At 41.7% G+C, this 576,716-nt stretch overlaps 5 protein-coding genes and 1 long non-coding RNA gene across 11 annotated transcripts; 3 read left to right on the top strand and 3 right to left on the bottom strand.

Moving 5' to 3' along the window:
* Positions 1-4,206: 4,206 nt before the first annotated feature.
* Positions 4,207-107,609, bottom strand: OSBPL6 (oxysterol binding protein like 6). 4 transcript variants are annotated; one of them, XM_077829863.1, is made up of 24 exons: positions 107,508-107,609; positions 86,335-86,430; positions 81,653-81,775; positions 76,975-77,028; positions 75,298-75,411; positions 74,997-75,167; positions 74,291-74,423; positions 72,927-73,030; positions 71,760-71,852; positions 65,864-65,938; positions 61,858-62,023; positions 47,206-47,336; positions 32,576-32,683; positions 28,210-28,347; positions 19,583-19,670; positions 19,103-19,356; positions 13,614-13,751; positions 13,185-13,248; positions 12,616-12,694; positions 11,164-11,308; positions 8,385-8,529; positions 6,107-6,233; positions 5,245-5,367; positions 4,207-4,315 (listed from the first exon to the last, which is right to left on the bottom strand). In XM_077829863.1, the coding sequence occupies exons 1-24, from the start codon at positions 107,607-107,609 to the stop codon at positions 4,207-4,209; spliced, it is 2,880 nt and encodes a 959-aa protein (XP_077685989.1). The 4 variants fall into 4 exon arrangements, with proteins under 4 accessions (XP_077685989.1, XP_077685990.1, XP_077685992.1 ...); XM_077829864.1 differs by lacking the exon at positions 65,864-65,938; XM_077829866.1 differs by lacking the exons at positions 32,576-32,683; positions 65,864-65,938.
* Positions 107,610-232,226: 124,617 nt separating this feature from the next.
* RBM45 (RNA binding motif protein 45) lies at positions 232,227-254,543 on the bottom strand. Of its 3 annotated transcripts, none has more exons than XM_077829449.1 (10): positions 254,192-254,543; positions 248,319-248,441; positions 248,054-248,180; positions 246,288-246,425; positions 245,746-245,925; positions 244,557-244,686; positions 241,327-241,420; positions 240,760-240,926; positions 237,447-237,647; positions 232,227-232,535 (listed from the first exon to the last, which is right to left on the bottom strand). In XM_077829449.1, exons 1-9 carry the CDS (start codon positions 254,474-254,476, stop codon positions 237,455-237,457), a joined length of 1,437 nt encoding a protein of 478 aa, XP_077685575.1. In that variant the 5' UTR covers positions 254,477-254,543; the 3' UTR covers positions 232,227-232,535; positions 237,447-237,454. The 3 variants fall into 3 exon arrangements, with proteins under 3 accessions (XP_077685575.1, XP_077685577.1, XP_077685576.1); XM_077829451.1 differs by having other exon boundaries at positions 240,760-240,923; XM_077829450.1 differs by having other exon boundaries at positions 245,746-245,922.
* Positions 254,544-258,715: 4,172 nt separating this feature from the next.
* On the top strand, positions 258,716-269,345 carry LOC144272296 (cytochrome c iso-1/iso-2). The gene is made up of 4 exons (XM_077830270.1): positions 258,716-258,730; positions 259,934-259,993; positions 266,617-266,791; positions 269,102-269,345. The coding sequence occupies exons 3-4, from the start codon at positions 266,623-266,625 to the stop codon at positions 269,248-269,250; spliced, it is 318 nt and encodes a 105-aa protein (XP_077686396.1). The 5' UTR covers positions 258,716-258,730; positions 259,934-259,993; positions 266,617-266,622; the 3' UTR covers positions 269,251-269,345.
* Positions 269,346-289,145: 19,800 nt separating this feature from the next.
* On the top strand, positions 289,146-502,797 carry PDE11A (phosphodiesterase 11A). Its single transcript, XM_077830269.1, has 20 exons — positions 289,146-289,952; positions 319,870-320,028; positions 394,540-394,629; positions 396,276-396,416; positions 398,707-398,771; positions 411,073-411,208; positions 415,162-415,237; positions 416,733-416,800; positions 418,059-418,151; positions 424,728-424,778; positions 447,786-447,932; positions 448,037-448,144; positions 461,288-461,397; positions 464,588-464,678; positions 468,098-468,198; positions 477,977-478,054; positions 479,542-479,609; positions 482,935-483,005; positions 486,770-486,853; positions 502,639-502,797. The coding sequence occupies exons 1-20, from the start codon at positions 289,146-289,148 to the stop codon at positions 502,795-502,797; spliced, it is 2,703 nt and encodes a 900-aa protein (XP_077686395.1).
* LOC144272297 (uncharacterized) lies at positions 497,179-517,320 on the bottom strand. Its single transcript, XR_013347534.1, has 3 exons — positions 517,169-517,320; positions 510,410-510,565; positions 497,179-498,567 (listed from the first exon to the last, which is right to left on the bottom strand). It is a non-coding gene; the product is annotated as an uncharacterized LOC144272297 (long non-coding RNA).
* A 240-nt stretch (positions 517,321-517,560) lies between these two features.
* LOC144272384 (intraflagellar transport protein 70B-like) lies at positions 517,561-520,185 on the top strand. The gene has a single exon (XM_077830388.1). It carries the CDS (start codon positions 517,609-517,611, stop codon positions 519,610-519,612), a length of 2,004 nt encoding a protein of 667 aa, XP_077686514.1. The 5' UTR covers positions 517,561-517,608; the 3' UTR covers positions 519,613-520,185.
* The last annotated feature ends 56,531 nt before the right edge of the window (positions 520,186-576,716 follow it).

Below are 576,716 nucleotides of genomic sequence, written 5' to 3'. Positions count from 1 at the left end.
TCGCTGTTGTAGCAACACAGATGTGCAGTCTCAGCTACTCTGGTTTCCCTTACCTGGAAGAATGGCTCCTTGTTGCACTTTCCCACCCCCGCCTACTCTCCGCCATCCTCTACCCTCCATGCATCTCTCAGGGTCTGCTTCAACAAGGAGAAGTCAGTCCTCATCCCTACCTAGACGATAGACTTTACTGGGGCTTGGCTTGACTTCATCGCAGCATGGGCCTTCCTTCTGGCTGACTACTTCGCCACCATCATGAATCAAATTGCAGGACTGCGCTGCAACCCCCGCATCACTATCTGCTGCTGCTTCCCCCTTCTTGGACATCTGACAGTGTGCACCTCAGTTATGCCACATGCCCGTCTTCACATGCGTTGCCTGCAGCTTGGCTCCTCTCTGTCAACAGACCACAATGTGACCACCTGGACAGCAAGATCCTGATTCCCCAGCTGGCACTGCTGTCCTTCATCTGGTGGACCAACTCCACTCACGTGCTGGTCAGTACTCCCTTCAAGCCACCCACACACAAACCAGGCTCACAACAGATACCTCCCTCACGGGTGGGGGTGCTTTCTAGGCAGCCACACCACGCACAGCATCTGGATGCCTTGAGAAGCCAGGATGCACTTAAACCTCATAGAGCTGCGTTCAGTCTATCTCACCTGCCAGACATTTCTTCCCCACATACAGGCCAAACACATCCAATTGCTCTCTGACAACACTGCAGTGGTGGTCTACATCAACAAACAGGGCGGGGCAAGAACTCCCTCCCTCTGTCCATCCATCTCTTGAACTAGAGCATCAAACATCAGGTCACAGTCCAGGCTATGTATCTCCCTGGCACCCACCAATGTGCTCAGTAGGATGCTCTACCTGAATCACGAGTGGGAACTGCACGACAACACCCTCTGGTACCTTTTCCACAAGTGGGGCACACTGTGATGGGATTTCTACGCCACTCGTGAGAACCACAAACTTCCACTTTACTGTTCCAGGGGAGCTGTGCAGGAGGACTCGCAGGGCGATGCCCTTTTCCTCCCTGGATGGACTCTCTCCACTCCGCCTTTCCCATATCCCCCTCCCGCAAATCCTACGCAAGATTCGCCGGGATCGAGCCATGTTTTGGCCCCGCCAGTTTTGGTTCATGGACCTCCTGAACCTCTCCACCCGAATGTCACCTCACCTCCACACACTACCTGATCTCCTCACACAGGACTGGGGCCAACTCTGACATCCCAAACCTGGCCATCTTCACCCCACAGCTTGGTTTTTGGACGGAGCTTGGAGATAGACAGAGCATGCTCCACCCCTGTGTGACATATCCTCACCCAGAGAAAGCGGTTATCCACCATAACCTGCTTGTGATGTTATTGACATGAACTGTGACCGTATAGATCATTGTTGCAACCATTGTTGGTCCCCTATAGATGCACCAAACCTTGTACAAAGGAGGTAAAGTAAGGTGTCTATGGAAAGGTTGTAATTTGCTGGTTATGCTTATGCTGATACTACCTCTTACACCTCTTCCAGCTGCTTCCCAAGCTCCATCACCTCTTTCTTCTCTGGGTTTGACCCTCATCCATACCCCAAAGTCATCTGAGGTGAGCTGAACAGGCTGGATTTGAATCTTGTTACATATAGCTTGACATTTCTCAAGCGAAAAAACTGTTGCCCATACTGTTTGGGAAGGGGCGAGGGAACAGAAGAGGAGTCAAAGGACTCATATCGACTGGTTTTTTGTCCTTTCTCTTTCCCTTTTTTTGCCTTTTTAACATTTTTAGAGTGCTGTGGGAGTGCTGAAGCTCTGCTTCAGCTTTGGTGTGGCCTTTTGTGGCTTACCTTCCTCAGGGTCTGGAGCCCTCTGAAGAGGTCTTCCTCATAATCCTCCCTCACTGGGTCCCATTTCCCAGGGGAAGGCGGGAATTCTTGTCCAACCCTTCCTGGTTAGCTTGGGAGGAAAGGCCCTGCTTCTTTCCCCAGGGTGCTCAGGATCCACTTTAAGATTTGGATGGAGGGACTGGTGGCCCCGCAAGCCTCTCCTCTTTGTTCTGCAAGGGTCTTCTGTTACTTATCCCTGACTCAAGTGATCAGGGTCCTCCTTGCTTTTAGAGCTTCTCCCTGCTCTGCACTGGGAGTTCTGGTACATTTTTCCCCAGTTGAAGCCACAGTTGCCTTGGTGGGAAGAATACCCCACCTACCTTTTCGATTAGCAGCCCTCGGCCCTAATGGAATTAGGGTTGGTTGGCTGGGTGCAGGCTGAACACAACTCACTGTCTGCCGAGCCTGGGAAGGCTGCCTCACAAACAGAGCACTGCTTGGCTTTACCCCTGTGTTTTCTTGGCTGCTCTGCCATGCTTACATAGCGGCAGAAGAGCCAACAGGGAAACACTGCAGTGGATGCTCAGCGAGGGTTAAACTACTGAAGGTGTAACTGACCCAGGAAGGAGGAGGAAAGGGGAAGAGGAGAACACTGCTCCCCACTGCCCCAAAACTGGGCAGAAACAACTCAAATTGAAAGGTAAGGGTGAGCGCAAGAGAAACCAACACCATCTGCTGCCATGGAGGCAGAGAACCCGGTGGTAAGAAGGAGCAGAGGGATCCTGTCCAGAGCATGAGGCACCAAAACACTGATCTGCCTCCACGAAGCTGCAGAGAGAGAAGAGAAGCCCAGATGTGCAGCATTGTGGGAAATGCTGAGCTGCAGAAAAAGTAAATATACCATGTATATGCGAAAAGATGTGAGACATGTGTACACATAGAAGTGTCATCAGGACATTCAGAAGATGTCTACAGGTAAATGTAATTTACTTAAACACCAGATGCATTAATAGAAGACTAGATCCCATAGTATGGAATAAAATTTTTTATCTAATAAAACTTTCTTTAATAATATTTGCCCTCTGTGGTTATGCATTTCAGTCATTTTTTCAGATAGGAAGTGCCCAGCCTCCTTTCCATAGACATTGAACTGTGGCATGAAAACATTTAAGAGTCCTGTTTCTCAATCAAAAACTATAGAATCACCTTATGAAAAACTGTAAAAATTAATTTTGCATAAAAGCTATTTTGACAACACAAAAAGCCATTAACCCAGCATGCATGAGTGCCTCTACCCATCCCCCAAACAAATTCAGCTAAGAAATTCAAGTTGGGAGCGGACACAGACAAACGGACCAGTAAAGTATAGTGTGCATGATAGAAAGTGCCCATTATGTTTATAGTGCTATCCAGCGCCTGGAGAGAAACCAGAAAACCTCCTATTAAATCCTTCTGTGTTTCTAACACTGTTGCAAAGCTACAGTGAATTCTAATTGTATAAACAGTTATGGGGAAATGTGAGAAAGTGTGAGGCCATGTCAAATCAGTGGCACATATGATAAATATATCACAGCATTACGCATGTTGGATATGAATTTTCTGACTAGCAACCCAGATGCATTTACCAAAACTGTCACAAAGTTAGCTAGTTTTCCTGTTTCAGTCTGATTACATAACCAGCTTCGCAAAGCTAAAGCATGTACAGCAGGTCACTTTCTCTTCTCATCAGTTTAGGTGGATTTTATTTTTAATAATACATGATCGCCAATATTTAGAATATGAATAAAATCTGCTGCTCACACAAGCCTAAGAATACATATTTTAAAATGACTTATTGGATATCTTCATGTTTTGTTTAAGGCATGAACAATGGCATATGAATGGGAACAGCTTCCAGAAAAGCATTATGTCTTTTTGACAAGGCCAGTCCAAGCACATCCCACTAAAGGACTAGCCTCAAGCTGGAAATGATAGACTGTTGTAACACAAGAGTTTTTAACAAAATAAGTTAAAACAAAATTTTTTTTTCTTGCATTTTGTTTGTTTGTTGTTACTCTCAATGTCTGTTTTAAGCACCAGTTGCAATTTTGTGTATTACAACCTCTTCTGAACAACTTTGGATAATGTATCTGCTTCCTTTGTTTTGCATTTTAAATACATGAAACTTTAAAGGTTATTTTTAAATGGCTGCTGCAAAATAAAAAGGATCCAAAAGTGGTCAGGGACCTGGTCTAATGCACTTTCGAAAGTCCATTATAAAGATGAATATAAAAGCAAATGGTAGGTTTTCTGTAGACCCACAAACCACATTTAGCTATAAGAAACATATTGTGCATAGTTATTAATTTTTTCTTCAGAGAGTGATATGTTTACTAGATCTACATTCTCAGTTTACCAGAGTATGGGGGTTTCTACTTTACTAAAGCCAGGATCCTTTCGCAGTTCCCAATAGGTGTCATTAGAAACCCAGCTCTCTCTTTGATTAGCATCGATAACTTTTCTGCAAAAGCAAAAAAAGACAAAACAAACCCAGATGAAAATTGTCTTAATAAAGGTTTGATTTAATATTTTAAAAGGATAAAGCATAAACATCAGAGATTTAAAAATAAACAATTTCATAACCTGTGTTAAAGGTGAAGGCATTTTAGAATATCTAAGGATCCAATTCTACCATCTGATTCATAGAACCCTGCACCCATGTGAAGCCCTATTGACTTCAATGGACTCTGTGTGTCTGTATGTGTCCAACCATGTAGATGAAATTGCAAGTTGGGAGCCTGATTTACTTCCACCATTTGTGCTGTTTGTTTCCTTTCTGCATTTCACTCATTTTCTACAATAAAATTATGCCAATCATTTTCACCAGTTAAGGGAATGTTTTAATTAAAACAAACAAACAAAAAAAAACCACACTACCTCTCCCCGCAAAAACAAAACAAAAACCAGAGTAATTACAATTTGAAAAACGACCTTAAAAATTCTGTTCAAGTTGTTTTAAACCTTCTTTCCACCACCACTTTCTTTTTTGAAATTACACAGCTAAATTTAGGACAAAAATGAGTTGATACATTTCCTTTGGTATTTCCTTCTCCACTATTAAGTTTGAGGCACATTGGCAGGGTGATCTGAAGAAATTTTTAAGGCTATTGCCCACGTCTTACTTCTCTTGTGGACTAACTGGGAACGTCAGCTTCCTAGTTTGGTTAACCAGTATTAAATTAATTTAAAAATATGTTAAAATTGCTTCAGATACGGGTCAGAGATCCGAAAATATTTCTTGGAATTGGATTGTTTCCATCTTTTCACTTCTTTATTACACTACCCTGGGCCTGCCTATTTAAGAGGCAGATGCCCTCTGCATTGACCTCTTATGTTGGTGGCTGCACAGAAAACAAATTATAGACTTATTACTGAAATCACTTTACTCACTTAAAAAATTTTGGTTTGTATTCAATGTTGTTCTCCTCCATGTTCCGCCTTCGACTTCTCTGGAGTTCCTCTATTCTTTGCTTTTCTGTGGCTGCTGCTTCTACATTTCCTTCTTCCAAAAGTCTATACAGATAACAATGGATCTTTTAGTAAATATACAATCTCATCTTCTGTAAAAGCACATTGTGTAACAACATTGCCAGAAAAACATTCATCCCAGAAAACAAGGCCAGAAGCCTAGAAAAGCTATTTGTCCTTGAAAAGAGCTAATGAGTTCTATGCACCAGCTTTAAGGCCATTCAAAAAGTAAAATTATTTAATTTATACTTCGGAATCTGAAATATAATTTCTTAGTCTTGTTTACATTTTCAGCTCCTCAGAGCAAGCCTCCTACTCTCTGCACAAACAACAGGATAGGATCCTTCCCTAGCATGCAAGAGAATAATAAGAAACAAGAATCGCTGATATGCTGGCTCACCAGCTACACATGCATGACCTATAGTGAGGCATGTGCATCTCTCCAGCTATCATATGATACTGCCAACAGCAAGTACTACCAATGGGCAAACATTGCTTCTATTCATGGGAGTAGGAAAGGACACGCCAGAGCATGTATTTGCTGGAACTTTCTGGAATTCTTCCTCTGCCAGAAGAATCCCCATAGCACCAGGATCTCTGTATGCTTCCCTTTCCTGAGCTGGATAAGCCAAGACTTTTACTGTAACATTTAACATTTTCTTTTCTAGCAAAATCAAAGGCATAGCACATATTATAGTGCAGATCTGGGAAAAATTCAATGCTGGGGTTCAAACTCTGCCATAAAACAATCATAAATATTAAACATATAAATGAGCTTTCTTGCCTCTGATCTGGCCTGAATCGTGCATCTGTTGTTGGAAGAATATCTTTCAATACAGGATCTAACTCATTGAGTTCAATAGCGAACCTTGTAAAGCCATAATAACGTTCATAGTGGGTTGGCATGGAGCCTGTATAAACATATTTAAGAAAGAAAAATGCTTATTTTACTATTTTTATAAACACATACACAGAGCCCAATGAATTTATGAAGCTATAATAGACAATAAAATATTTATACATTCTAATTCCTTTATTTGATATAATTTTAAAATGTATCAAATATTATTTTCTAGGTAGAACGTCTTTCATTTAATATGAATGGTAACTTATTACACAGTAGAGTTATTTACATAACAGATCAAGACTTTTAAAATCTTTCTTTGCTTTTGGGAAATATCTGAAATATTTCTTCTTTCAAGTTAAAAAATAAATCAGTCTCCACAAAAGCAAATTTACTGGGTCTCCCTCCAAATGTTGGTACCTAAACAGGTTCATAGTGTGTGATTCACCATTGCCCTACGGCTCCTCTCCACCAGTGCAAAATGGGTGTAAAATGCCATCAAATTAGAATAGGGACTATTTACACTCTGTGATGTTATCTGATAAAATATGACCATGTAGATCATTGCTGCCATCACTGTTATATAATTACTACAAATCTTGTACAAAATGTGGCATGTAAGATGTCTATGGAAAGGATATGATTCACTGAATATGATTATGCTATCTTTATTCATGTATCATTTTTGTATTTCAAGTTATGAGTATTGGCTCTATAACTGGATTTCAAATGTTTGCTCCTGGGATAACTGCCACAAGGTATTTAGCCTGCACATCTTGAAGGGACTATTCAAATTAAGTGGCTCATCAAGGAACACTTAACTCACAATGGACCATGGGAGACACCTATCTGCACTTAATGGACTTTCCTGCTATGACTAAGCGAAATTATGCAGGGACATGTGACTTGCCCAGGTGACTCCAAACTCCATCTTTTACCTGTAATTTTCCACTAGGTGTGCTAAGAGCTTTGTTTGAAACAATGGATTTCCCTCCACATGTCAGAAGCTATAAAAGGCCCTGGAAACATCTCCATTTGGCCTCTTTCCTGCTCCAGCCACTTTCCTGCTCAAATCTCTGGACTTATATTAACGGGAGCATTCTAAACAAGGATTTGGAAGCAACCAGAGACTTGACTTAAGCCAGCAGTTTATTTCATCACTGCGACAAGCCCAAACCAAGAACTTTGCAATTATTGTATAGCATTTGATTCCTTTAACCAATTTTAACTCTCACCTTTCTTTTTTTTTTATAAACAAACCTTTAGATTTTAGATATTAAAGGATAGGCAATAGCATGATTATTGGGTAGGATATGAGTTATATATTGACCAGGGTGTGTGGCTGGTCCTTCGGGATCAGAAGAACCTTTCATTTGATGAAACTGGTTGTAAGGAACCACTCATCATTAAGTCTAGTGTTTTTGGTGATGATACAAGGGCTGGAATGCCTAAGGAAACAGCTGTAATCTGATTTCTTGTTAGCCAGTGTGGTGAAACAAAAGTTTACTTTTGTTGCTGGTCTGGTATATCTTAAGGGAAAATAACCACCAGTTTTGGGGTGTATCTGCCCTATTTCTCAGCAGTTTGTCCTGAATTTGCTATTCTCAGTTGTGACCCACAAAGGCACAGCTACACACCCACTTTGCTCTAGAGTAAGGGGGTGCATGGTAATGGTGGTTTGAACCCTCATTGTCTCTTTAAGCAAGTAAGCAATTTTTAAGAAACTTAAGTCAATGGGAACCGCAAGTGCGCACTATCTTTGAAAACCAGACCATTAGGGCAATAAGGGATTGACATGAACCTGTTTCTCCTTTCACTTATACTGGTTTTACACCAATGTAATTTCGTTTAATCCAATGAAGATATCCTCCTCTCACAGCTGTGCAGATCAGGGTAAGGCTAACATTTACATTTTCCTTTCTCCAAAATCAAATTATTTCCTCAGATTATGTTTCCAACATGATAAATACCCGTGACCAAATTTTAGCCTCAGATTTGGAGTAAAATCTAAAAAATGACTCATGAGATGGAGCACACAAACTTTTTAGATACTTTTACATTTATAATAAAAGATACCGATAGCTGCTCTGCCAATTCCTCATTATTTATCTAGCTGTATATTCTGTTTCTCCGTTTGTATTTAAAAAGGGAGGCTAAAAGCAGCTTTTCACGAGACTAAAGCCACCTGAAGGATTTCAGTTGACCAGAATTTTCTTACCTGGTCTCCATATACATTTTGCTGAAGGTGCAACCCCACAGTACAGCCCTTCATGCCACTTTCCAAAGAGGCGATGCACCACCTTTCCTTCTTGGTCCATGACAATCCCTTGGACTTCATTTACATTTGAATTCCAATAATTCACCTGAAAATGTACCAAAGTGAAAAAAGTGAACAAAGTTGATTTCCTTGTCACACTGTATATCACACTATCCCACTGCATACTTCTTCTAAAAATTGTGACACGTAAAAGTCAACTGCGGCCAGATCCTCAACAGAGGAAAATTAGAGGCTATTAATTTCTTGAAATTGAAGACATGCATAAGGATATGACATCTTTGCAATTCTGCTACAAAAATTATCTCAGCAAATCTATACAGAATTAGCTTGCCTAGCAGACGTCTACCCTGTTTAGATTATAAAGTCTTAATGGGCTGTGACTCCATCATTAGGTATCTTTTTTCCAGTACCCGGCACATTGTTGGCACGTCAGGAATTAGAATTTAGTCCAATTAAATATCATTTACATTAAAACACAAAACAGAAAATGGCAGCCTGGAACATTCTGGAACAACATAATATGCTGAGCTTTTGTGTTGATCTCTAAAACTAACTAGGGAAAAGTTTCCTTGTATATCTCAACATACTTTTAAACAAGTGGATTACAATGAAAAATGTTTGGTTCACAATATTTTATAGATAGTGTGACAGGGTAAGGCCAGAAGGCTATAGGAATCTGTGAGAAACAGGTGTGTAGTGAGAAACAGGTGTGTTAGCCCCAGGCTAAACAAATCCCTGTTACCATGGTAACCAAATGGCAGTTGCTCCAGGTTAATCAAGACACCTGGGGCCAATTAAGATCCTTCCAGAAAGCAGTGGAGACAGCTTAGTTGATTAGGACACCTGGCTGAAACTAGCTAAAAGCCTCCCAGTTAGTCAGGTGTGTGTGTGTGGTGGGGGTGGGGGTGGTCAGGAGCTGTAGCAGGAAGTCACGCTGCTGGAGAAACGGAGCAGTACAAACCCTATCAGGCACAAGAAAGGAGGCTGTGAGTTAAGGGTGATGTAGATATTGAGGAAGTGGGGGCTGCTGTGGGGAAATGGCCCAGGGAATTGTACTCGTCCTGTTTCCAAAATCTCAGCTACCAAGTGATGCTACTATCAGGGTCCCTGTGCTGGAGCCCAGAGTAGAGGGTGGGCCTGGGCTCTCCCCCGCAACTAATCACTGAGAATGGGAGACAACAGAGACTATGTGAGGGAAGATAGCTTCTCCTCACCTCCCTTGCTGGCTTATGATGAAAATGGCTCAGTAGGCTGTGACCCTTGCCTCTAGACAGAGAAGGGCTACGTGGAGGGCCACAGTGAGCCTCTGAGGCTAGCATAATCTGTCAGGAAGCACGGGACCCACTGAGACAAGGTCAGAGCTTTGTCACAATAGGAAAACAACATAATCATAGAAGTGTAGAACTAGAAGGGACCTCAATAGGTCATCTAGTCCAGTTCCTGGCACTCAAGGCAGGACTAACTAATAACATAACAGAATGTTTCTGCATAAGAATCTATATATATTACAAATGCTTCTTATCTGCCACTGATGGGTGGTTCCAGATTCTGCATCAAAGTTATCTTTTGTCCCACCTCAATCTACTGCCAATCCCCATAATGATTGCAATTTAAAACAAAGAAAATCGGAATACTAGATGCATCAACATATATATGTTTACTGAACATAGCAGTATTTTCTGATGAAAATAGCAGTCTGGTTGTTTGTAACAGGGTTCTAGCTCATTTAATTATCTGTGCACACTGCTAATATATAGTCTTTTCACCAGTCAGATTCCTACACCATTCTGTAGTAGGAACAGACCCGCTCCTTAAAGTTAAAAAATCAGATGTATATTTTTTCTCTTCCCAGATGCCTAAGCTGCTGTCACTGCCACTCTAAAGACTGGCAAATTCTTTACCCAGATCCTGTTACCTAAATGTGGGGGGGACTACTTTCAGCCCACAGCACCCTGTATTTGCTTTCTCTCATTCTCTCCTATGTCCTCCTTTTCTCAGGCATTTCTATTCCCTTCCCTTTTACCTTTAAACAGTCCGGTTCCGAAGCACTGACCAAGTCCTGACCTGAGACAAGCTACAATGCATCACTGCAGCAACTGAGGTGGACCTTTTGACATTGAAGTGTATGTAGCAACACCAGTGATAATAAACTCATTATTTTAATTATTTTTACAAAAAAATTAAGCTCTAGCAGATCCATCTTACTGTTTTTATACAGAACTATCACCAGGATATATAAATACAATGAAGCAGAACACCATTATTCTAAATAGATACGAAACTTAGGATCAAATTCAAATTAGAACAGTCTAAATCCAGAGTAACTGCTCTGAAGGACAGAGTTCCTCCTGGTTTTTACTGGCCTAATAGAACAGAATTTGGCCATTTGCATTTTAAAATTAAAAAAATAGTAATGTATTGTCAATGATGCTGACATCAAATGGCCACATACACACACTGACATCAAATGGGCTGGTCCAGCAACAACAGAGACATGTTAATACTGGCAGACATCTCAGATCACAATTTAGGTGAAGTTTTGTTATTGGGCTTCTTACCCGATAAGATAGCAGTGACGATACAGAACAGGGAAGAAGGAATTTAGGGGAACAGCAGACGACTGAGAAGACAGAGGAAACTGTAGCCAGGTCTCGGCTAAGAAAATAGTTCTGTTTACTTTTTGTCATATATTACCGTTGCATGACAAATCATAAATTACCTTGACAAATGTGAGTTTACAAATACAAACACTGCTTTTTGTGTTTCTGATAGTTATTTCTCCATAATGCTCTATCCATCTCCTTCCACTAAGGATGTTGTGTATGCAGGTGGTGACTTTGTTCCACACGTAGTAATCTCCATACCTGGGAATAATGTTAGTATATAATTGGTAATGTAAATTACATTTCAATATTACTGACAAAAAGTGAAATCCAGCCAGATAATCACATACACAAAATAAGATATCCCTCAAAAACATTTGAATCAGTAGTCTGGCTCATTAAAAGTGTGGCTTCCATACTTTTATTCCCCATTATTAACCCTAAATTATTCTATATGGGTGAAATTCACGAGAGGCTCTGTGGACCACTAAAGTCCTGCATTAAAGGCTCAATCCCTGTAGTACTGAACACTTTGGTCCTGATCAGCGACTTCATTAGCATTAGATTTAAAGTTCAGCATGATCTACAATGCTGTGGTGGACTAGAGTCCTGGTTACCATGTATTTCTCTCAGATGCAATGGGAACTAATAAAAGTAAAATAGGTCTGAAATAGAAAGAATAGAGAGGAAGTGGGGAGCAGTAACTCAATGGCATATTGTCCCCTTTCCTGAGAATTCCTCTGGCAACTCCACGCAGTCAGAGCTTCCCCAGTCCTGGGGGTTGGGAGGATGGAGCCAGAGAGCAGATGCTATACATGGCATGCTCCCTCTGAACCTGTCAGATAGCCAGGCCAATAGATATATGCAGAAGGCGACGTTGATCTTTTGGTATTAGCTTCCACTTTGTGACAAGATGGAGGAAAATGTAAGAAAGATTCCCTACAGAAGCTGTGCTGCCAAAGGGCGGAGTGCACCCAAGATCTAAGATCTGCAGATTCCCAGGCTTTGGGGGTTTGGGAGGCCACACACTGCTTGACCTCTGTGACCAAATCCCCTCTCCCCTCCCTGAGGGCTACATTTGAAAGAAGCCATTTGGCCCTGTCTACACTACAGAAGATTTTGAAACATTTCCCTGTTGTGTTAATCCTGGTTCAGATGAGCCCAGCATTAGCACCCTTGAGAGCCCTACTGCAGACATAGCGCCAGCTGCCGACAGAGTTGAACGGATTTGCTCCGGGCAGCTCAGCACTCCAACGACTGGGTATGGAGTTATGCCTCCTCACATGCACCTATTTTCCTCTACCAGTGAGATGCTTTTAGAGAGTTCCCTGGTTTTCCCTCCAAATGCCTGACTGACTAAGCCTTCAGCCTCCAACAATGCTTCATCACCTCATCCTGCAATGGGAGATCTGAGCAGGGAGCTCACATCCTGCCAGCTGCTAATCATGTGGGATCTCTACTCCCCCCATCACAATCCATCCAGCCCTCAGAAGGAAGAGTAACTGCCTAGATTTAAAACAAAACAACAACAACAAAAAACAGCCGAAGGAAACAAGACAGTAACTTACTTTGGAAAAGTCACATTCAGTGTTCCAATTGGCAGGATTTCCATTGATTTCCCCCAGAACTTATTTTTCCATCTGATATCTAAATAATAGTGAAATATTAGAAAATTACAAAAGACCAAAATATTATACTTTCAGAGATCTATGCCACTAAATGGCATACCAGATGATCTATGCCAGACTGCCTGTTTTGAACAGAACATTAACCTGCTTTGAAGACAGAAAAAGGGTTATTCCGGAGGGACCACCTTATGTCAGAGAGGCTAATGTACCCCTTGTCTTTTAACAGATAACAGTGTGTTCTGTATAAAGCTTTAAATAAAGACAGCCGAACAAATAAACATAATTCAAGTCACTCTGGCAGTGATGATAAAATACTGCATCAGCTCGTTCCTTACAGTTTAAAATTGAAACACTTTAAAGCAACAGCCAGCATAACTTAATATAATAACTATACTAATCTCTTAAATAAATTCAAGAGAACTACATCCCTAATTATAATAATTTTGAGATCATAACATTTTTATATGATTAAAAACTTGATCTTTAGGCTTTTGAATTAAAATATATACCTTGCCAAAACACAAAATTCTTTGATTCACAGTGACAGGCAGAAATGGGTGGATGATGGCTAACCTGGAAAAAGAAATTACAGTGAGGACTTGTTTAACACAAAAGAAGTCTTTCATTTTTAAAAATCAGTGCACCCGACAGTTACCTCAAGTTAAAAACTGTACAGTCATGTATATTACAAGAAAACAAACACACAAAAAGCCTCAGCATGTCTAATGTGAAGTAGACTTTATTTTTACAGCCTCCTACATTAAAGAATATATTCTACATAAATCATTTTAGTTTCTTTTACATTTTTTTCTGGATTTAATAACTTTCACGTCAAACTCTATTTACTCTAGTGGGAATACAAGCTCTTAACTATAAAGAGAAATTAAAGTCACTCCGCTGTCCAAAGAAATGAAGATTTACATAGAAACGAGTTTTACCTGCTCTGAGAAAAATCGGAATCCTTTGTCTTCCCTAATACATTCATAAGTCTCACCGAGCACTGGATTGAATGGCTTGCTTCCTGCTCTGTAGTAAGTGGAGGCATACCCTGAAGCTGCAAAGGCAGCTATAAGAACCTGTTAAAACACAGAAAAACAGCTAAAGATTCCTCGGTATGCTCTCTCATCATTTCAGGTTTCAGAGTAACAGCCGTGTTAGTCTGTATTCGCAAAAAGAAAAGGAGTACTTGTGGCACCTTAGAGACTAACCAATTTATTTGAGCATGAGCTTTCGTGAGCTACAGCTCACTTCATCGGATGCGTACCGTGGAAACTGCAGCAGACTTTATATACACACAGAGAATATGAAACAATACCTCCTCCCACCCCACTGTCCTGCTGGGAATAGCTTATCTAAAGTGATCATCAAGTTGGGCCATTTCCAGCACAAATCCAGGTTTTCTCACCCTCCACCCCCACACACAAATTCACTCTCCTGCTGGTGATAGCCCATCCATCATTATGCAAGGTAGCCTATTTCCCCTTGTTTTTTCCTACCCCCCCCCCCAGATGTTCTGGTTTAACTTGGATTTAAACTTGGAGAGTGGTCAGTTTGGATGAGCTATTACCAGCAGGAGAGTGAGTTTGTGTGTGTATGGGGGTGGGGGGGTGAGAAAACCTGGATTTGTGCTGGAAATGGCCCACCTTGATTATCATGCACATTGTAGGGAGAGTGGTCACTTTGGATGAGCTATTACCAGCAGGATAGTGAGTTTGTGTGTGTGGTTTTTGGGAGGGGGGGGAGGGGGTGAGAGAACCTGGATTTGTGCAGGAAATGGCCCAACTTGATTATCATGCACATTGTGTAGAGAGTTGTCACTTTGGATGGGCTATCACCAGCAGGAGAGTGAATTTGTGTGGGAGGGTGGAGGGTGAGAAAACCTGGATTTGAGCTGGAAATGGCCCAACTTGATGATCACTTTAGATAAGCTATTACCAGCAGGACAGTGGGATGGGAGGAGGTATTGTTTCATATTCTCTGTGTGTATATAAAGTCTGCTGCAGTTTCCACGGTATGCATCCGATGAAGTGAGCTGTAGCTCACGAAAGCTCATGCTCAAATAAATTGGTTAGTCTCTAAGGTGCCACAAGTACTCCTTTTCTTCTCTCAACATTGTCAATTGTGTGGGCAGCAATGTGAATAAATGTATCATTTAAAAACACTTAATTGCCCCTTTATTCGTTCACTATTTGAAGGGCTACATAGTAACAGAAAACTATCTATGTCCTGCAAAGTAATGAATGGAAAGGAAAGCCTGCAGCATCTGGTTATTTATGTGTCTGAATACACAAACCTTTGGGCTGCACATCACCATAGCCTCTGGGCACACAGAAAACATAAAACAATACAATAGGATCTTGCTAATCTACACAGCCCATAATTCACAAACAAAAACTGATGATCTCTCACCATTCCTCAGCAGAGGTTTAATGGCAGAGTTTGTATTAGCTGAAGTCTCACAATATTAAGAATTTATTACGTTTACGAAATATACTACAGAACATTCACTATTTGCTTTGAAGTGCCATTATAGAGGCATTGGAAATGATGACTTCACAGTTGAAGTTGTACTGATATTTTCATTTACAGAAGGATTAAGATCCCTTTGTTTCTTCCTTTAAATTCAGATTAAATTTTGTCTCCAAATTTGGCACAATAATTCTTCAGAGGACAACTGAATTTTCTATGTAATATTTTTGATAAAATATTTAATAACGTTACAGTTGTGGCCAGATTTTCAAAATTTTGAAATTTTGTTCTGTTCTTCCTCACATTTGTTTGGGCTCTTCTAGCTAAACAACCAAAGTTCCCACAAACTTCAGAATTCTCACTCTCTCTCTCACACACACACACAGACCCAACTGTCACATTGCACATAGGCCACTTTTGAACTTTACACTTATGGCATGTCTACACTGCCCTATAGATTGGACTACAGGGCTGCGAACAGCAGTGCGCACAAAAGTGCCGTGCAGTAACTCCCTTGTGTGGACACTGCAGACATGAACTAAAAGGTTCCCGGTTCACATTAAGGTGTATGTTAATACAAAGTAGGAACGTTTTAGTTCGCACCTGCAGCATCCATGTGAGGGAGATACAGGGCAGCACTCTGGGGTGCACTGCTATTCACACATCCACAATCTGAATTGTGGGACAATGTAGACATGTCTGCTGTTTTGGGCCACCCAGGCAGTACAAAATGGCTGTATTTTAGCCATAACTGACTAGAAGATAATTCCTCTCACTCTCCGCTGGCATAAAGCTGGCAGAGGTGGGGAGCTGCCTCCTTCACCAGATGTCCCCCCACCCCAGTGCAGGGAGAGGAGGAGGGGGCATCTCAGGGATGCAGCAAAGTATACCTAGTTCTCTACTGGCGTGAAGTCTCTTAGGGTATGTCTACACTGCAATAAAACACCTGCCGTTGGCCTGGGTCAACTGACTTGGGTTCACAGGGCTCAGGCTGCAAGGCTATAAAACTGCAGTGTAGACGTTAGGGCTCGGGTTGGAGCCTGGGCTCTGGGACACCACGGTGCAGGAGAGTCCCTCAGTCTGAACATGTACACTGCAATTTTATAGCCCCGCAGCCCGAGCCCTGTGAGCCAGAGTCAGCTGACGTGGGCCAGCTGTGAGTGTTTTATTGCAAGTATAGACATACCCTGAGGGACCTTAGCAGTAACTTAGGCCAGGGCCAGATGGTGCAGGATTGGGGAGTTGCAATTGGTCCAGGACTGCCCTTCCCTTTTGTGCCTGAGCTCTGCTCAGGGTCTGTGGACAATCTGGCCCATAAAAAGATATTCTCCTCATTCAGGATAAACTAACTGAGTTTTCAATCTTAATGTTCTTTCATCATAGGTTTTTTGGTATAATTTCCTAGGTTTTTAAAAAAGCAAACTGCAAAAACAGAAATTCCATCATGCAGCATCGTAGTGACACCCACATGATTCATCAGCAGGATTGGAACCTTTAGATCCATTGTAGAACACTCTGTTACTTGAGCTAATTGAGTAAATGATAGCAGCAGCTGGTTGTCATCCTCTGAATGGACTAGCACTAGAGGGCGATGAGACACTTTCCCAGTTGGTTTCATGGATATTTGCTGACAACAGAGGACTCAGGAATCTTGGGTTCCATTCTAGGCTAAGGAGGGGAATGTGCTCTAATCTGCTCATTCCCCCCAAGCATGATCCTTTCTGGCCCTATCCCTCCAGCCTATCCCTGCCCTATTCGTGTCTCTTCCCCCCGCCCCATGGCTCACTGTCCCAGTCCCATTCTCTTCTCCTAACCAATCCCACCCTCCATTCTTCAGGCTTCTCATTCCAGTCTCAGTCTCCCGCATCTGTACTCCCTATCCTAACCTCTTCCAGTCTCATCCTGCCCCACCAGGCTGCTTGCCCAGCCAATCCCACTCAGCTCCTCATCCAATCTGACTCTTCCCTTCCCCGGCCTCCCACCACTCCCACACCTATGTTACCCCTGCCTACTGGCTCCCAGTCGGAGTCTCTTTTCCTCCAGTTCTGCCACCAAGCTCCAAGCAGGATGCAGCACTCACTGGCACAGATCCATCGTCTTTAGCGCCTTGAGGAAAGAGAGGTTGCTGAGGGCAAGAATGCGAACCGATGAAGGAAGTGTGGATGGGGTATTGAATGATATCACTGCTTATTTCCTTGCTTTTTACAGTTTGCCTTGGTGGCCTATGCAGTCTAACAACCTTCACTCACAGTTAACATTTGTGTGTGGGTATCCTTAATAAGAAACTACACTAACTAAATAAATGTACAAGTATGCAGATATAATATCCCCAAGCTTTTTATTGTGTTCGGGTGTTTACTCACTAATCTGCAAAATTCACAACGTGCTTCCCAGTCATTAGTGAGATTTAGTGAGGTATAAACTCAATAATACTTATAGACACTCTCTATAGAATATAAATGTAAGCGATGTCCACAATGGGCAAGCAAACCAAGACAAAGATATAATCACCATTGCCTATTGTACCAACAGCAAACTACTTAGTTGTTACTCTCAAACTCAGGAAAATATCTTATACAAATGGTGTACACACTGGACACTGATAAACCAAGGAAGAAAACTGTATAGCCAAGGACTTTTAAATGAAATCCTATGGCCACCAATCCCCATTTATTCAATCCTAGGAACCAATCCCCATATGGACTGTAATTATAGGAAATGGGGTTGGAATAGGGAGAAATGCCTAATCCAGCCAGGTACTAGATCATTCAGGGTTATCAGATCATAACTAATAGCTGGAATTGCATCCTGAAATGATGTGGAACTTTGAGCGGAGCACAGAGCCCTGCGATAGAGCACCCATGGAAAAAAATTAGTGTGTACTTAGCACCCACCGACAGCCAGCTCCCCCGCTTCCTCCCAGCACCTCCCATCCGCAGCGATGAGCTGTTCTGCAGCATGCAGGAGGCGCAGGGGAAGAGGGGGTAGGAGCGGGGACGGGGCGCACTCAGGGGTGGAACTGGGCGGGAAGAGGCGGGCAGTGGTGGAGCAGGGGGAAGAAGAGGTGGGGTGCGGGCTTGGGAGAAGTGGGGGTGGGGGCTGGGCCAGAGCAGGGGTGGAGGCTTGGGGGAAGAGAGTCGGTGGGGGTGACGCCTGGGGCGGAGTGGCGGCGGGGGGTGGAGCATCCCTGGGGCCCGGAGGAAGACATCACCTGTGCAGACATATGCTTTCAAACAGAGGAAGCAGGCAATCCCCATCAACTAGTTCAGGTGTTTTCTCTCACTACCTCATTGGACTGAGCCTCAACTAGTGCATTGTCATTTCAACTTCTTTTAATCCAGAAATTAGAAAGCCATGAGACTGTAGACGAATAGGCACCGCCCCTATGGGTGTTCCAGGGCTGGAGCACCCACAGAAAAAAATAGTGAGCGCTCAGCACCCACCAGCAGCCCCCCCCAAGTCAGCTCTGCCCTTTCCCCCCAGTGCCTCCTGCTCGCCGGTGGGCCCCGTCGATCAGCTCCTTCCCCTCCCGCCTACTGCCAACCAGCTGTTCAGCAGCGTGCAGGAGGTACTGTGGTGTGAGGGTAGTGATGGTGGGCTGTGCTCGGAGGAAGGGGGCGGAACAGGGTGGGGCGGGGTCACAGCTGAGAAGAGGCGGGAGTGGGGTGGGGGCTTGGGGAAGGGGCGGGGTGGGGGCAAGGCCTGGGGTGGAATGGGGATCGAGCACCCTATGGCAACTCAGAAAGACGGCGCCTCTGATGAGATCAGCATCATCTGGATGCTGATGGAATTACGGTTCCAAAAGTCTCGCAATTTCTCTGGGCAATCTCACATATACAATGAACCAGGGGAATGACAAAATGGAACCCTGTGCAGGATACACACAAGAGCCCCTGGGGAAGATGAGAAAAATCTAAGCTTTTGCATATACAAAGTTGTGCTGTACTAAATTTATTACCATGCGTTCATACGGATCATCAGTTTCAGCAGCTTTGTCCAGGAGTTCACTGTATTCCAGTTCTTCACAAAGGTGTTGTAAAGTATTAAGAGGTTCATTTAGTTCAACTGGCATGGAGACTTTGGAGAGATCTTTGCCAATATTATTTCTCAAAATATTCCACAGATTGATATTACTGGTATCAGGACAGGGAGCTGGGAGACAAGTCCGACGTCCATTCCTGAATGCACCTCCTGCTAGCTCACCATTAAGAACTGCATGGGGGGGAAGAAGAGGAAGAAAATATAATTGTATTGAAATCTCCCCTTTAAAAACATAACAAAATTCATTCATGGGACCAAATTCACCACTGGAATTGCACTACAGGTGCAATTCCATTGATTTCAGCTGAATTGTGCCTGATTATACCAGCAGTAAATTTGGCTCATGATCTGAAAACAAATGTAATTTTCTGAAGTTTTTTAAAAATATGGTGTATACTTTGTCGGAAAACGTTGTCTGCAACACTGGTGTTGTCCTCAGATATGTTATCACTCACATCACTGATATAGGATTCATCATCAGAAGCCTACAGAAGAAAAAATTTAAAAATTAGTGAATGAAATCCAGGACATCACTTATACAGTAAAAACACAAATAAATTAAGCAAAACAAACATTCAAAGGAACCACGTTTAGCCTGGCAGAGCTAAAATTAGGTCTACCAGGTTTAATTCAGTTTGCATGTGCAAAGAACAAATCCCCTAATAGCACCAAGAGAAATTTTATGCTCACTGAATTTTACTGAATTAAGTGTTATGGAGCCAAACAAAGACCTTCAAATTTATTTCACTTATGACTCTATCTTAGACTTTGTTCACCCGTAGGCCTGGTCTACACTGGGGGGGAGGTCAATCTAAGATACGCAACTTCAGCTACGAGAATAGCGTAGCGGAAGTCGACGTATCTTAGATCAACTTAGAATCACTTACTTTGCATCCTCGCAGCGTGGGATCGACGGCCGCTGCTCCCCTGTCGACTCCACTTCTGCCTCTCGCCCTGGTGGAGTTCCGGAGTCGACGGCAGAGCAATCGGGGATAGATTTATCGTGTCTACGCTAGATGCGATAAATCAATCCCGAATAGATCGATCACTACCCGCCGATCCGGCGGGTAGTGAAGACGTGGCCTTAGTGTGTCCACGCCCACTCCTGTTGAAGTCTCCCCCTAGGGCAGAGGTGGGCAAACTATGGCCTGCGGGACTGTCCTGCCCAGCCCTTGAGCTCCCGACCAGGGAGGCTAGCCCCCGGCCCCTCCCTTGCTGTCCTCCCTCCTCCGCAGCCACACCACCACGTGGGCAGCATGGCTGGTTCTCGCCAGGCTGTGTGGCTGCGAGCTCCTGCTGCTCTAAGCAGCATGGTAAAGGGGCGGGGAGGTTGGATAAGGGGTAGGAGGTTCCAGGAGACAGTCAGGGGACAGGGAGCAGGGGCGGTTGGATGGGTCAGGGGTTCTTTGGGGGGCAGTCAGGGGGCGGGAAGTGGGAGGGGGTGGATGGGGGCAGGGGCCAGGCTGTTTGGGGAGGCACAGCCTTCCCTACCCGGCCCTCCATACAGTTTCGCAACCCTGATGTGGCCTGCAGGCCACAAAGTTTGCCCACCCCTGCCCTAGGGAGAGGATAAGAGAACAAACAACACTTAATTAGATGTTAGTCACATTGCTTAATGCAGTAGTGTAAGGAGCTCAGATACTGCAGTGATGAGTGTGGTATAAGCACCTACATAGAAGAGGAGTTGGATCAGGCCCTAAAAGAGCGAAAATGCTAATACAGTCCATCTTCATCTACTTACGTGTCTTTCTCCCCATGTTCTACCACAATACCTGAGGTCAGCTGGGACTCTTTTGCTAACAGGCCCTTATTTTTAAATATCAGGTTTGGAGACATGGCTTTCACAATACACAGCCCTCGAGCTCTGGAATTTGCTTTCCCTGTGCATCCATCAGAGTACAAATCTGTTGACTTTCAGGTTATGGAGCAACCAGTTCACTTAGGTTTTTGCGCGTGTGTGTGTGTGTATATATGAATAAATGTAATACATTTGCTGAGTTTTTTTGCACAGGTAGGTATCATACAATGAAAAATAAAAATGAACCCAAGTATTACTTCTCTCATTTTAAACTGACTTATTGCTAACATCACTCCAACAGATGAAGGAATTTCAAATCAGGAGTTCAAGCCAGTTTTTACAGTAATTTGACCTATTTTATTTCCTTCCATTTTAAGTCACCAAAGTTGCTGCTGTGAGACTGTTGTATTGCCTGCTCACACTTAAATGTCATAGCACAACCAAAAAAACTGTTTTACTACCACTGTACTGAAGCAGGAAGTCTGCCTATGGTAGTGACAAAGGGAGGTTGCCAGGTTAATATATTCTAAATGCTTTTCTTCTGTTATAAGTAGAGCTATGTGAATGACTGATTTTTTTGGTTTCCTGGCAGTTCCAAAAAACAAAAACAAAAAAACCCACCCAAAATTACTTCTGGGTAGACTCAAAACAAATTTTTTTGAAGCTTTTGGTGAATTGAAAAGTCCAAACAATGTGTTCTGGTTGAACTAAATGTTTTGTTTGGCTTGAAACATAACATTTCATTTAGATTTTGAGCATTTTTTAAAAATAAAATTGAAGAATTTTTTTCTGCTGTGCAGTGCAGTACACAGTACAATACATAACTGTACATGGCAACAGAGCACAGTGTAGTCTGACACGTTCAAATGTATGGCTATTCAGTCATACAGGGCAAGACGGTGCACAAGTGTGGTAACTGCATATGCAAATAGCTAATTAGATCTCTGTGCATACATACAAGGCACACACATATATATATATATGAATGCATGGAACAGACATATGACCTGGAGTTTGCAATCACAGTAATTGGGCATGCAAAAAAACCTGCATAGTAATTTTATACATGCAATTCTAAAAAACGTGTCTCACAATTTCATTAGTTTATCATACAGGCATCACAAAATGCTCTCTGGTCCTTAAAGATTACAATCAATCTTCCTAACTTATATTGCAAGCAGGTATTTCAGAGCACATCATAACAATAATCAAAGTATGGCTCAGGGTAGAAATATGTCTGTGCCCTGCATGCACTTGTAAATATGAGGCTAGTGCCTCTTCCTAAACTTTTCTTTCCACTTGCTTCCTCATGAAATGCCGTCCTGGCTTGGCAGGAAAGTGTTTGTTATCGGCAGATAATGGAATTGCATGATGGATCACTTAGCCGTGATGCAGCACAACTTTTCCCATACTGCTTCAGAATGGCTGAGTTTCCACTTTATATGTAACCAAGCTCCAGGGTTAATTTCCTGCTTTCAGTTTTCCTGTCTAGTACACTGTCCTGTAGAAGCCAGTGCCATTGTAATCTGGGGACTGAAACATTTAGCTGAACAATGGGGAGCTCAGGACATGTGCCATTAGGGAGACATTAGAAAGCCAGTCAGCTTTCAAAGGTGAAGTGGAAAAGGAGCATCGAGGTTTGCTCCCTGGACCAGGCCACTTGAGATGTATCATATTGTGTGCAACAGACTGATCCAGTGTCACAGCAAGTAGAATTACATTCCATCCACATACCACATAATGTATAGTTCCACACATACGCTCTGAAGAAGAGCTCTGTGTGGCTCAAAAGCTTGTCTCTCTCACAAACAGAAGTTGGTCCAATAAAAGATCCATCCATCTTGTCTCACACAAATTCGCACTCATTCTTTATTAATGATGTTAGGTTTTTTTAAGAAGAGTTATTTTTACTTTTTTTAGGCTTAACCTGCCTGATAAGCTCTCTTTAATTAGCATATTTTTATCCTGGAGAACAAAAAATAAATCACAGCTCAAGGGACAGCAAAGTTATATAAACAGAAATTACTGATTTTGAAGCTGCTTTTGCCATTCAGCTGATATCAGTGTTAGGTTATTTTGCAAATTATTATTTTTAAAAAACATCTGTGTTGGTCTTTCCAAACAAAATTTTCTTTTCCTAAAAAGTTGAAAATTCCAAAATACTACACAATGCATGAAAACTGCAAAGTAATGATTGGTTTCAGAGTAACAGCCGTGTTAGTCTGTATTCGCAAAAAGAAAAGGAGTACTTGTGGCACCTTAGAGACTAACCAATTTATTTGAGCATGAGCTTTCGTGAGCTACAGCTCACTTCATCAGATGCATACCGTGGAAACTGCAGCAGACTTTATATATACACAGAGAATATGAAACAATACCTCCTCCTACCCCATTGTCCTGCTGGTAATAGCTTATCTAAAGTAATCTTCAGGTTAGGCCATTTCCAGCACAAATCCAGGTTTTCTTGTCAGACATATATTATTAGTGTGACTTAAGATAATCAAAGCTTAAATGTTATAAAATATGCTGAAATTTGTTCATGTCTATGTAGCTGATCCAGAGGGAGATGGTAACAATACACTGTACACCTGGTAGATCTACAAATTGAATTAAGAAATTCTATTCTCCAGATGGAGAACCCTGGCCACACTGTTCTTGTAGCATCCTGTGCCAGAGAATTGAGAGTTTTCCTGGTCAAAGGTACAGTACATTGGCACACTCTACCACGAGTAAGCTAATAATGCCGAAAAGATGGAGGGAAAACATGGCAATTGTACAACATCATTTCATTACTGTGTTTTAAATAGACTAAAAAAATGTAAAGAATTAGTCAAGGTATTTTTAATACTGCCCCCGTGGCCCTCCAAATGTCAGATAAGGGAGAAATGTTTCAAAAAATCCTACCAAACTGAACAAGCAATATTTTTAAAGCTTTAATACACACAGAGAAAAAGTAATTACTTTCTTCTGTGGCATACAGCAAGCTAACCAAAACAAAATTATGCTCTTGGATATGAAGCATTCTTTTTGGACCCATATTTGTTAAGGGTCATTTAAGAAGACATTCATTTTTCATCACCCAAATTATTTTATGATGCTTCACTTAACTTTTTAATATCGTCAAAAATCTTAACAGTAATTCAGATTTGTTAAGAATAAAACAGGAGAACTAACTCAGCATCTGTTCGGTGTTCCTTTGTAATCCCCCACATTACAAGCTCCACAGAGAAAGTGGGAAGGAAGGAAGGAATTAGCTTCTCAAATTTAACTGAGCACATATGGCACACTGTACCTTACTCACCAAGCTCCGCATGAAGACTAAAATTTTACCTCCTCTGTTTTAAAAGACTGTTGTGCTAGAGAGAAACTGACACTAGATAATTATGAAATCCTGCCTCATTGACTCATGGGCTGGGGGAACAGAAAGTGCCAGCATGTCGCTGATAAAAGAGCCATCCTGCCAGTGCAAGGCACAGCATATGTGCTATTCAGCAGGCGGCCTAACCATGCTAGATATCCTAGATAGCAGCCCGTATACTCTGGGGTGCTAAACATGCTAGTCAGCAGAACATATCCCCATGGGTGCACGGCCAGGACAGAGGCCAGGTCCTACCCGTGATGTGCTCCTGAGGGCACGGCTACACTGGAAACGTCAAAGCGCTGTCGCGGGAACGCTCCCACAGCAGCGCTTTGAAGTGCGAGTGTGGTCACGCGCAAGCGCGGGGAGAGAGCTCTCCCAGCGCTCCTGGTCATCCACCTCCATGAGGGGATTAGCTCAGAGCTGGTCTACACTAGCACTTTAAAGTGCTCAGACTTACTGCGCTCAGAGGGGTGATTTTTCATACCCCTGAGTCAGCAAGTTAGAGCGCTATAAAATGTAAGTGTAGACAAGCCCTCAGTGGCTGTAATAGAGATTCTGTCCACTTGCTTCAGGGGGAAATTGGAAGTAATAGGCTCCATAACCCCTCTTCCCAATAAACACACATGGCTCAGCCCAGGGCAGAACTTGACTTTTGTAAGTAATAGCAGCATCCCCCACCTGCCTTTTGGGCAGATAGCAGCAGAGCACTATAGTGGTGGCAGCTGCAGAATGCCACATCACAAGAGAGGAGTTTAACCCTTAACATGAATGTCATGTTCTAAGACAAAAGATGGGAATGTACGAAACTCATCTTCTTTCTTTCTCCCACGCCCTGTCCCCAGTCACCTTCCTAAGGCCTCCCTGGTTACCTGCTAGCAAAGGCCATTCCCCTCTTAGCACAGGTGCTGGAAGTGCCGACTGCACAGGCTCCATTCTACACAGAACTGACCTTTCCCACCAGCCTGATCATTGGGATGGAGCTGCTATGGGCTCTGTGCCAGGAACTCCCCCACTCTACATCTGCTCAAACTACTCAGAGCTATCCACCCCCTGCTTCTTACATCCAGGAGTTAGGGGATAGGGCTTGCCACCAGGAAAGAGAGAGGTCAGGCAGAAGAACTGAGGGGAAAAGGTTCTTTGCAAGGGAGGTAGGGGGATGGTTTGGGACTGGCTCTTCCCACCATTCCTGGGTAAGTCTCACTTCCAATTAGCCACTGATCCAACGTCTTCCCTGGCATGATGCCCCTTATTGGGTGCTGCCAAACCCAAATAAACTGGCCAGTCCTGAACTTGTAAAATACCTCACACTGCCCTATGACAAGAGCATATGCAGAATGGTATTTATTGTAGAACAGGAGCAAAAACTTTTTAAGTATCCTCCCAGTCACTTTCTGTTCCTCAAAATTAATTAATGTGCACACACATGAATGAGAGAAGGGAAAAAATTGGTTATTTTGTTATTTCATTAATATTTTCCCCTTGAATAAACGAATTGATTTTGTCAGGTATTCCCTGGTTTCTCTCCTCTCTCTGTATCGATTGGTCAGCAGATAGTAACTAAAAGAGCTGCTCACTGGGGTGAACGACGTAAGAAGCGGTTTTCCTGCTGACCATCACAATGGATGCAGTGCAACAACAAGCTGGTTCAGTATTAGGTGACACCAGCACAGGCTAGGTGCTCAGTGAAGCAGGAAGCTGAATTCCCAAGCCTTGCACAGTCATTTGTACTCCCTGGAGAGGTTTATTCCAATTATAAAATTAAAAGATTTTCAGTTTAAAACAGTAACCGTAATAATAATAAAACCTAGCTCTTTTGTAGCGCTCTTCATCCATAGATCTCAAAGTGCTGAAAACAATTACATTAGTTGGGGGATGGTTCCTGGAGGAACCCTCCTGTGAGCAGCTCAGGTTATAGATTCCAGCCCTTAGGGACTGAAAATACCGCAATCCGGGGCCTTGAGATTAGGGGGAATAAGGAAGAAAATTATAGTTTTTCCTATCTCCAAAAGGGGCTAAAATAAACTATTTATTTTGATGGCAAGTCGAATAATACAGTTAAAGAAAAGAGTCTGTTTTTTAAACTAAAGGCGGATTTTCCAAAGAGCTAAGCATCCAGCAGCTCTCTTGAGATAAATAACAAAAACACTGGAGGCGTTTGCATGCTTTCACTCCTTGAAGATTTGTTCCCTTTGCTAAATTTGATAGTAGCCTAGACCAGTGCTACTCAAAGTGGTGGTCCGCGGACCGGCTGCCGGTCCCCGAGCCATCAGCTGCCGGTCTGCACGCACATTGGAAAAAAAAATGCCGGTCCTCCACATCAGATAGCTTGAGAAGCACTGGCCTAGACTGTGTTTCACCTGGTGGAGCTGTGGGATCTCCACTGTGAAGCCTATGAAGTTATTTTCGCTGGCTCTCAAGTTGCCTTAAATAGAGAAACTAGCTATTTTCTTCTTTTATTAAAAGATGCTTTTACTCTCAGCTACTTCCAAGCCTTACATGTGGCAGTGGGTAGTAGAATACAAAAGAGTTTTAAGTGTCCTGTGTCTCTCTTCAGGGGTGCTTTAGTCTGCGTCATGTTAACATTAAAGGCTCCTCACAGCAGATGCTCTGACTGAGGTTGAAGTAGAACCTGGAGCTGCTGGTTTCAGTAAACAATTTGAAGGTCTTATTTGTCTATGCATCCTAAAGAGCAACATTGTTCTTATATGTTTTAAATGGATTAAAATTATTTTTTATTTATTTTAATTTCAAGGTACCAGCTATGGAAACATCCAGTTGGGGAATTCACTCTCTGAGCTAGTCTGTAGTCTTGAGAAATCTGCTGAATCAGCACCCTGCAAAGACGCTACTGCTCTCCTAAGGAGGTTGGGTGTTCAGGGCAAGAAATCTGCCACTTGCTCCCAATCCTTTCACATCAGGCAGTCGCTATGTAACAACAGGATGTTGCTCCCTCCCCCTGAAGTGTGAAATCACTTTTCTTTGTGTGGTATAGTGTAGGGTTAGGAAAATGAAGCCTGAAAAGGTGTACAAGTGCAATGTAATTTAACAGCAGGCAAGGTAACAACAAGGGGCTAGACAGAAGAGGATTATTGCAGCTCTTAAAGAATGTGCGTGCAAACTTTATCACTAAGGGCTCAGGATTCAACAGTGATGCTATTTGGAAAGATGAAGTGATTCCATTTAGAAATTCTACAATAGCACTTTTAAAAAGTCGTAGTTAAAAGCACATGATTATCCACAAAAACCACAGTAGGGGATTTAGAGACACTGTCTAGCACAAACAGAAGAAAAAATTAAGGGAAGTTCCACATGCCACTCATCCAAGCATGGGAGAATTCTGCAGTGTAAATCCTCAGCACACCATTCCAAACGCTACGTAAACATCTGGAACAACCCAGGAGAGTTAGGGATCGCAGCATTATTCTGTGGCCTGAACTATTCCTGACTGCTGTAGTTTGCACAACAGTTGAACAATCCCCTTGCCCAGTTTTCCAGATACTACCTATACTTTCAGTCACAGACAGTGACTTTGTGTAATTTTTTTTTTTAATTCAGATGGTTTCATCCAGATTAGTGGCCACCCACAGACACACATTATGGATCCCTTCCATCTTACCCTTATGTGGAGATTTGCATTGTCTAGCAAGGATAGATACCAAATACACTGCATTTCTACACAATAATTCTAATTGCTGTGACTCTCCATGGAACACTTAAGAGTCTCAGGATTACTTGTCAATGCTACTTACAGAACATTTCCAAATTAGGGTCAAAGGTTCATTTGGTAATTGTTGTCTTATGCTATCTGATCCCATTGTTATTAAGATTATTGACAAACAGCACATGACACAGTGCTATGGCCTACCTCATTTTCTGATGAGCTTGCCGACAAAAGCACTTCCTGTGCATCAAAGAATTCGGAGACAGATTCAGACATAGAGAGCCTGCTCTCATGAGAAACTTGCTGAGACAAGGGGAGATTGACATGGATTTGTTCACCAGTCTGTAAACAAAACAAACATAAGGACTTAAAATACTTTTCTAATAGACAAAACTAGTGCATACGGGGTAAGAGATGGAGCGTAGGAAAAATTATCCATGTGAAACACTTATTTGAAGTACATATTTGGGCCAACATTTCCATACAATTAACAAACGAGATCTGAAATATTACCAAAAAAAAATCTAGTCCTCTGAATAATTACACATCCATCAAAATGAGATACAGTCCTACTCAGAAGCAGAAGTAAGTAAGCTTCAGTATTCAGAGTAGCAGCTGTATTAGTCTGTATCTGCAAAAAGAAAAGGAGGACTTGTGGCACTTGTTGCATCCAATGAAGTGAGCTGTAGCTCACAAAAGCTTATGCTCAAATAAATTTGTTAGTCTCTAAGGTGCCACAAGTCCTCTTGTTCTTTAAGCTTCAGTAGTGTGTATAATCACGGATCTGGATTCTGTACCCAGAGGAACAGCTTTGTGGTCTTTTGTTGTATAGTGCTAAAGCATTTCAATTATGAGCTCCAAAGACGTTTGGGATTGAGACATCTTTCATAATATTTTTCATTAACCACATGGGAACTATCCTTCATCAAAACAAAAGAATGGCTTAAAAGGCTGAGGGGTTATTTTTAATTATTATTTTCAAATGAATGCCCCTCTTAATTTCAGTAATGACAAAATAATCTCTTGAAACATGGTGATGTTCAGAAAAGTGATTACTGCAACTTCTTACTCCATACAGCAGTTCCCTGTGTGTACTCTGAGTCATATTCGGATTACTTTGGATAACAATAAATGGTTATTGATATTAGCACCAAAGAGCCAATACAGCTAAGGAGAATGAGCTGGTATGGCTTGAATCAATATAATTGTACACTATGGGATACATTACTCTTTCCATGGGACAACCCGGAGAGAGGGAGAAAAAAATTCAGAGAGGTTTTCCCTATATCATTCCATTGGGGTGGAGAGAGAAGTCAGGATTGCTCCACTGTGGAATGAACAAGAGGGTTCTCTCCCACACGCCCCAGATACTTGCTGAGACACATGAGGACAGTGAAGATTCTGCAGAAGACCATAGCCGGCATACAGAGGCCCTGTGACTCCACACAAGCCCTTCCCGCTCCTCCTGTCACTTGCCCAACTCTCTAGCATTGTGGCTCCACTGATGCCATCTAGCCCAGGCTTCCTCCACAACAAGCTGCCCCCAAAATACTCCCTTAAAGGAGGTTTCCACGGTGTGGAGAGACTGCACAAAATTATCATCTTGTCCTCGTGTGATGGTTCTCAGACCTACAGAGCAGCCTCTATGGCATCTGGGAAAAGGAGGAACATGAACAGATCTGGGGCCCACAATTTGGCTCCAAGTTATAATTAATGATGATGATACTTGAACAAGAAAAGGGCCAACTTGACACTCAACTCCCAGGGGGAGCTTACAGGGCTGGCAGTTAGAAAAATATATCTTTACTTCTGAATTGTGTACATTTGATGCAGTACAAAAGTTGCTGAGATACAATACACCTGGGACCCAATGAAACAATTCCTGTTCAGAGTACAAGTGCACTCCTTACTAACCTCAGCACAGAAACCCTGAAAACTTTTTTGTTGACATGTTAGTCTACACAAGCTACTAATACTGTAACACTATTTTACAAAGTTGTCTCAATTTGTACAATAGTTAATTATAAATACAAAAAATATAAGTTAAACACCATTTTTTCACCACTGATGTTTGGGAAAATGAGTGTTTAAGTGATGGGGCTTTTGTGAGCTTGTTGATGCTTTATGGTGTTTGACTGATCATAATCATCAGAGGGGTCTAGTTTATTGTTGTTATTTATATAAGAAGGCCATTAAAGTTTTAAAATTTTGCACGGACTGTACTTTTTTTTTTTGCTAATTAGTGTAATGCACCAGAGCCAAGTATAAGTGCTGAAGAAATCAAATTAAACAAAGTATTAAATGTTTGTAAATATGCCAAAATGTGAATACTTTTTTCTAAACTTGATTTAAAAAAATACTGTGGAGTGCATTTTCAGAAACACAGCCTGCCTTCAGCAGGAACAAATGTCACTTGCGCAATGAATTGCTGCAATAATTTGAATAGCTTGGAGGGGCAGCTGCTCAAATTTTTGCATATAATTCATTTTGGGGTACAAAAATGCAGGTGCAAACAGGGAGGCCACATATTAGCCTGATTGAAAAATATACCCACACTGTGCATATGACTACATTGCAGAGAGATGAAGAGAAGGAGTCAAATTCAGACCTGATGAAACAGGTCCAACTCTATGAGCTCCAACAGTCAATACACATTTATGCCAAAATATATGTGTATATATTGAAAAGTAATAACTAGGTAACATTAATGTTAACCACCAAAAACAAAATAAAAAGAATTAAAAAAAAGTCTGTGTTAAAGCTTTAACTCCAGACCGTTGTGCCTTTCCTTTGTTGGACATGTTATCCTCCATCTACAGATTCCACAATGCTGGGTTCCAATCAAATTGTATTTTGGACTTTCCAAAATCAAACACACAAATATCTTAACATAGATTTAGACTATTCTTTCTCGTTGGGAAAATAATTAGGAGACAAATGGTACCTCAACAGAAACGGCTTGACACATCTGAAAAACACACTTCTGAATGGAAATGCCGGATGGAAAACATATTGGTGAAATACCAACACAGACAACAGTGATAGACACACAACATTAATTTGTAATTTCTGATATATACCCAAATTCAGATCTATTCTTCTTGTGAAGTAAACTGAACTGCCATTCACACAAATACTCAATAGAGGGTATTTTTTGTTGACTGAGGATAGAGAGGCGTTAAGGACCAGATCTGGCAAACACTTACTGCCAGCATAGTGCTTACTTTGTTCAGTGATCCCCTTGACTTCACTGTGATAAATGCAAAGTAATGCACATTGGAAAACACAATCCCAGCTATACATACAAAATGATGGGGGTCTAAATTAGCTGTTGCCACTCAAGAAAGAGATCTTGGAGTCGTGGATAGTTCTCTGCAAATAACCGCTCAACATGCAGCAGCAGTCAAAAAAGCTAATAATGTTAGGAACCACTAGAAAAGGGATGGATGATAAGCCTGAAAATATCATAATACCACCATATGAATCCATGATATACCCACACATTGAATACTGTGTGCAGTTCTGGTCATCACACCTCAAAAAAGATATATTAGAATTGGAAAAGGTACAAAGAAGGGCAACAAAAATGACTGAGGATATGGAACAGCTTCTGTATGAGGAGAGATTAAAAAGAATGGAACTTTTCAGTTTGGAAAAGAGATGACTAAGACGGAATAAAATAGAGATCTATAAAATCATGAATGGTGTGGAGAAAGTAAATAAGGAAGTGTTGTTTACTCCGTCACATAATACAAGAACTAGGGGTAACCCAATGAAATTAATAGGCAGCAGGTTTAACACAAACAAAAGGAAGTACTACTTCACACAGTCAACCTGTGGAATTCAGTGCCTGAGGAGGTTGTGAAGGCCGTAACTATACGGGGGTTCAAAAAAGAACTAGTAAGTTCATGGAGGATGGGTCCATCAACAGCTATTAGCCAAGATGGTCAGGAATGCAACCTCATACTCTGAGTATCAGTAGCTTGTGATTTCCAGAAGCTGGGAGTGGATGACAGGGAGTGGATCGCCCAATGATTGCCCTGTTCTGTTCATTCCCTCTGAAGCACTTGACATTGGCCACGGCTGGAAGACAGGATACTGGGCTAGATGGACCACTGGTCTGACCCAGTATGGCCGTTCTTATGACCATCTACAGTAATAAGCACCAGGCCCCATAAGCATTTGCAGGACTGGGCCCTGATACACTGCAAGCAACCAAGATACAGTCATTCTCAGGTACTCATCTGATTACATAAAAATACAACAGAATCTCACTAATTCCCACTTCACCAATCCATATGCAATAATTTATACTCAAAATCAGTGAGGTCTCTCCCTTTCTCAGCAGAGGTTTAATAGCAGAGTTCTCCAGTGAGATCTCACATGGCTAAAACTTCACTGTTTTCATGAAAGATACTCCAGAATATATCCTCCTTGCTTTTAATACATAAATGTGCTTGTACAACTTACAATTTGCAAAATTCAATAATTTGCACAAGGTCTCTCAGTTATTAGTGAGAATTAGCTAGGTTCGATTGTACACTAATTCCATTAAAGGCCAAAGTCTTACCTCATCGGGACTAGGGATAATATTTACACTGACAACCTGATCACAAATAACAGACTCAGAATGTATTCTGTTCAAGCGACTCCTTAGTTCAGCATTCTGGTTGAGAGCCTTAAAATAAAAATTGCACATTTAATTTCAAATGAAAAAGCAAGCATAAAACAGAGCCAAAAAAACCAGCAGCTGAACTACGTACTTCCCAGAAGTGTCCTAATAAATTACAGAATCTCCTTAGCTGCATTTTTATACCCTTTCTGGCCATCAGGTATGTGATTCATATCGGGGGTTTTTTTTTCCTTTGATTTCAGCAATTTTCACATGTTAAGGAGAGTGATGTTTTTCCATTACACAGCAATGATATTCTGCCCGTCTTCGTTCTTTGTGTAGCTCAAAGTGTTTGGGAGATATACCACTGGGTTATGCACATTCTGAAAATGGGGTGTGAAAAGAGCAAGGACGAATGAAGCTGCATCAGATTACTAAGGAGATGCCCCCCCCACCCACTGCCAAAAGAGGCACCACTTGTGTTACAGCTGTGAGGCAGGTACTGAGCTTGGGCTGCCAGCATGAAGAGCAAATCAAAGGAAACAGCTAACCCCAATGCAAAAACAGAACAGTTGGCTCATGACGTGATTTTCAAAATACTCACATTAAGGGAAACATACAATGCATACACAGAAACATTAGTGTCAACTTATTCACAGCCCAAGGTGAACAAGACCTTTACAGATAAATACACAGACAAGATTCTTGCTCCAAATGGTTCACACTCTATATACACATAGGATGGGGGGATGGGATGCAACAGGAAGTAGCAATAAAGTTAGTTCATATATTGTAATTACACAATTTTTTATTTCAAGTTTTCTTTCTACTTTCATTTCCTATTGTCTGTTTTATTAACACATTCTGAGGTGAGGATTAGGTTGTACAGGTCTTTTGGTAGCTGTGTGCTCTAAGGAGGGACTGGGGGCGGGAGGTCAGGAAAATGTTCCAGGAGAAGACAATGACACAGAAAAGGCATGGAGACAAGATCAAGAAATCACAAAGAGTATGTCTACACTGCAATTAAACACCTGTTGCTGGCCCAAGCCAGCTGACAGGGCTCCAGGTAAGGGGCTATTTAGTTGCTATCAAGCTCTGGGACCCTCCCACCTCACAGTCCTGGAGCCTGGACACCAGCCCAAGCCTGAATGTCTACACCACAGTTAAACAGCCCCTTAGGTTTAAAGTGCAGTTAGATACCCACAGCGGGCCCATGCCAGCTGACTCGGGCTCAGGGGGCTGTTTGATTTCAGTGTAGACATCTGGGCTCGGGGAACCTCCCACCTCACAGTGACCTATAGTCTGGGCTTCAACCTGAGCCCAAGCTCAAATGTCTAGCAATTCTCAATCTGTGGTCTGCGGACCCCCACTATGCCTAAGGGGTCCACAAAAACTTAGACTGAAAACTAATTCAACTGTATATACACAGGCAATAGATTTCCAAAGAGGTCCAGCACTTCCATTCAAAATTTTTTAGGGGTCTGCAAATGAAAAGTGGTTGAAAATCACTGGTCTACACCGCTATTAAAGGTTTCAGAGTAACAGCCGTGTTAGTTTATATTCGCAAAAAGAAAAGGAGTACTTGTGGCACCTTAGAGACTAACCAATTTATTTGAGCATGAGCTTTCGTGAGCTACAGCTCACTTCATCGGATTAAACATCCCCTTCCTTAGCCTAAGCCTGAGTCAGCTGCAGCAGGTTTTTAACTGCAGCATAGATGTACCCGTACCCTTACCCTGAGCCCTGCAAGCCCAAGTCAGCTGGCAAGGGCCAGCCATGAGTATTTAATTGCCGTGTAAACATACCCAAAGCGGGCGATTAGTTGTGACACTTTAGTGGAGCAAAAGGGGCAATATTATTATTTTTGTTGTCTGATCTCAGCTCATCTGATGTAGGAATCTGCTCTGCTCTCTAGTGTCCAAATCCTTCTCCTATAGAAGTCAACGGAGTTTTGCAATAATAAGCACAGTGACAGATGGGTCAATAGAATTTCGGTAATGCAGTAATAGAATTCTTTTATTCCTGATTTTTAAAGTAATTAATTGTATCTGATGTGTGGCTGTTCTTGTTTCGTTTTCTGTTTGAGGCATTCTGTTAAGCCGCTACTACTCAAGACAAAGGAAAATATTACAAATATGCATAGGTGGATTAGGTGTTTGTGGGGCCCTAGGCCAAAGCGAGTGGGGCCCCTCCCCACCCCTTCCACCTGCAGTCTCCCCCGCTCGCCTGGCACTCCTGCCGGAAAGTGCAGTTGGGGCATAGGGGCTTCCCCCGCCCACCCGGCGCTCCTGCCCGGGAAGTGGGGTTGGGGAGCGGGGGCTTCCCCCGCCTGCTCACAGCTCCTGCCAGGGAGCAGGGTCGGGGCACTGGGGCTTCCCCTGCCCCGGCAGGAGTGCCGGGTGGGCGGGGGGAGGGGGAAGTGGGGCAATCCCCTGCACCCTGACCCCTCTCCTCAGCAGAAGCACTGGGCGGGTGGAGCGGGTCGGGACACAGAGGCACCCATTTTTCTGGGAGGCCTACAATTAGCCAGGGCCCCTGGGCACAGACCCCATTGGCCCAGTGGCTAATCAGTCACTGCAAATATGTATATTTAAAAGGAGGAAATGAACGGGAGACCAAAAAGTTTCTACAAATTCCTGTAACTATACTTTTCACTGACTGTGAGAACTCCTGGTATGAAGTGCTAATGGACCGTTAACTCCTGATGATAAATGCATGTCACCACTCTATGTGATATACACAACTATCTTTAACAAACTGTTCCATTAAACCAGCGGTTCTTAAACTTCATTGTACTGCAGCCTCCTTCTGATGACAAAAATTACTACATGAGCCCAGGAGGGAGGACCGAAGCCTGAGCCCATGCTTCGGCCCCAGGCACTGGGGCTCAGACTTCGGCCCCTGGAGCTGGGCTCAGGCTTTGGCCTAGTGATCCCATTAAAATGGCGTTGCAACCCACTTTGGGGTCCCAACCCAGTTTGAGAACCGCAGCATCATGGGAGGTGTGTGCACCCCAGTTTGGGGAGGCTAGCCCCCTACCCCGCCCCGTCTATCCGAGGCTCCCCCTGCTCCCCCGCTCTCGGAGGCCAGCCCACCAGAGCAGCCCAAGCCCAGGCCAGCCTGCCGGTGCCAAGAGCAGCCCCGAGTCCTGGCCAGCCCTCTGGCATCCAGAGCAGCCTCAAGCCTGGGCTGGCCTGCTGGTGCCCAGAGAGCCCCGAACCCTGGCCAGCCTGCTGGCACCTGGAGCAATCTGGAGGAGCCCGAAGCCACAGCCAGCCAGGGCAGAGTCCTGAGCCCGGGCTTCCCAGAGGAGCACTGAGGCCCGACATGGCCTGGTCCCAGGGCTGCAGTGGGGAGCATTAGTGGAGGTTTTGGGGAGGCTTAGCCTCCCCCAGCCTCCATTACTCGCCACCCATGCACTCCATTAAACAACACTTTAGAAAAAAAAGATCTCCATGTTCAAATCACAACGTTTTACAGTGAGAGCTGAGTGAAATTTTTCAGGCAGATATTTTATTCACCAAAATATACAGTTAGGGGGCAACCAAAACTTTTTGTGTCAAACTGAGCAAACAGTTTCAGTCAAGAGAAAAAGTAAAAAAAACTGCATTTCTATAATTTCAAAATGAAAATTTTGAAACAACAAATCAAAACGTTGCCTAAATTTAATTTTTGTAAATTGTTTAAAAACCAAAAATGAAATTAAACATTTTGTGTCAAACTAAACATTTCAGTTGACCCAAACTGAGGTTTTTTGATTTGTTTTATTCAGTTTTTCTTTTCATCAAGAAAATCAAAAATTTGTTGTTTTGGGTCTACCTGAAACTATTCTATTTTTTGAGCTTTTGGTTTGGCCAGAAAACTGAAAAAATCAATTATTTGTATAGTTCTATTTATAATATATGCTGGATGGCCAAAATACAGCCCTTGCACTGAATAAAGTGTCCACATGCATTTCCCCCTTCATACGGTAGCAGTTGTTCCACAGTATCACAGTGACAGTAGATTCATTTACTCCTGGCTGTTCCCTCTGCCTGCCTTTATCTCCTCTCACCTTTACTCTAAACTCCCTTGTCCATGGCCTTCCCAACCCCCAGCTCCCTACACAGCAGTGTGTGCAGATTGCTACCACTCATCTTCTGTCATACACCAAAAGTACAACCATGCCCCTGAATATCTCCACTGGCTACTCATTTATTTCAGGATCCAGTTCAAAACTGCACATTCCAAGCGTCCTCAAATTCCTCGACTCTCACTGCTCTTCTCCCACTTCCCTCCCTTCTCTAGTTCTAACCTCATCATCTTTAACCCTTTTGACATACTCCAGTGTTGTTGCACAAGCCTCATCCTCCTCAGCTCCTGCATGTCTAATCTCAGATGAAAAATCATGGTGTATCTTTTCTCTACTGCCAGCACTGCTTACTTTCTCTCTCCCCGGGCCATAACGTTTATTTAAAAGAAAACTCCAGTTCTTTCTCTGTCCCTTCCCCTGCCCAAACTGAACACTACTCAGATCTGCAGCAAAGTCAAATAAAATTCATTATTTTGAACTAGCATTATCGTTTACAAAAGAGATAACATTTTCAACCTCTGCTATGGCTGTGGCTCTCACTGATCTTGTTCCAGGATGGCTGCAATTTTCTTACTAACAGTCAAGGAGCGAGAGAAATTAGGACAGGATGGAATTCATTCTGCATTGCAGTCAATGGGACAAGCTCGGGACTGAGCACCATTTTTAAGTACATGTCACTTTATTAAAAGAAATGCCATGTATTTTAACTTAACTTGTTTGTTTATTCCAATGCTAGCTAGCTTTCAGGAATTTCAGGTGTCTACACCACTGTCCCAGAGAAATGGTGCATCTCTCTCCTCTGTCCCTTTTCCCTAATTCTTTTGGTTCATATGGTTCTCAAATCTTTCCTGGAACACCCCCTCACCCATAACCCTCTCTCATCTAGCAGGATCTAGCCAAGACCCCCATTCTCATTTAGCAATATGGGAAAAGTAGGGTAGACATGATCCCCATGTTGAGAACCCATGTTTATTCCACCACTCCATCAGACCTCATCTCTAGATGCCAACTACCCTCTGAGAAGTCATCTGATGAGTGTCCTGGCAATTCTCAGTTTGGGAGGTGCCAGTTATTTACCTATAACTAACTCCTGCACAAAACTGACAAAACTATACTGACCTGCATTACTAGGTTATTATTCTATCAAAATGTACCCAGAAAACAGCATTCAAGGTTCAATACTTTCCCCATTAATTTCAAAGCAGTCCAAGCGCCTTCCTATCTTTCCTCTTAAGTCTTGCTTTCTACTAAACAATTGGAAGCCTTCAGGCAAAAATAATTCAGAGCCATTCACAGCCATAGGAAAGTTGAAACTTCAATGTTTACTTCTTATATAATATTTGCCATTTTTACTTTTACCACAGTATTTAAAACTGCCCATACAATTTTTGAAAAAGGAAAACCCTTGGTTTTCTCTAACTCTTCAACTGTATTATTTAATCTGTTTCAAACGATAATTCTTGCAGTTTTGGAAATGTGATCAGTGGGCTGCATGACAATTTGAGTTAACAGTAGCTCACAACACTGTTGCAATCAATACTAGGGAATATATGTGCATTGTTTGGAGCTGAGAGGACAATGCATACTGAAATTAACACTGAGGGGGATACTCTCGAATTTTTAACTGCTGATTTTGATTATTTCTAGTGACAATTTCGGATCATGAGAAACTATCTACAGATACAGTTATCTGGAAAATGACTCTTTTAGAAATCTATATAAATTTCCTCCATGTTGAAATATGGCACATAAACATGCACTGAAGAAACGTGCATTATCCAAGCTCCACAGCAGTGAAGAACAGTTATCTAGGCTGGGCTGCTTCTGTCTATCTTAGTTTTGTACAGCTGCTCATCACCATAGTATCTGAGCACATTAAATAAATCCACAACAGTGAAGTCACTAGTGGACTTCACGGAGTCTCTGACTTCTTCTGTCTTTTCAGGTTATAGAACTCTCAGTTTGAGTTTGTGAATTTGTGTATGGGGTTTTTTTGGAGCAGGCAGATGGGGCCATAAAAAGACAGGGAACAGGGGTAGTTGTTGTGAATGTCATTCTGGTTATGGTGGAGGAGCTTTCCTATGTAGGGAAGGAAGTGACTGAAGAAATAGACCAAAAAGAGTTTCTCTGAGTATTTTATTTACAATATGTACATTACAGTAATATATTACTATCTTAAACAAAAATGAAATAAAAAACAAAAACAGCAACAAAGTTTTCAAATATATAGTCTCATGTAGGGTTTCATACAAAGCCCAGCTCTGCATTCAAAACCTCCTGCCACACTGCTTCTGAAACACTGCTCTCAAACAAAGAAACTGCCATGTTTGTCTCAGAGTTAATCCTTTACTCACACACAATGAAGTCCTATTTTAAAAACTCGAGTGATGGGTCATTTAAAGTCAGTCCTCTTGGCAAACTGTCTAAAGAGAACCCTGGAGTGAATTTATCATCTAGGATTCTTTGGCTGAATAATATTCTAGGATCCTCCCACTATATATGAAAAAAGAACAGGAGTATTTGTGGCATCTTAGAGACTAACAAATTTATTAGAGCATAAGCTTTTCTGAGCTACAGCCCACTTCATTGGATGCATAGAATGGAACGTATAGTAAGAAGATATATATATACATATATATATATAAACTTAGGGAAATAGATTCAATTTGTGTAATGGGTATACATGAAAAGTATATATGAAAAGAATCTCTGCCCTCATGACAATAGTTTTGCCAATGTGGCAATGAATCTGTAAATAAGTATCACAATCAAGTACCTGTTAATGATATGATAGAGTGTTCTGACAGTAGCTATTTGCATCTTCTGACCCAGTGTCAGAACTGTTGATTTAAACAACAAGTATTTTATAGCTTCACATCTTTCACCATTTTTATCCCTAAACAGTCTCACATAAAATAAATCAAATGTATCCTTGTCCTTAAATTATGTAAACTAGGTCTTTTGGCATTTTTCTGAAAAATTTTAAAAGAATTAATATCTGAAAATTAGACATTCTAGATTTACAGTGTCTACTTTTCAGACTGTCATTTGTTTACACTGAGATAGCCCAAGCTAGAGTCTACATATGAGTATATGCTGAATGCAGATTGATAAAACTGATCCATCTGGAACAATTAATCTGCATCACAGAATCATAGGATGGGAAGGGACCTCAAGAGGTCTTCTAGACAGTCCTGCCTCGAGTGCAGGGGATGGAAGTATTATCTAGACCATCCCTCACAGGTATTAGCCTAACCTGCTCTTTAAAATCTCCAATTACAAAGATTCCACAACTTCTCTAGGCAATTTATTCCAGTGCTTGGCCACCCTGACAGTTAGAAAGTTTTTCCTAATGTCCAACCTAAACCGCCCTTGCTGCAATTTAAGCCCATTGTTTCTTGTCCTATGCTCAGAGGTTATAGAGAACAATTTTTCTCCTTCCTCCTTGTAACAATCTTTCATGTACTTGAAAACCGTTATCATATCCTCCCTCAGTCTTCTCTTCTCCAGACTAAAAAACAAGGCCAATTTTTTCAATCTTCCCTCACAGATCATGCTTTCTAAACCTTTACTCATTTTTGTTGCTCTTCTCTAGACTTTCTCCAATTTGTCCACATCTTTCCTGAAATGTGATGCCCAGAACTTGACACAATACTCCAGTTGAGACCTAATCAGCATGGAAGAGAGTGGAAGAATTACTTCTTATGTCTTGCTTACAACACTCCTGCAAATACATCCCAGAAGGATGTTTGCTTTTTTTGCAACAGTGTTACACTGTTGACTCCTATTTAGCTGCTGATCCACTATGACCCCCATATCCTTTTCCACAGTACTACTTCCTTGGCAGTCATCTCCCATTTTGTATATATGCAACTGATTGTTCCTTCCTAAGTGGAGTAATTTGCATAGGGCTGTCCCTAGCTATTCTGGGGCCCTACGCAGCGCCCCGCCCCGGAGGGGGGCAGGCCTCTGTGTGGGTGAGTGCAGGCCCGGCCCGGCCCTGCTGCAGAGCTCAGGAGAGTGGGGGCAGGGAAGAGGTGGGGCAGGGAAGAGGTGGGGCAGAGGCAGAGCCGGGGTGGGGGCCATGGGGAAGTGGCGGAGCAGGGGCTGGAGCAGCACGCAGCTGCACAGGGCACCAGGAAATGTGGTGCCCCACATTTTCTGGTGCCCTATGCAGCTGCGTACTTTGCGTATGGGAAAGGACGGCCCTGACTTTGCATTTGTCCTTATTGAATTTCATCCTATTTACTTCAGACCATTCCTCCAGTGTGTCCAGATCATTTTGAATTTTAATCCTATCCTCCAAAGCACTTGCAGCTCCTCCCAACTTGGGATCGTTCGCAAACTTTATAAGTGTACTCTCTATGTCATTATTTATTTCATCGATGAAGACATTGAACAGAACTGGACCCAGAACTGACCCCTGCAGGACCCCATTTGATATGCCCTTTCCATGTGAACCACCACTACTCTCTGGGAATGGTTTTCCAACCAGTTATTCACCCACCTTATAGTAGTTCCATTTAAGTTGCATTTCCCTAGTTTGTTTATGAGAAGGGTCATGCGAGACAGTATCAAAAACCTTAGGCTTTGTCTACACTAGCACGTTTGTTGGCAAAACACACCCTGACCAACATAAGTTACACTAACAAAAGCACTGGTGTGGACAGCACTATGTCAGCGGGAGACGCTCTCCTGCCAACATTGCTACCGTCACTCATTTGAGGTGGTTAAATTATGCCAATGGGAAAGCTCTCTCCTGCCGGCATAGAGCGTCTACATAGGAGACCTTACAGTGGCACAGCTGTGCCGCTGCAAGGTTGGTAGTGTAGACATAACTTTACTAAAGTCAAGATATACCACATCTACCGCTTCCCTGCTATCCACAAGGCTTGTTACCCTCTCAAAGAAAGTACTAGGATGTTTTGACATGATTTGTTCTTGACAAATCCATGCCATTACTTATCACCTTATTATCTTCTAGGTGTTTGCAAATTGATTGCTTAATTATTTGTTCCATTATCTTGCCAGGTACTGCAGTTAAGCTGACTGGTCTGTAATTCCCCAGGTTGTCCTTTTTCCCCTTTTTATAGATTGGCACTATATTTGCCCTTTTCCAGTCCTCTGGACTCTCATCTGTCTTCCATTACTTTTCAAAGATACCACCTCAGTCAGCTCCTTGAGTATTCTAGGAAGTATTTCATCAGGCCTTGGTGACTTTAAGACAGCTAACTTGTCTAACTAATGTTTAACTTGTTCTTTCCCTATTTTAACCTCTGATCCTACCTCATTTTCCCTGCATTTTCGTTAGATGCCTAATTGCTACTAACCTTTTTAGTGAAAACTGAAATAAAAAGTCATTTAGCACTTCTGCCGTTTCCACATTTTCTGTTATTGTTTTGCCCTCTTCATTAAGTAACAGGTCTACCCTGTCCTTGGTCTTCTTCTTGCTTCTAATGTATTTGTAGAATGTTTTCTTCTTACCCTTCATATCTCTAGCTAGTTTAATCTCATTTTGTGCCTCGGCCTTTCTAATTTTGTCCTTACATACTTGTGTTATTTGTTTATATTCATCTATTGTAATTTGAACTAGTTTCCACCTTTTGTAGGACTAATTTTTGAGTTTCGGATCATTGAAGATCTCCTGATTAAGTCAGGGTGGTTTCTTGCCATACTTCCTATCTTTCCTACGCAGTGGGATAGTTTGCTCTTGTGCCCTTAATAATTTCTCTTTGAAAGACTGCCAACTCTCTTGACCTGTTTTTCCCCGTAGACTAGCTTCCCAAGGGATCTTACCTACCAACTCATTCAGTTTGCTTAAGACTGCCTTCTTGAAATCCATTATCTTTATTGTGCTGTTTTCCCTCCTACCATTCCTTAAAATCATGAACACTACCATTTCATGATCACTTTCACCCAAACTGCCTTCAACTTTCAAAATCTCAACCAGTTCCTCCCTATTTGTAAAAATCAAATCTAGAACAGCCTCTCCTCTAGTAGCTTTCCTCACCTTCTGAAAAAAAAAAAAAGGTCTCCAATACACTCCAATAACTTGTTGGATAATCTGCGCCCTGCTGTGTTATTTTCCCAACAAATGTCTAGGTAGCTGAAGTCCCCCATCACCATCAAGTCCTGTTGATTTTGTTAGTTGTTTATAAAAAGCCTCATCCACCTCCTCTTCCTGGTTAGGTAATCCATAGTAGACCCTGACCATGGCATCACCCTTGTATTTTATCCCTTTTATCCTTACCCAAAGACTTTCAACAAGTCTGTCTCCTATTTCCATCTCAACCTCAGTCCACACATACAGATTTTTGATATACTGGGCAACACCTCCTCCCTTTTTTCCCTGCCTGTCCTTCCTGAGCAAGCTGTACCCTTCTATACCAATATTCCAATCAAGTCAGTAATATAGGGGGTTATAATTTATTTGGAAAATGTGCATTTAACTGCATAAAGATAGTACAGTTCCTCTTTGGAGCCATTCAATTCTATTGGGTCTAGCAGAATATGAATTTTAATACTTTCTTTAAAAAACTCTTTCTTTTTCTGCATACTGTATCTGATGGAAGGTTGGAGACTTCAGTAGGGGAAGGCTAAATTTGATTTCAGCTGCATAAACATACAGCTAGACAAATCAAGAAGGCTCGTTGTAAATCGTATATATGTGGGAAGGGTTTTTTGTTTTTTTAAGCTAGACACATCAGTAGCCATCCCCACCCAGATAGATGAAGTCTCTCAGAAAATTCAAACAGTGGGATCCCTGAGTGAGGGGGATAGCTCTTTCTGCTCACTTCCTGGCAGTATTATACCTCCTTCCCTATACCACCTCTCCCCATGCCGTCCTCCATAGGATAGGATCCCTGGGCAGGGGTATCTTGCTCACCCACTCCCTACCCATAGATATTGGGATGCTCTTTAGTGGTCACTTCAAGAGTCTGTGTGAAGAATAGTCACAGGAATCTGCAGGGGGCTAGGTGCCTCAGTAAGAAGGCTGTAGAGCAGGGGTAGGCATGTGTGCCAAAGGCAGCATACGAGCTGATTTTCAGTGGCACTCACACTGCCCGGGTCTTGGCCACCTCTCCGGGGGGCTCTGCATTTTAATTTAATTTTAAATTAAGCTTCTTAAACATTTCAAAAACCTTATTTACTTTACATACAACAATAGTTTAGTTACATATTATAGACTTATAGAAAGAGACCTTCTAAAAACGTTAAAATGTATTACTGGCATGCGAAACCTTAAATTAGAGTGAATAAATGAAGACTCGGCACACCACTTCTGAAAGGTTGCCAACCCCTGCTCTAGAGAATAACAGTAATTTGTGTTATCGGTATCTTTACAATCTTAACTGTTTCCTGACCATAGGATACACATAGGGAGTTCTTCACCCCTTTTCCCTATAACTATGCCTCCTTTTTCTTTCTCACCCTGGTATCTGCACAGCATATGCCCAAACTCCACCATACAGTCTACACCCCCCTCCTTTTCATCCTCTCACGCTGAAGGGAAAGACAGGAAAAACATAAGCAGTCGCAGAATGTGAGAGGCTATGCCTCCAAGTCAGCAGTACTGAAATGAACATGTGCATTAAAACACATCTATTCAGATCAAACTGATATACTTGAATGCATGTGTTCATTTCAAGACACTGCGTGCATTCAAAGCCTCATGAATAAACTAATAACAAAGGAATTCAATTGACTCAAACCCATGGTATTCATTAACTTTTCTTTTTTGGGTTTGTTTGTAAGATTCAACCAACTATAGGTTAGCCAAAGTGCATACTGTATATAACTATAGAAATATACATGCACAACAGTGGTGAACTCAAGAAGTTTAAAGCACATTCTGTACTGCTTCCTCTCATCTTCCCCCACCCCCACCCCAACATGAATCACCAGTTGCCTCAGAGCTGATCTGTACATATCCAGGGACTCATTACTAAGACTAGAACTGGGCATGGAAAAAATCTGCTCTCTTGAGCTTTATTTATAAATATACATGGGATGTGGATAATAAAAAAGTGTAAGTGTGGGAGAGAAACTATGAGCGTCAAATTCTTTTTCTTCTGCTTCTTTTAAAAATGTATCTGGATTTAGTGCAGTGGTTCTCAAACTTTTGTACGGGTGACCCCTTTCACAAAGCAAGCCTCTGTGTGTGACCACATTTAACACCATTATAAATGCTGGAGACAAAGTGGGGTTTGGGGTGGAGGTTGACAGCTCACAACCTGCCATGTAATAACCTCGTGACTCCCTGAGGGGTCCTGGCCCCCAGTTTGAGAACCCCTGATTTAGTGTTTGAGACAGCTGCTAGAGTGAGAGCTCTAAAGACTGAAGTCCTTCGTTTATCAGTAAAACAGACATTACACAGTTTGAGTTTCCCCCTCACATAAACCTGAACTGGAAATATCACCAATAGGAAAGGGAAATTAGTTCGATTTCCATTTCCTCTCCACTGAGACCATCCATCAGAATTTCCCATTGTCACAATGACTTTTGTTAAGAGGAACTAGAATGAGAGGCCATCAACCCATTTCACAACATACAGCTATAAGTCACTAATGATCTGGGTTGGATTTGTATCAGAGACCCAGAAGAGAAACATTCCTTATTAGAGCTGAGTAAATAATTGATTTTTTAGGTCAAAGGCCAAACCAAAAAAAAAATTCTGAAAAAAAAATTTGGTTCTTTTAGAACTGAAGCTGAACTTTTTCCCCCTCACTGAAACAAAAATAGATAAAATTTCAAAACAATATGTTGAGTCAAAACAACATTTTGAAACAAAATGGTTCATTTAGAAAATGTCAGCACGAACCATTTTCACTTTAAAAAAAATTCCCCTCATTTCTTTATTTGGCGAAAATTGTTCACCAAATTCTACCTGAAATTACAAATAGTTTTGATAACCCTGAAATGGCTTTTTTTGGCAAATTTACTATGTGGCCAAAAAATTGTACCCTTCTCCTGTCCCATTATCTTTATATCTACGGAACACTACAAATCTTACAGTAGAAAGATAACAGTTTAGGAAACTACATGTAAACCTGGGTAAATTACAGTTTGCATTTAAACTTGCATGTTCTTTTCTATTTCTTACATGCTTAGTGTTCCCTGCTAGTCCATGTTTCTTCAGAGTGAAGGCAACAGAATAATACCATAGGCCCTGATTACCCTTGAAAAACTAGGTACCTCTTCTTGACCCATGAATTCCAGAAGTGGGATTATTTTGCAAGCTGAGGAAGTAAGTCAGACTGAATTGATTTAATGTATACTTTCTTATTCCTGTATTACATAAACTGAACCTGGTTTTCAGATTATATTTTTAGAATTAAGATACTTAGTAAAGAGCCTATTAACCTGATTGGTTTTTAGTGAAAGATTTTCAAAAGCACTCAGCAATGGCCAAACTCTGCTCCCACTGAAGTCACTGGTAAAACTCCCTTTGACATCAGTGGGAGCACAGCTTGGCCAACACCAAGTGCTTTTGGAAATCCCACCTTAAAGTTGCACAATCAATATACTGCAATTAAACTTCATTAACATTGGTTTGCGGGAGGCTAGGAATAGCAAGAAATCTAATCCCTGGATGCTCATACATGTAAAATGCTCACTTTGTTGCCTATGATCATTTTTGCAATTGGAGTAATGGATTTATGGAATGTATCTGTGAATGTTCATTCATCATTTTTAAATTAATGAAGGAAAACTGAATAAAAATACCCTTGAATGTGCTGTCAGTGGTTTTAAGAAATATATCTAAGATTTTCATATAAAATATTTCATACCTCAGATCTAGCTCAGACACTAAACACAATGAACACACACAAGGAAATAAGAGACACTTAATCTTTCACATCTACATTTCTTAGTTTTCTTGGGACTCATTCATATTGCTCCTGCTCTCTAACATATTTGCAACAAAAAGCCAAGGGTAGAGAAGCAGGTTTGAATTTACCACTAACACATTTTGTTATTTAATTTTTAATGAGGAAATATTTGGCTGCAAGATTTGACATTTTCCATGCCATCTCTGGAAGTGTATACAACTACAGAGGGGTAGCTGTGTTAGTCTGGATCTGTAAAAGCAGCAAAGGGTCCTGTGGCACCTTATGGACTAACAGACAAACTGGAGCATAAGCTTTCATGGGTAAATACCCACTTCGTCAGATGCATGTAGTGGAAATTTCCAGAGGCAGGTATAAATATACAAGCAAAAATCAGGCTAGGGATAACAAAGTTAGTTCAATCAGGGAGGATGAGGCCCTCTTCTAGCAGTTGAGGTGTGAACACCATAGGAGGAGAAACTGCTTTTGTAGTTGACTAGCCATACACAGTCTTTGTTTAATCCTGAGCTGATGGGATCATCTCATGCACACCAGTTTGGAGACCACTGTGTTAGTCTATAAGGTGCCACAGGACTCTTTGCCGCTTATACAAATACAGTATAGAAAACAGGCATTTGGCAAGTCATAGAATTCCACATGTGCTTGAAATCAAAGCAAGGGCATACCTGAGAAAGTGATTGTCTGAGACGTGTTATTTGTGAATTGTGGCCTGCAACGTCCTGTTCTGAAACCATCTGCTTAAGCTTCTCCTTCTCAATAGCTATGCTGTTAAAGGCAGACTTCAAAAGAGAATGAACTGGGGGAAAGAAAAAACAAATATTTCCTGAGACAAAGTACTACACCTTGCTTGTAATCAATAATAAAGGTCGTGACCCCCCCCCAAATTTACAGAAATAAGAAACTAAGGCCCAAATTTTCAAGAGTTCGTGCCCAAGTAGATTGCATGCATGCATCAGTTGAGTTTGGCACGCACACACAATGTGAACGTGTACATACACTTGTCTTTCGTGCACATATTGGTGGTTGTGCACATGCAAGTTGGGTATGTGTAAAAGTGTGCGTGTTCTTTTGAATATTTGGGCCTAAAGCTATTTTTCCCCCCTCTCTGTAAAGCAAATTAGTCTGTTCCTTAATTTTTCTCTGCAAATAGTGTAGTATGTATGTCATTTCTGCATTTATGGTCTGCAGTGATTTAATACTGCATTAATAAAGAGGATTACTTTGATCTTGAAACTTTGATGATCTAACACTGTGGAGGGAAGCAGTGGGTAGTATGTTTTTCCCATTTTATGTATTAGCCAACATTACAGTACACAGAGCCCATACAACGCAAGTTGTGTAAGACTGTTTGCAGCTCATGGTCACTGCTGCATAAACATCACTGCATGGTGTTACAGTGTGATTATTTCAAATCCAATTATCTAAAGCCTTTGTTCAAAACAAACAAGCAAACAAACATATAAAAGGAAATCCATCAATAGGAAAAATAACACTTCTGGTCATTGCTAAATGTGGTTTGGCCATGCATTCCTTGCTATTAGAAACGCCCTTGTGTTTTTCAAAAAACCCTTTAAAATAAAACAATTTCTTTTTCATTAAGTATATTCAACACTTGAAATAATCAGCCCATGTGCTCAGAAATGGAACATTAAAATATGAGAAACATTTCTGAATGACAGTTTTGACAATTTCAACAAAGAAACACAAAGGATGAAGGAAAATAAACTTTGACCTTTCCCATACATAGTATGCCACTATGTTTTTCTTTAAAATGCTGTTCCTTTTTTGGAATTACGAAACATTAAGGAATAAAAACCTTTTTTCAAGCAAATTCTGCCTCTCATCCCTTACTTCTCCCCAATTTTTATAGGGTTTTTAATGTTAGCCCTCTAGATTTGAAGTATAGAATCAAGAAATACAAAGTGACTACTGAAACCTTACTAATTAGACAAGAATCACTGAAATGTTCACTGCTTCCTCATTCAAATTCTTGAAGACGGAATAAAATGCAATGCTAACTGCTCCTGTGTGAGCTTAAAAAGCTCCCTTTCCTTCTCTTCATGGAAGTGTTTTCCTTCGTTAAACACTTGTACTTCTCCATATTTCTGTAAATATTGACATTATTATCTCTCTTGAAAATAAATCTTACAGATTTCTAAATGTTTATTCCCATTCAGATAGAAAGCTCGTGATCTTAAATCTTAGCTTTATTCATCCCAAATTTTTATGACCGTTCTGAAAAATGTGACCCAAAATGTGGGTGTTACATATGGAAGGCCAAATTCTCCACCTAATAAATGGAGACAATTCCATTGAATTCATTATTCTCACTTACGTCAGCAATAAATTTAATCTGGTATTTGTAAATACATTTATCATTTCATGATCAAATTAAACACAAATCATTGCATATTAAAACAGAATTGCCTAAAAATGCATGTAATCTCAGTTCAAAATGTACATGTTATATCAGGTGCATCAAGTTCATTTTGTGGACCTGGCTACAGACACCATCAATTATGGTCCCTGCAAGTACAAAGTTCAGTACTTGGGACATATTTTTTGTGTGAAATGAGTTCAACATATTTCAAGTCTCCCTCCCTTTCCCCGCCCTCCCCCACGAGTTTCAAACATACTCTTCTTTTAGGGGAATAATTCACACACCCCTTTGCTTATTGCAGGTCCCATGAGCTTGCTAACACGATAAACCAGCCAGCCCCAGACTTACTGATTTATCTAGTAAAATGTTTTCAGTTATGTTGGGGCCCAATCCAGTGCCTACTGAAGTCAATGTGAGTCTTTGCATTGATTTCAATGGATACTGGATCAGGCCTTTAATTTAATTGCTTGTGTGACCCTAAGAACTCCCCCAATGCCAACTGGCAAGGGGGTTATAAGAATATCCTGATCCTGGTAGGTACATTCTGGTTCCCCAAAGACTATCATAGAATCATAGAAATTTAGGACTGGAAGGGACCTTGACAGGCCACCTGGTCCAGTCCCCGGCACTGAGGCAGGACTAGGTATTATATAAATCATTCCTGACAGGTGTTCCTCATTGGAGATTTCTAAGAACAGGTTAGATGGCGATTCCACAACCTCCCTATGTAATTTGTTCTAGTGCTTAGCAACCCTTACAATTAGGAAGTTTTTCCTAACATCTAACATAAATCTTCCTTGCTGCAATTTAAGCCCATTACTTCTTTTCCTGCCCTCAGTAGTTAAGGAGAAAAATTTATTACTGTGGCAAGGTGGACTAGGGCCAGAGGCCCCCTGCTGGAGGCCTTGCTGCACTGCATCATCCTGTCCCAGAATAGAGCAGCGAGAAGTCCTCCAAGCAGTCTACAGTAGCTGCAGAAGCCAATCAGAGGGGCTGCTGCAGCGACCAATAAGGATTCAAAAGACCCAGATAAAAGGCAAGCAGCAGAACAGAGCCTTCAGTTGCTGTGCAGAGCTTGAAGAGAGAAGACTGGGTGACTGACTGGCTGGCTGGAAAAGCGGCAGGACCAGCAGGTCACTGTGTGCAGGGTGAAGCCCAGTGGGACTAAGCACAGAAGCTGTGCAGGCCAGCGAGGGTACCAAGATGGGCCCTGCTGGACTGGTTGAAGACTAAGCCCAGGGAAGCCTGCTGAAACACCACCGGCTGTGGGTACTGAGATGGGCCCTGGCTTGGTGGTTGAAGAAGGCAGTGCCTTTGGGAGAAGCCTTAGCACTACGGCCCCACACCAGCGCCAAGATAAGAACTTGGACTGTATACCCCAGAAGGGGGGACAGTATATGTGGCTCAGCTGCAGGGCTGAGTCACTGAAGACCTGCCAAGAGAACCATCAGCTGGAGGAAGGAGGTGCTCACGAAAGGCAAGTGCCACCCCGATGTAAGAACTAAAACCAAAAACAGGCTCACACCCCACCAACGGGGGGGCTGCCTGCGAGAGGTGGGTGCCACCCCATGAAAAAGACTGTGATTGCAGGCATATCGGCCAAAGAAAGGAGGTGCTCACAAGGGACAGGTGCCAACCTGGTTACAATTACCCTCCTCTTTATAACAACCTTTTACATACTTGATGACTGCTATCATGTCCCCCGTCAGTCTTCTCTTCTCCAGACAAAACAAACCCAATTTTTTCAGTCTTCCCTCATAAGTCATGTTTTCTAAACCGTTAATATTTTTTTTGTTCTCCTCTGGACTTTTGCCAATTTGTCCACATCTTTCCCAAAGTGTAGTGCCCAGAACTAGCCACAGAACTCCAGCTGAGGCCTGATCAATGATGAAGAATTACTTCTCATGTCTTGCTTACAACACTCCTGCTAATACATCCCAGAATGATATTTGCTTTACCGGTATTACATTGTTGACTTATATTTAGTTTGTGATCCTCTATAACCCCCAGTACTCCTTCCTCAGCAGTCATTTCCCATTTTGTATTTGTGCAATTGATTATTCCTTCTTAAGTGTAGTACTTTGCATTTGTCCGTATTGAATTTTATCCTCTTTATTTCAGACCATTTCTCCAGTTTGCCAAGGCCATTTTGAAATCATGTGAGATCTCAAGTGAAAACCAGGGTCATGCTGGTCATTAATATCATTGTATGTACTCATACTATGTAAGGAGTTATGTACGTTTACCAGAAACATGCTCCTAAGGTCTCTATCAAGGCAAGTTTTCTGTCAGACAAAAGATGGTTATTCACCTGTCTCTCTGGCATGTAAATTAAGCATTGTAAGTTAACACAATGGAGAGTCATTTACAAAGGAAATCAATGGGTGAGGGGAGGGTGAGTGTGAAATTAACTGGGAGGCAGCATACATGAGAATAAGCTACTGGGGTCATCCTGACTCTGAGGTACAGACAATGAACTTCTGGAGATATAAGGAGAAGGCAAGGATAACATCCCTTGAGCCTGCACCAAGGAAATAATCAGGCAATGTGATTACATTCATAAAAATGGGATCACAACATACCCTGGTTGGAAACACTGCAAAGGATATTTGGGTGAGATAAACTTCTATAGACAGCAGGTTAGCCTGTTAAGTTTAGTGTCTAGAAATTGTTATGATTTTGATTTATATGTAATTTTTTTTCCATAATCCTTACTCATTATGTCTTGAATCTCAAATCTTTGATAATAATCTTATCTTCACTATAAATATCTGAGTTCTTCTGCATTACACAAGGAGCTGATCCTGAGTTTAATCATACAAGCTGGTGTGTGCACTGTTCCTTTGTGGACAGCAGATCTGATATTACTGTGAGTGTACAGTAGATGAGGGGCTGGCCACTACAGAGGGATGCTCCCAGGGGACTGAGGGACCAAGGTATACCTATTGTTAACCTGAAAATCAAACACAGGAGTGGCAGAGTCCAGAGGAGATTGTTTGGGTGGCTAACAGGCTGGTGATGTCAGGGAGCTGACACCAAATTAAGCTCAAGCAAGTCTTCCTCTTGCTGGAGGCAGTGGGTAACAAGGTGATTCTCAATTCTCGGTACCTTGAAAACCACCACAGAAAAGAGTCCAGGAGAGCTGGCTGTATTTTAAAGAAGCCTTATTGAGGGCGGAGGAACAAACCATCCTGATGTGCAGAAAGAATAGCAAATATGGCAGGCAACCAGCTTGGCTTAACAGAGAAATCTTCAGTGAGCTTAAACACAAAAAGGAAGCTTACAAGAAGTGGAAACTTTGACAGATGACTAGGGAGGAGTATTAAAAAAAAAAGTGCTTGAGCATGCAAGGGTGTAATCAGGAAGGCCAAAGCACAATTGGAGTTGCAGCTAGCAAGGGATATGAAGGGTAACAGGAAGGGCTTCTACAGATATGTTAGCAACAAGAAGGCGGCCAGGGAAAGTGTGGGCCCCTTACTGAATGGGGGAGGCAACCTAGTGACAGATGTGGGAAATGCTGAAGAACTCAATGTTTCTTTGCCTCAGTCTTCACAGACAAGGTCAACTCCCAGACGGCTGCACTGGGCAGAACAGTATGGGGAGGAGGTGAGCAGCCCTCAGTGGTGAAAGAACAGGTTAAGGACTATTTAGAAAAGCTGGATATGCACAAGTCCATGGGTCCGGATCTAATGCATCTGAGGGTGCTGAGGGAGTTGGTTGAATGTGATTGCAGAACCATTGGACGTTATCTTTGAAAACTCAGGGTGATTAGGGGAGCCCCGGACGACTGGAAAAAGGCTAATGTAGTGCCCATCTTTTAAAAAAGGAAGAAGGAGAATCCGGGGAACTACAGACCAGTCAGCCTCACCTCAGTCCCTGGAAAAATCATGGAGCAGGTCCTCAAGGAATCAATTCTGAAGCACTTAGAGGAGAGGAAAGTGATCAGGAACAGTCAGCATGGATTCACCAAGGGCTAGTCATGCCTAACTAATCTAATTGCCTTCTATGATGAGATAACTGGCTCTGTGGATGAGAGGAAAGCAGTGGATGTGTTGTTCCTTGACTTTAGCAAAGCTTTTGACACGGTCTCTCACAGGATTCTTGCCAGCAAGTTAAAGAAGTATGGGCTGGATGAATGGACTATAAAGTGGATAGACAGCTGGCTAGCTTGTCGGGCTCAATGGGTAGTGATCAATGGCTCCATGTCTAGTTGGCAGCCGATATCAAGCAGAGTACCCCAGGGGTCGGTTCTGGGGCCAGTTTTGTTCAACATCTTCATTAATGATTTGGATGATGGGATGGATTGCACCCTCAGCAAGTTTGTGGACGACACTAAGCTGGGTGGAGAGGTAGATACGCTAGAGGGTAGGGATAGGGTTCAGAGCGACCTGGACTAATTGGAGGATTGGGCCAAAAGAAATCTGAGGTTCAACAAAGACAAGTGCAGAGTCCTGTACTTAGGATGGAAGAATCCCATACACTGCTACAGGCTGGGGACCAACTGGCTAAGCGACAGTTCTGCAGAAATGGACCTGGGGATTACAGTGGACAAGAAGCTGGATATGAGTCAACAGTGTGTCCTTGTTGCCAAGAAGGCTAACTGCATATTTGGCTGCATTAGTAGGAGCATTGCCAGAAGATCGAGGGATGTGATTATTCCCCTGTATTCGGCACTGGTGAGGCCACATCTGGAGTACTGCGTCCAGTTTTGGGGCCCTCATTACAGAAAGCATGTGAATAAATTGGAGAGAGTCTAGTGGAGGGCAATGAAAATGATTAGGGGGCTGGGGCACATGACTTGTGAGGAGATCCTGGCTGAGGGAACTGGGCTTATTTAGTCTGCAGAAGAGAAGAGTGAGGGGGGATTTGATAGCAGCCTTCAACTAGCTGAAGGGGGGTTCTCAGGAGGATGGAGCTAGGCTGTTCTCAGTGGTGGCAGATGACAGAACAAAGAGCAATGGTCTCAAGTTGCACTGGGGGAGATCTAGGCTGGATATTAGAAAACACTATTTCACTAGGAGGGTAGTGAAGCCCTGGAATGGGTTACCTAGGGAGGTGGTGGAATCTCCATCTTTAGAGGTTTTTAAGGTGTGAAAGTAGAATGAATTATATTGAAATTATAATTCATTAAAGAAATGCTACTTGAAGGGTTTGTTGAAATATAGTTGTCAGGAAGAGAAACATTAAGGAGTGTGAGACAATGGGTCCTCAAACTAATTAACTTAGAGCTCCTTCTGAGCTAGGAGATTGGTTAGTATGCAAATAAGATATATATGTATATTTGTCAGTTTCTGCTTTCTTTTGTCTCTTATGTTAAATTGGCTTTGGCTTAGCTGTAAAAATAAGTTATCTTGAGCCTCAGAGAGGGGCTCACATCTGGGTGCATTGGCAAAGCACTTTGGTAATAGAGTGGTCTGACAAATTATATGAGTCCTGAATCTGACTTTGACAATTTGGAGGTTCCACCGAGATGGCAACCGTCTTCACTGGGGCCGTGTGACTCCTGACTGTTCTTAGGACGGCCGTGGCAAGCTGGCACCTGGGCATTTGGCCCGAGCGGTCCTCCGCTAGAACGGAAGGGTACATGACCACAGTGACATCTACGCTATCGAACCTGTTGGTTCCCACTCTGTTCTGGTAGGGATCCCGGGATCTGACATCAGGAATCTGGTCAGGTAATTATTTCTGTGTTTTGTCCGGACTGAGGACTGTCTTGTCTCTGTGTCTATCCGTCCCCCCTGTGGTGTGTTTGAGTCTGGGCGCCATCTCCGTCCGGGGATTGGCTGACCAAAAGGTTCCTCTCCCCACGGTCTGAGTGAGTGAAATCTGCACAATCGCAGCCGCACCGCGCCTTGGGTAAAACCCTTAGTGTGAAAGCAAGGGTGATTGAGGCAGTAGCCTGTGGGCTCCTTTTGTGTGTTGCACCGGGCATCGCCCTGACGAACCCGACTTTCCTTCTTGTGTGATTGGTGTATAAAGTCGTCCTGTATGGGTAACCAGATGTCTAAGTTGGGACAGTTCCCTAAAGGAACGCCGGCTCAGTTTATGTATTTTAGGAAGAGTCCGGACTCCTGTAAATTTCTGAAAAAATGGTCTAGGCTAAGGGGGTCAGGTAGAGTGGCTACTACCACCACTACGCTTCTGTCCCCAGAAGCCTTTACAGCTATTCTGAGGGAAAATGGGCCCTTTTCCCACAGAAATGGTCTATAAGGGACTGCTGCAGGCAGAGAGAGAATCTGATCAAAATTATTTGACTATTGGGTAATATAATCAAAATCACTAAAGGATGTAAGGGGTTTCTATTGGAACTTAACTTGACTGCTCCTGGTTGTGTCTAGTTGTACAAGATGGAAGTGTAATAGGGGTACAGTTGTGTAAAAGAGTAATCACAGCGCAAGGGATGTTAGACAAAAGAGAATTTTGTGTGTGTGTATAGCACTAAAATCTGAAGCTGTGTCTCTGCTATTATCTGAGAATAAATTTATAGCTTGGTACAGCAGAGAAACTATTGCAAACATGGTCTGTTGCACAAGAGCGGAAACTGAGGTACACCACCTCATGAATTTCATAAATGACCAGTGAGTGGGGTAATTCACTAGCCTGACTATAGAACAGCCTGACTATAGAACAAAATAAGGAGAGCCTGGAGGTAATTCTTCTGTTTTTCCTGCAATTAGCAAGGAAATTTGTAAAAGAAAGTGGTATTATTATTAAGCAATAATCTGTCCCCACCAGGGGGTGGGGGTGGGGGTGGAAATTGTTTCTTTTGTTTTTAGAGTCTACAAGCAAGCTGGCGCCAGCGGAAGAATAACTCAGAATACCATGGATCTATGTTTTGTGTTTGTTTGTGGTGTTTGTCTTGTTGCTATCATTGCTGTGTTTTAATGAACAGAAAACCTCATGACATGGGTGGGAGATGTGTATGGGAATGCAAAAGGCTAACTCAGGAGAATCCTAAAATTCAGTGGCCACTGTTAGGATCTTGGGACAAAGACCAAGTAGACGTCTTAAAAGACAAACTCGACCAACCTACAACTAAATTGGCAAAAGGAGAGGTTGATTGTTTCATGCAGTGGTGGGAAGAGGCAAATCATAAGTGGACAGAATCAAAACTTGCCTCTCAAAGATTCTGGCTTCTATCCCACCAGATGCAACTCATTTTACTGTTGTTGATTTGTGCTCTGCTTTCTTTTCTCTCCCGGTTCACCCTGACTCCCAGTTCCTGTTTGCCTTTTCCTACAAGGGGCAACAGTACACAGGGACCACACTGCCCCAGAGGTATACTGAAAGTCAGTCATATTTTTCCCAAACATTAGCGCGAGACCTTGTTTTTCTGTCCAGGTCCACACTAGTCCAATATGTAGATGATCTACTCCTCTGTTCCCCTTCATTGTCTGTCTCTGAAACTGACTCTTTAGTGCTCCTTACTGCCCTAGCAAATAAGGCTCACAAAGCTTCTCGCTCTAAACTACAACTCTGTCAAGCTTCTGTCACATACCTTGGTTTTCTCCTCTCCCAGGGTTCCTGTGCACTTTCTCCCACCCACGTCCAAGCTATCCTTAGCTTTCCCTGACCCCGCTCCCCACGCCAGGTCCGGAAGTTTTTAGGCATGGCTGGATTTTGCAGACAATGGATTCCCCAATATGCCTCCCTTGTAAAACCTCTCCAGGAACTCACTTGATTCTCTGTGCCTGACCCCATGCAGTGGCCCCCTGAGGCCAATTCTGCCTTTGTTTCCCTCAAACAGGGTTTGGCTTCTGCCCCTGCCATAGGGCTGCCTGACTATTCTAAGCCTTTTACCCTTTTCTGCCACGAACACTCTGGGTGTGTGCTTGGAGTTCTCACTCCGATGCATGGAGAAAAGAACTGCCCAGTGGCTAATTTCTCTGCCACTTTAGACCCTGTTGCCCAAGGCTTACACCCCTGCCTGCATGCTTTGGCTGCTGCAGCGCGCCTAGTCGAAATGTCTGATTCCCTTGTTCTCCACTCTCCTCTTACCCTCCTGGTCCCTCACTGACCTCACCCTGCTTCAAGACTCTGCCCCAGAAACCGAGAAAGAATCCTGGGTTGCCCAAGGTTGCTCTCTACATCCCGATTCCTTTTGGCGCTCGCCTACTGGCGCCTTTGTAGCCCCCTTTTCACTTTACCCATCTCTGGCCGCCTTGCTACACGGTGTTTTGCATGTCGGAAAGGAGGGGATGGTCTCTGCTGTAACTAAGACAGGATGGTGGACCCCCCATTTTAGCTCTTTTGCAGCCCGCCACTGTGCAGCCTGTACCACAAAGCCATAATATTGGTTTTGTAAAAGTGGCCCAGGGGTTCCAGGGCCTGCCTCAAGCACCGTTCTTGCACAAATGCCTAAGTGTCGACAATATGAATTTATATTGGCTATCGTATGTTTATTCTCTGGTTGGATTGAAGCCTTTCCTTGTCGCAAGGCTGACTCACTGTCTGTTGCCAAATGTTTGTTTAAATCATATTATGCCTGCCAAGGGAATTCCTGCTACTCTGTCCAGTGATCAGGGTACACATTTTACTGGACAACTTGTTCAACACCTGGACCGTATGTTGCATATCAAACACCTGTTGCACTGTTCCTACCACCCACAGAGTGCAGGTGCAGTTGAAAGACGAAATAGTGTACTTAAGCCTATGCGAGCTATGACTCCCGTTCCAGATTTGAACTTGACTCACAGTGTGCTCCTTCAGTATTGCAAGGGACTAATGCAAGCTGTAAGTCACTTCCATTCACAGGTTCGAGTCGCCTGGCCCACGGAACCCACCTCCGACGCTTGCCACAACCTCGAGCCAGGTGATTGGGTCTATGTATGGTGCCATCATCGAAAGCACACCTTGGAGCCCCAGCGGAAGGGTCCTCATCAGGTCCTGCTCACTACACAGATGGCTGTTAGACTATCTGGCATCGCAGCGTGGATACATGCTTCAGTGTAAAAAGGCACCATCCCCAGAGAACCAATCATCACATCAGGACAACGCAGAGTCAATTTTGACTCCAGAAGAAGATGTAGAGGAACAGTCTGCAATACGTTACAATCTATGCTCTCGTAAGGGTTGCCAGAAGCAGACTCTGTTCCTCGGCTGCTGGTATCTTATGGTCTGGGGAGACCACAATGACAATTCTTTTATCCAGCAGCAGGTGTGGATAGCTCAGACCCTTAATATTTCTAATTGCTGGGTCTGCAGCCACATCCCAGCCCACTCTCAAACTGGCATTCCTGTCTGGCTATCCCACTCAAGTCCCCAGACCTCACTGGAGGGCCTTGTCCATTTAACAAAATATGGATCAGCAATGATACTTGGGAAGCAGTGGGAATAAATGCAACTAAATGGATAAGTGTGGTGGAGGGAAAAGGTCATTGGTGTTGGGTGTGTAATGGGACAGGGCTGGATCTGGGGAAAAGCCGTTGCCTTCAGCATGTTGTGGCCAATGGTGTATGGGATTATTCAAACAAAACTAAAAAGTGGCGGGCCGGGTATAGAGATATGAATTTTTTCTCAACCCGGGATCAAACAGAGAAATCAATCTCATGTTCCCCCTACAGTAACCTACAGAAAACAATACAATCTTTCAATGTTATGCAAATAACACCACTCCTCATAAGGAGAATTACCCTGTACGCTTTGGGGGATACTACTCCTCCTTTGCAAACACCTATATGACAAATGGGTGCAACCGACCCTTCCTGGCCTTAATAGGCCATCACTGGGTGTGTGGGACCAGAGCTTAAACCGAACTAACAGCTAATTGGTCAGGAATCTGTTATCCCCCCGACTCTTCCCACAATTCTGAGTGCTAGGAACCTTCCCTCAAGAATGCCTCCGCAATTTCAGGCGAAAAAGAAGGGACTTAACAGATGCCCAACGGCACGTAAATAACATAAGCCCCTTAACCTGGGAAGAGGCCATTGGCAGTTCCTTAATACCATTAGGGGGAGTAATACACCATACAAAAAGGCTCCTAAGGTTACAAGCAGTAGTTGAAATAATGGCAAATGAAACCGGACAAAGTTTAAGAGCCCTGGCCAAAGAAACAGGGGCAATCCGACAGATGGCCCTCCAAAACCGTCAGACATTGGACATAGTGCTGGCAGCAAAAGGATTTGTTCTAAGTGGCTAGCACGATCTATTACCTCATTGGTGTTGTCTGGTATATACACACACAGCAGTCTTTTCCAATGAGAGCACAAGTCCCTCCTTTTGTGATTATGACACTTGTTGCCAAGAGTACAGCTGTTAACCCATGTATTCTGATCAAATTTCAAACTAGGTAATTACATTTTGTTTACCTAAATCCCTGCTCTAGTTTCAACTGGGCACAGTATTTTTTCATTTTGTGTCCTAACCTGTTGTTTAAGATAACTGTAGTCCATCTCATAGACAAATACATTTCAAAAGGTACTAAATTTAGTTTCCTACTGGTGTTACTTTGTGTCACAGATCAGGAAAATCAATACAGAGACTGTTGGTTTCACAATGTTGTGTGAGAAATACTTTAAAGCATTAATATTTCAAGTTTGACGTGACTTAAAATGATAAAGTAATCAGGAATATAAGAACAATTTATACTTGAATATTAATATGCATTTAGTTAAAGTCATATAGTTGTTAATATTTTGTATGTATTCATGTGAGCCCTTACTTTTTAAGGGGAAATGCTTGTTCAAAGACATTAAATTGTAAGCAACAGGACTGTAACATTTTATTCTTTACTCCTAGTTAATTCTAGCATAAATATGATTTCTTATTTAACTATTACCTAAGAGGAAACTCGAGGAACCAAAGACAATAACCTCATAATGAGCCCACTGAAGAAGCATTAGTTTGGAGTATTTATGGAAGCCATTTTCACTCTTTCAGGCTAAAAAACTAATGAAAAATGATGATGCATGACTGTTTAAAGTTAATCTTAAAATACAATACATTAAATCTTGGAACCAGCAGGGAGGCTAGTCAAATGGAAATAACTAATATTGGAAAAAAGATTATTCAAACCTACTTGTGTTCTTATATTACACACACACACACACACACACACACACACATATGATTACAGACATTTTTATGACTGCACTAATGGAAAAAAATATAATTTCAATAGATACAGAAAGTCAACCAAGACACAAGGTGATTGAGATCTTTAGTCATGTTACAAATTACATTAAGCTTTTAAAGAAAGATTATTATTTAGCTAATTCCCCACTGAATCTATTGTTTATGGAACATCAGCAAAGTGATATGTCTAGAAGATATACTACAGAGTGTGTACCACTAGAATGATGCAACCCTGAGGGTACAGAGGTCAATGAATACTTGCAAAGTAATCTTTAGTGTGTAGACAACGGAAAAAGAACATTTCAAAACAAAAATATAAAATGTACTTATAATCAGAAAAGTGTGTATAAAGCAGACTTTAGGCAGTTCAGTATTTCTTCCTTCTCAATGGCCTCCAGTTGTTTTCTCTGCTTATAACTAAAGAGAGATTATTTTTTCCTAACTCTAGCTCTGCAAATTCTATGTGGGAAATTTTCAAACAAGCACCTTTGTGCTTTTCTCCCACACTGCCCCTCGAGCTTGGGAGAAGCTCCTTGTAAACATCCACAAAACTAACTCCTTATCCTCCTCTGCCAGGAAGCCTACAAAACTTGACCAATCAATAGACTGCTAACGTGCTGAAACCACAGTCTAACATGCTAACCGATATTGTCTCATTATTTCCCCCCAATCTGGGTGTATCCATCTTTTGTCTTATACTTAGATTGTAAGCTGTTTGGGGCAGGGACTTTTTTGTTCTATGTTGGTTCAGCACATAGCACAATAGGGTCCTGGTCCATGACTGGGGCTCCTAAGTGCTACAATAATATAAATAATAAAATCAGATTATTCTTTCTACCTTTTACCTTATCACCGGTAATAAAGATTCTACAATGAGAACTAAGCAGAGACATTGGAAAAGGTGAGCAAGGCACAATGCAATCCAGCTCATTTTTCCATAGAGATAAATAGATCTGGTTTTCAAACAAGCTTAATTCATCCCATTCCTGATTTTCATTAAATGTCTCCAAAAGTGGAATGCTCCAAAACAGTGATATTTGTTGCTGTCTGAATCTCTAACAAACTGTTCTTTGATGCACTTTGAACATCATTCAATCTTAACCCATTCAGCATTGCATGTGAATTCTGTAGACAGAGGTAAAAAATAAATAACACTAAAAGATATTGTAAAGTATATAGTATTACACACAAGACAGAGAAATGGCCACAGTGCGTGTATGACAATAGCCACAACAGCATGTGCATTAATAAGCTATTAGTAAATGGCTTAGGTGTGAAATATGAGGCAAGATCTTTCAACCACCGGAGAAGGGCATCAATTCCTGCACATGCTGGTGTGGCTTATGTATGACTCCTTCATTTTATATTTCACTATTTTAAAAGCCTTTTTAAAAACTTAAATTTTCAGCCTACAAGCCAGTCATTCATTGGTGATACAATGTAACATTTCTGAAATCCATTCTTGTACGAGCAGGACCTTTTATAACTTCCATTGGTGTGTCATTCATAAAGTTGTACAAGATCATTAGAGACAGTGGAATTTCATTTATCTTAGGGGAAAGAACACAGGTTTCTATAAAAAGGAAAAAATGTGTGCAAATTCAGCCAAGTTTTGCAAGCCCCTGTAATGGTTCAGGAGGTTCACAAAATCTCCAATGACATAGGATTCACCCATCCCTATATATGCACCTGATGCATAGAAAATATTTTAAAAATTAAACCTATATGATCTTCATCTGAACCAGATTTGGATAAAAGATTTTGATATAATTTATATTTGATCCAGACAAAAGTTCTGACCATGAATAGTGTAAATGTAAATATAGCAGTTTTTGTAAGATGCAGATTCTACATTTTTAGTTACCTTTCTGGGCCATGAGGCAAAACTCTTCTTGAAGTTTGATGTACTCCATGGAGCATTCCAAGGGGTCAGCTACCTGGCTTGGGGGAGTCTGAAATTCGATGTCTGCACAAAGATTGGGGTTGGATGAGTGCAGGCGAACCGGTGACATTGTAGCACTGAAAGGGACCTATGGGGAGATTCAACAACAAAAATAGCTACTGTATAGGACTGTATCCACCTTCCACAGAATACACTGAATAAAAACATTACACACTTTATTCACAGAACAAAACACAATAGTTTCACTGTGAGAGATTTAAAAAATTATGAGAATATAAATCTTTTAGTGTCTCAAGTTTCAGTAGTTGTACAAAATTCACCAGGTCTCTTAAAATCCTTCATTGAAACATAGACAAGTGATAGAGAGAGGGAGGGGTGATAGCTAACGTGAGAGACAAAGATGCACTTTAGCTCTAACTATAGCATTTACACTAACATAGCATTTCATAAGATTTGCAGAGCGCTGGAAAATTAAACCACTAATGTTGCTTTACATTCTGACCTTTGGTATCCTATAAAGAATGATTTGGTGGTCATAATGCCAACATTTTAAATGTATTAGTTTCTCGATCAACCTGGAAATGTGGCTAAATATTCCCACAGAGAATATTATTTGCAGACTTTGAAGAGTGTTGGTAAACCCTGAGATTATTATTCAGTTCACTGAAATTCACTGTATAAATCATCTGCAGATCACACAATATAGAAAATCATGTAGGTTCTTTTTGTGTATGAATACTCTTTTTAACGAACAAAAAACCCCTCATTTTCATTTGAAGCACATCTACTATAAAATTCAGTAAAAGAGATATTTTACCAAGTCATATTAAGTCTCTTGTATCAAACAGAACAAATATGCTTCTTTTAATTTATTATATATTTCCACTTTTCTTTCTCCCTCTGTATTTTTGCATATATAGTAAATGCGTGCATATATAATATGTTTGTGTATTTTATCTACAATGTAGAGATATGTAACATTTGTATATTATATAGTTGCATATATAATGCATGTGAAAAATCTCTATATACATATAGAGAGAGAATATTTATGTTGTATTACATTATATACACACATTTTTATATATACATATATATAAACATCTGATTCCTGGAGCCCAATTTTCAAACTTGAGTGTCAAAGTTAAGGCATTTAGAATCACATTTTGGCACTCAGATAAGAGTTAAACACTTAAATATCTATTTTAGGTGTTCATGCACTGATTAGATTCCTCAAATGCAGAAGATGAAAACCCACATTCCAGAGTGTAATTTATGTATCCAAATATGAAAAATGGGCCCAAAATATAGGTTGTTTTCTGAAACTTCCTACAGAGGAGCAGGCAATATAAAAAGTCATATTACTATAGACTTTATCAACAGATTAGTTAAACTACCATAACACTAGCAATGGATCCTTAGTTTGTTAACTTGATTAGCTGACTGGGTTGGACAACAGCTTTTTTGATCTTTTCAGGGAACTGTGCCCAATCACTATACATTATATGTTTCTCACTCCCTGGTGGAATCCTTAAATAACTTTATCACATTTCATTCCACCCCTTGGTACACTATATCAGCGTATCTTCCTTCATTCACTCTTCCCAGATTTCCAAGTATCTACTGTGTGCAAAATAATGGTCTTGTAACACCTGTCTACTGCAAATTTAATTTCTCCTCTAAGCTCCTTTCACGTGTTCTTATTTTTAACTACGCAAGCAAAGACAATTTTTCATCTGATTTTATTTTTAGGCTCACATAATGAACGATTTCTTTATTAACAGGGAACACAAAACAATCCCCTTTCTCCAGCAAACTGCAGCACTATCACAATCCATTCAGCAACCTTCCATTTTGTACTATGCTAACACCATTTCTCTCAACAGTTAACCAGAACTTCCCTATTTTACAAATAGAGTCGGACAGTCGCGCTTCTTTTACAAAGCCTTTCATTTCTTAGGTCAGAGAACATAGTTGCAGAATCTCCTTGCTAAGAATTCTGTCAACCTATAATCACTCAAGCCCACCAGATGCTAGTATCCTCACAACAGAGAAAATAATGTAAATTAATCTCAAAGGCTTTACCACCTAGAGCTTAGAAAAATGTACAAGGCACACATTGGCTATTAAGTTCCATCATAGACTGAGCAATTACACCCTAGAACAGGTGTAATTTTTTCTCAATTTTTTCCATTCTGTGGCCCCGTTACAGGAGATAAAAGGTTCAGGGCACCCATCCCATCTACTAGAAAGAAAGGAAAAGTAGCAATCTCACTGGATCTCTTCATGACCCCAAGTTCAGAACCCCAACTCTAGAGCCTTGTACTTCAACTGGTCAGGCTGAAAAACTAGATATAAAAACAGGACCCTGTTGAAAACCAGATAATACATCTGAAATGAGGCTTCCTGGGTAAATAACATTTTAAAATGTCTCCTAGAATCAGCATTTGCATTTTTACAAGCATTTATAATCACACACTTTGCAGGAAATACCCATTTACATGAAAAAAATAAGTAGACACTTTGCTGACTGCTTGAGAGAACACTATACAGCAGTCAGAAATAAGGAAATAGCTGATTGACATGAACTCTGTTTCCTTCAGCAGAATTTCCAAGTTACTCTAAACAACAGATGAAAAAAAACACATTAAACCACATCTTTCATCCACCTTGGCTCCCAACAGACGAAGAAATACTGATTAAACTTTTCCTTATGTTTCTCATCACTAGCATCCTACACCTTACTCTCCAATTCCCCTCATAACTGGGCACATATTTGTTCATGGTCATTTCTGTTGTTATTTATCATGTATTCTACTTTTTCTCTTTGCCTTCTCCCACCTATCCCTCTACAGTTTTCCTCACTCTGCTAAACATAACTTCAAATCTATCCACATTTCCTTTAGTTACTTTAACCCAAGGCTTGAAATAACCACTCAGCCACCATGAACAGTCATCCTTCCTGGGTAAGTACTGTCAGCTTTCGCAGAATCTAAGCTTTTATTGTCAAAGGTAAGATGTTCCTAGCCCATAGGGTTGGGAAGAGAACCCTCCACATGTGACCTGAATGTAACTGACACAGTGCTGTATTCCTCAGTCTGCACAAACAGCAGCTTCGGTGTCATGACTACTGTTGGGGTGAGCAGCTGCCACACTTAAGGTATGTCTGCTCGGCAATTAAAAACCCATGGCTTTCCCGTGCCTGCTGACTTTGACTCTTGGCGCTTGGGCTACAGGGTTGTTTAATTGCAGCGTAAGTGTCTGGGCTCAGGCTGGAGCCCGAGCTCTAGGATCCTGCGGGGTGGGAGGGTCCCAGAACTTTGTCCAGTTAGCAGCTCTCATTTCCATTTCCCAAACCCATATTTTGTGTGAAGCAGTCATATGACTAACAAAATGGAACAGAGATACTAGTGGTAGTAATATGACTTTTTGGGATTATGGAATGTAAACAAAAAGTGTTTCAAATGAAAAAAGTTTGCCTTATATTATTAAAATATGCAATGGCATAACACAAGGAAATTTCATGCTGAGCTTAATAACAAGCCACCTCACTTCTGCTTTCTTGGTGTGTGCTGTTTTCAGAATTCTTTGATGGGATTACATCCTAGAAATTTATGGTTGCTTTTTTATTATTTATATTGTATATGTATACAGAATATGCCATAAATACTGAGGGAACAGGGCCCGATTCTAATATCACTTACACTGGTATAAAGAAGAAGTAATTCCTTCCAAGACAATGGGGTTACACTGATATACACTTGATGTAAGTGATATGAGACCCAAGCTCATGAAATTTATTTTCACGCATCAGGGTTGACTTCATCTTTCACAAATGGCCTACCCAAAAGTGGGTAATGAGGACACCTGTAGAAAGTGCAGGTTATGTTCTCAGTATTGTTATTACATATTCAAGTTGTACAGCTTCCCATCTTTAAAACTATCCCTTGATTTTAAATCCACTCACTGTTGTAGCCACAGCTGCTGCTAGTCTCTGCCGGCGTCGTGTTGTGCTGAACTGGCCCTTCAGCGCTGGCCCTTCCTGACAGTGAAGGGGAGAAGAGATGGGAATAGAAAAAGAGAGGGGTAGGAAAGATGGGACATAGGAAGATGAAAAATGATCAGAGAAGGGAGAGGGGAAGTCTTTAACTGGATTTTAATTTCACTAACTTCACATGTTCTCATGCATGTATGCCTGGGGCTTAAATAGCTAGTTATTTTGCTAAAATTATCTCCAGAGTAGTTAGACTAATACGTACTCACTAATGCTGAAAAATAAATTCCATTAACATTTTTTCATCGTCATAATGCAGTTATGGGATAGCAAAACAAAATGATACTATGGAATGGCAGAAAACACAAAATAAGAACTTAATATTTTGGGTCATCTGACCATCTATTATATGAATTTTATAGAGAGCATTTAATTCTGTTTGTGTACGTGCACTATGGTTTGTAAACTAGAAGCTTATGCAGCAGAATCATGGAATGTACAAGTGTATACTTGAGAGGTTGTTTGTCAGTCTAAACATTTCTCTGTGGACAGTTCTAGCTCTCTTTGATTTCTTTCTCCACGTTTATTTGTTCAGTTTCCCTCTATCCAGCCACTAAGCTCCTCAACCTCTAATTCCTCCTTCTTCATGTTAATGAATGATGCAGTACAAAATTTCCGTTCATTTCAGTTCTATTGTGGCTCTTCAGAACAAATTAAATTACCTCAGGGTGAAGCAAGAGCAATGAAAATGATTTTTTTGACTAACAAATACACTGTTACAGGTTCATTTGAGCCACTGGGGCATCTCACAAGGCAAGCTCCCTGAAGTCAACTGATGTCAAATTCAAGATGGCCACCTAGGCTTTAAATTACTCAAAAGTAAAACACCACAGTCTTCCGCTGAGTCAACCATAAGAGGATTGGTCATAGGTAGGCTTCTGACTAGACTAAGCTTTTTTCAGTTAAGGGAGGGGAGACTCTTTCTCCCCTGTCCCAGCCTACCCAAACTGCTTCCCAGAGGAGGATGCAGTCAGCCCTTTTATCTTGCCTGCTGGGCCCTGATTGGCTTCCACACCGTTCCAGCCTTTTTAGCTCCTGGAGGACCAATTCTCAGTGGTTCCACAAGCAGCTGATCCTGGGTGGTGTCTCTCAACAGCTCCTGGAGGTCTAAATGTGCTTCTCTTTTTCCCCCAAAAGGACACCAGCTTTGGGCAGGCAAGGCAAGGGACATCAAATGCCTGGTATATACCCTGTCACATATTTTTATTTGCACTTCTGAATCCCTGATACTGAAAAGATTTATGCCCAGGTTCACCTTTTAACTGACTCTAAATGACTTTTTAAAATTCATACTGTTGACATAAAGTCAAGGAAGTAATTTTTCAATGCAGTATAGCTGCATACCTGTCACAAAAAATTCTCCTTTCATATTTACCTGCAAGTAATGCCATTTTGAGAAATCTCAACATTTTATAAGACTAGAAAATCTGATTTCTTGCCTAAAGATGTATTTTCTCCTCATGCACAATTCCCATTGTACATGTGAAAGAAAAGAATACATACACATACGTTCCTCCATACATCTCCTCCCATTTCAGGCATTGGGATATTTTTAGAACTATACACTTTTATGTATTCAAAATATAGCCTGGGCACCAAATAATTGTTTGAAATAATAAAACAAAAAGAACAACAACAGTCCAGATTGGTGGCCTGTGGACACTGCTATACATATGTATAGGACAACCTGTTCGAGAATTCATTCAAATCTTCCACTCCTTGAGCTCAGTAAAGTTCAGCTGGTATGTTATAAAGTGATGTGCATGGGAAGACAGCTGCTTCTTATACAGACTGGTTGATTCTAGTTGCAGCATTGATGGCACTGGGAAGGGGAAAAACCCTATTAATCAAATTTTTACTCCTACAGAGTAGTAATTGCCACAGCCACCATTTTATATAACACCAGCACTAGGGAAAAAATCTCCTTCAGTGTAAGAAAGATTGTACTGATTGTAACACAGACTTTGTTCTATAGCAGAACCCCATCCTGTAAAAAAGAACCTCTGTTCTAAGTCCCACCAGAAATAGCCTCTTATAATTTAGCTACGTGAGATACACGTACTGTGGTTCATAAAGAAAATGTGCTGTTTTTTGCACGCAGGCTAAAATGTGAATGACGGACTTCATATGGCCTCAAGAATACATTACAAAGTGAGATAACACATGAAATCCCAGTAGCGAACCAGAACATGTAATATTAATCAGAAGGGGAGTCAAAGTAGTCTTTGGGGATGGAAGGGTCACTTTGCTTTGGTTCTACTGTTATGCTAAGAGCTTCATAACAGCAAGCTAACTCTCCAAGATGAGAATGTACAGAGAATGTAGATAAATATTTTTGACTACCTTTAAAACAATTTTTATTAGTAAAACAAGCCTGCAATTTTATTATTTTGAGCTAAAAAAAAAAAGTCAACTTAAGAACACTAAAAATGGAACTCCAGTTACAAAACACAATCTTTTTTTCTTCTGAAAACCCTTAGCCTATCATGAGAATTACAAATTTACATTTTACTCATAACACAGAAAAAAGAATACAAAAACCAACCTTCCCTTTACAAAAGTTCCATTAACAGAACGGCAAAAGGTAGATCAACCAGACTTTTGTGTTACATAATTTCATTTAGACAAATCTTGGAACATTTTGTACTTTATGGCCTGTTTCTGAACATCATTTCTCAGGCATGTAGCCCTTTATCCAAGAAGCATACCCACTGATTAAGTGCTAATCTCTGAAGTAAATGTATGCAGGTTTGGGCTGTTAATTTAACAAAAAAGGTCTTCAATCCTGCAAACATGCATATACATAACTTTACTCATAAGATTAGGCTCATTGTAGTCAGTGGGACTACTTGCGTGAGTGAAGTTAAGCATGTGTAGAAGTCTTTGAGAGACTGGGACATAAATTGATGAAAATGTATTAGCAGAAACAAAAGCAAGCAGCAAGACTTGCGTCCCAGGAAAAAAAACATGTGTTTTAATGTATACCTAGAGTGAATATTCCAGAAATATATGTTAGTAGGGAATACAACAAAAGCAATGTTATTTACAAAAACAGATGTAGAACACAGTACATAGAAATCTAGAAGAGATTTTGATAGTGTCCATATTGTCTATAGGGATGAGCACAGGAATAGAAATCTGGGACCCCAATTCTAATTCCAGCTCTGCCACTGACACTATATAGAAGCAGTATCAATTTAAATGCAGATACCCTAGATCCACATTTTCAAGCAACTATTATAAGACACAAAGCCAAAGGTACGAAGCCACTCAAATTCATGGATCTGGTATATGACTACTTTGAAAAGCATTACTGTTTCTTTAAAAAAAAAAAGTTGTTTGATTTTTACAACAAAGAAAATAAGACCTTTTCTATTGTTAGGCAATAGAAACAAGCTGACAAAGGAGACTGTGGAATTCCACTTAATGGAAATATTCAAGGCTAGATCAAACACCCATCTATTAGGGAAGGCTTATGAATAATAAAGTCTATCCTGTATACAGCAGTGGGATAGACCCAATGTCCCATTAGCAGACCCACACAAGTGTTCTATTCCCCTCCCTAAGGCAAAACATAACAGGGACAAACTATCCTAAAAACCCTGGGTTTCTGAGGCAATCACCTCTTAAGATGAAGAGCCTGTCGATACTTATAGTGTTGCACCGATGTAGCTGCGCCACTGTAACGCTCAGTGAAGACGCTATCCATCTGACGAAAGAGCTTCTCCCATCGGTGTAGGTACTCTCTCTCTCTGAGATGCAGTAGCTATGTCGACAGGAGAAGCCCACCCATTGACATAGTACTGTCTACACAGGGGGGTTAGATCGGTAGAATTACGTCGCTCACCCCTGAGCCATGTAGTTATACTGACATAAGTTTGTAGTGTAGACCAGGGTGAAACAATGTGGCTATGCTAAGAACAAAGAGTGTGGCCTTCAGGACAGGATGGGTCAGATTCTGAGCTGTGCTGCCAAGAGATGCAGCACAGAAAGCACATCTCAGGGAGACAGAGGCAACAGTGCTTTAAATCACTTGTGTGCCCTCTTGATTCTGGGATGGAAACAGCCCTCAGCATAACTAAAGCAAACTGGGAGGCGGCTGCAAGTTATGACAGCCTCTCTGGTACTGCAACACAAGCCAGAATGACCACAGCGTTGTGCACTATGGACCCTTCCAACCATGGCTGTTCCCCCAGCATGCCCCTGTGCTTGTGAGGGGGCCAGCGCAGGGTGGACTATGGTAGCCTGCACTGGGGGAATTCTCCCCTGCCCTCTTGTGGGCTTCTTTATCCAGTGATGCCAGACCGGGGGACAAAATCCCTCACAGCATCTTATATTTGATCTGTTTTAAGTGTGGATCTATACCTACAGGTCTCAGGCCTTCCATACAGAAGGACATCCATCTACACTGCTCCCTCATGTCCCACTCGCTGGAAGCATGGCCCACTGAAATGTCTTGCTGATGGCTATATGTTACCCCCTCTGAAAAACGAGTTAGCTAGCTTTGGAAGAGAAAATGCCACATTCAGTAGCTGCTTTATAGCTCCTCTACATGCTCCAGAACTCACAGAGCCCATGTGATTTTTGTGCACAGAGGCTTCTCCAAGAGTGAGGTAATGAATGAGAAGTTGGCTCCACTTCCACCTTTAGGGACCTTTAAGTCCTTTCTCCTGCACTTTTGCTGCCTCTGTGCTGTGCAGCAGCAGGGGAACATACGGCCTCAAATGACAATTATCTTCTGAGAACAAGGCAATTAGAAATGTAAATCAACCAGAATCCTACTTTCATGCAGACTTTTAATACTAATATAATTAGCTCTGTCACCCATTTTGAAAATGTAGTGTAGTGAAGACCTGGTGAACAGACATCACTAACGCCGGGAAACAGTAACCGTTTACACTTTATTATTTAACTTTATGCTTCAGGCTGTCCATTTCAAATGAATCACAGTGAGCTCCTTAACTGACTCTAGGGGACACAGCAAAGATTTGCAAAGCTCTTACTACTTTCAGGGTATTTAAATGGAGCAAAAGCTGTTATAAGGAATTAATATCTAACAGTCATTTACGTAGCCACACACAAGAAGTTACTTTGATGGATATATAATGCTGAACACAGTGTTTGTTACCTGTTGCTGGAGAATTACAACAAATAGGCTTTGGATCAGGCCCCAAAATTCACAGTTGTTTCACACAAAACATAGGAAGGCATAGTGGAGCTGACTAAAACACCAGTGTAAAGTGTTTATTTCAGTACACAATCCATCTCTTATAAGTGCCTTATGCTTCAACTACAAGAAAAGGGACACTGCTCTCCCCTCATATAATGAATTCTTTGTAAATTTGTGTCATGGAAACTAAGAATTCACAAAATGGCCTTTTCTACAACCAGGGAACTTTCGGGGTGGAAGTCCCACTGGTAAAGCTCCCTGCAGACATGGCCTAAGAGGGCTACATTTGTTGTGTATTCCATTCTTGTTTTCTATTTTTATCTCAGTGCCTCCAGTCCAATTGCCCTCCACAGCAGCTACCTACTTAATATGCTGAGCATTATACACAAATTGCCTTCTTTGTATCCTAATTGACACTGGCACTCAGTCCCTCCACCTTTCTGTAGCTGGCAATGTCTTCATACCAATGAGAGTAAAATCAATATATTTCTCACTATCTTATTTTGGGTTTAAATAACCAACTCAGGCTTGAAATCAAACCGTCAGGTATAAAACAATCAGCACATTGAATTAATTGCTTTCATATACATAAATTAATCTGAAAGTACAATGGAAAGGCAAACAATACGAATTCAGTACCTGAAGTTGTATTTTTGCATCTTTGCTGACACTTTTTGTTCTCCATCGTCTTGTGACCCGCTTGTCTTTCTTTGCAATATCTACACAGTTAGCCTACATTACACAAATAGTTAAAAGCAACAAAGCACTATAAGTTGACACAGATAGGACAGCAGTTAGTATAGAATCATAATGTTAGACATCAATATATAGGAGAGTAAGGACAGAATAGAAACTCTGGTGGTCACTCTGTTGATCTACCTACAAAGTTAGCCACAGGATATTTAAAACAAGACCACTAAGCACTAGAGACAAACATTATACCATAACTAACTGTATATTTAACAAAATTACCAAGTATATTTTATTTGTCAGAACAAATTATTTAGGGCAAAATCCTGCGTTCTTATTGATTTTTACTGTCATTACTCAGAGAAAACTCCCAGGGTGAAATCCAGGCCCCAGAAAATTCAGTGGCAAAACACCTTTAGGAAACACCCACACTGAGTTTAGATGGGCCTGGATTTCACCCCCACTGAAGTCAACAGGAGTTTTACATGAGCAAGGACTGAATAAAAAAATTAATGAAATCTTCATGATTTAGGGCCTGCTGCTGCTCCGACTGAAATCAGTGGCAGACTCACTCTGATTGGTGGGAACAGAATCAGTCCTCTCAGCTCTCTGTGACTGTCCACATTACTGAGTCAATCATGTAATGTGCTGAGCACCCTGAACTCCCACTTGCCTGGAGTGCTCAGGCACTGATAACGTTCAACATTACTCGGGAGGTGCTTGATACCTTCCAGTTTTGGGTCTCCCATCCCCTTAAATTTCACTGCTACTTAAACATACTGTATACAGCAGTATAACAGCACTCCGCATATTTTTTATTAAGTTATATTTTTGGCAAAGGACATAGGAGTAATCCCATCTACCTCAAATTAGTAAAAGACCTTATATCAATAAGATGTTTTTCGTGGCGGGTTGGGGGGAGGGAGGAAGAGGGGTTGACATATGTGGTGCAATCATTATTAAATTATCCTGTTAACCAGAGGAGTACTAAAATTCCAGAACATAAAGTAGTCTGATTTAAAATGCAACATCCTTTGCCATACGTAGGAAATGTTTCAAACCCAGAGGCATTTAATGACTAGAGCATCTACAAACCAGTTTGCAAATACATTTTACCTGCATATCTGTGAAGCTCGGTGCCGATTGAGTCCTCTGTAGTATTTCTAAATTTTGAAGAAGCTTACTAAGTTCCACAAGGTTTGATTGGCAATGTGCAAGATCTAATACATATAAAAAGGAAAATACATTAAGTACTTTGACTGACAGACAGTTTTTACTCTGGTATCATAAACCAGCAGAGAGCACACTTGTCTACACTATAACACTACAAAGAAATCAAAGACTGGAATTTGCTCCTTCATGCAGTCCAGACTCTATAATAAGGATTATGTACCAATTGGTAACTTCATCTTTCTGCAAAAGGGAGGGGGACAGGCACCAGAGGAGGCAATTAGCCCTCAGACCCACTTGCTGGATCTCTACCCTCTTCTTCTGCCATCAGCATAAAGCCACCATCTTCTATGCCCCAGCAGTTAATAGGATCACTAGGCATTTCTGCAGCTATTACCGCAACCCTGCAAACACTAGTGCATGTGCATAAAAGGAAGTATATGTGTAAGCGTTTGCAGGGTTTGAGGCTTATGTTTTCTCACAACGCTCCAAATTCTGCTTTCTTCCAGTATCTTCATTTGGTATCTGACATACATTACTCAAAGTCTAATAACCTGTTTCACCATTTGGAAAATAGACCCTAGTGGCTATTATTTTGCCAATCAACTTTATTTGCCACTGAGTTCACTCACTGCATACTTAACTCTGCCAGCCATTTGATTTTCCACTCAGCTAACTTTGCTAGCCATTTGATTCTGTTTAAATAAATAATTTTGGTGGCAAAAAAATAAGACATAGAATAAAACATAATAAAACAAGAGGAATTCCTGTCTTCTTACCAAATTTTATTATATTTCATATTTTTGGAGATGGAGGTGAATGAAACAAGTAAAAAGTGGCAGTATGCCGTGTACATGTATTTAAAGATGAAGAATCTTAATAGATTTACTCCAGTAGTTATGATCATTGTAATTTTCAGACAAACAATGAGACCAGATTTCCAAGCCTGAGTACCTATGTTAGGTACCTAAATTCCCATTTAGGCACCTAAATAAGTGGCCCAATTTTGAGTAGTACTGAGCACCTGCTGCTCCAACTGAGGACAATGGAAGCAGGACTGGGCCCTAAAAGGGGAATGGCATTATTTTTTTTAACAATCAAAAATAAAATTTAAAATGTGACATCCAGAAATGTGAAAACAAAGAATATACTCCACCACAATGAACAGTTTTAAATGTTACCAGCTTATTATTTTAATTGCGCCATTTTATATTAACATACAGAAGTATCTTAGCCTTTTTTGTTTACTATTTTTCATAATATATCAATAGTCTCACTTATAAAGAAAGACATGAAAGAGAATGACTGACCTTCTGCACATCTGTCCATCTCCTCAGAATCCTGCAACCAAGCTACTACTTTACTTTGGCCAGTAGTATATGTTGCAGGAAGGCTATTACTACATGGTATGGGGGGTTGCCATGGAAAGCTATTTTGTGTAACCTAAAACAACACAAGAAAATTTAAAATATGTTGGTACGATCCATACTTTGCTGACAGGTCTAATCTTCACACTAACTTTTAAATCAGAAATTAAATTCTATATCTGAATTTAAATGATATATTTGAAACAAACTTTTCAGTCCTTGAGAAGTATCTTTTCAGAACAGCACACTAGAATACCAAACAGGTCCCCTGGAAAAAACAAAACTTCCTGAGCATCAGCTTGAAAAACTGTTTGCTAAGAAGAACATTATCAAACAATAAGGAGCTAAATTAACCCCTGCTGGCTCAGGGTAGTGTAAATTGTTTTAGGGAAGCTTAGCGCTCTAATGGGGTCTCTATAGGAAACCCACTGATGAAAGCTGCAGTAGGGATGTGCTGAATCAATGAACCTTTCAGCTACATACCCACAGATGCTTGCTGGCCAGTGTTACCTAATTTGGTGATTTTTCCATGGCTGATTACACCAGCTTTATAACCAGAATCCACCACCTCTGTCCACTAGGGAACCCAGTCCGCTGTAAGTATTACACTAACTTCAAGATGAGTTTCCATATAAGAGATGCTGTATACCTTTCCATCTAACACAGCAACATTAGCAGCTGGTGAAGACTCTGTAGTAGAGGCTGAAGGGAATATGTGAAAGCTGGCATCCCTTGGTGATCTTACAATCTCATTCTGACGGTACAATCTGTGGTGGCGCAGTTTTGATACCCATGCATCAAATGAATCCTGGGACTTCACCTAAAAGAAGGGCCATGGTCAATTATCTGTTCATAAAGATATCCTGTTTCCCTCATCCTTTATAGCTACTATTGAAAGCATTTCCCTTGTGAATGAAAAGAGAAGAAAAACTTGTTGCAACACTACTCACTTTCAGGTGGTAGATATGCTCTTCTGTATCAAGGTCTATTCTACGAGCTTTCTTTTTAATTGACATAACTGATAAGCCAACATCAATGCTTCCATGTACCTTGCCCTTCTGAATCTGAAATCAGAAGACATGTTAAGAGACTGGTAACATCAAATGCTTTATTGTCTCTCACTGAAATAATACTGATGTAGTTGTTTCCTGTTTTAGGGAAGATTTTAATGTAAAACAAGAGAAAACAGTACCCATCAGATGGCACACTAGGTTTGTTTTGAGAAAAAGAGTACCCTACTCCCCAAGAAGAGTTCACTCCAGAATCAGTTCCATTAAACAGCCTTGATGACTCACCACAGTGTAACTAAGTTTAAATGATCCATTTTGATTCTGTACAGAATAGACACCAAATTAAAAAGTTAAAAATTACATCCAGCTGATCAGTCAAGGCCCTTCATTAAATACATAACTCTTTAATTAATCTATTCTGTACTTTCATAAAAGTCAGGACAGGCAGAGTTCTGCTCTGGGATAGAACTCGACTAATAACCTATTCTCTGTCCATGTGTGCATTTCCCAATGGGAAAACCAACAGTCAGTCAAAAATGCACAGTGAATCTGAGGGCAGAATTTTGTCTGAAAAATTTGGTTAAATTACAAGAAATGGGAGTCCACAGTGTATTACATTTAAAAAAAGCTATAGAACACAGTCTTGACTAAATGCAGAAAGATTATCAATACAATAAACTTGCATAATCTTAATAAAACATGGCTACAAGAGTAAGGGGATAGTTTCATTATAATGGTCACAGATGTAGTCCTAATTTTTTCACCCATCATACTGTAACTGTACATCAGCTACAACAGTAAACCCAAAAATATGGTAAACATATTAGATACCTCTGCTATGGCAAATATCTGATAGAGGGCCAAATCCTGATAGCCTTAATTACACATTTTTTTCATGCCCATGACTGATTTAAATGGGGACACTTGTATGAATTAGGCGAGCTGGATTTGATCATTAGTAGCTTAATAAATCCAGAGGTACCCGATACCATAGATATAAATGAGCAATACAGATAACTACGGAAAACATCTTCCTTTCCCATGTAGGGTACTGGAAACTTCTAGTTTGCACTTGCAGAGTTTCCCTGCCACTCTCCCTTTGGGAGAGAGGTTTTAGGCCTGGAAACTCATATATCGTGATGAATTCATTGGAGGTTAGGTTCATCTGAGCAAAAGCCTCTGCAGTGCCTCCTACAGTCACCACCCTCGCTCCTCCATGAGCCATTCTTCAAAGGTGTTCCTGGCCACCAGCTCAACCTGCTCTTTTGGGGTAGGTCACTGAGCAAAGTGGAAAGCTATGCAAATTAATGCTGACCCAGTCAACATCAGTTCACCAGGATAGCCCCAGTGAGTTAGTGAAGAGACTATGTTGTGGAACAGCAGTGGTCCCCAGCATTACCCACTCCCACCCTCGGCCCTGCATCTTCTCCATCCATCCTAAATCCATGCAGAGCACACACAGAAGTCTGCCATGGAAGCAGCACTACCCATTTTGAGCCCATCAGCCATGATCTGCTAGTTTGTGCTCCTTTAAGAATCCATAGTGCAATGAGGTTTAATCACATAGCAGGCGAAGCTTTCAATCAAAATTTAAGAATGGCCTTCAGTTTTACTTACATCAATTGGTGACTTTGAATACTTCAACATTCCATTATCCAGGACAAAAAAGCGCTGCAGGAAAAAAATACAGTTCCTTCTTAGTGATCAAATACAATTTTAACTATGTAAAATCGCATCTATTGAAAGCAAGTTTGTTATCCCATTGCACCTTGCAGTCAAGAGTCTGGAGCCAGAAAAAAGCCTGTAAATGCAGTACTGAACTATTTGCTTTCATTTGTTCTGGCAGCAATTATATTCTAGGCATAACAAAGAGGTCTCTCAGGAATTGCCCTGGGAATGGTTGGTAGCCCAAGATAGCTCCCTGCTCTCTGACTAGTCCAGACAGTCTATAGGGCTGACGCTCCGGCTTACCATTTTAAAAAGAAAAGGAGTACTTGTGGCACCTTAGAGACTAACAAATTTATCTGAGCATAAGCTTTCATGAGCTACAGCTCACTTCATCAGATGCATCCGATGAAGTGAGCTGTAGCTCACGAAAGCTTATGCTCAGATAAATTTGTTAGTCTCTAAGGTGCCACAAGTACTCCTTTTCTTTTTGTGGATACAGACTAACACGGCTGCTACTCTGAAACCTGTCATTTTTAAAAAGAAGGTCATTGATTTCTTCAAGCTCTCCATCGCTTTCTTCCCACCCACATTAGTCACATTCCACATTAATGGATTTTCTAGCTTCCTCATCCAGGAAAAAGGAAACCCAAAGCTATTCCGAGACCAAAAGGTAGAACCACCTAACTCTGTGGTCCTTTGATCTCCAGCTGGGAAGGGATCCATGCTGAGACTCACTACTCCACCACCACATGTCTCTCCCGCATGACAGAGGATGGGCAGAGAACAATATTCTCTACTCTGAGGGTTTGTCTTTACTAGGATAAAAGATGTGTTGTTAGAATGGATTAGCTAACACATTCTGAAACTGTAGCATTGACGAGGCAGTGGGCTTTATTTTAACCATCTTAGCATGTGTTGAAGGCAGTGTGCTTTCTATTCACTAGACTTTTAAAAGATGTTAACTAACGTGTGCTAACATCACCCCTTTAGATCATAATCTAGAGAAGCCCTAACACATTTTTAAAAACCCTAGTGTAGAGAGGGCAAGTTCTACTTTTAACATGTTAAAACAAATTTTAAAAATACACCTTTTACCTTAGTCTAGACAAGCCCTCTGAGGACACTGAGTAGAGAGGAATGACAAACTTCTTGTGTTGTGATCCTGTTAAATCTAACAACCTGGGCAGGGCCAGTACTTGAACCAGAGACCTCTGTAAGTACCTCATAACAGTGCTGCATGAAGTGATGCTAGTGACTCAGGAGGTGACACCAATGCCTCAACCTGGTATGTGGGGAACTGTGTTGCTGGAGACATTAATTGGAGGAGATGTACAACCAAATTATGGCCGATAAAGACTGCTTGGAATTTTTTGTAAGGATAGAGATGTTAGTAGCAGGTAATTCTGCCTTTCTACATTTCTCCCACACTTTCCACTGGATAAGTGTCTTTTCCCCCCATTTCCTATTCTAAACTGTAGTGCAGTTTTGAATATTGTAGGGAAAAAGCCACATCATTTCACTCCAAAGCATGCTGCATTTGGATACTGGATAAACTAATATACAAATTATACAAAGGAATCTCTTATGTTACCAAAGCATTTTGAGACCCTTCAGGATGAAGTATGCTGCACACAGCAAATGTAAACTGTTAGTGTATTATTCGTGCTGTACCCTGTGCTGCAATTACTGTCCTTAGTGAATTGTTCACTGTCTCCCAGCACACTGTATTTTTTTAGAGACTACACATCACATAGACACTCTGAAAAACAGTTTAATGAAACCAGTCCTTGAATGCAAGTTGAGAATATCATATTTGGATATGATTTGTAAAAATGGGATAAAGATCCAGGGCCAGACTGTGACCCATTTATTCACATTCATAAACAGATATTCACATGAGTAGACCCACTTAAGTCAATATAACTGTTCACCAATATGCGCAAGGGGCTGATAATTTGGCCATTGGAAGTGATACAAGGTTAGACTCCCTTAGATTCACTCTCTTGGAGTCCCAGTGAGAAGGCTGCCCCATCAGGGATGTCCTCCAGCGGCAGGCCGCAGCACGACTGGTGTTTCTACCTCAGTTTCCCCTTTCTTCTGGAGTCCCCAGTAACTCTATGCAAGCTTTCCAAGTATAAATAGCCCTTTGTAAGGTTAATTGATTATAGGAGTACCACAGTCATAATCCAGAATTCCCCAGCACAGCCCAAGCAGTACATTCAAATTTGTAGGTCTCTCTGTCTCTCTCTCACTCATACACACACACACACACACACACACACCCCTGCTCTCCCACCCCCGGCTACCTTTCCACCTTCTGCTTTCACCAGCTTGATGTGGCTCCACAGCTCAACTAGGCACTCTGACCTTTTCACCTTCCTTCAGGGGTACCTGCCCTGAAGCTCTCAACCCAGTTCTGCTCTTCGTCTGAGCTCCCTCTCTGGGTTCCAAACTCCCAACGCTCCCTCTCTGAATTCTGGGATCTGGACTTTCTCACCTTTGTGCTATCTCCCATTTATAACACCAAGGGGCAGCCTGGCCTGCCTCATTACATCAAACTAGGTCACAACTAGATTGGAACAGGAGAGCTGAGCCTGATTCCATTTAAGGAGCCAGTTATCCAGTTACAATCCCTTACTAATATATAACGTGGTGCGAAGGAGCCTAAGTTAGTGCATACTGAAGTAGGAGATGCCTTGCTTTATGCTATACATTCTTACATGTTATTTTTCTTGATAAACTCTTCTCTTCTGGTCCTTTAGCGTCTGAGTTACACCAACATAAACTCCCTTACTTTCAGGTGGTCAAATTCAGGATGATGCGTCAGCACTTAAATATTATGTTTATAGGCACTATTGGGGGGGAACCTAAAGAGAACAGGTGTTCAGGATTCAAAGGGACAAATGTGTGGAAGTTACATTTTGGTAACCACAAATGAGACTAAGTCAGTGTAATATATAGTGTGTGGGGAGGAGGAGAAAAATATTACTTACACCCACTATTTTAGACTCACCTATGAATACAGCCCACACTGCTTAGCAAAACCATGGTTAATGCTCTTCCAGAAAAAACTGCGCATAAAAGCAGGTCTTTCTGTTTCTTTCAGCAACATGTATTTTGTACTGGAAAATTACTCTGAGTCAAAGAGAGGCGGGTCAGTCCTTGCAGCACACAGCTTGTTGCTCAACAAAAAGATGATAATTGTTTTGACATAAATATAGTGACCCAAATCCAATAACAGCAATTTTGGAGCTAATAAAATTAAATACGGGCAGCAATATCTCCAAACTAATTGAAGGAAAGTATGGATTTTGGGCAGGTGGCCTTGCTTTTGTGCATTCATAGTTCCATCTCATAGCTGAACCCAGTCACCAGCCCAGCAAGCAAAAACACCAGAGGGTAGAGTGGGCAGGCAATCAGTGCAACAAAATGAAGGAGCAAGCAGGAGAGGTTTTTTATTTGTTTTTTACATCTCAGTAATAAGAGAACAGCCAAATGAAGCAGTGCAAACAGTGTGAAGTTACAGTGCAAACAAACTATTCATGGTGAACTCAGAGTAAAAATTCATCTTAAGTGAAGTAGGATGAAAAACTCGAATTGTTACAATGCACGGTAATGTGCCAACTGCAATGTTAGCAATAGTGAGCCCTCTGCTCAAACCCTATCCCCTGTGTTTCAACTGAGTAATTAGTCTGGCTCCTGTGGTGGGAGGCCATGGAGTGGAAGCAGCCATGCCTCAGAGCTACTTATTCCAGCCTAACGGCTTGTCTTCACTACAGAGGCAAGTCGACCTAAGTTACGCTACTCCAGCTACTTCACTGCGCTGCATCGATGTGAGACGCTCTCCTGTCGACTTCCCTTATTCTTCTTGGAGAGCTGGAGTACCGGGGTCGACCGGAGAGCACTCTGCTGTCAATTTAGTGGGTCGTCACTAGACCCGCTAAATCGATCCCTGCTGAGTCAATTGCAACAGCGTCAATCTCCCTGTAGAGAAGACTAGCCCTAAGAGACAGAGTCGGCTCCACAGTCCTAGCACTCCTATGCCCCTTTGCGTCTTAGTTCCTCCCTGCCTAGCGTGTGCACACTCCTCGTGTAGCCTCCCCAAACCGTACCCCACCTGGACAGCAATTCTGTTTCATGTGGGGCCAACTACATCCACAGAGGAGGGAGTAGAATTTGCCTCATAATAAAGTTCAATGAAAAGTGAGTTCACCGCTATTAAAAGATTTCACTGCAATACAGAAATGCAGATGTCCTTACTCTGACTGTAAAGGTCAGACTAGTCATACCAGGCAGACATCTATATCAAACTAGTGCCCAAATGCTGCATGGTCTGTGGAATAAGTCTGTCTCTCTTTCCCAAGATTGTGCTGCAAATTCAGGGTTAACCTGTGTTACGCCTTCTTTGGTGCAGGTCAGACGTTCGCATGATCCTTTCTCAGCCAAGAGGTACCCCTGCAAAAGTGTTTTTTATCATCAAAGTCTCGTGATTTGTAACTGAACGGTGGAGTGTCACATGCCCTGTCTCCACCAATGCAATTATTTAACAATGCATGGGCTTAACAACCAAAGATTAAAACACACACAATTAATTGATATTAACTAGCTCTTCCCAACAGACATTTACCTTGTGCCAGCCTTTTAAAGGCCATTTTCTTTTCTTCAGCATGAAACCTTCGTGTTTGTCTGGTTTCTGGACATTAGTCTGGCCTATTTTCAGCCCCTCTATGATTTCCCAGCTGTCAGGTTCCTGGTGGAAAAGTATAAAAATAGTATTTTAAATTTATAATATATATATGATGTAAAACTGTTCATATTATGTGGCCCAGATTTTCAAGTGCTCAGAACACACCATCGGGGACAGACTTTCAAAACTGCTCAGCACCCATTTAGACACCAAAATAAATGGGCAGATTTTCAGAAGTAGGAACTACTGAGTTTTGAGCACTTTTGGAAACCTGGACCTTATTTAGCGAACTACACTGAAGCTGCACTCTTTTAAAAATCTGGCACTATAAGCAGCCAAGAACTTTGTGTTGCAGATTCATACCTGTGTATGGCAGGACTGTGTGTTAAGAGAAGAAATGGCATTTCATACTTATTAATTGTATATTAGTCAGGTAAATTCTGGAAGGGGTAAGCGTACAGTGGGCACACACCAACCAATTTGCAAGCAGAAGGGGAAATGCAAGATGACAGCTGGCTGTCCTAACTCTGACCATCTATTAAAACTGTAGACATTGTTCAACACGCCCTCCCCAATAGGAAATGTAGAAAGGCTTAGCAGATATGGTGGAGTCGTCAGGGGCACAGTCTTCCTGTTAGAATGTTTATACTTCCTGACTCACCAGTGGTCTCTACTTACAACCTGGTATTATTCCTTCTCTTAGAAACAATGGATTGTGTGAAGAACCGTACAAGGCACTCTCGTAGCCAAGTTATGTGTACATATTAACACTATGTTTGCATAGAATAGATCAAACCAGTGGTCCATCCAGTCCAATATCCTCCCTCTGACAATGGCCAAGGCCAAAAGTCTCCAGAAAAAGGTACAAGAAACTCCAAAAGTGGGCAAATTATAGAATAACTTGATCATAGAAGACATTCTTCCTAACCTCTGTCAGTTAGTGCCCTGAAGCATGAGAGTTTACATCCCTTCTAAATTTTAAGGTTTTTTAAAATCCTCTCTGCTGTAACTGTGGATGGTCTCTGTTTTTTATAGAAATGTTTAATCATTTTTTGAATCATGCTAAGAGCTTGACCTCAGTGGTATCTTGTGGTCCAGAGTTCCGCAGGCTCATTGTCCTTTAGGAAAATGTATTTCCTTTTACAGCGTCTCCCATTCAGCTTCATTGCATTATAAGACATTTAAATAGTAGTGTCCAATTTACTTTCTCTATATGATTGACTATTCTATATAACTCCATTATGTCCCCTATAATTTGTATGCCCATGTGAGGGCTCTTTAGTCCACTTTCTCCACACTTAGCAGCCATCAGGAATTACGACTTATATGACTCAAGCCAAAATTATGGCTTAATATGTTGAAGGGGAAGAGAGCAACGAAAGTATAAGGTGCCTATGCAAAACAGTTTTGCCCTTATTTATACCCCTTTGCTGCCACTCGGGTCCACAAAAGTCTGCTCTAGTTTAAAATGCTACTTGTGCCTGCATAATAATGTGCTCACTAATACTATTTCTCATGGCTTCACATCAGCGTTTCTCAACTGGTATGTCGCAACCTCTGGGGGAGACACAAAAGGCAACTGGGGGGTTGTGAGGCACTGAAAAATGTATTACAACTTAAAGCAAAGAAAACCCCACTCTCATCCTCCCCCTCCCACGCCACCCTTGCATACCCTCAACCTTCAAGATCAAGTATTCGGTCTACCTCTTGAAACACACAAAAAAAATTATATTAGATAAGCTTATTTTTACCACAGATGCTTACTTTCATAGTAACCATAAGGGGATCACAAAATTTTTTTATTTGGGAAAGGGGTTGCTAGAAACACCTGTCTAAACAATAAAGTAATAACTATATCAAATGCCCATGCAAATGCATAGACAATTTAGTGTTGTCTCCAGAAGCCCTAACTCACACTTTCTCTCTTCTTGCATGTATGTATCATGGTTTTGAAGACCACCAGGTTTATTTTGACTTCACCTTATTTTAAGATGATTATTTCTTTCTCCCTGGTGTAGAAGAGCTTATTACATGTGTAAAAAGTCTTCCCTAATAAAAAATACTAACACCTGAGGGGGGGAAATTTAAACTAATTAGCCCCATGAGGTAAGTACAGAATCTCTCTCTATAGCTTTATGTCTACTGATCCCCACCTCATTGATTTCTCCTTCACAAGCTTAGCTGCAGGGAAAGGTCTTTGATCTGCAAGGTAGCACTGGCATTAAATACTTTTCAACAAGAACTCATACATATATTAATTTAAACAAATGGTCAGAGACTGGCAAATAAAAAGGGCCAGATTATCCAGTGCAATGCTCTGCTTTGTGCTTCACCAATGCCATAATCTGATCCTAAAGCCATCTTGACTCACTGAGAGTCACGCCAGTGTACGTGTGATTCTCCAATGATATATACGCAACACAGGGATTCTTCCATCACTCCCCCTTTCTGCTGCTAGAAGAGCAAGACAAAGGGGCATGGGCTGATTGAAAGGCGATATGGGGAAAATGGGAAATGATTGCCTAGGAAGGAGTACTGTGGAAAGGGATCTGGAGGTCATATTGGACCACACACTAAATATGAGTCAACAGTGTAACACTGTGGCAAAGAAAAGAAAAAAAAGCAAACATCATTCTAGGATGTATTATTAGGAGGAGTGTTGTAAGCAAGACACAAGAAGTAATTCTTTCTCTCTACTCTGTGCTGATTAGGACTCAACTGGAGTATTGTGTCCAGTTCTGGGTACCACATTTCAGGAAAGATGTGGACAAATTGGAGAAAGTCCAGAGAAGAGTACAACAAAAATGATTAAAGGTCCAGAAAACATGACCTATGAAGGAAGATTGAAAAAATTGGGTTTGTTTAGTCTGGAAAAGAGAAGACTGCGAGGGGACAGGATAAGTTTTCAAGTACATAAAAGGTGGTTACAAGGAGGAGGGAGAAAAATTGTTCTTGTTAACCTCTGAGGATAGGACAAGAAGGAATGGGCTTAAATTGCAGCAAGGGCGAGTTAGGTTGGACATCAGGAAAAACTTCCTCACTCTCAGGGTGGTTAAGCACTGAAATAAATTGCCTAGGGAGGTTGTGGAATCTCCATTATCAGAGACTTTTAAGAGCAGGTGAGACAAACACCTGTCAGGGATGGTCTAGGTAATACCTTGTCCTGCCATGAGTGCAGGGGGCTGGACAAGCTGACCTCTCGAGGTGCCTTCCAGTCCCATGGTTCTATGATATGGCTGGGACACCTTCATCTAACATTGATTCCCAGCTGCATTTTTCGTCCTCTGAGAGTGTCACCATAAGTTACATAATGGACCGGCCCTGCACAGAGCAGCAGCAGGATCTAGGGAATGCACAGGTGAGTGTTATGTAAACAGTTGCATATGATAAAAATTTATTTTTAAAAAACCTAGGAAATTTCATTTTAAAATTAAAAGAACATTTAAGATTGGAAAGTGAAACATTCCAAAGTCAGCAAATGGCAAAGACAAGATTGCCTGTGCAACCTTCACTCTTTTCCTGTGTGTGCGCATATGATCTTTAAGAACATGGTCATATCACTACTCTCCACTGCACCCTGCCTTTACGATACACTTCAAAAAAAATACCAGAGGGGTAGCCATGTTAGTCTGTATCCACAAAGACAACAAGGAGTCTGGGGGGCACCTTAAGGACTAACAGATTTATTTGGGCATAAGCATAAGCTTTCGTGGGTAAAAACCCCACTTCTTCAAATAGCAGTTTTTTATGGAATTAATATGTATTGTTTGTTAAGAGGAGAATTTCTGCCAGATACTTTACATAATAACATAACAGAAGATATGGTCCCAGCCATAAGGATCTTATAATCACTGAACTTTGTGCAGGCAGAGCTCTGCATCTGCATCGACCCTGTTGACTTCCAGGGAGCTCAAGATTCAGACCTAAATGGATGAAACACAAGATGCACTGAGACACCCCACCTCTCAGTTTTTCCCTTTTATCCGTATACACACTCTTAGTACCCCTGTGCTTTGCCAACTACCCATCCAGAAAAGGAGTTCTGGATATGACTCTTTCCAGAACCCAGCAATGCTGCTCCAAAGTCAACCAGAGAGGTCTGCGGCAAATCAACCCAAACAAGGTTCTCCCTTCCCTGGGACTGTGTGCTGTTTCCACAGCTATCTTAGTCCCCACTGCCCAGGAAAACGTGAATTCATAGTGAGTCTCTTATCCCCTGCATGTTATGGCATTAATCTACAGCCAGATTACAAGCTTCCTTATACTTAAAGCAACTCTTCCCCAAATTGCCCATGTCTCTCTCTTTCACCCCATTGAAAAAGAGAGCTAGGCATCCTGCATTTTCATTAACAACACATGCTTGTTTCTAGGTGCTTCAGGACATTATACTAATTCAAATCTTTCATTTTGTTAGTGTGAACCCTATTAGAAATTTTCTTCTCTGACAGCTAAGGGTATGCTTTACCCTAGTCTCATTTGGGGAACCAGAAGCTGTAGGACTGGAACTGCATCATACTCGACAGCCCACCCACAAAAGCTGCCACAACAAAGTTACTAGTTAAAGCATTTCTTTAAAAAACATGCAAAGTAGGCACACAGAGATCCTCCCTTCCCATACTGACCTTAGACAGAGAGACGGACTCAGTTTCGAGCAATTGCTTGCTTACAGATGAGTCTGCACTTCCAAAAGAAATATTTCGCTCTAATACATGAGCACTCTAAAATAAGAATAAAGAAAACTCAGTGCTCGGTCACAGAACATGTCTGCTGAAAAAACACATTAAATTATGAGCAATGGAGGGTTACACAGTTTACAGGAAACAAATATGTGGCACAGTGCCCTGACTGGCTAAAATGAGTACCAAACGCTTGCATGCATAACAGCACAACATGATCTTTTTGAGTGATCCATTGCTGTATTACAATTCCTGGGCACGCTTTTTTCTTTCAGTGTAACCATGCAGGTTTCTCTGAAATCCTCTCAAGAAGGAATTAAATCTTACTGATTTCTAAACAAGATGCACTTTTACCCAGCAATGCCTAGAAAATGGTTAAGTGCCAGGAAAGGACAGATGCTGCCTCAGCTGGCTCTCATTTAGAGAGACTTCAAAGTGGAATACATGTTCTTGACTACATGTATTGCATTTTCCGACCAATGCATGAGAAAATTGAGCTGGAAACTTTAACTAATATATTTAGCACTTCAGTAACACTCCACACCTCTAAGGCTCTGTATACATGTGAACTATCTGGTCCTCACAACAACCTTGTGGGGTAGGTATTATCATCCCCTACAAAACAAAACAAATGTCACCAATATCACATTTTGCCCAAAGTTTTTGAAAAGCAAAACATTTAGAAATTCTGTCAAACTTTTTTCTATTTTCCAGCAAAGATTAAAGCCCATATTTGCAGGTAAAAAGCATTTTTTAACTTGGAGGCTGGAGGGGGAGGGGAATAGCCAATTTTTGCCTGTATCAAATGTGTTTAGATGTGTGATTTGTTCCAGGGTGGGATTTTACTGTTTCTGTCAATATAAATTGGTAGGAGTAATACCAGAACATGACAGTACTGGCTTTTTTGCACAAAATGTTCTATTCTTGTTTCTACCATGTATAAGTAGTCACCTCTGATTTATACATGAAAAAACTACTACAACAAGAGAATCCTGCAAGAGGGGAAAGTATCCAGGAAAGATATGCTCCAAACTCAAACAAGAGTTACATTTTGTTCTGTTAAATTTGTTTACATGCATTGAAGGTTCAGATTCCACGGACATAAATGAGGGCAGAAGCTGTTAGGGAATAGAAAAATACATACAACAAGATCAAACCTAAACATAACTAGAAGCTTTAGTACAATGAAATTTTTATTCGCATAACCTTGTGTTCACAATGATCACAACCAAAAAAAAGTACACACAGATGTTCATAGAAACCCACCCAAAACCCTTCCTCCAAAACATATATGAATATGTAAAGTATTAAATAAATGACTTTTTAAAAATATAATATCCAAAAATAGGAGAAAGAGTATGTATTGAGGTAGGACCATCTTTGGGCATAAGAGTACAGCAAGGGGGTAGGAGTCTCTGTAGTTTCTTTGGAAGCCTCAAAGAAAAGAGATCATATTGAGGTATATCCTTTTTATCTTAGTCTTCAGTCCTATTGTGAACACCATAAGAAAAGTCTCCCAGTTCCTCTTCCAGCTGAACAATACCAGTACCTTTAGCGATTCCATTTGCACTCACATTTATTGCCATATTTTTATTGACAGGCTGGCCTGACATCTTTTAGATCCCTGGCCCTCTTCCCTCACCAACAGATGTGGGAGCAGCCCACATATCAAATTCTTGCATACTGTGTTACTAGAAGCGCAACACTGTTCTTTATTTATAATTTAAAAATGTTTCTTGCATGCCAAATTCCTATCTAGAAATTTATCCATCCCCCATCATCACAGTGTCCCTGCGCCTAACAAAAATTACTGAATGTCTTCTTCTAATACCCCTTTGACATTAAGGACTACCCTTCCCAATTTCCAAATTGGAAACTGAGTCCCCAAAATATTAAATGACTTTCCCATGGTCACACAGGGAGTCTGTGGCAGTTAAACAGAAGTCAGATTTCCTAAGTCCCAGTCTAAGCCTTAAGCACAAGATCACCTTTCCCCCTCTTTACTACCTGGGTTCTCAAATTTTTTCACAGTGTGGGTCACATCTTGATAGAAAGATTGTCTCATGGGCCTCCACTCTTGTCTTTTACAATTGTATAGACCATCCTCCCATCCACTCAGAATAGCACAGACTACCTCCATTCCCACTTGCAATCACAAAACATCCCCAAGGCAATTAATCACATGAAAAAAAATAATAGTTAATGTATTTTCATCTGCTCTTAATGTCATTTAGCAGCTAGAAATGAGAAAGAGATGCAGCATCATGTGACCAGCCACCTCTCCAGGGACCACCAGCAAAAGCTCTGCAGACTGCAAGTGGGAAACTTCTGCTTTACAACATATAGTCCAATGCCAGTGCTCAAACTGAGCTACCAATCTGGGACAAACATTTGTGCATTGTACTTGTAATGCTGGTTCAATGAAAAATCCCACATCACATGTTGAGTAATCTCATGTGCTCACAGGAGTTTAGCACCTTCAAGTTACAAACTCCAGTAAAGAACCTAATGAAAAATCTGAGATTGTTGAGATTCCGTACACTTTTACATGACATCAGATTTAAAACAATAAACCATAAAACATGGGTCCAGTCATTTAAGGAGGTAGCAACTGTCTTTCTTGACTATAATAATCAAGATGATTTTCCTACTTTCTTAACCACCAGTTTTGTTTGGCAGGCAAGAATCCTTCCGTTTTGAGATGGAACTTTGCCCACCACAGATGTTCAGAAGGGCTCATTTGGAACAGCCAATGTAGTAGGATGTTGCATAACTGCAATTTCATTTTTGTACAATATTTAGAATGGAGAAACCCAGCAGAACTTTGGCTGCCAGATTTCCAGCAACCCTTTCCATGATCTGTTTTTAACTCAAATGACTCTTTTGCAGCCCTCATCTTTCTAGATCCACTTGGGTTGAGTGGCACATGTATCAGCCAGTAGCACTCTAATGAAGACTAATTTACTCGATTATTTGTTTGGAAACAAGAAAATTAACTCTTTTCAAACAAAATTACCTTCTTTAAATTATTTCAGAAACTGTCCTCTACTTTTCTGTACAGCTCTTCTTTACAGTTATTTTCTGTCATGACTATTATACCTTGACACAAAACAACTACCTCTACTTTGCAATGTGTTGCTGGGATAAAGTCCATGGGGCCATTATTTAGTATGGAATGCTTTTCATTAAGGGAAAACGTTTGTGTGTTATGCTTCCTCAAATTTACAGCTAGAAATTATGCAGATTGTCTGACGTCCTGAAAGATAGAAATATTTGACAAGGGAACACCTTTATTTATTTATTTGCTATCACTCTGGCCCTAAATGTTGTTACTGAATTTTGGTTTAAAATATTAAAAATACAGACAGTTAGAGGAATAGACAGCAACAGTAAACTAAAAAGTAAGGTGAAGAATGAGGAAGGAAGAGGCCAAACAAGACAAGGAAACAACCAAGTTATCGGAATTGGAACCAACAGCATTCATACAACCAAAAAAAAAAATGTAATCTGTGTTTCTAAGAGCACCAGTTTGCTTGGGACTCTCATCCCCACCTTATCTTGCGGGTGTGAGGAGAATTAATCTCGCCATCATTTAGTCTTGGGCTTCCTCTCACACCACAAAACTTCTCTCAGTTAACTTGAAGTCCTGGGGTGACATCCTGGCCCTGTAGAAGTCAGTGGCAAGATGGGGGCCAGGATTTTACCTCTGGAGTTTAATTGAGCTCTTTCTGCAATGCCCATTCCAAACCCTTCACCCTAACTGCAATCCCTCCCTCTACTTTATCCCAGGAATAATTTTCTAATGAAGCTGGGAAAGAGTGAGACTATCACAACTCACCTCATCTGTGATCACAAAGGGGGCTTAAAATACTCCATTCCATTGCACACAGAACCTCTAGCTGAATGAGACCCAACCTACGCCTTCCCCATCACTGCACCTCCCCTCCCTCAAAATTCCAAAGTGCAGCAACAGGAAGGTGAGCTTGTGACAAGCACAGTCTCTAAGGAGGATGAGGGCTAGTGAAGAGTTGATCCTTATGTTTAGGGCCCTATCAAATTCACGGCCATGAAAAACGCATCACCGACCAGGAAATCTGCTCTCCCCCCATGAAATCTGGTCTTTTGTGTGCTTTTACGCTATACTATACAGATTTCATGGGAGAGAGCAGCATTTCTCAACTTGGGGGTCCTGACCCAAAAGGGTGTTGCAGGGGAGGTCACAAGGTTGTTGTAGGCAGGGTCGCAGTATTATCACCCTTACTTCTGCGCTGACTTCAGAGCTGGGCAGCTGGAGAGCGGCAGGTGTTGGCCAGACACCCAGCTCTCAAGGCAGTGCCACCACCAGCAGCCGTGCAGAAGTAAGGGTGGCAATACCACACCATGTCAACCTTACTTCTGAGCTCCTCCTTCAGACCTGGGCGGCCGGAGAGGGGCAGCTGCTGATTGGGGGCTCAGCTCTGCAGGCGTCAGAACTCCTACAATTACACCACCATGAAATTTCAGATTTAAATGGCTGAAATTATGAAATTTGCTATTTTTAAAATCCTATGACCGTGAAATTGACCAAAATGGACCGTGAATTTGGTAGGGCCCTACTTATGTTGCGTCTTCACTACCTTTATACAGCGAAAAGCTGCTTATCTGCTCTGGAGAATAAGGCTGGAAAAACGTATTTTATATGGTCCCTTTAATCTTATAAAACTTTGTTTCTGTGTTGGTGTTCAATGATCTGAGAATATCCTCACCATCAAAGTGAATGCCTGCATGTTCCTATGCTAACCTGCCTCAAATCAGAGGGATGAGGGAAATCTCCTAGATAATGAAAGTAACTGTAGATGACTTAATGAATCTTATTCACAGAAGGCACAGATTTGATTTTCAAAGTAATGTTTCATGGGCAGGGAGGCAGGAAATGCAAAGTAGAATAAATCTGGCATTGTGTTTTCTTCCCAGTTTTGCTGCTTAATTATTTTACACAATTAATTATTTTAATTAAATTTACGTAATTGGGGGTGGGGGAGGGAGAAAGAGCTCTGCAAAGCAACTACCACTCACACTGCCCTACAGGCTCAGGAATTCTCCACTTAGCACAGAAACATACATAAGAATCAGCTGCTGGCTAATTAATGGAGCAGAGGCAATAGTCACTTTCTGTCTCTTCACAGCACTGCCATCTTCAGTGGCAATGGTCTGAATAAAAGAGAACCTGTAATCCTTGGGAGCGGCACACACAGGAAGTGGGAAAGATATTGTCTGAATCGAGAGGTATGAAATAGGAAGGTATTTACTCCCTTATCTCCAGAAGACTAATTTGTGTCTGTTTTACTAGCTTTGATGCATTGTCCGGCTATGTTGAAAGACGGTCAGGAGACCTGGATGTGGTTTAATTAGGTTGCAAACTTTCTTCTTAATTGTCTGGGAGAACCCGGCCATTAAAGGTGTACAGTGCAGGTACTTCCCATAATCATTTCAATAATATCCAGGGGATTCTGTCAGCCCTCCCCCTTATCCATTCTAGTCTCCAGCCAACCCACTGCTGGGACCTCACCCCCCCTTTAATGAGGGTTGAGAGGAAGCTGGAGTGGGGGGGGCACACTGGCTCCCTGCCATACCAGTCAAAGGAGTCCTGAAATCCCTGTTTCCGCTCCTTTTAAATAATATCTCCTTTAAATCCTTTACCAATCCACTTTATCTGACCACTGTATCCCTTCCTTATGGAGTACCTGCACTGGACATCCTCTCCACATTTACATTAATAAGTTGTGACACCATTGCGCTAACTCCCATTTCATGTTCATCCCAACTAAGCCCTCCCCCACAAATCCATTGTGGGGAAGGTGGAAAAAAACCCACTTCACCTTGGCCAATCTGGCGGTGAGGGGAAAATTCCTTCCCAGGTTCCTCTGCCCCCACGCAACACCCACAGCATATCTTGACAAAACCTGTATTTCACCACTTCCATGGGTGGGAGAGTGGATGCTGCTCCACCTGGTCCAGGTAAAAGAGTGCTTTTCCTCCACTGCCATGGACCTATATAGTCCCCCCTCTCTTCTGGTTACCTGGAAGGGATGGCTCAGCATCCCTACATTGACCTGGTCTGCAGCTGCAGCAGAAAATCACTCTGAAGCTCTCTGGCCCCTAAAGGGGCACACAACTTTTCCAACAAGCCAGAAAACAGCTCACACGGCTTCATGTGTGGTGAGATCATTGGTACTGTTGGTGTAATCCAGTGACCCATGGATGTTATCCATGGAGATTTTTCCTAGCACCAGGGGTTTCATCCTCTGAGAGAGTTTAAACAGTTTCAAGATATCTAAAAAAACACATATTATTGCAGTCATATGAGGGACAGCAGTAAGAATATGAGAAGAAATAAATACAATTGCAGGTATAGTGACTCTAACCTTTCTTTTAATTAGAGATATTATATAAACTGAGTTTATCTGCATTGTTTCATCTGCAATAATAATATCTGTAAACAGAACAACCTTGAGATATGCTTCCCAGTTCTTATGCTGATTCCCATTTTCCTCTGCTTTCTTTTTGCTGATGTTGGAATAGAGAGAGAGAGAATCTGAAAGTTATTTCAGGGGAAGGTTGAGTAGGAAGAAATGTAAGTGCATCTCCATCAATTTATTCCTCCTCCTACTCCTTTGTATTCTCTGGCAATCTCCCTTTTTTGCTATGATTAAATTACTGTCCCATTCATATCGCCATTCACCTCTACTGACCCTGTATTCTCTGTCTCCATACCCACTGCGTACAGTCTGGGTCATCAACCACCACACAAAGGAATAACAATCCCAAATATCTTTATGGCTAACATATGCAAAGTTCTTTAGACCTTTTCTTCTTCTGTTAGCACATGCTGGTCTTGTAAAGTAACGTGCTGAGCAGCAAAACTGCCACCCGTAAACATTTTCTCCTTGTCACCTTTTCACTACAAGATAAATCTGTCTCCAGCCACATTTCTGTAGCACAACAGTAATATCCAGGTATGTGTTTCTATGTCTGTTCCTCAGGAGATGTTCTATAATACTACTTGTATTCCAGAAATGTCAAGCATGTGTTCGTTCAAGTATCAACTATCTGCCCTTTATGGAAGTCTGGTTCTGTATTATATGTGCCACTTTACTAGTGATGCGACTGCGTGCAAGGGAGAAAGAGTACTTGGCTTTAAAAGTACTTTTCTCAGATGAACTTTTAATAGGAGTAAGAGCTTTCACCTCTGGATAAAGGTTTAGAGAGAAATATCAGCAGAACTAGATAAAGCAAAAGCTACAACAAAGAACTAGCCTCAGCAAAAGGAACATTCCCTTATTAGTGTTAATAGTTTGTTTGGGATGATTTCCAGGTAAGAGAGAGTCTGATCCTCTGATGACAATTTTCTTTTTCTGTGGTCCAGATGTGATATGTTTAACTCAAAACAAAGCAAACAAATAAGCTGGCAAACGCTGAATGAGAATTCAAATGATGGTATATGACAGGAAGTTTGATGATGATTACAGGCTCATTACAATAAAAGGATGGATAGTGCTTTTCTTAATAGTCTTGAGCTGGAAATTCACTCCATTAATGTTGATGAATTGAAGGGGGTAGGGGAAGAGAAATAAAATCCCATACATGAAAGAAAAATATTGCTTGATGTGCTAATTCAGTCGTTAATGAATGAATTTTAAAAATGTGGGAGGGCCAAAATCTCATATTTTGTTTTGAGATTCAGTTTTGCTAGCAGTTCAGCCACTCCATTCTTTGGTTCCCTCAAAATCCCTGAATGAATACACTATTTTTTCAGTGACATATTGCTATTTAAGTTATTTGTTTTAAGACCCGAGTCTCTGACAGTGCTTCAGCTTTATCATCAGTATAGAGAAGACAAAATGGAAGAGAACTATATGTCACAGTAATAATAATACGTAGCACTTAGAAGCACTGTCCATCTGAGACTCTCAAAGCTATCAGCAATTAGTGAACATGCTTGTTTCTTCTCATCTTTTTTAAAAAGGAAGGGATACATTTTATTAAAGGATGTCAGTCAATAATAACCTTAGACCGCCTCTTCATGTAGAAAATATTACTTTGTACTGCTTTATAATCTCCTGTGATAAACACTGCTCTTAAGGCACACTTTATAAATACGTAAATAGCATGTAGACCAAACAGTTTATATTGCCACTGCTTATGAGGCAGAAATCTATAATGAATTCACAAAAAATGTCTTCTGTACCTGCATCTCTTTTTATGACTGAATAGTAAGTTAAGAATTTTTGCAAATCCCAATATAATACAAAATATCACACTGTACTGTGTATATGTCAAAACTTTTATTCCAAGTCTCCTGGAAGGGAACTAAAATGCAGTACATTTTAAATGTTTTAAAAACAAAACAAGGAACATACTATTTCAAATTAGAAGCCAAAGACTCACTTAACAGGTAGCAGAAATCACAAAAGAAACTCAACCATCAAATCAATGGGAAAGATGATCTGTGGTAGTGTTCCCTAAGAAAATGTGGAAAGTAGAGAGAGTGAATCCAATAACTATATCTTAGAATAGCCACACAGAAAAAGTTTATTGAACATCAAGGCAACTAGAAAAATCAGTAACAAATAAGCTAACATTCCGCACCTGTTATACATCTATCAACTCTCCTGCCCACTCCAATGGTCACAAATGCCAACTCCTCTTTCCTTCTCCCTCACTGCCAGCAGCAATCACTCTCTTAGCAGTTTTTACTTTTTTCTCTGCAAGCCATCCCCCACTTATTTCCTTGTTGTACTATCATCCCACAAAACGTTTGGGCCACTCAGTTCTCTCTTATCTAATCACCTCTAATCTAATCTAATCTAACATTCATTTGTTGCCCTATGTCCCCAACCCATATGTCAATACCTACCACTTTCTACCTAGCTCTACCAGTTTGCTCCACTTCTAATCGCATTGTTTCTCCTTCTGCACCTCCCATCACCCTGGTACATGGATAAGCCATGTAAACTCATTTATACAGTATTTGGTGGCACCTCGCCAAGACATCTGTGAAAAACTGGAGCATATTATCCACTGGGACATATGGAAAGCACAGTTTACTATACGACCCTCTGGATGGCTTGTGAAAAAACACTTTCACATGTTGATCCACATTTGCAGGGTACTGATGACTCACAAGGTCTATTCTGAATGTGTAATTTCTTATTCCAGCCCCAGCCCAAGTGCTATGGGGAGTGTGACAAATTAAAACAACAGGTGAATCCAGTCCTGCCTTCAGAGCTGACACCTCATTCTCCACTAATCCTCCTATAATTGGGCACTCTCTCCTCTCCCACTCATGCCTCTATGAGCTCTCTCATCTTCACTACGCAGAGATGTGCTGCCCTGTTCTAACATCAATTGCAATCTGCTTTCCTATTCTTCCCCCATGTGAGCAAAGCACTTAAGCATGTGCTTAAAGTAAAGCATGTCAGTAATCCTTTTGATGTTCAGTGGGATTACTCACATGCTTAAGGTTAAGCATATGTTTAAGTCCTTTGCTGGATCGAGGACTAAATCATCACTCTCTGAGTCAGTCGCATCTGCAATACACCTCTCCCTATCACACAAACTAGATATTACTCTCTTCTGGAAAAAAAAGAACTTCACTTGGTCCTTCCTCACTTGCTAAATGACCATCCTGTCTCCAACCTCTTTATTCAACAAGATTCCAGAGAAATTTGTTTCCTTTCACTTCAAAACCAACTCTCCCAGTAAAATCTTCTTGAAAGTTTTCTGTCTGCCTGTGCTCCTTCAAGAGTAATAAGATTGTCTTTCTACAGGTAGTTAGTAACTACTGTAATTCCTTACCAACCACAGATCTTCTCTCATCTCAGTATGGCTTTCAATTATACCAGTCATTATATCATTCTCCACCAGGAAGCCACTGTCCTTGTGACTCTTCTATTGGTCTGAATACTCTAATCATCACTTTCATTTCTGGTGAAGACTTGTATACTTCCCCCCTCATCCGTTCCACTATGACGTGTCTTCTCTTTCCATGTTCTCACTCCAGGACATTTGATTGCTAACGTCAAATCTGAACAACACTTCTGCTTGGACAATATCCAGTTTGTCTTCCTCATCTCACTTACTGACCCTCTATTGCTCATCTCTCAGCTTTAGGCTACACTGTAATACCCTACTACAGAATACATCAGGGAGTTATAGATAAGTCAACTTAACTTCAATACCCAGAAAGATAATGGAGCAAATAATTAAGCAATCAATTTGCAAACACCTAGACAATAATAAGGTGATAAGTAGCAGTCAGCATGGTTCTGTCAAGAACAAATCAGGTCAAATCAACCTAATAGCTTTCTTTGGCAGGGTAACAAGCCTTATGGGTGGGAGGAAGCAGTAAATGTGGTATATCTGGATTTTAGTAAGACTTTTGATATTGTCTTGCATGACCATCTCATAAACAAACTAGGGAAATACAACCTAGATGGAACTACTATAAGGTGGGTGCATAACTGGTTGGAAATCCAGTGGTTCACAGTCAAGCAGGAAGGGCATATCGAGTGGGGTCCTGGAGCGTTTAGTTCTGGGTCTGGTTCTGTTCAATATCTTCATCAATGATTTCAATAACGGCATACAGAGTACACTTATAAAGTTTGTGGATGACAACAAGCTCGGAGAGGTTGCAAGTGCTTTGGAGGATAGAATTAAAATTCAAAATGATCTGGACACACTAGAGGAATGGTCTGAAGTAAAAAGGATTAAATTAATTAAGGACAAATGCAAAGTACTCCACACAGGAAGGAAAATCAGTTGCACACATACAAAATGGGAAGGAGCATTGTGGAAAGGGATCTGGGGGTCATAGTGGATCACTAGCTAAACATGCATCAACAGTGTAACACTATTGCAAAAAAACAAAAATCATTCTGGGATGTATTAGCAGGAGTGTTGTAAGTGTAAGCAGGGTCTCCCGTGAAAGCTAGCTGTCAGGGGGAGAGACTTCAGGAGCAAACTATATTTACATGAACACACCTACTCTGCCAAGATATCCAGCAGATTGAGCTGTGTTGCTCAAAGTGATCAACTTTGGCTGGTGTTGGGTTACAAATCACTTCAGTACTGAACGCAGGGGTAGTGAAATGTTGTTATCAATGTTGTTGTCTTTATTGTATGAACTGTGCTTAACCTGTCCCAAATGAGGGGGTCACTCTCAGCAGATTTCAGAATAATAGCCGTGTTAGTCTGTATTCGCAAAAAGAAAAGGAGTACTAGTGACACCTTAGAGACTAACCAATTTATTTGAGCATAAACTTTCATGAGCTACAGCTCACTTCACTGCATGCATACTGTGGAAAATACAGAAGATGTTTTTATACACACAGACCATGAAAAAATGGGTGTTTATCACTACAAAAGGTTTTCTCTCCTCTCACCCCACTCTCCCGCTGGTAATAGCTTATCTAAAGTGATCACTCTCCTTACAACGTGTATGATAATCAAGGTGGGCCATTTCCAGCACGAATTCAGGTTTTCCTCAGCAGAGAGGACCTTGTTAAGCCAGGGGCTCGAATGCCAGACCCCTGTGAAAGTAAGAAGGCTGGGGACAGGTGTCCCAGCCAGGAGGTGTGGACTCTCCCTAAGTGTTCCCGGCCTGGTTTAATCTGTTCCTCCCCACAGTTCAAAGATAGAGAAAATAGGCTCCATTAGGAGCCTTTGTTCTTTTAAGTGCTTAAATGAGAGCTGAAATCACTTGTGGTGGGACAGCGTTTCTGCCCAGCCTGCTAAAAGCTGAAAATAAGACAGTTACCTTTTTTGTAACTGATAGTCTTCAAGATGTGCTTCTCATGTCCATTCCATATTAGTTGTGTGTGCTCGCCACATGCACAAGTGCCAGAAGTTTTTCCCTCAGCAGGACTGGCTCTGGCGCCCTGTGGAGGGGTGCCTGCATGGCACGGTATAAGGGGTGCCACCAGCTCCCCCCCACCCTTAGTTCCTTCTTGCTGGAAACTCCAACAGTGGGGAAGGAGGGCGGGTTGTGGAATGGACATGAGCAACACATTTCGAAAAACACCAGCTGTGGATAAGATAACTCTCTTTTCTTCTTCAAGTGCTTGCTCATGTCCTTTCCATATTAGGTGACTCCAAAGCAGTATCCCTGGAGGTGGGTAGGCACCGACATGTAGATTGCAATACAGCTCTGCCGAACACAGCGTCGTCTCTGGCCTGCTGAGTGATGGCATAATGAGCAGTAAATGTGTGAACAGAGGACCACATTGCAGCTCTACAGATGTCCTGGATAGGAATGTGCGCCAGGAAGGCTGCCGAAGATGCCTGCGCTCTCATTGAGTGGGCTCTGACAATCAGCAGCGGCGGAACCCCAGCCAGGTCATAACAGGTCCTTATGCATGAGGTAATCCTATTGAAAATCCTCTGCGAGGACACTGGGTGACCCTTCATCCTATCTGCTGTAGCGACGAAAAATTGAGTCAATTTTTGGAAAGGCTTGGTACATTCTAAGTAGAAAGCCAAGTCCCTCCGGATGTCCAGGGCGTGAAGACGCCTCTCCTCACCAGTCTTGTGCGGTTTGGGACAGAACACCATGAGGAAGATGTCCTGGTTCATATGGAAGTTGGAGACCACCTTTGGCAGGAAGGCTGGGAGTGGTGGGGGAGCCTGCAACTGAACCTTATCTTTGTAAAAGGCCGTGTACAGAGGTTCTGAGATCAAGGCTTTAATTTTAGAGACCCATCTTGCTAACGTCACCGCCACCAGAAACATGACCTTTCATGACAGATGGGAAAGGGAACACCTCAAAGGGCAGGCCGGCGAGCCTAGAGAGGACCAAGTTAAGATCCCACTGCGGGACAGGAGTCCGTACCTGCAGGAAGAGTCTATCGGGCGCTCTCAAGAAACTGACCATCATGTCATGGGAAACACAATCTGTTCTTGGATCGGGGGTGAAAAGCAGAGATGGCCACTAGATGCACTCTAATGGAAGAGTGTGCCAAGCCCTGGTTCCTCAAATGGAGCAGGTAGTCCAGGACAGCCTATATGGAAGAATACAAGGGAGAGATGCCACGCTCAGACACTCAGCAGGAAAACCTCGTCCACTTGGCCAGTAAGTAAGCCTGATTGAGGGCTTCCTACTCCCCAGGGGGTCCTGTTGGACTCCTTCCGAAGAGGTCCATTCCTCCAGGTTCAGCCACACAGCATCCACGCCAGGAGGTGGAGAGACTCGAGGTTGGGGTGTAGGAGCTGGCAGTGGTCCTGTGACAGCAGGTCTGGGCGGTTGGGTAGGAGCAGGGGGGAGGGCCGCTGAAAAGCTCATGAGCGTGCCGAACCAATGTTGGTGAGGCCACGCCGGGGTGATCACGACAACCTGTGCCTTGTCTATCTTGACCTTTGCCAGGAGCCTGCCAATGAGTGGAATCGGAGGCAACGCATACATCAGGCTCCCTGACCACTACAGGAGAAAGCATTGGAGAGGGAGCCCTTGCTCAGACCTTGCCGAGAGCAAAACCGGTGGCATTTGCTGTTCTGTCTGGTAGCGAACGGGTCCACTTGGGAGAGTTCCCCACCTTTGGAAGATCATGCAGGTGATCACTCGTGGTGAGAGAAGAAGCCGCTACTGAGCTGGTCTACCAGCATATTCTTGACACCAGGAAGGTAACAAGCTTCCAGATAGATTTCGTGGCTGATGCAGAAGTCCCACAGATGGAATGCCTCTTGACAGACAGCCGACAAGCCCACTCCCCCTTGCCTGTTGATGTAGAACATCGAGGTTGTGTTGTCCGTGAGGACTCGTACCACCTTGCCCGACAGGTGAGGCAGGAAGACTCCGCATGCCAGCCAGACTGCTCGGAGTTCTTTTGACATTTATGTGCAACTTCACCTCCTCCGGGGATCACATCCCCTGTGTCTGGAGGTTGCCGAGATACGCACCCCAGCCAAGGCGTCCAACACTACCTCGATGGAGTGAGGGGGGGTTTCGAACCGAACTCCCTCCAGGACTGTCCTGTAGTTGGTCCACCATCGCAGCAAGGTAAATATCGCCTGGGGAATGGGAATGATCTTTTCCAGGGGGGTCTCTGAGACTGGGAATAGACCATTCCCAGCCATTGTTGCAGACTCCTGCATGGTGGACTGTGTAAGTGCACGCTGCCATGTGACCCAGCAGACGCAGACAGATGTAGTTGGAGGAACACAGAGACTTCCGCGATGAGGTTCGTCAATGTGTGGAACCTTTCCAGCGGCAGGAACGCTCTGGCACAGGTCAAGTTGAGGACCACTCTGATGAACTTTATCCTCTGCACCAGCACTAACGTTGACTTTTTGTCATTTATCAGTAGGCCCAGAGAGTGGCACGTGGCCTGAAGCACCGCAACATCCCTTTGGACTTGAGACCTAGAGCTGCCCTTGACGAGCCAGCCATTGAGGTACAGGTAGATCTGAATACCCCAGCGCCTGAACTAAGCCGCTACCACCAACGTGCACTTGGTAAACACCCTTGGTGTTGTCGCCTTCGGTGCTGACCACAAACTGGTAGTGGTGGGGCCCCACTGTAAACCAGAGCAAGCGTCTGTGCCCTTGAAAGATCGCTATGTGGAAGTATACGTCCTTCAAGTCGAGGGCGGCATACCAGTCTCCCAGATCCAGGGAGGGGATAATAGAAGCCAGGGAAACCATGCGGAACTTTAAATTCTTTAGATACTTGCTGAGGTCTCGCAGGTCCAGGATGCACCATAGACCGCCCTTGGCCCTTGGGATTAAAAAGTACTGGGAACAGACCCCAGCACCCAGCTGTAGTAAACCCTTTACCTTCTGCATGAGGAGACTCTCATGAGAGGAGTCCCTGAAGAGGAACGGGGAAGGCAGGTGGGGATTAGGGGTAGAAGGAACTGGAGTATTGTGTCCAGTTCTGGGTGCCACATTTCAGGAAAGATGTGGAGAAACTGGAGAAAGTCCAGAGAAGAACAACAAAAATGATTAAAGGTCTAGAAAACACGACCTATGATGGAAGATCGAAAAAAATGGATTTGTTCAGTCTGGAGAAGAGAAGACTGAGGGATGACATGATAACAGTTTTCAGGTATGGGGGAATCAGCCTCAAAAAGAGAAATGGAGAAATTAAAATAGAAAAGCTACTCATTTGAAAAACAGGTACTCCTCCACCCATTCTTTAGGAGCTGGTCAATACAGCTACACTCAAACCATCATCACAATATCCATCCTCCAACACCTCCTATGATAGCAGATCTTCACAGTTGGGGTCATACCTCAACTAGTACCACCCCATTTGTCAGATATACCTGTCCTCCCTCCAGGTCACTGAGTTACTTCTTCTGTAGATCTCACCTTAAAACCTCCATTTCTCTTTATTTTTCAAACATTCTTTGTTTTGTAGATGTTTATTAACTAGATCAGTGGTTCCCAAACTTGTTCCGCCGTTTGTGCAAGGAAAGCCCCTGGCGGGCCAGGCCGGTTTGTTTACCTGCCGCGTCCGCAGGTTTGGCCGATCGCGGCTCCTACTGGCCGCGGTTCGCTGCTCCAGACCAATGAGAGCTGCTGGAAGCGGCGCAGGCCAAGGGACATACTGGCCGCCGCTTCCAGCGGCTCCCAATGGCCTGGAGCAGCGAACCATGGTCAGTGGTAGCCGTGATCGGCCAAACCTGCGGACGCAGCAGGTAAACAAACTGGCCCGGCCCGCCAGGGACTTTCCCTGCACAAGTGGCGGAACAGGTTCGGGAATCACTGAACTAGATAAAGTATTAGTTTTCTGGAAGCACAGGGAAAAGGGGAAAGAAAAACTCAAGAAAAGCAAAGAAAAACATACAGAATACAATCAAAGACTCACTCGTGAGAATCAATAAACAAGAGCCAGCACGTGGACAGTCGGGGCTCATTCAGAGCACATCCCAAACCTACACTTCTTCCACCACCAAAACCTAAGCCTGAACACATTGGACACTGAATTCTGTATTGCTGGCCTGTGGTGGATAAGCATTGACACCACAAATTCAGCATTTCAATTACCATGCCCAGTGGCATTTCCAGCCACATAATCACATTCCAGACAGTTTCAGCAGCGCCTTCAGCAGTTACACAGCCTGGAATACCCTTTGACACCTAGAACAGGGTTGAGGCACATAAGCAGGACAGTGTGGAGAAGCCTGCCAGTGCTTGTGCTGTACTTGCTCTGTGGGCAGAAGTCACCTATCTTAGCCATGAGACCATCTGTAGTAAAGTGGTCCTCAAAGGGTTAACTGAGTTACTCAGCATAATATGGGTTGGAGTCATGCTCCACCCCACCTTACTTCCTCTTTAATTAGTGTCTGTTTTCCATCTCTGTTATGGAGTTGAACAAAGCAGACTGTTCCCAGTCTGCAATACTAGAGGTGAAATGTGTTTCTTGTGCACTAAGTCATCTTTTCTCTTAGATTCATAGATACTAAGGTCAGAAGGGACCATTATGATCATCTAGTCTAACCTCCTCCTGCAATCCCCTGCTTCATTCACTAGTCTCTTTTACTACACAACCTTTATTCCTCCCCAGAACAGGTGCACCTGTGCACTGAATGAAGCAGAGGTCCGTGGGGGGGAAAATAGTATGGATTCATGTAATTAAAGACTACCATAATTAGAGCAAGTCAAAACTGAATTTCTGCTTTCAAAAAATGAAAATTTCCTGAAAATTTGTTTTCATTTCTAAATCAGAATATGAACAAACATTTTCAAAATTTCCTGTGAAATGAAAGTTTCAAAAAAATAAATCATTTTGGAAATTTTTGGTTTGGAATCATTTTAACTTTTTGTTTCAAAACAAAATATTATTTCAAAATGTGTTTATATTAATATTTTCATGTTAGCTTGGACTACTTTTTCTAAGGTATTAAAACTGCTGCTCATTTATTACAACAGTGAGTGCTTATTTTCTGTTCTTGTTCAAAGTGTCAAAATATTAAATTATAATATAAATAGGAGACACTCATCTAGATAATAAGATGTTTCAATCAGTACTAAATAGCAGCTGCCCTTAATGACTGTAAAAATAAAATATAAAAATAAAACAAATTAATAGAATATTTTGACTACTATGTAAAAGAAAAGTATGATGAATAAAAGTAATATATAAATAAAACATTTTGAAACAATATTTCTGCAGTGAAAAATCTTTTGTTTCCAAAATAATTTTCTTGGGAAATTTCAATTAAATCTGTATGATTACATGAAAAAACGGCATATTCTGATGGAAAACTGTTTCAATATACATTGTCTGACCAGTTCTATTCATAAGGCATACGCAGGAGAGGGACAAACTAAGGATGCATAGGAAACCTTAATTCTGTCATCTCCTAACTTTTCAGTGCTTGACTTTGCAACATTAGTAATGTTCTTTCAACATAGTTTTTGTGTATGTGATGTAATATATATAATATATATATACGCCATGATTCTCAAAAAGTGATCAGTGATTTTTCATGCCTTAGTTTTTGGATACCCACCTGAGATACTTCAAGGGGGCCTGTTTATCAAAAAATGTTGAGACCCACCTTCTGAAAACAGGTCCTTCAAGGTATCTCAAGTTAGGCACCCAAAATCACAAGTTACTTCTGAAAATCTTGGCTTATATTATCTCTAAATAATACAATAGATCCCTGTGAACATCCATATATCTGGCTTGATCATGCAAACTATTACATAGAAGACTAACTTTATTCATGTGAGTAGTCTTATTGACTTAAATGGAACTACTCACATGTGAAAGGTTATTTGCATATGTAAGTGTTTGCAAGATCAGATCCTTTATAACTTGTTAAAAAAAAAAATCTAACCTCTTCCTGCCTTCTCAGCCAGGATTTAATACCGATGTGTTAGAGTGAGAGCATATAATACAAAGACATCTTTATTTCTGAAGCATGTGATCGTACATTTAACACCACATTATGATTACCATACATTTAAAACTAACCCAAAACTGTTACAAATGGACAGCACATGCTTCGTGATATTTGCTCTTAACTCTGATTTCTTACTTGCTGAGCATTAGATTATGACTAGCCTTTTCGGAGTTAATTGTGGGGTGGTGACAAGAGTCTCTCCCTACTTGTGGGGCCCACAGAAGGGCCTGTCACAATTGCAGTCCTTATGTTCAATACACTGCAGAGACTGCTCTCCTGGTGCACGCTGGGAAGCCCTGGTGCCTCAAAGGAAGCAGAGTTGACAAGGGCTCATGGCTCTGGCCCACCCACAGCCCAGCACTAGCTCTCAGAATAGAGAGCTGCACCAAGGGAAGCACACTGAACCATCCTGAAGAGCTCCCCACAGGCTGCTAGGTAGGACTTCACAACAACCCTACCCTGGTGAGTGGCTAAATGTTACATTTTGACCCTAATTTGTAATGGGTTCCCTGGTCATCACTGTGAATTAGCGATGTTCAGCTACAACTGAACGATGGTAAGTCTCCATGTTGATTAAAATTTGAACCCAGCTTCTCTTTTACTGCTGGCTGCAGTAGACTCTGTTTATCAATTATTTAGTTCTGGAGTCTGCGAAGTGGCGATGTCAGAGCTTTTTTCTGATGACTACTTCACTGAGATGATGTATGTTGCACAAATAAACCACCTACATTAAAATGCCAGCATACTTACACAGCAGGAAATTTTCCAGCTCTCTGCAATGATTTGTCATAGCTGTCTTCACACTCATTCAGTTTCCTGCACCATAATTTACTGGAAAACTGTTCCATAATTGCTAGTTTGACTTTGATAGGGATTGTATGACAAGAGGATTTCAATCATTCACAGACCAGAAATATCAAATGTTATCCTCACAGTGACAATGAAATCCATACTGACACTGCATCCAGTCCTGTCGCACTGCATTTCCACACAGATTACCCCATTGAGGAAACCGCTATTTACCCAACTGCCACCTCCCAAAATGACTTATGAAAAGTCTAAGAATGCAGCAGCACAACATTTTCAAGGCCTCTCATGGCAAGCGTAGCGGTGCGACGACTCACCGGCGCAGCGCCTCCTGCTGGTCGTCTCGGGAATTAGCTCTTCCAGCCTGGAGCGACCTCTGCAGGCCGGTGTCTCGCCTGCCACTGGCCCCCGTGTCCCTCCCGGACCCGGGTGCTCCTTTACCATGGGGTGCTGCCCCCTGGCAGTACACCCACCCTCTGGGTCTCCCTACCCAGGGGAACCCCAACCCTCTATCCCCACCTTGCCTCAGCTGCTACTGCCAGTCTTCATCTAACCCCCACTCACTGGGGCAGACTGCAGTCTGTAAACCACTCATCATCGGCAAGGGCAGTTTGGACCTGCTGCCTTTGCCTAACCCTGGGCTGCACCTCTGCAACCCCAGTACCTTTCCTGGCCTTTAGCAAGGCCTGCAGCCTGGGGGTTCTCCAGGCTGGAGCTCTCCAGCTCCTCTAACCTTTCCCCAGCCCTGCTCCACTCAGGCACCCTCCTCAGCTCTCAGACAGCCACGTCCTTCTCTCTCTACCACTAGAGAAAGACTTTCTGAGCTCCTGGCTCACAGCCCTTTTATAGGGCCAGCTGTGGCCTGACTGGGGCGTGGCCCCAGCTACGGCTGCTTCCCCAGTCAGCCTAGCCTATTGGCTCCCTGGGATAGCCCTTTCCCAGGGCTGTTTTAACCCCTTCCAGGCCGGAGCGGGTGACCACCCCGCTAAACAAGAAATACACTTTTTCTAGTTTTTTTCTTTATTAATTCTCAAGAAAGATAATAAAAACACAAGCAATGCAATAAGCAGGAAATATAAATTAAAACTGCAATCGTAACGGGGACAGTAGGACAAAAATATGGTGATTTATTCTCTCTTCTATATTTTTGTATAATAAGAACAACATTCATGGTGTTTATTGTCTTGTGTACACTAACACCTTCAGTGGCTATCATATGGTCTAGCTCAACATCACTTCAAAATTAATCACTCACAAGCCATTCATGCTCCTATGGATTCCTCTCCTATAACATTATAATGTGTTTGAAATATTATGGCCAATATTTTCAAAAATGAGTGTTTAAAATCAGGATGCTAAGTCCATATTCAGGCACCTAAATATGTGACCTGCTTTTGAAGTGTTCAGTACAGTGAAGCCTCTGCGTGCTCAGCATTTTTAAACTTCATGCTATATATTTATGTGCTGAAATCTGGAATTCGCAACCTAGCCTTAAGCACCCACTTAAAAAAATGTTGGCTTATGTACTTTACCAGTTACCATGATGAAAACAGCACCACCACCAGCAGTACTGCCGAAGTAAGGGCAGCAGTACCGCAACTCGCCCTACAATAATCTTGCAACTCCCTTCAACTCCTTTTTGGGTCACGACCCCTGCAATTACAATTAAATAGATGAAATCATGAAATTTATTATTTTTTAAATCCTATGACCGTGAAATTGACCAAAAGAGACCATGAATTTGGTAGAGCCCTAAAGATGTATGGAGTTGACCCAGGGTGAGGCTTTCCAACTGCACAGATCCTGGGGAGCATATTAGCAATGGAAGCCCAGCATAACTGGGATTGTACAATATAATGTGGAGCGTTCTACCTGAATCCCTACTAAATCAGATCAATTTCAGAAATTTTGTGGTTTCTACAAAATGTTTATGATACAATGCACCTTTTCAAAGAGAAGCTGGCAAGTCAAGCCATACGGAACAGATGACACATGTCTGTAGTTAGATCTGAAGTTAAATATTCACACACAGTAAGCAAAACATTTAAGCATTCATAAGTTAACACCTCTAAGGAAAATGCCTCCCAGAACCAAAGGAGAAAGACTTATGAAGAATTCTTCCTTACCCATGCCCACATAATTCTATCCCTCTTACCTAACACCCTGCATCTATGTCATAGGTCTGGAATTTATTTCCCCCAAATAGCTTCCACATCCATGTCTTTTCCAAGACACAGCAGAAAAGGAATAAGGAACTTACTGAAACATTGACATATCTTACCTGCATTGGAAATGCACAATTCTATTATCAAAAGACTTTAACTGCTGAGCATCAGGCTTTGTTACCATGAGGAAGAATGAATTAATAAAACCACCAAACGTTACAAGTTAGAGAGTTACAGTTGTCTAGGATCTTTTCCTTACCTGCTTACTGTCCCTCTGAGATGACAATGAAGAGGAGGCACTTTTATGTGATGGAGTGGATGTTTTGTGAGCAGGAGATACACCTTTCTCCTCTGAACTCATAGTTGCAGCTAATTTCTAGAGATGATCTTGTGCTCTTAAGACCATACCAATCTTGTCTCAAACTCACATACAAAAAGAGAGGGGAAGGATTTTCCACATTATTTAGTTTCACAGTTTATCTTCTGGAAAGGAGGAGATGAACTCAAAAGGCATCCAAACTTCACCTTAATTAAAACAAAAATGGGAGAGAAAAAGAGAGAGAATGAATCACTTTCACTCTGAAAAAAAGTTTCATTACATATCTGTAAGCAAACAAAAAGATTCACTCGTAGTCATTGTTCTATAATATGGTTTCATCAATACATTTAATGGATTTCACAAATATTTACCTATGGTTGCTTGACATTACCCAATATCTGTACAAATGTTGCTTTTCACTCTGACAAGAAGATTTTAAATATTCCTTTCTTCCAGAAGGAAAGCCCACAGATGCATTACAATGCATTTTACCATGGCTTGAAGCACCTTGGATGCAGAACTAGATCTGTCAATCTCGACCTGTGAAGACCCAGCCAGTTCAAAGTATTTCCAAAGTTGCTTCACAGAACTAATTGCTTCAAACTTTATTTCATAGGTTATTAGCAAGAACAGGATAGTCACACAAACACTCCCTACTGAAGAACAACTTCAAATTTAACTCCAACTACAAGCAAACATATATACATTGTGCCCATAAAGAAAATTGAGGAGAAACCAACAATTTAAGCCTCATTCAGAACTATAAGCCTTGTGCCAGGTGGGTTGAATCTGCAGACTTTCCTACTAGAAGAAAGGAAATGTTCAGGGACAATCAGATAAATGTTCTTATTCTTCTTCGCCAGGAAAGTCAGCAGATCCATTACAATGGGATATATAATGTGTGTCACCCCGGGGGAAAAGAAAAGATGAATGAGGAAACAGATGCATCCTCTCCCCCTACCCCAATATAATTTATTGGGGGAGCATTGTACAGATCCCTCTTTCCAATGGCAGGGACTGATGAGACCTGCACATCTCATTTGTCAAACTTAGAGGAGGTACAGAAACATGACCAGGAGACCATTCCCACATGTCTCTTTATATGTTTCAAATAATCCTTCAAGCCAGGAAGCTGCCATGACTCTGAAAAAATGACCATAAACGTTTGAGGGGGAAAGGTGGTGTCTATTTTTCAAAGCTTCTGAAAAGCACCAATTTAGCCATCTAATAACTGAAGCCTTGGCAGCTTTTTTGTTTGTTTGTTTTATTTTTTATGATAAGTGTTAGATCAGCAAAGCTAGAGTTTTTTTGAATTGTGTGCCACATTCAGTGTTGATTATTAGAGCCCTGCTGACATCAAGAGTATGGCAGAGGTGTGTGTGTTCAGGGGGTTGGTAGGTTGCTTGATTGGCTTTGTTTTGTTTTTTAAAATTATTTATTTATTTAAAGGATGTTTTGCATGTGGGCAAAAAAAGGATAGAAGAAAAACAGAACACATTTCTTGTAACTGGGTTTATTTTCGAAATAAAGCCTGTGTTAACTCTTAACATAACTTTGCCCTCATCAGAGATACAGTTCTGCTGTTTTCCAATAAGACCTCAACTCAAAAAGATTCCTTTGCCAAAGAGATTGCAACCAGAATGACCACCTGTAAAAGACAGAAAATCCAAGGGTGTTTCTCACCACAGCATCAAAAAGGATGCTTAGTAAGGGAGATTAGTACAAGATTTAGATCCTAATATGGAGGAATAGTGCAGAAAAGTTGAGGCATCTTCTAGAAATCTTACGTCTAGACGAGAGTAAAATCCTGCGCCTGCTCTCTCTCCAGTGAGCTGGAAACATCTACCACTTGGATTTTAGAGTCTGAGGTTTTAGCCCCATGTTATTAAGACATTACTGTATGAACTCAATTACAAATGCTTTGCCCTTGCCTCAACAAGCTCTTTCCATGCTAGTGATTTCACACTATAGAGCAGGGCCCTTCAAGGTACCCTGTTTGTGAAATACTTTCTCAAGCTGATATAATTCTAACCCATGGCTTGCCACTAAAAGTCCTATTCATGTTTGTTTAAAGCTAAAGCACACATATGGTGGGTGCCATTAAAAACAGTATTTAATGCTCCAGATACCTGTAGTGACCATAGTACCTTCTTATTTTAAGTATATTGGTAACATAAATACTTGGGAGAGGTAAATACTGAGTTTTAAAACATGAAATATAAGGCCAAATTCACATTGGCCTAAGTAGACACAATTCTTCAGAACGCAACAGATATGCACTTGTCCCTCTTACAATACAGATGAACAGGGGAAAGTAGATACTCTGTACTGACAAACAAATGGAATACCTCTTTTATTAAAAAAAACAAACATATACTGCGTTTGTGTATCAGCCTGTAATACGGTTTCTACAAGAAACAAATAGATCTCTATGATAGTCCTAGGCTTCTTCAGCCCAGACGCTGAAAAACTAACAAACTTGTGCAACGAAAGGGTTCTCCCCCCTTTCACATTAGTGTGGCAAGGACTGCTGGTCCATTTTTACAATGTTTTCATACTGTATAAATATGATATATAAGTATGTGCTGCAGAGATTTATATCACTATTGGTATTTCAAGATCTATACAATTTAATACAAATCAAAAATCAATGTTAATGTTTAAAACTGCTGCACTTTAGAAAGATCTAACATAGCAGAAAGCAAAGATGATAATCCCAGTTCACAGAACTGTACAATCAGTTCAGTCATGTAATAGCTAAAAACAAGTTTTTAGCCATTTATGCTGAACGATAAAGGTCTTTTAAATATATTTTTTAGCATTGTAGCTTTTGGGTAAATGAAAATCAAATGGGTTTTAACATGTCTGATTTCCACTGAGTTCACTTATGCAGAAAAAATTATATTTAGCATTGGCAGAGGAAGACAGTAATCTGACACTTAAGAGTGTCAATCCTTTTTAAAGGTGTTCAGGAAGAGTATGCACTGTTGTTAGAGCCAACGGTGCTAGTAAGTAGCATGCAAGAACAACAGCTTTACCAATGGTCTCTTGTCCTGAGCTATTGTGAAGTGCCTTCTAGTCAAGTCTAAAGCTTTACATAAATAAATAAATCTTGACACTTGAGCTAGACTCAGTGGTGCTTTTTTGATGTGCACAAATTCCCTCAAGAGACAGAGCTGAGACAACCAAACTCAAACTTGTTAAATAACTGACTGCAAACTCAATCCAGGCAGTTTTATTGCTTACATATTGCTTACCTAGTTGTATATATTTTCACAAAATTGCACCCCTGAATATGAATGTAAAGATTGGTTCACACACAATATAGCTTATAAACAGACCTTTACAATATAACAACGTTTATAACATACATGCGCATCAGCATCTGTTCAATGGTGACACTTCAGTAAATATTACAAGTGTTAACAAAATTAAATATTTCTAGCACCAATATTACTAACATTTTAACAAAGAATTAATGAATCAATTAGAGAAACATGACTGAAAAATAGGCAGATATAAGCACAATAGGAGAAATTACGAACACAAGCTATGATCCATAGGCGCTGACTTTTATTTTTCCCCGGGGTACTCCACTCCCACTCTTCCCGAGGCCCCGCCCCCAATCTACCCCTTCCCCAAGGCCCTGCCCTCACTCCACCTCTTTTCGCCCCCACGCTGCCCCCCAAAGACCCTGCCTGTCCACCACTCGCTGCATTCCATCCTCTCCTAAGCACCTTCCCCAGCCGCCAAACAAACAGCACCACTGAATAGCTGATCAGCGGTGCCACTGAACACCTGTGGCTGGTGGGTGCTAAACACCCACTAATTTTTTCCTTAGGTGCTTGAGCCCTGAGTACCCCCGGAGTCAGTGCCTACACTGTGATCAACAGCTGTATTTTAGAAAGTAATGAAAAATCTCAGAAATGGTATACCAGCTTTGATCTTTCCTGTGTTGCAATAAATTCAGATCCATTCCTCTTCAATAATTAGGGCTTATTTCCCAAATTCTGCCTGATCATTTAAGCGTCGTCGTATCCCCCTTAGAGCACATTAGAAGAGTTAAAATAAAAAACAATTCTCCAAATGTAATGAGATCTTAGTCTCTCCAGAGCTAAAATTGAAGCTGGAGTTCTATTAATAAATTAACCTAATTTTTGATCTTCCCATTAAATTCACCAAAATTAAACCAATCCTCTTGCAATGTCACAGATGGGCCTGCTCCCTTTCCATCAGTCACTCTGCGTTTTGCCATTGACTTTGGTGGGAGCAGAATCAAGCCATATGCCTGGGTAGAATATTTTTAGCCAACACGAGGCAAAAGAAAAATCAGACAACACATTCAGGAAACATGAAAGTTCAAAAAGTGAAGTTCACTTTATGAACATTTTTCCCAGCTTTATTTGACTAGTAATAACTGCAAGATGGTTTTAATCTTTTTTCTTGGCAACAACTAGCGTGCATGACTAGCTATGGGGAGGCTTCTTGGCAGAATTATTTAGGTCCAATTCTGCCCTATACATAGGACTAGCAATCAGCTCCTCTGATTCCTAGTCCTGTGCCTAATCCAAAAAACCATACAGCCCTCAACCCAAGCACATCACTTAAGTCAAATTTTTCAAATGTGGGTACATAAACTTAGACATCCAAGTCCATACAAAGACACCTTAATAAATGGTCTGGTTGTTGGTTGCCAGGGATACTCAGCACCAACAGCTCCTTTTGGTGCATATAAATTTCCTCTTCTGTTGTATGTAAATATATTGTAGTGTACTACACATTTTTCAGTGGAGAGAAGCATTTCCTCATATACCCTCTCCTTATTTTGTTTTATTGTTTAATCTTGCCCATTGAGTTCACGCAAGTAAATTTTACTTATAGGTACAGACATGCAAATACAATACTTACTGTATACACATTATAATGGGAAGTAAGTTATAATTTTTTTTATGGATTGGGCTAGTGTCCATTCTTAAATATTTATTGAGGACTTCCTAATCTCTTCTGCAGATATAAACAAAAAAATATTTCATGATCAAGACAAGACCATTAGACCTTAAAGTTCATTCTTCTTCCATTCACTTTCCTTATAGCTGTCATCTACATTTTAACTGTGCCCAATTTGCCTGTCTCACTGATTTTATGCAGTAAATCTCACCCATTTACAATTCTTTCTGGGGTAAAAACCTCTTCATGTTTAGTTTCAATTTGGTATTCCTTGCCATTGCTATTTAATTTAAATTATATTTTATATAAAGAGATACGCTATGAGATACGCTATGTTCAACTGAATTCAGTAACTTCAAGTTGGCCTTCTTCTCTAATATTTGGAATTTTCCCATGTGTATTTACATCCCCTTCCTAATTTAGCTTTAATATTGAGAATATATCAGATTTAGCCACTAGTTACAGCAGAGGGAGAAACTCCCAGTCCAGGCGAGTGGGAGCTGTGTGGAAGTGCTGTTTACCCTAGATTTAGCTACAATCTGCTCACTCAGCTATAGTTTTCCACTTTTTAGTGTATACTTTTCTCGGTGCTTAAGATCAAATATTAACTGGGATTTAGACACTGATGAAAACTAAATCACTTTCTACTTCCATCATTCCATTTCTCAAAGGATTTCAGTTGTGTTTTGGGAAATGAAGGAAATATAATCACAAACACTCCTTCCTCGATTTCTCATGTGAGAATTCTAAAGTCTCTGCCCTATGGTTCTGCAGTACCAATTCCTCTTTGTTAACCTATTAGTCCTCCCTTCTGCTGTCTACTAACTGAAAGAACATGAATTAAAGCAGATGAGTCATAGTGACTGGTCAATCTCAGGCTGAGCTATGAGGCAGTTGGCTTATCTTCTGTGTCAATATTGCATTAAACAGTCTGAAAGATCTGTAAGCACTCAGAGCTACTTACTGATTTATCTCCAACTGTGATCTGGATTGGAAGAATGCACACAAATCAACATTCTTGAAATAATTTCTTAGGAAACTTGTACACAGAACAATTATGAAGAAGTATAAAAAAAAGATATTGATTTGCCATAAATAAATTCTCTATCCCTTGAACTGACCGGCCAGGGATTATTTCAATTTATTTTGATCAATTTTTATTTTAAAAAATACATGAAATTCATATGCAACTATAGATACACTCTAAAACTTGATGTGAGGTATTTGTATGTTAAAAGCTACAAGGTTCAAGGAAACAAGTGAAAGGAAACAAACGATTGCTCTGAAGAGATTTAACAAAACAGAGATTCAGGAGAGGTCAACTATTTTTATAGGAAAAAAAGGGCTTGAAGGGTGTATTGGGATAATGTTTAGATTAACAGGAGGATGTTTATACTAATGGCAGCAGATAAATGAGGGAGCCAATATTAGACAATACACAAAGGAGCACAATTTGGAAAAGGTTGGACATATAAACTGGAAAAAACAAATGAAGGACAAGATAGATATGAGGGACAAGAGGAGGAGCAGTGTGGGGAAGCAAGGAAAGATTTTAGGAAGAGGCCACATGCTCATCCCAGATAGAAATGAAAGAAAGGAGAAGCCTGTATCACCTCAAGGGAAAGTAGAGAACCCCTATGCTGACTTTCCCACTGATTAGAAAGAGGGAAAGATGCCACCTGAAGATACCTCCAGGGCAGGGGAACAGACCAGCTCTCCTCTCTCTCAGCCTACTGGACGGGTCTCCCACCTTAAAGCTACCATCGTAAGTAGAAACAGCCATGGGAAATGAGGATTCCAAGAGAAGAATCTAATGATCAAACACCTCAAGAGATGGGATGGACTCCACAGAGTCAGAGAAACAGTCAAAATGCAACCATTTGATGCTCTGAACTAGGATATTCTTTTAAAAGAACGTGTTATTCTCTAGGATCCAAACAAGAACATTTGGCAGTCCCCAGGCCTCTGCTTATTTGGCACATTGCCCCTGAATTAATTTTTGTTAACTATTGGAAGCTATGCACCTCTCAGCAATTTCTCTGCTATAAATAGAAATGGGGTGGGGGGTCCTGAAGACAGAGTCTCACACTCTAGACTGGGCAGCTATGAGCAACCTCACTGACATTGCTAAGGAAAAGCCATCTCCACCCTCAGAAATGGAGAGTATTCCAAGGGCATGGAGCCTGGCCATGCTGCTGAAGCCCTGGCTAACATGTGCTCCCCCAGAAGCAGCAGAAATCAAGATTTCTCATGTGCCAAAACAATTATTAGTAATAGTGATGAGAAGGTACCAATACATGTCTGACCTGCCCAGAGCCCAGTGTTATACGAGGTACAGGGTTACCATCTGCAACAGAAAAAGGGCTGGGTTTGAAAGTTCTATTTGGATAGCTCCAAATAAAATCCAATCTCAAATGATATGTTCCTCTGATAAAATTTGTGCTCCTCCGCACTGGCTATTTATGCAGAGGAGCACAAAGAATCTATATGCAGTTCAGGAATAATTTGGGTATACAATTTACAGTGTGGGATTAGGTCTCTAGACAAAAATGAACTAAAAAAATGGGGGGTCTGTCTCTAAAACTGGAATTATTTCAACCTCAGCATTTCTACAGATTGGTCTACCAATAGGGGCAGTTTTGTGTTTGGAGAGGGACAATGGATAGGAACGTTTGTATGTTTTGTGGATGTACAAAACAAAAGCCAAATCTGTACACCACAATTCAGGGGGGCCAATCCTTTTTCTGTAAACCATACTGCATATTTTATTGAAAGTTTCTCCCCACACTGGTGATCTTTTTCAATGCAGTAAAATCATAATCCTGCTTTTGTTGCAGCTCATAACAATGGATTATAGATGTTTCAAATACAAAAATAAAATAAGAAACATCTTTATAATGTGGCAAAATACCAGTGATTTAATAACCTGCTTACAGGAAATGAGCAGTTTGTCTTTGTTATAAAACAGGGAATCAATCACTTCATACCCACTAACTCAGGATCAGCATCATCAGCATTTAAGGTTCACCTCTGGATAATGATCTCTGGAATATACCCTGTTTCTACAACAACATCAGAACCCAAGGTGTTGCCTTAGCTGTCTAAGGCCTAGTCTACACTGGGAGGGTGGGGGGATCAATCTAAGATACGCAACTTCAGCTACGAGAATAGCGTAGCTGAAGTCGATGTATCTTAGATCGACTTAGAATCATTTACTTCGCGTCCTCACGGCACGGGATCGATGGCCGCTGCTCCCCCGTGACTCCGCTTCTGCCTGTCACCCTGGTGGAGTTCCAGAGTCGACAGCAGAGTGATCGGGGATCGATTTATCGTGTCTACACTAGAGGTGATAAATCTATCCCCGATCCGGCGGGTAGTGTAGACGTGGCCTACGAACCCCTACAGAACTTAAAGAAGCTTTTAAATTATGCAAACCAGAAAAGAAGAAAAAGCAATATGTTAACATATTTTAAAGATGTAAATTAACACTGGTATTGGTCATTCATCTGAATCTGAAAGAAGAAACAGGTAGAATAACAACTATTGATGGAGTTCTGCATTACTATTGATCTTTTGATTGTAAATGTTTTTTTTAAAAGATCTCTGAAGTGCAAATGAGTTCCTCCTAAAATAACAGAGGTCAATACTGGCTGATCTCTGAAGAAGAGAAGCCCGTGGATTAGCTTTCAGCACTAATGGACAAATAGGTGATCAGTGTGCAACATAACAACAAATCCCATATCCTGACCCCATTCTTGTTTGAATTTAAAATTAGATAAATTTCTTCTCCAGCTTTCATTAAACACTAAACATGGGATACATATTGCTAGTAGTACTTACTTTACAGAACTATTTGAAAAGAAATAAAGGGTATGCTCTCCCTTAAGTACATTCTATGCTTTCTTGCTCAATATGTATTTAAGGGGCCCATGTTTTTACATTCAGAAACTGCATTTAATTATTTTCATAAATAACAGAAACGGAGAAAACAACTCCTCTGTTTTTTTTTTCAGGTCTAGCTACCGAGTATCTTGTACCTGAAACAAACACAACGTATACTTTAAATAAGTGAGCAGAGATATACTCAGGTGGTCTGACATTCCCATGCACCTAATTAAAATAGCTGAAATCTGCAACTAGCAGTTTCATTTTATATTTGAGGACACTGGAACATATTAAATGGACACTCCTATTAGCTTAATTGTCTCTCAGTCATTGCACTGTCTTTATTGGTTTGTTTAAAGTACTAGAAGCTGATTTTTTTCTCTGGATGGATTTCCTTAATATATCATTGTCCAATTTTGGACTATTTAACCTCATACCCCTGAGGCTAGATGCTAAAGCACAGCCACTCCTCCTCACCTACCCTTTTTTGAGCCATTCTGAACCCAGCATCTGCTTGATCCTGCAGCCCCATCCAGACAGGTCTTAGTTATACATGCAAAGTCATGGCTCTGACACCTATTCAAATTATGGGCCATGGTACCCTTATTAATGACTGGTCTTTCATTAACTTGCAGAAAGTGAAGATCTGAGTCACCAAATAGTTGGTATACCCAAGAGTATTTGCTTGCCAAAGCCAACAAAACAGAGTACTTGGCTTACACCTCTGACTGATCTTTCATCCTTCTACCATCTCCTTCCTTGTTTCATCATCACATTGATTGAAGATGTGGTCAAAGAAGGCCAATGCGGGGGACTAAATACCTTGATACTCTTCTTTTAGGAATTTGGTTTACTCTAAAATGTACTATTTAAATTCTGTGGAGCAAATCATGCAGTCCTTATTCAGGTGAAATGCACAGGGAACTAAGTCATGTGTAAGGAATATGGGATTTGGCTTTGTAGGGCTTAAAAGTTCCACTCATCTGCCCACCACAGCAAATTGTATACTTCCCATTGTGTGTGTGTGTATGGATGGAGAGGGAGGGAGGGATGCAAAGGGGACAATTACCATTAACTTCCGATGATTCTAAGTCTTCATTTGAAAAAAAAAAGTCTCACATATGGTTGCAAAAAAGTCAAATGTTGAACTAAATGTAAACCAGTGCAGTACTGTCTTCCTGAGTCTGCAGATAGACAACTCCAGAGTCTCTGCTATTCACAATTTAGCAAAGCTGCAGTACAGTGAAAACAAACAAAACTCAGTTTTCACTACTTTTATTTTATTCAGAATCTTTTGAGCTAAGAGAACAAGAATTACACGATTTCCACTCTACAGTTGCTCTTTGAGAAAGCTATGACTATTAACAGAGGCAGACACCTCAGCTAAACATACTTCACGGTATGCAGAACCCAACCCCAAACATACAAAGCTGCCCACAACAGAGCGTTTTTCCCTAGAATGGGCCAACCCCCAATGCCAGGAGATTATTGTTACCGAAGTGTCACATCTAGAAGAGTTCCTGCCTCTGATGAAATGAGAAGTAGACATCCCACATTACCTATACATCCACTGAGCCGTATATTTAATGTACTCTTACATCTTGTTACAAGCAATGCATTAACATTATAAAACTACAGTTGGAACTGTGAAAAAAAAACCCCAGGACCTTCCACATAACTTTTATTACTACAGGAGATAGCCAACATTTTTACTCAAGGTTTAAATGATACAGTCCTTCCATTACAAAAATGTAATTTAATAGCAGGCTCTGTATCATCAACAATGAAGGTCCTGGAGAAGTACTAATTATTTGTAGCATATTTACAATATGGAAGAACCTCAATTATCCTCTCTTTAATAATCCATAAATTCAATAATTTGCATCAAAAAACCCTCATTTTCCCATACCACATAGTAAAGATTTTACAGTACAGTGCTATTATATTGTTATATATGCTGTATTATATGGCAAAGATTTATTGTAGGGATCAAAATTTACCCTGGTCTGAGGTCCAGGTCTTGCTATTTTAAGTCCTGGACTGGTGACAAAATGGTTCAAGGGACCAGCAACCCATTTAACATCATATCCCTTATGAACTCTGCAGACAAGAAATGATTGGTCATTGGAAAGCTTGGAAATCATTTTTAGCACTGAGGGCTTGTGAGATGCAAGATATTAACAATCTCATCTGATTACCATCATCTCTTTCTCTACTTTAAAAACTGGATTTCCAAGATTTGAACAGTATAAAACATTCATCTCTAACTACAGGTGTTTATAATTATGCTGGAATTGAGGAGTTTATGCTGTGGGGAAGGAAGAGAATAGCTGTAATACACTGACTTTTAAGTGAGCGAACACACTTTCACAAGACTTAATTTTAAGTTACTGTGTGCACTACGTAGCTATTTTCATAAAACATTGCCAATCCCACATTCAGGAAGTGCTACAACCATCCAGTCAGGTGGAGAAAAATTGGTCATAGAGAAAAATGGATGAAATTGCTTATTTTGTCCACTTACTTGGGCCACTGTAGTTCTTGTTGAACATGGAAAAAGGAACTGCTTATAATGTCAGCAATAGATGAGAGGTCACTTAAACAGCCTCTCAGTTTTTGCTGGGAAAGGGAACTTTCAGCAAAGTTACAAATATTAACATTAGGTTTTGTGAAACTACTGAAGTTTTGCATGGTTGATATTTAATAACACAGCAAAATAACTTTAAAAACTGCTAAATTAGGTAGCAGTCATGCTTTCAGGTCCTGTATTTCACAATCTGACAGAGCTAGGAAATGCTTTCAGAATCAGCAAACTTGTCTTATTATTGGTCTTAAATCAGTAAGAAAAATATTTTTGATCCTTGCCTGATGTACCAAGTACATTTTCTGGTAATTCTATTAAAGATTATCAAAATAATTACAGTTAGTTTATGTTTCTCTAAATAAATTGACAAAGTATTGTTTGTTAATGCAGTTGATTTTTTTAAGTATGCTTGTTTCCTCACTCTCGAACACACAAAATTCAATTCTCCTCAAAGGATATCAGTGGGAAGTAATGAGACGTACTCTGCTTAGACTATCAGCTTCAACCAGGTTTCATTAAGTTGGTACTCACTCACAGTTCCTATATACTCCCAAAACACTTTACACTCAGTATGATTTCTATAACAGTGAGTACCACTCCGTTTTTCAGTCCTGGTTCAGATGTATTCCAAAACTGTATAAAGGAAATTAATTCTGCTTTAAAATACATAGCTAAGACTGACGTCATCAATCATGATCTCAAATGGATGGAGCAGGTCAAACAACAGACAATCAGATTCTGACGAGAGGTCAGTACAACAACATCTGTCTTTCCTATTTTCTGCTTGCCTACATGATTAAGGATAATTTTCTCCCCTTCCAGAATCCCTGAAGCATATATGGTAATTAGTGGAGTTCCAGTGTATTCAAACCTCCAGCTTAACTGATCATTTGGAAATGAGCCTTCAGCTCATTTTCATTCTCTGAGGATGGACTCGATAGCTGAAGGGACCCTAGGATTTATTTGTTGTTTCTCCTCGCTCAGGCTGCTGCAATTACAAGATATTACTGAGTCACAGGTTTCAGCTGTGTGGATATATGTGCCATATTGTAGAAGCATCTCACGTACATACTCTGAATAGAGGTAGCGTAGCATGCGATGAGCACAGAGAGGTAACCACACGGTGAGAGCATGTTTTTAAAGCTTTTAACTACAGCCCATCAGTTCTCCATTAAATTATAATAGGAAAAATTTCCACTGCTTCCAGTTAAGTGTACGATCTAGACATGGTTGAAAAATGTATTGACATTTTTTGTGACAAAAACCGGCTTTTTGACAAAATGGAAATTTTCTCATTAAAATGTCTGGTTCCATTATAATTTCTCAAGTTTTAATCAAAAAATGAAGTGTTTTGGTTTACAATAACCAAAAACAAACAAACCAGTATCAGTCACACAAGCTAACAGGTTGCACAGCGTCACTTCCAGCAGAGGTGGGAACAGAACACATATCTCTAACATGAGAAACTTCAGTCTTATTGTCAAGGTTCCTTCCCCACTCTGAACTCTAGGGTACAGATGTGGGGACCTGCATGAAAGACCCCCTAAGCTTATTCTTACCAGATTAGGTTAAAAACTTCCCAAGGTACAAACTTTGCCTTGTCCTTGAACCGTATGCTGCCACCACCAAGCGTTCTAAACAAAGAACAGGGAAAGAGCCCACTTGGAGACGTCTTCCCCCAAAATATCCCCCCAAGCCCTACACCCCCTTTCCTGGGGAAGGCTTGATAAGAATCCTCACCAATTTGTACAGGTGAACACAGACGCAAATCCTTGGATCTTAAGAACAATGAAATATCAATCAGGTTCTTAAAAGAAGAATTTTAATTAAAGAAAAGGTAAAAGAATCACCTCTGTAAAATCAGGATGGTAAATACCTTACAGGATAATCAGATTCAAAACATAGAGAATCCCTCTAGGCAAAACCTTAAGTTACAAAAAGACACACAAACAGGAATATACATTCCATCCAGCACAACTTATTTTACCAGCCATTAAACAAAAGGAAATCTAACGTATGTTCTAGCTAGATTACTTACTAACTTAACAGGAGTTGTAAGGCTGCATTCCTGATCTGTTCCCAGGAAAAACATCACACAGACAGACGAACCCTTTGTTCCCCCACTCCAGATTTGAAAGTATCTTGTCCCCTCATTGGTCATTTTGGGTCAGGTGCCAGAGAGGTTATCCTAGCTTCTTAACCCTTTACAGGTGAAAGGGTTTTGCCTCTGGCCAGGAGGGATTTTATAGCACTGTACACAGAAAGGTGGTTACCCTTCCCTTTATTTTTATGACACTTATCCACTCAGGCTCCTAGCAAGAATCTGCCACAGTTATGCTCTTCCCTATACTGGCTCTAAGCAATGCTCTAGCCACTAGGACACACTTCCCTTTCCAATGCCAAGGATAGAGCCCAGGAGTCCCATTTTCCATATTTCTACTCCTGCCTAGCAAATATTTCTGTAACTCACTGGAAAAGTTATGTTACATTCCCTGCCGGTGGCTGGCCCACATGAATGATAATGTTATAGTGTTAGAGTTCTAAGTTAAGAATACGAAGGTCCAGGATTTTAAATCCTGCTGCCAAACCCTATTGGGGAAGTGTGGGGGTTCCTTATTGTGGTATACCATAACTCTGCATTTTCCAGGGTTATTTTTAATAGTTTAATTCACAGTTATTGTCAACCACAAAATATCATGAGATTGGCTTAAACTAATGAGATTTTTAAAATAATAATACATTTTGGGTTCTTCTTTTCATGTGTCTTCTGGTTACTTAAGCCTCTAGGGTGAACTCCAGTCACATGTCCCATCTTTTCTCTGCCGTCAAAATGGCTCTTTTAAAAACAGATTCTCACATAATCGCATTATTTCAGGAGCTGAAGCTTTAATAAACGCCACAAATATGAGAACTGGCAAGAGTGAATTCAAAGTGAGAAAACATCCTTTAAAACAGGTTTTATAGTAATTATGACATAATATGTAACAAAACAAAGGAGTACCAAGCTCTGGTCATGTGTTATACATTTTGATTGCAACAAATTACTAATATTTTGCCTTCTAATAGTATTTGCCCAGCTATAGGCACAACTTAATAATTTAAAATTGGTGTAGTTGGTTACAAGAGCACAAAGGACTTAACTTAATCATTAGGGGTTATATCTTAAATTTGTACCTTTCAGGGACAGTAATGGAGACCAGATATCTCAATAACAGCTGAAAATTACTGCTTATGGAAAGAAAGCATTCAAAACATGCTATGCACTTTACCAAAGCATTAGAACACACAGCACTGCCCCAAATAGTTTACAATATGAAATAAAATCAAAATGATTTCTAAAGGATTCTCAAATATGTCTATTAGGAATTAAGACGGATACAGAACTGGGTAAATTCCTTAAATTAAGAATGGTTTCCTGATGGAACAAATCAAGAACAAAAACTGGACTTGTTTTCTGGACAAATGGCTACCTCTACTGACATTCTTCAAAAAGGAAAATGTGAACTATTTCTTACCACGTTGTTTGTCAGAGTACATAACACTAAATCTATCATAAATTGTGAAATTGGCATTGGTTTTCCCTGTATCTTCATATATTATGAATGTTTATTTGCATAGACAATAGAACAACGTAAAAAAATAAAACCCAAAACCAAATTTCCCATTGGACCCAGCTGGTTATCTACTAGACCTATTCATAAATTCAGCAGAAGTTACACTACATTAGGAGCTGTGTTCCCATTTGCTAATGAGTGCTAATCATGTTATTATACTAAAATGAAAATGCCCGCAGGTACCCTCGCTATGGGAATGGTCTTATCGTCTCTAGGATATTCTTGTTGTGAAAAACTTACATTATTCAAAGGACTATTTCACAGATTATTATGCTATGTGGCATCTCTTCTCTGAGTGTACAAAGGAGAGAAACACACTTAAATATGTTTTAAGTATAGTCTAATGTCCAGTATCCATTATATACATAGAAAGTTATTTCATAAAAATGTATTTACACTGTTGTAGTTGTTTATTTTATATGTTCATATATAGTCAAACAGGCTGTGGAACAAGGGACTATAATGGGGTCGGCTCCCGCCTTTCTCTAGAGCCCCCTTTCTCTGGTTGGGTGCAAACACAGTTCTTTTTCATGGGGTGGCATCCACCTCTCATGGGTGCCCCCCATTTCTCGGTTGGGTGTGAGCCTGTTTTTGTTTTTTGGTCTTATAACGGGTGACACACACCTTTCGGGAGCACCTGCCAGCTGATGGTTTTCTCAGCAGATCTTCAGCAATAGCCCTCTGGCTGAGCCGCATACACTGTCCTCCCCTTCCAAGGTATACAGTCCCAAGTTCTTTTTCGGCCCTGGTATGGAGCCATAGCTCCTAGGCTTCTTCCCAGAGGCACTGCCTTCTTCAACACCCAGCCAGGGCCCATCTCGGTACCCTCTGCTAGTGTCCTTTCAGCAGCTCTGCATGGGCTGTCTGCAACAAGACCAGCAAGGCACAGCTCAGTACCCTTGTCTGGTATGGCCAGGTTCTGTGCTCAGTCCCCCGGTTTCAGCCTGCTCACGCTGATCTTTTCATGGTCCTACTGCTATTCTATCCAGCCAGCCAGGCACCTGGCCTTTGGCAGCCTTCCCTGGGCTTGGTTCTGTCTGGTGAGCTCTCTGCAGTGAGCTGTCCGTGGTGCTGCTGTTCACCTAGCCAGCCAGGCACCTGGCCCTCCCTGGTCGGGCTCCACACAGCAACTGAAGGCTCTGCTGCTTGGCTTATATAGAGCCCTTCTGGCCCCGGACTGGCTGCTCCATCAGCCCCTCTGATTGATTGTTCCTCTGCAGCCACTCTAGGCTGCCTGGAGGACTACTCTCTGCTTTATTCTGGGGCAGAGTGACGCAGGACTGCAAGGCCTCCAGCACGGGGCCTCCAGACTTAATCCATCCTGCCACAGGGCCCTATATACAGTCCTGACTCTGAAAACAACTCGTATGGCTTAGATTTGGAGGAGAAAGAAGCTAGAGAGGTCTAGGCTTCAATCAACCTACAGTCAGCATACAAGTCCTATTGAGCTTCTTCCAGCTCCAGAGCGAATCCATAGAGAGTGTTCTAAAGACCAGAGCTGTATTATAGTACACTAGGCTCCACCACCAGTATTTCTTACCATCTCAACCCCACCAAGAGAGGGTCTCATTTTATAAATGCCTGCTCCTACACTTTGAATTCTGCCTGCAAATGGAAGCAGAGAGAAGTATGGTTGCATGGAAAGAAGGGAGTGGTGGGAAGACAAGGAAGGCAAGAACAAATTTGAAGAGAAAAATCACAAACATTAGAAAAGGTGTGTGTGCCTTCTGTTTAGCCTTTCCTACCTCAAATTAAAAAGGAACAAAATGAGAAACAAAGCTTTTACTTTGAGTTCTCTAGGACAGTTGGCATTTCAGGCTTCCCCATCACACTAGTCTGTCAAAAGTTTGAGTAGAATAGCAGAAAAATTCACAGCTCCTTTACACCACCTAGGTGTTACTGACTTCACTTTCTCTTTACCACTGAGTATTAATCATCTACAGTTCTATTCAAAGGCTATTAAGTTTTCACAGGTGCTAGGCAAAATGAGTTTCCATTGTTCCTACACCCACATGCACCTAATCCTAGCTCAAGGCGAGGGGAGGAACTTGTTTCTCCACTCACATGACTATGTCAAGATTTTCATTCTGTTCTCCATTAGGTGAAGTCTTTTTACCCACCTTTTCCAATGGCCACATATGGAAATTTTCCCCCTGTTATACAGTCTTATATAATATGCTATCTTTGAGAGCATGCCCATGTTCACCCTGTGAGCTGAGTCCCAGAGGCTAAGTAGCAGTAGAGATTTCCAAAGCAGTAAAGAATGAATGACCGATGACCACATAAAGAGGCATTTTAAAAACTTCTTATAATTTTTGCCAACTTGGAATAGGCTCCAGAGTTGTGTTGGGAAAGTTCAAAGCTAAACTTCTTTGTTAAATCAAAAATCTTTCTATGGCTCAATGAGCCAATTTTTGGCATTGATTAATCAATATGAGAGTCTGCAGCAGTTTGAGAGAATAGTTTAAATGGTCTCCACTCTCAATCGGCTATTTACAAGAAACCCTCACAAAATGGTTTGGTTTCCTGCAGAATAGTTCATACTGGAATGCTCAAGTTGTGACCTCTGTGGTACAATTTCTGCTGAACAGAGTCCTATAGAACAACTAGTCATTTTGCAGCATGATTTGCTTTAATGGTGCCATAGATAGGTACATAGATGAGCTATTATTCTGATGATAGCTGCATCTCACACAGTAGTCACACACTATAGAAACAGAAAGGTAAAAAAAAAAAAAAATCAAATTTACGCAAAATTGTTATTCTACTACATAGATTATTAGGAGCAAATAGAGATGGTCTCCCAGAATGCAGTGCAAGGATTTTGTAAATCTTTTAAAAAGTGACAAATCTAAGTATAGGAAGAGGAGGACCTATAGTGAGTGATCAAGCTGCATGAATTTGCAGAATAATTTAAAAAATGTCTGTCAAAATTAAAGGTTGCATTGCTGTAACTTAGCGCTGCAGTAACCTTGTCATCTTTGTGGGATGAATCACTCAAATATTTCCTAGTGTGTTAGGAAACATGCTCCTCCCAGACCCCCTCAGACAGCACTTTTTACCTTTGTAGTTAATACAAAGAAAGTCCCATCCCTGATCCTTCATACCTAGAGCCAGGGCATTTATGTTTAGTTGCCCTTTGATGTTTCATAGAAAGCCCCAGGGCAGTAATGCACAGCTGAGAATCCTGCTTAAAACCCATCTCTGTTTAGGAAGATTTGCCTTTAAACACTCCAGTACCTTAGAGTAATGATCATTATTGAAAGATCTTCTGCATTAGTACAACTTGTGGACATTAAATTAGTTTTCCTCCTTTAGGCATGTGACAGCCCAGAGCGTGCTCCTTGTCCCATTGCCAGAGTGTGGACAATGTCACTAGCAATGGAAGATATAAGGATATGAAAGCAAGATGACATTGGGGTTTCAAAGATGGCAACTTCAGCACAAACACATTGTGTTCAATCAAACCAAGCACACACTGAGAAATTACTGCTGTGTCAGTGAATGGAGGGTACTTTATTCAGTTTGTCAGTTGAAAAACTTGTTTATTTTATATGGTTAAAGAGGAGGGTAATTCTGTGGCCCTATTTGACATTCAGATTTAGGATCTGCCAAAAAAACCTATATGCCAGTGCAGGGTCTGACACTCTCTGTAATGTCCCTATCCCCAAATACCACAAACAACCCATGGATTCCCCAGCAGAGAAGAGCCATAGGCCTAACAGATAAGCATGGAGAACAGGCCCAGAGAAGTCAGAACACAGCCCTAACATCTTGCCCCAAGGTTTCTATTTATAACCCCGTTCCCTGCACTGCATTCCAAGCCTCATGGTCCCATCCCCTTCAATGCCCCTTCTCTATGTCCCTTATTCGGTGCATTCCATCCTGCCTCTCCCCTGAGACCAGGGAGTACAGCTCCATGCCATCTCTCCATATGCTCCCAGGCCCTTAATGCCCACTACACATTCCTCCCAGTCCCCTCTCCTCCTCTGCATGCCTGCTCCTTTCATGTCTCCTCATGGACTCTTGCCCCCTGAATTTCCCCCCAGTCTCTTACCCCTCACTCCATTCATGCCCTGCAACTCTTGCTCAGCCCAGCCACGACAGCAGTACAGTCTGGAGTCAGCAGCAGCTGCACTTACATCAGTAAACATTTTAAAGCAATTTAAAATGTTATTTTCTGTACCCATGAAAACAGCTCTGTATGAGTGTGGCCTTGATCACAGGTTAGAGAAGAAAGGGAAAAAGCGAGACAAAGAAACATACTACTGAGCCCTGCCACTTTAAAGCACATGCACCTCTCCACACAGGGTTTCTCTGCCTTGGCCCAAGGTCTGGGGAGTCAGGAGTAGGGCTTTCTTCAGGTTGGTCCAACAAAACATGGCTTCCTTCAGTTGGAGAAAAATAAAAAATACTTAACTTGCAATCTATTGTTTCCAGTGTAGTCCTGTGTCAGCAAGACGCTCAGTTTCCCAGTTCTTCCTTGTTTCCTTGTCTGGCTCTGACAATTTACTGACCCTGTTTACTTACTCATCACAAACTATTTTGTGAATCTTTGAAATATAATTTTAATGAGGGACTTAAAATAATAATGAATGTCAACAGCAGCATTAGCACTTACATTACATTTTTCATCTATACATCACAAAGCACTTCAGAAAAAGAGAGGAAGTTTTATGATAGCACAGGCTCAAATCAGTTACAGCACATACAGACAATCTGCAAGTTCCTATCACTATTGCCAAAACAGCTCCATCTTTCCATCTTAACTTGAAGCAAATGTTCCATTCAAGTACTGGTCTTTTCCCAGAGAGAAGCTACCAACTCTATGAAATTGTGTTCAGCTTTGTAGTTTTGGAGAAAACGTATTGAGAACTCAGGCAAAACTAAACTCATTTTTACATGTGCCCAAATGCAAGATTCACAGATCGATCTCCAGAAGTGAAATGAAAATGTCACCAAATTCCAAATTGACTATCTTAAACAGAATGTTTTAAATAGCCCTCAATATCTCTCTAACCTCGCCAGCCAGAAACAAACCCCTTTCTTTATCTTCATGATCTAAGTCAAGGTTTAGAGCTTCTTTTGAATAAGGCATCTTATTGGGTTAGGAAGGTATCATCAAATATTAAAAACTTGGTATAGGTTGTTAGAAATTCAGTACTTGTTATTCATTAAAAAGGTTATCGGATAAATACAGCACCTCATATCATGTTCTGGATTTTTGAAAGCTTGATTCACCAGCTGAACTGCATACATGAAATTCAATCTTTTTTTGAAAAGAAAATTGATTTCATGAATACATTAGACACTAACCTACCCTCAAACATTACTCTAATTTAATTTTGTGAGCCTTCCAAGTCAGATTTACATAGTGCCTTTATTTTGTATTCTGTGTATTTGAAAAATAGGAGTATAAATTGTTAAGAGAACAACTTGAAAGTAATCTGTCTGAATAATTAGGGTGAACTTAAGTCTTACTCTCAACTTGATAGGATTCCAAACAGCAAATCATGCACTGCTCTTTGCAGATTTTATTAAAAAGATATTCAGTAGAAAATTGCCCAAAATAATAATAAGGCATGTTGACCATGTAGGACCACCTGTGACAAGATGTGTGTACCTCATCCCAGCAAAGTGAGGAAAGGATACAAACTTCCTTGCAGGGGTGGAAAAATACCTGTTCTGCCCAAAGAGAGCATAAGAGCTGCCTGTCCTGAAGAGAGGGCCTGAAAGATAGGCTTCATTAGAGAAGCCGGACTTTAAAAGTAAGTGCTTAGACTACAGACTGGGATCTACAGGGATGAACCCAATGCCTGGACTCCAGTCTGATGGGACTCTGTGTACAGAACCACGGTTTAAATGGCACTGAAGGCAAGAGACACTGTCCTTAGTTTTCAGTTATTGAGTCTGTTCGTGTAATGTCTCCCAGAGAACCAGGGGCATTTGTTGTGAGCTGTTCCAGGCTCACTATAAGGCCTTGTTTGATACCCACAGCTGAGCTGCACTTTGCTGTTAGAACCCCAAACTCATCTGGGCTCTAGCCATACACCACTCTAAACAAAACGTTAAGATGTTTGACCTATTGTTCCCTAAATCTGGCAGTGGCTGTGTGCTCTGTTCCTGGAGAAGAAGATTAATCACTAATCAGAGTGTTTAATCTACCAATTCCCAATTGGTGAAAACAAGCCTTTAAAATAAAAAATGAAAAAAGAGGGATCACAGAAATAGCATAAGAATCAGTCTGAAATGATATGAGGCTTCTTTAATGTAACGTCCATATGGTCCACACCTTGAGAGGCCCCATCCAATCTTTATCCAGGACTCGGTAGCTTTGATACAAGGCCTACTGGCAGGACATGGTAAAAGGAGGAGAGAAAGAAAGAATCTGAAGACCTGCATCTGGACATAGGAGAAAAAAGGATTACAGACTGTATCACAATGCATACACACAAAGGGGCCAAACTGAAGTCACCTAGACGACCTTAATTCTGGCATTTTCTTCCATCTGAGTGCTTTACTTTACAACCTTGATGTTCTTTTAATTCAGTTTTTGTGTGTGGGTGTAATATAGATAAAACACATTTATATATGGCTATATAGATATGTAGAAGAGTACACATGTAAGGGAATGAACTATTCTCCAAGTACAGTGAATTCCCCAAATTCACTGCAGAAAATACATGGCATGCACACTAGAACCACAACAGACTAAATATAATCAAAGCTAAATGCATGTTAAAGCAAGTATTTTATCTTACTAACCATAGAATGTTAGAAAAAATAAGTAGGCTTATACTTTCTCAATATATTTTTATCATAACTGGCTCAAAATTACATCTGAGGCAAGTGAAGAGATTTGCATAGATAGCAGCTGTTCTACAACTTACATTTAATTACAATCTGGAAGTAAAAATTACTATGTATTATTTATTCTCTTCCTAGGAACTCAGGTGAGAGAACTCACTTGTGAACTAGATTGCCGCATGTTGAATAAGTTTGGTACTAGTGGGAGCGATCATACTAAGGGCACACTAAAACTATGTTAAACAGAATGTCTGGGCCTGGGCCTGAGTTTCCAGGTTATGTGCTGTCTATTTTGCATATATCAATTGACTTTTTTTGCATCTGATTTTTAGATGAAATCCTATCTCCACTGAAGACAACAGCAAAAAACTCTCTTGATTTCACCCTTTGTCTGTAAATCGTCTTTGGGCTAGATTCTGTCAACATAACTTATCTGAAGATTCATCTTAATCCACAAGTAGCTGTACTAATTTCAATATGATTAGTCATGGAGAAAGCTACTATTCAGCATGCATACATGGTTGAAACTACCCCTTTATTTGGAAAGAGAATTTTGTGGTATTGATAACTTTCCAAGTCTCCTGTCACTGAAGATAGTTCAGTAGCAATTGTTTACATTTTAAACAGATTTTATGAGCTAGCACCACTGCCTAAAGGTAGCACATACACTGCCATACAGAAAATCTAAATTTGAACCTAGTTTCTAGATGTCTTTCCCCTTGGGTCAGCAGAAGGTCAGATTGGAGTGTAGTGTTCATCACTGCCATGATGGCCCCTATTGGCCCTCTGAGGTGGGGAAGCAGTACTCCAAGAGTATGCATATTTTATGAAAACATTAAATTATATTAATCTTTTTAAGGGATATAAATTGGCTTCAGCAATTAAAAAAAAATCACTGGTGCTGTTTTGCTAGCCATCCCCCTATACAGAACTCCAGATTGACTCAGCTGATGTGAATGAGCAGAGATACATTTGAATATAAAGACTTTTTAATGTAGTGTTTAATAAGACTGATTAAAAATAATAAATCCTTGAGATTACTTCTAGCTTTGATTTTCATGTGATGACATATCAAATTTAAAACATCCATTGCATGTGGATTAAAATAATTAGTATTATTCAGTGCTGGATTAAAATTCCACAATATTTTTTAACCTAACATAGCAAAAAAAATCTCTTACACACACACACACACACACACACACACAAGAATTGGAATGACAAAAGATGAGAACAGTGAAACAAATCACCACCCCCAATAGATTATTTTTTGGGGTATTAGGAATGATAGATAAAAGACTTTTTAGATATGCAGATCTGAACTTGATTTTGTTCACAGTTTTTATTTTAAAGCTGACACTTTGCAAACAGGGGGGTTTGCACTGATTTTGATAACTAGCTTCTGAAACTAGCAAGTTTACAAAGCCCTTCCAAAGATTGGAAGGATTCAAGGAGATGACAGAAGGAGAAATTGCTGGTTAGGAGAAAAGGGGGAAAGTGTGCACTATAGTCACACAAAAGAAACCAAGAGTCTTCCTTCCGAGACTCACCACACAATATTATAGGTAAGCACCAAGCTAATGAACAAAAAAGGAAAAAAGGAGTCAACCAGGAAGGCTTTTCTGTGCCAAAACCACCTTAACAACCAAAGTCCACAGGACATAGCAACAAAACCTAATGGCTACCCACAATAATATTGCTCAAGTAAGAGCCTCCAAGAGAAACCACCCTGGAGAGAGGAGGAGATGATGTTCTCACCTCCCATCCCTTGCAGCTTCTCTCTTGGGCTGGAATTATTCACACAAAATCAGTACTAAGTATAGGTTCTGAAAAACACCTTCAGAACTGGACTGCCTCTGTGATGGAGCTGCTAAGCAGGGAACTAAAACTCCCATCAGTCCCAGCCCCACTGAACATCCTTTTCATCCTGGCTAGGTAAGGGGAAAGATCCTGAACCAGGGAGTGGCCAGGCATGGCAAGGTGGCCACCTAAGCTGCAGAGAAGCTGGAAGCAGGAAAAAATCCCCAGAAATGGTATACAGAATCACATGAGGAACTGACTGTGACTACCTGATATTACAGCTGGGTGCAAGTCTGAGTGGGACTTAACAGGGAGCAGCAGTGGCTGGGCAGGGAGCCAGTGCAGAGGGGCCCCAATGAGAGACACAGAACCTGGACTGGAAGCCTGCAGGTATCTATTTGCTTGAACAGCGACTGGAATGGAGCAAGCATGCCGGGAACTACGTCTGAAGAGCCCTGACTCTCGACTGGACCGCCCTCAGGGGTCCAAATACTTACTGCTATTGGTCACTTTGAACTGTAACTGTGTAAGCCTCTGTATTGAAGGTAGCTGCATGCTTTCTCTGTCCTGCCAGCCCTAGTAAAATACCCTTTCATTTAGTTACATGTCTGAATGGTTACTGAGACCCACCATGGTTAATGCCGACCCAGCCTAGCTGTTGAAGCACCTACAGTGCTTGCCTCTAAGTAGAGAGGCACCTGGCACACTGAGGGTTTGGTGTACTCTAGCACTGAGCAGTCCCAATACTTACACCTCCATCACCCAGTGATCACCACTTAATTTTTCAAATATAAAATCGTAATTCACAAGTCAGTAACGTGCAGCCTTTTTGTTATCTACACGGATTGCTAAAAGGTGGCTTTTCATACTTACAGTTAACACATTGAAAGAGAAATATCGGCTCTGTCCATCAGTGCTGTAGATCCTAAGTGCTCAGCTCACTTAACTATCACTCACACTTTATAATCTTATAGTAGCTGTATGCAGTAGGTATCCCACAAAAAAAATGCTGCCTTGGATTCAGTTCAAACAGTGCTCTTACTCTTGTGCACACTGTTACACCTGTGTGACTCCATTGACTTCACTGTAGTTATTCATGAGGTGTGAGAACAGAATCAGATCCTGAAAGAGTACACAGTCCAGCAACCACGTTAGAGGTTGGTGGTCTGAGCAGAGGAGTGGAAACCTCATAGGCTCTGATGCCAGCTCTAACAGAGACTCCTTCAATCCTTCACTTACCCTCTCTGCCTTATTTTCCCCATCGGTAAAGAAGGGTTGATAACAAATTAATCCTCACAAACATCTGAGTGAAGTGGGTAATTTTAACTATTATTTGTGAAGCTCTTTGAAGGTTAAAAGCATTCCTAAGTATTTTCAATATCTGATTGCTGAAACTTGTAGAGAACTTAAATTCATGTATAAATCCAAATAAATCCAAAAATAAAACAAATGAAGTTAAATAACAGAATATTCAGTTACTGAATAGAAAGTAATATAGTTGCCAGTGTTATCTCACTAAGAATTATAAGTACGCCAGCAAAACAGGTCTCTCTTTGTACTTTAGAATTGTTAATACAGAATAAAGTCAACAAAAGAATGGTGCCATTCAGCTATCATGACTGTATCATACAGTGTTTCTTAGACTGATTTACATTTAATTCTCTTCATTTTTAATAACTTTTGAGAAAACCAGGATTAGTGGATAAAGGAAATACAGTGTATGTTTACATTTAGCTAAACAAAATCTAGAGAATAGTTACTGTACATAGACAATTTTGACCACATTAAGAAAAAACAAAAAATTATTATTGCATGTAGACATACATACTGAATATGTCTAAGGACAACAAAAACATCCCTCAGCCCATGCCGCTTCCCGCACCCCCCTTGGCCTGCAGTGGCGAACCGAAGCCAGTGGGAGCCGCGATTGGCCGAACCTACGGATGCGGCAGGTAAACAAACTGACCTGGCCCGCCAGGGGCTTTCCCTGAACAAGCGGCGTCCCAAGTTTGGGAAACACTGGTTTACATAATCTAAGGGCACTGAATGTACAAAGGTATCAGGTGCAGGATAGATCACAGGCTTGGGGTCTGTAATCCTTTTTGCCACCCCCAGCCTATAAACAGTTGAAAATGAGACATCTGCCCTTCAGTATCTTTATCTGGGCTGTTCAATTACCTAAGTCCTCCTCCAGTCACATATATTTGAATCAACTACTCAGGACACATGAAGCAAGGGTGATTTGTTCTTAGGAGTTCTTATTTCAGTTCACTCCCATGAAAATATGGCATGGCGATGACAAATCTTTCAGTGCAAGATTCTTTCTGAATGGCACTCTGTCCTGTGTGGAATGAAAGACTCTCATACTGCCACTCACAGCTTTAATTATAAGTCTTTTTTTTCCTCATATCTTACTGTGTAAACTCCTACGCACCTCTTCACTACATACAAGTAGGTTAAGGCACATTTGCTACTAATCTCTTCACTGCTTGTTCCTTTCATAAAACTTAAAATAGAATAACATTTATGAACATAACCTTCTCTAACAGGAAAAAAAATTGCACCACACAACAGAGAAATTCTCCTTTTTATGTTTAATTAAATGCCATCTTTTTGCCAAATATAGAGTACTTCTTATACTTATATGTAAGTGGGAAGAGACATAACTAAACAGAATGCCTCTGTTGCTCCCTGCTATGGGGTTCCCCTACCCGCACAGAATTCACACACCACAAGTCCTCCCCTACCACAGCCATAGAGAAATGGTCTGTGGTAGGGCCTGGAGTTAGGAAGCATGGTCATCAAATTTTAGCACAGCCACTCCCTGACCTAGTCACTTCATATTTTGCACCGATTTACTCCAGCCTCTGACAGGATTACCTCACATGGTGTTCTGTGCAAGGCTGCAGACAAGTTAGAACAAGCGGTTACATCAACCATACACCTGTCTGACAAGAGTCTGGATTTGGCCCTTCAACTACAATACTTCTAAAGGGTTCTTCATCATTTCCATCCTGGTTAAGTAATTACATTGAATCATCCAACAAATCTTCTGTAAGACAGCTAGACAAATAAGTGACTTTCCTGGTACTTATTATCTGTTCTTGACCTTAAAATGTAAATGATAAGGCAGCTCTATTTTTAAAATGCAATTTGGAAAATGTGATTTTAAAAAATAACATAACCCAACAATCAATTTACAAAAATGTGTTATTAATACTCCGTTGATTGCAACATACCTTCTCATCTTGATTTCTCTGTTGAAAAAGTACACAAGCAAAACTCTCAGATTGAGCAAGCAACAAATATCATAAAATTACCCCTCTGCATTAAACATGGTGAGCAAATACAAGCTAAGCTGGTTGCAGATACAATGAAGTCAGTATGACTTTGCAGTATTTTAACTTTCCTCACTAATCCCCTGGATTCAGGGTAGTCTACCAGAGAGGAAAATGCCTGTTTCTGCTTAAGGGAGGGGGGGCTATTGCAAAGAAATGTTTAGACACGTTTCACAAATGTGCAATTTTAAACTACTAGAAAAACCAAAGTCATCTCATTGCTAAATACATGGCATCCTAAAAATATGTCAACAGAATGTTTGCAGCAGATATATACACACCCTATGCAGTTTATATTCCATGAACACTTAGGGTATGTCTACACAGCAGCTAGACACTCAAGGCTGGCCTGTGCTAGCCAACTTGGGCTCTCAGGGCTTGGGCTGCAGGGCTGTTTCACTGCTGTGTAGACTTCTGGGCTCAGGATGGAGCCCAGCCTCTGGGACCTTCTCATCCCACAGGGTCCTAGAGTCCAGGCTCCAGCCCGAGACCAGAAGTCTACACAGCAATGAAACAGCCCAAGCCCCAGTCGGCTGCTTCTGATCAGCAGTGTTTTTTTCTTTGCTGTGTAGACATTCCCTCCGGGCCTGATTGCACAAGTTCAGAGTTCCCTCAACGCCCAACACGAATTGAGGATGCTGAACAGCTACCAGGTTGGAGACTAAACAATTAAGCTTTTTACAATAAATGTAATAGAATGTAACAAAAATAATTGGTTTCTAATTTGCAAAAACCCTATTCTGGGATTTTTAAATCTGACTATATTAGAATCATAGAATATCAGGGTAGGAAGGGACCTCAGGAGGTCATCTAGTCCAACCCCCTGCTCAAAGCGGGACCAATCCCCAACTAAATCATCCCAGACAGTGGATATTAAATGGATACAACAAATCAGTTTTACCTTAAAGTGCAAAACCATCCATATGAAGCATTTGCAATCTGGGTTAGCTAGGAAAAGAACTATGACCCTCCCCATACTTCTGAAATGTTGAGATCAAAAAATCTGTCCATGCCTTTATCCAGGGCTAATAAATGTAGGATTTCAAAATCAAAGACCAAGTCCTGTACCAATGAAGTCAATATCAGTTGTGCCGTTCTAGTGGCACAACTATTTGTGTTCTCAAGTGTAAAATGAAGTATCATATCACACCCTTCCATATGCAGGCTCCCTAATCATTTCAAATTTCCTCTAGTTGTTTCCATAAAATCCAAGATATCTCTCCAATCTACTTTACCTCAAAGACTGTCTCAATTCCCCTTCCCCGTCCCTCTGCTCATCTAGCGCGGTCTTTGTTTTGGTCCTGCCACAAAACTGTAACAACTGTTAGTGTAGGAGCCTTCCTTGCACTCTGCATCGCCTGTGTTCCGGAGCAGTGTCCCTGTAACTAGTTGCTTCATATACTCTCCATCTCATACTCAATCTCAACTGAAAATACATATTATGATGATTTTTTTATTGTATCACAGCAGTGCCTACAGGCCTGAACCAGTATCAGTTTCCCCTTTTTTGCTAGAGTTGGTATAAGGATAACTGTCCCTTTACACCATCCTCCTTACTGCAGGATAGTACTCTGTATCCTCCCACTGCTGCTACCAGTGGCCCTTTGCACTGTGTCTGCCCATCTCTCAGCATTCCACGCTCCCCCTACTCAAGCTGCCCACTGTCCAGATTTCCCTTCACACCTAGCCCCCAGGCTGCAACCGCCAGACTGCTGCACCTGCTCTCCTGCAACCTCCAACTCCCTCATGATCCTGGTCCCATCTACATCTTTGTCCTGAACTCTGGTGACAATGGAGCCCTCTACTGGCTGTATTTTGAACTGCATAACACAAGGGCCTTGAGAGCTGGCTAGGTTCTTTCCCTGCAGCTCAGCAGGGGTAGAGGGAAGGTGCCCAGTACAAGCCATCAGGTTTATTACAGTGTGAAGGAGAGCAGTAAACTGAAGCTGTACTGAAACAAGGGCTATTGAAGCCTGGTTGATTTGTTATTAAAAATTCTTATATCAGACAGGTTCCAAAAAATAAGGTTGCATGACTACTCTAGACATTTCAGAGATATTTCTTTATGAATGGCAAAATCATCTGTGATGGAGTGTACAAAGGCAACAACGGGTTAAGGGATTATTTGGGTCTTGGCCAGCAAATGCTCCGTCTGCTGGAGGAATTAAAAAACAGGGAATTAGCTCATTTGGGTGGCAGAGCTGGAGGTGAGCAGACCTGCAGCCCACAGCTCCAGCACCACAGAACAGAAGGAAGCCTAAAGGCTCATATACAGCGGCCCAAAGGGGCCCTCCCTAAAGAAAGGGAGGACCCACCACAGAGACACCAGAGAGGGGAGTATACTGTGGACCTTGGACACTGGTAACCTCCCCTTACTTATTCCTACCAGAGGAAAGCCTTGGACTAAGCTGACACCGGGGGAAGATGAGGTGAGAGGAAGGGGCCGAGGGATGACAGCCTTAAGCAGCCTTGGTTGCCAGACCACTGTTAGCCCAAAGGGCCCTGGCTGGAGCCCAGTGGAGTGGGAGAGCCTGGGCTCCCCTCCCCACAACCCCCTTGGCAGTCAGGGGTTGTGACCGTGACCACTAGGCCATGCTCCCCAACCAGACCCCAAGTGAGGACCATTACATCATCCTAGGATCCTTCCCCTACCACACTGTTTTTCATAGCTCCAGTTACAGTTTTTTGAGGGGGGCTTTATTTTATTGCGTTTTTTAATCGTGAAACTTCCTACACACTTCTCATCTAAGTGACTGTATCATATGTAAATGACTAAAAAACTTTTTCAATTTATTATCTGTCATCATAACTTAAGATACAGATGATGGTTCATAGACTAATTCAACTTGCATCTGCCCGCAACAGCTCTCCACTGCCGCCACCCAGGACTATCAGAGCACACTGGATACCAGCCATGCCCTCTCCTCATCACTGTCCGAGTCTGCCCCGTCTGCCCGGGATGGGTATGGGGCAGAGCTCCAGACTGCCAAGAGAATCCCAGATGGCCATTTAGCCTTATCACTGGCGAAGAATGTGGCCCTATAACTATTTCTGATTGACCTTAAGGTGCTGTATCTTACATCACTAGTCCACTAAAAGCAATTAAACAAAAAGGTTAAAAACAAAGTGTCATGGTTTCAGCCCAGGAATTTAATGGATGCTGTCAACGTAATCTGTATAAAATGCATTTCCTCACATTATACCACTAACAGAATACTAGAAGAATGCTGCACTGTATGAAGTGCTGTTAACCCAAGGTCCCTTGCAGTTAGATCCCATGACACTTTTTGAAAAAGAGGACATCCTGGTATCTTAGCCAATATTTTGTCTCACACATTAAAAAAATAGATTGTAATGTTGCAAGCAGACCATAAAATGGATGCTGCATTTGCCTGCCTTACTGCTGCTCTGCCAGTTCCTAACTCATTGCTCAAGTCTAAGAAGGAAGCTATAGAAAAGCAAATATATTTTATCTATAAAATTAAAGTTACCATATATGTTTGTGGTATCCTTTGCTTAAACAGCATTTTCCAATTGATAGTGGTCATCACTGGCAACTTGATCTTTACTATGCTATTTGTGGTGCCACTACTAAAATATTTACAGCAATCTATTATTCCACAGTCTAAATTCATTCAAAACACAGGAATGCCAGAGATACCACAATAATTATCTGCAAATGGTAATTTTCACATTTTCAGTAGTGTCAGCTGCACTTGGAGATGAGCATCATCATAAAGAAACCTGCACAGTAAAAATTCAATAAGTTTGACAGCTCTTAAAGTGAGTGGGCTGGGGGAAGGGCCTGTCTGTTACTTTATGCACAGTACAAGGTCTCAAGGAAACCTCCAGTGGTTTTCAACATCTGGGTCAGTGTATATAAGAGACCCTTCTACTGCACAGACAGGAATTTGAATCCAGCACTGTCCTGGGTTTTCACTGCTTCAAGCAAAGCAGTCTGTGATTAGAAACAGCCTTCAGATCCAAAATGGGTTTAAGGCCTTTACAGAATCCATGTAATTTTATTGGAAGATGGATTAAATTGCCACCATGACAGATTATGGTTACTGAGATGCTGTTACTGACACAGCTGGCTTCTTTTTCAGTAATACAGTATGAAGACAAAAGCACTGGAAAAAAATGGATATGGCACACACAAGCAGTGAGCAACGTTTTGCTCCAGAGAAAGTAAACATGTATTTCTTGAAAAAGAACAGGAGTACTTGTGGCACCTTAGAGACTAACAAATGTATTAGAGCATAAGCTTTCGTGGGCTACAGCCCACTTCATCGAATGCATAGGATGGAACATATAGTAAGAAGTTATATATACACATACAGAGAAGGTGGAAGTTACCATACAAACTGTAAGAGGCTAATTAATTAAGATGAGCTATTATCAGAAGGAGGAAAAAAAAACTTTTATGGTGATAATCAAGATGGCCCATTTAGTCAATTGACAAGAAGATGTGAGGATACTTACACCAGCTAAGAAGCATGAAGCAAAATGTTATTATTTAATATTTACTCTATTCAAAATTAGCAGAAAAATATTTGCTTTTTTCAGCTTTAAAATGTGAAACCAAGGCTACTGACCAGCAAAGGCTACAAGAGAGGACTAAAATTATTAAATAGGTGGAGTTTATTGAAAATGTTTGCCTATCTCCTGTGAACTACATGGGACTATGCATAATGTTTGTTTGTTCTCGCTCTCTCTCTGGAATGTTTTGTCCAATTACAATTGTTTGGAATATCACCCAAAATCAAAAAGCAAGGATACTTTCATGGATGTGAAACTGTGTTTGTGATGGCTAAAAGTACCAAACATACTACATGTATAGTATGTATATACATATATATGACCACACTAATCACATAATGAGGTTCCAAGGATCTAGAGAACTAAAACATGGCTCAGCAGAGCTCCGGGCAACCATTGCTTCCACACCACTGCCTGGCAGTGCTGCCATCAATGACTGTAAACCATGGGAGATTAAGTACCACAGGAAGCACCGCTGACAGAAGACCCAATTGGCAGCACTCCCCACGACCTCTGATTGGTCCAGGCATATTACTTAAGCATGGACGAAGTTCAAGGAACCTGTTTGTGCGATCCAGCAATACCCAACCTGCTGCTACAACAGACCCTGCTCTCATTCCCTGCATCAGACCACAACACCGTTCTTTGGCTCTGACCATTGGCTTGACTGCTAGTCCCTCAGTCCAGCTATGATCTCCAACTAGACTCCTCATTCCTGACTCTGGTTCCAACCTTCAGCTTGTTTCTTGGTTTCTGACTTTGGCTCTGACCCCTTTCCGCCAACACCCACTTCAATCAGTAGGCACTACTCCTGCTGCAGTCAGTTGGCCTGATTCCTGGTCCTACCCACTAGCCAGACCACTCACATCTCGGTCATGACAGAGCGCAACAGTAGCACTTATGCAGTATGCAATGCTGGGGCTTGTGTAAAGGCCTGTTGTCCCAGGGTGGCATGAATGGGATTGTACAGCTTGTTCCTTCTCTGGCACATACACAATTCCTTGTGGTGACTTCTGCCCCAGGGCTCTCCGAGATGGAACATTCCTTGCACAAAGGACACATTTACCCAGCAAATAAAGATGTGATTGTACAGCAGGTTGACATCCCCATGCTAACTTTAATCTAGCTACTGCAGTTAAGAATAGAAGCGAAGATGTAGCAGCATGGTCTTCAGGGCAGGCTAGCAACCTGCGTATGTACTCTGGGTCCCCGTCAGGCTTCTACTTGGGCAGCTAGCCTGCACTGATGCCCATGTCACCACATCTTCATTGCTGTTATCCATGCTACTAGATTAAAGCTAGATGTATGCCTACCCGCGCTACCTTGCGGTGCACACACACCCTCAGAGGAGCGCAAGGCCTGAGTTTGTGCTTGGCTGCAGATAAAGGAGGGGGTGCTTGTTACATCTCCACTGCCTTTGTGTGCCTACACAGTAGCCAAGAACCATCAGGGACTACTAATGTGCAAAATATATAGAATATGTTAATTGTTCAACATGAAATCATAGGGAGGGAGAAAGATATCTACAGTACACTACATTTCATCAAGCCAAGTACAATTTGGCTTGTAATATAACAAGAATTCTTTCAAAACCATTTAACTAAATGGTGTCTGTTACCATATATTTTTCACTATCTAGATTTAGGGTTTTTAGCTGCTATAAGTGCCATTAGTTGAAGTTGGGGGGTAAGGGGAGGAGGTTGTTGGTGATTTTTTTTTTTTTTGGAAGGACTTTATCCAAACAAACCAAAAAACCCACAGTCTTTGAAAGATGGTCAGAGCCAAAAAGCCAAGTTGATATCTTTCTTCTAGGCCCTGGTTATCTTTATCATTTTCATAGCTGAACTTGTTTTGCAGATTGATTTCATTTTATATTTTTTGCCAGAGACAGAAGTGTCTTGTCACCTCAATTTGGATGAAATGTTCAGAAGACTAAGGCTTTAACCGTCAATGAAATGGAATAAAGCAAAAAATCCTTGTGCGCCTTATTTAAGGCCATCTTCCAGCTACAAACCTTATGTCTGTTCAAAATGGGTATAAATTGTAAGTTTCTTTAGGAATTTTTATTCCTTGGTTTGCAATTTCTGGTCCTGGCATGGTTAGTTTAAAAAAAAAAAAAAAATCAGAGAAACACAACTTCTTCTATTTTATAAAAGGTACATTAAGCAAGCCAGCATCTACACATTCTGCTCCTTTCGCCACTGCGCTTCCCGGGAGAGCCCTGCAGTTCCGCGGATACCGATTTATATCCACGGATATCCGCATCCACAGCTATAAATTTGTATCTATTCAGGGCTCTAGGGATTTGAAGGAATATAATAAGGTAGCTTTGAGGAGCTTTAGGGGAGCTTCTCCCAAGCATGAGCAACAATATGGAGAAAACACGAAACTGCTTGTTTGAAAATTTAACAAATGGGTGACGGAGGCTGGCATCATGGGCTGATGAGAGGCAGGGGCTGACCTCTTGACAGTGACTGAGATGGTCGGTGAGAAGGATAGGTCACAAAGGATCTTGAAAATGAAGACAAGTAGCTTATGTTTGATGCAATAGAGAAAGGGGAGAAAATGGAGGCATGCAGAGAGAGGGGTAATATGGTGACACAGATGGGTTAAGAAAACGAACTTTGCAGCAGTATTCTGAAAGGATACAAGTGGGGCAAGACTGCTTTTTTCAAGGCCAAACAAAAAGAATGTTGTAGTAATTGAGCTTGGCCTGGATGAGAACATCCAACCCCTTCCTAGCATCAGACCTCTTCCCACCTGATTCGACATAGCTGAATTATTCATTCAGTAGTTCTCTTAAAATTCACCTCAGGAGTGTTAACTATTACTCCATACAAAACAATAACATGAAATTAAATTTATCTCTATTGCAGTAATAGCGAACATATGAGAGATTATTAAAATTTAAACCCACTAAATTCACAACAAGATTTTCAAAGCAGAAAAGGTGCAGCTGAAAACAAAAGTGTTACTTAAGTGGTACAGCATTTTCCCTACAAAACTGTATTTATTTTATTACATTTTAATGACAGGAGAATATTGAACCATTAAACCCTCTTCCAACTGTGTTTTGGCCACAACAAAGGCAGCTGTTTGTATATCTATAAACAATGTAAATATCCAAAATATGTTTAACTGTCAACCACTTGGAGAAAATGGAGGAACTTAAAAGGAAGAAGAGACTGCATCTCTCTCTACCAACAGCAGCACTTTTCAACCTACGGATTTTGTCTAAAAGAATACAGTAAAAAGTTTAGGTTTCATATATTTGGACAGGAAAGGGGGGACAGGATGACAGAAATTATCAGAAGGGTTCTTAAATTTAAAGCTTTTTTTCATGCACTCCCATATAAAAAAATCCCCACTACTACCATGTTATTTATTAAATTAGTTTTAATAATTTTCTACTACAATTGAGTTGGCACATCTCTTACTATTTCAGCTTTGGTTCAGAGGACTGATATTGATAACTCCAGGGGAATCAGAGACATTCACCTCTAGGTTGCAGGTTCAAACACACCAGGTCATTACTGACCAAAAGCTATTAATATCAGACATTACTTGGTGCTCTGCAATATGCAAAATGAGTTTGGAGGTCTCAGTGCAGTTCCCAGTACACAAGCATGCATACCACAAAAGCCACCACAACAGTCTGTAATCTGCCTTGGACGACAGTCCCAGCAGAGAAGGCAAGGCTGGAGCATGCATGGAGCTTAGGTTATCCTCACTCCCAACATTAGGACAAAAGCATGTTTATAGGACACATTACACTGATGCTGCCCATGCTCTACAGCACTTGTTCTGTACCTACACAGAGTTTAGTCTCCAGTGCTATTAATTGGCACCCGCCTAAGCCCTAAATTCACACACAAATTTGAGAATACTTTAACTGTAGTAAGAGACATTGAATATCTCATTTTGAAATGTATCATCTTTGTCCTGGAACTTCCAACCATTACCAGTTTTCCCAGATAACACCACATGGAGTGGGGAGAAAAAGAATTAGTTTTTACCCATAGCAATACTATGGAAATATTTTTGCTCAATTTACTATGGAAAGCAGCTAAGCTCTGTAACTTTAAAATATTTAAGGCTTCAATCCTTAGTTGGGAGACATGACTCAATAAATGAGGGCTATGGCTTTCTCAACCATGGGATGCTGTTCCAGGAAGGTGACCTGCTGGGAAAAGATGAGGTCCATCTGACCAAAAAGGGAAAGAGCAACCTTGCACACCAACTCACCAGCCTAGTGAGGAGGGCACTAAACTAGGTTCAAAGGGAAAGGTGACAAAAGCCCACAGGTAATTATAAAAAGGCAACCTTAACCAAGAACTAGGTTTTGTGGGGGATATGGAAAATTACAGTAGGGTCATAGGAGCAACAAGAGGGAACTCAATAGGGGAATCTGCTCAACATCTTCGATGTCTATACACAAACGCAAGGAATTTGGGAACAAATAGTTTAGGTGTCTTTCTAATGTCCTTCGTTCTTTGTAGGTAAAAGGCCAAACCCTTCAGACATCCAGAGAATGCACCCTTCTCTCTTCATCTGAGGTATGAGGTTTAGGAAAAACAGATGGGCCACAGAACATGTGGCTAGAGGCTCTCAGGATCACTCCTATCTTAGAGTATCTACTTACTGCAAGTGCGTTTAGCGGCGATCAGCACTTTCCATCCTCTAGTGGATAATTGAACGATATTCACTCATCCTGTCACAACTAGATTTCTGAAGAGGATTAAATTCTCAGATCCTTTCCACCAGTGTTGAATGTGCACCTCAGTGGGACCACAGTTTCATTCTATCATCTCTCACTAAACCACCCTGTGAGCCTCTAGCCACATGTTCTGTGGCCCATCTATCTATCTATAAAGGTGGCCTTTCTAATAGCTGTAACATCAGCCGGAAGAGTCAGGGAGTTAGGGTCACTCATCATAGACCCGCCATGTACTACCTTCTGTAAAGAATAGATCTTATTATGCCCCTATCCCAGATTCATCCCTAAAGTAGTTTTCGAGTTTCATGAGAGTCAGGTCATCCACTTATCAGTACTTTTTCCCAAACCTCATGTCTCAAAGGGTCAAGCTATTTTGGTGCCAAGACTTGTTCTGAGGTCCACAAGGAGGTAAGAAGCCAAGCAGTTTAAACTCTCTGGATAAAGAAAAAAAACGGGGGAAAGTAGGGATCATATCACAGTAAAGATCTACTACAAAGCACCAATTCAGGAAGAAGAGATGGATTAGGCATTTCTAGAATGAACAACAAAAATATCTAAAAAAACAAGACCTAGTAGCAATAGCAGACTTCAACTACCCAGACATCTGTTGGAAAAGTAATGCAGCAAAACTCAAAATTTCCAATAAGTTCTTGGAATATTTCGGGGACAGCTTTTTGTTTCAGAAAGTGGAGAAAGTAATCAGGGGAACAGCCATTTTAGATTTGATTCTGACCAAACGAGAGGAATTAGTAGCCAATCTGAAGGAGGAAGGCAATTTGGGTGAAAGTGATCATGAAATGATAGGTGTTATGATTTGAAGGAAACGAAGGAGTGAGAGCAGCAGAATAAGGACAATGAACCTCAAAAAAGCAGACTTTAACAAACTCACAGAACGGATAGATAAGGTCCCATGGGAAGAAAATCTAAGGGATAAAGGAGTTCAGCAGAGCGGGCGGCTTCTCAAGGAAACAATATTAAAAGCACAACTGCAAAGTATCCCAACATGAAGGAAAGACAGGAAGAATAGTAAAAGGCCAATATGGCTCCTTCAGGAGCTCTTTAATGACCTGAAAATCAAAAAGAAAACCCACAGAAAGTTACAACATAGATGAATTGATAAGGAGGAGTACAAAAGAATAGCAACAAGCATGTAGGAACAAAATCAGAAAGGCTAAGGCACAAAATGAGATACACCTAGCAAGGGACATAAAAGAGAAAAATAAGAGGTTCTTTAAATACATTAGGAGTGAGAAAAAGACAAACGAAAGTCTAGGTTCTCTACTTAGTGGGGAACGAGAAACTAATAACTTCAAGATGGTGAAGGTATTTAATACCTACTTTGGATAAGTCTTCACTAAAAAGGGTAACAGCAACCAGATACTCAACAGAATTAATATTAACAATAAAGAGGAAGCAACACAAGCCAAAATAGGGAAAGAACAGGTTAAAGAATATTTAGCGAAGTTAGATGTACTCAAGTCGGGAGGGCCTCATGAAATTCGTCCTAGGGTACTTAAGAAACTAGCTGAAGCAATCTCAGAACCATTAGCAATTATCTTCAAGAACTGATGGAGGATGAGTGAGGACCCAGAGCAATGGAGAAGGGCAAACCTAGTACTATCTTTAAAAAGAAACTACAGACCACTCAGTGTAACTTCAATACATGGAAAGATACTGGAACAAATTATTAAACAATTAAATTGTAAGCAGCTAGAGGATAATAGTATGGAACAAATCATCCCATATGAAACTACATTTCCTACATTCTTATAACCAACTACAGATATGTGGTCTAGATTAATTTCCTATAAGGTAGGTCCATAACTGGTTGAACAACTGTACTCAAAGAGTAGTTATCAATGGTTTGTTGTCAGATTGGGAGGTCAGATTTAATGGGGTCCTGGGTCCAGGTACTATTCGATATTTTCATTAATGACTTGATGCATGTAAGCTTTGCAGGTGACACAAAGCTCGGAGGGGTTTGGAGGACAGGATTAGAATTCAAAAGAACCCAGACAAATTGGAGAATTGGTCTCAATTCAACAAAATGAAATTCAATAAAGATAAGTACAAAGTACTTAACTTTGGAAGGAAAATCAAATGCACAACTACAAAATGGGGACTAGCTGGATAGGTGGTAATACTGCTGAAAATGATGTAGGGGTTATACTGGATCACAATCCTGGGTGCCATACTTTAGGAAAGATGTGGACCAATTGGAAAGAATCCAGAGGAGAGCAACAAAAATGATAAAACCTGACCTACGAGGAAAAGTTTAAAAACTGGGCACGTTTAATCTTGAGAAAAGAGGACTGAGGTGGGACTTGATAACAACCCTGAACATATTTGAAGACTGTTATAAAAATGAGGGTGATCAATTGTTCCCACGTCTACTGAAGGTAGGACAAGAAGTAATAGGCTAAATCTGTAGCAAAGGAGATTCGGCTTAGATACTAGAAAAATCTTTCTAACTATACAGGTAATTAAGCTATGGAATAGGCTTCCTAAGGGAGGTTGTGGAATCATCATCATTGGTGGTTTTTAAGAACAGGCTGGACACCACTTGTCAGGGATGGTCCAGGTTTATTTGGTCCTGCTTCAGCACAGAAGACTAGACTTGATGAATTCTTGACGTAACTTCCAGCCCCACATTTCCATGATTCTATGATAAAGTCTCAAGGGGACACAGGAAATCATCATTACATGGCCGCTGCTACAGACAATGCAATTGTTCAGTATGACAATTGTAAAAATACTGGTTTAATCACAACTAATCATGTATGATAGCTCAAATTCACATATAAAAAGAAAAAAGGCAAGAGAACCACAAGTCTGCAAACACCTAACATTCTTCACAGAAGTCTACAAAAACAATAATCCATTTAGAAAATCTTTTGGGAAATAAGGTCTTCTTGCAATACTGCAAAACTGTTATAAACAATAAACTAAGCTGTCCATGACTTTGTATAATTGGCCTAATGATGTTATTTGCATAAATATTTGTACTTTATCAAAATATGAGACTGTGTGGATTTCAGTATGTATTATAATGAGACTACTTCACTTCCCATTCTAAAAGATAAATGAAAGACACACAAATTCTTTTCTCAGAGCACTAATATTAATACACTGTGAAAGGAGAAAACTGATTCATTCCTAAAAGTATTACCATACATTAAAGAAGAAAACCATTCCCCAAAAAAATCAAATTTAATGGTTCCTCGTTGGAAGAAGCTTTGACTATACATTATATACAGGGATACTGAGACACTTGAGAAGTTTTGTGGTTGTACAAAGCTCATGCCAATGGCATACATGACCAGTGCTGCATACAGAGGTCTCCCATGAGGCAGTTTAGATTAATAGGACAATAGGCCTGAATATGGTGCAAAGTGGCAACTACATCAGCTTAAAGACACTGGACAACCACTAAGCACCAGAAGGAAGCGTCAGTGCTTTAAGAACCTGCATAGTAGCTTCTATGTCACTACCCCCATTGCTGGCATAGGTAGAGTGGCCAGGCTAAAAAGAACTAGCCAGCAGTTCTTTACACACTGGCAGAAGTCACCAGCTGCCACACTGACCCCTTGAGGACACTGGCATAGCTTAAAATAGCCTTCAGTGTTCAGTTTGCTTTATGTTATACCAAGGAACAGACCAACACACACCAGCCCAGGCTCATGGGAGCACAAAGGCCACCTTTACATGCCTCCTCCCAAGCTGCATTATGCACTGCTCAGCTGTAGATGACAGTCTGGCCATAGTGTCTTATGATTTGTGAATGAAAGCATATGTGCTACTTTTCTGTGATAAACACAAACATTCTGGCACTAATGTCCATTTGCACACAAGGGAGATACCTTTATATGCACAAAACTCAACACCTGCACTTGCCGAAATGTAAATCTACCAACAGGGTCCTCAAGGTTGGTATTCAAAAAGTATGTGCAAAACGGTACAGCCCCAAACAGAGGCCAGACTGAGGGGGGCATTTTTTGAAATGTTGCTGTTTCCTGGAAAAGTGAAAGGATTTCCTTATCATCCAACTGCTGAGTATGAAAATAGAAGTTGCCTATTAGGTTTATTTCTCCTTCCCCCCACCCCCATCACAGTTAGGGCTTGTCTACACAGGCAAGTTATACCAATATAAACTAAGCTTGAATTTAAACTGCTGTAGTTACACTGGTATAATTCTGATGTGGACACTGTATTCTGGTAGAAGACAGCCTTTTTTTGGTTTAGTTTATGTTATGTGGGAACAGATTTAAGTAAAACTGAAAAAGCACCACTCTTATAATTGGAATAAGAGTGTCCCAATGGAGGTTAATACTGGTATAACCATATCTATTTAAATATGCTGGTAAAACTTTCCTGCCTAGACAACCCCTTAACAATACAATTTTCCTGGTTTGGGGGTTAGCTGCACCACTGTCCCAGTTTCATCTTTCTCAGTGCACCCTCCTCAAGTCTTGGGTCTCTAGCCCTTACCTGATCTGGGGGGAATTCCGCAATTCTATCACTCTTAGGACAGGCCCAGTGTACACTCCCCTGCGTGTACCAATCACTCTTCAGCATGCAGGCCCATCTCAGTTTGGGTAGTTACTTGATCCTCCCTTTGGGAACCTGTGGCCAGTAAGAAGAACCAACAACCAGTGAGAAGAACCAACGTTAAAAGAATCCTTTTATTTAGCAGTTGCAGCAAAACAGAGAGAAATTATTTCAAAACAACCACCGATATGTACATGGCTCTTTTATCTAAGGTACGTCCATCTCATAATAGCAATCCATAGGCAATTGGCTATAGCAATGTATTTGAACAATCATTAAGTGAAAGCTGGTACTTGACTGTTAGAAAGGGCCTCCTTGTTCTTGCCCTAGGTTCTACCACCCAGATAGATCCCTACATCATCCCAGTACATAACTCAGAAGTCCTATGCTAGTGATAGATCCAGATGCAGTCTCAATGAAGAGCACCCCTATATTTGTCAAATATGTTGATGCTTCATATCAGCTGCAAAGATGCAATTAGAAATTTAGGGACTGTTCTATATGGTTATTTCTGCAGGGTTACATTTCACTTCTAAGGAGACAAAGTCCCTACTGTATGCATCAGCTGGAACATTACCTAAAATATAAATCAGAATATTTTCTGACTCACCATCCAAGTATGATTTTACTTTTGAATCAAAATGTATTATATTCACTGTCATAATCTTTAAAAGTATGATCATATTTTGTGATATATTTTGCCAATCAAACATTCTCATCTGGAGTTTACAAAGAAATTAAGAATCTGAAAATCTCCTGTCAACAATCATATAATCTAATCTTTCAACAGAAAAATTAGGGTGCATACACATAGATTTAAATTGAAAGGTCCTAATATTGCGTAAACATTTAGAGAATTTTAAAATCACATTAAGAGCACTAATATCCCTCCCTCCCCCCCAAAAAACCCCCTCAGAACAAAACAACAGATTACAGCAGGTTGCATCATTGCAAGATTAAATTAAATTGACTACATTTTGCAATGCATATGATTGCACATGCTGCCCTTGCTTCTCCTTCTATTAAAATTAAACCTAATTTTTGTTATTAATTAATTACTATCAGCCTTGAAGATAATAATTAGAGGAGATTATGACAATACTACTGGCAAACCAGACAGATCATAGGCAAGTGGTGCATTTGGAAAAACATTTGCAGACTAAGCAAAAATATTTTACAAATTTAAGAGATTTCCCATAGGATATACACCCGATCTGGCTTCAGTTTCAGCACTCTCGCTACCATAGCTTAATAATCACATCCATACAAATTCTACAGGTATCCCAGCTACCCTGAGATCCGTCTCCCACACTCTCCACATGAATTTCACAAAATCGATCATCTTAATATGTTTTGCAACCCTGCTTTTCCCTCGGTTCTAACAACGTTTTTCTGCACATTAGCGTATGCTTATCAGATGCTGGAAAAGATCCTAACCAAAATGTAATCAAGGAAGGACACTATTTGCTGCATTTGATAACAGCATCAACATACTGTAAAATATTTAAGACCTTTTATAGCTTTGGAATTAAAATAGTTAGTATCTTACAATTATTGTGGCAGTGCCATTATAGACAAAGGTATCTAATCATTTCCTTATCAATGAGTAACAATACACATGAAGCTAAAGTTTAACACGCAGCACAGGTCCCCAGTAGCCAATATGATTAGTCACTTTCATTTACATAGATTTGGATTTGACTTTGTTCTAAATTTAGAAGGGGGGGATGATAAACTCCTGATATTTTAACACATTTTTCAGGTCTAGAGTGAAAGGAGGGAAGCTGTTAATTGATTTAATCATTCTGATTTGTAGGATTATTGACATCTAGTGAGTCCTCTACTCTGACCACCGAGTCTCCCCGTTGGGTCAGATTCACCAAGAGTCAAATTTAGGTAAGAAATTAACCATTTTGAGCCTACTATGCACCAAAACAAAACAATGGACTCCAAATATTATCCTTGAACTGTACTATGAACAGTCCACAAATAAGCCTCAATCTCTATCAGCCCTATACCTTGCAAGGGGCTTTGTCCAGGAATATCTTTTGCAGCCATGTGAGAAATCAGAGACTGATATCCAGCCAACAGGGTTAAGAATGCTAAAGAATCCTTGTCTTCACTACAGAAAAGGCAATTTTTCAAAAGCAAACATCTTCTTTAATTTTTACGGAATGTAGATACAAATTATTTACAACTCCAAGAATTTAAAAAATCACGTGTCATGCACCAAAAAATTCTGATACGACAGATTTCAATGATGATTTTCATTCTGACAAATTTACTTTTTTGCCTGCCAAAATCAATATTTTTTCACATAAAATATTTTGTTATTTCTTTCACTTGGTCTCAAAAACCCATTTCTATTGATGTATGACAGTATTTGAGTTTAACCATGAGGTAAACTCATCAGGGTCAGCCCTATACTTCTGCCTGGGGTTGACCTCACCCAGTTTACCTGGCAGCAAAACTAAAGCACCTTATCTTTACTGTGTTTTTACCTCAGGATAGCTCATATACATCATGACAGGTTTCAGAGTAACAGCCGCGTTAGTCTGTATTCGCAAAAAGAAAAGGAGTACTTGTGGCACCTTAGAGACTGACCAATTTATTTGAGCATAAGCTTTCGTGAGCTACAGTGGCTCACAAAAGCTTATGCTCAAATAAATTGGTCAGTCTCTAAGGTGCCACAAGTACTCCTTTTCTTTTTTCATATACATCAGTTACCCTGAGGTGAAAAATGTTTTTTTTTTTTTTAATTTATTTTATAGCAGTGAAGGCACATTCACCCTTTGGGAGGAAATACCCATGGCTAATGCTCAGCACCATGTTTATTGCCAGGCTCTAGATGAAACCATAACCTACCATCTCCAGAGAGTAACATGGTCATTGTGACTCAGAACTACTGAATTTGGGTCAAGAATTAAATAAGGATTCCAGAGACCCTTACCTCCCCAAAAATAAAAACTGTCTGCTAACTGCTGAGCACAGGCCTCAACAAACTGGTTTAATAAAACAAACACAAACAATTGGAAGGAATAGGGGATAATAAATAAGGGAAGTAAAAATAAGAACATGTGTTTATATAGGCCTAATAAGGTAAACATCAGAAGTCCCTTGTGGACATCTACTGGCAGTTTCCTGCAGGTATCATGGTAGAAGCAGATCTTGAGGAAGGATTTGAAGCACAGGGTAGTGATTTTACACTGCCACTGTGGAAAGGCATTCCAGGTGAAATTTTCAAAAGCATTAAAGGGAGCTTGGCACCCAGCTCCTAATGACTTTCAATGGGAGCTGAGTGCCTAACTCCCTAGGTACATTTCAAAATCTCACCCTCCAAACATAAAGGTCAGCATGCAAGAAAGCGCAGAGATCTGGGTGGAAGAAACTGATAAACAGGTGATGGCAGCTGGCATAGCTGCGGGAACAGAAGGGACAGGGAACAATATGATATGACAAAGAGTGGATAAGTAGGGAGGGACTAAAATGTGAAGGGCCTTATAGATAAGTAAGAAAGTAAGGACCAGGAGCTTGTATATGAGGAGGTGGACAAGGAGGAGCCAGCAGAGAAAATGTGCTGATAATAAAAGTCTATGGAACCTTTCTATTGTTTGAGTAATTATGGTGCTGCCTGGAGTTCCTCCCATTGTGCTCCACTATTCAAGAACGGACTAGCAGCGATCAATAATTAATTTATTCAGGAAGACAAGAGCCCCTCTAGCATACACCCTGTTAGGATATAGATATTCAGGCCTGTCTGTAAAGGCCTATGCTCTAAGAATTTAGGTGTATTCTTATCACTTGGCTAGTTATAGAGGTATAAAAGAAAGAATCAAAATCACTGTCTGCCGGTGTAAGGTCTTTCTCTTACTGTGACAGTCTGAGACCCTGTGCTTAGGCTAAGATCTTTGGCTAAGCAGCAGAGGCAGCCATAAGCTGGTAAGCGAATGGTCACATCCTCACATTCCAAACTAGTCACACTGAAATAAGGTGCTATTGGGCTGTTAGGAATACAATCCTGTCCTGATAATGCCTATCGCCTCCAGAGAAAGGGAAGTGCCTAGAAAATGTAAAAGAAAACTTAGTTTTATAGCATCCTGTCTGGCAAGAACTCACTTATCAATAGCTGGGATGTGAAATCCTCACTTCTGTGTTGTCTTGTCATTATAGTTCCCACTTTTCTATTGTTTATTTGCATGGTCTCTGTTTGGTTCTGTGATTGTTTCTGTCTGCTGTATAATTAAGTTTGCTGGATGTAAGCTAATTAAGGTGGTGGGATATAACTGGTTACATAATCATGTTACAATATGTTAGGATTGGTTAGTTAAATTTCAGGAAAATGATTGGTTAAGGTATAGCTAAGCAGAACTCAAGTTTTACTATATAATCTGCAGTCAATCAGGAAGTGTGTGGGTGGGGGAAATGGGAACAGGGAATGGGGGTGGGGAAACTGGAATCATGTTTTGCTAAGGGCAGAAATGGGAACAGGGACACAGGTAAGGCTCTGTGGTGTCAGAGCTGGGAAAGGGGACACTAAGGAAGGAAACTGGAATCATGCTTGCTGGAAGTTCACCCCAATAAACATTGAATTGTTTGCACCTTTGGACTTCGGGTATTGTTGCTCTCTGTTCATGTGAGAAGGACCAGGGAAGTAAGTGGGGAAGGAATAAGCCCCCTAACACACCCTGTCTGAAGTCAGGGGAACTTCATACTAAATTCCTGGGGCCCCTTCTTGCGACAACAACATTTTTTTAATTCTCAAGTTAAATATGATCACATTTGCCACAGCTCCTAAATTCAATATATTTGACTGTCACTTGCAACTAACTCACCTTTAATCCTGACATATGCCTGAATGACATGTACCTGTACATTCTTATAATAATCATCAAGAAGGATGTTGAAAAATTGGAAGAGATTCAGATTCAGAGCTGGTCTGGAAAACATACCTTATAGACTTATGAAACTAAGTCTATTTAGTTCATCCAAGAGAAGGTTAAAAGGTGACTTGTTCAGTCTATACGTAGCTACATGGGGAAGAGATTTCTGATAATAGACAGCTCTTTAATCCAGCAGAAACAAGCTAGCAAGATCCAGTGGCTGGAAGCTGAAGCTAGACAAATTCAAACTAGAAATAAAGCATAAATTACATGAGGGTAACTATCTATTGGAACAACTCACCTACACATGTGGTGGATACTCCATCTCTTGTCTTCAAAGTCAAGACTGGATTTATTTCTAAAAGATACGGTTAAGCTAAACGATGAATTATAGGATTAATGCAGGAATTACTCAGTGAGGTTCCATAGCCTGTATTATGCAGTAGATCAGTCCAGATAATCAAAATGTCCCTTGGTCTTAAATACTCTGAATTCCTTACTGTATCTCAAAGCAGAGTCCTATTTTGAAGAATGTCTGTAAAAATGGCATTGTGGGTCCCATGTTAATTTTCCTCTTACTAGTTTTCCATATTAAATTTACTCCATTTGCAAGTAAAAGATGTGTCTTTTGAAAGTACCGGTGCTGCAAACATGCCCAGATTGTACCACGCATCATCCACAACCACAATAAAGATTCTACAGCTGGAATTTAATTAGCACTTTTTTTGTTGATGTGCATGCCCAAAAACAATCCAGCTCACCCTCCCCCTGCAGGGCTAACATGCAGTAAAATTTATTTTGGTCAGTAAAGTAAGCACAGATGACTCAATATATACAAAAAAACAGTTGAGTAAGACACTCTATTTTACACAGTCACTTTTCTGAATAGAACAGCATTTTAGGTAACAGACTGATTCAACCACCCACTTGGCTTGCATAATTACTCATGACCACACACTGCAACATATGGGTACAGATCAAAAAACAATGGCTCACAGAGCCCTGCTCCCATTACATTAATAGAGGATGTGTGGAAAGTATGCTTCAGGAATTCTACTGTAGCCTGATATTAATAATATCATACATAACAATCTCTTAGGAAACAATAGATCTGATAAGGGATCGGAAAAATGGAACTAAGAAGATTAAATAGGTTGGAACTAGATGGGATGAGTGGAAGAGGGAAGGGGAAAAATATCTTCCATTAGAGAATGGTCATTTTCTCTTTTTAAACAAATATTATGATGATTGTAACTCCTTCAGTACTATCATACAAAGACTGGCTAAAATACAAGTCTTTCAAAGTACTAGGCAGAATTCATTACGCCATTGGTAAAACACAAATCATTGTAAAATAAAAAAATCACCCAGACACTGTTTGAAAATGAAGAACTGGGGAGAGAACATATAAATTGATAAACAAACTATGAATCCTCTTAAGTATCATCACGGGAAGCTTTAATGATAAAATGGACAGAAACAAGTTGAATAAAAAGGCTAGAATTAGAGTTAAAAAAAGAGTGGCTGGTAGAATTTGACCATAAATCAGAGCAAGGTGTAGTTTAGTGCCTAATCCACCCTCAGCAAACTCCCCATCATCCCTTTAAATTTTGCAATAAAGTAAATAAAATATGAAGAAATGGAACTATAAGATGTGCACCATGTTCCCCTGTCCTTCCCACCACTTCCAAAACACCAAGCAATAAGCTCTGTACTCGAGTTTTAACTCAAGTTCTGATGCCCACTCTCCTATGGTCTTGGGCAAGTCTCTACATCTCTCTGTTTGCTACCCCTCCTGTAAAGTAGGGAGAACATTTTCTTCCTACCTCCCTCACTAGGGTCTTGTAAACATTAAAGGAAAGATTTTCAGAAATGGGTGCCTAAAGTTATCGTCCTGAATCCATGTTCAGGCATGTATATTAGTGGCTTGATTGACAAGAGTCCTGGGCACCCAGCAGTTCACATTGAGGTCAATGTCTGCAGTACTTCTGGGGCACTCACTATACTGCTCCTGATTTCCTATGAAATGAACATAGTGAGTAAAAAAAATTGTAAAAGCAGAAAGCCTGCCTGGTGAGATGGCCCTTCAAAGATCTAAGAGTGGAACCTACTCAAATTTAAATGTTGAGAAGATGTTTTACTGATTAAATACCAACTTCAGGGGCTCGGTTTAAACTTTACTGAGTTCTGTCCAGTGAAGATATGTGTGGCATAGGAAGGGCATACTTGTAACTTTCAGAGAGTCTTTCAGAGGATCCTTGATCCTCTTATACCAGGTTTACTTCTTTAAATAAATGGAGAAACTCTGAATTTATAACCACGTTAGTGAGGGGAAAATCAAGTCCAGAATCTCCTAAAGAAATAGACAGATAATCTGAGTAGGGGAGGAGGGGAGAAAGTCTGCATAACTGTAGATCAACTCTTAAAGACGAAGAAGGAGAAGTCTTGGTGTACATCCTTTAAATATATTTAGGCAATAGTCTCATGATACTCAGATACCATGGTAATGAATGCCAACATAAGAACCTGGATAGATAAACAGAACTTCTTGACATCACACCACCATGTGACAACACAAGCTTGGGATCCTCCAAAGCCTAATGTAAATTAAAGCATGTATGAATGGTAAGAGGTGGACCGCACTCAGCTCTCAACCATACGTATAAGTGATACTGCCATCTAGTGAATGATCCATAGAGAATAACAGATTACTATTGCCAATGGCAGAAGAGATAGAAGCCTGTGATTTTTCAAGACAAAGGACGAGGGTTCTAGAACCAATTGTATGTGTGTGTGATTTCTCTTATAATAGTGACTACAGCAGATAGATACATTATAAGCAGCTGACAGATCACTGTTCTTTGTCTGGCACACTGGGGATCAATAATTTTAGATTTTAATGGATTAGGAGAGGAGATGTCAATGTAACAGATTTTTCTGATGATGCTGAACTACAGTAAAACCACGCAGTTACAAACATCTCGGGAATGGCGGTTGTTCGTAACTCTGAACGAAACGTTATGGTGGTTCTCTCAAAAGTTTACAACTGAACATAGACTTAATACTACTTTGAAACTTTACTATGCAGAAGAAAAATGCAACTTTTAATCATCTTAATTTAAATGAAACAAGCACTCAAACAGTTTCCTTACCATGTCAAATCTTTTTTTTAAAACCTTATTTTTTTAGTAGTTTACATTTAACACAGTACTGTACTGTATTTGTGCTTTTTTTTTTTTTTTGGTCTCTGCTGCTGCCTGATTACATACGCCCAATTCCAAATGAGGTGTGTGGTTGACCAGTCAGTTCATAACTCTGATATTTGTAACTCTGAGGTTCTATTGTATCTGACTGGAGGAAACAGCCTTACAGAAGATATCAGAAATGACACAAATGTGACTGAATGTACTCTAGAGGGACAAGCAGACAAGGAAAACTAGAAAGAGCTGTGGGTAACAACAGATGTTCTCTGTCAAGAATTTACATGAAGAGACTGAGACAGCAACATGTAAGTGCAGGAATAAACAGACTGCTCAACAAGTACATAGCTAGACACACAAAAACACATTCTCTATCAAAAAGACAATTGCAAGAGTTCTTTTATTTCCCACTCATTCTCTTCTTGTTGTTGCTTTGCTTTCTTTTTTAAAACCACAAACATGCCCTCCTTTCTTAAGGTCCTTTAACATCAAGGCTTAAAGGCCTGAAACTTAACCTCCTTTTAAAAATAACCTATTTGTTTGAATCCAGATAATTATGTTTTTACTTTAATTCATAAAAAAAAAAACTTAACTAATCTTAAAAATTAAAAACAATTTAACTCAGCCCAGGACCTATGCCTGTGAGCAATCTTGCAGTTAGAAGGCACTGTGTACGTGCAACAAATAAAAAACCCCTCATAACAAGGACACAAAATGTCAAGTGTCAGGGCTCCAAGAGGTTTATTTATTTTTAACCTTAAAAAGTAATGGGGAAAATATTTAGTCCTGAAGCATGCTGACAGTCTAACAAAATCCAAAGTAAACAAAGATCAAGATTGCGCTGAGTGTAGCACTGCACATAGTTACAGCGTAGCCGGTAAATACTTCTGCCTTCAGACACATATGTTAAAATGAATTTTATGACACAAAGCAATGCATGCTTTTATTCCAAGAACTAAATTTTCCACAGCTGGTTAAACTAGGATGACAAAGAAGAAACAAGTGCTCACTTTCTTTAAAACTCTTCTTCCATTTTTTTCCCACTCTTTTTCCTCTTTTGGTTTCTTCTCTTGCCTTCCTTTGCCGTCCTTTGCCTTATTAAATTGTGTTCTCATTTGTTTTCCATGCTTCCTAAACTACTTCCCTCTGTTCTTGGTTTCTTTTAATGTTTGCGTTCTCCTATGTTTATTCCCATCTCCATATTGCTTAGTCTTTCTCTAATGCTTTTATTTCCCACTCTGTTCTTTTCTTGTTATTTTGATTTCCCTTTTTACATTCCCTTCCTTATCTATTTTTCTGCATCTTTTTCCCCTTGCTTATTCTCATTTTCTTGCCAGTTCTATAGCTCTTCATCAGATTCCAGCAGACAACAGAGCTCCAGCACGGTGAAAATGGATTGCAAATGACAAAATATTTGAATCCTCTGCTGCTTTGAGCATGGAGCTTGTCATTTCAGAAGTAATGCTCCAATTGGTTTCCTGGTCGTCCCTCAGGTATTTGATAGGGATGTTATGTTGCTAGGGCAACACTCTAATTGTCCTGGGATGCTGGGCAAACAAGATATTTTCCTGGTCTGTCTGAAGGTCACCCTGACACTCTGACAATTAAGTACGGGTGAACAAAGCAGCAAGCAAGGTGATCAAAAAAGCATCAGGCAGACCAAAGCTCAATAACATTTCCATCACCATTAAGAACCCATCTGCACTACAAATACAACAAAGACAAGGGATCTGGTTACAGCACTCTGAGCGGATAACTCTGAGGAGGGAACCATAACACTGCTTCCAAAACCGGCTGAATCCACTCCCAAAGCTTTAGAATGATCTGGGAACTCAGTTAACATCCTGTTTACATTGCCATGAACCAGGGAAAGAAACCACAAGGAGTGCAGGGAAGCATCCGAAAAGAAAGATGTGACCTAGGCCACTGGAGTCTCTCCCCAGCCCAAGGCGGATTAATGCCACAACCAGACACTTTTCAGGCCTTTCCTTCATGGCAGTTTTATTCTTTAAATGTAAACCTTAGGCAAAATATCAGATCAAAGCAGCTCCTCCATCCACCATGGGCTACAGCTCCCAAAGGCTTTTCCTCTTGCCTTTCTCAGTGCTTAAAGGAAGACACATCCTTCTCTTCAATCTCCCTCTTCCAGGGCCTACTGCACGAGCCCCATCTTCCTCCCGCAGACCTTTATAGGGATTACCTGACCCCTTCCCAGGTGTATCTGATAAGCAAACAGGGCTAGCTTGTATCAACCAGACAAACCTCCCTTAGATTTCAAAACCGGAAGTATGGAGAGTCTTTTAAACTCATTAGGTTGCTCCCACCCGTTTTATAATTTTCACTTAAAAAAAGCAAACTTCTTGTGTGTGCACTGCATGTCCCCTTCCAGGCCTGATCCACACAGGATGTGGATGTGCCCCAGCTCTCACTTCAAGAGTCTGGCTCTTTAGTTCAAGCTATACAGCCTCATGAGTTTAGTTCTGGAGTTCCTTGATTCAGACCCAAGATGTCAGGCATCACACACAAAACTTAGAGGTTCAACCCACCGCTCTGACTGTAGTTCTATTTTTACTCTGAAAGACACAAGTAACAAGCATGTGCACATCTATGCAAAAACTGGGTGTACATTCATGAGCATGTATTTTCTGTTCATTGACCAGGACCACTGCACGCAGAGTTCCCTAATCATGAATGGCCACCGGATCCATGTACCCACAGATCCACCAGCCCTACCAAAAAAAAAAAAAAAAAAAAGCTCAAAAGCACACCTTCATATGACAGTTTCATTATTCTTATCTCAAAGCATTTAAAGACACTGGGTGGGTGGGTGCTTCTAGAGAATTAGTAAACACGTAGCTCTAACTGTGATCTGTGGTTTCAATACTTTGAAGCGATTAACATCCCATCATCCTGTCACGTGGCAACTACTAGAAAAGGAGGAAAGGTCTTTTCCTCTCCTCACACGCTTCACAGTTTTGAAGAGTGTAGACTCTTCCTTTTATTTTTCCTTTATTGATATTAACATGTAAGGACAGAAAGAAAATTGTCATATTATCTGTGCACTCTATTACAAATCTTATAAGCAATTTTTTCTTTAAAATTAATAAATGTGTGGGGGCGCGTGTCACTGTACACATTTTAAGTCATAAGAAAACCATCAACCTGATAAATAAAGCAACACTCACTCACATAAAAAAGCCCACAATATTGTGTATTACTTCTTTATCTTAGCTTCTCCCAAAACTTACACATGCCATAGCAGCCTTCTGTACAGCACTCTCTATTTGCTAATATTATTTTACTGGGAGAGGGAAGAGAGGGACTTATTTTACCTCTCTAGATCTTAAGAATAACCAAAATACTTTTTCAAAGCCATCCAACCTGTCCCAATGTGATTCTCTCATATGATGCTTTCTTTACTAGGTTTTAAATTCCTTCACAGAGGGATTGTTCTTGTTTTACCAAAATCTGAGAACAATTCTTACAAACGGTAGTGATTTTAAAGAGATCTAGGTCAGTGGTTCCCTGGGGATTCAGTTTAATTTAGACACATGCCATGAGGTCCAGTTTAAGTTTTTGTTTGAGTAGATTTTCAAGCAGACCAAAATAACCTCTAGTACTTCCAGAACAAGTGATTCCTTTCTAGTTTTCAGAGTAACAACCGTGTTAGTCTGTATTCGCAAAAAGAAAAGGAGTACTTGTGGCACCTTAGAGACTAACCAATTTATTTGAGCATAAGCTTTTGTGAGCTACAGCTCACTTCATCGGATGCATACTGTGGAAAATACATAAGATGTTTTTATACACACAGACCATGAAAAAATGGGTGTTTATCACTACAAAAGGTTTTCTCTCCCCCCACCCCACTCTCCTGCTGGTAATAGCTTAACTAAAGTGATCACTCTCCTTACAATGTGTATGATAATCAAGGTGGGCCATTTCCAGCACAAATCCAGGGTTTAACAAGAACGTCTGAGGAACGGGTGTGGGGGGGGAATAAACAAGGGGAAATAGGTTACTTTTTATAATGAATCAACCATTCCCAGCCTCTATTCAAGCCTAAGTTAATTGTATCCAATTTGCAAATTAATTCCAATTCAGCAGTCTCTTGTTGGAGTCTGTTTTCAAAGTTTTTTTGTTGAAGGATAGTCACTTTGAGATCAGAAATCGAGTGACCAGAGAGATTGAAGTGTTCTCCGACTGGTTTATGAATGTTATAATTCTTGACATTTGATTTGTGTCCATTTATTCCTTTACGTAGAGACTGTCCAGTTTGCCCAATGTACATGGCTGTTTTTCTTGTGCTCTAATTTTGGGTCTTCGCCATCAATCTGGATTTTGCAGTTTGAGTGTATCAAGACATTCAGAGATTATGGGCTGGTCTCTACACTAACGCTATAAATTGATCTAAATTACACTAGTTCAGTTATGTAAGTTATGTAACTGAAGTCGATGTAACTTAGGTTGGCTTACAGCAGTGTCTACACCGCACTATGTCAACGGGAGGTGCTCCCCATCGACCTAGCATGTCTTCACCAGACCCAATAAATCAACACTGCTGCATCAATCGCAGCAGTGCCGATTTAGCTGTTATTATAGACATGGCCTAGGTATTTGACACCCAAGCTGAGCTTCTGCAACAAAGTGAAGATTTTTCAGCCCAAGTAGAATTGTACTGGCTATGTAAATATGGATCAGATATAATCAGTGCAACATATCCCCACTGAGAGGTACAGTTAGTGGTCTAAGTATAGAGTTGGAAGCCACTAGAATCTATAAATCCCTGAATGCCTGAAGTCTAACCTTAATTTCACCAACACCCTCAGTTGCCATGGACACAATATTTAACACATCTCAGTTTCCCTATCTGTAAAATGAAAAAAAAATTATCTTTACTTTGCAGGAGTATTGTAATGATTAATGAATGTTCATAAGACATTTTGAAGATGGAAATGCTACATTAAAGTGCCAGGTAGCATTAATGAGAAGGTATCTGATCAGGTAAAAGCTTAGTTTCCAAAGGTATTTGGGAAATAATGTTTTCAAGCCTTCTGCACCTTTATTTAAAAAGAGTTTCTTGTTACTAAAGGCCAAGACCAAAAATGCTCAAACATGGCTACCTAAGGTTAGGCACCTAAATCACAGTGGCCTGATTTTCTGCTCTGAGCACCCAAAACTTATACGGACTGTAGGCATTCAGCATTTTTGAAAAATCAGGTCACGTTGATTTAGGGCCCTAACTTTAGATAGCTATGTCTGCAAACAGTGAACCACTCAGTGGTTCTGAGAAATTTATTACATCCAAAAGAATACTAAAATGTACATAATAAAATGCCATCACATTAAAAACAACAATAAATGGGTAAAAAATGAAAACATGGCTACAATTCATTTCTCTCTTCTCTTTGCTACCCATTCACAGGTTATGAGCTCAACTTATGCAGAGTGCAGTTTGACATCAGCAACTTCCCTCGAGTAAACTACAAGGCTGTATTCACTTTGAGCCATGTATTGTCTAATCTGTGAATCTATAATATGCTGTATAGGTTATCCTCAAACAGTGACCAGAGTGACGCTGGCAGATCAGATGCCATCTCATGCCAAGGCCACTGGGCCTCACTGAACACTGACAAATGCAGAACTGGAAACCAGTCTGGCTCACCTGTGTGTTAGCATTGTTAACATAGATATTAGAGTTATACAAATGTGTTGAGTGTTTAGACTTTATAGAATGCTTGTAGAATGCTGCATGTATTGCTTTTACTTATAGTATGTATCGCATATTATAAGTTAATGTTTAAGTGTTTGCTCTGTAACTATAAAAATGTTTGCTAAGACTGTCAAACCCCCGCAGACAGGGGAGAAGCATTACACAGGGCTGGTCTGCCCTACCATCTTAAGTCAATTTAACTTACAGCACTCAGGGTGTGAAAAAGACACACCCTCCCCCCGAGTAATGCAGCTTACATCGACTTAAGCACTGTCCGCACCAGCGCTATGTTGGCAGGAAATGCTCTCTCACCGACACAGCTTCCACCTTTCACAGAGGTGGAGTAATTATGCTGACGGGAGAGTGCTCTCCTGTCGGCACAGTGCATCTTCACCAGACGAACTACAGAGGTGCAGCTGTGCCAGTGTAGTGCCGTAGTGTAGACTTGCCCTAATGTTAAATACTAGTTTACCACAAGAGGCATTATCTCTTTCCCAACAAAAGAAGGCCCATGGACACCAGACAAGCCACTGTAGAACATCAATGGACAAAACACTTTATCGATTTCAGGGGTTGGGGGGAAGCAGAGGGCATGTGCACAAGCACTCATCCCATACCAGCTTGAATGCTGGGGAAGGGAATAAAAATCCCTGATAAGGTGCAATTGTTATCCCTGTGCTGCTGGAACTCTGCTTGAGGGACTAAGATTTCAAGGGTCCCCAACTGTTTAGCTTCGGTTAGTTCTACACAACATATAAAGCTTGCATATTATAGCAGCTACTATTACCTTTGGAACCTAAAACTGTATCTCATTCTCCACCTGAGGCACGTTGCGCATACACTAGGAAGAGTTAGTTTATTATAGAATTGGCTACAAGCATTGTCTTTGGAGAGAGATCTAAGGTGCTCTTGACCTGGGGTAAGTGAGTGGGAGTTACCCGAGTACTGATGTGATTCTTGGTGTAAGGGACCATCTACCACAAAGGTCAAGCTTACCTGGTTGGCAAGATAGACTAGAGTGCCCAAAGGGGCTGTCTGTAACTCCATGTTAAGGCTGTTATAGTGCTTCAGAAGTTGACACTTGATACTTGGTTGGTGAAATCTAAGTACAGAATACACAACCAGTTTGGGGTTCATGCACTGTTTCTTGACAGTCTGCCCTGGGGTTTGCACTAACCATCATGAGTCACTCCAGACAGCTTGACAGCAAGCATTTAGACTTTGACATAAAATCAGCATATTGTACCATGTATGCCCATTCATAACAGTGTCACTTTTATATTAGGATTACGTAAAGTTACAAATGTGTATTCTTAAAAATAAAGAATTGCAGAACACTATACTTTGAAATCCCTTCATAAGAAGATATGCACTAATCAGTAGCTTTCTATTTACATTTTCCATCACATATTCTTTTATTGAACAAACATTTAAAGTATTATATTTACCCACCATTTCTGAAGACACACTTCATGGACTTGCCAATCTCCCCTCTTGGAGAAACCAATATCCCCCTGACATCAAATACTTTGTTAGTACTGTCACCACTCTGCCATGTAGTGGCAGATTTCCCACTAGGGGAGAAATCAGTAATGCTAGTCTGCATATTTTCCTGGTGTCTTTTGATTTATTTACTCTATATACAAGAGTCTTTGGACAGAGGTGGTCAAACAACATTCAAGCAAACTCCTCTTTCAGAAATCTCAGCCAAAAGACCAATAACCAGTTTCAAGGCAGCAGCTCTGCCCCAAGAACTGACTCTACTTAGAGATATCAAGACTGAGAGGAAACTCTCTTGCTATTTGTAACACCTTCCCCAAAAGTATCATAAAACAACAATACATCATTTCTTCAAAGCCTGTACACTGCTTACACGATAAGAATTTGTACAACCTTGTAATAGCACCATCTGGTGACTCCTGGCATAACTATATTTTTAAACTGCTTCCCAAATAATAGCTATTTAGAAGAAAAAATAAAGGAATAGCATGATCTCACTTGTCAGAACACCAGTTCTACAACATATGGTTTGTGTGTACTGGTTCCCAAAAAATGTGTAACACTCCACATTTTATATATTCAATACAAGTCTGAAGGATTTTGTGGAAGGAAACATCTGACAAGTCCCTAGTATAACAACAGTCTGAGAAAGAGGAAACCTGCAACTGCTTTACCAGTACACAAATTCACACACATCCACTAAGATGGGAGTCTCAAACTGGGGATCGTGACCCCTCAGGTCGCAAGGTTATGATGTGGGGGATGGTGAGCCATCAGCCTCCACCCCAAGCATCGCTTCGCCTCCAACAGTTTTAATAGTGTTAAATATTTTTAAAGTGTTTTTAATGTATGGGCGGGTCACACTCAGAGGTTTGCTGTGTGAAAGGGGTCATCTATGCAAAAGTTTGAGAACCACTGCATCTTCATCAAGAAAAAAGATGATTCAGAGACCGATAGATAAGGCTGCGAGTCTGTCATGGAGGTCATGGAAGTCATGGATTCCGTGACTTTCCGGGACCTCCATGACTTCTGCAGCAGACAGTGTGGCTGGCCCAGGGGCCACCTGAGCAGCTCGGGTGGCCCCCGGGCCAGACACACTGACCGCTGCTGGGGCAGTCTCAGGCCACTGTGGCCTTGTCCCCTAGCAGCAGCAGGAGTTTGGGTGTGGGAGGGGGCTCAGGGCTGCGGCAGGGGGTTAGGGAGCGGTAAGGGTTCTGGGCAGCGCTGACCTCGGGGGGATTCCCTGGAAGAAGCAGCAACATGTCCCTCCCTCAGCTCCTAGGTGGAGGTGCGGCCAGGTGGCTCTGCGCGCTGCTTCCGCCCACAAGCGCCGCCCCCGCAGCTCCCATTGGCCCTGGTTCCTGGCCAATGGGAGCTGCTGAGTGGGTGCTTGGGGCGGGGGCAGCGTGCGGACCCCGCCCCTGGCCTTACCTCCGACTCCACCTAGGTAGGGGCCGCAGGAATATGCTGGCCACTTTCTGGAGCCGCATGGAACTGGATAGGGAGCCTGCGAGCCCCCCCCACCCCCCGCCCAGCCCTCTTCTGCCCCCCAGCAGTAGTGGGAGTCCTCGGCCATGCACCACCACCTGCCGCACCGCACCCCCAGCACCCCTGGGCTGCCCCCTGACCCACAGCACCCAAGTTTTAGTCAGGGGTATATAGTACAAGTCATGGACAGGTCACAGGCCATAAATTTTTGTTTATTGCCCATGACTTTTACTAAAAATACCCATGACTAAAATGTAGCTTTACTGATAGATACTAAGGCCAGAAGGGAGCATTATGATCATCTATTCTGCTTTCCTGTATAATACGGGCTATATAACTTCCCCAAAATCATTCCTATAGCAGATCTTTTAGAAAAACATCCAATCTTGATTTTAAAATTATCAGTGATGGAGACTCCACCACAACCCCTTGGTAAATTGTTCCAGTGGTTAATTACTCTCACTATTAAAAATGTGTGCCTTACTTCCAGTCTGACTTTGTCTAGCTTAATTTCCAGCCATTGGATTGTGTTATACCTTTCTCTACTAGATTAAGGAACCCGTTATTAAATGTTTGTTTCCCATGTAGATATTTATAGACTGTAATCAAGTCACCTCTTAATCTTCTCTCTGTTATGCTGAGCAGATTGAGCTCCTTACGTTTATCAATATTAGGTATGTTTTCTAGTGATGTAATCATTCTCATGGCTCTTTGAACTCTCTCCAATTTATCATCATCCTTCTTGAATTGTGGACACCACAACTAGACACACATACTTCTGCAGCAGTCACACACCAGTGCCAAAGACAAAGGTAACACAACCTCTCTACTCCAGTCAAGATTCCCCTGTTTATGCATCTTTTTAAAAATCATTGCTTCCCAGAATAGTCTCTCCTATCCTGGAAGTACGGCCTACATTTTTGTTCCTACATGTATATATTTACATTTAGCTGTATTAAAACATATATTGTGAGCCCAGTTTACCAAGCAATCCAGATCGCTCTGAATCAGTGACCTGTCCTCTTCATTATTAATCACTCCCCTAATTTTTGTGTCATCTGCAAACTTTATCAGTGATGATTTTATGTTTCCTTCCTGGTTATTGATAAAAACAATTAAATAATGTTAAGAGTAGGGCCAAGAATCAATCCTCATGATAATTTGCCATTTACAGTTACATTGAGACCTATCAGCTAACCAGTTTTTAAAATATGTAATGTGTGCCATGATAATTTTATATCATTCTAGTTTTTTAAATCAAAATGTCATGCAATACAAGTCAAATGCTTTACAGAAGTTTAAGTATATTATATCAACACTATTATCTTTATCAACTAAGCTTGTAATCTCATCAAAAAAGATATCAAGTTAGTTTGACAAGATTTATTTTCCATAAACCTATGTTGATTTGCATTAATTACATTACCCTTCTTTAATTCTTTATTAATCAAGTTCCATATCAGCCACTCCATTATTTTGCCCAGGATCAACGTCAGGCTGATAAGCCAATGATTCTTCAGGTTATCCTGTTCTCCCATTTTATAAACTGGCATAACATTAGCTCCCTTCCAGTCTTCTGGAACTTCCCCAGTACTGCAAGCCTTGTGAAAATCAACATTAATGGTCTAGCACATTCTTCAGCCAGCTCTTTTAAAACTCTTGGATGCAAGTTATCTGGACCTGCTGATTTTAAAATGTCTAACTTTAGCCTCTGTTTAACATTGTCCAGAGATACTAGTGGAACAAAAGAGTGCTATCGTTACCATGTGATGAGACCATATCTGTTTTTTCCCTAAATACAGAACAGAAATATTTATTGAACACTTCTGCCTTTTTTCTATTATTGATAATTCTACCATTTCCATCTAGTAATGGACGAATACCACTGTCAGGATTCTTTTTGTTCCTGTGTAGACTGTCGGTCCTTCATCAGTTGAGACTGAGCTGATCACAACACGTCTTCCAATCTTCTCTCGCTCTGGCCATCCTTCGTCATACTTGTCCATACCTCCTTGTCAGGAAGTCATCCCACCTCTTTGGAGGCCGACCACGTGGCCGTTTCTGTTCTCGCAGATACTACTCGGATATAGCTGCGGTCCATCTGTTGTCGCTGAGTCGGGCCACATGTCCCGCCCACCGCATTTTGCTGAGCCTGCTTTCAACAACAACATCTCGCACTCCAGACTGCTGCCTAATTATTTCACTGGGGATGTGATCACAGAGCGAAATGCCCAAAAATGTCCGTTCCATCGCCCTCTGTGTGACAGACAGTTGATGTTCTTCAATCTTTGTCAGTGACCATGTTTCACTGCCATATAACATCACTGGAAGCACGGTCAAGTTAAAAAGATTGGCACGAGTTATTTTGCTGATCTTTCCTTGGACTTTTGTTCCTAATATATTTTAAAACCGCCTTCTCTGTTTTACATAACTCTGCTAGCCATATATTTCTCCTTGTATCCTTTTGCTTCCCTTATTTTTTTTTACTATTCCTAACTTCTGATTTATATTCATTAATATCATTACAATCAACTTCAACTTTCTTCCATTTGTTATGTATTTTTATTTTCATTTTTTACAGCTGCCTTCAATTCCCCTCTAAACCAGGTCTTTTTATATTATTATTTTTTATTTTAAACAGACCAGCACACTTTTCTTCTTTGATTGTGGCTTTCTGGGCATCTTGTAAGGTGTTCTTAAATGAATCCCAATTATCATTCATATTTTTCTGATTAAGGTCTTCCTCCTAGTTCATTTGGCTCATAATTGTTTTCAGCTTTATGAAATTGTGCAAATTAAAGTGTATATATACACATGACTGGTCTGGACTTTATTCTCCTTGCATATGATCAATATGATCAACTCATGATCACTTGTACCTAAGCTACCATTAATTTTTAGTTCTGTAATCAGTTCCTCTTTATCTGCAAGGACACAGTCTAATACAGAAATTCCTCGTGTTGTCTGAAACACTTTTTGAGTTAGGAAATTGTCACCTATTATGTTTAGAAATGCCAATTCCAATATGAATGTTACTTTGCTTTTTTATTATGAAGAAGTTTTTTTGGTTATACACAGAACTGGTGTTTAAATTCTATGTGACTCCAATCAGAGCCTGAAAGCTTAGCAAGACAATGGGGTGTAACACTAATTTTGACAAATGACTATTGCCAGAGCTTGAAGTCTGTGGTTCATTCCTTTTTGTTCTTGTATAAGAAGCTTTCAGATATCTATGCTTCATCTTTTAGAATTGTTTATTTACCTTTGTAAACAGTCTTATTTTATTCTTTTATCTACTACCACTAGAAAAGGGTCCCCTGCATTCTAGCTTTCTTTCAGCCTCTTCCTCTCCATCGAAAGTTGTGTGTTTTTCTTTAACATCTTCTTAGCTCTTTTACTTTTATGCCCATTTTAATTAGCTGCTTAACAATAAAAAGGTAATAAGATTTGTTTTGTGGATGGTACTGCAACATGAGGCTAAACATGCTGAAATGGGTGAAAAGGAAATAATTACTATGAAAAATACTATAATAACTTGCACACCTCAAGTCCCCAGTCAAACCATTTTGTAAGATATTACAATGGCAATAGCTATCAAATCCCATTCTGTTTCAGACGCTGCACAGCTCTGTGCTCTAGCATGTATGTATGCTGCAGCTTAAGATACTAAGAGTGTGCAATGTACCTGTCAAACTACTCCAAGCCCCTTGCAATCTGCAATCTAGCAAACACAAGAGCTGAAGATGTACACTGTGTGGTGTAAGTTGCTGGCCCTTTATTCTGAACTCTAGAGGTGCAGAGACTGCTCAATGCACATCTATTGTAATTCAATTTTCTCCTGGCTCTTCCCATCTTCCAAGTGCCACATTCCCCGTTCTTCTTTATGCAGACTTTTTGCAGTGTGTGTGCATGGCATTATTTAGAGTTTACCATCTTTCACAGAATTTAAGGCCAGAATAGATCATCTAGTCTGACTGGGTGTATATCACAGGCCATAGTATTTCACCTAGGTACCCCTATATTAAGCCCAAAGACTTTATTGACACTAAAAGATTCTAGTCCTCAGGAAACTCAACTGTCTGCCACAGGCAGAGAACAGGAGACACTAAGGTGCTTTCAATGCCTTGGACCCCTGCAATGGTAAGGAACTGATTAGAGGAGACATCCACAAATGATCCCAATAAGCAAACCACACTCTGTGCTACAGAGAGAGGTGAAAAAACTGCCATGGTTCCTTACAATCTGACCTGGGGGGAAATTCCTTCCTGACCCCAAATCTGGCAATGGGCAAGGCACATGAGCCAAGCATCCAGAAAGGATTCTCTGTAACACCACAGAGCACTGGTCCACCCTGTCTGGTGTCCCATCTTCAGTTAGGGTTGCCAACTTTCTAGTTGCACAAAACCGAACACCCTAGCACTGTCCCCTCCCCAAGGCCCCGCCCCCCGCTCACTACATTCTCCCTCCCACGGTGGTTCACTCTCCCCCACCCTCACTCACTTTCACTGGGCTGGGGCAGGGGGTTGGGGTGCAGGAGGGGGCTCCAGGCTGGGGGGTTGAGGCCGAGGGATTTAGAGTGTGGGAGGGGGCTGCGGTTTAAGGCAATGGGTTGGGGTGCAGAAGGGGCTGAGGGCTCTGGGCTGGGGGTGCTGGCTCTCAGATGGGGCCAGGGATGAGGGGTTTGAGGTGTAGGGGCTCCAGGCTCGGGGGTGGGGCTGAGGGATTCGGAGTGCAGGAGGGGGCTGCAAGCTGAGGCAGGGGCTTTGGGAGGGGGTGAAGGCTCTGGGCTGGGGCCAGGGATGAGGGTTTGGGGTACAGGAGGGGGTTACAAGCTGGGGGGTGGGGCCGAGGGATTCAGAGGGTGGGATGGGGCTGTGGGTCGAGGGAGGGGGTTGGTGTGCAGGAGGGGGTGAGGGCTCTGGGGTCAGGCCAGGGCCGAGGGGTTCAGGGTGTGGGAGTGGGCTCTGGGCTGGGGCAGGGGCTGGGTGCAGGGGGGTGAGGGCTCTGGGCTGGAGGTGCAGGCTCTGCCGTGGGGCCAGGGATGAGGGGTTTGGGGTGCAGCAGGGTGTTCCTGGTTTAGGGTGGCTCACGGCTGGGACGGGGGTTGGGGCTCACGGTTGAGGCATGGGCTTACCTTGGGCAGATCCTGGTCAGTGGCGCAGCAGGGAGGCCAAGGTACGCTACCGGCCTGTCCAGGCACTGTGCTGCGCATGCCCCAGAAACAGCCAGAGGTCCGGGTCCTAGGCAGGGGTGGGGCCAGGAGGCTCCATGCGCCATTCTCGCCCGCAGGCACTGCCCCCCCAGCTCTCATTGGCCAGTTTCCAGCCAATGGGAGTGTGAAGCTGGCGCTTGGGTTGAAGGCAGCATGCGGAGCCCCGTGGCCCTCCTGCCTAGGAGCTGACCTGCTGGCCACTTCCACTGCACAGCATGCTGCCAGCCACGGCAAGTAGGGACTAGCCTGCCTTAGCGCCGCCCACTGGACTTTTAACAGCCTGGTTGGCAGTGCTGACCGGAACCCATGGGGTCCCTTTTCGACCGGGCGATCTGGTCAAAAACTGGACACCTGGTCACCCTATCTTCAGCTGAGGTTAATCTCGGATGCTTCAAAGAAAGGAAGAAGGAAAAAAATACAAATTATATTGCACTAGAAAAAAAATATACCTCTAGCCAATAAACTGTGCCTCGGGGGAAAATCCCTTCCTGACCCCTGCAGGCAACCAGCTGAAGCTCCGAAGCATGAGATTTTATAATAGTCATTATCTTAATGCACAAAAGTGTGATGCAGCCACATACCATAGGCCCTTTCCCCTCCAGCATTTAGGCTCTTCAGGTACTTTTTGCAATAATGTGCAAATATGAACATCCTGTGGTGTCTGCTAAAGCTTATCCCAATTTGAATGCCACTGTTTGCAAGATTTACCTCTTCATAGGATAGAATACCTTCGCCCTAAGATGCTTTACCTCTTTAATTTTTATCTGGTGAAGCAAATCCTATTGCCTTCTGCATCCTGCTCAGATGCCTGCAATCCCCTACCTAGCACAAACAAAATTAATAAGAGAGAAAAGCCACTTGACTTTTGCTGTATGTCTGACATTTGAATCTGCATTTTACCAACTGATTATCTGGTCCTCTATCACTCCTGTTAAGTATGTGAAATGGGAATCTAAGGTGTACAATGCTTGAGAGACTACGGAAAAATTAAAAGCCACTCCTAATATAGAACTAACTCAGAGGATATTTCAGAAGGAAGTGTGGGGGAAATTTGGGAAATGATTTAAACAGCACTGAACAAAATGAAAATACATTTGGTTTGCTGTCTATGTATTAAGAAGAGAACCTCCTTGTTAGTGATAAATAAATAGTAATATTTTAATCTGGAAAAAATAAACTGAAGAACTATGCCACAGTAGAACTGGTATTTATTGAGAGCACACACAGACTATACTACGAAGACTATAAACATAGCATCAGACACTGCATTAGAAAAGCTAGCATGTGATAAGACATTCATTTTCAGGTGTCATATTTTCCCCAAATAAAATACTGTCCCCCCTCCAAACATAACATGCAAGATAAGGTTTGCAAGATCCATCTCAATTCTATCATCCTTTTAGCGTTCATCTTTTAAATCCAAAAAAAATTTGAAAACAAAAAAAGTTGATAAATATCTAAGCACAGAGTTTGCAAAACGCAAAGACAAAATGCAGACTGGCTGCACTGAGAATGGTTATTTCTAGCTGGTAAATATAGGGACCACTCACACCGCCATGTTCTTTTTTTTTTTTTTTTTTTAAATGAAAATATACAATGGCATCAACTGATCAAGAACTGATTTCCTACATTGCAATTTGTGGGAACGTGACAAAGCATGTAATTTTTTGCGGCTTTTTTAAAAAAATAGAAATACATCATAGCTGTTAGTCTGAACACTTTTCAGAACTCACAATATGATCATATTTTTAGGTGATAGTGAAATGTGCTTAAAATTTCAAATACTTCTAACAGGCTGTACTGACCCTTTAAAGCTAGCACAGAAAGCCACTGGGGCCAGCACTATCCTGTTCAAGGATTTTTTGTAAGGAACATACCTGTGGGACAGTGAATATGGCTCAGTGTGAGGAAGTGGCCTCAGAAAGGCAGTTGGGAGTTGAGGAAGAAACCCTGTCACTGTTTTGGGCTCAAGGACACAATCCCAAAGTGCAGGGAGGGCTAGAACACCTCTCAGCCTGAGCAAGCGTCAGGTGCTGAGCAACAGTTCCCAGACAAGGCACCCCAAAAGGGGGAGGAGTATTTAAGGATTTTCCATTACTCAGAGTCATGTGACTAAAAAAATGAAAGCTGAGATTCTCACTTAAAGAGTTCTAGTCTTCATGGGTTGCAGAGAAAGGCCTGGAAATATGGCCCGAGTATATTTCAAAGGTTTAAAATCAAGAAGGCAAATAAAAAGAACCCCAATTTTATTGTTTTTATAAAATTCCATTATTTTTAAGCCAATCTCATAATTTACTGAGGACTGAGTCATGGTTTTTGAACACTTTGGGATTGGCAATATCGAGCAGGCCCTTCTGGGCTGTCAGCTGAAGAACTGGAACAGAGAAGAGCCCAGATAGGTCAGTTTTGCTTTCTTGTTTTGAAGAGATTTCCCCATTGTATATTTGGCCTGCCAACCTGACCACAACAAGAAGAACTATCTGTTGGTTTCAAACAGACTCTAAAGTCATGGCTATTTTTATTCTTTTGCCTGTCACATCATCCATCTCAGATTGTATACTGTGCCCAATTTGTATCTGAGGCCCAGATCCACAAAGACACTTAGGTGCCTAAATCCCAGTCGTAGGTTCCACTGCGACCCACAAAACTTCCACTTGGCTGCTGCCTAACCCTGTAGCCACCTAATCTCACTTGGTGCCCACATTTTTTCAATAAAGGTTTCTAGCTGACTGTGTGTCTACCTCCAAGCATACGCACTGCTGCCCCACTCTAGGTACTCAGGTACCTAAGTCCCAGAGCAATCCCAGAAGTGCGGGACGATACGTGTTTGTCTGCCTATCTTGCCCACTGGGCCCAATCCCGTAGGTGTGCTCAAGGGGCCACCTACCAGATCAGGTCCCATTCAAAATCTAGCCAAAAGGAGGAGATGGTGCTGGTGCCCACCTTCTAACTTTTGTCCCAGTCGAGCACTCACCTTGTGATGTGGGAGACCAGTGTTCAATTCCCACCTCCACCTCAGGAGGAAAAATGATTTGAACAGGGCTCTCTCACCTCTCAAAAGAGTGCACTAACCACTGAGCTATAGATACTCTGATGTGAGGCTCGTTTGGTCTCTCCTGTTGAAGCCATTCCACTGTGTATAACTACTGAAAGAGTCATTGGGTCAGAGGGAGACTAAGCGTGACAGTGACTCCGTAGTCTGGTGGGTAGGGCACTCACCTGGGAGGTAGAAGACATGGGCTCCATTCCACCTGTTCTAATGACTATTTCATTATTTAGCCAAAGTGGAACAGCTTCAACAGGAGAAACTGAAGGAGACGCACACCAGAATATTCCATAACTTAGTAGTCAGTGCACTCTCCTGAGAAATATGGGAAACCCCCATTCAAATCCTTTCTCCCCATTAGGCAGTGGGGGGAATTTAACCTGGGTCTCCCACATTGCAGGTGAATGCTCTAACCACTGAGCTACAAATTATGAAGTGGGCACCACCTTGTCCTCCAGCCATTTTGTGTGGATTGAAGCAGACTCCTCACAAGACACTTTTCAGGCACCTACGCCACCTGACTCCAGGGGATTGGTCACTGACCAATGCAGAGGCAGTATACCTAAAATCCCTTTTTGGCTTTGGTTATACAACCTCCAAGTGTTACCAAACGCTGTAGTGTCATCCATAGGTGCTTCAGCAAAATTCTTGGTTTCTGTTCCCAGGTTACCTGAAAACATTTTGGTGTGTAGCACTGTGAACATAATGCAGATATCAATATATTTTAAAGTGTATGTGTCTTGGCATTTAGCCAACAATGCCATGAGGCAGCGTGCCTCAGTTTCCCCTTCCACATAGCAGTCTAGATTGGTTATGCTTTCTCTGCTGTGCCAAGCTCTAAGCTTCTTTTCAGGTACTAGCTGAGAAGCAATATTCTTACAAGTCTTTCTTGTTGCCACTCAGTCTTGTACCAAAGATTTTTCCAAAAATCATGCATGTCACGTATCTTTGAAGTATTTACCACCAGTATCAAATTCTTTGTCTTAACCCACAGAGAGTGTAGTAAGAGACATAAAATTATCAGCAAATTCATGACAGAGAGGCACTTCCAAGTATTATTACCATACCATGCCCTCTGTCTACACAGATCAGTTTGTTCAGCATTTATTATATTTCTCATCCCTTCAGTAAAGGTTCTTAGTTTAGGTATGTCTTTGGGGTTTGGCAAGGAAAGCAGGGTGGATAAAAATCAATGATTTAAAAAGAAATCAGATTTTTTTTAATTTAAATCGGATTTTGTTGATAAAATGCTTTTTGAGCAAAAAACCTACCTAAAGATAGTTTTAATTCAGATACATTATAGCTCAAAGATATCTCATCATGGAATAGGGATTATAAATTCTAATTCTAGAGTATAAGACAATATATTTATGTAATGTTTAAGCAAAGCTTTGTAAATGAGTTCCAGTAGTTCATGGATTAGGGACCAAATCTTATAGGGTTCCAGGGGCTTCTGTATAGATTATTTCAGTTAATCATTCTATCTACTATCTAATCATTCTAATCATCTGTCAGCAAGTCAAAGAAGTATGGGCTGGATAAATGCACTGTAAGGTGGGTAGAAAGTTGGCTAGATTGTCGGGCTCAACAGGTAGTGATCCATATCTAGTTGGCAGCCGGTGTCAAGTGGAGTGCCCCAGGGGTCGGTCCTGGGACCGGTTTTGTTCAATATCTTCATAAATGATCTGGAGGATGGTGTGAATTGCACTCTCAGCAAATTTGCGGATGATACTAAACTGGGAGGAGTGGTAGATACGCTGGAGGGCAGGGATAGGATACAGAGGGACCTAGACAAATTGGAGGATTGGGCCAAAAGAAATCTGATGAGGTTCAATAAGGATAAGTGCAGGGTCCTGCACTTAGGACGGAAGAACCCAATGCACAGCTACAGACTAGGGACCGAATGGCTAGGCAGCAGTTCTGCGGAAAAGGACCTAGGGGTGACAGTGGATGAGAAGCTGGATATGAGTCAGCAGTGTGCCCTTGTTGCCAAGAAGGCCAATGGCATTTTGGGATGTATAAGTAGGGGCATAGCGAGCAGATCGAGGGACGTGATCGTCCCCCTCTATTCGACATTGGTGAGGCCTCATCTGGAGTACTGTGTCCAGTTTTGGGCCCCACACTACAAGAAGGATGTGGATAAATTGGAGAGAGTCCAGCGAAGGGCAACAAAAATTATTAGGGGTCTGGAACACATGACTTATGAGGAGAGGCTGAGGGAACTGGGATTGTTTAGTCTGCGGAAGAGAAGAATGAGGGGGGATTTGATAGCTGCTTTCAACTACCTGAGAGGTGGTTCCAGAGAGGATGGTTCTAGACTATTCTCAGTGGTAGAAGAGGACAGGACAAGGAGTAATGGTCTCAAGTTGCAGTGGGGGAGGTTTAGGTTGGATATTAGGAAAAACTTTTTCACTAGGAGGGTGGTGAAACACTGGAATGCGTTACCTAGGGAGGTGGTAGAATCTCCTTCCTTAGAAGTTTTTAAAGGTCAGGCTTCACAAAGCCCTGGCTGAGATGATTTAATTGGGGATTGGTCCTGCTTTGAGCAGGGGGTTGGACTAGATGACCTCCTGAGGTCCCTTCCAACCCTGATATTCTATGATTCTATGATACCCAATGGGAGTCAGTGCTCAAATCTAGAAGATACCACCAGAGATGATTAGTTTTGCAGTTCTCAAACTGTGGATTTGTGTCTCCAGAGATAACATGCTTCTTAGCAAAAATGTTTTTAAATAAATAAATATATAGAGGTGAGAAACAACAGCCCTCAACCCTATTGTCCCTCTGAAAATTTGTGTACACAGAGTCAATCCCTTACCTCTCTCTAAAAGTGCAAAGTTTCAAAAAGTTCAATGAACAGAAGATTGTTGGGGGCAGAATAGATCTGGACAAGGAGAAGAAGTCTGGAAATAAATGTGAGAAGGGAGGGACAGGCAGTAGAAACAAAAGTGAAACTTTGATCAGCATATTCCAGAAGTCTTGAGGTCTTTCTGAGTGCAGAATTCATTGATTTGAGATCTACTATACCATTCTCTCACTAGACGGGAAAACCTATAATGACAGCAGGCCATAAAAGAGACCCGGTTAGGGAATATTTTAAGGAAGTTTCTCTACCTGTGGGTAAGACAGGCATGCGTGCACAATGCAAACAGTGCAACAAAGAAATGCAAGGCCTGGTTTCCAAAATGAAACAACATCATGAGAAGCATTCCTTCTCAGGAGGAAGCTGCACTGAAGATGATGAAAGAAACATGTCTGAACATGCAGGATCTTCAGGTTGGTAAACTTTTTTGTTTCATACTTCTTTCTTAAGGACTGCCTGTCTTCCTTCTGGACTATTCTTGAATTCTCATGTTTGAGCAAAAAATATAGTTGTTACTCTATGGTACTATCATTTTAGATGCAGTTGTGATAAAAAATAAATAGCTGAAATAGGCAGATCTTCCATTTACAATTTCACCTTTAAAGTAGTACTGAGTATCAGTGAATGCAATGAGCAGGGCCATCTTTACCCATACACAAAGTACTCAGCTGCATATGGCACCAGGAAATTTGGCACCAAATTTCCTGGTGCCCTGTGCAGCTGCATGCTGCTCCAGCCCCTGCTCCGCCTCTTCCCCATGGTCCCTGCCCCAACCCCACTTCTTCCTGACCCTACCCCAACCCCAGCCCCACCTCTTCCCCCCCCCAGCCCTGCCCCCACTCCTCTCAGCAGTGCAGGCAGGACTGGACCTGCACTCACCCGTGGCGGGAAGTGCAGCAACCCAGCCCCAGTCATGCTGCCGGTGAGTGCTGGAGGGTGGTTCCCCCCCCCTTCCCCCAAGCCAGCCCTGCTCCCTCAGCAGAGGCCTGGGGCTCCAAACACACTCCCCACAGGGGGTCTGCATAGGGCCCCAGAATAGCTAGGGACAGCCCTGGCAATGAGTAATACTAAATGAGCAATATGGTAACAATAATTAAATAACTGTATTGACTTATTTTGTTTAGGAGAATCCATCCTCAACATACAGGATTCTGAAGACAATCCACCTTCAAGGTCACCATCATTTTCTATAGTTTCAGTTATCTGCCAATGATAGTGTTTCAGTCACATCATGTATGTCACATAGCCACAGCATATCACCTGTAGCAAAAAGAAAAAAAAAATCTGCATCATTGAGAAAAAAACATAGATAAATTTGTGATAAGAACCAGCAGATTACAAAAAGAGGTAATTGATGAAAAAATTGCCTGGTTTGTTTATGTAACAAACTCTCCTTTCCAGATGTTTGAGAACCCACACTTCATTAACATGGTTCAGTCATTAAGACCAGGATACAGTCCACCCAACAGAGCAGATGTTGCAGGAAAATTGCTGGATCAAGTGTATGAAAGAGAAATTGAGCAGTGTGCAAAAGGTCTAGAGGGTGAAATTGTTAACCTGAGTCTTGATGGGTGGAGCAATGTCCACAATGATCCTGTTGTATGTGCTTGTGTGACAACAGAAGAAGGGAATGTCTTCTTTACAGAAACAACTGATACATCAGGAAATGCACACATAGAGGAATACTAACAAGAAGTAACAGTAAAAGCTATAACATACTGTGGGGAAAAAAATCCAAATGTCTAGTACGCAGCTTGGTCACAGACAATGCTGCAAACGTGTCCAAGATGAGAAGAAATTATTTAGAAGAGAGTGAAAAGAGTCCCAAGCTAATAACATACGGTTGCAGTGCTCATTTGTGTTCCAGAAATAAAGGCAAATGTTGTTGAAATTGCAAAATGCTTCCATAACAATCACTTTGCAGCAGCCGCTCTGAAAAAAGTGGGAGGAACCAAGCGAACTCTCCCACAAGACGTGCAATGGAACTCAGTAGTGGACTGTTTAGAACACGATATCAAGAACTGGCCTAATCTGATGACAGTTTGTGAACAAAATCGTGAAAAAATAGATGGCACTGTCACAGCCAATGTTCTCACCATTGGGCTGAAGACAAATGTTGAACACATGCTGAGAACCCTGAAGTTTCTGTAGCCTTGAACAAAATGCAGGGAAATAGCAGTTTTGTTGCTGACGCTGTTGAAATTTGGAAGGAACTGAGATAGATGTTGAAAAGAGAAATATTCAATGACAGAGTTAAATTACAAGCATTAAAAAAACAAATGGGACAAGCACTATCTCCAGCTCATTTTCTTGCAAAAATTCTCAATACTCAGTACCAGGGTCAAACCTTAACTGCTGAAGAAGAGGAGTTGGCTATGACATGGACATCCAGCAATCATCCCTCCATAATGCCAGCTATAATAAACTTCAGAGCTAAGGGTGAACCATTCAAGAAATATATGTTTGCTGATAATGTTTTAAAGAATGTCACACCAGTGAATTGGTGGAAGTCACTTAAGCACTTGGATTCAGAGACAGTTGAAGTGATAATCTCACTTTTAACAGCAGTAGCTTCTTCTGCCAGTGTAGAAAGAATACTTTCTTCTTTTGGACTAATTCATCCCAAATTAAGAAATCGTTTGGGACCTGAAAAAGCAGGAAAGCTTATTTTTCTTTTCCAGATTATGAACAAACAGGAAAATGAAGGTGAAGACGATCGAGTTAGCTGCAGAAGCCAATATTTTAAGTTTCTCATGTTGACCTCGCTGACACAGGCTATTTAATTTTGGGGTTTTTTAAAATAGATTTCATTTAACTATTTTAGTTAAAAACAATTTTAACAAAAACAAACCTGATTTTAAAAAACTTGGATGTTTAACTAAATTAAAAAATTCATATGCTTGTTTTGTTAAAATATTATGTGTTTTCTGTTGAAGAAAAAAACCAGAATACATAATATTGTTGTTTTAGTTAAATAAAACAATTTAAATGTCTGTCAGGTAATGTTCTCCTCCTAATACAGGATAGCAAGAAAATCCCCCAAATATTAACGATTAATCTGTTGAATTGGAGATAGTTCACCTCCCAACGATTTCATAAATATCTGCTTCAATTACCTTTACGAAATGAAATAACCAAACAATCATTCATTTTCTGATATAGATGTAAAACTAATCTGAACAGTTTTCAAAATAAATAACTTTAAAAATGTATAGTGTGTACCTTCTAAAAATGAAACCTACATCTATCTCTGAGTTGTGAAGAATACCGGTGTGTATTAAGGTTATAACAGCCACAAAAATGCACTTTTATGTAGAAATCCATGATTAAATCGAGTCTTCCTGACTAGTGATTTTAATCAATTTGATTTAAATCAAATCCACCCTGAAGGAAAGGGTGTATGGGGACCTTGTACGTTACTGGCCTACACCCTGTGGATTTGCATTTCTTCTCCAGGGTTAAGCCCATGCAAAGAATCCACCCTCCAGCCCCCACCTTAAAAGGACAAAGTCGGTTTTCTCAAGTACAAACATTTTTCAATAGTGGAACCTGGACTAGGGTGCCCTTGGTCACCCCTCTCTCTGTTCCCCAGAGGTCAGCTGTATGGCTGCTCCCCTCAGGGAGGTCAGTTACACAGTTCTCTGTTAAAACCTGAGCCACCAGTGAGGCACCTAGGAGTGCAGATGCAGATCCAGCAAATTTCTCCTGGGTAAACCCTCTCCTGTAATAAGTGGGGAGACACTCCTATACTCCCCCACATTCCTTCTTACATCTTTCTCGGGGCCACCCTCTAAGGCACACACTTGTGTTCTCTAGAGCGGAATCTGCCCCCTGTTCAGCCGTGGGCTCACAGCTAACAGCAGAAACAGACCCTTCACTGGTAAGCTTTGTACCCTCTTCCCTCTTCGAATTGGGTTTGCCTCCAGTCACAGAGTCCACGGAATCCTTAACCACCGCAGCGGTCCCCAGGATTCCACCCCCTTTCTCTGGGCTTTCTGCTATGACACATTTTCCCATGCATTATAGAGTGAGTTCTGTTCCTTGCTTAACTGCCACTTCCTGGCAGCCAGCAACCTGGACAGACTCCCTGCTAAAAGAAAAGGAGTATTTGTGGCACCTTAGAGACTAACAAATTTATTTGAGCATAAGCTTTTGTGAGCTACAGCTCACTTCACTGTATGCATCCGATGAAGTGAGCTGTAACTCACGAAAGCTTATGCTCAAATAAATTTGTTAGTCTCTAAGGTGCCACAAATACTCCTTTTCTTTTTGCAGATACAGACTAACACGGCTGCTACTCTGAGACTCCCTACTGTCAGGCAAAACACTCCCATCCCCTGAGGGGAAAGCCGCCTGACGGGAGCTAGTTTTACAGAACTCCACCTTTGGTAGCAAATTGCTTTGCAGAGCTGTAGAGGAATTAAAGAGACACTCTCCCTTTTCCTCAGCAGTTTCTGTAGCTTTGCTCCTTCACACTGGGATTCAGCACAAGATTCCTCCTGGCTTCTGATAGACCCCTGGACAGCCCTAGCCACTTTAAAAAAGTCATTCCCCAAAAGATTTTGTGTAGGATTCTGAGGGACTGCAGCAATAGTTAATTCAGCTTGCAAATCCCCAGTTTCCACGTGCACTTTAGCCAAAGGCACAAGGATTTTGTGATCTCCTACTAACAAAAGCTCTGCCATCTGGTCTTGGCAGTATGTCCTTCTCCTGAACCAGGTCTATCCTGACCACAGAGATTTCTGCGCCAGTGTCTTTCCATGCAGGGAGTTCCTTGCCCTTTATTCTGACAGCCTTCATGTGCTTACTGCCTGGCTGTGCAGTGGCAACTTTTACAAATTCTATGTGGTAAGCGGCAACTGCCTGAGGTGCCTCTGTACTCTGGGTAACAGCATTTCCATGAGTTGGCTGCTGCCTGTTCCCACTCAGCACAAGGCATTTATTCCTCAGGTGCTCAGTGGAATTGCGATAGCAGCTTCTAGGCTCTTCCGCTTTTACAGGAGATTTGGGACAAGGACTGGAGGAATGAACTTGGGGAAGGTGAGTGTCCAGCCTCCCATCCACCTTCCTTCATCCCAGGTGTAAAATGGGGACCTTTAACCCCTCTGCCTGTGATTTATTCCTACTAGGTACTTGGGATTGCTCAAATTTATCAGCATAAGCTGCAAGTTCATTGGTTGTTTCCACCTTTTTATCCGATAAACACTGCTTTACATCATCATCATTAGACATATTCAGGAACTGTTCCTGGGCAACCAAATCACACATTCCTTCAAAGTTTATAATACCTTTTCCCCTCACCCACTTATCCAGTAGATCTCTCATTTGCTTCACATAAGCCACATTATTTAATCCAGCCCCTCTCTTAAGGCTTCTAAATTTTACTCTAAAAGTGTCAGGTGTAATCTGAAACTATTTCAAAACCAATTCCTTAAATTTACCATAATTGGAAGCATCACCCTTTGGCATCTTATTGAATATGTCCAAAGCTCTCCCAGTCAATTTTGCACCCAAAGTGGTCATCTTTTGATCATCAGGAATTGCATGGAGCAGGCACAGCCTCTCAAAGGTGATGAAGTATTTAGCAATATCACCAGATTCACTATATGGTGGATGTAACCGCTCCCACTAGTGGACTTTTATTTCTAAAGGGTCAGGGAGTATATTTATAACCGCTGTGCCAAGCCTCCACAAGACAAGGACCATGCTATACTTTAACACCAACACTCGGCCACAAGTTATGGCAAACATCCAACAGGACCATTCTTTGTTGCTGGATCTACCAGAAAGCTTGTAGTTGTTTAAAATTAGTTAACTATATAAAAAAAAATTATTTTCTAAGTGCATCTTCCCAACACTCTAACACGTCTTATAGGAGATCAGAAATAAGGTGCCTCGCTTCCTGGTTTGCCAGTGGCTAGAAAAGCTACACCACCTTTTCACTACCCTTTCACCATTGAAAAAAGAACAGGAGTACTTGTGGCACCTTGGAGACTAACAAATGTATTCGAGCATAAGCTTTCGTGGGCTACAGCCCACTTCATTGGATGCATGCAGTGGAAAATACAGTAGAACGATTTTATATACACAGAGAACATGAAACAATAGGTGTTACCATACACACTATAACGAGAGTGATCAATTAAGGTGAGCTATTACCAGCAGGAGAGGAAAAAAAATTTTGTAGTGATAATCAAGACGGGCCATTTCCAGCAGTTGACAAGAACATGTGAGGAACGGGGGGTAAGGGGGAATAAACGTGGGGAAATAGTTTTACTTTGTATAATGACACATCCACTCCCAGTCTTTATTCAAGCCTAACTTAATGGTGTCCAGTTTGGAAATTAATTCCAATTCAGCAGTCTCTCACTGGAGTCTGTTTTTGAAGTTTTTTTTATTGCAACATTGCAAGTTTTAGGTCTGTAATCGAGTGATCAAAGAGATTGAAGTGTTCTCCAACTGGTTTTTGAATGTTATAATTCTTGACGTCTGATTGTGTCCATTTATTCTTTTACGTAGAGACTGTCCAGTTTGGCCAATGTACATGGCAGAGGGGCATTGCCGGCACACGATGGCATACATCACATTGGTAGATGTGCAGGTGAACAAGCCTCTGACAGTGTGGTTGATCAGGCCCTATGATGGTGTCCCCTGAATAGATGTGTGCACAACTGTGTTCTGCCATAGTTTATCAAAGAATTACCTGTGTAATTCCCATTACTATTAATAAAAATTACATGTAAAAATCCCAATACAATTACTGCATAAAGCAATTATTTTGGAATACAATACTGGAAATATTCTCTCCAAATTTTATAAAAGACTAAAAAATGTCCAGAGTCATTATTAAAAATGCATTCCATACCATGCCACCCAGCGTTGCTGTATGAATAAGTAGTAACTGGTTTTCAAATTTTAGTAAAAATATTTTAATGAAATTTTTCACCGTTATGCTACCCGCTCCAATTTTATGCTACTTGTTCAGTTTTATGCTACTTGTGAGCTGAAGACTTTTCTCTCCCCATCTTTTAGCATTACATATGTAGAGCCCTGCAAATCCCGGATATCCGCTTCACATCCACAGATGCGGATATCCGCGAACCATTTTTGCAGTTAGTGGATCAGATACAGATACAACCTCGCAGGGCTCTACTCACTGGAGGCGCCTGGCCCGCAGCGTCCAGCTCAGGCAGTCCGGGGGGCTCAGCGCGCTCGGAGCTGGCAGCCAGTGGCTGGGCGGCAGGCCAGAGTCGGGACTGTCCAGCACCCACTCACCGCACCACTTCCTGTCCAACAGCTCGGCCCCTTGGGCAGCGACAGCATCCCTACCACGGCCTGGCCAGGCAGCACTGGCCGTGCTCCCAGTCCTGGGCTTTCCAGTTCCTGGGCAGCAGGGCCCGCCCGCCGCCACAGGTATTGGAGTAGGCGGGGCCCTGGCGCCCCCACTCCTTCACTTCATTGTGATGCAAAACGCACTGCTGCTGCCGTGTGACATCGCTCGCGAGCCCTCAGGAGCAGCACGCAATGTGACGCCCCTTCCCCCCAGCCTTCCCCAGTGCTGTCCCTTCTCCTCAAGACCCCATCCTCACGCTGCCTCTTCTCTGCGAGACCCCACCTCCCCACTCACTCCCTTCCCCCACGCCCCCTGCTAGCCCTTGTGAGATGACTTGCTGCTGCGGGTGCAGATGCGGATACAGGTAAAACACAGCTAGGCGATCGCAGGTTGATCCTGGTGGATGTTCATCGGATGTAGATCCACATTTTTGTATCTGCGCAGGGCTCTATACATATGGGACTCACCAGTGTTCTTTTGAGAGCTGTAAGTCCTGCCCGAGAGGAGGAGCATAAGATGAGTTCAGCACATTACACTGGTGTTGAAGATGGTCAGAGAGAGAACCTGAGAAACACACAACTCTTGTGTGTGTAATCATGCTTTATTGTACAGAATTCAGTAATAAACAGGATCTGAAAGCCAAGACTGTAACTATGTGTGTGTGGAAGAACTGCTACTCCAGTATGTGAAAAACAAAATTATGCAAAAACAAAAAGACATTGAGACCTCTCTCCTCTGTAGAACTGACACATTTATTGACTCTAGATGATTAGGTCACCTAAAGACCTGTACGTGACACTAATGATAAACCCTCCTGAGGGTTTTCACAACAATTTTTGAAGACGGGTGTCTCCTCAGCATGTACACAAGAGAAAGAGAGGGAGGTGCAATGTACTTTTACAGCCCAAACACAAAGGCTCCTTAAGTAGTAAATGATCACTTTAATCTAAACTGATCAAATACTTAACTCTGCTGTTTGGTAAGGCGATATACTTATGAGGATTAAGTGAATAATTTTGGAAACATACAATTTAACCTTGTTTGCTAATGAACTTTTGATATTCCGGGATGCAACTTTTGAATGTTTCAGTGATCCAATAAATTACCATATGGAGTTTCTAATTTATACAAATAATTGATTCATTAATCAATCACCTCATAATCTATAAAATGTAAAGAAATTCTTTATACTACAATCTAAACAATCCCACTCAGTGGGAAAGTGCATACAAAAGTACCTCTGAAGTATTATTATATAGCTTAGTCGGCTCTAGTACTGAATTTGTGGTTGCTTGGAGAGGGTTGTTTTAATCATTCTCCCTTCAGTCAGTTTACAAAAACATAAGGAATGTGTGACCAACTCTTCAAAACTGCCATTAAAATCAAAGGATGTTTTGCTTAAGCAAGGATTGCAGAATTGACCCCTAACACTTCATCCAGTTTGTGATTATTTTTGTACACAACTCCCAAAAGCTTACTACCCAACAAATAAAAGACCATGATATGAGGATTTCAATAGCTCAGACATAGGTGAGAGGTTTATTGCAGGAGTGGGTGGGTGAGATTTGGTGGCCTACATTGTGCAGGAGGTCAGATTAGATGATCATAATGGTCCCTTCTGACCTTAATATCCTTGAATCTATTAAAAAGACTTGCCCTTGCCCCAATGATTTCATAATCTCAGGCACCAGTCCTGCAAACATTTACATATTTGCTTAACTTTACTCACATGAGTAGTTCAACTGAAGTGTCTGCGGGATCAGATCCTAAGGTCCCTCCTACCATGTATGTAATCCATCAGTGTACTGCAAGATCTGGGCCTAAATTTAAAGAAGACAGTAGGAATGAGCATAATAATAGGAGAAGGGTGGAGAGGACAAGGAAAACTATAACAAAGATAAACACAGTTACTCATATTGGTTATGTGTACACCTCAGTGATTCCATTAAAGTTTTGTTTATAATGGATTTCTATATAATAAAATATCTTTCAGAGACTGCATATATTTCAAGCTGAATTTTATCAATTGTTTTGAATACTAGCCATTATTTCTTATCTAATTTGTCAACAAGTGCAGATATTTGGAAATTTCTTAAGCAAATGAGAAATAAGATTATCTGAATGACTTTAAGTACAAACAGCTAAAAGATCTTTTTTGCAGACAGCAAGTAACCCCAGTCCATAAACAGATTCATTTAAGGTTTTGTTTTTGAAATACCTCATCACACCCTTTTGACACATTTTTAGATTCTAATTAACCAAGATCATTTTTAGAAGTACACAATAAGAGGTGCAAATTCAAGATACCTGCAGCATACATGGCAATTTGTTTCAGCCAACTTTTCAACGTGGTAAAGCTGCCAGAAACATTGGAATATATGAAATGGAATAAAACTGTCATACCACCCACAAACACATTATCACTTCCCAGCATAAAACTCACATCTCTTACAACTTATAAAAAGTCCACAACTCAAATGAAATGAGAGGAGAACAAATAAAAGAAAGAAAAAACTGTACAGCAACCACTGAAAACATGTTCTGATGCCAAGAAACAGCACTTGCTTTACTGTGAGATACTATGGACTTTTACAATACTGTTAAGAGTCTGAGTTACACCAACTAATGCTAAAAAATCCAAAGTTAAAATAGACACTCCGAGCCAGCTCCAAAGCGGCTGTAAAAAAAGCATAATTCTATTAGCCTTTCTGGAGCTACACACCAATTTAGGACAACTGAAGATTTGGCCTACCATCTTTAATTCACCTCACTATATATTAATCCTGGGGGCATTTTGTGCCAAAAAATAAAAATTCTGTGCCAAAAAAATAAAAATTATCCACACTATTTTAAAATTCTGCCAGTTTTATTCATCAATAAATAAATGCAGAGGCTCCAGCATCGCAGTGGGGAGCACAGGCCACTGGCTGCACAAAGGTGGGAGATCACCCTGCAGCCTCCCCACCCCAGGAACACGGACTCAGTGGTGAAGCTGTATCCAACCCTGACACAGCACAAGGCCTGGGCTTGCCCCAGAAACACCCTGGGTGCAGGCAGCTCAGTGTGGGGTCTAGGTGTGGGTGGATCTGGATGCACAGAGGCTTATTGGGTGGGGTCCAGGTGCAAGGGCAATGAGACTCTGCCAGGGCTTCCAGGTGAAAGTGATTGGGGATCAGCAGAGGAATCTGAGTGCTGGGGGAGTGGGGCTTGGTGGGGTGGGGTTCTGGGTGCAGCTAACTGGGGGTCAGTGGTGTGGCGGTCCGGATTTGGGGGCTCAGGGTGGTGCAGCGGGTTGGGGCGGGGCTTGTTGGGGGGCAGGGGTTGAGTGCAGGGTATTCAGTGGGAGGTGGTCTGGGTACAGGGGTGGGGGCCTGGAGTGCAGGCTGCTCCAGAGGAGGTGTTAAGGTTCAATGGGGTGGGGTTCGGGTATGGAGGTTCCGGATGTACCAGGTGAGTCTTGGGGGGCAGTGTCTGGGTATGGGAGGTCCAGATGCATGCGGGTTGGGTGGATAGGGGAGCAGCTCCCCATACCATGACCCCTCACCCCGCAGCTGAGGAGCGATGGGGGCAGGAAGCAGCTGCAGCTGGTGGAGGTTTCTGGGGGTGGGTCTGACACAGCCCCAGCCACTCCTTGCAGGGAAAGAGGAAGTCCCACCCTCCTGCCTCCAGCCCAGCTGGGACTCGCAGCTAATCCTGGCTCAGGGTAGGAGGCACTGGCTGGGTATCCCCAGCCCAGCAGTGATTTACCTCTCAGTGGCTGCTCCAGGTGCCTGAAAAAATGTACCTGTGCAGCTAGGGAGTGGTGCGTGACTCTGCTCTTGCAGCTTCCCTTTGCTTCCCTGTCAGAAAGTCATTTCTCTGCAGGGAAGCAAAGAAATCTGTGGGGGGACATGAATTCTGTGCATGCAGTGGCGTAGAATTCCACCAGGAGTAATATATTATATAAAAGGCATATAAGTTGAGAAGTGTTTTTATTTTATTTTTCTGAGTTTGGGTACATTATGACCTATATCAGATCCTTATTATTATTTGCAAACAGTTTTTATATCCTATTTCCTTATTATTTCTGCCATGTAATTATGCACCCAGGATGTGTGGTATCAGTACGTATAGTAAATAAATAATGCTTATTAAACCAGGTCCTAATTGATTGCCAAAAATATTTATTTTTAGTAGATGCTGTTTATACAAAGACCTTTTCTTATATTTAGTGTCTTAAAATGACTAAATCTGTTTTTAATTAGGTGAAATTCAGTGAAGTCAACGGCAAAGCTCCCATTCACATCAATGGTCCCAGGATTTCACCACTTATATCCAAAGTGGATCTTAGAATAAGTTTTTACAACCATGCTTATAAAAGGCTTAAAACATTGACCAATTCTTCATGCTACCACATAAATAAGTTAGCCTGCACATTCTCATCGGGAATTTTATTCACAAATAGAAAAAAATAAATCCAACATTGAGAAGATAATGGACCGTGTACTAAAAAGTAGTATGGTTTATAGAGAACGGATCGTGCTAGACAACTTGATTTCTTTTTTGACGTAACTACACAATTAGAGCCACTCTCTTATTCAAATCCCTCCTTAAAGGGTCTCTGTAAACTTAATTTTTCCACAAATTGACCCATTTCAATTATTTTAGTTTCTAATAAAGTACCTTTAAACAGGATGTCATTATATTTTTAGTAATTCCTTATAAATCCTGTTCAGAGTTTTTCTGCTCCCCTGTTGATGTTTATAAGGATCTTTTTAGCAAATGAGAAAATGATTATACAGAGTAACAGTGAAACTGAATTATAAACAAAATGCTACCAAATGTACAAAGTAAATAAACTAAAGAGTGGAAAAATATTATTTCCCCACTAACATTTTTCATAATCTTAAGTATTACATGTAAATGCAGTAGGTACAAAATAAATTATAATAATGCTAGTGGATTATTAGAATGCAATAGTTAATATATTTAAGTAAAGAATAGTATACCTCAGCGGTTCTCAAACTTTTGTACTGGTGACCCCTTTCACACAGCAAGCCTCTGAGTGCAACCCCCCCACTTATAAATTAAAAAAAAGTTTTTTTATATTTAAACACTATTATAAATTCTGGAGGCAAAGTGGGGTGGAGGCTAACAACCCGTGACCCCCCATGTAATAACCTCACGACCTCCTGAGGGGTCCAGTTTGAGAACCCCTGGTATATCTTATCCATTTTTTTTAAATTAATGCAAGCTGGTTGTAGTAGGAACATTGGCTGAAGGCCAATAAAGAGTAATGTAAAGTGGTAATATATCTAACTGGGGGAAGTGCAGTAGAGATTGGTATTTGATCTTATTTAGCATCTCTATTTATGATGATCTGAAGGAAGGAGTTAACAACTTCAGAGGATATTAAATTAAGAAGAGTGGCAAACCCCAAACCACACCTCCCAAAGGAAGACAAAACAGTTTTAAATAAGGGGGAGAAACCTGGAAAACAATTATGCCAGAAGAGATGTGCAGTGACAGCAGACAGCAAATTATAAGTGAATATGCAATATGAGATGGCAGCTATAAAGGCCAGGACAATTTTGAACTGCACAGTCACAGGCATTACATCACATAGCAGGAATATAACAGTCCCTCTGTAAACTGAATTCATACACTGTATAACACTCTTGAAGAATGTAAACAACAAGTAGGGAGAGTAATTATTTAGAATCGTAAAGGAAGCTCCAACTAGGAACAACAAGAGGAAATCAGAAAGGGTTGAATATCAGGAAGGTTCCTTGCAGTGAGTTCTCTTACAAGCCGTGGAAAAGCCTTGAGAGAAGCAAGAGGTGGCATTCATATTTTGGTCTTTTAAAACTGGAGTGAACAAAATTAGAAAAGGTACTGTAGGCTTTTGAAAAGGATCAAGCAATTAACAAAATCCCATCCACCACCTCCTTCACCTAAATGACATCTATATTACTGTTCCATGAATCTGATAAACTCAGGAAAATAGTCCAAAATAAATAAAATCATGACGTGGAATTTGTGAACTTGAAACCCATAGATTCTGCCTCCTCCTATTGCAAGTACACTATTAGTAATAGAAATAAACATTTAAAACTGGTAGTGCATATTTTTTCTTTCCACAGGTGGATGGACAGCAGCCATTATGCATATACAAGTTGTCTCCTTTGCATTCATTCTGGCAACTGATAAGAGCGAACAACCATTTTACAAATTTCAAAAGCAGGTTTTGAATCACTGGAGGGAGGAAATAGGAATCAGTTGGTAATAACTAACTTTGTATCATAGCTGCAGCTTAAAATTATTTCTATATCCCTAAACTCAATTATAATACATACGTAGGCAGATTTATCAAAGTCTTGTGAATGTCTCAGGGTTAGCCAGTTCGACTGATTCTAACCCTAATCTTTTGATTACATTTCAGTCTATCCTAGTAGTCCTGAAGTTACATTTAATGAGAAAATGTAACAAGACCAGTATTAATTAGAGGAATACAACAGAAGTCCCTCAGTCTCTTTTTTCTTTAGAAGAATCTTACACAACTGTTTGTGGTGGTCACGAGTTTGGGCTTCAACCCCACTGTATAATGTGCAATTGCTACTGAATTATGTCTCCAAAAACTCATGGTAAAAAAAAGATACATTTTTTGCATTATGTACCACTTGTGCAAATGACATGCTGTATATAGTCAATGTGGTAACAGAGCAGTGATTTTACATGCGGATTACATCAGCAACAGTAGCAGAGACAGAGAGAAGCCGGCTACATTAAACTGTCATTTGTGTCTGTACATACAGGGTAAGTGTCTGTGCGATTTGCATAGTCAGATAGATGCAGTGTAGAGCCTTAGACTGTTACAGAAATGCTACAATTTTCAATCAGAGAACAGTCTGGTTTTGATCATGTCCTTCGCACCAAAGAAAACTAAAAGAGGTTGGCGGCTAATACCAAGCTACAATCAGCAGGAGTTATGTCTGAAAGAAGCAGAGGTCTCAGATATAAATGAATTTGGAAAGTTAGACTTCATTTAGCTGAAAGGAACAGAGAAATGAAAAGAAGTGGGATCTCAAGCTGGAAAAACCATTACATTAAGCATATGGAATTTCTGAAAGTATGGAACCAGTCTTCCAACAGTGATGGTATTGTGGATCAGAATCATTGTGTGATTTCACCTGTTTCTGTATTTCATATTGAGCCCTTATTTCTGTTTTTATTGACTGTGATATTTTAATTTCTTTTGGAATATTTGTAAAAAAGCAAAAACAAGGACGTAGGCATCTTTTGAAAAAAATGTTTATATAATAAAACATAGATTAACAAACAAAAAACACAGACCCGATGTAAGCAAAACACAGTTACTCTCCTTGAGGATAGATATGTGATGCTAGTATATCACACCTTGACCCTAACTATTGGGTCCTCACCAATGTCAGCTAGAGTTGTGTTCTCAATGACAGTCAGATTCCAACTAACTGCTTTACATCTAAACTCCCACCTTTTATCTATTGCCTTTACCACACCACTGGTCACCTTCTCTGGCAGCTGGCCCATCAGCTGCTATTGTATGGAGACCATTTTGGATCTGCAGGTTGTACCTGCTTTTCTTGTATCTAGTACATTTTTGTTAATTTCTATACCCCCTATCTCCATGGTTTTAGCTTTCTTGTTTCCCGTGCTGCTAGCCACCCTAACTGGCAGTAATCTGATAGCTAGTACTCATGGAAAAGCAGCTTCCACCTGCCATTTTGCTAGGGTTCCCCTCCTCAGGGCTCAAAACTGGAGAAGCTTTTATTGTGCAGGTGAAAACCCAGACCTCAGAACAGCCAGATTAGTGCCATTCTCCTGAGAAAGAAGAGCAAGCCATTCTCTATCTGAATCCTTTTCTCTCACACCTGAGGCAGTACATCATCCTCAAAGTAGCACCATTACCTTCATGTGAGATGGAATTTTACTCACTACAGTATTTTGGGGAAGGAGCAGGAGGGGAAGCAGGGACTGTGAATTGTTTGTGTGAATGAGATCATAGGGATTCATAAACTAGCTATTCAGTAATCCCTAAATAACTCAGGGAAAAGAGTTCTCATGCACCTGCTAGGTCATCTTTTCCTCCTCACATTCCCCATGCCCCACTCTCTAAAGGCCAAATTCATCAGACACCAACTACCAGAGGCTATGAGAGATGGAGTCCCTAAGCAGTGCCCAGGGACAGCACTCTGGTAGGAATACCAACACTCTCCAGCTGAGGATGACAAGAGGGCTGAGTTTCTCACCAAGGCAATATCTACCTCTGGTTATTTAATTTATTCCTCTAGCTAGCAGGGCCTAATTCAAGCCCCAATAATAATATTCTGTATAACCTCAGTTACTTTAAGAAGGCTTAAGTCTTCCAGCTCCGGCTAGAGGTCTTACTTAATTCACATTTTATTTTTAATCTTACTATAAGTTAAAATATATATTATTTCTTCAGGAAACAAAATTAATTTTGTGTTGAAAAAATAGTAATTTCTTAAGATGTAAAATAAACCTAGCTCTAGAGAATTCAAAACAAGAGGCAAATAATTGAATTTGGTTTCTAAAACTACAGCTATTCTATTTGCTACATTGGGGCACTTCTAAAAGGTTGTTATACAAATCCTCCTGATCTTTAATAAAATATAATTGTAATTTCCTCACAGGACTTGAGCTTCACGTTAAAGATAAGAGGTTAACTTTCTGGTGGTTTTTAAAGCTGAAACTTCCAATTCCCTCCCTGCTCTGATTTTCTCTGTTAGTAGCAGTAAGGCTTTAAACATCAAATCTCAAGCAAGAAAGTTTTCAGAAACTGAAAGAGGGCCCTGAAAACTCACCAGCTACATCTGGACAACCACTTTGCCCAAGCTTTCCTCCAAAGCCCTGTCCTTAACAGTATTTGACCTGTTGCAGTCTTTTTCCTGAAAGCTTCCTCTGCCTTTAATTTTATCTAATAGTGCACAAAAAAAGTAAGGTATATGGGACTTGTTTTTAATTGGCTATTGGGGAACTCACATTGAGATCATCTGATAACCTTCCCTTAATCCTTCCCTCAAAGAGAAACTTCAAAACCCATTCCCTTCAGACCCTTGCTGCTGCCATCACTGTAACAAACCTCCCTAGTGGAGGAACATAACAGAATTTCCATTAACCAGAATTGATGAACTAGCATATAGTAATGAGTCACAACTGCCTCAAAGTCTATATGGAAGGTAGCTGGACATTGCAAGTTCATATTTACAAACTGGAAAATTATCCCAATCTGAAGATAGTACAATTAAATGCAAATCTTAAGGAAACTGTTAATAAAAAATCAGATTTCTGTAACTTCTAATAGTGTTTTTCATTTTTGTCTAACCATAGTCACCATCAAACCCACATTCTGAATTGTCAATAATTCAACACCATTACAGCCCCTGTGCACATGTATTTAGGTTTGCACACTGATGTAGGACCTTTGCTACGAGCTTAGTGGACTAGAACCTTGCTGTAGCAAAATATGCTCAACCAAAGAAAGAGGTTGAGTACACTCATTCTATTATTGCAGAGGATAGGAATCTTTTTAAGTAAGCAAGGCAAATCAAATTCAGATAAAGAACCACAACCCCTTAGGAACTTTAGGGGAAAATACCCAAGAGGTGAATCCCCCATATCAGAATATCATCCCCCTCAACTTCATCTCTCCCCGCTCCAGTAGGGCAGCAGACTTCAAATTTAGCAGATAACAAGTACACAGGACATGTTTGAAAAATGGGCTCTGCAGGAATTCCAGGATACCACACCATATCTTTCATAATGATCTTTTGGAAAAAGGTGTCTAGAAAACATTAAAATTCAGGAGAGATAGGAATGCTAAAACAATTTATCCACTTCTCCGTATATAAGGCAAGTCCCCTGATCAGGGCAGGCTTAGTCCACACAACAGTAGAAACATTTTAACAAGTTGAGCTGCATCCAGTTTCCCTACCCATGTCCCACTGCAAATCTGATACAGATGGTAGAAGAGCACAGGAATATTGAACCAAACAGCTAGCCTTCCACAGAGAAACAATCCGTAGTGAGATAAAGATGTTCCGTGGAGCTAAAAGCACAGACACGTGGAAACCTTAAGCCATATATAACAGAATTATTTGAGAAAACCTTCTACACACCCAAGAATTGAAGCTGAAGGCACCCTGAGAAACCAAAGATGAAGCCTCCCCCAAACCTAGAAACCAATCTGAAGTGAATCAGAAGCCCTCACTCCCCAAGAAATCTGAAGGTACTGAAGCAAATCACCAGTCTCCCAAGAGTGGTTATAGAACTTTCTCTATACAAATACACCAAGATTAAGAAACTAAAGGAAAGTGAATTAGGTACAATTAGCATTATGAATATATTCTCCCTTCACCTGACATCAAGCACTGGCACTGGAGTAAGGAAGTGGCCATGGAGATTAGCAATGCTGTCTTTAGGGGAAAACTCATGAAAAGAAGGGGCAAGGCTTCCTATGTTGCCAGACTATAACATTAGAATGCTCTTCCCTTTAATAAATACCACAGTTCAGTGTGGCATCCTATCAGGGAGAAACTAAAGAATTGTATTTCCTTTTTAGTTGAGGTTAGTTGGTGGGGAATATTCATTATAATTAGGTGTGACGGGTTATTAAGTTTACTTTTACATAAGTTCTAGTATTTGTCTGTGGACAAAGTTGTATTTTTAAAAGATTCTGAAATGTTTTATTATATACTCTGTTAAGCAGAGCCCTTCAGGTATCAGCATCTAAAATTAAAATGTATTTCTACAGGAACAGATGACCAATGGTCTGCCATGGTACAACCATTCCTAAGCTTAAAGAAGATAAAAGGAATGGAGCCAAGATAAAAATCAGAAGTCTAGAAAAGTTGTATCAGAACCTTTGAGCATCAGAGGACTGAGGAAAAAAGTCAGTTCCATGAGGCAAATGAGCACAAAAGGCCAAATGGTAAATGAGGCAGCCAACACCATAAAGAGCCAGGAGTGTACTAAGGAAACTGGTGAAAGCTTGGAGAGATATTGAGAGGAGAGAAAGAGTTTTTCCGACTACAGTAGAATCTTCAGAGTTACGAATACCAGTGTTAACCAGTCAACCACACAGCTCATCTGGAACTGGAGCTATGAAATCAGGCAGCAGCAGAGACTAAAAATATATATAGAGAGAGAGTACAGTACTGTGTTAAATGTAAACTATTAAAAAAAGGGTAATTTTAAAAAAGATTTGACAAGGTAGGAAACTGTATCTGCTTGTTTCATTTAAATTAAGATGGTTAAAAGTAGCATTTTCCTTCTGCATAGTAAAGTTTCAAAACTGTATTAAATCAACATTCAGTTGTAAACTTTTGAAAGAACTACCATAACGTTTTGCTCAGAGTTACAAAACACCTTCATTCCTGAGGTGTTCGTAACTGAGGTTCTACTGTACAGTACTTTTCAATCACAAGTACTATATTATGTCCCAATTATGTATTCACCTGGGGAAAACTCTTTTTTCAGATATATCTTTACCATTTATCTATATTGGAAAGATGTTGATTAAAAATATATTCTAAAGAAATATGCAAATACTAAACCTCATACTTGACACTTAAATCAATACAAATGTATGTAATTTATTTAAAATGGATATGAGAGAAGTAGTAAGTCTTCTGCCTCTGTCAACTTTAATAAATGAAAAGAAAAAACTCTGGTCATTAATTCTTCAAGTAACACTAAATTGAACTTCACCATTTCATCTTATTGAATTTCTGAAATATTACAGTTGTTTCAGATTATATTAGCCACCTTTGGGTAACCTCTAAAAGTCAAGGTCATGTTATTTACATAAAGATTAAAAGTTTAATTGTGGTAGGTATGGATATAAGAACAAAGGCTAGTTATTATATACGATAAATATTACAATCCAACCAGGACTACATTATAAAGAAAATACAATATATTTGATGAGACTTTAATCTTTGAGCCAGTGTCATCTTGCAAGTTACTCATCTAGTGAATAGAAAATCTGTTAGTCATGCAGTGAAATAAACTAGTTCCATTAAAACTCAGCTATGGATATTTGGGGAATAAATTTAATCAGTTTCTTGCACTTTAACTAAGTAATAAATAATTTAGAGTATACACTAGTAGCAGAAGAAGAATATTCTCTATTTTTTTAAAAGCCTACCTAAGCAGGACTTTTCTCTTTAGTCCTCCAGTGAGGTTCATGAATATTTCTGAACCAATATGTTAACATACACAAGTTACACTGCAGTTTGTTGTTCGACCTTGGAAACCTAGTTCACTTTGAGAAGCACAGCAAGGTCTTCTATTTCACTGGTTATTAGTCCATAATATCTGCATTGCTGCTTTATTTGATAGGAATATCAACAGTGCAGACTTCCAGAATGCTGAAGTGGTTATAAAATATAACTGAAGGGGGGACAGTGACAAAACCCAGGTCAGATGATCATGTTAAGCATTAGAACTTTGGGGGTTGGGGGAATGATTTCCAAAACACAGTTTTAAATAATCTGCACAAACTCAAGAAGCTTGTTATGCTCTTGTAGCACTCCTCACAAATTAAAAATACAGGGCATTCTTTTACTTTTGGGAACCAGTTGGGAAAAAATGAAAAGCTACTGTCTGTAATAGTGTAGCAACTTCCTGAGTAAAATTTCATTTACAATTCACGTTAACAAAAGCCACACACAATTTATGAAGAAACATTTTAAATGGCTCTGCCCCATTTCCACTGAGTCAGTTATATAATACCATGCCCTACTGCCAGTTCCAGATGTTTAAGCTTCATCTAGAGGTTTATCCCAGCCATTGTTACAGTACCATATCACAACTTTTAAAGCATCCATATGCAGCTTCTTTTATTAGATACAAGCATAGCATCTTTCTTCATTCCTAGCTTTGCTGGTGGTATAGTGCATGCAGTGAGAAAACTTGCTCTATGCAGGAAACATATCTTGACTGCAATGCAAACACTATTCCTATCATCATCATCATCATCCTCTCCAGCATCAGCTGGGAAATGAAGACATATCATCCTGCGTGAGTGTGTGTAGGCACCCCACCAACACAAACTGGGAAAGTCAGGCGTTAGCCATTGTAATGTATCTATCTCCCACCAGTTTGAAACAGACTTGTCCCTATGTACATGAGTGATTGTGTGTTTGCCCCCACCAATGCCTGATGGAAAACACAGACATGCCCTTGGATGTGTGTGTGGCATTCTCAGTCTTCAGTGTGAGCTGAGAAATTCAACCATTTGTGTGTGTGCGAGCGTACACACACATCCCAGCCTGTACATGCAGCCATGGCCTGTATGTGTGCACGCGCATGTCTGCCCGTCTGTCCCAGTCTGAGCCGGCAAATGCAGCCTGGGCCCCATCTCTGTGTCTCTCTGTCCCAGTATGTGCTGATAAAAAAAAAAAAGCATCCATGGCCCCCTCTGTTGTGCGCATCATGCCAGAAGGCGACAATGCAGAACTTCAGAGGCTCGGTCACCTGGATCCCGAGTAGATTTTTTGTTGAAGTCCAGGCAATGAAGCGCACCGGCTCCTTTCCGCTTTTCCGGTAACATGCATCAGTTATTCTCCATCCAGCTGCAATTCCCGGCCAGTCTGACATCGACTGGGGTGGGGGAGGAGGACTGCTGCTGCAGCATCCCCTTACCTCAGGCGCACCCTCCTGCTCCCCCTAGGCTATGCAGTCACCTGAAATGTGCGCCCGCCCGCCATGCCCCCCGGCGCGCACACACCCAGCCCCTGGCCGAGGAGCCCCAGCCGGCGCCCTGTGCAGGCTGCAGCCCCCGCTGCCCATTGCAGGCACCCACCTGGTAGCGCGGCGCGCTGGAGTCGCTGCAGCCGGGGGATGCCGGCGGCGGGCTGGCTGAGGATGGGTCCCCTCACGCACGGAGAGGCTGGGGTCGGGGGGGTCCCCGCCCTTGAGCTGTGTGCAGGGCGGGTGCTGCTGCAGCGGGCTCCTCCGCCGGGCCGTGCTCGCCGACTGCCGGGCGTCTCTGCCTCGTTGCACAGGGCAGCGGAGAGGCGGGCTGGGCTCTGCCAAGACGCGGACGCCTGGAGTGCGGCGGCCACGGAGCGGGATTCAGAGCCAAGCCCTTCTCCCTGCCCAGCGGGCGGGAGGCGCGGCCAATTTGCTGACCCTGCCCCCCGCCAGCCTGCAGCCCAGCCGCGGGGGAGGCACAGGACGCGCATGGAGGAGGCAGCAGCGCCCTGCCCCGGCCGGCAGACAGGCCTGGGTGCGTGCAAGCGGGGTGGCAGGCTGAGACAGGGCAAGGCTCGACTCCTGCCCTGGCAGCTGTTCCTGCCGGGGTGCGGGGTAATGGCTGGTAACCACAATAGTCAGAGCGCTTCACTCCCCTGTGGGCGCACTTACAGCCCTGCCGAGGTGTTTTACAGCCCTGCAGCATATTCCCCCTTCAGCCACAGCTAGACCAGTCCAAAGTGCCTTTACACTTCACTGCCTCCACACTAGGGGCGGTTGTGCCCCTTCAACGGCACCGGCCTAGTGATAGCGGTACAGTGCAGACTAGGCCTGATCCTAGTTAGCTCCAGCACAGACCAGACCACTGCAGCCACAAATGTCCTTCAAATGAATGATGCTCAACACAGATACTGGGATTAATCACAGGGATTCATAGAATATCAGGGTTGGAAGGGACCTCAGGAGCTCATCTAGTCCAACCCCCTACTCAAGCAGGACCAACCCCAACTAAATCATCCCAGCCAGGGTTTTGTCAAGCCTGACCTTAAAAACCTCTAAGGAAGGAGATTCCACCACTTCCCTAGGGGACCCATTCCACCCTCCTAGTGAAAAAGTTTTTTCCTAATATCCAGCCTTAACCCCCCCCCCAGCTGCAACTTGAGACCATTGCTCCTTGTTCTGTCACCTGCTACCATTGAGAACAGCCTAGATCCATCCTCTTTGGAACCCCCTTTCAGGTAGTTGAAAGCAGCTTTCAAATCCCCCCTCATTCTTCTCTTCTGCACATGAAATAATCCCAGTTCCTTCAGCCTCTCCTCATAAATCATGTGCTCCATCCCCCAATCATGTTTGTTGCCCTCCGCTGGATGTCTTCCAATTTTTCCACATCCTTCTTGTAGTGTGGGGCCCAAAACTGGACATAGTACTCCAGATGAGGCCTCACCAATGCCAAATAGAGGGGAATGATCACATCCCTCAGTCTGCTGGCAATGTTCCTACTTATACAGCCCAAAATGCTGTTAGCCTTCTTGGCAACAAGGGCATACTGTTGACTCATATCCAGCTTCTCATCCACTGTAACCCCTAGGTCCTTTTCTACAGAACTACTGCCTAGCCACTCGGTCTCTAGTCTGTAGCAGTGCATGGGGTTCTTCCATCCTAAGTGCAGGACTCTACACTTGAACCTCATCAGACTTCTTTTGGCCCAATGCTCTAATTTATCTAGGTCCCTCTGTATCCTATCCCTACCCTCCCACATATCTACTACTCCTCCCACTTTAGTGTCATCTGCAAACTTGCTGAGGGTGCAATCCACACCATCCTCCGGATCATTAATGAAGATATTGAACAAAACCGGCCCAAGGACCGACCCTTGGGGCACTCTGCTTGATACTGGCTGCCAACTAGACATGGAGCCATTGATCACTACACGTTGAGCCCGATGATCTAGCCAGCTTTCTATCCACCTTATAGTCCATTCATCCAGCCCATACTTCTTTAACTTGCTGGCAAGGATACTGTGGGAGACCATATCAAAAGCTTTGCTAAAGTCAAGGAATAACACATCCACTGCTTTCCCCTCATCCACAGAGCCATTTACTTCATCAAAGAAGGCAATTAGGTTAGTCAGGCATAACTTGCCCTTGATGAATCCATGCTGACTGTTCCTGATCACTTTCCTCTCCTCTAAGTGTTTCAAAATTGATTCCTTGAGGACCTGCTCCATGATTTTTCCAGGGACTGAGGTGAGGCTGACTGGCCTGTAGTTTCCAGGATCCTCCTCCTTCTCTTTTTAAAAGTTGATCACTACATTAGCCTTTTTCCAGTCATCCGGGACTGTCATAAACATACAGCTAAGGGTAGCATAAAATCCCTCCTTTACCTGTAAAGGGTTAAGAAGCTCCGATAACCTGGTTGGCACCTGACCAAAAGGACCAATAATGGGAGAAAATACTTTCAAATCTGTGGGGGGAGATTTTTGTTTTGTGTTTCTTTGTGTTCTCTCCGGGTCAGCAAGGAACCAGGGCAGGGAAAATATGTCTCTTAAAGCCATACCTGAACTAAGCATCTAAGATTACAAACTGTAAGTAATAGGAAGGAAATACATTATATTAATCTTTTGTTTTAGCTTGTGAATTTTCCCTGTTCCAAGAGGGAGGTTTATCCTTGTTTTTTGTAACTTTGAAGTTTTGCCTAGAGGGGAATCCTCTATGTTTTAAATCTTATTACCCTGTAAAATTACCTTCCATCCTGATTTTACAGAGGTGTTTCTTTTACTTTTTTTTCCCTTTATAAAAAAGTTCTGTTTTTTAATAATCTGATTAGTTTTTAGTGTCCTAAAAACCCAAGGGTCTGGTCTGTGCTCACCTTGTTTATCTATCTGGTTGGTAGATTATTCTCAAGCCTCCCCAGGAAAGGGGGTGAAGGGGCTTGGGGGAATATTCTGGGGAAACAGGAACTCCAAGTGGTCCTCTTCCTGAATCTTTGTCTAACTCACTTGGTGGTGGCAACAGTACTCATCCAAGGACAGAGAAGGATTTTTGCCTTGGGGAAGTTTTTAACCTAAGCTGGTAGAAATAAGCTTAGGGGGTCTTCCATGCAGGTCCCCACATCTGTACCCCAGAGTTCAGAGTGCGGAGGGAACCCTGACAGGGACCTCCCTTGATAGCCATGAGTTTTCAAAAATAATGGCCAATGGCTCTGCAATCACATCCCCCGTCAACTCCTTTAGCACCCTCCGATGCAGTGCATCCGGCCCCATGGACTTGTGCTCGTCCAGCTTTTCTAAATAGTCCTGAACTACTTCTTTCTCACAGAGGGCTGGTCACCTCCTCCCCATACTGTGCTGCCCACTGCAGTTGTCTGGGAGCTGACCTTGTTCTTGAAGACAGAGGCAAAAAAACGCATTGAGTACATTAGCTTTTTCCACATCCTCTGTCACTAGGTTGCCTCCCACATTCAGTAAGGGGCCCACACTTTCCTTGACTTTCTTCTTGTTGCTAACATACCTGTAGAAACCCTTCTTGTTACTCTTAACATCCCTTGCTAGTTGCAACTCCAATTGTGGTTTGGCCTTCCTGATTTCACTCCTGCATGTCAGAGCAATATCTTTATACTCCTCCCTGGTCATTTGTCTAAGCCTCCACTTCTTGTAAGCTTCCTTTTTGTGTTTAAGATCATCAAGGATTTCACTGTTAAGCCAAGCTGGTCGCCTGACATATTTACTATTCTTTCTATACATCAGGATGGTTTGTCCCTGTAACCTCAATAAGGATTCTTTAAAATACAGCCAGCTCTCCTGGACTCCTTTCCCCCTCATGTTATTCTCCCAGGGGATCCTGCCCATCAGTTCCCTGAGGGAGTCAAAGTTTGGTTTTCTGAAGTCCAGGGTCCATATTCTGCTGCTCTCCTTTCTTCCTTTTGTCAGGATCCTGAACTCGACCATCTCATGGTCACTGCCTCCCAGGTTCCCATCCACTTTTGCTTCCCCTACAAATTCTTCCCCGTTTGTGAGAGGCAGGTCAAAAAGAGCTCTGCCCCTAGTTGGTTCCTCCAACACTTGCACCAGGAAATTGTCCCCTACACTTTCCAAAAACTTCCTGGATTGTCTGTGCACCGCTGTATTGCTCTCCCAGCAGAAATCACAGTGAGTTAAGTCCCCCATGAGAACCAGGGCCTGTGATCTAGTAACTTCTGTTAGTTGCCTGAAGAAAGTTGCCCACCTCATCCTCCTGGTCTGGTGGTCTATAGCTGACTCCCACCATGACATCACTTTGTTGCTCACACTTCTAAACTTAATCCAGAGAGACTCAGGTTTTTCTGCAGTTTCATACTGGAGCTCTGAGCAATCATACTGCTCTCTTATATACAATCTAACTCCCCCACCTTTTCTGCCCTGCCTGAACAGTTTATATCCATCCATGACAGTACTCCAGTCATGTGAGTTTCTCCACAAAGTCTCTGTTATTCCAATCACATCATAATTCCTTGACTGTGCCAGGACTTCCAGTTCTCCCTGCTTGTTTCTCAGGCTTCTTGCATTTGTGTATAGGCACTTAAGATAACTCTCTGATTGTCCTGCTTTCTCAGTATGAGGCAAGAGTCCTCCCCTCTTGCGCTCTCCTGCTTGTGCTTCCTTCTGGTATCCCACTTCCCCACTTACTTCAGGGCTTTGGTCTCCTTCCCCTGGTGAACCTAGTTTAAAGCCCTCCTCACTAGGTTAGCCAGCCTGCTTGTGAAGATGTTCTTCCCTCTCTTTGTTGGGTGGAGCCAGTCTCTGCCTAGCTATCTTTCTTCTTGGAACACCATCGCATGGTCAAAGACATCAGGAATGGTAACATACAAAAGCCAGTAGGAGAACATTTCAGTCTCCCTGGACGTTCTATAACAGATTTAAAAGTAGCCATACTTCAACAAAAAAACTTCAAAAACAGACTTCAAAGAGAAACTGTAGAGCTACAAGTCATTTGCAAATTTAACACCATTAATTTGGGCTTGAATGGGAACTGAAGTGGCTGGCTCACTGTAAAAAGCAATTTTCCCTCTCTTGGTATTGACACCTCCTCCTCAATTATTGGGAGTGACACCCACCCTTACTGAACTGGCCCTGTCAACAATGGTTTTCCACTTGTAAGGTAACTCCCTCCTCTTCATGTACCAGTATATCTATGCCTGTATCTGTAATTTTCACTCCATGCATCTGAAGAAGTGGTTTTTTTACCCATGAAACTTATGCCCAAATAGTTCTGTTAGGCTTTAAAGTGCCACCAGACTCCTCATTGTTTCAGCTGGGAAAGACACCTACTAGACTCAGAAGTAACCCTAACACTCTTAGCCCCCACTGCGGTCCTTATGGTGATTTGTGTTGTCATGTGGAGGATAATGGATTGTAACCTCAAATACTTGATAGTTTACTTACCTCAGGTTCCCCAACCCTTCTCTTGTAGCCTGCTTCAGTGGATCATCATGCTAACTCCCTGGCTACTGTGCTGGTCTCCAAGTAGCTCAAGGTCAACAACCTACACATCTGGGTTTGCCCACTCCTTATCCATAAACTAGATTCTGGGTGTCCCATGCCCTGCTGTCTAGCTCAATGGAACAGTGCAGGCAGTAGGTACTTTAACTTGACTACCCCTGTGAGGAAACCTTGAGGGCAAGATGCAGCTATAGACAAGTTCCAGCAGGGCAGGGAGCCAGAAAACAAAATGCTAGGCTATAGTAAAATGGCAAATTCTTTGTCAAAAATGTTGAATTATCCATCTTAGAAAATTGCCACATTCCATAACTGTGAACCGTGGAGGCCACAGAGCTCTGTTTGAGATGAATGGGGAAATTCACACATCTTAAGACTGTTGTTTCAGGCTGTCTGCAGACTCAGGTGGGCTGTACTGCATTGATTTATAGTCTGTTCACATTTGTTGTTATCTCCACAACCATAAGAGCCAGATAAATATTTTTTTGTTTTGTTTTTTAATTAAAACTCATATTCTGGAGCATAATGGTGCTGCCAGGAGTGAATTTCACTGCAAAATTCCATGGCTGTGAATGCACAGGGCCTTACCTATTTTCCTATTTCAGCAGGCCCTAGAGCAGCCCCCTTCACCCAGTCCCTCCCGTGCTCCTTCTGGAATCGGCATCTCTGAACCCATTCTTTAGTCCCTCAGCTGAACCTGCAAGTCTTATTGTGAATTCAAGTGAAGAAAGTCAGTGAAATTAACACAAATATTTTTGTTCTATTTTCTCCTTTCAGCATTTGAGGTTGGAAGAATGTTAAGCAGGATTGTTGCGGGGGGAGGTTGTGGGAGGAGAAGTTAATAAAAGAAAGAAGATAGAAGAATACTCAGCACTTGTGATTAGTCATAATTAGGAAAGTAACTTTGTCATGTAAAATCTAAGAAAAACCACAGATAGGCCAAGGGAAAGTAATGGAATTATTCATAGCTTTTTTCCCCCCAGCAGGAATGAGTGTGGAGGCAGGGAGATATGGAACCAGCAGCACCATTTCTAACTCTCAACCGCCTCCCCACTACCATTTCTAGTCCCAACAAGGGAACTAGTGGTACAAAGAAACTAAAGCAAACTATATTGTAAATTGGCTGAATTTACAACCTTCCCTCTGAATGCTGACTTCTCTAATGATCTTGAAATCAGTCTCATGGGAGCTGCTCTGCACACAGTTTTTGTACTGATTTAACAATGCCAAAAAACAAACAACTCATTTTTATAAAAATGATAGTTATAAACATCTTGTGATTCAGCAAGTATATAAAATAAGGCATGCACACACACACCCTTCTCAGACTTAGGGTACATCTACACTGCAATGTAAGCCCAAGATTCAAACTCAGGTTCAAGCGTAACCCCCTTTCCATCTACACACAAGTCGCACTAACCCAGGGCTCAGATCCAGGGTCCCAAAACTCCAAGGGATGAAGGGTCAGAGCCTGAGTCAAGCCAGGACCCAGGGTTCAGGCCCTAATTGTTTTGCAATGTAGATGTAGCCCAACCGGACTCATGCTCTGGAAGTCCATTACAATTATCCCACCATCCCATAGGCTGACTTTCTTTGTCCTCTGGACAATCAATTTTGGTGGACAGTCGAGTTTTCATGCATTGCATCACAAAGGACTAGAGTGGCCACGTTTTAGAAGGGTGCTAGGGATATGGGTGTTTGGACTTGGACACACATAATGCAGAGTAGACGCTGGAGCCCCATATTGGGACCCAGGGTTCAACAATTCCTAACCTCAGGTTACAAACAAGTGCAGACACTCAAGCTGTACGTTAATAAACACAGGGTCTTTAACTCAAGTTCTACTAAACCTGGGCTTACATTGCAGTGTAGACATACTCTTAGACGACTTGTCTACACAGAATTTTTGTTCTGATGCAACCATTAGTGTGGATGCAGTTATACAAACATTATCAGTTTATATATAGCTTATTTCAGAGAGTGATATAAATATCTATCAGTATAACTGCATCCTCAGTAGAAGATTACACCAATTTAACTGTGTTGGTTTAGAAATCAAAGTAGTTTAGAAACTAATGTAATTAAATCAGCACAAAAACTAGGTATAACCAGCCTTAAACAACCCTATAAACTACTTGAAAATCTGGCCGGTGGTTACCTGATGTCATAAGGATGTATTTTTAATGAGGTTTTCTGCTTACAATTCAAAACACCAACTGCAAAGGTTTAAATAAATTATCTGTATTCTTATCTCAAGATTCTAACATCTGAAACAAGGAAAACTATACTCTATGTATTGTCCATACAGGAATATGACTTGAGACTCTAAACATCCTGAAAAAACAGTTACCTACCTTTTGAAACTGTTGTTCTTCGAGATTTGTTGCTCATGTCCATTCCATTGTAGGTGTGCGAACGCCCACATGCGCAGTTGTCAGAGACTTTTGCCTTAGTGGTATCCATAGGGACAGGCATGGCGCCCCCTGGAGTGCTGCGCTCATGGCACAGCATATCAGGCGCCGCCTTCCCTGGGCCCTCTCGGAGTTGTCAGCAAGAGGGACCTGAGAGGGTGCAGGGATGGTGGCACCTGATATGCTGCACCATGAGCGTGCGCACACCTACAATGGAATGGACATGAGCAACAAATCTCGAAGAACAACAGTTACAAAAGGTAGGTAACCGTTTTTTCTTCTCCGAGTGCTTGCTCATGTCAATTCCATTATAGGTGACTCACAAGCAGAATCCTTGGTGTCGGGCTTGGAGTTCACAGATTTGCAGTTTGGAGCACTGCTCTGCTGAAGCCAGCGTCATCTCGAGCTTCACATAATATGAAGCAAACGTATGGACAGACGACCAGGTTGCAGCCCAACAAATTTCCTGAATTGTCACCTGCACAAGAGAAGCTGCAGAGGAAGCTTGCACCCTAGTTGAGTGAGCCATCATGACTGCTGGTAGGGGCATCTTCGCCAGCTCATAGCAGTAGCAGATGCAGGCTGTGATCCAGGACAAGAGTCTCTGGGCTGACACTGCGCAACCTTTCATCCTGTCAGCTACAGCCACGAACAACTGTACTGACTTAAGGAACAACTTTGTTCTATTAATGTAGAAGGCCAGCACCCGCCTGACGTCCAGGGTATTCATCCTGTGCCCCTCATCCGTCTCATGAGGTTTCAGATATAGGACCGGTAAGTAGATATCTTGGCTCGTGTGGAACTGGGAAATAACCTTGTGTAGAAAGGCCATGTGCGGACGCAGTTGGACCTTATCCATATAGAGGACCATGTAAGGGGGCTCAGACATGAGCGCCCTGATCTCCGACACCCGACAGGCCGAAGTTATAGCAACCAAGGAGGAGACCTTCCAGGAGAGAAGCAAAAGGGAACAGGATGCCAAGGGCTCGAAGGGGGAGCCCCATTAGCTTTGAGGTCCCAAAGGGAGACCGGGTCCCTGATATGTGGGTAAAGGCACTCCAGCCCCTTCAGGAACCATGCCATCATGGGATGAGCAAAGACCGACCTGCCCTGAAATAGAGGGTGGAACATAGAAATGGCTGCCAGGTGAACCTTGACCAAAGACAATAACAAGCCCTGGACCGAGGCCTCTTCTGCACGAATGAGCAGATCTGAGGCCCAGCGTGTGAAGCGTTTTCACTTCGCCACGTAGGTAGCCCTGGTGGAGGGTTTCCTGCTTCCCAACAGAACCCACTGGAAAGCGGAGCACTGCTGTTCCTCCCCGCTCAGCCACGCAGCAGCCAGGCTGTCAAGTGCAGCGCTGTGAGGTTAGGGGGCAGTAGGCTGCTGTGGTTCTGGGACAGCAGATCCAGTCGAAGAGGCAGCTGCAGCGGGGTGGCTGCTGACAGGCTCAGCAGCATGCCAAACCAGTGTTGCTGAGGCCACATTGGGGCAATGAGGATGATCATCGCGCTGTCTTGCTTCACCTTGAGCAGGACCCTATGGATCAACAGCTCCGGCTGAAAGGCATACATCAACGCTCCCGACCACGGAATCAGGAAGGCATCTGACAAGGAGCCCTTGTCCCTGCCCTGTAGAGAGCAGAACACATGGCACTTCCTGTTCTGCCAAGACGCGAACAGGTCTACCTGGGGAGCCCCCACCTGTGGAAGATTAGGTTAGCCACTTCCAGATGGAGCGACCACTTGCAGTGAGATCAGAAGCACCTGCTGAGGCGATCTGCCAGGATGTTCCTGGTTCTGGGCAGATGGGCCACTACAAGGAAGATGTTGTGCTATACACAGAAGTCCCAGAGGCGCAGAGCTTCCCGACAAAGGCTTGAGAACCTAGCACTACCCTGCCTGTTGATGTAATATATCGTGGCCGTATTGTCCATCAGGACCTGTACCACCTTCTCCTTCAGATGGGGTAAGAAAGCCTGGCAAGCCAGGTGAACCACTCTGAGTTCCGACGTTGATATTCAGGGCTAGGTTGTGTTGCAGCCAACTCCCCTTAAACCAGGGTGACCGAAGGAGATGGGGCCACGAAGGGAACCCCTCGCAGCATCAACTCGGGGTTCCGCCACCAGTCCAAAGACTGTAGGACATGGCTCGGCACCGTGACCACTCGGTCCAGGGGGTGCCTGCTGGGAATGTAAACTGAGGTCAGCCATGTTTGCAGGGGCCTCATGGAGCCAGGCATGACTGACCACATATGTACACACAGCCACGTGGCCCAATAGTTGCAGGTATGTACGGGCCGTGGTGAGCGTGGGAGATTAAGTCCATCATGGCCTGAAACCATGCCTCTGGAAGGAAGGCCTTGGCTCACGTGGAGTTGAGAACTGCCCCTATAAACTCTATGTGTTGCACTGGTGTTAACATGGACTTCTCCACATTTATCAACAGGCCCAGGCTGAGACAGGTGGAGAAAACCAGATGGAGGCTTCTTTTCACCCACTCCAGAGATCTGTCCTTGATGAGCCAGTAGTCGAGATATGGGAACACGTGGACCCCACGCCACCTGAGGTAAGCCACAACTGGCGTCATGCACTTGGTGAACACCCTTGGATCCGACGATAGGCCAAAAGGGAGCACTGAGAACTGCAAATGGCATCCTCCCACTATAAAACAGAGGAAATGCCTGTGTCCTGGGAATATGGAAACATGGAAATAAGTGTCCTTCAAGTTGAGAGTGGCATACCAGTCTCCTGGATCCAGGAAGGAATGATGGAGGCCAGGGAAACCATATGGAATCTCAACTTTTAGACTTATTGAGGCGATGCAGGTCCAGAATGGGTCCGAGGCAACCCTTTGGCCTTCTGGGTTAGGAAATAACAGGAATAGAAACTTCTTCTGTGCATGTCCCGAGGAACCTCCTCCACTGCCACCAGGCACAGGAGCTTTTCGACCTTCTGAACAAGGAGTTACAAATACAGCACTTCTCCTTGACGTGCGATTCACCCAAGCACTTGAGACAGCTGCCGTGGGGATCACTAACAGGCATAGTCCTGCTACAGTCCATGCAAGGTTTGAACCTGGAGGACCAGGGCATGCCTTGTCTGGGGCAAAGTCCCCTACGGACTCTGTCAACTAACTACAACTATCTAACTACAAAGAAACAAATAAAACTATTTACAAAGCCCTAAGGCTGAAGAGCTCTTAACAAGGCAAGAACAACCACTAACCACTTGCGAAGAGAGGTGCTCTGACCAACCACCACAGGTGGTAAGAAGGAACTGAGAGGGTGCAGGGATGGTGGCACCTGACATACTATGCACCATGAGCGCGGCACTCCAGGGGGCACCATGGCTATCCCTATGGATACCACTAAGGCAAAAGTCTGACGACTACACACATGGGCATGTGCACACCTACAATGGAATCAACATGCGCAAGCACTCGGAGAAGAACAACGGTTCTAAGGGAAATGTCAATTTCTCCCATTCCTCTCAAGCTTATAATTAAAAAAAACCTTAAAATTTAACATTATTAACTCTTCACTTGCTGATCACTTTAGTAAAAATGTTGAGTTACGCTGGGATTGTGGGCATGTTTTCCAAAGCATAGCTGTAAAATATAATGTAATTGTCCATGCAAAGACAATACCTGCATGGGTAGACCATAGGATGTTAACTGTTTCCATCAACAGATGTCTGCAGACCAAAATTAAAAGTGAGCCCTGTCTCTATCAGGCCTGGGATGCCTCCTGTTGCCCATCCTTTGTCTCCCCTCATGGCAGCCACCCTGTCTTAGCTGCAGCTCCTTTAAAGCACATCAGCACCACTCCACACTTCAGCGAGAAGGAAAGTTTGTGTCATTCTTGAGTAAAGTGCTTGCTTCCCATTCACATGCTAGGGACCTGTAATAGTCTTCATTCAGGGTCTGGTTGGGAAGTGTGGCCTAGTGGTCACGGCCACAACCCCAGACTGCCAAGGGGGTTGTGGAAAGGGGAGCCCAGGTCCTCCCACTCCACCAGGCTCTGACCCCAGGGCCCTTTGGGCTATCAGTAGCCTGGCAACCAAGATTACTTAAGGCTATCCTCCCTGGGCCTTTTTCTCTCGTCTCCCCTCTTGGGGTCACCTCAGTCCCAGACCTTTGCCTGGTGGGAAAATCCAAATCACAAGGAAGCAAAAGGGAGTGGCCACTGTCCAGGGCCACAGGATACTTTCCTCTCTGCGTGCCTCTGCAGAGGGTCCTCCCTTTCCTCATGGAGTGCCCCTTTGGGCAGCTGTGTCAGAGCCTTTAGGTTTCCCCTCTGCTCTGCTGGAGCTGTGGTTTGCAGGTCTGCTCACCTTCAGCACTGCTCCCCAATTGAGCTACTTCGCTGCCTTTTAATTCCTCCAGCAGATGGAGCATGCAAGTGTGGTGGGGCAGAACTGACTGAGCACAAAATGTACTCTTAAGCCCTTGTTGCTCAGTGTGGGGTTTGTACACCCCATCACAGGACCAAACATATATAGGGATGTTAGAAAGTACTACAGAGTAAAATACTTCAGATATGCTACAAAAAATATATATCCTAAAACTGAGATTCTGTGCTGTTTGCCTCTGGTATTATCCATTGTATTTTCTTTTGGTTTATATCTTTGTTTGGCACCCATTGTCCCTTATGTGAAACAGAGTCAAGTCCCAGGTTCTTAGAGACAAGGTTTTACTGGAGGTTTTGCAGAGTACTCCTTTTCAAGGTATGCAACACTGTGAGGTCACAGCAGCAGTAACAACTCTGAGATGTTGAAAGGATGAAAAAAAAAAAAAAAAAGGCAGAAAACAGAGCATAAAGTGGCAATGATTTCAGCAGAGTGAGAATTCAGCAGCCTGAGTCACAGGAAACTAACTGGTAGAACCTGATCACCCAGATTCTCTGCTTTACCCTGTATCTGCTGGATACAAGATGCGGAAGGAGGGCCACAAAAGAATCTGTTGTAGTTCAATGAAGTGAGCTGTAGCTCACAAAAGCTCATGCTCAAATAAATTGGTTAGTCTCTAAGGTGCCACAAGTACTCCTTTTCTTTTTGCAAATGCAGACTAAACACGGCTGCTACTCTGAAACCTGTTGTAGTTCTGTGTCAGCCTCTTGTTGTTTCAGGGAGCCTGGCATCCGCTCAAAGTACATATGCTGGCTCCAGCCCCAAAGAGGCCATCTGCCATCAGACTCCCCCATTCTAGCTGGGGAGAGCCAACCAACTGGTTTCCAGTCCCTTTGGGCCAGATCTCAATAGACAGAAGATGGTATTTCTGAAATTCTAGAATCAACTTCATTCTGCACTGCACTATAGGTGGAAATCCATTGTCTTTCTGTCAATGACATCTTACCATAAGCATGATCTGAAAACACTGGAGATCTTCACATTCTCTATAAATTCATTGCTTTGATGTACAACACTGAATTTCCCCAAATTCTTCTTGATAAATTAAAGGGGATCTATCCCCTGAGCCATTTCCTTAGGTGGTCTAAAGCTCTTCTTGGGCCCCCAAAAAGGGCTTAATGGGCCTTAATATTAGATCTTTGAAACTAGTGCTGAGACTCACCTTGTCCCTTCTGATACCTGTACCCTCTAGATCTCAGGTTATAGAAGGTTTGAATCTGTGCCTGTCCCCTTGTAAGATGACTGTCATCACTAAGGCTTTCTCTGTTTGGCAGAAGATAAATAGGATTTTTTTGAAGATCTAAAATCTTTAGGGATAGTTTTAATGACTTAAAAAGAACTTGCTTCAAGAGAAGGGAAGGGCAATGAGACAACTTGACTGGAAAGATGCTTAATCTCAACCTGAGCCAGTGGTCTCTTCTAGGAAGCACATTACTTGCAATAGTTAGCAGCCTCACACACAGAGTTGCTAACTACCCAAGATCCATAAACCTGGAACTCCTGGGCGCCCCATCATTTCAGGCATTGGCACCCTGACAGCAGGATTGTCTGGCTATGTAGACTCCCTCCTCAGGCCCTACGCTACCAGCACTCCCAGCTACCTTCGAGACACCACTGACTTCCTGAGGAAACTTCAATCCATCGGTGATCTTCCTGATAACACCATCCTGGCCACTATGGATGTAGAAGCCCTCTACACCAACATTCCACACAAAGATGGACTACAAGCCGTCAGGAACACTATCCCCGATAATGTCACGGCTAACCTGGTGGCTGAACTTTGTGACTTTGTCCTTACCCATAACTATTTCACATTTGGGGACAATGTATACCTTCAGATCAGCGGCACTGCTATGGGTACCCGCATGGCCCCACAGTATGCCAACATTTTTATGGCTGATTTAGAACAACGCTTCCTCAGCTCTCGTCCCCTAAAGCCCCTACTCTACTTGTGCTACATTGATGACATCTTCATCATCTGGACCCATGGAAAAGAAGCCCTTGAGGAATTCCACCATGATTTCAACAATTTCCATCCCACCATCAACCTCAGCCTGGTCCAGTCCACACAAGAGATCCACTTCCTGGACACTACAGTGCTAATAAACAATGGTCACATAAACACCACCCTATACCGGAAACCTACTGACCGCTATTCCTACCTGCATGCCTCCAGCTTTCACCCTGACCACACCACACGATCCATCGTCTACAGCCAAGCTCTGCGATACAACCGCATTTGCTCCAACCCCTCAGACAGAGACAAACACCTACAAGATCTCTGTCAAGCTTTCTTACAACTACAATACCCACCTGCGGAAGTAAAGAAACAGATTGATAGAGCCAGAAGAGTTCCCAGAAGTTACCTACTACAGGACAGGCCTAACAAAGAAAATAACAGAACGCCACTAGCCGTCACCTTCAGCCCCCAACTAAAACCCCTCCAACGCATTATTAAGGATCTACAACCTATCCTAAAGGATGACCCAACACTCTCACAAATCTTGGGAGACAGGCCAGTCCTTGCCTACAGACAGCCCCGCAACCTGAAGCAAATACTCACCAACAACCACATACCATACAACAGAACCACTAACCCAGGAACTTATCCTTGCAACAAAGCCCGTTGCCAATTGTGCCCACATATCTATTCAGGGGACACCATCACAGGGCCTAATAACATCAGCCACACTATCAGAGGCTCGTTCACCTGCACATCCACCAATGTGATTTATGCCATCATGTGCCAGCAATGCCCCTCTGCCATGTACATTGGTCAAACTGGACAGTCTCTACGTAAAAGAATAAATGGACACAAATCAGATGTCAAGAATTATAACATTCATAAACCAGTCGGAGAACACTTCAATCTCTCTGGTCACGCAATCACAGACATGAAGGTCGCTATCTTAAAACAAAAAAACTTCAAATCCAGACTCCAGCGAGAAACTGCTGAATTGGAATTCATTTGCAAATTGGATACTATTAATTTAGGCTTAAATAGAGACTGGGAGTGGCTAAGTCATTATGCAAGGTAGCCTATTTCCTCTTGTTTTTTCCTCCCCCCCCCCCCCAGATGTTCTGGTTTAACTTGGATTTAAACTTGGAGAGTGGTCAGTTTGGACGAGCTATTACCAGCAGGAGAGTGAGTCTGTGTGTGTATGGGGGTGGGTTTTTGGAGGGGGGTGAGGGAGTGAGAGAACCTGGATTTGTGCAGGAAATGGCCTAACTTCATTATCATGCACATTGTGTAAAGAGTTGTCACTTTGGATGGGCTATCACCAGCAGGAGAATGAATTTGTGTGGGGGGGTGGAGGGTGAGAAAACCTGGATTTGTGCTGGAAATGGCCTAACCTGACGATTACTTTAGATAAGCTATTACCAGCAGGACAGTGGGGTGGGAGGAGGTATTGTTTCATATTCTCTGTGTATATATAAAGTCTGCTGCAGTTTCCACGGTATGTATCTGATGAAGTGAGCTGTAGCTCACGAAAGCTCATGCTCAAATAAACTGGTTAGTCTCTAAGGTGCCACAAGGACTCCTTTTCTTTTTAAATGAAGTAATCTTCCCACTTGTTTACCTTTCTAGAGAAATATTCACAGGTTCCTAGATCATCTAGGAGTGCTTTGAACCTCAAACGAGCTCAAAGGATGAGACCCTTAGAAGCTGCTCCAAATTGCTTGTGTAAGGCAGGATCAATGTTCCTTAATGCTAGGGTCTGACAAGGAGGCATTACTCTCCCAGAGAGCAGCAGATTTCCTGAAGCGGAAAGGGACCAGAGAGTCAAATAAGAAGCATGAACTTCATGATTCTGCTCTATCTTTGGGGAGCTTGTAAGAGCTTCAAGAAGGATCTGGAGTAGAAGAATTTACATTTAAGAGAAACCAAATACATCTTGCCCTAACAATAGTTGATGAAAAAGTCTTAACATTAACATTTAATTATCTTATCCCAGAGCTGATTTACCTGAAAAGTCCAAGCAAAACATCTGTAAAAAATTACCATTAGATCATTCACAGTTCCAAAAATACCTTCCTTTTAATCTGTCTTTTTTTCATTCTTAACTGTGTCCAGTAAGTGCCAATCAGAATTTTTTGCTGGTTAAGTTTGACTCTGAGATCATATATGTGTAAATTTATTCATGTTTTCACATATCTGTTTCCACCCACTGCCATGTCTGTGCTCCAAGCATTTCTTATATCCTCTGTTGAGCATTTCAGTGGCATTAAAAGGAAGCTGTATGGATACTGTTTCAGATATTAGCAAGAATGAACAAACAAGGGTTCCTAAATTCTCTCATAGACTGGTCAACATCTTCGTAGAACAATTCCTTCATGGATCATTTCATTTCTCATTCACTATCACACGGATCACCTTCCAATCCAAATACAATTGGATAACATCCCTGTAGCAATTATGGCAATTGATTCTGCATAAAATTAAGTATTTATTGTATTTTTTTTCCTGAATTTTAATGTAATTTAGTAGTGGAAACTAAGTGGAAAGGTAGCATCATGTGACCAGCCAACTCTTTATAGTTCATGGATCAAAGCTTGAGAAATTCTGGTGTAGGTGGTCTCAGAAAGGTGATAGTGTATTCCTAAATCAATGCCCAATATCTAATAACTAATTATTCACCCATCTCAGCTGCAAATATTGAGTTATAAAGTATTATTTAACTTTTTTCTCCCTAGGCTAACAGATTCTTTGAGCTGTGAGAATGACGCACATACCAGTCTTAAAAGACTAGATAAACATATGACTCTTGCAGATCCATTGTGACCAGATATTATTTTTGAGATTCTATTTTTGAAAGGTAAGCTCAGATCACCACAGTTTCAAGGAACAATGAACCAATATTTAGTTTTTCTTGTATTCTGGCAAGATTTATAGTCACAAAAAGCAGATTTTCTTACACACTACCCTCATTTTATTACATTTATTCCATTAATCTTCCATTTTGTTTAATTTAATAGGTTCCAAATTATCTATGATTTTGTTATTTAGAGCTATGATTTAATATTCAGATTTATCATTTTTTTCAGAATCCAGTTTAATTTCCATAGAAAAAAAGAGCATATTTATACTTGTAACCAACTTTACTAGTTACCTGAAATGTTTCCAAACTCTTCCTTTTTGTTGAATGTTGACAGTATTGTTTTGTTTATTTCTCAGCAATGCTATTTACATTCATATTTTAGGCATCTTCTCACTGACTTGTATGTTTGTTTCTATTGTTTATGGCAATCACCAAAGGTTTCATTAGTAGATCCAACCAATATTGGGACACTGGTAACCCTATTGAGATGAAAACATGCATGGTATATTTAAAATGATCTTCTGTATATTTAATTGGTTTCACATCTTCCACTCTTTTGGATAAACGTACTACTACAACTTCTGCATTTGTTGAGACATGAGTATGCAAAAGTTATCTGGTTCATTCATACCATAGTTTATAAATTGGAAAACTGTTTTCCAGTTTAGCTGTTTTAATATAAAATCCATGTTTTAATACAATATATACTTCAAGTCAGCAGTTTCACCACCTACAAAATAAATGATTTATACATATTGAAATGTAATTGTCCAGCTCTTAATGACATTTATAATACACCAAGGCCAGAATGGCTGTCTCACCTCCACACGCAACTGCTTTGCAGCTTCCCTTTAAAGCATTTGTAACTGGAGTGTATGAAAGAGCAGTTAAAAACTAGGCTTGGCTAACTTTTATGTACATATAATTCTCTACAATTAAGTCAGTTGATCCCTGATTTCCTTTTATTTTGTCTTCCACTATACTAGTGATCAGAATTCAGACATTTGGAATTTTTTTTTAATTTATTTTTTCGGTATTTGGATATCAAGCTGATTTCCACAATACTTGATTCTAGTTTGTAACTTGAGCTACTGCTGCTGCATTTGTCCCTGCCAGAATTTGAGGTTGTAGGCATGACATCTAATCCACCTGTAATGTATGTTGTGCCAATGTACTAAATACAACCCAGGCTGGGGGATGGGACTAGTGTTCACTGTGGAAGGAACAAAATCTTCACAAAGTAAGGACCGAGGAACGAGATTTTACTATGTCTAACAAACAGCTCCCTACTTCGGATATATTAAAGCATCCACAAAAGGTGATGCTGCCATAATTTTTAATTATGCACATATGAAAAGCACACTCTACAAGATTTCATGATTTGTAAGACAGCTCCTCTTATAGTTGCAGACTCAAAAATGGAAAGGGAAAAGAGAATGGAAAAGATGTCAAAGAATAGAGCTTGGATTTACTGAAGGCTCTGAGTCATAAACCTGGGTCGTTTGCCAATGGCAGGATCCACCCCAAATGCTTTTTCAATAAATAAATACAGCCCAGCAGAATTTGATTCCAAAAAAAACCACAACACCTTCTCTGTCATTTCCTTTAAGTTTTGTTCCTTCCCTACCACCCCTGCATTTCCCAATATCTGAACTGACTCTTTTTGAGGAAGCAGCTCATGTCTCTGACTGTTAAAAGGCACTGATTAGATTGCCCCAGACAAGCAGGCAAATGACTGACAGACACATGGCATGGGTTTAAATGAAAGGCCACAACTTTATTAATTATACGTCGGGGAGGGGCAGTACATCGCCTGTCCCAGCTCTCACAAAGCAGGCAGGGCCTTTACCATGAACCACACAGTAACTTGGAGTAGACCCACCCCTTACCCCACATAAGGGAGGTGGACAGACAGAGGTCACAAGGCTGGGGGTGAGGTGGGAAATCTCAGTCCATGACGACTTCAAGCTCCTCCCCCCTCTCCCCCTGCTCCCCAAGAGCACAAGGTCCAACTGCACAATCCCAGTCTCATTTACCTCTGGGAGCTGACCATTTTAGCCTTTCCCCCCCTCTGGATAACAGCTGCAAATAGTAAGTTAGCTATCATACCAGCATTATATGAACTTCAATTTCTATTGCTTCCAACCCACCTGTGCTACCAGGAAGCTGACTCTGGATCATGGGGCTAAAAATCAGGGCTGGCTCTAGGTTTTTTGCTGCCCCAAGCAAAAAATTTGCTGCTCCAAGAGCGCAACTGCCCCAAGAGCAACTGCCACCCAAGCAAAAAAAAAAAAAAGGGTGGCCGGAAAGCCGCCACCCCTGGAAATGTGCTGCCCCAAGCACGTGCTTGCTTTGCTGGTGCCTGGAGTTGGTCCTGCTAAAAATAGCAATGTAGACATTCAGACTTGGGCTGGAGCCTTGGCTCTGAAATCCTCCCCCTCACAGGGTCATAGAGCTTGGGCCTGAATGTCTACATCCCCCATTTTTAACCCCACAGTCTGCATCCCTTAAGTTCAAGTCAGCTGATCTGGGCTCTGAGACTTGGTGCTGCGGACATCCTTAGGATACATCTACATTGCAATTAAAAAAAAAACAACCCAGGCCATGGCTGCAGTTGGTCTGGGTCAGCTGACTCAAGCTTCCTGTGCTATAAAATTGCAGTGTAGATGATCGGGCTAGGAGTGGAGCCCAGACTCTGAGACCCCATGAGTGGTGGTTTCAAAGCCAGGGCTCCGGCACAAGCCCGCACCTTTACACCACAATTTTGTAGCCCAGCAGCCCAAACCCAAGTCAGCCGAGCCAGGCTCTGAGACTTGGTGCTGTGGGTTTTTATTGCAGTGTACACATACCCAAAAAAGGCTTATGCAAAGCCCTGCCTTAGCTCAACTAGGCATTGGGGATGGTGAGTGAGGGGATGCCCACAGCAGCCAATCAGATAACCCCATCTTCCTTTACCCAGCCAATGCCAAAGCAGAGAACCATGGGCGCGCGGGGGATGGGGGGGAGGGAGACACAGGGTGGTGGCTACCTTTCCCCCTGCACATGCATTTCGACATCTCTCATTTCCTGCTGTCCAGTCAAAGGTCTTCCCCACTAACGGCAGTGAGAGAGCATTGTCTCAAAAAATTTTTCTACCTCTTCTGTACCTCTCTTTACTTTCCACTTTTCCTTCCCTCTCCCTCTAGTTTCTCTCCCTCTCTTGCTCACTCTGGTCCTCTTCTATCTTATTTAAACTTTTGTCCCCATCATCCCTTTCCTGCTCATTCTCATTCTAGTCCCTTTACATTGCTATTTAGTCTTTTGAGATTGCTGTCATGAAACATAATAGCATGCTTTTTTTATTCATGTGTCACCTAACAAGATCTCATTCCAGGTGGGAGTAGAATTATTTTCTAAAAGTAATTTACTCAAATTATTCTTTTATGAGAGTTATGAGAAGCCATCCCAGAACTTCAAAGAAGTTCAGAAACTGAAGAAACCCCACTTAATTGTTACTATTTGTGGATATTTTTGCAAATCAAGCAGCTAATTTGCTACCAGTGTACCAGAGATATTCCCCAGAAATGAGTCAACTAAGTTAATTCATTTATATAATTGACCTTAACTTTTGTAAACAAAGATAGATGAACTCATATTTCAAGTGAAATAAAAGAAGCTACTAGGAAATGAACTGCAATGGAGTTAAAAAATAAATGTATATGGAATAGCTACAAGTAAATCACTGTGGATTTAAAATAATGAAGCAACATTTGTTTTTCAAAAACCACATAAGTTATTGTTAAAACAATAGTGGAATTTATGAGTCTGCCAAGAGTCTCTTGGTATAAAGAGACTAAATGATTTTATGTAGTCAGTTGCCTGTAGAAACTGTTCTAGATTTTCAAATGCAATGTCCCTTGTGAAGTGACTAGTACTGTGCACAGCCTGGGTATCAAGTGACCTCTGCTGGAGTTACAAGGGAGCGCCTTACAGTAATATAGCCACACTCTAGTAAAAATTGAAGTGAACATTCCACTATAAAACCCTCTTTTCAACCTTCTTAACTTTCCAAAAAAGTTCACCTTTCAAATGAACATGTCTCATACTAAATTATGAACATTTCTGGAAAGTTTGAACAGAATCTTTGATAAGATTTTTTAAAGGTTTACATATGAGGTTAGCAAGTTTAGAAAATACAGAAAATAATATACAGGATATTTTCAGTTAACAACTTAAATGCATTTAATTGTGAGCTGGTCAAATATGCACCACATAATGCATATTCACAGCTATCCACCTCAGGACCTTCCATGAACATTTATCTAAAACATTTCTTATTTGAGAATTTATTTAATAAAGGCTCAATTCTACACCACTGACATCAAGGGAGGTATTGCAATTTACATCAATGGGAGCAGAAACAGGCCTCATATGTTATTTCAACAGAACTCCACTTTTCTCGAAAAGCGTGTTTCTGGTGTATATTAAAGGGCACAACTGCCATTTAGCACTCTCTGCTAGCCAGAGGTTGCCCTGCAGCATCCTGCCTCACTTTCCCCTTCTGTTTGGGAAGCTCTTAGAAAGTCCAGATATTCAAAACATTCCCCTTTTGGGGTCCAATTTATTAAGCTTAGCATAGTGTCTTTCAAAACAGAAATCAAACCTGTAGTCTTCACCCAGTCTCAAGCTGGGCACAGCCCCTCCTCCCTCAATGTCTTCCTATTCACCCAGCACTTCTTACCTGGGATTTGGTCTTCATTACAGGTCTCCTACCCCACTGAGGTGTTCCCTTCTCTCCCCTCAATTCAGTACTCCACAGGAGCCTTCTTACTCTCTGCAATGTCTACAGGTGCTCACCAACACTCAGCTGCTGCTGCCTCCCCCTTTATAAGGCTCAAGTGCCTTCCCTTAATCAGTCACAGGTGTACTGAACCCTGCTCCCTCTTAAAGGGGCCAGTCACCCTGTGACAGTGTGTAGTTGTAGCTTTGTCTCTTTTTAAAATGTTATCTACTTTTGAAATGCTGGGGTTTCTTCCCCCCACATTCCTCATTTCCCCCCATCTTTCTTCAGCTGGAAGAGAATTAATACAATCCATACACACTGCAATGAACTGTTGACCTTATTAAATTTCCCCTGTGTGCATGTAGACTATTCTATAATGCTTTATGACAACAAACAAAGTACTGTTTTGATTAATGACCTCTCCTGAGAGCGGAGCCATGTAAGAGTCCAGGATATAAGATCACTTTGCACCTGCTGGATAGAAGTATGAATAGTTTATGCCTACCATGGAAAATCGTCCAGTACAATTTTTTTTAAACAAAACCTATGTAAATATTTTAGTAATCATCCATATGAAAAGTGCACAGTTTCGTGGAAGAAGTGAGCAAATGAAACATTAAAATAGATTATAATCTTATTACTTCATAAAATTACTTTTCAAAGTGTATTGGACAGATTTGACTTTTAAGACCTTTTTAATATGCCCTGTTCGTTGTTTTCTGACAATACTAATAAAAAAATAAACAGGTTTTCCCATAAATCCCTAATGAAAGATATAAACCCAGTAAGAGCAATTTTACAAGCAAACACATTCCTTGGGGTGAGATCACTGTGATTGCTAAAAGGACCAGCTATTAGCTGGTGCTTAAAAATGTATCCAAGACATCCATCTCCTATGTAACTTACAAATGCCTTTGTTCCTCATATGCATAATTGCATTTTAATGCATGCACTGTATTAAGGCAGAAACTCTGTTGTGACATTACTGTACATCTTTTTATGGGATTTAAGTAAACAATATTGCATGAGTGAACTTAATGAAAGGAAAAGTTTATTTCTCAGATATGAAAATGAATTTGTTGGGTGTCAAGGTTCCTTCCCCACTCTGAACTCTACTGTACAGATGTGGGGACCTGCATGAAAAACCCCTTAAGCTTATTTCTACCAGCTTAGGTTAAAACTTCCCCAAGGCACAAACTACTTTACCTTTTGTCCCTGGACCTTATTGCTGCCACCACCAAGTGTCTAACAAAAATAACAGGGAAAGAGCCCACTTGGAAACGTCTTTCCTCCCAAAATCCCCCCAAGCCCTACACCCCCTTTCCTGGGGAAAGCTTGATAAAAATCCTCACCAATTTGCATAGGTGAACACAGACCCAAACCCTTGGATCTTACGAACAATGAAAGAGGAATCAGGTTCTTAAAAGAAGAATTTTAATTGAAGAAAAAGTAAAAGAATCACCTCTGTAAAATCAGGATGGTAAATACCTTACAGGGTAATCAGATTCAAAACATAGAGAATCCCTCTAGGCAAAACCTTAAGTTACAAAAAGACACAAAAACAGGAATATACATTCCATTCAGCACAACTTATTTTATCAGCCATTTAAACAAAACAGAATCTAACGCATATCTAACTAGATTGCTTATTAACTCTTTACAGGAGTTCTGACCTGCATTCCTGCTCTGGTCCCGGCAAAAGCAACACACAGACAGAAGGAACCCTTTGTTTCCCATCCCCCCACCCCCCAGCTTTGAAAGTATCTTGTCTCCTCATTGGTCATTTTGGTCAGGTGCCAGCGAGGTTATCTTAGCTTCTTAACCCTTTACAGGAGAAAGGGTTTTTCCTCTGGCCAGGAGCAATTTAAAGGTGTTTACCCTTCCCTTTATGTTTATGACACGCCCCCCAAATCACAGATAGGGTGAAATGCTGGCTGTGATTTCTTCCTGGAGCTCTAGGAGAAAACAGAGTTAATAAGACACATGCACCTCCAAATATACTACTAAGTATATAAAGACTAACAATATTTTTCACATCTGAAGGACGATTTTAACCAGTTGATTCTGGGAAACCTTCACGGGAGAGTGCATCAGCCACTTTGTTAGAAGCTCCTGAGATGTGTTGTATGTCGAAATCAAAATCTTGGAGAGCTAAACTCCACCGAATAAGTTTTTTGTTATTTCCCGTGGCTGTATGAAGCCACTGTAGCGCAGCATGGTCAGTTTGCAAGTGGAAACGCCGTCCCCAAACGTATGGGCGTAGCTTTTCCAGAGCGCAGACAATGGCGTAACATTCTTTTTCACTGACTGACCAGTTGCTTTCCCTCTCAGACAGCTTCTTGCTGAGAAACACTACAGGGTGGAATTCTTGATCAGGTCCTTCCTGCATTAAAACTCGGAATCACGCTCGGACACATCTGTGGTTACTAGGAATAGTTTATCAAAGTCTGGGGCCCTTAGCACAGGGTCAGACATGAATGTCGCTTTCAGCTGGTTAAAGGCCTTCTGACACTCTTCGGTCCACTGAACGGCATTTGGCTGTTTCTTTTTGGTTAGGTCTGTCAGTGGGGCGGCGATTTGGCTGTATTGCGGGACAAATCACCTGTAAGATCCGGCCAAGCCTAAGAAGGATTAGACCTGTTTCTTTGACTTTGGGACAGGCCACTTTTGGATAGCATCCACTTTGGCCTGTAGGGGGTTGATAGTTCCTTGACCCACCTGGTGTCCAAGGTCAGTCACTCTGTTTAGGCCTATTTGACACTTCTTAGCCTTAACAGTTAGTCCTGCTTCCCTTATGAGCTCGAAGACTTTTTGTAGATGTTCCAGGTGTTCTGCCCAGGAATCTGAAAATATGGCCACGTCATCAAGGTAGGCAACTGAATATTCTCCAAATCCTGCTCGGAGACCATCTACAAGGCTTTGGAAGGTGGCGGGTTCATTCTGCAGCCCGAAAGGGAGTACATTAAATTCATACAGCCAGACATGGGTGGTGAAGGCTGACCTTTCCTTGGCGGATTCATCTAGCGGTACCTGCCAGTAACCCTTGGTTAAGTCCAAGGTAGAGATGAACTGGGCCCATCCCAGTTTCTCTAATAGTTCATCTGTGCCTGGTATTGGATAGTTGTCTGGGCGAGATACAGCATTTAGCTTACGGCAGTCCACGCAAAAACGTATCTCCCCATCTGGTTTGGGAACTAGAGCCACTGGAGATGCCCATGCACTGCCAGAGGGGCGGATTACCCCCATCTGAAGCATATCCTGGATCTCCGGTTCTATAGCAGTTTTAGCTTGAGGAGACACCCGATAAGGTTGGACTTTAATTGGGTGAGCATTACCTGTGTCAATGGAGTGGTATGCCCGTTCAGTCAGTCCTGGGGTGGCTGAGAACGTCGGCGCGTAGCTAGTGCACAGCTCCTTGATCCTCTGTTGCTGCATACGCCCAAGGGTCATGGAGAGGTTCACCTCTTCCACGCCACCAGCACGTTTCCCTTTGTAGTAGACACCTTCAAGCCACTCAGCGTCATCTCCTCCCTGGGCTGTAAACTGACAAACCTTTAATTCTCTGGAATAAAAGGGCTTTAGAGAATTAATATGGTACACCTTAGGCTTTCAGTTGGAGGTGGGGAATGCTATGAGATAATTAACAGCTCCTGGACCGTGACTGACCCTTCCCACGATGCTTCCATTTTATGGGCCTGGAGCGCCTTTAAGACCATGACCTGGTCCCCTACTTTGAAGGAATGCTCTCTGGCATGTTTATTGTATCACGCTTTTTGCTCTTTTTGAGCATCCTTTAGGTTTTCTTTAGCAAGGGCTAAAGAGGTTCAGAGGGTGTTCTGTAGGTTGGTTACAAAGTCCAGAATGTTAGTTCCTGGAGAAGGTGTAAACCCCTCCCATTGCTGCTTCACCAATTGTAATGGCCCCTTAACCTCGCAGCCATATACAAGTTCAAATGGTGAAAACCCTAAACTGGGATGTGGTACAGCTCTGTAGGCAAAGAGCAACTGCTGCAACACTAGGTCCCAATCACTGGAGTGCTCATTTACAAATTTACGTATCATGGTCCCCAAAGTCCCATTAAATTTCTCCCCCAAGCCATTTGTTTGATGATGGTAAGGGGTGGCAGCCAAGTGATTCACCCCATGAGCTTCCCAAAGGCTTTCCATAGTTCCTGCCAGGAAATTAGTTCCTGCATCTGTGAGAATGTCGGAGGGCCAACCTACCCTGGCAAAAATGTCTGCTAGTGCCTGGAACACACTTTTAGCCCTGGTGTTGCTTAGAGCTACTGCTTCCGGCCATCGGGTGGCAAAATACATGAAAGTCAGTATGTACTGCTTTCCTCTGGGTGTCTTTTTCGGAAAAGGACCCAGAATATCCACAGCTACTCGCTGAAATGGAACCTCAATGATGGGGAGTGGCTGGAGAGGGGCTTTGACCTGGTCTTGGGGTTTTCCCCCTCTTTGGCATACCTCACAAGACCGGACATAGGTAGAAACATCCTTGCCCATTCCCTCCCATGGAATGACCTCCCCAAACGGTCTTTGGTCCTGTTCACCCCAGCATGGCCAGTAGGATGATCGTGGGCTAAGCTCAAGAGCTTTACCTGGTACTTAGTTGGAACTACTAACTGTCTCTGAGGATGCCAGTCTTCCTGGTGTCCACCAGAAAGAGTTTCCTTGTATAAAAGTCCTCTTTCTACAACAAACCTGGATCGATTAGAAGAGCTGAAAGGCAGTGGGTTGCTCCGTGCTGCCGTCTAAGCTCTCTGGATGCTTTAATCTGCTTCCTGTTTGGTCTGGAACTGTTCCCTTGATGCTGGAGACATCAGTTCCTCATTGGATTGTGGACCTAGGCTTGATCCCTCTGGAAGCGATGTAGGGGATGGGGCTGTTTCTGTTGACTGTGAACCGCTCTCCGCCGGTGCACTGTTGGGTTTCAGGCTCCGGCTGAGCCTCTTGTGTAGGGTTATCGGCTGCTGCTGGTTTAGGTTCGGTGGGGCCCTCTGGTGTTGGGGTTGCAAGTACGGGATTCGGTGCTGGCAATGGGTCTGGTGCTGGTTGTTCTGTCGGTTCTGGTTCTGGCTCTGTCTGGGTCTCTGGGACTGGATCCACTACTGCTGTTGCAGACGTTGGCATGGGGTCCGGGTCCATCACCTCTGACCGGGTCCTGGTAGAAGTTTCCAGAACAGAGCTAGGCGGGACGGCTTGCTTAGCCTGGCTGCGGGTGACCATTCCCACCCTCTTGGCTAGCTTCACATGATTGGCCAAGTCTTCCCCCAACAGCATGGGGATGGTATAATCATCATATACTGCAAAAGTCCACGTTCCTGACCAGCCCTTGCACTGGACAGGCAACTTGGCTGTTTGGCAAATTGAAAGAGTTGGACTTGAAGGGTTGAACTGTCACTTGCATTTCTGGGTCGATTAAACTGGGGTCCACTAAGGAAGCATGGATAGCCGACACTTGTGCTCCAGTGTCCCTCCACGTGGTGACCTTCTTCCTGCCCACATTTACAGTTTCCCTCCGCTCTGAGGGTATCTGGGCCTGAGGACCTCTGGTGTGATTCCAGTGCAATGAACTGTAATCTGTTGGGGGTTCTTGGGGCAGCTGACATTCACATGCCCTGGCTCGTTACATTTAAAACATCGTCCAGCTGACAGGTCACTGAGGCAAGGTGGGTTGCTGGAGAACAGTGTGGCAGGACAATAAGGTGTCTGGAGTATTTCTTGGTGCGTATTTGGGGCCTTGGGCTGCCCCCGGTAGTAGGGGGTGGTCTGAGGGTGTCCTTCTTGTATCCGCTCCAACTGTGACCAGGGTTGTTCCTCTCTCCTCCCTCCACTCGTTTTGTTCCAGCTTGCCCCGCCTCTCTGGCTGTCTGGGACTGCTCGTATCGATCAGCATAAGAAGCAAGACTTTCTGCTGAGTCCATTTCCTTCTCCCATAAACACTGTTTTATTTCCTCCTTGGACATATTCAGGAATTGCTCCTGAGCTATCAAATCACACATTCCGTCAAAGCTAGTGACACCCCTTCCTTGGACCCATTTATCTAAAAGATCCTTCATCTGGTTTAGATAAGCCACATTACTTAGTCCAGGGCCTCTCTTAAGGGTTTGAAATTTTACTCTGTACGTTTCAGATGTAATTTGAAATTGCTTTAAAACCAAATCCTTGAACTGATTATAGTCAGAAGCCTCATCAATAGGCATCTTATTGAATATGTCCAGAGCTCTTCCAGTCAATTTTGTGACCAATGTGGTCATCTTGTGAGCTTCAGGAATTTTATGGAGAGTGCACAGACTCTCAAAGGTGAGAAAATATTCAGCAATATCACTGGATTTATCATACTGTGGACATAGTTGCTCCCATTTGTGGACTGTTGGGGAAGGATGGCTAGGGTTATCCAGTAGATTCCACTCAGCCCTTACCTTCTCCAACTCCAGTTCATGTTTCCTCTCTTTTTCCTTCTTCTCCATTTCTTTTTCCCTTGCCTCCATAGCTCTCCTGTGGGCAGCCTCTTGGTTTTTTTCTGCGTCTATAGCTCTCTTGTAGGCAGCCTCTTGGTTTTTTTCTGCCTCTTTCGCTGCCTCCAGTTCTCTCCTGTGGGTAGCCTCTTTGACTGTTTCTGCCTTGGGCTCTGTCATGTTTGCCTCTCTGTTTTTAACTAACTTTACACCCAAGAGTTAGAAATAAAACAAACAAAAAAGTGGCTTGTCAAAAAAAAAAATAGGTTGTGCTGTAACCGGATACCTATGTTCTCTAATAGAGATTGTCAGCCTACAGAAAAATCCTTTAAAAAAAAACAACTAAAACCTTTGTCTTCAGGCAAATAGACAGAAAAACCCTCTAGTTGCTCTTAGGTAAAAAAAAAACAATCACCTCTTCAGGTCAGTGAAGACTTGTGAATTTCCCTGCAGGAGGTTAACTACCCTGCCTTTAAGTAGAGAAAACTCCAGCTCACAAAAGACAATTCCCTTTTGTCTCTGCTCTGGCCCTCAAGCAGACACAAAAAAACCTCTAACTGCTTTCAGCTTAAAGCCTGCTTTCCAGCAGACCAAAGGAAAAATTTTTTTCCTTTTTTAAAATCTGTACTTCTGGTTCAAAAAATCTCAAATTGATCTCAAAATGATTTCAAGTTAATCCCACCACTCTGCCACCATGTCAAGGTTCCTTCCCCACTCTGAACTCTAGGGTACAGACGTGGGGACCTGCATGAAAAATCCCCTAAGCTTACTTTTACCAGCTTAGGTTAAAACTTCCCCAAGGTACAAACTACTTTACCTTTTGTCCCTGGACCTTATTGCTGCCACTACCAAGCGTCTAACAAAAATAACAGGGAAAGAGCCCACTTGGAAACGTCTTTCCCTCCAAAATCCCCCCAAGCCCTTACACCCCCCCCCCCCGTCCTGGGGAAGGCTTGATAAAAATCCTCACCAATTTGCATAGATGAACACAGACCCAAACCCTTGGATCTTACGAACAATGAAAGAGGAATCAGGTTCTTAAAAGAAGAATTTTAATTGAAGAAAAAGTAAAAGAATCACCTCTGTAAAATCAGGATGGTAAATACCTTACAGGGTAATCAGTTTCAAAACATAGAGAATCCCTCTAGGCAAAACCTTAAGTTACAAAAAGACACAAAAACAGGAATATACATTCCATTCAGCACAACTTATTTTATCAGCCATTTAAACAAAACAGAATCTAACGCATATCTAACTAGATTGCTTATTAACTCTTTACAGGAGTTCTGACCTGCATTCCTGCTCTGGTCCCGGCAAAAGCAACACACAGACAGAGGGAACCCGTTGTTTCCACCCCTCCAGCTTTGAAAGTATCTTGTCTCCTCATTGGTCATTTTGGTCAGGTGCCAGCGAGGTTATCTTAGCTTCTTAACCCTTTACAGGAGAAAGGGTTTTTCCTCTGGCCAGGAGGGATTTAAAGGTGTTTACCCTTCCCTTTATATTTATGACAGTTGGTAACCTTCCAAACATGCTTATTTAAGACACCTTGTAGAATTAGGCCTAAAAGCATTCCTTGTACAGTGTAGTAGATTTCTCTTTAATCAGAGTTAGAGTTGTGAAGTTCCATATTAACATCTATCCCCAAGGTACAAAATATTATTCAGTCCTTTGTGTATGGGGAGAAATTTTCCTTTCAATTTATATTTTAAATTATACATTTTGCAAAAATACTTCACAACATTTGAACAAGAGTAAACTGTTAATTGTTCTTTTATTTCTGGGGCTATTAAAAAGCAATACTATCAATTACATATTCAGCATTCATCAGAATTCACTGCTTTTCTAAGTGAAAAACATTCTGTAAAAAAATGTTAACTTCTTCAGCCTCCCCAGAGAGGCCAATCTCAATATTAGAGAACCGTTCACCTAGCGTTTTAATATTTAGAAAGGTCTCTTTTCTCATATAATAGGTTCCCATCCCCTAGCCTGCCCTCAGGATTTTGTTTGCCTAAGACTAAGATATGGAAACAGTGAAATGTACATCAGATTCAGCCAGTGACACTATATGAAGAATTCTCTGCATTCCAAATAGGATGTAGCAGAAAGGAGAATTGTGGAATATGAGGTTTCCATCAGGTTAAATCCTTCCTGTTTGATAAACAGAAGACTGTTCTGCCTGTCAAGCAAATATGGCTCAATAAATTTATAACATTTTGCTTTCTATTTAACATTTTAATTTATAGTATCAGTATTGCCTGTATTTCAAAAGAAGGTGAACACCCACTACCCCACTTAGTCAAAGGGAGTTGTGGCTGCTCCGCACCTCTGAAAATCAGGTCCCTTACATACAAATATAGTAAATTTAGTAGCTAGCATTAATGCAATGTTATGGTTGAGAACTACAACATGCAAAATATAGGAAATTCAAGAAATGTAAACTGTCTCTCAACATTAACTCCACCTCATTGCATGTCCTATCTATTTTTATGATGTACATCAACAAACTTCCTGTATTAAATTTTTGTTTTGATATAATAGAAAGGTAAAAAGGGAAAAAAATCTAAAGTTATTTGACCTGAAGAATCTGCCAACTTTGATAATTAAAAGTGGACAATGCAATATCAAATCACATAGCAACTTTCGATCCAGGATCCCAACATTCTTACATTCTCTCTGGGGACCCACCTGCATGTGGACACATACAGACTTGAACCACCAGTGAAGACAAACCACATATGGAGAGGAATATGACAGTAATGCTAAACAACAGTTCAGAGGGCTAAGTGAAGAGCATTTGACTTTAGGCAGAATGTAGTTACCCAAATGAGGGATCTGGAAGGAGAAGATGACTTTTACCCATTAATATTGCAATAGGTGCCAGGGGAATCTTAATGAGTTCATCATTTAGTTGGTTTTATTTCTCATCTGAAGGACAGTATGTTACGCTATTCAATATCTGCCAGAGGTGTTTGAGATATTGATTCAATGCTGACTGAAAGAAGAATGCCACCTACTTAAACATCATCATTTCCTGCAACACAAGGCTGAAGACAAGGAGTTAATGTTTCTTGCTTAACTTTTTCCTGGATATTTGCTGGGTTGGTGGGAGAATATGCCAGTGCTGTTGCTCTTTCTCTACCCTCTAAGATCTGATACTCCTTATGTACCCTCACAAAAAAGACCATCATTCTAGCAGGGAGGGGCTCTTGCTGGAGGGAGGGCTGCATATCATGGTACTGCTCCTCCCCTCTCTGGAAATCAGGCCTGCTTTCTAACTTGATTCCTGTTCTTTAGCTCCTCTGTATTACACACAGTTGAAGGGAAGGGCTTCAATACTTTAGGGTACCATAGCTCAGTTAATGCTACTGGACTATTTTCTTCAAGTAGTACTGCTCACCTGTGATTCTGACAGTCCGTCTGATCTCTGAAGCTTGTGTGCTTTGTGAACTACTGAATAGCATTTGAAGCAGACCAGGCAGTGGCCTGTGCTCCCGCTGAGACACTCCTCATTAAAGTTAACATTAATCACAATCTTCATTTTGCTTAGTCTTATTTTACCCAAATGTAATGTCACTTCAGCACAAGTTGATGCTCTGATTTGTGCTGTTCAGGTAATAGAATATGGGTTTGTAGCATCAGACTAACACAAGTAGTCTGACCAGCATAAACGGGCAAAGGATTTAGGGATTGCAGGATTGGCCCATAGTTTGTGCACTAACCTTATCAACATCAAAAAACCCGACAGCAACTGATGGGTTTTTCTCTCTCACATCTTTCACTGCTGCAATGTTAATATTTAGACAAAAATATCGAGAAGATATCCATTCCCAATTCCTTACAATAAATAATTGTGTCTCTATACTATATAATAGGCAGGTCTATTCAAATTGTCCAACACACTTCCCGTTATAAGATCCTGTTTTCAGCTGTCTATAACTCTGCAAAGCTTTGACCATTTGGGTTGAAACTGCGCGTGTCAGGTAATCTGCAGTAGACGGATCAACTTCCCCCCTGGGAAAACTTTAGCTAAAATGGTTCAGCTGTTTTTGAGAAAAAGGCTTGGGAAAAATACATTGTTTTGCCCATTTAAAAAAATTCTGGTGACTGTTTCTTTGAAATGCTCTAGACTAGAGCCACTATGCTTTGGAACAGGGACTTGAAATTTAGCCAAAGCCTTTTATCCTCCCCATGAAAATTCACCCAAATTTGACCAGGTTATAAACCTTTGAAAAATCAGTTTGTACATGCTTAGTAGACTTTTGATTTTAGCAGTTAAAATCAAGCAGCATGCTCCATCCCCTCTCAGCTCCTATCTGTGACCAGACTGCACATACGCCATCCCTGAAACCATTCCCACAGAGTGACTGAGCATGCTCCAGCCCTAGGCTATAGGATTTCCCTAGAAAAGCTGCTCCAGGACAGGAACTGGAACAGAGCAGGAAGCATCTTTGTGCTATCAATTCCCCCCCCCCCTCCCCTCTGGCACCCAACCTGTGTGAAGGAAGCTGTCTGATTTGAATGCAGAGGGAGACAAAAACTGGAGTGGGGAGGAGGGGAAGAGTAGATTGGGACAAGAAGTTGGGTGAGACTGGGACTGAATGTTGCAGGGAGAACTTCTTTGGGACTAGAAGGAGAGATGGGGACTAGGAGGTGTGGGAGACAGTTACTGCATTAGCTCAAGCGGCAGAGATATGTGATAGCTTTTTTTTTTTTTTAAATAAAGATACTGATCCTTTGGATAAAATTATGTGGTGTTGATATGATGTAATTTCTTTTCTCAGTTTGCTTTCTTAAAAACCTAGGAAGTTACACACTAAAAGCTACATTAAAAGAATATGAAGGTTGCAGAGTCAAACACTCAAAAATTAGGAAATGTTACTAGTGCAACCTTAATTGAGCCACCTTTTGTGTTTGCATTATGATACAGTAATTTCATGATTACATATTATTTTTCCCACAGGGCCCTTTAAGATAGTTTTCTGAGTTTAATATATTTACACACATCTGCCAATAAAAATTAAATAAAAAAAAGAGGAAGAACTTGCATCTCTGAACCAACCCTAAACCTTATGCTCTCTTATTGCCTTTTTATACAATTAACATAATATTGCTTTTTACTGATTTTCTTTTTAGAGACTGAGTTGTTCTGGTGTGCTTATATCTAGCATGCTGTAGAGACCAAATTCACACGGTCTGCATTCATCATATAATATTACACTCACATTTCATTGTAGAAGTGGACTCAGATTCAGTGTGTTAAAATACTTGCTGCATAGGAAAATATCGAAAAGTAAGTATTAAAACAGACTGCACTAAAATATTAACTCTAATTACATCAATCTGAATTATTTTTAAACAATCAATTAATGGAGGACTACCCAAGCTTCTAACGCTGCATTTTAAAAAAGCCGAGTGGCATTTTTTAAGCACTGCCTACTGGGAAATTAAGTACTGCTGCTTAAAGGCAGTAGTAAAAGGTGAGCAAGCATGCTTCCAATTAAAATTTTGGGGCACAAAACCGCCACAGGTCTATCTTTGCCTTGATGTGTATAGGCCAGCAGTTATTCTTAACTGAATAGGATGCATTACAGAAGGAGTTTCACGTTCAGCTGTTTCTGATCAGTAATGTTCCTCCATCTCTCTCTAATCATTTATTTTTAAACAAAAATGTTCAAGTGAACTAAGTGATCTGGAAAAAAAGAAGCGAACAACAGTGCTTGAGCCTGATTTAGTGCATCTAGGTGCTGCCAAAACTTCTTCACACAAAGGTCAGCTAATGCACCCGTATCCAAATATGGAACTCTCCCACTGAATCCAGTCCAGAACGTTATTCTATATGCACACACAGGGAAACAAAGCAGAATTTTCCTCTATGTGACCCAAAATCTGAATGGCTCTAGAGGCGACAGACCAGTGCACTAGCCTAGTGAGCCATGCTTTTACCTTTTTGTTCACATGGGTCCTTTAACAAATATTACCACTGGATGTGTATGAGAGTCGTCACATGTAGATACATGTGCAAATACTTATTTGAGCTATCTTTACTCAATATTTCAGCAGCGGCCCCAACTGGAATAGTGGGTTGCTTAATAAACCATTATAGTTCTTTGAAAAAGGAGTGACTACAGTTGTTCAGATGGTATATATTTCATAGTTAAATAATGCACTTAAAAAAAAAAAACTATGATATTAATGATCACAGCTACCAGTACTAAAATGGGCAATGGATAAGTTTCAATTACCCACATCTGACTCCCAGTCTAGTGCCCTGAACACTAGACAACAATAAATCAGCATTTCATACTCTTGGCCCTAACAAAGGAAAGCACTCAAGCAAGTGCTTAAGTCTCCTCCCTCAAGTGCAAAGCTTTCCTGAATCTGGGGCTGTCTGGACCAGGCTCAATCTTGACAGAAACTGGTAGCAATCTTTGAAATATTCTGCACCATTTAAAAAAAAACAACCCCCCCCCTATATTTTTAATTCTCATCCTAATTTGAGTGTGTTAATGTCTGCATTTTCAATTACTCTTCAGTATGTACAGTCTGAGGCACTAGCAATTAACCACTGAAACCATTAATGTTGCCTCCTTTATTTTCCCCCCCATCTTTAAAGTGCTCATGTTAGAGGCATGATTTAAACAAAAAAATTTATTTCTCTAATACAGAATGACAGACTGCTACAACAACTATCAGTTTACAATTAAAAACGTTGGCTAATTGTGGATTTAAACTATATTCTGTATTTTGGGTTTTTTAAAAATAAAGTGTTTTTTTCCACAAACATCAGCTAACAGTACAAAAAGCTGTCACTGTCCACAGGAACCATGTCTAGTCATGTTTTCAGTCAGTCAGCTGAGGGTCATGTCATTATTTAGTCTCTGCGCTGTAGAAAGAACACAAGTATGAAGATAGTGTCAAAGATAAAATACCTATATTTATTTAAAAATACACATTATAATAAAGGTATTTCTTATAATGGCACTCCAACCCACACATAAAAGCAAGTCTATAATTAAAATATGTAAAGAAGCTAATACTCTATGTAGGATTCCCTGGTTCTCTAACAAATTCTGTGTGAAAGCAAGCATTTTTTCTGAAACATACTGTGTATTATCTTGTGAATTAAATTATGTTCTAGTTCTTTAATAATGTGCCTCTCTATTTTTGAACATATTTGATTGCTTATACTGTAAGACCCCAGGAATCTGACCCTGGGGGTCTATAGCAGACCCCTAGCACAATCCCAATACAATTCTTCCCCAAAGTGATTTGGACCCAAAACAAGCTCTGTTTTGTCCATACTATCACTTTGTATTTCTTTAGTTTACTGCTTCATTGATGTACAACACTACCGCACCACTTTTACCTTTATTCCAATCGTTCCTAAACAGTACATACCATTCAATAGCTATATTCCAGTCATGAGTGCTATTCCACCATGTTTTTGTAACCCCTGTAATATCTGTTTTAACCCTCCTGCTCAGTTGCCCTATGGAAAAATAGTTAATGGCACTCCTATTTATTTTTTGTGTGCAAAATTATGCTAAAGTTAACTCCAATCTTTCCCTACAAAGGTCAACGTACAGCGACTCAAAGGAAAACTTCACCATCACCTAAAAGATACTCTAAACATTAATTACAAAAGGTATAAATCACTCATAAGAGGGATCAATTACACAACAAGCCATTATCTTGATAATTTCATGACGCAAAGTAAGAAAAAGAAACATCTTTCTATTTTAAAGCACTGGAATTCAATCCATTTCAAAGTTCATGGAAAGTTTCAGAGTTCAACCTTTTTCCAATGTTTTCTAATGGGCAAAATCATTAAAATGGCAGTCCTCATCGAAAGACAACCGTCTCAGTTCTTCAGTGGAGATATATAAACAACACCATTACTTTTGCAAAACTGGGAATTTCTTTTAAGAAGAACAGGCACTTGCACAGATATGCAGCATCTTCTTATAACATCTATGCTAGTGTGCTAAACAAAGTTAAATAAACCAAAAAAATTTTTCAATATACATCCATATATCTTTTTTAATAAAAAAAGTTTTACACTTTTACACAAACTGCGAAAGAAACACTCAAGTTGTACCTTGGATGCCTATTTTAGCCAGATTCCTAAACCTGCATGCCAGAAGTTCAACATTTTAGGAAAATCTATAGCTGCTGCTCAAAAACAAAGTATTAGAAGCTAGAGTTACAGAACACTGGAAATGCAATGCGAGAGGCATATCAGTTTAAATGTTTTATATCTCCTGTTTTAAGAAAACAAACAACTAATTTCTGGGCGGGGGGGGGGGGGGGAAGAGGGAAAAACAGTGACCATATTTAATGTATTAGAACATTTAATCCTTAGACCTCTGGAATAAATTACCCCAGATAAAGAAGATCTAAGAAGTTACGGATTAGTAAACCACAATTTAGAAAGATAATTTAACCATAGGGACAGAAGTCATAATCATGCATACATTGTGGGAAAAAAAAGCAAAGCCTGTCTACATTTGGTCACCGGTAGGAGTAAAATGTTACGTTTTACAAAACGTGCTTTCAGTGTGCCACAATACTACTGAAAGGTCGTTCCTTTTGAAGCACCAGTGCTAGCATTCCTACAGCAGCAGCTCAAAACGGGAGACACCATTTTTGTGTGCTGCACCCTGCTGGAGATGCACCACGGCTGCTTTTCAGATTTACTGTGGGAGAAGGAAAAGAAAAGGGAAAAATGGGGAATGACACGAGGCAGACCACAGTTACACAAAACTGCTTTTTAGCTCGCCGATTAGTTTCAACTTTTTCTGTTGTAAGAACTGCACTTGGTTCCCTTTTGTCCTTGTGTGTCACCACATTATGCTCTTTTACATCTGTGAACTCCAACTTTGCTTGTAATATTTTACATGTGTAAGAAATGGCTCAGATCTCCAGGATGAGTTTGCCGTGCTAAAAGTTTGAACAAAATATCTTTTTGTTTACAAACTGAGCAATCTTTGACATGGAATCAGCGGAGAAACATGGAACTTCACAATGCTGTTTAGCCATTTACTATAACCACATTTTGAGACAAAAATATATTCCAAAATCAGATTAAAAAAAACAAACCGTTGTTAATTTTAAAAGGCCATTGCGAAACTTAAGTGGAACATCTACAATGCAGTCAGGCTTTCAAAAACTAGTTTGTCCTTATCTCTCATATGTTTCATGCTATATTAATAGCAGACTTGCTACTGCACTGTATAGTTTACATTAACATTACTGGCCATTCTTGATTATTATGAATATTTATCAGATTCCTCTGTAGTGGAGGAAAGGTTTTAATTTTATGCTTTGAAGTGGAAGGACAGCATTAGAAAGCCTAGACCCAAGGCTCAATACTGTCCTCAACATTGTGCACCCCAGCTACACATGGTTTATGAAATGTAGATTTCCTTCAGAGAACATATGAAAACTTTTTAGGAAGCAAACTGAAATAAAAGGCCGTTCCGCTCCTAAGTAGCACTGGAGTGTATCTTTGCCCATTGCCTCCAAAAACCTTGCTCTGACTCTACAGTTATTTTGGTTCTCTCTCTCATTCCAGATCTGAATAAAATTTACACCCCAATAATAAGAGGCAGCAAGCATATCCAACATAGTCACTAGATAAAGTCACAGGAAAAAATGTTGTCCTGCACAGCCAGAACCGGACCCCTGAAATGAATGCTGCTGCTCCTAGACACCATTAGCTTAGCTCAGCTCTTATATTTTAAGTTCACTTCACTTGAAAACCCTCAAAGATTCTCTCTTGGACTCCTTAAAAGATCTTCACAAAATGGAAGGAGGACTACACCAACTGGATCTTCAACAGTACTACTTATTGTACATGGAGAGGAATCCTGACCAAAAAGATGCATAGCACTCTTTGGTTAACGACAGGACCCTGACCTCACCTGTGACACTAAGGCCTAGGCTACACTAGGGGGTAATTTCGAACTAAGATACACAACTTCAGCTATGCTATTCGCGTAGCTGAAGTCGAAGTATCTTAGTTCGACTTACCTGGCCGCCCTCACGGCGGCGAGTTGAGTGCGGCGGCTCCCCCGTCGACTCCGCTTACTCCTCCTGCCGAGGTGGAGTACAGGCATCAATTCGGGGATCGATTTATCGCGTCTAGATGAGACGTGATAAATTGATCCCCAATAGATTGATCACTACCCGCCAATCTGGCGGGTAGTGAAGACGTACCCTTAGACTATACCCTTCTTAGCTCTGCCAAGCTCCATCAAAAAGGATCTTTCCTGAAAGACAGATGGTTTTAAGCCCCAAACTTCTCTTTATGGAGCAATCTCTGCCTGAGGAATGGAATAAAAAGCTTCAGTAATAACCGCTAATAGTCACAATGTAAAACCATTAGACCTAAGTAAAGTAGATTTATTATACCCTTGCCTTGTTTTAACTCCAAGCAACCCCAGATCCCTATTAAACCCTTATTCAGAGGCACCCAATACTTACCTCCCTACCTGAGACATGCAAGTTGAAGACCAATGATCACTGGCACTTTGCCAGCGTGTATTAGCTACAGTCGAATACTAGCTATCACACTCCACTCCTTCAACTCCAGATATAAGTGGCATGAGTAATTTGACAATTTGATGTGCAATTAAGTATGGAAATGAATTAGCACCTCATTGTCTTACCTTTGCTTAATTCATAATAGGAATTCATAATTTTAAATAGTATTCTGGCTGATGTGCTACAGAATCTAGAGTGACAGACCTCTCACGATGTGCAACTCATCACCTGTTTTCCAGTCTCATTCTTTGGTCTTGCAGAAGATCTTTCCTAAATGGAATTACCATTTTACGTACACTGCAGGAGCACTCAGATGCCCATTATCCCACAGCTAAACTTTACTTCCATGGTCTTACTGATGACAACCCATCCCTCCCCACCTCCCCCGAAGGTAGGAAGAGCCTTCATAGTCTTTATCTTATCTATATCTCACCAAATGATAGTGGAACACACACAATTTTGGTTTTCACAGATGCACATATGGAGAAATTCCTTTCCACTCCTTACCAGGAGAAATAACCTAGGCCTACTGGGTAGGATTTTCAAAAAAATACCTAAATGATTTTGGAGCACAAGTTCCATCAATTTTCAATAGGACTTGTGCCCTAAGTCAATTAGGCGCTTTTAAAAAGTTTCTTTCATTCTCCCTTTTCTGGGAAATACTGTAAGACACATTTACACTATGGATTTCCCCTACATGGCCCAGACACCTTTGGGTTCTCACTTAGCTTCCTTCCTTCTCCTTCTAAGATCCACTTTACTTACCACTTCTTTCCTCTATTTCTTCTCTTTTCTCAGACCTCAGATCTTTGTCCTTACCTACCACCATTGTGACAGGTGGTGTTCTTTAGTGAAAGAATGATACAGAGACTGATCTCAATCATATCCTTTATTTTTCTATATTTTCCCCTCTTTAAAATGTTCAGCATTGATACATTATAAGTACATAGGTTAATCATTTTCATACGGTTGTCCAAACTGATATTGATCAACTGGTTTATGTTTAACTGTATATTTTTAAAAATAAACTTAAAATAAGTTTCATTTAAAAAAATACCTACTAAAAATTAAAAATATGCTTTTGGGCAGGGATCTTACATTCCAAATTTATCACGAAGCAAGTTTTTAAAGATAATTATAAATTTCTTAAAAACTGAGGTTATAATTGAAATATTGTTACCAAAAAACAACAGAGGACCCACCATTTAAACTAGTTGAATTTTAGTTTACATCCAGACAAAGTACTTACCCATTGGGTCAGTAAGTTCTTTGACGTTTGTTAGATTCTTCTGCAGGTGAATCTGCCAACATTACTTTAAGCCGGACACCATTCACAATCTTGCCATGTAATGAAGTTATGGCATCGCTAGCACTTGTTCTGTCTGCAAACTTAGCATAGCCCACATTTTTTCCTGTCACAAGGTAAACTTCTATAAGATGTCCAAACCGACTAAAAAATATAAAAAAATAAAAAATAGGACTGAAATACAAGTTCCGTAATATTTACAATTTGTAAATGCAGCTGCAGCACTACAGCCTACCAATACAATATCTTCTGCAAGATAATTTGACAATGACAGTAAGTTTTATTCTTGTACACGTGATATCTGATTTTGTGTTGCCCTTCCCCCATCTGTACTTTTCCTCCCTTTGAATAGTCCTGGCAGATGCTTCAAGAAATAGGAAATAATTGTTAGGCCACATTCTCTAAGCATTCCCACAATAAAAGTCACACCATATCAGTGCTCTACCCACATTTAAAAAAGAAAAAAAAAAAAGTAACCCTGATCGACATCATGATCACTATAGGTGGTGTGGAAGGGACACTTGGTACATGGTGGTCCTTCCGACAACTTCAGAAAGGAGGCCCGTGGGCTAGTTTACTTATGTCCTATATGAGTGGACTATATTTGTTCACTTGTAATTTACATTTGAGAAGACCTCAGTAAAATGCCTTAAAAATAAATATTAAAAACTTATCATAGGAAGTCCTACTTTCCCAAGTCACCTGCAGGCTCCAAGGCATGGGTTGAGGCAGAGAGAGAAAAGACAAAATGCACTTGTATGTAATATACTCTTTGTTAGGTTGTAATATAGGATGCAAAGACCATGAAGAATAGTTTCCTTTCCCTTCAGACTCTGACTAAGATAGTCCAGCAGCCCAAGTAGGTATGTTTCAAATTCTACACAAACTGGCACTAGGCTTTTCTGTTTGTCTGTTTTTAAAAGTGGTTTGACTTTCAAAAAGAGCTGTCCCTCAGTTACACCAATGGAGCTGGCAGATATTAGAATGGGGGAACGTTGCCATGTCCCTTAAAACACACAAAATAATCCAACGAAGTTGGTAGAGCAACTCTAAAACAAGTTTTAAAAAGGTGAAATGGGCAAAAATTGTCTCCCAAGTCTTTGATACTAATATGTTGGGTACCCTCAAATGACTTTTGGAGGCAGGCCAGTAGCACAAATAAGATTACATTACTTCAGGTCAGGTTTTAATTATACCAGAAGCAACTTCCTGAATCTACATTGTTATGCAGGTTTCCCACAATCTCTCAATTAATAATCAGTTAAAATTTCAAGCTGAAATAGATATGTGGTACCATAAGAGCATGAAGTACTAAAGTTTTCTGCAAATAAAGTGTATGAAATTGATAACTTGATTTCAGGGTTATCTGCACATCAGGTTTAATAACTGGCAGCACAATATTGACATTTGTTTGGAAACGGACCATAATTTATTCAACATAAGAACGTCCATAGTGAGTCAGACCAATGGACTTAACTATCTTGAGTAATTTTGTATCATCTGCAAACTTTGCCACCTGTCTCCCAACAGTGGCCAATGCCAGATGCTTCAGAGGGAATTAACAGAACAGGGCAATCATCAAGATAGCCATCCCACGTCATCCAGTCTCAGCATCTGGCAATCAGAGGCTAATGACACTTAGAGGATGGGGTTGCATCCCTGACCATCCTGGCTAATAGTCATTGATGGACCTATCCTCCATGAACTTATCTAGTTATAATGGGGTTCAAAAAAAGAGTTTTGGCCTTCACAACCGCCCTGACAACAAGTGCCACAGCTTGACTGTGTGTTATGTGAAGTACTTCCTTTTGTTTTAAAGCTGCTGCTCACTAATTACATTGGGTGACCCTGGTTCTTGTGTTATGTGAAGCAGTAAAAAACACTTCCTTATTCACTTTCTCCATACCATTCAAGATTTTATAGGCCTCTATCGTATCCCCTCTTAGTCCTCTTTTCAGCTTGGAAAAAAGTCTCAGTCTTTTTAACCTCTCCTCATACGGAAGCTGTTCAATATCCCATATCCTTGTTGTTGCTCTTCTCTGTACCTTCTCAAATCCTAATATCTTTTTTGAGATGGTGTGACGAGAACAGCACACAGTATTCAAGGTGTGGGCATACCATGGATACATATAGTGGTTATTATGATATTTATTATGCCTTTCCTAATGGTTCCTAACATTGTTAACTTTTTTTTGACTGCGACTGCATATTGAGCAGATATTTTCAGAGAATTATCCACAAGGACTCCAAAATGTCTTTCTTGAGTGGTAACAGCTAATTTAGACATCATCATTTTGTATGTATGGTTGGGATTATGTTTTCCAACGTGCACAACATTGCATTTATCAACACTAAATTTCATCTGTCATTTTGTTTCCCAATCACCCAGTTTTGTGAGATCCCTTTGTAAATCTTCAATGCCAGCTTTGGACTTAACTATCTTGAGTAACTTAGCATCATCTGCAAACTTTGCCACCTGTTTACTCCTTTTTACAGATCATTTATGAATATGCTGAACAGTACTGGCCCCACTACAGATCCTGGGGGACCCTGCTTTTCACTGTGATCATTTCTTTCGACCCTTTGTTTCCTGTATGTTAGCCAGTTTTTGACCCATGAGAGGACCTTCCCTCTTGTTCCACAACTATTTACTTTGCTTAAAAGTTTTTCATGAAGGACCTTGTGAAAGACTTTCTGAAAGTCCAATTTACACTATATCAACTGGATCACCCTTGTCCATGTCTGTTGACCCCTCTCAAAGAATTCTAAAAAGGATTGGTGAGGCATGATTTCCCTTTACAAAAGCCATGTTGACTTTTCTGCAACAAATGTTGTTCATCTGTGTGTCTGATAATACTGTTCTTTACTATAGTTTCAACCAATTTGCGAGGTACTAAAGTTAGGTTTACCAGACTGTAATTGCAAGCATCACCTCTGGAGTCTTTTTTTAAAAACTGGCATTACATTAACTATCCTTAAGTCATCTGGTACAGAAATTGACTTAAGTGATAGGTTACATACCACAGTTAGTAGTTCTGCAATTTCATATACAAGTTCCCAAAGAATTCTTTGGTGAATACCATCTGCTCCTGGTGACTTTTTACTGTTTAATTTATCAGCTGATCACTTGTATTTGCCGTGGGCTGTCTTTTTGGATTTTCATGATTGTGACCTGGTTTGACTTCAGCGTTTATTCTAAATTTTTCAAAATTTATTCTACTATTGAAGTTATTTTAATCACTAAATGGTACCTTACCAGAATACATCCTCCAACACATTTACAGGTAAGGGATGAGGATAAAACACTATGAAAAGCCTTTCCTTCACAGAAGTCTCAGGAGGAACTTTTTTTTTGCGTGATGGAAGTACAGCATCTGTTTGGGGCTGAGACAACTGAGAGCTAGAACTTCCACTGTACGGCTGCTGAAACAAAAATAAAATGTAATGAAAAAGGTAACATGAAAATCAAGTGAAAAATTCAATTTTATCTGATTTAGGACTCTGTTACTGTTTTAGGACACTAAAATCCTGGATTACATATGGGCTCTCTGACAGCCACACGATTAACTTATGTGTTTTTCTTGACTACCTCCCTGACAGTATTTTCCCTGGGCAATAAATCCAGTTAAGATCATATAACCTTTAAAAAGAGTACAGAAAAGCACAAGTCAACCCACCACACAACCAACCAACAAACAAAATCAGCTCCTAAAGCAGTCAGAAGGGTAAGAGAAAAAAGATGGGACACAGCTGCTTATTGCACATTTCAAGGTTCTGCAACAATTGAGGAGAAACAACAAAGGTATAGAGTGTAGTTACTTACAGAAGATGTATATTGCTGACCAACTAGATTATTATGTGACACCAATGATGACACTTGTGAAGTCACCAGCTGTGTTGCCATTTTTCTGATGTGGCTGCAAGCAAAAGTAATTATAGACTCTGTCTTTACAGCAAAAAGTAACATTACTATAATCTTAAGAAATCAACATGACAATTTGTTTAAAATCAAAATTCTGAGAGAAAGAACTGATCAAGAAAATATCTATTCAGTCTTCCTTGATATGTGCTGAGAACATCCAGGAATAAGTAAATTGTTGCAAATTTATGTCAGTACTCTTGTTAAATCCAGAATACACTGAGATACCTGTAGCCCAATGTTCTATACTCTTTTCTGATAACACAGCCTTTCAGTTATCACTGTTGCTTTAACAGACAGAATATACACACCCAGCTCATGGAGTTAAACTCAGCTCTTTACGCTGCCTGAGAGAAGTAAAAATTAGTTTACTGGAAACATCATTTCTTCCCTATAATTTTCTTATCCATCTTGATAGTGAAGGTAAGACAATTAAATTTTTTGCTTGGACTAGCAAGTTTTTATATTTTGCAAAGCTGGAATGAGGCAAATCTCTTCACATTTTACAGTTGTGCGACTCTTGGAATTAGGCATTAACAGAAGCGTTAGAATGGCTTTACAGTATGGCCTGCTGGCTCAAACTATATGCACTTCCACACACGCAAGTTATGTATTTTCTCTTAAAGAGGACATGCAGAGGAAAAAATACTGGGCTATGCTTATTTTGGGGGTTTAGTTTTCTTGCTTCTTATGACACATAAACAATTTTTATTCTACTTTTTTTAACCTTATAAATATCAAGAGTATTAAATCACTGCCCTCCCAGGTTTGGCTGAAAGTCTGCTAGAAGAATTTGAGCAAAAAATAGCTCCCCTATCACTTAACTGAGCAAGAAATTACTCCTGGGGGAATTATGCACCACTAGTGCACATGCACAGAATTTATGTTCCCTGCAGATTTCTTTGCTTCCCTGCAGAAAGTGACTTTCTGACAGGGAAGCAAAGGGAAGCCACAAGAGCAGTCATGCTATGCTTCCCAGCAGTATGTTTCAGATGCCCAGGGAAGCTGGCAGAGAGGTAAATCACTGTGGGGCAGGACTGGGGAGGACCTGGCTGGTGGCTTCTATCCTGTGCCATGATCAGCTGCTAGTTCCAGTTTGGCTGGGGAAGACAGGACTTCCTCTTCCCCTGCATGGCATCCGGGGCCAGTTCAGACCCACCCCCACAATTTCTCCCCCAGCTGCAGGAAGTTCTGCAAACTCACACACATACTCTTCCTGCACCCATCGCACCTCAGCTGCAGGGGGAGGGATACCTGTATAGGGAGCTGCTCCCCCATCCATCCAACTCCCGTGCATCCAGACCCCCCTCATATCTCACCAAGCCTCACTCCCCTCGCACTCAGAAGCCCCCCGATGAGCCCCACTCCCCCTGCATCTGGACCACCCTGACAAGCCACCTGCACCCGGATCCCCACCCCACCGAGCCACAACCAGCTGCACCTGGTTCCCCACTGAGCCCCGCTCCCACAGCATCCGACACACCAGACCGCCCCTGCCGAACTTTACCCCGCACCACACCCAGACCCACAACTACCTTCACCTGGACCTCCCTGCAGAGTCCCATTACTGTGGTACCCATAACCCCCAACAAGTCCCTGTGCAGCCAGATCCCCCTATACCCGGATCCCCCACTGAGCTGCCCGCACCCAAATTTCCCACACAGAACCCTCTGAACCCACATCTGGATCCACCCATTCTGAACCCTCTCCACACCTGAATCCTGTCTTGCTGAGCCTGCCTGGCCACATCTGGCACAGAGGGGCAGGGCCATGGGGTATTTCTAAGGCAGGCATGGTCCTTGCACTGTGTCAGGATTGGGTACAGCCTCACCGCCGAGTCTGTGTCCCGCGTGGTGAGCTACACAATGATCTCCCACCTCTGTGTAGCCAGTGGCCTGTGCTCCCCAATGCCATGCTGGAGCCTCCACATTTATTTGACAAATAAAATTTGCAGGATTTTAATATATTGTGTGCAGAATGTTTAATATTTTGGCAGAGAATTTTCAGGTGTAGAATGCCCTCAGGAGTAAGAAATGATGTTGAATCTTTAATAATGATTTTTCACTCTTTGTCAGGCGTTTTGGTCAGGTCATTATCTATCTTCAGCTCTCTTCCCCTGATCTGCTCAGGTCCCCCTTCCTTGGTACTCACGCTGCCAAAATCCTATTAGCTCTACAGTCACCCAGAGTCTTCCAGGAAACAGTAGACAAAAACCTGCTTCTAATATAAAACCCACTACCCCATTCTCAGATTTCTTTATACATCATAAGCTAGTAAAAAAGGTTCAATCACATTTTACAAGTCATCTTAAAATAAAAGGACTGTTTTATCTTTTAATTTCCCTCTGTCTCTTGAAAAGTAGCAGCAATGTTTGGTGTCTCAAAAGGCCTTCTCTAGGATTGTGCTCTGTGTGGTACAGTGAAAGCCCACTGTGGGCTGGAAAAGGGTTAATAGACAACTAGTTACAGTACAGGTACAACAGATTACCTAATTAATTGCTTCCCAGTCACGGGGGCAGGAAAAGAGACATCAGGTAATAATTTAATGGACACTTGGGCTTCATAAAAGGGGAGAGAATTCAGTCTGAAGGGAGGAACCTCAAAGACTCTCGTGAAGAAGCCTGAGCAAGAGAATAGACACCTCAAACAAATATTTACCTCGCCTTCCTTGTCTACCTCAAGGAGACACTTTGAAGGGCCAGTGCTCAAGGCCAAAGCTGGAGAGGACTCCACAGTAACTAAGGAAGAGACAGAAGACACAGCCCAGGAGAAGGGCAGATTGGTCGAGAGTCTTTTTGGACATTAATTTGAGCTTTTGCTTCCTGAAAGGGATTGGACTTCTGGAGGGCTGAGTTGTGCACAAAGCAGATGACCAACAAGGGGCACAGGAGATGAAGATTCCTGTAACTTTGCCCCTGATACCAGGGGGCATTGTAGTGGTGAGTGCACACCATAGCACCCTGAAATACCTTACATTTCAGAAGCATCCACTATATAAACAAAGTTGTACAGTGGTAGGTTTCATTTTCTTGTTTTTTCCTTTTTCCCCTTACCATTATAACAACTTTTCAAAGAGAAACATTGCTCTCCAGAACACAGAGTTACAGCTTTTCACGTATGTGGGTTGGTACTTACTCCAATCCGTCACTCCCATCTTCAAGGAAAGTTACACCTAGCCGATTTCCAGGAGGATATTCAAAACCATGTAGCTTGTATTTGGCATATATAGCTGATGCTGCAGTAGTATACTGAATCACAGCATGCCCTAAGGATGGATGAAACATACCAAGACAATGTAGAAAGTGTGTAAGTTTAAATTCTCAAAAGCACTACTAAGAATAAAGTGTATTCCAATAACAGAGCAGGGTTCGATACCAAATTAGTCACAAGCACTCAAATACAATGAAGTCTTTTTACTTCATCATCCAACTCATCTTTAGCAAAATCCATATTTCTGATGAGATATCAAGCAGAGTTAACTGGGTGACTGTACAAATCTTTACAGCTGAACCTCAAAATCATCTGATATTACTTCCTTTATAGAATGTCTATAAAAAAACTCCAGAAGTTAACAGATATGTATAACCACTAATTCGTACACAAATATTTTCCTTTTTAAGTGTAGTTATTCTCTGAAAGAAGTGATTAAAATGGCACTGTAGGGTTCCTGTTTGTTGTATCAATGATTTCCATATCAAATTTGTCAGCTTAAAAGCAGAGGTAGTTCTTGTATCCAGCAATTTAAGCCATTATGTTCTTTTGGATCATGCATCATCAATACTAATAATTCTGTACCAGCAATTTAGTTAACAATACTATTGATTATAATATAATCCAGCTCGTTCTCCCATAGCTATACTGGCTCTGCAGGGCTAACAATTGTAAAACCTTATTTTAAGACACCAGCCATACATTACTTTGAAGGCATGATGAGGCTTCAACAAAGCAGACGCATGTTTTTTTTTCCTTAACAGAAATCCTACCCATCTTTGATAACATCTCATCTGATGCAGAATCTATTAAGAAACAGCTTTCATTTGATTTTTGACTTCTGAGCATATGAAATGTAGAGATGCTGTGGGTTGCTTCCCTACTTCGTAAATATTCCGACCTCTCAGGGATCTAGTTAGGGATAGCATGTAACTTGTCAGTCTAATAGGTCTGTTCAGACGAGATGTGAAGTAGAAGGAGAATAGAGTGCAAGACCAAATGTATGTATCTGCCACTGACAAAGGGCTACATCATTCTGTATTGAGAAGGGAGAGAAAATATTTTAGAGTCAAAACAGTAAAAAGAAAAAGGTTCTTTTTGTATTGTTATTTACCATGGTTAGTATGAGGATCTCGCTGAACATCACAATACTCCAGTCCTGGGACTAGATCAAAGAGGAAGAACAGCTGCTCTTGTATGAAGGGGAGTCGTGATACCACTGACAGGCGTTTGGAAACGGATTCTCGAACTCTTGTCTGACTCTTTTCAAAACTACCAAATTCTGGCTGCCCTTCTCAAGAACCAAAATAAGACATATTACACACATTGCAAGTCACTATACTGCTGTACCTTGACCATTTCAATATTTTTTTTCCTAAAATGTTTCTACGACCTAAGTCATGTTATAATAAAAAAAGGACATTTATTTCAGACAACGAATGCAAACGCCAAATGGGAAAAAAAAAAACCCTGAACAATCTAGAAACTAAGTGTCTGAGTTAGAACCAACAACCAAAAACCAGGACCTACTATTTTAAATGTCTCCATTTTGCCTTTCTCTGAATATACCTCTATTTCCATAACACCCTCTCCAGTTACTGTGTGATCTTATCCAGAATTACCAGTCACTGTTAAACGTGAAAAGTTATTACTTACCAAAGGGAAACACACTCCCTCTAGGCCCTGGGTCATGCCCCATTGGCTCCTGCCTCATACTACTGCTACTACCGTAATATTCACGTTCAGATGATTCAGATGGTTTGCTTTTAGGTTCAGCCAAAATGGCCCTGTAACCTGGAACAAGAAACTACATATTTCAAATTTCATCACGTAGTTTTCAAACATCTATGACTAGAAATGTTCTTTAAGCCTTGTATTGAAAAACATTACAGACAGAAAAACCAGTTACTGTTTCTTCTTTTAAAAAAACCTATTCTATCACTCATGAAGACTAATACAATTAGAAGATTGGAAGCAACATAACCCATTTCTATCCCATTCAGAAGTATAGCACCCAAAGATCATCTTGGAAATACTTGGCAGAGAGGCAAGAAGTAGCTGGACATCTATGCAGCCTCAGTCTACCTTTGCCTACCAAGACCTGTGCTGAATTAGGCACCACATCTGTGTAAGCTATTTGGTCTGGTCTCAGACCATCTAAATCCTTTCATTCTGACCTCACACTGGACATGGACCTGGGTTTAAAGAAAAATACTAAATTTGTTAACAGTGTGCTGATACAACCTTAAGTCTCATTAAATGAAGTGTTTGTGGGTCTTAATTTTAGTTATGTCTTACGTACCTTATTCCTAATGATAAAAAATAGGTGCTTAATTGATATTTGTGATTAATTGGGCACTACATAGTCCAAGACTACACAATTTATTTATTTCACTATATTAAAAACATACCAGTCCACTGTTTTGGGCACATGTACCATCTTTATAAAGTATGATACAGCTTTTAGATACTGGTTTTACACTGTCCACTACAACTCACTCAGAACTAAACTTTACCACACCTTGTTTATACTAATTTGTTTGCAAATTTGTCCTCTGGCTTTTTGAAGGCCCACACAGGAAGATTTGAAGAACATTTATTGAAACCACAGTAACCATGTCAGCACTACTGATCATCTAATATGTTCAATAAGGCTTTATGCTGAATATTGGTCTTTCCTCTTGGCTGTGTGTGTAAAAGGATAAAAAGAAAAACATCACAGATCTGAGAAGCATGAAGCACTACAGAAAAGTGTATTTTATTATTCCCATTTTACAGAGGGAGAAACTGGGGCATGAGAGGTTAAATTAATTGCCAATGTCATGGGAATTCTAGTTCGGTCAATCCTGTGCTCTAAGCACTAGACAACAACTTTAACGGCAACAAATGTTAAATCATAAGACTAAGTGTGCTATATTCTGAAAATAGTAAAACATGCTATTATTAGTATCAAATGCAATTTTGTTTAAATAGCTGTAGTCATAATACATTTTACTGTTGTGTTTGTGATTATATTTTATTTTGAGCATCCCCTGATAAAGTCATAAAAGTTCATCTACATAAAAAAATGTGTGTGTGTACACGTACATGTACGTGCTGCACTAGAGTCAGGCTATTTTACATCAACAGAAGTCACTGTAGTTCATTCCCAAAGCCCTTTCACGGTTATTACTTTAAATCTAAGACCTTGATCCTGCAAGTACTTCACAGGTGACTAGTCCCATTGAACTTAACAGTACTACCTGCATGCATTGTTTACAGTATTAGGTTCTGCAAACTGTGGCCATCAATGCATTTACAGCATAAATAATTTTGCTGCTAACAAAACCGAAGCCAGAGGCTGCCATACTTGAACCTACACTAATGAGTTCACAGTTTCTCATAATAAATAAGTGGGGGAAAAAAATCAGTCACAGTCTTACTTCGATCACACTCTTCTATTGCCAGGGCAGCTTGGGATGGTTTTAAATACCTCACATAGCCCAAACCTTTACTTTCTCCTGTGGTCTTCTTCTTAATAATGCTACAATATTCAATGTCTCCATACACCTAGGAGATTTAAAGATTGTAAAAACAATTTTATCCAACATTTCTGAAGTTCATAAAAATTTACATTTTAATCTACTGTCAAAAATAACCTGAGAAAATGCAGTTAGATATAATGAATAACTAAAACTCAACCAGTACCTTAAACTTATTCCTCAGATCTTCCTCTGTATAGGACTTTGGTATCATAACAAAGATGCGTGTAAGCTCTTCATCTTCAACATCGCGGTGGCTTCCAGAAGCTCTGGACTGCGCAATGAACACCTAACAGAGTTAAACACAATGTTAATTACTTGAGAAAAGTGTAAATATACACAGATAGTCAAGAAAAATAATTTAATGTCTTCAAAACAGCTTTGTGCTTATATTTGCATTCTCTGACTACTCCTGTGGCCAAAAACAAAGAAGAGCCCTTCACTGTAAATGTACTTTGACAAAAGACCTGCCTGCTGCAAACATGTACATCTGTACACAGTCAGGGACCCAGATGAGAGATCCACCCACATGCTCCCACATGAAGAATTGTGGTTCATTCTTCAGTCATTATAACCCACCTTCCAAAAGCCTGTCATGAGTTAAGCACTTGGGAGCAGCGTAACTGGCTGGTCAATGAGTTACACCAGTGTTGTCTGGCTACCCTGCCTCCTTCACAAGACCTGGAAGGGCAAGAAATTTTGAAAGGGCACCTACGCATGGTGGAGGGGGAAAAACATGAATACCTAGGCTGGCCTACTATTAGCAGCATTAATACTGGCACAGATGGCTCTTTAAGCATGCACTGATGTACACTGCAGTAAAAGGATGGACTACTTCATAGCAGATCCATGATTGTAACCATTTTGTTTAAAAAAAAAACATGGATCACTTGACGATTGCCTGCTCTGTTCATTCCCTTTGAAGCACCTGGCATTGGCCATTGTCGGAAGACAGGCTACTGGGCTAGGTGGATCATTGGTCTAACCCAACATGGCCATTCTTAGGTTCTAAAGAAAAGAAAAAAGAAGAAAAAAAAATCGAACAAGTAGCATACCAAGGCCCTGATACTGCAGTGTGTACTAACTTGAATGGGAATCCACTTATGTGGGGCTCAGCACAGGTCAAGACCTAACTTCTCACGGTCATAATTATAGTCATAACACTTTTCGTGTATATTGCACCTCTCTTCAGAGGATTACAAGGCACACAGAAACTAGTTGGAAAGTAACCTCACTTTAGAGATGGGAAAACTCATTCACAGCTGTTAAATGACTTGCCTATGGCCATACAGCCTGTGGCAGAATAAGGAATAGAGTCCTAAGCGTTTAACTCTCAAGGCTTGTCCACACTACAAAATTAAGCTGACTTTATCTAATTTGACCTCGAGCCTCTGAATTAAGTTGATTGTGCGTGGCCACACCATGCTCATTGTCTCGATGGAGTGTGTCCTCACTAGCAGAGTCTGCATCGATGCACAAAGCAGTGCATTGTGGATAGCTATCCCGAAGTGCAACTTGCCGCAGTGTGTTTTGGGAAGTTTGTGCAATGCCTCATGGGACCAAAACGTTGTCACAAGGGAGAATAGGAACATTGCGTTGGCACCCCCTGATGCACTGTGCTCCCTCCCACAGTGGTTTTCGGGCCTTAAAACTGCCACGCATACACCATAACCCCAGAAGCATGGAGCCTGCTCAGTTGTACACTCTTGCTGTGAGCATCTCAAACACTTTGCACCTTCTCCTGCAGTATTTCCAGAGCTAAAGCAGGGTCCGCCACGCAGAACATAGCAATGTCCTGCAAGCAGCCCTGCTGCATGCCATTGGAAAAAAAAATTCACGGTTGCTGCTGGAAGTCACAGCTGCGGCGGGTCAATAGATGGCATGCAAATCCCCAGCTTGGCACCAGATCACCTTGCCAAAGAGTACACAAACCAAAAGGGATAATTTTCAATGGTGTTACAAGAGCTGTTGGATCACAGGGGACGTTTCACCAACATCAATGCAGGATGGTTGGGAAAAGTTCATGACGTGCATATCTTTAGGAACTCAGGTCTGTTCAAAAAGCTGCAATCCAGGGCTTTCTTTCCAGACCACAAAATGAACATTGACAACGTTGAGATGGCTACAGTTATCCTGGGGGACCCAGCCTATCCCTTGCTCCCAGGGCTCATGAAGCCATACACGGGCCATCTGGACAGCAGTAAGGAACGGTTTAACTAAAGGCTCAGCAAGTGCAGAGTGGTGGTTGAATGTGCCTTTGGTCATTTGAAAGGGCACTGGAGAAGCTTATTAACAAGGTTGGACCTTATTGAAGAGAACATTCCCATGGTTATAGCGGCCTGCTCCATAATATCTGTGTATCTGCCAGGCTTTGAAAATCTGTTTCAATAATGAGTCACAGTAATGTGAGCTGCTTGTCTGCATTGTGCTTTCCCAAACCTTTACCTGGAATGTATCACTGCCCCGTAAAGCCAACCCTCCGCCCAAGCCCACGGCTTCTACTCAATAAAAGAACATTTATTTCTCAAATTCATTTACTTTATTTAACAAACATAAATAAAGAGGGAGAACAGAAAAAAAGGTAACCTTGAGGAAAAGGGGTTATAATAGAATGGAATGGGAGAAACATTTTCAGCTGTGTAACATAACACCATCAAAGGTCTGTGAATTGGCACCTTCTGTTCCTTGTACCCTCCCCTGAGTTAAGTGAACGGGGTAATGGACTTTTCACCCACGCCTCATGGAACGCTTGGGGGAGGGTGATTCTGTGCCAGGCGATGCTGGCTGTCTGTCCATCAGGTCTACAGAGGGACTCTACCCTCCTGCTTCTGTTCCTGCAGTTCAATCAGACGCCTCAACATGTCTGTGTGGTCCCTCATAATCCGAAGCATCTCATGCTGTGCTGCACGCTCTTGGTCACTGGAAGCTTTCCTGCTCTCAATGTCCATGTCTAACTTCTCAGACAGTGAAATCCCCCACGCTTTCAGCTCTGTGTCAGCTGTCCTAGAGACATTCATTATCTCGGTGAACAGGTCCTCCCGCGTTCTCTTTCTCCTCCTTCTAATCAGTGAAAGTCTGCTTTCAGGTGTTGATGACACACCGAAGGACACATTTCCAGCTGTCAGTCATGGGAAAAAATAAAGGAGCCCTTGACATGAATGTTTCCATAGCAAGGCCATTTTCATATAACAACAACAAAACACCACCACCTTATTACACTAGGTGCAAGCCATAACAATCAGAATCCGCAACTGTTCACTGTGTCGTTTTGCTGCTCCAGCCATGGTGAGTAGGCCCCCCCAAGTCACGGGTGTCCACACTTTTAATTAAGTTTATGGCAGGCTCATGTCGGGAGCAGAGGTAGATAGTTGAACAATGGCCCTTCCCCATAGCACCATAGGAAACTGTTTACAAACTGGGCATGGGGGGGAAACGTTTTCACTCCCAAACAGCGGAATCTCTCATGTGGGGCCCCAGTCCCCTATCAAACACTTTAAACTACATGCCGACCCATGCCAAGCACAGTAAAGGCACATTAGCAGCTGTGTGGTTTGGCGATCCAGAATGCGTGTGTGTGTGTGTGTGTGTCTACATACCTTTTTTTTCTTGTAAGGCTGCTTTTAATGAGAACTTCGCCCGTTTCCCCTAGGCGACCATATGTGATATTGGTCTCCTGAGAGTAACAGAGGCGGAAAGGAAGGAGATGCTCCAAGCATCTCGGTACAGACCCGGTCCTTATGATAGCAGTCCCGGCTGCTATGCTGTGTACCGCAATGATGCCAACAGAAATAATTCAGGAGTTGCGTGGGAAAGTGTCTTATCATGGTGGAAGAAATAAGACTGCCCTGCCCAGAAACCTTCTGCAAAGGATTGCAGAGTACCTCCATGAAAGTTTCCTAGAGATATCCATGTAGGATTCCCGGGCTATCTAAGTCCACATAAACAGTCTTTTCCAGGGGCCACTCTCTGCATAGCTGGAGCGGCCTCTTGTAAGCAGAGAGCCACAGCACCTTGCTTTTTCCTCACAGTAAACTTGCCAACCGCCGAATGTGGGTGCCCGTTAAAGTTTAACTGAACTTTGATTGTAACTGTATACTCACCAGAGGTGCCTTCCATGGCGTCATGGTCGGTCACCGTGATGTCTTGCGACCCACAGGGCTCCAGGTTAAAAATATTTCCTGGCTCTTGGGGAGAGTGGATCCATCGCTCGCCTGTCTCCAATTCTCCTCCTCCTCATCTACCATATCGTCCTCCTTGTTGTCCCTAGACTCACACACCTGTGAGGTGCCCACGTTGCTTGTGGGGGTGCTGGTAGGGTCACTCCCGAGAATTGCATGCAGCTCGTTGTAGAACCGGCATGTGTGGGCTTCAGCACCGGAATGACTGTTTGCCTCCCTTACCTTCTGGTATGCTGGGTGAAGTTTTATTTTCACACGGCACTGCTGTGTGTCCCTCGTGTAGCCCTTCCCCCCCATTCCACGAGCGATCTTTGCATAGATGTCAGCGTTTCTTCTGCTGGATCAGAGCTCTGCCTACACAGACTCTTCTCCCCACACAGCGATGAGATCCACCATCTCCTGTTCAGACCAGGCTGGAGCACGTTTGGGGCATGCAGTCTCCATGTTCAGCTGTGTTCAAGCTGGCATGCTCCCAATGCTGATCAAACAGGAAATGGGAAATCAAAAATTCCCAGGGCTTTAGCAAGGAAGGGGCTGTTTCCTGTGTACCTGGCTGTAGTGCAGCAGAGTTGAGAATGATCTCCAGAGAGGTCAGAGATGAGCACTGTGGGACACCCTCTGAAGGCCAATTAATTCAAATTACACAGTGCTGCGTCTGCACTACCTCGCAGTTGACCCATGAAAATCTAATTAAGTGCTACGCCTCTCGCAGAGGTGGATTACAGAAGTCGACATTAAAGGCAACTTAGGTTGGCGTAAAGGACCTGGTAGTGTAGAAACATACATTAACAGGTCAACCTAAGGCGGCTTCCATCGACCTAACTTTTTAGTGTAGACCAGGCCTCAGTCATGTGTGCTGTTAAAAGATCATCCTTCCTCGCATGATGATGTCCTGTCACACAAGAAACATTACCACTTTTCTCACTGTTTAGACTCATTTACCTCATCTCATCATTTAGATAACAGTAAAACAATTCAAGAGACTGAAAGTGGTCATCAACAGCAAATCATTACTGACTCTCATAGATAAAAATGTGAAATTACTTTGATAAAAACTTTGCATATTGCATTAGCAGAGATTTAAAATACCCTCTGTTATTATTCAATTCATTTGTATCAATCTCAAGAATCTACAAATTTTTGAAGGAGAAGAGTTTCTGAACACCCTGAAATCTAGTATGTTAAAGAGTAAACACTAGTTCCAGGGACTAGATCTTCCCCTAAGCCTCCCGTTGTGGTTTTATGATCATAAGTCCCTTTATCGAAATGTTTCTCTCTCCCTCCTATCGCTGTGCGGAAAACTCACAGGAATAAGGGAAAGCTGCTGCCCACGTATAAATGCGGCTGCACTTATAGTTGCCAAGTGCCTCAAACAGGCAAACGAAGGAGAGGGAAGGTTTTCGTCTCTCGTTCTGGAGACGAGGGGACGCAGAGTGAAGTGTGAGTTTCACCTTCTCCGAGGCGTTTAGCTAAAGCATCCTTCTCTCCGCAGCAGAGACTATTCCTGGCGGCGAGGGAAGGAAGGAGGCACGCAGGTGGTTAAGGCCGAGGTGACTGATGGCCTTTCCGCACTATGCTGTGGCGCCCGGCCCTACGTTGGGACCGGCGGGAGGGGAGAGGCAGTGGCGGGCTCTCGTCACCCTCACAGCCCGATCAGACAGGTCCTGGGCAGCCCGCACCGTGAGGCCGGAGCGGGGGCGGCTGCGCTGGGCCGGGCCCCGCCGACCCAGGCCGCGAAGGGGAGGAATCCGCGGCCTCGCTGCGCCCCCATCGCCACCTGCCCCCAGGACCAGCCTGCGCCGGGGGACGGGGACAGGGGGAGAAGCGGCTGCGCGGCGGGCGGGCCGCGCTGGGCCGGTACCTTGATGGGCTTGGTGTCGGGCGCCAGGCTCCGGCCGTGCATCTCCTCCATGGCCCGGCAGGCCTGCGAGCTGCGGGCGAACTTGACGAAGGCGATGCCGCGGGACTCGTGGGTGCGCTTGTCCCGCACCAGCCAGATGTCCTGGATCTCCCCGAACGGGGCGAAGCGCTCCCGGATCAGCGCCTCCCCCGTGTCCTTCCCGAGCACCAGGAACACGCGGCTGTTGGGGGGCTCGTCCAGGCACTCGGCTGACAGGCGGAACCCGCCGCCGCCGCCCTCCTCCATGGCGAAGCCGCCCACCCCGAGACTAGTCCGCAGCCTTCAGCACCAGGCCGCCGGCCAACAGCGTCCCTTCGGCCCTGGCGCCTGGGCGTTACTGCGCCTGCGCGGTAACCGCTGCCGACGCTGCCTGCCGCCCACGCCGTGCCCTCGGAAAGTTATTCCCCGCTGTGAGCGGGGCCAAACCGGTCCATGGGCTGGCTTCGCACCGCGCGGGGATGGGCAGGAGCCGGCGTCATGCAAGGGGGAGATGCGCTGCTAGACAGTGGCGGAGGCCAGGGAGGGTAGCGCGGGATGAGAGTCGCTAGAGGCAGGGAGTCCGCTGCACAGGTGCCAAAACGGGGTGTGGGTGGCACACTTGTGTAACTGCTGGATGGTCCAGCTCAACACCCCTTTCCCTGGGTGTGGTGCTAAAGGCAGCCCAGTGACTAGATACAGCCACTCTTCTCGAGCTGATACAATGCAGTGCCCTGCCAAAGGAGATATTCTTCAGTGGAAAAAAAAGGTACACATCCACCCTCCTAAAAAATTTCATGTGTGGTTGGTGGTGGTTAAAATAATTGAGAGTTTGTGTAGGTGTAAAATGTCTGCAGTGAGTCTCAGAGCAGCTCCCAGATGTGTCCTAGTTGCTGTTCTGTGAGCCTGAATGGTGCTTCATTTTCTGTAATCCACTGCACATATCATTTCTCTCCATTTATTTATTTATCTAAACGTTATGGTTTTATGGCTTATTCTTAGCACACCATCATTTATCTTGATTAACACTGTGCAGATGAATGTTATTTAATGTATTATTTAATATTAAATACTCAGCTCTCTAAGTGGTGCTTTTCAGCAGTAGATCTCACAGCACTTTTACAAAGTCTCAGGGCCCAATCTGGTAGGTAGATTGCATGTAAGAGGAGGGGGATCAGCCACCTGGAGGATCCCACCAGGCTTTAGGCAGGAGCTGGGCCTCAGGACTAAGGTGGCTTTGTGTATGCTCACCAGCATAAAGTTAGGTACCCAGGGAATTTAGGCATCTATAGGATTAGGGGGAAGCTCGGTGGGGGTTTTGAGGATCTCAGTTTTTGATTTGGGCACATAAAGTAGTAAACAGGCACCTAAATCCCTTTGTGGATCTAGCTTCTAAAATTATTTTCAGAAGCATTTGAGCAGGTTAGGTGCTAAGTCCCATTGAAATTAATGGGTTAGATATCTAGCCTTGTTAAGCGCTTTTGAAAATTCCACTAGGCAGCTGTCTGCATTTTTAGACATCTAAATAGCTCTGGAAGTCTGGGCCTTTGTTCCTAGCTGTATGATCTTGCCTATGGCTGTATTAAAAACATTTTGTTTGAATTGGCACAGCTTACCAAACAATATAGATCACTCTGTATGACTGCCCTGTCATCATTTACCTCTCTTCCAATCTTTATATCATCTGCAAATTTTATCAGCAGTGATTTTGTATTTACTTTCAAGTGATAGATAAAAATATTGAATAGCATCAGGCCTAGTACTCATCCCTGTGGAACCTCACTAGAAAACACTCCCACTAGACTACCAAGTCATTATCACTCTCTCTCTGGCTGAATGCATTTTTAATTATTTATACACAGTGGAACAGCTTTAACAGGAGATACAAAGACCTAAATCAAAATATCCCATAGCCCAGTAGTTAGGGCATTCATCTTAGAGACAGGAAACTCATGTTCAAATTCGCTCTCAGATGGTGGGGGAAATTGAACTAGGATCTCTTGCATCCCAGGTGAATTCTATAACTGCCGAGCTAAAGGATATTTCTGTCTCCTTCCACATTTTGTGTGCTGTTAGGTATGCACCACCACTGTTGTTTCAAGAAACCACTTAGATATTTGACTCCAGGAGAGGTTTCCTAACTGTGAATCTCAAGAAGCAATAGGACACCTAACTCCCTAAGAAGGGGAGGGTTAGGCCACACCCCTCTCCTCACCATCTGCTACTGGCTAATTTAGGCAGCTCTCTACCTAATCTGCTGGGTTTTGTGGATCCCATTCTCAGGTGCTTATCTCTTTGAATCCATTCCGGTAGGGAGCCCAGGTACCTGCCTGCGGGTTTGTTGATTCCACTGTGTGTTTAGGCACCTGAAATGTAGGTGCTGCAATGCTTACTATTACACAGCCTAACTCCTTTTGTGGAGTTGGACCTGAATGCTTCATAATTTTTAATGTATTTATGCTCACTACACCCCAGTGAGGTAGGGAAGTCCTATTAGCCCCATTTTATAGCTAGGAAACTGAGGTAAAGAGAAACTATGGAACTTGCCTAAAATCACAAAAAATCTGTAGCAAAGCAAAGGTCTGGCATAGCAAAGAGGAGCTACTTACATTTGATCTACACTCAAACACGGAGCGTACACCACACAAACCACAACAGACTTGCAAATTTTATCACCATTTCACCCTTGTCCTGAGGATTTCTTCTCAGATACTGCCTTAACTTACCCCTCACTATGCCCCAGAGACCACTATAATGTATGCCACAGGAGTGTTGTCAATCCCCATGGCCAGAGGACCCTCAAATGCACCTCTGCTGACACAACCTACAGAACTTGGTGCTGAAATAAGGCATAATTGATCCATCAAGGTACACATGCTCCTCTTGTCACATCACAGTGATAGGTCTGCCAACCTGCTCTCACTAATCCTTCCATCATTCAATACAACTACACTCAACATAGTGAATGCAGCTGGAGTGCATGCAGATAAATTCTGAATTTCAAATCTGTGGAACACAACACACTACAAACTAAGGCAGTCTTGGTTTTCTCTGGTCTACTTATTATAGCAATGCTGTTCCTAAACCACTCCCACTGGCTCTTGCCAGCCCCAGGGAACAGAGGTTAAAATTTAATTCAGAATTAATGTCACAAGGATTAAGGAATGTGAAAGGCGAGAGGCAGCAGATTCTGTCAGATTTTGCTACTCCTATATCTATGAAGAAGGGGATGCATTTTTATGGGGATACAAAAAACAAACAAACCAACACACACACAGAAACCCCAACACTACAGTGTCAGTTAGTAGCAAATCCTGATCGAATGTACTTTCTGACTCTATCCTGCTACAGACACCTCCGGCTCTTGTCAGGGACCAGCAGAAAATTACCAGACCATGTCCTGCATCTGGACAACAGCACAATGCAAAGTCCAGGCCCACTTCTGCTCCAGCTATGGCCCTGTCCTACATTCATAGGGCCTGGCAGAATGGTCTCTGCAGTATTATCTAGTCCAGTCTAATGGTAGGAGTCCTGCCACTTCCTCCTGTCAGGGAGATTCCCCAGTGCCCTCCCTACATACTCCCTCTCTCACACCTCTTGTCTTTTATTGCCCTAGATACCCCTGCTGGCTGCTCCAACCTCATAGTCATAATGGCTGACTGTTTACAAAAGAGGGAGGAGATCCTTTTGTTGGCTTGAGATAGCTGGAGAGTGTATTGCAGCATGAGTAACAGCAGCTTCTTCCTGCCTACCCACAGGGATTTCTTTACCATCATGGGTGCTGGCAATGTGCTCTGGCAGGAATGAGGACTAACAGGCACATATTTACCCTGTGAAAGATACACACTTCCCTTCCTCTGGAGCTGCTATATAGAAGCTTTAAAATAGACTTAATGGATTTCCCTACTGACTGGGTTGCAGGTGGGTATGGTTTGGAAGAAGCTGGGAAAGAGAGACAAAGTGTGTTTTGGGGGGGCTTAGTGCAATCTGCCCCACTCCCCAGTTCTAGTAGAGGCAGGCGCTGGCGCCGGCGTCAAAAAAAATCTAACAGACTTTAATACAACATCCATCACTCATTGAGATGCTCCCTATGCTACATATTTTGGTTTCCCCTCTTCATCCCATAGGCTGAGGATGATGGATAGCATTCCACCTCCTCAGAACAAAACTTTAGTGTCATAGGGAGATGGCTACAGGTCCTGTTGCCCATGGGCACGAATTCTCAGGACAGAACTCTGGGGGGGGTGGGGGGGAGAAGGGCTCCTAAGAGCTTAGTAGGAGCCAATAGCATCACTACATCTCCTACAGGCAGTTGCGCAGAGAAGACACTACTTTCCAAGTGCCGTTAACGGCGACACCTGGCGACGCAGATGGTAGGTTCCAGTCTCTAAGGCCCGCCCCCGGGCCCATGGGTGCACCAATCAGCAGGCGGAGTGCTGAATTATGCGGTCTGTGATTGGATGATTCTATTGTGACGCACACTCCTTCCCCCGGAACGGGCAGAGAGTGCGAAGTGGCTGTGGGGTTAGTTATTGGGGCTGTTCCCGCCAGTGAGAGCGGCGAGGGGTGGGCGGTACCGGGGGAGTGGGCTCATGCAGCGGGGCGGGGTGGCTACTCCTGAGGCCGCGGCTCGCTGCGGGCTGTCGCGTAGGCGGGGACTGGGCGGGTGCGGGCATGGGCAAGGGCAAGGCAGCTTTGGAAAGGGATCCACCTGTCAGCTCTGAGGCGGAGGTCCAGCTGCGCCCGGGGTGTGGGATCTTGGTGGAACAGGAACCCTAGGGAGCATCCATAGGCACCTCCCTGTGCTCTGCGTGCGAGGGACTTCCTGTGGGGTCTCCCTTGCAGGACTTTGCGGGGGGGGAAGAGATTACCTATACTTCAGGGACTGGCGCCCAATGTTTTCCTGCCACATGCTAGTGCTCCAGGGCTTAACATCCCATGAAAAGGGATCACTGTAATCATTGCACAGCTTGATACATCTCTCCAGCAGGAAAATCTTCCTACCATGCAGTCAGAAGTTTACTTAATTCCTTCCAGTTACCGCTATTTCTACCTGGTGGTACTAATTTATATAACCCCACCCCCGCCCCCCTTTAAGTTTACACCTTTCACATAGTTGGTTGTGTTTCTCATCTCTTTCCTGCCCTTGTTCAGCCACATGATGCATCATTTTTAAAACGTTTTCAGCATAATTGTTCATACAATTTTAATGGGAACTTCCTTACTTGCAGAACATAAAGAGCACACTTAAAGTCCTACATAAACTCTTCAGCCATAACATAGTAAAAATCATACATGTGCTGCTTGTTTGCAAATGAAATTGTTTAGAATTCAACTTACTTTTACCCTATATTTAAGTACCAGTGATGTGCTCAACATACAGTCCTTCCCCTGAAGAGCTAGTCAACTAAAGTGTGGGGAATCACGCTTTATTCTCTTTTAAAATTTTAATTAAGCATTTTTAAAAGTCTATACTGATTTTCTGGCTATAGAAACAATTACAAGTAGACTAGTGATGAAATATGATTTGACATGTATACATGACTCTTCTTTCCCTCCCATTCTGCTTAATTGTGAATTGCCTATTGCGTTCTGTAATTTTTAACTTTCTATCTAGGTGTCAGCTTCAGTTTAATTTAAACTAGGATGGTAATTAAGACTGATATTTTATTCTTGTTTATGTACAGTTTTGGGACCCTTTAAAGACAAGATTTCTTATCATTCTAGTTTCAGCTGGAATGTAACCTTATCTATCGGGGACTCAAGTAATCAGTTTCTGGACTGAAGGTAAAGGCTGCCAGTCACTTAATCAGCTGTTACAGTTCCAGCTCTGTCAAACTGAGGTGTTTCCAGCTGTGGTGATTATTCAAAGAGTTTTTTTATATTAAAAAAATAAGTAGGGGAATTATGGTAGGGATTAGATTAAGGAGTCAGAAGAGAGCCCCCTTAACTTCCGTAATGTCTGTGCATGAGCAGAACCTGAGGTACCTTCCCTGCATGTGCCAGCTATGTCACTTTGATGTTCCTTTGAAACACTGGCATATCAGAGGAGAGCTACTGCTTTCCATTGGAAACAACATGGAAGTTAAATTGTGCTGGATTAAAATGGGTTAGAGTCAGAAGAATTAGTATAAACATATTGTGTGGTCAGGGTGGTTAAAAAAATCCATTTTAAAATGGATTTTTTGTTCAAAAGTTGGATTTTATTTAAGTTACAGGTTTGTTTTTAAAAATAAATTTAAATAAAATTAAATTTGAAATTGACAGCCTGTGTTAAGGCCTACGCTTACTACAGTCTACTAAATAATATTAAGCAGTATATATCTGCTGCCAAGTTTTAAAGAAAGTTAAACCACTGAACTGGTAGAAGTCACCAGCTAAGCATCTGGAACAAGATCTTGCTGAAGTGCTAAATTAGCTTCTGACAGCAGTAGCCTCTTCTGCAGGTACAGACAGAGTATTTTTTTCACTTAAGTAGTTCTGGTCAATGACTAGTTCATTCAAAGTTAAGAAATCAAATGGGAGTTGGAGGGGAAAAAAGGCAAGAAAGTTTGTTTTCCTCTGAAAAAGACTAGGTGTGAAGATGAGATCTACTAGTCTAAAATCTTGAACAATCACTTAAATTCACAACTGAGATATATTTTCTTTATTTAATAAATCAGTTTTAAGTGCAAGATATATTTTTGTATCCAGGACGTTTAAGGTAGTTTTATTTAGTAAGACAATTGTTGTTTGTGTATTTAACAGAATTTGCATTTACATCCAAAGAGAGCTTGACGGGGGGGGGGGGGGGGGGAAGTCACAAGTAAAAAAAAGTGTGTATATAGACACATTTTCTAACAATGTAAAAATTAAGAATCTGAATAACAGTTATATAATTGCTTGTGTATGTATATATATATATATGTAGAGTATCTTCCTGCTTAGCAAAAAAATAAATAAATAAAATAAAAAGCTCCACATTTAGTGTAAAGGCTGTATTTAGTTGCAAATCAATATTCTTTGTTACCAATCAACCTCTCTTTCAAAAAATAACAAAGGTACAAATGAAAAGAAAATTAATCTTGGTTTTCTGCTTGGTGAATTCAAGTCATAATTAAAAATCAGCAATTTAAATTATTTTGATTTAAATCAATCCACTGTGTGTGGTTCTGTATTCTCTTAAAATTACTTCAATTACAGATTTCTTCAGTTCACATGTCAAAAAGTTACTTTTTCTAACTGCCAATGCTACAGACTCAATGTGGGAGAATACAGAACAAAAACCCACAGCTTGTTTTTAAATCTTGTATATAATAACCAGTAACAGTTTCCACAATTAATTAATTCCACAATTAGCTGACAATTTTCCTGCTATATGAGACAAAATAAAATGGTTTGCTCATTCATAGTTATAGTAGCTTTCTAGTGCCTACTGTAGTCAGTTTCCTTTTATTAGTAAAGTAAATTAAGTATGACTTAAAAGCAGGGAACAGATGCCTTGAATAAGGCCCATCTCTGCATAATCATGTTGAGGTTTTCAAATGCACTAACTCTGGCCTAACTCTGCTTCCACTGTAATCAATGGCAAAACTGGTTGACTTTGGTAGGAGCAGGGTTAGGCCAGAGTTAGTGCTTTTGAAAAAAAAAAAAAAAGAAAATTTAAACCTTAACTCTGATTGGCATCTCTTGTAAGTTTGAACTTCATTGTGTTTCTTAATTTATTTTTTGTATGTTTGCACTTGAAACTGTGAACAGTCCTCCTGTTACAGGTGAAAAAAGGAAAGTTGGTAGGTAGGTAAAGACCAAAACAGAGGGCCACATTGTGCCCTGATGATCCACAAGTGACTGGGGACTTTTCTGTACATGAGTCTTCCCCTATTTATCAGCATCTTCTATGGTACCTTCCCTTTGGAAACTTTGGAGAGCCCTGGAGGATTGTGGATCCATTTATGGGATAGCAGGATGTTAGGCTGGCTCCTCTATTCCAAGCCTGCAGAGTAATACAATATAAGCAGTTTGGGAGATCTGCACAGAAACTAGTATAGTTGTAAAACCTGCCCTCCCTCCCTCAATGTAAGATGTCAAAGAAAATTTCATGGGGAAACTCTCATGAAGTCTTTTGGCTACTATATAGGTTTGAGATTTGGACCAATATTTTTAAGGGTGGTCAAACAAGCATTCTACAGAGAAATCATACACATCCAGATTCCCACACTCTAGTCTGTTTCCAAAGTTTGGAACTCCAATTCTCAGATTTTTGACACTCTGAGGCATTTGCAGTTGGGAAAGAATATCTCCCCTTCATTCCTTTCCAACTGTCACGACCTCAACTCCATCTAGAACATCTTCAGTCAGTTCCTTTCTGACTGGTTAGTGAAGGTACTCCCTGCAGGAGATGCTTACTTGATTGCTATCGCTGTACCAGCTCTTTCTAGGATGCAGCCTTCCTTTAGGAAGCTCCATCATATCCATCTTTAGTTATGCAAAGTACTTGACCTCTCCGCTTCAGTTTCCCCTTCTTTAAAATGAGGACAATTACATGGAGCCTTTTGTTTCAGATTTTAGTGGCAAACGCTTTTGAAGCCTTTTTTCCACTTCTGAAGTAAGTCTGGGATTTGAAGCAGCTATTCCAAAGTTTGTCGGCCTTTGGAAGTTTAGAACAATTGTCTCCTACAAGCGTTCTACCTGTGGTGGTTTAGTATAGTGACCATGTCCTGAGCAAACTTGTTGGTCTGTCAGGACTGAGAACAATTGCCTTGCCCAAGTGGTTGTTGGGTTAGGCTTGCATTGCTAGGCTTTTAATATTTGTCCTCTTTTCAGGGGTTCATCTGTGTGGACAGAGTCCCTCAGTCTGTGCCTCACCACATAGCACTTGAGTAGCCCCAGGCAATTCTGATGGTAGATGACTAGCCCTTGGGCAGTGGTTTTCAGACTGCAGGTTGTTACTCAGTACTGGGTCACAGAATGTAAGGCACTGGGCATTAAAAGTCCTATCAGTGGTGCTGCTCGGCTAAGGCACACTAGTCCCTATCTGTTCTCACACCGCGCTGTGCCCCAGAAGCGGCCAGCAGCAGGTCTAGCTCCTAAGCGAGGGGTCATGGGGCTCCGTGCGCTGCCCCGCCCCGAGCACTGTCTCCGCACTCCCATTGGCCGGGAACCATTGCTTCCAGGGCACAGTGCGGTCTGCGGTGCCAGAACAGGCAGGAAACCTGCCTTTGTACCCCTGCTGCACCACTGACTGGGAGCTGCCAGAGGTAAGCCCGCGCCCCATCCGCATGCCCCAATCCCCTTCCCCAGCCCTGAGCCCCACCCCAATCCAGTGCCCCTTCCTTCATCCCAAACCCATCATCCTCAGCCCCACCCCAGAACCTGCACCCCCAGCCCAGAGCCCTGATCCCCTCCTGCACCCCACCCCCACTCCATTACTGAGCCCCCCCCAAACCTGGAACCCCCTCCTGCATCCCAAACCCTTCATCCCCAGCCCCACCCTCACCCCAGAGCCTGTAACCCCAGCCCAGAGCCCTGACCCCCTCCTGGACCCCAATCCCCTGCCCCAGTCCTGAGCCCTACTCCAAACCCCTCATCCCCAGCCCAGAGCCTATACACCCAGCACAGAACCAAACTTGTAATCTCATTTCAAAAACCAAAACTATAAACACATACCACCAAGCTAGCTTGACAAAAATCTATTTTCCATAAACCTATATTGATTGGTATTAGTTATATAACCCTCTTAATTCTTGATCAATCAAGTTCTTTACCAGCTCCATTATCTTGGCTGGGATTGATGTTAAACTGACAAGTTTATACTTATCCAGGCCATCCTGTTTACCTTTTAACTACTGAGATAGCAGCAGCTCTCTTCCAGTCTTCTAGAACTTCCCCAGTACTCCAACGCTTATTGGGGGGAAAAACAAAACAAAACCAACATTAATTGTCCAGTGAGTTCACCATCTGACTCTTTTAATATTCTTGGATGCAAGTTATCCAGACCTACTGATTTAAAAGTGTCTAACTTAAGTAGCTGCTGTTTAACATCCTCCTGAGATACTAGTGGAATGGAAATAGTGTTCTTATGATATGACTGTGTTGTATTTCCACCACCACCACCAATAGAGAACAGAAATACTTATTGATCATTTTATTGTTTCTATCTATATTATTAGGATTCCTTTTGTTCCATGTATTAAACGCCTTATTGTCCTTAACTCTGCTGGCCATAGACTACTCCTTGTGTCCCTTTGCTTCCCTTATCAATTTTCTTTAAGTCCTAGTTTCTGATTAACATTAATTACTATCAACATCCATTTTAGTCCATTTATGTTATGTTATTTTTTAGAGGGGAAGTAAAGGCAGCTATAAACCAGGTTGTGTTTTTAAACCATCACAGCCTTCTTCTTTGACTGTAGGTTTATAGCTTTTGGGACATCTAGTAAAGTGTGCTTAAACAATTCCCAGTCATATTTTTCTGATTAAATTATTCTGGCAGATAATTGTTTTCAGCTTCGTGAAATTGGCTCTTTTAAAGCACCAAAAAAAAATTATTATATATATATATCTATCTATCTCATATTGTTCTGGACTTTATTGTGTTTGCACAATAAATATGATCAAGTCATGATCACTTGTGCCTAAGTTATCATTAATTTTTAGCTCTGATTCTTTATCTGTCAAGACGAGATCTAATATTGAATATCCCATGTTGGATGCAATACTTTTTGAGTTGATGTAATATTTAGAAATTCTAAGCATGTGTTAGTACTGGCACAATTAGACCTCCAGCATGTGTCACTCAAACTGGAGTCCCCCATGATCAAACAGCTTTTTCCCCCCTACACATTATAGTTCAGCTCTTTACATACCTTACTTGTCACCCTGTTTCCTACGGTGATTTGGTGGTCTGTAACAGACACCAGCTAATACACCATCTAGTGCTTTATTGATTAGCACATTGATCCATAAGTATTCCTGGAAACAACTCCAGTTCTGGCCAGAGTTAAGGCATATTCTTCTATGCGTGGCAGAACCTGTATCAACCATTGTGCTGTTTTATCCACTCGGATGTGGAGTTTTTGTTGCACAAAGGATATATGTGGTATTCCTGTGCGGTATTCTTCCAGTAGAAGGCAGCTGTGACTCTGCCACTTATCAAATTGAGAGGTTTTCTAGGCAGCTGCTCAGGTTGCTGGGTAAGTCTACACTAATAGAGGATATATTCCTGTAACTTGAGATAGGATGTCTCTGTGTAAATATCTGCCAAAGTCTCTAATAGAAGAGGTCAGAACAAACTGAATGAAAATAATCCATAAAATCCAGTCAAGTAGGGTTTCTTTATTTGTGGACACTTGGATCAATCTGCGATTCTGTTACAGAGGTTGGTTTACAAATGGGGCATCTCCCTGCATCAGAAGGTGAGAGTTTCTTTTTCACAGGCAGATTTCTGGCAGTTTCAGGGGGAGGTTTCTTGCCCCTTTTATTTCTAACACAGTTGCCATGTTTTATGTAAACCCACTTTTATACTCTGCTGAATATGTGTCACCTCTCTGTGGTTTCCTTATAGATCTGGTCTATTTTAGAGAGAAAAAAACAAAACAAAAAACTTTTAACCACTATATGGGCTAGTTAAAGATGGTACATTGTCTCTGTACCTATAGTAAAATGTTCTTTTGGCCATTTTGATGCCAGAAGCATCAGTCTTGAGACCTTTGTCATTTAGAAGGAAATCTTTTTAAATTTTTATATAAAGGGATTGTTTTGATTGTTGGTGACATCAATTAACCTACAGACGCTACTAATTAGGTTGTTCATTCATTATTTGCGGTCATTGAATTTGTAAAAGATTAGGAAACATAGGTTAAAATCTTCAACACCTCTTTCTGCTCTTTGTTAGGTAAGCAGTCTATATTGGTGTAACAAGGCTCCAGCTAGGGAAATGTTCTTGGGCAGGCACAGTGGAGATAGTTGTAAAGCTGTCTTCCAAGAACCCTGGTGTAAGGGGTATGCTAGGATGGGAGGGATGCATCAGCAGTGGGCCACAATACTGCAGATATTCTGGGCAGAACTTTGACCCTAGGATCATCTCGGAGGGTACTAAGAGGTGTCTTAGAGCCACCTTAGCCCCCTTACTTCTGGCTGCAAGTTTTGTGTTGCACCTTGAAGAGAGGTAGCACAGAATCTCAGCTATAATGGGTTTAGCTGGCTATACTAGAGTTTATTAAAAATAAAAAAAACAAACCTGTTCACAGAATGGGCAAATGACATAAAGGACTTGAAAAACTTTCATATTCTCACACTTTTCTGAGAGCCTCTCTTCTCTCTCCTACTTTGCGAGACAGAAGTAAAAGTGGGGTAATGATGGTAAATGTAACCAAAGGTAATCTTTTCAAAAATATTGTACAATTTCATTTTTCTGTTTTGCTTTGTCACAGACCAAAATGGGTGATGTTGAAAAAGGCAAGAAGCTCTTTGTTCAGAAATGCTCTCAGTGCCACACAGTTGAAAAAGGGGGGCCGCACAAGACTGGACCAAATCTTTGGGGTCTGTTTGGTCGCAAAACAGGACAAGCTGCAGGATTCTCTTACTCATATTCAAACAAGAACAAAGGTAAAAACAAAAAGGTGACATGGGGTGGGGTGCAGGACTGGAAGCATAAAGAAGAAAAATTAATTCCATTCTTGCTATATCTTAAAAATATTTACAAAACTACCCTCATAGCTGTTAAATGACAGTATTGCAAGATGAACCTGAGCCACATCTTCAGAAGCAAAGTGCTTTTTAACTGAAATTTTAGTATCCTTTTCCAGCACATCTCAGTTTTTTTATATCTGGCTATTTACATCCTTTCCAGGATTTTACATTAAAACCTGCCCTCTGACAGTGCCTATTTCTTGGCGTGATGCTGGTCCTTTAGTCTGATCTTGCTTCAGTTGGTCACTGCTCTCTACTGGCATTGCATTGGTGTATAGTCTCTTCACTTATTGGCACTGGACTAATTTTAGCCCTCTGATTATTATATGCTGACATGTCCATGTGTACTGTTTTAATACAGATGATCTTGAAAGTAAAGGTGTGTTTAAAAGTACTGTTACATAAATGAACACCATTGTATCTAATTTGGGTCAAGGTATTAATTGCAAATATTATTCTTAGTTTAAGTTCTTTGATTCTTCAGTTTTACTGGGATCCCACCGGGGGAGGGATTCAGTCTTATACTGGGATCTTAATTATAGAGATCTTTTCCTACAAAGAAATCATGTATTTCAGTGTTAGTGTCTGTTTTGAAAGTGCTCATGTGAGCTAATAGTGCAAGGGATTACTACAATAAAGTACATTTAGACATCCTGATGATGGCTTACGACTAGGACATAATACGTCAACCATATTAGTCAATTTATCTCCTGAACACAGAGGTCAGACATAAGTGGTGCTGCTATTACTAATCTTTCTGTAGCCTTCAGTACTGTTGACCATAATCTGTCATTGATATGCCCGTGAGAATTAAAGGTGGAAGCTAACACTGAAGCTGTTTCATCTTGTGAGTGGTTCCATTCCCTGCTCTAGCACTCATTGGCATTAGACCAAGGCACTACAGGGGTTCACCTCTAGCACTCCTGTTGATGATATCTTTGAGCCTGTTTCAGTACAACTTATCACATCTAGTCCAGACCCCGCTGAGGTAACAAAAGTCCAAAACAAGAGTTCACACAAACAAAAGGTTCTTCCACCCTGCTTAGGCTTCTCATCAGCCCAGCCTCCATGCTCACTTTCCAGCCCCTTTCATCTACCTTTAAGTCTTTCTGATACCTTCCCTGGAGTCCTTTCATGGTCTCAAAGCCTTCCTCAAGAACCTACCTTACTCCATGTAGGTCCTCCTCTAGGAGTTTTCTCAGCCCTTATGAGGCCTGGTTTCAGGATGTCGCCTGACCCCATTTAATCCTGCCTCTTCTGGTTAAAATGGAGGTAATTATGGCCCAGGAGAGCTGACTGAATAAGGCTGGCTGCCCCAGGCTTCCTGGCCTTTAAAGGGGTGAGCCACCCTGTTACACACCTGTTCCTGTTAGAGAAATTCCAGAGAGTAGCATTGAAACTGCTGTTTCTTTCTGAAGGTTCTCTATTGCCACCCTTCATGTTCAACATTTATGAACCTACTGTGGGGGGAAATAGTGTGAGCTAGAGTGTCAGTATGCAGATAATCAGCTCTACATCTTTTTAACAGAATTACAGGTTGCTTTCCCTGTGCTCTGTCAATATCTAGGAGAGACAGACAATAACTAAAGCTAACTGTTTACATATCTGGAGAAGATGGAAGTGCTGCTGACTTGGCAGAGGGAAATGCTTTAAAGAGCTGCCAAAATTTAAAACCATTGTGTGTAATCAACAGTTTCTGTGAACACTTTTGCCAATAAATGGACAATCTCAGGATTAAAAAGAGAGCTTGCTCAACCCTAAGTAAAGATCACATTGATTTAAAACACAAATCTGAATACATTACTGGAAAGCATTGTCTCTACTGGCACTTGAATTATGAAGATATTTGTATAGATTAAAAGTAGCAAACATTATTCAAAATTGTTCAGTTTAGCTGAACTGGCTTTAAACATTAATCTTTCCAAGATGCTAAATATAATCTGGATTATTAAAATGAGTCAAAAGTAAATACAGTATGTACCAGTTGTGTGTTTAATGTGAAATGTGTTCAAGCAATAATGAAAACTGGATTTAATTTATCATTAATTCTCATTCTTTTTTCCTCCTTTGGAATTTAGAACATAAACTGAGTAGCTTACTTTCAGAGCTGCATACCCTAGATTTTGAGATCTTGAATATTCTTGATATACTTAGCTATCTGTGGAGTCAAGTGGTATGACATTAATAAAATGTAAGCAATTCTTCATTATTGTTTAAACTTTCCAGGTGTTGTCTGGAATGAAAATACACTGATGGAGTATTTGGAGAACCCTAAGAAATATATTCCTGGAACTAAAATGATTTTTGCTGGCATTAAAAAGAAGAATGAGAGAGCAGATGTTATTGCATACTTGAAAAAGGCAACATCTTCATGAAGTGTTCTTACAACTACCGTGATGTCAGAAAGTGTTTCAAAATTTGAATCTCTCTTTTATCAGTATTCATGTTTCAGTAGTCTGTTAATATTTGTTTATTAGGTACTGGTCTTAGCATCTGAAAATATGAGTCTTTATTTGATTTTTGCTAAGCCTACTACCAAAACAAATTAAGGGTGAGCACTATGTAAACTATTTCTATGATGGTAAAGGTGGGTATGGCTCCATACAGATATTTCAAAAGAAAAATACTGTTCCCTTTTCCAAGGAGCTTCCAACTGAAGGGTCCAGTCCTGGAATTATATATACATAACTGGAATTATACATACATATAACTTTACATTGAAATCAATGTGACTGTTCAAGTTAGTACAGTTACTCACACGTGTAAGTGGTTGTAGCAATGGACCCTAATACTTCTTCCTTGAAGATTTTACTTAGGCAAAATTCTCAACAAAATCAGTGGGGGCTCAGCATTTTGCAGGATTCAGCCCTAATTTAAAAGAGCAAGGGTTGACAAACAATGGAACTGTACTACGGAGAAAAAGCCAGTCAGCTTTGTATCAAGATGTTAGTATAAAAGTGAAGCTCAAGGGATTGGAACAGCTACAGTTTGATCTGTAAATAATTTCAAAACTTTAGCTCACTCCTTGTATTAGCGTTTCTTTATGTGTTAAAAGGACAAACTGTCGACCAATCAGCAATCTCTTCATTACAGTTATAGTTTTTTTTTCACTCCACGTGTTCACTCCACGAGTCAAATATATTAAGGTATCCAGCCCCCTTACTATAAAGAAACAAATAAGGTCTGACATAGCTCAAATGATGGTAATAATAGCAGGAATACTTTCACCTTTAGTTCATACTCACAACTGTTCTGGTAGCCTATAGAAAATGTAATGGTTTAGCCTGGGAAGACAGGATTACTACATGAGCCGATACCTTACTTGGGTATTTTAGAGAATTCAAGAATTATACGTGCATGGAAACTGATCTGCCTTTCTCACTTCATTAAGGCACTTCAGGCTCAGGCTGTGAGGGTCTCATTTATGCTGTTACCTGTATATACCTATTCTAGGGCTATAAATCTTGCACCTTTCAAATGGCGAACCTTGAAAATGAGGTTGGAGTGGGGATTGAGGAAATTAACAGTAGAGCATACATCTTTAATAGTGAAATCTGCATCTATTTTATATCTTTTTATTAGACAAACTGCTTAGCTGTACTGCTGAGAGTACTAAGTCTCCCAGGGTTCTGTAAATACTGAGGTGTTAACTTACATTATTGTTAAAGGCAGTACTTTCATGTGTTTGGCCACTGATGATTTGTGCAGAATATATCCCAATAACATTAAAGATGTTAGTAAAAAGAAAACTTATAAAATATATTGAACATCTAAATTTAATTTTAAATCCTTTCATTTTTTACAATACTAGTTAAGCACTACAGTGTAACCATCATATATATATTAAGTACTACAGTGATTGATGCTAGAGAAAAACCATCTTGGTGGTTATCTCAAACTTTTCCAGAGTAACAGCCGTGTTAGTCTGTATTCGAAAAAGAAAAGGAGTACTTGTGGCACCTTAGAGACTAACCAATTTATTTGAGCATAAGCTTTCGTGAGCTACAGCTCACTTCATCGGATGCATACCGTGGAAACTGCAGAAGACATTATATACACAGAGACCATGAAACAATACCTCCTCCCACCCCACTCTCCTGCTGGTAATAGCTTATCTAAAGTGACCACTCTCCCTACAATGTGTATGATAATCAAGGTGGGCCATTTCCAGCATAAATCCAAGTTTAACCAGAACGTCGGGGGGTGGGGGGGGAAGGTAGGAAAAAACAAGGGGAAATAGGCTACCTTGCATAATGACATAGCCACTCCCAGTCTCTATTTAAGCCTAAATTAATAGTATCCAATTTGCAAATGAATTCCAATTCAGCAGTTTCTCGCTGGAGTCTGGATTTGAAGTTTTTTTGTTTTAAGATAGCGACCTTCATGTCTGTAATTGCGTGACCAGAGAGATTGAAGTGTTCTCCGACTGGTTTATGAATGTTATAATTCTTGACATCTGATTTGTGTCCATTTATTCTTTTACGTAGAGACTGTCCAGTTTGACCAATGTACATGGCAGAGGGGCATTGCTGGCACATGATGGTAGCGTAGGGCCTGAGGAGGGAGTCTACATAGCCAGACAATCCTGCTGTCAGAGTGCCAATGCCTGAGATGATGGGGCGCCCAGGATTTCCAGGTTTATGGATCTTAGGTAGTAGATAGACTGACACTGTAGACTCCCTCCTCAGGCCCTACGCTACCAGCACTCCCAGCTACCTTCGAGACACCACTGACTTCCTGAGGAAACTACAATCCATCGGTGATCTTCCTGATAACACCATCCTGGCCACTAGGGATGTAGAAGCCCTCTACACCAACATTCCACACAAAGATGGACTACAAGCCGTCAAGAACACTATCCCCGATAATGTCACGGCTAACCTGGTGGCTGAACTTTGTGACTTTGTCCTTACCCATAAATATTTTACATTTGGGGACAATGTATACCTTCAGATCAGCGGCACTGCTATGGGTACCCGCATGGCCCCACAGTATGCCAACATTTTTATGGCTGATTCAGAACAACGCTTCCTCAGCTCTCGTCCCCTAACGCCCCTACTCTACTTGCACTATATTGATGACATCTTCATCATCTGGACCCATGGAAAAGAAGCCCTTGAGGAATTCCACCATGATTTCAACAATTTCCATCCCACCATCAACCTCAGCCTGGTCCAGTCCACACAAGAGATCCACTTCCTGGACACTACAGTGCTAATAAACAATGGTCACATAAACACCACCCTATACCGGAAACCTACTGACTGCTATTCCTACCTACATGCTTCCAGCTTTCACCCTGACCACACCACACGATCCATCGTCTACAGCCAAGCTCTGCGATACAACCGCATTTGTTCCAACCCCTCAGACAGAGACAAACACCTACAAGATCTCTATCAAGCATTCTTACAACTACAATACGCACCTGCGGAAGTGAAGAAACAGATTGATAGAGCCAGAAGAGTTCCCAGAAGTCACCTACTACAGGACAGGCCTAACAAAGAAAATAACAGAACGCCACTAGCTGTCACCTTCAGCCCCCAACTAAAACCCCTCCAACGCATTATTAAGGATCTACAACCTATCCTGAAGGATGACCCAACACTCTCACAAATCTTGGGAGACAGGCCAGTCCTTGCCTACAGACAGCCCCTCAACCTGAAGCAAATACTCACCAACAACCACATACCACACAACAGAACCACTAACCCAGGAACCTATCCTTGCAACAAAGCCCGTTGCCAACTGTGCCCACATATCTATTCAGGGGACACCATCACAGGGCCTAATAACATCAGCCACACTATCAGAGGCTCGTTCACCTGCACATCCACCAATGTGATATATGCCATCATGTGCCAGCAATGCCCCTCTGCCATGTACATTGGTCAAACTGGACAGTCTCTACGTAAAAGAATAAATGGACACAAATCAGATGTCAAGAATTATAACATTCATAAACCAGTCGGAGAACACTTCAATCTCTCTGGTCACGCAATTACAGACATGAAGGTCGCTATCTTAAAACAAAAAAACTTCAAATCCAGACTCCAGCGAGAAACTGCTGAATTGGAATTCATTTGCAAATTGGATACTATTAATTTAGGCTTAAATAGAGACTGGGAGTGGCTAAGTCATTATGCAAGGTAGCCTATTTCCCTTTGTTTTTTCCTACCCCCCCCCGACGTTCTGGTTAAACTTGGATTTATGCTGGAAATGGCCCACCTTGATTATCATACACATTGTAAGGAGAGTGGTCAGTTTGGATGAGCTATTACCAGCAGGAGAGTGACTTTGTGTGTGTGTGTGGGGGGGGGTTGAGAAAACCTGGATTTGTGCTGGAAATGGCCCACCTTGATTATCATGCACACTGTAGGGAGAGTGGTCACTTTGGATGAAGTATTACCAGCAGGAGAGTGAGTTTGTGTGTGTGGTTTTTGGAAAAAGGGGGGGGGGGTGAGAAAACCTGGATTTGTGCTGGAAATAGCCCACCTTGATTATCATACACATTGTAAAGAGAGTGGTCACTTTGGATGGGCTATTACCAGCAGGAGAGTGAGTTTGTGGGGGGGTGGGGGGGACGGAGGGTGAGAAAACCTGGATTTGTGCTGGAAATGGCCCACCTTGATTTTCATATACATTGTAAGGAGAGTGGTCACTTTGGATAAGCTATTACCAGCAGGAGAGTGAGTTTGTAGTGTGTGGTTTTTGGAAAAAGCGGGGGGGAGGGTGAGAAAACCTGGATTTGTGCTGGAAATGGCCCACCTTGATTATCATACACATTGTAAAAAAGAGTGGTCACTTTGGATGGGCTATTACCAGCAGGAAAGTGAGTTTGTGTGTGGGGGGTCGGAGGGTGAGAAAACCTGGATTTGTGCTGGAAATGGCCCAACTTGATTATCATACACATTGTAAGGAGAGTGATCACTTTAGATAAGCTATTATCAGCAGGAGAGTGGGGTGGGAGGAGGTATTGTTTCATGGTCTCTGTGTATATAATGTCTTCTGCAGTTTCCACAGTATGCATCCGATGAAGTGAGCTGTAGCTCACGAAAGCTTATGCTCAAATAAATTGGTTAGTCTCTAAAACGCCACAAGTACTCCTCTTCAAACTTTTCCATAGCCTCCCCATCATGATCCCCATCCCTCTTAATAATATGGAAAAGGTAGCATCATTTTAACCCCTCTGACATTATGACCCAGAGGTTGGGAGTTCACATCTTAAAATTTGTAGGGTAGGTTGTCTGCAAGTTCTGGCAAGTATCACTGAAGCAGTTTAGGATCCGTTCACATTTCCAAGGTCAAAGCTTCACAATCACAAGAGCTAGACTTTTTTTTTAATGAAAGGGAGGGGAAAGGCAGATGGTTGTAACCCTCCTGAAACCTGTTTGACTCTTTCCCTCCAGCACCCAGGTTGTGACTCACAGGTTAAGAACACTTGCCTTGGACAATTAAATTAAAATATACTTCAGCATGGTTGAGGTCAGCCTTAGTTGAATGAAGAAAGCACCAATACAATTCCCATTTATTGATATAGCGCCAATCAGGTATATAGGTATTGTTCATAATCCCTACATTGTTCTAGCACTTAGCAACCAAGCCTTGCAATGCTCCTTTGAGGCGGGGAAGTATTATAATCCACATTTTAAGGAAGGAGTAATTGAGGGCTCAAACAGTTAAGTGACATAGTCAAGAGTATAAGTCTGTGCACAGCTGGAACTAGAACCCAGGTTTTGCTCCCATACCTGTTCTTTTAGCTACAGCCAGACAATCCTTCCTCTCAGTTTACAGGTAAGAACACCTTGCATTAATTGTGTTAGACTCTACTATTAAAATAATGCAGCCACCTGTAGTTTGGAGTGACAATTTGATTAAGGGTTTGTAACTTTTCTAAGTGACACTTTAAAACTTGCCTGGAACAGCACTATGTCACTTGCCCTCCAGAAGCTGGCAATGTTAGGACTTGATCCTGCTCCTGCTAAATACAGGGAGAATTCTGCTTTTGATGCAAAGAGAAGTATGAGTAGGCCTTCCAAGAACACTATGAGGGTCAGACTTCTACGAACTTGCTACATCTCTGACCCAATTTTTTCATCTGTAATAGAAGGTAATATTTACTCTTACTCCAAAAAAAGTGTTGTGAGATTAATGTTTGTACAACACTTTGAAGCTGCAATAATGATATAAAATGAACATGGCACATGTCCACCCTAACAGACAACAGCAGTTGTCCCACAATGCCCCATTCTGTGAGATAGTGACTGCTCTGGCCACAATTGTGGATTCCACTGCCCAGGGGTCATGGAGAACAGAAGCCATTTCCAATTTAAAACTCCATGCTTGTTTTTGAAATGCTTTTTCCTGACTGCCACCTTGGCAAGCACAGCTAGCAGCTCTCCCTTCTTGTGTGCAATTGCCCAACTGACCATGTTGGCTTCCGGCACTAGAGGCACTCCTTCCTGGAGTATACAGGAAGCATTGGATTTCCTGGGCCTGCGAGGAGAAGAGGGTCTAAAGACCAGCTGCAGAAACAAACATCTGCAAACAGATTGCATGGGTGATGCAGACAAAGGGGTAAGAAAGGGACCAGCAGCAGTACCACAGGAAAGCGAAGGAACTGCGGCAGGCATACCACAGGGACAGTGAGGCCAACAATAGATCTGGTGCTGAGCTAAACAGACCTGTCACTTTTATAATGAGCTTCATGCCAAACTTGGCAGAGACTCCACTAGCACCCTGCAAACCACTGTGGATATCTTGGAGGAGGATGAGACTGAGACCCTTGCTGTGAACAGTAAAGAGAAAGAGGTGGAAGAGGAGGAGGGAGACATGGCGGGAGGGGATAGTCCAGCCATGTCATGAGCCAGGACCTGTTTGAGACTACACCACAGTCTAGCCAGTCCCACCAGCTGAGCATGAACAAACCCAGTAAAGGGGAAGGGACCTTGGGTAAGTGTGTGCATGCATTTTTCCTTACAAACTTTCAATTTAAAGATGGTTCCCAGCTCAAGCCTAAGTTACAAGGCACAGGTATTGACTTCAAGGTTCTACTTGTACGAGAAGAGGTAGCAGTACAAACAAACAACATAGAATGCTTGGTATCTGCTTTTGTTTCCCCTTGAGTTAGGGGTGAGCAGGCCCATGCAGAGCAGTTTGTTTATGTGCATAGGGATGTCTCTTTATCCTCTTGAGAGATCTCAATGAAATTTTCAGAGATATTCTGCAATTCTCTTCCAAAGGCTTCTAGGAATGGCTGTCTTATTTTTTCCTCAGCAACAGGATGGTTTCCCATGCCACGCTGTGATTAGTTTGGCTGGCACCATTGTAGTAAACAGGCTACTGGCACAGGGGGCCAGGCAGCTTTGGGATGCTAGTAGCAGCTGTGCTTTCTGTGCCTTTGTTACCGTTAGGAGTGTGATATCAGCTAAAACCACTGCCTGTGGAAAATAGTGCCAGTATTCAGTGCCAGTGTATTATACACATATCTATGTGTAGGGACTGAAATTTTACTGTTGCATGCAATCAAAATTCCTTCTCCTTCTCCCTTAGCAGGCCATGCTCACTAGAGCTGAGCTGGAGAGAAGTGCTCTACAGAGGTGCTCCAAAGCTGAAGTGTCAATAACAATGTCTTACTAAAAGTTTTTATGGCAAAAAGGAAAGGGAGGTTTGAAAAGTTTATATTTCGCTTTCCATTGTGTCCGTAAATCCAATAATATATCTGTCTGTTTTTATCAGCAGCTGCCACTGCAGCCTTGAGGGATGCTCTCTCCATACCCACAGAATGCCTGACTTGAGGAGGAGGAGGAGGAGAAAGAACAGGACGAGGGAGGACATGTTCAGCAAGATTCGATAAGCCAGTGCTGGATTGGACGGCAAACAAAGGCCTGGAGGACCAACATGGCAAACAGCATGGAGAAAAAAAGAACAGACAGGAGAAATGCCCAGGAGTCACAGCAAGAAAAGGAGAGGGAGATGCACCAGGACATAATGAGTTTCCTCAGGCAGCAGACCGAAATGCTGCAGACCCTCATTGACCTACATATCCAAAAATCCTGGACTCCCCATCCTTTTCAGTCCTTAGAGAACTCCATGGTACCACCTCGCTTCGTCCTCCCTCCCCCACGTACCATGTGGCATCACAGGCAACATCCTTACCCCTATTAGTCCCCCCCTGTGGGACAGCAAGGAAAACCACCGCTTCACATACATTGACCTGTGAGAACCACGGTTGATGTATATGTAGCCACAAGGAACTACATTTGTGCACTGAAATGTTTGCTGCCTTTCCAATTTTAAAATTCTGTTCCATTAATCTGTGTTAAAAGTTTGTATTTTATTGCCTGCGGGTTTTTACACCTTTTTGCCACTTAATACATTTCTATTTTTTGAAAATAAATTATCTTTATTAGTTCATAACACATACAGTGGAGTTGCATCTTATACAAGGGTTAGGTTCTAAAGTCAGCGTGTAAGGTGAAAATCGCATATAGTCAAAAAGATAGACAGACTGAAGAATGAAAGAATAAAAAAGGGAGAAAGATTACTTCAACGTCATTATGCGCAAACCGGAGTGCCTCAGAATGGCCAGGAGCATTGTCTACGATCAGCAACACTTTAAAGTCAAATCCTTTCTCTTTGAGGTACCACCTAACCTCCAGAGAGAAACATTTGTGGAACCAATCCAGAAATAATGCTGCCATCACCTAATCTTTTTTATTTGATTGCCAGAACTCAGGCAGGAGATTTTTGTTGTTGCCTTTTAGGGTACAGGGATTTGCAGCCCTGTAGAGCAAGCCCGGCTTTATTAAATGCCCAGCCGCATTGCCACAAAACAACACAGTCACACGGTCTTTAGCTGCTTTGAAGCCAAGGGCTTGTCTTTCTGATTTCGAAGTATAAGTGCGGTACGGCATTTTTTCCCAGAAAAGCCCAGTCTCGTCAGCATTAAAATCTTGTTCCGGAAGATAGCCCTTTTCTTCTGAGATTTTCTTTAATTGTTCGGGGTAGGCTTTTGCTGCCTCTTCATTGGCAGATGCAGCTTCACCAATAGTCTGCACGTTTTTGAGGTTGAAGCTTGGCTGGCTTTGAATTCCTTCTCATCAGAAGGCTGTCCCTCTTTGGCGGGAGGTTTCAACAGTGCGTAGAGGCTGTCTATACTATCCGTTGGACTGGCAGGCAGCGATCGATCCAGCAGGGATCGATTTATCCCATTTAGTCTACACGCGATAAATTGATCCCCCCCAAGCACTCTCCCATCGACTCCTGTACTCCACCGCCGCGAGAGGCACAGGCAGAGTCGACGGGGGAGTGGCAGCAGTCAACTCACCGTAGTGAAGACACCGTGGTGAGTAGATCTAAGTATGTCAACTTCAGCTCCGTTATTCACGTAGCTGAAGTTGCGTAACTTAGATTGATTCCCCCCCCCGCCCCGCCGAGCACATATAGTTAAATTTGTGTAAGTTAAATGCGCATACGATGCAACTCACCTGTATTGCAGAATGTATAGTGGTACTCAAAGCACACAGTATTTGTAAGTGTACAGCACCACAGAACTCACAGGTTTAAGAAAACACCCATTCATATTTATAAATGTACAGAAAGCGCCTCATGATTCAGAGCTTCACTATAACACAGTCATAGTTATAAATATACAGGAAGCACTACACAATACCAAACAGCACAAAGCCCAGTGAACAGTCCAGTACAGAACACTACTGTGGCTGACCATTAAAGTGCTCTTTTAAGCCTCCCTCAACTGCATAGTTCCACACTGAGTTCTTGTAATGGCCCTTGTGTCTGTTTAAAGTCAGGCAGCCACTCCACCCTGGTGGCAGTTTCCCCCCTTTGCCTCACAGACATGATGCAGGGCACAACAGGCAGCTATAATCATTGGGATATTTTTCTCACTGATATCTGATCTAGTGAATAAACACTGACAGTGTCCCTTCAATCTGCCAAAAGCACATTCAACTATAATTCTGCACCTGCTGAGCTGGTAGTTGAATCTTTCCTTGGTTCTGTCAAGACAGCCAGTGTACAGCTTCACGAGCCAGGGGAGCAAGATGTAGGCTATGTCCCCAAGAACACTGTTCCCATTTCAATATCGCCAATGGTAGTCCACCAGTCGGAAAGAATATATCTGCTTGTAACTTTCTGAACAGTCCTGTGTTTTTAAAGCTTCATGCACCTTCCCTGACCAGCCCACACTAATATGAGTGAAGCAACTTAGTGATCCACCAAACACTTGCATAACCATAGAAAAGTACCCTTCTCTGTTGATTTACTCTGTGGCAAGGTGGGCTGATGCCAAAAATAGGGATGTGCATGCAGGGGTGACTCGTGGGTGGGGTACAAAGGGTCAAGGGCCTCTCCGGCAGCCAGCCCACATGGGGAGAGGAAGGGGAGAGGCCAGAGCCGGAAGGGAAGAGGTGGGGCCAGAGCCATTCCTCTTCCAGCCACACTGCCTGGGGTGCTGCCCGGTGCAGCGCAGCCTGGGCTGACTGGGAGAGTGCCTGGCTGTGGCAGCAGCAGGCTGCCCCCCCGCCCAGGCTCAGCTTCTGGGGACAGGAGCCAAATCTGAGCATGCCGGGGGGGGGGGGGGTGGCTCCAACTCGCTCAGCCACTGTCCTGGAAGCCAAGCCCTGGCGTAGGGTGACCAGACAGCAAGTGTGAAAAATCAGGATGGGGGTGGTGGGTTAAAGGCACCGATAAAAGAAAATGTCCCAAATATCAGGACTGTCCCTTTAAAATAGGGATATATGGTCACCCTACCCGGGTGGGAGGCAGCCCGCTGCCACCACAGCCAGCATGGGCGGTGGGTGTCGCAGGCAAGGGTAGGCTGTGCCTTCCCAAGCAGCTGAGTGTGGCCCCGCCCACACTCTGCACCCAGGCCAGGCCCCCTCCTGCAGTTTCCAGAGTGCTCTGCCTGGCTCGCCCAGGCTGGTTGGCCTGCCTCCCGCAGGGAGTCAGGGCGGCTGGGGCTGGGGCTGTGCTGCAAGGAGGCTGGCCGTGCCGCCCAGCGCACTGGGGCTGGCCGCGCCACCTGGAGCAACGGGGCTGGGAGTGCTGCTGCCCAGCGCACCGGGGCTGGGGCCTTGCACCCTGGCCTCCCAGCGCTGGGGCCAGAGGCTGCGGTGGGGGTGCTCTGGGTTCCTGCAGGGGAGGGAAGGCAGATGGGGAGGGGCAGGGCCTTGGGTACAAGGGGAGGGGCTGGGGACTAGCCTCCCACAACCACCAGGTCACTTTCCGCCCATGACAGCCAGGCACTCTCCCAGGCAGCTCCTGTGCTGCACTGGGCAGCACCCGGGTATGGCTTTGGGGCCTGACTGCCAGGAAAAGCAGCCGAACATGCCAGGTTGAGCCGGCGCAGCGGGAGGACAGAGCCCTCCCCACCAGGTAACGTGGGATTGGGAGGGGATGGGGAGAGCATGGGGAGGAATCACGTGGGGAGGTCACATGTCCTTCCCGTTAGCTGGTGTCCCTTTTGCGTCCCTCCCACAAGTTTTGCATGCCTCACTGCAGTTTGGGAAACCCATTCCCGCAAATCCATCTACTATATCCTGCACATTGCCCAGAGTCACAGTCCTCTGGAGTATTGTATGATTAATGACCTTACACACTTGCATGGGTTTTCCTACTCCAAAATGATTTCCCACTGAGCTGTAGCAATCTGGCATTGCAAGCTTCCAGAGTGAAATCTTTATTCACTTTTCCACTATCAACACAGCCCTCATTCTCGTGTCCCTGTGCTTGAGGATTGGGATGAGCTTGGTACACACATCCAGAAATATTGCCTTCCATATCGAAAAGTTGCATAGCCACTGCTTGTCATCCCAAATCTGTATTACAATACGATCCCACCTGTCAGTGTTCTTTTCTCAGGTCTAGAAACAGCATGCCACCATCTGCAGCTGCTCTGTGAATGCCACCAATGACCTTGAATTGTTTTTCATTGTGTCCCTCAGAAAACTATCACCCATTGTTGCAGTACTTTCTGTGGATCTGCAATTACAGGAGAATTGTGCATTCTGTATTTGCAACAATCATGAGAACAGTGCAGAGCTCTGCAGGCTTCCATGTTTCTGTGAGAGATGGCGGACAGTGAAAAATGGCTTGAGGGTTTATGGGATTTTTTTTTAAAGTGTGAAAATTATGGGCTATGGATGGCATTATAGAGTGGAGAAAGTTGCATGCTGGGAACTTGATGCCTCGATCCCAGAGAGATCCCTGGGTGAGTCATTTCTATCTGACAACACATTGCGTAAATTTCCCAAAAGGCATTGCACCAAACAGCAGCATATGTCACACTGGGATACCTTCTGGTGGTGCAGCACACTTTGCATTGACACAAGCGCTCCTGGTAAGTATGTTTAGTGCCGATGCAAGCAGCCAAGTATGCATGTGCCCAAGTGATATATAATGTATGCTGACATAACTTGCATCAACCAAACTCTGCAGTGTAAACATCATGTTAGTAAACAAAATGTTTAAATGCATGCTTAAAGAATACTTAATACATTTTAAACACAAGCTATCAGGTGGTACTCCACTGGTATTCCTTCCCACAGACTCTTCCACCTCCCATCCTCCCATTTAGTTGCTCTTACATGTATTTAAATGCAAAATATCAAGTTAACATTTACATTTCTATACTTAAGAGCATATATAACACATTCCCCTCTCAGAGATTATTTCTCAATCTTAATAGTGTGTATTACCTGGATGTCTTCAGAGCTTCAGAAAAAATTCAGGTACTCAGCTCCCTCCAACACTTCAGAGTCAGACAGCAACATACCACACAACAGAACCACTAACCCAGGATCTTATCCTTGCAACAAAGCCCGTTGCCAATTGTGCCCACATATCTATTCAGGGGACACCATCACAGGGCCTAATAACATCAGCCACACTATCAGAGGCTCGTTCACCTGCACATCCACCAATGTGATTTATGCCATCATGTGCCAGCAATGCCCCTCTGCCATGTACATTGGTCAAACTGGACAGTCTCTACGTAAAAGAATAAATGGACACAAATCAGATGTCAAGAATTATAACATTCATAAACCAGTCGGAGAACACTTCAATCTCTCTGGTCACGCAATCACAGACATGAAGGTCGCTATCTTAAAACAAAAAAACTTCAAATCCAGACTCCAGCGAGAAACTGCTGAATTGGAAATCATTTGCAAATTGGATACTATTAATTTAGGCTTAAATAGAGACTGGGAGTGGCTAAGTCATTATGCAAGGTAGCCTATTTCCTCTTGTTTTTTCCTAGCCCCCCCCCCCCCCCCAGATGTTCTGGTTTAACTTGGATTTAAACTTGGAGAGTGGTCAGTTTGGACGAGCTATTACCAGCAGGAGAGTGAGTCTGTGTGTGTATTGGGGTGGGTTTTTGGAGGGGGGTGAGGGAGTGAGAGAACCTGGATTTGTGCAGGAAATGGCCTAACTTCATTATCATGCACATTGTGTAAAGAGTTGTCACTTTGGATGGGCTATCACCAGCAGGAGAGTGAATTTGTGTGGGGGGGTGGAGGGTGAGAAAACCTGGATTTGTGCTGGAAATGGCCTAACCTGACGATTACTTTAGATAAGCTATTACCAGCAGGACAGTGGGGTGGGAGGAGGTATTGTTTCATATTCTCTGTGTATATATAAAGTCTGCTGCAGTTTCCACGGTATGCATCTGATGAAGTGAGCTGTAGCTCACGAAAGCTCATGCTCAAATAAATTGGTTAGTCTCTAAGGTGCCACAAGTACTCCTTTTCTTTTTGCAAAGAAGTTTGGGATCAGTTGGTCTCCTCAGTTGCTGGTGGAAAAAAATCTGAAGCCTGTATCCAATGTGATACAAGTATTTGGATTCAGCATATAAAATATCCATTCCCTGGAGTTACACAAATGCCCAACAGAGTGAAAGCCTATCTTTTCCACATGGATCCACCTAAGTCAGGTGAAGGATTGAAAATTCTTACCTGAGGTCTGGCCATGTTGCCTCTTCACCTGAAACAGAAACCCAATTTAAAGAAGATAATTAGTAGCTAAGGCAAATGGAAGTTAGGAGCCTAAGTACCTTTGAGAATCTGGGCCTAAATTCCAGAAGTTGTGTACCCCCTGGAGTGGCAATACTTCCCTCCCATCTCTCTTCTAGGTCCTTAAAATACACCGCAATGGACCAAACATTATCCTAATGGAGGGATTAATAAATACAGATGGAGTAGCATGGACTCACCAGTATCCAAAGTCCTAGTGTTGGATCATATTAAAGAAGTTCTGTATTAAAATCACAAATGAGTTTGATTCCCTATAGTTTAAATTCCAGGGTATTACTAATGAAGAGGTCTCTTGGTTTTTGGTACTGTTTCTCTCCCTCTGTGTGTGAAACATGCAAGCTGCTAATTGCGTTAGTACATTCTAAGACAGAGTCTGTTCTCAAAGCAATTCACAGAGAGAGAGACACTCCCCGCCCTTTTGTTGTATTAACAATTGTGATTAAAATAGAGATAGAGGATGTATGTGGATGGATGCTTGGTGTGGATAATAACTGAATGATCAGGGAGGTGCCAGCCTAAGAATCCAGTGTCCATCAGCTGAAGAAGGCGTCAAGTGGAAATAACCAGAGGATCCCCGGAGGGCAGACTGGAATCCACCCAACAGCCTCAAGAATGGGAGAACCAAAGAACAAGATAACATCTAGCAGCACGGAGCCGTCAGAAATGTGCCATCTGCTGATTGATTCAGCAACAGCATGATGAAGCAATTCCCATAGACTGGCATAGGAAGAAATTCCTATAAAAATGGACTCTAGAAAGTGAGAATTTTGGGGTCTGATTCTGCAAACCAACTTCCAGGAGCATCAGATGAGCATCTGACAAGGCCCTGCTCCCTCCTCATGTCCAGGCCACCTGGCCAGTGGCTTGGCATGAGCAACTCTAAGGCTGGTAACTATGATAACAACCTTGCAGAACGTGTGTGTGTGAATAAATATGAGATTGAATGGAATGTTATAGCTATAACTAACTGCTTACTATGATAACAACCTTGCAGAACCTGTGTGTGTGTGTATGAATGAATGTGTGAATAAATATGAGATTGAATGGAATGTTATAGCTGTAACTAACTGCTTACTATGATTCTTTCTGTATTCAAAATAAATGTGGTATTTTGCCTTTTTCCCTTTAATAAGATCCTGCTGGTTTTTATTTTATTGGTATAACACTAGCTTCACAGCAGATGCCTTGCTCCTCATTGACCAGCCTGATCTTATTACCTTTCCCGTCTTCAGCTTGATTTGAATCTGAGAGCTGAGCCAAAAATGCATTTTCCCCAAATGTTTAAAGTTCATTCTCAGATTTCTACCCAGGGTGGGTTTCAAAATTCAAAGTTGCAAGCTCAGAGAGGTGTTAAGTGGCCCATTCGTCTCAAAGACACGTTCTCAACTGAAAGAGAATACCTGATGGTGATTAATACAGTCTCAACCAATAGCTATGAGCCTAACTGGAGAAGCAATATGAAGTCAATACAGAAAAGTACATGAGTAACATACACATTGCACTTCTTTATCTGTCATGCATTCAGTAAGATCAAGCAGAGACTGGAAAGTCATTGGAGATATTGTAACAGGTCTTTTGTATTCTTTATCTTACTTGATGATGTACACAAAGCAAATAAGCAGAGTATTTGGGATACTAACATACCTTACTGGCCAATGTTCAGTTCCATGCCCAACACTGCAGTGAGAGGTAAATAAATAAGATACGGTAAATGAGTATATTAGACAATGTACCCATTTACCGTGCATTGAAAAACAAAACAGTAAGGTAAGTGAATGTGTTTCACTATACTATTGTGTATAGAAAACAAGAGTAAGGCGCATGATTATTTGTAATGATTTTGTCATTTGTCAGGGATACATCCTGAAATGGCATCAATAATGCAATGTTGATCTATATCCAAAATCATATCAAAACACCACTCACTGGAGAGAAAAAAACTTGACAGCAAATGAAATAGACATTTTTATGTAACATTGAAGCAAAAACCCATACTGTAAAATAAGCCATAAAAGGGATAAGTACATGAAGTGAAATTGTGAGTTGTATGTCAACTTGCAGAAGACCTCATAGTCCCACATACACACACATTACTGTTAATGTTCAATTGGAAGTGACACGAGTGCAGGCTACATCTTAACGAACGAGCAACATAATTTTCATACAGCAAACAAACCAAACAATTAACTTTGTCTCAATTTATCAATGTCTGTGGACATTCCTTGTCCTCACTTGGCAGGGGAGAGGGGACAGAGAGAGGGTTAAACATCGTGGCAGCATGGCTTACACTTCCACCAAGCATTGTTTTGAACAGGGTTTGCTGAAGCTGTTAACTCCTGCATTCAATATAGACACATGATTTTAAATACTGTCATACAGCAATAGAAATGGGTTTCTGAGCCCACGTCAAAGAAATAACAAAATATTTGATGTTAAAATATCTGTACTGATTATGGCAGACCAAAAAGTAAACTTGTCAGAATGAAAACCAAACTGAAATGTATCAAGTTGGAATTTTTTGGTGCATGACACATGATTTTTTTCATACTCGTGAATAATTAATATCTACGTTCAGTAAAAATTACACGACATATGCCTTAGAGAGGGATTTCATATAAGATAGAATAGCATCCTCAGTGAATATTTGAGAAGTAAGTTCTACATGCAAGTGATGACATGGAAAAAAAGAGGGCAAAATACAGTCGAGAAAGGCAATCCTCACTGGAGGATCAAAGGAAAATGAAGAAAGAGTAAACTTGTGGTATGGGGGGAAATTAAAACTGTAGGAATAAAAATGGAAAATTACAAAACCAAAGTGCTATACTACAAAACACTGATAGGTGATCAGCTGGGTCAATTAAGATGAGTCCAATTCCAGCAATCAAAAGAGAAGACAAATTTGTGAAATGCTACAAAGCTATATACAGACATGTTACTCCTATGAAAAAGGACAAGGAATTCTTTGAAACATCAAAAACATGTATGAAGATTATGAACTTTTTGTGATGGTGTGTATGTGTGTAAGTAAAATATTATTACACTGAACAAAGTCTCCTGGAGCACATATCCTCAAAAAGCTTAGGCTTCATGGCTCAGGGCTCTAGGCATTGGGCTACATTCAGGTTAACTGAACCTATATTTCCCCTCAGTGGCCCAGACGTCCCGTCAGTTTGCTGGATCAGGAAGAAAGCTATGAGCCTGTTTAAAGCCAAGCCATTTATTCAAAAATCCTTTCTCTGTCTGTTGGGCTCTGGCAAATCCAGTCTGAACTAGTATTTGTGTACCTCTCCCTACAGGTGGCTTCACACAGCTAGAGCACATTAGCAACCCCCTCCTCTTAGAGGCATTGCATGCAATGCACCACACACACATGCACACAATTTCATTTTTAATACAACTGTCCCCCAAAGGTACTAAACCTAATTCAGTAAGGTTTAATTTAGTTCCATAAGGTTTGCCCAGAATCCTACAGGACATTGTCAGTCTGTCACAGGCTACACTGTGCCCTTAACACCACAGCCATGGGGAGAGGGTGCTGACATGGACCTTCTTGGAAGAATACAAGCCCCTCTGCCACCCACAAACCCTACTTTGGCAACCACGGCAGATAACTTCTTTTATCCCCCCTGCCCCTCCCTCTCCCAAAGTTTCCCTTCCCCTGCCATTATCCGCAGCCCATCTCCCACGTACACCTGTCCCCCGTGTTGTGTATCTGCCTCTCCCTTCGCCCTCCCTCCATCCCTTTTACCTTCCTGTGAACACAGTTTGGCCTTCGGCACAATTTCTGCCCACACCACCCCTCCAATTCGACCCCTCTCGCTGCCCCCCTTTTGAACAAGGAGCATAAGGGCAGCGGCTTCAGAAGATGGTCTGTCTGAGCATGGTCAGTGACAGGACCGCAGCTAATCCTGCGCAGCACCCCCTGCCCGGGCCCTGGGCTACGGAGTAGACCCCCGTCGCCCCCCTGCAGTGAGACCCAGCCCGAAGCTTAGGGGCATGCGGGAAAAAGGAGCGGCTCAGACGTGCATCTCACGCCCACCGCTCTGTTTCGCGCCTGCGCACAGAAGACCCCCTCCCATTGCCTTTGCTCTCGATTGACAAGTTTCTGCAGCTTACAATGCGCAGTTTCTCAATGAAGCGCAGGCATCTTACAGAGCTAAGGCAGAATGAAACTTCACTGAGCGCAGTACACCCGAACAATAAACGGCGCTGGCAAGCCGATTTCACTCACTGTGCTAAATGCAGCATGATCTAGGACAGATACCGGGTCAGAGACCGAGAAGCTAATTCCTTTGTCTGATTCAATGCTTTCGCTGCAGAAGGTGATTTCTTTTCTCTTTTTGACAGTCACAGCCCCTGCACATTCCGGAGAGCCTGCTTTAACCCCCTGATGCCTGCAGCAGAAGGGGGCGGAGGGTAAATCTTGCAGCACAGAAATCTCTCTTGCTCCCCTCCACACACACTCATGTGCACGTGTCTCCATAATTGGCGTGCATCTTTATACCCACACAATTCATTCTGGAGGGGGCTGCTCAGTGGGGATTAGTTTTCTGGCAGCGTTTGAAGTCGCTCTCTCTCTCTCCGCCTCTCGTTTGATTAAGGATTTGGCGGTGTATTTTTAAGTGAAAATCTCATTCATGAATTTTTGAAATCTCCTTCAATCAGCTCCCGGTGAGCGGATGAAAGCTGTATTCACGTGTCCATGACTATGTAGTTTTCAATCACTTATGCACAGGCATCAATTTAGCAAGTAAATGTGCTTCCCCACGTGTCCGTAAAAACCCCCGTCCGTCTGTCTCGGTGGCTGTGCTCGGCTTTCTGTCTCGCGGCTGATGCTGCAGAAGGAGGCACACGAGTCGCATGTGCTATTTGCTGCTCCTACACGCTCAGGGAGCCGCACATTCCTGTGGAAAGGTGACCACGTGCGCCTCCTTGAGTCTCCCTCGGGGAGAAATGACCACAGCGAAGCGCTCCCCACAGAGGTACTCACGTCCTCCCATTCTACATTCGCTGGCTGTGTTTGCAGAAAGCCAATAAGGAAAATACCATTAACGATGCACAAGGCACTCTGGGCGTGGACAGTTTGTCTCGTTAGGTATAGAGTGCGAGTTTCTTTTTCAGGCACAATCAAGTCAAATACAGAAGGGTTTTTTGAAGGAAATATGTTCACTGATTTTTAAACGAATATAAACATCATAATTTATATTAATAGAAAAGCAATATTTATATCACACACATGTACACTTACCAATATTCCCTCGCATAAACATTCACACCCACAAATTTTTCTAGCACACAAACATGCCCACAAATCCTCCCCCACTCCCCGCACCCGCTCTGCATTTTTGGATGACAGGATTGACTGCCTTGAGCTCTCTTTCTTAGTTTGAACTATTAACAATGCAAGGCTCCTTGCGTGTAGCTCCCGCAAAGGACTGGTGTTCATGATCCATTACGGAGGAATCACAGAATATCAGGGTTGGAAGGGACCTCAGGAGGTCATCTAGTCCAACCCCCTGCTCAAAGCAGGAGAAGAGGGGCACCCGGCATAATCTCAGTCACTCCGCACAGATCACTCTAGTGAGTATCCATGCTGCTGACTGTGTCCCTGGTATCTCCACTTGCTCTTCCTCCCCCCTCCTCCCCTCTCGACTCACGCGTTCTTCCCTCCCTTCCCACTCCCGCCCTCAGTGGTCTGCTGGCTGGGTTACGCAGGAGCAGCCGCTTGCAGCCGCAGCAGTTCGCAGAAGGGTTTGCAAAAGCGCTTTCAGATCAGTGCATCCCGGGGAAGCCGCGGCCGCACCTTTCCCTGAGGAAGTGGGGGGAGCAGGAGGACCTGGCCCAGAACCAAGCGCCAGACCAGGGAGCGGGTAGGAGGGGACAAGGGAGAACCGCGGGCCAGGGCAGAGCAGACAGCCGGGGCCAGGTGGAGGAGGAGCAGGAGGCGATAAAAGAGGAGGAGGGGGGCCAGCCTGGACGAGGGCGGAAAGTCAGGCAAACGTTGCTCCCCCACTTCTGGGCAGCCTCCCCACCTCTGAGGGAGGGACCGCTCCCTACGGCTAAAGCGGGCTGGGAAGGTGGGTGATCTCCTCTCCCTTCTGCCATGGTTCATCGGGGTCGGAAATAGTTCGAGGCAGTTTCGGGAGCGGTCCCAAGCTGGGAGCGGAGCCGGTGTTGTGAGGCGGCGGCGGCGGCGGCGCTGGAGCCCGGGGACCATGTCGGCTGGCAGCCTGGACTTCGCTGCGGTGGAAAGTTTCCTGGACCGGCACCCGGAGCTGGTGGAGAAGTGGCTGAAGAGGAGGAAGTCGCTCGCCGCAGCGCCTCCGGGCACCGGCAGCGCCGCCGGCGGCCCTGAAGCCCGGCGAAGCAGCGGCAGCCCCAGTCTGGGCCCCGCCAGCAGCTGGGCCAGCAGTGGCCCCGGGGAGGCCAGCGCGGCGGGCGGGCTGCAGCGAAGGGCCTCCCAGAAGGAGCTGAGGCAGAGCTTCGCCAGGTCCAAGGCCATCCACGTCAACCTGACCTACGACGAGCACGTGCACGCCCGAGCCCAGGAGCCCCTCAGCAGCATGCGGAGAAGGGCCCTGCTCAGGAAAGCCAGCTCCTTGCCCCCGACCACGGCGCACATCCTCAGCGCCCTGCTGGAGTCCCGGGTCAGCCTGCCCCAGTACCCGCCCACCGCCCTGGACTACAAGCGCCACCTCAAGGAGCACAACGAGCGCCAGTTCTTCCTGGAGCTGGTCAAGGACATCTCCAACGACCTGGACCTCACCAGCCTCAGCTACAAGATCCTCATCTTCGTCTGCCTCATGGTGGAGGCCGACCGGAGCTCGCTCTTCCTGGTGGAGGCAGCTGCGTCGGGCAAGAAGAGCCTGGTGTCCAAGTTCTTCGACGTGCACGCGGGCACCCCACTCCTGCCCTGCTGCAGCACTGAGAACTCCAACGAGGTGCAGGTGCCCTGGGGCAAGGGCATCATCGGCTATGTGGCAGAGCACGGGGAGACAGTCAACATCCCAGACGCTTACCAGGTAGGACCAGGGCTAGCCTTAGGGCGTGTGAGTTTATGGGCACAGAAACTCATGTGCTGGCCACCTTTGGGGACTCAAGGACCAGCTGCCTGCCTGCCATGTGCCCCTCAGTTTGCGGGGACCTGAATCATAGAATCATAGAATATCAGGGTTGGAAGGGACCTCAGGAGGTCATCTAGTCCAACCCCCTGCTCAAAAGCAGGACCCATACCCAATTAAATCATCCCAGCCAGGGCTTCTTGGGTGAGTGAGGCTTCTTGGCTTCTGGAACAGTGTGACTTTCCAAAAGGGGAGCAGGGCAGGGCAGCAACACTGCCCCATTACTGCTGCCCTATGCATAAGCTGTGTGCCCTGGGAGGAGGGGGGGGAAACCTAGAAAGAATTAAATTTTGTAACCATAGGATTAAGCCTGACACTAGGGAGAAATCCCATTCCCTATCCAGCACGCTGAGCGCTTAATCAAATTAATAGGTAGTGAGATGTCAGGGTTTCTGGGTGGTGGCTCTGCCAGGCCCTGGCTAGGGCAAGCCACTTAACCACACTGGACCTAAGCTTACCCACCTTTTGAGTTTTCCTGTTGGTTGGGGACAGTCACCGTGCATTCAAACACTAACAGATTACTACAACAGTGCAATGTGAGATTGCATCAGTGTCATGATATAACATATTATGATGATAGCTTGTGGGCTTCTGAAGCTGGTTTCGGGAACCATTGGTTTAGTAGTAACCAGGAAGGGAATATTAACTCAGCAGTGATAGAGAATAAGGATAATAATAATTTGCACTTTTATAGCAACTTTCATTAGAGATTCTCAAAGTACTTTGCAAAGTGAATCAATCCTTAAAACAACTCTGTGATGTGAAGTATAGAAATATGCTGGATCAGGAAGAAAGCTATGAGCTTGTTTAAAACCAAGCCATTTATTCAAAAATCCTTTCTCTGTCTGTCAGGCTCTGGCAAATCCAGTCTGAACTAGTATTTGTGTACCTCTCCCTAGAGGTGGCTTCAAAGGGCTGATAGCTAGAAGAATTACATTAGCAACCCCCTCCTCCTAGAGGCATTGCACGCAATGTACACACACACATGCACAAAATTTCATTTTTAATACAACTGTCCCCCAAAGGTACTAAACCTAATTCAGTAAGATTTAATTTAGTTCCATAAGGTTTGCCCAGAATCCTTCAGGACATTGTCAGTCTGTCACAGGCTACACTGTGCCCTTAACACCACAGCCATGGGGAGAGGGTGCTGACATGGACCTTCCTGGAAGAACACAAGCCCCTCTGCCACCCACAAACCCTACTTTGGCAACCACTGCAGATAACTTATTTTAAACTGTGTAATGTGAAGTATAGAAATATAACAGTACTCATTTTACAGCCAGTTAACCTAGCCTTATCAGCCATTCTGGATTTTGTGGATCGGTTCTAATTTTACTTGAGCAATCTCATGCCTTGCAAGTATGCCTGGGTCCCTCCTAGGCATTACTTGCAAGGCATGAGATTGCTCAAGTAAAATTAGAGCAGATCCACAAAATCCAGAATGGCTGATAAGGCTAGGTTAACTGGCTGTAAAATGAGTATTGTTATATTTCTATACTTCACATCACAGGGCTGTTTTAAAGCTTGATTCACTTTGCAAAGTACTTTGAGAACCTCTAATGAAAGTTGCTATAAAAGTGCAAATTATTATTATCCTTATTCTCTGTCACTGCTGAGTTAAACTTCCCTTCCTGGTTACTACTAAACCAATCTAAATATAAAATATTTCTGAAAAGCCTTTGCATGTGCCCCCCTGGATCAGCACAGATTTCCAAACCTATTTCTGAGAACAAGGTAACAACTCCCATCTCCCCTTACAAGGACTTTCTCCACCACTTCAGATTACTCACTTTGAACTCTGAGGATGAAATCCTGACCTCTGTGAAGGTGATGGCAAAACTTTCATGTCCCATTGACATGGGTAGGGCCAGGATTTAACCTTGAGCTTTCTGAATTTAGATCAACTTTTACACACTTACACACACACACACACACTTTCAGGTTTCCTACTTTTCTTTTTGCTTATTTTTCCTTTCTGTTACATGTAAAACAGGCCTCTCTCACCCAATTAGACATGGAGAGCTATATAGGATTGAGAAATAAATATATATCTTCATAGCTGGGACTTAAATATTTTAACTGCTTGATGATAAACATTTGCCCAATGTCTAATCTTGTCCTAGAATAATAAAAAGCAAACACACAAACAAAAATTAACAGTTGTTCCTGAACCATTCAGGGAGAAGACTGGAGATTAGAACAGAGCGTTTTTTAAAATACAGGCCTGTCAGGATGAATTTTTGAGTTTTGAGTGATACTATTTATTATTCATCAAGGACCCAAAAGTGTGGTAGGCACCTTAGATGCATAAGTTGAGACAGGTCTCTGCCCCCCAGACTTTACAAACTAAGAGAGAGAGAGAGAGAGGACAGAGGTTAAGAGAAAGGGATATAACATGTACAACAAACTGACTGAGGACAAATTTTGGCACTCATCTGATAAATTCAGATTTTTCTTCTTTTCGCTCCCCATTATTTGCTCCCCTTCCCCCTCTGTTTCCGATCCAGCCCTCTCCTCTAAACCATCACCATCATCCCTCCCCACCTGCCTGCCGTCTCCCTATCTTCTTTCCCAATCATTGACAGTGTGCTGCCTATGAGATGGTTGCAACATGAAGAGATTAAAGCAAGAAGTAGCCAGCCAGGAGATTCCCTCAGTAGTACTAAGTGTCTATAGTATCGAAAGGTACTGGAGTTTGCTAGAGCCAGGGTCTGCCCCTCACTATGTCATCTGTTGTCTCTGGGTTCATGGAGTCTCTGAACAGCTCCAGGTGCTTTCCTTGCAGGAGGTGAGGGGACCACTGGTGTGGCATGGAGTTTCCTAGGGATGAGGGACTAGACCATTTCAGTCTCCCTTGCCCTTTTTCCTTGAAAGCGCTCAATTACTTTAATAGATTTATTTGTACATGGCAGAAAACGGAGAAAAATAATCAAGGCATATTCTATTAACTGACCAATCAATATTTATTTTACATTCTACTTCTTATGGCTGGCCTCTGTTCATTGTAGTCAGACTAAAAGTTTATACCTAATACACTTCTCTATGTGCTTAAACCAACAAATATATACTTATTGGGGAAGAGGGTAGAGTCTTGGGCCCTGTTGTCACCTTATTTACATCAGGTTTACACTGTTGCAACTTTCATTGACTTCAGTGGAGTTACTTCTGATCAGCTTTGGCATCAGAAGCTTCAGTCTCTGGCTTCATTGAGGGTTTTGTCTGAGAATAGAATTGAGGATCTGGCTTCTCTTTTGATTAACCAGTGTGGTTCTGAGTTAATGCAATTTATTTTCTTGTACCTGGCAGGCTTGTGACCATTACATATTATTAAAGCAAAAGGAGATCTACTCTATTTAACACTAGCAAGAATAAAGACTCCTAAAGAGGCTCTGATACAAGTGCAAAGACAAGTGACAGATGTTCCCTTTCAGATCATTGCTAGTGCTTTCAGATCATTGTTAGTGCTCACAATACACTACTTTAAAAATTAATAAAAATGTGATATGATTAGTCAGTGTTAATGATGAAGGTGTTTGATCAGCTGTGAAGTGAAAAAACATCAGCAGGTAGCTTTGTCAGGCTGACAGATGGAGGAAAAAAGGATGACAGAGTAGCATTCCTTTTTTATATTAGAGATTGACCACAGTGAAGTCAAAGAAATATTGAGAGATATTAGGTAAACAAACACCTTTAATTTCATTTAAAGATTGTGTTTCAGAACATCATAAAGCAAGTTAAAGAGACAAAGATATTCCCCTAACATTCAACTGGTTTACAGATAAGTGAATTTAATTAACAAGAAATTAACAAGATTTAGGCGGTTTATCATTCAATGTGTCAACCGTTGCTTTTACTTCCACAGGGCCTGATTAAACTCCCATTGAAATCACTGGGAAGTCATTCCATTAATTTCAGAGGAAATTGGATTGGGCTCTTGTTACAAACAGAGTGCCTTCAACTTCCACTGAAGTCACAGGGAGTTAAGAGTGCTCATCATGTAAGATTGGGCCCTCAAACTTTAGATCCCAACCCTGCACTGTGATGTGTGGAGATAGGTCCCCTGTGCCCATACAGAGCGCCACTGGTTTAAATAGTTTGTAATGACTTACATGGTGTTTTCAAAGAGGATATGATATTTTTGTTACAAAATGCCTTTTTCTGAAGTGGAATAGTCATGAAATCAAATAATAGCTTGAGGCCTTAATAGTGAATCTGGTGATGGTTAGGTTATTGGGCTGGATCTTACAAACCCTTACTCATGTGAGCAGTCCCATTGAAGTCAATAAGACTACTTACATACGGTACTTACTTCGCAAGATCAGGACCAGAATTAGTTTTAAATTTGAAGATTGAATAGTAATCAATTTTTATTAATATTAAATAACTAATTGGCTCTATTTCCCCAAGGTAACGATTTATGAAGTTTAAGAGTCATTAAACAAACATTTCTGAGGCTAGCAGAAAATAAAAAACATTCAGCGTATGAAAGTAGGAAATTCCTGCTGATGAATGTTATATACCTTAGATTCTAGATGTTGCATGTTCAGTTCTATTATTTCATTTCTTCATTACATTTCCTTGTAAGATAAAAGGCATTTTTAATTAAAGTGAAATATCACATATTTCAGCTTAAAACAAGCCTTTAGAAATGTACAACAGCAGAAAAACTGAATACATTATAATTTTGTGCTAAGTCATTTATAAAGATAAATTGTTATTAGAAAGTTTGTGCTAATGAAAATTTTAAACTTGGATGAAGTGCAGATATTATTGGAAAAACATCGTTTGTTTTAGTTTAAGAGTCCAGTCTTGCAACTGTTTTTCAGAAATAATCCAACTGATTTGCAAAAAGGAATTTATCAGATTCAGTTTAAAAAAAATGTGCGTACGCTGGACTTTGACATATGGGGCTGCTTTCATCAATAAGACTCAGCAGGTAATGAGTAATGCTTCTCACTATCTGTGTATTTCTTTGAGACTTACTCCAACTGGAACAAAAAGTAGGTAGTGTAATTTTTTGGAACATCACTGATTCTCAATGGAAAAAATCTTCATTCTAAAATTGCAACGTCTATTAAATGAGAATGTTTTAAGAAGCAGATTAATATTAATCAATAAGGAAATTTGGACCCAATCCTGATGAGTACTAAACTCCTGCAATTTGTTGTTTTCACTGAGAGTTGAGGGTGCTCACCACTTTGCGTGACATGCTCAGAACCTGGATATAACTTTTTCCACTATAGGGGGTTGGGAGGGTTGTACCGCTTTAACTACACCAGTACATCTTGTGTATGCGGATAAGTCCTGAGATTCAGCATCCCTTCTCCCGTCAGCTGAATACAGGGAAAGCTACAGCTCAGATTTCAGGTTATCCCACTCCAGTTCCCTCAACAGGGTCTAGGAGCAACAACAGGGAAGTCTTAACCTGTATTTTTAATGTGAAAAACAAGCAGGAAAAAAAAGTGAGAAAAAAATGCTGTGAGGCCATCATAGTACATCATAAAGGTGCAGTATTTGTGCTCAGCTGCTAGAGTAATGAGTGCATTATAAATACATAGATGGCAGGCATATAGAATTCATCTTTAATAACTTGTTTAAAGTATTTAATTTAGGTAGCTTAAAGTTATCGATTTTCAAGACATTGGTCCTTTTTCCTCAAAGTGTTTTACTGCTTTTAGTCCTTATTTATGGATTATTTCCATTTTACCCCAACTTTTGTACGTCAGCAAGCAGAGCAGCATTTTAAATATTGTAGTCACAAGAAACATTAACATTATCTGAAAGATAATTTATTAGTTTAGCTGTACAAAACTGGGAAGCTAATTTGATGGCATCCCAAACCCTTCCCCAGATCAGTGAAAACAGCTCACTCAGTAGAGCAGTAAGTATAGTCTCAAACGGGTAAAAATAACATTCTGCCAATGGCAATAAAAACAAGGGGAAAGGGTACTATTATGATCTTGTATTAAAATCATAATTATGAAAAGCAGTTTTAGAGAAAGTAAAACATGAGTTTTTAATGATGTGGGGGAAGAGAAAAAGAGCTATTAGAAGAGAAAAACATCATTTCACTTGGAAGCTGGTGGGGTACAATAGAAATAAAACCAGGAATCAAATGGTTTTTCCAACAGAAGTAATGCTTTATAACAGTACATAAAAACAAGTTACCAGAAGCAAAACCAAGCAAAACACAAAGCCTTGCCTTCTGTGCTGCAAAATCCCTGAAAACTTAAATCCAAACATCTCCAGAATGGGGTTCAGCAAAGTCCTGAAAACCTCAATGTGGGAACTTTCCTCTCAGTGGCTCCCCAGTAGCAATTCTTATAGACCTTCTCCTTTGTACCTATGCAAGGAAAGGGAGAAAGAAGCCAGAGGAAAGTCATTTTGCCCACTGGGAATGTGCTATTGCGCTGCACTCTGGCACAATTTGTTCTTTATGTATAATACACAGATCCTGATAATATAGAATACATGGATTACAGCTCTTGGCTGGATTTTTTTCCTTATCATCATACAGTAATATTACAAAGACTCACACTCATTTGTGTAAATTTTTTAGGCTGGGAGTTCCCTTGTGGGAAAGGCCTTTTAGATAACAGAAGGGCATGAGCAGATAGGAGCTGCATTTTATTGTGCAAGGTAACCATTAGATATCAATATCAATACTATATCTCTTTCAGTTTCACAGAGTTGACAAGTGATTGTCAGCATAGGGCCTGGGAGGTGCAGTTCAGTTTAAGGGAAACATTTGAAGAATTGTTTTATTCAGCAGCTTTTAAAAAGCAGACATCAGCTGGTAGTTGTGATGCTCTGTGCCTCGGGGGAACACCCAGCACCCCCATGTTCATCCTTGTAAAATGATTGTGTGGTATCCAATACAAAGTTTGTTATGTTGGGTGTCTTTGGAAGGCTCATGATGCACTGAGCATTGTTGTTACAGTGATGTTATAGGTTATAATTTCATGTATGTAGTTATGAGGCTGAAAATGTAGCCTTGTGGCTTAAAATAAGCCCAGGCAAAAATTCTCCAAGAGCAGAGAGGCAGTTCACACCTCATCAGGGCAGGTAGGGGACAAACCCCGCCCAGCCTCACAGGAACAAAGGACGCTGGCTTAGGCAACAACAAAAGGCTCTGTTGTACTCTCGAGTGAGTCACCCCCCCCCCCCTTCCTTTGGCCAGTTTGACACTGCGATGAGGTAATGCTTACCTGAGTCTGAAGGGGAGTGGGGGTGGGCAAAGCCAAGAGGGAAGAAAGAACATGATAAAAGGTTTCAGAGTAACAGCCGTGTTAGTCTGTATTCGCAAAAAGAAAAGAAGTACTTGTGGCACCTTAGAGACTAACCAATTTATTTGAGCATGAGCTTTCGTGAGCTACAGCTCACTTCATCAGATGCATACCGTGGAAACTGCAGCAGACTTTATATATACACAGAGAATATGAAACAATACCTCCTCCCACCCCACTGTCCTGCTGGTAATAGCTTATCTAAAGTAATCATCAGGTTAGGCCATTTCCAGCACAAATCCAGGTTTTCTCACCCTCCACCCCCCCACACAAATTCACTCTCCTGCTGGTGATAGCCCATCCAAAGTGACAACTCTTTACACAATGTGCATGATAATCAAGTTAGGCCATTTCCTGCACAAATCCAGGTTCTCTCACTCCTTCACCCCCCTCCAAAAACCCACCCCCATACACACACAAACTCACTCTCCTGCTGGTAATAGCTCATCCAAACTGACCACTCTCCAAGTTTAAATCCAAGTTAAACCAGAACACCTGGGGAGGGGGGTAGGAAAAAACAAGAGGAAATAGGCTACCTTGCATAATGACTTAGCCACTCCCAGTCTCTATTTAAGCCTAAATTAATAGTATCCAATTTGCAAATGAATTCCAATTCAGCAGTTTCTCGCTGGAGTCTGGATTTGCAGTTTTTTTGTTTTAAGATAACGACCTTCATGTCTGTGATTGCGTGACCAGAGAGTTTGAAGTGTTCTCCGACTGGTTTATGAATGTTATAATTCTTGACATCTGATTTGTGATAAAAGGGAGAGACTTTGCCATGCTCTTCCTCTCTCTTCCACCTACATCTACAGACACCACCACAACTAAGCGACTGAAGGGCTGATCAAAGGGGAGAGCCTGGTTGAAGAGCAACCAGCCAGCCTGTGGTGAGACGCATCTAAGTTTGTAAGGGCATTGAAAGTGTTAAGATCAGCTTAGAATGCATTTTGCTTTTGTTTCATTTGACCAGGTTGACTTGTTATGCTTTGACTTATAATCACTTAAAAATTTATCTTTATAGTTAGTAAATCTGTTTGTTTATTCTACCTGAAGCACTGCGTTTTGTTTGAAGCATGTCTGAGACTCCCCTTGGGATAACAAGCCTTGGACATATCAATTTATTTGTTAAATTGATGAACTCATATAAGCTTTCAGTGTCCAGCAGGCATAACTGGACACTGCAAGACGGAGGTTCTTAGGGTTGTGTCTGGGATCAGAGATATTGGCTAGTGTCAATCGGCTGCACAATCCAAGGAGCAGCTTACATGCCAGAGGCTGTGCGTGAACAGCCCAGGAATGGGGGTTCTCACAGCAGAGCAGGGTAAGGCTGGCTCCCAGAGTCAAGGATTGGAGTGACCTAGCAGATCACCGGTCCAGATAACACCAGAGGGGGAACATCATGGTAGTGTTGTATTCATTCCAGTTCTAGCCAGTAATATTCCCTTCCCCAAGGGTAGAATGATAGGTATTTTGAAGAGCAGAGGTCATAGAAACATGACAAACAAGATAGACAATCAAACAAGAAAAACCATCAATTACACAAAATATTGCAGAAATGAATTCAGAGAATTTGTTAGGACATTAAACATGAATGGATGCAATAACAGGAAATGGAGAAGAGAATTAAAATAGAGAATTAAAATTAAAAATTTAAGATGAAGATTTAATTTAAGTTGAAGTTAAGGTTGACTGTATGAAGCAGTACTTCATGGTAACAAACATTGTATGGATGTTGTAATTATCCCCAAACCAAATATTACAAACCCAGGAAATTCCAGTATTATAACTTTAACTTTGAACATGGTAAGATAAGAAATGCAAAGTTAAAGCACCCGAACAACCTTTACTCTGCCCTGTAGTGATATATGACCATGTAATAACCATATAATTCTGATAAAGGCATTTTAGTTTTTGTGGTCCCAGATGAGATTAAACTGATTTTGAAAGACACATTAGGTTTTTTCATATATTTGTTTGGGGGCCTTAACTGTGTATTTCCATATCTAATTTTAGAGGTTCTGAGCAGCAACTCCAGCTGCAGCAAATCAAAATTGGAGGTGCTCAGTATCTTTGCATAATCAGACATATCTTTATTTTTGTTCTCGTCTTCATTTTCCTTTGTCCTCTTATGCTGCAGAATTGTTTCTGTTCATTTCTTAGTGTGTTTGTTATATGTGTATATATAAAATATACATATGCATACACAAACAAGAGAAACAAAAGATAAGGTGAGTAAAGAAGTAGCAGCCAAGAATTAAAATGAAACTTGAAACAATTTAGAGAAATATAAATATTAAATTCCAATTCCTTTAACGTAAATGAGCAAAAAAGTCAAGAAAGAGGAATTCCAAGGAGAAGCCAGCACTGACAAGTTGACACAACAGTACAGAAAAGATCTGGGAGAAGAAAGGTAATGCGGCGATATTTTGGGATAAAATCTGCAACATGCTGAGCACCTTCTTCAAGGTGTTGGCTGCTCTCAGTTCAATGGGCAGAGCTGAGATACATATATAACATTTACACATACTGTGAGGTGAGGACACTCAGAAGTTCACAGTAGGTGCTTAACACCTTATAGATGTAAATACATTAGTAGCTCATTTACCTGAATGGCTTTTATCTGGAACTCCCCATTAGCCAGACATGTTTTAGGTCTCACACATGCATTATTTTCAATGAATGTTCCCTCATTTGTCCGCATAAATTCTTTAGTTTTCCATTTTGTTTAGATATTCAGTAGATATCACTGTATTTATTGCTTATTAAAGCTCTTTTATGTTATCCTTTATACCTTTATTAGTCTGTCCACCAGAAAGATGGCCTTAAAGATGATACTGAATATAGGTTATCACTTCCTTAGAAAAATAGGAATACTATTTCAAAATTATGGCACTCTCATAAAATCCCATACTGTAATGGGAATACCTTCTACATAATGTAGTTAAATTATACATTTGGTTTAAATACAGCAGTTACCCTAGAGCCAAAGGCCCAATCCTACCGTTCTCACTCAAGCAGAAATTCCATTTCAAGAACAAGGACTGAATAAAGACTGTAAGATTGTCCAGCATGATTCTGTAGCTCACGAAAGCTCATGCTCAGATAAATTGGTTAGTCTCTAAGGTACCACAAGTACTCCTTTTCTTTTTGCAGAATGATTCTGGTATCACTTCAAGTTTATCTGTTCTCTAAAGTTTTATTGTCTTTCAATTTTCCATGGCAAATGAGAAGTTCATTTTACCTGTTCATAGTTGCATGCTATTGTATATATTTTTTCCCTTGAGGAAATCAGCTTAATGTAATTTGTTTACAAATACACTGACCATTTATGCAAAATAAATTCATTATCAGCTTTATTTTTCATTTTTAAATACTGTTATATTATAAACATTTCAAACTAACAGTCAGATGCAGCTTCATAGAGTAGGAGCTCTACGCAGCTCAATCCTAGTTTAACAATGTACAGCGCAACATACTGAGCAGTATCATTTCTTATCATTAGGAAATATTTTAAGAGACTTTACTCAAGTTGACAGAAGTCTCTAGGACCCAGATCCTGCAAACATTTAACCCCATCTGTAACTTCAAAAGTAAGTAGTTGCATTGAACTTATTGGGACTACTGAAACACATAAAGTGCACATGCATAAATGTTTGCAGGACCTAGGGCTAAACCTGTAGGCAAATTCCATTGAAGTCAGTGGAAGTTTTGTTATTTACTCGGAGACACAACAGGCCTAAAGCCATTCAATAATTTGTATACAGTGATCATGTCTCTTTAGGGGAGTGACTTTGGGGGTTTGAACCACATCGTTAAATTGGAGTGGAGTAATGGCTAAATCAGATGGGCTCCCTGAGCGGGTCTTGGTATGGAAATGGGGGTTGTTGTATGGAAGAGTTTGAGAACCACTGTTCTAGACCAGATAGTAATGGAACTGATGCGTCAAGGTTTAGTATGACAGGAACCTGGGTTTGTAAAAACTGATTACCTGACAGATCATATTTCTTTGATAAAACTACAGGTTGTGGAGATGAACACAGAGAAGCTGTCATACCTGGTCAAACCACAGGTTCATCTAATTTGATATACTGTCTATGGTGGTGTCATCAATACCCTTTGGTTCAGAGGAATGAAAAACATCTAGCTCAGCAGTTCTCAAACTTCATTGCACCGTGACCTCCTTCTGATAACAAAAAATACTATGTGACCCCGGGTGTGGTGTGTGTGGAGCTGGAGCTCTGCTGCCCCGGGCTGAAAACTTTGGGCTTTGACTTCAGTCTGGAGTAGCAGGGCTCAGGCTTCAGCTTCAGCTCTGGGCCCCAGCAAGTCTAATGCTGGCCCTGGTGACCGTTAAAATGGGGCCATGACCTACTTTGGGGTCCCACCCCTCAGTTTGAGAACAGTTGATCTAGCTAATAATGTGCTTAAAAAAAAGTTCTTCCTGATCCCTGCTTTGATTAACTCAGGCTCTGAAGCATGAGCTTTAATTATGCATGTTATTAGCTTAACATTCATATCTACAATGTTTTTAACTGGTCATGAAGCTATCCACTGTTTTTAACTCAGCAATAGTATTTCATCATGAATTTCTTGCCAGTGAGTTGAGTAGCTTATGTTGGTAAGTCAAACATTATTATACAAGAAAACAATGCACATAGATAATGGATATACAACAAACTAGTAAATGAGATAGGTTTCAGGGCTGACATACAAAAATTCCCAGCACATACACAAAAATAGATTATGTATTGCATTGAAACAGTATCACTTCTTGTAAGATATTAATGCATGAATGTGGTTTTGATATGATCATAGGAATGATATTCATGAGCTGTAAACAGCAGTATTTTTGTTCTTTCTGTTGAAAGCTTAGTGAAACGTAAACATCTGAAATTGAACAATAAGCTCCCTTCGGGCCAAACCATGTTACTTATTTGAGTTTCTCCACAGCTAGAGGAATAAAAGTTTAGGCTGTTAATTTCAGTTAACTCATGTAATTAACTTAAAAAAATTAACTGCGATTAATTGCAGCTTTAATCGCACTGCTAAATAGAATAGCAATTGAAATGTATTAAATATTTTGGATGTTTTTCTACATTTTCAAATATATTGATTTCAATTTCAAATATATTGATTTCAATTGCTCACTTTATATTATTTTTATTACAAATATTTGCACTCTAAAAATGATAAAAGAAATCCTATGAGGTGAATTGAAAAATACAAGTACCATAATGCAATCTCTTTATCGTGAAAACGCAATTTACAAATGTAGATTTTTTTTTTGTTACATAACCGCACTCAAAAAGAAAATAAAGTTCACTCAGTCTTACTTCTTGTGCAGCCAATTGCTAAGACAAGCAAGTTTGTTTACATTTACAGGAGATAATGCTGCCCTCCCGCTTATTTACAGTGTCACCTGAAAGTGAGAACAGACTTTCACATGGCACTTTTGTAGCGGCATTGCAAGGTATTTACATGCCAGATATGCTAAACATTCGTATGACCATTCATGCTTTGGCCGCCGTTCCAGAGGACATGCTTCCATGCTGATGATTCTCGTTAAAAAAATAATGTGTTAATTAAATTTGCGACTGAACTCCTTGGGGGAGAATTGCATGTCTCCTGCTCTGTGTTTTACCCGCATTCTGCCATATATTTCATGGTATAGCAGTCTCAGATGATGACCCAGCATGTTGTTCGTTTTAAGAACACTTTCACTGCAGATTTGATAAAATGCAAAGAAGGTACCAGTGTGAGATTTCTAAAGATGGCTACAGCACTTGACCCAAGGTTTCAGAATCAGAAGTGCCTTCCAAAAGCTGAGAGAGACGGGGTGTGGAGCATGCTTTCAGAAGTCTTAAAAGAGCAACACTCTGATGCGGAAACTACAGAACCCGAACCACCAAAATGAAAATCAAACTTCCGTTGGCGACATCTGACTCAGATGATGAAAATGAACATGCACTGGTCTGCACAGCTTTGGATCGTTATCGAGCAGAAGTGATCATCAGCATGGACGCATGTCCTCTGGAATGGTGGTTGAAGCATGAAGGGACATATGAATCTTTAGCACATCTGGCACGTAACTACCTTGCAACACCTGTTCTGACTTTCAGGTGACATTGTAAACAAGAAGGGGGCAGCATTGTCTCCTGCAAATATAAACAAACTTGTTTGTCTGAGTCATTGGCTGAACAAGAAGCAGGACTGAGAGGACTTGTAGGCTCTAAAGTTTTACATTGTTATTTTCGAGTGCAGTTATTTTTTGTACATAACTCTAAATTTATAAGTTCAACTTTCATGATAAAGAGATTGCACTACAGTACTTGTATTAAGTTAATTGAAAAATACTGTTTCTTTTATTTTCACAGTGCAAATATTTAGATTAAAGAATATAATGTGAGCACTATACACTTTGTATTTTGTGTTGTAAATATTGTTTAACAGCACGATTAATCATGATTAATTTTTTTAATCACTTGACAGCCCTAATAAAAGTATACTAGAAAACACAATGGCATGTGAGAAAGGTGGGGCACAGCATGGTAGGTTAGGGGTTCATGTAGACCTGTGTTTAATCAGAGAGATTACGAGAGGAGGTCCTCTCGTACCTTGCTGACTAGAGACTACTTCCCCTCCCATTATGATTTTGTAATTTCCCTATGTCAGCTATATTCTCCAACTGTGATTTTCTAAGAAGCCTAAGAGAGTTCAGTGTCCAACTCCGATTGTAGTTCAAATGGGAGTGCCTTAGTTTCCCCTGAAAAAATCTCTGCCTAGTTGAATACATAATGTTATGAAAGTGTATGTTTTTAGCTGTCTTTACTGTGACAAATGTTTTGATCTGTTTGGAAGACATTTGTCACTGCATCAAGTTTTGTCTGGTGCCAGTGCAGCTTTGTTCAGGTCTCTGTAGGTGCAATAAAGCCAATGGATCCAGCCACTTGAAGAGTCCCCTGATTTAGGGAAATTCTTGTGTGACCTAGGTGAATGATCCCAGGAAAATACAGGCCTTTCTAGATCATAGGCGGCTCATTAGATAATGAATAGTGGCTTAGGTTTCTTTGTCCACAAAGTTCTTTGAGTAGAAGAAATCCTTTTACTAGCTAGCCTATGTCTACACTAGCAACTGCACGACAAAACTTTTGTCTTTCAGAGGTGTTAACCCCCACCTCCCAAAAAAGACAAAAGTTTGGCTGAAGACAAGTGCTGGTGTGAACAGCTCTTTGTCAGCAGGAGCGCTCTCATGCCAGCAGTGCTAACGCCGCTCATTGAGGGAGGAAGTTTTTTGTCAGCAAGAGAGCCGACACACAGCGGCTACACTCTGTGACTTTTAGCAACATGGCTGTAGCCACACAGCCCTGTCGCTAAAAAGCAAAGTAAAGTTAGGTTGAGATCCAGAGAGAAAAACTAGTTAAGGGTAGTTATGCTGGTGCAGATCTGGAGTTAAAAAAACAAACAAACAAAAAACCACACCAAATAATGGAAGTTGGTGATACAATTGAGATCAGCCTGGCCCTATGGTGGAAATCAGTGTATACAAATTTATATTAATTGAATATCTGGTCCTAAGTCTGCAATAGTCTAAGCTGTGTACAAGATTCTATCCTGTAGTTTATTGGGAAAAATAATTATAATGATATTTTCTGCTTCAGTAGAATTGACTTTCCATATGGAAGGAGGTCTCATTGTAGGGATTGATGTCCCATCTTACTGAAAATCATTAACGATCTGTTAAAGGAGCTTATGTGCCCATTACCATTTGCAGATAATACTAAAATTGGAGGTGCTCAGACTAGGTGCTGTTAGCCTGTTTCACCCTTTCCTTATCTTTCTGCCAGAGACTGTTAGTTAACTTAGAGAAATATGACATTCTGATTTGTAATTTTAAAATAGCATGTTGGAAGTCATTTTGCTTTGTGTTTTTGCTCCAGCAGCCTGAGTACTAGTGGCTGTAGTTGTTTTTGTAGAGTATTTGCGTCACTCTTCTTGAGAAGAAGCCTGTTAACCTGCAGATCCTCCTCATTCTTATTTTTGTCAAGAACTTCAAAGAGTGTCTTAGTTCTGCTGTAATAGCCTTGCAGCTAGCTTTCTGCTGTTTTGTGGGATAAGGTAACTCTTAATTTCAAACTTGAGTAGGAGCTTTTTGTCTGTGCACACTTGTTCTTCCACTCAGACTGTTCCCATAAATTTAACACATTAAGATGTGCCTTTATACTTTAGCCTCTTTTACAGAAAGCCTGTAGATTAGCATTAAGACATAATAGCTGGGAATATATTCAGACAGTGGGCTCATTGTGTATTATACTATGGGGGTGGCCAAATTTACTAGTCCTCCGAGTCACATACAACGATCTTCAGAAGTTTGTGAGACCGGGCAACACATGCCAGGAGCAGGGGCTTCAGCCCCGCTCCTGCTGAAGCCCTGAGCCCTGGCAGGTGCGCCCTGCTGGCAAAAGCCCTAAGATTCTCCCTTCCCACTGTGCAGACGCCCCTATCACACCACCCCGCTACAAGGCAGAGGTCCTGAGCTTCCCCCCTTCCCAGTCCAGTAGGTGGAGAATGGGGAGTCTGGGTGGGCTCTGAGTGCTGCACTTTAATGGTAAAAAAGCTGCATGTAGCTTGCGAGCCACAGTTTGGCCACCCCTTTTATATTAGGTGACAGTTGACTTGATTTGGAATTATATTTTTGGGCCAAGTCATACTGATCCTACTCATAAACAGGGAGAGTTATTGAACACCAAAGTGCCAAATGACGGACTGTAGAAACCAGTAGTAACTACTCTGGAATTAGCAGTTCTAGGCTAGAGTGCTGCTCAGTAAACAAAACAAAAGCATTTTGTTGAGGACAGTACGTGGTAATGAAGGCAGATCTTATTTTGAGACAAAGTAATTGCTAAAATGGCTACCAGATGTTCTAGGCAAAGAAAGATGGCTTAATAACCTATGCCATTGAGAGAGAGATGGATTGAATTTTGTCAAGATTCAAAGCTTAAAATATTCCCATTCAGCTAGAGGCAACAGATCAGCCATCCTTTCAACTCCCCCTTTTGCTTCTTATACAGTCACTATGTTCACCTTTGTTATATGCGATCTTGATACTACTTTGTTATGACTCTAAAATGTGTACCTTTTGTTCCCCAATAAAAAAACCTGTTTCCTTTTCTTTTTTTTAAAGATACTTTACCCTTACTGTCAAACAATGACTTGTGTACTCCTATTTGAGATCAACATTCAAATACAATTGGCAAGGCTTTGCCCAGAAACCAGAATATGGAATCACTTAGTCATACTGACCCTCCTGCTACAAATATCTGGGAGAAAAAATTATTCAGGTTTAAATTAGATAAAGTCAGAGCAAAACCCTTACTTTGGTCTGACTGTTGTTTCATAGGAATTTTTGAAAGCTTGCAGTGTCATCTGTTGGATCACTGGGACCTTATGATAACTTTTTGGGGAAAATATTTAATTGAAAATGCAAAATAGATGTGAGTTCTTATAAACATTTTTTAGTGACTTCACTCCTTCAGTGGTAACCACTATACATAATTTTATTGCCTCCTCTAAATGAAAACTTCATTTTTCAGAGTGATTGGCTATAGGGTTATTTAAAAATAGATTATATATGAAGAAATTAATTGCCAGCTGGTTCTGCCATTGAAATCAATGAAAACCAGAGAGAGTAGGATTGGATCCTAACTGATTAATTTTCTCATTTTCTACTAAAAAATAAAACTGGTTAGTATAAGTATATGGAGTATTGTCATGGCTCTTGAGAAGCATCATATTCTCAACTTTGCTAAATTGATCAGTTTTTTGTACAGTTGTCATTTAAATTCCTCACATTTCCCAGGACTGATTCTGCAAACAGATTTTTGTATATGCAAGGGCTGTCCAAGTGGGTCCACTTGCAAGATCTGAATCTTGTATAGTCAAGGCCAGATTCAGGTAATCTGGGCCCTAGACACACTAGGACATGGGGTCCCCTGTGGCCCTGTCCCACCTCTGGAGTAGTGGTGGCAGGGTCCTTCCCTCCAGTCCAGACCGGCAGGGCAGTGTCAGGGCCCTCCTTCCTATTAGAAGCATCCCAGAGGATGGGCAACAACTTTGGATCACCCCGGTTAAGGATGTATCTGGATGGGTAGTCCCATTATCAATGTTATTTTTACAGTCGTGAGGGCTGGACAGTTAGCATCCATATTTTTTTTAAAAAAGTGAAATTCTGATATAATCACTTGATTCCAGGAGCCAGAGCCCTTGACACAAGCATTAAGTGCTTGTGCCTTGATCTAGCTCTGTATATGGTAACACACACCTGCCTAGAAATATTTTTATATTCCCAGTGTGACTAGATAGTCAGAGAGGACATTGCCTGCAGTGCAATTGCTCCAGCTGCTAAAATACTGACACTTGGATTGATGGATCAAGTCTGTTCAGGTCTGTTTCTTACCCTGGTTGACCATCACATTTTACAGGGCAATATTTCCCCAAAGAGGAATTTACAATCAATAAAACAATTTCAGACAAGAGAAGGTTTGTCCTCCATATTGACTGTTACTGATATACTGTATGTATTATATTTTTGTTGGCAATCTTGAAATTCCAACTGTTAAGTGTGTTAGTGAATGCATTTTGAATGGGTCTCCTGCATCTGAAATTCTTACTGCATAGTACCAAAAGGGATTAAAACAGTGACATCTTTTTGGCATAGTTTGTTAGTAAATCAGTGGTGGATCGTACATCATAATCTCTGCATTTTTATTAAATGAAAATGCTGTCAATACAATTTGTTAGTCAAAAAGAAGAGATGTTTCACAGCTGCTTACTTCCTAATTTTTGACTGGATTTTTGGTTAAAATTGATAATCTCAAATTTTGGCTTTGGCATACTATTATTCCTTATATTCTGTTAGCATCTAAAGGCCCCAGTCTAGACCAGGGCCCCAAGGGCACTGTCCTAATACATATGAAGACAGTCCTTGTCCCAAGTGCTTGCAGTCTAATTAGATATGATGCAATAGGTGATGCAACTAACAGGGAAAGACATGGGGACAGAAGGATGTGAATATAATTAAGATCACATGTTTATTCAGCTCTCTCATGTGAATGTCTTGTATTTCAGCAATATAAATACCAACTGAAAAATCATTTTGTTTACTTGAATCTCTTTTCTCCCTAACAGCCCATTGAAACCAATTTCTTATCTGACTCCTCAACCCATTACTTCAGAAACTAAGTTCAACTTTATTTTCATTTTGACTGTTTTATTTACTGTTTTTTCCAGTTACCATTTCTCCCTCTGCTCCCAGTTAAATGCACTAAATTTCTCTTTGCCTGCCTTCCCTGCTCCACCCCCAGTTTCCATTAGAGTGTCACTATGCACCTGTCCCTCAAAAGACCTTCCTCAGCTTAAGTGGGGGAAGTCTGACAACATCAAGTGGTAGGAGGAGTAATGAGGACAAAGTGGGTCTGAAGGTTTCTCTTTCTCCTGCTGGTGCTGCATCTCTGACAACAGCCAGTCTCAGGGTATGTCTTAACACCTCAGTCAGAGGTGTAACCAGTGGTGAGCTGGAGCCGGTTCCAACCGTTTTGCTAGAACCGGTTGTTAAATTTAGAAGCCCTTTTAGAACCGGTTGTTCCACAAGGGACAACCAGTTCTAAAAGGGCTTTTAAATTTAACCGGGCAAAAGTGGCGCCTTAGGCGCCGACTCCATGGATGCTCCAGGGCTGGAGCACCCAAGGGGAAAATTTGATGGGTGCAAAGCCCCCACTGGCAGCTCCCTGCGCCACCCCATCCCCAGCCCACCTCCACTCCGCCTCCTCCCCTGAATGCGCCGCCCCGCCCTGCTTCTCTGCCCCCCACGGCTTCCTGCGAATCAACTGTTCGAGTGGGAAGCTGGGGCAGGCTGAGAAGTAGGCCACGGCGTCCCGCTCAGGCCCAGGGAGGCGGAGGTGGGCTGGGGTGGGGGCGCGAGGAGGGCCGTCTGTGCCGCAGCAGGTAACCGGGGGGGGGGAGCGGGGGGCAGGGGAACTGCTCCTCGCCCCAGCTCACCTCCGCCACCCTTGGCCTGAGCGGGAAGCCATCGCCTGCTTCTCAGCCCTCCCAGGCTTCCCGCCAAACAGCTGATTCGCGGGAAGCCGGGGGTGGGGGGGTGGAGAAGCAGAGCGGGGCGGCGCATTCAGGGGCAGGTGCGGAGGTGAGCTGGGGCTGGGCGCAGGGCAGGGAGCTGCCGTAGGTGCTCTGCACCCACCAGATTTTCCCCGTGGGTGCTCCAGCCCCGGAGCACCCAGGGAGTTGGTGCCTAAGGCAGCACTTTTGATGTGATCAGTGGGGGGAGCCGGTGCTCCCCCTGCTCCCCCCCCCAGCTATGCTCCCCTGCCCCTAGGAGCCAGAGGGACCTACCGGATACTTCCTGGGAGCTGCCCCAGGTAAGCACCTCTGGGACTCCCCACCTCGCCCCCCGGCAGGTCCCTCTGGCTCTTAGGGGTGGTGTGGGCGCCCACTACGGTGGCCCACGAGACCCTCCTGCCCAGTTCTGGGGGCAGTCAGGGGACAGGGAGGGGGATGGATGGGGCAGGGGTCGGGGGGGGGGGGGACGTCAAGGAACGTGGGGGGTTGGATGGGGCAGGAGTCCTGGGGGACGGGGGTGAGCAATGACCCCCTTGTGGGGCGAGGAGGGAACCAGTTGTTAAGATTTTGGCAGCTCATCACTGGGTGTAACTGCAGTACATGTAGACATATTCAAGCTCTCTTTGATCTAGCAAGCTTGAACAATAGCAGTGCAGCTGTGGCAACACAGGCTGTGCAGCCCTTCCTGCCACCTTGACTGTGTACTCAAGCAGCTAGCCTGTGCTGCCAGGGCTTCACTGCTATTGTTATTCAAGCATGATAGATCAAAGCTAGCTTGGGTACATCTATAATGTGTTGCTGAGTCACACCTCTGAATGCAGTGTAGGCATACTCTGTCTCTCTTCCACTCCTGGGGCTCAGCAGCTTCTTGGATCCACATTGGTCTTTTATTCCCCTGGAGGCCTCACCTCAGATATGAGTAGGGACCCCTGGGAGGCTGTTACAGAGGTGGCAGGAAATGGAGGGAGCGGTGTCCAAAGACCCCCCCCTTGTGTCCAGTGATCTCCATTGGGTACTGTTAGCACAGCATCCACTGGCTGGAATACTAGGATTCATTGAGATCCTAGAGCATGGTTACTTCCATGGAGAAACTTGTTCAAGTCATGAGTCAAATGTGTCTGATCCAGGTTTCAGAAATAAACTAGGAAGAGCACAATCAGCCCAACCCCAGAGAGGGGAAAAAAGGAAAGTGATCTGACTAGAAAGCAGACTATCTCTATGTGCATTGTTTATCAGGAGCTGATGAACACCAAAACTAAAATAGCAGAAGTTGAAGTAAACAGAGTGGAGCCTGCACATAGAAATTTCCTCAGTCATTATAAGTTAATTTGGTGGGCTGGTGCTTGACCTCTTTGTATCTGGAAACATCAGTAAAGTGTCCTGTGGCCTCTCCATGTGTCAGGACCTGGGATGCAAAGTGATGGATGGTCTCTTACAAAGCTAGGCAAGGTCTTTGCTACATGCCTTCCCATTTTTTCCACTGCTCCCCAGGACTATGCAAAGGATAGAAAGGTGAGAGCAGCAGTGATACTATTTATTCCTTTCTGGCTGAAGAGGCTATGGCTCTCTGGGCTGATTAACCTGGTATTGAACCCACACAATTTTTTTTTTTTATTACTAAGGTCCACAAATCTGTCTCTTCACACAAACAGATAATCAGAATAGAGATGGAAATAGATACCTCAGTATTTGTATTTGCTTCATTAGGGAAAGTTTCCATGCTCTGCAGCAGAAGAAATTGTGCTTTTTCTTCAAAGTATCGTTAACACACCCTGTAGTTTAGGAAAATAGATTCATTTGCCAAGATAATTCTATTTGGTCTCAGTGGGAGGGAATTTAAGGAGGCGGGGCATTTGCCTGTTGCTAACTGATTCACAGATCTGATTCTGCCCCCAAGCTGCAGGCAGCCTGAAGTACCCCTTTTAATGGACATATATACCTTATTACTCAAAGAAAGGTAACTGAGGTAAGCACAGATAATTTTTCTTAATTTTGGCCCACTCATCTGTTTGCCTTGGAGCAGTCTGTGCCTTTTCCTTAAGGCTACCCCCATACATAAAAGCTCTCCTTATTCTGGCCTGTCAAGCTACCACCCTGTTTTAATTCTTATCCTTCCTTAAAGTTAATTTCTTCTATGATGCCCACAAGTGATGAATAAACAATAATATTATTAGTAAAATAAAGATTCCCAGTCATTCCAGCATACGGTGTTTACTCTGTTTTGCTATAGACTAAAATCCTTGGGGTGGGGACTGTGTTTATTTTGTCTCTTCAATAATGCAAAGCATATTATTAGCATTTCAATAATAATACATTCTGGATAATAATTCAGATGTAATAAAGAAATAGTTGCAGTTACTTGATGAAATAATGTTGTTGTGGTATTTCATTTTCTGAACTGGTAAAACCTACTCTGTGATAATTGCACTGAATTCCATTTTATTACGTGAGTTAAGACAGAAGACAACCCTGTTTATAGAAATGATGTTATATAGTGCCACTTACTAGGAGACTGAGGGCTCTCAACTCCTATTGAAGTAATAGCGAGGCTGCTCAGCAGTTTGCAGGATGCTTTCAACACCATGCAGGACCGGGCCCTTGGTGCCATTATTAAAAGCCATTTATCTTTTTTTTTTTTTTGGCTCTGTTAAGGAAATTGTCAGACAAGTAACTCAAGGGAATCTCATTGCTTTATCAATGATTACAGTTTAGTAACCCACTCTTTCTAGAAACAAAAGGATGGGTAGTATACTCCTGAGGCACAAATAAAGCCCAAGGAAGAAGAACAACTCCTAATTAATTTACAGTATTAAAAAACAAACAAACCCCGGATACACTGATTGTGACAAATCACAGTGATTTAGAAATGTAAGTGATATCCAGTATTATGATCCCACTTTGACGGATAAAAGATGCCTGATGGGGCATTAAAACAGCCAAATATATGTTTAACTCATTAAACTGGTTGAGTGTTAGATCACAAGGCATTATTTTCTTCATGTTACTCTTCTGAGAGGAGTACAATGTTCTGTTTCTGTAAGCACTACAGTATTAACGTACTAACTGCCACATGCAACAGGAAACCATGATTTAAAAGAAGCCTTTTTTAATAAGTGAGATTTATGTTTACATCTATGAATATTCAAAAAAATCCTTGTATCAAAAACTCCAATTTAGAGCTAAATCACAAAGCTGCTAAGTCATACTAATTTATAAGACTGATTGGTCAGTGTCACCTTTCATAATAATAGCTGTGAACCACCAGCCCCACCAAGCTTGACAGATGATCACTAAGGTGACTTGAGTTTCTAGCTAATCTCCAAATCCTACAGCTCCAAATATCATGAGCCCATTGCCTGATGTGCCAGGATGACCTGACCACCACAGAAATGATGAGGAAGGAAGGACACCAGAGAGAATGTAGGAATACTTATAAAAGGGGTATATTGGTATTCCATTTATCATTAGCAGCACCCAAAGTCTTTAGTACCATTTCCCCATAAATTCTCTTACCTCTCAGGCAAGTCGAAAATTTCCTAGGCCCCAGCCTGTGCCAACTCTCCCCAGTTTCAATGCCTTTTTCCCCCAAGATGATTCCCTCTCCCCACGACACTCCTCAAATATCCCAGTCTTCTTGGGTGTTGCCCCTCCTTCTCTCTCTTCTGAAATGAGCTGGGTCAGGCTTTAAATAGATGTCAGACCCTTCCTACTCCCAGCAGCCTCTGAGGGCTTGTCTACACTTACATTTTATAGCGCTCTAACTTGCTGGCTCAGGGGTGTGAAAAAATCACGCCCCTGAGCGCAGCAAGTCTGAGCCGCGCTCCCAGTACTCTGAGCTAATCCCCTCATGGAGGTGGATTACCGGGAGTGCTGGGAGAGTTCTCCCAGTGCTCACACACGATCACACGTGCACTTCAAAGCACGTTCCTGCTGCAGCGCTTTGAAGTTTCCAGTGTAGCCAAGCCCTAAGAGGAATGGTTAATTGGAATCAGCTGCTTGGGATTTTTTCTCCCCCCACGTGACAGCTTACACTTTTAATGATATTGTGACAATGTTTTATGAATTTCCTCTTTACCATCACAATCAAATGTCTACACAATTTTACTTTAAATCATAATGATTAAATACTGAACAAACCTAAATTAAATATTGTTCATTGTACCAACTAAAGCAGAAATACATGCCAACTTGTATTTCTAGAGCAATATTAATTTCAGTACATGTCCACTCATCTATTACTTTCAGGTTAGTCTTGCATTGTTGAGCATAGGAAGCCTGGGTCAGTCAAAGTTTTCAATCACAGACAAGACCCCTTCCCAGTTATAGATACACCTATTGAGTAAGTTTCCTGAAAGTCCTGCTTTTACTTGGTAGTTCAATAGCAGTGGTAATGGATCCATTTGTTTTGGGAATATAGTGTAATCAACACTCAGGGCTTCCCCCAATAGGCAATACTCATTTAAATGTCCACTTTAAAATAACCCCAAGGCTTCTAGTATTGATTCTGGTCATTCTTTATTCAAAGGTATCCTCTGCTAAGCTGCTGATTTTGCTCTCAGTTGTTTCATTTTATTTATATAAAATAGATCACAAGAATCTTTTGTCATGGAAATTGTTAGTCAACATAAACACTGGGGTTGCTGTCAGTTCCCCTTTTATATTCGATAAAGTTTGTGTAAATTTCATTATAAATATTTCCATTAATTGTGAGACTATATTCAGTGCATCTTTAAAAGATTTTTTTGATCATATGTGCAGTAATAGTCATCGAGTAGCGACTAGTCACACATACAAAGGCAGAGGAACCTAAAAAATCAAAGTGAAAATCCAGACAGTGTAGCAGCTGTGGGAGGCCTTCTTTTAACAATGTACTGAGAGAGACATGTCTTCATTCAGTTACCAATCCACAGAGAGAATGCGTCTGTATATGGTGAGGAGCCTTATGGAATGGTGCAATCCCATTCTTGGTTTAAAGTTTTACAACACTAACAGTGCCCCATAGGTAATTTAATGCAGAAACAAAAAACACCCTCCTGTTTTTACATTTGTATTGTAGTTTGTTGCAGAATTTTTTTCTCCTGTTTTTCTGTCATTTTGAGTTCAGCCACACATCATGTATTAGAGCTGCTGCACACAGCCAGCGAGTCATCATGCAGCTAACATGGGAGGAGGGTTGCCAAGAGGGCAGAGTACATGAAAACTGAAATGGGTCCGAGGGACGAAGGGCTGCTTATACTGTACCAGTACAGTCCCTTAATGGAAACTGGCAAGAATTGGGGGAGGGATTGCACTTCTGCCTTCACATGAGCTGTATCCACCTATTTTATAAATACTAGTGGTGCATTTATTACAACCTGGAAGACTCTTCCCCAGTCTTTCAGTCTGTAAAATCAGCCACCATTAATATCCATTCCCACCTGCAGTTGACAATGGACTTTAGTGACAGGGTCCAATATTCCACCCAAGTCTATCATTTTAATCTGACAGGATGTCTTTGGAATGGTCATCTCTGAAGCAATAACAGTGATGTGCTGCCAGTATTTTAACATTAGGGCACCCACAAAAATGATCTGCCCCCCTTCCCCCCCAAATTCTCATAAGTATGACAAAGGAAGGAGGCAACACTGCAGTGGCAAAGAAGGTGCATTTTTCATTTTGTAACTTATTCCTGAAAAATATCTGAGTGTATTGAGGTCATAGCAGTGTAATTTGCTTGTGTAATTTGATGTGGGTAGTGGGAGTAAAAACTGTGTAGTGACATTGGGTCGGGAAGGGAGACATCCTCAGAATTTGTCTTTTTTTTTCTTTTTTTTTGAAAGTTCCTGCCATTTGGTGCAACCTGGTTCATGCAAAAGGCAAAATAGTTGCTTTTCAGAAATACTTTTATGAGCTCTAGTATTGTCAACTCTGTTAGGAATGATTTAGCAGTGCAGGGGGGAAGACAGAGAGCTTAATCAGAAGTAAGAAAATGTCAACCTTCCCTTCAGTTTGGTGGCAGAGTTTTAACAAGAGTCCCCTGGAAGCTCGCAAGAGCTCCCTTCTACAAAAGAATATTCTGATTAGGTGAACACAGTTCTTCTGTCAGCAAGAAATAAATCTCCATCGAGAATCTACTCCAGTGTATGGACTAAATTAGAGACTGCTGTAGTCTGATCCAGCCAAGAAAGAAATATCCCATGTTTTACAATTTTTAAACCATGGCATGGTCATGTGGCAAAGTTCTCTGAAAGTTCAGGCACAACAGCCGTATTTGGGAAAATTCTAGATTTAGATGAAGGAAGAGTATTAAGAATAAGAATGAATAAGATTTGAGGTCTGTGCAAATTGATAAATCCACCTGAGACCTGAAGATGCTGAAGTGGGGAACTGAATGTGCTGCATGATTTAATGTATTGCAGGTATGACAAACCTTTAATATTAAATTTTTTGGTTTCTGTCCATCAGACTATCATTTCTGATAGTAATTATATCAGAGTTCCAATTTCTTAAATTCTTCCATCTATGAAAGCTCAATTTTTTATCAAAGTACAATAGTACCGACGGCACAACTTTATTTTTATCCCCAAAGTGTGAAATTCATTTCCCTTTCCTAAAATCTGAATTATCAGGCTTTATGCAGGTGGAGTACACAATGGTTGGACGTGGAAGAATCAACCCACTTCCCAGGGGTCGGGTCATGGGACACACCGTCTTCTAGGACTACTACTTCACATAGTTCCCATGCCATTTATGGGGGAGTTAAGAACATAACTTTGCAACTACACCACTTTCTGCAATCACCTGTGCAGGACTGACACAGACCCCTTAGCCACAGTATTCAGGGAGCACATATGTACCTGCTCAGCCTTACCTCAAGGCATAAGATGACATGGAGAACCTTGTGTGGGTCTATCAATGGGGGCAGCCAAGAGTCTGAGAGGGCCGCCCCTGTGGCAGCTGTGGCGCCTAGCAGTAAGAGTCCAAGATGCCTAGAAACACAAATCCAAAACAGTGCCCTCTCCCTGCTGGCACTCCCTAGCGGTAAGAGTACCATAGGGCTGTCCTTTCTCTGGGCAACAGTGCCTAGCGGCAAGAGTATCATAGGGCCACCCTCTCTCTGGGCAGCAATACTAGTGGCAAGTGCAGGGAGGATAGGGGAACCTGGGCCCACCCTACTCCACTGGATTCTGAAACCAAATTATCCTGATGCAGGATTCAGGTCTTCATGTCCCCAAAACGCATCACCTGGGTCGCTTCCTACCCTTAGGCCCACCTTGGGCAGCTCCTCTGTTGGCAGTGATTTGGCATCCCCTTCAGTCCCTGCAGTCAATTGGTTCCCCGCGGAGTAGTCAGAATACTTTGCCTTGGCAGTCTGGAGTGTCTTGGCAGCTCCTCTGCAGGAGGCATGTCCAGTCTCCTCCTCAGCCAGCCCAGACTGAACTGAGCTGCTTCCTTTTATATGCTCCCTCCACCAGGAGCATATCCAGCAAGAGAAAGGGGGCGTGGCCTCTTGGGACCACAACAGTTTGTTAACCCCGTGTTGCCAATGTGGGATTGATACACCCAGTTACAGGGTCTTCTGCACCTGGATGAATTTTTTCCAGCTTGAATTTAGCTTTTCCATAAAGGAAAGGAATTCACACTACTCACATGTAAGTGCTAAATACAGTGTAGCATAATGTCTTTTAGTACCAACATTTTACATTAGTATGATTATCAGTGAATTAATCTTGTTGTCCTATGAGACCAGAAATATAGTTAAATGTACTATATAATTCCGATCTATAGATTTTTTATTATTCCTTATATAGTGCCAAAATGTACTCGACCCATTACAGACAAATCAGAAGTCAAGGCCCAGCTCTGCAGAAGTTACAATCTGGATATGCACTGTAAATTCTAGATGGAAAAGTCTAAATAAATTTAAATCTCTGCTCTCCAGAAACATTTGATGTTGTGTTACAGATCCCTTTAATCCCATTCTGAATATTAGATCTCATGTAACATGCCAAAATTTCCTTAATGTACCAAATGTAATGTGAAAAAAAACAAAGATGATTTGGGCCAAAACTAGCAACTTCCATCTTTGGGGAAGAAAAACCATGCACAGGCTATTAGTGAAGTACCCAGTATGCATACACAGCCTAGCACTATTAATTAGATCTTTTATCTTCATCAAATAACTCCTTCAGAAAGAATGTTCTGTACAGTGATTATTTTGTAATAAAGATTAAACTTTAGTTGGTTTATAGACGCTTAATATTGTCTTCCTAATTATATTTGATTCACAGTTCTTGTTACATCCCTGTAGTGAGGTACTGTGGATGTGCGCTTTGTGTCTGTTAATTTCTTTTATATGTCCAAGTATTTGTACCACACCCATTACTGCTGTATCTGAATGCCTCTTGGAGACAGTACTGTGTGTTCACCATTCTGACCCCGCCTGGAATGGGAACAAAACAAAGCAGTTCTACCTTGTAGAAAAAACAACAAATCATAAGCCATAAAAACAATTCTGTTCTCTATGGAATTATATGAAATTTCAGTCTTGAAAGTTGAAGTCTTTTTCCAGTGCTGTGAAGTGACAAATCTTATCAGAGATTTAGCTCTCATGTACATTCCTCTTTAATGGGGATTAGTGAACATGCTTAGCTTAGGTAAATAATTAATAGTACAAAAATACTTACAAATATTTTGGCATAGATGAAATTTTAGCATTTGATTTTGATATATTTATTGTTTAGTATGCTGCCTGTTATTTGAATTTTTGTATTACTTGGATTTAAAAATAAGTCATACCTTGATTTATATCATCCTGTTTTGAGAGGTCCCTTCTGTTCATAATGTAGCTTCAGGTAAGCATTAAATACACCATCCAAATTTCTCAGAGAAAGTACACATTTTATATGATTTCCTCTGGGAATTTTAAATGTACTCTTATTAATTTTATTCAGTTTATGATCTGGAAATTATATACAAGCACTTAATAACATAGAAGTTCATGAAATCCTAGGGTATAAAAACTAAATGTCAGTGGATTGGTGAGAGTGTGATTTAATACTAAAAATACGTTTATATAAACCAGGTATTTATTTATATTAAAATGGGAACGGAGAATGTAACACAGAGTGCCTGATATGCATAAAGTAAACATAAATAAAATGGCAAGAAATTAATTTTGCAAATTGCTTGAATAAATAATTACTAGTTGCATGTAATGCTTAGGGGTGCATTTTCATTGTAAAGATTCAGTCACACTGCTCCCATTAACATTAATGAGAGTTGTGCTGTGAAATCCCGGCACTCTACACTGAAAACATACCCCTTGGAACTCTACAAATTAAAGGGAAAAGGAAGCCAATTAATGGATACTCTGTTTTAAGTCCATTCAGGTGAATAAGGTATTTGCCCCTACATTTTCAGTGCACTGCAGAGGGATTTGGTTGGGCATTAATTGTGGCTAAAGCCCTAGGCACCACTTTGAAAATATTGGTAGCTAATCTTACATTGGTGAACAACTGTTCTGTTCAGATGGTCTCTGTTTCATAACTCATAATGCAGTTTGAATATGGCACGCTGCAAACAGAAGCTTAAAGGGCCAACTTAAAAATGGCACTTCTGTCTGACATTTTTTACCTGACATGGTTACATATAACAATTACGATAAATTTACTATAAATTAATGAAATTAAGAGAAAAGTATTCAGGGCCTGATCCTATGGAAGGCAGAGTGGTGAATCATAGGAGTACTCAATTCTCAAGCACGTTGGGGATCACTGAGGAAAATGAACCCAGAATGGTGAAAGCTCTTGAGGCAGAAGGAGGGAGTCAGAACACCCTCTTTCTTCTTCAGAAGAGGAGGAGCAGGAAGAAGACAACAGCTCCATTTTTGTATTGGGAGATGAAAGAGAGGTAATTCATTCTGAAGCAAGGTCAAATGAGCAAGAGAGAAGGAATATAAGGGGATGTTGGAGTAGAAAGAGATGATGCTTCTGGCTTCCTTCTCAAAGGCATATCTCTGCTCTACTGTTACAAGCTTTTCTCTTTAGTGCTTCTTGTGTTTTCTTCTCCTGCTCTCCGCTTGGGGTCTTCTATTCTGCTCTTTAAGGACGAAGTCAACCCCTGTATCCTATTTTGAGTGCTTAAGTGGTGCATAGGTCTCGCACTGACCCGCTGCACAAGGGTGTATTATACCTAATACTTGGAACAGCCTTAAAAGGAAGCTTATCTCTTGCACTATATTAACTATGGAAAACAACAATTAGGTATGCTATGGTAATAGGGAATAAGGTACCAATATAATGTCACTGTTAAAAAAAGACATTGAGTGAAGAAGATATTCAGTGAACTTCTCTCCTTGAAGAAAACTCAGAAAAGTAAGATACACATGTTAATACTTCCCTTATTTCCTTGTGTAGGATCGTCGCTTTAATGATGAGATTGACAAACTGACTGGTTACAAGACAAAGTCATTGTTGTGCATGCCCATAAGAAACAACGACGGAGAGATTATTGGTGTTGCCCAAGCAATAAATAAAACTCCTGGAGGTGCTCCTTTTACCGATGACGATGAAAAAGTAAGCTTATTTATTTTGTGTGCTTCATTTCCCTGGTAGCTCGAGAGAATCTTCCCACTATTAAGGATCAATTCTCCTATTTTGTGAGAGGAACTCACACCTTATTAATAATGAATGAACTTTTTCTCTGTGGTAATAAGATCACATCGAGATAACTTGCTACCTCCCTCTGTTTCTCATCTATTTATTATAAGTTTTGGATGTATTCATATTGTAAGATCAGTTTGTATTTTGCTTCAACGATCTAGACAGGCTTTCTAATTGAGAATCTGTTTTCTCAACTCTTCCATAAATGTCTAGGTAGAACTAATAACAAAAAGTGTTTCTCTCCCAATCTTGTGATGAAGTAAATATAATTGTAGCCCCACAGAGGCAACGAGCTCAATGCTAACTGTTTCTTATTTCATGAGGTCAAGTCCTAGTGTTCTACTATTATCAGTTAGCATTTTTCAAGAAAACCAGAGTTCATGTATATGATCTTTCATTTACTTCATAAAGACTTGATGTAGGAAAGAAAAATCAAATGCTATTTTTTTTTTATGTCTGGCATCATCACCACAGTTGATGGTACATTGTCTCATTATGTTAACCTGTGATTCCAGAAAATATGATTACCCATAATTACTGATACAAAATTAACAAAAATATTTCAGGGCTTTAGATGCCAAGAACTTAGCAGAAATATGAATAGCTTTTGAATAACACATATTTGCTTAGACTATTTAAATTTAATCAGAATAGTTGCTTTAAACAGCCATATTAAGTTGGAGGGCATTTATTATTAATGATCTATTTATCTTACAGTAAATTTTGTCTTTTTGACATGATCCTAGGGCTATGTTTATGCTAGACACTGTTTGGGCTAAGATTTCCCAGTACTGCTATCATTGGTTCAATGCTACTGATGGGAGCACTAGTAATTTAGGATTCTAAGTGGTATATTCTGGGTGGTGGACAGGATTCTAGGTGGCTAGTGTTTTAAGAATCCTGTAACCCCACTCAGCAAGTCTTCATGACATTGCTCAAAATGCCAGTGGCCACCAGGATTTTGTCCGCACTAGTGATAGCAGTGGTGGGAAATTTCAGGAACAATTTCCTAGTGTAGACAAGGCCTTAGAGAGGGAATGTAAAGGTTAACAAAAAGGTTCCTGCTTGTTAGGCAAGATGTGTAGTTTAGTAGTATTACAGAGAGCAGATTTAAATATACAATATTTTAATGCTAGAGGAAGAAAAAGTCATTTTCTGTGGTTTCTATAATATAGCTGCAGACCAAACACACTCCATTGTACATCTAGCGATACATATTGATAATTCCTTCATGAAACTGTCTCCATAGATTTCAATTTTTGGAGTTGCGTGGACTCAAGATTGTTTAAAATGTAGTAATCTAGAAGATGCCTTATGCTTTGATATGTGGACCAAGAGGCACCCAGTGACAACTTTTCACCCTCATTAGTTTCTGTTTTTCTTTGTCAATGGTTCACCATCCCTCAGTGTTCTCAGTGGGACTGAGGTCATAAAATGCCTACACAGCCTGTGCAGGAGACACTTTAGGCTGCTTTTAGCAAAGATGACCACTGCCTCCGATTTTTCCCAAATGGAATGAAGCCAAGCTTACCTTAGGGGAAGGTGACACCCACTTGTGCTGTCTGGAGGCCGAGGGGAACACTGTGAGAATCAGGTGAATTTGCAGGGACAGAGGGCAAGAAGGAGAAACTGTGTGCCTGTGCAGGGGAATGTGGAGCATAGGAGGGAGTTCAGGGGCTGGAGAGAGAACTGGGGGAGGGGGGGTAAAAGACTGTGAGCGGAAAGGGTGAGAAAATATGGGGGGTGCATGCAAATGAGAAATCTGTGTGAGAGCCTGGCCGAAGATGTGAATGGTTCAGAAGAGTGGGTGGGATGTAGAGGATTAGAAGGCAGGCAAGTTAGTGGAAAGGGATGAAGTGGGATAAAATAGCAGCTAACCCAATAATGGGGTGGTGTGTGTGTATTTCATCAGGATCAAGCCAGCCCCCCTGCGCCATCCGCTGGCTGTGGTACAGAACATGCCCTGAAGAGCTTATTATCTAGAAATGTTGAGTATTCTATGGTTGTGCCATTGGTAGCATAATATATGTGTTGACATTACTGTGCAATGACAATAAGAGGAAGTATTGTATTTACCGCAGGATAAATAATAATGTCTGTTGTAAAGAAAAATTCCTGCTTCCTTGACTTATCTCCTAAATAGGTGGTGATGGTTTCTAGAATGAAGAAAGATATGACATGAGTGAAATGAATTAGGAAACTGAAACTAATATAAGTTTTGTACTGTGTGAAATGCTGCATAAATCAAAAATGATTTCCAGTAATTGTGTGTAAGTACAGTACTGTATGTTTCCCTTTTAAAGTCAGTGTTGTTTGTTCATTATTTATAATAAATATAAAATATATGTCTAGAGTACAGTGCACAGCAATAAAATTGTTGATGCAAAAAGGAGTCATCCTAAGTACTGCTGTGTGACTAATGAGGATAATAATATAATATGAATAATGTCTGTCACATCAGTGTCTTTGATTTGGTGTGTATGGGGTGTAATTAGAAACTTATTGCCTTTCTGAAGTATCTTTATGTGACGGAATCTTATGGCAATCCAGGAGGGAAAATGTAAACTAATAACTGGCTAGATATTAAAGGTGAGAGAGGGAGGAATAGCTGTTATTTTTGCAACTGATAATAGCTGTCAGATGCCTGCTATCAGAAACATGGATGAACAGCAATTTCTCTGTATTTCTGAGAGATTATTGGCTATAGTACCTCCTTGCCACCAGATGGATACAGTCCAGCAGATATGTTGAATGACATCAGTTTTGTGAACCAGGAGCTTGTTTGTTATCAGTCTCATTTGTTTTCCTCTACAGCAGATGTAAGTGTACCCATTTTGTTTACTTTGTTTCAAATTTCTTTCAATTTTATTTTTAATCTTGTGCCTATTTTGAGCTGACTGGCAACTCTTGGATTAAACTTCTGGCTTTGGTTTTCATTCAGATTCCATTGTTTTGACCAGTTTGAAAAACTGGAATTTGGACACCAATGTTCTAATTTAAGACAAGATTCAGTAAGTGAGTACAACAACCAACAGAAGGAGTGAAGGATAGAGGAGGTTAATCATAAAATATTTCCATTGTTATACAGCTAACAATATGCACAATTTGAAGGTTCCAAATATTTTAGAGATGTGTGTCTTTAATTTTTTTAATATATAAATATCATTTGCCACTGGCTGCACCTCACCTTAACCACCACTAGTTATGTTAGTAATTTTATATACAGGAAACCACATAAAACATTCACTGCAGTGGATGTATATACTTGAGATGTACTGCCGGTTAGTTGCTTTCCTTGCAGTGCAGGGGAGTGATAGGAAAGAGAGCAACATTCCTGTCTTCATCAGAAGCACCAGATATGGCAAGAAGGAGAAAACATTCCAGCTCTGCACTGAAGATAATTTTTCCTCATGTGGCAATCTTACAAACTAATTTTTTCCCCGCTAGGGGTACATTACAAAAAAACACAATGTGTCTGAACAAATGATACTACAATGCTCTAGTTCTTTAGACAAAGATTTTCAGAAGTGACTTGTGACTTTGGGGGTTCAATTTTTGGGTGCTCAACTTGGGATACACTCTGAAAATTGGGCGCCTTTAAAGTAGGTACTCAGCCCTTTTTGAAAATCAGGCTCACTTAAAGTTTCACAAATTTAGCAACCATCGTTAGAGGCAAAATTGCTATTCATTCTTGAAAATCTTGGCCATATTGCATAAAGTCAATAAACATACCTTATAAATCTTGCCGTATATGTTACAGTGCTTAGCCACAACTGAATTAAAGAAGCAACAGCTGCTTGAAAAAATCAACTGCAAGGATTTTGTTTTGTTTTTTAAAAGCCTCTAATCAGTCTCCCTTTTGTTCACAACCATTTTTGTGGGAGCAGATTGTTCCTGCATAAAGGGAGTTGCCCTTTTAACATCTGGCCTATAATTTTTGATGTTACATTTAATCAATAGTACATACAATTATCCATAGGTACAACTGGCAAACTATCAACTTCATGAATGTGAATTGTGTATTGGATATAGATGGTTGTAAATATTTAATACCAATTTCTTGGATTCTACCATTGTATTTGCGTTCAGTTTTTTGGCTATTAGATGTCATGTAAAATCAGTGTAAGTTGTTTATTTCTTATTTGCTACCTTTTTACTAGTCATTTAAAAATGCATTAGAATTCTAAGACAGTATGTCAGATCTCTTCAGGAATACATTAAAGGGGCTCCCTCACACATAGACGCTAAGGAAAAATAAATGAAAACATAATTGGGAATGTCCCTAAATAATGTCCTATAATAGAGCTTAGATTTCATGAGGTCTAGCAGCCTCTCTGCTGGAGCTCTTATGCTGTTCTGTTCAAATCTTCTGTGCTCTTCAGTTTTCTCAGGCAGTGGTAACCTCAAATACACACATTTACGAAGCAACACAGAGTACATGAGATTTCGAAAGAACATTCTGCATGGTTTAGCATACAAGCTTTGTTATGGTATCAGCAAAGGTAGGGGGACTTGTTAAAGTTGAGGAAGAGAACGGGGAAGTGCTTTCCTGAACTTTAAATGTTTCTAAACATTTAGGTGATTCACAAGAAAAAAGGAAGGTGTGCAGGCTAGTTCTTGCTTAAGAATTGGTTTGCCCATTCCTAGTTTTAACATATTGGATTCCAGTATGCAAATGAACTAAATTCAGCTATATGATGTCATTGTTCCTGAAAATGAGATTTATCATAATATTCTTAAAATGAAACTGTAAAGAAACAACCCCACATAACAAAGTATGTTTTTCCCTTTCATGTTTTTTTTTCTCCCAGAATTAAATACCACATTTAAGAAAGTCTTTTTCAAAACCTGATGACTAAATTGTGTGATGAAATGACATGTGGCCATTAGTGTCTTGATTCGATAGAAAACAATTATATTTTTTAATTAGAATTAACTAGATGCTAGTATTGTTTTTTGTATTTTTCTTAGTTCTTTTCAGAAAGTTGTTAGCAGCAGATAAAATATAACAAAATTTGTGGAGTTATTAAAGCCCCTAAGGTGCAACCAGGTTTATAATTTGCAATATGTAAATTGGTGGAATGTTATAACATCTCTCTGAAAATGTGAAATTCTGTTTTCATAGCAAATGTTCAATTTCCTATTTCTGTGAAATCTATGGCAGCTGTGAGAATACTATAGCATTAATAGCGTGTCAGAGTGAATTTTCCATACATAATGAATGTTCTCCAGTGAACAATAAATACATTTCTTTCCTTTGTTGAGCTAAGGTCCCAGATCCTTTACAATGGGTACTTCAGCCTGCTTTGGGCTTATGGGCAGAACCAGACCTGTCAGTCACTGGCAACAGGAGAATATCCCACCTCCTGAAATTTCCTCTGGTGTTTTTGGCCTCTTCAGTGACCAGTGCTCAGCCAGAGCTCCTGGCTGCAGAGCAATTCTAATTTTAATATTGATAAAAAGTAGATTAATTTGTGTGCGAGAGCATGGTTATTACATTTGTAAGGCTGGAGGGGAGGCCAGTACCTTTTTATAGTGTGTTTTGTAACTTTTTAGGAAAAGAGGCTGACATTTACTACTTTTACTTACTTTCATAGTGGTTTATATTTGATATTAAATTAGAATTGTAAAATTTATTTTCCAAATATGGAACAATGGATTGCCTGAGAAGGCATGGCAAGAAACAAAGCATCTAAAAAGATCTCTTTACCCTGTTTGTATTTCTGGTATTGTCCTGGTATAAACTTTGCACATTCTAGACATTAGTAATCATAAGTATCTGGTGAGAGACTCATCCTAGCAAAAGTTTTAAAGTCTATGATTTAGAATACTGAATCCTCCTTTATGTTCATTTCTAGTTTTCTAAATAGTCTTCAGATGTTACGTCAAAATAAATCAATTATTGCATCAAGGAAATGTAGAGGATAGTAGCAATCGCACATTCATTTAAACTAGGGGCCCAGTTCTCTCCAGCCTTGACATCCTCCTAGACTTACAGGAGTGAAGCGGGTGCAGGAGAATTGTGGGCCATTTCCAGTTTGGTCTAAATACTGTTTTACTTACTGAAAGGAAATAGGTCCTTTGGCTGCAGTGGGATCATGCAGGGGAGGAAGATGAACACGATTTGGCTGTTTGTACAGTGTGCACATATTAAGCACTGCATATTGTTACCTATCAACTCTGTGTTCTTGGGGAACTAGGGCGCAGTACCCAGCCTTTCTGACTCACGAAAGACCTCCTCTCCCCTCCCCCCAGCCTCTGCTTGAACCAAAGCCGATCAGAAGACTTACAAAAAGCAATGAAAAGGCAGTAGAAGACACACCTAAATTCCTCCTGACAAGAGTAACAGGATTAAGGAAACTCCCCTAGCCTCATTGGCATCAAGGATGGGACCAGGAGGCATTCCCATTAGCATACAGAATGGAGAATGGAGATTCCAAGGCAAGAACCGCACTGAACTCTGGGACCAGAAAAGCAGGGAAGCACTGCATGATAGGTGATATCTGCTCCAGACGTTAATGAACACACGCTGCACACACCCAGCTCAATAGTTATCAGACCAATTCTAGTAATAAATCCTTTACTGGTATCCAAAATACTGAAGCTGCCTAATTGCTTTGTGAGCTCCCTGGAAGGAACACCGCCTATAGCCAGGAATGAGGAGTTCCTATTGTCTAGCCTGAACAAAACAACTTCAGTTTACTCCCTGGAGCCATCAGTTTACCCATAAACAAATCTAGTGTTCTTCCTTGAACCATTGTTCTTTCCCTACAAAACCCCCTACCCATGCTCAAGTAAGTGCTCTGATGCTTGGATCCAAAATCTGCAACAGTTCCATTGGGACTTTAGCTTCTCCTGAGTGATCATGCTAGGGGCTCTACCTGTCTCCAGCTCTCTGGACCCTCAGCTACCACCAATGGGGAACCCCGATCGAATCAAGCTTCACGGAGCGGTGACTTCTCTCTCTCTCTAGGTATAGCCTTCTAACCCTGACTTGTGTGATCAGTTCTAGTTTTCTAAACCTGACTTTTATAATCAAATTTAAGTTAGATTTAATATTATAACTGTTTTGTTTGTTTGGCTCCCCTTGTATGGTTATTACCTGTCAATAAATAACTTTCATGGTTAAGCTGGTTGCTTCTCTCTCTCTCCCACCTCCCCCCTCCGCCCCCATGGGTGTTCTTTGGCTTCCCCATTTGCTCTGCAGCAACGTTCCTTGTACCTAAGCTAAAGATCTCTGCAGCACCCAAAAATCCTGTGGGGTTTGCTCATCAAGTGGGTTATTACCAGAACAACTGTAACGTGAAAGTGGGGGATAGGGACGTGCTGAACCTGTGGCATATGAGGGTGGCAGATTGAAAGTGCTGCTCAACCCAGCCTGCTGGGGCGTACTCTATGCTGGTGCGGTACCCATGACATAGAAGGGTGACAGCTTGGAGGTGCTATTCGACCCAGCCTGCTGAGTCCAGGGGCATATGAGGGGTCAGCTTGGGAGTGCTGATTAACCCGGTTCCCTCAGATGCGCTCTGTTAATGTGTGTGTTCATCTGATTCTGGGGCTGGAAAAACCCAGCCCTGGGGAACCTAGGTCCTGCAGGATAGCTCCATTGGGAGGGAACTTGCAGAAGGGAGAAGTAGAGCTCCGTATGAGAGCACAAGTGACACAAGCTGTACACTGATAAAATTACAGAACCTCCCCCCACCGGAAGAGTAACCCTAATAAATGAGCATACCCCAAAATAACGGGAAAATCTGGTAACAATATTCAGCTTCCAGGGAACAGTTTATGCCATGTTGATACGGTTCATTCACTAGGATTTTTATCAGGAATAAAATGAAACCTGTTCCTTCCCAGAATTTCCAATACTCAGTCTAATGGTTCCAGCTACCCCTCACCCCCTTTTGTGGGTTTTTTCTCACTCTAGATTATTTTAGGGCTATTTTCTTCAGTACCATGGGCTGCACTGGTGACTAACAAGAAACAGGTAAAATACTTTCCTTTCTTGCTAATTTGTTTTCTATAAATTGTTGCACTCACATCGATGCCCATCTCAGGGATCTTGTTCCTGGAGCCACACACAGAGGTAGCTAGTTCTAAGGCAAAGTACAAAGACAAACTAGGATTGTTCCTTTAACTTATGGAAGTACTCAGCTGAAAAGGAATTAAAAGGAGAGGGAAGACTGAGACTGGGAGAATCACTGGCCCCCATCTGCCTGACTGTTCTAGAGAGGAAAAGCCCATCAGTTTACATTGGTATAGCCAAGATGTAGAAAAGTCTGTTACCGAACTACCACTGGACTGGGTACATTAGAAATACCTGGACAGATAGGAAACAAATTAGGTAAGCAAATATATGTTTCAGTATGTTACACACAATTGCAGTAAACAATGATTGCATTCTTGAACACGTATTGCATTGCTAATAGTGCGTACTAGGGTTTTCTGTAATATGTGGAAAAACAGTCCAATTCAGAAATGTATAATTCAAAATTAACCCCCTCAAAAGTGGTTATTCCTGTGCAGTATATTGCCTACATCCCAATACAAGAGATACAATTTGCAGAAGGAAAGCAGAATATTACAAAGACTTTTGAAGGATGAGGGTGTTGAATCTAGAAGTGTTTGGGAAAGCTGTAACAGTCTATTAGACAGATCTTGTAAAGTACTTTTAAAAAATAACAAATGAAAATAGAATACATTAACTAAGCCCCCCTCCTACAGCGAATTTATAACTATTGTCAAGAGAATTAATTGACTACATGAAGAAGCTGAAGCCAGGTTCACACCAGTGGGTACAACTTTTGTTGTACCTAGGGCTGAAGTGGCAGCTTTCCTTTAATTGATTTCAGCAGGAGATGGATCAGGCCCTAAAGTTTCCTTTATAAAACTTGTATTGTTCTGGGTTAGAGCACTGTAATAAAATCAACTCAAGCTGAACTTTGGCTTCTTTTCATTGGATGTGGATGCAAATAGGTCTGCAATAAGCTGAACTCTTTGTTTCTTTGGAAGATTCTGAGCTGTTGATCAAATAGTATTGAGGCAGCTCAATCCATTCAGTTTAGGAACAAGATGACTGCATGTTTGTTTATGAGCATTTGTTGGCAATTCAGAAAGGTTATTGTTCTGAAGCGGTCCTGTCTACGAAAGTGCTTCCAAATGGTAACAAAATCCTATGCTCCCCACTAGCTAGAAACAAAGGTCACTTCATCCCTCCACAGTTTGGCTTGGCTACACTTGCAAGTTACAGCACAATAAAGGAGCCCTGGGCGCCCTAGCTCACTCCCCGTCCACACTGGCAAGGCACGTAGAGCACTCTGTCTCTGCAGCTACAGTGCTGCTGGTACTGCACCTCAGCGTGTGGAATAACGTTCGATGTGCCCCTGCTGGAGCGCCATGGCGCCAGTGTGTACACCCTGGTCTGCTATTGCTCTGTGATCGGCCTCCAGAAGTATCCCACAATGCCTGTTCTAGCCACTCTGGTCATCACTTTGAACTCTACTGCCCTGCACTCAGGTGACCAACTGTCAGACCCGCCCTTTAAATTCTCTGGAAATTTTGAAAATCCCCATCCTGTTTTGCTCAGCCAGGCGTGGAGTGCTCTCAGCGAATCTTTCCAGGTGACCATGCCTCCACATGCCAAGCGATCCCCAGTATAGAGCAATGGCGAGGTGCTGGACCTCATCAGTGTTTGGGGGAGGAAACTGTCCAGTCCCAGTTGCGCTCCAGCTGCAGGAATTAGGATATCTTTGGGCAGATATCAAGGGACATGCTGGAAAGGGGCCATGACCGGGACACACTGCAGTGCAGGGTTAAAGTGAAGGAGCTGTGGAATGCCTATGGCAAAGCCCGAGAGGCAAGCAGCCGCTCCGGTGCTGCCCCCGCGACCTGCCGTTTTTACAAAGAGCTGGACATGATACTTGTGGGCGACCCCACCTCCATGCCGAGGACACAATGTCATGCACAAAGCCAGCCACAATGTCATGCACGTTACCCAGAGTCACGGTTCTTCTGAGCAGGATGCGATTAATGGCCCTCCAAACTTGCATCAACGCTATTCCAATAGTCGACTTCCCCACTCCAAACTGGTTAGCGCCCGATTGGTAGCTGTCTGGAGTTGCCAGCTTCCAGATTGCAATAGCCACCCACTTCTCCACAGTCAGGGCAGCTCTCAATCTCGTGTCCTTGCTCAGCAGGGTGGGGGTGAGCGCCTCACACAGTCCCATGAAAGTGGCTTTTCTCATCCGAAAGTTCTGCAGCCAAAAGTTCTGCAGCCACTGCTCGTCATCCCAGATTTGCATGACGATGTGATCCCACCACTCAGTGCTTGTTTCCTGAGCGCAAAAGCGGTGTTCCACGGTGGTGAACTGTCACTTTGGATCTTAAGGAATAACTCGACTGCCAAACGTGATGTGCTGGCGAGACTCATCAGTATATTCCTCAGCAGTTCGGGCTCCATTCCCAGAGACCGAAAGGGAAGACATAGCGCTCAGTACAAAAACTGTTGAAAGATGGCACCAAATGTGGACGGAAGCAAAGGGAATGCTGGGATGCGAACTGATGCATCACGGGGCATTGGGATAGGATGCCCCGCACTCCCCACCCCCTTCCCACAAGCCACAGCGCCAGAATGGGAAGAGGTGCTCTGTGGGATAGCTGTCCACAATGCACCGCTCCCAGTGCTGCTGCAAGTGCCGCAAATGTGGCCCCACTGGTGTACTTGCAGCTGTCAGTGTGGACAGACGGCAGCGCTTTCCCTACTGCACTGTACGAAGGCGGGTTTAACACACAGTGCTCTACATCTGCAAGTATAGCCATGCCCTGAGATAATATTTTGTCAGGTATTTTGAACCTGAAGTCACTTCTTGACTTGAAAAGAGTGTTCAGCTTTGGAGCTAAGAGCCATGGAGTATGACTCTTTATCATAAGCTTCTCTGACTGGCTGCTGCTGAAACATTTGAATCTGCTTAGCTTCCCACATACTTTACACCCACTATTCCCTTTGTTTTCACCCATCTCACTGGTATTCTGCTCTTCCAGAGCTGTATTGAAACCAGGTATAGGAGAGGGACTACAGATTTTATACCAGAGACCATTTGTAATGTCTATGATATTAAATCATATTGGATAGGCCTACTGGCAAGATCTTTCTGCTAAAATAATTGGTAGTACAAGAGTTAGCCATATTGATATTTAAATCACATCACTATGCTTCAGAGTCAGCACTACACTGAGATGACGGGGGAATTGTCAAAGTCCAGGGCAGTTGCACTTGTATTTCCCCTCAGTACTCCATCGGGGCATCTACTCTCAGGCTTCTGGCTCTTCTGACCATTGCCTCTCTTGAATGGAGACCCAGCTCGCTCTCCTTTGTGACTGGACTGACTAGTTCCCTGCCTTCACTGTGTTATTCCCAGCAAAGACAGACTGTCTAGGTAGGCTTGCTAGCTTTCTCTTCTGAGAAATAGTGTAATTGCCCCAGTTATAAGTAAGGCTAAGATTTTGTCACGCATATTTTTAGTAAAAGTTACAGACAGGTCATGGGCAATAAAGAAAAATTCATGGAAGCCTGTGACTTTTACTAAAAATATGCATGACAAAATGGGGAACTGCAAGGTCCCCACACCACCCTGGGGGTTGGTTCGGTGCTGTGAGGTACCCCCACTACCCATGGCTCCCAGCTCCAGGGCACCCGTGCCGCCTGCGGCCGTTCCCAGCTCTAGGGCACCCACGCCACCTGTTAGCTTCTGGGACCCCCACTGCCCAGAAGCTCTGGGCTTCCCCCACCACCCACCCAGTTATCTGACTAGAGACTCAGGAAGACACCATTACATTGGTTTACATTAAGAGGGCTTTCTTCACAACCCCATAAGAACTAGAGAGGTTAAGCTTTCATTTATAAATATAGTAAAATCTGCAGAAACGGAGGGGCCACAAGCCAGCTGCAAACTGAAAGCCACAGATTATACACCATTGCTTGAGATTATATGGGCACTATTTACTGTCATGTTTGGCAGTTTGTGGGAATAGGCCTAGCTGTTGTAAATACATTACAAATGATTGTGGTAGCCCTAACATGGGAAATCAATACCCTTTCTTGAGAAGTGTTGTACAGAATGTAACAGCATTAAGTAATTATGTCCATTAGGATATTAAGGAGCATTAACAGAGAAGCAGCTCTGCTTCCTTGTTTATTGCTTGGCAATTCAGTATCGTTCATTTTATCAAAATTACCCTATGGATTCTCTTAATGTTCTTGTTTTAGTAAAATTCCAAAAGAGTTGTGAGAAGGATCAATTCACAGAGACAAAAAAAAAAGTTAAGAATTTAATCAAGTTTTCAGCTGCATTTAGGGCTAAATCATACTAGTGAGGGGATCTGTGGGTGTTTCTTCATATTGTCTGCAGATTTTGAAGCATTCAGATAGTAACAGAAATCATTCTACATTCCCCTGTGCCTGCTGTGCAGATCAGAGTGTTGCAGATCTAGCTATGGGAAGAGTTTCCAGAGCTGTAAAGCTCAAGCACATGGTCAGTCTTATAGTATTATTGGTTCAGGAGGCCTTGTTCTTGCAGACAAACATGGAATGGGTTCCTTAGTTATTTTTCTGCTTGTATTTATTCAGCATATTTTCCGAACTGGAACTAAAGTTACCTCAAGCATAGTCTTCCAGCTCAAACAGAAAAGTAAGGCAATAATAATTAATGCAAAAGGTTGTTCTACAATCTCTTAGTGAATTGAGGAAAATATTACAAAGGTCAGAAAACTCCTTTGCTTGACTTCTATGTAGCCATATTTACTATCCATAGGTATATAGAGGAGTAGTCTAGAGCAGTGGTTCCCAAATTTGTTCCGTGCTTGTGCAGGGAAAGCCCCTGGTGGGCCTGGCCGGTTTGTTTACCTGCCACGTCTGCAGGTTTGGTCGATTGCGGCTCCCAGTGGCCGTGGTTCGCTGCTCCAGGCCAAGGGGAGCTGCTGGAAGTGGCACGGGCCAAGGGACATACTGGCCGCTGCTTGCAGCGGCTCCCATTGGCCTGGAGCAGCGAACTGCGGCCACTGGGAGCCACGATCGGCCAAACCGCGGACGCGGCAGGTAAACAAACTGGTGCGGCCTGCCAGGGGCTTTCCCTGCACAAGCGGCGGAACAAGTTTGGGAACCACTGGTCTCGAGGTCTCAGAAAAAGGACTATAAGCCCCAAGTTCTGATCCAAGTTGTGACACCAGTGTGGCCTTGAATAAGTCATTTAGCCATTCTGTTTTAGTTTTCCTGTCTATAAAATGAAGATAATACCTATCACTCATGAATATTGGAACAGTTTACCAAGTTGGTGTTTCTATATTCTTTTGAAGATGACAAATGCTATTAAGAAGAAGAAACAGTAGCGATTACAGCAGTTTGTGATTTGTCAGTGAAGGGGAAGGAATGTCATAAAACAGCTTTTCACCTATGCTGTGCTAAATGTCTTGAGCTTTGACTACACTATGAAATTGACTGAAATAGCTATTGCAGAATATACTGTTCTGGAATAGCATCAAATGTGAATACTCTGCTCCAGAATAAAAGTAACTTTTGTTCTGGAGCAGAGCATTCACATTTGAAGCTATAAAAGGCACTTTTATTCTGGAATAATTACTTTATGATCTTATTCCTCAATAGGTATTCTGATCAATTTCCCTAAAGTAGCCAAGGCCTTATACTACCAGATTTGGTACTACCTAATTGATGTGTGTGATAGGGCCCTCAGTGGCCAGGCAGCCTAGTGGCTAGATCATTGTTTGGGGGGCTGCAGAAGGATCTGACCCCTCCTTCTCCCTCAGGTCCTAGCCCAGGGTCCTGTGTTGCTCAACCCCGAAACAGGGGAGATGGATCTTTCTCCCAGTCACTGGTGGGGAGGGTGTGTGTGTTCAGGGCCTGTTTTCCTGGCCTGCTCTGTATGCAAGTCCTTTTAGTTTGGGGAGTGGCCACGCTAGTCCAGTTGCCCCACAGTTGGGGCTTCTCTGTAGGTTCTTCTTAGCTGGGGAAGAATTACTTGCCTCCAGCAGCTGCGTTGGCAGGTCTATGCTTTCAGGTAGGCATACAGGGAGCTCCTGCCTCTTCACCACTCAGCCCCTGACTGAACCAGGCTCCCTTCTTTTCTCCCCCTTCCAAGGCTGGCTGGGGCAGGGCTAGCTGAGCCCACAGGTGTTCTTTAACTTCTGCTGTGCCCGGCTACAATCTCTCGGCTCTTTCACAGTATGTTATATAGATCAACTGTTCTTGATATCATAGGCGCCGACTCTCTGGGTGGTCCGGGGCTGGAGCACCCATGGGGAAAAATTGGGGGGTGCTCTGCACCCACCAGCAGCTCCCCACCCTGCCCCAGCTCATCTCCGCTCTGCCTCCTCCCCGAGCGCGCCGCTTCCCCGCTTCTTCCCCTAGCTCCCAGCGCTTCCCGCCGCGAAACAGCTGTTTCCCCCGGCAAACACTGGGAGGGAGACGGGGGAATGCGGCGTGCTCGGGGAAGAGGCTGGGGTGGGGATTTGGGGAAGGAGCCCAGTAGGGGCAGGGAGGGGGCAGAGTTGGGGTGGGGACTTTGGGGAAGGGGTTGCAATGGGGACGGGGACGGAGGCGGGGTGGGGGTCGAGCATCCACCAGCGCCAGGAAAAGTTGGTGCCTCTGCTTGATGTATAAATATTCTGTCAGTAGCAGCATGCTAGCAGAACTTTTGCTGGTAAATTTTCTGTCATAGACAAGGCCTTGGCAGAGGTGGCCAACCTGAGGCTGAGAAGGAGCCAGAATTTACCAATGTACATTGCCAAAGAGCCACAGTAATACGTCAGCAGCCCCACATCAGTCCGTCCCTTCCTCTCCCCCCGCTCCCAGCGCCTCCCACCCACCAGCAGCCCCGCTGATCAGCACCTCCCTGCCACTCCCCAAACGATCAGCTGTTTTCTGGCATGCAGGAGGCGCTTGGGGGCGGAGGAGCGAGGGCACAGTGGCTCAGGGAAGGGGGCAGGAAGGGGCAGGGCCTGTGACAGAGCCGGGGTTGAGCAGTGAGCACCCCCCAGCACACTGGAAAGTTGGTGCCTGTAGCTCCAGCCCCAGAGTCGGTGCCTATATAAGGAGCCGCATATTAACCTCTGAAGAGCCACACGTGGCTCCGGAGCCACAGGTTGGCCACTCCGGCCTAGGTCTTCCTCTTCATTGACGTAAATCTCACAAAATACATCACAGAGGTGGCACAAGGATTAGTTGTCTGTATAATAGTCTGAAGCTATTAAGTCCACAAAAGTTTTCTTACCTCATGTAATGGGTGAAATTAATTTAGCACTTCAACTAGCCTTCATTTTCACCAGTAAAAAAACAACAACCCCAAACCAACCAAATTCATTTGGCCAAGCCACTCTCGCTTTTGGAGAAAAATGTTTGCACCAACAAAATTATGTATTGAAACCAGTGCCTGTTATAGAAGCATATAAATAAACTATTTTTCTGGGCGGCAGCTGAGGTAAGCCTTCTCAAATATATCAGCAGAAAAGATCTTCCCCAGGGGTCTGTTGGGATGATTTAGTCTTTTAGTGAGGTATTCAGTCTACTCAGTTACCAATAGCTGTTCTCCATAATAACTACAAGGATTGATATATTTTTAGAAGTAGCATTTTACATCTCCTGTGACTTTCTCATCTTTCGTAGGGCAGAGTGAAATGTTTGTACAACAGTGTGACAGAGGAGGGAGTGGGGAGGATTGACCTGGGGATGTTGCGTAGGAGTTTTGCTGGTACTGTTTGCATTGGTGATGGGATATCAGGGTGTGACTTCACTTGAGGGATGATACCTGAGCATGTAACCTGAGCCAGGAGGCGGTTAAGGCCAGGTGACACTTTCTGCCTAGGAAATTGGACAAAGGCTGGAGGAAGAGCCAGCTGGAGTGGGTTTTTCAGTTTTGGAGCTGGCTGGGGAAATGGAGGGAGGCTAGAACTGGGTCTGGCTCCCTATCCCCCAAGGTGGACCTGACCAAGGGGTCCTGTTTTCTGTACCTACAAGCTGTGTTTTTGACTGTGTTCCTGTCGTCTAATAAATCTTCTGTTTTACTGGCTGGGTGAGAGTCACGGTGAATTGCAGGGTGGGGGTGCAGGGCCCTGTCTCCCCCAAACTTCATGACAACAGGTGGCAGCGGTGAGATCAACTGCACCCCATGGATGGTGCTTCCTGCAGTAAGTGACTGGAGAGCAGAAGAACGAAGGGGGATTGACGAGGACCAGGTGTGCTGAAGGCTCAGAGAGGAGCGGTTTTGGGGGGCAGAGAAGCTACACTTAACCCCTGGGAGTGTGTGACCAGCGAGAAGGACTGTTGCAGGAATGGGGTCCCCCTAGGGACTGCAGCGAGCAGTTCCAGGAGTGGAGGAGTCTGCAGCTTGACCCTGGGGGAGAGGTGGTGAACTGGAGAAGGGCTGGCACACTAGGGGTTCCTCCTGGAAACCATGGGAAGTGGAGAGCACACAGGCCTGTGAGTCCACAGTAAATACAGTAACTTAGGACCAGCGGGAAGATGCATAACCATTGCCTTAAGAGGGACCTGGTCGAGCTGTGCAAGCAGAGGGGGCTGCACATTGGGAAGCTCACCAAAGAACCAGCTGGAGGAGGAAGATCACTCAGAGGAGCCAATCCTTGTCCCTGAGGGAAGCAGCCCTGCAGATGCAGAGCAGGCAACAGGGTCTGTCCTGGCTGGGAGGGGTCAGACTGCAGCCAAGGGCATCCCGAGGCCCCTCCTACCTATGCCTAGGGGAGGGGCTGGAAGGAGCCCAACGAACACTGAGGGCACCCTGACCCCTGCGGCCAGCAGGGGATCCTCCTGGCAGAGCTCCCCATCCTTGGAGCTGAGGCAGCTGGAATGGGAGAGGGAGTTAAAACTGAAAGAGCTAGAAGATCAAGAGAAGGAGCAGGAGGATCGTGAAAAGGAGCAGGAGAATCGCAATAAGCAGCGTCAGCATGAGGTGGAGTTGGCAAGGCTGAGGAACGGAGAGCCCTCTGCTGCGGTGAGTGAGGGGGAACCTAGGATTGCATCGCGCTTTGATAAGTGCATCCTCTCCCAGCATAAGGAAGGGGAGGACATAGATGAATTCCTGATTGCCTTTGAGAAGGCCTGCAAGATGCACGGGGTTGACCCTGCAGACAGGCTCACGTTTCTCACCCCCTTACTGGACCCCAAAGCCATGGGGATGTACAGCCGAATGAAAGGGGTGGAGGTAGGGGACTATGAACTGTTCAAAAAGGCCCTGCTACATGAGTTTGGGGGAGGGATAACTACTAAACCCAGAGTTGTGAGTTCAGTCCTTGAGGCGGCCATTTAGGGGATCTGGGGCAAAAATAGGTCCTGCTTTGAGCAGGGGGTTGGACTAGATGACCTCCTGAGGTCCCTTGCAACCCTGATATTCTATGATTCTATACTAGAAAAAGTTCCAGAGTCTGAGTAAAACCCCTGAGGTCACATATCTGGAACTGATCCTCCGAATGCAGAGATTCGTGTGTGACCAGCGAGAAGGACTGTTGCAGGACCGTCTACAAGTGGGCAGATGGGGCCCAGACTAAGGAAGACATGGTTAAACTGATTGTACTGGAGCAACTGTATGAACATTGCTCATCTGACCCGGGGACGTGGTTGGGGGACAAAAAGCCAGAGGACCTCCGGCAAGCAGGGCAGCTGGCTGACGAGTCTGTGGACTGCCGGTCAGGGGGTGGACAGGAGGAGTCCCAAAGGAGTAGAACCACCATGATGCAGAGAGAGAATCATCCTGGGACTCCCCAAAGGGGGAATGTGGAGAACCCCCTCCCAAGGGGAATAACCAGCATCAGGACCAATAGCCTGGCTCGAGGGGACCAACGGAATGTGAATTGTTATTACTGTGGCCAGAGAGGCCGCATACAGACCCAGTGCCCCAAGCTCAAGGACAGACTGAGCAGACCGTGCCCTCACAGGGTTAACTGGGTAGGGACCCAGCCAGAGGAGGGGCAAGCTTCCCAGGCAGGGGGGGCTAGCAGCTTACCAACTGCTCAGGAGGGAGGAGTTTTCCAGACCAGCTCCTTTGGGGGGCTGGATGCTCCAGACTCAAGGTTCTCAGTTTACAGGGTGGGCGTGGGGCTGTCCCTATGGAGCAAGTGCCTTGTTCCTCTAGAGGTGGATGGGAGAAAGGTCAATGGATATTGGGACACGGGCGCTGAGGTGATGCTGGCTCGGCCCAAGGTAGTGGCTCCAGATCGGGTGGTACCCAACACCTACATGACCCAACGGGTGTGGGCGGGACCCCATTCAAGGTGCCCGTGGCGAGAAATGGGGGGCCAAGGAGGGCCCCAAGGACGTGGGGGTGCACCATCATTTGCCCACTGAGGTGTTGATGGGGAGTGACCTAGCGGATTGGCCAGGCAACCCCCAGAACGCCCTAGTTGTGACCCATAGCCAGAGCCAGCAAGGGGCACTATGCCCTGATCTTGGGAGGGTACCTCACCGGAGGTGCAGGACCCTACCCTGGTGGGGAGGGAGTGCCCAGGGACAAGGCTCAGATGGGCAGTGGTTTCAGACCCAGCCTGCGAGAGGGAGCAGGTCCATCTCGCTTCCTCAGCTGCTGAGTTCCAGGCCAAGTTGCAGAAAGATCCCTCCTTGCAGAAGGAGGCACAGACCATGGGGAGAGGTTGCCAAGAGTGGTTCCTGTGGGAGAAGGGGTTCCTGTACAGAGAATGGGCTCCCCCGGGGAAGTGGAGTCATGGGGGATCCAGAGACAGCTGGTGGTCCCCCAGAAGTATCGCCGCAAGCTCCTGTACCTGGCCCATGACATCCCTCTCTCGGGACACCAAGGAATCTGGCGTACCAGGCAGAGGCTGCTACAGAACTTTTACTGGCCTGGGATCTTTACTACTGTCCAACAGTATTGCAGATCCTGTGACCCCTGTCAGAGGGTGGGGAAGGCCCAGGACAAGGGGAAAGCAGCTTTGAGATCTTTGTCCATTATAGAGGAGCCTTTCCAGAAGGTGGCTGTGGACATAGTGGGGCCTCTTAGCAAGATGACCCGATCAGGGAAGAAATATATTCTGGTGGTGGTAGATTTCGCTACCTGCTACCCTGAGGCAGTGGCCTTGTCTTCCATTGAAGCAGACACCATGGCAGATGCGCTGCTGACCATTGTCAGCTGAGTGGGGTTCCCCAAGGAAGTCTTGACAGACCAAGGATCCAACTTCATGTCAGCCCTGCTCCGGTGCTTATGGGAGAAGTGTGGGGTCCGGCACATTTGGGCCTCAACATATTATGCCCAGACCAATGGGCTGGTGGAGAGGTTCAATGGAACTCGAAAGATGATGCTGAAAACCTTTATGAACCAGCACCCGCGGGATTGGGACAAGTACTTACTTCATCTGCTGTTTGCATATAGGGAAGTGCCCCAAAAGTCTACCGGATTTTTGCCTTTTGAACTGTTGTATGGAAGAAGGGTAAGGAGGCCTCTGGACCTGATGAGAGATGAATGGGAGGGGAAGGCCACTCCTGATGGAGAATCAATGGTGGGGTACGTCGACCTTCCAAGAGAGACTTGCTCAGCTCATGGATCTGGCCAAGGAGAATCTGGCCAGAGCCCAGAGGAAACAGAAGGTCTGGTATGACCACACGGTGCGGGTCCACGCCTACGCCACTGGAGACCAGATGATGGTTCTCATCCCCGTGAGAAAAAACAAACTACGGGCCACCTGGGAAGGCCCTTTCAAGGTTGTCAAGCAATTAAATGAGGTAAATTATGTGGTGGAACTGTCTAACCGGGCACACCACCACTGGGTGTACCATGTTAATATGATGAAGCCATATTATGATGGGGGAATGTGGTATTAGCCGTGTGTGGACACTGGGAGGGGCAAGGAGATGACCCATTAGTAGATCTATTCCCTGAGACAGGAGCTGGCTCCTCCTTGGAAGCAATTCCCCTCTCTGATTGGCTAACCCCTGCCCAGCAAGTTGAGATCAGAGGGGTGCTGCATCTGTACCGACAGCTGTTTTCCAACCAGCCGGGACTCACTAATCTGACTGTCCACTGGGTGGAGACAGGATTACACCTGCCTATAAGATGCTCTCCCTTCCAACTCACAGGGAAAACTGCTCAAGATCTAGAAAGAGAGGTCAGTGACATGCTGGCTTTGGTGGTGATCCAGTCATCTTCCAGCCCTTGGGCCTCGCCCGTCATGCTGGTCCCCAAAAAGGATGGGTCGATCTGGTTCTGTGTTGACTATCGGAAGCTTAATGCCTTCACTGTGTCTAATGCCTACCCCATGCCCAGGCCTGATGAGCTCCTAGACAAGCTGGGGGGAGCTCACTACCTTACTTCTATGGATCTTACAAAGGGCTACTGGCAAGTGCCACTGGATGCAGATGCCAGGTTGAAATCTGCCTTTATCACCCCTCTGGGGCTCTGAGTTCCTGACCCTGCCTTTTGGCCTCAAGGGGGTGCTGGCTACCTTCCAGCACCTAGAATCATAGAATCATAGAATATCAGGGTTGGAAGGGACCCCTGAAGGTCATCTAGTCCAACCCCCTGCTCGAAGCAGGACCAATTCCCAGTTAAATCATCCCAGCCAGGGCTTTGTCAAGCCTGACCTTAAAAACTTCCAAGGAAGGAGATTCCACCACCTCCCTAGGCAACGCATTCCAGTGTTTCACCACCCTCTTAGTGAAAAAGTTTTTCCTAATATCTAATCTAAACCTCCCCCACTGCAACTTGAGGCCATTACTCCTCGTTCTGTCATCTGCTACCATTGAGAACAGTCTAGAGCCATCCTCTTTGGAACCCCCTTTCAGGTAGTTGAAAGCAGCTATCAAATCCCCCCTCATTCTTCTCTTCTGCAGGCTAAACAATCCCAGCTCCCTCAGCCTCTCCTCATAAGTCATGTGTTCCAGACCCCTAATCATTTTTGTTGCCCTTCGCTGGACTCTCTCCAATTTATCCACATCCTTCTTGTAGTGTGGGGCCCAAAACTGGACACAGTACTCCAGATGAGGCCTCACCAATGTCGAATAGAGGGGGACGATCACGTCCCTCGATCTGCTCGCTATGCCCCTACGTATACATCCCAAAATGCCATTGGCCTTCTTGGCAACAAGGGCACACTGCTGACTCATATCCAGCTTGTCGTCCACTGTCACCCCTAGGTCCTTTTCCGCAGAACTGCTGCCTAGCCATTCGGTCCCTAGTCTGTAGCGGTGCATTGGATTCTTCCGTCCTAAGTGCAGGACCCTGCACTTATCCTTATTGAACCTCATCAGATTTCTTTTGGCCCAATCCTCCAATTTGTCTAGGTCCTTCTGTATCCTATCCCTCCCCTCCAGCGTATCTACCACTCCTCCCAGTTTAGTATCGTCCGCAAATTTGCTGAGAGTGCAATCCACACCATCCTCCAGATCATTTATGAAGATATTGAACAAAACCGGCCCCAGGACCGACCCCTGGGGCACTCCACTTGACACCGGCTGCCAACTAGACATGGAGCCATTGATCACTACCCGTTGAGCCCGACAATCTAGCCAGCTTTCTACCCACCCTATAGTGCATTCATCCAGCCCATACTTCCTTAACTTGCTGACAAGAATACTGTGGGAGACCGTGTCAAAAGCTTTGCTAAAGTCAAGAAACAATACATCCACTGCTTTCCCTTCATCCACAGAACCAGTAATCTCATGATAAAAGGCGATTAGATTAGTCAGGCATGACCTTCCCTTGGTGAATCCATGCTGGCTCTTCCTGATCACTTTCCTCTCATGCAAGTACTTCAAGATTGATTCTTTGAGGACCTGCTCCATGATTTTTCCAGGGACTGAGGTGAGGCTGACTGGCCTGTAGTTCCCAGGATCCTCCTTCTTCCCTTTTTTAAAGATTGGCACTACATTAGCCTTTTTCCAGTCATCCGGGACTTCCCCGGTTCGCCACGAGTTTTCAAAGATAATGGCCAATGGCTCTGCAATCACAGCCGCCAATTCCTTCAGCACTCTCGGATGCAACTCGTCCGGCCCCATGGACTTGTGCACGTCCAGCTACTGGACGTACTGGTGGATCAGCTACTGAGGGGGATGGAGTATATTGATGACATCTGTGTCTTTAGTCAGACCTGGGAGGACCCATGTGTCCTAGGTCAATCAAGTGCTGGACAGATTCCAAGAGGCTGAGCTGACCATAAAAGCTGAGAAGTGCAAGGTGGGAATGGCTGAAGTATCTTACCTGGGCCACCGGGTGGGGAGTAGCTGCCTAAAGCCAGAACCAGCCAAGGCGGAGGCAATCAGAGACTGGCCCGCTCCCCAGACCAAAAAGCAGGTCCAGGCCTGTATTGGGATGGCACGGTACTATCGAAGATTTGTGCTACACTTTAGTGCCATAGCCGCCCCCATCACTGAACTGTGCAAGAAGGGGAAGCCAGACAAGGTGGTCTGGACCGAGCAGTGCCAGAGGGCTCTCTGTGCGCTGAAGGAGGCTCTGGTAGGTGGCCCAGTTCTGGTAAACCCAGACTTTGACAAGCTCTTTATGGTGTTCACGGATGCCTGACACGGGGCTGGGTGCGGTGCTAATGCAGGTTGATGAAAAGGGGGAGAGACACCCCATTGTGTACTTGAGCAAGAAGTTGTTACCCTGGGAGCAGAAGTACACGGCCATAGAGAAGGAATGCCTGGCTATGGTGTTGGCCTTAAGAAATTAGAGCCATATCTCTTTGGGCGACACTTCACTGTGTACACCGACCACTCCCCCCTGACCTGGCAACACCAGATGAAAGGAGGCAATGCCAAACTCCTGAGGTGGAACCTGCTCCTGCAGGATTATGATATGGATGTGGTCCATGTGAAGGGGAGTGCCAACATGATAGCTGATGCATTGTCCTGGAGAGGGGGGCCTGAACTTCCCTAGGTTACTGGTCACAGTGACCTCGCTCAGTTCAGTCTTGAAGGGGGGAAGAGATGTGACAGAGTAAGGAATGGGGAGGATTGACCTGGGGATGTTGTCTGGGAGTTCTGCTGGTACTGTCTGCATTGGTGATGGGATATCAGGGTGTGACTTCGCTTGAGGGATGATACCTGAACATGTAACCTGAGCCAGGAGAGAGTTGGGGCCAGGTGACACCTTCTGCCTGGGATACTGGACAAAGGCTGGAGGAGGAGCTGAGGGGTGTGGCTGGAGGAGACAGCTGGAGGGGGTTTTTCAGTTTTGGAGCTGGCTGGGGAAATGGAGGGAGGCTAGAACTGGATTTGGCTCCCTACCCCCCAAGATGGACCTGACTGAGGGGTCCTGTTGTCTGTACCTACAAGCTGCGTTTTTGACTGTGTTCCTGTCGTCTAATAAACCTTCTGTTTTACTGGCTGGCTGAGAGTCACAGTGAATCGCAGGAGGTGGGGGATGCAGGACCTGCTCTCCCCCAAACTTTGTGAACAACAGTTCTTGCCATCAAGAGTATTTTGAACTGGAATAGTGATGCTGGGGCTGTCTGTTGCTGAAGATTACATAATGGTGTATGGAAAACTACTTAGCAAATCACTGTTCTAACCAATCAGGTCAACCTCTGACCTTCATGCTTCATTTGAAAACTGTAATTAAATGTATATTGCTTGGCTATGACACAGACTCACTGCGTGTGCTCGGGCAAGTCACTTAACATGTTTCTGTTCTGAAAAGTGACTCTGTAAAAAGGTACTGTGATGCCCCATACTTACTGTCTCTCAATTTCCACCTCAAGTATTCTTCACAAGTAGAGATTTTTTTCCCTTCTAACTGTCAACCCTTCAAACTCAGCCTGAGGTGTTAAAGTCAAGTTGAGTGCTTTCCTTCTCCCACATCACCAGTAATTAGACCTGGACAGAAAACAGAAAAAACTTTCACAAAAAAAAAAAAAAAAGCAGTGAAAAAAATGGGATCCCTGGGATGCAACCTGGAACTGTGGGACTGCTGTGACTCCTTCACTCACCAGTCTGGGTTGTCTCTCACAATGCCTTACTGTGGCAAGCAGCAAATCCCTGGATGTGCTGTTACCACTCAGTACAACTACATTTGGAGCCCTACACCCAGCCATATTGCATGAATGCTCCCAGAGCCACTCACAAATCACACAGAGAAAGGCACCAGCCAAATCCCCCCAGCTCCCAGGCTTGTACCACTGTACTATATCGTCTTGCAGTGCTCACGGCCCTTTCTTGAGCAATTCATGCTTATTAATTGGTTCACCACTTCTTCAGTGGAAAGTGGATATATACCAGCCTTTGTAACCTGAGCAGAGTTACCAAGCACTTCAGTTGAACTCACTGGTAAGGGCACACACTAGAATAAGTTTATTGATTATAAAAGATGGATTTTAATTGATGAAAGGCAAAAAGTCAGAGTAGTTACCAAAAGAAAATTAAAAATAAGCATGTAGTCTAAATTCTCAATCATATTAGACTAGGCAATATCTGGACTAAGCAGTTTTTCTCACCCCACTGGCTACTGCAGATTGGTTACTGTCTTTCATATGCAGGCTCTCCCTGTTAGCTTGGGGACCAGTCTCCTCAACTCCAGCGCTCTCTTTGCCTTCAGCGTGGGTAGGAGAGGAGAAAGGAGAAACTATGCAGCCTCTATCCTCTATTTTATATCCTCATTCCACGTGTTTGGAGAACACAAGTCCAGGTATGTCTGGTGGGCATCGCTAAGTCAACATGCAAGGTTGAGCAATTCCCCTGGTGTGGCCTTGTGCAAGTGAGTCATTGACTTGTAACTCCCTTGCTGGACAATGGCTGTTGATAGTTCAACACCCGCGTGGGTGCTGGTTACCTCCCTTGTTGTCGTTGTCTCTGGAGAATCGCCCAGATATTAGATTCCCAACTCACAGCGTATTTCAGTGACAACCATACAACACAATATCATAACTTCGGATGCATAAATGATATACATTTTTAGAAAGAACAGTGTTTTTCAGTAGATCATAACCTTTCCCATGATACCTTATAGGGCATGCTTTATATGAAATATCACAATTATATATAAACGTTGAATATGGGGATTACAGGGTGCTCCCCCAAGGTGTAGTGTGTCACAGTTCCCTATAATAAAAAAGGTTCTGTAGGCTAATTTAGGACCTTGGTGGTAATTGTTCAACCTCATTATCTTTGATTGGTTTGGACAATTGCAAGTGATTTTGAATTTGGTGAACAATTCCGTTGATGGTACACAAAAAGGAATAGACTCCTGCCTGTAGTCTATAGAATTGTCCATCTGGAGTGTGGCAGTGTTTCAGTGGCTATGATTAAAGCAGTAAAGGTGCAGTAGCCTTCACAATGGATATTATCTCCTTCTATGTGGGAGAATGACCAAGGATCTGTGTGGATGTAAATCCACCAGTCTTTACTTTGTTCTGTCACCCTTAAAAACAAGGAAGTCCCCCTGGAGCAGAATTCCACACTACTGATGTGGACCCTTCCCTTCGTGGGGTCCCAACATCCTGTTCCCTCAGTTCCTCTGTGACTTGGGGGAGGAAGGAGGATTTGGACCTTATTGTTGGGATACTTCCCTGAAAGAAATGGGTAATGAATTGTTCTTGCTATTGTATCACTAGCTGACATCTATGTCCAGAATTGCTTTTGAAAGCGAGGGCAGAACCTCATTGCTCATTCACATTTTGATGCTGCTGCATCTCCACAACACAACAGAAGCCCCTGTTTTGTTCATCAATTAACATAATTGGCCTGCTTTGCTGAATGTTAATTTTAGCCAACAAAACAAAAAAACTGTTGTCCTTATGAAGGATTTCAGAGTGCTCTAATTGGTTGTGGATGTTGTGAAGTGTCATACTATTAGTGAAAGAACATAGAACACGAAGTACAACTGGTCAGATCACCTCCGACACTTAGTCAACAAGGATACAAACTGTTGCGCAGCCAGATTAGATTCCAGAACTTCAACCGATTTGAATTATGTGAACATTTAAGTAAATTAGTCAATTAAATTGCTAATGATAATTCCCTTTGCCTTATTCCCTTGGCAGGCAGACATTTAAGTAGACTTCAGAATAAATAGGATTACTTTTTTGCAGCCACAACAGTGTTGGAGCTGTCAGAAATAATCACATTGTTTATAATAATGTATCATGGTTTAAGATTTCAGCAACAGAAAAGTGTTGCATGCTTTATAGAAGTATGACAGAATAACTGAAGTGTGCAAAGAAAGAATTTCCTGTGCACACTTCAGCGATACAGACAGGGGCACCAGTAAGGGCATTTAATGTTAGGATGCTTTGTCAAAACTGTGTGTGAGCACATTAATTGTTAGTGGAGTCTGTCTGGAAACTTACTTCATTGAATGTTTATCCCTATACATTTATCATCAAAACAAAGATGTACACACCAGTACTTATGAAAGCTACAGTCCTTGAAAAGAACTTGGCATAATACTGCAACAGGTTCGGTCACAGAGACCCCCTTGGGATTGTTACCTGATGTCCTGAGACTACCTCTGAGCCCGTTTTCTCTGTCAGTTTGGACCTCCGGAACCCTGCCTTGTTGAGCCAGACACGTAAGCCTGTTGCAACACAGACCATGGGTCTGAACCATGCCCCCAAAGCTGCAGACTTAACTGAAAACAGCTTAGCAAGTGCTTCTGTCTCCAGCACCTAGCTCCCAATGGGATCCAAACCCCAAATAAATCTGTTTTACTCTGTATAAAGTTTATACAGGGTAAACTCATAAATTGTCTGCCCTCTATAACACTGATAGAGAGATATGCACAGCTGTTTGCTCCCCAGGTATTAATCACTTACTCTGGGTTCAGTAACAAACAAAAGTGATTTTTGAAGAATAAAAAGGTAGGATTTAAGTGGTTTCAAGTCATAACAGACAGAACAAAGTCAGTCACCAAGTAAAATAAAGCAAAAACATGCAAGTCTAAGCCTAATACATTAAGAAACTGTTTATAGGTAAAATCTCACCTCAGATGTTCCAATAAGCTTCTTTCACAGACTAGACTCTTCCTTAGTCTAGGCCCAATCCTTTCCCCTGGTACAGTTCTTGTTAGTTCCAGCAGGCATCTTAGGCGAAATCAGGGGATTCCACATGATTGGGACCCCTTTGTTCTGTTCCACCCACCTTTATAGCTTTGGCACAAGGAAGGAATCCTTTGTCTCTCTCTGGGTCCCCCCCCTTCTAAATGGGATAGCACCAGGTTAAAGATGGATTCTAGTATCATGTGACATGTTCACATGTCCTGTGAGACTTCATTACCCACTCACTGGCTCACAAGTATACAGGAAGGCTTACAAGTAAACAGAACCATCTACAACAAATTGTCCTAGTTAATGGGGGGCCATCAAGATTCCAAACCACCATTAATGACCCACACTTTGCATAACTACAATAGGACGTCAGAATTATATTTCATATTCCTAATTTCAGACACAAGAATGATACATTCATACAAATAGGATGAACACACTCAGTAGATTATACCCTTTGTAATGGTACCTTACAAGAGACCTTTAGCCTAAAGCATATTCCAGTTACATCATATTTACACTTATAAACATATTTCCATAAACATATGGAGTGCAATCTTGCAAAATCTTAATGTAAATTAAGTAGCCACTTGCCTACTTTGCCATAGTAATGGGGAGGGGGGGTAATAAAAAAAACAAACCACAAATGTGATGTTACTTGCCTGTCTAAAAAAAAATAAATGGAGAATAGAATTTTTAAGGCTGGTGTTGCAGTTACAGAGCAGGCTGTGCTTCAGACCTCTTTTTATCCTTTCTGAGTGCACCCCTTTGAGGACAGGTATCACTACCTTCATCCTTCTCTGGGTTTGAACCATGGATTCCTGGATCCTTGGGTTGCAGGTGAACGAGCCTCTGATATTGTGGCTGATGTGATTAGGCCCTATGATGGTGTCCCCTGAATAGATATGTGGGCACAGTTGGCAATGGGCTTTGTTGCAAGGATAGGTTCCTGGGTTAGTGGTTCTGTTGTGTGGTTGCTGGTGAGTAGTTGCTTCAGGTTGGGGGGCTGTCTGTAAGCAAGGACTGGCCTGTCTCCCAAGATGTGTGAGAGTGATGGGTCGTCCTTCAGGACAGGTTGTAGATCCTTGATGATGCGTTGGAGAGGTTTTAGTTGGGGGCTGAAGGTGATGGCTAGTGGCAAATACTCACCAGCAACCACACACCACACAACATGTGGTGAACCTATCTTTGCAACAAAGGAACCTATCTTTGCAACAAAGCCCATTGCCAACTGTGTCCACATATCTATTCAGGGGACACCATCATAGGGCCTAATCACATCAGCCACAATATCAGAGGCTCGTTCACCTGCACATCTACCAATGTGATATATGCCATCATGTGCCAGCAATGCCCCTCTGCCATGTGCGTTGGTCAAACTGGACAGTCTCTACGTAAAAGAATAAATGGACACAAATTAGACATCAAGAATTATAACATTCAAAAACCAGTTGGAGAACACTTCGGTCTCTCTGGTCACTCGATTACAGACCTAAAAGTGGCAATACTTCAACAGAAAAAACTTCAAAAACAGACTCCAAAGGAGAGATTGCTGAATTGGAATTAATTTGCAAACTGGATACAATTAACTTAAGCTTGAATAGAGACTGGGAGTGGATGGGGCATTACACAAAGTAAAATTATTTCCCCATGTTTATCCCTCCCCTCACCCCCCATTGTTCCTCAGATGTTCTTGTCAACTGCTGGAAATGGCCCACCTTGATCATCACTACAAAAGGTTCCCACCCACCCCCGCAGGTAATAGCTCACCTTAAGTGAACACTGTGGTTACAGTGTGAATGGTAACACCCATTGTTTCATGTTCTCTATGTATATAAATCTCCCCACTGTATTTGCCACTGAATGCATCCGATGAAGTGAGCTGTAGCTCACGAAGCTTATGCGCAAATAAATTGGTTAGTCTCTAAGGTGCCACTAGTATTCCTTTTCTTTTTTCAGGTATATACTGTCAGTTTCTGAATTTACTGATAAAAACAGTTGTGCATTACTGTAATATTTACTCAGAACATGTTAGTCTATAGGACCTTAGTTTAAAATTTGCTTTAAAAATATTTCTCAAACGTGTTGTGATTTTATAATCTTCAGCATCTCTAAAAAATCCTTGCATAGATTTTTAGATGCACAATCTGAATATTCATCTGTAGCCTTAAATTCTTGGATCTTCAGGCATATAGTTTTTTAAATAAATCCTTCAAACGACCACCCTTATCTAAAGTACACATTTTAATTACTATAGTACAAAAAACTTGCTTCCAGAGTCCTGTCCATCCCTTTCTCCCTTCACAGCCCTGTTGAAGAGAGCCCTTAAAGGGACAACACCCCTTTCCTTCCAGATAGTCAGAAGTAAAGAAAGGGAAACTCATTTGTCCAGCTATTTGGTTAACTAGTTTTAAGAGAGCCCTTCAGCAAAATCAGTACCTTAGTAAGATATAAAATCCTTTGCTATGCCTAAAATCTTTGGAAACATATTTTTTAAAGTTGGTGAAATTTCATAAACATGTCTATTGTTATGGAGATCACACAAAGGAAATTAGTGTTCCCTTTTTCTAAAAGAAACGAATATTGTTATAAACACACTAAACTTCTGTGACTGATTAATTTATAATAATGTCTTTGTTTCAGTTAAATATGTAGTAGTCTGGAATTATTATTTTATGAAGGTTTAAGAGTACATTTAAAATATTAAATCAGCTGACAGATACTAAGAAAATGTAAAACAGAGAAGAGCTGCATCATGTATTCCATAATATTTAATGTTGTATTCAGCAGGACAGCTGACTTGCCCTTACTACAAAGTTTTTGCAAATAAATCTCTGGCAAACTTCAGGATATATCAAAAAAAACCCCATGACTGACATTTTTTACTCCCAAATTTAGTGCTTTTAATTAGGTACCTTCTGCATGTCCAGTCTTCACCTTCTGACATGCAGTGGAAAACATGCTCCATTTTCTTTAGAAAGAAATTGCAGAAGAGTGTTGTTTTTCCAAAGGTCATTTGCTTTATTTGGGTTCAGGGATTTGGCTGGAAGGGGGTGAGCAGGGAGGGAAGAGGGAGGGAGACAGTGGGGAGAGGGCGGGGCCTGGGCAGAGTGGGGGCGGAGTATGGGCAGGGCCACAGGCAGAAGAGGTGGACAGGGGAGCTAGCCTCCCCAAGCAGCAGCTTCACCCACCGCCATGACAGCAGGTAAGAGCGAGTCAGCTCCGACACACCCAGTGCGCGCTGCAGTCTCCTTAGGCAGGGGCCGAATTCACAGAGCTGAATGCTGGCACTGTGCATTCTGCATGAGGGAGAGTGTGCGGGGGTCTCGGCAGGGATCTGTGACTCTCTGCCGCCGTGAGGCGGGCAGGGCGGCTCGGTATGCTTTGCTGCCTCATCCTTCCCTGTCACACACCCCCAGGCTGCTGTCAGGCATAGGGGTACCAGTTTAATAATACTGCATAAGGCCCCATAAATCCTAAAGGCAGCCCTGTTTATGACTTAAATCCCCTTCAATCCCAGGTTTTGGTCTGGGAAGACTAAAGCTTGCCAGCCTGGTTGGAGCCAGACAGGGGCATTTCTCAGATAATGGCTTCCTCTATTGTTCCCTTAAGGAGCCTTGTCTCAATCATTGCTTTGGTTCTTGTTTCCCCCAGCCGCAGCCTCCTTTGATTTAACTCTGAGCGGTAAGGCAGTATAATATAGCTAAGGCCTGGCCTGAGGTACATATCATTCATAAACAGAGATACCTGATTCTTCACAACTGGCATAACTGTTTAGTAACATAGAATCATAGAATATCAGGGTTGGAAGGGACCTCAGGAGGTCATCTAATCCAACCCCCTGCTTAAAGCAGGGCCAATCCCCAATTTTTGCCCCAGATATGTAAATGGCCCCCTCAAGGATTGAACTCACAACCCTGGGTTTAGCAGGCCAATACTCAAACCACTGAGCTATCCTCCCCCCCCCCCCACCAACATGCAGGAACTCAACTTCATTCAGAGGTATTACCATGCGGGAAGGAAACCTCTTTAAGACAAGTGGAATTTTAAGCATCCAGGACAGCAATATTCAGTCATTATCCTCTTTTTCTAAAATAGGAACCATGCTGTTTCAGTGGAAACAAGTATCCAGAAACAAAGAATTATATTCCTGGTAGGATTTGTCAGCAGTTAGTACCGGTACTATAGTGTTACTGTGCTTTCATTAGATGGTGGCACTGTAATAGCTCTGAAACTTTGGGTTTTCACAGGAAGTTGGTTTAGCTTTCCCTACTGATAGCAGTTGGATTTTTTCAGTGGCTTGGTTTTCAGAGGTGTTACACCTGTAATTCCCACTGAGCTCAATGGGAATTGCTGCAGCTTTCCAAAAGTCAGGTAATTTCAGACAAGCTGCAAGGCTGTCATCAGGACACAAGGGGTTACCCCATCCTTTTGACCTCACATCTGTGTCAGACTTCTTGAATTCTTAGCTACAACTTTGGTTCTTGCTTCCAACGGAAGTCAGCAAAAGCCTTTAAACAGGCAGTAACGTTAGTCCAAACATAATCAAGAATAGATAGGTTAGGGTGTGATCAGTATCAGACCTTGCCCCATTAAATTCTCTACCTTTTGGTTAAGCCTTCCAGATTTTTCTTGTGTGTTGCAAGAATGATTTAACTTGAAGGACATTATTAGTCAGAGCTTAAATTCAGCCGGAGGCCATCCGGAGCAGAGCTACGGTAAATATTTTCAAACTCACGGAAGCTGCGACACAGCCCGTGGGGCTCAAGCCGGAAGCCCTGGGGGTTCAGGAAGTAGTCTGACAATTTAAGCCTTGTGGCATCTTAGAGACTAACCAATTTATTTGAGCATACGCTTTCGTGAGCTACAGCTCACTTCATCAAAAAAGATGTGAGCTGTAGCTCACGAAAGCTTATGCTGAAATAAATTGGTTAGTGTCTAAGGTGCCACAAGTACTCCTTTTCTTTTTGCGAATACAGACTAACACGGCTGTTACTCTGAAATTTAAGCCTTGTTATTAGTTACCTATTTATATTGCAGTAATGCCTAGGAGTCCCAGTCAAGGACCAGGACTGTATTGTTCTAGTCCCTGTTCAAATACAGATAAATAAAATGGTCCGTGTTCCAAAGAACTGACAGTCTGAGGACAAGACAAGAGACAAGTGAAGGCAGATAGATAAGGAGTACAGGGAAACTATGAAACAAAAAATATAGAAAATCAATTAGTATTCCCACTTTGCTTTTAGCATTGCTACAGCTTGCAGGTTAAAATGATGGAAGGACCTCACCTACAAACAATAGGTCTGTACCTCTCTTAATCTAAGCATGTGTTAATGACTGTTTATTCACAGGTAAACAAGCAACATCCAAATGCTTTTTACTAATGCTTTCTTCTTTTTCAAAAAAAGAGAAAAAGAAACCCCCTTTAATATTACTTCCCCCGTTAGGCATAAAATAATTCATTTAGGTGAGTTTTCTCATGGTACCAACAGAAGCAGTTCCCTGAAAGTTCAGAATAAGCTTCCATTAATGGTTGTTAAGACATTTAATTCCTTCCTCCCTAATTATGGGATCTGAAATCCTCCAAACATCATAGAGAAAAATCTTAATTATAGTAAAAAGAAAAGGAGTACTTGTGGCACCTTAGAGACCAACAAATTTATTAGAGCATAAGCTTTCGTAAGCTACAGCTCACTTCATTGGATGCATTTCATAGTATTCTCTAAAGAACGCTATAAAATGTAAACTCGCAAAAGCTAAATTACATTCAAATTTTCTAATTCCAATACAATAGAACTTCATCTAAATGAAGTCCACCAGTATCCTGTCCACTTACAGCCAAAATGGTATGATTAAAATCAATTCCATCTATTTCCCTGCTGAGACTCCCAGTTACTGCTCTCCCAAATGCCAAAGCAAAAGGTATAAACTGACTCTAATCCTTCTCTTGTGAAAGTAAACAAACTAAAACTCCCTCTGTTGAATCCACCCCCCTGTCTACCTCCCCTCCCCAATTACAGCATACCAGTTTAACAGCAGCAAGTACAGTTACTCCTTACAAGTGCAAAGCAGTATGCCCTCCACAACTAGCAGTGTGGGTTTGAAGGACTCAGAAGCTCACAGGAGGCATGCCCTGATGGGGCTTGTGTTAGCAAGGGAGGAGTTCAATACCTTCCTGCTCTAAAACGGAGGGGCAAAAAAAAAAGTATAGCTTTATTAGAGATTGGGTGTGAATGGCCCGCTTAAGGAGCAAATGTATATCAAGAGGAGAGTTGTGGGATGATTTCAAGGGGATGGAGGCACTGTTTAATGGGGTGTGGTGATCACATTGAGTCTCTTCCCACTGGCAGAGCTGGTTTTGAAGGCAGAAGTGCCAGCTCATGGCACTACTCATGGAGTTAGAACTTTCCACTTCCTCTGTAATGCTCAATGTAAAGCACAATGTAACCCACTGGTCAGTGGGAGTTGTGACCCCCATGTGTTTGATCTACAAAGGTTTTGAGACTTTTGCAGCCATGAGCTGCAAAGCCTGTTGCTTAGCTCAAGAGACGCAGACTTTTAGCTCAGAAGGCCCCAGTTTCAGTCCCCAGTGTTGACCAAAAAGGCAGCTGGCACACATGCATGGTGGAAACTGAGAGCTGAGGCCTAACATCACAACCATAACTGCGATAGAGATGGAGGCATCATGAAAATTCTCTGAGTTGGAACAACAAATATTTATTTTAATGTGAACTTCAGAAATAGCATGGAGTTGTCAGAACTCCAGGAGTAAATATGAATCCCACTGGTTTTGAGAATAGTAGGTACATACACTTTCAGGAGTGGTAATTTATCCTGAACCTATGGCTGCCACTTCCACTTCCAGTCCTGGGGAAGTTAAGAGTTAAAAAGCAAGCTGATGTTCTCTACTGTACAGAGTTCTGACAAGAAGCCTCCAAGGGACAAACTGGCAAAGTAAGAAAGTATCCAATTTAAGACAGAGAGTTATAAATTATGTGGATTTTGTATTTTCCCCCTACATGTGGGCAGATGATGATCTCTGTACTTGGCTGAATAGAAATTTTATGAACCTCTGCCAAAATTTGATCACTTACAGTAAACTCATTAGTTGCTTGCCATCCCAGTTGACTGTGTAGATGTAAACATTTCGTTTTTAAAAATTGTGCCTTGGGAAGTCTTAAGTAGGGAGCAAAGGCCCTATTTGATCAGAAATGGAAGTGTCTGAGCTATAAGAAGGGCAGCAGTGGAGGTCTCAAGCTGTTTGTGCTCAGCTGGGAGTTTTGAGGGGCTTGATAGGACCGCATTTGTGCTTTGCATTTGGAAGACCCAAATATATATTATTCAGGATATTAGCATAGCTAATCATGTTTTCTAGATCCCCAGCTTCGGAGAGGAAAGATGATGAAAGAATATTTGCGAACATATGTTATTAGGTTTGGTATATACACTCTGTGTGCTGTTATATAGAACCCATTGTATTTATTCATTTATAAAATAAATGAGTTCAAAAAAGGGCTGTCCAATGAGTCCGTTTTCCAGCGTTTTAACGTTAGCAAAATGTATTCTGAACAGTAACGCAATATACTTAAATTATTATTTTTTTGTCAGGTGCTGACTTTTGGGGGAGTGGGGGAAGAAGGTTGATAATCTCTGAGCTGTGAGATAAATGATTTGGTTGTGACTAATTTGATAACAGTGGTTTCCTTTATGCTCAACAGAACTTAAGTTATGCTTTTGCTTTAACACATCTGTTCACAATTCTATGCATGGCAGTATCATGATAGAGGTTATGATTACCCATCTTAGTCTGTGTACAAAAAATATAATTTGTGTTGATTCTCCTTCCAGATTTTGTATTAGCAAGTGATGCTGACATTTAAAATGCATAAAGGTTAGATGTGCATGTGATAATTTAAAACTGTATTCTGCTCTTTTGGAATCTCTATGCTGTAATTCTGATAGGAAATTAATCTTAGAGCCATAAAAATTAGTAGTAGTACCATGAGCGGCAGGAATAATAATTACATGTATTTTATGCAATATTCTAGTAGATTAAAAATGTTATTAAACACTAAGAATTATAGCAGTAGACCCCGGTCTTTTAAATAGATGTATTTTGTATCTGTCTCACTTCACTGATAGTTTTCTCATTTCTTAATCAGTTCTACATTCTATTTTTATCTAGACTACAGGTATCTGCGCTTGGTTGGTCATTATTATCTGTTACAAATGGAGATGGAAGTAGTGAATATCAGCTGTCATGCCTAGTTGACTGAAAATCAGATTACACACTGTCGCTGAACATCTCTCTGCTAGGCTGGTATTGTAGCTTCCGAATTAATGCTCAATTACAACATGAGATGCTATTCCCCGTTCTTGGTTCAATCAGAACTTCATGTTGGTACCTGATCATTTTCATCTGCAGTTACTATCACTGCATAATAACCATGCTTTACCCCTACATGGACTTTCTGAGTTTTTGCCCTACATGACCACCACTTAATTCCCAACATTCATCATATATCAACTTTGTGTTTCCAACTACACTGTTTCCGGTGACTTTACCCCTCAAGATTAAGTCTATAAGCTGCCTTCTTAAAGTAACAGATTTCACCTGCAGCTATCTGCAGTACACATGCAGTGGTATTGTGATGAAGGCGCCACATGGAATTCTCAACACCTGAGCTTGGACTGAGTCAAGATGTTCCAAATTTGTTTTTTATGATGAACTGATAGTCTGGCACCCATACTACATAACTGGTCATATTAGTGTTCTGTATAGCATCAGCACTGCTTTCTTATCTGAAGCCCAGGAAGTTCCAGAAATGCTTTTAATTAAATTGATTTGGCCTTTACACTTATTTCTAATATTTTTAATATGACTCTTCCAATGAGCTTGCTATCAAATAACACCTAAAATTTTGAAGCTTTTAGCTATACTTATTTGCTGTCAATATAGATACAATTTATAATCTTTTAAATTTTGCTTTTATGAAATCATTCCCTTCGTTTTGTCAATTGAGAATTTCAAGACCCACCTGTTTCCCCATTCTGCACCCTTCCTTAGGGCTTCAGTTACTCATTTAGCAGCTATTTCAGGGTTTTAGGTTTTGGCCCATATGGGACAGTCATCAGTAAATAACGTGGTACCAATTATTGCACTCATTTCTTTTAGAAGCACATTTATCATGATGTTGAATAAGGTAGGACTGATGACACTCTGCTGTGGAGTGCCATTTGTAAGTGTATATATTTGGAGTAGGCTCTCTACACGCTGACCTGCATAGTTCTTTTGCTTAAGAAATCTCTCATCCATCTATACATAAGAAGACTGGAGCAGAAAGGGCCTATTTTTGTACTAACCACTCAGCTCCTTCCCTAGCTGATTCACCTTTCAGGTGCAGCCAAATAACATAAGTAGCCTCTCAGAGCCACATTCTTCATTTTAGAGACTAACCAATTTATTTGAGCATAAGCTTTCGTGAGCTACAGCTCACTGCATTGGATGCATCAGCTCACGAAAGCTTATGCTCAAATAAATTGGTTAGTCTCTAAGGTGCCACAATTACTCCTTTTCTTTTTGCGACTACAGACTAACACGGCTGCTACTCTGAAACCTGTCATTCTTCATTTTATCACCGGTAAGGGGTAAACACTCCATCACAGTTGGCAGCACATTCTTTTGCTAATGTTAAAAAAAAAATCTTACAATTTCTGTTGGGAAACTCTGTCACCTCCATTCTTTGGAGCAGCCACTTGAAGACCACTTGGCAGAGGTGGTCATCCTGGGGTGCCTTTTGTGGGCCCTGTGAAAATCCATTCAAATATGATTGAATTATAAGCCTCTGAATATCATCATTTGCAGATGCTTACTTAGCAGAGACTTGTGGGAGGCTGGCAGGAAAATTCTCTGAATGTTCCCTCTCTAGTGAACATGCTCCACTCCCACATGGCTGTGTGCACACCACTCTGAGGTCACTCTGCCCACACAGAGCTCATCGAGCATGATCCAGCCTTGAATTTAAAAGGACTTTTCCTTCCAATATTAATTATGTTTATTACAGAAGTGCCCAAGGGCCAGTCAAGAATTGCTCTTCCTTGCTGCCAGGGGCTGCTGTGGTCCTGGGCAACAGAACGGAGAGCAGTAAGACTCTTTCCTATGCTCTCAATTCTCCACCTGCTGGTACCCAGACAGCATGGAGAAGAAGGAAACTGCCTGACTGAGGTAGGGGTATAGAAGCAAGGGAGACTAGCACAGACATGGATAGGCTCTGGGGAAAGAATGTATTAGGGGACAAGGGCAGAATAGTCTGTAATCATCAGAGCACGCTCACCCACAAAGCTTGGAATAGAACCCTGGATTCCTGGATCACAGTATCCCTCTGCTGTCAGCAAATATCTGTGAAAACCCACTGGAAAAAAAAAGTGTGTCTCATCCCTCTCTAGTGGCTTGACTTTGAGTTCTTGACTTTGCAACTTCAACTTTTTTTTGTTTGTTTGTCACTAATATAAAATGAAAACGAGTACTTGTGGCACCTTAGAGACTAACCAATTTATTTGAGCATGAGCTTTTGTGAGCTACAGCTCACTTCATCAGATGCATACCATGGAAACTGCAGAAGACATTATATACACACAGAGACCATGAAACAATACCTCCTCCCACCCCACTGTCCTGCTGGTAATAGCTTATCTAAAGTGATCATCAAGTTGGGCCATTTCCAGCACAAATCCAGGTTTTCTCACCCTCCACCCCCCCACACACAAACTCACTCTCCTGCTGGTAACAGCCCATCCAAAGTGACTGGATGGGCTATTACCAGCAGGAGAGTGAGTTGGGGGCGGGGGGGCGGAGGGTGAGAAAACCTGGATTTGTGCTGGAAATGGCCCAACTTGATGATCACTTTAGATAAGCTATTACCAGCAGGACAGTGGGGTGGGAGGAGGTATTGTTTCATGGTCTCTGTGTGTATATAATGTCTTCTGCAGTTTCCACGGTATGCATCCGATGACGTGAGCTGTAGCTCACGAAAGTTCATGCTCAAATAAATTGGTTAGTCTCTAAGGTGCCACAAGTACTCCTTTTCTTTTTGCGAATACAGACTAACGCGGCTGTTACTCTGAAACCTAATATAAAATGATCCACCATGACTATAATGAGTGAACAAAGTACTGAGTGAGTATTAAAGACTTGCCAAAGCTATTTGTTGAATTCTGCTTTAGTGTTTCCAGTATTTTCCCTTGGTTGCACCTTTCATCCAAAGGCACCAGAACATTTTAGAAGCTTTAATTGAACTTGAGGGAGTAGTTAATCACCTTTATGTTCTTTTCCATTTTTTTAAATTTCTGTAGCGCTTTAAGGCTATTACCTGCTGTTTAGAGAGTTTCACACGTTTTTGCAGCTCAGACGCCAAATTTATGTCTAACTGCTGGAAGATAATTCAAACCATTAAAAATCATATTACATAAAACAGAAATAGTCTATTCACAGTGCCATCAAGTGGAAGCAAGCTATTATAACACCACCAGTAGGTTTTGTTTATACAGATTCCCTAGGACAAATATTTGTATTCAAGAAGAACTTTAATTATTCTTACTTCACTAAATTTGCAAACCTGATGATTCTGACAAAACCTGTGGTGACTTTTTCTTTCTTCTAACAAATACTGAATAGCAGAGCATTGTATACAGATCTCATATTGTCTAAGACTTAAGTACTTTTACTAAATTGTGGAGTGACAGTAGCAGCAAGAGGGAGTTTGTGGAAAAAATAGCATGTAATTAAGTACTATATCACAGTGCATACACACAAGGCAGGTGAATTAAGGTTGCACAGGCAATCTCAATTCTAGTATTCCTAACTTTGGAGTGCTCAACTTTGCAACTTTAATAACATTCTTTCAACATAGGTATTGTGTGTAATTTCTTAGGTTTTTTTAAAAAAAACTACACTGGAAAAACAAATTCCATTGTATGGCATCTATTGACACCCATATGGTTCCTCAACAGGGTTGGAATCTTAAGATTCACAGCACAGATCTGTTACTTGAGGTAGCACAGTAACTGGTTTAGTAGGCTACGAGACACACACTTTGTCCGTGAGTTTCTCAGATATTTCCTGACAGCAGAGGAATGAAGAGACTCTCACATTTTGGGTTCCATTCCAGGCTCTGGAGGAAAGTGTGCCTAGTGGGCACAGATTCTTCCGCTCATTCCCCTCCCCCAGATTTCTTGACCCTTGCTGGCCTGTCCCCTCCAACCAGTCCCGGGGCCAGTCCTGTCTGTTCTGTACCACTGGCTCCTTGTCCTAATACCATTCTCCTTGCCTATCCAGTACCAGTCTTAACTCCTCAGGCTTCTCATGCCAGTCCCAGTCCCCTGACCCAGCCAATTCCATCCACTAGCTCCATTAGTGCCCATATGGTCTGGATGAACAGCATGAGGTAATGGTCAGAGGGCCAGATGAGCCTTTGCAACCTTTCTGTAACATCTCGGATTTGGGCTTCAGGCTGGGAGCACACCTCCTGTGATGTTAGGTCAGCAGAGAGATGCCACTGTCCCCCTAAGAAGAGCATCTTCAACCCTGCCCCACTTTTCCCCTTGGGATGATAGCCATGAGCCTCCCAGCCTTTGGGACACATGGCTATTGGGATACGCTCCTCTTTTCTTGGTGCATCCTTCAAAGCAGTGGCACACTGGGAGGGAGTGGAGAAGAGGAATTAAGGAGGTGCATTGCCCAAGTGGCAACACCTGGAGGGATTATGCTTCTACTAGCACAGGAGGAGGAAAGCACGTGGGAAACACACTCAGTTTTTCCAGCTCCTGGGAGTTTATCACAAGTCTTGTGATTTTGATTCCAGCTCCTGGAATCGTGTAGTTTCATGAGAACTTTCTGTTTTTAAAAAGAAAGTTTTTATCCCTCATAGGAGAAGAGAAAAGGTTAAAAAACAGGATATAAGAACTCCACATTTATCATGCTTAAGCCAATCTCATGATTTTTGAGACCTGACATGTGATTTCGCTCCCCCCCCATTTGGTGTTGGCAATCCTGGAAAGACCGTCCTTATACCTAGAACTCTTCACACCTCCCAAGTTAACCCCTGTATGGTTATGCCCGTGCATAAGAAAGGGGGTCATGGCCCCACCCCCACCTATACGAGAGGGGTGAGAGGATGCAAGGAACTCAGTGGATTCACACAGGAACAGTAATAATTGGGCTTCAGGGAGCTGAGGGGCACAGGAAGGGAAATAAGGGGAGGCTAGTATTGCCAGCAGCATTAGTAATCCTAGGTGTCTAGGTGGGGTAGGCCCATGATCCCCTCCCTCCTCTGAGCTGGCAAAACCATGGTTTGTTTTGTGGTGACACTGTCACTAAGCTTACAAACCAAAAAATCAGAAGTGCAGAAAAGGAACCTGAAAACCTAAAAGAGGAACCATCCCCCTCCCCCATCAAGAAATGATAAATAAAAAATGTGTTTTTTTTTTAAAAATGTAGAAAATTGAGAAAAATCAAAATGTTTGTGACATTTTCATTTTTTTTTTAAAATAGCCTACTTTTATTGTTGAAATAAAAAAAAAAAAATGCTCCTGGCTCAAATTAAGTGTTTCTACCTCTTCTGCCTGAAAGTCGCTCTCTGCTTTCTTTATGTAGCTGTGTCTGGCTCACCATCCTGTACATCTGTCTTTATCGCTTTCTATCTTCCTCTACTTCTCTCCACTCTGCAGTGATTTTTACCTTCTTGCTAGGTGTAAAGTGTCTCCTTTGGGTGTCCCCCTTCATCCTTTTCTCTTTCTACAGTTATTGCCGTCCTTTTAGGTATCTCCTCTCTACACTTGTGCAACTGGTTTTCTTCTCTCAGTAGGTTTCCTATTTTATGAAATTCAGAATATCTCATCTCTTGCCCAAGTAAATAAATGACACACAAAACCTCCTGCCACATTCTGTCCTGGTAGAGCATGAAGTTCTGTGTTATCAACAGATGACTGGATTTCAGGCCAAGGCAAATTGTCACATGAGATTATCACAAGCTGTGCAATTTGGCATACAGAGTTGCACACCACATGAAAATAGCATATGTATTTACACCAATCATGCACTATGAAGATGCAGAATACATTGCATGTCATACTAAATTATTTTCAGTCAGGAATGACCAGATTATAAATGGAATCTATAGAGTGTCTGCTTCTCTCTTTCTTCTCTTCCTTTCTATTTAGTTCCCATTCTTCCTTATTAGTTCTCTGCCTTTGCTTTATACTCCATTTTAACCTTTATGGATTTTTCTCTAGTGCTATGCTTATTGTCTCCCTTTATTTCACCCTCCTTTCTTTGTATTGTTAAACTTTTCTATTTTATTCTTTATTTTCTGTAATATTAAGGGATTGTTTTTCTAGCTTCCCATGTTGTATTGGTCCCTTTCTGTACAAGTAGGTTCTATTTGTATCCTCCTTCTGGTCTCTCTTACTGCAGTTTAATTTTTCTTCTTTGCTCTTTTCCCTTCCTGTTTTCCTCTTCCTTTTTCCAAATGTGTTACTGAGGATTGAAAAGAAACTTGACTGTTGCAGGTAGAAAGTGCTATTAAAGTATGAACTAACATCAGACCAAAAGAACATCCTCCTTCTGCAATTTCATTTGGATATGTTAATTTTCACTGTACCACCAAAAAATAAATAGTGTTATGGTACTGGTGCATAATAGCGGTCAAGTTCTGCCCCAGAAGAGGTATGTCAATGGTGCTCAGTTGTTAGGGAGCCATATAAATACTTATATTAAATAATCCTTGTATTTATGTACACTTAAAAGATGAATCAGGAGAAAATATTAGCTCCCAACTGCTCTATCCTACTATCTTATTTTGTATGTTGGGAATACACATCAGATCTTAAGTGAAATTCCCTTTTTTACTTAGTTTAAAGCCCACCTAAGAAATTGTGCAGTAGGCTTGTAGCCCTTGTGCTTAAGTGGAGAATATTTGCCCTATTCTCCAGTCTGCTAAATCCACTTTGCACTGGTATGGAGAGGTGTGAGTGGGAGGGTGCAGCAGAGGTCTGCTACACACTGGTGAAGAATAAAGTAAGGTCTCTAAGGGACCTGATGCCAGTATGTAAATGAGTGCTTCACTAGGGTCAGGATCAGGGAACACTAACCAGTGTCATAATGGTTCCCTGTTGCACTGTGTCAGGTTGGACATAGTTGAGAATTTGCCCTATTGTTACCTTTCTCTTTTGATGGTTGGTGGTGGAAGGATCCCCAAAAACACCCATCCTCAGCTCTCTTACTAGGTTCCTAAAATGATCATATCAAGCTGTTCCTTACTCAGTGTCATATATTCCGCTTCCCAGTCCCTCTCCTCCTACCAGACTACTGTCCTAAGGAATTCTCCAGAATGTTTTAGGATATCTGGTGCCCATATTGTGATAATTGGAAGTCACCTTGCACCTCATGTAGGTACATAGCTCTCATTACTGACGGAAAATACTGAGGGCTACATAAAAAATCAACTTGCACTTAATAGTTATTCCTGGAGGAAAAAATGAAAGGATTTGAGTGGCAATTGAAATAACTGAAAGAGACAAAGGAAGCCAAGCCACAATGGAGGGAACAACCGACGAGGGATATAGCAAGATGAAACCACAGGCAAGACAGAGCTGGAAAGTGAAGGAAAGCTAAAAGGTGAGGACTCAAAGACTATGCAGGAAGAGCAGCAACAAATGCTTCCTCAGACAAAACAGATGGGGTAGCTCAGAAAAAAGCCTAAAAAGGGCAGCAACCCCATCTGTGAACCAAAGCTGAAAGGGAGCCAACAGAGGAGGGCAGTAATCATGATTAGTGACACATCAAGGGAAATCTCGGTATCACATTCTGGAGTGCAATCCAGATGAGTGAGGGACCTCGGGTTCCTCACAGTGCTTTGCTATTGTAGCTCCTAACCTGGGCCCCTCACAGACACTCAGGGTGTGACCTGCATGCTGTTTGTGTGTAGCTGCAACCTGTCCGCCACACTCCAGTCACACGCTGGCTTCCACCAGCCTCGGTTTCCACTTGCAGGGTCCCTCCAGTACATTACCAGTCTGTATTTGTATACTGCGTGGACCTGCCCTCTCCTGGACAGTTCCTATATTAGAGGTCCATTGCCCCTGTAAGGAGTCAATATCCAACAGCCTGCTACTTTAAAGGGAGTTACCAAACAATTCAGTTTAAAAACACAATGCTGGATTAGTTTTGATTGAAGAATGAAACAAGCTTATTTAACTACAAAGATAGATTTTATCTACATACAAGTAATTAAAGTTAGAAATGGTTACAAGAGGGAAAAAAAGATCACACACTTCCTCGTAGCTGAGACTTAACAAAACTAGACCTGGTTAAAGGTAAAATCCTTACTATATGTTCCCAGCCAAATAGCTGACCAAATTCTCAAGTCAGGATCTGTCCCCAAAGTTCAAAGGGCTGATTCCATAGGTGGCACATGACTCATGCATTTGGGGAGGCTAGGCGTGAGTGCCAGAAACTCCCTAGAAGTGTGGGGGGAGGCCCCACTGGCACCCAGACTGTGGCCCTGTTCTGCCCCCTCCCCCTCGCGCTTTTCCGCCAAGTTCTCCCCTGTCTGCTGCTCGTGCCTCCTTTCCAAGCACTGGGGGCCTTGGAGAAGGGGGTAGAGAGGCTTAAGTAGTGGGTGCAGTAGACCTCGGGGAGGGGGGGGAAGAGGTGGAGCACAGGTGGAGCCATGGTCTGGTGCAGGTGGCTGCCTCCTTCTCGGGAGCTTCTAGTGGCGGTGCTCCAAATGTGGCGGGCTGGCACACCTCCAAAGGGAGGTGCGCCACATCCATGTATTTCTTGCTTTGTTTGGGGAGGTTTAGCCTCCCAAAGCCTCTTATACCTGCCACCCATGGTTGGTTCCTTTGTCTTTGTAGGTGAAAAAGCAAAGAGAGAGAGACTAGGTGGTTTTTGCCCCTCACTTTTATAGTCCAGCCCCCCTTTGAAGTGGATGCATCCCACAGCCCTAATTGGCCCGGAACGGTGAACCGCAGCCAGTGGGAGCGGTGATTGGCCGAATTGGTAGACACTGCAGGTAAACAAACTGTCCCAGCCCGCCAGCAGATTTCCCTGACCGGCCACATGCCAAAGGTTGCTGATCCCTGTCCTAAAGTATGCTGGGAAAAGGAAGTTTAACCTGGAAAAATTTTGATTTTGATTGCTTTTTGCATCCATGTTCCTTTTTAAACTTTATGGATGAAATCCTAATCCCATTGAAGTGAATGGTAAAAATCCATTTTTGCACCATAGCTGTGTAATTACTGTGACTCAGCTGATGATAATGTCCATTGGATTAAGTCCTGGGAGGAGATTTGATTCTTTTTGAATCTATGTAAAGTTGGGTGTTCAAGCTAGCATGCATGAAAAATTACATATGGTACTGGACACAACTTATTACCTGTCTCCCAGTTTTCTTCTTTTCATTGTTTGTGTTTATGCTCAGTGCAAATACTACCAAAAACATTGGACAAGATTATTTTTGTCTTCACTATGCTACTTTGGGATCATTGATTCTCTACAGCAGAGTATTAATAAAATTTATTTTTGGTATTTTGTATTATTCTGACTGTTTATGAACCCAGCCCAAGGCAGCTGCAGCAGTTTTTTCAAGACAACAGAGGTTAATAAATAAAATCCTACATTCACACGTATGAGACTTCAGGAAGCCATCACTTACTTTCTTTTTATAGGAAGCGGACAGCTTTGATTAACAGAGCACTATTCCTTTCTCTAGAGCTCCAAATTTGTTTTATGTTTGTTGTAAAGATGAGAACACTTCCTGCCTTAGGTTAAATTAAAACAAAAACAAACAAAGAAGCGTATTTGAGAGAGAGCGTGAGGGAGATAGCAATCTACCACAGAGAGATACTGGTCTTTTAAACTAGGTTGTCTCAGTGCTCTCCAGTATTTCTTCATCAGATTGAAAGATGATAAAGGTGATAGTTTTGATGCAGAAGCTAATGTTGATTTTTGATGACCCCGCAAATCTTTTTGACTTAGATTTGATTGAAACTGTTCACTGAATAGTTAACACTGACAGTGTACTTTTTTCTTTTAAAATGACAGAAATAGAATTAATCTAGTGTATTTCTTATGCATAGTCCGCAACCTTTTATTTTTTCCCCCTAGGCCTCTTAGCTATTGTTGTCACCCACCATTGTTTCTCTGGCAGAGAGAGAGAGAGAGAGAGAGAGAGCGCGTGCGCGCGAGCAAGCATGCTGGTCAACACTTTCATGACCAGACCTGTAACTACTACGCATCCAGCTGGCAAAGCTTACCCAAGGAGAACTTTTCCCCTATACACTGCAATTATATTCCTTTTGGATATGTTCTATACATTCAACAGGGATTAAAACAACAAGCTTCCATAGAAGTGACTTGTGACCTATACTGCAAAAACATGGAATAGCCAAAGACCATTGTATCGTCTTGATATGTATTTTATATATCTTTGTGAGCTAGAGATTGTACTCTGCTCCTTGTGGGGGAGTTACAGGATTTCCTGCAGGAACTAAAAATAACTGGGTAGGGGGTGTAATTCATGTAAACCCCCACCCCATCTCCCAGGTGAAGATTGCATCTGCTGGTTTGTCCTGATTGGAGAAGCCTAGCAAACAAAGAAATGAAGACTGTATAGGGGGACCAGCCTGACATTGGGGGAGAGGTCACACACACAAACTAAGAACTTACTGAAATGAGGCTGTGACACAGAGGGACAGGCCCTGCAAAGAAGACCTGAGCTACTTTGAAACCTGCCAGGATCTCCATGTGGAAGATAGGTTTCAGAGCAGCAGCCGTGTTAGTCTGTATTCGCAAAAAGAAAAGGAGTACCTGTGGCACCTTAGAGACTTATGCTCAAATAAATTGGTTAGTCTCTAAGGTGCCACAAGTACTCCTTTTCTTTATGTGGAAGATTAGATGACAGACTGTCACCTAGGCACGTGTATAGGTGGTTTATTGTTTTTAAGAGGTTTTCTCTGTAACGGTTTTGTTCTGAATAAATAATACTTTGCTTTAAGAAGGCTGAGTAGTCACTGGTTAACCCCGTCCTTGCTCCTGAGAGAACAGCACGGCAGGTGCTGAACTGAACTCAGACCCGTTGAGATAACCACAGTGAATTGCAGCCTCTCCTGCTCCAGACTGGAGATTTAGTTATGAGACTCAGCCCCAAGAAATGTGACAGCTAGAGGCCTGAGACATGTGAGGGGTTCTGTCAACGAGGCCATGAAGGGGTCAGAGGTGCAGTTATCCCAGCACTGCGATATTACTTCCTCAAAAATAGTATAAAATTTCAATCAAGAAATGCATCCCAGCTGTAGAATTCTATTGGTTGGTTTAAAATTTCTAGATAAAAGCTGAATTCTTCTTTATTAAGAGAGGACCCAAAGGCGTTGAATCAATAGAAAAATTCCCATAGATCAGGCTCTTAAATGCTATAGTTTTTCCCATAAAAGAGGTTCTCTTCCAGCTGTTCTGCAGAAACGTTCTTAAAACTGGAAAAATGATAAAGCAAGGGAGTAGATTTTTTTACATAGCAGTTATACCAGTAATGTTCATCACTTGTCTTAAAACATAGGGGCAGTAGGGTATTATGCAGGGTAGTGATATCAACAAGCCATTACTAACAGTATAAAATAATTACATAAGTGACACCTTAACATTAATGCTCCTAACTTCGTTACTCGTCTGAAAGGAAGGAATAGAATAGTGCACATTTTATTGATGTAAGAGATTATTGAACATGCAGCTGGCTGGAAAGATTCCATCTCTGCTCTGGCCCTGATATGCTGCTTTTGTTCTTTGAAACAAAATTCACCAATGACAAATTTGATTTAAAAAGAACGTTGGTGGGTTCAGGATTTGGCAGGTGTCTTCCCCAGTATCAGGACATACTCCAGGTATGTTTACAGTGAAAAAGGCATTTTTTGTAGTCTGTTAGTGCTGTCAAACAGAAAGTGGGGTAACATTCTGTTTTCACTTACACAAGGGGGGGAAAAATCACTTAACTCTAGATTTACATCAGTGTAACACCATTGGAATAAATGGGAGCAGAAATTGGTCCCCCGGCCTTTAAATGCTACAAGTGCTGCATCTGCACCTTCTGTCACAAGATCTTTTCAGTATGTGAAGTAGAAAAAGAGAGGACAGTCCTTTAAAGGCTTCAGGATCACCCATCTCTCTAGCGCACCATTCACATTCATACTTAACATGTGAAAATCCACCTTCAGCTCAGTAAAATTTGATCTGGGTTCTTAGTGATCTGCTGTTACAAATCTATTCTGTGTCACTTGTAACCTACTCTCTCCTGTTGGTTGCAGAGACTGCAACAAACAAATGCTGAGTTTATTACTGTATGTTTAGACTTAGCAGCACCCTGTAGATACAGGTTAGCAAGATACAGGACTTTTCTTTGGTCATTAGGTAGCTGTGCTACAGAGGGGCTAGGTATTCTAGAGGTTATAGGCTATTGGAAAGAAAAAGTTATTCTGCTCTTTTTATTATTGTGTGTGTATTCTCTGTCTAATTAGTGATGTAGTCGGCTTTTAAATGTTAGAGAGCATGTGTATTGCTTTTATGTAAAAGAATAAATGAACACAAATCAGGAATGGTGACATACAAAAGTCAGTAGGAGAACACTTCAATCTCCCTGAACGTTCTATAACAGATTTAAAAGTAGCCATACTTCAATAAAAAAATAATAAAAAAAATAAAATTCAAAAAATAAAAAAAAATAAATAAAAAAAATTCAAAAACAGACTTCAAAGAGAAATTGCAGAGCTACAATTAATTTGCAAAATTTAACACCATTAATTTGGGCTTGAATAGGGACTGGGAGTGGCTGGCTCACTGCAAAAGCAATTTTCCCTCTCTTGGTATTGACACCTCCTCCTCAATTATTGGGCGTGGACCACATCCACCCTGATTGAATTGGCCCGGTCAACCCTCGTTCTCCACTTGTAAGGTAACTCCCTTCTCTTCATGTGTCAGTATATTTATGCCTGCATCTGTAATTTTAACTTCATGCATCTGAAGAAGTGGGTTTTTTACCCACAAAAGCTTATGCCCAAATAAATCTGTTAGTCTTTAAGGTGTCACTGAACTCCTCGTTTTTGTAGATACAGACTAACATGGCTACCCCTCTGACACCTGACACAAATACATACAGAAGTTTCAAATTCTTGGTTCAGGCTTGTAGCAGTGATGGACTAAACTGCTGGCTTAAGTCAAGTCTCTGGTTGCTTGGTTAGAATACTCCCGTTAGTATAAGTCCATAGTCCAGAGGCCTGAGCAGGAAAGAGGCCAAATGGAGATGTTTCCAGGGCCTTTTATAGCTTCTGCCATGTGGAGGAAAACATATTGTTTCAAACAAAGCCCTCAGCACAGCTAGTGGAAAATCACAGGTGAAAAGATTGTATTTGGAATTACATGGGCAAGTCACATGTCCATGCATGGTTCTGCCTAGACACAGTATAAGCCATTACCTATAACTCAAACAGCATGTTCACAGGAAAGTCCATTCAAGGTATCTTCCATTGTGAGTTAAATATTGATTGGCCCAATGTATATGTGGAATACCTTGTAGGGGTTACCCCAGGAGCAAACATTTGAAATCCAGGCATAGAGCCAATACTCATAGCTTGAAATACAAAAATGATACATGCATACAAATAGCATAACCATAACTAGCAAATCATAACCTTTCCATAGGCATCTTACATGTCACATTTTGTACAAGATTTGTTGCAAATATAGAACAGTGGTTGCAACAATGATCTATATGGCCATATTTTAATCAGATAACATCACAGTAGATACCTCCCTGTAGCCTGGATTTAGGCACCAGACTCCATGAGGGGGAGGAACATGGCACACACTCCTCGTCAGCATCTCCAATGGCTAGTTTAGGTCCCTCCGTGGATAGTGTGGATCACATTTTTAGGTGTCTCTCCCTCCCTGTTTATTGTATAGGGAGTTACAGTGCTTAACTCAGGCTCTGTGCACTGCAGCATGTTCCTGTAATTTTCTAGGTGCCTAAAAGTAAGGGGTTGCAATGCCTAAATCCCTTTGTGGATCCAGGTCTTAATTCCTTCTTTCTCTTCCCCTCAGAAAGATACCACATTAGTTTATCCTGGCTCTGCCTCCACCTTCCTGATAGTTGTCCGGATGTGTTGTGGTTCTGAATGCATTCATTGTTCAAAATTATTTACCACATTATTTCCACAGACAGTTCTTTGTCTGTAGTTTGTTAGAGAGCTGTTCATTGTGAATATTTGGTACTCAACATATGAGATGTTTACATCTGACATACAGAGTATATTTAATAGGTTTGTTCCCTGATAACTGACTCAGTGAGTCAGGTTTTTGGAGCAAATAATCATATTTACACATTCAAATTTTACTTTCCCCTGGATGTTCTCCAATAGTTTCTTAAAATTCACTGTTTCCATGGTACTTCTTTGCTAATAAACTTGCTTGCTAGAATATTCACAGAAAGTGAACACAACTGAAGAGAATTGGTTTAGTACTCCAAATATTCTTAGATTAATTAATTAGTTGCTCATTTCTAGTGCATTCTCTGGTAAAAAGGGGACTTGACTTGTTACAGTAGGAGGCACAGCTAACAGTCATCACATAAAACCTGCTGCAAGTATATCAACATGATGTAAGTTTTAGAAACACTAGCCTAGAGTCAGTGATCTGAACAAGAAACTTATTTCTGTAAGTTTTGGAACTGAATGTCATTATTTTAGTTTCCTAAGGTTGCACGAATGCAGTCTAGCTGCAGACTATTGTCGGACGGTAAAGTATGTGATCACATACACATTTATTTCCAAATGGACTCATGACCTTGTACATAATCCTAATGCTCCTGAGAGAGATCCAGAGAAGTAAAGTGGTGTTGCACTTTGTTTACTTGAGCAATGAAGAAATCTGACGTGATTTTTTTTTCTAAAGATGTACAGTACAAATCGAGAGGGATAACTAAAATAATAATATATTCCCAACATGAGCCAGACATTTGTGAACTTACAGAAACTAGAAGAGGAAAGGAAATGTTTCTGCTGATGACAGTGAGAACTTAGTGTTCTTAAACGTCAGAGAATTTTGTAAACAAGGAAGTTAAAAGGTTCCTTCAGAGACATGGTAACAGAGGAAAAGTCTATATTTTCTAGTGAACACTGTTGAGGAAATGGGGACAATTTTTTACTTGTATTTTGTGCTGTTCTAATAATAATAGTACACTGCAGTTCTATAGTAGTCATCTGGAGATACCAGAGCTTTTTAAAAATAATGGCTTGCAGCAACCCAGTTAGGTTGATAAATATTATTAACCCTATTTTACAGATAAGGAAATTAGTGTACAGGAGGGCTAAGTGACTTGACCATGGTCACAAAGCAAGTTAGCAGCGGAGCTGGAAATAGAAACCACCTTACTGACTCTTTCATCATGTATCCTACCCGCTAATATTTATTTCCTCATTCTGTGTATAAGGAAATAAGATAATTGCACTGATTATGCTCTTAAAATATAACTATTTTGGATTAAAGATTTTGCTTTAAATTAGGTGGTTGCGCTCTCAGCAGATGTGTGGCCTGACTTCACTGAAGTAAATGAATATCTGAATTCAGTCAGTGCAGCTGTGCTAATTTTAAGTCACTGAAGACCTGGCCTAAAGACCTTACACAGTAAATGAGCTTTAAATATCTTTTCCCACAAAAGACAACTTTAGTCTGGCACACTCATGTTCTGGACAAAAGCCTGTAATACTCTAACTATATTTTCTAGTAGTCAGGTGTATACACCCCATTGGACTTCTAAATAAAATTTATATAAAAAACATAAAGGTAGCCACTCTGGCTGCATCAGCCTGATTCATCATTTCATTGCTAGGCGCGCCTAACAAATCTAATGAAATGAAAAGCATTTGCTAAAGTTAGATACAAGTTGATTTTGCTTTGGTTTCTCTTTATATATTTTAGATTGCAGCAAAATAAACTAGAGGCACTAGGTTTAATGATATCTAATTTTATTTTTGGGATCCGAAAAACATGGCTAGATAGGAAAAGCATTCTGAATCAAACAGATTATTCTATTTAGCATGTTTCCAGTTGCTTACTGCTTTCAGTTTGTGCTCCTGACAGTAACCTGTGGGAGCCAAATGAGTGAAATTTGTTCAGATGATAGGGATTATACAGAATAAAATCTTTAATCAAGAAACATGGAAGCCACTGGGCTTTTCCTGTATTTATTTCCCTCTTCATTTTATGTACACACATGACTAATAGGCCTATATAATATAGTTGTCTTCCTTACAACATTAAGGTAGAGACAGTCCTTTTCATACTGTAATCCAAAGATATGTAGTTTTGTATACTCTAGTCAGATTCTTTAATACATGTCCTACATAACATTTATCATGTCGTGTAACTAATGTTGCATTAATGTAGCGTCTACATTTGAGAAGCATTTCATACACAGAAGCCAGGAGATTAAAAAGAGGACTGTTTGCACCGCAACTGTAATGGCCAATTGGAGCTATATCAGGGATAGAGGGTAAGGGAGATACAATGGAGGGGCTGGGAGAGGGGAATTCACATAGCATTCTCTAGCTGTCCTGCTCATGCCTGCTTCCTGGACAGTGGACCCACTTCACTGGTTCACTCTATACCTAAAAAACCTGAAGTTAAATCTCTTATAATAAAATGACCTTAATGTATTGCATGCACAGTGTTGTTACCACACTAATTACTGTAACCAAAGACATTATGCATGCATGCACTGTGGGAAAGTTAGTGTTCTGAGAAATGAACATTGCATTTAAATGTGCTAGTTAATCTGAAGTGCTGTATAAATTCTTACTGTTTATATGTTAGAATTCATGTGCATAATATTTTACAATTACTTTAATTAGCTATTTTTCTGTGGGGATCAAGTGATGTGGGTCACTCGTTACCCACTTCAAGCCAAGTTACCTGACGCTATCTGAAACTACCATACAACTAGGATAGCTTAGCATGACATACTTTTTTTGACTGCAGACTCCATGATTCCTCTCGTCTCAAGCACTGGTGACAAAGGATTTAGCAAGACACCACAGGTTTGTGAGATAAGTTTCCCTTTACTGATTTGATATTCGTTTTGTATATAGTTTAATACTTTCATTTTGTGGTGTTATTGGTAACATTCCATTTTTCTGTCTGTCAGGTGACGGTGATAAAATAAAGATGAGAACCCACATTCAGGAACTTGGCCTAATTGAATCAGGTAAGTGCTTTTATCCTGCTGTGTGATGATTAGCTGATAATTATAGAGATGGGTCTTAACTAAAACCTCTCACTTGCAACCTGTGTTGTATTGTTTTCACTGTCTGAGAGCTCACATGCACACACTTGGTCACTTGTTCTCTTGGCCTCTTGGCAATTACAGAATCACTTTGGGATGCTTAGCACTAGAGAGAACCAGGTAGAGGGAACTCCTGCCCTACTGAAGTTTACAGGAGACCTTTCTGTTCATGCACAAACCATTAGAAACACCAAGTTTCAAGGAGCAGGTAGCTTCGGACTGACCCCAAACGCTCAGTTAGCCACAGAACTGCATTTTCTGAGCATAGCAGAATAGTACAGATGGGAAAAGAAGAAAGAGGTCTTTACCCTCTTAAGGATCCAAGGACAGGAAATGATATTGAATTTAGGAAAAGGGTGAATGGTAAATATACATTCGTGCTCCACAGCCACTCACTCCATACACATGGGGGTGAGGGTGATGGGAAGAAGGGTCCTGAAAACTGAACAAGGTTTTCAAAAACAACAACAAAAAGTCCTAATAAAAGAAGAAGAGGTTGCTCCTGTTCTATCTGTACTGGAGCTTTACTCTGTAAAGTCTATGGAGAAAAAGATAATACAAAAGACAATACAGCTGTCATTCTTCTTAGAGCTCTTCCCCCATAATCCAGGGGAAGGGGGAATAGAATTTTAAAAAGTCTACAGTTTAAAGAAAAACAACCAACCACCCAAGCAGACTACCTTGTCACAACTTTCAGAGTATAGTGGATCTTCCTAAAATTTTAAGTTTTTCTATAAAGGAAGTACAAAAAACAGTTCTGCCCTTATGGGCAGACTCCTAACACACACACACTTACTGATTTTATCTGATTTTCAAGCATCTCCAACCTTTTATCATTAACCTTATTTCCTTTAACAAAACTTTTTAGTGGCATGAGTGCTATAAAGAGGTCATGTTACCTCTGCATCCAGGCTGTCTATTTGCTGGGAAGCATGTTCCAGGCCTATAGTTTAGAAATATCTGTTGCACTGTTTTCTTGGGAGGAAATATGCCCTGCCCCAAGTCCAATGTAGGTTATTCACACAAGCCTAACTAACCTGTACAGAAGGTCACATTAGGGGGAAACTGAGCAGTGGTATCTGGGCTTTTGTGGGCTGCACCTGCACATCTCCTTTTAGTCTGGATTGTTGGATGCTATTAGAGGACTGAGAGTTGCACTTTCTGCCTCTAATTCTGATTTCAGACCATGTTTTGGGAGGCCAAAGTCCACAAATAGAAGAGAGAAAGGTGAGGATTTCTCTGAAACTACCTGGGAACTCCATGGGTCATTACCCAGCTCTAGCACCAGCCTTATTTTGACTACCCACGTTTTTATAGAAAAAATTTGTATCTATGTTTTGAAGTTGTATCATATCCAATTGTGTCAGACTGTTTTCAAAACAAACAAGCCAGGGAGACCTGATGGTGCATTTTGCTTTCCCAATGTGACCTTCTTTTGCCACATCCTGCTCCCCTTTCTCACAGAATTCATGTAGATTCATCAGTGGTGCTACTTGCATGAGTAAGGAGCACAGGATTTGGTCCGTCTTGCACAACGTGCATTTAGAGCAGCAGATGTGACTTTAATTATAGGATGGTTGGGCTTCCTCATTTTCAGTTACCACAATGTATCACTAATAATATCCTACAGGACACAAGTTAGGCCACACTGATTTTAACCAAAATAAATGTTTCTTAGTGCAGCCCAGTACTCCTGTGGAGGACAGAAGATGAACTGTCTGTAACAGATTCAGAGAAGTCAGGCAGAGTCACAGAACATATCTGTGTTACTGTGAAACTCCTCAGGAGTTTAGTCCCTTGTCTCACGCAGATCTACTACATCCACTCCCCCACTAAGAACAAAAGATGCACAAAAGCATTGAGTTCAGAGGCTCCAGATCACAATCAGCACACTACGGGGGTACCTTTCTCTTGCCAGTTGCAGTTTTATCCCATATGGGGAGCAGGGGAGGTACAATGAAGGGGCTGAGAGAGGGACACTCACATGCAATAAATCAGTTTGTTTAGCTCTAATTAATATTTAATTGTGTAATAAATCTGAATGTCTCAAACAGCTGGCAGTGTTTTTAATGTCATGTTTGTTTTAAAATAAAAACACTAATAAACCTTGGTTTGTGGTCTAATTTTTTTCGTTGTTTGAAGTTTTATGTTAAACACTTCATCATACTTAGGCTTCTTAGCTTTAAATGCAGTTATGGTCAGAAAAATATCTAAGTGAAAATGACTTACTTCTGTATTAAATATGTCAGAAAGATCCCAGACTGAGCTTGTGGGAAAGATGATCTTTTGACTTGAAATCTGACCACATTTGTTCTGGAAGTCCATTGAAAGTGTGAAATTGGAAAGATGTAACTCTCCTTGTTTTGTCAGTGGCTTATCAGAGAACTATGGCACTTTAAGTTATTGTTACCCGTTTTCGGCCTGAGCAGTTAGCCAATTTTCAGGAGCCTGTTGTTTTGGTAAGGAGGAGTAATTGATGATGAGCCAGGTATTTCTTTGACACAATCCTGTTTCACTACAAAGAATGTACAAAGTCCTCTTTCCCTCAGCACAACTGGAATCAAACAGAAGAGTTTCTTTGTTTACAGTTCCAAACCCCTTTTCAGCTAGCATTTAGCTCAAACGCTCTGTTAACTAGTAGCATGCTCTTTGGAAAAAAGCTCTGTGGCTGTATCCTTGGCTTTCTGCTGCTTCTCTCTGACACCTCCTCCAAATATCCAGAATAACCCCTTTGCCCAAAGGGCTCAGTTTCTGATCAGTCTTGCCAGTGCCTTTATTTTGGGCAGCAATATGGGCCTGTGATTTGCGGGGGAGGCTTCTATTGTTTCAGCTGTTTAGTTCCATAAAGAAGCTTATTGTTTCTTACATTTATCCTGAATGAAGGACAACTGTTTCACCTACCAGCTTCAATGAGATTTAACCCAACCCATAATATCATTTTGCTACTCACCTAGTACATGATAGCAGTGAGGTAGCATTGGACATGCATAAATAAAACTGTTCATATAAAACTTTGAAATATTTAAATAGTATTGCATCATTCCTTTTTGCATTATTATTTATATACTCAGAGTTCTAGGAAGCTAAACCTGCAAGCCTCCAATTATTTTACAGTTTAAAATATAATCATACTTTGTGTGATTTGAAAACAAAACATGTCATCTGTATATGCACAAGTGAACAGATTCAGCAACTGAGCCAAATTAGTGTGGTTTGTATTGCCCAGGTGAGAATAAGTAGTGTTTAACCATTTTTTAGTATAAAGAGGCTCCTGGGTTCTTGCCTGGAAAAGAGAGTTCTTCCATTTTGAAAATGGGAAAAATCCATGAAATTGCATCATTAAAAATAAAGACTTCGAATATGAACCGTATACAAAAGGGCCAAATCCTGCTTGCCATCTCCATGTGAGTCATCTCACTGACTTCAAGGAGAATACTTCACCACCTGGGAAACGCCAACTGGTTCAAGCTTCAGAGTGGTGAGAGCCCAAGGCTCTCACTCTCTTCCCCCAATGTATAGCTTTCTAACCCTGACTTGTGTGATAGTTATAGGTTTCTGAACCTGACTTTTGTAATCAAATTTAAGCTAGATTTAATATTGTAACTGTTTTGTTTGTTTGCTTGTTTGTTTGTATGGTCATTACCTGGCAATAAATAACTTATGGTTAAGCTGGTTGCTTCCCTCCCTCCCTCTCCCCCTCTCCTTTGTGTTTTTGGCTTCCCTGTTCCTGCAGCAACACTCCAGTTACCTAAGCTAAAGATCTCTGTAGCACCCAAAAATCCTGCAGGGTTTGCTCATCAAGTGGGTTACCACCAGAACAATTGGAACGTGAAAGCAGGGATAGGGACATGCTGAACCTCTGGCATACGAGGGTGGCAGCTTGAAAGTGCTGCTTGACCCAGCCTACAAGGGTTCAACTGATTGACCCGGTCTGCTCAGACGTGCTCTGTTAATGTGTGTGTGCACGCACACATGCTCGCTCATCTGATTCTGGGGCTGGAGGAACCCAGCCCTGGGGAACCTAGGTCCTGCAGGATAGGTTCCCCAGGGCTGGTGCTCCATTGGGAGGCAACTTGCAGAAGGGAGAAGTAGAGCTCTGTATGAGAACACAAGTGACACAGTAGTACATGGATAGAATTACAGAAACCCCCCGCCCTCAGAAGAGTAACCCTAATAAATGAGCATACCCCAAGCATAACAGGCAAATCTAGTAACACAGAGCAGCTGGCTGGCTGCACAGAGGTGAGCAAGCGGTTTCAGAAAAGGGTAACTTGCTCCCTCCCTCGGAGGGAGTGGGGAGATACGGGAGGAATTGTCACTGAGCCCTAAATCATTCTCTAGTCTGCTGGCCAGTGGTGCAGTAATGTATCACCCCCCACTGAGGGCAGGATTTACAGATACGGAGTTCTCAGCATCTCAGACATTTAACTACGTCCATACCACAGCCCAGGAATGGATCCAGAAGGAAAATGAATAGGAAACCGGAAGTGTTTGTAAATAAGGCATTATAAGAAAAACACCAAAAATAATAATAATTTACACTTACATGGTGCCTTTCCTAGGAAGCACTCAAAGCACACTGGAAATGTTAATTACACCTCATAGTGCTTCTGTGAGGTTTTTTTAAATACCCATTTTACAAATTCCTAACTGTAACATGAAGCAACTGGCCAAAGATTATGCAGCAGGTCAGTGGAAAAACAGTACAGAACCAAGGAATCCTAACTATCTTCAGTCACTAGACCACACTTGCTTATGAAAACAAGGTTAATAAGCTGAAATATAATAGTAAAATATAATACATTTTGAACATATGGATCTGAACAAACAAACAAAGGAGGAAATAAGGCTAATGCAGCTACTAATCTAACATATAAAACACTAGTCATTTGGGGTAAGAAATAAGAGAATGAAAAGTTTTCATAGAGAATTTTTGCAGCCTCTGCAAAGTCTGATTTATAGTAGCTATTTTCAGAAGTGACTCTTTATAAAGAAATAGCTGAAATGATTTTTGTTTAGGGGACTGGATGACTCAAGCAATTGATAGAGAGGTCTGAGGGCTTTTCACAGCACTTGGAATTTGGTAGTGCTGTTTTCATCTGTTGGGCATAGAGGTCCTAGGAGACATCACAAAAGCTACAATCACACTTAGCCCTTTCAGCAGCACAGAGAATAAACATCTTGTTACCTTGTAAGTTTATTGGTGAGGTAGTGTGCAAAGCTCACCCACATTGCTCCCTGGGCTGTTCCAGTTTCCTGGATACATCGAGGAATTTCCTCTTTAGTGTGGTGAGCCCAGTACCTTAAACAAGCAATAAAATTAGTTCTGTTAAGTGAGAGAGCTTTGACAGTCCTTGGAGAAGACGTGGCTAAAGTAAAACTGATTGTACCTTATACAGAAAGGGAGTTGAAAATAAGAATTTTGTCTCAAGCAAAGAGAAGAAGCTGGGATTAGAAGGAAAGAGAATGAAAAAGAAAGAAAAAAGTCTCTAGCAGAACCCACCTCCTTCTACTCAGGGCTTGTTTTCATGCAGTCACTCATTTTTGTTCAGTCTCCCTTTGGCTGGTCATTTCATCCAGGCAGCAAGTTGTCTCTGGCTCACAGCTGAGCCCAGACATCCCTCACCAAGCAAGAAACAAAACTCTGGTCAGCCCCAATCTGGGCTGCTTCTTTGCCTTTTAACTCCACTCTCTACACCTGACATCTGATGCAGGTATAGCAGGGCGGGGCCAACCGGGTTCACAGGCCTTCATTAAATCTTCATTGCCAGAGTGGGGCAAAAAAACCCAGGCTAGCAAGGGCAGGGAGTGTCTAAAATTACCGTCTTTGGGGAACAAGGTGGGAGCTGTCCAAAAAGCTCGGTCACTGTGCATTCCCTTTTGTGTATGTCTTATACAACAAGCGTTCTAAAAATAGAGCATAGCCATGGCGGTGCAAGCGGTGCAGAGGGCTAGCCACCCCGAGTATGTACACAGCCAAATTACACCAAGGAAAACAGTGTCCAATGCATTTCTGATGCAACTTAGCTGTCAGAAATCAACTGTCCACAGCTCAACAAAAGTGTTAATACATATTTGCCTCTCAGTATGTCTCATCTTTTTGGCTTGTGATGCAAATAATAAAGAGTACATATTAAAAAAATGCCATTGATTAATTGAGGCAAAATACATATAACTGGAAGGAACGTCCTTGTTTATGCAACCAGTTCTCTGTGTAAGGGTTTTTTTTTTCCGGGTACCAAAACCCAGGGCCACAGAGAGGTTTTGGGGGGGCCAGGGCAAAATCTAAAACTGGTGCTCCCCACCCTTCCAAAATTACCACTTAAGGGACGCTCCGTGTGGTGGATGGGTTGAAGAGCAATCCTGCCCCACATTTATCTCCCAACAGTGGCTCCTGTCCCACTGGGCTGGGCACAACTCCCTGCTCCAGGCCTTGCAACCTGGCACACAGGGTAGCAGCACCACTCAAATTTGGTGCGACGGCCCCTCTGTCATGATGGAGGGGTGTGGCATGGCGAACCCGAGTGGTGAAGCAATCTCATTGCAATGCCACTCGGTTTGGGGGCCTTCCAAAGGGGTCCCAAGGTAAACTGCCTCCCACCAAGTGGCCCTGTCAGGAATATTGTGTGGCTAAAAGGATGCATGTATGACTTAATTTTTGGTCCAAAATATAGTCCAATATGATATGCAGTATTAAAATACAGAATGCAATGTATTTACTAGGTATAAAATTAACATTCCTTAAAATTTACACTGCAACAGTTCACTATTTGTATATCTCCACGTTTGTAACTCATAATATTGCTTACAATGCTGTTCTCACGGAGAGTTCACCCAACCACTTGTTCTGAGCTGTTTTCCCCCAATGCTCTTCACCAAATTACCCCGAAGAAAGAAAGGGAGACAAAGAGCTTCATCAGAAGGTGTTGTAAAACCCACTTCATGGCCAGTTTCTGAGAAAGGAGAGAAAAAGAGCTGTGTTAAGTGTTACCAAGAGTTGCTGCTTCTGAGCTCCTAACTCAGGCAAAACACCACAATGAGAGAGTTGTTTGAACAAAGAACAGAGGATGTGATCCACAGTTTACATCACTTCTCTGGACCAATGAGTGAGAAACTTCAGGTTACAGTATTGTCACACAGCTAGCAGTAAGAGCTTTACAACAATTAAAATATCTGTAGCACGCTGCTGCAGACAAACAGCTCTGGGGAAATCCTGTCCCCAGGTGTAGAGGGCCTGGGTCTAGTGCTATCTGTACATTATGGTGGGGCAGTGTACCAGGAGCTGGTGCACGGGGTCCACACTCCTCCACTACCCTCACCTCCAGATGAAGGGGAGATTCACCACATGTCGACTGCTGCAGATCTGAAGATGCAATAGCAACCACTGAGCAATTCCGTGGTGCAGGTGGAGAGAGGATTCAGTGTCACTCGATTCACACCCCTATCCTTCCACCTCCAAACTCACACTCAAGCCTTAGCCATCTCATGGTCTGTGCAATTAAGTTATTAGGATTTGGCCTTGCGCTTCCTGTTTATAAATATATATTTGCCTAGATATTGACATTGATACCTGCCGATGTGCAGCATTAGTTCAAGAAACAATGATGTGTGGAATAGTCATTGCTAACCTCTAAACCAGCCCACACACTTTCATCAATCCCTTGAAGTCTGCAGCGCAAGGGAAAAAAAAAATGCAAACATGCAAAATCAGCCTGCCACAGCCTGCACCAACACTAAACTGAAGGATGCAGTACTGTAGCCTTAAAATATGGTGCTTCCTCTAGCACCCGGTGAACCAATCAGCATTGCTCATAAGACAAATGCTGTGGGAGCTAACAGTTTACTGTAAAAAAAAAAAATGAAGAGTTTAAATTGGAAAAATTATAACAAGAGAAATACAGTGTGAATTTACACCAGTACCGAGAAGGGCTTTTTAAAATTAAGATTTTACCTTATAGAAATGATTATTTATCACTATTATGCAATAACCAAGACTTTTGAAAGTTGTTAATGTTATCATGGTACTGAAACCAGTAATGCCTCTCTGATGATGGGACATTTAAGAGATATTTACATGATTAATTACAATCTAAGGAAATTCTTTTAACCATGAAAAAGTGACCTGGGATGAAAGTTGATACACAAAATTTATTTTTAACCAAATGTAAAACAGAGTTTTAATTGCCTATGGCATTTTTAGATCTAGAGCTTCAAAAGTGTACTGTAACCTTCCCTGACTTTTACTTCTTTTGAGCCAAGTTATTGACAACCACCCAGTCAAGTTATATCAATGGGGACACATCAGAATTTCTTGAGAAATCAAATGTAAGGCTAAGCCAGTTCCACCATGTTAGTGGCCTCATGAAATAAATGAAAAGATGCCCATTGATTTCAGTGGTCTTTTGAGCAATCCCCAAGGATACAAGAGGCAACCAAGAGATGCCAATGTGCATTTATTGATATTTTATAAATAATTTTATAAATAAAAATGTAATCAGTCATTTAAAAAAAATTAAAATAAAGTGCTCATTTTGTTGAGGAGCACTCAAGCTGATTTTCATTTCCCTTTCCTTGGGACTTATGCAGGATGGGCTAGGCTCTGTGTCTGGGTGTGTATTGGGGGAATACTGTGACTGGTAAGAAGTCCCAAGCTTCCATCTGCTATTCTCCCACAGACTCACCGTCCCTGGCATCAGCACTGCCTCAGAGCAGTGCCACTCCTCAGCTCATGGCAGTTACCCTCTGACCCGTTGCACAAACATATAGTGTTGATAGGCTACCCAGCAGAACAGCATCCCAGCCCTCCCACTACACACATTGCCCCTCTCTGGGGTCCAGACAACCATTCTTTATCCCTACTCCTGCCTGGTGGAGAAGTGAACAGCAACCCTTGGGCAGGAGTGGTTAAACACCTTCCCCCTTCATAAAGAAGTAAGGGTTGGCTCACAAAAACAATTTTCCTCTTCTCCCAGGGTTTTCTAGTACCAAGTCTCATCAGACTAGGGGTGGGAGAGCCTCTTCATAAGAAGCTTTCTTCACTCTCAGAAGACGGGAGGCAGGTGTTTCAGTGGGCAGAACGACCAGCCACTCCACCATTTGGATCCAGCAGCGGCAGCAGCTTTTAGACTTCATGAACAGAAGCTGCCACACTTCGGCCTATGTTTGGAGAATCCCAGCAGCAGCTCCTTTTATCCCCATGGCCTAATGCACTTGGAACCACGGTGTTCATTAGATCAGCAGTTCTCAAACTATCAGAGGGGTTCTCAAACTGTGGGTTGGGACCCCAAAGTGGGTCGGGACCCATTTTAATGGGTCACCAGGCTTGGCATTAGATTTGCTGGGACTGAAGCCAAAGTCTGAGTCCCACTGCCCAGGGCCAAAGCCTAAGTCCGAGGGCTTCAGCCCTGGGTGGTGGGGCTCAAGTTACAGGCCCCCTGCCTGGGGCTGATGCCCTTCGGCTTCGGCTTTGGCCCCCTGCCCTGGGCAGTGGGGCTTTGGCCCCCATGCGGGGTGCGGAGGCTCAGGCTTCAGTCCCCCCCCAGGGTCATGTAGTAATTTTTCTTGTCAGAAGGGTGTCGTGATGCAAGGAAGTTTGAGAACCCCTGCATTAGAACACCCCTATAAGGAACCTTTGTGTACACATGCATCTTCCACAGCAGCTGTATGGTTACATATACTGGCAGTGGAATGTTTACCTGCTAAATACATTTTTTTAGTGACAACATTTTCAACGAAATCCTTTCTTACTTAGGTCTGGACAGAATACAGAAAGAGTTAAGATGCAAAGTGGTTTTAATCAACAATTTAAGGCCTAAGTTAACTAGGCATTGTCTCTTTAATATGCAATACGATTCACATATTCAGGTTAGCTTGTTCTCAGTACTCAAGCCTAGATTTAAGTTTTCCTTTCTGAGGGCCCAATTCTGCAGGTGCTGGACTCTCTCCATTCTCATTAGCTTCAGAATTCCCTTTTGTTGCTGCTACTGCTGTTGCTGTTGTAAAGTGGAAATGGAGACATGTGGCGACTGTCGGTACTAATTCAGACAGTTTTCTCCAAGGCAGTGGTTTTGTATCTGATCAAAAGAAAGCATAAATTTCCTTTCTTACTGAGGCCTAGTTAAGATTCTGGGCAGGGCATTAGGTTTTGTGCCAAAAAAATTTTCTTTGCTATTTGAATGGTCATGTCCTGATGACTGGCTAGAATATTTAACATTAGTGGCATGCTCAAGATTTGAGAGCCATGTCAGACATAGTACAGAGGCATTTGAGAGGCAGGAAATGGCAAACCACAATGTCTGTCCTACAAACTGCAGGGTTTTACAGAAGTATTGTAAATACACTATTTATGCTCAGATTCTTCTGAATGGTATTTTGTTGCAGAGGTTCAATACATTTTAATATCAGTTCCACAAAAGTCATACTGATAAGGCCAAAGCTGTTGAAAAGGTCCTTAAGGCATCAACAAACTTTCTACATTAAGGATAAAACTAAAGCTAGATTGTTACAAAAGGTTATATTCTTCTATAAATCACACTCATGTAAATCCAGACTAAGAAATCAATGGAGGCCTTCCAGATTTACACTGAGAGCAACATCTGGCTCATATTCCTTTATGCTGCTATCCCTTTGACCAAGACTATGCTCAAAGTGAGTAAATATGGAAGTAATGTACTATAACTTATAGAACATGTTGTATTGTTAATTCGCTTTCTTTTGATATTGACTAATTGATGCACCATTCTCATTTTTTATGATGGTTGTCTGGTAAGTGGAAATAGATTATCTTTCAAATATTTCTTTAATCAAAGAAACAATAAATGCCATTTTCTTCTGTTTTTCTTTTGTTTAAGAAATTGTGTTGACCCAGGTTAGTCTTCTCCTTTCCCTGATTCAACCTAAAACAGATAGATTTTGTGGCTACTATTCTTGTGGACAAGCAAATACTAGTTGATTGCTTTAAGGATATTTCGCCTATCCAGCAGAGATGCTCTTGCCCTTTTTTCATTCTGGAATTGAATGATATGTCCCAAGGATTGTATTTTTTCACATATGTTCCACATAGCTTTAACTTTAATGTAAGAAGCCTCACAATATGCTTTCCTAGTTTAAATTACAAAATACCCTTTCTCTGTTTCTCCAAGCTTACCCATATTGGGCTTCATTGAAGTTGTGCATACTTGTTTTCATGTCCCTTTTATTGTCAGTTGTATCCAATTGCATAGTCTGGCCAACTAGAATGTAAGTTGGTGTTGTTGTATATGAGAAATATTAGCAGTATGTTATGATGCTGCATGTTAAGTGATGTTTTGACTATATTAATGAGTCTCTCTGTTAAAATTTAAGTCAAGTAAAAGCCCTAGAGTATGTACTTTTGGTTTATAGACAAGAAGTGGAACCATCAAAATTATAATAAATACATGGGCAAAACTGCAATATTTAGGAACTGGCTATGAGAAGTTTTCTTATCTATACTGAATTGCCAAAAGACTGAAGTCCTACAATTGATTTGTCATCCTAAAAAATGGAAAGGAGAATAGAGACAGCTTTCTCTGGGGAAATGAATGAAGAATAGACCCAAGTGTCAACAGCAAGAAGTGCAATGACATGCTGTGCCGTGACATTTGTCACATTAATACTAAATACCTCTGAGCTCAAAATAGACAAGTGTAGAACACCAATGGCAAGTTTCCATAGGCAAGCCAACAAAATAACAGGAATGTATTTCCAAAAGATACAACATATGATTATATTTTACCAGAGAGGCACATGATTACACAATAAAATACTTAAATAGTCAATAATGTCAATAGAGACGGATAAGACTGTAAAAGATAAATAGAAAAATTTCTGTGAAATGTAAATTATGAACCAGGTGGTCCTTTATCTGGGTTATGCCTATGTATGGGACAAGAAACTCTACAAGGTAATCCCATTAATAAATTTCTTAAATATTCTTCTATTTGTTGGTGAGGTTAGCTACTGCAGAAGACGCACCTGGACTGCTTTGATTGGCAAGAAGTAGCATCAAAGAAATGTCAGAGGATTTTGATAATTTCTAAATCCCCTGATTTTACTTTAACCACCTTCCAAATAGGAATTCTTGCTTGCATATGACAGCATCTGCTCCTACTCAGAATTGTTTTGTAGTGGGAAAGAAAGGAGAAGAAAAATGCAGCAAAATCCACACTGGGTCAATGCTACAAATAGCGGGCCAGATCTACCCAGGAATCCTGGTTTGCTTAATTGTTTCCCCCAACTTACACTGTTCCTTTATTGATCTGAGCTGGAAGTGAAGACTTTAATGCCATTTACTTCAGTTGGAGTTGAGGGTGTTTAGCATCTTGCAGAAGGCTCTCAGCATCTCATAGGCTTGGGCCCGAGATGCGGTCTGTTCCACATGAGCTATGTCACTAATAACTCTTTAGGCTAAACAATCTGTTCCACTTCGTATTTAGCTGTCTGTGACACTCTGAGTACCTTTCCCAGACCTGAAGAAGAGCTCTGTGTAAGCTCAAAAGCTTGTCTCTTTCACCCCTCTCCCCTCTTCTCTCTGTTAAATAAAGATGCCAGATTCCTGGTCAAACAATTGTTCTCTCTTTATAAATCACAACATGTCTTTTGAAACTTACCTGAGAAGAAGCTGAAGAAAAAGTTAGTTATATCAACATGATCTCAGTGTAGACCGTTATATACAGAAGAGCTAAACGAGAGATGCCAATTTTCCCTAATTTTCCATAACCCTCCTGATTTTTACATGTAATTATGAAATTACTAATTGAGGCTTAAACCTACTAATTTTGCAAACATGCACATATATCTATCTATCTATAGATACGTGTGTGTCTAAAATTTGCATTCGGGAACTATGAACACAGCAAATGGCACCACAGGCCCGGGGGACATTCTTCTCCACTACTCTGTGTCTGATAGGGAGTAAGATGCGGCACTTTTGAGTGGGTTGGGACATTGCTGGATTCACCGCCCAAGCCATAGGATGCATGTTGCTCTCTAATTGCCCCGGGTAGGCCTGCTGGATGATGTTAACTGCACTCACCAGCAACAGCAACAGCAGAGCCTGCATGGGGAATCCAGTGCCCCAAGCCCCACTAACAACCACTGCTGCTTGCCTCCTGTCAGACCCTTACTGTGCAGTCACTGGGGGAGGAGAAGCCAGAATTGAGGGTTTAGGCCCAGCGCTCTCCCCTCCCAGACCCGGGCTAAAGTCTTGAGCCCTGGTGCTCCTCCCCGTGGAGTTCTGGGCTTTAGCCCTGTGGTGGGCACCGGTTCACTGGGCTGCAGCCCCATAGGTGGACCCCCTGAAACCACAGACTACCAGGGGGCTGCGGCCATCCTTTGAGAACCACTGCTCTAGAGCCCCGCATCCGATCCACAATACGCAAAGATGAGGAAACAAAGGACCGCATCCATGGATATAAAGCAGATATCCACGGATTTTCAGGGCTCTAGCAATATGAAGATGTTCACTCCTGATCAAATGATCTTCATGCAGTTTTATAACAGTTCTTCAGTCACGAAAGATGAGTCTGATAATTCAAGCACAGAACTGAGACCCAGGAGCTCTGGTTCTTTTTCTGACTTTGCCAAAGACTTGCTTTGTGACCCGTGGGAAGTTATTTAACCTAACTGTTTGCCTACCTGTAGAAAAAAATTGGTGTTTTAAGGCTTAGCTCACTTATGTCTGTAAAATGTTTTGAGATACTTAGGGTACATTTACACTACAAGCACTACAGCGGTATAGTGCTGTAGCGTAGACAGTACAATAATGGAATGGGTTTTTAATCGCTGTAGTAAATCCTCCCCAGCGAGAGGCAGTAGTTGACTCAACAGAAGAATTCCTCCATCGACCTCACTGTGTATAGGCTGGGGGTTAGGTAGACCTAACTACTCTGCACAGGGCATGAAGTTTTTCATAGCCCTGAGCGATGTAGTTAGGTAGACCAGGCCTTAGACTGAGACCACTGCAAAAGTGCCAAATATTGCTACACAGTGACTTACTGCTGATGTGTTTGGAACTGCCATCTAATATAAGAGGGAGAAGTGCAAAGGTGGTGATGCACAACTTTTGCTGATAAGTGAGATCTGTGATTAAATTACACATATGTTTTTCTTTTGTCTTTTGGGTCCTGCCAGTTTTCGTCTCTCTGGTGGAGGAAGATTGTGGTTATGAGAATGTTCTTGTTTCCTTCATGTCCATGTTTTTTCAAAAGACTTGTCTGGAGGTAGTGAGTCCGATTAAGAACCTTCATGTCACATTTGACTGTAACCTTTTAATGGAGAACTAGGGTTGTTATAAATAGGGCTGGTACACCGCTTATTATAAAGGTTGACAGAATTTTCTCCCATAGATAAAACAACCTGTCCTTGATCTTGGAAATGACTGAACCATTTTGGATGAAATTTCTCCCCCAAAACAATTTAGCCTCAGGCAGACATCCACGTGGGAAATTTCAGTCCAAACAGTTGAAGATTGGCAAAGTTATGAGCAACTGAAAAAGGTCATTGTCTGGAGCGTGAGAGGCTACCTTGATGATAGGTGGCAATGCTAGTCTGTATTTATGTGGTTACACTAACTGTTGTACATATGCAGTCCCTTTTCTTGTGATGACCTCAGAGACGCAACACATACCTTTATTACTTGATTAATATAGTTCACTCTTAGCAGGACTTCCAGCAGGGTTCCTCCAGAGCTTGGAATTAGTTCAGACTGCAGAAGTACATCAGAAGTACATCTGCTCACTGGCTTGATCAGCCATGCTCATATTAAGCCAACTTTGCAGTTTTTACATAGGCTGACTATAAAGTGAGCAGGCTTTTGTTTAGCCCTGTTTTATATGCCTATAATAGTGCAGGACCTGGCTCTTTTAAAGCTTCTTCATTGAACCTCATACTGACTGACACTACCTTCAATTTTAGGTTGGGCTATAATTATGCCTTTCCTGTGATGGATCCTAGGATGTCATACCTGTTCCATCCTAGACAGCCCTCTCAGTTCTGGCCTTCTCCATTTCTATTCTTCGCAATTTTTCTTCTCCAAATTTATTTTTAAATGACCACTGTTGTCCCTTTGTATCCCCCTCCCCTCTACCTCGTCAGACACCCTGATTTTAGGTTGAATTTTGAATCATTGTTTAGCAACCTAAAGCAATTGATGGGCCAGGTTCATTTAGAATAAAATTATTATTAGAGATTCAAGTCAGACAACATTTCCATTGACATTAGTAGGAATTTTGCTTGAGTAGACTACAGGATTTGGCAACTAAGTATTAATAGAGGTGGGTGGTTTTCCCCTGATCTCTCTTAACACTTCCACAAGTGTGTTTTGGCCTGGTAGAGTGTAATAGGCATATTTTCAGATTTCAGATTTATCTGAAACAACAAAGTTTATTATGAGGCTTTCTTTGGAAGGTCGCATGCAGATTATTGTCCCCTCCCACACACTAAGTGCTAAACACAAGTAAATATTTAAGTATTAAATATGTCTGATAAAATGTAGCTAAACTAGGTTTACTAAATCCTGTCCACATTTTGTGTGTGTGTGTGTGTGTGTTTATATGACAAAACAATGCACAACATGGCTCATCTAGATTTTTCAAGCTTCATCTGCTTTGGTGATGTCAGATCTGAGTAATACTTAACATAAAAGTGACTGGGGTTAGAAACAGGTTAAACAGAGAACTAAAATAGGAAGAGTGGATGAGTATAGTTCTAATGATATAAAAAACATTTTTAGGACTTCATTGTTATAAATCTGACTTCACCAGGATTTTTTTTTTAGTCACTCCTATTTCAAGACTTGAGTATGTATAAGAAAAGATGCAGGGTCAGATTCTGTTCTTCACCACCTGGAGGGGCACCACAGAAAGTCCAGGCCAGGGGCAGGCTGTGACTTTAAGCCTCGTTTGTGCCCTCCTGATTCTAGGTTGTCCTAGGGCTGTAACAGCCCAAGCATCTCTCTGCTATGGCGCTGCCCCCTATTCCACCTCCAGCAGTCCTCCAACAGCAGGGTTCATGGGGATGGGGTCCAGCGTAAGTATCTGATCTTTTAGATTTTTACGGGGATTGTTTTCTACTACAGAATGTCGTAGGGATCTGGCTGGTGAAGAGACTATCTAGTTCCCTTGTGTGCGGGCAATCACATGAGGCAGACCAACACTTGCCTCATTATGGTGAAATTCTCCCTGGCCTCATGCAGGCTGTTTACAGCCCCGACAGGCTGCCAAATTTGAGATTGTATTATCTTTTCTTTGTCTCTGAAGCACCATGTACTTTTATAGCACTGAATAAATAATAACATGCAAACATGAATTTAAAAAACCTCAGAGGCAATGGACTAATCAAGCAATGTACTGCTCTTGATCTGTACAGCTCTCATTGATGTCCGGGGAGGTATGTGTATGGATTTAGGGTTCATAGAATATCCACAGAATATAGGGGTTCAAACCTGTAATTAGCTTGGAAAAAACTCTGGTTTTGGCAAATGTTTCCATGAAGTGCAAGCTGCTGCTATGCTTTGATTTGATCAGAGACATGGATATAAGAATTGCCAGACACTGTACAGATGCCAGAACGTAATGTGATTTAGGTGAGTGTTCACACTTAACCCTATTGCAATTGATTTTGGTCTGTAGATTCTTGAATTTAATAAAACATTGATATATTCCACCTATTTTTAAGAATATAGGAAATGTTTAAATGGTGTCACTGAGTCTGCTTTTTGAACATGCAAGTCAGGATGAGTAAAAACCAAATTTGGAGTGTCGTTGTAGCTGTAGCCGTGCTGGTACCCAGGGTTTTAAAGAGACAAGGTGAATGAGGTAATATCTGTTATTCAACCAACTCTTGCTGGTGAAAGAGATAAGCTTTCTAGCTCCATCTCTCAGCAGATTAGCTAGATCAGCTTATTACTGAGATTGCATTATTTGTACAAAATATGCTATCACACATTTACTGATGCCACTATGCTGTGACGTACTGTTATAAACCAAGCTTCAGTTGCAAAAATAGATGAACAAAGTACATTTTGTAAACTTGTGTCATTGGATTTTTTAATAGTGTATTTATTTGCTTTCTGAACAATGTGTACAGTTCAAGCACTTATAGTGGGTTTCCTAGTAATTTAGTGCAAATTAGATAGGGTAAGAAATTACCCCCATAAGGAATTACCTTTCATGTTGCTCGTACTTTCAAAATTGAAAAAATGCTTGCTAATTGTGCCTTGGATTGGTAATTGGATATAGCAAGGATGAGTAACTTCATCTGTTGCGGAATGGTTTATATAATAAGTTGCATTTTCCCCATGAATTTCACACTGATGGTCAGTCCATTGGCATGACTACAGGCCATAGCTATGCCTCCCCACTTATTGCACGTTCAAGCACAGACAGATTATATTTTCCTTTCTCAAGCTTTGGACTTGTTAGCAGCAGCTCCTTTAAGAGTTTTAATGTCAGATATGAGCTGATAGAGTTTCTTGTGCAATAAAACCTTAGTATTTGGTAAAACATTCACAGATCCAGATTGCACCAGGTAAGTTCCCTCTGCCTGTATTGTAGTGCAGAAGGGACAGCAGAGAGAGTACAGGAAAACAGCTCCTTCTTAAAATGTTCCGGTGTCACACTGAGGCAAATTAAAATAGACCTGTCATTTTTCTCTGTGTTCTTTCTCATCATTGCTGCTTTTTGACAACATATCTATGACCAAGCATAAGACTTCTCCTTTCTATTCAGTCTGCTCCTCCTGCCTTGTTTATTTAGTTATGCCACAGCTCAGTATTTTGTTATTGAATCACCACTTCATGCTGGAGAATTCAGATGTCAAAAACGGTGGGTTGTGACATCACTGAAGTGTTTAGTGCTGTTTATTATAAACAAGACACTTATATTTAAGGAAAAATCTTTTTAGTAACTAGAATGCATTACAGTTAAATAGATTCTGGCCAAGCATGATGCAATATTCTTTTACGTTGATGTGCCAGAGGACCTTTTATTACTCACCCATCAGTCAAAAAAAAAAAAAAAAGTATCCAAATTCATGGTGACATTTCTTCAACTATTCACTTACATACTCTTTTGGGAGCAAAACCCCTGAAGGATTTGGTATACTATCAAGTCTTCACAATAATTGGCTAAAATGTTCAAGGGCAGTCAGCTCACCATTGGATATTTTTGTAAAGCCAATTGCCATAGTGTCTAGCTTCTGTAATGGTACTTCTGAATGTTTCCTGTCTGTTAAAGGCTCACAGAATGCATCAGAAAACAGGTGTTTTGATATTGCAGTTGTAAATGCATATTTAATTTATTTATTAGAAGCCAAAATGTGATAAATTTGTTCTACTCCACTCTGTGATTTTGCAATAGAAGAGTCTTTAAAAAATGTCAGTAACCATTAGTGATGTGTCAATTACTGTATTACAGTTTTGCCAGAGACTGTTTAAGCAGCAGTAGCTATATGGCTCAGAAAAGACAAAATAGAGAGCAGCAGATTTTTGTTTTGCCAAACTCTCTTTTAAAAAGTGGCACAATTGCTTTAAATCACTGGTGGTGGTTCTCCATATGATATTGAATTATATCACTTAATTGTGAACTTCTATTCACTCATTTTCTTCTTTATTGTAAAGTTTTCAATACCTTTGCACTGCATGTTGTGTAGTCATCTATAGTTCTGAAAAGTGGGTGTAAAACACCACTTTTCTGAGCTAGTAGCAGTTTATATACCAACTTTTCACAGGTGCAAATGATTATACACAAGGTGCACAGCTATGGCAAATGAGGCCTGCTGAGTGGGTGTCCATCTCACCAGACAGTAATTTGTGCTCTCAACCATTTTTGTCATTCTTGAAAATACATGATGTGTCTTCTTATACCACACCCTGGTGTCTAAATACCTTGGTCTAGAATAAAAGTTTTGCTCCTGACTCTAATGGTGCAGGACTAGGTTCCAAACTGGTTCTAAAAGTTATATATAGTAAAAGGTTAAAAGTATTCAAATCTCATGAATGCATCAGGTCAGACTTTTTCTTGTAAGCAATTTTTTTCTACAGAGATCTCTTCCCTGACTATGGCATTCAGTGATGCATCACTAGTAACCAAGTTTTCTATTTTTTTTTTAACAGAAACTAAACAGAGAGTTGTAAAATTCTCCCAGTGCAGTTTTTGGTAATGAAAATTTGAAAGCTTCATTCTTTCCCCTCTGGTAGAGGGGGAGGAGTCCCTTCAAGCTCCCTCCAGACCCCACTTCAAGTCCTTATATGGCCTCTCTCTCCCCACTCTAGCAAACACCTAAAGGGGTTCTTGGAGCAAACAAAAGAAAAGTCCTCTCCCCTCTTTCTTCCCTTATGGCAGAGAGGCGTCTGTGGGAAAATAAAGAAAAGGGTCTACCTCCAGCCCCTCCCCGTGGGGCATACTGCTCTGAGGCTGGGTCATGCAGCTTCTGGAGCAGTGAGGCTTGTTGCTGTCTCCCTATCGGTGAGCCTGTCTCTGCTGTCTGAGGCAGGGCTACCCTCTTCTAGTTCACCACCCCTTTCTGTGTCAGGTTTTCCATTTTTAAGCTCCCCTCTGTCCAAGCATAAAAAGCCTCTCTGTCAGTGTGAGGGCATGCCACTTCATACCCACTCCCTTTGGTCTCTTTGGCACTTTCATGCATTACGGTTGTGTTTTTACTTTTAATTTTCATTTTGAATGGCCTTTCCCACCGATCATAATCAGTCAAACCTACCAATTTGGATTTATTTAATGTAGAAAAGAATGTTAAAATTGACACATTTGAAGATTAGAGCAATTGTTGCCATCCCATTGATAAAGAGCAAACGTACCTTCTGTCTAAAATGCATCATTTTAGTTTAAGGAGAAACACCATAAGAAAGAACAAAGGAGAGTCTTTGAGGGAGAACAGTGTGTGTGTGTGTGTTTCTCTGTCTCTCTCCCCTGTTGCAGGCTGCAGTAACTAGGAGAACAAAATTATTACTTTAAAGGTGAAAAAGACAGAAAACAAAGACATCACAGTTTCATAGCTGCTACACACCAGAGCAACTCCATGTTTTCAGGAGATACTCTCAGAATTCTCATCTTTGTACAAAGGCCAAGTGTAATGGAATGCTAAATTGTACTATGCTGTTTAGCCACTTGGCAGCATTGTGTAAAATACTTTATTTAAACAACCTCAGCCAAACCTGGCAGAGCATTAAAGGGTCTTATGATGAACACAGCTGGTGTGTATAAGCAAGCTCTGTGACTAGTCTGTATATGGTACAGAAGTACATGACACCAAGTAAATGGACAGGTGAGACCAACACAATGGTAAGGGAAGTATCAATCAAATCAGTAGGGTTCATCCCATTGATTACTAGGAAGTTCCCTGAAATTTGGAAATTGATCAGATATGGTCTTTACAGACAAACAGAGAAATGCCACTGAATTGAATGTTATGTCTCACTTTGCTCAGTCAACAACTGCACAGAAGATTGTTCTTGGCATAATACCAACCAGGTTAAGCAACAACTGTTCTGTAAATATCACAGGACCTGAGGCTTCCATCTGTGCTGGGGTCTCTATTACTAATACATTATGGAAGCTCACCTCGGGCTCCAAGATTTCAACCCTGCTTTCCAAGAGACTGTTATTTTTGTTTGTGCTTTGTTTTGTAAACAAGGTAGACATTATACCATTCACATGTAAGTCTGATTGGATGTAGAAAACCAAACTATTCTCCTCCGTGATGTTTATTTTTGTATTCATCTCATCAATTATTCCTTCCAAGCATGTCAAGATAGACTGATTTTTTTCTGTCTAGCCATAATCTCTTCCAGTATCCCTCTAGTTATCTGATTGCCTTCTTCCTCTCCTTCATCATCACTTTCAGACCAGGGGCTTAGTCCTGGTACAGGTCTGAGTGCCCTCAGTTCTAATGGACTTTGACAGACCTTGAGGACTCTTGGCATCTCATAAAAGGTGCTCAGTGTCTCACAGGACTGGGCCAGAACTAGCCAGCGGTGCCAATGCTGTATCTGTTGTTTCAAAGCTCTGGTTTGAAAGTACCAGTATTCTTATGTTTTTACTTTCTTGTTGGTATTGTGAAGTCACCTCACCTCACCTCATGTGAACTTTATGCACAAAATCCTAAACTTTACAGTTATTGAAGTATTTGGGTACAGGATTTGTTCATTTGAAATACAGAGCCAGCACAATCTGTGGCCACTTCATTCCCTGTCACTGTGGTTCTCACCTCCCTCCCTAGTATTTTTTAAATAAAGTAAATGGAGTGAACCTTAAAAGATTCAGTGTAGTCTCATTCCCTGTCACTGTGGTTCTCACCTCCCTCCCTAGTATTTTTTAAATAAAGTAAATGGAGTGAACCTTAAAAGATTCAGTGTAGTCCCAAGTCTTAGATTCTTACCTAAATGCATATGAACTTTTTGAATTTTCTTCCCCTTTTGCCACATTTCTACTCAACCAGATGCTGTTCCCTTCTTCTTTCCTTCCTTCCCTCCCTACAGCTCCTGAAGCTTGATCTTCAACTCTGTTCCTCTCAGAGTCAGTAGGAGCGTCAGTCTCTGCTGTGCTTGCCATCTTCAGATGTTGCATGTTTGAGGGGGGAGGGGAAGGGGTTACCATGACAGAGGCAATCCCAAAAGAAAGGGAATCCTTTGACTTGGGGAAACTCCAGAGTATTCAAGATTTTAATGCGGTTTCCACCTGAGGACAGATTTCCACACTTGCTGAGAATCCTGCAATGGATTTGTCAGAATAATAGCAAAGATCCTCACCAGCTGAATCCATAAATCCAAATAGTTTTGAGTCTGGTTTGGTTTGGTTTGGGGGGCTAATGTTTGAAATAGTTCTTTCCCCCAATCTCTAGGGTCCATTCACAGATAATTTGTTTTGTTTTTACTTATATAATGGAAGACTTTAAGGGTGCAGAGCACTTCCTGAGAGTTGCCAAGTGTCCTCAGATCTCATTGCTAAATAATATGGATGCTTACGTTCAATAGTGTTTCTTAATGACCTAAAATTTCTCTATGAAACAGGTGATGCAGATGTACCTCCCATTTTGTGGAATTGCCATATCTAACGCTCAGCTATTTGCTGCTTCAAGGAAGGAATATGACAGAAGCAGAGTAAGTAGAGAGCAGCACGTTGGACAGCTATCAAGCACATCTCTCTTTCCTTCAAATTCCAGAACAGACAGTTTTAAGGAACCAATGAAGTTTTAGTTCAAAATAATCCCAAGAGAACCTTTTAAGTGCATGGTGAATGTCCTTGAAGCTACAGGCTTAGATGGTGGTAGATAAATTTGTTTTTGATGTTAAATGTTTGTTTCCTGTTGACAATTTCAAGTTTATTGTGCTGAGATAGGTGTGTTTAGAACCCATGCTGCAGAGTAGAATGAGTTACATTTCCACAGATTCAGATCTTTTTAAAATTCCAGAAATATCAACCCTCAAGCATCCTGTATTTGTAATATTTCATTTGCCTACAGGAGTGAGTTATGCAGGGTACTCCAAAGGAGTACAACCACAACCTTTAAGCCACACCGTTATGCATTCTGTACATAACACATATTTTGCAGAAAAAAGATCATGGAAATGTTCCAGTGAGTTTTTTGTATTGGTATTGTTTTTCTTAAATCTCTCCTCCTGTGAAGCTAAACTCCCTTTGTTCAGTCCTCTCACTGAGTTCAGTGGGACCAAGATTTCACCCTATGTGTCCAACTAGGTGTGATTTGTAAGGAGAGGGAAATTATAATGAACAAATATTAAAATCTCCAAATGTTACCTTAGATTTTGTATATATAATTATGTAATCATGAATATCTTGGTATCTACCAGGACCAGACACCTTTGCTTTATGTCCCATTGGGAAGCTAGGAGTCTCCCCTTTCCAATAGTGTAGAGCTCTAGGTTGTAGATCATGAGGTCTTTATTCCTGTACAGCTCTGAGTATGGACCACTGCAATTTTGGGAGAGAGGGGGAGAAGGAGACATTTTTGTGGCAGTTTTTTTAACAATATGGTGACTGAAGCTGCTCAGGGATTTAGCTATTTGCAATTAATTCTTTAATGTTATCTAAACTTACATAGGACAGATTGAGGAGGAATTGCCAAGAGCTGTCTTTTGCTCTGTGGGACTTTATTAGTGGTAAAAAAATCTAGTCTTTAAGTAAGGATCAGTGTGACTGTCTAATGTAAAAATATTTACACATCTTGTCTCTCCCTAGCCATGTCTTGTGTTTGAAATGGCAATGAACTTTTTAAAATAAATGAGTAAAGCAGGATTATTATTACAGGCATCATCATAATATTCTAAAACAAATCTTGGCCACCCAACCATAGGTCAGCACATGCGGACGTGTTATTAAAAGACACAGTTTTCCATCCCATCATGAAGCATATAAACCCTGGTAGCTAAATACTCCTATGAAACTTTGAAACTCTCTCTTCTTGGATCCAATCCAAAATCCATTGAAGTAAATGGAAAAAATCCCATGGATTGCAATAGAGTTGGATTGGGCCTATGTAGGGCCAAACTCAGACATCATTATTCAGTTCTTACTCACTCTTTACTCAATAAGAACTCCCATTGATTCAATTGACACTAAAATCAGTAAGAATTTTGCTTGAATGAAGACATATGGGGAGTTACTCTTAGATTTTCATCTATGTAACGAGATCAGAATCAGACCCAAAGAGTGCACATCTTTACAAGTAGATCATTTAATCGTTGTTTCTGCAACCAAAGTAATAATTTCCTGTCCTCTTATGCAGGCTTTGCTGGAGGTAGTTAATGACCTCTTTGAGGAACAGACGGACTTAGAGAAAATTGTTAAGAAAATCATGCATCGAGCCCAGACTCTGTTGAAGTGTGAACGATGTTCAGTGTTACTCCTGGAAGACATTGAATCACCAGTAAGTGGTCCTTCAAATTTTAGAGAAGGTCTAATACATGAGTGGGATAATGTCTGTTTTTATTGTGATGAGGCTTTTACATATAAAATGTAAGTACCATATTGCACAGTGAATGTTTTTCAATATATAATTCTTATTTTAAGTTATATAGACTTTATATTTATTTTTCTCAAGGCAAAACCACACCATCTGTTTCTAGTCCCTTTTGCTCACCTAAAGATTTTTACTGTAGTCACGCCAAGTTCTTTATGGAATTGACTTCAAGAGGAGTGATCCAGTTGTAGTTATATAGTTCTTACTTGCCTGTGTGTTTTTGTTTGTTTGGGGTTTTTTTTGAGACCCTGGTCTCTGTGTGATGGTAGCAGCATTTAACTGAGAAGCAAACTGCTACTCTGGTGTGGTTATAAAAACAATTAAATGCTTTTAATCCATCTTGTCTTCTGTTTTCCTTTTCCCCACAATGCAATTGCTCTAAGGAAAAAAATCTGTCTTTGTTGTATCATCTTCCTGAAACTCACTGCTAAAATTGTCATTTTTAAAAATATCTTACTGAATTGGTGGTGCTTGAAAGCAGCCTTAATATACACAACCAGATCCAGAGAACCATAAACCAGTTATTTAATGTGCATCTTTTAGAACCTAGTTTGTTCTGCATGCATTTCAGCAAATAGGCACTAAATGCCTTTGTAACTATTTTTATAGCTTTTGTAGTTTTGCATCTTTTATTTTTGTTCAAATGTAAATTCACAAATATTTCCCTGAATCCTTCAGTATTTTCTGTTCAAATAGACACCATTTTGGTTTCATGTAAAAAATTTCTTTTTCGGGGGAGGGCTTCGTGTGTGAAAATTTAAAAATTGCTGGTGCCCTGAGGCTACAGCATTCTACACCTCTATTGCCTCCCTCCTGTCTGGGGGTGCTCCATCTTGTTTTCTTTTGTCCCATCCACATTTTCCCCCGTGTAGAAAAGTGGGAGAGGGACAGTGGAGCTAGGCTGTGTCCTCTTTGCACACACATCCAGTGGAACAGCACTGGATCTGTTGAATCTGGGAACTTTCATAGCCACGGAGGAGGCAGGAGGACTGGCCCCTACATTCTCTAAACTTTTCATTTGACTTGCAGTTTCTGGAATTGTAAGTGGGGTAAGAGTTAAAGATAACATGTTTCTTTCTGAGCCCATATGTAAGTGTATTATTATTATTATTACTGTGATTTTGGAAAATAGCCTGTTCGATGGAATACATGCCATCGTGTTCTTTCAGAGATGCGAGCTGCAGATAAACTCCTGGCAAACATTCACATTTGTGTCACTGGAGATGGCTTTAATTGTAGCTTGAAACAACCCATGGTAATACAATGTGGGTATTACTTATAAAAAAGCCATGTTTATCTGAAGGTCATATACCAAGACAAGATGGTGCAATGGGGAATATTCTGTCCACTTATCAAAGGAATAATTATTTTACTCTAAAGTTATGTTAAAGACCAGGAGGTTAACAATATAAAAAGTTCTTATCAAGAATTTGATTTCATGCACCATTCAGCCTGTGCCTTTACAGAATCTCTGCAACACTGACATTTGCAGACTGCTGAACATTTCTTTAAGAATGTACACTGGTTCTTTGTAAGTCTGATAATCGGGCATCTCTGCAAGGACTGTGAATCATAACTCCAATACACTGGAGGAAATGTAAGTCATTGAGGCACCTGGTGCCAGCTGTTAAAAGCCAGAAATATTCTCTATAGGCCATAACATGCCATCAGCTGTTAAGAATAACTCCCCACTGAAATTAACCAATTAATTTAAATGGGAAGTTGTACTTAAAAGTTGTTGACTATCTGGCCATATTACATATATTAGAGGAAGTTCAGTTGGAGTTAATCTGGTCAACTGATGTTGTTGTGTTTCTCCTCTGATTATTTCTGGTTGTTTTTCAGATTATTTAGCTGCTTCATTTATGGACTATGATAGAATGAAGAACTGGTCCTTTTAAGTCATTGTGAGCCTCTCTCTATGCTGTAGCAAAACATTGTAGGAAAAATACTATTTTGGGAAGGAGCATGAAAAAGAATCAATTGAGTATCTTTATAGTTTACTTATGTTCTGTGTTGCAGTATAAATTTTGAACATGAATAGTCCACCTGAGGAATGTGTGATTGAACATTCAGTCTAAGATCCCTGGCTAAAAATATAATTAATATATAAAACTTTACATTGCTGTTGAATACATATGTAATTTTTCATGAAAAATCCCAAGTTCAGATAGAATGATTTTTTTTAATACAACAGGTGGTGAAGTTTACAAAATCCTTTGAGTTGCTGTCTCCAAAATGGAGTGCTGATGCTGAGAACAGGTTAGAACTCATCTTCAATGGTAATGGATTGATGGTTATGTCATAGTGAGTTACAGGTGTTTGCTCTATTAAACCTTAGTATATTTACTTATGAAACATTGGACTAAATTTGATTAAAATCAGCCTGATCCTGCACTTTTTACTCAGGCAAAACTCCCATTTATTTCCAAGGGAGTATTGCTTGAATAAGGCTCCACATCTACATACTGCCTTTGTGTCAGTGTACACTGCTGATGAGCCAGGGAAGATCTGAGGTCCCTTTATTGTTCATGAAGAACACTACTCAATTAATAGTGACAGATTTTGCTTTGCTTGGTGAGTATCAAAGTAAAAATAATTTAATACAGTTGTATTTTATTAATGGAATGATTTCAGATTTGTGCTGCATTGATTGAATGTAAAATGGTTTTCTGCAGTAGCATCAAAGGGTTGGCCACCAGACTGTTTTTATTTCTGACCCCCGCTGAAAGGGAAAAACATACAAACCTCTGGAAATGCATGATGGTGAGATGGTAAATGAGTGTGGCTAAATGCCAGCTGGGAACCCATCTAAACGTATACCACAATCCATCCTTACTTTATAAACTCATCTGTGAGCCTGATCTTTAATTAATAGATTGGAAACAGTAGTGCAAACAGATATTTTTGCATAACCGGGGCTACCTTCCAAGTGCCCAATCCTGCAAGGTACTGAGTGTTCATTGCTCCTCTAAAGGCCCCAAGAAACCAACCTATTGCATGGGAATTCAGGGGTATCATTGAAAGCTTTTTCCCTTCCCTTAAGGTTGAATCCTAAAACTGAATCTTATCCCAAAAATTTCACTGAAAGCAGTTTGTATTGCTTTTGAAATTTGTATTAGGAATATAATATGAATACTACAAAAAACCCTTAGTTTCTATCCTGCTAACAATAACTTGGCAGGTAGAGTGGAAGTATAGTTTATATACATGCACTCAGGACAATACAAAGTTGCTAAATCTAATTTTAAGCCCTACCAGCTTTGACAGTCCCCTTTTAAAAATAAAGTAAACTAAAATTCACTTTTCCTAATGCTGTACTACTTCACTTCCAAAATTGTAAGGAGAGATCCCACTCATAGCTACCATGGTGATTAGAAGCATTATAGATTAGGTAATTATAATGGTAGTGCTTAGTACTTTATGAAAATCATTTCATCCATAGATCTCAAAGTGCTTTACAAAAAGTGGGTAGCATTTTATCATCCTCATTTTATGGATGGGGAACCTGAGGATCAGAAGGGTTAAGTAACTTGCCCAAGGCTACATGAAGTCAGATGCAGAGCCAGGAATGGAATCCAGGTCTCATAACTCCCATCTGTGTCCTATCAACCAACAGAGAGGGATGGGATAGAGGAAGCAAGGAGTAAAAGGAAAATGAGCAAGAAGAAATGAGAATGCTGGGTGTATGAACAGTTGACTTGCTAGTTCACGTGAGAATTATAAATTATTGCTTTTGATCAGGAGCCTCAGAATAACAATGGCTCTTTCCTAAGACAGTTAATGGGGAGGAAGGGTGTCTGTTTGTTAAAGCATGGGACCAGGACTCAGGACAGAAGATTCTATTCCTCATTGTGCCACAGATTTGTTTTGGCCTAGGCAAGTCATTCAGTCCCTTCCACATTTGTGTGTGAAGAGGAGCATGTGCCCATGGAAGGAAGTCCAGCTCTGTGGCAAGCAATCTCATGTCCCATGCAGTTCCTGTTTTGCAAAGGAACTGAGGATGGGATAGTGAGCAGGCCAGCCTCCTTTGGGTTCCCACCCCAATTCTTGCACTGTACTCCCCTTCACACTGTGGGACATCCCATTCAGGGTGAGATTTGGAGGAAGCCACAGTAGAGTTCGGCCTAGATGCACACTTTGCAGGCACTGTGCTGGGTTGTAGGATTGGGTCCATAATTTGCTGTGTGTCTGTACCAGTACATATAGGGTAGCAGAGATTCTTACTTCAAACTTTTGATATAAAATTTCAGAAGTTGCTATAGAATATATTGACACATACTGATGCTGTTGCTTTCCATATGATTGAGTCAAGAGTAACTTCATTTTAATCAAGCTATGTGAATGAACACATACATGCATGGTATCAGTTTTTTCAACATACATAGTTGTTTATGCCCATATATCTCAGATTAGCAAGCCCTCTATCTCTCATATAAAAAATGACATTACTTTTAATCTTTATTCTGCATGGAAAGTCAGGCTCGGTTTGCAAAGGTCAGTTCTAGACTGGCAGTTAGTGTGCCACATTTAAATCTGCACGGTCATCCTAGCATGCGCACACACACACTAATTAGTTGCACTACAATGGGGAAATAAAGGTTATTTGGGATACAAAACAATGCCCAAAGTCCTTGACATTTGAAAATTATTTCCAATGACTTTTGCCCTTTTCACTTGAGAGTCTGCAGTCCTTATTCAGGAAGACTCCTACTGATTTAAAATCACTGGGTGTTATGCCCGAATGAAAACTGCAAAATCAGGTTCTTCATTGTGGCTTTAGTGAAGATATGTACCATTATCTGAAACTGTAGCAGGGAGCCACGCAGACTGTTGAGTGGGGAAAGTACTAGGCAGAAATTCTACAGTGAAGCAGGGTGGCTCCAGGGATAATATAGTTTCCAAATTCTAATGCCTTTCCCTTGTCATTGTTAGAAGAAATGGATTTTGTGTGTGATCCTTTACCTTTCTCAACTGTTACTTCCCTAAATATTGTCATGGTGAAACAACCCTGATTATCAGTAAATATTCTCCTTGCTTCATATCTTTTTTTTCCTCTGCAGTTATTTGCAAAGAAATAGCCTTGGAGACCATGTTTTCTTTGTGTTCATCACTTGTTTGATTTGTCAGTTTCTCATACTACATGGTTGGTTTCAATTTATGAATAATCATGATAGATTCACATTCTCATTTCTAACAGTCATTTCATTCTTAAAGTGCAAGTTTTGCCAAATGTTTCTAATTTCCCTCCCCCTTTTAAAAAGTATAAAATTTTCTTTATTCACATTACTAACACCTTTTTAAAAGTCCTGAAGGCTCAATGCTCATCTGTGCGGAGTTTAGGCTTGATGAAGATGAGGTGCAGGGAAGGTGGCTTTAAGACGTCTTTTTTCTCCTCCTATTCGAAGAGCTGAAATGGCTTGTGGCATAATTTAGAGCAGCCAAAGGGCTGCTTAAAGTTACAGTGGCTCTGATAGTCTTATACAATCCCACACTCCCATAGCAGTTTTGTGCTTTCTCCCTGCCCTTGGTACTCCCTCCTCCTATGTGGAGGAAGTGAGGAGTGGGTGGCATAGAGTTGCCTAAGACGACCTTGCACTACTCAAGTATTTCCCTATGTCAGGGGATCCTTAGCTGCCCATTTAGGGCAGCTTCCCATTTGCTTTGTGCTGTTGAGTCCGAGGATTGAGCCTCTTGATTTAAATTTACACCAGAAATAAATACTGAGATTCTTCCTCCTAAAATCTCAGTCACTCTCTCCGTAGAGTATCTGTAAAACATTTGCTGGTGATGTAGACAACATGCTTTTAAAACTTCATCCTGAATTATGTCTAGTTTTTTTTTAACTTGAAATTGTTTGCTGCTTCAAATGCTTGACACTCATAATCCAGTATGGATTTTATCAGTCTCACATATAATAATAATGTCCAGATTTTAATCTTTGCTGTAAGTCTTACAATTCTACCGATTTTATGGGGTTTTTTTTGTTTTGTTTTTAAAGATACACACCAAGTGCTTTGCATCTGTAATTATAATTTTACCCTTAAAGGTTTTTTTCCTCTCAGGTCTGTGATGCCCCTGGAATAAATCTTAAATTATTTAACCAAATTTTGCACTTATCTTTGAAATATTAAAATATCAGTTTAGATTGCTGTCAAAATATTTACTATATAATGTATTTATTAGATTCACTCAAAATTTTTGTCCCAAATTAAAATTTTTAATCTTCTCCTTTTTTCAAAGCATCTTTATTTATAACTTTGCTGAACATTTTTAACATTCCTTTGAAAGAGGCAAATTCTATGAATTAGTCTGCAGAAAATGAGCATAGCCAACTAAATCAATCCTCTCTCATTGACTGAGACATCCAGCTGTTTTAATACTGTATTGCCTGAAAATTGCTAGTTATTTCTCAAGGGAACTCGAGTCCCTTTGTTCTTTAAAAATGCTTTTTAACTGTTGAAAATTAGAGAGTTGTCACTTCAAACCTGAGATGACTTGCATTTGTTTTTGCACTTATAAACAGCTGCCCATTACCTAGGTCATAATCCTGCTCTCAATGAGTCAGAATGAATTTTGCTATTGACTAAATGAGAATAGGATGAGATCCTTTTAGACTTCTGCAGAGTGGGTGTAGAAGGGTGGTGAATCAGGCCCATGATTTTGATATCCTGTGCTAGTTTTGCTGCCAGTTTTGCAGCCTTTAGGCTAGCTGTGGCAGAGAGTCAACCTTGAAAAGGAGTAGCATTCTCCTATTATATGTCCATAGGTTCTTATTGCTTCAACACTCATGTTATCTATTCAAAAGACTACTTCATGATTCCTTATCCACATGCCCCACGCAACTGAGTTCACAACTGCATATCAAAATTACAAAAATGTGACACCCTACAACATAATATTTTCACCATTTTTGACACTGCTGAATGCAAGAAATAATGATGTCAACACAGAAAATAATAAAAAATAAAAAAAAATATTTAATTGATTCCTTTTATTTATTAGAGTAATGGGGGGGGGACTACAGATAATACATTTCTAGTTACCTCACTAAAAGTGATCATTTACAAGTTGCTCTTTTTTGTAAGCAGACTTCTACACAAAAAGGAGCCTTGAAATAATTCTACTCCCCGATCTGTTTATAATTACAACTCTTTATTGAGCATCATATATAATTAATCACAGTGGGCCAATCACCTCTTCTGCCTGAAAAAAAAAACAGTGAAAGGAAGGGTTGGGAAACTGTTGGGTTTTCATAAAGGGTAAACTTAAAAGAAATACAAGCATATTAAAGTATGGAAATGCACAGCTAAGGCACCAGTCTTAATTCTGATGTAATTAAAAAAATATGAAAAATCATCTGTAGTGTCTTTAACAATATTGCTGGGTGGGTTAAGGGATTTTTAATCTATCCAGCTATACTCTTAGCCCAGAAGAAGAATCTGTCCTATCTTGGGGCCTCTTCTTCTGCTCTTCCACCCCAACGAACATGATACAGTTCTGTGGTGACCTAGAATCCTATTTTCGATGTCTCCGACTCAAGGAATATTTCCAACATACCTCTGAACAACATACTAACCCACAGAGTCCTTTCTACCAACACTACAAAAAGAAGGATTCTGGGTGGACTCCTTCTGAAGGTCAAAACAACAGACTGGAATTCTACATAGAGTGCTTCCGCCGATGTGCACGGGCTGAAATTGTGGAAAAGCAGCATCACTTGCCCCGTAACCTCAGCCATGCAGAACACAATGCCATCCACAGCCTCAGAAACAACTCTGACATCATAATCAAAAAGGCTGACAAAGGAGATGCTGTCGTCATCATGAATAGGTCGAATATGAACAACAGGCTACTAGGCAGCTCTCTAACACCTGTAATAGAGCAAGACTCACCCGACGGTGTCTCCTGCTGGTTGTCCTTGGGAATTAGCTCGTCAGCCTCTGGAGTGCCCTCTGCTGATCCACCTTACCGCTGGCCCCAGTCCCTCCTAGGACCCAGTGCCTCCTCCCACTGGGGTGCTGCCTCCTGGCAGTAAACCCCAACAATCCCTGAGGGTCTCCCCTCCCCTGGGAATCCCCACCCACTATCCCCATCTCGCCTCAGTCTTGGCTACTGCCTGTCATTGCTTAGCCCCGCTCCCCAGGGCAGACTGCAGTGTATCAGCCACTCATCACAGGCAAGGGGGTTTGGACCTGCTGCCTCTGTCTACCCGTGGGCTGCCTCCTTGGAACCCCAGTACCTAATAGGCCCTAATCTAGGCCTCGTAGCCTGGGGATTTCCAGGCCGGAGCTCCCCTGCTCCCAAGGCCTTTCCCCGTCAGCCCTGCTCCAATCGAGGTATTCCCTCGGGCCCCTGCAACCAGGTCCTTCCCTCTCTGAATTCAGAGAGAGACGGACTCTGGCTAAGCTTCAGCCTAGCAGCCACTTTATAGGCCCAGCTGCGGCCTGATTGGGGCATGGATCAGCAGTGGCCATTTCCCCAATCAGCCTAGCTTTTCTTGCCCTCAGTCCTGGCTCTCTCCCAGGGTTGGCTTTTAAGCCTGTCAAGGTTCCTTCCCCACTCTGAACTGTAGAGTACAGATGTGGGGAAGTGAATCATAGAATATCAGGGTTGGAAGGGACCTCAGGAGGTCATCTAGTCCAACCCCCTGCTGAAAAGCAGGACCCATCCCCGATTAAATCAACCCAGCCAGGGCTTTGTCAAGCCTGACCTTAAAAACTTCTAAGGAAGGAGATTCCACCACCTCCCTAGGCAACGCATTCCAGTGTTTCACCACCCTCCTAGTGAAAAAGTTTTTCCTAATATCCAACCTAAACCTCCCCCACTGCAACTTGAGACCATTACTCCTTGTTCTGTCATCTGCTACCACTGAGAACAGTCTAGATCCATCCTCTTTGGAACCCCCTTTCAGGTAGTTGAAAGCAGCTATCAAATCCCCCCTCATTCTTCTCTTCCGCAGACTAAACAATCCCAGTTCCCTCAGCCTCTCCTCATAAGTCATGTGTTCCAGTCCCCTAATAATTTTTGTTGCCCTTCGCTGGACTCTCTCCAATTTATCCACATCCTTCTTGTAGCGTGGGGCCCAAAACTGGACACAGTACTCCAGATGAGGCCTCACCAATGTCGAATAGAGGGGGACGATCACGTCCCTCGATCTGCTCGCTATGCCCCTACTTATACATCCCAAAATGCCATTGGCCTTCTTGGCAACAAGGGCACACTGCTGACTCATATCCAGCTTCTCGTCCACTGTCACCCCTAGGTCCTTTTCCGCAGAACTGCTGCCTAGCCATTCGGTCCCTAGTCTGTAGCTGTGCATTGGGTTCTTCTGTCCTAAGTGCAGGACCCTGCACTTATCCTTATTGAACTCATCAGATTTCTTTTGGCCCAATCCTCCAATTTGTCTAGGTCCCTCTGTATCCTATCCCTGCCCTCCAGCATATCTACCACTCCTCCCAGTTTAGTATCATCTGCAAATTTGCTGAGAGTGCAATCCACACCATCCTCCAGATCATTTATGAAGATATTGAACAAAACCGGCCCCAGGACCAACCCCTGGGGCACCCCACTTGACACCGGCTGCCAACTAGACATGGAGCCATTGATCACTACCCGTTGAGCCCGACAATCTAGCCAACTTTCTACCCACCTTATAGTGCATTCATCCAGCCCATACTTCTTTAACTTGCTGACAAGAATACTGTGTAGTGCATGAAAACCTCCTAAGCTTACTTTTACCAGCTTATGTTAAAACTTCCCCAAGGTACAAACTATTTTACTCTTGGACTTCCACTGCCACCACCCAACTTTATCTGGGTTCCTGAAAAAACGTAGTTTGGACACGTCTTTCACCCCAAAATCCTCCCAACCCTTGCACCCCACTTCCTGGGGAAGGTTTGGTAAAAATCCTCGCCAATTTGCACAGGTGACCACAGACCCAAACCCTTGGATCTTAGAACAATGAAAAAGCATTCAGTTTCCGTACAAGAAGACTTTTAATAGAAGTAAAAAAGAATCACCTCTGTAAAATCAGGATGGTGAATACCTTACAGGGTTACCTTTAGCTTCTTAACCCTTTACAGGTGAGAGGATTTTTCCTCTGGCCAGGAGGGATTTTAAAGGGGTTTACCCTTCCCTTTATATTTATGACACGCCCCCCAAATCTCAGCTAGGGTGAAACGCTGTAAAGGGTTAAGAAGCTAAAGGTAACCTCGCTGGCACCTGATCAAAATGACCAATGAGGAGACAAGATACTTTCAAAAGCTGGGAGGAGGGAGAAAAACAAAGGGTCTGTGTCTGTCTGTGTGATGCTTTTGCCGGAGACAGAACAGGAATGGAGTCTTGGAATTTAGTAAGTAATCTAGCTAGGTATGTGTTAGATTATGATTTCTTTAAATGGCTGAGAAAATAGCTGTGCTGAATAGAATGAATATTCCTGTCTGTGTGTCTTTTTTGTAACTTAAGGTTTTGCGTAGAGGGATTCTCTATGTTTTGAATCTTAACCCTTTACCGGTTAGAGGATTCTTCCTCTGGCCAGGAGGGATTTTAAAGGGGTTTACCCTTCCCTTTATATTTATGACAAAGCTGCACAAGACAGGAGCGGGTAACCACCCCGCTACACACCACATTCTACAAGCCATTACCCTCTGATCCCACTGAGGGTTACCAAAAGAAACTACACCATTTGCTCAAGAAACTCCCTGAAAAAGCACAAGAACAAATCTGCACAGACATACCCCTAGAACCCCGACCAGGGGTATTCTATCTGCTACCCAAGATCCATAAACCTGGAAATCCTGGAAGCCCCATCATCTCAGGCATTGGCACCCTGACAGCAGGATTGTCTGGCTATGTAGACTCCCTCCTGAGGCCCTCTGCTACCAGCACTCCTAGCTATCTTTGAGACACCACTGACTTCCTGAGGAAACTACAATCCATTGGTGATCTTCCTGAAAACACCATCCTAGCCACTATGGATGTAGAAGCCCTGTACACCAACATTCCACACAAAGATCATAGAATCATAGAACATCAGGGTTGGAAGGGACCTCAGGAGGTCATCTAGTCCAACCCCCTGCTCAAAGCAGGACCAATCCCCAACTAAATCATCCCAGCCAGGGCTTTGTCAAGCCTGACCTTAAAAACATCTAAGGAAGGAGATTCCACCACCTCCCTAGGTAACACATTCCAGTGTTTCACCACCCTCCTAGTGAAAAGGTTTTTCCTAAGATCCAACCTAAACCTCCCCCACTGCAACTTGAGACCATTACTCCTTTTCTGCCCTGCCTGTCCTTCCTGAACAGTTTATATTCATCCATGACAGTACTCCGGTCATGTGAGTTATCTCACCAAGTCTCTGTTATTCCAATCACATCATAATTCCTTGACTGTGCCAGGACTTCCAGTTCTCCCTGGTTGTTTCCCAGGCTTCTTGCATTTGTGTATGGGAACTTGGGATAACTTGCTGTTTGTCCTGCTTTCGTAGTATGAGGCAGGACAAACAGCAAGTTATCCCTCCTCTTTCGCGTTCTCCTGCTTGTGCTTCCTCCCGGTATCCCACGTCCCAACTTACCTCAGGGCTTTGGTCTCCTTCCCCCGGTGAACCTAGTTTAAAGCCCTGCTCACTAGGTTAGCCAGTCTGCTTGCGAAGATGCTCTTCCCTCTCTTCATTCGGTGAAGCCGGTCTCTGCCTAGCACTCCTCCTTCTTGGAACACCATCCCATGGTCAAAGAATCCAAAGCCTTCTCTCCGACCCTCCTGCGTCGCCATTCATTGACTTTCACAATTCGACGGTCCCTACCCCAGCCTTTTCCTTCCACGGGGAGGATGGACAAGAACACCACTTGCGCCTCAAACTCCTTTATCCTTCTTCCCAGAGCCACGTAGTCCGCAGTGATCCGCTCAAGGTCATTCTTGGCAGTATGATTGGTGCCCACATGGAGAAGCAGAAATGGGTAGCGATCTGAGGGCTTGATGAGTCTTGGCAGTCTCTCCGTCACATCGTGAATCCTAGCTCCTGGCAAGCAGCAGACTTCTTGGTTTTCCCGGTCGGAGAGGCAGATAGATAACTCAGTCCCCCTGAGAAGAGAGTCCCCGACCACCATCACCCGTCTCCTTCTCTTCAGAGCGGTGGTCGTGGAACCCCCATCCCTAGGACAGTGCATCTCATGCCTTCCAATCTGCAGAGTCTCCTTCTGTTCCCTTCCCTCAGATGTATCATCTAGTCCACTCTCCACATTAGTACCTGTGGAGAGAACATGAAAACGGTTGCTTACCTGTATCTGCGCTGCTGGTACATGGACGCTCCCCTTTCCTCTTCTGGAGGTCACATGCTGCCAAATTTCTTCACCTTCCTCCTGTCCCCGCTGCACAGCCTGCTCTGAATCTACAGAACATTGTGCCCATAGAAGCATATCCTGACGTCTGTCCAGGAAATCTGCAGTTTCTCTTATGCAATGTATGGTCGATACTTGTTTCTCCAGACCTTGGACCTGCTCTTCCAATATGGAGACCAGCTTGCACTTTGTACAGACAAAGCCGCTTCTGTCCTGTGGAAGAAAGACAAACATGGCACATCCAGTGAAGGTCACAACAGCTGAACACTCCCCATCCATATTAATCTTCCTTCTAGGAGTTTCCTCAGGAGGTGTAGTAACTACTCAGAGAAGCCGGCAAGATGTAAGACTCAGTGGGCTCTCCCTGGGCGAACTCCCGGGTGAGCTCCCTCTTTTAGCCTCTCTGCTGTTCGCCGCTCAGCTGGTTCACAGCTGACTGGCTTTTTATAACAGTCACGCCCACTCAAGGCTAACCTGGAACAAAGCGCTCCCAATTCACACTTTTCAAACAAACAACCAATCAAGCACACAGTCAAACTGTCCCCACAACAGACACTCAGATACTCACCAACACAACCTCCCTAATGCAGCCCTTAGCGTACCTCCGCTCAGACAGATCCCAGGCAAACTCCCTCTGTTAGCCTCTCTGCTGTTTGCTGCTCAGCTGGTTCGCACTACAAGCCGTCAGGAACAGTATCCTTGATAATGTCACAGCAAACCTGGTGGCTGAACTTTGTGACTTTGTCCTCACCTATAACTATTTCACATTTGGGGACAATGTATACCTTCAAGTCAGCGGCACTGCTATGGGTACCTGCATGGCCCCACAGTATGCCAACATCTTTATGGCTGACTTAGAACAATGCTTTCTCAGCTCTCGTCCCCTAACACCTCTACTGTACCATTTTTCTTAATTTTGTAGAGACCTGATTCTTAAGCAATGTGTTCTTTAAGCAATTTATTTATTCTTTTTAATAATACAATATGTATGACATATTCCATAATATTATAAAATAACACTTTTGTTCTGGGAAAATATCCATTTAAAAGAGAAAAGAGATACACTTGACGCTTCCCAGGATTGAGCCTTTAGTATTTTCCTGGGACTGAGGCTATGCAAATTTCTCCTTTCTCTTTGACACATATTTTACAATACTAGGTGAAGTGAAATTAAGTCAATGTTGTAATAATTAAAAAAATCTTTAGTGATAGATTTCTGGTTATTACATTAGCTTGCAATATTTGTCCTGATGGGGGAAAATAGTTGATTAATTTCTTGAAAAAACTGACATTCGCATTCTTAGCTATATATTGTTTTATTTGTAATATTGTAGTTGATCCAGATTTCTATTTCTATTTGGAATCACATTAATAGTTCTCTTCATGGAGTAAAGGGATCCAGAAAACTAAGAAATACGAGGACCAAGATTTTCAGGAGTGACTAGTGATTTTTGGGTGCCTTGAAGGGGCCTGATTTTCAGGGGGCTTTACTCAGCACTTGCTGAAAACCCCTTAAACCCGTTTAAGATTTTTCAGGTTAGGTAACAAAAAGTGATGCGCCTAAACTACTGGTTGTTTTTTAAAGCCTCATCCAGAGTGTTTAATAAATTCACAATTTCTGATAACCAACGACTTGATCCTGCAACCCTCTCACTCGCATGAACGGTACTTACATGATGAGTAATCCTGTTGAAGACACTGGGTGAAACCCTGGCTTTATGGAAGTCAATGGTAGTTTTGCCATTGACTTCACTGGGGCAAGGATTTTACCCAGTGAGAGTATTCATGCAAGTGATGGTTTCTGGAATTAGAAAAGGGCTTATGGGAGAGGGCCCTGGTATAACAGCTCTTTCACCATGATCAAGACTAGGAGCTTGTCTAAACAAACACTTCAGCTTGTGGCAAGAGGGGATTCAAAGCAGGGTAGATCAAGGTGCATGAGGGAACTTCGAGCATTTGGCAGCAGAGTGCACATGATCACTTAGTGTGGGATAGGTTAATGTGATAGACTCAAACCCAGTTTGGTGCGAACTAAGTGTTAATTTAGGTAAGTCCAGAGATTTCTGAGATAGATGTTCTGATAGTTGCCTATTATTCTGTGGTGGATGTCATTTAGCAGTTTGTTATGGCTATAGATAATTCTGATGTTAAAATGACTATACATGGTGGGCTTTCAAGCAACATTGATTGTATTCTTTTCTTCCCTCGCTGTGCCTTTGTGATAGTTTCAAAGACAGTATGGAGAAATCATCATCTTATTCTGACTGGCTAATAAATAATAGCATTGCTGAGCTAGTAGCTTCCACGGGTCTTCCAGTGAACATCAGTGATGCATATCAGGATCCTCGCTTTGATGCTGAAGTAAGATTTCTTAAAAATGTAAATATACTGTCATATTTTTGCAGTTCAGAATAATAAAAGTCAAGCAAGTCCAAATGAATATAAAAACATAAGAACATTTGTTCCACATTATTTTTTTCTGTCCAGTATGTCCTCTATTTGTCCTAGCAGCAGCAGCAGCATGGCTTGAAGCAATAATCACTTGTGACAGAAAGATAGCAAAGGCAGTTTTATCTTGGGATACAGCAGTGTTCCTCCTTATACATATAGGCAATTATTTAACCTATCTATGCCTCATTTTTCCAATCAGTAAACTGGGGATAATGATGCCTTCCTTTAGGAAGTGCTTTGAGATTTACGAAAGCTAATTATTGTTGACAATTCTACCACTGATAGTTCTTTATGTTCCCCATTAAGCAGAATCATAGCTGGCAGTTATCAGAGATATTGGGACTATACGCTGAATGTAAACAGGAGCTGCAATAATATGATCTCAAAAGACAAACGGGTTTTGTGGTCCTACTTAACAAACCAAAATGTTATTCCAGTATGTTTTTACAAATAAAATATAAACACTGGGCTAATTTTTTCCTGTTAGAAACTTGCATGCAACTTCCAGTGAAGCCAATGGGAGTTGTATGCGCATATCCTAGAGAACAGTTTCACCTGCTGGGGTTGGGGAACAGGCAGCAAGCACCACTTTTGACAGATATTGTCATCACTGGGTTACTTTCCTAAGTTTGACAGGACCTAAGAACCAACCTGTCCCCTGAATGGATTATTTCTGCTTACTGGACTGGGAATCCTAGGAGTTTTGGCTCACAGAGTTTCACAATGATCAAACCGTCCTTTCTGGGCAGACAGGTGGTTTTGTCCCACTATGGAGTTGATGGGGGTTTGGCCTACAAACTCTCCTGAGAGCCCACAGAGATGAGGGCCATCCAAACAGTGATCTTGGGCTTCTGCACTACTTCCCAGCCCCATTGGCCTAAGCAGAGCAGTGTTTCTACAGGAGCTGTTCTGATGCTCTCAAACCTCATTCAGTGGTGTTGGAACTGACATAAATAGATGCCTGTGGGGTGGGGATTAATTAATGCTAAGACCTCTAATGAAACTGGTAGTGGGAATAGCAGCTTACCTCCTGGCCTGGTCAAAGGCCAGTCCCTGCAAAGCACCCACAGAGGCCAAGAGGGTCAGTGCTTCCCACTTCTGCTCTATCCCACTCAGACTAGCTGCTTTTTGCATGCTTTCGCTGGCAGAGAAGAGGAAAGGCATTATGTGTGTGCAGATTTGTTTCTGAGGACCAAGTCCTGTCAGTACTGGGGAAGGGGGATAAGCCCCTGCCCATCCCTTGGGAACAATAAGCCATCAATTCCATGGCCCTAATTTTTCCAGAGATGCTGAACACCTACAATTCTAATGGAAGTCAATGGGAGCTGCAAGTGCTGAGTATCTCTGAAAATCAGACCTCCGTTTCCACAACTCACAAATCATAACTCAGTTTCCACTCCACATAGGGAATGCTTCGGCTCGGAGTTTTCTTGTTATTGGTTGAGTTGCAATATAGAAAATCCTTTTCTGGTATATACTCACATAGGGTTCTGACAATGTCAGATTTGGAATATTTCAAGTTATCATTCCAGTCTCAGCTTGAAATTTAAACAACTGGGTCACAGGGAGCTATGGACAGAGGGGCAAATTCCACCCTGAATTGTATCCCTTACAACACCATTACTTTAGTGAACTTGCCTTGGGGCTGGGCAATGGGTTTACAGTAAGCCAGTGCACAATTCTAGCCAGTGAGCCTATTAAACTACATTACTACAATGAGCACACTTTCAAAGCACCTTCCATTTTGATGGTTTCCATTGGTTTCAGTGGTACTCCTCATTTTGTGTATAGTGAAGAGCTCTCAAACCAGCAGAATCTGTCAAAACAGAAAAGTACTTAGACTGTGCACCCACTGCACTAGTTTATGGGGAAATTATGCTATTCAGAATTTCAGAAAGTACAATTAATGCTTGGCAAATATTTCCTGTCAAAGAGAGATGCTGAAGTAAAACATGTCATCATATCATTGACGTGTCTGCAGTCATATTTTTAATATGCCATGTTCTGATTAATAATGCAGCCATCTCATATTTGTTTCAAACTTACTTAAAGTCTATGCCAGTAAGAGATACTGACTAACATATAGGAAAAGAATCATGCAAATTACCAGATATAAAAGGCAATAATTATTTTCTGTTGGTATGTGTCATAAAAATTTAATTCACAATGCCAGTTGTTATAAACAATGATTTCTGGAGACTATCAAGTATATTAAAAAAAAAGGACACCATTACTCCTTATTACTAAAATAAAACATGCCTTTGTATTTGTAATCACGTTCTATTGTTCTGTCTCTACTACTGTTACAAAAACTCTCTTTCCTCCACACTAATTTTTATTTTTAAATGAAATTCTGATGCTTCATTGTCAAATTACTTTCACTGAACATTTAGTACTGAGGTATTTTCATTAAGCTTATTTTAAGATCTACATCAAGATCTGCAAAAACTCAGACAGGGTTTTTGAGAGGGTTTGGAAATGCTGCTGGTGATCTGAGTTCAGTGCGTTGCACATATTCCTTCTTCCGCTTAAATATAATTACCCATTTCTTCACAGAAGAGCCATAAGACTAATAGGGCTATGTCCTATCATAGATTTTATATGGGACTCCCCATTGATTTCAATCAGGAGTTCCATATATGTATCGATGGCAAGATAGGACTCTAATAGTAAACTGAATTGCTTCACACTCTTCCAGGTGGCAGTTCCCTGAAGTCCTCAGTTGGAGGTCATTATAGAATCAGTATACAGCTGCTCACATTGCAGCCTTTGGAACTGCAGCATTTGAGAAGGCATCTGTTCCCAGTACATTGCTTCCTTACAGAATTGTAACCTTTGCTCCTCAAACTCCTCTTATTTGTACTCTGTCACCATTTTCCCTGTTGTGGGTTTTACAATAGTACTAGCAGCACCTCCTGATCTCTACCTTTGGCTGGGAGCTACAGCCAGTCTCAGCCCACCCTGTTCGCCCCCTTCAACCTCTCTTCAGAGTTTGAAGAATCACTTGCCTCCCTTGGGACATCTTGCTGCACTAATGCCAAAGAACAACACAGAAAATGGAGAATCCATGGCATTAAAAGTACATTGCAAAGCTTCATATCACAGTATATTACCTCTAAACAAGCGGGGAGGCAAAAGGTCTTTTCTGAATTACAGGTGACATCTACATAGGAAATCTCACCTCCTAATTTTTGATCACAGCCCTCAGTTCTTCCTGAAACTTTCCATCTTCTCCGACCCAATTCCCAGCTCACTTCTTGCCTTACCTTTGCAAATCTTAAACTATATGTCCCCTCTCTTGCTTATTGGCTGTTTTTGAAACCCAACATCAGAGTAACCCTTCGGGAAGAGCACCACACCTCTCTTCTGAACCCATTTGGCAAGTGATTCATATTCCCTTTCCTAAGCCACCAATATATTTGACCCATGAGTGATTTCCTCTTGGTATAGCCCTTCCTTGAAACTGTTGTATTCAGCTATTATCCAAATGACTGGGCATTATACTAATTACGTTTAGTCCTTAGTTCAAATCAAGAACCAAACATTGTAAGCTCTCTGAGGCAAGCACTGTGTTTTTATATATGTTAATACAGTTTCTAGTACAGGCCCTGATTCAGCCAATACTTTGGGCCAAGTCCTGCTTGCTTTACTCATGCAAGTAATCCTACTATAGATTAGGCATCAATAGGAGTTTTGCCTGAATAAGGCCTGCAGGATTTGACCCATGTGGAATTAAACTAATTTGTAACTATGAACTTGTTGAAGTCCTCCTTGATGTTACTATTAGCGGGACATCAGAGGACTATAATTAGCTTACCCACATACTGTACTGATGGCTAAAGTTCTCATTTTTTACATCCTAGGCTGACCAGTTTTCTGGCTTTCACATAAGGTCTGTTCTTTGTGTTCCTATATGGAATAGCAACCACCAAATAATTGGTAAGATATGTCAGATAACTAAGTTCAGCATTATTGTGCTCATATGAATTTACTTCTGTTTTTTTAATTGTGTTCCTTTTTCTTCTGTTTCCCAGCTGAATATGGTTAAGCAGTTACGATACCAAGGAGGCATACTCAGTATCCAAAAAGAAACATTTTTTGACTTGGATACTGTATGGACTGTTTTTCAGCTTTCATATTGCTTCATTGTTATATTATGTGAAATAATAATCCCTTTGTTAACACTTCAAGGTGAAAGAGATGAAAACTGATCGGTTCCTTCAACAATTTTCATGAAAACTTTTGTGTCATTATTGCGCTGCTGGCGCTACCCATAAGCAGACTCAGCAATTGCTTAGTGCCCCCAGCAGCTCAAGGGGCTCCCCTATTTGCTGTTTTAGTATCTTTTCGGGGGGGAGAATAGTCCTGCTTAGGGCCCCCAATGGGCTAACACCGCCTCTGCCATATTGAGAAATCATTCAAGGGCCTCCGTTTTGTGTGCACAGTTCGGGCAATTGTTGGTCTGATCCTGAAAGGTGCTCCATGGAGTCTATAAGGATTAGACAAAAAATTACCTGATTCTTTCCACACAAGAAGGGGGGCCCTCTAAAATTATGGGGCTATAAATTATCACAGCTCAGTGGAAGTCAATGCAGCGATGACCGTTTACAGCAGCTGAGGATCTGGCCCATGGCCCCATATGTTATGGAAGGTAATCAAATAGAGTTGAGAGTGGTAAGTACGTTGCAGATGTGATGTGCACTCATCACATCACGGGACCAGGCTTTGTCTGCTTAACTAACCAATACAAACATAGTAATTGTGCCTTTTAAAACCTGTGGTTCATGATGTTTGTTGCATAGAAAGAGGCAAAAGAGAAATTCACTGATACATTTTACAATATTTTGTAAGGGCTATAAGTAAGTAGAAAGAATAGTCTTTCACAAAGGAATTCAGTATTGACTTATGTAGAGCCACCAGCTTTGAATAGTTTTTCCCTACAAGTTGCTTGATAGAATTGGGTATTTATTGACTCAGCAAATGGTTGGGCCAGTTTTGGGGGGAAAGAGACTCGTATATATGGGTCATTGTAAATTAGCTAGGAGTTAAGAATGAAGGCACTGATTCAGCAAGTGACATAGGCATGTGCCCTGAAATCTTTGGGACTACTTATGTGCCTAAAGGTTATCAAATACTTAAGTACATTGCTAAATCAGGGTCTTAATCTCTCACACAAAGCATTGAGTAATACGATGTAGACTGCCAATATTATACTTGCACAACAGACAAAAAACAGCTAACAGTAGTAAACTGAATCACGTCATCAAAACAAACAATGAGACTTTCAGACATTACTATTTGCTTACTATTTTTAATAATAAATGATTTGGAGTTTTGCTTTACAGTTGGAAAAAAAATTGTAATTAGTAATGAATAGAATTTCTGCATTATGAATTAATATGCATTAAAAGCTTTGTCTTTTAACTTTCTAAAGGGGTAGCTCAAGTGTTGAACAGGCTTGATGGGAAACCTTTTGATGATGCTGATCAGCGATTATTTGAGGTAAGATGTACTTAACTTTGCAACAATTCTGTACTCTGCCAGTATAAAATCTATATTTCCCGGTACTGAGTGTTGTTTAAGCCTAACTTGCAAGGAAAAGGCTTGCATTGTCTATATTCCTTATCAGCAGATTCTTCATTGATACATTTGGATTCTAGCTTATTATAAGTGACAGCTGTTTGAGAGATGCCACCACTCCATGCCCTGTTTCATCTTTCTCACCATTAATTGACAAACAGAAAAAAGATCTTATTCTGACCCTGATCTGCAATGGAATAGGATAAAACTAGAGATAGATTCCGAGCTACAAAGTTGGAATCCTGATATGAATTTCTCCAAAAATTGGGGAGTTCAGACATGGGGTTTGGCACATCTATGAACAAAAAATAAATAAGAAGAAGGATTAAAAACCATTGTTACCTGATTGTATTTAAATTGGATAATTATTTAACTATCGTCTCTAGCATCTCTCAGATCTAGTTTCTTTGTTTCTTATACGTAGCAATTGTAACTTTTCACTATTGGAGTGCCATGGATAAGTGTTTTGGTATGTTTGTGGCCAAATTCAGAGGGGATATAATGTCTGCGTGTGTATTGCTGTAGCATTCAGATGCTCCATTCAGGACCAGAGTCCCGTTGCACTTTGACCTATACAAAGACACAAGACAACATGGCTTGTTACATGGATGTAGGTTTTTTGATCACACAATTACTTAAACATACTAGATTAGCTTTCTGCATTTTTTTTAATGTGGGATAATATTTTATGGAAGTAGCACCCAAAAGTACTTTGTCAGTCTTCCCGTCCCTATTCAATACTGGGAGGGATGACAAACATGGCATATATGGTTTTGCACATCATATATGGTTATATATTGAATGTTTGTCAGTCATGGTTCGCTTAACGCCAAATCTTGGTCCAGTTGGCAAGACTCCAAGTAAGAGTGAAATTTGGCCCATATTATGTCAAGAGATTACTCATTTTAGCTTGAGAAATAGGCTAGGTGTTATATTTGGTGCTCCTCACGTAAAGCAGGCTGTTTTGAAATTACAATTACCTAAACAGATTCTTCTCATAATTATTTATCTTATAGAACAGCTTTACTGACCTGTATTCTCCAGCTAGTATGCCCTTAACTAAATACAATTATTTCCATAATGTACCTGTTTTCTAGTTTACTCCTCATCCTATTGTTTCAAACATCTAAAACAGCATTCATCTTTGTGTTGGTATTTTAAATGAATTCTTTCTTGTTAGGCTTTTGTTATTTTTTGTGGCCTGGGCATCAACAACACAATAATGTATGACCAAGTGAAGAAATCTTGGGCAAAGCAATCTGTGGCTCTTGATGTAAGTATATGATCAAAGTATTTAATCACTCTCTGTAAATCATTTTTGTCATAAACATATCATACATAAAAGGTCATTCTGCTGCAGAATTTATCACAGTGAACTTTGTAGTTAGCCTCATTTTCTAAATACAGTATACAGTTCTGTCTGCTTAGAATTCTCATTTCAGTAAAATAACATTGAAGAGGAGATTATGTGGGGTACATTTATTATAATGAACCTAATCTTCAGTTTGTTTAAATGAGTGTTGCTCAAGAGGATGTCCCAGTTGCAATGTACATATACCAGCTAAGTATTGAGCTGATAATGGCATACAGTTGTGTTGTGATTCACAGAAGTAAAAAAGGATGTGGTTCCAGGTCTGAGGAGCTTACCGTCTAAATCAGACAAACCCAGGAAATGGTGTTAAAGGAAGGGGGAGAGAAAGGAGAAAACATTTTAAAAAATAATAAAAGTAATGAGAGTCATGTTATGTTGTGAATGAAGCCTATATATTCCCATCCAGCAAGGAGAGAAATAAATAGCACCAAAGTAGCAGTCACCTGTAGGAAGGTGAAAAAAAGTGAGTTTTGAACAGGGATTTGAAAAGAGAGAGTGAAGATCCTTGGGACACTGGAAAAGGGACGTTAAGTATACACGTGGGGTGGAGGGTGGGGGGGAAATGTCAGGATTTCTTTGTTTTACTTCCAGTCCACAGTTGGATCAGAAGAGTGCAGTTACTGAAAATTTGTAGAACTTGATATATCACCCAATTGTGGGTGGTTTTTTGTTTTTAAACTTATTGTATGTAATGAAAGAGGCAGAGCAACTAGGGAAAATTCTGAAGGGAAGAGCTGAGGTGTCATATGTATCATTAGTATTTTTAGCTTCATGAGGCAAAATCTGTAGAAATCTTTCTTTCATAGTTATATCCATTATTGGAATAAAGTGAGGGCCTGCCAGAGCTGAGGTCTGGTACTTCAAGGAAACCGTATTTTCTCTGCTAAAAGTCAAGGCTAACCGATAATGAAAACTCTCTCTAGTTCCGCTACTTGGATTCCAACACTGCATGTTACAGTATCTCATAACACAACTGCCTTTAACGAGTGAGGGGGCCAGAGCGCTATCACAGAACTTTGCAAGTTTCAGACCAGTCAACCTAAAATTGTGGAAAAGGTGTCTCTTTCTTTTCTTGTCCATTACTTCTCATAAAAAGACACTCTTATGGAAAAGTCCATACCCATGCTAGGCTGAGAGCTCGCATGAGGATGAATAGCATGGGCAGTGGTAGGTGGCGGCACAGTTTAGCCATGCCAAGTACCTACCCTGTTTCCAGGCACGTTTATTCTCAGCCCACACCTAGCTCATCTGCATTGCCACTGCTCGTGCTACTGTGGCTACATTGTAATTTGCACTTGTACTAGCTCGATGAGAGCTAGTATGAGCATGTGTACGCAAGCTGGGAATCACACCCCTAGCTCACAGTGTAGACATAGCTTTAGAATGATTAAGGATAAAACCATCAAGGTTCTGTAGAAATTAATCTAAAGTCTATAGCATTTCAAAAAGAATTATGTCCTCTTTGTAGTCTTTTTAGAAACATTCTGTGGAATTCTGTAGCAGAATACAATTCTTTATTAAATTCTATATGATGGTTAAACCCTACTCCCCCAAAAAAACAAACAAACCACTATTGAAGACTACCATTCTCTATTAAATTCTGTGGATTTTAAGAGTAGGGCTGTCAATTAATTGCAGTTAACTCACACGATTAATTGCACTGTTAAACAATAGAATATCAATTGAAATTTATTAAATATTTTTGGATGTTTTTCTACATTTTCAAATATATTGATTTCTATTACAACTCAGAATACAAAGTGTACAGTGCTCACTTTATATTATTATTTTTGATGACAAATATTTGCACTGTAAAAATGATATAGTATTTTTCAATTCACCTCATACAAGTACTGTAGTACAATCTCTTTATTGTGAAAGTGTAACTTACAAATGTAGATTTTTTTTGTTACGTAACTGCACTCAAAAACAAAAACAATATAAAACTTTAGAGCCTACAAGTCCACTCTGTCCTACTTCTTGTTCAGCCAATCGCTCAGACAAACAAGTTTGGTTATAATTTGCAGGAGATAATGCTGCCTGCTTCTTGTTTGCAATGTCACCTGAAAGTGAGAACAGGCATTTGCATGGCACTTTTGTAGCTGTTGTCACAAGATATTTATATGCCAGATGCACTAAAGATTCATATGTCCCTTCATGCTTCATCCACCATTTCAGAGGACATACATCCATGCTGATGACCGGTTCTGCTTGGTAATGATCCAAAGCAGAGCAGACCCGATGCATGTTCATTTTCATCATCTGAGTCAGATGCCACCAGCAAAAGGTTGATTTTCTTTTTTGGTGTTTCGGGTTTTTTTACAGTGCAAATATTTGTAATCAAAATAAATATAAAGTGAGCACTGTACACTTTGTATTCTGTGTTCTAACTGAAATCAATATATTTGAAAATGTAGAGAACATCCAAAATATTTAAATAAATGGTATTCTATTATCGTTTAACTGTGTGATTAATTACGTGATTAATTGTGATTAATTTTTTTAATTGCGTGATTAATCGCGATTAATTTTTTTAAAACACTTGACAGCTCTATGTAAGAGTAATTATGCAAAAAGTCTACCACGAACTGCACACATTGGCTTCTTTCACAAAGAAACAAAGCTTTAAAGTTGGTCATATAGACGTCCTCTGCTGCTCCTAAAGCTATGAATGCAGTGTTGGGGTAGCTGTGTGTCTATTTGACATTCAGAATGACAGCACTATAAATGAGGATTACTTTTTAAATGTTCCTGCTGTTTTTAAGACACTTCTTAAAAATTGGATGATATAGTTATGATGTAATCAGAAGCCTATATAGTTTTCTAGCACAATGTAGATCTGATTCAATTACAGCTATGAAATAGAAAGAACTCTTTTTTTATGAGGGTCTGATGAATTTTTGTCCTTTCCATTAAATATAATTTAAAATATACATACCTAGTATAGTCTTATAAATTGAAGGCTTTACAGCTTTGCTTTTTACAGATGATGTCATGCTGCGGTTCCTTCCCCCTACATTTCAAAGTGGTGTAAAGAGGTTTTAGGCATGAGACTCACACTAAAGTCAAAATCACACTTCTTTGAAAAAGATAAAGTCTTTTAAAAGGGCTTTAGTTACTATACTGCAAAACAGGGTCTCTAAAATTCCTAGATTTATTGTTTTATTAGAGAAATGGGTGAGATTGAAGATCAAATAAGTCAGTGAAAGTGGTATAAATCATCAAATTAAGTTTGCCGGGGAAGACTGTATCTTTTTTTTATGTGTCTTATACATAAGACACATATATGTATATATATTTGTACATATATATTTATAAAAATACACCCACATTATACATGAAGATAATATTTTTCTTGGGTTTCAAGAAATCTGTAATCCACTTGAACTTCTCATTCTTGGTTCACACAATTACCAGTAGCCCTTGTTAAAAATACAGTTTATTTATTACCTGTATGGTTTCCTCTCTTTCTTCTTATGTGAATCTATGATAGCTTAGTTCCATATTTTTTAATGGGTACATGCAAACTCCCCCTAGTATTTGAAGGTCATATTTTTTGTCAGGAGAAAAGTAATTTCCCCTAGATTTGCAGTAATGTCTTGGAGTTCCACACATGACCTCAACTTCATGATGATGTGGATTCTGAATGTACTTATCCCTTGAATAGGGAAATCCACTAATTTTATATAAACATAGGTGTTGATCCAAAAAAGTGCTTCAGCATATGCTCAAATGTAGTCATGTAAGTACTCCCATTGGTTTAAAAGCATTTAGCATTAAGCACACACTTAAATGTGGACTAGCTCATTAAGAATAGCAGATGGGAACTTGATCTGAATAAGTCATAAACCCCTGAACTCTTATGAAAATGGCACAAGCTATTTTTTGTCCTGGAGATATTATCTGTGTCACTATGGTCTCAGTCCACAGCACAATCCAAAGCATTTAAGTGCGTGCTTAATGCTAAATCCTTTGAAACCAATGGGAGTACTTACATGATTACATTTGAGCATATGCTGAAGCACTTTTGGATCAACACCTATGTTTGTATAAAGACTTGAGATTTAAGAGGCAAAGTGTAAACCCTCTTTCCTTAGGGCTGTTGTGGGACTCAATAGTCTTTACAATTACAGTAATTATTAACTATTTGCAAGACCTCACAAACCCCAACTTTTTCACATAAAATCACATCTTGGACTGAATTCTCTTCCATGAGAAGAAAATCAAATCATGGCAAATATTAAACTGAGCAGGTACAAAGCAAGGAAGGTTTAGGTGGGAAATGGCTATTCGTTATTTTATCTAAGAAAACAGAATTGTTTGGTTATAAAATACAACTACTCTCTTGGACATTCTATAAAGATTAATCACCATGTGGTGTGGATGTTGATTATAGGTATGATGAATGGCTATCATAATTCAATGAACCCTTATTCTTTCTTTAAATGAGAAACTACCCACGATAGTACCTGGGTGAGATGAGTGCAAAAAATACAGAACAAAAAGAAGCTAGTAACTCTCTGTTGAAGGACAAAGAATCCTTTTCTCGACAATGGAAATACTTTATTAATATTTATATATGTTTACTGATCTAGCTAGATCTGCAATAACCGAGTGGCATTTCAAATTGACATTAATACCAGATTTAAGAGAAGTCAGTTTGATACAGACTATATTGGGATTCATAGATACTGCTATTTACATGGAGCTCTCATAACACTGGGTAAGAAACGGAAAACAAAAGATGGAATAAATGATTAGTTTTCAATATGGCAGAAGATTAACAATGGAATGCCTTAAGGTTTCCTTCCCAGATACGAGTTGTTGGGGGCTTGACTTGACACTGGAGATCCCTTCCAGTCCTATGTGCCTAGTATATTTATTAAAGATATGGGAAAGGGTGTGAACAGCAGGATAGCAAAGTTTGCAGATAAAAAAATTAATTTGGAATAATCAAGACTAGACAAGAGAGAAAATTCAGAAGGACTTAACAAATCTCGCTAAATGAGCAGGACTGTGATAGAAGAAATTCAGTGTTGACCATTACAAGCTAATACACTTCAGAAGGAATAATTTGAACTAATCATTCATATCGCTGGATTTTAAATTAACAGTAACCAGTCAGGAAAGAGACCTGGGTATTGTTGTAGACAACTAAATTAAAAACTCTGCTAAATGTGCTGCAGTAGCCCAAAAAGCTAATAAAATGTTAGGCTGAATAATGAATAGGTTAAAAAGAAAAACCCAAAATATTATGACATTATTTAAATCTTTGTTATGCCCTCACTTAGAATTGTGTGTACAGTTCTGGTCATCTTTTTTGAAAGAGATATAATGGAAATAGAAGGGATTCAGAGACAGGCAATCCAAGTTATTAGAAATATAGAGAGATTAATAGGATGAGACCCAAAAAATTGATACTGTTTGGAGCTGGACGTTATAATATAAGCTAAGAACAGGATAAATGGTATACAGCAGGTACTTTGGGTGCTGCTATTTACCTTTTCTCATAAGACAACAGGACATTCAATAATAACTAAAGGGCAAAAATTGTAAAACTGAGATAAAAAATACATTTTACACAACTCACAATTAACGGATGGAACTCAATGTCACAGGCCAAGAGATTAACAGGTTTCAAAAAAGAGAGTAGACATTTATATGGATAATAAAAACACCCACAATTTATATTAAATACATACAACTATTTTTTAAAATAATGGATATAAATCTGAGTGCTTCATAACATAAACCAACCAGCCACCAGTTGTGTGGGTAAGAAAGAAACTTTCTCTATGGGAATACATAGACGCTGCAGAGTTTTCCTGTGTGCCTACTCCACACTTGCTCATCCTATGCAGAGTGGAACTTAGGTGATTCCAGTGCACAGAGAGCCTTCTGCAGCGTCTGGATTGCTTGGTGAATATTTCCCTTAGATAAGGATACATTTTACTCCAGGTACATACATGCATATTCATATATGTCTCAAAGCTGTGGCCCATCCCTTACATACCAGCATGCTATTTATGGAAGTACTCATTTCTAGAGCACCATATTTAAGGGAATGAGAGCTATAGGTTAGAAATGATAATTAGCTAGCAGTGAGATGCCTTTAGAAAGGACATATAAGCTCAACAGTTTCATGAGTATCATTACTTCGAAATCAAAGTACAAATAACCATGGACTTTTTCTTTTTTAATTGCAGTATTTCAAGAGAACTATAATTATGCCTATTATTTAATATTACACTACTTATTGTGTATGGCTTCCGATAAAATTATCTGGACTGTAAATGCGAGATGTATACCTGAGAATCTGCAATTAGTTATATGTGCCATAATTCATAGCTAACTGATGCTGCATAAATATTAATAAAACTTGTTTTTAAAGCAATTTATTAGACAGCATCAAGGAACCCTCTAATTTCTACTTATCTACTGTGAAAAATTGATTTTTTTTCTTTTGTTCTGCATCAGGTGCTGTCCTACCATGCAACATGTTCAAAGGCAGAAGTTGACAAATTTAAGGTAAGGATTTACATTTCCGTTTAGCATACAAAGCAACTGTAAGATAAAATGAATGTAGGTCAGATAAAAAGAAAAACAAAAAAGTCAGTTTTACTTTTATATTCAAAATAGACACAGAGGCCGTTTGTACAAACTGCTAATGGATGGATGAGCGTAGCTCCAAAAGGCTCGTGGTTAAAGATAAGTAGTCAAAACTTCAGAATCTGCAGTATCCAACAGTACTTCTAAACCTTTTGAGATTTTCGTATTACTTTCTGGGTGATAGAAATAAGGTATTTTCTGTGCCAACTTTCCATTTTCTTTAGTACAGACAACAAATTTAAATAATGGCATATTTAGAGTGAGGAGGCAGCTAATAATTGTGTGTGCATGCTGAATCCTGCAAGATTATCAGGAGTTAATTTTTTTAAGAAGGGACTGTGGCAGATTCGGTCACAGAGACCCCCTTGGGACTATCACCTGACATGCTGAGATTACCTCTGAGCCCGTTTTCCCTGCCAGCTTGGGACTCCAGAACCCTGTGTTGTTGAGCCAGACATGCTAGCCTGCTGCAACACAGATCCAGGTCTGGTCCACGCCCCCAAAGCTGCAGACTAACTAAAAACTGCTCAATAGGTATCCTGTCTCCAATACCCAGTTCCCAATGGATCCAAACCCCAAATAAATCCGTTTTACTCTGTATAAAGCTTATACAGGGTAAACTCATAAATTGTCTGTCCTCTATAACACTGATAGAGAGATGTGTACAGCTATTTGCCCCCCCCAGGTATTAATCACTTATTCTGGGTTCATTAATAAACAAAAGTGATTTTATTAAGTATAAAAAGTAGGATTTAAGTGGTTCCAAGTAATAAGAGACAGAGCAAGTCACCAAACAAAATAAAGCAAAAACACGCAAGTCTAAGCCTAATACATTAAGAAACTGTTTACAGGTAAAATCTCACCCTCAGAGATGTTCTGATAAGCTTCTTTCACAGACTAGACTCCTTCCTAGACTGGGTCCAATCCTTTCCCCTGGTACAGTCCTTGTTAGTTCCAGCAGACATCTTAGGTGGAAATTAGGGGTTTTCTCATGACTGGCAGCCTCCTTTGTTCTGTTCCACCCCCTTTTATAGTGGGAATCTTTTGTCTCTCTGGATCCCCACCCCTCCTTCTACATAGAAAAGTAAAACAGGGCAGAGAACGAGGAACCTCGGCCAATGGGAGCTTTGGGGGAGGTACCCGCAGGTGAGGGCAGCGTGTGGAGCCCTCTGCCCTGCCCTTCCCCAGGGGCCGCAGGGACGTGGTGCCGGCCACTTCCGGGAGTGGTGCAAGGCCAGGGCAGGCAGACAGCCTGCCTTGAGCCCTGCTGCGCGCCGCTGCTACCCCGGAGCTGCTCCAGGTAAGCAGTGCCGGGCCGGAGCCTGCACCCAGAACCCCTCCTGCACCCCAACTGCCTACCCTGAGCCCCCTGCCACACCCCTCCTGTATCCCAACCCCCTGCCCTGAGCCCCCTGCCGCACCCCTCCCTGCACCCCAACGCCTTGCCCTGAGCCCCCTTGTACACCCCGCACCCCAACCCCTTGCCCTGAGCCCCTTCCTGCACACCGCACCCCCTCCCTCCCACACCCCAACCCCCTGCCCCAGCCCTATATTCATAGCCCTGCATGCAATTTCCCCACCCAGATGTGGTCCTCGAGCCAAAAAGTTTGCCCACCCCTGAGATAAAAGATGGATTCCAGTCTCAGGTGCCATGGTCACATGTCACTGTAAGACCTCTTTCTTCATTACCCACCCGCTGGCCCACACCTGTACACAGGAAGGATTGCAGGTAAATAAACCCATTCACAACCAATTGGCCTAGTCAATGGGAGCCATCAAGATTCTAAGCCACCATTAATGGCCCACACTTTGCATAATTACAATAGGACCTCAGAGTTATACTTCATATTTCTAGCTTCAGATACAAGAATGATACATACATACAAATAGGAGGAATATATTCAGTGGGTTATAACCTTTGTTATGATACCTTAACAAGAGACCTTAGGCATAAAGCATATTCCAATTACATCATATTCACAGTCATAGGTATATTTCTATAAAACATATGACGTGCAACATCACAGGGTCTACTCTTTAGTTTCTGTAAGCACTCCATGTGTGCAAATAGCTGTCTATGTCTGACTGTCATTAGTTGTCTTCTGGAGTGCTTTTCAAGTTATAAATGACACTTCTGGGAGAATACATATTGTCTCCTCTCCTATAGAAAGTGTATATCAGGCTGATGGGAAGGTTAGATGTGGGCTGTAACATCCATACATTGCTGACACTCAGCTCTGTCTCCATTTCTTCTGACCTGGCTACAACAATGGAATGAATCACTGTCTATTAATTTGGGGCATGGCTAAGCTGGCTGCAACTTAATCTGGACAACAGTGAGATGATCTAGGTTGCTTGGGGAAGCAGCAGAAGAGTTGGAAAAATTGATACATGTGGCTGCATTGATTGACAATGTGGAACCACCACTTCTAATTCAGTTGTGTATGTTCATTTTGCTATTAAATTCTTAGGCAGCAGTTGTGGCCTACAATGCCGTTTGCATCTGTGCCTGATGAATAATGCAACATTTTCTTTCATGTGCGTACCTTGCCACAGTTATCCATACCTTTATCACCTCAAATCTACAGTACTGTAATGTGCTCTACATAGGAATACACCTTAAGGCCACTCACAAACTGAATCTAGTGCAGAATATTTTAACCTGCTTAGTACATTGAATTTCGTCTCAGGAGCCCAGTACGCCAGTTCTCTGGATCTGCTTACATTTCATCTCTAGGTGTTGCTCTTAGCCCATAAAGCTCTCAGTGGTTTGGGCCACAGGCTGATATTTTCAATCATCATCATCTTCATCAGCTGTTCCATATTAAGTGGCAGGACAAGTTCACCAATATTTATAGCCAAACCCAGCAACCACCTTCATCAGCACTGGTTTCAATGGTTTCCTTGGTACAGATATATTATTAGGATAGAAGACCAATGAATTATGAAGTATATTTGCCAAGGAATCCTGCCATACAGTCATAATCATATGGTCGCCAAAAGCTTCAGTGGCACGATAAAATTGCCAGTGGTGGCCATAGACTGAACATCCAGCCAGGCTGCCTTATGTACCTACCTAGAGATCGATCAGGCTGGCACTTGAGCTGCCAATAGGCTATGTGCCATTGGGATTTGCCTTGGTGATGACAACAATGACCTGAGAGACCACCTCTGACCCCATGTGATGCTGCTACACTTGCCATAAATGGAAGTGCTCAAGCTGAAGCCCCCTTCTATAAATGGTAGGGAGCTGTTGGTGGAGTGTGCTCCATAAGGATTCCTTGACTGTGGCTCTCACTCCACAATATGATCCGCCAGAGCCAGATTTAACATTTGCTGGTGGATATTTATTTGTATGTCAAGGGGAGTGAATAATTCTGAAATATATTTTGTATTTGAATTTATATAGGGGATGTATGTTCAGACAAGGCTGGGCACATTACAGATTTTTATAAAAATACATGAATAAATTTCCTCTGTCTCAGTCTTGTTTTTCTATCTTTGCCATCTTATTTATCTTTGGCCTTATCTTTTTGTTCTTTATTTTATCTATCCCCAAAATGTTTTTTCCTTTTTATTTTTGGCTACATAAACTTTTAAGTAGTGGCTGTTACCAAGTGATGAAAATGAATAGATATACTTGAGGCTTATTTTTCCTGAGGCTATTGTCTATTATCTTATTTTTGTTGTATCACAATAAATCCAAGAGGTTGTAGTCTAGGCTGTTAAAGAGTTATTGATGAAATTCCAATTAAAATCAACTTTAATTTTTGCAGCTGAGAATAATGCATGTTGCTACAGTAGGTGCCCTTTTTAAAGAGTTACAATTCATCAGAGAAATCACATCACAAGAAAATGCCATTTCTCAGTTCCTGAAGTAACAAATGACACTTTGGTTGCCATTGCTGCTATTCCCCTATTGAGAATTCACTTTTTTTTTCTTCTTCTAAAAAAGAAACTTCCTTAATTAAACTTCCTAAGTCTACTTAGGCTTTGTAAAAATCTCTCAGGGAAAGTAGTGGAAGCACCATTGGCTGGGAGGCTGAAATCCATACTGGGCAGTAGAGAAGGAAAGGTACAATACTGAACATTGTAAATGAACATGATGATAGGCCATATAACCTAATAGATCTTTTCCATATCTGATTTCTATGATTGTATCATTGTCATATCTCCACATTATACTTAGTTTTCTACATTTTTGAAGGAATTCCACTTCCTGAATTATTGGAATGACCCTCTTAAAAATAGCTCTTCACTGATAATAGGTCTCAAAACTGGGTTGCCTTCTTTTAAAAATGCTTACATTATTAGAAGTTACTCTCTAAATAACCCAGCATTGGGGTCATACCAAAATGTTGTTTTTATTGGAGGTTCCATCTCAATAAGAAATCCAATTACAGTAACTCCTCACTTAAAGTCGTCCCAGTTAACGTTGTTTTGTTGCTGATCAATTAGAGGACATGGTCATTTAAAGTTGTGCAATGCTCCGTTATAACGTTGTTTGGCAGCTGCCTGCTTTGTCCACCTCTTGCAGGAAGAGCAGCCCATTGGAACTAGCTGGTGGGGGCTTGGAGCCAGGGTGGACCGACAGCCCGCCTATCAACTCCCCACTCCCCTAAGTTCCCGTGTGGCAGCTGCCCAGCAGGCTATCAGTTCCCAGCAGTTCAGCTCTCCCTACCCCCACTGCCATGTGCTGCTCCTGCCCTCGGCCTTGAAGCTGCTCCTGGGAGCCTCCTGCTTGCTGTGCAGGGAGGGCGGAAGAAAAGGGCTAATGTCAGGGTGTCCCCCTTCCCTGCCCCCCTCCATCTCCATAGAGCAGTGGGGGACACGACAGGGCTCAGGACAGAGGGAGCTTGCTGGTAGCAGCTGCTGTCTCAACTTCCTGATCTACTTAAAAACGCAATGTACTTAGAGTGCGGTCAGCATACCTAAAGGGGCAATGCACATCTCTCTCCCCCACACACAAGGTGCGTGGCTTTGTCTGCCATGCTGTCTCCCCTCCTTCCATTTGTGCTGCCTCACAGAGTGTGAGGCTACATTAACAACATGTTAACCCTGGAGGGTTCAGCCGAGTGCTAGTTCATCATTTAGCGCTAAAGCATTCCCTGGGAAATATCCCACCCTCTGACTCCACCACCTCAACCAAGCTTCACAAGCATCATTGCTGTGTACAGTATTAAATTGTTTAAAACTTATATATATGTACAGTATAATATAGTCTTCTGTCTGGTGAAAAGAAATTCCCTGGAAGCTAACCCCCCCATTTACATTAATTCTTATGGGGAAATTGGATTCGCTTAACATCATTTCACTTAAAGTTGCATTTTTCAGAAACAAAACTACAGCGTTAAGTGAGGAGTTCCTGTATATGGATCATTGCTCTTTGAAAATTCATGACAGCAGCCCTTTTCACTTTTTATTATTAAAACAACTGAATAAAATAACGTGAAAATACATTTACTCCACTGTTTTTGTCTATAAGCACTTAGTTTCTTAGCATACATTTCTCAAAAGGTCAGTGTGAGAGGGAGAACTCTATGAAATGTAGGCTTGGTGTAAGTGGGTACAACTCTACTGACTTCATGGAAATTTCCCCATGTACTCTGCTGTCAATGACACAGAAGAATTACATAAATTACATTTTATCACTCACTTTGTCATATGATGAGAGAGGAAGGTTGGTGTTTTGGCTAGGGCACTGGAGTGGACTCAAGAGATCTAGGTTCAGTAGTCAGTTCTGCCACATACTTCCTCTGTGGCCCTTGGACAAAAATTACATAATTTCTCTGGGTGTAATGCAGGCCCCATTGAAGTGAAGGGGAGCTTAGCCAATGTCTTCAGTGGGCCTAGGGTTTCATTCTCTTTGCCTCAGATCCCCGATTTGTAAAACTGCATAACAATGCTTTCTTCCCGCAACCTTTGTCTATGTTGTCTATTCTGATTGTAAGCTCTTAGTGTGGCAGGCTATCTATGCACTGTTAATGTGTATATTGTGCTTACTACAGCGGGGCTGGGATCTCAGTTAACAACAAATGAATCTTTAGGGTCCAAACCTGCATTTGTTGCCAATTTTAAAAAGTCATTGTAATCAATGAGAGTTTGGGGTTGGCATACAATGCAGATTGGGATCCTTTTTCAGTTTCTGTAGTTACAGAATAACAGTGGATTTTAGATGGGGGAGGGAATTAGGGAAAATTACACCACTAGAGCTACTAAAGACCATCAGGACTAACAGTATTAGGTTTCCCACCATTGTTCCCATAATTGGGATGTGTACAGTACTCCTATCTTCCATTTGAAAATGGATGTTGCTCCTGTGAATGATGTACAAAAGTAAAAGTAATAGACATATAAACATAATATTACACTATGGTCTACAGCTGAAGAAATAGTTTCTAATACATAATGCACTACACAAATTTAATCTTTTCCTATTCACAGAATGTCCATGAACAGATTCTCTCAAATGTATTTGTTACTCAAAATTATTCAACATTTTTTGTAATGTTCATTTAAACTCTGATGGCTTGCTATTTGGATCTCTGTTGCTTAGTTTGGACTGGTCATACAAATCACATTGTATTATTTCTATTCTCTGACTTGAACAGCATAGTTCTTATAGGCAGACTTTTGCTGCAACTGCTTTGTTTCCAGGAAGCAAATTTAAGATCAGCCTTCTGTAAACATTTGTGATCATGAGGTTAAAATGTGCTTTCCAGAAGTATTCTTGCATCTAAAACTCAATCATATGAATGTTCACAGGAATTGAAGACAAGAGTGATGAATACAAAGATGAAGCAAGTTCCTTAAAAATTCAAATGAATATTTCTCCAATTTTTGAAATCATCCAGTTCTACTATGGAGGCAAATCTCCTCTCCTATGTTTCAGGATTATTTTACTGAAGGTCATGGGCCTGATTCACCGCTATATTTCTCCTGATTTACATCTGTGTAATTCCATTACAAACAAAATGAGTTACATCAACATAAAACTGGAGTCACAGTGGTGGATCATGCCCCCATATCTACATGAATTCATTTTCTTTAATTTATTGGGAAACTAGGACTATTTGTGTCTTTAAAAGCTGTGTGCCAAGTCAGAATGGAAGTTAAAGTACTCTGTTGTCTCTTCGATTTAAAATTAGGCAGACATTTCTAATTTCCATACTCCCATTATTAATGTTTGGCTAAAATCATTTGTAATATTATTGAACAGAAAAGCCTCCGTTAACCAAACTCTGTTTAGCCTATATTCGGTTATGTCCTATAGAGTTGTATTATACTGCCTGGCTGGCGCCTTCTCATTGGGATCTAGGTTCACCACGCCTGAAACATCATTGTCTTTTTCCCAGTGCTATCCAGATTTAGAAATCCAGCCTTCAAGAGTAAAGAATGCAGGATCGAGCCTCTGGACTGGATATTTTTAGAAAGAAAGAGTCACTGAATCCTGAGATAGGATTAAACAAGTGCTATGTATTAGATCAGTTTGAAAACTCAAATAGCAAATAAACACACCCACAAACACACATCACCTTAAAATTCAACTAATGTATTTTACAGAGAGAATATGCAAACACTCCTCTCTTGATGTGTAATATACAAGAAGCTATTTTTAAAAAGCTAACCTAATTATGCAGCTCTGAATGGTATAAGCCAGATCAATATTTAATGGCTATGATGCATTATTTATTGCTTTTTGAGATAGTCCCTTCTGTAAGGTGAACAGTACACAGGAGAGCCACATGACAAAAATAATGGATCACCTACCGTACAAAATCTTTGATTCAGATTGTAGTGATAATAATATATCCCTTCTGTCTCAGCTACTTTGGCTTAACTGTGGCTCAAAAAGGACTAGCCTAATTGTGGAAAACAAAGTTGTGCTTGGATTTTTGTCTCTTAAAAATCACAGATATTTCATAAAATAAAGATTGAGGAAAATTGAGCTAAAAAAGGAAAACAATTTTACTACTGCTACTCGACCTGACAATCTAAACAGTTGGACACACTGATTAGACAACTTATTTGCATAAATTGAATTCTGTGACGGCACCAGCTGTAATGGAATAAAATGAGTTTAGTACATCCATTATCTGAGGTTATAATTTTATACACATTCTTAGATACTCTGTGATGGACAGTGCAAATAAAATTAAATTGAAATTAGGTTGAAATTTAAAAAAAGTCACCAGATCTACAAATGTAAAAATGTTGGAAAAATTTCATTACAGTGTTTCCTTTTTTAAGTTCAATTAAAAAAAAAAAAACCTCTAGTTATTTCAATTGAATAATATTGAGTTCATGTGGCAAAAACACACTCTCTTTTCTTGCAGGACAGGTGGAATGTTTAGATTCCAGGATGATGTCTGTATATCTGTCTAGTGTATTTATATGGGGTCTGCCACCATAGTATCTAAGTGTTGGTATTTAGCTAGGTTCCCAGCTCTGTCACTGATGGATCACATGAGTGAGAAGGGCAAGTCACTTCATCTCTTTATGTTTTGTTTCCCTATCTGTAAAAAGAGGATAATATTCAAACCCCTCTGTAAGGCTCACAGATTCTTGAATTAGTAGGTACTATACCAGTACAAAAGATTATGATGGATTATCATAAACCTGTCCAAAATGCCTTGAGGTTTAGGCTGAAAATTGAGATGGTTCTGATGTTTTCTGTGATTATTAGTGAGTCCTTTATTTAAAGATCTTAGGACTTTAGTAGAACATCTCTTATAGAACAGTCTTATATAATCTAATAGGAATTAAACAATAGGAGGCTATAGATGTTTATTAAAATTCTGTGGAAATTACCCCACAACATTATGGAATTTAGTAGAATTTTTTTTAATAGGTGTGTTCTATAGAATTTTATAGGGAAGTGATGTCTCTATATGATTATATGCTATGTGTTAAAAAACAAGCATCAAAAAGCAATACTGTTGTTCTGATTGCAGAATGAGGGAATGCCGTAAATAGCTATATTAAATAATAAATGAGTACCTCTAACATAGAAAGTTGACAACATTATAGTCAAACTGGAATATAAATCTGATTGGTTTTAAAGCTCTACCTAGTTGTTTCTATCCATAAACTACAGGAAATTTGTTTTCTATTACTTTTAATAACAGGAAAATGGAACTAGATAATACAAGTAAGCAAGACATTCAGTTACGTTTTTGGAAGAATTCTACACAAAAAGAAACTGAAAATTATTTACTGATTGTATTTTACTATAAATCTAAATCAAAGCGCCTAACCTGGGCTCCTTGCTCCTTTTACAGAAATTAAAAATACATTCCTAAGGAAAAAATATGCCCAATTCAGCAGTCTAAAAAAATATCAGTGACATTTTCCCTTTACTGCGGGCTATTTTCATTTTATTAGGTAATTGTTTTCACTACAGTAATGATATTTTGACAACAGTCAGGTTGAGAAACCTTAAAAAGGGAACGATATAAGAAAAGGGATTGATGTTGACTAATTTACCCCATGCTAAAAGACTTCATGTGGTAGTGTGTTGCTGCTATCAGTTATGTTGTTTATATTGGTTACGTTGTTTATATATATGTTGTTAAATTTCTCCTTTTGTTGCATTCGTTGTGGTGTCCAGAAATGCTGCCTCAGGGCTTAGATGCTGTTTCCAGTTTGCTTGTTTTTCCAAGCAAATGTTAGAGACATTGCATCATTCATAGCAGGAGGTGAAATGATTCATTATCCAATATAGCTATTGTCTTTCCTTCAATCTGATTGGTCACCTTCCTCTACAGCAATCTCTTCATCTGAAAAGCTCTGTGGAAAAAATGCAGTCCAGCATTATTATATTCAACCAACCACAATGCAAGAAAGATAAGATGTAGTCCATAGAAAATGTCTTCTGAATGAGAGGAATATCTGCTTTACGATCAAGCATCAACACTTGTCAAATGATAAAGTAGTATGAGTCAGTTATGAACACTTACAAATTTATACTGGAAAAAGACATGCAGATAGCAATAAAGACAGAGTGTCTGTACATTCAAGTCAAGTCAGAACTAGTCCAGAATGACTCCTTGCTCTAGGAATGATCACTCATATTGTGAAGCCTCTCATTATGGATCTGATTGTGAACCACTTACAATGGTGAGCAATTATTCACAGAAGTACCCTATTGACATTGAGATGACTCATATGAAATTGCTCACTATTGGGAACACCGGGTTCCCAATCTGGCCTTATTAGGAGCATTGTATTGATAGCTGCTCTAAATACTGACAGAACTCTTCAAAGTAATCTAGTACAAAACTGTATAAAATTACATATTTTGTACCGATCTAACCTGACTTTTTTCTATAACATCCATTGGTCGGAAAACATGAAAAATATTTTCTGTTTTTCATCAAATTTAATTTCACTGGAACTTTTGACCAGCTCTAGTATTGTCTACATACTATTTGAATGCAAAAGGAAAATGTTCATCTTAAAAATCATATTAAAAAGCAAAATCCTTTGTATTCGTGATGGGGGGAAATTGCGTTTTTCAGTATGGGTAATGAAAATGGAGTAGGCAGTTTTTCCTTTGTTAAAAGCCCAGTTCACTTTCTGGCTTGTTTGCGCTAGCAAAATGCTGCAACGTTTTGGTTGCAAATGCTACCAGGAAATGCTTGATTATTTTTTCACAATTTTCTATTGTAATTGTTTTTAAAATATTAATGGTAATATTCCTATAATTTTTTTAAATAAAAGTTTATTTTTACAATTTTTTTTGCCAAAGTTAGCTTGGTAACATCCCTTTACATTTTTTAGGTAGAGCCAAATTGTTTACATTTGAGCTAGAACCTCTTTCCAATTAGAAAGTTCAGGAGAGGTCGGAAACTCGAAATCCCTAAGAAATAAATCCACTGTGAGATGAACGTGTTTGGCCACTGGGTGCCATCCTTGCTCCATATTAAGGCTGGTAGTTGAGCACCATTTCTCTAAAAATGTAAAATTCTGAAGAAGGTAATTCTAGTATAATTTCAAACTGTAATAGTGTTTTTGACTGTGCATGTACTGGAATATGTTAACAACATAGGCAGTTTATTGCTGTTGCACAGGGGAGTGAGGTGAGAAAGAACCTAAAGAAATACCCTCACTGGTTCAGATCTGTTAGAATCAACCCCCTCACCGCCCCGTCAAAAATTTCATCTCACGAATCTCTGTAAACTAATACTGGAGTGGGGAGGGCTGCTATATCACTACATGCACGCGAGTAAATTTGTTCCCATGAGTAATTTCCGTTGGACTTCACTGGGACCACTTGATGGAGTAAAGTTACTCAGGTGTATAAGTGGGCATACAGAGGCCATTAGGCATGTGTCATACAGACAGAATCTATTATTTAGTATGTAAAAGTAAGTGATTACAGTTTGGCAAAAGTTATTTATTATATTGTTTCATTACCTGTCAGACTGATGCAGAATTCTGTAGATTAAAAGAGTTCATGCAACTACTTCTTTTTCTCGAAGCGAAAGGCCAGGCAGAGTGAACATATTTTCTAACAGAAGAAATATGTTGGGTAGTCTTTTAAATGATAAACATTTTAAATATGTGAAAATTTTGATTCCAGCACTTCTGTTTCTTGCTGCAACTGCACAGAGATTGTACAGATTGCACCCCAGGCGAGAACAGTAAACTGAATATTTTATGAGAAAATTTCTTTGAAGAATTCTGTCATCTTTCACTTTGCAGCAAGCTATATCCAGCACTGTGAACAAGAACAACAACTGGGGACATGGCACATCAATGTTTCCTAGTGTAGTTATGATCTTGACTGCACATGTGCAGATCTATATATTGCATTTTAATAGTGTAATTGACCCCATTTTGTATCCCCATGAGTGTCATGGCTCTTAATACAATCCCCGGTTTACTACAGACTTGAAGGCAAAAGAAGCAGACGCTTTGTGTCTAGCCCCACATAGGCTCAACCGCTAAATGGGTTCTAGATAACCACTTGCGCATCTTTACTATAGAAGGTAGAAAGGAAAGGGTGTAGTTAGTTAATAAAAGGACTATGCTGTGTATAGTCTAATTCAGCCTTCCACAACTAGCCCCCTAGATAGGGGACAGCTCCTGTAGAAACTGCCTGCCAATTCATACTTCCTCAACTCATGTTACTGCTCAGTGGCCTCCTCCATTTCCATGCATCACGCGCATTCCTTCATGATATAGGGATCGGAGGTGGTAGCAGTAGTTTAATCTGTCTCCTTCCTTTTCGCCACTAACCAGACTAACCTCACTCCACTGTTCCTGGATTCACCCTTTTTTATGGCCTTTGTTCCAAATCATCATCATTATTTATTATTTGTATTGTGAAAACACCTGAAGGCATTGTGGTAGGTACAGTACAAACCCATAAAAGTGATGGGCCTTGCCCTGAAGAACTTACAGTTTAAGTCAAACGGCTAATCAACTGGCTTCCTTCAGAAGAGAAGACTATAAACTCACCACAGTTTACCCACACATTTTTGAGCAGGCAGCTGAATTGCTTTTGGTCACCCACTATGTTTGCTTCTCCTGTCCTCCTCAAACCATTCATTACTTGGCATCTCCCCAGCTCCACAAAAGCCACTTCCACCCTGCTGACAAGAGAAGTAATTACTCTTCCTTTGTTACCACTTGGGCATCCTTCTCGTTCCTGACACTCTTCTTGTATCTCCAGGTCCCCAGGTCCTTTGGAATAGGGTCCTCAGGAAAGGCAAGGGAGCTGGCTTAGCTCCTGAGAAACCACCACTCACGTAATCCCCTGTGGGTCAGTTCCATTGCGCTGGAGAAGTTTCTGGTATCTGTGGTATCCCAGAAATTGCGACATTCTGTTGTGACATACCTGCTGACATCTTTGGGCGTTTCTTTGAATCGAAAAATAAGTTTTACATGGTACTCTTGTAATAACATATATGCTTGATTGGCTCTCTTCTCCTTGTTACTGAAGGCATTCAGCACTCATTGCAGGTTAACTAATATTCCAAAAATCTTTGAGCATTTTCCATCACAGCTTTTCCCCTACCTGAATCTGTTTTATATCCATGGAAACAGACTGATGTCATAAAACAGAATTATGACTATGTAGGATGAAGTAAATGTAGACGCTGGTTTGGGTGGGAAAAAGCTCTTATTCATCACACACAAATACTTCAATAAATAGCAAAGAGAATACACAAAGGTAAATTGTTTTTTGGGTTTGAAAATCTCTTTTTCCAGTTTGCATCAATACTGAAGTCCTTTTCAGTAGTAAATGTTAACAGCTGGGCTTTAGAGTTACCATCACATTAAAATGAATGGGGGAAATTTCTACCACTGTCTGAGCTTTTGTTTTATTCTACAGACTCATCAAGACAGCCGCACACTGATTTTTGTAGTAAATACAAAATCTTTGCGACTAACAGGGCAAGAAACCATTTTTGAAAGCTTTAGGCCATAGGAAAATATCATGAATTGAAACCCCTGCTTGGAGAGTACTGTATGATGAGACACTGTATAAAAATCCCAGAAATGGGAAATAAAAATAGTATATTTTATTGGAAATCTAAAGATGCTTAGAACTACCTATTAACATTTTAACCTACATCTTCAAATGAATAAATGAAGGGAAAGAAGAAAAGGAGAGGAAGAGAGAGAAGGAGAAGGTGGGAGAGGATGAGATGTTTGTGTTTGGGCCCAGTCATTACTTAAGATAAGAAATCTTCAAGGTGAGCCCTAGAACTGCCAAAGGTTTTGTTAAACAGCTACCACCTTCAACCCTGAAGCATTTTAAAGATGGATGAAAGTGATTCCTGTTTGTACAGATCATTTACAAAGTTTGTAAAACACTTTGGGATCCCTTAGGAAGAAATGTGCTAAATAAATATAAGTAAATAATAAATATTAATCTTAAGAGTTGAAAGGGCAGGTGTCTCCAGAGAGCTTATAAAATGTCCACCTTCTCTCAGAAATCCATTGCTGAGGAGTCTTTTTTTCCTTTCCCTATCTCCTTAAAAAGCTTACTTGGGAGCTCTTACACTCCACGATTAGGTTCAGTCATTGGCATAGAACAGTGTGTGCCCCATGAAGGGGAGGATGTGGGTTTGGAATTTGAACTTGCTCATTTGCTGTCAATTATCAGGGCTGAGCAACGTTGCAGAAGTATCATACTTCGCTTCAGGGATTGGAGGGAAGGTTAGCTTTGTGTCACTGTACAGTTTTACGAATCAGCCTGTCAGGAGCCGCAGGAACTCAAGCTAGCCCTGTTAGCTTTGCAAGAGCCATAGTAAGGCAAGACTTCTTTAGGGGGAAAAAAAAAAAGCTGACAGTGTTAAGGGAAGCAAGGCCGCCCTGAAGGTGCCTAAGCTGTGATTTAATGATTCAGCATGTTTGGTATATTTTTAAAACCTATACTTGCAACTCAAAGGAAACTAAAAAGAACAAGATAAAGATGAAATTTTGTAGGAGAACTTTGAGGTTTTCTAGATGTAAATGGATGTTATTTATCTGAAGATATTGTTAATTTGATTTTGATTTAAAGTCAATTTAACACAGTTGTGCTATAGCTGTCACAGAAGATCTGAAATAAGATTTTTATCCATAATGGAACACTAGCCCACTCATATTTGCATAGCTTCTCCCATATGTCACAAACACTTAGGAGAAAAAAGCTGCACAGGCAAAAGGAAATCTTCATCCTGCTTCAGTAATGTGCATGTTTCCAAGACTGTACCAGCTAGCCATCTGACTGTACATCAGATTGCATAGTTCAACTTTTTCCTCTGGCCAATAGGGTCAATACTTGCAATTGCATCAAGCTGCTGCAGCTGGATCAAATGCAGTGAATGCTGCTGATGTAGAGTGTAGAGTAATTTAATACCTGCCCACATCTACTGCAAATGTATTTTTAAAGCCATCTTCTCCTAGGCCCCCTTCCTCTCTCACACCTTCCTCTTTCCTTCCTTCAGAGGAAGGGTTAGACGACTTGTTTGGAACATTTCCTCTGCCCCCGGATGACCCTGGATTTCTCCCTTGTCCTTTGAGAAGTGTGACTATTTCCTGTCTCCCTTAATGGGCTCTCTCCACTTGCTGTATCTTCTGGGAGGGGCAACTTGACCTCTCCTTTCCCTCCTAAATCTATTGTAGGAACGAAAAACCTGGCTTCCTTACCCTCATGCATTTACATGAGATGCGTGGCCCATCCTCATTACCCACCCTGCCTCTTCATGGGGGCAGCAAGTTGGCCCTCTCCCCCATAAAAGCAGATTAGGGCCTTGTGGGGATAGGCAGCCTGCAAGTCTGACCCTGTTTTGCAGTATGATTTGGGAAACACTTCCCCTAGTCTTGCTGCTTGTGGCTCTTTAATCTCTGGGGCTGGAACTGCACTAATGGATTAGTATTAGCTCTTCACCTATACTGGTAACCATTAAAAGAAATCAACTGTTACTACATGGTGGAATATGGCCTACTAATTATTTCCAATTCCTCTATAAAAATAGGTCAGAAGCACATTAGCTCTCCATACGTGCACCTTGGGAGATCATTGTTTGGAAAGTTCTTGCCCTGTAGAATGCCTAATCCATAGTTACATACTTTACCCCTAACAATAATAGATGGTTTAGACCATTAATCACTTTTATTTTATGCCTCTGTTCTTTTAAAACAGTCTATAAGGAGAAAAAATTTGTGTCATACATTTTGTTTCTATGTGCTAGAAAACAATTTTAACATTGAACATTGATTTTAACAACATAAATAATGTATTCTGTGCTTTTTTCTATTATATTTTGTGACAAAATTTTGAAATGTGACATTTTTACTTCAGTACCCTATGACATTTATCTCTGTTCATGAGTCCTAGTTTGGAAAAAAATAGCTGATTCTGAAAGGATCAACTGACTGATCAGAAATATTTGAAAGAATGACTCAAAAAACTGCAACTCTATTTCAGCATTTACTTGTGGAAACACCGAGTCAGTATCTGAAGTGTTGTTCTAACCATTTGTCCTACCTGGCCATTATAAGACTAAAATTTAAAAATCCCCAAACCCGTGTTTCATACACAAATAGGTTTCTATACTGAAACACAAGGTAAATATACTTTTGTTCTCAGCCCACAGTTCACAGTCATAGAAAGACAGGACTGGAAGGGACCTCGAGAGGTCATCTAGTCCAGTCCCCTGCACTCATAACAGGAATAAGTATTATCTAGACCATCCCTGACAGGTGTTTGTCTAACCTGCTCTTAAAAATCTTTAATGCTGGAGATTCCACAACCTCCCTAGGCAATTTATTCCAGTGCTTAACCACCCTGACAGGAAGTTTTTCATCATGCCCAACATAAACCTCCCTTGCTGCAATATAAGCTCATTGCTTCTTGTCCTATCCTCAGGAGTTAAGAAGAACAATTCTTCTCCCCCCTCCGTGTAACAACGTTTTATGTACTTGAAAACTGTTATGTCCCTTTTAAGTCTTCTCTTTTCCAGACTAAGAGTTATCCAAATGTTCTGTTTAGGTGGGTGATGTGTTGCTTAGCAAGTGCTTCTATTATTTAATAGAAAAAGCTGAATAAATAGTTTTATTAACCCAGTGAATTTTGTTAAAGTAAATATTAATACTAATAATGACCATATGTAATATTTGGTTAGAGCATCCAAACATGGCTTTCTGAAACAGTGATGAACACACTTTTCCTGTTCTAACTTTGTATGTAAACTGGATTCAGCACTGGTAACTTGCCAGCTAAGGACAATCTGCAGATCTCAAAGCACTTTGCAAAGGAAGGTAAGAATGATTATTCCCATTTTATAGATGGGGAAGCCATGACATAAAGAGATGAAGTGACTTCCCTAAAGTCGTTGAGCAGGTCAGTAGCAGCAGTAGGGCCAGAATCCAGATGTCATGACTTCCAGGCCAGTACCATATTTCCTCAAACACGCTGCCTCCTTACATAGCTTATTCTCCGAAAGCTTCCTCTGCTGTTGTCGCTTTTATACCTTCTTGAGAAATGGTGAAAGGGCACTTCTTTGATCTTTACTTGACAAAGGGGGAGGCAAAGAAATTTATCTTAATCTATCTGCCCCGAGAAGAACCAATTTTTTTTATTTCAGAGCGGTAGCTGTGTTAGTCTGTATCAGCAAAAACAACGAGGAGTCCTTGTGGCACCTTGGAGACTAACAAATTTATTTGGGCATAAGCTTTCATGGGCTAGAACCCCCTTCATCGGACGCATGGAGTGAAAATACAGGAGCAGGTATAAATACATGAAAGGATGTATTTATTTATTTTGCAATGGGCTCAGCCAATGTGTCTTCTAAAGTGAAAATAAGTTGAATAAAAAATATGCATGTCTGATGTTGCTGGAAAACACTTATATCGACAATACTGGAGCAGTTGCTCAACAACACCTAATTCCTGTGAAAATATGATGCCTGCAATGCTGCCAAGGTCAGCAGAGTCTCCTAGTAGGAGTCAGTGCTAATGTCACATTTTAAGCTGCATGAGGGCAAGGTTCATTGAGGTACCTTTCTGTGTAGTAACCCCCTACATGCCCTATCAATAAGCAGAAGCAGCTATAGCTTGGGTGCTTCAAATGCTGCAGCATGCCAGTGATCTGAAGCATTCCAGGCTCTGGTATGCACCAGTGTACATACAGCTTGCCCACAAGTTCGAATCAGAGGGCAAGAGAGTTAATTTTTGCAGTGGAGAAGGGGACAGCCAGACTGGTTATGTTGATACACAAGTGGAACTCTTTGTGCCAGAAACAAGATGTGGAAATCTGGAATGTAAGGGAGCAGGGAGACTGATAGACCTGTGGCTGGTTAAGTGAGAGGTGTGTGTATAACGTGTCCATAAAGCACCCTCAAAAACCCTAGATTCCTCCAGCTGTCTCCAGTTCATTACTCACTCTGCTTCCAGTTACTTCAGTATTCCCATGTAGTGTGACCCATTTTTAAACCTCAAAAGTGGTTTAAAGACATCTGTTTTTGTTGATGAATTTGAGGGTATTTAATATTTAGTAATACATTTTGCAAATCTTTTCAAGGGCAAGATTGCAGTTTTGGCCAGTGTGCCAGTTTTAATGCAATATATTATTCAAATTGAAAATAAGATTAAAAGTAAACTTGTTTGCAGGAACATTCACCAGGCTGAATATGACATACTTAGAAACATACTTAGTGAGACCAGCAGAAGTCTCCCATTTTGGTTCGCTTGCTTGCTTGCTCTTTCCCTGCACGTGATTGCTTTTTTCAGCCCTGACAGTATGAACACTTTAAAACGCTGTGTGGCTTTTTACTTCAGAAGCTGATTATATAATATATACACATACATACAGTCTGTAAGAACACAAGTGAATAAGTAATTATCTTTTTTCATTGAGTTATATGCTAACAACATAAAGAAACAAAATCTACGCAGCCAATATGTTCCAAAGATGGAGAACACGATAAAATGCTTGTCTGCAGCATTGCTGAGGTATAAGCACCAGAGTTTACCTTTCGGCTGAAGTAATAAACTCTCAGTGCTTCCCAAATCTTGATTTGCTCAAAAGTTTTTTTGTTTAGGTTCTGCCCCCGCCTTATATAGCCACAGAAGCCTAGGATCAGACCAGTGATCCATCTATTCCACTGCGCTGTCTCTGACAATAGCCAAAACCAGAGGCTAAATTTTGTATAACCTTAGCATGTCTCCTCTTGTTCCATTTAATTTCTGATGCGGGGGTCCGAACAAAACTACTGGCCTTCAGTGAGCGTCCCTGACCATTATTCCAGCTTTTATACATTGATTCATCAGGGCTCAGTCATTCATCTCCTAGCAGTTCACCTTGTCATATGTATGTTATAAAATCATTTGATAATATTTGTACAATAAAATAAAATAAAAAATAAAAATTAAAATAAAATAAAAGCAGCAAGGAAATGAGGAGGAAAAAGGGCCTGACTGTGTCTGACTCTAAATGGGTGCCACAAGGGGAGAAGTCAGCACATGGAGCTCTTGCCAGCACCACCCACCTTACACTTCGGGGTAAAGGCAGCCACAGCTCTGATCCATGTGCTCCAATCTTGGGTGATCCCTGGGAAGGATCTGGTAGCTGTGGTGGATTATATCCTCAACGTGAGTCAGCAATGCAATGCTGTTGCAAAAAACAAATGCAATTTTAAGTTGCATTAATAGAGGCATAGCATGAAAGTCATAAGAGGTGATAGTATCACTCTACTCTACTCTGGTGAGGCCTCAGCTGGGTACGGTGTCCAATTATGAGCAAAGGCTGAAGCAATGTTTAGTTTAGTTGTATGTTTAGTTTGGAAAAGAGGAGATTGAAGGGGGACATGACAGTGGTCTTCAAATACTTGAAAGGCTGCCATAAAAAAGATGGAGAAAAGTGGTTCTCTCTTGCCACAGAAGGCAATAGGTTCAAACTACGACATAGCAGATTTAGATTAAATCTCAGGAAAAGCTTCCTAACTGTAAGAACAGACTGCATAGGGAGGCGGTAAAAGCTCCTTAGCCAGAGGTTTTCAAAAGGAGGCTGGATGCCCATCTGTTTTGGATAGTTTAGACACAACAAATCGTGCATCTTGGCAGGGGGTTAGACTAAATGACCCTTGCGCTCCCTTCTAACCCTATGATTTTGTGGTCTGCAGCCTCCACCATAGGCTGCCGAGTCCCACCCACAGGAGTGAATGCTACACTGGAAGTTCTTTGGTCTGAAGGTGACAGGAAATTTTGGCCCTCTGGTAGCTTTTTAAAGAGAAGAATAATCGGGCCTTGTGTGTTAAGAGGGGTCATGAAAACAATTTGTGTTTAAATCAAATCTTTGTTTTGAGCCCAATTTGGCTACAACCAATGAGGGCATGTACATTTCTGATTACAGTAGGGCTATGTGACTCGTCCTTGAATAAGGATGAAATGAAGGTATTTGTAATAATCCTGCCTATACTAGGGGAAAGAGACTTCAGTGCATAATGATGTTCTCAGTCATTTTGAGAAAGATACAAATATCTACTCATCAGGTGTAAAATTTTCAAAGGTGCCCAAGTGACTAGGAGCCTAAATCCCATTGAAAGCCTATTGGACTTAAATCTCTCAAGTTGACTTTCAGCGGCTTCTAAATCATGAGGCACCCTTGAAAATTTTACCTCTCTAATCCAGTCCCTGGAGCCTTAATCCCACCTGTCCTCCAAGAAGAGAACTTTTTTAGGTGTTTTTGTTTGTTGGAAAAGAAATTCAGTGAAATTCACTACACTGTACAGGAAGTCTCCTGGGAATTCTGAGGATTCAGGGCTGTATGTTTTAACATTCTGTATAGTGAATATTTTTATACCTTCGTAATTTAAAAAAAAAAGAAGTTTAATGACCCCTCTCCTACAAACCCCAGGCTGCTGCAGCTCAGATATAAGAAAGTGAGGACAGACAATGCCAGGTGCAGCCAGCACACTCCTGCAGCCACACAACATCATGTCATTTTTATAAACATTATTCAAATTAGCTTCAGCACTCGTAATTCTGTTGTTTCCTTTATTGCTGTTGTAAAGCAAATGGTTCTTTTACACAAATGTTTTCTCCCACCTATTAATCCAGTTATAGATTATGGCACTCCTTTAAATTTAGGGATGTAAAGCCTCTTAAATATTTAGAAGTTTAAGACTGATATGGGAAGAAATTTCCTTTGATTTGCTTTATTAATATCCTGAGGGTCAATTTGTTACAGATTTGGAATATATTATTGCTACGCTGTTCTTTGACAAAGAGAGAAGAAAATGATGGTATTGTATTTGAGCTACAGCATCAAATATCTCCCTTTGAATTAGAGTTGGATGGACAATGCATCTTTCCTGTAAAAGATTGCAACTCTCCTCCACCTCCCAATTATCTTTGAAATTTTTCCACAGATTTTTTTGGCTTTTCAGCATAAACCCAAAAATCTAAGACAAAAAGACAAAAAGTAAAAAATTTTCCAGCAACATTTTTTGTTTTGTCACATTTTTTGGTGAAAAAATTTCTGCTAGCTCTGCTTCCAAAGTGCTGGCAACAAAAGAGCTACGTTAGAAGTTCATGCCAATAAACTCCCTTATAACATTTAGCTCAAAAAACCCCCAGATATATTGCTTCCAGCAGCATTTTGCAAAGAGTGCGTTTATAACAAATACATGTATCAGTGGAGGAATGAAACTCCACATACATCGCAAACAGCCTGATGAAGCTTTGAAGAACGAGTGAACCATAAGAAACTTTGACATTGGCTATTAGCTCCCTTAAATTCAGCATAGCAGAGACTTAGCAGTTATGACCCAATTTCACATCTACAGAGACAAGGTGGGTGAGGTAATGTCTTTTATTGGACCAATATTTATTGGTGAGAGAGACAAGCTTTCAAGCTTACACAGCTTGTCTCTGTCACCAATGGAAGTTGGTCCAATAATATATATTACCTCACCCACCTTGTATCCTGGACTGACATGGCTACAATAACACTGCATATTTTACATCTACAGCATTTTATAATCAATGTCATTTTCTCTACCTTAAAAATTATTTTAGTGCTTATTAGCCAAATCATGAGAGATGTCAAGCATCTGTAATTCTCATTGATATAAAATGGCAGAGGTTCAGAAGATTTCAGGATTTGCTCCTATGGAAGATGCTAAACTGATGAAAACTGAAGTCCCGTGTTTCCAGAGTAGAGATAGCTGAGGCAATAGCAAAGCTAGCTTCCCCACATGTATCCTGCAAAGTTCAACCATGTCCTGGAAAGACTTTAGGATTTAGATGGTTGTTCAGTTTTCTTTGCCAATTCAGTTCTAGATTGGTGAACCCTTTTCAGCTAGCACAGGTCACGGTGATTTTTTGTGCTACTGGCGCCCCTCCGTTAGATACGGAATTAAAAATAACTTTTTATTTTAGTTGGCCATTAACCAGCCACTTTAACGTTCCAACATTTGTACTGTATTGTGGCAAGTTCACACCATCTCGTATTATATGGTGTGGTTGAATAGCTTGAGCCAAGTGTAAAGTCATTAGCAGGCACTTGTGTTTAAGAAAAGGTTTTGTGTGTTGCTAACACTCCAGGTTTATGACCAATGAGTTTTAAAAAATGGAGATATAAGATTGAAACATACACTTTTTTTAAATCATCACCAAAAAAATGTGACTGCATGGGCAATTCTGGTATTTGTGTGCAAATGGCTAGTTAGCTGCTACACAGCTACATGTATCCATATACATTTAACTGATTTGGGTGCACAAATGCAATAATTGCACAGAGAATAGTATGCACTGTTCTACTATTTTGCATTTAAAAAACCCTCACTCGTCATCTTTTTTTTAAAAAAAGATGAATTTATAGTGTTATATTTACAAAAAGCAAAATGTAAGGCTGTTATTGTCATGTATTTAGAAAATGAACTGAATGCTCCAAACAACTTTGTTTAAATTTGAAAAATATTTACTCTAGAAATATCTTGTATTACCCTTTTTGTCTCTCTGAACATACAGTAAAACTGTATATAACAGCGGACAATTGTACAACTACAGGCTGTAAGGAAATTTGGCGAGAGAAACTCTTCAGGATGGTGTATTTATTTCTCTGTTTCTGAAAGGTAGCCGTTAAAATTCACAGGTGCTGGCTGTCCAGATGTTTGTTGTATTTGACCATTGTAATTTGCAGTAGAATATACTGTGTTGCTACAATATCAGTAAAGAGGAAAGCTATTATAGTCTATATTCTATATATGGGCTCCAGCATTGATAGTAAGCATATTTCCTACTCAGATTAGCTTTTTCCCCCTTATGTGCTTAGGGCAACAAAAGTTCAAGTTGAAATTTAGATCTAGTAGAGTGTATTTACAGGTCAGCGATGACTTATAATAAATTTGTTCCAAGAATCAGACAAAGGAAAAAACCTTGAATTTTGAACAAGGAGTTTCCCTTTCTCTTTGTCATTTCTAGGGAGCGAGCATACCACTGGTGTCAGAGCTTGGCATTGACAATATCCATTTTGATGACTTTTCACTCGATGTGGATGCCATGATTACTGCAGCCCTCCGGATGTTCATGGAGCTTGGAATGGTTCAGAAATTTAAAATTGACTATGAGGTAACCATCTGCTCTGTAGAGATATCTGCCACTTTGTCTTGGCAGTGCTATGCCCATTTGTACACATTTAGTAGCCCTGATACAATTTGTACTTTTCATTTCAGACACTGTGTAGGTGGCTTTTGACAGTGAGGAAGAATTATCGAATGGTTCTGTATCACAACTGGAGGCATGCTTTCAATGTGTGCCAGTTAATGTTTGCAATGTTAACTGTAAGTATTCCACGAAAGGGACAGCCCTCATAAGAGCTTTTATCATCACAGTGTCTTATGTGGCTAAACATCTTTTCCAGTGTTTATTTTTTAGTTATTATATTCATTTATGTTATAGCAATGTACAATAAATAAGGGAGCACAATTTTGGCACCCATTTTATAGAGTTTTAGCAACAGTGATATCACAGGCACATTAAAATGACTAATAATTAACAGATGACAATCTTGGAGTAGGGAGCTTATTAGAGATTTTGATCTTACCATGTCTTCCTTTTTTGAAATCTTTGATTTTGCATTTATTTCTGCATGTGAACATGGAGGTCATAAAAACCTGAGTGTGTAGAATCCTATCAGCAGGGTTATTTGGTGCGATGATACTTATTCAGCTACTTCCCTAGCTTCATCTAAATAGATATAGGAGATATTGCCTTATAAACCATTTAAAAATGGGTTTCCTTAGAGAGGATCCGAATAGGTCCTGCAGCCTCCGCATATTGTTTTCTGCTGTTCATCAAAGATATCCATCAAAGGGTCTAACCTTCTCTCTGCATATAAAGTACTCTTATTGATGCCAATAGTCCACAACCATTTTGGCCTGGGGGCTGCTCAGGCCCCCCTCCCTGGGCAGGTAGAGGGTCCGCCATGGCTTCCCACAGCTGCCCGCCGGTAAGAACCGGGCAGGCAGCTGTGGGAAGCCGCAGCAGACCCATTACCTGCCCTGGGTGGGGGGCCCAAGCAGCCCCCAGGCCAACATGGAGCCCAGCCAGGGAGCTATGGGGAGCCACAGCGGACTCTCCACCGGCCCATGGTGGGGGCAGGGGGGCTGAGAGCAGCCCCCAGCCGTGTGCCCAACCCCTAGGCTCCCCGCCCGGCCGAGGGCAGGTGGAGGGTCCGCGACTCTGCACAGGCTCCCCACACGGCTCTCTCTGACTGGTGTCTGGCAGGGGGATGTCTCGGAGCCTCAGCCCAGCCCCCAGGGTACAGCCCTGCAAATCCACAGATATCTGCGAATATCCGCAGATAATTTTTGTGGATCATGGATCGGATGCGGATACACATTTGTGTATCTGCGCAGGGCTCTAGAGAGAAGGATTGTAGCTATAGTTATTTTTCTGTATTGCTCTCCTTTTAAACTACAGATGGCCTAAAGTCAAAATTGCAAATCCAAATCCCTTCATTTCAGGAGAATACAGTTTGAATTCCTGGATCCAAACTTGCTCTTAAGATTTGTGGTTAGAACCAAAACTGGAAGGGGCTTACTTTCTGGTTGAGATGCATCTGAAACCTTGGTAAGAACAGCTGTTTGAAAGATTTCAGGCCTTGATAATGGAAAGTTTTGAGAACAGATGCAAGATCCCTACTGTTCAAGGCAATAGAAACTGATCCACCATGAGATTTGCACTGTTTTGAGCTAAAATTTAACAGGTGGTGGGATTTAACTCCCAAAACTGAACATGAACCCTGATTCAGCCTCAAACTGCAGTATAAATCTAATCTGGATCCAAACACAGCCTCATTGGTTTATCTCGAGCCTTAAGAGAAGGTCCTGCAGTATAGTGTTTGTGCAAACATTTCCTCATATGTAGTCTGAAAGACGACTATGAAAAGTTGTTCATGTTTAAACCTTTTAACCCTTTAAGTGCCTTGGGATATAAAGGGTGAATAGCTTTAAAGATTTGCCTTAGGAACATGGCATGACTCATATTATAAGCTATACCAATAGCTAGAAAGTTGTCCTAATAACTAGTTTCATTCATCATTTTCCAAAGGTGTGCCTGTCCGTAGCATACATCTATCCAAACCAACAAACATGTGAGATGCTGCACATGTCTTGGCAAAACAACCTGTGTTCACTCCATGAATATTTGCATTTGAAATTGTGTATCTTCACATTTACAAACCTGTTCTGGGGCAAAATTGTTGTTGTTTGTGGCAACAAACACATCTCTCTGCAGAAAAAAGTGATAAATGTCTGTCTTCTGGGCAAAACTGATTTTTCCACAGTGAATGACAATTTTACTGCTTCTTTTCTTATCAAAAATATAAAGAAACTGAAATTTTTAAAGTTTTCTCCCCACAAAATTGTGAACTTTTTTTTCTAGTTCTGCTGTTTTTCAATTTGTTTTTTAACAAAGCCATAATTTTGGAAGCAATACTCAAATATTATTAAGCAGATAATACAATAACTGGGGTGACAGAGTGACTTGCTTTAACCAACTGGATTCAGATTAATCACTGAAAAATCAAACCCAAAGTGTCTTCGTTGGATACCCACAAATTCGTGCATCTAAAAGCCCAGGCCACTGTTGAAAATGCTGGCCTGTTTACTTTCCCAGGGTCATAACAGGAAGCCTGTCACTGACATAGGCAGAAAGAGAACCCAAGAGTTCTGAATCACTGCCCTGTGGCTTAGCTACAGCAGCATTCATCCCTTCGAATCAAGGGCCATGCATAGAAGTTTAATCTGTATTTTTTCTACTTGAATTTTTTTTTTATGGCAAATGTGAGCTACCATAAATTGATGGTGGGCTACCATAAGTTTCTTTATATAGCTATGCCATACGCTGATTTAGTCACTTTTGTGTTAATGAGATCTCTGTTGGACAATATTAAAACGCTTACATCTCTTCAAGACACTGTACGAGTCTATAAATCAGTTGGGAGTTGACAGGCTCCCTCCATCCAAATATTTGCAGAAGAATAAGTAAAAGAACTGGATGGAACGTGTCACATACTGAGATGAGAGAATTCTAAGTGGTGAAATCTGACATGAAATTCATGGTATGTAAAAGTAGATTAGTAAGGCACCAGACAGAAACCTGCAAATCCAAGAATTAAACTGATTCGTTGCATTTTGTTGACAATAATATATATAAAAAAATCAAACCACACAAGTTTCATGGTACATTCCAACACATCTCCATTTTGGAGAATCCTGGGCTTATTTGTGGAAATTAGCAAGCAAGGGCTTTGCTGGAAACCAGGCGCATCTCAAAGATTGTGTACTTGTTTTCTAAAGGGAGAGGGAAGGCATGTGAGCATTACCGCTTTTCAAGACTCCTACCACCTGCCAGTCTATAAAACACCATTTGCATCAACAATGTTGTGACTGGCAGTGTTGTCAGAGGAGGCTGCATAACTTGTCCTGTAAATGGATTAGACTGGGCCTGATCCAGTGCCCACTGAAGTCTTTCCATTGACTTCAGTGGACATTGGATCAGGTCCTTAGCACTTTACATGTTCATACACATGCTGCACAAATATAATCTAAAATGGATCCCCACAACTCTCCTTTGAGATAGGTAAGTATTAATATCCCTGTTACACAGATGTGCAAAGTGAGGCAGAAAAATAAAGAGAGAGTCACTAATACAGCCAGAATTAGAACTCCGTCTCCTGGCTCACAGCCATGTATCGGACCACCAAACAACGCAGCATTCCATAAGAGAGAGCTGTTTCAGTACTCACCATGAGAGGAAGTAAATAGAGAGGTTCAGTGGGGAGAAAGGCCTATGGAAGACAGAGAATGGCAGTCACTCTTAGTATTCTTATAGCTGGAAATAAGTTGTTCAGATAAATAGAATTAAAATGGTTTCCACAGGCAAATGTACAAGAGCACTTTTCTGTATCTGAAATGTTGTGGCATTAGACACAGTGTATGAACCTTATGCTAAACTTCACAGCCAAGTTGATAATATGCAGGGAAGCAGTAGTTTTTCAAATTTCATTTTTCATGGTGAGAAAGGACAACAAGATGCCAGACAAGCCACTGATACATGCCTGAGAAGTAAAACCAAAGCCAGGGCTAACTGCTTTATCATTTGAAATTGGACTGAATTAAATTCTGTGTATTTCTAGCAAATGCTACCAGTTTTTGTGCCCCTTTTCTCAGCAAGTGCCACAAATGTCATATAAACTGTCCTCTGAGTGGTGCTCTAATGCCAAGTTTCCGATATGCTGCTTTTTTGTGTGGGGAAAAAAATATTCCACTCTATCAGGTAGCTTCTTTTCTTCTAGAGATGATTAAATGGGCACGAGGAGAGGGTGGGTGGGTGGGTGGGTGGCAAATATAGATCTTGCTTTCTTTAAAGACTTGACATCAGGTCTCAGAATCCTCTCAAACATTGTCTAAGAAAAATATATGAACACAACCCATCTAAATTTTTCAAACCATGCTCATCATGGTCAATCAGAAAAATGCAAAAATGACTGTGCAAACTGCTAAACAAGTGGTGCAATGGGATTGTGTTTACAGTGAGTTTGTGCCAACTTTGATGTTGATTTCACTGAGAACAGGACTGGGTGCCTCAGTTTGGCTAGGGAGGAAGGTTAGTCTTGTGTATAAGGTACCAGACTGGGATGAGTTTCTGGTTCTGGCAGAGGCTCTCTGTGTAATCATAGGCAAGTCACTTAATTTCTCTGTGCCTCTGTTTCCCCATTTCTAAAATGGGAAAAATAATTCCCTACCTCTCAAGGATGCTGAGAGGATAAATTCATGATTATATGCAAGGTGCTGAGGTACTATACAAGCAGATGTATAGGAGAGCTTTAAAAATATTTTATACTTAAAAAACTAGTATGTTGTCTTCCAACAAACTTTCAGGGTTGTCTGTGCCAATATGCCAGAAACATTGTTGATTGAAGCATAAATGTTTTAACTAAATTTAAAAAAAACCCCACTAATATCAGTACCTATCAGGCCCAAGTCAATGTAGCTAATTTTCTATATTACAAAAAGGGTCAAAAGGAAGATCATGCCGGACTTAGAAGACAGTGACTTCGAAATGATCTTGAAGGCTTGCTTGACTTTTAAAGAGATACTTATATTTTCAAAAATAAGGTCAGATTCAAAGGGACAAAGGTCAAACAATACTTTAGTAGTATGTCAATTATGATTAGTTTCTGTTATCCTTTTTCTCAAGACTAAGCGTAGTTTTCCTCTTGAAATCAGTATTCATGCATTGAATGGTTGTCTCATTAACTTGCTCTTTAGCTGTGGTAATTTTTAGATAATTATGTTGCCTGCTGTCCATCACAGTTTTATTATATACACACCTTCATATAACTGTATCTGAGCTGACCAGAAGAAATTGTATTATTTCCCCTCTGCCTTAAAGCTTACATAGCACCTTATGGAATCTTAGAATTTTACAAAACTCACTGGTAGCAGAGTGAAAAAGCACATGCGTGTGCACACACACATAAATAAAATTTATGCTGGTGCTTCCAGCGGCCCTGAACTAGGGAAATGCTCTTCAACACTAATGACAAAATACCACAGCACACACATTTAGAACACACTGCTGTCTGTTTGTTTAAATGCAGATGTGATGCGGATTTAAAATCCATCTTTATGATGTCAGCAATCTGATTTTCTGACATAGGCTGAACAGTTTATTATTAATTCAAACTGGGGACAATAAGGAGGGTTTAACAGACTGCAGATTGTGCACATCATATTTCAATGGGATTTGGGCACCTAACTCTTAGGTGCCTTTGAAAATCCAAGCCTGAATTGTTTATAGAGGTCCTACCTTTAGTCTGAAGTTGTTCCTAATTATGAACTGGTATTCGAACAGAATACATAAAAATTACATGTTAAATATCCAAAGGCACTTCCAAGTAAATTCGTAGTTCTAGATTTCTGTTGCAAAAGGTTCTCTAATGTCTTTTGCCCCCACTGCTTCCAGAACTTTACTCCTCTGATGGTTAGAAACCTTCATCTAATTTCAAGTCTAAACTTCCTGATGGCCAGTTTATATCCATTTGTTCTTGTGTCCACATTGGTACTGAGCTTAAATAATTCTTATCCCTCCATGGTATTTATCCCTCTGATATATTTATAGAGAGCAATCATATCTCCTCTCAGCCTTCTTTTGGTTAGGCTAAACAAGCCAAGCTCTTTGAGTCTCCTTTCATAAGACAGGTTTTCCATTCCTCGGATCATCCTAAAGTAGCTCTTCTCTGTACCTGTTCCAGTTTGAATTCATCCTTCTTAAACATGGGAGACCAGAACTGCACACAATATTCCAGATAAGGTCTCACCAGTGCCTTGTATAACGATACTAACACCTCCTTATCTCTATTGGAAATACTTTGCCTGATGCATCCCAAGACCATATACCTCCCTTACTCTTCTCAGGAAGCTGGAGTACCGTGGTTGACGGAAGAGCGCTCTGCCGTCGATTTAGCAGGTTTTCACTAGACCCGCTAAATTGACGCCGGCTGCATTGCAGCAGCATTGATCTCCCCATAGTGAAGACCAGCCCTTAGACTCCTCACTGCCTCCTGGGACTTTTTTCTACCTTAGTCTTTCTTCAAGCCGTTTTCCACAGTTTCTCGCACGGCTTACTGCAAACTTACCTCTCCATGCCCTTCCTTCACTCTCTAGCAACTCGAGAGGTAGTGCAGAGTTCTGGGCCCCTCTCCCCCGGAGCCGCTTTCTGACCTGGGCTTCATCCCTTTATGCCAGCGGTTCGGCAACCTGACACACGCGGCCCATCAGGGTAATCCACAGCGGGCTGCAAGACAGTGTTTACATTGACTGTCCGCAGGCACGGCTGCCTGCAGCTCCCAGTGGCCGTGGTTCGCCGTTCCCAGCCAGTGAGAGGTGTGAGAAGCACGGCCACACTTTATGCGCACCATCCAGCTCCTTCCCCCACTTAGCTCCAACTTCATTCAGGCCAGGCCCAGGTGCAATCAGGTGCCTTAGCTTGCTACTTCCAGTTAGCCAGTGCGGGGTGCATACCAGTCATACCACACTGTTGTATTTCTAACTCATGAATACTCCCACTGACATCAGTGAGACTACTCATGCATATGGCATGAGAACAGGTCACAGGATCAGGCCCTAACTTTGTAACCTTCATCGGACACACCCTTCATCACTATTTATTTTAAAAAGTAAAAAGGAAAGCAACAGATAATTAAAGTTGCATCCAGTGTGCTAATAACAAAAACACATAAAAGTGGGGCAAGGCGTAATGCGATTCATTTCCTCACATGAAAGAATGACCTCCATAACTCACTTTAAGCTCTGCCACTCATGAGTTATGGGTCATTCCTGTTCTGGTGAAAATAAATTCTATTACACCATCATCCATAGCTATGTATTTTTCCTCTCTACACGTAAATTTAAAAAGTGGGGGAGACTCTCTGTCTTCCTGCATTATGTGCAAAGCAGACATCCTCCTACCATAATACTGTTTTTAAATTAAATGTTTTTATTAAGTGAAATATCCTATTTATGTATTCCATGACAAGATTTTTGATTAAATAAAAAGTTGAATTTATTCTTGAGCTATTGCTACTATTAGTAAATTGCTAAATCTGTACTCCTGCATTTATGATGCAGGCTGAATCCTTGAATTCAATCAAACCTTGTGTTAAGCCGAGGACCATTTATTATGACATCAGTTTTCCATTATAAAACTCCAATTTTCAGTGGTTTATAACTCAGCCATGGACATTTTCTTTGGACTGAAACTTGGCACATCGTATTGCCAGGTCACTAGCTATTTTATTTATACTTTTTTTAAAGGGACCTTTGTTATTCTTTGTTGTAGGAGAGCAATTTTAAAAAAAGACAGTATTTTTCAGATGCTTCCTCTGCTCTTGTAACTATGTTATTGAAACTGACATTTTAAAGGCGATTTATCTACAATTCAGGAGCAACCATTTAATAATAGTCAAGTTATTCTATTCTTATGGATGCTTCATGTTTAGAATCTTCTTTGGCGTTTAGACCAGCCTTTTTGAAATGTAGACAGAGTCCAATCCTGCAGGGTGCAGAGCACCCACTGGAAGGTTCTGGGCATCTGCAACTCCCACTGAAATGGATGGGAGTTGAAAGCACTTAGTACCCTGAAGGATAAGACTCTTCATGTGACATTGGCACAGCAGGCCAAGAAAGCTGATGGCTTCTTAAATCACATAACACTGATATGATATTTACTAAAGTAAGCTTTACGGTCTATAGAGTCAATACTCTGCAAAGTAAAGTTCTCAACAGGTCTTACTACAATGTGCTAGTGTCTAAACATAGATATACATAAGAACATAAGAATGGCCCTACTGGGTCAGGCCAAAGGTCCATCTAGCCCAGTATCCTGTCTTCCAGCAGTGGCCAGTGCCAGGTGCCCCAGAGGGAATGAACAGAACAGGTAATCATCAAGTGATCTATCCCCTGTTGCTCATTCCCAGCTCCTGGCAAACAGAGGCTAGGGATACCATTCCTGCCCATCTGGGCTAATAGCCATTGATGGACCTATCCTCCATGAATTTAGCTGTTCTTTTTTGAACCCTGTTATGGTCTTGGCCTTCACAACATCCTCTGGCAAGCAGTTCCACAGGTTGACTGTGCATTGTGTGAAGAAATACTTCCTTTGATTTGTTTAAACCTGCTGCCTATTAATTTCATTTGGTAACCCCAAGTTCTTGTGTTATGAGAAGTAGTAAACAACACTTCCTTATCTACTTTCTCTCTACACCAGTCATGATTTTATAGACCTCAATCGTATCTCCCCTTAGTCATCTCTTTTCGAAGCTGAAAAGTCCCGGTCTTATCAATCTCTCCTCATACAGAAGCCGTTCCATATCCCTAATCATTTTTGTTGCTGTTTTCTGAACCTTTTCCAGTATTTCTTTTTTGAGATGGGGCAACCACATCTGCACACAGTATTCAAGATGACAGGTTTCAGAGTAACAGCCGTGTTAGTCTGTATTCGCAAAAAGGAAAGGAGTACTTGTGGCACCTTAGAGACTAACCAATTTATTTGAGCATAAGCTTTCGTGAGCTACAGCTCACTTCATCGGATGTGGGTATACCATGGATTTATACAAAGCAACATGATAGTTTCTGTCCTATTATCTGTCCCTTTCTTAATTATTCCTAGCAGTCTGTTTGCTTTTTTGACTGCCACTGCACATTGAGTGGATGTTTTCAGATAACTATCCACAATGACTCCAAGATCTCTTTCTTGAGTGGGAACAGCTAATTTAGACCCCATCATTTTATATGTATAGTTGGGATTATGCTTTCCAATGAGCATTACTTTGCATTTATCAACATTAATTCAGCACATGGGTGAAGGTGTTTAGGGGCACTAGAGACCCAAATGGCACTGAAATGTTATGTGTGGGGAAACTGAACTCTCTTGGGCTCCTTTGAATCCTCTCAGAGACATGGGTTGACTTCCCTTATTGTAGCTGTGAAGCAGATGCTATCGCATAGCCACCTTTTTCCTCCACACTACCTCTTACTGCACTTTCCGTTGGCTTTGCGCCTCTCCTCACTTAGCAGCACTGAAACCCACTCAGACACATTTTGTCACTTATGCATTATCTCTTATGATGGGATGAGCTATACCTTCCCTTGCCTCTTCTCTTTCCAGTCGATCCCAGTTCATATGCATATTTCCTTTGTGGCTCTGACTCCCCACGCTGCTTGCAGATATTCTTCAGCCACCATTAGTCTCCCCCTCCGTGGTCAGTATGTGAATTTTTCTTACTTCACTGGTTTGAGAGGAAAGCATGCCAAGCTGACTTGCTGCTCCCCTCGTTACTAGCTGCCACTGAACTAGTCAAAATTTGCTATTTCTGTTGTGTGATTGGTCATTTCAGTCACATACTATTTTTTGTTTGTTCTTCAATTGGCTGATTCTCGTGCTCATGGATCTTTCAAGATCTGTGTATGAAATTTTCCAGTACAAATGCCCCTACATATAAATACCACCCTCCCACCTCCTGTGGATAAAGGATATTTTGAACAGGTTTAAAAAAATAAAAATGTTTTAAAGTAAGATATTAAAGTGTCTTTTAAAGAACATGTACCATTTTTAACTACCATTGCTTAAAAACAGTCTGCCTCTTTCTTGAATTTCCCAAATATACAGGTTATCTGGCTATGGAAAAGACCCATCCTGCCTACTCTCACTAGTGCAGTATTTTATGCTGTACAGTGTGGCATGCTAAAATACGTAAGTGTTCTGTTTAACATGTCAAGAGCAGAAGTCAAAAGTGACTAAAACATGTTATTTAATAAAAGATGTTGGGCAAGAGAACTGGCAGTATCTGTATTGGATGCAGGAGGAGTAAACATGAGAGTACATGTGACACCATGGAAGAGTGTGGGCGTGACCGTGGTCTGCTAGAGCACATTCAAAGCTGTTGTGACTAATTTTACAAAGTGCAAGGGGTGGTGTAACTTGAGTATGTCTGTTTAAAAACCATGATCCAATGCCCGTTGAAATCAATTGGAGTCTTTTCATTGACTTCAGCGGGATTTGAATCAGGTCGAAAGGGGGCATAAGAAACAGCAAAACTGATTCATGGCAGGTGGCAGAAAGCACATGCAGCTTCTGCATTGTAACACCACCATGAAGGTATTTTTTCCCAAAGACAAATGAGAAAAGTAGAAAAGATGTTTTCTGGATAGCATCCATGAACATCTTTGTTATAATATTAAAGTTGCACGTAAGATATTTGCAGACACAAACCATTTCAGTTTTGCCTTCACAGAAGGCCTCCCCTTGGTATTTTTGCTGGTATCACTGGGGTGTAGACAACATAGCATTTAGATTGCAATTCATACCTTACTTGATATATTGATGTAACAGAGCGCTCCACCTGTCATGAAAATATAGGTTTCTCCTAGAGTGGCACAACCAACCAGTGGAATCAAGTGTGTAACTTACAAGGGTCTCATATGGCCTGTACTGCCTCACACCACTGATTCTGATCTAGCCATTTATGTTTAGTTACTCCAGAGCATCATCAGAGATTAAGTAATGGTTACATATTTCTGTCTGATGAAAAGCTGTGCACTTTGCCCTCTTGCTTTCTTGGTTTGTGTTTTGTTTCCTGTTCCTCCATTAAAACTTCTTTCCATCATTTACACACTTTGCTGCCATATTTACCAATTATTCTATAAATGTAGTCCTCTAAGTCAAATACCATATAAAATAAATAAAAAGTATCCCTTACTTTTCAACAATTGTAAGCAGTTGATTTAATTCCTTCATTAAATGAGCCACCCTAGTTTGTCAGAGATTTCTGTTCTTGAATAAACAAAGCCTCCGTAAGTGTTTCCTTATAATAACCAAAATCACCTTGAGTTTTTGAGGTTCTGTGCTCTAGGGCTATTGAAATCCAAACTGAACACAGAATTCTAGATAAGCTCTACCTGGTGTTTTGATTTGTACTCTGTCCCTTTGCTGATGCATCCCAGTATCCTGCTTGCCTTTATTACTGCAGTGGTACACTGAGTCGATGGCTCCAAGGATTTTTTTTTTTATAGTAACCAATAAATCCTTATCCTGGGTCAGTACACTCGGTCTAAAACATACTCTATATTTTGTTATTCCTCCTCACACCCCTTGTCTTTTTTTAAATAGTTGCCTGTATTAAACTGCATTTTCCATTTACTGACCCTGTCAACTAAAAGCTCAAAATCTCTCTGAATCTGGTTGTCTTGTTCCTCCTTAGTGGACACAACTCTGCTTTTAGCCTTATTAGCAAACTTTTGTATTTTACATACCATATTCTCAATAAAATTATTTGCATAATGCATCTTCCTGACAAAGGTCAACTGATGAAATCAATATCTGGTCTTCTCCGTTGCTAACCTCTTTTGACTGGAGAAATTCGCAGTGAGAATTGCTTATTTCCCTTCTCTGAGATACTCCGCTATCCATCAAACTATTTTGCATTCTATGGAGCTGATTATGCAGAAGTGCTGAGCATCTGTCGCTCCCATGGACTTCAGTTAAATTTCTTGGTGCTCAGCATTGCTGAAAGTCAGGCCCCATATCATGACTTCCTAGCTTAGCCTGTCATTTTTGGCATCAATATTACCTTGTGCTTTTTCAAAATCTGAGGACCAAATTATTCCTCTTAGGGACACAGGCTCTGAGGGAATGGGGTAGTACAGAATGCAACGAGGTGTCTGAAGACATTATGCTGGCGCAGGGCAGAAGCAGGCATAATATCTCCAAGAGTGCTGTGTGGGAGCAAATTCATCAGTGAGTTCTGCTGTATCTTTAGAAAAAGGATATCATGCAGTCCTTCTAGCGTAGCTCTTCAAAGCACAGTGGTCTGCCAATGGCACACCCAACAACGCAGGCATACCCTTGGGGAAATTTTGCAAGGTCAGCAATGCTAGTACCTCCTCTGCTGGTCTCAGGCTGCTCAGGCAGACAAACTACTGTATTGCTACCTCCCTGCAGGGGAATTCTAGTGTCAGGAGGGGTTTCCTGCATCACCTCCTCTTCTCTTCACACCAGCATATTTGGGACAGGACCTAACTGGGGCCAATGGTGCATTATAACTGATGAATCTAAGCATTGTCCCAGACACTCAGAGTTCAAATCCAACCCAAGGCAGAAATCTGAAGTTTAAAAAAAACAAAAAACAAACAAACAAAACCCAGCACATGTGAGCTAAGGTGGCCATGATTTTGTCTTAAGTACATTCTGTATTTCTCATATCTACCATATCAGTTTTATCGCTGAAGAATTCCTGTGCTTTATTTAAGAAAAATCTCCTCTCAAACTCATGAAGGGTATTTCTAATAGAATTATGCTATTCAAGGTGTTTCCACCTAAAATCATGGAACGTTGTTTCTAATCTCCTTTGTTGCAGTGAACAAAACAGTCTCTGACTGCTTTAGTATTTGCATAGCTGATATTTAGCTTCTCTCTTTTAAGCCTCCTTTGATTTAGCTTGTAAGTTGTCTCCAACAATGTACAACTAATACAGCACCTCAGGATCTAAGAAGTCTCTGTCTACTTAACAGTAATTTTAAAATGAAACAGATTTTGTTTTATGTTTTTCACATATGTAATTTCAGCTTCTCATCTTAGTATGTAAGGATTGTTTTTATTTTCAGCTCTTTTCCCACTGCACCTTCTGGGTACTGGGGAAGAGAGTATTAAAAATGTGACAGAGATAATAATAGATCACTACAAGGACATTATCTATTCCACCAACCATCTAGCATACAGCAGTGAACATAATATGACAATAAAGCATTTATCTTGTCCTTATTTAAAGGATGGTGGTTTCAAAACAGAGATGACTGTTACTCGATGGACTAACATTATCTATCCTTCCTACTTCTGATAGTTATTTTTTCTGTTCTCAGACAGCAGGATTTCAGGAGATTCTGTCTGAAATTGAAATTTTAGCGTTGATTGTGGGATGTTTATGTCACGACCTTGACCACAGGGGAACCAACAATGCCTTCCAAGCCAAGTAAGTTTTCTAATTCTTATTACTTTAATTTGTTTCCCTTCCATATCAGAGCAAAAGGTGACAGGGGATAAAGAATGAAGCATTAATTTCAGGGCTTCTAGGCGAAGGCCAAGTATTCCTGTGCTTACATGTAATGAGGGACTATCCATCTTTATAATTCCCTATTCTTTTTGGTAATTGCTGACTTGCCCTTTGTGTCATGCTGTTGATTTGGGTTGCCCCTTGTGAACTAACACCTAATATAGAAATGTGATGCCAAACATTGATGATCCCTCCACTCAAAGTATCTGCCAGCTAGAAACCTGCCGACACTGATCATGAGAAGCATTGCAAATGCCCCAATCTCTCTTTGGCTGGTATGTTGGAATCATTGTGAAACCCTTTCCAGTTATTTAATATATTTAAATAAAAGCAGGTAAAACTGAAGCCCTGTGTCCAAAAAGGGTGACATTCACTCCACCTGCATAAAGCCCAAGTTTTCAATCTTTGGCATGTGGAATGGTTGCCACCAACCTAAAACTATGGTGCGGGGATCTGTACAATCTGATGTGGCAGTCATTCCAGCCTAACTCTGCCACACCAGCTGTGCAGAGTACTGGGGCCACTGGTTCCATATAAACACAGGTATGTGGCTTCTCTTCTGGCCTAGCCCCAGTGAAACTATGGGGCTGGCTTGGAGACTTCTGGCATGGTAACAGAGTGTGAGAAGGCACCTCTGTTAGGCCAGCTTATTGATGGATACGCTGTAGAGCTTGTGTGTTAGACTTTCTATTCAGATTCTAATCTGTTAAGTGGAGTCTTGCACCTGCTGTACAGATCCCAGTGAATTTCACTCTAAAAGGAAATCTAGTTTAGGGGTCCAGGGCCTGATCCTGCAACCCTTACTTACACAGTTATGCTCTACTGCCTCAAGCAGTCCCCTCCTCCACGCGATTGCTGGTAGAGGCAGTTTAGTGTAGTGGGGGGGGGAGAGAGGGTTTATTCCCTTTCTTTTTACCTGTGGTGATAAGGAGGTTCTTTTGATCAAAGGGCATCTCTCCTTTCCCACCCGCACCCCTGCCATCCAGGTTTGGAAGGGGGCAGGAAATCTCCCATTACAACATCCCATCTGAGCTCTGCAATGGAGCTGTCAGATAGATGTCTAATCCAGGACCTATATTGTTTCATTGGCTCACTGACAAAGGAAACATGACCATCTGCAGATAACCAAAATCCGAAAAGATCGGCATTTTGTAGTCCCTGGGCCGCAGCATGGTTTTTTGGCTCTGCCCTGGTGCTAGTGCTGTGGACCGAAGGGAGAGGTGGCCAACTCCACAGCTATTCGAAAGCCAGAGAGCTGTTGTGCTAACTTATTCCCCTCGACACATTTTTGTGCAAAAAGGAGCACGTGTGGCACAATGTGTAGTGTACATTGACTGTTTTGTTTCTTAGGGCAAACTGCCTCATTACGCTCCACCCGGGTTAACGTTTCTGATGCACCGAGTTAGCATTTCCTTAAGCTGCTGTTTCCTCAGCTTCTGGTGCTGCTGTTCACTCTCAATGAAACAATGACATTGTCTGGATTGTCACTCGCCAAGGCAAGAAAAATCAATTGCAGTGCTCAAGAGACAGGACTACTGGTGCAAAGGTTACAAAGTATCACCAGTTGCTTTATGCTGCTGGAGTCTTGATGAGAAGCAGAAAAAATGGAAAACTGTGTAAGACAAATGGGAAAATTTTGCTGATTGATGTTCATGTTCCTAATTCACAAAGATAAGACTTATGTAGGATTTAAATCCCTATAGACTCAGGCTCTGTTTAACCTAACCATGTCTCCATTGGAATGTAATGTTTCTCTTGTGAAGTTTGAAATAGAGGATTTTAGCACTTGAATGCTGACACTTCCAGTACAACTGACAACTGAGTACAAAGAGGATACTGTGTTTTTCTAATGCCATAAAGAAATTATTGAAGACATGACACACAGATAAAATATCCCTGAAAACAGAATCCGTACCTTTCATGACAGCAGCTATGATTTATTCTTCCAAAGCTTACTTATAAAGTTAAGCATCACATTTTCCTGTTTTATCTTACTGCTGAGTACCAGTGTTTTGTGTGATGAAAGATCAAGAGGTATATGTTGGAAGCAACATCAGAGTTCTCTGAAATTGCTCTGTTAGTACACCTCAGCACTGTTTTCTCTAGGGATGATGTTTCCCACTTATCCCCCTCTCTATTACAGCTGCCCCTGATGATTAAATATCAGTACGGTACAGCTTTGTAGTATATGCTCCTAGGAGACGCCTGCTATTCGTTTCTAGCATAATCTCTTATACTCATTTCTTTGGAAAGAAAACCCATCTTGTCGCTTTAGGCTAGGTCCCAGAAGTGAAATACTGGTGAACATTAATCTATTCTGACAGTCCAATCCCACTCCCCTCCACCTTCCAACAATTCTCAATTTCATAATTACATTTCATAGTTTTTCTTCCTTTAAAGTTTCATCTTAGAACTTTTAAACTGTACGCTACATATTTTGCAACTAGCTTTTATAAAAAATAACCATGATTAGAAATATATTCTAAGAATGTTAGACTTTTATGGTTTCTGCTTCTGTTTTTACTTCCTCTCTTTCTTCTTAGTATTTTTAAAATCACTCTGGTGTTGCCCACTGCAGGGACAGCATTTTAACTACCCTTGAGGCCCTTTTACAACAGAGTTTTGCAAATGCCTGCTATATACCATTGTTATTATATGTATTAGGGACAGGCATGGTACAAAGGTAGAGGAAAAGGCAATCCCTGCCCCACTACATATATTACATGTCTGTGACTGTGTATATGAGAAACACCCCTGCAATATATGTAACATATATAAAACATCACCTAATTTGGAATGAAACTAGTCTTACTTTTGTTATTACAGACAGTGATAAGGCACTATCACAGGTGTTTTTGAAAAGGTCACCCAAAATTTCTGTATTGCTCAGGAGGAATCCTTAGCTGCTCAAAGCAGACTTAACAGGGTCCAGAACCTGCAGGTCTATAATTTTAATTGGGTGTAGCCATAAATTAGTATATTGAGCTATGGAATATCATCTCTGCATTTCCATACACTATATTGGAGAGTGTTTGGGTGAAGACATCGCTTCAAATGTGTTTGGTAAGACGGCAGATGCTAATTGCTAATGTCCCTTGCTCTGTTTCAGGAGCGGATCAGCTTTGGCTCAACTTTATGGAACTTCTGCTACTTTGGAGCACCATCATTTTAATCATGCTGTCATGATTCTTCAAAGTGAGGTACCAGACTAGTTGGATTATTACTTTCACTGTAGGGTGGGGGCTGTTTCACTCACAGGGAAACACACCCCATGCCCAAACTCCTTTAATGGCCCTTTCCTCCAGGCAGCGTTTATTGACTACCACAAAGCTCTCACACAACACAATATAAAACAATTTAACTGCAACTGTTGACTGTTTTCCCCGGAGACTCTCCCTGCCTCATTCAGCCTGGGGAAAAGGACACACACTTCCCCTGTATCCCCCTTGGATCATTCATCTTCCTTATGTATACCCTTCTTAGCCATTTAAGAGCCAAGGAACTCTTAATCCTTTCCCAGCTAATGCGTTTACCTTGTCACACTCACCTTCTATTGTAAAAATAAAAAATGTAAAGCATCAAATTTGCTTTCGTTTCTGGGCAACCACAATATGTACAGTATCTTTGGAGTGTATAGTTTTGTATTTTCAGTAACTGTTGTTGGGTTTATTACATATACTGCAGTTACACCCAAAGTGTGCTGGAAGCTTCCACCTATGTAGGCAGGTATAGTCCCTGCCCCGAAGAGCTTACTTTGTAATTGTATGCATGATGTGACAAACTAGCAGTGTAACAATAAGTGGGGGAAATAGGCAGACACTGGTTACAAAAATAAATCATATAGTTACTAAGTTGTTCACTTGACTTTTTACAAAATACCTTCATCACTATATACAAAAGAAAAATACAAGCCATATCTTCAGAATGGGGGACTGTATCTTGAAAAGCAGGGATTCTGAAAATGATTTAGGGGTTATAATAGCCAAACATGAGCTCCCAGAGCAATGCTGGAGCAACAAGGCTAATCCAACCCGAGGATGTATAAACAGGGGAGGAATGAATAGGAATGGGAAGGTGATTTTACCTCTGTACATGGCACTGGTGGGACCAATACCAGAATACTGCTGACAGTTCTGGTGTCTACATTTTTTAAATGATGTTGAAAAAACTGGAGAGGGTGCAGAGAAGAGCCACAAAAATGAATTGAGGGCTGGAAAAAAATGCCTCATATTGAGAGACTTAGGGCTTGTCTACACTTAAAATGCTGCAGCTGCGCCACTGTAGCACTTCAGCGAAGACGCTACCTACGCTGATGGGAAGGCATCTCCCAAGAGGCAGTAGCTATGTTGACGGTAGAAGCCCTCCTTTCAATGTAGCACTGTCTACACTGGGAGTTAGGGCAGCATAACTGACCAGCCCTGCGCAACATAATTCTACCAAAATAAAGTTGCTAGAGTAGACCAAGCCTAAGAGTTCAGTCTGTTTAGTTTATCAAAAAGGAGATTGGGGGAGACTTGATAGGTGCCTTGACAAGGGAAAATACCAGGTACTAATGGGCTCTTTCAATTAGAGGAGAAAGGGATAACAAGAACCAATGGCTGGAAGCTAAAGCCAGACAGAAAGCAAATTAGAAACAAGCCACAGTTTTTTCCCCCCAAGGATGATTAATCATTGGAACATACTACTGAGGGAAGGGATGGATTCTCCATCTCTTGATATCTTCAGATCAAGACTGGGTGCCTTTCTGGAACAAAAGTTATTGGGCTCAGAACAGGAGGGCTTGCGTTATACAGGAGGTCAGATGAAATGATTTAATGATCCTTGCTGGCCTCAAAAAGATCACCAGAAATCTACGAAAAACTTCTTCCCTCCCTGGGCAAAGTGTTCCCTTACCCAATTTACTCCTTCTCTTTCATCATCCAAACATCATCTGTCCTGGCAACTCCACCCAATTCACCCAGCTATGATTTTAAGTCCTACATTCTGTGTGTTGTTACTTGTCTGGATAAAAAATTCACAGATGGGACCAAACACTCCAACTGTTTTTGCAAGTAGATGTATCTCCATTGAGGTCAGTGGAGTTATACAAATTTGCACCAAGTATCTGGACCTCTCATTCTAGTGGGCTGAAATTAGATTACACCGTATATGTTAGTGTTTAATATTCCAGTCTGTCTGTGTTTTCTAGAGGGAAATGTTACAGCATAGTGTATTATTTCTTTAGATTTGTATCAGCATGAACAAAAAAAGGTGGCTGTATTTGGTCTAGGCACATTTGACACACACGATCCTGGGTTTTGTGCTGTGGTGATGCTGCCTTGTACATTATGAAATAATTCATCAAGCATTAAAGCCTTGAATATAGTGGGAAAGCCCTTTGTTAGCTGTTTGTTATATAATATTTCAGATCTACTAGTGAGTAATTCTATGCTGTGGCTATCTGCTGTTTTTTGAACACATGTGGGTTTGGGCTTTTCTTTGTACACTATACCTAAATTGTAGTCTGTAACTAAATGTCTTCTAGAATTCCCCCCACCTTCCCAACACATAGGTGAAAGAAAATCTTTTAAAAGATTAAGGGGTCACTAGAGAAAGAAAAGATGCCCCTTATCTATGGAAAGCTCTTGTTTTCTGTATAGTGTTCTAATCTGCTTCCTAAACACTAGATGGCAGTGCACATTGGATATGAAAATTATACTGCAGTCAACTATCAAAATTAGATTCAGTTACCAAAAACATCATTATATCGAAGGGTAGGAAGCAATGCCTAAGTGGGACATTAATATGTGAATGTAATCATATGTGACTGACATTACAAAGTCCAGTATTAGCTTAAAGTTCAACCAAATTCAACTGCAAATGTCATACAAACTGAATGATAAATCTCTGGATAAATGATGGGCTGTGTGTTCCCCCTTATTTGACACGTCTCTAACTATAAAATTGTTAATATTAATCTTCTTTTTCCAAAACAGCAACATTAAATAATTTGTTTCCTTTCATTCTGGCTGTAAAACATTTTCCAGAATCATAAGCCTTCACAGTCCTTTAAAAAGTGCCTTCTTACACGGCCCACAAGGTCTAGGGCTCTACAAGCTTAGCTTTTCCTCAGTCTGAGTGACTAAAGCCCGTATGTATAGTGAGATAGTGGAAAATAGTCATGGTGAGTGGAGAGACTGTATTGCGAATGAAAAACTGATTTAGTGTCTTTGACTGCTCTAACAGCAGCTTGTATGTCTTTGAGCAGCAGCATAGATAAATCTGTTGGCAGCACAACTGAAAAGCCACAAAGCACTGCTCCAAAAATATTTGCTAAATGGGAAAGATTGAGATGTACAGTGTCAATAGTTTTTCCTCCATAAACTGGGTCTGTGCAGAGTCAGACCAAAGAATAAATCTTTTTGCAAGAGGCTATAATATTAGCACAGTTAAGAAACACAGCCCAGCTTCTTGATTACAGTGGCCAGCGCTTCCTGTCCTAATGTAATCTCAGTAGCATTAACGTTATTATTTTATCATGGTTTTACCAGGATTCGGAAAAACTTCTATGTAGCAAAACGGAGCAGATTAGTGTGTTAGAAATCTTAGTCCTTTAGCTTCTCTATCTCTTTCATTACAGGGTCACAACATCTTTGCTAACTTGTCCTCCAAGGAGTACAGTGACCTTATGCAGCTTCTGAAGCAGTCAATATTGGCAACAGATCTCACTCTGTATTTTGAGTAGGTATTGGCATTGTTTATATTTGACAAATGAAAATCCAAAGAACATTGTCTAATGATCCATGAAGCACCAATGGGGGTATGTAATATGTGAAGTTAGTGGTTAATTATGGTTGGAGATATTTAGTCTAACACTTATTTTATCTTAGGCTAATGGAAGTTTCTCATATGCCTAAATGAGTTTCACTTTGATATTCAGCAAAAGCCAAGACATATCCTGTCCTCAAACTTGAAGCAACTGCAGAAGAAACGCATAGCCCAATCTTGTATTTCCTCTACACAGGATTCCCAAAGGAGACTTTCATGTGCAAAGAGTGCAGGATTGTTACTGTGGGCCAAAACTACAAGGAGATTGTACATTTTTTAGCCTTTTTGAATTTCTAGTCAATCCCCAGTGGTGTTATCATTTGTGCCAAAAAAAAGAGGCAGCTGTATTTAGTTACACCACCTGAGCATCTGGCCCTGTAAATCAAAGTAGCTCCATTGAAGACAAAATGTGATGATTTATATCAAATGAGGATCCATCCTGCAAAGTTTAACTGAGTCAAGTATGACTGGAGGTGTCCCACAAATGCAGTTACTTCATTTTCTTAGTTTTCCTATCACACCTCCAAGTAGTCAAAGTAGCACAAGTTCTTCCATTTTCCTGGTACTGTAATTAGTTTTAAAAAAAACAAAACCAAAAAAACCAGGAGATTCAAACTGAGTACACCAATGTGTAATAGGCATATGGAGTCATAGGTGCAATTGTTGGCATCTCAGTTTTACATTTCCTGAGCATCACACCTCCTCCAACAAAGTGTGTCAGTCAGAATCCCACTTGCTGGCATGCACTTGGGGAATTTACTGGGAGAAGTACAGTAGCGTGTGCAATTGTAGCTTATCTCCTGCCTAGGCACAACACTGTTCCATCCTAAGGAATTTCAGTGCATTAGAAAATATCTAGTCCATTAGCACCCTACTTGCACTCCACTAGGTGGCATTTACATATTGATTTTTGAGTTTGTATGGAAGGGGATATGAATATTTCCTTCCTCCATCCTGAGTGCTGATGGCTTGATGCCAAACCAAGTTTCCAAAGAACTTCAGGCAAAATCTTTTCCTCGTATGGGTCTGTTAATCTATATTAAAAATATGCCATACCGCTGGGCACTGATTGGAATGAGGCAAACAAAGTCTTGCTCCGACTGCTTGTTGTGTTATTTTAATACTGCATTAAAAACTCACCCGCTGCTAATACTGCCCATCTCTCAGAGTTCACGGCTTTCTTTTCTCCCCCATGGTAGCCTCTATCACCTAAAGACTTTTCATATACAAATTGAGGCATCTTCCTCTCAAAACAAAATTAAACATTTTTACTAAAATAGCTTCAAACAAGAATTACTTCAAGATGTTCCTGTAGCAAATGTAACATACACAGTGAGCCCGGACCAGGAGAAAGCTGCCTTCACAGCTACTACCTCATGCTTTCTGGCCCTTCCAGTCTAGTAAGTTGTCTGTGCAGACTGCTCCTGATTTTGATGGATAATAGGACAATGGAAATTGCCAGTGACTTAGGACAGTGATGTTTGGGACCATAATGAGCACTCCGTATGCCCACTCTTGCCCTCCCCCAATGTCCTAACACAAGTAGCTAGTGCTCCAAAGATTGTTGGTATTCACTGGTAAGGGGGTGTGGTCAGGTTGGTTGAGGGGGGATGATGATGATAAATTTTTTCACAGTTCCTGAGCAGACTCCACCAGCAGGATCCTGGGGAGCTCCTGGAAGAGCGTGAGGCTCTCTCTCTCAGCAAGAATACCCAGGAGAGGGCAGGCAGTTGCTGCTCTTCTCTGGGGGGATAAATCCCCATCTGGGCACAGCAGCCCTTTCCACCTCCTGACACCAGGAAAGGGTGAATCTGAGTCTGACTGTGAGATCAAGTTTCCTTTTGTATATCAACTGTACTGATGTCAAACAACATGCAGTAACTGAGGTTCAAGAGTATTCATTCCTGGGTTTTATTATTTACATTGATGTGCTGAATAAGTCAGAACATTTTCAAAAAACTAAGGCCTTGACTTGAATTTCTGCAAATAAAAAAAGACCTCTTTTTTCCTCAGTACTATCACATATTAAGACAAATGCAGCTTCTATTGTGCTGTTTGTGCTAATAGAACTACTCATACTATTCTATGCTAATTGTACAATTTACTCTAAGTGTGTTTGAAAACCACTACCGCGTAAGCTTTCTGACTGTATATGCATTTAAAATCCAAATTATGCAAACTAATTCTTTTGGGCAAGCACATTCTTGCTGCATTGACATCATTTCTCAGTTTTCTGCCTCTTACATGGCTTGGGGGGGGGGAATATCAGCATTGCAGTATTCTTGGATCTCCACTGTATTGCTGTTCAAAAAGTTCACTTAGCACTCAGGGATTTGGTTTGTGAAGCAATAAAAGAATAGATGGAGGAAGACCCTTCGGACTTGCTCAAGGTATTGTATGTTTATAGGACTTTAACTAATGAACAAACAGACAGATTACCTGCAAGTGAAAGATCAGACCTGGCATTTGTTAGATGTGTAGATATGTTGATGATAAAATTGCTTAAATTATCTGCTAAAACTTTGAGATAATTTAAGCAATTTTAGCAGATTCCTGTTCCTTAAAAGTCCTAATGTAAAACAGTTGTTCTTGAGCAATCCTTTCTGGCCAACAATTAGAAAGCTCCTTACAAACCGATAGTGACATTTGGAAATAACACTGATGGATTCCAGAGAGGAGTGGATACAGCCCTCTTAGGTTGAAGTGAGAGTTGCTACGATGGGTGAGAGAAAAATAGCCATCCCTCACATGCATACACTCACATAATTGCTCTCAAAGTTATTCTAGAAAAGTTTTCTTTCTGTAATTCTGGTCAAATTATATATCCGCTTCCTCTTTTAGATCTACCTGATTATTGTGGTAGTTGTTTTTTAACTGGACTCTCAGCTGTAAAGGAGCCAGACAATTCTCCCTTGTACAAGATTGGTCTCAATCCATTCCATTATCTCAATCACTAACATTGCTATTAATAAACTCATTGCCAGACTATTATGTACTTGTCTCTCCTGTGAACTCCAGGTAATATATGGAACCCAATCTAATGAAAACATCCTCTGGATACCACGCTGCCTTTTTTTAAAAAAGCAAAATGGTTTGGGTTTTTTTTAAACTGTGTTACTTGCTAGTACAGTACATGTTACCAACCTGCCAATGAAAATATTGCTTATTGTGGTCTCTTGTATTGTTTCAAATTTACCCACTTATGGCAAAGTCCTATGGTTCTTACTCAGGCAGAACTCTCCTACCACTTAAAATCCTAAGTGAAACCAGAGGTTCTATTCTTCCTACCAGTGCATGTTAAAGTGAACAATTGACATTTTTTAATATTGTAGTTTTTCATGTATCCAGAGTTAATTTTGTGCATGAAAAAAATCTGTACTTTTTGTCATTCAAAGAATAATTGGCGAGCGTCAGGCAACAATCAGCTACCAAAGTTTTCTCAAGTACACTATGGCTGGGAATAAAAGAAATGCATTTATTTCAGAGCCCCAAAAATGACTTTCAGTTTTTATTTATGAAAAGAGAAGGGAAAAAGACCATCTGCTTCTCTTCATCCCCCTGGTATCCTAGCCCATTTTTTTCATATTTTTTTCATTTTTTTTTTTTTAACTTAAGTGTCTTGAAGTCTCCACTAAACATAAAATAAATTAGAAAAGTTTCAAAGGTGTTTTCTGTATTATCACTGGTAGATGAGATTTTGAATGCAAACTCCTGTTTAAGCCCTAGTCCTGCACAGGGGACCACTATGATAATCTATTCTGACCTCCTATGCACTGTAAGTATCTAGATAGGTAGTCTTAAGGATACACTTAGGGCTTGGCTACACTTGCGAGTTAGAGCACATTAAAGCAGCCCTGGGCGCCCTAGCTCACTACCCGTCCACACTGGCAAGGCACATAGAGCGCTTTGACTCTGTGGTTCAAGTGCTCCTGTTACTCCACCTCGGTGAGCGCAATAACATTTGCTGCGGCTTGGCTACAACGCCCGGGTGTCAGTGTGAACAAGGTGTTGCATTACCACGCTCTGATTGGCCTCTGGAAATGTCCCATAATCCCCTTAAGTCAAGTGGCCACTCTTGTCATTGTTTTTGAATCACTGTAGAAATGCAGATATGCCCTTTAAAGCTCTGTTTCTGACAGCCAGCTGCTTATCCGCTCCAAGACAAAGCAACCATTAGTGTGGAATGCTGTGCGTGAGAGAGAGAGGCGGGACAGGGAGGGGGGTCTGTTGCTGTCTGAATTTACAAGATAGCATGCTGACATGCTCTCCCTCCACATACACACAACACACTTCCTGTCACACTCCACCCCACCCCACCCCACCCCACCCCTTTTGAAAAGCAAGTTGCAGTCACTTGCATGCTGGGATAGCTGCCCATAATGCACCGTGCCCAACGCTGCTGCAAGTGCCGCAATGTGGCCACGTCAGTGCACTTGAAGCGGTCAGTGTGGACAGACTGCAGCACTTTCCCTACTGCGCTCTCCGAAGGCTGGTTTAACTCAAAGCACTCTACATCTGCAAGGGTAGCCATGCCCTTATAATTGTACATAGCAAGAATACAAGGCTGTACCCAAACAGAACAGATTACAGGATTGAGCCCATATTTCAGGAGCTTCTCAAGGGTGTGAATTGTTATTGTTTGTCTGTTTAATGCAACGTATACCCAGACACTGTATAAATAACAAATGAGATTAGGTGAGAATTAGGTCTGATTACTTGGTCTGGCAATGAGTCTCACAACAGGCAAGAGAATAGAATTGAAAAAAAAAAAATTAGCTATGAGTTCTCATACTTATAACTCATGATAGTAGTGTCATATATGTACAAAAAAGATACAGGTGACCCAACGGCCAGGTAACAACATTTCATCCCTTATACTTTTCCTTAGAATTTCTGAGATTCACTGAAATGATGTTTTGAGTCACTGGACTGTAGACTTTATTATATATTAAGCCAGCTTTGTCTTTGAGCATGAATAGAATCATAGAATATCAGGGTTGGAAGGAACCTCAGGAGGTCATCTAGTCCAACCTCCTGCTCAAAGCAGGACCAAACCCCAACTAAATCATCCCAGCCAGGGCTTTGTCAAACCTGACCTTAAAAACCTCTAAGGAAGGAGATTCCACCACCTCTCTAGGTAACCCATTCCAGTGCTTCACCACCCTCCCAGTGAAAAAGTTTTTCCAAATATCCAACCTAAACCTCCCCCACTGCAACTTGAGACCATTACTCCTTGTTCTGTCATCTGGTACCACTGAGAACGGTCTAGATCCTTCCTCTTTGGAACCCTCTTTCAGGTAGTTGAATACATCAATAAATGTTTCTCTTCAGCCCCTCAAGTGGATTACAAAATAACTGAACATTACGTTTATTTCGGACACTCTTGAATGTCACTTGCGTAGCTTTATTTACAGAAGTTACAAAACTGGTCCATGTTTAAGCACCCACTAAGGCAGTGTTTCCTCACACATGGCTGCTTTTCACAGACTGAGCCTTTCTGATGCTCAAATCTCAGTGAGGATTTAGTATGTTCCTTCTGCATCTGTTCCAGTGGAGCTTAAAGCAGCTCTGTTACTCAGAAGTGTGTGGCTCACCAAAATGCCTTGAATAACCTATATTTTGTTACTGCTTTATGCATCTCTCTGCTTTTTATTTGTGATGTCTCACAATGTTCAGGGTGGGCATGAGAGGTCACTTTTTCTTCTGAACTGTCAGTTTGTTGCCCAGATAATATATGCATTGCCTAGGAACTACAAATAACTGGAAATCGAAGAATTATCTTTATATAGTGTTGTGAAGGCCAAGACTATAACAGGGTTCAAAAAAGAACTAGATAAATTTGTGGAGGATAGGTCCATCAATGGCTATTAGCCAGGTTGGGCAGGGATGGTGTCCCTAGTCTCTGTTTGCCAGAAGCTGGGAATGGGCAACTGGGAATGGTTCACTCAATGATTACCTGCTATGTTCATTCCCGCTGGGACACCTGGCATTGGTCATTGTTGGAAGACAGGATTACTGGGCTAGATGGACCTTTGGTCAGACCCAGTATGGCCATTATCATCAAGTTTTGCTCTACTGATATTTTTCTGGTAAGACTTTGGCAAGGAAATGTGTATTAAATAGAAAAATGTAAAAGCCTGCCACTTCTGGCTGTGCTAACAACAAATGTTTCGCTGCCAATGGCCAGTTTACGATTAGGCTGATTTAAGGTCTGTGCGCCAGCTACTTTAGGCCATTAAAATTTTCATCATAGCAGTATTTATTCCCACAGGGACGGTTATGCCATCATGCCATGAATCTACGTGAAATAATTAATTTTGTTTTCTGCTTGTGTGACTTTGCATTGTATTAGCAACTTTTGTAAAATCCAGCTACTTTATATCATATTTCATGTAACACAGTGAGTGTATAATGTTATCATATCAGCTGCTTCATTAGTGTGCTAGCAACCTCCACATTAAATAGGGAGTTGGGTGGAAATCATACAATGTCATTAGAAAAATTCTGTGATTTACCATAAGTTAGTGAGAAGTCTTTGGATTACAATGCAATAACAATCAACAGAAAGAGTTTAATTATTTCTGTATTTAATTCTGTTCTTATAGATTCAGAGATTCCAAGGCCAGAAAGGACCATTCTGATCTAGTATGACATCCTGTATAACACAGGCCATAGAACTGCCCCAAAATAATTCCTAGAGCATGGTTTTTTAAATCTGTTGGATGTTTTTTCAAAAATTGTCAGTGATGAAGAATCCACCATAACCCTTGATAAGTTGTTGCGATAGTTAATTACCCTCACAGTTAAAAATTTGTGCCTTATTTCCAGTCTAAATGTGTCTTTCTTCAACTTCCAGCCATTGTATCATATTTTATCTCCGCTGGGTTGAAGAGCCATTATTAAAACTTTGTTCCCTCTGTAAGTACTTATAGACTGTAATCAACTCACTCCTTAACCATCTCTTTGTTAAGAAATAAATTGAGCTTATATCCCAGTCATATGTTATTAGAGAACCACCCATTGTGCCTTAGAATTCTAGTTGCATTATAAAACTCATAACGGAAGGACCTTTTAATAATGATGACTTTATCAACATAATACATGCTACCTAGGGCTTGCAGCATTTCTGCTAGGCCCCTACATGCCCCATTTTAAATTCTATCCATTTCTAGTAAGCAATGTATTCTAGGGTGGGCAGCTCCAAGTGTATGAAATTTGAATTGAATGTAAAATTGTATCACATATTCAGATTGCACTTTCATACTGATGCATTTATTTGCATGTGCAATTAGTGCAGAATTGGGTGGATTTCAGTGGTGGATGAAGTGGTCAATATCTATCTAGGGCTAGGCCTTCATTTAACAGGCTATACTGACCTAGAAGACTCACTGAGCTCCATTATGCTAGGAATCTAACTATACTTTTGGTTGATCCAGAGGCAGCAGGGCCCACTGTACGCTAGGCCACAGAGCTGGCCCTCAGGACAGTTGGGGTAGCAGAGGTACATTTACACAGCATTTTGGAGTGAGCCTCAAGCTAGAAGGCTCACACTAACACTCTAAAAGTAGCTGTATAGAAAGGGCTGCGAAGTTGCGACTGGGGCTAGAGCTTGGGCTGTGAAGCATATGAAGGGGAGTGGGCTTCAGAGCCTGAATTGCAACTCACCGTGCTTTCTATACAGCTATTTTTAGAGTGCTAGTGTGAGCCTTCTAGCCTGAGACTCACTCCAAAATGCTGTGTAGACGTACCTCTGGAATCTTCCTAGCTCTGACACTAGTCTACTGTGCGACCTTGGAGAAGGTCTGTGCTTCTGTTTCACCTGCTGCCCTGTCTCTCTGATATTTAGACAGAAAATTCTCAGGGGGCAAGGACTCTCTCTATGTTTGTACAGCGCCTGGCACAACAGGGCCCTCATTACAGTAGCACCTTGTGCACCCAGTTGAAATTCTTGACTTATTACAGCCTATTTGTAGGTTAGTGAGAAGGCTCCAACCCATCCTTATCATGGTCAGACCCATTTTACTATGGGTCAGTTTTCCCCTGTGAATGATCCTTGTGCTTTAATTTTAAAATGTAAGAACATGAATTCATAAAAAAATATTTTTCCGTAACAGGAAAACTGTAAGTCAATAGACAAAACCAAAAACACTGAAAATTAAGGCCAAAAATTCCATCCTTAACTGATGTTATCTTTCCTATGCCTGTCAGGGGAGTTGTAAACATAATGAGTAATGTTCTTTCTTGCACCAGAGGTGGCAATATTGGTAAACTTCACTGAGAAGTTAGCACATGCAGGTGAGGGCGGGAGTAGTCATAAACCCTGGGCTGTCCACATACGAGTTAACTAGTAACTACAGGGCCATTAGCTGAGGGAGGACAGCTGTTTGGAGGTTTCTAACGGTGAATAAATCTTGACCTGGCACCAACAGTTGCTGCCTTTATCCTCAGGGTAGTTTATCACACAGTGAGCGTGTCTACACTGCAATAAAACACCTGTGGCTGTCCTGCATTGGGCTCTGGGACTCCAGCCCAATACAATTTTATAGCTACAAGCCCAAGTCAGCTGACACAGACCAGCTGCAGATGTTTTACTGCAGTGTAGATGTGATCCATGTTTACTTTGCACTTGTGTTTTGATGGACAGACTGTAGCATCTCTTCTTAAGTTAACAAGCAACTATAAGATCAAGATGGAACATCAATTTAGATCAGGGGTCGGCAACCTTTGAGAAGTGGCATGCCAAGTCTTCATTAATTTAACGTTTCAGGTGCCAGTAATATATTTTACATTTACAGGGGCCCCCCAATGGAACCCCAGACTGGCAGCGGGCTGAGCGGTGCCTGCAGCCAGGACCCTGGCTAGCAGCATGGGCGGCAGATGGAACCCCAGACCAGCAGCCCGCTGAGCCACTCAGCCCGCTTTCAGTCTGGGGTTCTGTCTGCCGCCTGCACTACCAGTCTGGGGTCCCAGCTGCCAGCCCCGCTCATCCCGCTGCCGGCCTGAATGGCCAGAACCCCAGGCTGGCAGTGGGGTCAGTGGCTGGGGCCCTGGCTGGCAGCAGAGTGCCTCTAAAAATCAGCTCGTGTGCCGCCTTTAGCATGCGTGCTGCAGGTTGCCAGCCCCTGATTTAGATGGTCTTCCTTTCAATATTTTTCCCACTCCGTCTTGTGGAAGGAAGCAGGGTGCTCTAATGATTAGAGCATGAAAAAGTCAGTCATTCTTGCTTCTATTCATGACTCTACCACCAACTCAATACGTGACCTTGGACAAGTCATTAAACCTTTCTGTGCCTCAGCTGGAAATAATATTTACCCATCTTTGGGAAGCCCTTTGATATCCTCAGAAGAAAGGCAAAGTATCACCATCATTTAATATACATTTTATGTGCATATGGCCCTATTAGCTATATGCTGTTACAGGCAAAACATTTCATCCTTCCATAAAACACTGAGAATTGAGGTGCGATTTAGTGATGTATGTACATCTATTATCAGAAACCTCTGATGGTGCTAGGCAGTTATAAGGCATATTTCAAAATTAAAATGGTTCATTTAAATAGCTTGTCAACTTAACATTTTCTAACATTAATGCAGGAGGTACAGTGATCTTGTGTCCTCACAGAAACTGTGTTTATATCACAATAGCTCCAGAAGTTTCTGCTTGTTCCTCTTGATTATGTGTTTTGTTGCAGGAGGCGGACTGAGTTTTTTGAACTTGTTAGCAAAGGCAATTACAATTGGAATGTCAAAAGCCATCGAGAAATATTTCGGTAAGTGAGTCATCCCTTTGCTTTCCTATTACTTTGGGTTATAACCACAATTTGTTTAAGGAGGTCAATGTCAGGAATACAGATAGTTATTTTAAAACAAGGCTTTCTATATTACTGCAAACTAAGTGTTTTGTAATCAATATCAAATATGGGGCCACATGGTGACTATAAAGCACAGCCCTGGGTAGGGGAGCAAGGGCTCCTGGAGCAGTTTCTGTTTGAATCTACTTCTATCAAACCCCAGTTCCAAAAGCCAGCAGGAGAGGAGGAGCCATGAGTCCATCCTACCTTGCTCCTCCCTCACCCATCTTTCTTCTCACTTCTCCCAACCCAATCAGATATTTTCTTTTCTTTTGCCCACTGATAAAAGAGCAAAAGGGTTGAAGAGTTCTCAAACAAAATAACGCTCCACATTTTGGTTGATCTTCCACTTCAGTCTGGACCTTGTGGCCCCTCTTCCCCTCTCTCTTTGATGCCTCTTTCCCTGGCTGAATTTCCCTTTACCCCGCCGGCTCCTCAGTTTGGGACTTGCAAATGCAATGCACTCCATTAGCCCCGAAGAGTTGCCAACTGGTGAAAGGTTTGAGGATAGCAGTGCAACCTAGCAGGTTGGCCACATTCTGAGAGCCCACCTCAGCCAAGATCTCAGCAAAGACTGAGGAAGGAGGGCAGAGGCGGCTAGGGTACAAGGGAGACAGATGTCATCTGGGCATGTACCTGCACCCATATGTGTTGACTTAACCTTTCTGAAATTTCAGCTGTTTCATTTTGGTGTTTGAGGACGGAGGTATGGGCCATTTCACCCATCCCTAATTTTAGATTTGGGCAATATATTAGATGCTTCATTTTCAGTGTCCCTGTTCTTCATGTAAGCATTATACTTTTATCTGCATCATGTACTGTACATAAATGCTTTCTACAGCTGAATAGTTCCTTCTAATGTGTATCAAACAGTTGTAGCCAGATATTAAACTACAGTGAAGCAGGGTAGCCCTTATAAATCTTAATTTTTTATAGAAGATGAGCAGTAGAAACTGCTGAAACAGTGTCTGGAATGCCTCTCATGATTATAGGTTCTCTTGCTACAGCAACCAATTATAAGTAGACAGAGTAATCCAGTCTGTATGATTATATAACAACTCCCTTACTTACATCCTGGTAAAGAACATGCTGCATTATACAGTATAATCATCACCAGTTAGAAGTACAAATAGTAACAAAATTAGTGATTTGTCTGTAGTGACACACATTTCTTTTCTAGCACACAATACATTTTCAATCTTATGCATTATCTATATTATGTTAGACTTCGTAGGTATAATGTGGATATAAAAATATGTTGATGGTTGAAATTTCAAACAGTGCTGCTGTTTCTTCCAGAGGAAAAAGGTGCTAATTCTGACTTTTTATTTATGCATTCAGGGCAGATTTGTTTAGAAATACAACAAAGGTTTATTCAGTCTGTATTGTTCATTTCTGTTTTTCAGATCAATGCTAATGACAGCCTGTGACCTCGGAGCTGTGACCAAACCGTGGGAGATTTCAAGACAGGCAAGTCATGATTAATAGCAGGGCTGGGAAGAGGCGATATTAGTAGGACAATATTCCCAGGGCCCTGACTTACAAGGGAGCAAAACAGCAGTCAATTTACAGCAGTATTAATGCAGTTTAAAAAAAATGGAGCAAAGGGTTTCTGCAAGGCAGGGCTTATTGCACAATCTTTTCCTTTGCTTGTTGCTGCTGAGCAATATTTAGGTACCCAAAGATATCTTATTTTATATCCTCTCATCTATTAACCTTTTAACTCCATACAAAAAATGGACCTTTAAAAAAAAAAAAAACAACACACCACACCACCCTCCACATTGCAAACATTTTTTCCTTTAGGTAAACCCAAGTTACCTTTTACAATGTACAAAATTCTATAACCAATTGACAATAGCAGAATTTGTCCTAAATATGGAACACCAACAGGGACTGCCAATTGACGCACATGTCCTAATGGATATAGGATATGCATTTTTTAGTCTAGTTAGCAGATTTCTTTATCTCAGCCACGGCTTAACATTACAAGATGCAGTTTTAAAGCCCTATTCAGCATTCCTTACTCAGAAAAAAAACTGCAGTGCTGAGTGTGGTCCTGAGAAATGTATAGAATACCTGGGCACTCATTGACATTTAGGGTTTGGTGGGACAAGTCACTATAGGATGAGAAAGTCCTGTAGCTGGAAGGCTGGCTAGGTCAAAGACTGGCCTCATCCAAGAGCCCTGACCATAGCCATCCATTCACCACTGCCAGAAATTTTCCTTGCCCTCCACCCCCAGCCTCAATCACTGGCATGAGGCATCTCCCCTACTATCAGTTCCCAACCGTACCTCAGTGAATAAAATGTAGGTAGAAGGCAGTACATGTTGGGAGATGAAGCTTGGGAGGAATATCCAGCAGCAGAAGGCATCTAGGAGATGGGCCACTGACAATGTAAAGTGGGTAAGTGGCATGAGTGAGTTTGATGGGACTAGTGATCTCCACAAGTTAAAAGACAGTGGACTGGAAGATAGAGGCTAGGTGAGAGGAAGCAAAATGGAAAGAAGCCAGTTTTCTTGGGGATGGACAAAGAGGGTCTCTGGTTGGAAGGTGATGAGGTACTATTGATGCATTACCTCAATTGCAAAACATCCATCCTGTGTGTGATAAGGGTTTAATCAGCACAGATGCCGTTCATGGTCTAGAGTGTTAGTATAATTATTGAATAAGTTTTGGGGTTTTTTTTAACAGCAAAGTTGCACAGCTATTTGGTATTTTGAATTCTGCTCATGCTGTGTTTAACATATGGGAATATCTGGTGAATAATTTTAATGTTTCTCTCATATTTTAAAAAGCATTTTGGTATCCATCTCCTTCCAGAGCTTCTATTCCCCGATGCAGTTTACAAGTAACTCATGGAAATCAGTGGAAGTTTCTCCCACTGCAGGACAAAAGTTTCAGGTCCCAAGACTCTTCAATCCCACCTCAGCTATGGCTGCAGCTTGTGGCATTCCTCAGTTTCAAATTAGCTTTTCTATTTCCTATGGTATCAAGAGTCAGGATCTGCTTAGCGCTTCTTGAATGAGTTTTGGGCTATGGGAGATCAATACTGAAATCCAGGGTCATCCACTGAAATGTAAAACCAACTATTTTTTCTTATGACTTCCAAATGCTGCAGCTGAACCTTCCCTTGTGACCTAACATATATTTTGTATTAAAAATCCAGTCTAGGAGCATTAAAGGCATCATCTGGTTGAGTTTTTCAAGATAAAAGTAAATACACACACTAATGAGGCCACAGAATGGGGAAATCTGTTGACCCTAAACCTCACCTGGAGGAGGAGTCGTCCTGAGAAGGGAGAGAGGTGGACAAAAATACATAAGTGGAAGGGATTTACAGAATAAGTGCAAAGGACAAACACTCCAAAAGATTAGGAGAGGGACAAGACATACAAAAGGAGACAGAGATAGAATGTTGAAGAGAGCAGGAGGAAAGGAGACAAGTACATATTGATTATTCATATAGAAGATACTTGGAAAGCCCTTAATTGCAGTTTGGAATAATTTAACAGCCTATGCACGGTGTATAAATCCATGATTTTATTGACACGATGGGGCTCCATATAGAAAAAGTCATTCCAAACTGTGCAATAAGATTCTGCAGGTAATTATTCTTAACTTAGCTGAAGATTTTAAATCATTTTATAATTTCAGTTCACATGCTTTCAATTGTGACTCATTTTTAAGTTGTAGCAAATTTAAGATCTGATGATTGTTGATAGCCTGTACAAGTGACTGCATAAGCAATCTTGCATTTCAATGTTAGACCAGGAAATTTAGAGTTATTCTGAGGTGCAAATTCTATCCTTAGTTCACCCTTTTGTGCCTTGGTATTGCATATGAAATGGTTTCTTATCAGTGTACCTCAGAAAAAAAAAAGTAAGTAGCGCAACAGGAGGAGTTAAGAACAGAAGGTCAGCCTGAGTTTCTACGCTTTTTGTTATTTAGAAACATACCTTTATCTCAATAGCTACATATTTTTGGCTGTGCATGACAGCAAGTGCATTTAGTTAAAGCTGCTGTTTATACTAAAGTCACTTGCTGTCTGGGCTTTACTGGTTTCTTTAGGCTTCCAGTGTTTTCAAAAATAATCTTGTTTTGAATACTGCATCCTTCCAAGTAACACATACCATTGTCAGAAATGAAGGCAGCTTCATGGAGTCTTGCAAAAAGAGTATAATACCGTTCCAAAAGTCAATGCCACCATTCTTACATTTAATCAAATGACAATTTTAATCTGTGTTCATATTTAGATGCTACAGTAATTAGAGTGGCATAGGATATGTATAGTACAGAAAAACAAAACTGGGTGAAGAAAGTCTTAGGGTTTCACATTAAGTTTAGCTAACCCAGAATTTACCGATGAGCTTTGTTTCTCTAACAACTCAAGAGTTTTCAGAGGCAGTCGTGCCAGCACCCAGAGTGCTCATGTACACTTCACAAAGTCTTTCTACAAAGATAGTTCCACGTGGGCATATAAAATTTATAACCATCTATTCTATTCTCAGATGCATAAGTTACATGCTGTTCCAGTTTGACTGATCATTGACAGGCATCAAAAAGGAAATCAGAATGTGTTTTTGGAACATGACTACAGAGATATAGATATGAATATACCTGCAGTGTCCCATGCTTGAGATCTAACCTCAACAACATAGTTAAACATTGCCTTACTGTAAACACATGAATGGGACTACCAAGGAATTTATAATTAGGGGCTATAAGCAATAAATCTGTGATTCTTTCAAATAGCTAACATGAACCTTAATCTTTAGTGTGATTATATTTTAGGCAGCTGAATTGGTAACCAGCGAGTTCTTTGAACAAGGAGACAGAGAGAGATCTGAACTCAAACTCACTCCTTCAGTAAGTTTATCATTACTTTTAAACTAGCTACCTGTGTGCGGAGGAGGAAAATTGTTTTCTGGTAACTGCTTTAATTCAGAGAAGCAAGTGGGTTTCATGAGAAGAAATACATAAGAGATATGGACAGACTACCACTGGAATCTGGCAGTGATATTTAGGGCCTGATCCAAAGTCCATTGAAATTAATGGAAAGATACCTCCCAGTTACTTCAATAGGCTTTGAATCAAGCCCTTACTCACTATGTGCTGTACATATCCCAAGGTTTAGATGGTCAACTCATTTTACAACAGCACTGAGTACAATATTCAAGATGCAATATTCACACCAGAAGTCACATTACTAGAAAGCATAATTACTTCATTTGTGTTACAGTGTGACATTTCTGACATCAGTATTGTGTGATGTATCCCTGTATCCTTTGAGGAATTGTTTCTGTACGCCTACAAGTAACGTTACCACCATCATTGTAGGGTTATTTGGGATGGTCTCTACATCATATACAAATCTAGATAAGACACATGAAAAGGTATAAAGTGCCAAAGGAAACTGCAAAGAGGAAGAGTGACCAAAAAACCCACCCTATTAAATATTTGCAGTGGGAGATGCAAAGAGAGGACCTTCCCACTTAAGTATCTCGAAAGCAGACTCATGCTGGGGGGGAGGCAGAGAAAGAGACAGACAGACAGGAGTTCTAAGCTCTAAGGAGTTCAAGTTGAAGCCATTCAAGAATATAAAAACAGAGATTGGACGTCTTAATCTGCATATAATTCTGCATACAGCTGATACTTCAAGAAAATGGTCCAACCTACTCATACGAGTTGTCACTTTGATGCTGCTATGTGGTAAGTACTCACTGGGCTAGATCCTCAGCTTGTATAAATCAGCATAGCTCTACTGAGGTCAATAGAGTTGCAGCAATTTACACCAGTTGAGGATCTGACTCAGTGACTTTTGATCACTGTGAGCTGATTCAGCATGGTTTACAACTTTGTACATTAAGCTAGAGGATCCTGAGAAGATAATGAATTTCTCTCCTGTAGTAGTTCTCTGTGTACACCTTCCCAAGTACATAAGTACAAAGGTAGCTCTGGTACAGTAGATTATCAGTTAATCAGCCATAGCAATAACAATGCTAGTGCCTTGGACCAAATCTAGCCTGAAATAACAAAGTACCATTCCATATCATACGTATTTAGTGCATTTCACAGAATGCATCCAGAAGTGAAAGCGTGCTCCACACACTAATGAAGTCCCACTGTAACAGAAAATAAATTTTACTTTTAAAACACATTTTACTATCTTCAAATAGCAGGGAATTCTAATGCCTTGGAGCATTTCATGCAAATGCCCTAGCATCAGCAATATTAAAAATGAATCCAGGCCATATCAGGAAATGTGCATTTTGGTCATAAAATGGACATGGAGACTGCTTAATATAGTAGAACCCACCTCGCTGAAGTAGCAGGGCGGGGTGTATGAACAGGGTGCTGGGACCATGTGCACGTATGTATACCTTAGGAGAGCTCCTGAGGGCTCTGGAAAAGCTGTATGCAGCAGCTTTAGAAAGAGGGGAAGGGGGATATGCTATTGTGCATGTCCTCGGGGCTTTCTTCCCAACACAGGGAAGGCACTGAGGCTGTGGTGCCTACTCCAGCCAGTAAGATGGGGTAGTGCCCACAATATGGGTCCACTCCTGCTCTAAGGCCTGGAAGAAAAATTCTACCCCTCCTCTTTCCCCCATGGCATTCTCAGTGTCAAGACAAGTTACTTGGGCTGGGGATGGGTTGAGCCAATGTGAACTAATCAGAGTTGATTAAAAACAGAATGAAAATGAAAAAAAAATAATGTAGTTAAATAAAACCCTGATGTTAAATAAAAGTACAGGCTTATTTTTAAAAATAAACCTATTTAAAACAGTCTATATTAAAGGCCAAACTTACTGCATCTATTAAAGAAACCAGGTGGGGGAGGTAAATATCTAACGATGTATGCTAAACTATCTGTTCAATCTTGTATTTAGCTTTGACACTCTTAGTGCCTTTCCTAGACCTGAAGAGCTCTGTGTAGCTTCTCACCAATAGAAGTTTGTCTAATAAAATCTATTACCCCACCCACGGTATGTCTCTGATATCTTGGGACCAACATGGCTACAACTCTGCAAACATCTATTAAAGTCATTTAAATTAAATACAAACAATATTAAGTAGTACATGCATGCTGCCAACTTTCTTTAAAAATCAAACCATTTGTCTGGTGGAAATCACTGGCTAGGGACCTAAAACCAAAGTTTGTTGAATTGCTAAACCAACTTTTGATAGCAGTAGCCTCTTCTGCGAGTGCAGAGAGAGCAGATACTTTCTTCAGTTCAGTTTGTTCAACAAATTCAGTCCCATAACTAGTTCATTCAAAGTTAAGAAATCAACTGGGAGTTGAAGGGGGCGGGGGAGGAAAGCTTGTTTTACTCTTCCAATTTATTAATAAAAAACTAGGTGTGAGGATAGAGGAGTTCTAAAGTCTTAAACCATATGATGACCAGAAATAATCACATCAATTCATTAACTACACACAATACATCCTTTGTTTAAGGAAACAGTTTTAAATGCAAAACATGTTTTGATCATTTTTTTCTTTTCTTGTGTATCCAGCACTTAAGGTAGGTTTGTTCAATTAAAAAACAAACTGCTGGTTTTGTGGATTTTTAATTGCATTTGAATTTCCATCCAAGTAGAGCTTGACACAAATCACAAGTAAAATTTTAATCTGGTAAATGAGAAATGCATCATTCACCATTTTCTAATATAATAAAAATGTAGAAATTAAGCAATGAATAAGTTTAAATTAAGCTATATAATTGCTTTAATAAGTATATATACTGTATCTTCCTCATGAGCAAAAAGATGCACCAAATTTAGTGTGAAGGCTATATTTAGCTGTAGATCAATGAGCTTTAATTATCAACTAATATCAACCAACCTCTCTTTAGGAAAAGAGCCAAAAAGTACAAATGCAGGACAATTAAAATCAATGATTTAAATCAAGGTTACCTCCTTGCTGATTTAAATCATGATTAAAAATTTGTATTTTAATCAGGTTTGATTTAAATCAGTCCTCCTTGGAACTAATTATGGAGTATACAAAGTGTAAAGTCTGAGGGATAAGGGCCAAAATCAGAGTGTTACAATTTGAATAATGGGAGTTCCTAAAAAGCTACAGTAGCAGTAACCGAAATGTTTAACGATTCGGTCATAACACAGGTCAGCTAAAAGAAATAAACATGTGGATACTGCTAGTGAATCTAGAGAAGTTGATCGATCAGGAAGACAAAGTGGTATCCTGTGACTGTCCAAACAAGGTAATTTTCTTGCAGTAAGCTTACAAAACAGACTACATGGAAAAAAGAATGGGATTTTTAGAAATACCTACATTACTTAAGAGTCCAGGTTAAAGTTTTCAAAATCCCACAAAAAATTCTACTCTCTCTCTTCTTTAAGTGAGCTCTTGGGATCCCATCTTCGGTTTCCACTAGGATACTATTAGATAAACAGTCACATTCAACTTACAAATTTCATAAACACAGAGCTGAAAATAAAAACAGTTGATTTTTCATCCTAGACAAAGGGCTAGGAAGACTGTAAACACTGATTTTTGTAATGAATTGTTCAGTTTGTAACAGTTTGACCATAGTTCCAAAGTGCTGGATAAAGCACCAGTAAAATATGCTAGCGTAATAAAGAAAAACACTTTTCCCCCTGTCTCCATTCAGGCTATTTTTGATCGGAACAGGAAAGATGAACTACCCAGGTTGCAGTTGGAATGGATTGATAGCATCTGCATGCCTCTATATCAGGTACTTTTTTACTTCTGCAATTGTAGAGTCAGAACACTGGTCCTGCATCTCCGAGAGGGAGAGGTAGATTATATAACAGCCTTAGAGGTGGTCTGAATCTTTAAATCACTGCACTTATTCATGAAACGCCTTTAACTTGCTTCCTTCAACTTTACTCAAAATTCTCAGCTGAAAACAGAAAACTTTAAAAATTTACTGAAGAAAAGATTAGATGATTGTTGTAAATATAATTTCTCTTTAAATTCAAAAGCTTCAAGGGCAAGGATCTTCTTCATCGTTCTGCCTGACATATATGAGAACATCAACATTGTAACAGGGCTATACTGTGCAAAATGGTTTATTCAATGGATAATTCTGGCTCGGCATTGCATATAGGCCCAGACCTGAACAGCTGTGGCTCAAGGGAAAGCACACGGCTCTAGTTCTGGCTGTTCTCCAAGCTCAGAGTGTGTGACAGAAGCTTTGGAGGGGCATTCCAGGCCAGGGCCTCTGATGTCACTGGAGATGCGGTCCTTATTTCAGCAAGTATGTTGTCTGACCCACAATGTGCTCCTACGGTCAGGCACCCAGAGATTACTTGTGTTCCTGGTACAAATCAGGTGCTTATAAAATGTCTATGTTAGGGGCTGCACAGGAGCAGAATCTTCCAGTTTAATCCAGACATTTAAAGCCAGTACGTTATCTCTACTTGCACGCAGAGGTACAAGCAAGCCTTGCCTATACACGACACTTCATAAACAGTAAATGGGCTAGAACCGATCCAGAATTTGGCCTGCATGGAACATGCAGTTCACTATTTTAGTTCTGTTTTTAATACAAGGCACAGCTATGCAACAATGGCTAAAGATGGACAGTAATGCTTTACAATCTCAACCACAAGTCACCGAGTCAACACCTTTGACACCTCCTTGTCAGCCAAACTCAGCACCAAACCCTTCACTTGGTCTCAGGCTAGCCTCCCATGGAAGTCAGAGGGGATTTCGCCTGAATAGTTTTCTGGATTTGGCCATCAGTGCACAAAATATGGGGAACAGATACATTCAAAAATTAATATCCAATGAGGCATTAAAGAGGACGTACTGTATGTTACCAGAATGCCAACTATTCACTTTGAAATCTGTGTGAGAGTTGTGATCTCCTCCTGCACAACCTTGTGCTCCCAGAATTCCCCGTGACTTCAACAGGCACTTGAGCGTACACAGAATGAAGGATGGTCGTTTAATAGCTTTTCCAGTCTGTTTACACAAACTCCATTACTTGGACATGTAATTGTGCGATTTAGCTCTTATACATAAGAAAAATTCTGTTTTAGGAATTTGTCTTCTTATTATGGGCCACATGTCACTAGTAGCTGCTAAAGTGGAGGGGAAAAGTGGAGGCACATGAGCAGGCAGCTTCCAAATAAGTGAAAAATGGGCATTAACAAAACAGTCTTTACAATTAGTAATCCAACCTTTATATAAAGATAAGTAAGGGGGGAAAACAGACATGGAAAGAAAACTTATTTTTTGTTAGTCTTATTTTCCCAAACATGACAACCTCATTAGGAATCCAAGTTCTTATGCCAGAAGTCATGATTTATTTGTGACAGTGTCTTTAATTTGTGCTGGAAATGGCCTAACCTGAGGATTACTTTAGATAAGCTATTACCAGCAGGACAGTGGGGTGGGAGGAGGTATTGTTTCATATTCTCTGTGTATATATAAAGTCTGCTGCAGTTTCCACGGTGTACATCTGATGAAGTGAGCTGTAGCTCACGAAAGCTCATGCTCAAATAAATTGGTTAGTCTCTAAGGTGCCACAAGTACTCCTTTTCTTTTTGCGAATACAGACTAACACGGCTGTTACTCTGAAACCTGCCATTTAATCAGAAAGAGTACAATAAGGCAGGGTGGGCAGAGAATCAAAGCAGCCTCTGTGTGAGTAGACTAGATCTGAACACTAAAGCACTGGTTAGTTAGCTCCATCCTAGCAGGAGATCTGTGGGGAATATATTCACATCTGATTCCCCTGTTTTCTGCTGTCTTTGCATCATGCTGTGCAGCTATTAGCCTGCTGCTCAACAACTTAAAAAAAAGAGACACCATCAAACCTTGAAGTCATTGCAGCACCAGCCTTAGGGGTAAACAGAAAACTGGATGTCACAGGATCACACTGTGTGAGCTACCCTCTTGAATATAAAGCCAAGTTTTAATTTCCATATCCAACTTAATCAAACCTCAATATACTCATTGCATCAATGATGCGCAGAGGCACTGTAAATTCTCTGTTTACAGATAGTAAGAAACCTTTTTTAGGGCTGGCACTATACGCACTACAAATATTTCAAGTTCAGGGGTTTTACCTCTTCCGTATAAATTTCTCTTTTAATTTTAACCTTTGTAACAAATTGTACGTATCACGAGATACAATGGCCCCATTTATAGATAGACTTGTGAATGAAGCATGAAGAGATGGAGTATTGGTGGACAATAAGAATTAGCAAAACCTGAGCAATGCTTATATAATGCACTGGCATATAGTTTAGAAGTTAATGGTTTGAATAAGTGTAGAATTTTATATCTAGTATTGCCATTTTTGTACATTAATCCAAACAGTAATCAAGGATATGTGCATGTAGCCGTTTCCCCACTGAAGTCAGAGAGGAGTTTGCCTTTAGTAAGACCTGCAGTGAAAGTCCTGCAAGTCATGCTGATAAACTTCAGATAAATGTAATAATGCTACTGTACGTTCCTCCAAAGCTTCAGTTAAAGGAAACCAAGATGAGAAAGAAAAAGCAGAAACAGACACTTTCAAAGTCTAAATCTGAAGTGTTTTCGTATCAATTATTAAAAATGTAAACAGACAAGCCCACTCACCAGGTCTAGCTCCTGCTAATGTAGCCCTCCCCCTTGATCCTTAGGCTGCTCTAAACTATTATGGTGGCTAGGGCCATCCCTAATGGATCAATTCACTAGTCAAGGGTTGCTGGAGTGCAGTGCATTTTTAGCTCTGTTCCCTCATGTTCCCAATCTGCCCAGTAATGCCACCTATACTGTTGCACTGCAGAGGCCAGTTTCAGTCACCTATAAGTGTTTTTTTTGTGAGGGTTTTGTTCGCTGCCTTTGACTTTCCCATGATCCAAGAGATCAAAGACGAGGAGTAATCCACCTAAATGAGCTGCTGCAAAAGTGTGTAAAACTGCAGTTAGCTATGACCTCTCAGAATAGGTTCCATAGAGATTAATTACTTTTTTGCCCTAAATACATTGGTTGTTTCCAGGGAAGGGAAATTACTGGAGCCAGTGGGTGAGGAAGCTAAAATTGAAATAATACCTTGAACTTCATTTAGCAAGGCCTTAACCCATATGAATCAATTTCTCCTGCAGTGAGCTCGATTTCAATCAAATATCTGTTGTTTGATAAGAATTTATAACATGTGTGGTTACATAATGACAGAACATAAATCCGAAGTGTTTTGGTATATCATTTTCCAAAACTTTAAATGAGAAACTAGAAGTCTACCATATAGGTGTTCTCAATTTAGATGCTTAAGAGTATTATATTAATTACTCAGGCTGTTTGGACCTGTCATTAGTTAAATATCTCCATTCAGTGGAAAAGACTGATGGCTGTTTTTATTGGGGACAGGGACTGTTTTTTAGGACTTTCAGAAATAGTGTGCAATTTTGCATTCTTAATTTGTGATTGTGGATCAAGTGAGGTGTATGTGTACCCGTATTGGCACTGAGATACATAACTGAACATGCAAACATCAAAGTTGTTTATGCCAATAAGGCACACAACCACACTAACATTTTTGCACATGCAGTTGTGCATGTACATTTTTTAAAACTAAGACCTTAGTGTTATATCCTACCAGGCGCCTAGTTTAATAATACAAAGAAAAACTAACAAGTTCAAATTTGCCTTTAGAAAGCATAAAAAAAATCAAAATATTTCAAAGTTGGTTATATGGGCATTTTTAAAAATTTTTGGTTATTTGGTTTAATTGTTAGCCAGTGTTGTTTTAAGTTCTAAAACATACACAAGATTTGAAACTTTCCAATTCCAATGCTTGTAGTGATCAGACGTTTATTATGCTTTAATGCCCAATGTTTGTTCTTCATTAAGAATTATGGGAAGCACTCAAATAGAAAAATAGGTGATCAAACTTAGTAGCTTAATTCGTTAGTCTCTAAGGTGCCACAAGTACTCCTTTTCTTTTAGCTTAATTTAGTAATTCCAAAAACTTGGCTTGAAATATTCTACAAGGAAAAAGCTTCCTGATACAGGCTCAGTATCGAGTATAAATAAAGTAGTATTACCTCCACTGTTCTGGCTAGGACATACTCTTCAGAAGAGGAGAGAAACAGATCTGTCTAAAGCAGAAAAATCTGGGGCATCACACTGAACATAAAGTCACTGGGTATGCTAACTGTTAGATGCACTTGGGGTGCAGTTTTACAGTTCCAGTAGATATTGGACACACATGTACACAGTTTTCCCTGTAACAAGAATTATTCAGCATTTGTGAAGCATTTAAGACAGATTAATTTGCATTTCACAGATCCTGAGGCACTCAAAGCCTCCATGCAAGTGGTGTTCATGTTTCAACAGCACAAGGATCCTCTTCTAGATGGCAGTTGCATTGTGCATGCACCTAGGGCAGGGTTGATCTCAAAGGTTTGATTTCCCTAACTAAGACTAGGTTACAGTCCTCTATATGAGGCTCAGATATAGAAAAATATAAATCTGATCAGATATCTTCACAAACATTAAAGATTTGGCTTCAAACAAAAGATGCTAACAGAAATACTCCTGCTTCTGATTGCACTGTTGGACTGAGACAGTAACATCATGAATAGCAAGGCCTAAGGTCAAACTCTGCTTCTGTGTGTATAAATACTTAGTCAGGTAGTCGGTGACAAAGTGACAGTAGCTATTTTACATTTAAGGGAGATGTCTTTGTGGAAGATGAAGTCCACATCTGCGTGTTTCTCCTTCGGCACCATGGATGGCTGCTTATTTCAGTTTTAGTCAAGACTCTTTTGGGTGCCAGAAGCTGCAAAGTTTAATGCTCAAAAGAAATTAATTTCTACAGCTCCATGGAAAAAGTTTGTGTGTGTTGGGGGGGGGGGGGGGGGAAATCTGTCTGTTCCATCACCAGACATTTTCAGTGTTTTAGACTTCATGTTGAGGGACAATAGGAGTCCCTGCTTCTTTATCATACAGTATTCTTCACACACCAAGGAAGAAATCAGTTTGCTTCCTCCATATACTTTGGTATCCCTATATTGCTAATCCTCATTAAACAGCAGATCATATCTGACCCTGTAATTACATTGTCTATGGAGTGATATCTATAAAATTATGTCACTGCTACAATCCTCTAACTTATTCAATTCATATCAAAAGTGGATCAAAGGCAAAGGCTTCTAGCAGTAGTAATGCTTCGATGACCCACAGGGAGAACAGACAGAAATCTCAAAAGATCACAGCACTGTAGAGGGGAGGACTCACCGCTACAGCACCCCCTCACAGCTGGGTCCGGCATAGCAGGTCTGTCCTGTGTTGCACCATCTGGTCTGTGGCTTCTTTTGATGTGGCCCTCCAGTCAAGTCACTTTAAAAAATCTCTCTCCTTTTAGGATAATAGAAACAAGTGTCCAATCTCTCCATCTGAGCCTAGTGGCCCAGTCATCCTTTTACTCAGGGCTCTCACAAGTCTGTATCCCTTTTTGTCAGGAGATTTATGCCATCTTCCACGGTGGCTGGTAAGGGAACACAGACCCACCCTCTACTTGGGATTCCAGTCCAAAAAGACCCTAAGACAGGCAGTCAAGGTTCACTCTACCAGACTTCTTCCTACCCAGCCTTGCCACTTATCCCGCAAAAGCTTTCCTTTTCCCTACAGGTCTCTTTACTCCCTATTAAAGTGACTACAGAGGTTCTCCCTGTAGCCCCCTTCTGGTCTAACCTTCCTCTGTCTATCCAGCCCCTCCCCAGCTGGGTTTCATCATTAATTAGGCCAACCACAGCCTCCAGAGGCAAGCAGCATTGGCCTCCCTATCCCATGTTCACCTTTTCATCACCTGTGTGGGGTTAGGCATCCCATCATAGGCAATCACTTTGTTAAATTACTTGGACCAAAAGTTTAAGTCACTATTATAAATATAAGGGGGTGAAGAGTGACCTTTTGCTATTCCATTAGAGCGAGACAAAATAAAGAGAGTTTGGCTCATATTCACAAAAGGTACTTAGACACTTAAATCCCAGTTTTAGGTATGCTAAGTGGCTGCTGCATTGGGTCCCATTGAAGCAGCAGCACTTACAACTTTTAGCCCAGTGGTCATAACACTCACCTGTGCTGAAGGAGCCCTGGGTTTGTTTCACCCCTTCTGCCTGAGTGGAACAAAGGATTTGAACAGGGGTCTCCCACCTCTCAGGAGAGTGCTCTAACCACTGGATAAAGTTATAATGTTGGCATAGGTACTTGCACACCGCCATATATGCTGCATTGGGGGGACATGTGGGGTCAGAGAGCCTGCTGGCTGGGGAGGTGGCAGCAGCCTGGCTCCTCCAATCCCCACCAAGGCCTGGCTGCTGGGAACAGGGGCTGAGCAAGGAAGAGGGCCCCCGCTCCCCAGCACCTGTCCAGCTTCCTCAGATCCTGTCCACAGCAGCTGGGCCCAGGTGGGGAGCAGAGGGGACGGGCCACCATCACCTTCCCAGCTAGGCCCTTTCTCAGGCAACTACCAAACCGCAGAGGCAGCCACCCATAGCAGACATGAGAAACAGCTGCTTCCCATCCCCTCTGCTCCCTGCCTGGGCTCAGCTGCCAGGGAAAGCAGCCAAGCGAGCCAGAATCGTGTCAGGGAAGACGAAGCGGGAGAAAGACAGAGCCCTTCCTTGCCGCAGATAACTCTGCTGGGGTGAGGAGAGCTCGGTGGTCCCCGGGCTGGGAGCAGGGCCGGGGGTCATTGGAGAAGGCACCAGGAGCAGGTTCCCTGGCCTCTGCTCAGCTGGAAGTAGAGGCATTGCCCATATCCCATGCCTCCCCTGCTGAAGTGTCCACAAGCTCGAAGGAGACACTGGTGCTGTGAGTCTCCCCGGGGCTGGGCTGGGCCCAGAGGCACATGCTCCCCACTCCTGTGCCCCAGCTCCCTATGAGCCGGCGGGATTGGCTGCCCTGGCCCAAGGAGGTGGGGCTGGAAGTTCCTCCCACAGGCAACACTGTGGGGCTGTCATGTGCTCTCCCCTTTTACATTGTGTGTCCCCCAGTATTAGCAGGCAGGAGTTATCTATGCCCATCCCATTAACTCCTCTGGCAGTTGTGTGTGGATTGAGGCAGGCACCTAACACCTTCTCACAAGAAATGACTTAGGCACCTAAGTCACCTGGCTCCCAGAGAGGGGTTCCTAGCTGTGGACTGCTAGCAGAGATAAGCACCTCCCTGCAGCCCACACTCAGCACCTATATATGAGAAGAGCGGGGCTTATGGCGCACACACACTCACCCTTATCAGCGTCACTCATGGGCTCGTTTAGGTGGCTCCTTGCCTAGCACGTTGGCTTTTATGGATCACATTCTGAGCTGCCGATCTGTCCCCGCACATTGTACAGGGAGCCTCGACACCTAGCTCAGGCTTTGTGGATTGCACTGTTGTTCCTGTGATTTTTCTAGGTACCCAGAAATTAGACATTGCAACTCACGAGTCCCTTTGTAGATCCAGGCCTTTGTGCCCTTTACAGGAAGGGAAGCTTAAGGATCACAGACATGGTGCTAAATCCTGACTCAACCTTTACTCAGCTACAATGCCCATTGAATTCAGTGAAAGTTTTGACGGGGGAAAAAAATGAGTTCAGGATTTGGATATCTCCTTCCAAAGTGTGCTTCTGTCTAGAATTTATTGTATGGGATGGTTTAAAAGAAGCTTACAAACATAGGGCCCAGCCTTGAATTCCTTACTAAGGTAAAATCTAAAAGCTGGTTATATGCAGCCAAAACTGTGTTCATGAACATACATTTAAATTCCAACCAGCTTTTTGGTTGAAATCATGTTTCTGTCTCTTATATTCATGTCTCATGAACATGTGTGTGTGTGAAGGGTTTTTTGTTTGTATGAATGTTTCTTTGTACCCCTACCCACATTTGCTAGTGACCAAGGCTATTTGTACATAAAGAAGAGTGCTCACCATTTTTGTTTTTTTTTTTTCCTACTTAAAAAGGTTCAATCATCCAATTAGTGAGGAAAAACACTCTCATGTGACTTAGTCAGCCAGGTAAACCTCACAAATAATGATAGCGAATAGGCTACAGTCACAGTTTGGGAATAATCCATTGCCTGAAATGTGCTCACAAATTTTTTAAAAGCAAATGAATGAATGAAAATCAAAATCTGTTTGTAAACAGAAAAAGGGCTAGATCCTTCAGAAAATGTATTCAAATGAATCATTTGATCAACGCTGGCCAATTTTCATTGAACTAAGTTTTACCTAAGTACAGGCTTCTGAACTGGATTATTCCCTAGTGAAGGCAGAAAAGGATATCTTTCTAAAACTTCTGATAGGTGCTACAGAATACCACAGAAAACCGGGTATTTGGAAACATTCATTTGTGACAGTTAAGTTGAGGACTGACACAGATGATTAAGGCATATAGTCTCAGTATGCAGTATGTGACACACTGTAGACAAGGTCTGGCATAGATGGTGGCAGATTAAGTGACGGTTTCATTTTCTGCTGCAAAAGTTGACATCCATGGGGCACGACTGCTAAAACCTTTCAAGGCAGAGCAGCAGCTGCAGCAATGTCTGCTATGCTCACAGAAAAGTCTGCCTTAGGAAAAACTAGATCTGGCTAATTACACTATGTGGCTGTGCCAGAGGGTTTAGTAGCTAGGGATCAAGTTGTGGGTAGGGGCTTCCACAGGGAAAGGGGCAACTGGAAAGGGGGCTTCTGTGGTCCTTAAACAGGAGCAGAAGTACATGGTCAGCCTCAGAGTGTTTTTGTTGGAGAAGTTGCCTAAGAATATTTCTACCAGCGACAAACTCAAACCAGTCCAATATCTCTTGAATTTTCAGGACGCCCATCTGATTTTTAAGGCGCTTCTCCATTTTCCAAGTTCTAGTAGTGGAATGGACATTGTTGGAGTATCTTCCCAACCTCATTCTCCTAAGCTAAGAATAAGATGTTTATTTCTACTGTTTCAATTCTGGTGGATAGAAAAGAGGTGAAGGAGTGCAGTTCAGGTTCAACATGGAACACTACAGATGGGAAACCAGAAAAAAAATCAAAGGAATAAGTTGACTGTGAACAATGACTATGGGAAGTATGGTGCTAGAGGCACAATTTTTGAAGGGTCTGGTGAAGAAGAGTTGCCTGCCCAACACTGTATCCATCTACACTGTTATGCATCAATTGTGGTGTCTAAGAATCCACAAATGTTTTTTACAACTGACACAAAAAGATTTCAGTGTCTCCTTCTGACTTTCCTTCCCCCGGTCTCTTAGGTGGTATTTTGTTGTAAATATGTGATTTTAGTGGGGTTATTGAAGGACAACTAGATCAGAGAAGTGGCATGTTACACTATCAGTGGCAGTGTAAGAATACACAAGCTTTCCCAGACTATCTGGAGGAGGGAGAGACAGTACACTCAGCCCTTCGAGGGACGGAGTGCTTCATGTTGCTCCTTAAGCAACCATATAGCCAACAGGGCAGTATTATTGACAGGCCACAAAGGAACCCTATCCAGTCCTCTGCTGAAATGACAAGTCAACAGCTGCTTTTGAGAGAAGGACTGAATAGGTGAAAGAGTATTGGGTGAAATACTAGTCCCAATGAAGTCACTGGGAGATCTGCCATTGACTTCAGTGGAGCCAGATTTCACACATTGAGTTCAGAGGTGTTTCAACATCACCTAAAAAAAAGGTGGTGAACTATTTGTGCAATTACACAATTTTCAAATAAAAAGACGACAGAATTAGCTGGTCACTACAAGGAAAAGGAATGAGTGGTGAATGAAGATGCATATTCAGAGCAGGGGAAATGGATTGAAAAGTTGGCAAATAAGGTAGAAAAGACAACCAACAGAGTGAGTACAGCAGATCTGAAAGAAGATAAATGGATAATTTAACAGCCATTCAGTTTTCAAGAAAGACAAAGAACAAACTATATTGCATCAGAAAAGGACTCGAAATGATGATGGATGAAACACTTTTAAGCGTTGAACACAACAGAATCACAGTTACCTGCAGAATTCCCAGCTGAGGATAAATGTAAAGACCTAAATAAGGATATGACACTGATATGGATTAACGAGTTTTTCAAAATCTATTTAACGGCAAGGCAGAAGGCATTGATCACTCCTCAAAACAAATGTTGAAAGGAAAGGGGTAGAGTCATCTCATATTTTGCACAAACTGTTAAAATATGTGGGATCAAGAGCAAAACCAGGAATTGCAGAACCAAATAAAACATTACATTGGCATTTATGAAACAGTAAGTCACCTTCTCATGGAAAAAGGAATATACTGATTCCTTGGCTTTATTAAGTTATTATGAACAGATGGACTATCAGTTTGCCTAGAAACTGTAGCAGCACATCAGTTGAGCTATTTCAATAGATTTCCAATCTCTCAGTTACATTTCTTCCCTTTGACAAGAAGAACAATTTTAACTCTGATCAGAGCACACTTTGCTACAAAGCACTTACATGTATAATATACTTTTTCTTTATTATAGCATACGGGTCATTTTTATCAATAAAAAGAAGTTTGTTTTACGAATCCACTCAGCCATAACTTTATTAGAAATAGATATTGCCGCATTATTTTTGGTAATGTACAGAACGTTTTGCTATCACCCGAAGGAAACTTTAATAACTGTTCAGTTCAAAGGATGTTGAATATATTTTGTGTGCCAGATCACTACTCCTCAGTTTGCTCCTCCTGCATCATTGGGGGTCACTACATCCAGGTGGATTCATTCCCTAGTGAGGGCAGGCACTGTTTTCTTCACCATGCTCCTGTGGAAATTTCTTTGGAGAGCAGCTGTAAATGATATTGGTAGGCTTCAGAAAACTGCACTGGCAGAAGTCTCAAAGGAACACAATGATTAAATGCATCTTCTAGCTGCCCTAGCCACACATCTTCCCAGCCAGGACTTTGGGGGCCGTGCTTGTCCCTTGTGGGCTACCCATCATGGGGAGAGCACAGTCTTTTTCTACACCTGTAGCCTCCTCTTGTGGTGCACTTAACTGTTTTGGATCTGACAACAGAAGCTGAAACAAAGCAAAGTTCTCACACAACTCCATAAAGAGGCTTCTGGAAGCTATTCAAGCTGTTATCCTTCATCTTCTGTAGCAAGGCTCCAGAAAACAGACTTCTTTTAGCAAGGGAGTTTTGTTTATCAGTACTAGCCTGTATGCAGAGATAGCAAACCAAAGGATGATTTTGGTTTTGCAGAACATCTTCTGTCAGTCTAAAGCTGTGGGTGGCTCAGCTGTAGGTCCCATTTTCCTCTGACCTCAAAATAGTCAAGAGTTTCGGATAAATGGTTCACCTTTGGCCCATGTATTCTTCTCTTATGAAAGCCACATCAGCAAAACTCAGGGTCCAGTTCAGCTCTGTTGTGACACCATCAACTTTAGTGGAGCATCACATACTTATACCTCATCTGAATTTCTCTCTATGGCTTCCTGGTCGCTAACTCTCCCTTCCAAAATCAGGAAGTTCCTACACAATAAAAATGAGTAATTAGAAATCAGTGGATTCCAAAGCAGAGTAAACATTGTTTTATTTTGAGCATGTCAGAATTTTATAGGTCTCAATTTTTGTGGTCTTATTGCATAGCTTGCTTTATAAATATTAGACCTGCAGTCATACTTCCTTGGGCTGCAATCTTGTCAAAGCTGATACATTAAACAAGGTCGGAACTGGTCAATATTTGGATAGGAGCCTCCAATGAAAATCCTAGGACCTGCAGAAAATGGTATTTATGATTCAGTAGGTGCCATTCTTTCCCTGACTCAATTTGGCTTTGGGTGAGATGCTGAGTTTGATTTACACAGCATATTGGATTACCCGAGATAGGTCTTCTCTCCCAAGCCACACTGCTCTGGGGACCCTTAAGGAAACAGTCCTCCTGAGATTTAAACTGTCTGGGAGCTGTTAGCTAAGTGCTCTTAGCAGAGGCTCCTCAACTCTGGAACTTACCTCACTGGTCTGACAGAGCTAATTTATTAACTGTTGGAGTGCAGGGCAAGACCCTGTCTCTTTCCATAGGCTTATGCCTGCACCAATTGGATGTAGGGCTCCAGTAGGGCTTATGCTTAGTTGGGTGAATGTATTTTTCCTTTGCAAGCTGTGTTTTATTAAATAATGTCCATGTGCCAGGAATTCATGTCTGGAGTTTTAGTAGTAAAGGACACAAACAATTCAATAAGTTCTTTTAGCATCAAATTCGATGATAGAAAACTCAGCACCCTTTCTGGTAACTTTCAGAGTAACAGCCGTGTTAGTCTGTATTCGCAAAAAGAAAAGGAGTACTTGTGGCACCTTAGAGACTAACCAATTCATTTGAGCATGAGCTTTCATGAGCTACAGCTCACTTCATCGGATGCATACCGTGGAAACTGCAGAAGACATTATATACACACAGAGACCATGAAACAATACCTCCTCCCACCCCACTGTCCTGCTGGTAATAGCTTATCTAAAGTGATCATCAAGTTGGGCCATTTCCAGCACAAATCCAGGTTTTCTCACCCTCCGCCCCCCCCCCCCCCAACACAAACTCACTCTCCTGCTGGTAATAGCCCATCCAAAGTGACCACTCTCTTCACAATGTGTATGATAATCAAGGTGGGCCATTTCCTGCACAAATCCAGGTTTTCTCACCCCCCCACAAACCCATACACACACAAACTCACTCTCCTGCTGGTAATAGCTCATCCAAAGTGACCATCAAGGTGGACCATTTCCAGCACAAATCCAGGTTTTCTCACCCCCCGACCCCCATACACACACAAACTCACTCTCCTGCTGGTAATAGCTCATCCAAAGTGACCACTCTCCCTACAATGTGCATGGTAATCAAGGTGGGCCAAATCCAGGCTTTCTCACCACCCACCACCCCCCCCCCCCCCCCGGAAACACACACACACACACACAAACTCACTCTCCTGCTGGCAATAGCTCATCCAAACTGACCACTCTCCAAGTTTAAATCCAAGTTTAACCAGAACATCGCGGGGGGGGGAACAAGGGGAAATAGGCTACCTTGCATAATGACTTAGCCACTCCCAGTCTCTATTTAAGCCTAAATTAATAGTATCCAATTTGCAAATGAATTCCAATTCAGCAGTTTCTCGCTGGAGTCTGGATTTGAAGTTTTTTTGTTGTAAGATAGCGACCTTCATGTCTGTGATTGCGTGACCAGAGAGATTGAAGTGTTCTCCGACTGGTTTATGAATGTTATAATTCTTGACATCTGATTTGTGTCCATTTATTCTTTTACGTAGAGACTGTCCAGTTTGACCAATGTACATGGCAGAGGGGCTTTATTCTTTATTATTCATTCTTTATTTGACTATGTGCAGCTTACGTGAGTGTTATCTGAACTTCTAAACTGAGCTGAGCGGTGATGCGGCTCCAGCCTTAGAAGGCACATGCAGGTGCTGATAGTTGCTGACTGCAATGGATTGCTTACACACATAAGGTGAAATCTAAGCTTCACCATTATCAAGGGGATCAGAGGCTCGTTCATGTGAAACCCATGAACTCTTTAACTTTGTGCATCTTGTCATTTAACTAATAGGCCTCCTGTTCATAGATACCAGTGACCAAGGGACTGATCCTGCAACCCTTACCCTTCTGAGTAGCCCCAGCAATATCAATGGCATGACTCACAGGAGTAAAGGAAGTCTAAACTATTTGTGTTGCCAACTTGCATGATATTACTCTGTTTCTCATGCTATCTGGTGTTTTACTTAGAGCCCCAGCTGCTGGAGACAAGTGATTATGTGAGACTCTTGGCTTTCATTTCAAACAAAAAGTCAGGGTGAGATTCTATGCTGAACTTCTAAGGGTATGGCTCTAGCCCAGGAATAGGCAAACTTTTTGGCCAGAAGGCCATATCTAGATATGGAAATTGTATGGCGGGCCATGAATGGTCACAAAATTGGGGGTTGGGATGCAGGAGGGGGTGAGGGCTCCGGCTGGGGGTGCGGGCTCTGGGGTGGGGCCAGAAATGAGTTCAGGGTGCAGGAGGGGGCTCCAAGCTGGGGCAGGATGTTTGGGTGTGGGGGGCATGACGGCTCTGTCTGGGGGCTTTGGGGTAGGGCTGGGGATGAGGAGTTTGGGGTGTGGAAGGATGCTCTGGGCTGGGACCGAGGGGTTCAGAGGGCAGGAGGGAATCAGGGCTGGGCAGAAGGTTGGGGCATGGGAGGAGGTCAGAGGTGCAGGCTCCGGGTGGCGCTTACCTCAAGCAGCTCCCAGAATCAGCAACATTCCCCCCTTCGGCTCCTATGTGAAAGCGCAGCCAGGCTACTCGGAGCACTTCCCTGTCCACAGGCGCCGCCCCTGCAGCTCCCATTGGCCGCGGCTCCCAGCCAGTGGGAGCGGTGCGTGGGGCATGGGAGTGTGCAGAACCCCCTGACTCTCCCTATGCATAGGAGCCAGAGGGGAAATATGCCTCTGCTTCTGGGAGCCCCGTGGAGCGGGGCAAGCTCCCAACCCTGCTCCCAAACTGGAGCAGGGCAAGCCCCAGACCCCACTCCCTGGTGGGAGCTCGAAGGCTGAATTAAAATGTCTGATGGGCTGGATGCGGCCCGTAGTTTGCCCATCCCTCCTCTAGCCCCTGGAGCACCCCAGGATCAGTAGGGTGCACACAAACCATTCCTTTGATCTGTGAGCCACTTACGGTATGACTAACCAGCAAAAACGGTGTGTTCTTACCCCAGGGTAGCTAACCCACATTCTCTAACCGAGGTTTAAATAGCAGTAAAGGCACAGGAACTTGACTTTTTACTCCTGTTAGTAATTTGAGTTCAACCCCAGGCTCTCCTACAGGCTTTAACTAGAGCTGCTAAACCCAGTTAAAAGCCAAGTGGCCAAGTCCTCACTGCTATTTTAACCAGAGTTAGCTAACCCAAGTTAAGAACATACCCTAAGTGACTCAGCACAGAACTCACAGCTCCAGGAACTGCAGATGCCCCCTTCTGATCCTGGGCTGCCCCAGGGGCTGGAGAGGCCTTTAGCAGCCTTCCCAAGTTACTCTACAGGTCACATTGCTGTCTGGCATCTCCACAGCACTGCATGCTGCGGCCCTGCTCCCAACACATACCCCTACATACACCTGGGAATTGTGAAAGGGTCCTTGAGAGAAAGTCTTACGCCTGTCTGCCCCAGTGCCTACACTGGAAACCATTTTCCTTATCTGCATACAGGGCTTTTCGAGCCTTTGTACTGGGTAAAGTAGCAGTAGAAAGAGGCTGGAGTTGGGGTGAGGATGTCACCCTAAGTCTCTAGCCCTCATGACTGTGGAGAGAAGTTTGAAAATGTAACCTGACTACACCCTGAAAGCTCAAACCCAGAAGACAAATAAAAAGAACCTAAAATGTATTGTTTTAAAATGTCTTGATTTTTAAGCCAAATCTCATGATTTTTGAATGTTTGGGGTTATCAATACTGGTGCAGCCAGCTGGTTCCCTTCATCCAGTTGTTCCCTGTGTGTTGGATCAGAGGATCAGAAATATTGTCAGTATTTATTTGTTTGTCTCTCTTCCTTTTTTAATCTTTCTCCAGTCTCTAGTGAAGATGAATGTGAAACTGAAGCCCATGTTGGACTCTGTGGCAGTAAACAGGGGTAAATGGGAGGAGCTGGACCAGAAAACACTTCTCTCCCAGACAGCACCCTCCTCCTCATCTTCCAGCTTTACTTTGTCTCTTGAAGACATACATTAAGCCTGCGAATGTCAGCTGCTGTTGTGATAACAGCTGTCTGAAAGGCAGAGTTGTAAGCTTAGTTGCATCATTTTAAAAAAAAATGCTTCTACAGACCTGATTAATTGATTGGATATAATTTTGCTGGCCATGGCTTTTATGTAGGAGTTCAGTTGGTCTGAAAAGAAGGTCTGTAATAAGATGATGCTGATATCTGAAGTCACATGGAAGATACAGCACAAGAAGCAGTCATTCAGCTCTACCACATTTCAACTGCTGCTGTAATAAAAACCAAAACACACACACAACACCAGACTACAGACTGAAATACAAGAACTTCAGCTTAATAAAATAAATAAATAAATAAATACAGAGCAGACTTGGAATGCACATTTATCAATGCATATGCAAGGAGCTGCAGGAAAACAGAATAGTGTGCATTTCCTTTTTGTTCTGGATCTTTTCAGTATTTGTTATGAACCAGTTATGCCTGCTTTTGTAATGTCTCTCTCATTCTTCCTTCCTCTTCTATGCTTGAGTGTTCTGAAAAGCCTGCTTTGTATTCTACAGAAGTATTTTTTTACAACAAAGCTTCTTAGTGATTGATCAGGGCCTTCAGAATTGCCTGTCTTCGCTACATTTAAAAACAAACTTTATTATCTTTAAAAATATCAACCTGTCCCAGCTCCACTAAGATATTCATATTAACAATGCAGTGAATTACTTTACAGGTGGAAATTTGTATAAAGGCAAAAGTTATTGCATGGTAATTTGGGTTCATTTTTTTTTAGAAAAACTATTTTAAAGCATTCATTTTTTAATCTGCACTGTCCCCCAAGGAAAGGACTAATGGCCTTTAATGAAAATAGGATAAAAAGGAAATGTATTGCCTTGTACTAGAGAATCTGCATTGAAGGGTTTACTATGGATATGTTTTTCTGATATAATTTCCAACAGAGATGAATATTTTGACTGTTACCTATAAGAAATGGGGGTGGGGCGAATAGAGTACCATCACACTGGATATCGACTTCCTCCTATTTCTCTTACCATCTCTTTTACCCTATGACAGCTAGCAGAAAGCAAATCTAAGGTCACATATCTGATAAACAGTTGTACATAAAACTTTAATCAATTGTGATAGATCAAGAATTCAAACATGTCTAATTCTCAGTGACCACACTAGCACAAGAAAGTTGGCCTCTTAAATTAGTGCAGAGATCCTTGGCAAAACAGCTCTGTAATCTGAGACTGCTTGCTCTATTCCAAGCACCTGAATACAAGAGGATGCATGATAGAATGCTTCCCACCTTTACGGCTTCTTAAGCATCACACTGCCCCATTCAGGAAAAAAGAAAGTTACTATGGTCATCAGTTATTGGAGCCCATGACAATGTCATTTTGAAACTAGGAATGGCTACCACTAGGTAAAAACAGCATAAGAAATTAAAGCCAGATTCAGATCTCTTTTACACTGGTGTCAAACCAGAATAACTCCTCCAGTGGAGATACTCTGGATTGTCATTGGTGTAACCAAAATCAGAATTACCCATAGGGCCAGATTTTCAAAAGAGCCAAGTACCATACTCTCCCACCTGGGCACCTAAATCAGGTGGGCACTGAGCACTTTTGAAAATCTGACCATTACTATCTAATTGACTATTTTTAAAAAGATGTCCATTTACTAAAATGCTTTGTACTACTTATAATTTTTGTAGACATTAGAATGCCTGAAGATTCCAGAACCACTGCAAGAAAATCTAGTTATCTAAATCACTGAACCATATCATGTTTGCTACCAAAGAGAAATGGGGGGTGGGAGAAAATCTATGCTATACAGAGATGAAAATCTGCACTGTATGAACTTGTTTCTGTTACCTCTCCACCTCCTCGCTCCTTCCCCAGTAATGAAAGAGCTGGGATAGTCTGCTGCAAACCTGTATAAAACTTATTTATATAATATGTGCTTTATGGGAAAAGCAGATACCATGACTGATTTGGTACTGCTGGCAGCTATACAGTACATAGCTTTCCTGAATTTTGATATTGCATATTGGTAAATGTACCATAATTTAAAGTACATATCCTATAGCTTCCTCCAAGGTTGAGTTTTCCCTCATTTCCTTTCCTTTTTACTGGCTTCAATGCACTGTTGCCCATAGCAACACCCACTGGCAGTGATGGGAATTCAACACCGCTGCAACCTGACATACAGTTAAGGCCTTAACAATGTCAACCATCAATCAAATGGCTATTTGTAATTGCCTCCATCTATTTCTCCTGTCTTGTGGTATCTTTTCTATTGTGGGTCAAAATTCAGAAACTGCTGACTAATGCAACGGTTCTATTCCTCCACAACAAGAAAGCAAATGAAAAAGTGTAACAAGATCCTCATCAAATTCTGCTTTCAAACACATTGATGCAATTCTGTTGAAATCAGTAGGGGTGTACTTACTGGTGGAAGTGAGAAGAGAATTTGACCACTAGTGTTTTTAAGACTGAAATACTAAAGTCTTGAGCAAAAAAAAAAAAAAAAAAAGGCAACTTAGCACTAAAGTTTTCACACTTTTAGCTCAAAATCCTGGCAATACATTTGCATTTTTTCAGAAAAGGGGGAGATTCTGTACAGAAAAACATACAATACTGGTTCTCAAGACTTAAGATGGTGTCAGGGACCTTTTTCACTGTGTGTCAGCTTCATTTATAAAGGTTTTGGTGTTTGTGCATTGGTGCAAAAACAGCTTTTCTAGAAAAACTGAAACTTTGCCTGAACTTAAATCTGTTTTGTAAGCTTATTCTAGGAAAGACATGCAAGAGAGATCACTGAAAAGTGTAGAATAAGGGCCAAATCCTGCAGTCCTGGTTCAGTTCCCTGCCCTTCACAGGTGCAGAGATCCAGCTGGGTTCCACTGCAAACATGGGAGGAGCAGATGGGGGAGGGAAGGCTTGTAGGGAGTGTATATCCCTTACCTGTTTGCAATGACACAGGGAATCTATGGGGGTCAACAGGGGTTTAGCAGGACACAGGTGGGGCAGAGGATGATGGATTGGTACCCAGAAAGGGGGGCTACTATCAGTGTTCCCTCTAATTTTTCCCCACACATGTGGGGAATGAATTTTGTTATGTACACATCACCTTCATATTGGAGCACATAACAAAATTCATGTGGTGGGGGTGGGGCTGAGAGGTTCGAAGTGGGCTCAGGGCTGTGCCAGAGGGTTGGGGTATGGGGTGGGGGGGAGCAAGGGCTCAAGGTGGAGGGTGGGGCCGGGGATGAGAGGTTTGGGGTGCAGGAGGGTGCTCTGGGGCTACGCAGGGAAAGAGGACTCCCCACAGTTCTCTCTCCCTGAAGCAGCACCTGGACTGGGGGGGAGGGGTACCTCCGGGGTTGGGACTGCGGGATAGGCACCCCGGCCACGGCATGTTTGGGCTGCGGCAAGTCCTGGCCGGGGCTGGGTTTGGGCCGGGGCACCCCTCCCCCGGCTGCAGAAGGTCCGGGGCTGGGGGAGGGGTGTCTCAGCCACAGCAGGTCTGGGCCAGGGCTGGGTTTGGGCTGCCCATCACCCGGCAGGTTAGGGGCCAGGCTAGGTTGGGACCAGGGGAGGAGCGCTTCTCCCCTGGCCACCGCAGGTCCTGGCTGGGCAGGTTCCTTGAGTGGCACTAAATAGGCTGCTGCATGGCCGCATAGCTTACAGGGAACTTAGGCTACTATAGCCTTGCTCAGCCCTTTCCCCAACCTTCCTGTGGAGACCCCACACACACAGCTCAGTATCCACGCTGGGCAGTGAGAGTTCTCAGTCATTTGTCCCCATCTTCAATGGCAGTTTTGCCAGAGTAAAGACTATGATTTGCCTGTAAAATATTTGTGGCTCATAACAACAAGGTGCTGAGCACCCTTACTTCATGTTCAAGTCAGTGGGAGCTGTGGATGCTTAATTCCTCTCAGGAGGTGCTTAATACTTAACAGGATCTGGACTCTGGCCCAGGGTTATTTACAAAGTTTGAATGTGTTGATTAGTAGGATTTGTGCCCATCAAGTAAAGAAATTATAAATTATAGTATAGATGAGTATATTCCATTTTAGCTCAGGTATTCATTGTCACTGGAAAAGCAGCTGCATTTTCTGGCCTGGTGACCTTCTTAACCTACTTCTAGAGCACTGTTTATGAACATGCCTAATTATCAACAAAGCCAATACCAGTATTCACAAAACACTTTTGAAAACTGCAGCCAGCAGTGCCTGATATAAAAATTAATTAGATTTAGACAGTTCACGGTAATATAAATAAGAATGTCTCAGTATACATACCAAATGTGTTAGTTGGCCTTTACTAAAATTAAGGAATTTCTAGGTATATCTAGATATTTTGTGTGTTTATTAATATTTTAGAACTAGCTTTAAGGTTTCTTGATTACATAAAACATCTGTCAGAACAAATTTACTCTGAGCACTGGAAGTGCCTTCTGTTGTCAGGAAATGTGACATGAGAAAATGATACTGGCCTTGCTCAAAAAGTATATTAAAATTATCTGGATTAATTCTACCAAACAATGAACAGAACAAAATGTAACTTAGGTAAAATAAAAGGGTCCAGAAATTATCAGTGATGTCCTATTGAATTTGACAATTCTGGGATATATTCTGTATACTACCTGTTACCTTTTCCTTCTCTGTTTTCGATTATGAACCTTTTGGATTTAATTTTTAGTTTATGAGGATGTTGGACATTGCATCTTTCAACTCTGTGGGAAATACTGTTGTAAACAATCTATCAGTCTGTGTGTGTTTGTGAGAGAGACCTTATACACATGAACAGACATATAAAATGTATTTTTTCTACAGTAAATGGAGCCTATGTACTGTAAAAATGCATAACTTGGGACTGAAACAGTTTCCTTTCTGTTTCCTATTGTAATTTCATTTCCCTCATTGTTTGCTTTAGTTTTTGCCAAACAATTCTGATTCAACTTTTTAAAAAAGCATGTTTTTGAAATGGACAAATTGGTTTTGTTTTTTGTCTGTTAATTAATAAATCACTTTAATGGTACCCTGTAATTTCATTCTTTTTCAGTGAGGCCTATCTACTAATTACTCATTTACACAGAAAGAGTAGAAGCACAAAACATCTTTGAGGGGTTCACATTTCATTTTTTGAAACACAAAGCTGCAGACCTTATTCATGGTAGTAATCCTTAATTTCAGTGAGTTGCACCAAATTTACACTGTTGTGACTGAATGCAGAATACGGCCCCTAACTTCAATGGGACCGTTTAAGGGTGGAAGGATTACTCACACTAGTAAGGGTCTTTGGTTTGCAATTCTTGGGATGATGTACCGTTATCCAGAAGAAATGGTACATCTACTTAGCCATTTCTATAACCCATGTTTAAGTGAATGACCGTCAAAAAGTTCTAAAAACGTTTGTTTTGCTCAATAAGGGCTTTGGAAATTACCATCAAATTCTTGTATGACACAAATATCTTGCTTTATCTCAAGCCCTGCTATTTCTAGGCTCTGTTCTGTTGAAAAGGGTATGTGTCAGGCCCAAAAAGGAACAAGATATTAATAAAACCCTGATTTATTGTTACAACATTAAACATTTACATGTGGTCTGGGGTTTTGTATCATGTTATGCTCGCTCACTCTTATTGTAACAACCGCCACCAGAAATCTTTAACCTTTTATTCAAGATACAGAAAAGGGAGGAAAGAGTTAAAGCATTTGAAATATTAAGTAAAGCTTTTAACAACATCTCTTAATCCCTGTAGCTGCATAGTCTTTATCGGGGGAAAAACCGAAAAACCCATTTGACAGTCTTTCGGATTGCATTAACTGCCCTTTTTGGGGAAAAAGAGAAGTTAGCGGAGATAGTCCAAAGCAATTGTAGAAGCCTGATCCCATTTCCATGGGGACAAAACACACATTAAAAGGGACAGAAACGAACTGCAAAGATAGAAGATGCAGCTTCTGTCTTTGGTGCCAACTCTCACTTGAGCCTTGCTGCTGGAGAAACATGGGCACAACAAACGGTTTTATCAGCTACTCTGAGACCTGACCAACTTGTACCAGGCTCAGACTGATTAAAGAACTGCTTTTATCTGCCTCACTGATCACAGCCTCAACACAGCACTGCAAAAGCTGCAGTCTTGGCCAGCTAAGCCAGACTGTTATTAAACAGAAGGCAAAAGGAGAAAGATAGGAAAGAGAAAAATAAGGTAGGAAAGGAAAAAAGACGACACACGAGAGAGGGAGTCAGGAAACCAAGTCTCACATTCTAAGTGTTGTTTACTTTAGACTTAGCTGAAGCCACTGTAGCAATGTCATTGGTTCCCTCTATCTGGCCCAGTCTGATCAGGGTATCTTTCAGCATCAGAACAACGAAGGCCCAACAGTATTGTTATGGTGGATCCTGGGGTCTTAGGAGACAGTGGGGATGGCAGCCATGATAGTAAAGTTTGCTCCTTCTATTCTAATATAGGAGTCAACAGTGTAATACTGTTGCAAAAACAGCAAACATCATTCTGGGATGTATCAGGAGTGTTGTAAGCAAGACATGAGAAGTAATTCTTCCACTCTACTCCGTGCTGATATAGCCTCAACTGGAGTATTGTGTCCAATTCTGGTAGCCACATTTCAAGAAAGAAGTGGAGAAAGTCCAGAGGAGAGCAACAAAACTGATTAAAGGTCTAGAAAACAAAACATATGAGGAAAGATTGAAAAACTTGGATTTGTTTAGTCTGGATAAGAGAAGACTGAAGGGGGAACATGATAACAGTTTTAGAGTACATAAAAAGTTGTTACAAGGAGGAGGAAGAAAAAATTTTCTTGTTAACCTCCGAGATTAGCACTAGAAGCAAGCAGCTTAAATTGCAGCAAGAGAGGTTTAGGTTGGACATTAGGAAAAACATCCTGTCAAGGTAGTTAAGCACTGGAATAAACTGCTTAGGGAGGTTGTGGAATCTCCATCAGTGGAGGTTCTTAAGAGCAGGCTGGACAAACAGGTTTCAGGGATGGTCAAGATAATACTTAGTCCCCTGCAGTCATGGTAGGACTGGATTAGAAGACCTCTTGAGGTCTCTTCCAGTCCTATGATTCCTGCCATATTTGCTCCAAAGTCTCTTTTTCAAGGACCTCAAGGAGCTGATGAATGGAATGACAACCCTTCATTATTTTGTGTACCAATTAGATAGAATTTCTGATACACTAATTTTGGTCCATTAATTTCTGATTCTATTCTCCTTTTGTTTACCAGTTATGATCTTACCAAAATCCTTGGGTGATATCAGCATACTCACTTCTTTGGATTAATTCAGTCTTCCCATCTCCCTTTTGTATCTTTTTCTATCAGTATTTATTGTTATAGAAGATTTTAACATTTGATGAATTTTCTCACACTTTCCTACGACTATGCTCACATTGGTGTAGGACTGCTAAACCCAATTACTAGAATAGACCCATCTCCCTTTCTATATCTGTGGGGGCTCTAAAAAGCACTGGGAGCAAAAAAACTATTCAAGTGCTTCTTGGCTTCATCTTCTCGACACACCAAAAAAATCCCACAGGGATTGCCCTGCTGCGTTGTTTTAGATTGTACCACTTCTTATTCCATGTGCAAAACACTCCAGGCTCACCTTTAAATTTACGTGCAGCCACAACTTGAGGAGCTGGAAGAACCAGGCCAGCAGCAGCATCAGGCAGCAGAGCAGAGGTGAAGACCATCTGTGAAGATGCCCCTTGCATCATGTGGTTCTGCTGAAGTCTGTGCGTTCAAGTAGTAGAACCCCTAGCTTTTTCAAGAAGTGGGTGAGGGAAAGAGTCAGGGTGGACTAATTTAAATCAAGGCAATTTAAACCACCAAGTGGAAAGCTTCAATTTAAATCATCGATTTAAATGAACTTTTCCATTGGTACTTCAGTTATTTTCTAAAGAAAAGTGCATTCTTATTGGTTGATACAACTATTAAAACATGTTGATTTACAACTAAATAGCCTTAACACTAGATTCATTATATCTTTTTGCTCCCTAGGAGGATACACTATAATTATATAGTGTAATATTTTCATCTTCTTAATTGTACACTTTTAGTATGTCAGAAAATGGTGAATAATATGTGGCTTATTACCTAGATAATTAACTTTTTGCTCATGATTTGTGCAGATAAAAATTTATTTTTATTAAACAAAACTACCTTCAATGTTTGGGGTACATAAACTTCTCTTATCAAGATGTTCCACATTTTCAACTAAATGATTTATTAAACAGAGGGATTAAGTGTAGTCAGTGAATTAAACTGATTATTTCAGGTCAGCCTAGAAAAATTTTCAATATGTCTAAGTAAAAGTCCCTGGAGCTTAAGATTATACTCACCTAAGTCTCTTGAAAATGAGAGTGTCTCCTAAATTACTTACGCTCCAATGGTGCCATATGTATAAAGCTAGATCTCAAAGTTAGATATTTTCCCCCGATTCTTTCTTTATAAAGAAAAGCAGTCTAACACTAACTCAAACTATTTATAGTGATTCATGGGCTCAGCATGTTTATATTTTATTTAAATCTGTTGCGAGATTATAAGTAATTTAACGTATTGTGATTTGAGCATTGGCCTGCTAAATCCAGGGCTGTGAGTTCAATCCTTGAGGGGGCCATTTAGGGATCTGGGCCAAAAACTGGGGATTGGTCCTGCTTTGAGCAGGGGGTTGGACTAGATGATCTCCTGAGGTCCCTTCCAACCCTAATATTCTATGAACATGTATCTCCAAGGTATTTTGTATTAAACTCAGATTGCATTTTAATGAGAAATTTATTTAAACAGACTTTATTTTTTAAAAAGAAAAACATTTAATCAAAAAATCCAATTTAAATTTTAAACAAAAAACAAACAAACATTGATCTTTATCCAGCCTGAAGTCATGACATTTACTTTTCCACCTACTAGAGAAAAGGCTCCAGTATTTATAATTGCACAAGTTTAGCCAGGCTGTCGGGCATTAGTTTACTGGCCGAATTCTGCTATGCAGGTGCGTGCAACTCCTGTTGAAGTCAGTAGTAGTTGCAGCTGTGTAGCAGAGAATTCAACCCATGGGACTAAATCCACAAAGGGACATGAGTGCCTAACTCCAAAAATATGACTTGCACCAGACAAAGTGTGTATTCACCTACGAAAGCTTATGCTCCAGTAAGTCTGTTAGTCTATAAGGTGCCACAGGACTCTCTGCCGCTTTTACAGATCCAGACTAACACAGCTACCCCTCTGATACTTACTCCAAAAAACACAGATCCTCAAAACCTCTGCTCAGCTACTGTCTAACCCTATAGGCATCTATAGTCACTAGGCACCTAAATCTCCATCGGTGGGCACGCACAAAGTTCCCTAAGGCACCGGAGAGCTCCTCAGAGTAGGCATTCCCTGCGCTGATCCAGTAGACATTGCCAGAGGACGCCTAAGAGCACACCTACCAAACTGGATACTGCCCAGATCATAGCGATGGTGGTCATATACCTTATATCCACTGCCCTAACCACTGGGCTCTAAGGTATTCTGGGAATGGGAATCCCTCCTGTTGAAAGTTGTTCTGCTTTGTATGGACTACTTAAATATTCACTGGAGTAGGGACTGGAAACAGGATCTCCCAGGAGACTGCACTAATCACTGGTCCACAGTCATTCTCACTCTCTCTCTGGCCCAATGAATACTGTTTTATAGAAGTGGAACACCATCAGTAGAAGAGAGACTGACCTTACAATACCCCATAGCCTCCGCACCGCTCCAAATGAGAGAGAGAGAGAGAACGTGTGTATTTGACCCAGAGTCTCCCACATGTGGGGAATGAGTCTCCTCCTCAGTTTTTGTTTTCTGGAGAAAGGGTTGACCTTTCTTAGGCACTTAACCTCAGGAGACAGTTCACAGCTGTGAATCCTGAGCAGAGATCATCATCTCCCTCAGCCCAGAGTAAAGCACCTAGGTCCTTATGGGGGAGAGGGAAGCCTCGGCCCTGCACCTCTCCTTGGCATTTTCTACTGGCTAGTTTGCTGGCTTCTGTGAATCCCATTCTGAGATGTTTAACGCTCCCTACGCATTGCATAGGGAGCCTGGGCACCTAACCTGTGGCTGAGCAGTCCACTGGGCAGCAAGGCACTCACAACAGGTGCTGCAATACTCAGCTAAGTCTCCTTTGTGGATCTAGAAAGACCCTAGTGTTCACACATTCTCTCTTTAGCAATAAATTGTGCCTATTTTACAAGAGCAAACTGGTCAAACTACCAACAGTATTTGTTAGATGGGTCCTTAGATTTCTTTTTTATTCCACCAGTTGTGAAAGCAGGAAACCTGCACTTTACCAAGATCATACTTTTGTACTTAATATTTTTAAATTACATTTCTATCACTTAGAGCAGACTTCAAAGACCATGAAAGGGTAATCCTTTGGCATTTTACAGCACTTCACTATATTGACTGCTCTACAAAGATTACAGCATTGATGAAAAGCGCCCTTCCTTCCCCAAAAAAAGAAAAGCACCAATCTCTATTCCCCAAGTACACATCAAAGGCTGAATTAAGTTGGGCATTCAGTACTTGGATGTCCATGCCAATTTTGGTCTGTGATTTGTGTATTCATTTCATTTGAAAATGACGGTGCCTTCCATCTGTCAATGGAAAATGTGTGCTTCTCTTTCCCCCTGCCCCCAGCCAGTTCTCTGGAACAGTATTATATTAAAAAAAATATACAAAAGTGTTGGACAGACACCCTTCCTATACCCATCAATGCCTATATTCAGAACTATGCTGTAACAAAAATATACTGTTGATAATAGCAGAGGGACATAATTAAACTTTTTTTTCCCAACAAAAACTTTGATATATCACAAAATAAGACCTAACATCATAGATTATTTATGTCTCTAAATAGCTCATATAATGGGTTTCCCCCAAAAAAATCATCATAAGTGATAGTGGTTAATTGTGTGGAAAGTTTAATTTTAAAAATCTTAAATCTGTTAAAAAAAATTTGTTTACACACCAATGTCTGCAAGGAAGTGGAACTCATTTTAAAATATTTTATAACATGGCTTAGTACTTGCGCATAAGCCCTATATACTCCATACTGTGTCTCATTTAGCCTACTGTATGAAACTGAAAAAAGAAAAGGAGTACTTGTGGCACCTTAGAGACTAACCAATTTATCTGAGCATGAGCTTTCGTGAGCTACAGCTCACTTCATCGGATGCATACCGTGGAAACTGCAGCAGACTTTATATACACATAGAGAATATGAAACAATACCTCCTCCCACCCCACTGTCCTGCTGGTAATAGCTTATCTAAAGTGATCATCAGGTTGGGCCATTTCCAGCACAAATCCAGGTTTTCTCACCCTCCACCCCCCCACACAAATTCACTCTCCTGCTGGTGATAGCCCATCCAAAGTGACAACTCTTTACACAATGTGCATGATAATCAAGTTGGGCCATTTCCTGCACAAATCCAGGTTCTCTCACCCCCTCACCCCCCTCCCAAAAACCACACACACAAACTCACTCTCCTGCTGGTAATAGCTCATCCAAACTGACCACTCTCCAAGTTTAAATCCAAGTTAAACCAGAACATCGGGGGGGGGGGGGGTAGGAAAAAACAAGGGGAAATAGGCTACCTTGCATAATGACTTAGCCACTCCCAGTCTCTATTTAAGCCTAAATTAATAGTATCCAATTTGCAAATGAATTCCAATTCAGCAGTTTCTCGCTGGAGTCTGGATTTGAAGTGTTTTTGTTTTAAGATAGCGACCTTCATGTCTGTGATTGCGTGACCAGAGAGATTTAAGTGTTCTCCGACTGGTTTACGAATGTTATAATTCTTGACATCTGATTTGTGTCCATTTATTCTTTTACGTAGAGACTGTCCAGTTTGACCAATGTACATGGCAGAGGGGCATTGCTGGCACATGATGGCATATATCACATTGGTGGATGTGCAGGTGAACGAGCCTCTGATAGTGTGGCTGATGTTATTAGGCCCTGTGATGGTGTCCCCTGAATAGATATGTGGGCACAATTGGCAACGGGCTTTGTTGCAAGGATAAGTTCCTGGGTTAGTGGTTCTGTTGTGTGGTATGTGGTTGTTGGTGAGTATTTGCTTCAGGTTGCGGGGCTGTCTGTAGGCAAGGACTGGCCTGTCTCCCAAGATTTGTGAGAGAGTGTTGGGTCATCCTTTAGGATAGGTTGTAGATCCTTAATAATGCATTGGAGGGGTTTTAGTTGGGGGCTGAAGGTGACGGCTAGTGGCGTTCTGTTATTTTCTTTGTTAGGCCTGTCCTGTAGTAGGTAACTTCTGGGAACTCTTCTGGCTCTATCAATCTGTTTCTTTACTTCCGCAGGTGGGTATTGTAGTTGTAAGAAAGCTTGACAGAGATCTTGTAGGTGTTTGTCTCTGTCTGAGAGGTTGGAGCAAATGCGGTTGTATCGCAGAGCTTGGCTGTAGACGATGGATCGTGTGGTGTGGTCAGGGTGAAAGCTGGAGGCATGCAGGTAGGAATAGCAGTCAGTAGGTTTCCGGTATAGGGTGGTGTTTATGTGACCATTGTTTATTAGCACTGTAGTGTCCAGGAAGTGGATCTCTTGTGTGGACTGGACCAGGCTGAGGTTGGTGGTGGGATGGAAATTGTTGAAATCATGGTGGAATTCCTCAAGGGCTTCTTTTCCATGGGTCCAGATGATGAAGATGTCATCAATACAGCACAAGTAGAGTAGGGGCTTTAGGGGACGAGAGCTGAGGAAGCGTTGTTCTAAATCAGCCATAAAAATGTTGGCATACTGTGGGGCCATGCGGGTACCCACAGCAGTGCCGCTGATCTGAAGGTATACATTGTCCCCAAATGTGAAATAGTTATGGGTAAGGACAAAGTCACAAAGTTCAGCCACCAGGTTAGCCGTGACACTCCCAGCTACCTTCGAGACACCACTGACTTCCTGAGGAAACTTCAATCCATCGGTGATCTTCCTGATAACACCATCCTGGCCACTGTGGATGTAGAAGCCCTCTACACCAACATTCCACACAAAGATGGACTACAAGCCGTCAGGAACACTATCCCCGATAATGTCACGGCTAACCTGGTGGCTGAACTTTGTGACTTTGTCCACGGTATGCATCCGATGAAGTGAGCTGTAGCTCATGAAAGCTCATGCTCAAATAAATTGGTTAGTCTCTAAGGTGCCACAAGTACTCCTTTTCTTTTTGCGAATACAGACTAACACGGCTGTTACTCTGAAACCTGTATGAAACTGTAAATTGTAGATGCCAGAAAATAAAGATGTTACAATTTAACTATGAAACCCAAGAAAACCACATACTTTTGGGTATGACAGTCTCTTAATTCAGAGGTTAATTAACAATATAGATTTGTATTTATTATTACACTATTATTCCACTGAAAAGTCATACTTCAGTCAAATCATGAAAGTCTTTGGTTGAGGAATTTACTATTTCTAGTCCATAAAAGGCAACATCGCTAAAGCATTAGGAATGAGTCAACAGGGGCTTTATTCCTGGATCACAATCAACCTACCCTATCACTCTGCATGAGTCACATTTGGCCAGTCTTGCAGAAATCAAAACTGCTACAAGTCAGGATATTAATCTCGATGTACCACAAAAACAAAACGAGTAGTACTTGTGGCACCTTAGAGACTAACCAATTTATCTAAGTATAAGCTTTCATGAGCTACAGCTCACTTCATCTTTTCTTTTTGCGAATAGAGACTAACACGGCTGCTACTCTGAAACCTGTCTCGATGTACCTCAGTCTCTCCTTCTGTAAAATGGGGATAACACCCCACCCCTTGAGCAAAGTGCACCAAGATCTGGGTTACAAGTGGTAGCGTGTTGCCCTCTAGTGGCAGTCCTCGGCAACAATAACAGCCTCCTACTTCTCACAGCCGAAGGAAGGTGAGCTAAGGAGTCCATCAGCAGGGCCTGCGATGTCAGCGCTGAGAGTCCCAGGCTGGAGCCCTGCTGGTGGGCCCGTAGGCAGTTTCCCGCCTACCATAATAGGTACCAGGCAGCACCAGACTAAGGCAGTATCGGTACCAAGCGAGCCTGGCCCCGCCCCGCCCGCCAGGGTGGGCGCTCGGGACCCGCGGGTTACCGGCCAGAGACTGGAGACAAGACAGGCAGCAGCTGCTGTCCTTTGTTAGGGGGCGCCGGGGCCGCCCACTGCCCCCTGCGGGGCGCCTCACCCTGAGGGGCAGGCGGGAGAAGCACCACCCCCTTCGTGAGAGGGGCGGTCCGCCAGGCACAGGCCCTACCGGCGGTACGTTGGTCCCCTCACCCCACGAACGTGCCGCGGCAGGGGCTGGGCTCCGAGTCAGGACCGCGGGCCAAGCGTCTCAACTTACAAGTGACGCGCCATTCTACTAGCGGAGCGGCCACCCATAGAAACTACGATTCCCAGCATGCATTGCGGCCCGCCGGGGAAGGCAGGCGGGAAGCCTCGCCCCCTGGAAGCTGTGGTATCCGCTGGCTCCTCTGCTCGCGGCCCGGCCCTCGCTCACGGAACAATTTGAACGCAGGCGTAAAGCGACACACGCATCAGCCAGGAGATGCGTCATTTCCGCGTGCGACGGAACAGCCGCCGTGATAGGTGTAGCGCAAGGTAGCACCACCCCGGTAGTTCCAAGCTCCGAGCATTTCCGTTTCCGCCTAGCTTGTTGCCGTGGCAGCGAGGGTGGGGGAGGAGACGCTGGCTGGCCGGCAGTGGCAGGTACTTCCGTTTCCGGCGGGGCGGTTGCCTTGGTAGCGGTGGCAGAGCGACGCGCTGGGCCTGGTAGCCGCGGGCATGGCCGGGGCAGCTCCGATCCCGGACGGGGAATTCACGGCGGCCATTTACGGGCTGATCCGGGCCGGACGGTTCGCGGAGGCGGTGGGGATCCTGGGCAGCGAGCTGCAGAATAGTTGCCGTTCCCGGGCCGGCCTCTCGCTGCTCGGCTACTGCTACTACCAGCTGCAGGATTTCGCGGCGGCGGCCGAGTGCTACGAGCAGATGGGGGCGCTGCACCCCGAGCTCGAGGAGTACCGGCTCTACCACGCCCAGTCCCTCTACAAGGCCGGGCTCTACGCCGAGGCCCTGCGGGTCGCCAGCCCCCTGCTCGATGTGCCCGCTTACCAGGGACGCGCCCTTCGCCTGCAGGCTGCTGCCCACTATGCGCAGGGTGACCTCTCCGCAGCCAAGAGCTTGGTGGAGCAGGTGCTGGCCTCTGCTGCAGAGAGCAGCCCTGGAGCTGCTGAAGACCCTTCAGAGCTACCAGATGCTGAGGTCAACCTAGGCTGCCTGTTGTTCCGGGAAGGGCGGCATGAGGAGGCCTGCAGCAAATTTGCGGGGGCCATGCAGGTGCTGGGCTACTGCCCCGAGCTGTCATACAACATGGCACTATGCTGCTACGCAGCCAAGCAATACGCACCTGCCCTCAAACACATCTCTGACATCATCGAGCGCGGAATCCACCAGCACCCCGAGCTCAGTGTGGGCATGACCACCGAGGGCATCGACGTCCGCAGTGTGGGCAACACACTGCTCCTGCACCGCACTGCCCTGGTGGAGGCCTTCAATCTCAAAGCTGCCATCGAGTACCAGCTACGCAACTTGGAAGCAGCCCAGGAGGCACTCACAGACATGCCACCAAGGGCCGAGGAAGAGCTGGACCCTGTCACCCTGCACAACCAAGCGTTGATGAACATGGACAGCCGGCCCACTGAAGGGTTTGAGAAACTGCAGTTCCTTCTGCAACAAAACCCCTGCCCACCAGAGACCTTTGGGAACTTGCTGCTGCTGTACTGTAAACATCAATACTATGACCTTGCTGCCGATGTGTTGGCAGAGAATGCCCATCTGACCTACAAGCTGCTCTCACCTTACCTTTACAACTTCCTGGATGCCATGATTACATGTCAAACTGCTCCTGAGGAGGCCTTCCACAAGTTAGATGAGCTGGCAGGGACAATGACTGAGCAGCTGAGAAAGCTCACTAAGCAGGTGCAGGAAGCGAGGCAAAACCGGGATGATGAGGCTGTCAAGAAGGCAGTTAATGAATATGATGAGACTCTGGAGAAATATGTGCCCGTCTTGATGGCCCAGGCCAAGATATATTGGGACATGGAGAATTACACTATGGTGGAGAAGATCTTTCGCAAGTCAGTGGAGTTCTGCAATGAACACGAGGTGTGGAAGCTGAATGTGGCTCATGTGCTCTTCATGCAGGAGAATAAATACAAAGAGGCCATCGGCTTCTATGAGCCCATTGTCAAGAAGCACTATGATAACATCCTTCAAGTCAGTGCCATTGTGCTGGCCAACCTTTGTGTCTCCTACATCATGACCAGTCAGAATGAAGAGGCAGAGGAGCTGATGAGGAAGATTGAAAAAGAAGAAGAGCAGCTCTCCTATGATGACCCTGATAAAAAGATCTACCACCTTTGCATTGTTAACCTAGTGATCGGCACACTGTATTGTGCCAAAGGAAACTATGACTTTGGCATCTCGAGGGTAATTAAAAGTTTGGAGCCTTATAACAAAAAGTTAGGCACAGATACTTGGTATTATGCTAAAAGGTGCTTCCTGTCCTTGTTGGAGAACATGTCCAAGCACATGATCATGCTGCGTGACAGTGTTATTCAAGAGTGTGTGCATTTTCTAGAGCAGTGTGAACTATATGGCAGAAACATCCCCGCTGTTATTGAGCAACCACTTGAAGAAGAGAGGATGCACAGTGGGAAGAACACAGTTACATATGAAGCCAGACAGTTGAGGGCACTAATATATGAGGTCATTGGGTGGAATATGTAAATGCTGTGGCATTCCCATAAAAGATGGAGATGAACTATAATTCTTGTTTTATTTTCACTTTTGTTGATCCTGGCTATCCAAAGTAGTGTATTTTCTCTTTGATGTATTGTATTTAAATATTTGTTCTACTGTTTTGGAGTATTTAATGGAAGATGGTATGCTAGCACAAAATTAACATGTTTAATGACTAACAATATCCTCATGCATCAGTGATATTTTATGGTTTGTTTTTTTTAAGATATGACTACCACCAGAAACCTTATTACAGAAATGTTGTGGAGGTTCTTCTGTGTATATGGTTTTATTAATATGAAGCTACATTAACTAGCTTTTATAATCTGTATATTGACACTGAAATAATTTCTCTTCTGTCTCCTATCAGTTTTGTGGCTAGACTTTAATGGAAATCTGGCATAAAGCCATTTCTTTAATTTATAGTCCTTTCCCCCTTTTGGGAAATGCTTTCTTTCTGTTTTATTTTTCTACTGCATTTTCATATATTTTATATTATAGTGGTTGTATTTCCTAATACAAACATAGTTTTTATAATAAAAAACAAGGCTACAAAAATTAGCAGGGTTTTCCGTTATTTTTACCCTTGTGCTTAGGAAAGTGACAGGTCTAATTCAGGAGCTGAGAAGGTAGTGAGGTACATGTAGTAGAGTAGAGAAATGGGAGCCAAGTTTATTCTGCTTCTCTTCCTTCAATTAGCGTCAAAGATGAATGGGTTCCTGGTTCTGTGATTAATATTACACTGGCAGGATGGGTATTTCTGCACATTCTGATGTAAATTGGGCCATGATAAATAGGAGTTGGTTCAGACATTGGTCACCTCATTCCTAATACTTACGGCCTACTTTTATAGCTAGTTCTCCATATGTTATGTTACTAGCATTGCTCCCTTTCAGTATAATGTGTTATGTATTGCATATAACTTCATGTGTTGGTCTTAGGAGCACCTTCTTTTCTATTACCTCCCCATATACCTTCATCAGTAGAGGTTACTCACTAGCTTGTTCAAAGTAGCACCTGTAGAAATAACCCATCATGCAGGGTCTGTCCTGGTGTGTTTAGATAGCTGTTGTCTCTCCCTCTGATGGCAATAGTATTCCCAGCATTTGCCAGCCTCTAGTAAGCACTGCATGAATTGGTAATTGTATCAGAATCCCCAGTGTTCAAAAGTGTGTAATACTAATTTCATGTGAGATTTACTGCTCCTAGCCTTGGGAGGAAAAAATCTAATCCTCAATCAGTTTTCTCCTCCTATACCTCTCAGAAAAGCTGTTCATTTACCTACTCACACTCCTTCCTTTAGCAGCTTCATTACCACTGGCTCTACACAGCTCATCTCCTCTGTATACCTCTTATGCCTTTTGAAACATATGTTCCTATCTTGGTATCTTTGTGCAGTCCAGCCCCTTACTGGCCCTTGTTCAATTGTTTTCCTGAAGGCTTCTCCTTTGCGCTATGTGGCGATTAACCTTCTTAAAAGATCTAGATTTGTATCTTTAACCCACTCCCTTACCTTAGATAGCTTCCCCCTGCATTGCCTATGCAGTAGGGTTTCAAGAATGCTTGGCTCAAAAAGTCCAGTTTCTAAGCAGTGGTTTACCTGGTAAGAGAAAGGAGCTGAGCATTTTTTGACCAGAGTGTTTATTGGTTTTACAGCGTGTGTGGTGAAGAATCCAGATGCAGTATCTACTCCCCCTTATGTATACCAACTTTTCTACCTCTCCACCTTGTTCTGCTGTGTCCATTGGTCCTTTTTTTTTTTTTTTGTCGTCTAGGGACCTGATTGTTATCACCCAAAAATGTATAATTTTTATAAGGTTGATCAGGAACGGCAGGCCCTTGACTACTAACATCGAACAGGAGGCTTACAACTGTTTCAGCATTGGTGAACTAAATGTGTTCACGCATTGGGAGGAAAACCTCTGGTGCTGGGTACAGTTGCTCATCAGGTTTTCAGACAAGGGAAATGGGTGTGTTTTAGGTAATATTAAGGCTTAACCAGTTTCTAAAATGATGTTGTACATCACCCATTGTCAGCAGCAGACAAATTTCCTAGTGTAGACAAGTCTAGAGAGTGCTATTTAGCACAGAGTTCTAGAAGTAAGGCCTCCATAGTTCATTACTAGTCCATGGAGCCATCCAGCCCCCCACTTCCATATTAAATATTTTCCACTGCTCTTTCCACATGAGGCAGAGACCTGCGATTTCAAATTTTGTTCACATTCATGGAGCACAGGAGCAGGCTGTAAAGCATGTTTCTGATTTACAGTGGAATTGTACTATATATTATGCAACATAAACAACATGACCTTTAAAAAAATGGTTTTTAAACGTCACTCCACATACTAGAGAATGAAGTGAAGGCTGTGGGCAGGGACACAGGGAACATCAGGGCATTGTTTAATATTCATCATGCATGTTCTGCAAAACTCAGTGAACATTTAAAAAAAATCACTTTGCATAGGTATGTGTGCCAGTGCAAATGCTGAATCCCCTCCCAGCAGTTTAATGCAGAATGAAGACCACTTTACAATTTTATTCATGGCTGACCTATTCTGTAATGTTTCCATGCTCTGTTGTCACATAACCAGTATTTAACATTCATCACTTTCCACAAGTACCTAATAACAGGCAGGGACTCCCCCTCTCTTTCCATGAGCACAGCAGGGCCCCAAAGCATAGGTCTGGTCATTGAAGGCATGGAAGGTGGACAAGTGGCTCTGGGGAATGTTTCTCATTCATTTCAATTTCAATGGCAGCCCCTTAACTCCCAGGGTGGGGTGGGACCAATACAGGGAAGCCGGCCTGACTCTGCCAGAGGCTCCTCTCCACTCCCAACCAAAGCCGAGTAGTTACAGCATCTGGAAACTTGAGTAAGTTCTGTCTCTGTAATGCAGGCTGTGCCCAAAGGAGGTAGGTCTGAAAACACACATGGCAACACATTTGTTGAAGTCACACTGTCCAGGGGCCAGATAGAGAGGTCACAGTAGAAATGTGGACATAAGGATCCTCTGCATTAGAAGCCCTTGCTTCTCACAGATCTCTGGTGATCCATGAAGATCATAATGGATCTGCTGCTGTAAAGAGTTTGCACTCTCCTACTTGGGAATAACTAGCACAGAAGGGAATGAGGTTCTTAGACCAGCATTTCTCAAATGCAGCCATCAGGAGCTTTTCTTGTAGCCACAACCTCCTGGGCAGACTTAGGGGGTGGGAGAGGCAGTAGACCCTCCCCCAGGGCCACCAGCAGGGTTTGGACCCTGACCCTTCATGGAGCCACAAACACCAAGCAGGTAGCCAGCGAGTCCCCACCTTCCTAGGGGCAGTAGGGCTCCAGCTTCGGGCTTCACCCTGGGTGGCAGGCAGAAGGCTTTAATCAAGAGGCTTTACCCCAGCCAAGGAGCAGCAGGTACCGGCCCTTGGCTCACCATCACCCCGGCCCCCACTGTCTCCCTACCCACCTCCCCATCCAGAGTTTAATTTGTCCCCTAGCTTGCCAGGGTTGAGTAAGTCTGCTGTGAAAATTGATATTCGTATGCTTGTAAATATCACTTTTCACAGCCTCCCAGCTAGCTAGTAAAGTCTTCCGTGAAAAGTGATATTAACAAATATTACTTTTCACAGCAGCAGACTTACTAGCTAGCAAGTCTTTTTTAAAAAAGCAGCCAAAAAGGCAAAAGAAAACAAAAAAAACCAAGAATGTGCAAAGCACCTTATTTGTGTTTCTTTTCTGTTTAGATCCAGTAACGAAATAGAGACAACTGTACATTATGTTTATTATTGAATCTGCAAAAAGAAACTCTACATAAATAAATTTGGACATGTATATTTGCATATTTTTGTTTTTCCCAAAGTTAATAATTTTAGGAAAAATTATCAGAGCAGCCACCAAAAAAATTGTTTGAGAACCCCTGTCCTAGACCTGGTCTACACTAAAGAGAAAAGTCGATCTAAGCTACCATAACGCATATCGACGTAGCTTAGATCTACTTACCGGGGGGTCCACATGACGCGATGTCGACTCCCCTCACTATTCTCTACCCAATAGAGTACAGGAGTTGACTGGAGAGCGACCTGCGGTCGCTTTAGCGGGTCTTCACTAGACCAACTAAATCGACCGCTGGTGCATCGATCACCGCGTGTCCATCCCCTGGTAAGTGTAGACAAGCCCTTAGACTGTGTAAAATGGTAGAGACATTAGCAAATATTGCTGTATTACCTAATACAAATCACTAGGAGGGTGGAAGTTCTTGTTGCGTGTTTGCAATGTGTTTCTTTCTCCCTTGACAAACTCTGGAAAACAATGTGAGTAGTAAAGTGCTTTCTGCATTTCCTTACAACCCTCTTACCTACCTCCCACTCCCACCCCCACCCCTAAATCCTATGCACTAAGACAGGGGTGGCCAACCTGAGCCTGAGAAGGAGCCAGAATTTACCAGTGTACATTGCCAAAGAGCCACAGTAATACGTAAGCAGCTCCCCATTAGCTCCCCCCCGCTCCCAGCGCCTCCCACTCACCAGCAGCCACGCCAATCAGTGCCTCCCCCTCCCTCCCCATCAGCTGTTTCGTGGCATGCAGGAGGCTCTGGGAAGGAGTGAGGGCATAGTAGGCTCAAGGGAGGGGGCAGGAAGGGGTGGAGTAGAGACAGGGCCTGTGGCAGAGCCAGGCGTTGAGCAGTGAGCACCCCCCAGCACATTGGAAAGTTGGCACCTGTAGCTCTAGCTCCAGAGTCGGTGCCTATAGAAGGAGCCGCATATTCACTTCTGAAGAGCCACAGGTTGGCCACCCCTGCACTAAGAACTACACCATTGCTGTGTTTTTCTGGGTAAGTACCTACTGCTGTCTTTGAAAAGCTTGTTTTATGGCATCTTCAACGGCAAAGCATTTGATCATGAAACATGTTATAAATGTTACAGCCAGTCTTATAACCATCTTCACACTGCATCTAATGTTGCCCCTATCTGGTTTTCACACAAGTACAGTTTTGGAGGAAGGCACATTTTATTTGGAAGAGGGGAAGGATACCAAAAACGGGTTATGCTGCTTAGAAAATAACAATCTGTCCAAATCCATGCCACGTGCGTGCTCTGTCCATAGTCAAGATTGTTGTTTTCATTAAAACAAAAAACAAACAAAGAAATAGCCACACTACTCAGAAATAGCTGATTGTCTTACTGTGGAGTTCACTGAAGGCAAACATTGCTTCTTCAGCAAGAGCATCTAGTTTTTGGGATGCATGGCGAGAGGGAAGTTAGCAACCCCCTTATATCACATCGTTATATGAAAGTTCAGCAGCATGAAATCCCACTCCACCCCCCCACCCCCTCTCTCTCTCTCTCTCTCACTCACACACACAAATATCCTGATCTGGTAGTGATTTTATTCAGAATGATAGTTTCATGGTAAAGAAAACCTGTGAAAATGAATCTAGTGTCATATTACTGACCTCAAATCTTAAAAGGAATGCCACTTATAGATTCTAAGGCCACAAGGGACCACTATGATCTTCTGATCTGACCCCATATAGAACACACACCACAGAACTTCCCTAAATTAATTCCTAGAGAATGAACTTCTCCACTGGCCTGTTCCTTTGGGTGACAAAGTTGTACTGTGCTACAGTGTGCAGGGTTGGTTTGTTTTTTTCCTTCCTTCAATTACTCTTGTAATAATTACAGCAGAAATCACATGGGGTGAAGGCCTCAAACTGATGCTCTTCCACTAGTTCAAAATGGGATATCAGGTGAAGCCAGGATGGAACGAAGAGTCAGTTACATGATTTACCTCATATCCCATCTTGAATGCCCTTGATATTTAAATCTTAGTAATTAATCAAATAGCTGCTGACAACAACAGAGCAGAGGCAATGGATGCTAGGGCCATGTCTATAGCTCTGCTGAACTTCTTTGATCTCTTTTGATTGCAGTCAAGGGAGAGTTGACTTCAGAATAAGGCAAGGCACAAAGGACAAGAGATACACAGAACTGTTTGTTTTACCAAAAAAGGAAGAAATCTCATTAAAGGTTTCTACAGATGAGTTGAGATGTATTTCTACAAGGTGAAGGAGTCCCCTTTACAGATAGAGGGTAAGAGTATTCTAGCGTAACCGTATTTCTCTACAATCAGTGATGTTACTTACAGGAGTAATGATCATTCACTGAAGACCTGGTTTTGGATTCTTGATGTCCCCCAATACCTCACTGTGAGTAGAGCCATTGAAATGAATGGGATACTTTTGAAGTAAGGTCCTACTGAATGTGAGCAAGGGTGGCAGAGTGAGTCTCTGAATGAAGGTTTGCAGGCTTGGGACTCTAATGTGTGTACGGTGTGTGCTGAAAGATAAGAACTGAATGATCTATCATCTCTTCTCCTCTCTGCCCTTTTCTTCTTTATCTCCTCTTGTCCCTTCAATCACTTATAATGCTACTGATTCTAAATACAACTGATGGCTAAATACAACTGTATCTGCTGCCAGGAGCTGGAGCAGCAGATCAGATTTTCACTAGTAGCACTTAGGGCTTGTTCCTACAAGGTGCTGAGTGCTCTCAACTCCCACTGACTTTAGTAACAGCTGAGGACTTCATTGGGAGTTGAGGTCTTTCAGAACATTGCAGGATTAGTCCTTAGTGCTATATTAGGGCCTAGTAATAGTAGTAACCATTCAATATAGCAAAGCTTTATTGTTAACACTTCTGAACCTGTTTCTATCTCTTTGTACACATAAGGAAAAGAAAGAGTATGTTTACAGGATGCCATGGCAGGTTCTGAACCCAGCAACACTTTTATATAAATCTAGAGAAACCCTGTTGACTTCATTGTGAAAAGAAGAACTGCCACAATAGGGGGGCATCTTTACACAGCTGATGAAACAAGGTAGAAAAATAGTAAATAGAGACATTAACGGTGTGTCTACGGCAAACTGAATTGAGCAAGAATGAGCAAATGGAATAAATATACACTTGAGAACAAAACACGTTTTATGAAAAGTTGAAATATTAGAAAAAATCAAGCTTACTCTAATGATGTGTACTTAGCTGGGCTAATGATCATACCAGTGTCCAGACATTGAGATTTTGACAACATTACTGGATGTCAGTAGTAAAACTAACCCGGTGTACATCCACAGATGGATCCTAACCCAAAAAAAAAAAAAAAAAAGCATGGTTCTCTGTTCCTCGTTATGGCAGACTTGTCAGAACCTGAGAAGTATTTTTCTGTTATACTATGAGACCTTAGTGATACGAGGAGAGTGAAGTGGGTAATCAGGAATCTGTGATGGGTTTTGTTTTCTGCAAACTGCACATTTATATTTCTCAGTGCTCTCCTTGCACTGAATTCATAAGCCATTTTGTTCTCAGAGTTTATTACAGACTGTCAGAGGAGACACTCACTGTCCTCTCTCAGAAAGATTTACTTTTCTTCTTATTTCAACAATTGAAAATTTAAGAAATTCATATTTAATTATAGATTTTGCAAATCCTTTTTAAAAAAACAAACCAAAAATCCTCTAAATGTTGGGCCTTCATTGACTGATGCTGTCGCCTCAAAATAAAGAGTGGAGACATGCACTGTGCAGGGCATGTCTCCTTCAGATTCTGGATCATGCAAGAAAAGACATGTATGTACTGACTTCAGCTGTTCTGCAGCACATTTCTGGGTGCGCCGCTTTCCAGCAAAGGCATCTCTTTTACAACAAAGAACATGGATCATCATAGGTGCCGTACCACACATATTTCTTTCTTTTTAGTTCCACTTAAAATAGTCTTTTGTTTGGATTTCCACATTCCCCAGACTTTGCAGTATTAAACTAGTGCATGAGAACCAGAAAAGGAAAATGACTCACAGCAAAAATACAGCTAGCTACTTTAGAGTCAATGTCCAAGCTGGACAAAAGTTACATAAACAGCATGAATCGTGAAAATGAATTAGATTTTTAAAACTTTCCGTTTGAATTATCTCAATTATTAGTCACAGCCATAAGACAGCTGAAGTGTTCCTTTAAAGTGACTGATACCGTTATTCTGAAAGACTGCGGAGAATACTTGCAATTGAAGCTCTCAGCCTACATGATAAACAGCTACTTTTTAGTCATAGAATATCAGGGTTGAAAGGGACCTCAGGAGGTCATCTAGTCCAACCCCCTGCTCAAAGCAGGGCCAATCCCCAACTAAATCATCCCAGCCAGGGCTTTGTCAAGCCTGACCTTAAAAACTTCTAAGAAAGGAGATTCCACCACCTCCCTAGGTAACGCATTCCAGTGTTTCACCACCCTCCTAGTGAAAAAGTTTTTCCTAAGATCCAACCTAAACCTCCCCCACTGCAACTTGAGACCATTACTCCTTGTTCTGTCATCAGCTACCACTGAGAACAGTCTAGATCCATCCTCTTTGGAACCCCCTTTCAGGTAGTTGAAAGCAGCTATCAAATCCCCCCTCATTCTTCTCTTCCGCAGACTAAACAATCCCAGTTCCCTCAGCCTCTCCTCATAAGTCATGTGTTCCAGTCCCCTAATCATTTTTGTTGCCCTCCACTGGATTCTTTCCGATTTTTCCACATCCTTCTTGTAGTGTGGGGCCCAAAACTGGACACAGTACTCCAGATGAGGCCTCACCAATGTCGAATAGAGGGGAACGATCACGTCCCTCGATTGGCTGGCAATGTCCTTACTTATACATCCCAAAATGCCATTGGCCTTCTTGGCAATAAGGGCACACTGTTGACTCATATCCAGCTTCTCATCAACTGTCACCCCTAGGTCCTTTTCTGCAGAACTGCTGCCGAGCCATTCAGTCCCTAGCGGTGCATGGGATTCTTCCGTCCTAAGTGCAGGACTCTGCACTTGTCCTTGTTGAACCTCATCAGATTTCTTTTGGCCCAATCCTCTAATTTGTCTAGGGCCCTCTGTATCCTACTCCTACCCTCCAGTGTATCTACCTCTCCTCCCAGTTTAGTGTCATCTGCAAACTTGCTTAGGGTGCAATCCACACCATCCTCCAGATCATTTATGAAGATATTGAACAAAACCGGCCCGAGGACTGACTCTTGGGGCACTCCACTTGATACCAGCTGCCAACTAGACATGGAGCCATTGATCACTGCCCATTGAGCCCGACAATCTAGCCAGCTTTCTATCCACCTTATAGTCCATTCATCCAGCCCATACTTCTTTAACTTGCTGGCAAGAATCCTGTGGGAGACCGTGTCAAAAGCTTTGCTAAAGTCAAGGAACAACACATCCACTGCTTTTCCCTCATCCACAGAGCCAGTTATCTCGTCATAGAAGGCAATTAGATTAGTCAGGCATCACTAGCCCTTGGTGAATCCATGCTGACTGTTCCTGATCACTTTCCTCTCCTCTAAGTACTTCAGAATTGATTCCTTGAGGACCTGCTCCATGATTTTTCCAGGGAGTGATGTGAGGCTGACTGGCCTGTAGTTCCCAGGATCCTCCTTCTTCCCTTTTTTAAAGATGGGCACTACATTAGCCTTTTTCCAGTCGTCCGGGACTTCCCCCGATCACCATGAGTTTTCAAAGATAATGGCCAATGGCCCAGCACCTTATTTAGTCTGTGTAGCTCAGCCATGACCCAGCCTCAGGGACAGTTTCCTAGTAAAATAAAAGAGGCTTTCAGTCTTGACAAATATTTAGGGTTTGTCTTTAGTAAAACAACTCTTGGTTAGCTGAATGTCATCCACTGGGAGAAAAAATGGAGACCATCAGACTCATTTTACAAAGGGCCTCTTAATTAGTGTGATTTTACTAAACCCTGGTTGAATTTAGATCCATGTAGGCCGACCTTTAATGGGACTCTGTGCGGGCCCAGGTGGATCTGATTGCAGGATCAGGGCTTATAAGCAGATGTATTGTACAGTACAATAAAAAAGAATTTGGACATTGGAATTTATTCTCATTTCAATGTGCAAAGCAGTGGCATGAGGAGAGAATTGGCTACTTTGTCCATCAAACATACTGCATACTAACGATGGTATGATTCAAACACAGTTCAATGAGTATAGATACACTCAGTAAGGGTCTCTCCTTTTTCATCAATATGTTTTCAAATTTATGTTTCAGAATAAAGGGGCTATCATAGGAAAATTAATGTCTGTTTAAAAAACAACACAGCGCAACAACATTCCAGCTGCAAACACTGTATAGGAATGTTTATCTCCAAACAATAAAGCTGTTTTTATTTTATAAAAGTAAAATAAAAATGTATTAAACTGTATTAAAGATTTGTAATGCTTTTAAAAAAAGCAATAATGCTAAATTCTGGGTCATGGAGATGACCCCAACTGCCAAAAACAAAGATATGCACTTAAGGCCACACAGATTAAATTATACACATTTAGGGGCACAGATGATATTTCTTAAGGAGGAAATTTTCATAGGTCATCCTAGACCTAGTCACAGTGGAGAAAATGATTAATGTGGCACTCTAAAATGCTTTAGTATAAGATGATATCAAGCATGTCACTCCTAAAGTCACTGCAGGCCAACTTGAAAACTTTGCTACAAGCTCAGGGTTGGTTTTTTTTGTTTGTTTTGGGTTTTTTTTTGTTTTTTTGTTTTTACAGAGATACCCACAAACATCTGTGTGTTTTTACTATAAATTTCTATGATTCTGTTCCACCGAATTTTGCAATAAATAAAACGATTTTCTCTTATTTTATGAGAGGACTGTTTCCCTCTCAATAGTCTAACAAAATAATCCCTTTCTAGTCAGATATGCACAAAGCTGCATCTTTCAGTCACCTGCTTAGTCAACCTCGGTCTTTTAGAACTGATGAAGGAGACCGAATGCCAGCATTGCTTAAAAAATACAAACAGCATTCACATATTTTTATATGTTCTATCCTAATTTGACACTTGAGACAATTTCACTCATCCCAGTTCCTTTCAGAGGAGAAAAGCAAACTCGCATTTACATTAGAAGGGTATTAGCAATTCAGATTTTTTGAGATGTGGGAATTACTACATAATACTGTAATCTATCCTTAATAACTCATTGCAGTCAATCTACACACTGGCCCAGCTCAAACCTGCACTTCCCTGACACTTTCTTCTCTATTCAACATAATCATACCCCACTTGCCTCTCCCCAGGCCCTCACCCAGACTCTCTTCCTCTATTTCTATTGCTGCTTATGTCTCTTTCTTTCCCAGCAGTATCTCTGCAGGAGTTTTACTCCCTCTCTTAGGTCCACCGAATCATAGAAACACAGGGCTGGAAGACACCTTGAGAGATCATCTAGTCCAGTGCTACTCAAAGTGGTGGTCCACGGACCGGTGCCAGTCCGCGAGCCATTGGCTGCCAGTCTGTGCACACATTGGGAAAAAAAATTGCTGGTCCCCCATATCAGATAGCTTGAGAAGCACTGATCTAGTCCATCACCTGAGCTGAGGCAAGGCATGTCATGCACAAACAGAAGACATTTTGACTGAGTTTTATCTAGGGTGACCAGATGTCCTGATTTTATAGGGACAGTCCCAGTTTTTGGGTCTTTTTCTTATATAAGCTCCTATTACCACCACCCCTCCCCGTCCCGATTTTTCACATTTGCTGTCTGGTCACCCTAGTTTTATCAGTTTTATTTTACTGCACTTTGTATCTGCTGGCCAGGAGAACAGAATTGGCTAACATTCAAACACTTCTGTGGGGGGAACACCTTTCACAAAACATCCTTCCTCCCTAATGTAAAAATAACATCTTTAATTTTTCAGAAATCAATTTTGTTTATCCGCCATGAAGCTATTTATTTCATTGTCCTCTGATTCATTGCAGTTCAAACAGGCTAGACAAGTAGACATGTAAAAGCTCACACATACTGTGTCTGATTTTACTGATATGGTGATAGTATTTATCACTGTAGCTCCTACTTGGATTCAAGGGATCTGCTTTTCCATCAAAGTCCTGGGATAAGGTTTTTTCAGAGGGCAAATAAATCCTCACTATACCCACTGCAGAAAAGACCACTGCATTTTATGTTGAAACAAAAAGCCATATCTTCATGTTGACTATTATCTAATGAGGATAATAAAGAAGTAACCAGTATCTTCAGTGTATTCCATAGAATTACAGCTGACTCAGTCACAGACAAAACAGTTGTAGAGAGCGCTTCATTAGAAAATATTACCTGATTTCTGTGTGTGACTTTATCCTTATCCAGGCAGCACATGCCTTTGTGTAACCTTCAGAGATAGCTACATTTAGACAGATACATGCCATTCTCAGGAGTTGCTACAGAGGGTGCTGTTAAGCCACAGTTTGCCATATAAACCACCACCCTGTTCTACCACAGGAGGTCAGCACTCTGACATTGGATCCGAATGCTGCAGTCTGCTAGGAAACCACTTCATGTGTGAAAGATGAGAGGTGCAGAGTGGAAGGAACAGCAGCTGCATTCACTAATGAAACACCGAAACAGAAAATTCCAACCACAAAATCATGAATAAGGGAGGAATGGGCTGGGCATATAAAATGTACATGATTCTGCAAGATGCTGCATTCCATCAACTGCCACTGGACCACAGTAGTTGAAAGTACACAACATTGCTCAGGGGAAGCTCAGCACCTCCCAGGACTGGGCCCAAGCAGTGGATCTGTGAAATACAGTATTAACAATGAGATCAACAGGAACAAGAGAGAAACAAATGAATGGCTAATATTCAAACCAGACAGCCAGAGTGAAAGGGAGCTCAGCTCTCACGCTGCCAGCACAGAGCCTTTCCTCCAGATCCAGGCAAGAGTCACTCCCTCTCTCAACATTTGCCAGTCATTTTATATGAGGAGAAAAAACAATGAAGCCCAAAATGTTTGCATAAATGTAAAAAATAATGACACTGTCCCGCACAGGAGGGCTGTGCTCCTTCAGGACCAGGTTCTGCTTGCCTTTCTAGGGTGCAGAGCAGGGGAAGGGGACAAGGAATCTCAAATAAATTGGTTAGTCGCTAAGGTGCCACAAGTACTCCTTTTCTTCTTGCAGTGTGAGGCCCACATAAGGGCCTGACAGAATTGCAGACCCTGCATTCCAGGGAGCACAGTGGCCACCTCCTGGTGCTTTCTCAGGGTGATGCTGCTCTGCACTGCCTCTAAAGCGTATGCCTCTATGGCATGAGCTATATTCATGGTTAGATCAGGACTTTTCTGGTACATCAGTGCAAATTTGGAGTGACACCACTGATTTCATTGGTGTTACTCTGGATTTGCAGAGATTTAACTGTAATCTGCATTGAGTTAGAGGCATTGGTATGACACTCACTACCACAGTATCTGAGCACCTCACAAACATTAATGAATTAAAGTCTTACAATACCCCTGTAAAATAAGGAAGTACCTCTTATTTATACATGGGGAAATTGAGGCAGGGAGACAAGGTAAGAAGTTAGTGATAAAACTGAGAAGAGAATCCAGAGCTCCTATCTCAGTTCTGTGCTTTACCTACAAGAATATTAGCATGCTCCTGAGAGAGAATCACATGAATACTTTGGAGGATCTAACATGCAAATAACAAGAGTTAATAACTACAACACACACAATGGAAAATTAAGTTGTTATAGAAGCATTGGGCCTCTGAAAATGAAGCAGGAAGAGTTTTCGGCCTTTATGCTTAGTCTTAGTCATGCTTAGTCCTGGACATGAAATACGGAGGTGCATGTTTGACCTTGTAAAATGCATGCAAGTTAGCATGAGTACTGTACTATATGGTTTTGTGAATTGCTGGTATAAAGCTGGGTATAGAAGGATTAAATAAAAAAGGAAAACAGTTTATTTCTTTTTGATAATTTCTCTGAGGCTTCAAGAAAAGGAGTACTTGTGGCACCTTAGAGACTAACCAATTTATTTGAGCATGAGCTTTCGTGAGCTACAGCTTACTTCATCGGATTCTCATTCATCGGATTCATCAGTTTCTCATTCTGGTCTCTTCTGCATGCCTAGAGAGGTGATCCTAACATTCAGTGTAAAATGTAAGAGATTTCCTAAAGAAAGCTCAAAAGAAATTCTCTGCTTCAGATTCAAACCTGATGGTACATATCACATCAGGGGATCCTTTTTATCAGCAGGATACTCAGAAGGGATGAATGATTTACTCACATAATCTCTTAAACCTTCTACTTGCAGATTCTAGTATAGAATTTATGGCATTTTTATCTTTTGGTCCTAACCCCTCCCCAGCAAAATTCTTCTATGAAATCTGAAACACTAGTCATCGATTTTCTAGCTGATGAAATTTCAAAGGCATGTGTTCTTCTGTGATAGAGTCACAGCAGGCCTCTGTATTAGCTTTGGTGTTCCCTCCTGTTAGAAATCAGAGAAAGACTCCCTAGGGACGCATGTTAGATGGATACCTCCCATCTTTTGCATTTGGAAACACTAAGGATTTGTATTAACCTCCCATAATTTAAGACTGCATCAAGTTCTAGGGGATTTATTTCTCCAATATTCTTTTTTGTTTTTTCCAAATAGAGATAAATTTACATGGAAAGCCTAAACACCTAATGGCTTCATTTTGAGTTTTAACCTAAGTAACCAACTCTGAGTCAAGGATGAGGAGGATAGGAATTTATGTAGCCAACATTTGCCTTGTAAAATTATTCTGTGTACTGCAGGCAAACAGTATTAAAATGAAACCAAAACTGATCTATCCGTGTTTTTATTTTCCTGTTTAAAGTCTTTAAATCCATCCACGTTCTCTCTTACTTGATAAAATATATATTAGGGCCTGATTCTAAATTTTGCTTATGCTGGTTTTACACTGGTGAAACACTTTTTACTCTGGTGTAATTAATCCTGAATGATACTGGTGTAAATAAAATCAGAATGAGGCCTGTTGAGTTGAAACAAACTTTTTTTTTTTTTTACTCTCTCCTTCTAATTAGTTTCCTATCACTGTTTTTTGTTCTGTGTTTGTACAGCACCAAGCACGACAGGGTCGAGGTCAGTGACTGGGACTCCTACAAGCTGAAGCAATACAAATAATAAATACTACTGATATCTTGTTTCATTGTTTGATCTTAAACTGTTAAATCCAGGAACAAATGTGCACAGCTAGAATGCTGATGAGCACAGTGTAATACCTAGAAAGACAAATCTGATTTTAGAAGACTTAGGATTCAGTTCTGATCTCACTGAACATGACCATAGTGGTGCCCTTAAAACAGGCATATCGTGTGACCTGCACTACAGTATATCATTTCTAAAGAAAGCAGAGAATCAACTTTGGACTGTACAGTGTCTGATTGCCCCCTCACACCATTTTTACACAAGTATAATTCCACTTATCTCATGGCACAAATCCCGATTTACATGTAACATGACAGTAGAACCAGGCCTTTAGGGTTCTAAAAAAGACATGGGAAGATCAGTTTATACAATCACAATAGCTCCATTTACATCAAGGGAGCTAAGCAGATTTCTGTCAGCTGAGGGTCTAGAGCCCAGGGCCATATCAAGAAAATATTTAATTGGCTCAATTACTCCCAAGAAATTCAGAGTACTTTGGATTTGTTCACCAGAGTATTTCCCTTTACTTAAAAAGTGGTCATTAATTTACTAAGACTGGGGAAAAAATACTGAACTAAAAAAACACAGCTCTAGGGGGAAATGTTTGACTCCTGTTTCTTAATCCCTGATAGTAAATACAGTCCTGAGTGTCTCTGGGCACTACCAGACAGCCAATAATAACTAGAAAGGGACAGATCCTTGTTTGGTCTAAATTAGTGCTTATTTACACCAGCTGGGGATCTGGCCCATGCACATCAAATAATTTTGACAACTTTATATAAATAGTAGTTAGCGCTTTGATTTCCTCTTATAATGTCACTACTTTCAATAGATATAGAGAAGGGTTGGGGACCTTGCATGTGGGTTATCTAGTCCAGTAATTTTCAACCTGTGGTCCACAGACCCCTGGGACTCCACAGACTATTATCTAAGATTTCTAAAGGGGTCTGCATCTCCATTCAAAATTTGTTAGGGGTCTGCAAATTAAAAAGATTGAAAACCACTGATCTAGTGCATCCCTCTGCACTGATACAGGACAGTACAGGAAAGCTTATGCTATGCTGTCCAGTGAGCTATTATATATACACATTGTGACTTGCTTAATGACCGTTCTTCCACCTTCTTTAAAAAGACAATTTGTCCATAGCAAAAACTCATGCAAAACTACTGTCTTTTCTAATGTTACCCACACTCTCCCCAAGGTAACAGAACAAACGTCTTCTTAGTAATCACATCAAACACCATTGCTGGTAGACTGAGTCCAACAGACAATATGTGTCTGACCTGCACAGTGAAAAATAGTCTATCCCTTGAACCACAAACAATGAAATGTGACCTGAGAGTGCATCAGGATAGATGGAGCTATCAATGTGGGCGCCTCAATGGACATAAGGCAGGATCAGCCTGTGGAGTATCATTCTGGAAGGAATGGCCTCAATGGGAGCAGAGGATCTCTTTGCTATCAAGTTGGCCCTCTTTGGAGCAGGGGGTATCTGTGCCAGCAATGGCCTCAGCAGCTGCATGGGAGGATTAGAAAAGGACTGAGGAATCTCTCCAAGGATGGTGGGGTTCAGCTGGACTGGAAAAGATGTTCTGTAAGGCATCCAGCTGAACACTGAACTGGGAGCTGTGAGAGAGCCAAATTACCGATGTTCCCTCCATTGCTATTTACATACAGAAGCTGATTTCATTCCATGACAAGGGGCTGAAGTGGGGTGAATTAATTGTGGCTTCATTGGATTTCTTCAAAAAGTCTGAGAAAATAATCCTTGATTTCTTAATTCAAAACTATCTGCTTCCCACTCTCCACTCCTTCTTTTACTCTCTCTTGGTATTTGTTTTTTTCCTGTTTCATTCACTCTGCTCCAGCTTTCACCCTATTTTTTGCTACTGATTTTTTTACTCTCCCCTTTTATTCACATTTTTATCAAAATGAAATCTGAACCCAGTGATAAAGATGAGTTATTGTCAAAATTTCAAACCCATGATACCTGAGTCAAAATGAGGTGACATGAGTTCATCGCATTACTGATAAAACAATAAAAAGCAATGTAACATCCAGGTCTATACAACTGTGCACAACAAATGTAACAATGCCTGCGCAGGAATGGAAATCCACACACACTAACACCCTTGCCCCGCACTTCCCCTGTAAACATACTGCTGGTTTTCAGTAATTCTTTCCATTTCTCAGGATATTAAGTTTGAGCACAAAAAAACCCAGATAGCATGTAATCTCACTGTGACATTATAGTGAAGTTAATAAAAGTCCACAAAACTTGCCAAAGCCTGAGAATTTTAAGAGGCATGTGTTTATGTTTGGGACCAGAGTGAGGTCCGGAGGGAGGGAGAGAGAGATCAGACCAAGAACCTGATTAGGGTAGGACCTTTTTGGGGAAATCCAAGTACTTTTAAAGAAGTGGTGGCCAAAGTTTGACTCTAGGCAGAATGTAACCCAGATTTCTATTGCACACCTTTAATATGGAGGCTCAGTTATACGAATGCCCCTGAGCAGAGGGTCTCCTTGGCTGGTGTACAATTTGGAGGAGGGCTCTGCAATGGTTAGGGAATGCACTGGAGGTTTGTTGAGGTATGTCTGTTCTGTGGCCAGAGAGCACTGCATTATAGCTCTCCTCTATGTTCCAGGAGCCATGGGAAGCAGAGTGAGAGTTAGAGTGGATGCTGAAGGTTAGGCAGGTGCCTGCATGGTCCCAGAGTACAGGGAGTACAACAATGGCTTAAAACCATTTTAATGCCCTTCAAATCATTTCAGTCCCTGACCCAAACACAAGAATGGAGTAACTGAGAATTAAGCCCCTAGTCTCCAACGAGTATGTATTTTAGAATGCAGTGTAGATGCTCAGATTAAGATAGAACAGCTCACTGCATGCTGGAATTTATAGCATCTCTAGGCTAAACCTCCTTATTAAGAATGCAGGAGTTTACAGGCTACTCCATTTAATGAAGCACCCATACACCTGGCAAGCTACCTCACTTTGGCAAAGATTGGATATTACTGTTTTAAATAGCTTCAATCTGCTAACTTCCCTTTAGTGTAGTGACTCTTCCTGTTTACATGGGTTGTAGATTTCAGAAATGATGTGTGAACAAGACAAGTTTTCCTTTCTAAAAGGTTTCAGCAATTCATTATTATTTTTCAGTATACCCTGTATAAGTCTAGGGAGCACATGCTAGTGGTGGGGCACCATGCTGCGGGATGAGGAGTTTTAGTCAAGGTTCTAATCCCGGCCATTCCAAAAAACTCACTATGTGACACGGGGCAGAGTACAATCTCTTGTTGCTTCAGTTTCCTCATTCTTAAAATGGGAATAATTATACCTACTCTCCTTTGTAAAGGGCTTTGCAATCTCTGCATGGAAGGCACTAGATACAGTAAGTGCAAAGCACTACCATTATATGAAAGGGGACACAGAAATTTTTGTTGGCTTTAATGGGAGGTCTAAAAGCCTGTGCAGTGCTTTGAAATGTAGGGGAAAGATTCTACTCTGTTAGGATTTTTTTTTGTCCTTTGACCAGAAATTTTCTTCCTTCTTTGTGACACTTCTATTACACTGGAGGGTTATTTGGCTAACTGGACCATATGAAAAACACAACTCTGTATCAACCAAGGCAATATTGGCAGAGTGTCTACTTAAATGCAAGGACAAGAATAGAGACTTTGGTTTCGCTCATATAGAAGGGAAGCCCAGAAGTCATGATGGAACATACAATAGGTGTTTGCCTTAGAGTTATTGCCCAACATTTCCCCTCCCTTACTTCTGTGTATTGGAAGATTGCTGTCCTCTTCCCCAGAAATAGCTGCATTTTAGTAGTTTTAGCTATAGTGTTGTAAATAAAATAACCAGGAACTCCAGTTCTAATCCCACCTCTGCTATTGACTCACTGCACCTATATATCATTGTTCCCCAGGCCAACAATTCTAATCTCTAAACCACCCCACTCAATTCCCAAAAATACACAAAATGCAAGACCAGCACCTAAAATGTCAATATACTGGTCAGCAGGAAGAACCAATCAGAAACAGCAAGCAGCTAGATCACTACAGATCTGTGCATAGAATTAGCAGACTAACTTATCACAGGGAAATGTGCAAAACTAAGACAGACACTTAATAAATACAGACCCACCAATGATCACACACTAGAGGAGAAAAAGTGCAAGTACAATCTAAACCCAGAGAGGAATGACTATGCACCCAGTGCACCAGAGGAGAGACTTAGCCAGAGATGCACTTGCTACACAAATGTCCCAAATATGAGGAAACCTAAGAACATTTCCTTAAATGATCAGGAATCATAAGAGACATCACATCAAATTGTTATGAGGGGAAGTTGTGTTTGACTGAGATAAAGGAAGGAGATGGTGTATCCATTGGACCAGGACTGGACAGTAATTTCAAATGGACAGATCAAACCACACAACACAGAGTCGGACCCTATCTGGGATGTGTCATACCTGCTCCTGATAGATACCTGACGGGTTGTCCTTTTCTTAGACTTTGGCAACGCATGTATAGCTTGTCATATCAATCAAGACTCACTGAAGTTAACTGAATTGTGTAGCCGTGGGAACATCTTGTGCCTTGTTTCTTTATCTGCTTAACGAGAATAGCTTTCATCACCAAGGTACACTTCCTGCCCTCATTTATACCCCCATGTAAGCTTGGTGATTACTATCAGGTTATGTGAGGTGTTTGGGCAGAATTTGAACCAAGGGCATTGGGGATATTAATGTTTTTAACAGCAAATATAACATCCCACAGAGGTGCTATGTATAATATTCCTTGCTCATTTACAATAAATAAATCAGCTTTTTCTAACTTTCTATATAGTGAAACTGCAACTGCTGCAACCCATCACAAATAGCAATGTGTGTGCATGGACACACATGCGTCCGTCCATCCATCCTTGCAGAGTGAAAATTCCCTGTTTGGAGACAAACACTAATTTGCTATGTTTGATGGGAGAATTTGGCACGATGTGTATATTTCACCTCGGAATCATGACATCCTAAGATTTTAACAAGGAAACCTATTGACACATGCAAGCGTTCAGGAGTTAAAAATGTTGTGGTGCATTTGACGATTTTACAGGGCTGCTGGCAGGGCTTGGAGTAAGGGGAATCCCACTGGTGATTTGTATTTTTGAAACAGGAGGACCTGAGCTGCCTCATTGCCAGGAATTTGATTTCTGGCAGCAGCTGTTTATTCCATCCTGGCACTGCTCCCCAAGCAATGCAAACCCAAGCCTTCTGCAGAGGCTGTACAGGCGCTGCTTATTTTTATCACAGCGCGGACCCTCCTCATGCTGCTTTGCTCTTTTTACATTTTCTTTATACTTGCCAATTCTCACACCTAGGAAATAAGACTTTCATCTCACTCTGCACTCAGCTTTCTCTTTTTAATTTGATTTCTCCCCTAGCAACTGGACTTACCCAAAAGTATTTCTCTGAGAAAAACTCCTCTTGTCTCAACAAACTAGAAAACCTTGGCTCTGCTTGATATACACCCTAGTTAAAACAAACAATAACATTCATATTTTCCTTCAGGCTGCACCAGAGCACTGGTCAACCATTCAGTAACTGGCTCATATTTCTTCTTTCAATTTATGGCCTCGTAGATGGACATTCGCTAATGTAATGTCCTAAGGTTTTGTGAGGGATGGTGCAGGGTGTATAATGGCTTTCTAGCTACCTACATTGAACCTCTTCATTGCAGATACACAGTTCAGTGATCTGTTAAGCACTTTTGAGATGATGCAGTGTGTAAAAAATACTACATGCTTGTAAATGTCAAGAGGAGTTACTGGTATTTATAGAAAAGTAACTGTTTTACTATTTCCAGTTCTGCAGAACAAATATGCTGTATACTTTAGGGTTCAGCTCTAGTAGCTCAGTGGTTCTGTGTGGTTACGATTTTTAAGGTCCTAAATAGATTAAGATGACCCAGGCAATCCAGCATTGTCTCTGGCCCTTTTAAAATACTAAAACCCCAGAAAAAAGCAAATGACTTTTGGGAGAAAATACAAAGAAATAGGAATGAGTAGCTTTGGAATATGAAATTTGAAGCCTTGTAATACTTTAGGTTGCATCTCACAAAGGGACTAATATTGCTCTGATTTGCAGTGAATGACTGGGTGCAAGAAGAATTCATCTTTAGAGCATGTTGTGGTCTGTAACTCAAAATAATTTGTTAGCTGAGTTTGCTAAACTCAGATTTGAGTCAAGGTTGTTTTTTTTTTTGTTTTTTTTTTTTTAAAAAGACCACATAGGCCACATCTGACAATAAACACAGAGTCTGCAAAGCAAGATTCCATAATTTAATGCACCATACAAAAAGCTTTGCATTTTAATCTATCCATTTATTTTTAATTGACCCAATTAATTATTCCCAGCTTGCCCTTTGGCAGGTAGGTCACTGTTCCTTTTCACAGTATTAATGAACTAATTCAGATTTTCCCCTCGTAATTAAGAGTGAGAGTTACAGAGACCACATTTATAAAATCAGTTTAGCGTGCAGTTAAATTCACTCTTTAATAAAGAAAATATACGACAACAGTTATTTCTCATTTCAAAAGGAATTTAGTTTCTATTGCATTATCCCCCTCTTTTTAGGCTGGCAATAAATAGGGATACAATTTAATTACAGACCAAATCCTAAATAGTGCCCAATGCCCACAAAATGTGGAATGCTCATTCTATTCCTACACCAAGCTTCTTAGTTGCTGCCATTCAGTTGATCCTAGTCTGCAAATTTAAAGGCAGCTGATAGATTCAAGTTGATTTAATTACATATTTTAACCAATGTTCTAAATTCTCCTCAAGGTCTTTCATGATTAGTTAAAAAAAAAAAAATTTAGAGCACACTACTGTGGTAGTTTAAGGAAGATAAAGCTAATGGGACAATTAAAATGTATTTTTGTTTTCTTTTAGAGGAACATTAAAACTTCTGTGACTGTGTCCGTCCCAGGATATTACAGAGCTTGTCTCTTTCACCAACAGAAGTTGATCCAATAAAAGATATTACCTCACCAACCTTGTTTCTTTAGTGTAATCAACCCAGTAATTTAACTCTCTGGGGTAGACTTGTTTGTGGGTCTATAACACATTCAAAAGCTTGTCTGAATTCTTGTCTTGTCCTTCACATCACTGTATTTAAATGAGAGTTTTTATGTCTTTATGTACAATGCCAGTTGTTTTCCCAGAGAACGTGTGTGTGCCATCTGAGCTCTCTCTCTGGTTGCAATGATTGGAGATACAGGGGGCAGGGAGACAGGAATGGAATTGTTGGGGAGGAGAAGGAAGAGGCTAGGGAGATTTGTGCGGGAATAGAACTGGACAAATAATAAACAATTATCCATGGACATTCTTTTGCATGTAATTAATTAATTCACTTCAGCCAGGTTGAAGGCCCTTTTGTGTTTGCTTTCAATGAACCTCTAGGTGATGAATTTTGCTGTCAAAAATGTTCATGGAAAACAAATTTCAGAGTCACATGCATTTGTATTCATGGAATCCCATGGACTCTGGATTTTAAATTCACACATGCAAGTGCTGATGCTGGACATGCTTGTGCATGCGTCCAATCAGGGAGCTGAAACAATCCCTTTTGACTTATCTGACCATTCATAACTAACCAATGCAACTCACATGTAAAGTGTTTAAGATCAAACTGCAGAGTAAAGCATTCCAAATGATATTCATCAAATGTATTTGAATAATGAAACAATAGCAGTAAGAAGGAATCTGCACATGGGTGTTCCAGAAACTGAAAAACAGGCTAAATGCATTGAAAACGAATGTCATGTTGAATTATTTGCCTTACTTTAGTGGGAGAGATTGGATACCAGAGTGCTTAGATAGGAGGTGGTGGGCATAATAAAAAGGCCAAAGCTGACAGAGAAAAGGTAAGGTAACAGAGTTTAAAGGGATTTATGAGATTCAGGGGAGACAGAGATTAACAGTTGAACTGGGGACCTCTGAATCCTAATATTGGCCCTGGAAAATAGGGATCCTGTTGAGTAAATAGTTAGAGATTTCCCCCCTCCCTCCCCAAGTCTTAATGTGCCATATGCATTTGAGGCAAGGCTGCGGGGAACATTCCTGGGTTGATCTCTGTGGGTCTCACTTTCCACAAAGAAAGAATGGACAAACACTGTATAAAAAGATGTTTGGAATGGCTCTCAGAGCATGAGAGTGATCTTAATTCAACAGGACTGTGAATAAAAACACAGCAATTGGTATTTCTAATTCCATTTCTCAGTGGAAAGCTTCCAGTAACAGCTAATAACTAAGTCATACTAATCAACTCAGTGACAAAACCGCTAAACTATGTAATATCACATAATTTTTTTTTTTTAAAGGAACCTACATGTTACAATCTCCTACGCAACAGCTGTAAAATTTTATATTGTGCTCTTTTGTCTACTGAGAGTTCAGGTGTTTAACCACTGCTTTCTATCCAAAAAAATCCAAAGCAACAATAATGCTATCCATGTGCTATAATAAATGAATATTTCAACTTGGCTAGCAGTTATCGTTTTTAGACACACACCAGTCTAACTTCTGCTTTGAGTAACAGTGATGTAAATCCACAGTAACTTCACTAAAGTCAGTTGAGTCACTCCTGATTTACATCAATGTAGCTAAGAACAGAATTTGGCTCAGTTTGTATATGTGCAAGACTAAAAGGGCAGCTTTCTGTTCTTGTTTAATGTGTAGCAGGCACAACAGTGTTGGTGAGGAAAAGCATACATGCCTTGATTGTGGCTGACAGTGGTGTTGTTACAGTATTCCATAGTCATATGGTTCTTAAAAGGGGTTGGAAGTTTGGTACCTTGCTCACTGTCTGTAGGACTGAGACATTTTACAGGATTTACATGTAAGTGACTTTTCAATTCAACCTTAGCCCACAGATAACTCTGGAAGGACAGCAGTGGAGGTGAAGAGGGACAGTGTATGTGAATTTGAAGGAATTAAAACTGTTGTGGGCCCTCCTAGTCAGAATGGCTTTGTCTATATGCTGTCTTGTGTTATGCTGGAACCTGGGTCTTTGGAAAGGGCAGTAATAAAAGACACAGCAGTTCAATGAAATAAGTTCTCCAGTCTTAAAAATCTAATGAAACTAGGGAGCCGCCTAAATTCATTACCAAGCCTGACAGGCCTTAGTTCGCTGCAATGATAGAGATTCATTACAAATGACTGCAATTGAGTTTTCATATCTTACCCAATAAAAACAGTCCAGGGACCATTCCAGTAAGTTCAATCCCATTGGCCATAGGGAAATCATCACTTACAAAAGTTCTCTGCTTTCCCTTCAGTCTGGTTTTCCTTTTGGGCAGTAATAAAATGCAGCAGCAACAACAGCATTCATGGAGCTGTTCTGTATTATTGTGGTGCCTGCTAGTGCTGCTACAGTTAAAGATCTAGCAGTATTTTCAATAAAATAACCTATTTTCAGGGGTTTATTACTTGGTTATAAAAATTCATTCCAGGCTGAAACTTGGCACTCCAGGGTTCTGCCTGGAGCAAATCGGGCAAATCATTATCATCATCATAAAAAAAAAAAAATCAGTTTGGCAATTTTGAGATTAGAGTGGGAGAGTGAAGAGGAAGAAAGCAGAGACAAGAGCAAGCTGCAAAGTGCAGATCCAATTTTGCAAGGTTCAGGGATCTGTTTTCTTGGTTCAATCGATGGCAAGGGTAAAAGCCAGCTGTGGAGCTGGACTTCCCTCCAAAACCGGGGGAATTTATATCTGTTGTAATTGTTTGGACCGATCTTACAGACATGCAAGTTTCTACAAGCAGTAGTTTCATGGTGGTGAGGTGGGGTGGTTAATTACCCTAATTAAAAAATGATTCTTTTAAACAAAAATATTCTGGTTATTCCAACACAGGGACAGCCTGTGCCCTCCTGCTGATATATATATTTTAGATTTTTATTTCAAATTATTAGTATTATTTATTTGCTAAGCACCAGCAATGTGTAACATGAAGGCAGTCTCTGTACCATCAAGTTTACAGTCAAATAGACAAAATCCAGAGAAGGAAGAGAAGCCCTGGGAACTGGGGCGTGTACAAGGGAGGACAAGCAGGGGCATGGGCCCCCCCAAAGTTGGTGGGGACACAGAACTCCTCTGGCTCCCGGACCGCGGTAGGAGCTGACAGCTCCTCCGGCCCAGGGCTGCAGTGGGGCATGGATCATGAGCCTCCGAAAGCCATTAATTTTTATTCCTGAATTTGCCCCTGCCTGGGAAGCCCAGAGGAAACTTTATATTTGGAGTTTTAACACACACACACACACACACACACACACACCCCCCATCTCTTCTTGTGGGCATCACCACAGAGTTAATGTTTCAGAGGGGCTTGAACACAGCGTCTTGGCAAACTGGTCTACAAATTGATATTTGAAAACAGAGCTCTATGTCGACATAACAACTCCCCCTTGTGCACACACATGCTCCATAGTGGTTTTCACCATCTGTTAGTGACTCTTAGTTGCTTCTGACACCAATGAAGATGTGAACAGCCAAAGTCTCTGTACCCCACTCTCAACAAAGAACACATGCAAGTGCACATGTACATACACCCTCTCCTGGGGTTTGCCTTTACTGTTAACTTGGACAACAACCACCCTTACCCAAAGTTTCCCCCAAACTTTCAAAGGAAATTTTGTTCCTTCTCCCTGGATCGAGTTCCTTTGCTTAAATGGTATTTTTCATTTGCAGATTTAATTGCACTTTACAAATGTGTTTTTAAACTGATTTAAATTAATTATACTGGTGCAAACTCCTGAGAGGACAGTCTTATTTTGGTTTAAGAGTGGCATATTTCAATTTAAACATATTCCTAATTGGCTTAAACTAAATCAAAATAGGTTTAAACCAGAATAAGAGAGCGTCCACAGAAGGGCTTGACCAGTTTAACTAAATCAGTTCAAATTCACACCTTTAGTTAAATCAATACAACTTTTCAAATAGATAAGACTTGAGACAAAACTGAGCCAGTAATAAAACCTGGGCTCCTGGAAGGGAAAGGAGTTCTTCATTCCTAGTAGAAAACAAAACAAAACAAAACCCTGTGTGGGCTGCCCTGCAAAGTCATATCAACAGGCAGAAAGTGAGGATGAGTGAATTGCCAGTTAAAGGATAATTAAACAGTCTAAGACAGGGATTCTCAAACTGGGGGTCACGAGGTTATTATGTGGGAGTTGCAAGCTGTCAGCTTCCACCCCCAAACCCCGCTTCACTTCCAGCATTTATAATAGTGTTAAATATAAAAAATGTGTTTTAATGTATAAATGAGGTCACACTCAGAGGCTTCCTGTATGAAAGGGGTCGCCAGTGCAAAAGTTTGAGAACCGCTGGTCTAAGATTTAACAAGAAAATATTCACATGTGCTCTGATTACAGGGATTCATAGAAAAACAAACGTTAGGCCACAAGATTAATAAGAAAAAAAACAGAAGGTGTGTTGAGCTCCTTCAACTCCTGCAAAAGTCAACCTGAAAACACCATACAGGGCTGGGATCTTTAAACTGAGTGCTCCTGGGCTGATGGTTGGATGGCAGTTTAACAGTACCGCAGTGCACTGCTGTACAGAGAATCCGTGTTAGTTACATTTCCTCCTTAATAGCCACTACTTGGAATAGCTACTTTTAGAGCACACAAAAGGAGGGCCTACACTCTAGTTAGTCCAAAATAACTCAGTTAAAAGGTGGTCCAAGGAGAAACTATAGTTGATACTCTAAGTAATAGTGACCATAGTATAATAAAGTTCAACATCCATGGGAAGGAGATAATACCACTGTGACATTAAACTACTGAAAGGAAATTTTTTTTAAAAAATGTGGAAACCAGTAAAAACAGACCCTAAATTCAAAAGCAAGAAAATTAATATTTTTAGACTCCGCATGGAAGCTATTTAAGCAACTTTAATGTAGTCAAAGACGACACACATAACCCTAACCAACAAAGGGGGTGGGAAGGCCAGAGGGAAGCCAATATGGTTAAATGGGAAGATGCTATTCAAGCCAAACAGGTGTTCTTAAAAAAATGAAAATCCAGACCAACTGAAGCCAATAGAAAAAGAAAATATGCTATACCAAATAAAATGTCAGCTGATGCAAGTAAGGACGGCTCAGAGGGATTCTGAAAAGCCATTAATGGAAAATATAAAAACATAAGAAATTCTTTAGGAATATCAGAAGCAGGCCTGGAGGGAATTGGTAGCTCACCTGATTTGCCAGAGGGTAACAAGCAATTAAGAAGAAGAATTGGCGCATTGAATAGGAGCACATGATTTCTTTGTATCAGAGGGGTAGGGTGATCAGATGTCCCGTTTTTGGGGGCTTTTTCTTATATAGGCGCCTATTACCCCTCACCCACATCCCATTTTTTCACAGCTGCTATCTAGTAACCCTACAGAAGGGGGTTAGGGGATACCTATAGGGGATACCTATTGCACCTCTATTCTCTTCAGGTATTAATGTTGAGAAGCAGTCAGTGATTGAGGTGTCAGAAGAATATGTAATGGGACAAAGTGAAAAATTAAACAGAAGGGGACAATTCCCACTAAGGGAAGGCAAATTATTGATAAAGCTTGTCTAACACATGCAGAGCCAAATTCACCTCTGCTGCACCAAAAATGAATATACGTTTGGTGGCTTGAACTAGAAGGGTCCCAGTGATGGTTTGTAGGTGAAATGATTCACAACACCACACTCATGGCAGCACTAAGTGCCCAGGCAAGAAGAATAATTTCCATCAAATGCTGATCCATCATATATACCCAAAAGTACACATCTCTCTTCTCATGCCCCATCTACTAGAGCTTCAGCAGGCAGCCCCTTGCAGCCCTTAAAATGTGACCAGAATAGTTTAAATGTTGTATCCCACCAATCACTACACTTAGTGCCAACTCAAAAAACAAATAAGCACAAGATCTCAGTTTCCAGTATAGACAACAAAGCTGGGTACTAGACATCTTTCCTTATAGTTTCATTTAATTGTCTACATACGTCTGGCAACATTTAGTTCATCTATGTACCATGGTGAGTTCAGCCACCAAGTTGACTGCATTGTATAAGTTTTAATGTGCCTCATGTTTCCTTTAAACGGTCCAGTTATCAATTATATTAAGCAAAGCAATATGAATTCATAGATGAACTAAATATTGCCAGACACATGCAGACAGACATGCTTTATATCCACTGTCACACTGATTTAAAACAAGATGAAATGAGAGTAAAGGCGAAACAGACAGAACATTTGGTCGGTGTATTCGGAGCAAATAAGCCTTTCTGCATAATAACTTAAGTTCCTCAGACTTTCAGAGTTTGGAATGAGTTGTGGTGCCACAAGGTGTGATTCAATTTGTTTTTAAATTCAGTTTTGCTACACTGTAAATGCAGGCTCTATAAAAATCAAGAGTGAGTGAGTAGGTGGACAAGGGGGTAGAATATTCCCCTTGGAGCTATAAACGCAGGGATTGGATCCAAAAAGCATTACAGGAGAAAGCCATCTAAATAGAGACACCCCATGAAACTGCATGTAATATTTAAGAGTAGACAGCTCCTATGACCTAACTGTATCAACCTTAAGGCTAGCACAGAAAACAGAGGTCCAGAACCTCTCCTCTCTACTGGTAAAATTGTACAGCCTGATCCACAAATGTTCATCTTTGAAAACGGACTGAAGTGATGTCAGCTGTGGACTGAAATGCTTAGCTGAGGTATTTTGTGATTCTTCCACATGCTCAGCTAAGCTGAGCTCCTGGCCCATATGCCTGCCACGTTTCAGATGGTAGTGTAGAAAAAAGAGGTGGGTCAAAAAGAGGTTAGGCCAAAAAAGAGAGTGTTCATAGCTCATGTGTCAGATGTTAAATTCCAGAGATCACTTAACTGAAGTCCATTTCAGAAAGGCAAATTTATTCCATTCATTAGATGAAATTATCCTTTGCATCTTTTGCTGATGGGAGCTGGCTGGTCACTAGTATTTGCAGGAACAGATAATCAAATGTAAATATCCTACTGAAAAACTCTGCCATTAAAATCCTCATTTGTATCCTGGGGGAAGTAAAGAAACCAAAGGCCAGATTCTCTGCTAGCAAAGGGTCCTGAATCTACCAGAATATAAATCCAAAATACTTATATGCCAGTACGTGCATGCTTTCATCTTTAGTATGAGAATTTTAACTCTTGTGACTGTGGTCTCCCGATATTCTTTTAATGTGCTCATTAGTTTAAAACATACCTTAAACTACTCAAAAATAAATTTTAAACAGAAAGTACATTACTAAGAAACATCCATTTTTAAAGCAAGTGTTATTGGGACTTAATCATTTCTTACTCCTGTGGAAACTGTTTTCTGATTATAATATGCATTCACCAATGTATACAGAATGGGCCAAATTCTGCCCTCAGTTAAAACCATGTAGTTCCATTCAAGTCAAGTGAGGGCAGAATTTAATGTGTGTGTATATATCAAAGCAAACAAGAACGACACCCTTATTCTGAGATTGCTAAATTTTCTGTGCTAATGTGGTAACAGAAGAACAGTAACACTACATTAATGGAAAAGGATTCTCCAAAGACACATTCCTTCAGGAAAATAAATAAAGCATCATTCTGATGTACTTTAGAAGTTCTTTGTGAACGTGAAGTGTGTTATAAAATAGAGCCCTATTTCCCTCACTGCAGAATATCAGTAATCCAAATCAGTGGGTTTATCAGTATTTTGCAGCGGAAAAACAGGCTCAAACTTTTTTGTTGCTACAAATTCAAGGTTTTGTGGTTTATTCTGACTGGCCAATGCCTAGTTACCTCTAAGGTTATCTGGAAGCTACAAGTACTGAACGACTCAAGTGCAGTGGAGATAGTTTTAAGGGATCACCAAGCATGCAAGTAAATACACAAGACAAAGGAGTAGGTTTGGTCACTTAAATCCTTTCTGTCTGTTTTCCATCCAAAGGGCTTGATCTTGAAACACTTATTCAGGCAAAACTCACATTGCCATCAGTGGGAATTTTGTTTGGGTGAGGAGTTCAAGAGTGGACCTCTAGGATATTAGTGAGAAATCCATCATCTTCATGCACTGACCAGACTATGAGCAAACTAGTATTTGCCATCCTCTGTGGCAAGAGGTGTTAGCGGATGTGATTTAATTAAATATGTAATTAGGGTGCATACAGATTCTTGTGATGCACCTGACTATACTATTGTGAGGTCTTTCTCCTTTTCAAATAGTAGTTCAAGGTCTCACTTAACTAGGTGAGGGACCAACAATGACAGGATTCTGAGGGGCTAGGTCTCTTGTTGAAGTAGTTCTGGCTCAAAGGCTCTTGACATGGCACACACACACTAATCAAAGTAGTGGAGCATTATCAACCCCATTTTACAGAAGGGTATAATTTGCTCCTCTAAAATATGAACATCTGCAAAACCCAGAATGAATTAAGTGTACAGGGTTTATTTGGAGTATATGCTAATATGGGCCCACACATACACTCTGGATCTGCACAGCCCAAACTGTTCAATATGGGAAGGTCAAACATCACAGTTGTTCCCATATTTACTGTACTCCTGTACACAGGATGTAATTTAGCAGTTAGCTCCATGCAATCTGTTGTCTTAAGCAACAATGTTTGCAGAGGTGACACTGGCTCCTGAGAAACCATTCAGGCTCTGATTGCATGAAGTGTACCTGGAAAGCAAATTAACCTTGGATTAACAGTACATTTTCTTTTTAAGTAGCTCAGAAAAACCTTTCAGCTATTTTAAAAGTATCACACATATACTGCAAGACTTAATGGAAAAGAATCAGATAAAGGAGATCTTGTCAAGCCTATGAACTCGAAGAATTGCCCAGGCACTCAAAGAGAAATCTGAGACAGCAGCATCTGTAAAATATGTGCATATAACTAGAAAATTCCTGAGATAAAGTGTCAGACATGTCTTCAGGCTAACACATTGCCACTGGCACATGTGCATCTCAAGGAATCCAGTCAACTCATGCTGAGTGAGAGAGATCCGTTATAAAGTGTGTGCAAAGATGCTCAAGAAAGAACTCGGTTGTTGTAGAGCAGTTAACCAGCATTACAAGCTGCTAGTGGCAGACAGTGATTCAAACGGTACCAAAAGACTGGTGGAAAACTCATGTAACTGACTGGTCTCTCCCGTCCATAATGCACCATCACTGCCACTAGTGGCAGATGAGCCACTGGGCTGATGGGGCTTGTGCCTAGGGACCCCGGCCAACTGGAGGGCCCTGAAAAAAATCCACTGCTGGGTGCAGAAGCCCGGAGACCCATTCGCCGGACAGGAGAAGCCCCCATGCCCCAACCCTGCTCCACTCCACTCAGACAGAAGTGCTGGGCGGGCAAAAGATGGCCCAGCGCCCAAACCCTAGCTGCAGCCCTAGGCCTGGAGGAGCTCTTGTTCCCTGCCACGGCCTCAGGCCTGGGGGAGCTCTCACTCCACGCTGTGGCCACGGTGGGGGGTGGGAAAGAGAGCTTCTCTGGTCTTTGGATGGCAGAAAGGAGCAAACGGGTTGTGGGGCTGCAGTGGGGGGGGGGGGAAGTGGGGCAGGGCCTGCAGGTGTAAGGGGTGGAACAGGGGCAGAACCGTAGGCAGAAGGGGTGGGGTGCCCGCCCCCACTTGCTCTGGTCCAGGGCCCCATGAAACCTTAATATGCCTCAGACTGCCACTCCCAGTTTGAAACATATAAAAATGACATTTCCAATCCATCTAGCTCCATTCTAATATTTTTGAGCATGGCATTCTCAATAGAAGCTGCTCTTATGCTAGATAGCTGTACTTTGGTAGATTCCATGCACAGTGTTAATGATAAGCACTTGCTGATTTGTTAACTAATGCTGTACTTCCATCAGTCAATCCTGTTATGCAAAACCTTCTGGATTGGAACCTGCCAAATCACTACTACGTTCACATTTCAGATGCACATGATGCATTTATACCACTCATGAGACATGCTCTCCACTCCATTAATAACAACATTTGTAGTTATGCTAAAGTAGGGGTAATCAAATCTCATGCTTCGTGGTGTAAAATGATCATTAAGTGTAAGGAAGGAATTATTTCCCTCACTGCAGCATTGCAAAACATGTTCGTTCCTGACAGAGGCAGATTTGGTTTGAAAGATTAGCGGTCTGCTTCATTGCAAATTCTATACTCCTAACCTGCAAATCACTCAGCCCAGGGTAACCAAAATATAATCTCCCTTGTCTGGGTAATACCCAGCTCCAAACCTTGGAGGAACTGGGGATCTAAATCTGGGTCCAGATCCAATTTCTGCATCTGTATCTACTGCTAGAATGGGCTGAATCAACCTTCCCCGCCCCCCATCCCTAATACTCCTCAGGTTTGAGAGTTTCCCAAATCTCAGTGTGAGTTTTGCTATTTGGGCTCACCTGAAACACTGTTATATTGAATCTAGAATCCTTTAATGCTCTCCATGACTGGTCAAAAAAAAAAAAAAAAAAAAAAAAACACTTGTGAAACCAACTGCCTTTGAGCAATTTGAATTTGTATCACTGAGTTCATTTTCTATGGTCCATTGCTGCTACGATCACTTTCAGTGCAATTAATGCTGCAGAATGACCACCCCAGGAAATAGGCTAACACTATGATAATCTGGAGCTGTGGTGGCAGCAGATTGCTGACCCAAAGACACATTGTACACCTCACATAACCTTTGTTTAGTAACGATGGGTTTTTATATATATATATATATATATATATATATATATATATATATATATACACACACATATATATATACACATATACACACACACACACACACACACACAGACAAGAGGATTCAAAGATTCTTTCCCAGTTGATGGAGATAGAAATTGTGTCGCTTCATTATTGCTGTCTCCGTAGTGTAGATGCTAGTTTTTGACTCCATTCCTGGATTAATGCTAGAGAGAGGCTGGCATTTTAAATGACTTGAGGAATATTATTGGTCTGACAGAATTTGAGCGTGCTGTGTGGTCTCCCAATAGACTGGCATTTTTTGCAAACCTGCCACTCCAGGCCTGAGCCTGAGGAATTGCCTGACGACACTGTCATAATTATAAAAATTAAAATATATTGCTAATGCTTGAAAATGCTATCAGAGATGGCATTTTAAATTATCCTGGCTCTTCTTGCCTCAGTTGGCTGGTATTTCAAATCACCTTGGCCCCCAAACTCTGGCCTGGCTGGTGTTTCAAATCACTCTGGCATCAATAGGCTGGAAATGGCACTTTTAAATAAATGACCCCAGCACCAATAGTGGCATAAAATTGGACACTAAAATGTTTTCTTTTCAAGAAACAACTCAGCCTCATGCTCTCTGTTTCAGTGTCTCTCCCTTTCCTCCCTTGTCCCTGCTTTCTCGCTTCAGTGCCTTTCAGACTCTACTCAGAATTTTATTCACCACTTAATTTCTCCCTTCCACTTTGAGGTCCCATGTTGAGGAAGGCTGGCCAAGACTCCACAGAATCCATCATCGCTCCATACTCAGCTGGAGAGGTAGTTGTCAAGCAACTTGAAGTCCTCCTTCCTCTCCTGAAGCAAGAATCTCAGACTGGGAAATGAACCCAGATGTCTGATATGCCAGCACAGAGCAATTTGAAAAGGTCTGGATCCCCAGACTAGTGTCATGAGCTCTCTTCAGAGAGGTCTTGTAAAGAACACCCAATCAGAGACTCATGGAAGACAGACAAGGCCCATGCCCTGATTCTCAGAGGTACTGAGCACCCTAACACTACAAGTCCTCCAACCCAGCACCAAAGCCTCATTCAGCTACCAGCACGCCACCGGTCCCAGTAATCCAACCAGTCCGACGCAGATTCCCAGCATCCCCTCACCATCCTCATTTTTCAAGCACTGAAAATCGTACCTTTGTTTCTTCCTGTGACTCAACGGGGTGGATTATGCCTGAAAACAGCATCCTTCTTTTTATAGACCACCTGTGACTGCAGATGATGGCAGCGCTCCTTCTTTCTTTATCTTTCCTCCTCTAATGAGGCCCTGCTGGTAGCCCTCATTGCTGTGGATCCAGGATGCCTGGACTAAGTCAGCTTCAGACCATATAGGTGTAGCACAGACACGGTGAAATGCTATGTGAGTTCTGTATGGAAGTTCCAGTGGTACTGGAGCCCAGAACCATGCTGCCTTCCAAAGGGACACACCTTCCAGCTTCTATTACTCCAGCCCAGTGCTGACTCACTTTTCTGGCATCCCGAAGAAATTGCTGGTGTGGGAAGGCCAAACACTACTGCAGCTTCAGCTGACCATTGTTCAACTCCTTAGAGAACAAAGTAAAAGAGAACTGAAGAAAAGGCCCCTATCCAGACACAGTCAACAACAAAGGACACTTTGATTTGTGATTTAAATGAGTCTGACACACAAACTGATAAGGTTGGATTATTTTTTTGTGCTGGTGCTTCACTGTAATGCAAAACCTGAGCCCCTCCTGGCACATGTATAATATATATCAAACTATAATAAAAAAAACTACATTCAGGCATAATTATTTGCATGTTTCTTGCTTCTACTGGAAAGAAAATGGAGAATGGCATACCAGCTCTGTTGGCTCTCCTTCCAGCCCTGATTAAGACCCTTTCAACTGCTGGATGGCGGAAAAATTTTTAACTTTGGGCCAGTTCCTCAGCTGGTGTGAATCTGTGTAACTTCACTGAAATACCTGGAACTATGGCTGATTTACACCAGCTAAGGATCTCGCTCTTTGGGTCTATAACAGAAGTTCTATAACAAACTAGCATTCGGGATCAGCTTTGAGGACTAGAACACACTTAGCTTTAAAAGGACAAAGGAAAATATCAAAAAGGAACTGAGATCCCAGGAAGGCAAAGAAGCACAATGCAATGGTGCATGTTCAATTAGCAGACAGGGTCTGATGTCAAGAGTGTTCAAAGCCAACATAATTCATTAGCCAACACATTCCAATAGTCAACGCGATACACTGCTGACACAAACCAAAAAACTGATTGGAGGCAGTAGTTTTTAGTTTATGGACTATGTAAACCATTGGTGTTATGATTGCTACAATCTGTGGTGCATTTTAAACAAAGAAATATGATGAGCAGAAGCTCTGGGCTTTGAGGACCTGGTTTTGTCAGAAAGTTCCTGGGCTTCTGGGGTCTGGCTGGTTCTATCCTGCAGCAGGATCTGTTTAATAAATTGCAGATTTAGCAAATCTTTTTGTCCTTAATCTAAGAATGTCTTTTATTAAAAGCTGTTTGTTAGCTCTGTGTTTCTGCAGAGCAGGTAGCTGAACACTGAGTCTTCGGAGGTCTGCCAAAAAAGGACATCACTGCCACCCCAAAACCAACATTTTCTCCTCCTCACTTTTTTATTGCTTCATCTCAAAAGAATAAATTCTGCAAACTGAAACTATAGCTGGCATTTAAATTGCAAGTTTAGCCTGAAAGATAAATATTAAATGTCAAGGGATAAGAGTCTTTGAGCTTTTAATTCTAGTTTTGTAATACAATGAATAAAGGCACTGAAAATGCTGAGTTTTAAAAGATTTTCTATTAATTTTAATCTATAAGTACTTGCAAATATTCCTTGATCCATCTGCAAATAATTTAATCAATTTCTTCTCTCCCAAAACACTCACTTCTGACTAGAACACCAAGAATCATCAGTATTTCCCAGCCCAATTTGAAAATAAGCTAGTCAATAATAATTCTTAGCAACTTACAGTAGATAGTGCTTTTCAACCATAGTCTCAAAGACTTTTACAGGGTAGATTCAGTAAGTACCATTCTCCCCATTTTACAGATGGGGTAACTGAGGCACAGTGAAGTTAAGGGGCAGACACACTACAATGATAAAGACCTCGTAAGCATATGAACAAACAGAAGCTAGACAAAGGCCAACATTTTCAGATTGGGGTACCTCATGTAAGACACCTAATTCAATAGGTTTTCAGGGATGGTGAGTGCTTACATCTCCCATTGTCCTGCACGGAAACTGCAGGTGCTATGAAAATCCAGTCACTTATTTAGCTGCATACATATGGATTTAGGTATATAATTTCAGTCACCCAAGTGACTGAGAGAACTAGAATTAGAACCCAGGTCTCCTGACTCTGTAGCTATTGCTTAGCCCTAGACCATAGCAGCATTACTGCATGTTATGTGCTGTGGTACAATAGGTAAGTCTTACACAGCAGTACAGTCTATCTACACTTTTAAAACTGCAACACTATCCTGTCAGCCCACCCACACTGGTCAGAGTCAGTAAGTAAAGTGTTTACACAAAATACCATTTGATTAATAGTTAAAGGAGTGAAAAATATAACATGTTCAACATATAAAACCATAATTCTGTGAGATTTACAACGTATCTGGTCAGGATGGGAGGCAAAAGTTTATTTCTTCTGTTGGAGGTACACCCTCCATTTTTAATTTTCCCTGTCATTTCACCCCAATATGCTCTCAGCCAATTCACAGGGAGCGAATTAAGCACAATCTCCATAGCAAACATTGCTAGAATGTCTGGAAATATTAAGACAAAGTTGGAGTATGTGCACACTTGACAGAACAAACACTGTAAATCTTTAATAAAATAGAGCCCTCTCTGGCACAGGCACCACTGGGACGGCTACAGGAAGTTTAGTAGATTAGAATGCCAGATGAGACGCTTGTTTCTCTTGTTGTTCTTAGGGAATTTAGCGAACAATTTCATTTCTTGGCGAGGGTTAGCAAAAAGGGTGGTTTCTGTTCACACAGATTCTGATCAACCTTAATTGGAGGGATAGCTGTCAATGCACAGAGAGAATGTTTCATTCTAGTTGCGAGTTCACCAAAACCTGAAAACTCAAATTGAACATTTGTGCTCAAAGGTGCTGACAAAGTAAGTTTTGTTTGGTTGGTTGTGAAACAGACAAAACTGGCTATAGTCTCTTCCACACATGCCACTGCTCCTCAACAGGTTTTCTCCTGCCTGAAGCCTTTAGTGTTCATGCAGTTAACAGTGTCTAGGGCAACCAGACAGAAAATGTGAAAAATCAGGACGGGAGTGGGGGGTAATAGGAGCCTATATAAGAAAAAGACCCAAAAATCAGGACTGTCCCTATAAAATCAGGACATCTGGTCACCCCAACAGTCTCTCTCATTGCTACTTAGTTCAGGCCAGGATTCAACCCTATAGGCTCAGAAACCAAAAGGCAAACAAAAAGATTCCAAAACGTATTATTTTAAAAAGTGTCATGATCTGGGGGGCCTGACTCAATGTTTGAACGCTTGGGCCCGGCAACGTTGCGGGCCTGGAAGTAGCACTACAGGCTGTGTGGCACTCAGCGTGGCAGCTAGAGAGCCGGGATGAACTATCAGGTCTCAGCCTGGATACAACCACCTAACTGAGGCGATAGCCCCTTTTCTATATGGCACGTGTACACTTCATTGCTTTTAAGGGCATGAGGGGCACCACTCTACACTCCCAGAGGGTAACTACCAATAAAAATACTTACCTGAGGGTGAAACAGGATTGCCAGTAACCACATCACTCCCCCACAGCTAAAGAAAAGTTCAGTGGCCACCTCCTAATGGTCCTGAGGGGTTGTAGGTCAGAAAATACGAAGAGCCAGCTTCCTCTGGGAAAAAAAACCAAACAGACGTGGGAGTAGAAGGCTTCCTTCCTCAGAAGGCAGCTAAAGAGAAGGAGGGAAAGTTCAGAGCTTTTCAAAGAGAGTGGGGCCCAAGAAGGTCCTGGCTTGGCCAGCCCAGCTGGAAAACAGATGGAACTTTACTAGTTTGGCGCCTAGTCTAAAACTTTCTTACATTTGCTAAAAAGTTATTGAAGATCAGTGAATGATGGGTTAATGACTAAAAATGAAGCCTCACATTTCCACTTACTTGACTTCCCCCTTCACATATAGACTTTAGCCATGAAAAAGCTTGACACAACATTTAACCTAACAAGTGAGCTTATATATACACTCACACTTGATTCATTAGGAGTAGGAGTTCGTTATTCTTCAGCTATTCCCAGTCTCCCTAGCTATGTTTCCAATGTCCGGGATTTCTCTTTATAACTATTACCTGGCAGCAGGAACAGGAGCAGAAGGCTTATTGATAGTCACATCTTTTTCATGTGCATTCTCTCTGGAATTCATTTTTTCTGTGGGTTTGTGGTTACTGCTCTAATGTATGGGACAAAACTCATGTGGCATTCTCAGAGAGCTGAAAGACATTTTCCCATTCATTTATATACAACACATTGAGCCAGAACCTCAGCTGGTATAAATTAGAATACTGTAGCTCCCATTCAGCCAATGGAGCGACACCAATTTACACTAGAAGATGACAACCTGGCCCATTGTCTGCAATAGAGACAAACAGGGGGACATAATACTACATAGAATATGTGGTGAAAGCCAAAACAGAACTTCAAGCACTTTCTAGTCAGTTCCTAGTGCCTGGGGCCACAGACAGTAGTAGAAAAAAGGAAAGCTAAATGTGTGACCAGCCTAAACTTTCTAAATATCAAAGCAAACCCTTATGGAGAATGGAAAGAGCAGAAGCCAACATTCCTTAAAAGGTTTCAGAGTAGCAGCCGTGTTAGTCTGTATTCGCAAAAAGAAAAGGAGTACTTGTGGCACCTTAGAAACTAACCAATTTATTTGAGCATAAGCTTTCATGAGCTACAGCTCACTTCATCGGATGCATAAAGTGGAAAATACAGTGAGGAGATTTATATACACACAGACCATGAAAAAATGGGTGTTTATCATACATATTGTAAGGACAGTGATCACTTAAGATGAGCTATTACCAGCAGGAGAGTGGGGTGAGCGGAGAGAAAACCTTTTGAAGTGATAATCAAGGTGGGCCATTTCCAGCACATTTCCAGGAGTTAACAAGAATGTCTGAGGAACAGTGGGGTGCGGGGGGAGGGGGGGGAATAAACAAGGGGAAATAGTTTTACTTTGTATAATGACTCAACCACTCCCAGTCTCTATTCAAGCCTAAGTTAATTGTAATTTCCAATTTGCAAATTAATTCCAATTCAGCAGTCTCTCGTTGGAGTCTGTTTTCAAAGTTTTTTTGTTGAAGAATAGTCACTTTTAGATCAGAAGTCGAGTGATCAGAGGGATTGAAGTGTTCTCCGACTGCTTTATGAATGTTATAATTCTTGACATCTGATTTGTGTCCATTTATTCTTTTACATAGAGACTGTCCAGTTTGACCAATGTACATGGCAGAGGGGCATTGCTGGCACATGATGGCATATATCACATTGGTAGATGTGCAGGTGAACGAGCCTCTGATAGCGTGGCTGATGTGATTAGGCCCTATGATGGTGTCCCCTGAATAGATATGTGGGCACAGTTGGCAACAGGCTTTGTTGCAAGGATAGGTTCCTGGGTTAGTGGTTCTGTTGTGTGGTGTGTGGTTGCTGGTGAGTATATGCTTCAGGTTGGGGGGCTGTCTGTAGGCAAGGACTGGCTTGTCTCCCAAGATTTGTGAGAGTGATGGGTCATCCTTCAGGATAGGTTGTAGATCCTTGATAATGCGTTGGAGAGGTTTTAGTTGGGGGCTGAAGGTGACAGCTAGTGTCGTTCTGTTATTTTCTTTGTTGGGCCTGTCCTGTAGTAGGTGACTTCTGGGTACTCTTCTGGCTCTGTCAATCTGTTTCTTCACTTCAGCAGGTGGGTATTGTAGTTGTAAGAATGCTTGATAGAGATCTTGTAAGTGTTTGTCTCTGTCTGAGGGGTTGGAGCTAACCCAGGAACTTATCCTTGCCACAAAGCCCGCTGCCAACTGTGCCCACATATCTATTCAGGGGACACCATCATAGGGCCTAATCACATCAGCCACACTATCAGAGGCTAGATCACCTGCACCTCTACCAATGTGATATAAATCTCCTCACTGTATTTTCCACTTTATGCATCCGATGAAGTGAGCTGTAGCTCACGAAAGCTTATGCTCAAATAAATTGATTAGTCTCTAACATTTCTTAAAAGGAATTAATGGCAAGAAATCTGCTGATATTAATAAACCTAAATAAGCAACAAAGTTACAGTCAAAATGGTTCAGCCTTTAACATGGGGGAAAAACAACATTTATAATCAGAAATCAAACTACCAGAAACTCCATTCCAAAATTCCACAAGGCAAAGTCTGTAATACTTATCAGCCTGGCAGGATAGAGAAGGAAGCCAGCAAAAGTGATGGAACAGAAATAAAGCCAAATAGCAAACAAGCACACATTCAAGTGGTCAGGAAACAAAGCCACTGATCAAACCCTAACACCTTCCAGCCCATGAGTGCTCTGCTAGACACCCATTAACACTTCATAGCAGTAAATCTGCATGCAGAGAAGGAATTAGTATTCTATAAAAAACACCAAAACGTAATCAAAATAATCAGTGGAAATCAAACTCCATTCTTCTCCAAAAGGATGTGATCTGAAGTGGGAAAGCAAGCCTCAAGCATCTGAATGGCCACTATAAAGTCAATGTATGGCTTCTCAAAGGTGTTCTAGATCTTCTGTAGCACAGGGACAACCGTGAGCACAGCTGCTTCCCTGGGGTTCCCACTCTCAGGGGAATGTGGCGGGGGCAAGTTGTGTGGACTCTGCAGTTCACTGACTGGCATTATATCCATTTCTGGCAGTGGAACCAAAGTGTGTGGGAGAGAACAGAAAACAAATCAAAACCTGACCAGAGGCAAATGAAGAACTCAACATAAGATATCACTTCCCTCTGGCAGAGTTACCAGAAAGAGAGAAGCAACTCATGGCATGGCCTGATTCCTTCTTCCAGCAGCCTTAAGCCCAAGCTTGCATGTGTACATTCTTTGGCTGAACAAACTTCTCTATTTGTGAGAGGGTCCCTGCAGTCTCCAGGGTCCTCAATCTGGAACCTTGCAAGGCATTCAGTGCTTCCTGTCTTTTGCTAGAAAGCCAAGCCAAGCTTATTTCCAACATGTCTTATGGAAAGAGCGTTTATGACAGTTCTTATTAAAATATCTAAGAACGATTTTCTCACCCTCCCCACCTTGTAAAATTTAAAGAGATCCATACAAGAACCCAACACAAGGTTTGTGCTTACTGCAGGGAATTGCTAATGGTATGTGAAGTTTTGCACCTCCATGCTGTCTGAATCTGGTCTAGGTCATTAGTGATTAGAGCTATACTTTAGCTGCAAAATTTGGATCTGGATTTTGAATGCCTGGTATTTGGAGCTGAGGTTTTGATTCAATCCACCATCGGAGATAAAGATCTGCAAGGTTGAGGATCAGACTGAATCTCCCTGCCTATCTCAGTGAGAGACCAAACCCTTTGCCCATATGATGGCTAGGCAGTGGCCTGCGGTTGCTAGTGGACAAGTGTCCACCTGAGCTCTCAGACACTAACACCACTAATGAGCATCTTGCTGTCAGTGTCCACAGAGAGAGCAAAGGTTGTATGAACAAAATAGTTATTCTCTCTTCTTACCCGTAGAAGTGGTTTCTCCAGGTCAAAATCAAGGCATCGTGCACAATTGATCAAAACATTTTACCAACACAGACAGACCTTTCTAAGATACACTCTGCATTTAACACGAACATATGATGCAATCAACTTGTTTAGTTTCACATGTTATAACTACTGCTGTGCTCCTCAATATCAGAGGATGTATCATAAGGATTGTATTATATGCATACAGTAAGAAAACAGGCAAAAGGACTTTTTAAAGCTTTACCTTTTTAAAAAGAGTAGTCTTTAAATTGTTGCAAATAAAGATCAGAAATTTATCAACCTTAACTTATTTGTGAACGGCGAAAGCTTTTAACACTCCTAATGCTCACATGGCTCCATAGTGGTGGCAAAATGTGGGAACATATACTTCAAGGAGAACCCAAGCAAGTGTAAGTAAATACACTATCATGCTGGCTACTCTAATTAGTTTCTAAATACTTATCTTCTTAGCATTCAAGTCTACACCATCTGGCTCTGAAGTGCAAGTTAACTTTCTTCACAGTCATACGATAATCTTTTATCTAGAGTTATAATTGAGATTTACTGTATTTCCAGACAATTCTTGACTTGTTAAAAAAAATGGAGGTGACATATCCACTTGTCCAATGTGTCATTTTAAACATTGGAGGTAAGGAGAAAGCAGCAGCTTTATTTATCACTAAGCATTTTGCTTGAATGCAAGTAAATTGGATTTCTTACTCTGTCAATAAGCACTTTAAGTTTATATTCTACAAAACTTGGAGCTTTACATGGCGACTCAGGATGGAGACAGACCAAATTACAGGCTTGTGAAGTGCTTACAACAATGGTCACTTTTAGAAAAGTGACCAGAAACATCAGCTTAGTCCATTGTGCCAATCAGAAAATAACTATACATATGCACAATGAGGAGGGAGCAGAGTTTAGGATGACACGGGAAATTTAACACTGACTGCATTGGCTTATGGATCTGATCCCCAGTTCCTTAGACAGATGGTGTGCGTTGATCACTTCTGATCATGCTGATTAGATTGTCCCATAGTTACATTATACAAGTTCCTTTTCCTCCTAAAAAAAGGGGCAGTGAAATGGAGAGAGATCAAAAAGAAAGATGAGACCATAAGGTTTCTTAACCACTCTACAATAGATGTATACATTACCTAGCTAGCAGAGCTCACACCTTTTACTCTTGCTGAGCTCTGATCACCTCCCTTGTCTGAAAACACCTGCTCAATTTAACAGTAAATGTTTATCAACAGCACAGCTGTGTAGACATTTATCAGCATGATTTAAACAAACAACAACAACAAAATTAACACAAATAGCAGATGTGATTACTGGCAAGAATAAATTAGGTGAATTTACTTGTTATGAGTTGGGGTTTGCAGGTCAGAATTAAGGGATAAACAAGTACGTGAATGTCAAGTGAAAAGATTGTTCCTATTAGATACTTATTCACTTGTTAAGAACCCATCCCAGATGGTACTTGAATGGGGACTCTTCTAAATACAAAACCATAGTGATGCATCTGATGAAGTGAGCTGTAGCTCACGAAAGCTCATGCTCAAATAAATTGGTTAGTCTCTAAGGTGCCACAAGTACTCCTTTTCTTTTTGCGAATACAGACTAACACGGCTGTTACTCTAAAACCATAGTGCTAACTGTAGCACTAAGAGAGTCTCCTTAGTGAGTAGTAGAGCTGACCTGAGCTCATTTGAGATCCAAGTTCAGCTGTAGATATTTAGATCAGTTTTCCTCCCAAAGGTCATAAGGTCAAGGGGTTCTCAAATTATTTCACAGTATGGACCATGTCTTAATAGAGATTCTCTTTTGATTCACCTATCGTATTCATGATTGCCTGAGCCACATCTTCTCAGTCAATCACCTGGGCCAGTTCTCCTCCCATTCACATTTGCCTGAACCATGTCCTTCCCTATGTGTGACTGAGTAACATCTCTGCAACAGTATCACAACTTGCATGGAGGAGAGTATTTCATGTATTTTTAACTTCTTTTAATGGACAATTAATTTACCAATGGGAAACAAGTAAGAGACCCAGCATCACATGGCCAGCAACTCTACAAGCCACCAGCATGTACTCTTTGGAGTGCCAGTGGTCCACCCCTCTTGAGAATTGCCACTGTAGGGAATTTGTGAATTACTCTGCTGAATCCATTCAAAATGGGATAATTCTATTGAGAAATTGCAGTGAGATATATACATGCCTGTTTGGTAGGGCCAATGCTACAAATGTAACCAAATAATGAACTCTGCTAGGGGGTTGGTTTATTAAGTAGACCCCTTTAGATTATGTAGTTCAGATATCTCCATTGTCTCAATCATAACTGATTATTGAAACAACCCTGCGCACCCACCCTTCTTTCTGCATCCTGCACCATACGTTAGAAATTATCATTTCCAGTCTTAGATTTATTACATATTTTGGAATTACTTTGGCACATAGAACCAAATTCTGCCCAGCCTTGCCCACCTTGCAACCCCATTGGCTTCAGTACTACATTAACTTTGTAGCTGTAATTTACTATCAATGCAGCTCGAATGATACTAGCAACAGTGCAGATAAAACTCAGGCATTTTTACCACTGTGTTTCCAAACCCTTGGAGCTACACCTACAGTGGATTATGTCTATAAAGCTAGCGTAGGTTACATAAGGTCATTATTTTTGGGTAACACTTTATTTCCCTGAAATATGCAAAGCATATATTGAATATTAGCAGCCATCACTCCATCAATGCAACCTTAGCAAAACTTCAGTAGCCCATTTAATCTGGACAAGTAATTTATTTTTCATGGGCAAATGAAACCGTTTTCTCATCATGGCAGTTTGGACAATTGTGGTGCCTGTATATCTTCATGATGATGATTTTACTATGTATTTTGATGTAGACTAAACGAAAAATAATGCCGAGCCCAAAGTTCTGGGCTCCCTTGACAATCGTTAAGTATACAGTAATAAAGTTAATTTAACGACTCCCTCACTGACACCCAGATGGCATTTTGCTGGCAACAGCAAAAATGTAAACGAAGTTTACCCTCCTTCCCACATAGTATCCCACACATCTTACAGCCCTCCTCCATTCTAAGATCTGACCGGGGGTGGTGAAATGGGCTTGCATATACAGGGCCTAGGATTGCAAGGGATGTGAAACAGGCCAGAATTTCATCCTGTGTGTCAAAGTAAATCTAGAAGATGGACTCTCCCTCTTTCCATACAGCCAGAGGGGAAAATGGACCTTGCAAGGCTATGCTAGACAGCACAATTGCTGAGTAATGTTCATGTTAGTTACACACATAATAAAGATTCAGGACTTGTTTTTCCTGCCCCTGCCCTTTAATTAGTCCAATTGAAATAAGCGAAACCATTCCCCCCATTAATTTTTCAAATTTTGCCAAATCACTGAAATCCCTCTTTGAATGAAATTAGGTGTGACAATCAGCCTGAGAATTTTTGTCCCACCTGAAAAATCAATGTTTTGTGGAGCTGTGCCAGTTCAAGTCCAACTTTAGTGGCACTAACTTCAAACTGCAGTAATGCTACCCAGACATCCTACACCATGTCTAGAACCAAAGGACCTGGCTCTGTCAGTATATAGTATGCATTGGAACCCCAGGCAGGAGAGCTCTATATTACGACTTTACTCAGATTGGGGGTGCCACTTCTGATGGCCTAACATCTTCTGTGAGGCCCCACATTCCCTGCTAGTGACTGCATTATAGGAATAGGGCCAGTCTGGATATTCATTTACCAAGAAGTGGAAAATAAATTAATGTGCACAAAAGCAACTCTAGTACCCATGCAGGTGACTAACATTACCAGCTGCTAGCAGTTTAAAAAACACACATGGTTTTGGAACAGTATCTCGGACTGAATTGTTCTCCAGGGATACTGCCATAAGAAGGGCAGAGGGAGTTTCTGTTCTATTGCTTGCAACATGTGGGCCTGATCCTGTAAGATTAAGTCATCTTTGAAGGCAATGGGAAGGTGCTCAGCAGGTTGCAGGATTGGGCCCTCTGCTTCAAAAACAAAAGATGGAAAGCAGAAAACCAATCTCCTTTTTGTTAAAGTAAAGTGTGTGAATGGGACTACGTGGTTTTGCTAAATTCAGATTTCTGGTCTGTGTAGGTTCTTATACTGCTCATCACAGTGGTATCTGAGCAGCTCCTTCTATTCATATTCATGACTAAAACGAGTTCCTTTTGGGCATAGCCAGAGGTGAAAGTGGGCCGGTATGGGCTGGTACTGGCCCGTACACAGCCGACATTAATGTCACTGCCCCCGTGGGGGGAGGGGCTCCTGCCCCAGGACCCAGCAATTTAAAAGGATCCAGCAGCGGCTGGAGGCCCGAGCCCTTTAAATTGCCACCAGAGCCCTGGGCAGCGCAGGCCAGGCAGCGTGGAAAGGCTAGCTGGGGAGGCTGACCCCCCCCCAACCCCACCCCTTCTGCCCGAGGCCCCACCCCTTCCAGGAGCCCGGAGCCAGGCCCCCATACCAGTAAGTCTTATCTTATTTTCACCCCTGGGCTTAGACACATTCAGTGCTCACTTAAACAAACCTCCTCCCCCTCTACCTCCTACGGCCTTCTTCTTTCACTGCTCATTCAGTAGTCCAGAGAAATGTTATTTTACAGGACCTATCCATTACTTCATCATACAAAGAACATACAATATAGAAGGGTCTAGGCAGAAAAGGTCTCTCCCCTCCCTCCACAAAAGAAATAAAATTAATAACCAGACAAGCAACTTAGAATTGCAACTAAAAACAGTAACATGCCGGATCCTCAGCTGGTGTAAACTGGATTAGATCCATTGATTTATAAAGAGGCACTATTGCCTAGTGGAGAGAGCATTAAACTAGGACTCAGTAGACCCAGGTTCTAGCCCCGACTCTGCTACTGGCTGGCTGGATGACCTTGGGCAAGCCACTTCATTCCTCAGATCCCCCATCTGTAAAACGGGGAAGATAATGATACTGACCCCACTTTGAGATACACTGATGAAAAGCCCTACATAAAAGAGTAAGGTATTATTATTGTATAATGACATCATACAGTAGATCAAACAACTCCTCCGAGCCCTCACCAGAACAACCCTGAATCTTTGGCAGGTTTTAATCTATGAATATGCAGTGCATGCTGATTGTCACCAGCGTCCACAAATAATATCATCACCCTCCTACATATATTCTATTGATGGTGTGTGCGCACTCACAGCTGGTAGATATTTTTTATAGGTGTATACAAGATCTGTAAAAATCTATTTATAACTGGGGTGGAAGGCAGTTACTTGCTATCGTGGTCATCTCTCACTTATGCAGGGAAAATGCAATGGGCTGGACTCTCTGGTTGCCTAAGACCACTTTGTATTACGTAAGCATAAGAAACGCAAAGTAGTCTGAAAGGGAGCGGATAATTTTCCCTGAGCCAAAGAACTCTCCCCTGGCATAAATTTGACAGCAGTGGCTATGCTGCCTTCTGATCCAAGCAGCCTCTTATCCCTATAATATAGGGAAGAAGGGGGCATGCTGGGAGGTGGGCGTGGGGCATAGACAGGAGAGGGAAGGGAGGAGACATGGCTGAACAGAGTTTTGGGACTTTCCGCTGTAGTATAAGTTAGGACTGCACAGAGACATATTCCTAACTTGGGGTGCTGTTGGGCAGCTCTGAATTAGGGTGCTGCAACCAACACCCTGCACTGCCTCTTTCCACTATGGCTCATGTACCTCCCCCATGCCAACCCAAAAGCCAGTGGCATCACAAATACACAAACCACACTATTAGGAGAACACAGAAATGCTATTTCAGGAAATAGAACACAGTTAAACACACACAACTAACAAACAGCATAAAACATATAACATTATTAAATTGCAATTTTTATAAGTTCATTTATATTATCTCACTCTTTAAAATAAATCCAGAGGCCTAATTTACTATTAAAGTTTAATTTCATGTCTTGATTTCTGTTCTCTACTCTTAATTTATTCTACAGCCAGCCAGCCTTCCAAAAGGAAAAGAGCTAGAACAGCTGGAAAGTTTTACAGCAAGGCTATGTCTAAATTGCTATGGCTAAAAAATAAATTCAGTTGTAGCCTCTACTTTCAGGGAACTGCTTTATTCATTTTTAAAATATATTTACTGTTCTATGAAAAGCACAACATAACCATAGCAGAATCCAGTGATCATAATATTGGTATAATATTTTAAACAGGTCTTAACACAGATTTCCACCAGTCCTGGGTTTCGCAGGACTGTCCTACTTTGACCCCCACAAACCTCCTATCCCACTCAATGCAGATTTTCTGCATTCAGGGCTGCCCAGAAGTCTGGCCTGACCACCCCTCCCGCCTCCATCTAGGGAGGGACAGACAGGTCAAACCTGAGTGGCGCCACATCTCGCTTTAGCTACTCAAAATGTAGGGAGATATGGTAACACTTCGAGCAAAATTGGAAATCACAATTCTTTTGCTTACAGCTCCTTTTATCCATGGATCTAGACTTCTCTTAGAGCAGAAAAGGGGATAAATATTACTACCCTGGCTTTTCAGATGAGGAAACTGAGGCTTAGAGTGGATAAGTAATATAGCAAGTCGGTAGCAGAACTAGGAGTAGAATTTAGGTCTCCTAAATTAGCCCCATATGCTAAACACTAGATGGTGCTGCCTCCCGTGAACTTTATAGCAACCACCTAATAGGAATCTCCACACTGCTCCAGGTCCTTAATTACTTCAGAGTCATTAACATATTGGTAGGTATGATCATATTGGACTGTTAAAGCCTTAGCCTGAAGAAAATAGCCCCCATGGCTGCCAGTCATCAAAGCTCCTTGGGCTTCCTTGGCCATCCAGTTGTGTAAGCTGCTCCATATTTACAGAAGGTATTTCCTACTCAGAAGTACAGTAACTACTTAACAGCCTTACAATGGACACATCTACACTACCACTTATATCAGCAAAACTTGTCTTTCAGGGGTGTGAAAAAAAACACACCCCTGAGCAACATAAAAGTTTCACCAGCATAAGTGGTAGTGTGCACAGCACTATGTTGGTGGGAGAGTCTTTCCCATGGGCATAGAGCAGCTACACGAGCCATCTTACAGCCATGCAGCTGCTGCATCGGTACAGCTGTGCCACTGTAAACTCACTAGTGTAGACATGGCCACAAACCCCTAATTCTGCCACTTTTCCAGGGGCAGAGTCACAGACTTAACCCAGCTGTGCTATCATGTAATTATGGGAAGGAGGCTGGGAATGTTCAGTGTTGCCTACTGGGCCAGCACGTGGAAGGCTTGAATTCTTGTCTGGCTGATGGAAGAGTCTTTCCCACTCATCTATGCAGCTGAGGTGTGAGAGGCTCTTTCCAGTCCCCACACCAGGAGTGAGATCCCGATCCTATGGAAGCCAAGGGAACTTTTTTCCCATTAACTTCAGTAGGGACAGGAGTTCTACCCACGTACTTACCTCCTCCCACCAAGCAAACCAGTCCATCACCCCCCACTTCCCATCCCAGTAGAGCTGCTAATAGATAAGTATCCAGTAATTCCCACAGAGTATATAGTGTCACCAAGAGAAGGGGAGACACATGGGGAAAAGACCAAGAGAAAACAGAGTTGCAGAGCATACCAGGCGGGATATTTCCCAGAGGTTCTCCTCCCAACTGCTCTGCCACTGTCGGGCACAAAGAAAGTTTTGATGGGGGTGACTGTTGATCTGGAGAACACTAACCATTCCCTTGAGTATGCTGCCAATATCCTTAGCCTGTCCAGGTCAGAATGCTGCAGAAACTGTGTTTTATAGGGCTCCGAGTTTAAAGTGTGGTTTTAATCAGAAAAGTAAGTAAAAAAAGCAGCTTCTTACTCAATAAATCTCTTCTCCTTGTGTGTTCAGTCACATCTGCTCACTAGTGCCCAAACCAAGGTTTTCGTTTAATATCGCACAGCCCAGACAACTAAAAACAAGGAAGTGGAGATCTACTCCTTGTTTATGAATTCTGCTTACTTCTACTCCTATAAATAACTTCATGTGTTCCCATCAGTTACATGTTTCAAACTCACTGAAGCCAGAGGGTTGGCACAGATGTTATGGAAGGCAGTGAAATGGGGGCAGAATGAGTCTTGCAGAACCTTTTATTTCTGGTTAATATTATTGTTTGTAGTGCCTAGGAATTGGGTACTGTAAACTTTCAGCCTGGTGCTGTCAGCAGGAAAAAGGGCCAGGTTCAATTTTCTAGGAAGTCCCTCTGAAAAATTAAGTTACACGGACTCAACAGAAACATAGGAAACTATATGTATGACCCTGGCTGCCCCTGACAGGGAATGCTTTCCACTCACAAGCAGTGACTCCAGGGGTTTGAAACAAAGAATTTTATCATGGGGGTAAAAAAGGGGACAACAGAATAAACTTGATAAAGCCACCAATTAACATATTAGCAATCTCTATTAGATAAGACTCCACCCCCTGAACCCACTCCTACTCCCCAGCATGCCTTAACAATAATCCCACCTTCAGTTCTCCTCTGGCAGAAGAGAGTGACTGATGGGTTCTGGCCACTTCCCACCTCCCCACTCACAGTTAAGTATCCTGAGTCAGTGGAGTCCAAGGATGCTGGCAGGTCAGTGCTGCCTGGAAGGCTCCGGGGCCTCTACCACCTGGTCTAGCTGAGATGGATTCAGCTTTGATTGCTGGGTAGGGAGGAGAGCACCAGAGTACCTCAGGTGAGCTGTCATTACCTGAGACTTCAGCTCAAGCCACCTCACTGCCAACACCAGTGTCAGTGCCACGTCTGTGCTGTCTGCCGCCTCAAAAGCGCCTCCGACCCGCACCATCCACTGTCTCAGCTCCACCGCTGTCTGACACGTGAGCTCTGCACCATCTGCTATTTTGTAGCTGCCTCAACTCAGCATTTTCAAGAGGGGTCAGTGGTTTACAGGACTCTTAACAGAGACCCAGCGGAAGGTAGAAGTCTCACTCTTCTTTTAAACCATCCAGCTTCCCCTACCATCTGTGCCTGACCATGGTCTTGGCTAGGGTGACCCCATGCATATTTTGTGTAGATCTCCTATCCATTAGGGTCAATAGGATTTTATTGCCCCCAAGCTCAAAAACTGTAGTTTAGTCCAAATGTCCCCAACTGTCACCTGAAGAAGAGCTCTGTGAAAGCTCAAAAGCTTGTCTCTCACTACAACAGATGTTGGTCCAATAAAAGGTATTACCTCACCCGCTTTATCCCACACATACTGTAAGTGAAATGCAAATAAGGCCTGGCTCATTCAGTCATTTCCTCTTGTCACCAACACATGCCAACAGAGAGCCTCATCCCCAGTGGAGTCCCTATCCACTTGGAATTCTGTCAGTCAATCGGTCACTCTTCTTTCTTTTCACCAATAGGTGTCAGTAGTGAATTCCCTACTCTTTAGGGCTTCAGGCCACAGGGCTTAGGGTAGTATTCCTTTAAATAGTTTGGGAGCCCATGGGCATTCCTGTCCTCGATTGCAGAAGCCACCAGAACCCATTAAGAGCAAGGTATATGTATGTAATGAGGCCTTGTATGTTTGCATATAGTTAGTTAACAGTTATCTGGAACCCAACCAGGTCCCTGGGTTTGCCTCACATTATTAATGGTGGGTAGAGAGCAAAGACACAGCACCCTTTATACTGTGGTAGTTCATGAAGACAGAGGAAGATACTCCCTTATCCTGAAGGGCATAGAGAAGAAGGGACGATCCCTTCATTGGTGTATTTCAGATTAAGTTAGCAGGTCTGGAAATATTGGGTGTGGGGTAGGATCTCTTTTCTTGTAATGAGAGCATTTTTTTGTGGAGATTGCGACACAATCATGGAGCTTCACAATGCCATTTTTACAGAGTAGAACTGCACTTCAGAAAGCAGGACATGATGCTTAATGCCATAAACAGAAGTTGTGAATACTATTTGACTATCAATGTAACAGGCTATTTCTCTTCTGTTGAAAGCTTTTATTCAGGGCCTCTTCTAACCTGCCAAGTTTTTGAGAAGTTGGACTACAAGTATTTACTTTGCACCATATGGCAACCTCAGTGCACTGAATTTGGAGAGGGGGTGGAATAGAAAAGAGAACAGTTTTACCATTCCAAAGCAATAAAATGGAAAAATAAGCAAGCAAATATGAACCGTGCAACAATGACAATTGGGTTTGGCCCCTGTTATAGACTTCCCTTTCGGAGCTGAGAACAGTAGGTAAACTCAGTGACAGAACAGCTTCTTCAATATTTATTCATAGGAACATAGTAACAGAACCCTTCAAAGAGAAAAGGGTTAATATAACAAAAGGTCTACCAACATACGGGCTTAGCTAACGCTTTATACCCCCTCAAGACCTAGGTAGGTCCAACTTATCCTTGGTGCTCCTGCTGTTCTGGGGACTAAGGCTTTGTCTACACTAGCACTTTCTCAGTACAACTTTTGTCAGTCAGTGCTGCGAAAAAAAACACACACCCTTGACCGACGTAAGTTTTACCAACAAAAGCACCGGTGCGGACAGCACTACGTCAGTGGCAAATGCTCCGACTAACATAGCTATGGCCGCTTATTGGGGGTGCTTTAATATGCCGGCGGGAGAGCTTTCTCCCATCTGCATAGAATGGCTACAAAGGAGGTCTTACAGAGGTGCAGCTGCAGCCATACAGCTGTGCTGCTGTAAGGTCTGTAGTGTAGAGACAGTCCATTTCCTGCAGACTCTGCCTCTGTCTCAGCTTCGGGGTTGAAGCATTTAATCCCTCCCAAAACCTTTGTTTCATTTTCTCTGCTTGGATTCCCCACGTCCAGGGTCACCAGACAGCCTATAGATCAGAGCATTGTGGCGATAAGAATTGACACCTGTATTGTTTCTTAAGCATCAACAGCCATTGACTTTACAGACCTGAAGAAGGCAGCCAGGATTGAGTTAATGCATTGCACCCATGTACTCAACAGTAATCAGATAGACAGACAGAGGGACAATATTCATAAAAACACGGTACAGATCTCATTCCTTGCAGCTCCAGAAGTATCTGAGCACCTTACAATCTGGAATTTATTTACCCTCATAAACCCCCCGGTGAGGTAGAGCAGTGCTATCATTCCCATTTTACAAATGAGGCCCTGGAGACTAAGGGTATGTATGTCCACACCACCCTGCTTGGGTCGGGGGGGTGCATCCTCACCAGGAGCACTTCCACTGACCTAAAAGGAGCAATGTGGGGAGCTGAGCTCCCAGTGGGCTGCCGCCCCTCCCCGCTCGGCTCCCCATTCCCTGGTGGGAGTGGGGGGGGGAAAGCTGCCTGGGGCTTCTTGCCCTCAGGGAACAGGGCCCAGCCATCCAGGCTCCTCATCCCAGCTGGGAGGGAGATCCATTCTTACCCCAGATCCCACCCAGGGGTGGGGTCCAGCCACCCAGCTCTCCAGTGGAGTGGGGGGCAGCTGGGCTCTAGCTGTGCAGCTTTCTTACCAATTTCACAAAGAGAGCTAACAACCGATTTAAGTCAGGCAGTATCTACACAGACCCTGCGTCACCCTAACTACCCTGACAAACCTTATGCCTCTCGTCAGTTATGTCAGTGTAGCAGGGCACTTACATTGGCAGGACAAGGCTGTAGTGTAGACACTGACAAATTAGGTCGACCTGTGTAGTGTGTACACAGTACTCCAACTGAGGCCTTACCCATGCAGTTTAAAGCGGGACAATTACCTCCCATGTTTTACACAACACTGGTATTAATACATCCCAAAATAGTAGCCTTTTTTGCAACTGTGTTACATTGATGACTCATTCAATTTTGTGATCCACTATGACCCCCAGATCCTTTTTACAAGTACTAACTTCTAGTCAGTTATTCCCCATTTTGTAGTTGTGCAGTTGATTTTTTCCTTCCTAAATGAAGCACTTTGCACTTATCTTTAGATGTATTCTTGTTGAAGTCAGACTAATTCTCCAATTTGTCAAGACTGTTTTAAATTCTAATCCAGTCCTCCAAAGTACTTCCAACCCCTCCCAGGCTGGTGTCATTATGCAAATTTTATAAGCACACTCTCCATTCTATTATCCATGTCATTAATGAAAACATTGAACTGGAATATTGTCCAGTACTGACTTCTGCAGGAGTCCACTAGATACACCCCACTGGTTTGACAGCAAACCATTGATAACTATTCTTTGAGTATGGTTTTTCAACCAGTTGTGGACCAACTTTATAGTAATTTCATCTAGACCACATTTCCCTACTGTGCTCATGAGAATGTCATGTGAAACTCTGTCAAAAGCTTTCCTAAAATCAAGATATATTACATCTACTGCTTCCTCTCATCCACTAGGCCAGTCTCCCTGTCAAAGAAATCAGGTTGGTTTGGCACGAGTTGTTCTTGACAAATCCATGCTGACTATTTCTTTTAACCCTATTATCCTCTAGAAGCTTACAAATTGATTGATTAATAATTAGCCCCTGTATTTTTCATTGTTGATGATTGCAATGTGCGTGGTATGAATGTAGCCATGATTGCTTACACAAGAATCACACATACCACTTTGTTCACAGCCCCCAGCTTCAGCTAAAAATTGTGAAAATGGGTTAACTTTGCTGTGCATTATTCTGTGTGGGTAGCCCTTACACTGTTTAATACTACACAGCTTCAAAGCATTATAAAAATTTACTAACATTCTGTTTAACCCCAATGAATGCAATTCTTGCTTTAAAATTGTAAATAACATTGGAGAAAGGAGGGCAGCGTGATAGGTGTTGCATGGAAGATCCTTGAGGTTGGCAGGATGGTTCAGAGGGCCAGGATACAAATGTGTTCAGCAGTTGTCATCACTTAGCGGTTTAAAGCTCAGGTGTGTAGCACATCCTTCCAAAATATACTGCAAAGGGCAAGAAATCACAGCAAATCATTAACCACCATGTCCAGGTAGCAGCATATTGTTCTACCCCTGAGGAGACATTCTGAGGCTTTAAAATAAGTACTAAATTTAAGGTAAGGCCGCAGACTTGTTGCCATCTTAAAAAGATTTCTCCATAGCAACCAAATTCCTACTGCCTGATGTTAGTTTCAGTGTAATTTAGCTGTAGTGTCAGGCATTATACCCTGCTGGCTTAAACTGGCCTTGCTCTGCTTCCTGGTCATTGGTTCACAAACAGTAACTGACGAAACAGAGCCAGGCATAGTTGTAGGACAGATATCTCAAGCAATGCTCAGGCTCTAGAGTTTGAATGCCAGCAGCCTGTGCCCCTGTTTGCATTCCTGCCCCCTGGTGCCAATTCAATCTCTGTTGGAACCTAGCCTCCTTTTTCTAATGCCACTCAACATAGTAAGTTACTGTCACTCATACTGCTAGGCTTATCCATACTTTCAGGATACCTCCTGGCTTTTTTAAATATCTCCATCTATCTCTATCGATCAGGCTAGCTGGGCATACATTCTTGGGGCAGTAGTACAGAGCTGGACATGTTAGTTGGGCCTCTGCATAACACTCAAAGCATTAAGTCTCTGTTCTTCCATGTTCTCGTGCAAGGGCTTGATGAAACTCCAGAACAGCACCTGAAGCAAGGGAAGCCCCACTGTCATTACAACCAAGTCAGGGAGTTGGTCATAAGCTTAAAAGCAGTAGTGTTGACAGGACCTAAACTGTCCCCATAGTATTATGTGGAGAATAAAGTAGTTTGATTTAAAAAAAAAAAAAACAAAACTAAACATTCACCTCAGTTTGCCTGTTTGATGTTACTCTGCCTGACTGCTTAGAGTTAATCAAAAGCAGCAAATATATGAAATAATCAGAGATAAGGCTCCTTAAATAAACAACAGGGGGAGCTATGAGTTGGGGAGTGCTTCTGCCTGATTCCATTCAGGCTAGCAAGGTTTACTATTCCCAGGTCTGAGCTTAGGATCAAAGGGGATACTAAACCTCAAGGGACCTGGCCTAGGGAAAAGAAGGGGTTGAGTGGGTTATCTGCAGCAGCTAGAAAGGAGTCTGAGACAAGCTGCAGCAAGCAAATGGTCATACCAGCTCAGAGAAGGAAGCAAGCAGGGTGACAGTTGCAAGGAAAGATGAAAGTTTAGGTAAGGGGAAATGTGCATACAGGTCATAATTGTTTTATCCCTTTACTCAGGGATAAGTAATGCAATGTACCTTCAAGTGAAAGAACACTGCTTTGTTTTGAAGAAACTGTTTTTGCAGTTTTAATCGGCTACTGGTCACAGGCCCCTAGGGGAAAAGGTTTACAGATGCCTAACAGCTGGGCAACAGGGGAGCTGCCACCAAGAGATTCAGTTCTAGAGTGATGGAACCAGGCATTTCAACCTTTGAGAGAGATGAAATCCAGGCCTATCACCTGAGGAATGGACTTACAAAAGACAGAAAGGGAAATAAAGCACAGCTCACACTGTAACAGTGACGTATTCTGTATTATTGCCCAAGGCCTGACAGCAAGTGGCATTCTGAAGCCATGATTTTAATGTTTTTTCTTTTAAATAAGAAAGGCTGGAGTGAAGCGAATGTTAACTCTATTTCCTAACATTAGCCAGATTTGCTTTCTTAAATGAATGGCATTTATTCCCTGATCCTAATATTTATTTACCCAGCTGCTGTGTATTTTGACTTTCAGAACAGCCTTTAAAACCTTTGCCTGCAGGCAGTCAGTGGATTTCCTGGCCAGCAACTCTAATAGACTTTATGTCAGGAAATGGCGATGGCTTCTACCATTTGATAAAGGAATAAAGGTCAATCACTGTATTCGTCCCTTCTCGTTATTCCTATGTCCCTAGGGTTGCATCTATTCAGATTGATGACTTACTGGACAGCAAGGGTATTGTCCTATGTATACACACTAAGCTTTTGCATTTTCTTCAGCATTTACTAGGATAGTCAATCGAATCCATTACATCAGTATTACCATTACTATTGTTTTAGGTTTCCTATTTGTCTATTGCCACTGCCTTTATCCAGCATTCAGCAGTAGTTTTAAAAACAGCTGACATTACCCATATCATTCAACAGTTTCATACATTATCAGGCCAGAAAGGAGTACTGTTATCATCTAAACTGACCTCTTACATAACAGACCATAAGACTTCCCTGAATTAACTCCTGTTGAACTACAGCTTATCTTTTAGAAAAATATCCAGTCTTGATTTAAAAGTTAGTGACTGAGAATCCACCACAACCTTTATGATGTTCCAGAGTTAATTACTGTCCCTGTTAAAAAAACAAAACCAAAAAATCACCTTATTTCTAGTCTGAATTCGTCCAGGTTCATCTTCCAGCCCTTGGCTCTTGCAATACTGTTTCTTGTCTGCTAGACTGAAGAGCCCTCATCACATTTTTGTTCCTCATGCGAGTACTTATTGGCTCTGATCAAGTCACTCCTTAACCTTCTCTTTGTTAAACTAAAACCAGATTAAGCTCCTTAAGTCTATCACTATAAGATAGGTTTTCCAATCCTTGATTTATTCCTGTGGCTCCTCTCCCATACCTCTTCAAGAATGATGTTGATAAACTGGATTTTTGACACCAGAACTGGACACAGTATTCCAGCAGCAGTCACACAAGTTCCAAA

The sequence above is a fragment of the Eretmochelys imbricata genome, chromosome 11 (assembly GCF_965152235.1).
Source record: "Eretmochelys imbricata isolate rEreImb1 chromosome 11, rEreImb1.hap1, whole genome shotgun sequence".
Lineage (NCBI taxonomy): Eukaryota > Metazoa > Chordata > Testudines > Cheloniidae > Eretmochelys > Eretmochelys imbricata.
The sequence above is the reverse complement of the archived record's forward strand: the minus strand, read 5'-3'. Positions and strand labels throughout refer to the sequence as shown.

Excerpts from the sequence above, each read along its gene's own strand:
- PDE11A (XM_077830269.1), top strand. The coding sequence starts at position 289,146 with ATGTCGGCTGGCAGCCTGGACTTCGCTGCGGTGGAAAGTTTCCTGGAC. Across the intron at positions 464,679-468,097 it reads TCATGATTCTTCAAAGTGAG|GGTCACAACATCTTTGCTAA; the intron begins GTACCAGACTAG and ends CTTTCATTACAG. Across the intron at positions 479,610-482,934 it reads GGAGATTTCAAGACAGGCAA|CTGAATTGGTAACCAGCGAG; the intron begins GTCATGATTAAT and ends TATTTTAGGCAG.
- RBM45 (XM_077829449.1), bottom strand. The coding sequence starts at position 254,476 with ATGGAGGAGGGCGGCGGCGGCGGGTTCCGCCTGTCAGCCGAGTGCCTG. Across the intron at positions 246,426-248,053 it reads AATAGAAGAGTGTGATCGAA|GTTACAGGGCCATTTTGGCT; the intron begins GTAAGACTGTGA and ends TTCTTGTTCCAG. Across the intron at positions 241,421-244,556 it reads GATGGGAGTGACGGATTGGA|CCACATCAGAAAAATGGCAA; the intron begins GTAAGTACCAAC and ends TTTTGCTTGCAG.
- OSBPL6 (XM_077829863.1), bottom strand. The coding sequence starts at position 107,609 with ATGAGTTCAGAGGAGAAAGGTGTATCTCCTGCTCACAAAACATCCACT. Across the intron at positions 75,168-75,297 it reads AGCATATCTACCACCTGAAA|GTGAAGTCCCAGGATTCATT; the intron begins GTGAGTAGTGTT and ends CCCTTCTTTTAG. Across the intron at positions 71,853-72,926 it reads CGAGCTTCACAGATATGCAG|GCTAACTGTGTAGATATTGC; the intron begins GTAAAATGTATT and ends TGTGTAATGTAG.
- LOC144272384 (XM_077830388.1), top strand. The coding sequence starts at position 517,609 with ATGGCCGGGGCAGCTCCGATCCCGGACGGGGAATTCACGGCGGCCATT.
- LOC144272296 (XM_077830270.1), top strand. The coding sequence starts at position 266,623 with ATGGGTGATGTTGAAAAAGGCAAGAAGCTCTTTGTTCAGAAATGCTCT. Across the intron at positions 266,792-269,101 it reads ATATTCAAACAAGAACAAAG|GTGTTGTCTGGAATGAAAAT; the intron begins GTAAAAACAAAA and ends TAAACTTTCCAG.